At 35.5% G+C, this 449,664-nt stretch overlaps 1 protein-coding gene, 1 long non-coding RNA gene and 1 pseudogene across 4 annotated transcripts; 2 read left to right on the forward strand and 1 right to left on the reverse strand.

Annotated features, from left to right (window-relative positions):
- Nucleotides 1-93,197: 93,197 nt before the first annotated feature.
- GBE1 (1,4-alpha-glucan branching enzyme 1) lies at nt 93,198-370,298 on the reverse strand. 3 transcript variants are annotated; one of them, XM_053220694.1, is made up of 16 exons: nt 369,997-370,298; nt 317,524-317,693; nt 285,312-285,427; nt 244,960-245,085; nt 244,019-244,154; nt 241,757-241,847; nt 238,108-238,317; nt 191,450-191,565; nt 187,020-187,147; nt 182,619-182,717; nt 177,342-177,452; nt 173,271-173,442; nt 137,686-137,870; nt 135,929-136,061; nt 115,864-115,979; nt 93,198-93,257 (listed from the first exon to the last, which is right to left on the reverse strand). In XM_053220694.1, exons 1-16 carry the CDS (start codon nt 370,128-370,130, stop codon nt 93,213-93,215), a joined length of 2,088 nt encoding a protein of 695 aa, XP_053076669.1. In that variant the 5' UTR covers nt 370,131-370,298; the 3' UTR covers nt 93,198-93,212. The 3 variants fall into 3 exon arrangements, with proteins under 3 accessions (XP_053076669.1, XP_053076668.1, XP_053076670.1); XM_053220693.1 differs by lacking the exon at nt 93,198-93,257 and adding an exon at nt 107,408-108,179 and having other exon boundaries at nt 369,997-370,297; XM_053220695.1 differs by lacking the exons at nt 93,198-93,257; nt 369,997-370,298 and adding exons at nt 107,408-108,179; nt 317,902-317,922.
- Nucleotides 370,299-370,313: 15 nt separating this feature from the next.
- LOC106984282 (uncharacterized) lies at nt 370,314-430,389 on the forward strand. Its single transcript, XR_001431665.3, has 4 exons — nt 370,314-371,570; nt 373,414-373,541; nt 424,877-424,913; nt 426,543-430,389. It is a non-coding gene; the product is annotated as an uncharacterized LOC106984282 (long non-coding RNA).
- On the forward strand, nt 384,785-391,519 carry LOC128315140 (quinone oxidoreductase-like; annotated as a pseudogene).
- Nucleotides 430,390-449,664: the final 19,275 nt, after the last annotated feature.

Here is a 449,664-nt window from a genome sequence, read left to right on the forward strand (position 1 = left end):
TGGCCATCAGGACAATCTTAATGAAATAATAATTTAAACATATCACACTCAGCTTTAAACACTTCAGTATCCTCTCAGAACTGTTAGGACAATGTCCAAAATCTTTAATATAGCCTTCAAGCCAAGTACTCCACCACCCCTCACTCAGCCCTTTAATTCACATAGCATTGTACACATTGCTCTTTCAACCCCAGGAAAGATCTATTTCCTTACATCATAGGCCTCTGTACCTACCTCGACACATTTTGCCTGGTGGTTTCTCCTGTCTTTTCTAATTAAATCTTAAGTATTCTTCAGATGTCAGCTAAATACCTTGTCCCCAGAAACACTTTCTATCCTGACCACCTAGATCAGATCCCTTTATTATGCTTTCTTCAGGACCACAAACTTCTCTTGACACCACTTATCCCAGTAGTGTTTGATTAACTATTACTCCTTTTCTCTCTCCCAACAATACAGTCTAAGCAACATGAGGTCAGGGACAAAATTAATTGTTTTATTCCTTGTTTCCCCAGAACTAAGCACTTGGTAATAAATGAATAGAGTCAATCTTCCCTATGAAAATGTGAATTCCTTGAGGACAAGAACTACAATGTCTGACATAAGTGTTCAAAGATCAATTACTGATGTGTCTTCCATTAGGGTGTAGTAAAGGAATTCCTTACTTTAACCACTGATGAAGGATATAAACATATTTATCATTCACGGTCATGTACACATTTTGGCCACAATCTGATAGTGCATAATCTTAAAAAGTTATTTTCAGATTTCTTTTGATTACTCAGAATCAACAAGCCAGGCATGTGGTCAAAAATCTTTCATCAACAGTTCACGATATTCTTCTTTGACAGATAACATTTCAGACAACCTGAAATCAACTTCAGCAAAACAATTAAATATTTTCCATTAAAAATTGCTTTATTTGAAATGTTTATTAATAAACTCTTAAGATATTTAAGTAAAACCTCAAATCAAACATCAACCTTATCCCAATTAACTCCATAGGTGTGCCTTAGATTTTCTGGAGGCAACCTAGAAGTGTAGATTCAGATCCCAACACCAATATGCACAATCCTCTCAAGGACTCCTGTGCTTGATGAGCTTCATTTTGGTATGTTTTTATTTTTCAGGGTTTTCCACGGTCCTCAGATTCTGACTAGTGTTGGCAATTGTCTAGTGTTGGCAAAAGTCTCTCTTTCTGGTAGCATTGTTCACACCTGGACTTCAGTAAGATTCAAAAAAAAAAAAAAAAAAGACCCAAAAAATGTTTAAGTAAACCGAAGGAACCTTAATATCCATATGACACATAAAGTCAGGGAGTATATTTCTATTGTGTGTGTTTGGTATATAGTAGGCCTTAAATAAGTACTTGCAGGATTAATAAATACACTGTACTGGAAAGAGACTGATTATCCTCAGTTATATTTTGCTGTATCCCTGGTGGGAGGGTGCTAGAGTAACTTCATTTAATCTTAACTAGAAGAGGTAGTCAATTTTGTCACAAGAAAGGTTTATTTGCCTGTAGATGCTCCATTCTGGGGGGTAGGGGGGTGGGGAGACATGAAACAAAACAAAAAATCAAAAACTAAATATCTAATCTGCTTACCAAGGAATTGCCAGGGATTCAAGCATGCTCAGAAAGCAGCTATATTGTCACTCCCATCCCTTGTCAGTTCAAACCTGCTTTATTGAACTGGTTATTTCCTAACCCCTACATGAAACAGAGTGCATAAGTATGCCCTTTTTTCATTAATCTTAGATAATAAAATAAAATCTATGGACAACTTTGAAGAACTAAACAAATGTTGGGGTTTAGTAGTCATTGTAGCTGATCTATAAAAGCTTATGCTGATATCTAGCAACCTGTCATGATTTCATTAGAGGAAATCTTCCTGGAGCTACTTTGGGTCAGCAGGGGCCAGGCATCCAGATCATGAATATCCTTGAAGAAGATATCCAGTAGGCATTCAGGAAAGTGAACCTTGGAATATTTGGCTGTGATGCTATATAGGCAACCTGTGGACTTTATTGGTTAATGTCTGTGTGGCATGAGGGCAGATAAATTATTCATAAACTGAGTTTAAGCTTTGATTTGATCAGCAATAAGTATGTACAGAGGGTACCTTTCAAATGTGAATTGGAAATAACTCTCTTTCCTAGGTCCTTACCAGTGCTGAATTAGATCCAATGGGAAAGCACTAGAAAAAAAAGTCTTTTACAATTCTCTAATTTTATAATTCATTGTCAATCAAGATTAAGCACCATCAATGCAGATGCTCTGTTTCATAGACACCAATAGGTACTGATAAGAAATGTGGAGATGGGCTGCCAGCCATTTCCCAAAGACAGAGGACCAACTCTCTTATAGGAGAAGGTATGGTTGGCAGCAGCCTAGGGCTATTCTATGCAATAAGCCACAAAAGCTATGAATTCACAGCCCCACATTTACCTTTGCTCCTTCCTACCCTAGATAAGGGATGTGGATGGGTAAAATATTCAGGAGGAAGATTCAGAGTTGCAAACAGCAGAAAGAAGCTATTTTTTCAGCAATTTGTTCAAGTTTTGGGGCTTTCCCCACCACCCAAGGCACAAGGTATGGGGTTGGGGGATTGTATAGGGCAACGGTATTACTCTGGAAGGGTTGACAGCCATCTTGTGACATTTGAAGCTGAAGAAGGAAGCCAAAACCAAGGGAAAGAAGTCAATAGATATAGAGGATATTTAGTCCATGATGAAAATGTTTCAGCCTCAGACCACATTGTGCCCAGGTTTATTAAATTATGTGAGTCAATAATGTTTCTCTTTTACTTACATCAGTTTGAACTGTTTTTTTTTTTTTTTCTGTTTTATGCTTAACTGACCCAAGATCTGCCAAGTATGGTATGTGGTGGTAGAACTATCTTACTCCAAATTCAAAAACACAAATTCACTCACTGAAGAAAGATAAACAGTGTCATCCATTCCAAAAACTCAAAGAAGACCACCAGAGGAAGAAAGTAACAGGTAAAAGTTTTCTGTTCTTTTTCTTCCTTCACTTTCTCACACTTGATGGTAAGGAGGTCTTTTGATGTTTCACTGTGATTATTTTGAAAGGCTTAGGCCTACTCCTACCAAAGACATGAGGACATAGTTGCTATCAGCTACACCTTAGCCTACCCAGGATTTTGCATGTGACCTTAAGAAAGCTCCCTGCCAGGATGAAGCCAAGACCCTAAGATACTGGTGAAGAGGGAACAGATAATTGGAAAAGGTGCAGAAGAAACTAGGGTATGGGAGTTGGAAAGCAGTGGGGAAAAGAAAGTATGTCAGAGAAAGAGATGGTTTTTAAATGTCTATTTTACCTAGGCACAATCTGTGTGCACTGAAAGGTGACAGTGTGAAAAGAAAAGAATGTTGTGTATCATCTACAGTCTCTGTGTGCTTTCTTTTTTATGAAAAATCAGATTGTGTTCCTTCTGTTAACAGATTGTTCCTGCAAAGCCTTTTAAATTGTGCAAGTCATAGCAAAGCAGTTAGAAAATAAACAGTCCTAGAATGTGTTTAAATGTTTCCTCTCCACTCTTTCAGCCATGGGTCCCATTTCTGGCTCCCTTTGGGGGTGTCTTTGCCTGTTTTGTAATAAATCAATGACTGCATCGAAGAGCTACATATATCATTTTCTCCAGTGAAGATTTAATATGGAAAAAAATACCTGTTGTGCATATATATATATACATATATATATATATATACACATATATATATATATTACTTTCTATAGTTGTCCATCATAAAATTTGTGCCAGAATCCATACTTCATCTAGCATCATTTCTCCATGTTTTGGGCAAATTTCTTCTTGTTTATCTGTTTGTATACTACTTCTCCACCCCTCCCTGCCCTTCAGAATTGTGTAATGGGATTTTTACATAGAAACTGTACTAAGAAGGCAAAACTTCATTGTTTGTTTTAAATACTATAATTATTTATGATTAAAATAACTATATGAATATAGTGTACATTAATAGCTCACATTTTACAGACAGATTCTTAAGCAGCTGTTTCTTAAGGAGCCATAGAAATTTAAATTACTTCCAAATGCAGAGACCACCAATTCCTAAAAATTCAAAGTGGTAAGAAAGGAAATGGGGATATATTATCTGCCCTGTGTCTGGAGAACAGTTGTCTTCTCCCGACTTGCCAAGGAGAGAAGTGAACTGAAAAAAAGCTGCTTACCCAAAGCTGCCATGGGCATGTAGATGCTTTTGGAATTTTTCCAAAGATTTTAACCAAATATTCAACCCATAACAAGTATTCCCTGTGGCACTGTTGAAGCATGCTGCATTTACACATTGTAAATGGAAGCCAAATCACACACTTATGTAAAATGACTGGTATAGCAGAAAAACAAGTTATGTATTTAATAAACAATCTCAAGCTTATAATGTAGTGAAATCCACTTGTAATTTCTTTCATTGTTGGTTTTTTTTTCCCCCTTGCACATACTGTTCTTTTTTAAACTTCTCTACAAGGCTTTCATAAAAATCAACTTAGTCGATACACCATCACTCCAATTTTCTTTGCCCATTGCCTTGAAAAACTGTACTCCCATTCACAAATATTAGTCATATCGAAATGCATGAAATGTGGTTGTACAGCATTCCTTAAAGCATGGATTTTACTTACAAAATATGCACATTAAAGAAAGAAGCCCGCAATACATGCTTACACTCCAAAGAGGCATACTTTCTATCTTCCCAACCTCTACGATACTTTTACACACAAAAGCCATTTATCTGTGTTTTGTCTACCAAATGAAGGTTGTTATAGTTCATCATATTGACATTTAGTACCCCATGATTCTGAGTGCCTTAATGAAGGACGATAATGGACATTTTGGCCAAGATTATTGTTAAAAATTAAAATACTGGATATGGCAGTCAATTCTGAAACAGGCAAACCTGAAATTTCACCAACATATTTAAGCTGTCCATTCAAAGATGAATCTATTTATTGTTTCTTTCAGCAGACCCTTTACTAGCTGGGTTCCCTCTTCCTGAATTACCCATTAATTCCTATGACATTTCACTTTTCTTTAATTAGATAATTATCTAACTCCATTTGAGCTATTTGTAAATGTGTTTTCATGCATCCAAATCCTCAGAACACATTGTTTTCCATCAGAGAGGGGAAAAAAAATTATACTGATAATTAATTTCCCCAATGGGACAATGTTACAAGAAATTTTTCTATTATCAACACTGATTGAAAAGAAAACAGGGCAGTATTTTGCCAGTGAGTGCACATTGGCTTAGATTTACAGTGTATTTTAGATTTATTTTTAACCTTGGCTTTCTGCTTGAGCCAAAAAAGATCATCTTTTTCCTGAGGATTTTTCTCCTCTTTGCTGATTAGCTATAGAATGAGGAGAAGCACCTGACGGGCCACATTAAGAAGGATGCTAAGCGGTTTACAAGTCTCAGTAATTAATGACTATTTTTATCACAAAGAATATAGACTGGCTTCTTCCATCTATCTGAGACTCAATGTAAGCCCCTATAAGCCTCAATGCAGCATAATTGGTGCAATAGAGCTGAAAATGAGATGGAGGCTATAATGCAGCTTCAGTAATCCTGCCTCTAGCTAAAATGGAACAGTAGAAGCCCGTGGCAGCCTCCAATGTGGTTGCCACTAAGATTTAAAGCCAACCAGCTGTCTAGTGCTCCTTGTGAAACCCACATCACTGTTTATATCCCTAAATAGAGTTCAAATGTTTTAAATAATCATATTTATGAGAATGAAACAGCCTTTTAGCTCTAATTTGGTGTTTTCTTCGATTAGGAACAATCATGGACTGTGTACTTATGTCAGTTTTTATTCTGACCACCCTGTGCTTATTATGTGCTCTGAAACCTCTTCGGATGAACAAATGGGTTTTGCCTTCTCAGTGTTGTTATTAAAAAACCCACTCTCTTGTAAATCATAATATGCTAATAATAGGTCTGGGGACTCAACTGGGAAAATGAAAAAAGCTACACATTCATGAAGGCATGCTAAGTGAGAGCGCGGTAAGTGCTGGATAATGTGTTTTGTTTTAGATTTGTGACCATCTCTTCTATAGCCTGGATAGCACTGAAATGTTCAAAGCAGCATAATCACAAATAAACTCCTGGTAGGTCTCTACAGTGTGACTGGAAAGAACACTCAAAACAAAAACGCAGAGAGGGGTACCTGGGTGGCTCAGTCAGTTAAGCATCTGACTTGGCTTGGGCTCCAGTCATGATCTCAGGGTTCATGAGTTCGAGCCCAATACTACCTCTTTCATTTTCCCATTATGTATAACATGATGGTTCCAATGTGAGTTAGAGTATTCTGACAGATGTTTGCCACTAGCCAGTTCACAGCTATAGGAGTCCTTTGTAGGGGAACAAGTTCATGAGGAGTCATGGGGGAGGGTTCAAGAATGACTCCAACTGTTGAACCAAAAATGAAATGAAACAAAAATAAAACTTGAATTCACTTGGCAAACAAAACATCATAAAAGAACACATTGGGCATCATCTGTTATTTTCCTCTGACTATTCCCACAAAGTTAAAGACTTTGGTTATCATGGTCTCCTGTGATATAGAGATGAGCATATAAAATCCCATTCCCTTTAAACATAAAGTTGAATAGTATTAAAACTCAAAGTTACAGCATCTAGGCAATATTACAGAGGTGATGTGGCACCATGGTCAAGATTACCGGATTCTGGAGCTGGATTGCCTGAGAGTGATGCTTATTTCTGAAGATTTTCTGCAAACATATATGTCACATTCCCCAAATCACACACTCAGGAGATAGTTCAGGTGAAGCTGGCATGGGATTCAGACATGCACTCCGCTGGACGCCCCACACTGACTTTAGAAAAGCACTGATGAGTCTGATGGGAGTAATTCTGGTGATGGAAGTACAGGTGAGTGTAGGGACAAGTAGTCAGGAGAGGAGAATTTAACACAGGTTCTGAACACATAAAATGAAAGGTGAACATAGAACAGATTAGAAGATCAAAGAAAGGGAACTAAATGTTCCACAGCGGTGTCTGCTCCAATGCTTGATAGGAACTACAATACATTAGCTAAGGCACTTATACTAAATCAATGTGAACAACTGCTTCAGGTGAATAATGTACAAGTTATGTTTGCATTTCATTCTTTCCTGTCCTGCACAGCTATGGCACTTTTCATGGGGGGGTCCCAAAAAACTGCTAAGCCCTCAGTCTCTTCTAACTAGCATACATCCTGCAACTAGTTTGTCTATTTCAAACACACCTGCATTCCTTTTAAACAGATTTTCAATATTATAAAAAGTAAATATAATGCTTTTCTTCTTTATGTAATTGTTTAGTTTGGTGAACTATACCTACTGTCAAAAAGCTACTGGCTGTTCCGCATAAGAATGCTGTTAATATGGAACATTATGCCATATACTTGACTTACTGGTCCCTCCAAAGCATTTCCACCAAACATTGTCTATGCCAGAAATTTCTTCCTTACTGTTATATATTATCAAATGTCACATGACTGTTTTGAAAGTTTTATTTATTTGTTTGTTTGTTTGTTTGTTTGTTTTGCAGTTTGGTACTCCTGCATCTGATTTAAAATGATTTCCTCACCGGATAACCTCGGCTATATGTGACTCAGAACAATTCTCCACATTTTCTGCAGGACTATCGTAGTATTACATGGTTCTGTTGCTACAATATCATTGCATTAAAATAATAATGCACCCCAGATAGGATCCCAGATTATAAATTTTTTAAGGCAAGAAAATAAATCATTTTCCCAACCTTCCTAGGATTGAATATTTTCATGAATTTATTGTTATTTGTGTTTAGAATACCTCTACACCAAGCTTCACTTACTTTTTTTGCTTATTTCCTCTTCAGTCTAACACTTTTATAGAGAATTTTGTTACTTATTCTGATTACTGCAGAATTAGAATCAGTGGGTTACTGTTAATAAAGGCAAATATCTAAACAATAGAGAATTAAAAAACAACAGAAAATTATTGGTGCCTGGATCTTGTAGATGCCTTAAAAGAAAAAGACTTTATTGCTATTAAAACATTTAGAAGAAGCAACAAGTCTATCTATCACCAATATTGTAGAGAGGATTCTTTTCTTAATTTTTTTAACATTTTTTATTTTAATTTTTGACAGAGAGAGACAGAGCATGAGCAGGGGAGGGTCAGAGAGAGAGGGAGACACAGAATCCAAAGCAAGCTCCAGGCTCTTAACTGTCAGCACAGAGCCCCATGTGGGGTTCGAACCCATGAATGTGAGATCATGACTTGAGCTGAAGTTGGATGCTCAACCGACTGAGCCACCAAGGTACCCCTGTGGAGAAGATTCTTGAATCAAATGAAAGGATAGAGAAATGGCCCACTAAGATTCCATGATTCTAAATGAACTCACAATAGATCAAAGAAAATAATTCAAAAAAAAGAAGTAATAATTCTTAGTCTATTTTTTATTTGATATTTAGAAATCAAGTTATTGGGTTATCATTGTGAAAAGGCAATAGTCGTCAACTCTGGAGAAATATGGAATTGACTTTGAAAGCCAGATTTGATGTTTATTTGTTACACAGAATTGGGACATTTACTTTATATTTTGGAAGTACTTTTTTGTAGTTGGTAAAATGAGATTAATAATACCTATTACTTAGTGTTAATGTAAGAATTCAGTAAAATAACCTTTTTAATGCTAATAAATTCTCAGCAAAGAGTGAGTGCACAATACATAGCTGCTATTACAACACATAGAGAAATAAAACTTTTAAACAACACTATTACTGAGAACTTTTAAAAAGTTACAAAATGAGGGATGCCTGGCTGGTTCAGTTGGTAGAGCATGTGACTCCTGATCTTGGGGTCATGAATTCAAGCCCCATGTTGGGCGTAGAGCTTACTTTAAACAAACAAACAAACAAACAAATAAAATTTAAAAAGAAAGTTGTAAAATGCAATGCACTATGCTGTGTATAGAAAGGTTTATTTATAAACTTATTTTTTTAATCAGATCAATATATTTATTATGTTTCAATTGTGACTTTTTGATTTGTTAATATTTCTTTGTGTGTTTATGTCATCCAAATCTTTATCTTGATATTCTCTGAAATCACTTTAAATGAATCAAGGATTGTGTTTTTTCCTGTTTGCCGGATTTACCTTTTTGAAAAGTTATAAATTCAGAGACCATTAGCATTGATGGATCTGAAGGAAGTCACAGGGCAGTGCAAAGAGCATAGAAGTACTCACTGAGAAGAACCTGTTTAGTACAGAATGCAGAAATAAATGTTGGCGTATACAAAATAAAAGTTGTAAATAAATGCAAGGAGAAAATCAGCCTTAAAATTCTAAACACTAAATATAAAATTAAGAAACCAAAGAACCCAGAAAAATTTAAAAATTGGGGTGCCTAGGAGGCTCCGTCAGTTAAGTATCCAACTTTTGATGTTGACTCAGAGATCAAGCCTGCATTGAGCCCTGCATTGGGCTCTGTATTTAGTATGGAGCCTGCTTGAGATTCTCTCTTTCTCTCTCTCTCTGTCTCTAAAATTAAAAAAAAAAAAAAGGATTTATGGGATAATTAGTTTAAACTGGGGATTATACCCTTTTGAAATACTTCAAATTAATTCATTTTTATGTTTGGATTATAGAATTTTAGCATAGAAGAATGGAGATACCATAAAGTTATCTGGACAACCCCTCTGCCTATATCAGGATTGAAGCATTTCTAGAGCACAATGAATACAGGCATCACAGAAGTGGACTACACAAAAATTTTGCCTTGATCCTAAACCATTTCGAGAGTTATTTGTTGGACAAAAGCTACTGAATCATAACATAAATTACCAACAGACATCAGTTGTGTTTTATTTACTAAGGCAGTGGGCAATAAAAATTTATTATATTTCATTGATTTTATTGATCATTGTTGAAAAAGAAAGAGAAAATTAATGTCTCCAAACAACAGATATGTTAAATAAACTGCATTCAACCAGAATACAAAACCCAGATTCAGGTATTCTTAATTTGTATTTATTTACTTATTTATCTATTTATTTATTTTTATCTGAGCATAGTTGACACATCATGTTACATTAGTTTCAGGTGTATAACATAGCAGTTCAGCAAGTTAATGCGTTATGCTATATTCACAAGTGTGGTTACCATGTGTCCCCATACATCACTATTACCATATCATTTGCTATATTCCTTATGCTGTGCCTTTTATTCCTGTGACTTATTCATTCCATAATTAGAAGCCTATATCTCCCACTCCTGTTCACCCATTTTGTCCACGCCCCACCCCTCTGGCAACCATCAGTTTTTTCTCTGTATTTATAGGTCTAATTCTGCTTTTTGTTTGTTTATTCATTTGTGATTTTTTTTGTTTGTATTTGTTTTTTTTTTTTTTACATATCACTTATGAGTGAAATCATATGTTGCTATTTTCAGTCTGATCTATTTCATTTAGTATAATACCCTCTAGGTCCATCTATGTTTTTGATTTTTTTTATAATCTGTAAAATTTGTCTCTGTCAGAGCTTAAGTCACAAAACTGCTTTATTAAAAGCAGAATCATTTTTCTCTCTTTGATGTCCACATTACTGTTACTTTACTACTCCACTACACTACTCATTGTCTAACATACCTCTTTGGTTCTTCAAATGTGTTCTCTAATCTATGGTACCTGAAGCTTGCAGATTCAAAACCAAAATAAAAATAACAACAATAGTTCAAGCCTTTCTCTGTGACCTTCTCACTAAAGATATTTCTTGTTCTTCTTGCTCATTTTCTTCCTTCTCATATAATGAGGGGCATTCTGTAATTCCAAACATATTTTTGTATTATTGTGTTACAACATAATGGGAAACATGGAAGAGATTTCACTAGAGGCTGGAAGGTTGGGAGGGCATTTTTTAGGAGATTTAGATGTTAGGGTTTGATACTGGTTTTGTTGAAGGTAGATAGGAGAGTAATATCACAATGAACCTTGTATCTTCTTGTGGAGTTTGAGACATGTAGTCAACTTAATTTATTTTGACATTTCTTTTTTGGGGGCTAGCGTTTGTTCTTTGATCAACACAAGATGAAAGACTGCATGTTGAATTATGGCTATATTATCTACACAGCTATACTTTACTACCAGCTTATTGAATTCTTACAAACACAAATGTAAAGAACTGTAAACAATATAGAAGATGAAGTATATTGGTAGTGTTTTCAGTAAAACCTACCCAGTACAGAATCCACCCCCATTTACCAGGCAGCGGTATTCATCTGTGCAGTTATACTATTATAACTGTGCTTGGAAATTAAGTGTATAGTACAGGCTAAATCATATGAAGACACTTAGATCTACCTTGAGGGTTAGGCTATGAATCAGGTTTAGTAGGCACTTGTGTTGCAGACAGACTGAAAGGTCACAATGAAAGGAATTTGAGTTAAGTACAAGAAAGCTAAATTCCAAGTTCAACTGAGTTCCAGGGTACTGCATACCTTTTGCTTTGCCTACTGACTCTCACCATATGAGTGCCCACAGATGAACCTGCACATCCACAAAGTTCTGCCTGGCCTACTGGTTGGCATTATCTGCCTGGAAGAAAAATCCAAGAACTGGAAACAGAGAAATCTCTCTTCTGAGTTGTAAGGTGGCCTAGGATGGGCATAACTGTTGCAGCCTGACCCTTCCATCCCCTGGGAGGGTAGTGGAGGTCGACACATATAATGAGCATTATATTAAAAGCTCATCCATACATACATCATCTTTAACCCCTGCAATGACCATATGCAATAAGAACTATGTTTATATTTTATGAATGAAGAAACTGATGTTCAGTGCTAACACTTTCCAAATCACGCAGCTAGTTTATTTTAAGGCTAGGCTTTGAACAAAGTAGAACTGAGTGCTTTTTTTGTTTTTTCATATTACAGGACATCCTTTCAGACTTCTTCCCTTTCTTTCACTGCTTTTCCATCTATAAGAATATGCTTTTCTAGACTTTCCACTCTTTCTTTTTCTATCACAACTATTATAAAAGCAAGGACAGCACTATTATTATTGAAATAATACAGCTTATAATAACTTGCTGAAAAGAAAAAGTCTAAAGCTTTGGTTTATATAAAACAAATTACCCTAACGATCAGGTTTTGTCCTAAATTTGAACAGCCAGATAACTTAAAAACTATTTTTCTCCCAAGACTGTAATGTCATTAATGAAGTTCCTAAATTGATGCAAGATTTCTAAGTGGCTTTGAAGTCATTAAGGAAATATTAAAATATCTTTATTATGGTATTGATGTTGTGTATATTTTCATTGCATTATAATACCTGGGACAATTTTCAATTTATTTATGGTGCATGCAGTTATTCTCAGCCAATTCCCTGATTGTGACTTATAAATGAAAGTTTAATAGAATTGTCTTTATTCAAAGCTGCAGGGTCACTAAACTTCTCTACTGCTTTTCTGTACTAAACTATTTACTTTTAAAGTCCTAGAAATTATAGTACGCAGTGAGAAGAGAAATATTCTTTCTACCAGGGTTGCAAAGTTTCCAAATATAAATTGAAGTAGAATCTGCATAAATATTTAAATGCTCCTTGGCCTCTTATTATCCTTGTGTTCATAGTATGAGATTCATCTGTGAAAGGAATCAAAGGCTGAATTTAAATTCTCTACCAAGATAATTACCCATTGCACCTAACTCTGAGGGTAAGTTATTAAAGAATCTGGGGTCATCTACTTGTAGAGGACAGACGTTAGCTAAAATCAAGGTGCGACCCTTCCTGTCATATCTTAAGATTAATATATTTCCCTCATGGTCTTTGTGCTTACTTTCTTGCTGCATTAACCAAAGAGTTTCCAGAGTGTCCATGGAGAACTGATGCTTATTTGCATACAGATTCTTACTGTGAAAAGTTACGTGGTCACGATTCTGAAATAATCCTGGTGGCTGAATGTGAACACACCAGTATTCTCTGGTGATGTTTTTAAGAGATTCCAAATGGGTTAGACAGAACTCAGGCTTTTAAAGAATTTCGAATCTGTATCTACTCTGGGATGCTAGCTGCCAGCTCCAATTTCTTTACTTTTAAAGGACTAATCTCCTTTTAAAGAAGGGCATTAACTCACCCAAAAGGAAATGGTGTGCTTGTAATGACAAATGAACATGACTCTTCTCTTCTACTTGATAGAAGGGCACTCATTCTGTCCAAATTGTATATTCTTTTGTAAACAGACTCTCCAGCCCTCTAGCTAGAAGAATCAATGCCCTGTGCAGATGGCGCCAGACCTTTATTCAGAAATGCATGCACTTGATTTATATTAAAGTTTTGATATTTAACCTTCTGTCTAAACCTTAAATCAGGGCCCTAGGGCAAGGACAAATGTCTTCATCTTTTTAAATTTAAAAATTTGTTTCAAACTATAGAAGAGAAATTAAAATCCCAGAATGATTTGAGTCTGTGAGCATAAAAATAGCCCTCTAGCACAGTATGCATTTATAACGAGAGTCATAATCTAAGGATCAGTCTCACAAAATGAGAATGAGAATCAAAAAGAATTAGAGGGAAAAAGTTGTGTCTGTAGAAAGACATGTATAAAGTCCTATGAATATAAAAACCAAGCCAACCCAATTAAAATTCAAGATTATTTAAATACATCTCTATACCCAGTTCTTCAACATACATACAAATATACACATAAAAAATACAATATACCCTAAAATTATGCTATTTAGAATTTTTTAAAAGTAATTACAGGACTTAACTCATACAGCAGCTAGGGAAATTATCGCAGGTTGTAGCTACTGCCACCATAAGAATTGGTTTCAATTCAGCCTTTAATGAGATCAGCTATTTCCATTCATTTTCATGGGTACCTACTTCTGTAATGAAAAGGATTAATTTGAAGTTCCTAGAAATGCATCACCTAGCTCATGTTGGAGGGTCGCTAGTCGGCTGGCCATAAATATAAATTCTTCAAGTAGTAGGTTGACTATTTCATTAAAACTGATGATGTTTTAGTATTTCATATGCAGAGCCATGCAAACGTTGTATAAAGCACGGTTTTAATATAGAATGTATTTGAGGAGGAAAAGCTGTCATGGAAAGGTGACTGTTGGTTACTCGGAGATGCATGAGGTGGGGCCGGGGATGATCTCTTTGTCAAGCAAGTACAGAATAATCTCTGAATCTCAGGGGTCTCCTATGGATAGAACAGGCCCCCAAAACACATTCCCACATCTAACACAGCCAATACAAAGGCAGGAGAAGGCCTCTGTGGCAGAGCTACCCTTCAAACGCCTACGATACTAATTTATTTCACCTAAAAATAATAACAATTAGAGGGCAACATTGGCGGTTTGGGAGAAGGCAGTGCCTACAGTAGTGTTACCCAGACCTCCTTGGGTTAGTGCCGGATTGGAAGTTGAGATTTCCCTGCAGTCCTTCTCCAACCCTGTAATCAAGGCCTTTCTGATAGTGTTGGCAGTGGCAGCTCAATGTCATGTTAAATGTGCGGGAAGCTGCAAAACTGACATCAGACCCATAAAGCACAGGTTCTTAAGTTGCCTGAGAAGCCTGCCATGACTCAGAACCCCCTGTGTAATGTAAGTTGTGCATATGTAATAATCGAGCCAGGAATTTAGCCCCAGTTCAATCAATTCACTGAGGAACAAATAAATAAATAAATAAAAGATAGGCAATCTCGTTTCATATGAAATCAGGGGCAATTGGTGCCCTGGACTTTTCACTTTTCCGGTTACAGACATGATTTCCAGATTTCTATTTTCCAGTAAAAAAAAAAAAAAAAAAAAAAAAGAATTGACTAGGATTTTAAGAACTGACCATTAAAAACATTTGAAATATCAAAAATTATTTCTAAAATAGTGACTCGCCATCTACTGTTTTAAAGTGGAAATTTTTTAGAAAAATGAGAAAATGTATATTTCTTTGAAAATTATTTCCAGAAGCTGCTTTGAATCTCAACATAGTATTCATCATCTTGCAAGTGAATAATAACCTATAATGATTCTTGGCCCTGCTGCAGAAATCCCAATTTGAGACCACCGTCTTCTGTGACAGACATAAACCAATGACAAGACGAGATCACCAATAATGATGTGCTGGGCAGCAATCAGCCATAAGGTACTGAATCCATCCAGGGTTATTGTCCTCCCCTGCACCAGACAGGTGAGGAAGGAAACTTGTAAATGATGTATGAATCCTTCTGTTGTACCTAACAGACGCAGAGTGTTTATCTTCCTAAATTTTTGTAAGACTCCTGTCACTTAGATATATAATACCCCAGGAAGACAAAGGGAAGAAGAAAAAGGGAAGTTTAAAAAAAATGTATTTTTGAAGCCATTGTACCAAGGAGTGTCGGGGAAAGGGTGACTGCCAAGTTTGAGTAGCTCTTCAGTGAATGTGTTGATATAAAATGAAAACCATAAATTAATTCAGTGAGAAGAAAAGGATGAAAAGAATTCCATCATTATTTCCCTAATACAACCCAAAACACTGACTGACTTTTTTACACTCAAGTGTTCACTGGTTGTTTTGTTAGTGTCATTGTAACTAAAGTCACAATTGATAGAATATTATATGGAATGGAAGACCATTCGTTGTTTTTCAGCTTTACTGAGGTATCATTGACAAATATTGCTTTCTCTTAAATATCCAACTAGTGTGGAATTTAACCTCTAACAGAAAACATTTTTCTACCTACAGCCAAGCGGACGATTTACAGATGTTAGAGCTTAAAGGACCTATAAAATTCATCAAACCCAAACTAAAGCTAGAGTTGAGAGAATGGCACCATCTAAATATAGCTTCTAAAGTAAATCATGATTTTATGGTCATGATATACAATGAATAAAGCAAATACGCTTTTCTCAGTTGATGATTGTGTACATTCAATATTCATGTCCCCTTATATGTCTATCTTGTTTATTACATGGATGAGAGCAAGGTGTATAATAAGACCTGGTTTGCAACGTTAGACCCAGTTCCCAAATATAGTGCCTCTACTTCCTAGGACTACAAAAAGGCAATCACTTTATCATGCTATCCTTAGTTCCATCCATTAAATGGAATGAATAATTCTCTAGGTGGCTATAAAGAATAAGTGAAGCAACATATGTAGAGTGAGTAGCACATGGCAAGCATGCAATATTACATATCATTATATTTTTATTTCTACATGCACCAAATATTTCAATGAATGAATTAGTAAAAATCAGCTTTTCCTTAATTCGTACTACGGATCAAGGGTTAGTTACAGTTTGAAAAAATACAACAGAAGATTACAAGAAACTGAAGATCCAGGTAACTATTATTCACTACAACTGAATTTCCATTTGTAATTAAACTTCAGCTTCTTCATAACTATGAAGATACGAGAATAATAGGTCATAATATTTGTTGTGGACATCTCCACATGTGAAAGGACAGATTATTTCTAATGGTGAGGCACCAGAGTACTTACACTGCACTTCACAATTAGGACCCCGATGTCAGTTTCTGATTCCATATGTGAATACAGCAGAAAAAGCCTGTGCAATTTGAAACTCAGTGTATAAGCTGTATTTTTGTTTTCCTAAATGGTTCCTTTTCTCATACAGTTAGTTATTAGTTTAGAAAATATATTTTGGACACCTACCATGTGCCAAACACAGTGCTAGTGTTAGCAGAAGATATCAAAGTTAATAAATAAGATTGACACACACATTTGCAATTGATTGAAAAATAAACATTGAACAAGATGATTAACCACAGATCCTAGAGTTCATTGGGATTTTGATAGGTAGAGATTAAGGAAAAGGAAATTATGGGCAGAAAGAATAGCACAAACAAATAGCCAGAGAATGAAAACATGAGATTTGATTTATTCTTTCTGTCCTTTGTCAGCAAAACTCCCATTCCTTCTAAATCTAATAAAAGTTTAAACTGACCGCTCATTTGCCCTCTTACCTTCTTAGTTGTCCTTTTCCCATAACATCTTTCAGTTTGCACAAGTAAGTTAAGAGGTTAAGAGTTCTCTAGATCAAGAACAATGACTTGGCAGGGTTTAGTTCTCTAGGACTTTATGTGATACTTGGCACATAATAGTCACTAAAACACATGTTCATGCCAGAATATGAAGAGTGAGGGAAAATGAAAAGCTGTCATAGTGTTATTATATATATTTGGTCTTTCTCCACATTTTGGGCAGAGCTCCTAAAACTCTTGGAGGTTTCTAAGTTATGAGAATGATAAAGCTCTCTTTTGTTATGTTAATGAGCTGACTGATGGATCCCACCTAAGGAGGGGGGCTGGTTGCCAGAACAAACCGTATGATTAGAGGGTTGGAACTCTCAGTCCCACCTCTGTACCTGGGCGGGGGGGAAGGGGGGGCCGAAGGTTGAATAAAATACCAACGGTTTAATCAATCATACATATGTAATGATGCCTCCATAAAAAAGATCTGGGTTTGAAGAGCTTCCTGATTGGTGAACACAGGGAGATGCTAGGAGAGTGATGCACCTGGAGAAAGCATGGAATCTCCACACCCTTTCCCCATACCTTGTCCTACCCCTCTCTTCCATGTGGCTGTTCATGAGTTATATCCTTTTACAATTAACTAGCAATCTAGTAAATACAATGTTTCTCTGAGTTCTGTGAGCTGCTCCGGAAAATAATAAAACCAGAAGAGAAGGTCATGGGAACTCCCAATCTGTGCTCAGTCCATCAGAAGCAGACATAATAACTTGGATTTATGCCCAACATCTGAAGTAGGGGGCGTTGGCAATTTTGTAGCACTGAGTCCTCAACCTGAGGAATCTACTATCTCTGGGTAGATAGCGTCAGAATTGAGTTGAATTGTACGATACCCAGCTGTTATCTGGAGAACACTTGGTGCTATTTGGGAAGCCCCCAACCTTCCCAAATTGAAATTGGTGCCAGGACATATTTAGAAGCCACGTTGACTTCTAGAATTTAAGTTTCAGTGACTGGGTGGAAAAAAGCACAGAAACATGGAGCCCTTGAAAAACAAGGTGTTTTAAATTGAGAAGGAGATTATGGTGATTCTACTTTCGATGACAACCAGTAGCCACGTGAAGTTTCTGGTCAATGTTTACATTTATATGGCTAGAATTCAAAAGGAAGCCAGGATTTTAGAAAGAGTATATGAGAGTTGTCCACATAACGCCATGTAAAAAAATAAAAAACAAAAAGCAAACAAACAAAAACAACAACAATGAGGAGTGCTCTAACAAAAGAAACCCAAAGAACAACTCTTTGGGGGATAGAAAGAAATGAGAATACAGAAGATTGAGAAAAATTAGAAGGACAGCTAGGAGAGTTTATTTATTGTCAGAGAACAAAATAGTAAAAAAAAAAAAAAAAAAAAAAAGGAGAGAGATCAAGAAGAACTGAGAAAGAGTTATTAGATTTTTGACTTCTGTGATCATTGGATACCATCAAAAATTATTTGGAGGCAGAATGAAAGTCATTTTAACAGAAAGAGTGTTTTAGCCCATGCTGGGTACACTTAGTCCCAGGAACATCATATCACAGAATAGAGTCTATAAAAAGTAATATGATATATCAATAACTTTATGAGGAGTGAAAAGAAAGTATTTATTCAAAGCAATTTCAATATATTACTGTGATTTGCACATAGTGACACCATTTTAATAGTGCATTAGATGAAGATTTTGTACTTTCTTATGACTTTATAATATGAAATTTTTTAGAAGCCTATTATTATTAATATTTTTAAAAGTTAGAAAATTTACACCAACCATCACAATTAAACTACAGTGAGAAATCATTCTTGATTCAGGAATAAGAAGCCTGCATGCCATTTTGGAATCAGTGGTTACTATTTTTATGAAGAAAAGTAGATGGACTTATGAAATACAGTAGGAGGAAAATCAGGCTAACCACAGGTAATTTAGCCTGCAGGTGGCCTGAATGTTTTGCATTTTGGAAATTGTGTATAGCTTGATAGGGTAGTAGTGTAAAAAGTGAAGAAATGAAAATACATGACCAGCTACCCAGAGAATCTCCCTGATTCAGTTTTCTGTAAGTATGTAATTAGATGTTTAGAATACCACTCTTAACCTTTAAATTATATCCATTCTGTTGAGAGTGAAAGTCAAATTACAAATTGAAGGAACTGGTTAGTTGAGCTAGTTTAAGATAGAATACAGTTGCATTGAGGATGGATTTTGTTTATTGTTATATAATGAGCAAAGAAAACATTTCCCATAGTAATATGAAGGTGTACATTTTCATGGTGAAATTAATTTAGTAATCTAGATTTATGTCCTGTGAAACCACGTAGAAGTATATGATCCTTCTACCCTTTGGAATGTATATTTATTCAACCATCCACTGATTTATCCATTCAAATAATAATTGAATGTTTACTATCTGTCATGCACTATGGTAGGCTATGGTCATGTAGTTACGAATAAGAAACATCTTTTACTCTTAAGAGCTGAAAACCTAGTAGTACATTCTAGATTTTTCAAAAATTGTCAAAGAAAATTAATAGAACAACTTTTGAAATCCAGTATACATGTCATGAAACTACCACTTAAATATTTCATCATATTAACTAATGTTCTTTGTTAGTTCTATGATGATATATCTGATATCATAGCATACTGAATGCTCAAAAACAGAATCTCTTATGTACTCTAATATTTTTTCTTCTACTCGTTGAGGGTTTTTGTGTTTTTGTTTTCACCAGGGGTATAATTTGGATTTGTCCTCAACATGTTTCTGTAAGTTATGTTTATGATTATAATCATATAATTGAATTAAATTGAATTAAATCATGTAATTGAATTTCACGACTGTGAAAGTGTTTCTTAGATATTGTTTCTGTAAGAAGTAGGTTAACTGCTTTAAGACTCAAAAAGTCACCAATATGGTTAAATTAGCTTCAGTAGACACAACTTTAAACATCTTAAAGTCTTTTCTTACCTAGGGAAGATTACTTCACAGTGGTATCTAAGTTCTTTCTCCACTAAAAAAAAAATGGCTTTCATATAAGATACATTATGTGTATGATTTATTACAAAAGATGGTGAGCTTCAATCCTTGGACCCATTCTTAAAAAACTAACAAGCAAAAAACAACTTTGGTCTTATATTTTTTAAAAAGTTAATGAACATGTATTTACAGGTTTTAACTTAATAGAAAACCTTTAATGCATGCACATTACAAATTATTTCATGATTTTTCACTATAATCAATTTTTTGAATTAATTGACCTACTACCTACCCCACTTACTTCTTTTTTTTCTAATTTGTTTCTTTATTTTGAGACAGAGCGTGTGAGCAGAGGAGGAGCAGAGAGAGGGAAAGAGAGAATCCCAAGTAGGCTCCATACTGTCAGCACGGAGCCCAATGCAGGGCTTCAACTCACCAACTGAATAGTGAGAGCATGACCTGAGCCAAAATCAAGAGTTGGACACTTAGCCAACTGGTCCACCCAGGTGCCCCTTCGCTTGCTTCTGATGGAAGGCTGTTTGCTATGCTAGCCACAGCCAATCCCAAAGATACATGAATATGGCATAAAGATGTTATATACTAAATGCTTATATAGGTGGATATCACTTTGTAACTTTAAAACAGAGAAAATGCTTTTGCTTCTCAGTGTGAAGAAAGAAATGGGAAGTGATCATTCAAATTACAAAGAGACAACTTACAAGGACCAAAACGACTTCATACATGCACATTTGTCAACTACTTTACAGAAATGAATGCATTTACCTTGTCACACAATACACCCAAATTCTAGGAAATAACCAAATGTATTATTTAAACTCTGTGCTTAGGGGAATGCTTTATTTTATAAAAACATTTTTATTGGGAAGAATAAGAAGTTAGAACTTCATAGTCCTAAGGTCCTATTGTATGCTTACTTCTTAGCAGCCCAATACTTCTCCCCGTTGATGGATAAAAAGTTCACGTAGGGGAGCCATGAGTAGGGTAACATGTCTCTGGTAAGAAATGAGATATGATAGCTTGAAAATTGAGTTTTCTATTGAAAATGTTGAGTTATTTAATTCTCAGTGATTCAAAGTACTGGTAAATGTTTTTACTTGGAATGCACATCCTTGAAGTTTATGTTGTAAAAAAAGTTCAGAAAATGGGATCAGAACAATGCCATTTTTCTTCCATTAAGAAGAAAATAAAACAAACTAATACAACAAAACAAAACAAAAAACCAATGTGGTTAGATACTCTTTGCTTTATTAACTTATCATGACTTCATTTGTTGTCTATGGCATTTTTATGTAAAACTTTCCTTATTTTCCTCACATGTAGGCATTTACTGGTCTTATTTAGTCTCCACTTATTAGCTGACTTACTGACTTAGTTAATTACAATATAAAAACTCAAATAACAGTATATTATCAAAAAAGAAAAAGGAAGAAAAATCCTCAGAAGGTTTTCTCTTGTGAATCTCTTTGGAAAAGTAATAAGCCTCATTGTACTTGGTCATTTGGTCTAGAAAAGATACAGAATTCAAATTATGACTTCTCTTTCCCATGTTTCCTTTCCTGCTTTATCCCAGTTGCTGACTTTAATAAAATTGTCATCTTATTTAGTTATCTCCTCCATTTACTTTTAAATCCAACTGTTCATCAAGTTCTGTTGATTTTTCTTTTCCATCTGTTTCACGATTCTCAAAGTTGCCAGCCAAGCCAAGGGCCTCTTTTGCTGACACCTGGAGTAGCTGACACAAGTGTTATAGGAATTCACAGTAGCTCATTTCCTTTTGCTGTCCAAACTGCACAGCATTTCCAGATGAATCTTCCTCAAAAGTTGTTTTTATCACTTATTTCTGCTTAAGAATAAGTAAAGCAATCTATTGACAACATCATGTATCTAAATGCCTCTTCTTGTTATTTGAAGTCTTTCATAATCTGTTCCCACTCAACCTGATATTACAGTCTCTTCTAATCTATTTGTAATTAGGTTATTTTTGAACATATAGTTTCTTTTATTTAATGTTTATTTGTTTATTTTGAGAGAGAGAGAGAGACAGAGAGCGAGAGAGAGAGAGAGAGAGAGAATCCCAAGCAGGTTCTATGCTGTCAGCATAGAGCCTGACGCGGGGCTCAGTCACACGAACTGTGAGATCATGACCTAAACTAAAATCAAGAGTAGGACACTTAACCAACTGAGCCACCCATGTGTCCTTAAATATATAATTTCTTAATGTCAGCATAAATCCTATAGTTTAAAGCAGTGCTCTGGAAACTATGGCCTGTGGATCAAATCTGGCCTATTGCCTGCTTTAGTATGGCCTGTGGTCTAAGTATGGTTTTTACATTTTTTTAAAGTTTTTATTTAAAGTCCAGTTAGTTAACATTCAGTGTAATATTAGTTTCAGGTGCATAATTAGTGATTCAACACTGATCACAACAAAGTGCACTCCTTAATCCCCATCACCTATTTAACCCATCCCTCCAGCACCCTCCCCACTAGTAGCCATCAGTTTGTTCTCTACAGTTAAGAGTCTGTTTCTTGGTTTTCCTCCTTTTTCACCCCCTTTTTTCATTTGTTTTGTTTCTTAAATTCCACATATGAGTGAAGTCATAGGATATTTGTCTTTCTCTGACTGACTTATTTTGCTTAGCATAATACTCTCTAGCTCCATCCATGTCGTGCAAATGGCTTTTTTTTATATTTTTAAACAGTTGGAAAAAAAATCAAAAGACAAACAGTATTTCATGATATGTGAAAACTATATAAAACCCAAATTTCAGTGTCAATAAATAAAGTTTTATTATTATATAAATATATATAATTAGTTATAAGTTATATTAGTTATAAGTTATTATATATATATATTCCTTTATTCAAAACAATGTGTTTAGTAATTCTTATATTCTACTTTGTGAGTAATTTTAAATATGAATCTTTTCAGCAAACTTAGAAAAATGCTTTCATCAAAATGCTACTTTGGGTTTAGTGAAAAATAGCAGGAGAAAAAGGGAAGAGAAGAGGAAAGTAAACATGGAACAAGAGAAAAATTCAGTGGAACAAAGAAGTAGGTAAGCAGGGCAACAGGCAATAGCTCGTATAGATATCAACAGGGGAAAAGAGAATCAGGATTATTAAAGGAAAGCTGGAACAATGTGCCCACATCTAACCAACCCCCGCCATGTTGCCTTTTCTTCCTATTAAAAACAAACCAACCTCTATTTATTAGCTCTTATTTATAAGATTGAATTATATCATGTCAACTAAGCCTCAAAACAACCCTAACTGAGGAAATGACGTTATCATAAGTTACAGATGAGGAGTTGTAGGTCCTAGAGAAGCTGACCAAATGACAGAATTGTGATTGTAACTCAGGTCTGGTGCTAACGCCCATTGCTAGAATGCCACACTAACTTCCAATATTTTTCAGTATTGTGCTTCTTATTCGAGTGCATATCTAGTTCTTTAGAAAATCATGCATTTTTAAAATTACTGTGGAATACTGTCAAATTGAAACTCAGCTTGCCTCTTACACTTAATAACCTCAAAACCTTCTTGTAAAATCCAGGTGTTGATTTTTACCTAAGAGTCTCTTGTCAGTAAGAGTAATCGAGATTTTGTTGACACAGAGAAATAAACTGAGAATGGTAGGTTTCAAGACTATTGACTGATGATTAAATATCATCCTAATAGTGAATATGTATTGACCTCTTATTATGTTTCTGTCATTCTTTTCTCACAATAATCCTAAAGTGTAGGTACAATTATTATCCCTATTTGCATCAGATAATTGTACTGCAGAAAGCTTTTAAGTAAGTTGCCCAAAGTTACAGAGCTTGGCAGAAGCTGAGATATGAATTTAAGTAATCTAATTCCAGAGCCATAATATTAACCATTATACCAGACTGAAAAAATCTTTAAAGGAGTTAAATATGTAAGACTCATGAAGACCTAAATGCATGAGACTTATATTAGTGGATTCCATTTTCAAAAGAAAATGAATTACCTTTGCTTGATAAGACAAGGATTTTAATATATCATAAGACTATTGAAATGTACGCATTATTTTTGAAGATGAAGCAGGACAGCATCCTGACTGAAAAAACACACATGTGCACACACATATATACCCTATTACAATCGCAGTAGTGTGATTTGCTGTGGTCAGGAAGATCCCATATGGTGCAATGCTTACCATTATGCTTACCAACTTACCAGTAAATAGAAATGCCTGCTGTGATAAACTGCATGCTTGGACCATAGTAAGAGGAGTTGCTTTAGGTTCAAGAAGTATCTCTCCTTCAGGCAACACTCCCAACTAGTTTCCCTCATCATCAGATCTTGATACTGTTAACATAAAATGTTTGTTATCATTAGTGGGCTGTGAATGGTGCATAATGAACAATGTTCTGCGGGAAGCCACAGTTCATGTAGTCCCCAAACACTGATGAGCACAGAGATTGAGCTATCTGTTCAACCTTATTACTGTTAAGTCGATTTTAAGATAGAAGTCTCTAGAATGCAGCGGAGGAATATCACTGCTGCTGACATCACCTTTTGTCGGTAAATTGCCTTGGATATTTTATCAACACAATACACTGCATTTCACAGGAACTGTAGTATTTAAAAAGACAAACGTTAAAATTATAATGTAATATTTAGACACTCCTTTCCTGGAGGTCAGTGTGCGGACACGGAGAATTACACCATAACATGAGATACTTAATTACAGACGTGCACAATACCTCTACTAGATAAAATCAGTTTTACTGTAGCAATTCCTCATTTCTAAGAAACACTTTTTTCCCCTATATAGGAAGTCTGACACTAGATTGAATCCTAAAATCCTGAAATCAGATGTAAATGTGTATATTTAGTGAGGTGATACCTGTCCCCAAATGTTGATTTTAAAAATTCTAAGGTGCATCTAACCTGGAAGGCCTCTTGAAATGGGGGGGGGGGGGAGGGGGGAGGGCTGAAATAATCCGATATTAGTATGTTATAGAAATCATTTCTAAAAATTTAAATAAAGCCCTTTGAGTGTTTTCCACGGCTGCTAAAACTTGAACATGTTTGTCGGGATAACATGGAATGCTCCCACCTCCTCCTGACAAAGGGAAACATCAATAATGACAGCAACCATAACGTTTTGCCTCTCTTACTGCCAGAACCAGCATCCTGTGACGTAGTGAGAATTAAAAGTTCCCAACCTTCAACTCAGTTGATTGGAAAGTTTTCCTTAGAAATAGGTTCTATTGTGGCCCCATAACCTACATTTTAAAGCTCATTATCCTCTGTTTTAGCACTGATAAGCTGACAACTGTAAAACATTCATGAAAACACAATTGCGATCTTGATAAATGCCTCCACTGTGTAATCTATTGCAGCAATGATCTATGCATTACAATTACTTCTTAAAGTGCCAGAAATTCACAAGTACACATTGTTTACACACACGCACACACACACACACTCACACTCTCTCTCTCTCACACACACACACACATTTGTAAAGATATAGTTCTAGGCTTTAAAATGTAGCTGCAGAATGATGCCTTTTTCTTTTATTATCAGAGATTTTTGCTTTCTCTACTCTTAGAGTGATTTAACATGAATAACTTTCTCTTTCCACCCATCAAGCAGCAGTACTGGCCAGGAATGCAAATAACCCTCAAACAGTCAGTCTTGATAGTCAAGAAAATGTTAATTATTCTATGCCCTGTGGTACATTTACCAAACTGTAATGCACTGTTTTCTATTTTCTCATATAAGGTGAAGAAATTTGCCATTGGTTTCAACTAAAAGGTTTCTTATATGTAACTACCAAAATGGTTGTATAAGTAAAAAATAGAAAGAATCTTACTTTCAGTTAAGATTTAAAATTAAAAATTAAAAATATCCTGTGTAGATTCAATAATAAATGAAATGTTCCCCCCTGTTACCTTAATCTTTATCATATTGAGACACTAAACATATAATAAATATCATGACTTTAGACTGTAGACAAAGCATCTGAAAATACTTTCCAAAATATACCCCTGCAGGCCTCTAGATGGCAAACTTTAGTAAATTTTTATGACTGTCCTGAATTCACAGTTTCTTACCAATTCTTTCTAAACTGCCTATTGAAATGATTTTTCTGTTTAATAATCTACTCAGATGTATTTGTGCTCTTATGGAACAATGCATGAGAAACTGAATTATATATTTTTTTTTCTAAAATTTAAGCCTTTATTTTTGGAAAACCTCATTGTACCAAGATGGTATCCCAGTCTCTTTGGTGCACTGCACAATCTGGAAAAGTTCTACCTGATGAAGTATTTCAACTGGCTTCTAAAATCAACTATTCCTTTATAATTATAAAGATTAGTTAGAGTTTTTACTGTAGAAATTTCAGAGATCCCAAATAACAGTATCAAAAGTCTTCTTAGAAATGAGGACTTAGAAAGTCTTATGATATGAAGTAGAAGATACATGTTTGAATCTTATTAGAACCCTTTCCAACCCAAGCATGCCCTTTACAAAACAAATATATAACACAACTAATTTCCAAAGCATGCATCATTTTGTGATCTATCATTCATGTCTATTTAATTCTATAATCATTGCAATTCCTTTAGTTAAGTTAGAAAATATGTATTTTAATGTCAATTATATTCAAGAGTTGTTATGAGATGGAGGCACCTGGGTGGCTCAGTCGGTTAAGTGTCTGACTTTGCCTCAGGTCATGATCTCAAGGTTAGTGAATTCCAGACCAGCATCAGGCTCTGTGCTGACAGCTCAGAGCCTAGAGCCTGCTTTGGATTCTGTGCCTCCCTCTCTCTCTGTCCTTCCCCCATTTGCTCTCTGTCTCTCCTCTCAAAAATAAATAAACATTAAAAAATAATTTTAAAAATTAAAAAAATTAAAAATTAAAAAAAGTTGTTATGGGATGAACAGAAATAAAATTAGTAGGGGAGTTGATAAATAAAATGAATGCAAGAGGTGGGGAACCTGGGTTGCTCCGTGGGTTAAGCGTTGGTCTCTTAATTTTGTCTCGTCTTTAGGTTTGTGAGATGGAGCCTCCCCACCCCCTGCCCCCCACCCTGCCACCGTGGGGCTCTGTGCTAGGCGTGGAGCCTGCTTAAGATTCTCTCTCTCCCTCTTCCTCTGCCCCTCCTCCCAAAAAAATATATTCAAGGGGCATTGAAAAGGACAAGTCCACTTTGCATATAACGTTATTACCAATAATGTTCAAGTGTAAAATCCAGTTATAGATAGAATACATATGTTAAATTTTCAATGAGGGCTTGAGCTAATATCCTAAAGCTATCACTAGGTATGAGAAAATCCGTCACTTAGTGTGCTGAATATTGGAGAACCCCTGTCTGAACTAGAGTTCCTCCTCCATATACATAGTAACTATGGAAAAAAATATTTTAGCATGACACAAATTGACTGACAACAACTGGGCATTTGTCCTAACACAAACATCTGACAAAAGCTGGGACAGAATTCTTTTCAAATTTCAACTTCTGGTTACCAGGATGGGTCTCTGATCCAAGAAGTAGTAAGAGTCCTTCTCTAAAGACTATAAAACTAGAAAAAGGAGAAGAAACCTCTCTCTAACAAACCTCTCCCTGAAACTGTAACATATACAAAGATTTAAGGTTTATGAGTTAAAGGCAATCACTCTGGGTTTGGATTGGAGAGGTGGAGGAGGTTGCTGGGGGAAGACAGGGAGAGAAACAGGAGGGTAGATGCCTGATTCCAGTATTCTTTGTAAAGATGAGCTATTTTCTTATCTTCCCAATCTTCAAGACAGCCTAGAAGCCATTCATTAAGATTGCATTTTACTTAACCTTGTTCCACCTGTATTTTGAACACTTGAAACTAACCGAATCTTAAGTAATATTCTTCGTTCTTTGATAGTTATAGTTTGAAGGTAAATCATTTTGGAGCTAAATCTTTATTTATGCAATTATAAACAGAATAAACACATCTTTTAAAATATGACATAAGCAAGATATACCATCTTATAATATCCAGTTATACTAGTTATTATTTATAGGTAGTAAATAAAGTAATAAATTTAACTTAGGAGACTTCAAAACAAAGAAAAGTTTGTGATCATAGAAATGGACAGGTAAGCCAAGCAAATAAAGATGGTAGGATTTTCTTGCATTTACATTATACGTGTAAATGAGTTTTTCAGGGGGATACATACATGTATCATACAAGAAAAACAAAGATTGAGAATCTTTATAGCTCTTGTAAAATATTTTGATCTAGATTGTGCATGTTCCACTGAAATGAGGTATAAAGTTTGAGCCCTGGCTTGAGCACAGCTTTCCTATTCACAAGCTGGATGTCCTTTAAGAAAATCCTTAAACTCAGTGTCACATTATTTTCAAGCAATAGAATTCCTCTTTTTCAACACAAAACCTTGAGATTTGCTCTGTAAATGCTTTTTAGATGCTCATGGATTTTCTCTTAATTTTGGATGGTGAAAAATGCAGATCATTTCCACTAGAGGCTCCTAAAGCCCTACAACTTGAAGAGCACCTGCCTGAGAATTAAGTCTGTTTATACAGAAAGAAGTAGAACAGATGAATAGAGAGACAGTGTCATAAAAATATCACTTGAGCATGTGGATCCAGTTGTGCCTGAGTCAGTCCTGCTCTTTGACTTTGCATTGATATGAGCTAATAATTTCTCATTTTTATCAAACCACCTTGGGAATGGTTTCTTTAGGAACCAAAGGAGTCTTGAAAAATAGAGTCAACTCCACTTTTCTGACTTATGTTTTTAAATGGAGTCATTTATTCTTCATGGCTCCGAAGAGTAGAAGTAGAGCTAGATGATAAGAGAGAAATGAATTGTCTTTTTAGCATCTTCCTAGTCTTATACAGGAAACTTTACATGTTGATGGCTAGATGGAATTGCACATGGAGAAGCAGCATAAAGATCCATCAGATTACATATCCAGATGTTTATGTTCAGAAAAATCTTATTGACATATAACAATTAACTCAATAAGGTCTTCAAAAATTTTGAGAAACTTGGGGTGCCTGGGTGGCTCAGTCAGTTATGCATCTGACTTTGACTCAGGTAATGATGTCATTGCTCCAGGGTTTGAGCCCCGCGTCGCATCGGGCTCTGTGCTGACAGCTAAGATTCTGTCAACCTCTTGCTCTGCCCCTCCCCTGCTCATGCTCTCTCAAAAATTAGTAAAATTAAAAAAAATGTTTTTTGAGAAACTAAGAGAAAACATGTGGTCAATATTGAAAACGTGAAATATCAAAGACATTTATTTTTAATATATAATTAGTGAGTGCAACCTAACATATTTTCAAGGGGAAAATAGCGAGGGTTTTTTTCAAGGAGGTAAAAAGACCTTCACTCTGAAAACTGTAAAACATTGATGAAAGAAATTGAAGATGACAAAAACAATGCAAAGATATTCCATGCTCATGGATTGGGAGAAAAAATATTGTTAAAATGTCCATACTACCCAAAGCAATGTACAGATTTAATGCAGTCCCTGTCAAAATACTACCAGCATTTTTCACAGAACTAGAACAAATAACCCTAAAATCTGTATGGAAGCACAAAAGACCTCAAATAGCCAAAACAATCTTGAAAAAAGAAAAAAACAAACCTGGAGGTATCACAATTCCAGATTTCAAATTACATTACAAAGCTGTAGTAATCCAAACAATATGGTACTAGCACAAAAATCAACACATAGGTCAATGGAACAGGATGGAAAACCCAGAAGCAAACCCATAATTATATGGTCAATTAATATTCAACAAAAGGGGCGAGAATATGCAACGTGAAAAAGAGAGTCTCTTCAACAAATGGTGCTGGGAAAACAGGACCACTTTCTTTTTTTATTTATTTTTTAATTATTTTTTAAAATTTTATTAATTAATTATTATTATTATTTTTTTTTAGAGAGAGAGCATGAGTGGGGGAGATAGGTAGAGGGAGAGAGAGAGAACCTTAAGCTCCACACACAGCGCAAAGCCTGATGCAGGGCTCCACCCCACAACCCTGGGATCATGACCTGAGCTAAAATCAAGAGTCAGATGCTCAACTCACTGAGCCATCCTGGCACCCTGGACTACTTTCTTATAGGTACACACACACTCACACACAGACACAATTAGCTCAAATGAATTAAGAACCTACATGTGAGATCTGAAATCATAAAAATCCTAGAAGACAACACAGAGAGTTTCTCTGGCATCAACTGTAGCAACATTTTTCTAGAGTTGTTTCCTGAGGTAAGGAAAATAAAAGCAAAAATAAACTATTGGGACTTCATCAAGATAAAAAGTTCTGCACAGCAAAGGAAATAATCAATGAAACTAAAAGACAACCTAGTGATTGGGAAAAGATATTTGCAAAGAACATATCTGATAAAGGGATAGTAGCCAGAATATAGAAATAACTTATAAAACTCAAAATGCCCCACCAAAATAATCTAATTTAAAAATGTGCAGAAGAAATAAACAGACATTTCTCCAAAGACGACATACAAATGGTCAACAAACACATGAGAGGATGCTCAATATCACTTATCATCAGGGAAATGCAAATTAGATCTACAACTGGATGTTGGAAGGGAATACAAACCAGTGCAGCCATTGTGGAAAACTGTATGGAGGTTCCTCAAAAAGTTAAAAGTGGAACTACCCTATGATCCAGTAATCACAGTACTGATATTTACCCAAAAAATACAAAAACACTAATTCTAAGGGATACATTCACCGCTATGTTTATTGCAGCATTATTTACAGCAGTCAGTTTACAGAAGCAGTCCAAGTGTCCATTGATAGATGAATGGATAAAGAAGATACACACACACACACACACACACACACACACACACACACACACTGGAGTACCATTCAGTCATAAAAACAATGAAATCTTGCCATTTGCAATGACATGGATGGAGCTAGAGTATAATGCCAAATGAAATAAGTCAGTCAGAGGAAGACAAATATCATATGATTTCATTTACTTGTAAAATTTCAGAAATAAATGAATAAACAAAGAGAGAGGGACAAGCCAAGAAACAAACAGACTCAACTATAGAGAGCAAACTGATGGTTACCAGAGGGCGGGGTGGGGGAGTGGAGTGCGGACTTAAATAGGTGATGGGGATTAGAGTATACTTACCATAATGCTAAGTAATGTATAGAATTGTTGAATCACTATGTTGTATATCTGAAACTGTATGCTAACTATACTGGAATTAAAAATAAAAAATGTAATAAAAAAGAAAACCAAGACCACAAATCTCAAAAACAAACAAAAAAAATGGGGGTGGTTTAGATTATTGCAGATGTCCAAAATGAATGTCAGTCAATGAAATAACGACAGTGTAATAATGACATTGAGGAGAATATTTTGGCTGCTTTTACTTGGTTTTCCTTACTCTGTAATATAATTTTGCTAAATTCTAATTACCAACATATTCATAAATGGAACACTTGGAGAAAAGTTAGCTAAAAACTGGAATAATGCAGGTCAGAACAGAGAAAATTGAGGAGAAGGACACACACACACACACACACACAGAGTACCAAAAGACCTCAAGTTTTTGATTTGTCAATTACAAGAGACATTGTCTTGGATAAGTTGCCTGATATCTCTATGACTCAGTTTCCTCATCCATAAAATTAGATTGCTGTAGCACATAATAGTGTGATTATTTTCCCAACAGCCTATCCTAGACACTATCCACCATTCATATGGCAACTGTGACACAGCTTTGTTTATCAGTGACCTTGGGAATTTCCTGGGTGAAATCTGAAACTGGCTTCCTTACTGGGAGGGCAAGGAGAAACTGAAGAAAGAGGCAGACCACTCCAGGTTGGTAGGGGACAATTTCAATAAGCAAGAGAACTTACATATAAAGCTTGTCTTGAGTGGCTTCAAGATAAGTTGATCTTCCCATCCACACTTCAGAATCCTAAAAGCTTTTATAGAGACCTTAACTAGGTTCAGCCATGTATACTACCCAGATGATCTCAACATCTTACATTCTTAAGGCTATTTCCTTAAGTTTGAAACAACTCCTGGTGTGGATGGTTGGTCTACTTTTTCAGGTGGGGTCCTAGCAACAATGGGATCAACCCACTTTTACTTCTGAGTTACCTTTACCAGACCCTTCACAGCTGATTGGGATAGCTGTTGGCTTTTAGAGTTCCTCTCTGTCTCAGGTCTTTCCCACAGTTGGTATCTCTTCCCAGAATTTGTCAGTTTTGTCCAAATCAGCAATGGATTGTTCAACATATAAATGTCTTATCCCACAACTATTCTCAGTATGGATATCAGCATTTCATAACAGGTGCTGGGGTGGACTTTGCTTTCATTCCTGAAGTAAATAGGACATGATCAGGGCTTTCAAAGATGGGGCATGGAAAGTTTGTCTTGTTCCCAACTACCTAAAAATTTGTTGTGCCTCCTCTATATGTGTCCAGGGTCCCATGAGTCAGAGAGATGTCCTTCATTGGGCCAAGCCTCCCTGCAGGCTAGAAAAATCCACTCTATAAGAAAGTGAGTGCCTTAAAATCTCCAAGCCATTATGTGGTAGCTGCCAGATGACAGGGTATGTGGTGATGTTACTAATTTTCTCTGCCTCCTGTCTGGTCAAAGAAATACTATCACTCCCTGTATCCCATAGCTACACTAACCATGCCTGGATACTTTTCCTTGCCTTTTGCTGGAACTTGGTAGCTATACCAATAAGCTCAGTGGGAGTATACTCTCTCATCACGAACATTTCCCGAATGCTGCTCTGCTGGCTGAGGTTGCTGTTACTATGGTTTTGCTTTTCTTTGTGTTTGGGGTCGGGGCATTTTGGTACGTCCATCACCACAACTTTTTCCTCTTCACTTTCCTAGGGATTCCACCTCTTAATTACCCAATCAAGCTTTGTCACAAGTCTTTAGACCTTAATGCATGGCAGCTTGCACCCTCCTAGCTTTGCAAAATAGCACACTAAGATCTCTAATTCATCATCCTGCTCTCCTGCCTTGTCTGCCAGCACTGACACTAGCAGAGTAGCGGACAACCACACATCCTTCTCTAATCTCAGCTTTCCTTCCACCTCTCTAACTCCAGCTTCAGCTTTTAATTGGGCACCAATAGCCCACAGGAGAGGCCAGTTTGCTGTAGCATCCATTCATTTCCCTTCTTTACCAGAGTGTGCTATGTGTATTTCTTCCAACAAGAGCATTAGACCAGATGATGTTTTGGGGATGTCCCCATACTCAACTGGTAGTCTACAAGCATCTGGTATATAGGGCTCACCCCTCCCCACACAGAGTGTGAATGTCACCAGAGTTTCCCCCCTCATATGATAGGATAAAAATAGGATAAAATAGATAGAGAGGGAAAGGATTAGGACCTGAGGTCCCTGGGTGGGGAAATACATATTTTGGAAGAATGCTGGGAGTGTCTGACCACAGCAAACCCCCTCAAGGGTAAGGTTCCTCTTAAGAATGTAATGGACCCCACCTATTCCCCCTCCAGCTTCCCTCAGGAATTTGAAAGACCTAAGTATGGCCATAGACCACCGCATAGAATGGAAATGAGCCAATCAGGAATGGACAACCCAGCACCAAGAGTTATCCAGCCAATAAGGGTAGACAGAACCTGAGAAGGAACAGGGGGAAGGAAAAGGGGGGGGGGGGAGTGACCAGAATCTTATAAAACAAGGACCCTTGCCTACTGTCATGAACATTCATTTATGAATGCTCCCTCTCTCTAAAGACAACTTTCCTACTATCCTTCCTTTCTGATCTTATATTCTAATAAACTTCTGCCTGCTGCTCATTTGTGTCCACTTCTTCATTCTTTGAAGCAGTGAGACAATGAATCCCTGGTATTGTCGTAAAAAATCCTGCAACTCTCAGAACCCTCTTTCCCAAGACCTATTTTTTCAGTCTCCTGGCTGGCTCACCAATTGTTGATTTGCACCCTCAGAAGCCTCCTGGTTGAAATTTGAAAGTGGCCCCCATATAGGAGGGCAAGGAGAGACCAAAGAAAGAGGCTACCCACTCTATGTTGATAAGGTGGTAGGTTTAATAAGGAAAGAAACTTACTTATGTGGATTGTCTCTGGCAGCTGTAAGGTAAGCAAATCTCAATACCCACCCACCAGAATCTTGAAAGTTTATAGATAAGCCTTAACTGGGTTCAGTCATTTATTCCATCCAGATGGTCTCAATAACATTGCCCTCTCAAGGCTACGTACTTGAAACTGGCTCCTGGTGTGGGATGGTGGGTGGAATGTACATTCCAAGGACAGAGGAAGAGGTGGGGAGCCTCTATTTCCCTGATCCAGCTCTCAGGTCAACCTGTGGTCACATGCTCTTGACCTCCCCCAACTTCTAACTATGTTTGGTTTTAAGAGATACACAAACCTGATTCTGGTTAGTTTATGAGGCCCTTCATGGGACTTGTGAACCAGAGAGAGAGGTCATATGGTCTTCAATAGCCAAAGCTGGCATATAACAGCTAAGAAGCTGATGATAGTTACTACCAAAGAAAGGCATCCTGCTGTAAGAAAGAAGCTGATAAACAGAGAGACAGTTGAGAAATAGAGTCACTTTCTTTTGCTGCCTGAGTCATTCAGAATTCAGCTGTGTCTTGTGATACTAGTTGCCTGGTCATTTACTTTTCCTTGGAATCACTTACTTGCCAGTACATTTCTCCTTTCTTACCTCATCTTTGAAAACGGTATCAATCCCTTGCTGCCAAGAGGATTCCTAATCTGATTAACTTTATATATATATATATATATATATATATATATATATATATATATGCAGAATATATATATGGAATAAAGTAAGATACTGAACATAACAAGACTTTGAAAACTTTAAAGTTCTATCGAATGTAAGACAGTGTTACAGTGGTTATTCTCCACAAACAGCCTCAAATGTTTAAAGCACTGTCACGTAAAAGGAGAATTTATTTTTATAAGTAGTTTCCAATGGTAGCACCAGGGGAAATAGTATGGTAAAATTTAAAGAGAGGAAGTTCAGCTCAATATAAGAAAGCAGGTTTTAAAAACTTCTAGTTTTCTTGTGTTCAACCACAAAATTCTGTGTCACTAAATCTCCATGATTCTATTTCGAAGTCTGCACCCATTCTAGTCTACAGCAATATTTATTTAGCTCTATTTTTCTTTAGATAAAAAAACTATTTTTTCAAGTTTTCCATCCCCTTTGTTTAATATACACACAAATATTAAACATATTTAAATTCTCTCTATATATGTATATAGTTTTTAAACCAGTGGCTCTCAAAAAATAGCATAGTCAATGATTGTTGCTTTCTTTCCAGCAACCACTCCCCTTTGTTGTGGCAAGAATAAAGAATTCAGATTTAATGTAACCATCCTTTCCAATTCTTTGTCCACATTTTTCAGCTGAATCTGAATCTTGGGCTGTGATTGTTCAGGACTAAAGAATGTGGCTTCAATTAAACCCACAGTGTATTGAATTTCCTGCCCATAAAAATTGATTAAGGACAGGCACATAACCTTAGCTGGGTCAATTAGTGTAAAATCAGAAAGTTGCTCTGGACCAATTAAATGGACCATCAGGAATTTTGCTGAAAATTCTGAGTTTCTCTTTCTCATATTGTAGGTATTTAACCCTAGAATCTACTGGCCATCTTCATGTACATGACCATGGGGAAAACTATCACAGCATAGGGCTAATACCCACTAAAAGCAGAATAGAGGAATAAATCAAAACTGTGTCCTTGATAACCAGGTTGAGTCAGTGAATTAAACCTAATATTAAACTATCACAGAGTTCAACTTTCATATTTCTTTTTAGGGTTTAAGACAATTTGAGTTCAATTGTCTTTAACTTGTAACTGAAAGCATCCTAAACAATGTGAGTGAAGGGAATGATGAATGAAATGTAGGAAAATGTGCTATGCCCCAAAAAGCCGCTTTGGCATATGAATTATTTTGACTTAAAGGACATTGAGAACCAGTAATTGTAGGAAAACCTCCTTTTGTTTTCCTTTGGTAAAAGATATTTACATTTATGGAGGAAATCTCCATTTATAAAAGTTTCACACTCCTAACTGATCTTTAGAGAAGGCAAGCCTTAAATCTGCATAACTAACCTTACTAAACAACACTTATTTACCATACTTTTCCTGATCACCTTCCCATAACTTGCTTTTCTAGCCCAAGAGCCCCAAACCCTTTTTCCTTTGTTTAGCCTAAGATGGTATGTGAGTCCAAGTTCTAACCACCCCTTTGGGCTACTCAACACTGGGTGCTCCATGTGTACATATGATACATATGTTAATAAACTTGTCTTAGTTTTTCTCTTGTTAATCTGTCTTTTACCAGTGTATGGGCCAAGGGCAACCCAGCCCAAAATACCTCCCCGACAACTGCCTAACAATAATTTAGATAGAGGACCTGCACTAGGAAGAGAGCTATCACCAAAAATATCTACATTATAATATATGCTATGTATGTTAAATAGGGAGGAACCTAGCAAGGTCTTTTTTACCAAAGTTTTCTACCTCACATTGTTTCTCAGTGACCTAGCAAACATTTGTCTACCAAACATATACCATTTTCCATCTTTGTGTGAATTGCATTTCTTCCCTTTGACGTCCCAGACCCCTACCCCTTTGCTTTACTTCAGAGTGACACATACACCTCATTTTGCTTGTCTTTGGAATCTCCATGTCTGTGTTCATGGAAATATATTCCCCATATGCACAAAATTAAACTTGATTTCCTCCTGTTTATTTCATGTCAATTTGATTCTTAGCCCAGCTAGATGGACTTAAGGGGAAAGAAATTCTTGTTCCCCAACATGTCTAATTTATGGGGCCCAGCTGGAGAACCTAAGATGATAGAGGAAAAAGACTTTTTTATTCCTCCCTTTCGTGGACAACACTGTCCTCTCTATGTTGGTACAAACTCCATACACCTGCACACTCTGACATTTTACTCTAGTGACATTTACAAAACCCATCAAAGTAAAGGTTGAGACAGCAAAATTTTAAAAATAAACTTAAGATTTTTCCATAAAAAACTCATTCACATGTCCATGGACTATGAATTGTGTGGTAAATATAACCAAGAAAACTAAAATGTCTGAAGCTCTAAATGAAATTATGTAATACTTAAGTGTTGTCAGGATCATATTCCTCCCCTCTCACTCTTAACTTATGCCTTCTCCTCTGAAGAAACTGAAAATTAGTAACAGGAAACCTCACTAAAATGGAGACAGGAGGTTAGCAGAGAGAGCTCGCATGCTCTACCATTTCTAGTCAATTGCAGACTCAACAGGAGACAGACTTAACTTTACACAGACTTGACCTTGTACATGGATACTACTCTACTCTTCCAGCGGCAGAAAAAAATGCTTTCTTCCCCCACCTCAAAACAGCTCAGCCAATGAAAAGGCACCACACATCAAACTCCCACTTTCCACCAATAGACTTTACTTTATAACAGCCTTCCCAACTTATTCTTTTCTTCTTCATAAAAGCATACATCTCCTTGTTCCCTGGTGCCTACAGTTTTGCCACAGCTTGTTTGTCCCTGATTGCAATTCTCTTTTAGTCCCAAATAACCCCCCCCCTTTTTTTGCTGATAAAATAACTGGCAATTTTTATTTTTAAGGCTAACAAAACATATACACAGAATATACACAGACTTTTTGCTCATCTGTAACTACACACAGACAGTGAATACTTCCTGAATTCCAACATCTTTTCTTTTCTCTGCAAGAATTGCATGTGGATGGGTATTGGGGTGGAAAGGACTTAATATTTTCCAATTCCCAGAGTTAGCCACATTCCAAGGGAGTATGACTATGTGAGCCAACAAAAGTTGAACTCCTGTAATAAATGTTTATAAGAACAATTATAACAAAACACAACAGAAACTACTGTAATAGATATAAATCTCCTACTCCACAGACTTAGATGAAAAACAATACAAAACAAAACTTTATTTTTCCATCACTTAATTTCAATCTGTACTCTTCATTCTATCTCATGACAGAAAACGTATCTGTGCTTGCTTTCTGCCTTCTACTATTGTGTCCCTTCTGGGGAGGGGGATGGAGGTTATAGATTCTGAATTCAGAAATATAAAAAATAAAAACCTGTATCAAAATGTTTTCTATCACTGTTTTAATTAGTAATTTCTAAGAATTAATTGAGAATTCTGAGTTAGTCTGATTTCTATATATGTAATGGAATTTTATCTTAATCCAGTCTCAAAACCTCACTTTCCAAAAATATTATTGGTTTAGGGGTTATACTTGGAAAGACAATACTTAAGAAAGCAGAATGAGTGGCTGGTGGTGAAATCTCCAACATCAGTGATTACAGGACAGAAGGCAGACAATTCACCCTATGCTAATAAAATGATTCAGAAGAGGGGAGAGAAAGGAAGAACTGTTTTTGAAAGAAAGTGTCTGATAACCAGAATTTGCATACAGTTTCCAGAAAACAGGCCTGATAAAGCAAGAATAGAAGATAATGAGCTAGGACATTTCTTCCTCTTCTGCAAGTCTGTGCAACATCATCAAAATTAAACATAACCTGGCCTGGCTACAAGTCAATTGGTAAAATAAATTATCAAAAATATAATTAAGCAAGCAGAGAGGCCTGGGCAAGCTTCTTGGTCTTTTTTTATATCAAAGCTGTAAAAATGGAGCTTCCTGGGGTCATTCCATCAAAATCACTAACAAAGCCTACATCTGGCTTGACTCTGACCAAAGATCTCTCCTCAGAATCAATTAGGACAATTACAAACTAGTCGTGCACAAGGGCACATCTGTGGTTAATTGAGTAAAACATACTTAATCAACCTTTCTGAGTAATAAGCATGTAGAAAATCAAAATCCCTACTGTCCATTGGCTCTAAGTCCTGCTACTTAAAATCTGGTTCTTTTATGGATATAAAGAGGCAAATGTTTGAAGGAGGAGAATGAATGGCTCAGAATGACTTTGCTAGCATAAGAGGGTATTAGATGAGTCCTCTTCTTATCACCACTAAATGCTTTCCTGTATCTCAGAAGACTATTTTGTTTTTGCCTTAGCGAGAACACAAACATGTAAATACAAAAATAACCAATCAAAAGCGGCTAATCTGGAAGTCGCATTGGTCAATAAGCTAAACATAAACCTTGATCTAATATTCTAGCTCTTACATTTTTTGTAAGGATGTTAATTTACTATCACTCTCCTACTGATGACATATTCTGAAAATTAAGTTTAAAAAATATTACCAGATTATTAACTTAGCTCAGCACTCCTGTTTTCAAGCTATTCCAAGAGGCAAGGCCAGAGAGTGCCTGCTTTGGCAAGATAGCAGAAAACATAACTCACGCTGGAATCCAGCATTCTCCAAATATAACATTTCAGAGTCAGTCTCCAACATCTCTCTCTCTCTCTCTCTCTCTCTCTCTCTTTTTAAAGATAGCTCTGTTATAGAAAGAATAGCCAAAAACCGTTTCTACTGGGCATGGGAGGAGGGGCCCAAGAGCTAATTATAAGAGAATTGGGGTAAACGATCAAAGTCCATAGGTAACACATTTCTAACCTTAGCCATTTGAAGAGTGAGTTCCTTGTATCTATGGAAAGACTACCCTCTAATTGTTATCTAATGCACTGGGCAAATAAGCAAGAACTATTTTAAAGAATCCAAACACTCACATTCTCCTCCTGCTGGGTACACTTCTAACAAGTTGGCATTAGCACACACCTTTCTCTGAATGGAAGAGAACAAAGAGAAAGAACAAACGAGATATAAAACAGAAAACAAAAATGCCCTAGGGTTGTTCTGAACTCCAGCAGCTCAGACTAGGTGAACAGTGCTTCATCGGCACAGTGGGAACTTCCTAAGCAGGCAGGTCCCATGCCCTAGAAAATGCCTCTGATGTGGATCTCCAATCAAACTAAACAAAGAATTTTAAAGAGAGGATTAGAAAGGAAAAAAAAAAAGTAGCACGTTTTTGTGGGAAGGATATTATGTTGCCTCATCTTCTCTGGAATCAGTACTCTTGCACCACACAAGTTTGTGGAGCCTTCTCTCCCTGCAAAGCCAGCCTCCAATTATTTATGTTTTCATTGTGTCCCATTACATGAGGCTACGATGCAAAATAATCAACAAAAAGAAGCCTCAGGTGACACAGATGGTAGCACCAATTGTTTAAGAAAAAAAAAACAAAACAGATCACAAGCTTTGCATTAAAAGTACTCTGACAAATGAAATCATCATAAGAAGAAAATAGAACTTTGATTGAATAATAATTCTGAGTAAATGTCAACCTCCCCCGTATTCACATTCTTCTTCAGCATTAAAGATGGCTTTGGAATAAAATGAGAAGGACGTTGTTTCTTGTTTCACATGAATAGAGATTAAGTACTATGCGCTCCTTAGAGAAGCAAGGAGAATTCCTCCAAGGTATGGATGGACTCAGACTTTAGAAAATGAGGGTACATGTATGTGCAGCCTATAAACACCCCATTCTATCCTTCACACATGCACTGCTTCTTCGTGTTTCCTATCTCAGATAAGTGGACAGAGAGGTCAATAAAGTAACAGAATATCAGAGAAAAGAAGATGCTAACCTAAGTTGAAATATCCCCATTTTTTCATGGTCTGGATGGAGGTGTCAGTGTGTATAAAACTAACAGATACGTAGAGTATTTAGACAGCCTTCTCTGAAATGTTTATGGTCGCGATCTCTTGTTCAGAGTGTCATTTGGATAGCCTTCATATTTAAGATGTCTCTACAACTCTTTAGCTTCTTGCCCTTTATATTCAGCAATGACACAGATGACAGTGACAGTACCAAATACAGCTGTTAAGTTTGATACATAACCCAGGGTTCTTGTAAACCCTGGGTTCAAATGGCCATAACCCTGCGCTTATAGCTGCAGGCACTCTGGGCAGGTCTTATCTCTGAGTTCGACACTGCTCTTGCATACGCAACGTGGTTTCTCTGTTATTCTTTCTGTCTGTCTGCTTCTAGAGCGCTAAGCCAAAGATTTCTCTTTTGTGAGTCTTTTTAGGTTTTGTTGCCTGCCGTTCTCAGTCTGCCCCTCTTTCTCATGCTATCCATAAGCTATTTTGGCATCTTGCTGTCTTTCCTCCCTTGCACGTGACTTGCCTTGTGAAGCTCACTTACAGCTGCACACTTTCCATGCTGGTTGGCAGGCTAAGCTGTAGGATTTCATTTTTAGTGATTGTTGTGGTACTTGATGTCCCTTCTGATGTAAATAGAGCTCCACTGTTCAGAAAAATAAATGGAGCATTCCACTTAAAACCTTGTGAGTAATGGTAGAAAGCTTAAAGGAGATTAATGAATTTGTCCCACTCTGGATGACTTCCCCAAGTGCACCCAGAGTGAAAAGTTGGCATCCATGACCTGCACTACTGCCTCATTTTTCACCATGTCAAAGGGTGGTCTTGGGAAAGGGGATACTGTTTAATAACTGCCCTATGAATTCTCAAGCTATTTCAGCACCCGCAAGCAAAGGTTAGACCTCTTTTCTCACCTATTGTGATAACAGTAATTTGTCAGAAGACTTACAAGACACGAGGCTGTACTGACAGCTTTCATTTCTGCATCTCTAAGGATTATCCTTGGCATTGAGAATGGTTGTCGTGGTGCAAGATGATGATGTTATTTCAGTCTTCCAAATGAAGACATTCTCCTATGTATCTGCTGTGGGTGGCTGGCTCTGTATTTCCAGTGAGTTATGGTATATGCAGAACAGTTCTGAGTGTTGTAAAGATGTCCATAATTTTTTGAGCTGTAAGGGCTTCCCCAGAGGCCAAATTTATATTCTAATAACATAATCCTCATTTCTCATCTCCCTAAGCAGGCCTTTAGGAAAAGATGATCCCGAAGCCAAATCTACAAGCTATTTATACTTCTATACCATTAGTAATAGGCAATGGCTCTAATACAGCCCTCCATTGTCATCCACAAGGCCATGACCTCATGTACTAGCTTTGGATAGTAATTAATTCTATTAATATCCATATCTATTTAGAAGTACCACAGTTTTGTCCCACTAATAATTGAAAACACATGCATACAAAGCTCTGAGACATGTATCCAACTATTCATATTATTTCTTGTATTTCTCTTCTATCAAGAGAATACTGTTGTTACTGCAGGCAAAAACTCCCAATGATTCTGCCACAGTTATTTAGCACTGCACAGTAACTGATTGGAAGCAGCTCATTCAAGGATTGTGCCAATGCTGGAGAGAGATGACAAGTCCTGCCGATTGCTGCAGTCAGCATTTTTTTGACTCTCTTCTTTACAGATGGTGATGGCAGGCGTGCTGCATCCTGAGACACATTACCAGTGCTTTATGGGAGGGATCCTTGGAGATGTCTAACAAGCCCCTTCTTGTTTAGAAATCCTTGGCAAGGATGTGGCAAAGTCCAATGGCTTTACTATTTTCATCCACCTTCCCTGTCAACTACTAGCAAAGTTTAAAATTATCCTTACCAGCTTCTTGAGTTTTCTGTGCAAGAGAGAACCTTGTGCATAATGGTAGAAGGCTTTAAGGAGATTGATAAATTATTACTACTAAGCATTCCTTCTCCCAAAGCCCTCATGGTAAAGAGGTAAACCCCATACCATTTCTGTCACTTGATCCCATAAGATATTGCACAGTAACAATTCATGAGGAGCCCAGGAGAGGTGTATGAACATGGACAAAAGCCAGAATTGGGAAAAATGCAGTAGACATGAAGGTCATTTCCTTTAACCCTTAAGGATCTGTCAGAGCTAATCTTCCCATAAGGAACTGATCTCTTTGAAAGGAAGTGAGTTTGGGCAAGGGGAATTTTAAGCTTAAGATTTGGGAGTTTGGGTATTAGCTTTGTCATGAATAGATAGGCTTTATCCTCTCAGCCTCTAATTTTCCAGTTCATTTTCAAGTCCTTATAGTTCAGGACTTGCCTGCTTCTGACTTCAAAAGAGCCATATTGTTGAACAGAATGACAAAACATTAATATTTTAAACTATTTCACAGATGAACAGGACCATACATCATAGCTAGGAAGAACATAGCTCCTTAAGGGAAATAACAATAAGGGAACTCATTAAACACCGGGTTTTTTTAGACATAAGAACAACAGCATTTCTTAAACACTTATTTTATGCTAGGAAGAGTTCTAAGTGTTTTACATGTATTCACAACTTAATGCTCATAACAAAATTAATGAGGTATTTGCTATTAGTTTCCAAATATTATAGAGGAGGAAACAAGCATGGCATGAGTCAGTAATTTGATCAATGTCAAATTATTAATAAGTGCAAAAATGAGGTTAAAGCTAAGCCCTCTGGCTTTAGGGCATGCTACTTTAACCACTACTCCATACAGTCTATAGTCAACCCTAATTATTGCTTTATTATTGCTTTTTTTTTTCTTTGGTCCAGGGTATTGCTTAAGATCACCAATCATCATAGGTATGTCAGTTACATGTTGTGATAACACTGCATAATAAACCATTCAAAACTTCAATGGCCAATAACAGTGAGCACTTTTTTGTCAGGCATCATTGGGATTCAGCTGATATATGACAGCCTTGACAGGGATTGACTGGACCCATTCATTCTTCCGCAGGGTGGTTCTAATTCTGATGCCTCTCCACCAGTCTCTTCTTGCATCTTGTGTACCAACATTCCATTGGCCTAATACAAGTCACCGAAAGAGTTTAGGAGTCAGAGTGTGAGGGTCATACCAAAGGTATATGGTGATAGGTATGGACACAAAAAGAGATAAAGAATTGGGTCATTATGTCAGTCTACCATAATTCATAACAAGGAAAGTGAATTGGATTGGGAGCTAAATTCTATTACATTCATTTTCCATTCATTCATCCATTCAGTAAACTCCCTAGAGTTTCATATATAAACACTGTCTTTACATCTTAGACATACCAAAATAAAATTTAAAGTTGTGCCTTCAAAAAGGCTTGCAATCATATAGTCAAGTCAATAATTAAAATACACCATAACATTGCCATGAATATTATGACAGCAAAGGCTAAATTTCCAAAGGAAGGTTGTATTTAAACAGAGGAAAGTAGAGCAGAGAGGAGTGACTCTCATAAGATAATGTTTGGGCTGAACTTTGAAGCAGAGGTAGTTAATAACAGATCAAAAATAAAGCGTCTATTACATTCATCAGGACATCAGGAGATAGAAGATATGGAAGCCAGATCATGAAGGGATTTACATGTCACCCTAAACAGCTCAAACTTTATCCCAAAGGGAATAGGAGCCTATGAAAGATTTTAAATAAATTATTAAACTTTGCATAAAAAGTATAAACAATGCCTGATGATTTTTGATGGATAATTTAGAAATTAATATATAGATAACTAAGTGCTATCATGGAGAGGAAACCTTCTATAATTTTTTTTTTTTTATTTTAAAGTTCCCAAAGACACCGTCTTATTGATGTCCAAGAATTGGATCAGGTCTTGAATGACTCGTTCACAGTTACAAATAAACAATATGTAAGATAAGTATCAAAGGATCAACTTATCTATATGTACTGAGAAATACAACTTTCACACAAACCATGCATACTGGAGATAGCAACATTGGCACATTGGCTCCCAGTGGCCAAATTATATGGTCACGCAATAAACATAATCAAAGCCTGTTTTATTGATTTACTGTGAAATTGTAGTGACAGGACTGAAAAACAGAAAGGGAGGCAGACATGGGAATAAGATTTCTTGGTGAGCACAAAATCAAAACAATGGTTGTTAGATGAATTCATTGTTTAATGGCAACAGAAGAGGAAACTTGTTGTTCCATCTCACTGTGAAGTTGGACTTTCCATTTAGATCAGAAAGACTTGAGGGCCCCTTGTTCCAAATTGAAAGGTCAGCCTTGCTAAGGGGTTATAAATAACTTGATGCCTAATGACTACGGTCTTCTCTTCATTTCATAATGGTTACCATTTCCCAAAAGACATGGCTTTTCCTATGTTTCCATGATTCACTAATGCCCCTTCTGTGTGTGGCGCCTTTTTCTTAAAATATGTTAATACCGCAATGAGAAGCCATCTGGTCTGTTGTAAGTCTGCTGATCTGTAATCCAATATTGATTTTATCATTTGTCTCCCAGAAAGCCAATTATTTCCTTCATTGTCAACATCCCTAGTGGGTTCCTTATTGTAGCCTCTTAATACTAAAAGAAAAAAAACAGAAACAAACAAAAAAAAAAGGACACTAATGTATACTCAACAACTGTTAGAAAAACATACTTATGCAGTCAAATTGGAAAAAAAAAAGACAATTTCGGTTATTTAATGATGGAACTTCACTGGTGAGTTCTGACCTACAATAAAAGCATATGAGTTTTCTCTAAGTTATTTAGATCAATATATTCATGAAAACATGTTTTTTTATTCACTGGAAATTTTAACTTCAAGTAATGCATCTTTCTAATTATATAGTAAAGGGCAACAGATACCTCCAGGTAATCTTTGAAATAGGAGAAGAAACAATTTGTTTGTTCTGTGATTTCTCATTCTCTTTCTTATACTCTTTATTACCATGAGCAAAATATTTGAATGAAACAGGATTTTTGTTTATAGATGACTGTCTTCTGTCAATGTTGAGAAACCCTCCTGACTCCTAAATAATACTTTGATTATGTTATGTATATTTCCCTGGAAATGAGTGAAGAAAAAGAAAATAAAGTCAGCAACTCCAAATTGCTCACTGATATTGGCTATTTATGACTTCAACTATATTGCCATGAGGGAAGCAATTAAAGTAAGGTATTGCATGCACCCATGACTTACATATAGAAAGTCAGAAAATAGTTTACACTCCTATAGAAATACTGCTACTTATGTGTGTCTGTTTCTCTTTCTCTTTATTTTTTTTTAATGTTTATTTATTTAAGAGAGACAGAATGCAGGCAGGGGAGGGACAGAGAGAGAGGGATAGAGAATCCCAAGCAGGCTCCAAGACATCAGCAGAGAGCCCGATGCAGGGCTCCATCTCACAAACCTTGAGATCATGGCCTGAGCCAAAATCTGGCATAGAGGCTTGACCTACTGAGCCACACAGGTGCCTTTCTTTCTTTCTTTCTTTTTTTTTTTTTTTCAATATGTCATTTAGGGATTGGAGTGTGGAGGATTACCACATTTAATTTTTTTTTAATGTTTATTTATTTTTGAGGGAGACAGAGACAAAGCATGAGCAGGGGAGGGGTGGAGAGAAAGGGAGACACAGAATCCGAAGCAGGCTCCAGGTTCTGAGGTGTCAACACAGAGCCTGAGGCGGGGCTTGAATCCACGAAGGTTGAGATCGTGACGTGAGCTGAAGTCAGACCCTTAACTGACTGAGCCACCCGGGCATCCTAGGAATACCACATTTATCAAAATGATTTTGTTTGCAAATGGTAAAAAATACAACTCAAATAGGCTTAATTAGTAAAGGTAACTTACTGTTTTTGCGGCTGAAAACATTTTTCAAGTAGTACTTGAACAATAGCTTAAACGGTATTACTAGAACTTATTTATGTTTTTTTGTTTTCATCTTGTATGTCTCAATTCCTCTTTCTGGGTGTATTCTTCACTCTTTAGTGGCTTTTCTTCTCATCGTCCAAGATGGATGACAGTGGCCCCCAAGAAATCCTATTTTTGCATTCCTATCCAGCAAAGGAGAACATTTCTGCCACAAACCCCAAATAAGAGTCCAGAGACTCATTCTCATCAGACCAGTTAAATCATAGACCCATCTCTGAATAAGTCAATAGGACCTGGGAGCTCATGAGCCACCTATGTACCTAACAACAGAGTCAGCTTCTTGAACACATGGTCTTCATGGGTGCAGAAGGAGATATTCATTAAATTCAGGATAGTATACCAAAAAGAAAGGAAATACATTTAGAAGTCAAGTAAATGACTTCATACTCTGACTTTAACACCAAACATGCACATTAAAAAATCATTACTATATGCAGTCATGTATTTGGGCAACATGAATAGGGGATACAAAGAAAATAATTTCAATGGAAAAAAAAAGAAAAAAATTCACTTGTATAAAGGATTAATGGGAATAATGATACAATTTCACTTAACTAGATTGAGGTAATTGATATTTACCTTCACCTACATCAGAATTCCATAACCATTTCCATTTGCCTTTAGGGTATCCTGAAGTACCACTGCTAATCAATACCTAACGCAAGCTAAGTTCAACTTTCCTTTTTATCTTCTAGGTAGCCATAATTTCACTGTCCAGTTTTGCTTATTATCTTCTGTTATCATCCTTCTCTACACCAGTGAAATGATGAATAATAAAAAACCAGGAGGAACTCCAACTAGTCACTGTCGAGGAACAAATGGCTCACCCAACTTCAAGGTGCTGAGTTTGCAGTCAACTTAGGAGATTTGGTCATTTAAAAACTAGAAAGCAACTATTGCATGAAAAGTGAGACACATCTCTGCATTGTAATAGTCTACTTGTCTGCTGTTTCCTCCATATTTCACTTTGTTTTACATTGCTTCTACTGAGAGATTTTCACCTTAAATTTTTTCTAAAGTACTACCAATTAACCTTAGGTAGTGACTAATCTAAAAGTCTGAATCTCTGTCTTCAGGGTTGTTTAAACCTGTTATGTCTTTATTTGTTTCTATTTGCCAGCCAGCATTTATCCTATTTCAAGTGGCACAGAAAACTTACCGGTTCCTGCAAAAGTAAGTTCTTTTGAATGCAATTTAAAAACAAGTTAAAGGGACTTGACACTTCTCCTCTTTATCTCTTTCCAAGATGGATTGCCATTTCCAGGTACAACTTGCCTGGAGTGGTGGGACAATTTCAAGATACCCACCTCATAGCATCTAGACTTTGCCAAACAGAACCATCAAAAGTTCTGTGCATTAAATAAATTGTACATTGGCAATGAATATTTCTCTAGTCAAGGTTGGTGTTACAGGATTTAAGATGCCGAAACTCAGCAATAAAGTGTATATATAGCCAATAGCCTTGGGAAAGAATTGATTAAATGTGGGTTTAAAATCAAGTTTTACACAATTTCACGAGTGCTTAATGAGGTATTTGGTATTTTATTCTAACAAAAACTTGAATTCTATGCTAATCAACTAAGGAAAGATGTATTTGCTTTAGATTAATACTTTTATGTAATATAACTTAATTTACTTCAAAAGCTCCTGTTTTAATTTTTGCCAACTTATACATAATAAAGGAAAAAAATGTTGTCAGTTACTGTTAACTATCTGAACTAGTAAGATATTCTATTGTTTAATCACAACATAAAACTCTTTATCCATATGTATTTGTTATAATCATAGTTGACTTCAGATGAGTTGTTGATACTAAAGAATGCTTAATTCATTGTGAATATTAAATGAATACTCAAGGTAAAGAAAAAGACAATAAATGGAAAAGAAGATTCCATAGTACATTTTCATAATTAGTATTCAAATTCTTTAATTTGTCCCCTATGATCATCCTACTCAAACTACCATCAATATTCCAAATTCAGAATAGAAGCTACTGCCTGCAGACTGGTCTTTCCAACTTCACCTATTGACGACCCAGAAGTGTCGCCCACTTCTCCCCTTCAGGAGTGATGCACATATTCCTCAGTTTCTGAGAGCCTAGACTGCCAGCAATTTTCAGTTGAGCCCCTCTCCAAAATTTCCGAAAGCCAGTGGTTCTCAAACTTTAACTTGCATTAGAATTATAGAAAGAGTTTAATGCACAGATGGCTGTGCCCCCAGATTTCTGATTTAGTAGATCTGTGATGGGGGCTGATATTCTTCTAACTTTCTCATGAGCACCATGGTGATGCTAATGCTACTGTTCTGCGAACCACACTTTGAGAACCACTGCCTTAACCAAGGTCACACCTTCCTCCTTGGAAGCAGCCCAGATCCCTTGGGCATATAAAAACCAGACCTTCTTGCAAATGAAAACAGAATTGCATTTCTATATTCCTCTCTTATGTCCTATGTCCGTTCTCCCCTTATAGGGGCTGATCCTATATGTACTCTAAGACCCAAATTGATCTACTTAAAATACCTATCTAATTATTTAGTGACTCTCCAATATCTCTAGAATGACATCCAAACTACTACCTTTTGCATTCTAATTTTGGATTAATAAAACTACCTAGCTTCTACTGGCTATTGAATGCTGCTGAGGAAGATGTGTACAAATTCATAATGTTCAGTTCCAAATGAGCCCTCTATACTGCATGATAGTACTAGAATATGTGTGGGTATCCTTCTCACACTTTCCACATTAATGTTTTTTCTATTTTTTTCTCATTTCTCCCTACTTCCTACTTCACCATTTCCTACCACTCTCAGAAAATGCCCTTTCCATCCCCTTACCAATTGCACAAACCATATGCCAACGTCATCCTTCACATCCCTTTCCCTTAAATCCCCAAATCTAGTCCAATATCAAGTTCTGGTGAATCTATCTACAAAATATTTCTCCAATTTTTCCACATCTCTGTTTCTCACTGTCTATTCATTCCTTTGTGCAGGCAAACATTACTTTTCACTCTGATAACACAAAAGACCCAAGGTTTTGTCACATCCAATCTATTCTCTCCTTTGGCGGTGTTTCTAAAACAAAACCTTTCATTTCTCCCTTTTAATGAACTCCGTCTACCATAAACATCCTCATGACCCACCCCCACTCCACACATACACTTATTGATCTTAGAAGAAAGTTCAAAATTCTTAATTTGGCTCACAGGTTGTTTATGTATGTATTCTGCTTATATCTCTTGTCTCATTCTGTATTCCTATATATGGTACAATATACTCCAATTTATGCTGAACAATGTGAAGTTCATGAGCTCTTGCATAAGCTACACTACTAGAAAAGTATGTCTGAGTTCCCAAGGCTATGAAAACAAGCAAACAAACAAATAAAAATGTATGGTAACAAATTTTAAAACTTTCTTTTTTTAAGTTTTTTTTTTAATGTTTATTTATTTTTGAGACAGGGAGACAGAGCGTGAGTGGGGGAGGGGCAAAGAGAGAGGGAGACACAGAAATTGAAACAGGCTCCAGGCTTAGCTGTCAGCACAGAGCCCAATGCGAATCGTGAGATCCCACGAATCATGAGATCATGACCTGAGCCAAAGTCGGACGCCCAACTGACTGAGCCACCCAGGTGCCCTTAGAGCTTTCTAATCCTTGAGAATATATCCTCAGACCCTGAGAGGCTGGTCATGAATGCCAGGTCATGAATCTATACTGTTACAGATGCAATTCTTTAATATATAAGCAAAAAAAAATTACAGAATTTTAGGGGTAGAATAGACATTCAATAAAAGAAAGTCCAACTCTCTTATTTTCCAAATGAAGAAATCAATGCTCAGAGAAGTTAAACCATGTACAGTGGTTATTAAAGGGGTCAGACCAAGGTTAGAAGGAGGGTGAAAAAAATAGAAGGAAATCTAGAAAATAAAATACCAAAGAACTAAAAAAATTAAAAAAAAAAAAGTTGAGGGGGTGTCACTATCAATTTTGAAATTCAATAGAGATAAACTCAATGTGTATGTGAGGTAGAAAAATGGGGGACGGAACCCCAAATGGTCTCCAAGACTGACTGTCTTGTTCAGGGGCATTGTTGTCAATGAGTCCTTGTTAAAGGCCACGGAGACTTCAAATGGGAGGGTTTACCTACATTCTCATCTCTCTGAACACGCTGGGCATGGCTGTGAGAGCTAATATCTCAGGAAAAGGTGTATTTTATATTATTAATAGTATACACACATGAAGAAAACATGCCCATACATACAACTAAATAATAACAATTTCACAAAACAATGTTCTGATGTTTTCTACCTTATTTCGCTCTATTCTAAATCATCAAGAGAAGGGTTAATTATGACTTGCTTCATTGTTTTCACAGTCCATTAGTGGATTATGACCTACAGTTTTAAAAATAATATATACTTAATTTCTCATTATTTAGTCTGGATTTGAGGTCTTCTTTGTTTTCTCTTATCCATAACAGCAATAATACTTTATAATACCCCTTCATGTATGTTGCCTTCTTGGTAAATTGCATTTGGTCCCACAACAATCCTTCTTATTAAGATTAAGTCAGGCAATAGGAAGAAGAAAATAATGGCCTTACTCAGCTTTGGCTACCACAGTAAGATACCATGGACTGGATAGCCTAAATAACAAAAATGTATTTTTTTACAATTCTAGAGGCTGGAAGTCTAGGATCAAGGTACCAGCATAATCAGGTTCTGGTGAGAGAATTCCTCCTGGCATTCAAAGAGCACCTTCTTGCTATGCCCTCACATGGAAAGAGAGAGAAAGGAAGCACTGATGCTTCTTTTTATAAGAACACTAATCTTGTCAGGAAGCCATTCTTGTGACCTCCTCTGAACTTAATTACCTTTCACAGGCCTCACCTCCAGGAGCACCTGGCTGCCTCAGTTGGAAGAATGTGTGATTCTTGACTTTGGAGTTGTGAGTTTGAGCACATGAGGGGTAGAGATTACTTGAATAAATAGAACTTTAAAAAAATTCTAAAAAACAAAGGACTCATCTCCAAATAGCATCCACACAGGTAGGATCATCTCCAAATACCTACCCCCATGGGGTAGGGCTTCAACATATGGGTTTCAAGGGACACAATTTAGTCCATAGTGTTACTCTTCAAAAAAGAGGTCTTCCAGTCCTAGTGGAAAGGAAAACATGGGGAAAGTAAAAGTCCCATCTGCCTTGAGATCAAAATTCTAGGATAGGTTGTTAGAAATACCCATATTAATGGACAAGGGCTTATTCCTCATTTTTAGATTAGAACTTATAAAATTTCAAAACCCTTTGAAGAAGCAGCCTGACCACACAAGGGAGTATGGTGGCATAACATAGTTAGAGAATAGATCTTGAGATGGTAACGTCTTCTTTCTCTACAACCTGGGGAAAGAGAGAAAGAAATCTAGCAGTTTTTGTGTGACATCTCAATGGTCATGTGGTAGATAGCCCAAAGTCAGAGATTTTGATATTACAGTATCGGAAATCTTTGCTAGGATTTCTGCAAGGATTAACTGAGCTGTGTGTCCTGGAGAGTAGAAGGAGATCGCTAGCATTCCAGGAATTTTCTTGTGCAGAGAGAGGTGAAATTAAGACACTTCACAGAAGACATAACAAGAACAGAAACTAAATCTGGAAACTAGACAAGATGATCTACATCTGAACAGGAGCTACCCAGAAGCCAACAGATAAAGATAATATAATGCTATATCTGTTCTCAATGTGCCTAAACGTCATCTAGAGAAGGAGTAAAATGAGGGGATGGAGACAAAACCTGCAAATCTGGATATGTAACACAAAGATATTGGAAAAGGCAGAAAAATTGTTAAATTGAAATAGACTCTGATATATTTAATTGCTAAGTTTGTGACTTACAAATGTGACACTGTTATACTTCACTTTTCTTTCTATGCTCACTCTCCATTAAAGTATTCTGACTTGTCATTATAACATAAGAAAATTATAAGGTGATTTCTAAAAATATAACATAGGTTATCATAAGAAGCTTGGGTCAAAAACAATGTGATTTTATGCTAATATTTTTGGAACCAAGTAGTTAACTCCTCACTTCCCTTCATTCCAAAGATGATAATAGATTGAGTTATGTCACATGTAAATATTACACGTGTCGCATGGATTTTCACACAATTCTCATTTATAAAACTGGCGTTCTTTGTACAGTTCTATATAAAAACTTCTTTTGAAAGTCCTTCAAAACATATGAAAAGATAAATGTAAAATAAAGGTTAAATCCAAGATAAACAGTGACCCATTTCTGGATAAATCTGTAACTTAGAATAGAATGAACTCCATTTGGTCATGGAGTACTATAACACTTTAGCTATCTGTGCAACCCTTAGCTATTTCTAAGTCATCATTGACTGACTTTATGCCTACTGTGTACTTACTGCTGTGATAAATAGGCACTGAAGGCACAAATTGATAAGGACAGAATTCCTGCCCTGTCAAGGCTGATTGCCTAAATCCAAAAAAGAGAAAAATTAAACAGTTACAAACCATGAATATTGCAATCTGTGGCATGCTTCATGTGCTATGGGAGTGGGAAGCAGGGTCTTTGCTATGCAAGGGGGCCATGTAGGGAATATTACAAGGGACATCTTCACAAAGAGGTGATAACTGAACTAAATGTTATGTTATAGAGAGGAATGTTGTGTTAAGGTTTTTTGTTTGTTTGTTTGTTGTAATATTCCTTTTCCATACTGGAGAAGCTTGGTGGAATCAAGTGAGAATTTTAGAATGGGGTAAATTGGTGCCACAAAAAAATATGGAGATTTATCTTTGTGTGTTGGGTGCTATGACAAATAAGCCACATAACAATTACTTTTAAAATCCATTCAGTAGTTATTTTGAGGAGACTGCAATATAAGCCTATAAATATGAACAAATTCCATTTGTCCTAATATGATCAGAATGACTGCTTGTAGCTTGGAATAAAATATCAAGCAACGATATCATGTACTAATTCAAATATTTTTTTACTTTCATTTTAGAGAGAGACAGAGAGAGAGAGAAAGTGTGAGCATGGGGGAGAGGGGCAGAGGGAGAGAGAGTAAGTCTTAAGCAGGCTCCATGCTCAGCACAGAGCCCAATGCAAGGTTCAATCCCACGACCCTGAGATTATGACTTGAGACAAAATCAAGATTCACTCAACCAACTGAGCCACCTAGGTGCTCCCATTTTGATTATTTTTGTGCGTTAAAATAATCAGACAGATAAAGACAGGGTAACCAACAAACTTCTTGATAAAAATGGTTCAAGTAATGTTGATGAGATGGTTGTAGATGCATAATACCTTGACCCAGGTTCAGCCAATCAAATTCACTTTCTCAAGAATGTTTAATCGGAATAGATTCTAATTGGCTTTGGGTTCTGGCCTCTGCAAATCATGTAAAATTAGGACTGGGACAATCTTATTTGCCTACCAGCTTTGGTGGGCAAGCAGTGAAAGTCCAATTGCATAAAAGTAAAGTGTGGAAGAAAGCAGAACTAAAGAGCCACATATACCCAAAGAGAGGGTGGGAGAGACAAGGATTTCTGGGTTGTCTTGATTGCCTTGTTTTCGGTACTTAGTTATTGTCCCTTACAGGTTCCGGCTGCATTTCTCATGCGTGGATTTCCTGAGATATGCCAAGATTACTCCAGGTTTTGCCAGGTAATTATGATTGGATTTTGTTGCATCCAAGCAAATAATACACTTGTGTCTTTAAAAATATATATAGAAGGTAGGTAGCCCAAGACCAAGTAAGAAAAGGCAACAAATTGTTCATAGCACAATATATGCAATATCCCTATCATTTTTAGTTATTGACTTCACTGAATGAAAAGCAATAGAATATAAATAAATTCAAATGCTGTCTTTATAGTCCCCTGAGGCATACAGTAGAACTAAAATCATATGTAATCTTAGCTGAATGAGATGTCTCTGTAATTTTAACCATAATATTCAGTTTAGAGAAAAAATATTCATTTTATCATTTCCATGTTTATTCTTTTGTTAAGTAGATTAAACTAAAATGCTCGGGTGATCCTGGAATTTCATTTAGGATTATGATTCTTTCCATCTGGAAAGAAGGTTAAAAGAAGAGTAGTTGATTAGTCATTTATTTCCAAATACTTGAATATATTGAGAGTCTAATTGAATTTTCAATTATCTAGATGTTGGACATATGTAAACCTTAGAATAAGCAACTGCTGCTTGATAAGTCTAGGTTAGGGTAGCAGTGGGCATAGAAAGAACTTTGAAAAGACAAATGTGGCCTTAATAACATCAACTAATTTTCCTATTGAGTGGCTACCCTCATGATCCTATTCTATTATTCAGGAACTTTGTAGAAGCTCTCCTTTTCACTGGCCCTCTCTAAATTCCCTTTCATATTAACTCTTCAGAAATTTATTCACACAAAAGGTATTGATAGTTGCTCAGTGTAAGCTCTCCCAGGAGAACTGTCACTTTAAGCCTTTAATTAAAAAGAGCAATCTTTTAGTGTAGGATTTTTCAAAACGTAGTCGATAGAAAAGAGAATATTTGAGGAACAAGGAAGCCTCCCAGCTGCCTCTTACCATGCCACATAGGTGACTGTCCACTCCATTTCTCTCCTTAACAAATCAGGCTTTGTTCAGCAGAAAAAGTCTCAAGCAGAAGTAGTTCCTATATTAATTCTGTCTTATTGTAATCATTACCATTGCTACTCTCATTCATCAATCATTTTTGTCCCTTCAAAGTATATATATATTCTTCCAAAAGGAGAAGAGGAAAAAAAAGTTCAATTGAACTTCATGAAGCATTAAACAGATGATATCAAGGAGCAATGGCACTAATGTCAACTTTTATGAACACGTAGAAAATAAAATTAGACAAACGATAGTTCTAACGTACATAAAAGGTAAGAGGTAACTTATTCAAACTTATTTCCTGCATGTTGCTCTCTTGCAAAGGTCCATGAAAACTAAACTCTCAGTACAGATGCTTAAGGCAAATAATGCTGGTAGAGTACTCAACCAGTGAATAGGTGGCTTGTCTACCAGATTGTATTAACTGTAGCAGTAGAGATAAACTCTAATCTACGATTGAGTCAGGCAAGAGCTGGTACTCCCCAAACCAAGACAGCTGAGGTGGCAGGTGATGCCTTTGGCCAATACATCACAGAGCTGTAACCACAAGGGTTGGACCAGTGATCACGACGGTTTAAAAACCCCACTGCCTAAGAGCTGAAGTCTCTCTCCCAAGTCGGTCGGAGATCTGTTTCAGTCAGCGTGTAATGGACAACAGGAAACCCCACATCTGTGAATCCTATTGTCTTATGACTATTCTATATAAATGCTTCTTCAGAATAGGCATGTGTGAGTTCTGATCACTTACATTTGTTTTTATGAAAATATAAAAATGTAAAATACAATACATTTAATATATGTGCATCTGCATTGCTTTATCAAGTATTTCCTCTTCATTCATTTCTCAGCAAATAATTTCTGTTCCAGAAACTGTTACATACAACACATACACATGCTTCGACACAGGGCAAAAATCAAGAATGTGCTTTGGAATTAGGGTGACGAGAGCTTGTTTTGGCAGCACATATACTAAAATTAGAATTAGCATGACTAATTCCAATTAATTAGGGTGACTAATTCTGTTGCTGGTGACTGGCTATATGACCTGAGCAAGTTATACTCTCCAAGTCACATATTTTGTTCCATAAGGTAGATAGCTTGTAAGGTTGTCATGGGAATTAATGAAAACATGTATAGCGTCTAATGTTAGCATGATAACTAGCATTCCACCTTGATCAATTTGTTTATATTATTACAGTTTTTCTGAAAAATAATTCTGGTAATCAGGACACATACATACATTCTTAATCTCAAAAACTTAGATGATCAGGCAGACAAATTAAAATAATATTGGTTTAGATTAAAAAATAATCCTTTAGTAAAACATGGCAGTGGTAACTTTTATTGAAAGCCTATTTGAGTATGGATGCATAAAACTAAAACAGTATTTGTAAATAGTTTCTTCCAAAATTCACACCCTAATTGTAAATTATTAGGCCATTAATCAGTGGGAAATATATCCATTCTTAGTAACAAAAAAAAAAAAAAAGGTGGGAGGCTGCTCAAGAAATCTCCTCACACACAATTCCATAGAACACATCTAAATAAGTCAGCAGTGTGGGTGGGTTGCTAGGAAATGCTGTAGCTTCGAGGATTTATGCTATAGCTTAGAAAACATGGGTCCTGTGGAAATTTAGTTATAAGAATTAAGTGGTCACAGCCATCCACAAGCACATATTTTGAAGATATTGCATGCTGTCACAGATTGTATAGAATATCCTACTTGTAAGCTGTAATAACCAGGTGATTTCTGCCTGCAAGAGATGCCCATGATACAGCTGAAAAGAGGCTCACCATTCAACAGGAATAGACTTTGTCCTACTTTGCTCTAGTTGCAGCCTAAAGATCCCTACATTTAAGCAAACAAGCCCAAAGCTTCTGGTACAGGGCTCTGAATACAGAGGTTCCTCAGGGATGTTAGGTAGAAAATTAACTAAACTGATTTATTCCTAAGGAAGTTACTGTCTAAAAGTATTCCTATTCGTACTTATTTTTGAAGAATTTATTTCCCCAAATTATTATCATAGAATGAAGTTAATTCAGAATATATTTATAAGAAAGCATAAAGAAAAAAATGTCTTTTTAAGAAAAAAAAATCACACTGTTTACCTACTTTTATGAGACACACGTATTCAAATACAGGGCCAGGACATTTTTAGCATCCAGTGGGTACTCAGTCAGTTAGGTTAGATGTTTCTAATACGATTCAGACTAATAGTAAAAGCTCAATATTTACAGGTGCTTTGCAGAAAAAAAAAATTAAATAAGTAGAACACATCGCCCTCAACTAAATAAAGTGTTTAGAAGCACAAATACATAACAAACAAACAAACAAGTCAATCCCTAGCCTTTGATGCTTTAAATATATGATCCTTTTTCACCTCCACGAGAATTCCATTTTACAGATGAGGAAACTGACACATCATGAGCCTTTCTTACCCAGAAGGCAGTGCTGGAATGGCAGTATTCTAGCTCAGTCACAACCTCAAATCAATCATCATTGCAAAGGACTGTTGAAGAGATACATAAAACACAGTCCTGCAATCTAATCATGGAAGAAAAAAAGATGACAGAAATGTATTTCCTATTACCAAGACAGAATAAAGAAAAATGATCCAATCAGTGGCATCTAACTTGACTGGTGAAACACAGAATGAGACTGCAGTAGTTGAGTCTCCATATGAAGGTACATAGGCTATACTTGTAAAGGGATTAGGTATTATTTCTTAAAAGCAGTGAGTTTCACCTTGATGCGCTGTCATCTATACTGCTTCCTTCCTTACCTGAAGAAAGTTAAAGTTATTACTTTTCCTTAAATTAAAATAAAGTTCATAGATGGAATACATTTTTGAAATTAAGATCTGTAATAAAGAATGGATTTTATAGAGCTTCTATAGCTTTGCTATCATTTTTAGAGTACACAATTGAATCAGCTGAAGGCTTGGAAAAAATACACTCCAGGGAGCCATTTGGTATTGGCCCAAAAAATACACTCTGTTTTAATGGGTGGTTTTTGTTGTTGATTTTATCACTTGTTTCTAAAATGCTATGATCAAGCCCTTGGAAATCCTGACTTCTCAGTTTCTTGCATGGATTCTATGGAGTGCAGAATAATTTAAGCTTTTCATCTGAGTTAGAATCTTCTGTAGTTCATCAACCTTATCTGTCACGTATATGTCACTGAAATGAGAAAAACCTTAGAAGGCAGGAAAAAAATTAAAAACAAATTAATGTGGGAAGATGATATAAATCAAGTGGTGAAGCCAAGAGTGAATTATCAAAAGATCTTTCATCAGGAGTGAATACATTTTTCTTTCTCAAGAGGAACCCATTATGTGTTTTTGTTTGCACTATTATACATCAAGTGGCATATTAAAGAAATAGATTTATTAGGATTTAGAATGTGTTTTACTCTGATAGGAAAGAATAGTGGTCCTTCAAATTTAATTTGAAAAGGCTTAAACCGTGAAAGTCTACAAAGACCCTGTCTAGTAATGAATGCTAAGAAAAACAAATACTATTTTTAACTTGAAAGGCATGAATGAATCCTCTCCCATAAGAAAAAAAAAATACAAAAACAATTCCATTTTAGAATAAGCATTATTCATTCTATCTAAAATCTTCAGAATTCATTTAGTCAAATATGGCAGTCTGGCATTTTTGTGGTAAATCATGCTCTGTTTACTGAAAGGGGAAAGAAACAATTAAAACAAGGATTTTCTAAGCTTGTTTTTCCTCTGGGGCAAACTGATTGGCTTTACCAATGGGTTCTTCTGACGGGCACATCTATGTAAAACAGACATCTAAGAGTTTGAGATTGCCAAGCAATTTGGGAGACATTCAGAGACAAAGAAAAATTTGCTTTTCTGTGGTAACCTTCTTGTAACTTGCTCAATCACCACACCTATTCTTTTATCAGAGAAATATAAATTGGAGTCTTTCTGGAGAGACAGACAGACAGAGATAGAGAGACAGAGAGAGAGAGAGAGAGAATATCAGTTGTTGGGGAAGAAATGTGTAGACATTTAATTTGGCCTAATGTACAGGGAAGTGGTAAGATTGGAAGACAGAGACTATCACAATACAGAGAATGGTCAATCAGACATTTGTAAATGTCTTACAAGTCAAGCAGAAAATGGCTTTTCTTTTCCAGGGAGAAGTAAATAGTCTAGAAAGAACCATGTGTGGCATTGTAGGATTAGGGGTATCCTGATGGGACAGTAGATCAGAGGATGTTTTACTGTGAGACCAGCCTATTCTTGACCAACACTCTTAAGGTCTGGTTATATGCTGGCTCAGGCTGAAGGGAAGTCAAAGTTCAGGTACCTGGGAAAGAAAAAAAATTTAGTTAACCATCATTTTGTTCTGATTGCTCAGAGGGACAAGCTGTTCATCTAAACATATATGAGGCAAAGAATGAAAATTTGGAGAATCTGTGTTTGACCTTGTCCTAGGTAAACAAGGGGCCATCTGAGTTCTATGGAAGTCACATCCCATAGGGTGGTTCTCTGTAGGATACAATTTCCTGGAACACAAAGGGTAGGGGAAATTTTTTAACCTCCTCTGTGTGTCACGATCACAGGGCTAGGGCAAAAATTCAACACTGTCAGTCTCGATGTCACTCTCTCAGCTCTGTCTTTCTCCTTGAACTTGTCCTAAAAAAAGAAAGGCTCTCCCTTATCCTTTCCTGCCAGAAAGATCCTGGAAGAACCAGTTCCTGGTACCAAAGTGCTAGGGCAAGGGTCAGGAAAGAAGAATGACGTTGGCAAGTCTTTAAAGAGGAAAGGGACTAGAGACAACAGTATCTGAGCTGAGAATGGCCTCCTAAAAATGATCATGGTCCCTCTAACAAGATAAAAAGCACCTGGAAGGGACGTATCATATCACAAAATCCTCCCAGCTGATCAGAGGGTCACTGCTGGAGTGTGTGGCTTATTTGCGGAGCTCTGAGCATGGGAGGCATTAGTTGCAGCCTCTGGGCAGGCTGGCAGAAGAAAAAGCAGAGTACAAGGAGTTAAGTGTAGGCTTGAAGCCTCTTCCAAGCACATGTTGGTGACCACGTTTGGTCTGAACAAAAAGAACAAAAAGGTCACATCTGACAGCAGATTTCATCAGGGTGAGAAAGTATATACCAGTGATTTTATTATGTCCCAGAGGCTCAGGGTCAGGAGGCATGTGAAATTAAGCGGGTGGTGATTTTTTTTCCCTCCCGGGAAATAAATGCTGCATAAACTTGAGTAAAGTTCATAAACCTTTGAACTCCTTGTGTTTCATTTTCTTAATCAAGAACTCCACTTACCACTTTGATGACTTGTAAAGTTTATCCTGTGAATTCACAGGTGCATTAGAGCTTGAGATAGAAGTTCTTCAAGGTAGAACACCAAGGATTGTCATTGTTACATACACTACTACCATCAAAAGCAGCAAAATGCATCATAAATTATATAATTAACTCCATAAGGGTGAAAAGAAATTAGTTCTGCTCATAAGTAACACAATGCTGATAACCCGCATTCAATTTCCCTGTTTAGGAGCATTTAGACCTTTTATCACTATTGTGATAAATTAGAAGTAGGAATGGAGTCTGTGTTTTCTGTAATTTTGCAGTAATAATGCCATTTCTGACATACTTTGTCTCTGTCATTAGGTAATATGATTTCCTTCTTAATTACATTTCTGGGTGAAAGTAAAATAACAAAGAACCACACCAATGAATTCATCTCCTTATAATACATGTTGCAGTGTGAGCCTTGGTTAATACTAAAGAGATGGAGAGGAAAGAGGCTAGGAAACCAGATTCGATTTTCCCTTTCTCTTACTTGTCCTAGTTTACAGAATGTTATTCTGCATTCGATAAATTAAATGTAATTACATTTTACTGTCATCTCCATTTCTCACAATGTTAAAGTGTTCATTGTAGTTTACCAAGGAGCCTTAAATGTGGGTGCACAGGAAGCGGGAATGAATAAAATTATTCCAACCCTGCTTTCTGTACCCCATTATCCAAACTTCATTTGCTGCTGTCCTAGAGGAGGGGCAGTCACACCAAAATTATACCACCAACTAATGCAGATCACCTAGAGAGACTCCAGAAGTCTCATGCACAGTAATTTTAGAGATTTTCCATTATCCTCTATTCAACAGTATTCGCGATACCCATCTCAGCGTTCAGTGAGTGGTTCTGAATCCGAAGCTTCATTTTCTCCCCTAATCATCACACTATAAGGTCAGTAGGTTCTATCCCCCACCAGGTATTCTCTTAAAGCAGCCACATCTTTGTACTGCTCGCAGCATAGACTCTAGCAGCCAGCAACAGCAGACTAGAAAAAGATTCTCTTCTTCCTCCTCATTCTCCACCTGGAAGAGCCAGCTGAGGGCAATACGGTGGGTCAGTCTGACCTCAGCTGAGCCTCCAAAAACATGTATTTAGCACTGCAGTAGATGTGACTAGAAATAAAGATAAATAAATACAGGGCCCAAGCCCTCCAGAAGCTGACAATGTATTAATCCACTTGGGAAGATTTGATAAGTTTATTCACACTAAACTGTTATTAGCTGACAAGTGTTAGTTCCGTCAGGTGTGATTGCAACAGGTTTCTTAGCAACACACTTTCTCTTTCCTCCGTTGGTATGTAGCAGGGGGAGAGGATGGGTTACTGGCTATTGTGTGGGAACTGCTTCAGAGGAAATCTGTCAAAGGATTATAAAGTTGCCCAACAGAGGCTCCAGAGAACTGGCTGTCATTTTATTTCATCCTGGACCTTTTACAGAATTGGCTCCCTGAAATGTCCCTTCACAGATTCTCTGCCAAACTAAGAGGACAAGTGTGCAGGGCTGACCTTGGAGCCAGAAGTCTTAGGAGACTCATTTTCTCATTAAGGATTTTATTCCCTTTAAAAGCACCATAATGTAGCTTGAAAAACTACTTTCCTTTAAGAGCTTGTTTCACAGCCTTATGTACTTTTCGGGGTAATGGCCACAGAATTTAGGTTCAACTGGCAGTAAACCCAAAGGCCACCATATCAAGTGTTCAAAACACGAGGAATTTTAGGCTGGAAATAAAGTGGCCTTTGAGTGAATTTCACATTTCAGTGAGTAGATAGCAATGTGTCCTGAAATAAAGCTTTTTGGGGAAAAAAGTCTAGATGGACTTTTTATGGGACATATCTGTATTTCTGCCTGCTTATCTGTCTATAGATAATTTTATATCTATATACCCAAAATACCATATGTGTATATATACATATAAAATTTCTTTTAAAAAAATTTAACATTTATTTATTTTTGAGAGAAAGAAACAGAGTGGGAGCAGGAGAGGGGCAGAGAGAGAGGGAGGCACAGAATTGGAAGCACGCTCCAGGCTCTGAGGCACAGAGCCCAACACGGGGCTCGAATTCATGAGCAGTGAGATCATGACCTGAGCTGAAGTCAGATCCTTAACCGACTGAGCTACCCATTTGCCTCTACATATAAAATTTCTTATATTAATTTGTGGTTATTTAACAGTGAAACGAAGAAATGAAAACCAGGGGCCAACCTGCTTACACAAAAATTGTAAGATATTTCTTTTATTTGGCCTATAATTATAAAACAATAAAAATATAAAATAGTAAGAAAGAAAAGGAAAACTAGGGGCCAGACTATCAAAAAAAAAAATGATGATGGCCTCTTCTATAGGTAGGCCATTGAATACATTTGGGTTTAAAATGTATGAAGTCTGCTCTGTAGGTCAAGGCCTTGGGCGGTTATCTGGAATAACACTTCTTTCACCTCTGAACTTACACATTTAATACACTGTTGTTCATAGATACTATCCTGTCTTCCCATGTCCTAATATCAAGGTGTAATTAAGTGGGGAAGAAAAAGAGTATGGGGTATTCCATAGTCTGTGTATTTTGTAACTTGTCATGATATTTTCCACATAATTGCTACCATGTAACGTCCAGTAGAAGATATGAGATGCCGACTTTTCAATGGCTCAAAATAGGAAATAAAGTGTTGTAATGGATATTCATATTGCCTGCCATGTCAAGTACAAAGAAAGGAGATGAATCACCTCGGGAACAGAGAGCAAATGTGTTGGAGGAATTTGTGGGAGTATAAACACTCTGTTTTGAAGGGGACTGGGATGGGTGAGGAGTTGGGATGAGATTAGCAGCTATTTCCAGTTCTCCTTGGAGCCCCACCACCACAGGATTAGAATCTGATGTATAACATGGTGACTGTAGTTGATGACCCTGTATTGTATAATTGAAATTTTTGCAAAGAGTGTACCACTTAAATGTTCTCACCAAAAAAAAAAAATTTAAATAAGATAAATATATAAGGTGATGGATTTGTTAATTTGCAGAGGGGAATTCTTTCACATTATATGAGTATATCAAATGAGCACGCTGTACACTTTAAATACCTTACAATTTTACCCTCCAATTATATGTAAATAAAAAATTTTTTGAAAGAAAATAATGTGTACTATATCTGAATATTAAAGTTCTCCAGAGGAGAAAATAAAATAATTTTGTTAGAAAGACTCTTCTGATAACTATCTCCTCAAGTTCTGAAGGTTTCACTGAATCTATCTCCTCAAGTTCTGAAGGTTTCACTGAGTCTTAAGAGAATTAAGTATTAATTAATCAAAGCCAGACAAGAGGTGAGAGGCTCTGACCTTAATTAAGAGATTCCGTAAAACAATAACATATATCAAAATAAGTTGTGTATGGTAGGCACTCAATAAATTTTTTTATTAAATAATAATATTAATAATAGACAATGTCATTGAGGAATATACTGTGTGTTAAACACTTGGCTAAATACTTAGACTCAGGTGGTTCCAACTCTGAAACATGTATTTTTTTTTAAGTTTGTTTATTTTGAGAGAGAGAGAGAGAGAGAGAGAGAGAGGGAGAACATGAAAGTGAGCACAAGTGGGGAAGGGACACAGAGAGAGAAAGAGAGAGAATCCCAGCAGGCTCCACACTGACAGCATGGAGACCAAGCGTTGCTCAAACTCATGAACCATGAGATCACGACCTGAGCCAAATCAAGAGTCAGACGCTTAACCACCTGAGCCACCCGGGGTCCCCTGACACATATTTTTTTATAACTCATTTGACAGTAACACCTGACCTGAACTTTTATGCAGCTATATCTTGTCTTTACTTAGTGTGTATATTCACATGCTTTCCTAAAGAATTGTTAATATGCTTGACTGTGCTGCCTAATCTCTGTGATGGGGCATTGTGTCATTTATTGTATACACTCCACATAACCTTTCTTTGAAAATAAAAATTTCTTCATTCTAGGATACACCAAGTCTCAAGGGTTTTAGACAAGGGTTGTAGACACTAAGTTCTTCCAATAACCTTTGATTTAGTGTTACTGTTATATTTATTTTGTTGTTGAGAAACTGAAGTACAGAGAGGTTAAGTAGATTTTCTAAGGTCACAGCACTAGTTGGGGTTCTAACCTCAATTTAGCAGTTTATAACCAAGACCTAAGATTTCTACCCACTATTTTATACTGCTTTTTATATAGATAATAAGACAGTAGAAAAATGACTAAGTTTAGGAGAATAATGGAATGCCTACATGTAAGCAATAAGAAAACATTTTATAAATGCATAGAAATACTTTCTGCTACATTTTTGACAACTGGTCTAATGTGTTAAGAGCTACAGGCATGAGAAAGCAATAGTAGATAGAAAAGAAAGTTGTGAATGGCAGGGCCTGAGAAACACAGGATGTCAAAAAGGAAACAACTATTGAGGTACATCTTAGGAACATTTGTGTTAGAAGCTTGGAGAAACCTCAAAGGAGCCACTGAAAAGCAGGTTCCACAGAAATCAGGAGAACCACAGTCCCACAGAGGGATTGTGGAGGAGATTGAGAATCTCTGTTTCCTCTTTCCCTTTACCTGAAAACTCCACAGGGATTGCAAGGGTCTCAAGCAGCTCACTACTGGAGGCCTGTCCTCTTACTTTCTTCCAACAGACAAACACACTTTGGGTCAAGGAGCACTGTCAGTGTGGAATGCCCCTCATTCCCTATATGTAAACGTCACAATCTGTGAAGGCTGGTGCAGACGTTACTGGGAAAAAGGGAGACAGAAAGAGTTTGCATGAGACTATTCTTCTTGATAGCATCTCATCGAAAAAATGTCTTCTGCTTGTTTTTAATATTTAGGAATATACTTACAATAGTAAAAAAAGAAAGAGGAGGTAGAGAGGTGGAAAGCAATGTTTTCAGTGACAAAGGGGAGCGAAAGGGCCCTTTGCAATATACTTGGCTACCCGTGACTGCAAACAGCCGCAGAGGGCATGCAAGGAGGAAGCTGAAAAAAACAGATGCTAATGGCCATAAGATAAATGAGTTTTCCAGAGAGTTCTGTTCTATCGTGGTATGGTAAGTTCTGAAGCTAGAAGATGCTAAGGTGAAATATCTGTACAAGCGAGGAAAGGATAATTGAATTTGCTAGTCTCTGTGCTAAATGCTGGCCAAGTAGAATGGATTGCTTAATGCACCATCTGGAGTGGTGTCCAATTTATTCTTGGACTCTCAGGTTCTGACTACGGAATTAGGAAGGCAAGTTTTTAAAACCAAACAAAGATGGTATTGAAGTACAAGGCAATTCATTTTCCAGAGTGTTTTTCTATTATGTCATGGTATTTGAAGATTACCCTTAGAGTGTGCTGAGGACAGTGATGTATTGTGGTAGCCACACTGATCCACAGAAATGTAAGGCCATTTTGTCAAAATGAGATCAAAAGGTGATGTTAAAACAATCTTGCTAACCTCGAGGTAATGTTGGAGTTAATTTATATGTGGACTTTGGGTGATTTGAATCAGAGACTGAAAAACAACTTCAAAAAGATTTAAACTCGCCTCTCCTTTACCCATATAAAATGCCCTTCTCCAAGAACTCTGATGAGCTTCTAATAGCAAGTTCTTACAAGGGTGACAAATCAGCTAAATGGACTTTTCTAATCACTGTAAAAATGAAGCAAACTCACAGAGATCAAAACGCCCATTATTTTACCTAAAATTTCTCTCAGAGAAATTACATTGTAAACTATCAAAACCCAACCTAGAACTGATTATAGCATATCAATGTGTCCATATCACTATTGCTAGTGGCCTGAAACGTTATTGAAAAGTTAAAAAATAGACATTGCTTGATATCCAACCACATGTCAGTTTTAATGAGACAAACATGACATGGTGTCAGTGTTTTCAGGTAAGCTCTGAATATTCATTTTACATCAGAGACACCTGGAAGAATGTTGCAAGAAGAACCTGGTTATGTTTTTGCTCTGGAACAACAGGCAGGCAAAGAGTAGAGACAAAAAATATGGAATGAGACTTCTCTTAGACGTAAGTACTTCAGCAAGTTTATCTAATTTAGCTATTTGATTTACTCAAATGTAGTAATAATCTCTCCTTTTGTCTGTTTAGCAGGTATTTTCCCTTTTTCTGGCTATCAGCAACTCTATTTTTCTTTGCCAATTAATTCAGGTAAATCCGGCCCCAAATCATCCAGCTCTGAGGGATAGGAAGTAGCCTATACCCAAAGAGTTGTACAACGAGTACCTCAAGGACAGGCATGTGACTGTGGCTGAGTCAGGAAGTTAAAACCAAGACGTTTTTTTTTTAGAAATAATTGGAAAGAGACGCCAAAGGCTTCTTCCGTATGGTGAGAGTCTGCTTGAGAATGAAGCCAAAACGGAGAACAAACGAGCTAAAAGACGGATAGAAGTGGTGATTAAAAAGAAGAGTGGGAAATGGGAAGAGACTGATGAAGCGCCGAGGGTACACTGGATATATATAGCTGTTGCCAAAGCTAGCTCTTTTCTTCTGGATTGTTCTGTTATATAAACTGATAATAATCTTCTTTGTAGTTATTGTTATCTTAAGCAAGTTTATAGTTGGGATTCTGTCACTTAAAGTTTAAAGATTTAAGTGTACAGAAATTGATACTTGCAGGTGAGGTAAAGTGTAAACTTTTGAATTAACTGAGTCAAAGTGGAATATGAGAAAGCTATAATTTGTCTACCCCAGGGAGATAATCGATGTTACCTATCATGCAGTAACAAAGAATGGTTAAATTATCTCTTGCTATCGAAAGGAGGGAGCCAAGATGGCAGAACAGCATGGAAGTTTTTTGTGTGTCTCGCGTCCATGAACTACAGCCAGATCAACACTAAACCATTCTGCACACCTAGAAAACTGATCTGAGGATTAACACAACAATCTACACAACCTGAACCACAGAATTCGGCAGGTACGTGGCACAGAGAGGTGAACTTGGGAGTGAGAAGCCGTGGGAAGGGAGGTGCTTTTGCGGGGGAAGAGGACAGAGATTGGGGGGGAGAATACAGGAAAAGCACCCCTCTCCAAAAGCAGCTGGAGAGAAAGTGGAAAATTGGAAACAACCGCAGGGATTAAACTAAAAAGGGAGAAAGAAAGGAGAGGGTTTAAATTCCATTAAGACTGTAAACAAGGGGAGCGCAAGTCTGCAACTCCGCAGCTCGATACCTGGCAGTGCTCTGGCGGGAAGGACGAATCCCCGGGAGCAGAGTAGGGTCCAGGCGGTTCTTGGGCAACATGGGGAGAAGCGGTTCCACTGCTGGAAGGACATTTGGTAGAGGCTGTGAGGCAACCTGGGCCCAGCAGACCCCAGAGAACGCCCACATTCTCTGGTGCTGGAACAAGGTGGTGAAGGGTGAAGGCTGGTGCCAGAGTGTGTTGTGATTTTCCATAATCCCTGAAACGCTGCTGCTACACTATCTCGTGAACTTCTTCTGGGGTGGGCTGGCACCTGGCCGCAATCTCTGGGCTTCGGCAGCAGCAAGGCCCCACAAACATTCCTGGGTGCGGTAGGCAACAGGCCATTACTCGGTGAGACCCTCCGCAGAGGGGCAGAACGGGTCAAAGCTGCAGTCCCTCAGAAGTAAGGGGCCGGGGAATAGAGCCGCATCTGAGACAAAACTTGGGAGAGAGGTACTACCTGGGGCTTGGTCACGGACAGTGTAAAAGAGGGGAGTGGACGAAACCTGAAGACAAAGGACGGGTGCACGAATGCTGATCGGTGAGAACAGAGTTCCAAAAGGAGACACAGGCTGGCTGGGTAATGCCATTTTACCGCTCCCGCTCATGCGCATGCGCACCTATGGGCGGGCACCGCAACCATCCACCACAGTAGGCTACAAGCGCCATCTAGTGGAGAACAGAGCTGTTACACTAAGCCCTGCCCAACTGGGCCAACCTTGCTCTTCAAGAACAGAAGTCTCACTGTCTGCTTAGTTTATGGACTATAAAGCTCTTCATACTCTGACTTCTAGTGGAAAATAAAGTAATTTCATTCCTATTTCAATACGTTAGCAGGTCCATCTATAAATTTTTTCTTTGTTTTACTTTCTTTTTTCTTTTTTTTGTCTTTTTCATTTCATTTCTTTTTCTTGAATGCAGAGAAAAAATTCATTCTTATTTTCAGTTTTATTGAAAATATTTTCTTTAATTTTTTTCACTATATTCTTTACTTTTTTGTAAAGTTTTTCAAATTCAGTTTTACCTCCATCATTTCGTTTTAGTCTACTGTATTCATTTTTTCAAACTTTCAAACAATTTCAGTTTTTTCTCTTTTTTCTTTTTTCTCTTTTTACTTTCTTTTCTTCTCTTGAATACAGAAAGAGAAAAAACTCATCTTTATTTTTAAATTTTATTAAAAATAATTTTCTTTAATTTTTTCCTACTATATTTTTACTTTTGTGTAATTTTTCAAATTATAGGATACTTCCATCATTTCATTTTAGTCTACTTCAGTGTATTCATTTCTTCAGATTTTAAAACGATTTCCTTTTTTTCTCTTCCTTCCCCTTTATTCTCTAATCTATCAAGCCACTTTCAAAACCCAGATCATAACACACCTAGGATCTAGCATCATTAGTCAATTTTGTGTGTGTGTGTTTAATTTTTTAATTTTAATATTTTTTAATTTAAATTTTTTTATTTTAACTTTTTCTATCTCATTAATTATTTTTCTCCTTTCAAAATGATGAAATGAAGAAATTCACCCCAAAAGAAAGAGCATGAAGAAATGACAACCAGGGACTTAACCCACACAAATACAAGCAAGATGTCTGAAACAGAATTTAGAATCATGATAATAAGAATACTAGCTGGAGTTGAAAATAGATTAGAATCCATTTCTGCAGAGATAAAATAAGTAAAAACTAGTCAGGATGAAATAAAAAAATGCTATAACTGAGTTGCAATCACAAGTGGATGCCACAGAGGCAAGGATGGATGAGGCAGAACAGAGAATCAGTGATATAGAGGACAAACTTATGGAGAATAATGAAAAAAAGAGGCAAAAAGCACGATTTAAGAATTAGAGAAATCAGTGACTCATTAAAAAGGAACAATATCAGAATCATAGGGGTCCCAGAAGAGGAAGAGAGAGAAATAGGGGTAGAAGGGTTATGTGAACAAATCATAGCAGAAAAATTCCTAAGCTGGGGAAAGACACAGACATCAAAATCCAGGAAGCACAGAGGACTCCCATTAGATTCAACAAAAACCGACCATCAACAAGGCATATCATAGTTAAATTCACAAATACTCAGGCAAGGAAAGAATCATGAAAGCAGAAAGGGAAAAAAAGTCCTTAACCTACAAGGGAAGATAAATCGGGTTTGCAGCAGACCTACCCACAGAAACTTGGCAGGCCAGAAAGGAGGGGCAGGATATATTCAATGTGCTAAACCAGAAAAAAATGCAGGCAAGAATTCTTTATCCAGCAAGGCTGTCATTCAAAATAGAAGGAGGGATAAAAAGTTTCCCATAAAAACAAAAATTAAAGTACTTTGTGACCACTAAACCAGCCCTGCAGGAAATTTTAAGGGGGACTCTCTGAGGGGAGAAAAAATGAAAATATAAATACATACATACATACATACATACCAAAAGCAACAGAGATTAGAAAGGACCAGAGAACACCACCAGAAACTCCAACTCTATAAGCAACCTAATGGCAATAAATTCATATCTTTCAGTACTCACTCCAAATGTCAATGGACTCAATGCTCCAATCAAAAGACATAGGGTAACAGAATGGATAACAAAACAAGATCCATCTATACGCTGTTTACAAGACCTGCTTTAGACCTAAAGACACCTTCAGATTGAAAGTAAGGGGATGGAGAGCCATCTATCATGCTAATGGTCAACAAAAGAAAGCCAGAGTAGCCACACTTATATCAGAAAGTCTAGACTTTAAAATAAAGACTGTATCAAGAGATGAAGAAGGGCATTATATCATAATTAAGGGGTCTATCCACCAAGAGGACCTAAAAATTACAAACATTTGTGTGCCAAATGTGGCAGCACCCAAATATATAAATCAATTAATCACAAACATAAAGAAACTCATTGATAATAATACCATAATAGTAGGGGACTTCAACACCCCACTCACAGCAATGGACAGATCATCTAATCAAAAATCAACAATGAAACAATGGCTTTGAATGACACACAGGCCAGATGGACTAACAGATATACTCAGAACATTTCATCCTAAAGCAGCAGAATATACATTCTTCTCCAGTTCAAATGGAACATTCTCCAGAATAGACCACATACTGGGACACAAATCAGCCCTCAGCAAGTACAAAAGATTGAGATCATACCGTGCATATTTTCAGACCACATCACTGTGAAACTCAAAATCAACCACAAGAAACAAGAAACAAATTGGAAAGGTAACACATACTTGGAGACTGAAGAACATCCTACTAAAGAAAGAATGGGCTAACCAAGCAGTGAAGAGGAAATTAAAAAGTATATGGAAGCCAAAGAAAATGCTAATACCACAACCCAAAACCTCTGGGATGTAGCAAAGGCAGTCATAAAAGGAAAGGATATAGCAAGCCAGGCCTTCCTAAAGAAGGAAGAAAGATCTTGGATACACAACTTAACCTTACGCCTTAAAGAGCTGGAAAAAGAGCAGCAAATAAAACCCAAAAAAAAGCAGAAGACAGGAAATAATAAAGATTAGAGTACAAATTAATGCTATCAAAACCAAAAAACAGTACAGCAGATCAATGAAACCAGAAGCTGGTTCTTCGAAAGAATTAACAAAATTGATAAACCACTAGCCAGTTTGATCAAAAAGAAAAAGGAAAGGACCCAAATAAATAAAATCAAGAATGAAAGAGGAAAGATCACAACCAACACAGCAGAAATAAAAACAATAATAAGAATATTGTGAGCAATTATATGCCAATAAAATGGGAAATCTGGAAGAAATGGACAAATTCCTAGAAACATATACACTACCAAAACTGAAACAGGAAGAAATAGAAAATTTGATCAGACCCATAACCAGTAAGGAAATCGAATTAGTAATCAAAAATCTCCCTAAATGCAAGAGTCCAGGGCCAGATGGCTTTCCGGGGGAACGCTACCCAACATTTAAGGAAGAGTTAACATCTATTCTCTTGAAGCTGTTCCAAAAAATAGAAATGGAAAGAAAGCTTCCAAACTCTTTCTCTGAGGCCAACATTACCTTGATTCAAAAACCAGACAGAGACCCCACTAAAAAGGAGAACTATAGACCAATTTCCCTGGTGAACATGGATGCAAAAATCCTCAACAAGTTATTAGCCTACCGGCTCCAACAATACATTAAAAAAATTATTCACCATGACCAGTTGGGTTTATACCTGGGATGCAGGTCTAGTTCAATATCTGCAAAACAATTATGTGATTCATCACATCAATAAAAGAAAGGACAAGAACCATATGATCCTCTCAATAGATGCAGAGAAAGCATTTGACAAAATACAGCATCCTTTCTTAGTAAAAACCCTCAAGCAAGGAGGGATAGAAGACTCATACCTTGAGATCCTAACAGCCATATATGAATGACCCAATGCTAATATCATCCACAATGGGGAAAAACGGAGAGCTTTCCCCCTAACGTCAGGAACAAGACAGGGATGTCCATTCTCGTCACTGCTATTCAACATAGTATTGGAAGTCTTAGCCTCTGCAATCAGACAACACAAGGAAATAAAAGGCATCTAAATTGGCCAGGAGGAGGTCAAACTTTCACTCTTCACAGATGACATGATACACTATATAGAAAATCCTAAAAATTCCACCAAAAAACTGCTAGAACTGATACATGGATTCAGCAAAGTTGCAGGATATAAAATCAATGCACAGAAATCAGTTGCATTCCTATACACCAATAATGAAGTGATAGAAAGAGAAATCAAGGAATCAATCCCATTTACAGTTGCACCAAAAACCATAAAATACCTAGGAATAAATCTAACCAAAGAGGTGAAAAATCTATACACTGAAAACTATAGAAAGCTTATGAAAGAAATTGAAGAAGACACACAAAAAAAAAAAAAATGGAAAAAGATTCCATGCTCCTGGATAGGGAGAACAAATATTGTTAAAATGTCAATACTACCCAAAGCAATCTGCATATTCAATGCAATCCCTATCAAAATAACACCAGCATTCTTCACAGAGCTAGAACAAATGATCCTAAAATTTGTATGGAACCAGAAAAGACCCCGAATAGCCAAAGTGATCTTGAAAAGAAAACCAAAGCAGAGGCATCACTATCCTGGACTTCAAGCTGTATTACAAAGCTGTAATCATCAAGACAGTATGGTACTGGCACAAGAACAGACACTCAGATCAATGGAACAGAATAGAGAACCCAGAAATGGACCCACAAACTTATGCCCAAATAATCTTTGACAAAGCAGGAATGAATATCCAATGGAATAAAGACAGTCTCTTCAGCAAGTGGTGCTGGGAAAACTGGACAGCGACATGCAGAAGAATGAACCTGGACCACTTTCTTACACCATACACAAAACTAAACTCAAAATGGATGAAAGACCTAAATGTAAGACAGGAAGCCATCAAAATCCTCGAGGAGAAAACAGGAAAAAACCTCTGATTTTGACTACAACTTCTTAACACCTCTCTGGAGGCAAGGGAAACAAAAGCAAAAATGAGCTACTGGGACCTCATCAAAATAAAAAGCTTCTGCACAGTGAAGAAAACAATCAGCAAAACTAAAAGGCAACCGACAGAATGGGAGAAGATATTTGCAAATGACATATCAGATAAAGGGTTAGTATGCAAAATCTATAAAGAACGTATCAAACTCAACACCCAAAAAACAAATAATCCAGTGAAGAAATGGGCAAAAAACATGAATACACACTTCTCCAAAGAAGACATCCAGATGGCCAACCAACACATGAAAAAATGCTCAACATCTCTCATCATCAGGGAAATACAAATCAAAACCACAATGAGATACCACCTCACACCTGTCAGAATGGCTAACATTAACAAGTCAGGCAACAACAGATGTTGGTGAGGATGTGGAGAAAGAGGATCTCTTTTGCATTGCACGCAAGCTGGTGCAGCCACTCTGGAAAACAGTATGGAGGTTCCTCAAAAAATTAAAAATAGAACTAACCTATGACCCGACAATTGTACTACTAGGTTATTTATCCAAGGGATACAGGTGTGCTGTTTCAAAGGGACACATGCACCACAATGTTTATAGCAGTACTATCAACAATAGCCAAAGTATGGAAAGAGCCCAAATGTCCATTGATGGATGAATGGATAAAGAAGATGTGGTAGATATATACAATGGAGTATTACTCGGGAATCAGAAAGAATAAAATCTTGCCATTTGCAACTACGTGGATGGAACTGGAGGGTATTATGCTAAATGAAGTTAGTCAGTCAGAGAAAGACAAAAATCACATGACTTCACTCATATGAAGATTTTAAGAGACAAAACAGATGAATATAAGGGAAGGGAAGCAAAAATAATGTAAAAACAAGGAGGGGGACAAAGCATAAGAGACATGGAGAACAGAGGGTTACTAGATGGGGTGCGGGAGGGGGGATGGGCTAAATGGTTAAGGGCATTAAGGAATCTACTCCAGAAATCATTGTTGCAGTATATGCTAACTAATTTGGATGCAAATTTAAAAAAATAAAATTAAAAAAAAATTATCTCTTGCTATCTTTCAGGAGCCCGGTGATGTACTGTAGCTGGAATTTTAGGTTATTAGGTATAAAAATGTCAGGAAGACAGCTAAATCTTTTATCCTGTCTTAAAGATCCTGTCTTAAAGCATCTTTTATCCTGTCTTAAAGATAAAGCATATGGCCAAACATGGCACATGCCTGAAAGCAGGCATGAGGGGGAAAAATACTGTTCTTATTCATTTATTCATTTGTTGCTGTGAAATTACAGTAACCAAGACAGGTCAGTATTAGTAGAATGATAGACAAATAGATTAATGCAAGAGAGGAAAATCCAGAAGTAGACTTGGATTTTTCACAAGGCACATCCAAGCAATTCAGTGGGGAAATGGAAAGTCAGGGAAAATGGCATAAAGGTATGAAAAAATACTGACTTTGCACCATTATCTCATAATAGTAAAAAATAATTTGAGATGTTCATAGACCTAAAACAGTAAGCCAAAACTGTAACATTGTTTATAAGTAAACAGAGACATATTTCTGGGGATCTCATGCAGATAAAGATTTCTGAGAAGAGGAGCACCTGAGTGGCTCAGTAGGTTAGGTGGCCTACTCTTGATTTTGGTTCAGGTCATGATCTCACGGTTCATGAGTTCAAGTCCTGCATCAGGCTCTACGTTGACAGTGTGGATCCTGCTTGGCATTCTCTCTCCTTCTCTCTCTGCCCCTTGCTCTCTCTCTTTCTCTTTCCCTCTCAAAATAAATAATTCAATATTAAAATAAAAGATTTCTGAGAAGATCTTTTCTTTTAAAAAGCACTAACAAAAAAAAAATACAATGGACTTTATCTAAACTAAAAGTTTCTGCTCATCAAAATAGGCCATAAGAAAATGAAAAGGCTAGAACAATATCTTTAATGCATATTTCTAACAAAGGATTTGAATGCAAAATATTTAAAGCCTTACAACTCAGTAAAAGAACAGTAAAACTAAAAGTGGGTAAAATATTGAAAGACACTTTACAAAATAATAAATTTAAGTGGTTAATAAGCACATAGAAAGGTAATCTATATCATTAGTCATCAGGAAGATGCAAATTAAAACCACAATGAGATACCACATCATATCAATTAGAAATAAATTCAAGGAAATGATACCAAATGTTGGCAAGGATGTGCAGCTATTGGGATACTCACATGTCGGGAGATGGCGAAGAGTAGAACCACTTTGGAAATATGTTTGGCATTTCTTGTAAAGCTAAACATTAACTTACCTATGTCAAAGATATTCCTTCTCTGCCCCTCCCCCACTCACGCTGTCTCTGTCTCTCTTAAAATAAATTAATTAAAAAAAATACTTGCTGCACAGAAGACTGTGTGTGAATCACAGTCTGAATTGCAGTGGCTGAAATACAGAAGTGTTAGTGACTTAAGACCTTTGCCATTTCTGCCCTAAGCACTTGACCCATTCTGTTTCCTCCTTCTCCCCCAGGAGCCAGTTTAGCATGGGAGTGGGGAGAGAGTTGGAGGAGGAGTGAAAGAACTGAACTTATAACCTCTTCCCCCAGCAAGTGCCTGAGCCTAGTCCAGGATCGCCTGAGCTTGGGACTGGAGGGAAAATGAATTAGAGGTGATGCTGAGGGTATTTGTTGGAGGGGTCCAGACATAATATCTGGAAGTGGTCACAATTCACTTTCTCTTAAAAATGAAAATGGCTGGAAGGAGATGTGACAGAGCAGGTTTAAACACAGTGATGGAGAAAAATGATATTTTCCCCTGTTCTACCCCTTTGAGTTCAGACTGTTCCATGATCTACTTACAGCATCTGCTTCCTGCCTGCTATGATGATTGAAGGTTTCGTTTTCCATTTTTCGGTCATCACCACCTACATTCCATCCTTTAGTCACCAAAAGGAGTCTACCGCAGTATTTGATGCAGCTCATTTACCATTTACATCATCATGACTATGTAAGTATTGTTCATTGCCGATTCAAATGGACTACTATGCTACAAAAGTTTGCATTTGCCCCCAGTTATATCTTGCCTTAACTTTTTGAGACTCAACCAGGAAATCAATAACTATGTTTTTAGCACAATAAAGATGCTTAATAATCTTTGGGAATGCATGTACATTTGCTAAAATACTAGCTGTGCACCAAGTTACTTGTGTTTATTTGTATCGTTTGTTTCAGTGTTTGCTTTTGAAATTAATGTGTTGTGTATTCTGAGTATACGGTGGTTAAGTTCTAGCATTTTGACTATTTTTGGCTTATGCTTAATTCCTGGCCATTTGCATTGGCTTATTGAGTGAACTAAAGGGAGTCTTCCTACATAGGCTACACTGTTTTTAAACAGTTCTGCATCTACCTATTTTCTGTGGCCATAAAAAGTTACATAGATGGAAAGATAAATAGATTGATATAAATATATATAGCAATAAACGTAAACAAGTATTATATATGTAAAATGATTCATGTAAAATTGAGATAAATTACTTCATAGTATTCTAAGGACTTATTGAAATAATTTATATAAAAAGTAGTGCTTGTCAAATAAGTGCTCAATAAATATTGTTTACTATTTTCGGGGTAATGAATATAAAATCATTCTCTCATACGACAGCACATTAAAAAATATGGACACATTCCAATTATTTGAAAAGTACAGATGTTGAGGTTTAGAAGACATGATTCTTAGTTGTAACTTCTACAACCAGCTGACTTTGTGATTTTTATTAAAATGTTCCACCTCTATGGGCTGCAATTTCCCCAAGTATAAAATTAAAATTCTGTTTTACCCTTTCTCTTTAAATTCTACTTCAGCCTTTGACTTCCATTATTTTCTAACTTCAATAGCTTTCCAACCAGGGAAGATAAAACTGAAAAAAAAAAAACTAAAGGGGAAAATTAGAGGCAAGGAGTAAGTTAAGAAAATGCATTTTTCAGGAGCCAATGATGCAATAGACTCGAGCAGGAGAAGTTAAGCAATAGTTTGGGGTTATTACATTTAACAACTGCTTACTGGACACTCACCATTAGCAAGGCATTTGTGCAGCACTGGACTCATGGCTGGGACACAAAAGGATTCCTGCAAATTTAAGGGTTATATCTCAAATAATATTTTCTATTTATTAAAAATATATCTTTAAAGCTATAGGTACAGCACCTTATTTGTACAGCTCTAGCACCTTCAACTCAGACAGTTAAAGGACTTACATGCTAAATTCTAGAATGTGTTTCTCTCCCTCGTGACGTCTGGATACAAGCCCTCTGTCATTGGCTGACTCTGCAGAAGCTGAAAAACCACTTTTTTGAATGAACATTACCGGCTCTTGCTTCTGGGCTGATTTCTAATAGATTGCCTCCCCTTGTGAATCCCTGTCTTAACTTCTGCTGCCCTCCTTTGCACTAATGAAAGGAGTCTCATGGCCACTGAATGTATCTGTGGAAAGCTATGTAGATCAGTAGATGAGAGCACATCTGGATTAGGATGGACTTTCTCCCCTGCCATACAAATGCAAGGTACCTCATTGCAGCTTACACACTCTGCTTCCAAGGTGCCTGCAAAGGACCTGGCAATTTGATAGATTTAACACAGTGACATTCTAATCACAGGACCACAGGACTGAAATTAGGGCATTAGTTTGGATATAAGCTGTTACCATTAAAAACACTTCACAAGTGGCCACAAAAAAAAAAAAAAATGTACTTGGGATAAAGTGTCCTAGTAAAGAGTCTGAAACATTGAACAGTAAACCACATTTGCTCCCTTTGGGATTATACCGTACCCGCAATGAAGATTCTGATTAGGACTGACTTTAAATACCCAGTTTTAGGAAGTTCTTATTATTCTCACCAATGGTGGGCAAAAGGGTAAAATAACACATGTTTATTTCAGAGGGCAAATAATTTCATCTGATAAATGCTGTGTTCTCACACAGCTTTTGTACAATAAGTACAAAGCTAAATAAAAATGGAAATTATTTTGCAAGCTTTCCTACAACTTGAAAAAAATGAAAAAAAGATACCTTGGGACTTATTTTCGAGATACAGATTCTTGAAATTCTTTATTCTTTTATCAGCTCTGTTGCCCAACGGGAAATCTGTACAACAGGCATCATATGTCTTTAATAATGAAGCAAACTACTGTAGCTCAAATCTTTGGAGCAGCTAAAAAACCCAATTGTGTGTAGGAAAAGCCAGAAGAGTTTGTTTTACTAGAGCTATAAATTCAGCAACATTCAAGGGCTAGGCTCATTTCAATTGAAGGCAGAAAGGCAAAACTGATGAAAACATTTTAAAGGATAATCCATATGGACTGAGTCTGAGGGAAATTTCCCATGAAGCAAATTCCTTCCATATAAACCGGAGATTTCTAGAATCCTCCCCTTACTTTCTTTTGTTTAGAGGCTCAAACTCCACAGGACTTCACAAAACAATCAAAGTTTCATCCTTCTTAAAAAAAGGAAAAGAAAAAAAGATATTTGTTTTTAAAGCTTCTGGTAAAATTTCTCCAAGTGAAATGTTTTCTCTTTGATCCAATTTACATCTGCATCTCAGATCAAAAAGTGTAAAATTGGAGTTAGCAAATTAGATATTAAAGATTTTGCTTCTAATAACACTTTGTTACACCAGACAGCACATTATATGCCTTAGCTGGAGCAAAAACAAGGACTAAAGGCTGCTATTAAACAAAGTAGATACATTAAAGATAACCATAAAAATAATTGTATTTAAAGCTTCGAGTAAACATTTTAGTCATCATTTCCATATGGTCTTCCTGGAGCTTCAAATTGATGTCAGAAAAAATACTATCCATTGAGAGCTAAATTCAACCCAAAGATGTTAATTCAAAGTGTTATAGATTTAAAGAGTATTTAGGCCAATAGTTCACTTTTCTTTCAAAAATATTCATTCAGCTGAAAAAGTGTAATTTTAGTGAAAGAAAAGGAACACTTTTACTACATGTTTTTGTGTGGGAGATCAGAACACTATGAACAAAATGGTACTGATAACAGACCAGCTCTGTCATTAGCTGGGAACAACTAACGAACCCCATTAAAACTTAGTGTGCATTCAGTAATTTGAAGGATCATATGACATCTTGACTAATGGGCCTTCTAGCTCAAGATTCATCACAGATCCAAATTTTACATGTCAGTTGGCAACAAGCCTACTTCAGGGCAAAATCCAAATTAATTCAGTGTAAATATTACTAAAAACAATCCCTTCAATTTTAAGAGATTTAACAGAAAAATCCCTTCCACACACAAGTGAACTCTTTATTTTGTAATTAGCAAATGGTAAGATAGTTTCTCCTGACTCCATCTGTCCTGAAGTATTTAAATAGCCCACATGAAAAAACTCAATGTCTTTATTCCAGAATTTGGTATATTAGGCAAATCCCTTACTAAAAACTCTTGACTTCCTTTTTAGACACAGTTCTAAAAGCCATGCATATTTGATTTTCTAATCTAGAACAGGTTAAAAGTAGAGTGGATATTTAAAAATTTATTTTCCACTAATCTTTGGTTGGTTACTTATATTGTTTGTAATGGCATTGTAATTAAAGCTCCATGCCTCAAGATGGTTTGTAACATAAGTAATATAAGAAAAGATAATAAATAACTTAAGTTTGAAGGATACATATTTGTTTAGATAGCTGTATATCCAAAAAAAATGAAAAGTTTCCATTGACTTAATACAATGGTGCTGATTCCATTTCTCTGTAATTCCTTAGCTTGTCCTTCCAGGGCCATTGGCTACAGGACCAGTTTCTTTCATGTTTTCAAAATGCCTCCAGTAATACCAGGCTTCACATGTCTGAAAATCAAGATGGGTGGCAGGGCAGAGAACATATTTTTCCCTGACTTTTCTCACATAAAGACTCAGTAGACCTGTTTTCTGTCACTCCCAGGAAAACTCCGTCCAATTTCATGGTCATGAGTTACATTAATCCTGGTACCTGAGCCCTGTGGCCAGCAGAAGGCCATCACTGACTGACTTCAGTCAGGGTCATTGAAATAATCGCTGGGGAATTTCGCTGATAAAATCACCTTAACTGCAGAGGAGTCAATACCCATATAAAAATTACATTATTAAAAGGATGAGGGAAAAATGGAATGTTAGGTGGTAATGAACATCGACTGTTACATTAATTTGGACATTTTATGTAAAGAGCCTTCTCTTTTCCTTGGATTTCTTCTTTAGTATAATTTGTTATACATGATAAAAACAACCTTTGATTTAATAATTTAAACCCATTTGGTCACAATGACTGGAACTCTTTTGAATTTGTTTACACAAATGAGGAAATATTTTGGATTATGTGAGATACATTGATTGTCTTGTTTTTCCAAAATAGTGCCCTACCTCCTTCGTTGGAAAGTGTTTTGTAGGGAGCAGGATTATTTGTTGTTTGTGTGCTTGTACTTTCCTGGCAACAGTGACTTGTTGAAGAATGAGCACCTGATCCAAGCTCAGCCTGTCATAGTTCTCTACATCCCTAGCTAAACTGTGATTCATCCAGGGGATAGACACATAGTTCAAGCCAGATTAAGACATTTTCCCAAGAGCTTTGTACCTAGGGATTGTGGAAGTCAGGGAGGGGTGGTTGCAAACTGATTTCATTTCATCTTTAAAACCCATATGCCCAGAGCTACTGGTGACCACAGCCCCAGTCTTGTGGGTTTCAGGGAAGCTAGAACACAAAGATGAGCAGAAAGAGAAGGTATTAAAGTCTTGAAGGCATTGGCAAAGATTCTCTTCTCTAACAAACTCTACTCGGGCTCCCCTGAACTTTTACAATGAGGCCTCCACTTTTGGGCTTCCATGTTTGTTTCTGCCTTGTCCATTTTTCACAAGAATTCTGCTAAGTTGGTTTAGCTAGAGTCTCCCATTCTCTTCATCTGACATCTTCATTACCTCATTGAGTTTCTTTATCCTCTACCATCCCCCAGAAAATATCTGATCACACTGGCCTGCCTTTGCCAAGACTCCTTTTAGGTTAGTTTAGCCAGAATCTTCCCCTACCCCTGATGTTTCCTCTTAGCAATTTTCCATACACTGACCCACACTATGCTCCTTGCATATAGATTCCCAGTTGCCTATGCTGTATTTGGAGTTGAGGCCAATATCTCTCTTCCATTGCAAGAACCGCTCACAATGGTCCCTATTTCTATCCTAATGGCATCTTTTGAATAAAGTCTTTCTTATCTTTAACAAGTGTCATTGACATTTTTTTTTTCTTTAGCGACATCCAAGCACCTAATTCTAATTGTGTCCAGCAACATTCTAGCCTTTCCTATTTATTGGGCTAGACAGTTTCCAGAAATTCTGTTTTCAGTTACTTATATAGGTATCTGCTACATATTGCCAATTTGCTTTCCCAAAATGTTGTGACTTACAATGTATTTTTTTCATAAATCAGCATGTATCTGTTATTTAAAAGATCACATAATGAATACCTGTGAAATGCATATAGAATCATAGAAAAGTAGACATAGTAGAAATCAGTTATAGTGGAAGGAGTATAGTCTTCAGGATCAAGCAAACCTGAATTTAAAAATCTTTTCCTCCTGCTTACCAAACATGTAATTTTTGGACAGTTACCTGAGCATCAGTCACTTCAGTTACAAAGATAGCATATTAATGCCTAGTCAGTGTCCAGTTAAAAACCCAACATTTAATAAATATCTTTTTCTATTTTTTAGGAAAGTAAAGATCTAGTCTATTCCTATGTTAACCAACAATTGCTTGGTCTAGAGAATTCACATTTCCTACATCTCTGTACATCATTACCTTCATGTTACTAAGAAACTTAGAAATTTCTTTAAAATGTATTTTTGATAATTGGTTTAATCTTCAGGTTTATAAATATTATTATATCTTAACAAAATTAAGTGTGAGTAATTATATCTATGGAGAAAGAAGAGTCTTTATTTTAAAAATTATTACTTAGAGAATAAATAAGTAATACTTGTCTCCATGGAATTTCTAACTTCTTCATATTATTCAATTGTTCTTTGAACCATTCATGTGGCTGGCTTTATTTGACTGGTATCATTAAGCCAAGTCCAAGGTGACAAACTGCAAAAGGTTTGGTATTTCTGAAAAGCCATTTTCAATCTTTGTATTCTCTGCTTCTTTAGGTAATACTTTGTTGCAATAAATTTATATATTTGGGGATTTAAGGGTACATTTAGAAAAATGGAAAATCTACATGCGAAATCACTGGCTTTGTGAAGTTCCCAATTATATATTCTCTCTCTCTCTCCATATATATATATATATGTATATATATACATATATATATATATTCATATAAGTTTCATGTGTTAATGGACTTTTATAATAAAATCATGAATCTGTATGATTTATCAGTATTCTTATATCGATAGCTATTTTTTGTAGACTTTCTCAAGTTAATTTGCAAGCTGGATAAGAAATATTCGTTAGTATATATTCTTGAAGTTTGAATTATTTTTAAGGATTTAATGAATCATTTCAGCAAGTTCACTTTAATTCAAAGAGAATACTTTATTGCTTAGCCTTAAATTTTAAATTTATATGTATGCTCACTTCAGGAAAGCACCTTAATTATTTAAAGCTTTCCTTAACATATGCAGATATAAAACAATAGTTTTTTGAAGGCCGAACTATTTTTACATCAGAAGAGACGAGAAAAAAAAATGGATAAGAGTAGAAACACTGCTGTTTTTCATTTTCTTACATGCTTTGTCAGCTAAAGGTTACTTTTCAGGTCAAGAAAACTTGTACGTTAATCCCTTCTGATGAGAGAATCAAGGAACCATGTTGGGACTTTGGTTTTCTTAAGTAAAAGAATATCGTACTACTCAGAATGGTAGAGACATGCAAATATGATGTTACATTTAATTTAAAGTTTCTTTCTTATACTTTAGTTGGGTATAAACATCAATAATCCACAAATACACACACACACACACACACACACACATGCACACATACAATGTAAAGCTTATCCTTATTTTTTTTCATTTATTTAAAATTTTGCTAAACAGGGGAGCAAAGTTTTCAAGTCCTGAATCCTTTTGTAATTCTTGCACTGCCCACACATAATCTGGAAAACCTCTAGGCACGTTTATTCTATGGGGAAAAGGATGAGACATTGCACAAAAGTAGAGATGCCAAGGGGCGCCTGGGTGGCTCAGTCGGTTAAGCGACTGACTTCGGCTCAGGTCATGATCTCGCTGTCTGTGAGTTCGAGCCCCGCGTTGGGCTCTGTGCTGACAGCTCAGAGCCTGGAGCCTGTTTTGGATTCTGTGTCTCCCCCTCTCTCTGACCCTCCCCCGTTCATGCTCTGTCTCTCTCTGTCTCAAAAATAAATAAACGTTAAAAAAAAATTAAAAAAAAAAAGTAGAGATGCAAGGGGAAGAAACTTGAGAAGAAAAAGTTGTTAAAGGAAATTGGGGGCAGAGTGTGAGGGTTGATTTACAGTAAAATTAGCAATTTGATTCCTCTTTCACGTAATCTGTATTATTCTCTAAGAGGGAACACACACATGTATACCCATGAACATGCACCACACAGAGCTCACTATAATTAGAGAAACAGCCACTGGCAATGTGCTATTTTTTTCAGACGGTGGACAGATATATTAGGCATATAAGATATTTGTATTTTCTTCTCTATGTGTATTCTTGAATATGAGGAACTGACTGAGATGAAAGATTGTGGGTATTCTCATAATATATCTCTTTTTTAATTTTTTTTTTACATTTATGTATTTTTGAGAAACAGAGTGAGACAAAGAGTGAGCGGGGGAGGGGCACAGAGAAGGAGACAGAATCTGAAGCAGGCTCCAGGCTCTGAGCAAGCGGTCAGCACAGAGCCTGATGCGGGGCTCAAACCCACAAACTGTGAGATCATGATTTGAGCTGAAGTCAGAGGCTCAACCCACTGATCCACCCAGGCGCCCCTATAATATATCTCAAATAGGTAAGGGAACGTGGTAGATTTTGGCATAAATTCAGGATTGGAGCTTTGCTTTGTTGGCATTGTGGGAGGTCTACAAGATGGTTGAGGGTGTAAGTATGTTATTACGTACTTTTGGTAAAAGCAAAAACAGCTAACAGTCTTTGAGAAATTGTTGGTACCAGCAGTGTAGGTATGAGAGAGATTGAATGAAGACAGATTATGGTCACACAAAGGCATGTTGGATTTCAACATTTCAGGGGAGAAACAGCGGCTCCTTGTATCATATCTTAGATACAGGAAGCAATGACTAAGGTATTAATGTGTCAAAAATGTGCGAGAGTAATAGGTAATTGAAGAATAATAGCTATGAAGAGGGGTAGACTATGGCATGAAACTCAAAGAAAGAAGGGATTCTGCACAAGGGTAGAAGAATAAATATAGGGAAATTGTAATGTTTTATATGATAATGAAAAAGATTTGATCCCTGTTTGGCAGTCACAAAGAGCATTCTGGAAAACATAATGGGTATGCATTCTCTTGACTGAGAGCAGTATCAGGTGAGGCCACTTCCCTGTTATTTGCCAGCCTCTTACATACTGGTTTTGATGAATAAATTCATTGAACAGTCAAGGTGATGGGGCTAGGTAAACACACCGAACATTTTATTACTCATTAGAGATATTTGGTCATTTGTAAGGTTGGCATATTGCTGACTGTGTTTTCACTTCCATTTTCTTCACCTAAGTTGTAATACTCAATTGTTTTTTTTTTCCTTGTATCTCTTATATTTATACATTCCTCTCCATTCCCTTTTCTCACAGTCATTCAGAGTTGGAAATTTGTAACTATTTTCTCCAACTTTCACCTCTCTCCCCTTTCAAGTCATTTTAAACTTTTTTTTTTTTTTAAAGTAGGCTCCATGCCCAGTGTGGTGCTTGAACTCATGACCCTGAGATCAAGAGTTGCATGCCCTGCCAATGGAGCCAGCCCGGCACCCCTCCCTTTTCAATCATTTTAATGCATCAATCTGATTAATCTTTGCAGGGGAGTGATGTCATTAACTAATTCCACTGCTCAAAAACACACAATATTGATTCTCCACTGAGTACAATACTCAGTTCTTTTAAGTCCTCTGCAAATCTACATCTTCAGCCTTGTTCCCCGCCATGCCCACCAAGCACAGTCTCTTTCACTCTGGCTGATGTTCTCTCTGTCCTTTGACATACAATGTTCATGCTAACATTTGTGTCTTTGTTAGTATTGTTTCATCTTCTGTACCTGACCTTTCTCATTGATGACCCCGAATTCTGCCCTGCACTGTGGCAAAATTAGAATCCAGTTTCAAAAAGAAAAAAAAAATTAAATAGTCAAGCCTATCATAACTTCTCCCTTCTCTCAATTTTATATATATAACCATTCTCTTATTTTGTATCTCCAAATATATTTTGAGCTATTTGAAGGAAAGTGTCACATACTTTTCATCCTTGCCAGAGTGCCCAGGAACATGATATTGGTAATCTATGGTGAATCACACCTTGCTGTCATTGTGTGCTTAGTATGCCATTAGAAACACAATACATTTCTTGAATGATTGCCTTGACAGTTTTTAAAGAATTTCATCAAATATTGACTACTTAGTAGAATACTTTTTATGTTACTCAGTTCTTCTTCATATCAGAATTTGCCGAAAGTACTGCTAAAGTCAGCTCGTAATAAAGTCACCACTAAAATTATCAAGGCCAAAGCACAAATGGACTTTGATTATAGGTGGACGTTAGCTTTCAAAAACAAAGCTTTGACTATTCAATTCTTAAGTTTCCATTAAAAGACACCCTATGACCTCAGCCTTAAGCCCTAGGAGAGTCAATTTAATTTGTACTTCATAACCTAGGAAGGCTAGATTCTAGTTTACTCAGTTCTGTGGCAGAAAGATATTCAGAAGCATCTGAAGGTCAATCACGAGGAAGAACTCAAGCTGAATAAAAGAAATAAAAAAATGAATAATTTAAAGTGATGCATAACACACCATTTCGTTGCAGTTAATTCTATTTTCCACCTCTTTACTGTAAGACAGTCCAAACATAAGAAATTCTAATTCTTTTCATATGCCGGAAAACATTTTTATGAAGAATTAAGTGTGAAAGTGACTTGGGTTCAAAAGTAATGAAATTATTCCTATGCCTCAAATTTATATTGTAGAAAATCCAGACAAATTCAATTTTTTCCATTCAGGTCAGAAAACAACATATTTCAGCATAGACAATAACCCTGCATAAATGTTATGGGGCTTTTGTCCTGGTTGTTGCTACTGTTTTCCTCCATTGTCTTCAGGAAGTTAAAGTCTTCTGAGTAAACATGCTTGTTTCCTCACCTGCAAAATGAAAGAGCTAAATCCAATCAGCCCTCCTAGTTTGAGCCACTGCAAAATGAAAATTAGATTATCATCTCAGTATATCAGAGTCAGTGACCTGCATTGCATGAGCTTTTTGTAGGCAAAACATTGAGGAGATAAATAATATATTTAGGTGAAAATTCTCTCTTCTATTGGAAAAACTATTTTTCCACGCAAAAATTAATTGAGCATATTCTCTTGTCACTCTGCAATACATTGCATTATGAGTTGAGAGAGGAAGGAAGGAAGGAAGGAAGGAAGGAAGGAAGGAAGGAAGGAAGGAAAGGCAGGAGGGAGGAAACCATAGCATATTAGGAATTGAGCTTCAAGGTTTTGTAATACAGAGGTCCCTGACTTGTAATGGTTCAACTCAAAATTTTTCAACTTTATGATGGTGTGAAAGTAATACACATTTAGTAGAAATCTTATTTTGCATTTAAAATTTTGATCTTCCACTCTAGCAATATGCGGTCCAATCCTCTCTCATGACTCTGGGCAATGGCCTTGAGCCACAGCTCCCAGTCAGCCACAGGATCACGAGGGTAAACAAATATACAACCATTTGTACGTGTACAGCTAGTTTGTTTTTTACTTTCAGTTTGGTATTCAACACATTACATGAGGTATTCAACATTTTATTATAAAACAGCCTTGTTTTAGATGATTTCGTCCAACTGTAAGCTGATATAAGTGTTCTCAGCATATTTAAGGTGGGCTAGGCTAAGCTATGATGTTGGGTAGGTTAGATGTATTAAAATGCATTTTTGACTTAGGACATTTTCTTTAAAAATTTTTTTTAAAATGTTTAGTTTTGAGAGAGAGAGAGAGAGAGACAGAGAGACAGAGAGACAGAGAGACAGTGTATGAGCAAAGGAGGGGCAGAGAGAGAGGGAGACACAGAATCCAAAGCAGGCTCCAGGCTCTGAGCTGTCAGCACAGAGCCCCAATGCAAGTCTCAAACCCACGAACTGTGAGAACATGATCTGAGCTGAAGTCATATGCTTAACCAACTGAGTCACCCAGGTGCCCTGACTTAAGATATTTTCAACTTATAATAGGTTTATCAGGACATAACCAAATCATAGGTTGAGGAAGATCTGTAATATGGTTAAGGAAAAAAGACACAAATACATGAGATGCTCATAGTAATGAACTACAACACTTAAAAAAGAGAAGTCACTAGGAAATGTTACATGTTGTTAGTTTAGGGAAACCGGTGGGTCAAGAAATCAAATTCATTTCAGTTGTATTAAAAACCACTACATCCTATATGGTAGATGCTCTTCTTACGTTATCTTCTTTAAGGAAATTCAAAGTGGGTTTTGAGCAAGAAGACTTTGGCAGGAAAGGAAGATGGAGTCAGATGGGACAGCTGAAGCATCAGCAGGTTAGCAGGAGCAAAGAGAAGTCTGAAAGTAGGGGCATATGGAAATCAATCTAGAGGTGTACACAGAAATTTAAATACCTTCAATCCCTTCATTGCTGCTAAATTATTGTCTTCCTGAGACCCCTTTACCAGCTTATCCGCAAAGGTGTAAAAATACTTTTTTGGGTTTCTAAAGCATTGTATAATGAGTATTCTTTCCTTGCCACTTGACTCAGCACATAAGTAGCAAGTGCCACATCAAAAGCATTTTTTAACCGAACTTTTGATAGTTGTGAACTGCTGTACTTCCCAGGGGTGACCTCGAGAAAAGTTTAGAGCCTACACTTAAATAACGATATTGTATGCACATATTCATATATAGATGTATATCTTAGCCATTTCTTGTTTATGCTCAGTCTCTTGGTTGGCGGCCTCAGCATGTGTATCTTTTCTTCTCCCACTATCCTCTCAGTGTGCTATGGTCAGATTTCTTCATTCATAGACCAGACACCATATTCTGGGAATAGAGTAGTTAAATCCAAAAAATTACTGTTATAACTTTGGCAATTATACAGAGTCCTCAGGTTGATTGTGACTTTACTTATATCTTTCTTGAGTATATCAAAGTTCCAGTTTCTGATTTTTAATATATGTACTTCGAATATAATTTAAGTTCTTTGATCAGTGACCATTTAAGACGTGAGTCTATACGTAATAGAATGAATTTCTCTTTATTCTCAGTAGCTCAAAGCTTCATCCCAGTTAGGTTTCCTCTTTTAATCAAGTGTTTCCTTTTTCAGGTGACTCCAAAGCAAGAATGGCAGATTTGTTGATAGAACTGATGTGTGCACATCTATACGAAGCTCACAAACAGATATGGCTCATCCTCAGCTCATGGTTTACCAAACAACATACCCAAATGAAAAAAAAAAAATATTACGTGGGAGGAAAGATACTTGTAACTTGTTTCTCCCAGCTCATGAACCAAAAGACATGAAGCTATTAGGTTCTCTTAAAAAAAAAAAAAAAGGCAAAAATCTGCCTTTTCACACAATAATAAGCTTTTTTTTCTTTTAAAGCTGTGAGAAAATCTATTTGATAGAAAAGAAACAAAAATGAAGTTACATTGAATAATGTCACCAATGAGTCCCATAGAAAAAACCTTCCCAAGACAAAAGTAGAAGATCCAAGAGTCTGACATAATTCTCTGAAAAAGAGATAAACACATGCAGGGCTTGAACACGCACCCTAGAGTTGTATGAATATAATTACGTATTTGAACTTGAAGATAAAGTATTTGACATTGGTGAACATTCACTGAACACCTGTAAAGACAAATTCTTTTTTTTTAAACAAGGAATTGCTTGCCACTCCTTAATAAGCTTCACGTTCACTGTCACCCTGTCCTATAGTCAACATATGTTCTCAATTCTTTCATACTGGTTTTACACTTCTCATTCAGACATCCTTTTAAAAATTTTATCCTAACACTAAAATATCACTTTCTTGCTTAACTTTCTGCTAAATCATGATCCCTTGAGAAACACTATTGTTTCTTTTTTCCAATCCAACTTTCAGGTAGCTAAGAACTGAAATAGAAAAAAATTTCATAGAAATTCAACTTATCCGTGGGTCCAAGTCATGTGATCTGACCTACCAGATGAGGTCACCCAAGTACTGAACAATTCCTTTAGATCTGTTTTACCAACTCCTATAACAAATATTATAAACGATTCTCAACTCTTCACAAGTTCTCAACTTGACATTGCATTCTTACTCTTCAAGGTGAAGAGAGGTGCTAGTGAAGGCTCCACGTTTCCATCTTTTTCACCTAAAAATCTTACTTGCTGTCTCCTTCTTTTCTGTCTTTCAAGAAAAATTACCCTTACTCATGTCCAAGTCACGTTCCATCTGTTCTCAACTCTGGCTTTCTCCACTTCTTCTGAATCTACATCTTCAATTTTTATCTCGCTACTGGCCCCTTCTCTGCAGCAAAATGTATACTTTCCTCTCTTAAGGAAAGAGACTATGCTTTTCTTCTCCAGGTGTACTACCAAGCTCTCCTTTCTTCCTGTAACCAACATCTCAAAAGTATAACCCACATTTGCTAGTCATCAATGTCTACTGCCCACTTCTCAATGTTTTCCTGTCTCTTTTCATCCTACCTCCCATCATTTCATTGATCGTTTTCTCATAAAGAATCACCATGGACATTCTAAATGAGAGATCTAATAATGGCTTTTTACTGTGGACTTGCCTTGCTTCTCAGCACCATTCCTTACCATTGCCTTCCTGTTGTCATTGTTGCTGTTACTTTTGTTCTAAAAACTCATTTCCCTTTGTCACATATTTTTTTTTTTCCTTTCTGACTTGATTCTGTCTCTTGAGATGCTACCATCTACCATTCTCTTGGTTTCTTATTTTCTACATACCAAATATGTGTGAGGGCTTGGTATGTGTTCAACAACTATCTCCTAACTTCATTTACAACCATATTGTGGATGGTATTCAAATTTATATCTCTGGTTCCTAAATCTCTTGAAATATAGATTGAAATTATAATAGCCTGCTCGACCCTTCCACATGGATTAGCCTCAGGATCTAAAATTTAACAGGTTCAAAATCAGTATCCTCATTTGTCCTTAACATCTCTTCCACTAGTTTCCATGTCACTTATTTGTGTTAACATTTTTCCTCTTTGAATTTTTAAAGTCATCATTGATGTTTTATTTTCCTTTCAACTGTTACTCCTGACACAATTATAGGACCCCAACTGGTCACCAAGCCAGGTAATCCTTCCCTTGCAAGGTCCCAGTATATAAGAATTTTGGTCATCATCCTTTAGTTACATGATACTAGTTCCTTTTTTTTTTTTTTTTTTTTTAGGTTTATTTTTGAGAGAGAGGGAGCACAGGTGACAGAGGAGAAGAGAGAAAGGGAGACAGAGGTTCCAAAGTAGACTCTGTTTTGAGTGCCGAGCCTGATGTTGGGCTTAAACTCACAAACCGTGAGATCATGACACGAGCCAAAGTCAGACACTTAACCAACGGAGCCACCCAGGTGCCCCTAAATGTTACCAGTTCTAAACAAGTTTCAAATTTCAGTTGCCATGGTCTATTGGCCATGTAATTGCATAAAGTATGAACTTTCTGATAGCTTTTTGGTCTATAAATCCTTATGTAAGTAATATCTCTACATCATGATTAGTGGCCAATAACATCACTTCTTTCAAAGTATGTTGGTTATTCATCACTGTATGTCTGGTTTTCCATTCATGCAAATTTCATATAGTTGTGTTGACTCCTTGTCTTCCATGATAAACCCACAGGCTATTTTCACAAAAATGGATCATTGGAAATGGGAATTGTACAAGAAAAATGAAAGTATAGGAAAGAAATGGTAAGTTATAAATGCTGGAAGGAAAATTAGAATCAAATGTAAGTGAAGTTCTGGGAAACAAATCTCTGACTGTGGGAATGCTGCCACTACCAACATTCAAGAGACTCTTGATGTGTAGCTAGATACTCACTTGTCTACTGAAGGTGGCTTATTGACATAAATGAGGCAAGTGGTTTTGGGAAAAAGGACAAAGGTGTCCCAGAGGAAGTGATGCTGGCCAAAAAAACTACATTCAAGGAATCCTCAGAGATATTTTATGGCACTGAAAGTTCAAAGCATAAAATATTGGCAGCTGATTTTAACTGATAAAGGAGTACAATTTGCCAAGACATAGAAACAATGTTCTCTCCATATCGGAAGTTATAGGACAAAAAGGCAAGCACTGTTCAAACTACTCTTGACGTGGTTTATGCAGAGAAATCGAACACATTCATTGTCAGTGTTTCAAGTGTTTTCAATCACTGTGCATCAAATAAATATTAGTTTTGTTACTTTTTTTTCATTTTCCTTTACATTTATCACCTAGAGTAAGAGACATTTTAGTGCTTTGACAAAAATTTTGCAAGGTTGTAAAACAATGAAAACTTTCTTCTTGATCACAAGGTGCTTTTGCATGGTTTCAGCTTGTTCAGTCATCTTTAGGATTTCTCATTACTGTGCAAGCAAGGACTGGGTACACGACCAATTCAGTTCCAACAGTGGTTGCTTGTGTCCTGTGCTGTATTTTGGTATTTTTGCTGAGGAACTTCCTCACCCTTCTCAGAGAAGGTCATTAGCAGATGGCAGGAGGGGGGTATTGCCAGGGGCTTCTAGGCATTCTCCTGAGAATTACCTACGTTAGTGCTGTAGGCAGCTGCAATAATCAACCGCAGCTTCTAGCAGTATCTGGGCATCCTCCTGAGAATCACTGGCTTTGGTGTTGCAGAGAGCCAAGTTTATTAGTAGTGGCTTTTCTGTAAGTCTTATATTTCTGGAATTTCTGAAAGCCTGAAGTAATCCTCCTTACCTTTGCTTTACCAGCCCTTTCATGTTCTTAAAATAAATCACTTTGTATTTGTAATACCTGTAGTGATGTGTGTTTTCCTGACTGTCCCCGACTGATACACCAGAAGAATATCCTAGGTAAAGAGCCACCTAAAGATGAATCTTTGCATCGGTTACCCTGCATAGTAAGAAATGAAGGTAATAGTGACTCCATCATTAGTGAAAAATGAGATGGTAGTCCATACGATACAGTGAAAAACATTATCACTCGAAGTTACCCGGAATGTAGAGCCTAATGAAAGCAAATATGGGGACTCCAAGTGACTCTTGGAAAATAATGGCAAGATATAGATGAGCACAAGGACTATAGGAAAGATGCTTACTTCTGAGTGCACTAAAATTAAGGGGGAGGGGTGCCTGGGTAGCTCATTCAGTTAAGTGTCAGACTTCAGCTCAGGTCATGATCTTGTGGTTGGTGAGCTTGAGGTCTGTGTCGGGCTCTGGGCTGAAAGCTTGGAGCCTTGAGCCTGCTTCGGATTTTGTGCCTCCCTCTTTCTCTGACCCTCCCCCACTGTGCTCTCTCTCTCTCTCTCAAAAATAAATGAACATTTTTAAAAAGTTTTTTTAAATAAAAAAATAAAATTAAGGAGGCAAATTCTCAGGGTTTAAATTCTCCAGCCAAAACATTACCAGGAAATTAGCCTGGAATAATCTTTCATCTCTTATGTCCTCAGGACTGATGATTCCAAATGTCCGACTGAACGTTCGAGGCTACAGGTTGCAAAGTCACAGTGCAGGTTCAATTTTCGACCTCACTAGTTCTCTTCAGCAAAAAGTAGGGCACTGATCTGTGCTTAAGTCAGGATGCAACTGGAAAAAAAGAGAAACCATTGTACTATTTAAAACACAGGGAATTAAGAACAGGAATTTGGTTACAGTGTCAATGAAAGGGGATTCAAATGCATTTAGGGTGATTGACACATGTTCCTACCTGTGCAGTGGTACTGAAGCTACTCTGGCTTCAGGCCATCCCCGTGTCTGGAGCAGCAATCACATTGGACTTTACAAGCAGTCTCCCAGTCACCAACATTTCTCCCCTAAAGAGTATACTTCAGAGCTTCCTCCCGAGGCACAGTGCTATGTGCACCATAACATAATGGAGCGATTTGGCTCATGTTCTGTAAAAGTGTGGTGAAATCTTAACTATAGTGGAATCATGGGCAAAAGGCTCCTCTGAGCCAACATTTTCCAATAAGTAAAAGGGAAAGGATTGGTATAAGTTGGTAGATTTCATACTTTTGTTTGCTTTGGAACATTCTTTTCAAAAAAGCACTATGTGGAATTACAAACAGGGAAAAGTAGAGTTACTCTGAATGAGAGATATGGTTTACATAGACTTAATGACCCCGAATTCTTTGCCCCAGACCTCCGACCACCTTGTAGTTCTCATGGGGATCCCTCAAAGCACATTTTGAAAACCACTAGAGTAGTAGATTTTAAGGTCCATCCATTCATCTCTAAATATTATTTTTTCTTACGTTGTGAATAATCCTAATGACTATATCATAAGTAAAATAGAATTCAACCTTCTTAACTTAGACACTGAAGGACACTGGTCCTGATTTATCATTCTATCGTTATTCTTTATCTTTTTTTTCTAGTTAGACTTTGAACTAGTAACTCATGTTGAATGAATTAATATGTGTTTAGAAAATGCTTAATGTAATTTCCTCTTCTAATATACTAATATACATTCTTTCTGTATATCAACAGCCTTATTCACCTACTGGAATCTTATATATATATGAGTCCTAGCTCTTGATTTTTTTCATCAATTTGATCATTTAGTTTCATTGATAAGTGAATAATTTATGTTTGGATTAACTACATGTAACAGAAAAATCTTAAATAGATTAGTAATATATAAGGGCTGATTTTTCTTTTATAAAAAATAAATCCAGGGGCGCCTGTGTGGCTCAGTCGATTAAGCATCCAACTCTTGATCCAGCTCATGACTTCAAGCCCTGTGTTTGGCTCTGCACTGGGCATGAAGCCTACTTAAAAAATAAAATAAAATAATAAAATAACATAAAATAACATAAAATAAAATTTCTAAGTTTATTTATTTTGGGAGAGACAGAGACAACACAAGTGGGAAAGGGGCAGCTAGAGAGGAAGAAAGAGAATCCCAAGTGGGCTCTGTGGGGCTCGAACCCACAAAGCCATGAGATCATGACTTGAGCCTAAACCAAGAGTCGTATGCTTGAGCTACCCAGGCGCCCCTATAATAACATAAAATAAATGTGGAGCAAAGGTAGTCCATTGTTGTATGATTGGCCTACAATCATCAAGAATCTAGCATCTTCCAACTTTCTCTTCTACCATCTAGCATGTAAAGATGTCTCATGAGCTAAGAGAGATGTAGATCTCCAGCCATTTAATCCACATACCAAGCAGCTGAAGGAGAAGGTAAAGGTTGTTATTAGTAAATGCCTTAATTGTATATTTTCCATTTTAAGGAGACTTCCTGGAAGTTCTACCCAACATCTTTGCTTGGAATTTAGTCACATGGATGGAAATATGATGTCTTTTGGCAACTAAATAATGATTCTATTATTATGGAAGACAGAAGAATGGGCATTGGATAGAAAAGTTGTAGACTCTGCCACAACAACAAATCTATTTGCTCCTTTGAGACTACAGTCAGCATACTAAATTGTGAAATTCTATTACTTATTTATCTTTACATTCCTAGCACCTGGCACAGTATCTCAATACACAAATGAACAATAATGAATGAATAACAACCTTATCTTTTTTTAAACTGACATTTGGCTAGCCAGCCAGAAAGTCAAGAAGGGGCCCACATAATACTTGTACTAGGACTATGAACAATACCAGAAATAACTGGCCAAAGGGGACAAGAATCATTTGTTTTTGGGAAAAGGGGACAAGAATCATTTGTATTTGGGAATGCTCCTTCAAAAGAAAGAAACTAAAGCTGAATATTATTAACTTCATTTCTGTAACTGTCAATAAATACATATCATTTTACCCAAATTTAATTTTTACTTTTGTCCAATATTGAGTTTATGTTAACTTTTTATATTACCTTCAGATTTCTAATATAATACATTTTAAGGTACATATGTATATATGTATTATATAGAGAGAAGTTTGTAAAGTACACACAAGAATTTATTGTTTTTGTCACACAAGGAAAATTCATCATTTTTTCATATATATTTTAATATGTTTCACACATTATAATTAGATTTAACATCCTGCTGCCACAATATTGGGTAGAAACCTTCACGAATCTAGAAAATCCAGGTTTTAGATTAATGAAATATCAAGGGAAGCCCCTGTACTTCTCATTACCTCTAAGTGGTTCCTCAGCAACTAGTCGCAGAATACAGAAACGTATAGCTACAGACTATGCCATCAGAACAACAAAAGCCATATTTTAAAAATTTATGCCTCTATCCATCCATCACCTATTGAATCTATAATATACCTACACATCATCTATTTACTTCCTTACCCCAAAAATGATTTCGGTGGTTTACAAATATATACTACGATAAGCAAAATAAAAATGATACTTAAATGTATAGATAACAATGATCAGGGCAAAGGAAGATACGGGCAACAAAAACCGAGATCAATTCAGAAATTAGGTAATGAAATGACACGCATACCAGGAAATCTTACTCTCTTTCCAGAGGAAGTCAGCCATCAGTCTGGTTCTAAGTTTTCTCATAACCAGAAAAACTGGTTCCAGAGAACTTGGAGATCAGTACAGGTATGCCTCAGAGATATTGTGGCTGCAGCTCCAGACCATTGCAATACAGCTAATATCTCAATAATGTGAGTCAAATGAACTTTGGGGTTTCCCAGTGAGTATAAAAGTTATATTTACATGATACAGTAGTCTATTAAGTGTGCAATACCATAATTTCTAGAAAAAAAAGTACATGCCTTAATTTAAAAAAATAAAAAAAGTACATACTTTAATTTAAAAAATACTTCACTGCTAAAAAAAGCTAGCCATCACCTGAGCTTTCAGTGAGTTGTAATCGTTTTGCTGATGGAGGGTCTTGCTTTAAGATGATGGCTGCTGACTGATCAGGGTAGTGGGTTGCTGAAAGTTAGGGTGGCTGTGGCAATTTCTTAAAATAAGACAACAATGAAGATTGTCACATCAATTGACTTTTCCTTTCACAAAGGATTTCTCTGTAGCATGCAATGCTGTTTGACAGCATGTTACCTACAGAACTTGCTTCAAAATTGGAGTCAGGCCTCTCACACCCTGCTGCTGCTTTATCAACTAAGTTTATGTAAAATTCTAAATCCTTTGCTGTCATTTCAATAATCTTCACAGTATCTTTCCTGGGAGTTTTCATCTGAAGAAACCACCTTGTTCATCCATAAGAGGCAACTCCTCATCTGTTCAAGTTTGATCATAGGATTGTAGCAATTCAATCACACCTTCAGGCTTCACTTCTCATTCTAGTTCTCCTGCTATTTCCACCACATCTACAGCCACGTCTTCACTGATGTCTTGAAGGTCATCCAAGGTCATCCGTGAGGGTTGGAATCAACTTCTTCCAAACTCCTGTTCAGGCTGATATCTTGACCCCTTTCTAGCTTTAACAAAATTTTGTTTAATGTTTATTTATTTTTGAGAGAGAGAGAGAGAGAGAGAGAGAGAGAGAGAGAGAGAGACAGAATCTGAAGCAGGCTCCAGGCTCCGAGCTGTCAGCACAGAGCTTGACCCGGGACTCGAACTCACCAACTGTGAGATCATGACCTGAGCCTAAGTCGGATGCTTAACCTACTGAGTCACCCAGGCGCCCAACCCCTTTCTAGCTTTTAAGAAATGTTTTTAATGACATCTAGAATGGTGAATCCTTTCCATAAACGTTTCAATTGACTTTTCCCAGATCTATCAGAAGAATCACTATCTATGGCAGCTATAGCCATACAAATAAACACTTCTTAAATTGTAAGATTTGAAAGTTGAAATTACTCCTTGATCTACGGGCTGCAGAATGGATGTTGTGTTAGCAGCCATGAAAACAACATTAATCTCATGCATCTCCATCAGAGCTCTTGGGTGACCAGGCACATTGTCAATGGACAGTCATATTTTGAAAGGTATCATTTTTTCTTAGCAGTAGTTCTCAACAGCAGGCTTACAATATACAGTAAACCATGTTGTAAAGACATATGCTGTCATCCAGGCTTTGTGTTCTGTTTTATAGAATAGGCAGAGTGGATTTAGCATAATTCTTAAGGGCCCTAGGATTTGGGGGATGGTCAATGAGTACCGGCTTCAGCTTCAAGTCACCAGCTGAATTCTGCCCGGAAAGCAGAGTCAGCCTGTCCTTGAGGCTTTGAAGCCAGGCATTAACTTTTCTCCAAGTATGCAAATCCCAGATAGCGCCTTCTTCCAACGTGAGATTGGTTCATCCACATTGAAAACCTGTTGTTTAATGTAGCCACCTTCATTAATTATCTTAGTTAGATCTGCATAACTTGCTGCATCAGCACTCATTGCTTCACCTTGCACTTCCATGTAACAGAGATGGCTTCTTTCCTTAAGTCTCATGAATCTGACTCTGCTAGAGTCAAACTTTTTCTTCTGAATCTTCTTCATCTCTCTCAGCCTTCATAGAATTGAAGAGGGTTAGGGCTTTGTTCTGGATTAGGCTTCAGTTTAAGGGAATGTTGAGGCTGGTTTGATCTTCTATCCAGACCACTAAAACTCTCCATATCAGCACTATTGGTCTTTCATTTTTTAATCATTCATGTGTTCCTCAGAGTAGCACTTTTAATTTCCTTCAAGAACTTTTCCTCTGCATTCACAGCTCAGCTAACTGGTGCAACAGGCTTAGCTTTCAGCCTATCTCACCTTTCAACATGTCTTCCTACTACACTTTATCATTTCTAGCTTTTTAAACATGTCTATTTATTTTTGAGGGAGGGAGAGAGAGAGAGAGAGAGAGAGAGAGAAAAGGGAAGGGGCAGAGAGAGGGGGGCAGAGGATCTGAAGTGGGCTCCACACTGACAGCAGAGATCGCGAGGCAGGGCTCGAACTCATGAACCATGAGATCAGGACCTGAGCTGAAAGTCAGACACTTAAACCAACTGAGCCACCCAGGCGCCCCTCATTTCTAGCTTTTGATTTGAAGAGAGATGTGTGACTCTTCCTTTCACTTCAACACTTAGAGGCCATTGTAAGGTCATTAATGGCCCTAATTTCAGTATTATTGTGTCAGGGAATAGAGTGGCCTGAGGAGAGGGAGAGAAATGGGTGAATGGCTGGTCAGTGCAGCAATCGGAACACACACAACATGTATTAAGTTCACCATCTTATTTGGGCACAGTTCATGGCACCCAAAAACAGTTACAATAGTAACATCAAAATTCACTGATCACAGATCACCATAATAAGTATAATGATAATGAAGTTTGAAATATTGCAAAAATTACCACGATGTACCACAGAGACATGAATTAAGCAAATGTGGTTGGGAAAATAGACTTGCTCCACGCAGGGTGTCACAAACCTTCAATTTGTAAAGAACACAGTATCTGTCAAGTACAATGAAAGGATGCATGCCTGTACTGAAGGACTCAGTTAAACACCTATCAGGAGAATTCTGAACCTAGGGAAATTAGATTGCCCACTGATGGTTAAATTATGAGATCAAGAAATGATTTTAATGGAACAATGACTCTGAGATAAGCTGACCTTGAACTGAATACATACACACACACACACAGACACACACAGAGGAGATTTTGAAAGAAGAGTTATTGGCCATAGAAGCACAGGAAAAGGAGAGCCATACATTTTCAAGTTATTGTATCCAAATGGTGTTTATTTTTTTAAATTTTTAATATTTACTTTTAAGAGAGAGACAGAGCATGAGCAGGGGAGAGGCAGAGAGAGGGAGACACAGAATCCAAAGCAGGTTCCAGGCTCTTAGCTGTCAGCACAGGAGCCTGACGTGGGGCTCAAACTTACGAGCGAGCCATGAGATCATGACCTGAGCCGAAGTTAGACCCTCAACCGACTGAGCCACCCAGGCACCCCCCAAATGGTGTTTAAACAAATATAGAGGCTTTTTTTTCCAAGATGTGTATTGAGGTTCCTTGAGGATAAGAACTGAGTTGAACAATATTAAATAAGTTTGGGAAACACTGATTTAAACAATGTTAGGCCAGTTTCTTTATCCTAAGAATTCACAGGGTATTTAATATTTAATTTGCATTATGAGTCTATAAGGGGGATTAGGTACATAAGATTTTCCAAAAGTAGTTGACAATTATGGCAGGTGCTATGCTATGTTTTCATTGTACTGTTCTCCCTTCCAAATATAGAGAGATCCAGCCTCTTTCACAGTGGGCAGGCCAATGTGACTGACTTCCAACAAGGTGGGACAAAAGGGGTATAAACTACTTCTAAGCCTGGACTTATTCTTGCAATTCTTCAGTTTTCTCTTCTTTTCTTGTGACTTTGGAGGCCACATATTCCAGATAGCCAGCATGAATGAAAAAATACACTTCCATTTTGTCTCGTGATCAAGATTTTAGGGTTTATGTATAATTTCAGCCTAGCTTTGCCTAGTCTGCGGATTGTGGTCAAGCTCTTAATTTTTGGAGAACATTTACAAACATTTTATATCTTAACATGAAATGTTTTTCTAAGATAAATCGTTGCAAAATATATACCTGAGTATCTGAATGAATTACTTTGCGTAGAAGCTTGCTAATAAGTTACATGTGGAAGAAGTTTTACCAAAAATCCTGTGTATTGGTTTCATAATGTTTTTATTTGCTCATTTGGAAGCCACGACCCAAATACTAAGTATAATATCTTGGAGGAAGTAATCCAACACAGACCAACAGGACAGAAGTTTTAGACATTTACTTCCACATAGTCATGATTTTAGACTTTTGCTTTGTCTCTTGGTCAGGAAAGAAGATGGCAAAAAGACAATTGGTCATCACTATTTCTGTCACTTTAGAAAATTGCGGTCAGGCTCTTAGGCTTCTACGCTTGGTCTCTTTTCAGTCTTGGCTTGTCTCCCTGGGAACACAGATGTGATCCGTGGTGACACTGTCTTTTCTCTATAAGAGAGAATTGTCTGTGAAGACATCTGTCTTCTTTTACACATTTTTTTTTTGTAAATTATTAAGTAATCTACATCTTATTTGAATTTCACTCGTTTTCCCCTAGTGTTTCTTGTTTCAGAATTTTGGATATCACAGTACATTTAGTTGTCGTGCTTAGTTAACCAACTCTGGGCCAAGATAGTTTCTCAGACTTGTCTTGTTTGGCATTCCCTTGGCTAGGCAGGTATCTCTGTGATGGTTACTCTTATATATCAACTTGGCTAGATTATAATACCTAGTTATTTTAGTCAATATAGTGGTTAACATCTGTAAAGAGTTGACTTTATAAGTATGGGGCACCTAGGTGGCTAGGCTGGTTAAGCATCTGACTCTTGCTTTTGGCTTTGTTCCTGAGTTGAAGTCCTGCATTGGGCTCTGGGCTGATAGCATGGAGCCTGCTTGGGATTCTCTCTGTCTCTCTGCCCCTCTTCTAACTGCTATCTCTCTCTCAAAATAAGTAAAAATAAACAACAACAACAACAAAAAGGAATTGACTTTATAAGATTACCCTTGATAATGGGGGTGGGGCCTCATCCAATCATTTGAAGATCTTAAGAACAAAAACTGAGGTTTTCCAGAAAAGAAGTAATTCTGTCTTAAGGCTACAGTATCAGTTCTTGCTCAAGTTTCAGTTTGCCAGCCTACCCTGCAGACTTCAGACTTGCTTTAAAATACAACAACTCTTTATATATGCCTTAAATATTATGCAGATATATGCACAAGTATATGAAATCTTATGCACACATATAAACACAAAAGCTTGTATGCATGATCTCCTGATATATAATCTATACACACACAATCCCTCAAAATTTTTGTATTTTTTTTCATGGTAAGACTAGCGTTATAGATTCAGAGGATTGGTTTTTTTTGTCATTCTCATTTCTTCATCACATTTTATCAAGAGTACGTGCTATCAACATGACCCCCTGATGGTGCTAACCACAATCACATGACTGAGGTAGTTTTCCAGGTTTTCCCGCTACAACTTATTTTTCCCCTTTCCTTACTCTGTTCTTTAGAAGGTGATCACTAAGTGCAGTCCACACACAAGGGAGAGAGTTGCAGTGGGGAGAGTCAAGCTCTACCTTTTTGAGGGGCAAAATTATTTAGCATTCTCCTGTGCCAAAGATTTCTCTCTTCTCCCCCATTATTTTACTTACTCAATCATTTATTTATTATGAGTATGAACTCATGGATATTTATTTTATACTTTATGCAGTAATACATTATTTATTTTGTTGCTCAAACTATTTCAGGTGCAGCCCTTGGGTACCTTTCAATTGATTCCTGTGTCCCTTTGACATGCTCCCATTCTTTTGATTTGGAGGCACTTCCTTACTTTCTGGCACTACACGGAGCTCCGGGCACATCTTGTCTATTCCCTGCTCCACCTGTAGAATCAGCCATCTCTCCAAGGAGTCCTAGTTCCTTTTATTGGAGAATAACATTAGAAAGCAGGAATTGGGAGCTGGGTTCACGATCTTTTAACTTTTTATTTTGATGAGGTTCATGACAAAAATAATTGCTGGAACTTGAACACCATCAGACAACAGAGTGTGGAGCATTACACGGCCGGGTGTGGTTTCAAATGTCACCTCCTTCCCTCACCAAAGACATTCAAATCCAAAGACAAAGTAATAATACAAATGAGAGTTAAATGTTGACCCCTGATCTCGAGATTGCCAAGGATCTCCTGCGGAGGTTGGCAGAGTACAGTAGGATGAGCAGGAATGATGACTGGAACAAGGGTGATAATCATCATTTTGCAGTTTAAGAGATTCGGTGATATGTAGAAAGTGCCAGCACAGGGCAGAGTAAAAAGAAAGCACTCAGTACATGGCAGCCAATGTCTTCTAAAAAAAATGCATATGTTTGGTAAAGAATTAGGCATTCTACTGCAGTTTTGGTATAACAGTGATAGAGGCGATAGAGAGTGACCCTGTGTGTCTGTTGGGACTTCTACATCACATGAGGTTTTAAGCAATAGTTGACAACAAGGCTAGAGGCATTCATGAAATGCAATTACATGCGGTGTTTTTCATTGTTTATATTACTGTTGTGGATGGAAAGTGACACTACAACCTCAGTTAAAAAGAATTCCTACGGATATACATAAAGAAGTGATCGAGGTATTTCATTTCCCTCCTCTTCTTTTTCTAAAAGAAAAACAAGACTCATAGCCAAGGAGTTTGGGGTGAGAAATTCTCAAGAGGGTGTGAAACATTCACTGAATTTCATTCCAAGGTTTGAAAACTTCTTTAGATCCAAATAAAATCACATATTTAGATTTGATGTTCATAATACAACCAGGAAAGCGTCTAAAACTGGGTAGTATCACACATAGTGATTATTGGGTTCAAGACAAATACTGGAATCGGTGAACTTCATGGGTTTTCAGGTTACTTACAAATTACATATGTATGCCTACATGTCTTCATATAGCCCTATATATGTTGTAAATACATATATGCTGGATGGATTTATTCATGCATTTACAGTTTTCTACTGCCTGTATTACTGGAGACAAGCATGCACAATTTGACCACATCTCAATTTATATCCTCTGCGGTGAAGTAATTTAGGGTGATAGCTTTTTTGCTAGTTTTCTGCTAGGCACTGTCTTATTGTAAATGCCAAATGACTGGAAGTTGCAGATCAATGATTGATATCACTCCCCCTTCTTGAAAAAAAATTACTATTTAGTTGTGCAAACCTTTATTTAATGAATATGTGTATTTCTGATGAGAATACGGACTTCCAATTCGAAAAATGATGGGCTAAACTGTTTCTAACCTACGAGCTCTCCTTTGCAATTCTTGTTTCCTCTGGAATTTATTCCTTCCATTAGTGGAGTGAGCAGCAGGGGAAAAGGGAGAGAAACACGGACCCTGGGCACCTGTGGCTATTTCACTGCATATACAGTTTACCTAGTTTACCTTGCCCTACTGGTTACCATAAAGGGGTTGTTAACTTTCCCTCACAAGGCTGAGTTATAGAAGTGCAAAGTCTGAGAGTAATTGGCACATGAAAGGGGCAGAACACTGACTGCCTGGGAATGGAATTCACTGAAATGTCCTCATACACTCAGAGAAAAAGCTAAAATAAGCAAATGAAAGCAGCGGTGGAGGAAGATTGACATTTTGGTCACCTGCATCGTTGGAGGAAATGCAAAATCCCCTTCTCTGTAAAGCAGCCCACACATCCCAGCCTGGGAGAGGGTGGTTAACTTAGTGCAGAAGCTTTGAAGGATAGACAGGTGATGGTGACAGTGTGTCCCTGACAACGAACTCGGAAAATGTCTCCACTGACTCACCATCCATTCGGCTATTGATCAAACAATAGCATTTACAAAACTGATGTCCCCCCCTACCTTTGTCTTATTGGTCTAAGTAAGAACTAACAGTCTGTGAGTGCTTTCTAAAATGCGGTACTGAAAGTAAGAGCTATAACCTGAACTCAGGCCTTCTGACCATTATATCACACTGTTCTTTTAAAATACAGTGCAGCTTTCTAGGTGAGACTGTCTACACAGAGTATGTGAGGGCCAAATACCTCTCTCTGGCCCAGCACAAATCATAGGAAAAACTGGAAATCATAAGTAAAGTTCTGAATGACATGCCCTGTAGCATAAGCATATCTACCACAAAAATACATTTTTTCATGTAAATAAACATTACATTCTCTGCACAGTTCTTGCCAAGGGTTAAAATCCAGATGTAATGTTTTAAATTACAGAGAGACAAAAAAAAATACTTACAGCTACTGTATCTTAATTTCTCATACTACCAATTAAGAAATTCTGCCCTAAACTATGAATGTTTCTCTGCAATTCTCTACAAATCACCATTAATAAGATAATAGAGCAGAAAAATTAGTAGGGAGTTCATTTGATTCTTTTCACCCCCGAAGGCTGGCTTTAGTGGGAAAATTTATCTACATTTTAATTCTAACGCATCGTGAATGATAAATGAACTCTACTGCATAAAGGACATGACATTGGTATGCTTAGATTTCTATTTTCTTTCATCAAAACATTCTACCTAGCAAAGTTCATAGCTCAGTGCTTGTCTCTCTGAAAGGAATATATAGATGAATGAAACCCACGACTCTAAAGGACCCCCCGTTCAGGACATGACTCAAATAGGCAAAAAGAAATCATCTCAGAGGTGTGAGGCCAGGCAGAAAGCTGTGTTACCGTTTTGGTTTCTATAGGTATGTCTGCACTGGCTTGTTCTAAACAGGAAGAGCAACAGGAAACCTATTTTATGTTGCTTTCATCACCAGATCCAATGGCTGCAGAACCAGAGACAGTGAAAAGATATTTGCCCTGCAGCTGCAGCTGAACACGAGAGGAAAACATATTACCCTTCATCACTTCCCCCAGATCTGTCTGCGCTCTCTCCTGTATTATTTGAAGAATAGGCTCCTTATTCAGACAACCTCCTGTATGATCCCGAATAGCAATGGCTATAACCCTGATGGTTGACAAATGTTGAATTGATATTGCTAAGGGGAGTGCTCGAGTCAGAGGAAAAAATACGTGCATTCTTTCACTGTTGCCACAAGAAAAGTCCATTTATTGTCACTGGTTATTTTTTGAACTTGAGTAACATGGTGGCTAAATCCCTCATTTTATGTTGGAGATGAATACATCAGTTAAGAACAGGGCAAAGTGAAAAACATCAAATGAACAGGAAAAAAAATATGAAAGGAGCTGACCGTCAGAGTTCAAGTGTTATGAAGTGGGAAACATTCTAGGGAAAATGTTTACAGTTCGAGTTTTGGTTATCAAAGACAGGTATTTTCTGAGTAAGCTAATATTAAAGGGTAAATATTAAGGGCTAATATTAAGGGGTAAATTATTTTCTGGGTAATAATTACTAACACTCCTCAATATTAAAAAATGATGGAAAGAAATCTTTATGTTTTCTAGAACATCAAAGATTAGAAATGGTAAAAACACTTATTCTAAAATAGTCAACAAAGAGGACTCTTGGGACACTTTGGTGGCTCAGTCGGTTAAGTGTGATGCTTGATTTTGGCTCAGGTCAAGATCTCACAGTTTCTGGGTTCAAGCCCCATGTCAGGCTCTGTGCTGATAGTGCAAGCCTGCTTGCGATTCTCTCTGACTCTCTCTCTCTCTGTGACTCCCTCCGACTCTCTCTCTCACAATAAATAAACTTATAAAAAACAAAGGTACAGGACTGTCATTTTTTTAATGCTTATTTATTTATTGTGTGTGTGAGAGAGAGAGCACACATAGGAGGGGCAGAGAGAGCTGAATTGTTACCTGAGCTGAAATCAAGACTCGCTCAACAGACTGAGCAACCCAGGCACCCCCAAGGACTCTCATTTTGATGTGAGTGATAACCACATCAGAGAAGTAGACATTATCATAAGGCACACAGAGTAAAATTTTGCATCTCTCTGTTGTGATTGTTGAAAATGTTTAACCAATAAAAAGAAAGAACTTCTCACCTAATTATATAATGAGAATGTTATTGTTACAAAAATTGAGACCTAAAGTGAAATACGGTACATTACAATGTTCTAGAAAGACTGTCTATTCTGATAGGAAAAATAGCAACAGCAAAAAGCAACAGCAAAAAACTACATTCTATGTTGGACTCTTAATATTTTGTTTGTGTGTATTTTTTATAATTTCTACAATATCCACTTATTGTTTTCTTTTTTTTTGGCGGGGGGAAACACTTGATAAAGGCAACTTATATTACACTGTTAAATTCAAAGTTTACACTGTAGAATCTAAATATCATATTACTAAGGTAAATCACTACAATGAAAACATAGCATTGTTATTATTCTGGTCTTTTTGACTTTGCCACAGAGGTCACGAGGGAAAGAAAATGGGTTTTAGATGTGAAATAATTTCTGGTTATTTTTAAAGAGCTATGATAGAAAATTCCCATAACTCTTCATACATAAGAAATGAAAAAGAAATTATAAAGAAGAACACAAAGCATCATGGTTGTATGTTGTGCTGTTATCCATAACAGGTACAGTACACAAATCATGAAACTGTTAAGACGTTAATAACATTCCTGTAACAGGAAAAGAATCACAGAAGGCTTTCAGTAATGTTCCCTGGTATGTATCGTCATTAACTCGCATCACGGATTCTTTCAGGAAATCAAACTATTACTTTACTTTGAAGTTAAAGCAAACAACATTTTTCAGACCCAGATTCAAGGCTTTACTCAAAAAAAGCTGTAAGAAAGATGGCTAATATATAATAGGTTTAGCTATAAAAGTCTCCTTCGCTAACCTTTTCCAGTACTGAGTAAGTTTTTAATAGAAAGACATCCAAGTACTGCTCATTAGTCATGAACGATCAGGCTAAAAACACACAACAACAAAAAGAAGACGTCACTATTAATGTATTAATGTAAAGGCACAAGATAAGACCTTTAAAAAACGTGAGATACTTTGTCTTATAAATGCATCATAATTTCTCAGTTATGAATGAATTATGTATCAGTGATTTTAGACTTGTGTCCTACTATTTAATGAATTGAGTGGCGATTTCATGATTGAGTGTTCCGCTTAGTTTGAGATAGTTAATTCAGCTTCAAAAAGTGTTCAGGTTTACAGCTGGAGAGTAGCCTGGATATCTGAGTTAGTTAGTATAATTTCACATTACAAAATAGTACCTAAAGACAAATATTATTACCTCCCATCCCCCATGCCTGGACGATTGTGCACATGTGCATATATGTGGGGAAGGTACCAGAGTTAAGCTAAGGCATTTTAACATTCGTCCTAAATTAATCTTCACAACAGTACAGCAAAATAAACATTAGCAAAGGCAATTTTGCAATTTTTAATTTTATTGATCTAAAGTAAAAGACATTTTGTGAATTGTTACAATTACTATTTCAGGCCTTCAGAAAGACTGAAATATCAGCATCCACAAAGATACTAAGTGAAGCAGAGATCATGAGATAAAACTTCTGCAAAATGAAGCATGGATGAGTTTATAGATAAAGAATTTTATGTTATCTTTGATTCAATTCTTAATGTTATATTATTACTACATATTTATTACAGTATTTCTAAACACAATTTGAAAAAAAAAACACAGTGACAATCTTGGCACTTTGTAATTTAAACCAAGAGATACTTAGAACAAATAAAGTCATCAAATATTCATCTTAAAAAAATACTGTATATATTCAACAGAAATAATCATACATGACACATGATTCAAATTTGAACTTTAAGTATCAAATATTGGCATGGAAAGTAAAGCTGTTTAAAGACATTGCATATAATACTTCATTTGAGAATCCTAGCTGCTCAGATGCCTGGAAAATATAGTCTAGAATCCTTGAAATTGCAAAAATATTTCCCCCCTCTTTCGATAAAAGTCTGACATTCATTTGCATAAACCAATATTAAATTTCAGACACCTGATGTTTCGTCTAGACAACTGTATTTTGAAAGGCTTACACACTACAAGCTCTGTGACAATGAGAACAGGAAAACAAAGCACACATCTTCTGGTGAAGCTGAAACCACGTCTCTTCAATTGGGCATATCCACGTTCTGAAGGATGAGGCCCACTCGGTTCGGAATGTACACCTAAGTCAACACAATCGTGTCAGTGCAATGGAAAGAAATACTGAGCATGGTTGACATTATATCAAAGGGATAAGATTCAGCCTCCCATTTGCTTCAAGTTACAGTTATCTCCAGTTATAGTCTGCAGGCGCCGGGGAGACAGTTCTACAGTTCCTCAGTCCTGGCAGCAACGTTGAGGCTCCTTTGAAGCAATCACCACTAGAGGGCTCCATACACTTTACAAAACCCAGTGTTCCTCAGACATAGGCAAAGAAAGGACACTGGCTGAGGTTGAGGCACTTATCTGGTGGTACAGGGAGGCTGCCCTAAGGTCACAATGTTATTCCATTCAGGTGAATAAAAGTAATATACAAAACACTGCTCTACACCAAGACACCGGTCTGTCATCCTGTTTTGCCTTCCATCATTTTAAGAACTAATTAAATGTAATATAAGGGATCCTAAAGGTTTTTAGGTCCCTCCCCAATTTAAATCAATCAAAATGCTTGCCACTGCATTTAAAATACAAAACACATCCTCTCCCTGCCTGCAGGGTCCTGACTCCCCTTCTGGCAGAAATACAATAGATCTTCCATCTCAGCTCAGTGTGACACTTGTCTCTTCTCCCCTCACACCAGGCTCCAGCCACAGGGGCCTTTTGGATCCTTAAACAGGTCACATCTTCCTTCCTTTGGGTCTCTCAGAACACTCTTTACCTTGCATCTTCCATATCTCTTGCATCTGAAAAAATCCCAGCTCCATGGAGAGGTGTCCCTTGCGAACACTAGGTATGATATTTTTCCAACTTCATTATCTCTTACAGCTCCATTTATTTTGTGTCTGTGCATGTGTGTATATATATATATTTATATATTTGTACAACCTTGGATGTGTTGCTTTTCCTCTCTGGGTCCCAGATTTCCCTTCTTTATGGTGAGGATGCAAACCAATAATGATAGCAGCTAACAGTTACTAAGTGCTTAATGGGTGCTGTGCATTATTCTACCTGTCTTTTAAGTACTTGCTCATTCACCCTTCACAATGACCCAAGGACACAGTACTATTATTATCTCCTTTTTGCACAGGAGGAAATGGGAGGCACAGGGCAGTTAAATAATTTTCCCATCCTCACACACTTAGTAAGTGGCAGAGAAAAGAGCTGAATCCAGGTCCTCTGGTTAAAGAGCATTTTTATTTCTTTCTGAACACTTAACACAATTTGTGATTTTGTTTTTCAAGTTTATGATCTGAACTCCCTGCCAGACTATGAGCTTTACGAGGGCAGAGCCCTGTGTCTTCATATTTCTAGCTCTTAGTAAGGTGCCAGTAGACAAAGTAGTTGCCAAATGATGACTAAATAATGAATAATGAATAAAAGAATAAATAAAAGTGGGACCAATATGTACATATATCATAAACTATTACTTAATGTGCTTCTATCTGAAATACTTCTAATAAAAATGAGAAGTGGTCTGATGTGTATCTATCTATGTGCTATTTTACATATAACATGTTTACTGTTAACAAACAGTAAAAATAACATTACAGACTGCTGTTGTCATTGTGACAGTTATCTCTCCATTTCCGACATTGCGAGTATTTTATTATTTCAGTCATTTTATCTTTTTAAGTGAAAGTCTGACTGATGGTTAAAAAAAAAGAAGAAAAAAAAAGCTTTTATAGTTTAGAATCAGAATGAAAGAGGCAAAGCAGAAATGGCATAAAGAAAAAAATGAATAAAAGAAGAGAATAGCTGATTTTTACTGAATGAGACTATTATATATCCAAAATATCTCAACTCTGCGAATGAACACAATGTTTTCCCTTACAGTTTTTGTGATAACACAACTCTTAAAAAAAATCAGATATACCAGTATAGTTGGTTAGTTTTGAATAATAAAGATTGAAGCAATTGTAAAATGATAGCATTTTAAGAAATGTATATTATGAATGCAATAACCAGAGAACAGTTTTTCTAATCTCCAATTAATAGTGATTTAGAAAATGATCACCATCATCTGAGAAAAAATTCACAAATGCTAACAGTCACTGACTGGTTCAATTTCTCACAGTTTGATTTGCTTCCAATACTTCCAAAAGAGAAATACTATATCCTTGCAGTCATTAAGTGTAGGGAAACCCTTTACATCAATGCCATAATCTGTTTCCCTACAATTTTCCTATAATTTACAGGTTCAACCAATTCTCTCTCCAACTTTTATCAAAATAGGCATGAGTCAAGAGACACTTCTGCCCTTTCAAGGTTTGCCATATACTTACTCTATTACTCTGTGTGTGTAGTTTGGGGAATCATAGAAAATAGGTATAACTAATTAGTGGGACAGCAGGTTAGAACACAATGATTCTGAATTTTTCTAAGCATTTTAAAATTGAAGACCAATCTAAATTTTTCAGTAGCACCAAAGTTGGACAAAAGATTTTCAGTTCCCTTTACCTGAAAAACATTTCTCTAAGATATGGGCTTCTATGCATATAAGAGGATTCTGATAAGTCCAAGTCTCTTGGGAAAGATGCAATGAATCAAGTCAGGCCTAAATAAATGCTGATAGGTCTCTGCCAGTGTGGCACAGTGATATATCAGGACAGGTCCCATCAATCTCCTACTTGAATCCTACACAGTTTTGGTATCTGCTCTGCTTGGTGTATAACCTCGTAGGTAATTTCATTAATAAAATACAATGATAACTATAAGCCTATGATTTAGAAACAACCTTACTTTCTGTGATCTTTTGGTGTTTCAGCCACCCCCAATTTGAGAGTGAAACAAAAGGATGATAGAAGTTCAAGGTTTGCAATACATGCATTGAGTTTCCTGTTTTGGCATTTAAGGGTTAAAAAATGATCCAAGAACTCTTACTAAATGATGCTGGTCATTTTATGTAAGGAACTTTATGATGCCAATTCCAGTCACAGAGACCTCTTAACACTATCTGCTCAAAAACCTTCAGTTGATAATTGTATAGTATCATTAACGGGAATATTATGTAATTATATTTTCCACTGCAGTGTTAATTACTACAATGTGTTTATGTTGCTCTAGAGTCCTTGCAGTACAGGCAACATGAGAGAATTTCCCCGAGCAAGTGATTTTTCTTAACTATGGCTATTTATGGAATGTTGAGTTTTCTTCTTTATTGGGGTTCTGAGTATGTAAATCAATTTTCTTAGTGGTTAGGAAATGACTACCAATTATACTAAAGGTTTAAGATGATCAGAAGTAACCCTTATGATGAGACAATTACAGACATGAACAGTTAGGGGGCTCTATAATTTAGGGCTAAGTATTGACTCTGTAACTCTCATTTTATAATTTTAATTCTAAAAATAGTTTTGATTCATAGAGCAAGGGAAAAGAAATATGAACATAATTTAAGTAGGTTTATACATAAATGTTTACGTATATTTAAATACAAACAATTGATATTTAAGTACATGTATATAAAACTGTTTAGTAAGCACATCACAGATAATATATGCTGATTAACATATATGATGCTGTTTTAGCCATTAAGCCTTAAGGATCTTGTAGTTAGGATCATATTAAGAACATATGAGACAATGTAATGTATGGCCATGAATTTCATTTTTTCTAGCTATACTTATAGTCAACACCTCAGAAGAAATCAGACTGCCACAGTATAATCCAATTCATTTATTAAGAGGCAAAATGCATGCTAACCTACCCAGTTACTTTGACTACCTTAGGGATTTAATCACTATGCCAACCACTAACATGGCCAAAAAAAACCCAAAAAAACAAAAAACACCCCAAAACCCCACAATGGAGCACACAATAATCTACTATATTATGTCATCCGGGCAAAAGTATTATGTTCTTCTAGGATCACAACTGAGCTGCAAAAAGTAATTATATATTTTTGAAAACAGGGTGTCAAAATTAGAATCACAAAATCTTAAAATAATATTAAATAAAAAAAAGTTTAAAGATTTTCAATATTTACAGCTGAGGAAAAATAAAAGGTACATCTATGCTGAATTCCCTATTTTAACCAAAAGTCTACGTTTGAATTTCCAAATTTAGAATGAGAATAAATAGACTACTTCTTAATAATAAGGAGCCTAACTGGCAAAGTAATAAATGCGAAAACTATTGCCTTACTCAAATTCACCCTTGAGACTACCTGAGTTACTGTAAAGGAAACTAATTCATTTTTGATTCAATAATCTGTTCTTCCATTTGTACCACGGAATGTGAATTTATGAACCAGAGAAGAGCAAGCAAGCCTCCCTGCTCCCACCACACTGGCTGACATATAAGTAACATCTGAACTCATATAGGTTCCTATATTAGAAACCAAAATACGGAGAAATGATTGTGCTAAAATGGAGTTTCCCAATAATTGTCAGTAAAGCAAATAGAGAAACTCTGCCCTATCACTTCTTGGCATTTGTGAATGCTCTGATCTTAGCAGATATGTTTCAATGGTAGTACACACATGATTCCCCTCCGGCTTCACAGTTTCAACTGATGGAGTACATACAGAAGACGCGGGAATATGGTACCTGCTAATGCTGCAGCATGTATGGCTATTTTAAGATTCCTTCAAGCTCTATTTGTTACTGTCTTTGAAAACAGATTTGACACTTATTCAGGAGATCCTTTGGATGACTGAGTTTGCAAATTAAGCTTTAGTAAATAAATACTGTGTAGTTGTTGTGATGGACAGAAGTTTCATGGAGAAGGAAAGAAGCCTTCTCTTCTGCCCTTTATTCAAGGCATGTGGGAGGCAAAAGTGATCTCTCACTGGTGGTGGAATGAGACCTGTAGTGCCCATAGTCATGTTCAAGAAACCTGACTGGATCCCAGTACCTATGAACCAGTTTAATAAGGAATTCCATTATAATGAGGCATTCTTAGAATAGGTTTGTCTTTTAATGCATCCCCCCCCCCCCCCAGCTCTTCAAAGGATAACTCTGGCATAAAGGAACATGTTTTTACTGGATTTTCTAGTCTATTTGGGCTGCTTTATTCTTATATTAAAGCCAGTGTTGTTGAATTCATCTGGACCCTAAAGACATTTAAATGAGTGTTTCCTGAAGCACCGGTAGTCATTGAAAACAAGATGCTGCTGCTGCAAAGACAGAGCTAATCTTTACCTTTTTGACAGAGTTGGAGAATTCTGATATGGGCAGTGGTTAAGCTACGTTCTCACGTGCTTATGTGGGGCTTATGTGATACTTTCCACTCCGCCTGCTAATTTAGAACTGCACACATCTTATTTGGAAGATAAATTCAATTAGTACATGCAAAATAATCTCCTGACTTTTGCTGCCACTGGTCAGTTGGCTTGTTTTAATTATGACAGGATACTTTTGCTTTTACAAAACTGAAAGGATGGCAAGGTATTTTCTGCCCATTCTCAAAGATTAGGAGTCCTTGCCTGAGACTATAATTTCCTCCAAATTGGCAGAAGGTCTTATTAACTGCGTGTCCTCAAAGCATCTAGTAACTTGATGTGCTTAAAATACACACAAAGGTAACTGAAGAGCCCTGACAATAATAATCTAAAAATACATGTGCGATAGCATTTTGCAGTTTCTAAAAACCCTGGCCACGGTAATGAATGAGTTTATGCCTCCTAAGAATCTCTTGCTGTAGGGAGGATACCATTACTAATTCTCATTACACAGATGAGGGAAAATGCAGCACAGAGAAGGTTAAATTACTCAAGGTCTCACAGCTAGGAAATGGCAGACAGGGGGCTTGATCCCCAGTTCTCTGCTGAAACATTGTGGTTTTTTCAATGTGTTACCAGGCCTCTCTCCCCGATAGAACCTCCATTGGATACATTTAGGTAAGCAATTGCATACATTTTGAATCACTGAATTCAAAATTTTAGAATGTTTGCTATATACAAATTTTGCCTGAACTTTTCAAATTCCTTTCAGTCTGGTTTGATTGGTTCAAGTTCAGCGTTGTTGCAGTCAGTTGCTGCTTCTCCATGATTCCTCTTTGCAAGCTGAATGATCTTCCCTAATCCCTCAGGGGCCTTTAATTCTTTCCGTTACTGCAGAACTTTAAGATAATTTTACAAATTTATTTCAGAACCTATTTTTTATCAGTCTTTACATGGCAAAACTTAATATTCTGAAAAACTACAATAGTTTTTCTTTGTGGAAAGAATCTGATAGTATCATTAAGCCCTCCCTCTTAAAAATGCATATGTATCTATACTTGTATCTAAAAAGTATCACCACCATCATTGCATACTGTTAGTGTAACACTCAAGTCTCCTGTGGCCATTGAATTTTCCTCAGAGTTAATAATCCACAGCTCAATCTTGCTCATTTCTGCTCTGCTCATTTATTTATGTCACTGTCTTTGACAAGCCAGTCGGCATATAATATGGTGACTTACCAAGTGACATACTTGCACAACTTTAAGAGGTGGGAATATAGTAGAAAAATGAAGGAATTAGGGGTTCCTTATGAATTCTCCTTTTTGACTTATACCTAAATTTTTGAAAAAACAAGAGAATTTAACAGCTATGATAACACTGTCTATACTTTTGTTAGATATATCCTGGCTTCATAAAAGTGAAACAAATCTTAATCTAAGACCTCTCATGGTGAAAAAATTGCAGATTTGAGCCAGAGAGAGAGAGAGCGAGGAAGAGAAAGAGGACAAGAGGGTGAGAGAAAGCAAGAATGAGTTAGAGCTAGCAAAAGCATGAGAGGGAGAGAGGAGGGAGGTATATGACTGGTCAGGAAAAGGAAAAAACAAAACAAAACAACATAATGTAGATGTATGGACTTGAGCTTACTACCTGGACACAAAGTAGACAAAGAATTCTTCCAAATCTAGAGAGTTTCTAAATTCTACATTTTTAAAAGAATCTAAACCTAGTAATTTGAAGCAATATTCTTTCAGGTGTTAACAACACAAAGTAAAAATGAGTTATATAATGTTTTCCTCAGTAATATGAAGAAATAAGAAAATCTTATAATTAGAATGAATTCAGTCTTTAATTGACTACAGGGAAGAAAAAGATATATTTTTTTATTTACCCTTTTAAGGTGTTTTAAATTACACTTCATTAGACAGTCAATAATGGAGAATTCTGCTTGATGCAAAATATTACACAGAAAGCAACAACAGAAGGGAAGTAATGTATAAAAATAGAAAAAAAAATGCCTTCCCCTTATTTTTTGAGGAACATTTTTAATCCTATTAATAAACAAACTTCCCCAATTGTCCACCAAATACCTCCTGCTATTATTTTCCAAAACTGAATTCAGCTCAGTACCACATACACTGCCTCTGAATATTTCAACTCACTTCTTCTCTATCATCCCTGACCCCATTTCTTTTGTTTGTTTGTTTGTTTGCTTTTGTTTTCTCTTTTAGCAGGTCAAAGACTTGTTGTTTCTTTGGATAAAAACATCACCTTAAAAATAAAGGGTTGGGGCACCTGGGTGGCTCAGTTGGTTAAGCGTCTGACTTCAGTTCAGGTCACGATCTCATGCACATGGTTTGTGGGTTCGAGCCCCTCGTCGGGTTCTGGGATGACAGCTGGGAGCCTGGAGCCTGCTTTGGATTGTGTCTCCCTCCCTCTCTGCCCCTCCCCCATACACACACACTCTCTCTCTCAAAAATAAACATTACAAAAAAATAAATGGTAAAATTGAAATGCAATGAAAAGATCTTAAAAAGCTTACTTACCAAAAGAGAACAGGGACGTTCATTATGTTTAAAAGGTTGAGAGAAAAACTCGGTACTATGGTCCAGTCTCTGGTGCCCTCCATACTCTGCTGCATCTGTATCTAGCACAATTCTGAATGTAAAGCTTTTAAGGAATCACAATGGTTCAGTGGTTAAATGAGACATTATAAAACACATTCTGAGACGGCAATTTAAAAGCGAGTATTCTGAACACTGTTAAATCATGATTTGTGTTATATACACACTTCTTTTCTAATATTTCAGAGATTCTTATGTTTGAAAGGGGCGCTGGAGACTATCTGGTCCACACACCCATTTGATCCTTGCTATCCTATCACAGCTTATCACATGATCATCCAGCCTGGGACACACTATACATCTTAACAGAGAATCTACTTTTCTCTTAATGTGACCTATTCTATTCATTAGGAATTCACCTCTTAGTAAGTGGAGATTTTTGACTCCTTGGGACTTTTCAATCCAGAAAAGCCATAGAGAACAGTATGCAGTAACCTTTCAAATATTTAATAATAGTTATGCTATCTCCATGTATCCTCTGCATCTATTACTAAATACATACTAAATACAATCTCAGAACCTTTAATACTTCCTCATTTGAAATGTGTTTTTACGCATTCCCCATCTCTGAATTCATTCCAGTTCTAGATCCTGGTTATCGAAGTGAGGAACACAAAAGTGAACCAAGTGTCCACATGTGTCTGAAGATGCAGAACTAAGCAGGCCTCCTGTGCACACACAGGATCTCGTAAACATACTCCCCGCCCATGCTACAGGTACATTCATGTTGCCATCCTGTGTTCTGCTCCAGTGTAACATCCGATTTTTCATGCTGAGCTATTAGATATGTTTCATTATTGTCTTTGCAACAAAGTAAAAGCTACGGCTATTATGTTCAAATTTATGATCAGATTTTCATTAAAAAGTATCACACTGGGGTGCCTCAGTGGCTCAGTCTGTTGAGCGTCAGGCTTTGGCTCAAGTCATGACCTCACGGTTTGTGACTCTGAGCCCCACATCGGACACTGTGCTGTCATGCAGAGCCTGCTTCAGATCCTCTGTCCCCCTCTCTGACTGCCTCTCCCCTGCTTATGCTCTTTCTCAAAAACAAATAAAAAAAACATTTTAAAAATATATCACATTAAAAGTACATGTGGGTGACAAACAATGACCATAATTTCTTGCTTCGGGAACCTCTGTCTGGGTAAGAGATGAGGAAGAATTCACTTAAGGAACTGTTGCTGGGAGGGGTGGCTGCATTTCATTCAATCTAGGTCAGCCTGCTCTGACTCAAATTCAAACTGATAATCAGATTATTGGCATTTAATGAGAGAGGAACAGAGAAAGAACAATTGGTTGAGATTCAAAAGATGACAATTGGGCACAGGCACATTCTAAAGTCACTCAGTACAGCTGAAAATGACTTGAGCACACCACATCACTTAATGGCAAAACACAGATAGCGAAATTAAATAACTGGAGACATTGTAAATAAATGGAGCCTTGTGGAATGAAAGGAACTATTAAATTTAAAGTTTAGCTTTTGCTCATCCTAGTTCATTAAATACTTTACAAATCCTCAAAAAACAAAAAGAAGAAGAAAAACAAGTACAATTTTAGAGAATAACGTCCTAGAATACTTTAAAAACTTTTGTAATAGAGTATCAATTATTAGATTACTAGTTAAAATTACATTATTATTGGTAGTAGTGTCTGCAGACAGAAAGTATCTCACCGAAAGCAGGGGTTCCCATTGAGTGGGCTGATATTCACTGGTAGCTGTGTTATTATAAGGATCTCATTGAATGAATAATTACGTTACTAGAAGGGACTGGGGATCTATATTTGCTTCAGACATTGTCTGAAGACTACATTATATTATTACATACATCTGATACTGTATTTCAAATAATATGTATTTTTTGATTAATAAAATGCAGATTCATTTAAAAAGTCATAGGACTTAGAGTAAGGTTTTGCTTATATATATTTTTTTTCAATCAAGGATGCTGAAAGAACAATTGTTATAAAATAATCCATTTCTTTTTGACATTGAAAGGGATCATCACACTTAAAATGGCTGGAATCTACTCACTTAATATATATAATTTGTAGCTATAAAGCAAAAGCTTACAAAAGCCATAATACAACTTTCAAAACATCAGTTTGGACCTGTTTCTCTGATCTATAATTTAAAGGAAACATTCTGCTGTGGCCACTTTTGGAATTACCCAGCCCTGTGTCCCTATTACTCAGGGAATACAATAACGTCCTTTGGGAAAGCAACCCTTAAACTCCAGAAATGACAATAATTTAAAACACTAGATTAAAAGTAATAATTGTGGAAGAGTCTTAGAATTGTGAATTACTACCCACATATTATTCAAGAATTAAGAAACCCATCTTTTAAGGATGGTGCTTAGAAGGACAACAAACAAAAGCAGTTATTTGAGCAACTGGGTTGATTGACTCTTGTGCTCTCACTTAGGCATTTCCATACTCCTTCTTCCTCACATGCACATGCATATGCACACAAACATGCACAAACACATGTGACAGGGCACTCATACAGCACCAGTATCCCTGCAAACCCCCATCATCCACTAAAGAACATCTCTCTGAAAATATAACTCAGAGCCAATGTATACTTATTTAAAATTATTTTTTAAATATGGCTTCCAATTCCAAATCCACAGGATACTCTCAGCAGGCCTTCTTTCATTCATAGCTACCGCCCAACACTGAACAGAATATCTTTTCATAAAAGCTTCTCAATAGATCTTTGAAACATTCAGGACAATTCTGATTCACCAAAAAAGGCCAAATTACATATTTTATATTTTTGTATTAAAGGAAAGTAGAATAAGTTCTCTTTACTCTCCCACTAACTTACTGGATACACACAATGTATAAGGCACTGTGAATGATAAAAAAATGACTAAGATATAGTCTTAGTTTACATACAACTTGCAGCCTGTAAGGAGAGATGATACGTGCACATGAAATGCCTATAAATAAAGCAGAAAGCAATATGCAATGAGAAGTAGAGCCAAGGAGGAAAGGTAGGATTGATTGTCTGTCTATAACGGGTTTTGAAAGCCGGGCTAGGCTGTTAGGATTTAGTTCGGTAATTAAGCATGAGAATGTTGAAGCCTGGTGAGAAAGAGTTTGACAATTAAGAAAATTAACCTAGAGGTCAGGGTAGAATAAGACGGACAAAGGAAAGACCAGGTCAGAGAGAACACTCAGGAGTCTTACAAGGGTCCAAAAATAGTAGTATGGTTAAACCTGGAGAGAAGGAATGGAGAGGGAGGCATAGATGTATCAATGAGATTTTGGATGGAAAAGTAAGGACACTGATGCACAATTTGGGGAGACAAAAGTAGAAGGGGAGAATGTGTGTGTCCAGAAACATGCCACCAGTTTAGTAGCAGAGCTGGGATGAATATACCAGTCGAATGTAATCTAATTACCTTACTCTCTACATCGGGGCATCTATTTTATACAGAGAAGCAGGCAGAACCATTTTGTAAACTGTTTCTTGTTTAATTCTAAAGGTGAGATTCTAAGGATAAAGTGACCAGAATGAATAGGATATGAGAGGAATAAAAATTTAAAAAGCAGATAAAGTGATATTCATCGAAATGATTAGTCTAATTTAAAAGATTGATGTTAAAAGACTGAATTCTTAACATTCCGTATGGTGTCTGAATATCTGACATTTATTGTATTTGTTCTAGATCCATCTTTATTCATTAGGTTCATTCAGTCATTTTATTGGTGAATACAAAATATTGGACCGAAAACTTTACCTTGCTCAATTTGGCAAAATACAGTAGGAAAAAAAAAATGATAGAATGATGGAATTATTTTATGAAGATTTTTCTAAAAAAGAGATCAAATAGGTCCCTATCCATTTGAATGTCATTTAAAAATATTATGATTTCTTCTTATTTTAAATTCAATAGCTTCCTAAGTATTTGATGTATCTATCAACAGGTTGACATAGATAAGTTTTAAGCTTTATTGTATAATCTATGTCCTTAAATTTGAACCAAGAAAGAGCCATGTTCTGGAGACCTGTACTAATAAGATTAAAGAAGAATGAGGGCATGAAGACTCTTAAATTCAATGGCTCTTCAAATACTTCAAAAGCTGCTGTGTTTGCTCAGCCACTTGATAAAGTGTCTGTTCAAAGTATAAGGATTTTGATGTAAGAAGTACTATCATTTATATCATTCTGCACTAAACTCACTTCACTCCTGCTGATGAAGCTAAGGAAATTTATGGTAAGGTACAACCCCCAAGGTTTCAAATTGAGCAACAATGAAAGGGGCTCTCCAGTCACTAGGTGACCATAAAAATGGCAAAGATGGTAAGTTACCATATATCTTTACATCTAAGCCATCATCAATTTTAAGATGAATTATTTTATATATCCCCAATAAAGAGAGAGAAAAAAATCACTACCATGGCATTTATTGTAGGATATACCCCAATGGAAGATATGCTAAAATGTGGAAAAAAATGCACCCCTTAGAATATATGCATTTATTATGTTATTTTCAGATCTGATTCTTTAATCAACCCACCCACATTATTATAGCTGCAATAACTTCTGGGAGCTCAATGATCCCAGGAGAGAGAATCTATGTCAAAGGCAGGAAACATCCTGTAAGAAATTTAAGGAATTGTGAACAAACATCTGGTAGAGTAAGAACAGGTGCTGGAAAGCAAAGACAAGTTTATATTTTTAACAGCCTAAAAATAACTACCAGCACAGGACTTGGCACAGTGTTCTAACATAATCCTCCCATTTTTATGTTTCATGAATTTAATTTTTTTATTGCCAGCTACATTCCACAAAATCTTCAGTTACACCTGTTGACCATCTTAAATAGACGTCCCTTTATTTTATAAATATTGCTAAATTGAGCCGAGGCAATACTCTGGGTCATACATTACAACTTTTATTTGCTCTCTCTGGTCTTGTTCCAAATACAAAACTAGCAAAGACTTGTGATGTGTAGTTATGTATATTATTAATCTGTATGTGTGTTAATGTGAGGTGTGTGTGTGTGTGTGTGTGTGTGTGTATGTGTGTGTGATTTAGGCAGTCCCACAATTAATTCTGTGACCTTAAATATATATTAACTTAAAAATTCATTGTTGAAAAGGAATTTTGGTATTTTAATTATTTTTTCAAAACTATTTTACGGCAATGTGGCATTTATGACTACATTACTTTTGATGGAAAATATCCATTTAATTTTTTTTCTTTTCTTTAGTTTAAAAATCCCCAAAGATTATATTTCTAAAACAAAATTAAAACAGGGAGAAATGTGAAATACATAAAGGAATTTACTATTGAATATAACCAAAGTATATTTTAAGATACAATAAATGCCACAACACAGCATCTCTCTAAGGTAACCATCTTTTTTTTGTTTAACTCTAATTAGTTCATATTAAAGTTTTGGTATCTGTAAAAAGCACCATCTTCATGCATGAGCTACACATAAGCATTCAAGTTTGTGAGCACTGTCTTCATTAAAAGTTTAAATGACAACCACATGTTTTAATTAAGTACAAAATATATTTCTAGTATATTTTAGGATGCGCTCATTTCATCAACAATAGGTTTCTGCAATTAACTACAATTCCTTCAAGTGTACTTCCTTGGCTGTAAAATTTTTAGAAACTGTATAATGCAGAATAGCAAATAAAACAAACTCAAAGGATGAGGGGCTCAAATACGATCTACCATATTAATTAATGGAGTGCTATGCTTTTTGAGATAAATTTTCATGCAAATTATTAGTTTATTCTTCAGCATGCATGCTTATAATGACACACATCAGTAAATAGCAAATTGAATGATAATACCAAGTACTGTGTGTCACATATCTCTCTATGCAAACAGGAAAATTATTCTAAATACTTTACAGAATACTTCGACTGATCTAACTAGGAACTTTTTATTTGTCTTGGAAGATTATATAACTTGAAATAAAAAATGTCATTGTTTCTCAATAACTCAAGAAAGAATAATAATGAAAAAATATGCCCACAGTTAAAGTCTAATAATGAAAAAAAATATGCCCATACTTCTAGCCTAACCATCCTCTAAAATTGTTGCTTTTTGTCTGTGACATTAAGGATTACCCAAAGAACTTGTAAATTCAATTATTTGATGAAGCAATAGCAATTATTTAGAATTGAAAAAGAAAAAAATAAGATTTTCATTCACCTTATAACCACATACTTTGTCATCTAAATGAGTTTTGACCATGCAGATTCAACATTTTTTACAAACACATTGTGCTTTTGAACTCAAAATAATTTTGACTTAGGCTATAAAGAAACACCTTTTCCCAAACTTACTTAATACAGCCTTCAATGGAATCCAATGAAATATACATAAATGGAAAAGATAATTGGAAACTTCAAAGTCCCTGAAAAATAATGACAATTATAAGCAGTAAGTAAGTGTCATCTGTGCTGCCTTGCAGACAGACTGGGATACGAGAAATCATCCTTTAAGAGTAAAATATGGTGGGTTCATCCACATGCTTTGGGGACCAACAATTACTTTCGAATCCCAATTCTGGCAATTGCTAACTGTGTGTCTCTAAGAAAGTTACAGAACTTCCTAGAGGCTCAGTTTCTCATTGGTAAAACAGAGGTGCCATATCAGAGGTTGAGAAGATTCACTGAAGCAATGTATAACCAGTGCTTAACATTGTGTCTAGTGTTGGGGAAGATTCTCAAATGATTAGCTGCTGTTTATATTATTATTACAGACCCCGGACCATTTAAACTGATGTCATAACAGATGAAAAATGTAAAGAGGGTCTATTTATTCTCTATCTTACTTTTTACACCCAGTTTGGCCTCTTCTTCCTTAATGACATTTACTTTCATGCCCTTACTCCCTTGACTGTGTTCTCACTAGAATTCTAACACTTTTCCTATTATATAGAAATTTAATATTAAGGATTAGTAAGACAGTACATCAATCTCTTTGAGAACTAAATACCTTTTTAAATTTTCAGGTTTTTTAAAATTTTTTATAGGCTTTTAAATATGTTTATTTATTTTGAGAGACAGAGAGAGGAAACACACACACACACACACACACACACACACACATACACACACACACACAAGCAGGGAGGTGCAGAGAAGGAGAGAGAGAATCCAAAGCTGGCTTCATGCTGTCAGCGCCAAGCCCAACGTGGGGATTGATCTCATGAAGCTTGCAGTCATGACCTGAGCTGAAATCAAGAGTCAGATGCTCAATCAACTAAGCAACCCTGATGCTCTGAAGTTTTATTTTTTTTAAAGAAAAGTTCTCCTCAAGCTTCTGAGAAAGATTGGGAAACTACTCTGAATACTCTAACTGAAAACTAGCACCTCCCTACGCCCTCCTGTTCATGTTCTAGTTTTTCACCATGCCATTATCAACCTTTAATATACTATAAGCTTAACTATTTCATTTTTCTACCTTTCTTTATTAAAATGCAATATCTTTAAGGGATTTCTGTCTTTACCCACTCCTCTCCTTACTTTCCTACTACCTAAGGCCTGGATTAATACCTGACATATTTATTGAATGGATTTTCTTTTCATTAGATTTTCTTTTCATTATTGGAATATAATTTACATCCTCCTTGGGTTTTGATCTATGAGTGTTTTTGCCAAACCTGGTGAAATAATTTAATACTACTCTGGTTATTAAAAAAACAAAAACCCAACCTTGATTTTCTTTCATTGTGTTATAGAGTTAATATTTCAGATCTGTACAATATCTCTTCTAATACAATCCCATTTCATTATCTACAAAGTTTTACTTGGACATTTTAAAAGATTTATTTCCTTCTTTTTGGAGCAGTCACAATAGTAAAATAAATGCATGTCAGATTGAGCTAGTTAATTCTTAAAGTGATTGGTATGTGCCCTGGAGACAGCCATTTTATATAATTGTTAGTTTAAGTGGATGATTGATTACATATTTACTAAAGTCAGCATATAAAGACCTGTATTATCAACTTGACTGGTTAGCTTTCTTTATACAGATGACTGAACTTAAGCATAGAACATTAAAATGACTAGCCAAAAACCATACATATACATGCATACATTAATACATGTATGTTTGTATATAAAACATAAAAAAAATACATAAAAAATAATTTGGCAGGGCCAGGGTAGACACATAGGTATAATATGTTCTACCACTCTATCACCATTGCTACTGAAAGACTGAAAAGTGTATGAACATTAAAATACTTCAACATTTGAAAGCTGATTATTTAGCATTGGTAGTAAACATTTTTTTCTTTATTTGAAGTTATAACTTATGTGTGTAGCTAATGTATATTCCCCTTTCTCTTGTAGGTTTCAGACCAAATAGAAAATCATAATACCCTGGGGCTCACTCAGTGCTTTAGAGAACTAAATGAGAATGGGTTGAGCTAGTTTCCCTAGAAAAACTGTAAAGAAAAGCCTGCAGGCCTGTGTGTGTGTGTGTGCACGTGTGTGTGCGCATGTGTGTGTGCGTGGGCATGTACCCATATGTGCCCCATCACTCCCCGTTATTCCTGAGCACTTCTGGGCACTCAGCCCATAACTATCATAACTGTATCTAGATTGATGACTGTAAGGGAAAAGATTTGAAGTAAACATTTCCCCACAGGCACTAAAAAAATGAGTGACACAGCTTTAAACACACACACATGTGACTGCTAATAAATACATTTTCCAGGGGCATAATGAATCTGATACAGTAGTTTGCAATCATCTTTAAAACAGTCATATTGGTTACTCTTACTAGGTAGACATGCAAAATAATACAAGCAAAGAGCAAAGCTGAGAAGTTATTTCCGCAAAGTGCTTGCTTGTACAATTCAAAATGAAATAACAAATGTTTTGGTATGATAGTCAGACATGGGAATGAATTATATAATTCCAATGAACAAAATTTCTGGCAGGTTTTGAATCAAATTCTATGTAGATTTAATTATTTTTTCATAGTTATTTCACAAATGTGAGCTTTATTTGCAGTATCCAATTATTATTAAAATTCCAAAGTGATGACACTATTATGGTCATGAGAGAGTTAATCGAATGCAGTAATGTGATTCCGTATACGCTTTAGGTACATTGAGGCAGCCAGTAGACAAAATGTCACCAGGAGTGAATTTCCTACATTCAAAATTATTAAGGTAAGAAAAGGAAATATATACAATTACATGCTTCTAATATAAATCTACACGGAGGCTCATCTCCCTAAATCTGTCCAAGACTGTGTCTCTTGTGTGTGGCTAAAACAAATCAGAACTCCCATGCTGTAAACCTATGCCGGTGATATGGAGCTCCCATGCATGTCATAACTTCCACCACTCGGGGAAGAACAGGAGCAACAGATTATCAGGAAAGCTGATGAAAGCAGACCTCTTATCCTTCACTTCTTTGTAAGTGTCTTCTTCTGTTCTATGGGATGCTTAATCCTCAAACCCTTTTATCCTTCAGTATCCTTCAGGATCTACACTTTCCCAGTCAGCACTTGAAGCTGAAATATACTTAGGTTTATATCTTGGTTTAATAAAAAAAAAAAAAAATGAGTAGTCATTTTTTTTTCTTAAGAAAGTTATTTTACCCCTAGAAAAGTTTACTTTTAAAATGAGTATATTTGTTAAAAAAAAATCCTATTTAAACTGATCTGTGTTTGAGTATGTTAGAAACTAGGATAGTTTAACACTGTGGAAAAATGACATTTAGTCAGGGTTACCATGAACTCTTACAAAGAAATGCAAAGAAAACATAAAATTATAAGTAATTAGTGAGACACCCTTTACTGATTTTAATGGCATTTTGACAGGGTAACAAAAAAAGTGAATTATCTGGTGCCCATATGAAAGACTGCTGAAATTATGGGAAGTAGATTTAAATCACATTTATTCACTTAACTAGGAATATGATCTTGTGAAAGTTATAAATCTTTCTAGTGCTCATATTTAGGTTGAGGATAAGAGAAGTCAAGGTGAATAAAAGCATTCACACACTGTAAAGTGTTATGCAGATTTAATTTTTGGTACTAATTTAGAAACTATGTCCTAAAATATATCTTCTAACCCAACCAATTTTATCTAATTTCAATGGGCTGAACCAGGTCATGCTAGGCTTCTTCTACCTCTCAAAAATCTATGCTTCTATGCTGCTTGGTATTTCCCAGTGGTCATTAAATACCACAGAACTATAGTCGATGTAGGGTACACCTCAGCATAGGAGGGTGATTAGGGACCATCTTCACAGGATTGAAGCTCTGAGTGTGTGTGAGTTCTTCAAAGGAAGAGCGCAAAGAAGGAAATAAAATAAAAACTTGGATTTGGACCTGAGGAAACAATAGCACAAAGTGGGTACAGAGGAAAGGGAAATCAAGACAATGCTGCAGCAGATGGAAAAATGGAGTGGGAAAGAAAGGTGAGCAAATGATGCCAGAATGTGGAGAGGATTTAGCCAGGAGAAGACTGAATTCCAGGATGGTAAAAACATAGAAATCACTTTGTGGCGGTGAACTGGGGAGCAGGAAATGAACAAAGTAGGACGTGACAACGTAGATAACAGAGGGGATTTGTAGCTACTTCTCTCATCCTTTCCTTTCCTTTTTTTTTTAAAAAATACATTTAATTTTTTAAATTAATTTTATTTTATTTGAGAGAGAGAGAGAGAGAGAGGGAGAGAGAGAGAGAGAGAGAGCGAGAGAGAGAGAGAGAGAGAGAGAGAATGCACAGGTGGGGGACAGGGAGAGAGAGAATCGTAGGCAGGTTCCACACTCAGCATGGAGCACAATGTGAAGCCTGATGAGAAGCCCGATGGAGGGCTTGATTCTACAACCCTGGGATCATGGCCTGAGCTGAAATCAAGAGTCAGATGCTCAACCGACTGAGCCACCCAGGCACCCCACCTTTCCTTCTTTTTATGATCAAATTTCTAATGCATTTTTAGGTCAATGATGATGCCAGTAATGTTGGCTATAGCAGGTAGCACTGAGCTCATGGCACGTGGAGGACACTATCACTAAGCCTTTCACATGCATTAATGCATTTAATTCTGACAATAATTCCACAAGTAGGTGTTTTAAAGATGAGGAAACCAAGAAACAGTGAGGTTACTTTCATAACACGAATAAGCTGCAGGGAGAACTTGAATGCTTAGACAGTCTTATTCTACCTTCAGAGCACAAGGTTTTAACCACTATTCTAGTAATGAGAACAAATTTCTCTACATCTGCAAATATAAGAACTGGAAATACAACTACTGAGCCATTGGGAGATAAAAATGTTACAGTAAGAGAACAAACTGAAGAAAATAATGTTTCAGAATCAGAAAAGAGGGCTACCATCAGACAAACATATTTTTCGTGTTTTCCTTAGCTAGGAAGAAAGACAGAGTGTTGAAAGGGAAGGTACTAAAGGGAAAATAATTGACTATCTTTAAATATAAACTGATGGAGAAAAAAAAATTACAGTAATGTTTATAATTTTACAGACAAAATAATTTTCTGTCTTAATGTTCCTGTAATGAAACACTTATTGTGCACCAGTAAAAGGTAATATGATTGCATTTCATTAAGTTATACGTTAATTAAATAATTATTCTCAGTAACATCTAAAGAATATTTTCCTTATTCAATAATTAATACCATATAGCAACCAAAAAGAATCAATTAATTTCACAAATAAACCTCACATACATAATAGGAATCATTTAGATATTTTCCCACCATTCGGCCAACAAATACTATATTAATAGAATTAGAAATGGTTTTTACACATGGTTGTAATTGAAGCCACTGTTTCCAAGAACACACTGTGTATAGCTCTACTTTTGCCACTCTTCTCTGGAGAAACAGAAACTCTTCTTTCGGTGGTGGCATCCATCTATTTAATAAATACATTAATTGTAGTGAACCAGTAATTGTATCATGGTTTAATTTTAAGAAACCCCTAGAGTATTCAGGTAGCATTTTCACATATAAATGAAACACTGACTATTCAACTTGATCCTGTGAGATTCTCAGAACAGCTTAACAGAAAATGATGAAAATGAAAATACCTCACTTATATAAAATCTAAACAGCATTCTGGCATACAGGAGATATTTTACTGAAACAAACAAACAAACAAACAAACAAAAACAAAAGCAAAAAAGCTAATTTCTACTGAGATCCAGAAGGAAAACGTAATTTAAAATTCAGTATTAGAAATCTATTTTAGACACAGGATGTTCTCTTAAAAAAAAAAAAACTGGCGTCAGATATAAAGAAAGGTGATGAATACAATTATACAACTTTTTTTTTTTTTTTTTTTTTAAGTAGTAGAGAACCATCTGTTTTGGACTACTTACTTAAATACAGGACTATTTTAAAAGAAAGGTTAGACATGGAATTTTTCAGGCCAATGTTTTCTTTTTAGATTTTCTCCTTCTATGGTTGCAATGCTGTTCCCTATGAAAGGAAAAGGTTTACTAAGTGAGATAATAAGTGTAAAGTATTTGCAAAGTGCACTGTACATAGGAAGTTTATAAGGGAGGGTAGATCTTATTATGAAAGTCTGTTCAGCAAATATTCGGACAATATACTCTAGTGTGTTAATTTTGAATATTACAAAATCATGATGTATCTTCTTGACAATATTTGATCAAGTTTCCCTTTATACCATTTAATATCTACTTTAAGGGAAAAGCAATAAATTCTAGTTAACTTTTGTGTTTTAATTATTTAATTAAAGAACTCCAGGGGTTCTTTCGCTATTAGGTAGCTGTTATCTTCCATCCATCCATCTATCCATTCATCCATATGTCTGTCCATCCACCCAGCTATCCAACACCCATCCAGCCATCCACTTCTGTCTGCCCATCCTTCTACTCATCATTATCCATCCATCCAACAAAAATTTAGCTTTATGTGTACCCAATACATTTTCAAAAAAACTTAAAACATTTCTTTAAGTTTATTTATTTTGAGAGACAGCACGAGCGGGATAGGAACAGAGAGAAAGGGGAGAGAGAGAATCTCAAGCAGGCTCTGTGCTGTCAGCTCAACACCACAAACTGTCAGATAATATGACCTGAGCTGAAACCAAGAGTTGGGGGCTTAACTGCCTGAGTCACCCAGGCGCTCCGAGTACCTAATACGTTTTAGCTAAAGATATAATTGCTAATGTGCGGGTAAAACTCTTAGTCTTACATGTATCTTGGCATCAATTTCCACATACTAGTACCTTTTTTTACAGATTAGTAACAATAATCAACCTGGGCACACATGTTTTTCTGCCCATTAGCAATACAATTATTAGGTAAGTATGTATTGTTTTTAAAGGTTATAACAATGTTTCTGATTTCTTTCTCCCCCACAAATGGACAAGAAATAGAGGACAGAAATCTTGACTGAGCTATTGTTAGATGAATTTCTGGAACCAGAGGAGACCATTCCCGCACAACTGAACTATTAAACAAAAAATGCCAGAAATGCTGTTGAATATCTCAGAGCACTGAGTGAGATGCTACATAGCACTCAGACATTTAAGAAAAAAAAAAAAGAAAGAAAAGAAAAAAAAGAAAGAAAGAAAAGACAAAAAAACACACTTAAAACCATTTGTGTTTTAAGGGCCTGCTCATTATTCATTACTGCCTATAGTCTTATGAATATATATTAAGCCAATCTAAAATTGTTACAGCAGTGGCAATATTTTAATCATGCAAAATATTTTCTTACTCTGTGATTCATCTTAAATTCCTGGGTAGAAAAATGATGCTAAATCATAGGCTCTTTATTGCCAGTGGAGGTGGGGATATGCATCTGTCATTATCACTAAATCAGAGGGACTGTTGGACAGTGTTTAACAATAAAAAATGATCAAAAGGACCTCTAGATAATGTTTAAACGTATTACTATCATCTTGAAACTAAAGAGGGCTAACCTGGCAATGAATGTGCATTCACTTTGAAGCTATAAAAACAAAAGTAGGACCTATATTAAATATGAAATTGTTAGTAGGATTATCTCTGCTCACATAAAAAATAGCATCATTAAATTGTAGTATAGAGCAAAAACACACATACACACACACAGAAAAGAAACATGCTTACATCTGTTCAAAGTCATTGTTGTAGATCTTTTATGAGAAAACCTTGTATATTTTAACACGTTTTTCTTTTTTTTAACCAAAACATATATAACCTGGAAAACCAGGTTGAGATGCTCTTATTTTTTGGTCCAGAAATTAACCTTTATATATAAATTCTTGATGGAATGTGACATTTAGCTAATCCAAAATTAAGTCCTTTGTTTTTGTTTGTAGCATAAAGCATAGCTTCTATTAAGCACAGTGTTACATAACCATGCTTCAAAGGCTTCTGTAAACTAAGCAACGCACAGCAACCTCTCTGCCTTCAGCAATCACACTCCAGTGAATCATCCAAGTGACCTTATTTGCTCATTAGAAACTCTGTGTACAGGTTGCAAATGTCAGAGTCTGAATTTATATCTTAAAAAGTACATCTTGCGGCAGTTTAATGAAAATATTTCAAAGATCTCGGGTCAGCTTCAACTATTTACTCATCTGTTCCCTTTGCTTTAAATATTTTTGGCTGGGATTCACATATTTTTCACAAGCCATACTTCATGATCACTCCTCTTAACATTTCAGGATTGTAACAGTTTAAAGCGCCATGTGGAAAGGAGGCCGCCCATACACTATTGTTTCCGCCCCCGTCTCAGCATGGTGACAAATAATTTAAAAACATTTTATTTTAGTGTTGTTCATGCTCTCGGAACAGTGTGAATCTGCACATCCCAAGACACACACATTACAAATAAGGTGTGGAGGCTTCAAGTTGACTCTGAATGTTATACAATAACCTTAAATTGATGTGATGCCTTGAAGGAGTTTGTTTGGCTTTGGACATGGAATGAGGACACATTCATATTCTACTTGAGAATACAGAAAAATTCCCTCGACTGGAGTATGTACATGTTACTCAGGGGTTATGAGGAAGAATTTCTGGGAAAGAACCTTTGGGGGTGATGGCGGGATGCTGAGGGAAGTTAGTTGAAGACAGAGAAGCTTGCCTATGCTGTGAATTTGTGTATAATTTTCTCATGCTACCTACTGCCCCATAGAACTATATGTAAATTATTTCAAGCATTCTAGAAATAAGTCATCATTGGCAAATACCACTATTGCTACCGCCCCTAACCACACGTAGGCACCCATGAACTGAAAGAGGCACCATGGCATAGTAGAAAGGACATGAGCTTGGCAGTACACTGCTCAACCTTTATCAGCTGGGGGCCGGAGGGAAATTAGGCAGTTACTTAAGGGCCTGAGTTTACTGACCTGCCACACGAGGCTAACATAACCTACCTCATAGAGCTGCTGGGAATACGAAACTGGATACTTATTAAAAATGCCCAGGTAGGGCACCTGAGTGGCTCAGTCGTTACGCACCCCACTCTTGATTTTGGCTCAGGTCGTGATCTCACAGTTCATGGGTTCAAGGCCTGCACTGGGCTTTGTGCTGAGAGCTTGGAGCCTGTTTGGGATTCTCTCTCTGCCCCTCTCCTTCTTGTGTGCCCTCTCTCTCACTCTTTCTCTCTCTCTTAAATAAATAAATAAATAAATAAATAAATAAATAAATAAACAAACAAACATTTAAAAAACATAAACAACTTTTTAAAAAATGGCCAGCAAACACAAGGTCCTCAAAAGAGGTCCCCTAGCATCCACTCCTTCGTATCAGTCAAAATGTGGTATCATCATTTGTGTTATTCAAAATGGATTAGAAAGAACAGTTTGTCCTTGGGGGCTTAGAAGTTTTCCTTTTGATTCAATGCTGATTTGATGACATTCTAAGTGAAGAAATGTGATGAAAGACAATAATGATTCTGATAATATTAATGACATTATGTTTTTTTTTCTTCTTTCTTTCTCTGCAGCTAAACAATATTAAATTGCAGGCAAATATGACAGATTAAGTAAATGTTTTTTTATCTTCCTAGGTATGAGATGTGTGACCTGCCTACTTGTCCGGTATATTGAGATCTGAGTTCTGCATCACCCGCATTGCTATTTACTAATTAAAGAATGTTGGTGGTTAAAAGACCAATGTGAGACAGTGTATAAGCAAAGGGTATTCACTGGTTTTTTGTTTTGTTTTGTTTTTAATTTTCTGGAATACGGCTATAGATTCCTTTTGCAGAAACATTACTATGTCCCTTAGCAGTACCATTAAGACCACATTTCAAAATCTTAGTGATACACATCAGACTTCTCTTTTAGCTTTCTGAAATGTATCATCTTATTCTGAAGTGATAGTTAAGGGCATCCTTAAAGTGTTTCTTCTACTTTGCCTGGCATTGTCCCCAAAATAGTTCACCTTACAACAGTTTCTTGGGAAGACAGTCACCACCTATTTCTACAGATTTGAGTGAAAGTTGATGTCTTGCTATTTGATAGACACACAGGATATACAGGTTCAAAAAATGGAACTTGCTCAAGGATTCAGACATGTTACCTATTCGTGGTTTATATTTCACAGTGACAGAAAAAGTTCAAATGATGTCTTTAGAAACTTTAAGTTTGTTCTGGCACCAAATCCTACTTTGCAGGGAATTAAAAATTTGATGAATTTCTTGACTTGATTAATATAGCCAATCTTGCCACTGTGGATTCTTCACAGTGAAAATCTGTATTCAATTCACTGGCTCAGGAGTTGGAAATACCGATGGCACAGGACAATTCGGCAAAGTCAGAAAACACAGCATAGAAATCCTAATTTTTTTTTTGTACTTTCCATATCTGAAATGATTCTACAATGCTGAGCTACAATGTCTTTTAAAGGTATAGGACTAAACTCAGAAAGATGAAAGACCGAAAAGAAATGAGACTTGTAAAATGCTAAGGATAATAAAGAGAACTCTTAAAGCTAAGCTTGAAACAATAAGAGCTGAAAGAAAGCATAGATGTATCTGCTGCTGATGGAAGACGGTATGATCGTAACATTAGTAACAGAGAACTGTTGTCTTCCCCATTAACAGGTTAGAGGCAAAAACCAAAACATATATTCCAGAATTCCAGAGTTCTAAACATCATCATTGAAATTCTAAACATCATCATTGAAATTCTTCTAAACATCATCATTGAAATTCTATGTACCTCCATTTATTAAAATCCCAAATGAAAACTTATATTTTACATACACATATATATATTTTTTAAGTAAGCTCTGTGCCCAATATGGGGTTTGAACTCCCAACACCTAGATCAAGAGTCACATGCTCTACTGACTGAGCCAGCCAGGTGCCCCTAAACTTATATTTTCTATTCCCCTAACTGGTTACTCCACCTTGCTTTGCTATCCTAAATAATTATACCACTACCATTCTTCCCCTTGTTCAAAATGAAACCTTATATTTTCTCTTCTACATCCCAAGTCCAAACAACTGCTGAGTTCTTTCACAAGAAAGCAGTTCTATCCTATTGTCATTCCTTCAGCTCGTGCCCTAATTATCTTTTACTGTACTGTAATTTCTCATAATTAATATCTGTACTTCCCATCTGTTTCCTCAAGAAAGCTCTCTTACACACTGGGTACATGAGAACTTTTCCTAAAGCATACATTCTTATCAAGTAGTTCCCCAGCTCAAAAACCTTCAGTGACTCACTATGAAACTATGGAAAAAAGTCTAAACTAATTAATATGGCACTGAAATCTTCTGTTAGGTGATCTCAATCTATCTTTTCGGCTTTATCTCTTAGTATTCCTTTTTAAGGTCATCATTCTCCAATTAATTCATTGTGCTATTCATTAAGCATGTTCTATGATTTCCAACAGCTGAGATGGCCCCCCTTACTTTTTTTCTACAATTTTCTACAATTTTATCCTTTTCTCAATGTCCAGGCTTAACAGTCTTTTCCTTAAATGAGTCAATCCATCTATCAATTTCTCTCTCATACTCTTTAGTTTTTCTTTTACTTATCTCCTGTTCTCCCATGGAACCTTCCCAGTCACTTCTCATTTACTGCATTATGCCTTACAACCTAGTTTGTTTTCATACATCTCTTCTCCCCCACTGGCTTAGGGTCAAGGACAGTTGCCTAACAAAGGCTGCAGTAGATCCCAAGTATACTGTAAATTGTAAATGTATTTTGGCTTGATTATAAAAATTATATTTTGACTGTATTTTTATTATATCACATTTTCAGGTATAGAAAGATTTAGTGTAGGGCATTAGCAGTTTGGGGCTGAGAAGGGTCATGTTATGAGTTGCTATACATCTAGTATTTATTTGCATTTCTTTACAGAAATGGTGAGTACATTTGCTTCTTGGAACAGTATAGCTATTCTTCAGTGCAGGTAATCCCATCACATTGATGGGAGCATTTTATATGTTAACTGGGGCACATCTGGGCTAGTAGTCACAGCCACAGCCATCTCTCCTATGCTCTGAAGTCATGTGGAACTGTGCTCTGCTGGGAAGGAAAAGGGCAGGGAACCATCGCTCACCACACTCAATGTCACGGAATAGCACAGGGTAGTGGTAACTGCTGTGGGCTACTTAACTAGATAGCACTGTCCTGTTCTTTACTGTTGGAGAAATGGTCTGTCTGGGTAACCACTTCATTTCCAGAATCCTACTTCCCGAGTCCACTTTCTACTTCCTGGAAACCCAAGGTAGTTCTCTTGATCAATAAGCCAGTTATGGTGATATAATTCTACCTCCTAGAAATGTCTTTGAGGATGTGAGACTGAATTCTGGTCAACAGAAAATAAAAGAAAATTTCCTAAAGTGACTTCATTCTTAAAAAGAGGAAAAAAAAATCTATTTGCCTTATGTTGTGTCTGAAGGTTACGTTTGGAACCATAGCTGTCGTCGTATAACTATAGCAGGTACCATCCTGTGGACACTGCTGGCACCTTGAGAGTTGAAAACAAAAGGAAAGAATGAACCAGGGAACTTCGTGATATTGTCACAGTGCAGGGGTCACACTACCTCAGGGCTTATTATGTGGCCAAATACATCTTCCTGACCGTTCGAGTCAACTGAATAGGGAGTTTCTTATACTGTAGCTAGAGATACCCTGACACATCGGACTTCACAGTGGCACGAGGCACCTGCTCAGGTGGCAGATGGTGATCACTGGTAGGACTTCAGGGAAGAAGAACGCCATTTACACTGCCGGCTTCAAAATTTGTGTTGGGTTGTTGCAAGGTCCTGAATCTTTTTTTTTTTTTTTTCATGGATCTGGTAAATCATAATGTCCTTAAAATACACTGCACTTTCCCTTTTGCAACATTTACCACACTTAAAATTCCTAACATTTTTATTCTTCACTAGTTTAAAAGCTCCATAAGGGCAGTGAGTGTATCTGCCAGGAGAATTCCTGTATTTACAGGACCTAGCAAAGCGCTGACACACCAGTGTTCAATAAGCAGACACTCAGCAAATATCTGGGAAATGAATACATGAATGACTAAATGAACATCAGAAACATTCTCTCTGTCATTTCCTTTGCTCACACTCCTATGCCCTGGTTCCTCACTGGTTCAGGCCTTCAAAAGTGAGCTATGTCCTGCATTGGAGGACACAGGAAAGAGAAAAGGGAAGGAAGCCATCTTTACAGCTATCGTCTCCATCCTCGGTGGAGAAGGGGAAAGGAGATGATTCTCAAAGGCAACTTACAAAATATTTTCCTAGAAAAAAACTACAGTCATCTCCTGAAGTGCATATGGGATCAAAATATCATTTAAAAAAAAAAATGTTCAGAATCATACTTTTTAGAACCAGGATGAAGCTTAGGATTGATTCAGCATAACAGAGCTGAGCAAAGATTTACCAATCAACTATTTCAAGTTCCTCATTTTTCAAAAGAGGAACTGAGAGCTACTGTCACCAAGATCAGCATTAGTCTTTCTTAGTTTCTATGATGTAATAAATAATTGAAAGCAGACAGTAACATTCACTGGCAACAAAAAGGATATTTTCCTGGCAATGTTGTTCCAACTCGGTAATCAGTGTAGCTCTTGCTTGGATGAAAGTTGAAAATAAAAACAAGGCCTGCTCTCTCAAAAGCGATGATCTTATTGCCTTCGTGCTTTTCACTCACATAGGCCTGCAAGAATTAACACATACATCACATCTAAATAATACCTAGATGCTGTTATAAGCAGATTATGTATTAAAAAGTGTTTTGGTCTTTACTGATAGCCCTGTTAGCTATTAAGTCAACAAGTGAAAATGCCAGTCCATTATGTTTTTTAACATGTTGCAATAGTGTCATATCAAACTGTAACAATAGTCTCAAAAATGGCTTAAAGTATAAAAATCTCACTAGCTATAGACAACTTCAAACAAAGCATAGATGATTAACATTGTGGCTCAGGTTTTAAGAACACAGTATGTATGCTACATGTAAAATGTGTGTGTGTGTGTGTGTGCACGCGCGCGTGCACACGCGCTCGTACGCATGCTGGATCTGTTTACAAGTGAATTTTCTTTAAGACTTTTAGTCTCCAGACTAATGACTTAAGCTACACAAAATTACATTTTAAAATAAAATGTAACATTGTTATTGTACCGAGATCTCTGAAGTTGTAGTTATCTTAAAAACTTTACATTATTGCCCACCTTTGTCAGATTCAATGGCAACATAATGTTCTTTACAATGTATCTCTTTTTTTTCTAATAAAAGAGAAGGTCTAAAAAGAAATTATATCTACAAGGTCTCCCATGTTACACATCATGTTTTCAGTAGGCAGTGAGAAGCCTTTGCTTTTTCAACACCACCCCCTTGCAGCTCCAGCTTTGAAAGGACTTATTTCCATGCATATCAGCAGAGCCACTCTTGGTAATTTAGCAATGTGAACTAAGACTCTAGAGTAAACAGCATGCCTTTTGGTATTCAACATTGTTCCTGTTGAAAAGGAGCATCATTTTGCTCTCTCTTTTGGAAATTGCATTACTAATAAATGTGATTAGGGCATTCGTGTCATGTAGCCAATCTTAGTGAATATATAAGTACCTTTGTTCAACCATTAAAAAAAAAAAAATCATAGACACCAAAGTAAAAACACATCAACAGTAATTTCAAACAGCACCAGTAAAAAGTAAATGGATTATAAGTAACACATACTATATGCTAATTTTTGCACGGGAAAAAAGCCTGTATAAAATTTGCACCTGTTAATTACATTTTCTAAAACTTATTGAAAATGGGGACTTTAATTCCAGAGGAGAATCAAGCTCATGAAAAATACAAAACAGCATGCAGGTGTAATGGCATCTAGTGAGATGACAAGTTAGAGCAGTAAAGGAAGGAGGGGCGGGGGGAAGAATAAAGAACTCTACATGTTGTCCGAGTAGTCTCTTTATGACAGCAAAATTATTTAGATAAAGAAAAACAGTCAAAACAATTAAGATGTTTCTACAGCAATTTCCAAAATGGACTCCACGCCGAGCTTTTGTCATTTATTTTAACCAAATGAAATAAAAATTACTAAATTTAAACAGCAACAAACTAAACAGGAGAGTAAACAGGGCATTATGTTTAAGATTTTCATTATCTATCGGAGAGACTTCAATGACATGTTTTGACAACCCGAAGTATGTTACAGGGCACTACACACTGAATAATAAAGTGCTGTTTAAAAGATCTGCATATAGATTTAAATCGATTGCCATTCCAAGCATGTACAACATTGGTGACTAAAACATAACATTTAGAATAAAGAGCTTACCTGTGGAGCTGAAAGCCAACCACATCTTTCTTCCAATTTATTCATATCCCTGTCAAAGTTATTTAGGAACTTATAGCGAAGGAGGTCATCATCAGCTAAATGAAACTGCCTTCTGGCATAATGGTAGCTCTCATTATTTCCTTTTCTTGGGAAGTCTAACCATTCAGGATGGCCAAATTCATTACCTGTGTGGAAGAACACATATAAGCCTCACCCAGTAATATTAGCATTTCTTCCTAAGGTGACTAAATAATTATATCTGTTAAAGTCCTTAAAATCAGTGTAGGTTATAATTTACTATAGCTGCACCCTGTGAAGGATGTACAACCCTGCTTCAAAGACAGCACAGGGCAGCACAAAGGGTACCGACCGCATCTAGACCCAGAATTTCAGCGTCTGGTGTTAGTCTGGCCACATAGCCCTTGCAACCTTTGTAACATACCTTTTCCTCACGCAAAACTGAGACCAGTTATCTCTATCATACTTATTTCATCTCTGAAATAAACCCACTAGCTCTGAGTAACTTCAAAAATCTGTTTCCATAATTTCTGTAATCTGTACAATGCTTTACAATTTCCAAAGGCTTTGAAGGCACATTATATTTTGATTCTCAGTGGGAATCTTTGTTATATCCATCTCACAGATGAGAAATCCAGAGCGTTGGACAGTTAAGAGAATTGCCCAAGCTTGCACAGATAATAAGTACAAAAAACAACTATTACAAGTTAGTTCTTCTGACTAAAATCCAAAGGTTTTAATGAGGTGCTTTCTACCTCATCTCCACATTAGGCAAGTACGTTTTAAACTTCAGGTGCCGTAGAAACCCAAGTCTTCACTCTTTTATTCATTTTTCCTTATTTCTTTCTCAGATCCATGTGTTACCATTAGATGTATATCTTTAATTTCAACTGCATGTGTGTGTGTGTGTGTGTGTGTGTGTGTGTATGCATGTGCTTACCTAGGACACTTGATTTAGAACTATTTAAATATTATTTCTCACTATAATGATGAGAACCAGAAAGTCAATACACTTGAAAAATGAAATATAATAGTAACACCCACATATTCTTCATTCTCAAAATTGAATTTAGATATTGGTTGTCTAATAGATTGGCCCTTATTGTTTTCCCCAAGGTGGATTTCTACTTTACAGTTTTTTTCCCTTAAAAATTAAATACTACTTTCCAAAATTTACTTTCATTTGCCACTTTAATGCTGCAATTTTCTGAGTCACAAGTTTCTCCTTTGTGTTAGAAAAAACTATAGCCAATACGAGTGTCCTACTTTAATGAAACTAATACAATGATATTCCAATAAGTAAAAACTAGGCAACTAGGATGCAATTCAAAATGATTTACTGTAGACTTGCTTTAAAATGGTAACCTCGGGGTGCCTGGATGGCTCAGTAGGTTAAGCGTCCGACTTCAGCTCAGGTCACGATCTCGCGGTCCGTGAGTTGAGCCCTGCGTCAGGCTCTGGGCTGATGGCTCGGAGCCTGGAGCCTGTTTCCGATTCTGTGTCTCCCTCTCTCCCTGCCCCTCCCCCGTTCATGCTCTCTCTCTGTCCCAAAAATAAATAAACGTTGAAAAAAAAATTAAAAAAAAAATAAAATGGTAACCTCTGCTAAGAAATGCTGCAATTTATATTTAACTGTTTGAGACCAAAGTCATTAAAATAAAAATAATATCCAAACAAATATATCTATAGCAGTTTCATAACAAAGTGTCTACAAACATTTTGCTGAGTTCTAGCATTTCAGTCTAAATATTTCTTACTATTTTGCCTGCTATGTGAAGAGGAGGGAACTGGATTTCTGATTCTATGGGTCTATATTTACTTTAGGGTATCTTCAAGTGACATAAGGAATTTTCCTCTGCCGTGCTTAGGAGTCCTGCTTAGGTCTGGAGCCTGATTCACAGCAGTCCATGGGGTACCTGCTTGATCATCCATTTAGTTGGCAAACTCATGCACCTTCAGAATTGTAGTAGAGCACATTCTTTACTGATAAGGAAGATACTGTCAGCCTGGGGGAAATTAGATGTCTAAGTACTAGTGAGATTTCAACTAGTGGAGAACTTTGGAAAGACTAGAAATGACAAGATGTAGCTAAAGTTTAGTAGCCTGCATATTGGATCCAGCCTTTCTATAGGCACAATACTTTTACTTTGGTATGGCCATGATCTCTGGGTTGACTACCATATTAATCAGCAATTCCTTTAGCCTTTTCTGGGGGAGACTTTTACATCATTGCCAACATGATTATCACACAGAGGCAGCAGCAAATGCTTAATGTCTCTTATTATCTGTCAGGCACATGCATTGCACATGAATTAATTCATTCCATCTTCAACAACACTAAAGTAGGTAGTATTACTGTCCCAAGTTTATAAGTAAGGAAACTACAGCATAGAAATTATTAAGTAGAGGGACCTATGAACCCAGACAGTCTGGTGTCAGCACCCTGACTCTTAACTCCACCATATTGTCAGAAATAAATACCAGGGAAATACAGTGCAAAGAATGACCAACCTCTCCTACATGGACAGATTCCAAGCTAATGGAATGCCATGCACAGATGCATTGGAGCGAGAAGGTGAGATGTAGTGAAGAGTTGGTCTAGCCATGAAACAGGGTTAGTGGCAGGGAGAAGTGGGACAGACAGGATTAGGTTAGATTAGGACAGGCCTCATAAAATTAGGACCTTACATTACAGGCAATAGGGAACTAAAGGCTATTTTCTAAGTTGGGGAATGAGGAGTCCAAATGCATTTATTATTAAAATACCTTGACGGTGTGAAAAAAGACACTGGATATTGGGGATAGTTGAATAGTACAAAAACTAACATGGAATCCAAAATATAAGGTAAGAGATGACAAGAGGTAGCAGGAAGAAGGAAAAGAATGATTCAAATTCATTTCATGTACACTGTTGATGGGAATGTAAATTGGTACAGGTACTGTAAAAAACAGTATGGAAAAGTAGAATTATACTATATGATCCCATAATTCCACTACTGGGTATTTATTCAGGGATCACAAAAACACTAATTCCAAAAGATAATGCACCCTATGTGTATTGCAGCATTATTTATAATACCCTAGAAAAGGAAGCAACCTAAGTGTCCACTGATATATGAATGGATAAGAAAGATGTGGTGTGTGTATGTATGTGTGTGTGTATAAAGTATATGAGTATTATGCAGCCATAAAAAGGAAGAGGTTATGCTATTTGTAACAACATGGATAGACCTAGACGGTGTTATGCTAAGTGAAACAAATCCAACTGCAGAAGGCAAATACCATATGATTTCACTCATAAGTGGAATGTAAAAAACAAAACAAAATAAACAAAAAACCCTCAAATCAACAAAAAGCGGAATCAGCCTTGGAAATACAGTAAATAAACTAAAGATTGCTGGGGCACAGTGGCCAAAATAGGTGGCTGGAATAGGAGATAAAGGCTTCCAGATGTGGAATGAAAAAAATCACAGGAATAAAAGGTACAGCATAAGAAACATAGTCAATGATACTCTAATAGTGTTGCATGGTAACAGATGATAGCTAAGCTTGTGGTGAGCAGAGCATAATGTATACATTTGTCAATCACTATAACACCTGAAGCTAATGTAACATTGTGCGTCAACTGTACCCAAACAAAACAAAAGGAAACAAACAAAAACACAAATGACATTTACGAGGTGGAAAATAACAGGATTTGATGACTGCCTGATCAATGCAGGTTGTAAAGAAAAGGGAACTCTAAGGGTGGTTTTAAAGTTCCAAGCTCGGTTGACTGAGTAGTGCCAGCATTAACCGCACTAGAGAAAAATGGTGACAAAGGAAGTGTGTGGGAAGGAGATAATGAGTTTTTTGGCATGCTAAATTTAAGAACTGAAGAATACACAGGCATCCGTGGATATATAATAACATTGATAAAAATAAAGTACTGAAATTCAGGAGAGAATTGGGGGTGAGGACCAAGAGTAATTTGTTAAGGCCTCACTAAGAGACAGTAGATATATACACAAAAGGAAAAAGGCCCGTGGACAGCATCCTAAGGAACTGCCAGCAGAAGATTAATTAGAAAAGACTGAGGAACAATGGTTACCAAAGTAAGAGGGACATCCAAAGAAATATATCAAAGGCTAAGAAGAGTTTCAAAAAGGATGGTCAGTGACAAATGCTATAAACTAAGAAACACTAAAAAAACAAAACAAAACAAACCACAAAACGAAACAAACCAAACAAAAAAACAAACCAACCCAGAATTTGCTATATTACCATCCATTTGGTATAGGAATAAAATAATGTAAGGCTGTGCTTTTCCATCTATAGTAAGCTCCAGAGGAGGTTTATAGATTCCAAGGAAGCTTATTAAAAATGTCCATCCTCCAGATGAACATTCAGTACCTGATTCATTACCTTTAGGCACAGTCCCAGACAGGAATCTACATTTTCTTCAACCTCCCTGTACTGAAAGGAGGTGGGCTAAAGGCCACACCTGAAGGAGAACAGGGTAGAGATTTGAAAGTTCTTTACATGTCTAAGTAAAAGTTATGCATTATCATGCCCATGGACACAGCAAGACTTGTGTTTTAATTCTAGTGAGCCGCTTGTATATGAATGTAGGCAATCTAATCTCTCCAGTGCTCAGTTTACTCGTTTGTAAAATAGGATAATATGTTTCATAAACACTCTTTTATGATTCAAACATGGTAAATGAGGTGCCGGGCACAGGGTCTGGCAGTTATCAGCTTCTAATGTACAGAAGCTTTCATGTTACACACGTCTGCGCATTACTGATGCTGCTCAGCAAAGAATTACATAAAGGGCAATACATGAGAGTTATAATAAAGCTAAAATCTAAGTGAGGGAACTGATTCACCCTACTCTACAGCAGACATACAAGTAACGAGGATGAATTCAACAGGCAACTAGTTAGTTGACTCCTCTTATTTTTCATGGTACAAACTTATTCCTTTCTTTAAGGTACTGAAATTCTACACTGATGCAATTATTCATTTTTTTTTTTTTTTTTTTTTTTTTTAAGTAGGCTTTATGGCCAGCATGGAGCCCAATGTGGGGTTTGAACTCAGGACTCTGAGATCAAGACCTGAGTTAAGATTAAGAGTTGGACGCTTAATTGACTGATCCACACAGCTGCCCCCTTTATTCATATTTTTCATAATACAAACCAATTTCCCTAAGCCAAGTGTTAGTGACGTTTAAATTATCTACTATTTTAGACATTTAAAAAGCAGAATTTAGTGTGAAAATAATTTTGCTATAAGACACCCATACAGATGTGGTAAACCAGATGGCTATGTTAGGAATCCCCTCTCTACTTTCTTCCTTTGTTATTTCTACCTGTTCATTTTGTAAAACCTCTGAATATGTTCTCAAGGGTTATACATATATATATATATATATATATATATATGTACATATGTACATATGTATATATGTATATAGGGTTGTTATATAAAAAATATAATGGTATATATACTACACATATACTATATATAGCATATATATTTATATACTATATTTATCATTTACTATATAAGTATACATAGTATACAGTTGGTTACATTCCACTTAAAATTAACATTTTAGGAACCGTCTAAAACTAGAGTTCTGCTTTAGCTGGAACACTATTGACACTTGAGGCTCCCGTATCTCCTAATTTCTCCCCAGCTTTCTAGAAAATGTGACCTCAGGTTATAGCCTCTGTTGCTTGTTATCTTTTCCAACTGCCTTAGGTAGACTAAGAAGGTGAAAGTATAAATTCTCCACTGTATGGTTTAGTTTCTCTCTTAGAATTCCTCCTTGGCAGTATAGTTTTCATCAGTATAGAATGGGATGGTGTTTGACCAAAACTACTGAGGATGGTATGAACCCATTTCATAATCTGATTAAAAGCTAAGTACCTGGTCCCCAGAAACACACAAACACACACACACACACACACACACACACACACTGGATATAGCCTTAAGGGCTTATGAATTCCATTCAAAAACTGATACAATGTGAAATCACATTATCATTTACTTCTAACATTCTAGCATGAAAATCCACATCCTTATAATCTATAACATAAATAAGGATTTAAGAGTAGCACAATTACAATGACGTAAGGTATACAGATTATTTAGAGGAATACAAGACACATAATATGTGACAATAAATATTACTTTATTATAGTATTATACTTTCTTTTATTATGGAAGTAACACACTCATAGACACATTTTTTTTAAAAAAAACACAATTACACACACACCCACACACATAATCTAAAATCTTATGAAATAACCACTTGCTATGGTCTGAATATTACTGTTCCCCCAAAATTTGTATGTTGCAATCCTAATCCTCAATGTGATAGTATTAGGAGGTAGGGCCTTTGGAAGATGTTTAGGTCATGAGGGTGAAGCCCTCCTGGATAGGATTAATCTTCTTATAAAGAAGACTCCACAGAGCTCCACTGCCCTTCCACCAGGTAGGGATAAACTAGAAGTCTGAGAATGGGAAGAAGGTCTTCATTTGACCGTCCTGGGACTCTGATCTTGGACTTCCAAACTCCAGAAAGCATGAGAAATACATTTCTGTCGTTTACAAGCTACCGGCTCTGTGGCATTTTGTTATAGCAGGCCAAGTACACTAAGATAACACTGTTCTCTTTCAGTAAATATTTTATTTATTTTCATTTATATCTATATCTATAATTGTATATCTGTATCTCTATATCCATATACATAACCATCCTCTCATCTATCTTATCTCCCTATAACTTGTTTTGAAGAAACATAGACTTCTATGCTATTTTGAATTTTAATATAAGCATTCTCCATCTCAAGAAGTATATATCTCTCCAGGATGGTACTTCCTTATGTGTATACAATGCAATTTTATTTAACCATTTTCCTCATGTTAGTCATTTTGGCTTTTTTTTTTTTTTTTTTTTTTACTATTTTATTCTTATAAAATGTGAGCAATTTTATAAATACATCTTTGTACACTTGCCTGGTATTTCTCTCACAAAACTGAATATGTAGAATAGCTGTTGAGAAGGTAAAAAGCAGATATGATTCTAAGAGAAAACATTTCCCAGGTTTTGAATATGACTAATTATTCGAAGACATAGGCACAAATTAACAAGCTGTTACTGGAAATAATGTTCACCACACACCCACAATTATATTCTTCAGTGCATATGTTTAAAATTCTACTTTAAAAGTATTTTTAATTATTTGAATTTAAGATTTCACTTTATTGTGCTCTAAGACTTGTTAACTTTAAACATTCATCTTTTTAACAGCATATTAAAAATTATTAACAATTAATAAAAAGCAGGTTACATGAGGTCAAATTAAGTACTTGAAAAAATAAAAGACAAAGATGAAAGCAAGACAAATGTTTGGTGTCATAATCCAATTTAGGATTTTTTTTTTATGTATTTTAACTTTTCACTTCATTTATCCTTTATAAGTATAAAGTCACTACTTTAAAAAAAACATTGCAATAGCATACTTATATATTATGGAAAATGAAATTGAATTTCTAAGTTAGAAAAAAGAGTCATTTAAAAAAATTCAAGATTTAATGAAGACCCTATTCTAGCAGAGAATTGTTTATTAATCTCTATTAGAGACTAATTTAAATTTTCTGAAAATCTCCTGGACAGGCTTCTTTTTAAACCAAAAGATAGAGAAAGTTGCATACAACAAAGAAATAGATAGAAAAATTATGTTAGTGATTGCAGACAAAACATTCTACAGGGTGGCTTTTGAATGTTATCTCTGTTGTAAATGAGCTGACAAGGGGCAAATTAAGTTTAATGTAGACAAACGCAACATTAAATTTCATATTTGGTCCAAAACTGTAAACACAAGCATAAAATAAATGGAAGCAAATCACAGAAAGACTTTCAAAGTGACCTTGGAATAATAGTGAACCATTCTCAGATTGAACAGAGAAAACTGGAAAATGCCTGTTAGTATCTTACACTAGCTCACAGCTCACAAACCTAATGAAGAAAAATACTACCATTAAAACAAGTTAAGAATGTTCTTCTCAGCTATGGTCTACAAATTACTTAGGAAATGTGGCAGCACTTGAGACAGTACAGTGAAATATGGCCACCCAAATAAGCTTATAACTAAGGGCTGCTGTATATAAAGATGGATAAGAAATCTAAATTTATTCAGGTGATGGCACAAAAGGTAATTGATTTGTTTTAGCACAGATAACTTGATGGAATAGTAGACACATAATATGAATAAGTATTTTAATTTAACAAAATAAAAATAATGTATGTATATATACTTCCAAATCATATACAAATGTTATGTATACATTCATATATAATATATGTATATATTCCTCCATGAATGCAACAAGCATTTGTAACTTGGAGTTCATGTATTGCTAGGGATTTCCTGATATTTCATGCAAAATGTTGTATGCATATTCATCTGTGTGTGTTTCTGAGGAGAGAGATGTTTCCTTCACATTCTCCGGGAGTCTGAGTCTTAAAAAAGGTATGAACTACTCACTGTATTAGTAACTACAAGAATGGGTCATAAAATAAGAGTTTCTAAACTATATAAAAAAGAAAAGAAAATGTGGAAGCCTAAATTGAGGGAAGCATTTTTAAAACCTTGAGTTGTTTTATTCAACAGATAAGAAGCTTAGAAAAGTCACATTTAAACTGACTCTAGCACACAGAGGCAATGACTGTGACACTCAGGAACAATACTTCTAAGTCAAAAATATGCATTGCAAGTAACTTGGCATTGACCATCAAAGGATGATCTTTCTGCTTGTTAAATTATGACTATGATCACTAATGTAACACATAGAATGTTACTTATTTCCAAATGAAGGGAAGACAGTAATTTTTTGAGCTGTCACTTGGGCTATTTGTAAGAGAACTCACAGTTCATGCCATGATTCACTGCACTCACTATAGTAACAGAACTGGGTGCTTCCAGAAAAACTGAAAGCTCTGGCTAATAAATAAGTTTAAAACAAAAACAGTGAAGCAAGTGACTAACATTGCTATAGTTAATTAATGATTCTAGAAAATTCTACCAAGTTCCTTCTTTCCTTTCCATTTCCTCTGTAAACAGCACCATTCATGTCTGGTTAATTGTGAAAAACCTCTAGGCACAAAATTCCTATTGGGATTGCTTTTCCTGTAATTAATTTTTTGCTGTTTGATGTAAAGGTCCAAACTATAAATTGACAAGAAGCCAGCTGGTTCAGTGATGAAATTCGAGACAATACAACTAATGAAAAAAAGCCCCAGCTCTATTAGCTGAACATTTTGATTAGCAGGTTTGTGTGTTTTGTTTCTCTAAACTGTAATGCATACTAATTTTACCTAGGAATTAATTAAAGTCTATCACAGACTCCATACTGTGGATGTTATACTGAATGAACGTAGCTATGAGAATAAGGTATAGTGCTCCTAAAAATGTAAAAAAACACTTTAGTTCCTACTCCTTTTAACTGTACTGAAGACTAACTCTTAGAAGGAAGTATCTACTTTCAAATCAAACACTTTGGTCTTCCTCTAGTCTGTTAGTGATTACTCAACTCACCAAAGGATGGGGCACAACATAAAATATTTTTCCAAATACAAAAATAAACTTTCTATTCATTCCTCTGTCCCACCTTTGGTACTGATCAATGTGGTTCTGATGGTTCTGATCTCTGGGTTCTGTGGCAGGTGCCACACCCTTTTTTTTTTAATCCCCCTCCATAGTATGCTCCACTGCACTATACCTACAACAGAGACTCCCTTAATATTTGTTAAAGTTGGATTTTTCCCTCTACAATTGTTAAAGATCTAACATCATCTCTTTTGAGGCACAGAAATGAAATATAACAATCAGACCCAGAAGAGGGTATGTCAACAGAGGCAAGCAGAATAAAACTCAGCAGTGGTGCTGGGGATTTACCATTACAGTCCACCCCAGCCTCTGTGCTGTGGATTTTAGGTAACTCATGGTTGATGCCAAGTGTATTTATACATACACTTTAAATAAATATAATATGTGTATAAATACATATGGGAGTGCATGTAAATATGTATATATGGTACAGTCCTAATGAAAATAGTAAAAACAGAGTTCAATGTCCTGAAGACTGTTTTGAAGTCAAATGCTCAACCTAGTTTGGTCTCTAGGTCTCCGGGATCCCCCCGTGGAACCTCTCTCATGCACACTCCTCCTTTAAAAGGTACAAATCACTGATAATGTTCTGAGCTCCAGGACTCGTTGTATTGGTCATATGCTCACCTACAACACAAGATTATATTTTTTAAAAATAATTGTTATAATGTGTACTTATTTAGAGAGTGAGCAAGCAGGGGAGAGGCAGAGAGACAGGGAGAGAGAGGATCCCAAGCAGGCTCTGTGCTGTCAGTGCAGAGCTCAACACGGGGCTCAATCCCACCAACCATGAGATCAAGACCTAAGCTGAAATCAAGAGTCATAGATGCATAACTGACTGAGCCACCCAGGTACCCAGATTGATTATAATTTTAAGAGCATTAAAGTGTATCCTGTGCATTAGATAACATGCTTACTGCATATCAGCATGATCCCTGTCCTCATAGAGCTCACAACCTAACAGGGGAAGAAAGACAAAATTAAATAAACAAGTATAAATATATATATTTCCTTTTGAGAGGGTATGGAGGACAGGGCTCAAAAAAGTGAAAGGATAAGAGTAAAAAACAACAGAGTAGTAGGAAAGGAAAGGAGAGAATGCCAACAAATCCCACCGAGTCCTCACCTCCCCTTGCAAAAAGGAAACCATGGAGGCACTGAGATGGAGGCAGAGCAAGGTAGAGGACAGGCCCGAAACTATGCCATTGGACAGGCAAAGCGGGGAGTGGCTGTTTTAGAAACCTAATCTGTGAACTCTAGAAAATACCTGTGGTGTTCAGAAATAAAAACTGTCTTTGCATACTAGGCATGTATATGGCTTTCAGAAACATACAGGGTAACTGATGTCATGGGAGTGGATGAAATTGCCCGGGAAGAACATGCAGGAAAAAGAGCATAAAGGGACAAAGCCCGAGGAACACTCACATGGCACCATGGGGCAAAGGAAGAGGGGTCTGGAAAGAAACCTGAGGGGGAAGGGCCAGAGAGAGAAGAGGAAAGTCATGGCTAGGGGTAGTGGGGGAGACTGAAGACTGACCCCAGGGAAGGAGGGTTTTGTTGAGGAAATAGTGGTCAACAGCAACAGGAGTCATGGTTGAACTAAAATCTCAAGTCCTATAGCAAACAGACTGAGTAACAAGACAGAATATTTGTGAATAGAAAGGGAGCAATAGCATGACGTATGCAGTAAAACCAAAGAATTGAAAACTGTATGTTGAGTATTAGATGCTTTATTTTTCCTCTTTGTTTATTCTAGGATATTCTGACAGGGAGTATCTAACTAAATACCTAGGAGTGAATGGTCTGCCTTAACTATATGTAAGCTTTGGACTCATAACTTTTAAATTCTGAGGTATTTTATAGTATATAAAATGCACCATATCTTAAGACATTAAAAAAAAAAAAGACTAGTATACTATTAGATTTTCTTAGAATTCCTACAACAAATTTACCAACTAATATTTTGAATAAAATACATGAGAAATTCTAGTCGTTAGTGTCCTAGGTAAAGGGGACGGTGACCTGAGTCAAACACCATACGTGCTCTCCCTTTCCATCTAGTATTACCACCCACACCCCTGAAAGAGGCCAGGAATGGTGCTTAAAGTTAGAACCATTGTAGCAATGCTGGTGGATACCCCCAATCTTCTCCTTGATAAATTATGCATAAAAAGTCTTGAAGAAAGGGCCAAATGAGCTCTGGGCACTTCAAAAAAAAAAAAAAAAAATTCCAACTTAAACTATGGGTGGACAATGGTCAAACCCATCAATCCCTCTACTTATCTACATGATTACAATTGCTATAAAGAGTAAATTCCTATCAGCAAGGCACGGGATAGTGGATGAAGTAAATGGTTAGGTTAAGCATTTTGATAAGAAAGTTGTCAAAATAAAACAAACATAAAACACTCTTAACTATCAATGTTCACATGTACAATATAAGGATAACTTTATATTGCATATACATGTAGTAGAATAAATGACGACACTTATAATCCAGTATTGCTAGTTATGCTAAAGAATTAGCATTCTTATATTGAAGGGTAAGGACTTATCTCATCATGCTTTTATTTAAATCAAGAATATGGAAGAACATTTTAAATAAATGAAACGTAATCATAAAACTATATTAAGATAATAAAAGCAACAGTAATTCCTTGAGAACCCTCTGTATACACGGACTCTATGCTAGAATTTTAGAAGTTATTTCAAATAATAGTCACAAAAACCTTCAATATGGGAGGGGACTTTATTCCCATTTTCAGACAATAGTTCAGGAATATAATGTGACTTTCTAAGATTATGCATGTATTAGGTGTCAAGGTTGGTATTCAGTTAGATTTGTCTGTATTCTTTCTAGGGTATCTGGCACGAGGTACTTAATTTGAGCAACATTAGCTGGAAATCTGTTATGAATGTACAGACATTAGGGAGGATAATAAAAAAGTATAAAAAGATGTATAAGAATGCATTTCCAATTTCACTATCAAGTTTACAAAGAAAGTAAATTTATTACTGACTTGTGCCTTGCATGTTCTGCTATCTGGATGTTACTTCATGTTATAGTTGTTTGGTCTCCATGAGGCCTTTAATATCCTGCAGGAAAGCTTTGGTGCTTGAGTTTCCACTTACACTTAGATATATATTTTTCCTTATTGAAGCAATTATTGAATACTATGATTTTTTTGGTGTTGTATCCGCTGTTTTGTTTTTGCCTGTCTCCTTAATAGACGAAGGATAGATACACCATAATTTCATCTTTTATCCTTACTGCCTAGTTTAAGTAATAGTAGGCATATATAATACACATTCAAGGTTTTATTAAATGTGTTGAAAGAAGAAAATGAAGGAAATCATGTCTGCTTCCTATAGTAGGCTATATATTACTTAGAGTAAGTTTTAGCTTACTTTTGAATACCCAGTTCAAAGCTGAAGGACTCAAATAAAGAAAGTGGGTAACAGATGATTCCTTACTGATTGCAAAATTGGTCTTTAGGAGGGTCATAAGAAAACCCGAGGAAGCTAATAACGATGAGAGAGCTTGGGGCAAGCTGAGAGCAAAATATAGGCTGCTCCCCACCCCCGCCAAGGTGGAATATGTGTGATATTCCTCAGACACTTCTGGCTACACAAGAACAAAGGAAAGGGGTTTAAGTGCTTGCCATGTGGAAAACTAAGGCAAATGAAAAATTAAAATTCCTTACTGCCTGCAGTCGACTCATTGACAAGTCCTTGAAACCTGCAGAGTGACCTCCCTCTAGGAGCTCTGCTGCCTGGATGAAGACATTTTGCTGGGGGCAAAAGAGAACCTTGGTTTAACATTGTCCCAATCTCAAGGATCTTGTAAATGTACTTCCTTTATCCCAACTGCCCTGGGATATATGCTGGCAATCATGCTCCAAGCTTATGGACCCCCATATGCATCTGAGGGGTCTCATGACTGAGGTTTTATTAAACTATGATAAATGGTGTTTCCCTAGCAACAGTTAGCCCCTCAAGTCCTGGAAACCTCACTTCCAAAATTCCTTAGAGACTTACCCTATCCTTGACCCCCTCCCAACCTGAGGGTATATAATGAGTTAAGTATCAGCACCCCAGTGCAGCTCTTCCTGCCCAAGGGTCCTGTCCCAATGCTTTAATAAAATCACCTTTTTGCACCAAAGATGTCTCCAAGAATTCTTTCTTGGCCGTCTGCTCTGGACCACCCCACAAGCCCCCCACCACCCCAAAACTTCATCACTAAGGGGTGGGGAGGGGTAGATAAAGCAGAGCCTATCCACACCATGGGGTGGGGGGGATGAGTGGATGTAAATCAGGAGAGAAAAGATAAATCATGTTTTTATAGCCCTTTTATTATCTTACCTAATTGTACATTGGCTACTCTGAAAGCCAAGTCAATAAGAATTTCAAATGGTTTCTGTTGCTATGTATACTTTGACCTACATGCAATTTTTGTGGCACAGTTTTGATTTAAAATAAATAATAAAGGTGTAATCAAACCAAGAATAAAGCAATGAACAAAACAAATAAGACTAAATAGAGAATAACTGTCACTTTTAGGCAAATATACAAAAATTTTTTTTTTTTAAAAACTAGACGTTATTTTCTTAAGAAAATTCAAAGCAGCAGGTAGTGGGCTTTGCCATTCATTCTGAAACCATTTTGAAGCTGCAGGAAACAGAGGACCCAACATTTTCTGTGAGGGGGGAGAAGCAGGGGAATAAACCACACTAAGAAAGAGATGGGAAGAGTTTGAGTAATGCAATCTTAGCTGAATTCAGATTTTTTGCAAGCAAATTACAAATGCCTTAGGAAATGGTTTGTTAATGGATAGGACTGTAAACAGTGTTAACGGTTTGCATGTGAATAGGGCACCAGCTGAAAGACTCCACACCTTTTTACGTGGTAGAAAACAAGTCAAGAAAACAGGAATGTGAAAAATAATATATTGGCTGATTACAAAATTGATTATACACATGCGATTTTGTGGCTATTCTAACTTTAGGTGTAGACTCAAAAGTTTAGTAATGGAGTCAAATTGTGCTATTTTCCCCTACAATTTGCCTATAATTGGGATATGCTACCACTGAGTCAGAGTTGGTGCCTTTTGCAAACATCCATAGTAATAGAGATGAACAGATTTCCCGAATGAATTACCGAGAGCTAAGTAGAGACATTTCAAGGCGAAGCATATAACCACAGGAAATGAGACTGGAAAGAAACGGCTCACTGAAATCCTCATGTATGGCACAACTGACATAAATTTAATTCAATCCTGGTCTCATTCCAGGCTAGATGAGCACAAGAACCTCAGGCTCTTTCAAGGCACAGCCTGCTGAAGCTTTCCAAGGTTTCAGTCTCCCCTCCCCACAGCCTTTTTTTCTGCAGCCGGCAACTCCAACCCCCTAATAGAGACACTTAACTACCTGCTTAACTTAATCAAAGGACCAGTATCAGTTTGCCTTTGGAAGATGCTTCCATTGCTCCAAGTTCCTGCCAACAGCCAGTTAGCCTTCTCTGCTTCCCTGCTGTCATCTCTTGCTTCCTCTCAGGCCACTGGTGCCAAAAAAAAAATGAGAAAAAAGTTCCAGAGCAGCATGATGGCTTGTGGGGAAACACTGTGAACTTCCTCCCCCAGTAAGAAGAAAAGTTCTCAGTCTTTGCACTGACTGGCTTCAGGTGTCTCTCTCTCTCTCTCTCTCTCTCTCTCTCTCTCTCTCTCTCTTTGCTCTGGGTAACACTGGTTTTGAATTTAAAAAATATATATATATAATGACAAGGTTGTGAATTAGTCTATCAACTGTCTTGAAGGAAATTAAAAGAGAGGGTTCAAAATTACATATGTCATTTTAATGTCTTAAAAGTAATATTTAAATTATCATACACAAATGTCCCAGAGAGGATTGATACAATGTACGCACCACCTCCATCACTCTCCACATAAACCATAACATTTTCCATTGGTCTGAATCGTTCTCTGCATTTCCATACAAGTTAAAATTCTAAATGAGGGAAACAATTTGGTAAAGAACATAGAAATGAAGCAATACCCATTAGTAATTTAATTAATTTTGTGTTTAACTTTTGTCATACCCAACAATTTCATGAAACTATTCCATTTAGAAATGCTCATCACTATTATTTGTCCCTGGATGAATAAAGTTTCTGTGCTCTCCTTTGACTTTTATGTCCCAATATTACAGACACTGCTTCAAACAGATGACACATGGTAATATGATCATGGCCAATGTTTCCTGCCTGTACATCTTCTTTCCGGTTAGTCCTTGACTTGTAATGCTTGTTTTTGCCTCCAGAAATCCTGTCTATTCTTCAACAACCAGCTTAAGTATCATCTCCTGTGTCAGAAATATATGTCTCCTTCAGTCAGAGAAACATTTTTTTCTTGTTTTCTTTCTTTTCGTTTTTTGTTTTGTTTTGTTTTGTTTTTTTTTTTAGCTAGATAAACTGCTTTCAAGAAAAGACACATTTTGTAAGTTCCATTTATGGCTCTGTGTCTAAATTTTGTCCAATAATATACAAGCAGAACTGTTATGAGAAGATTGTTTGAAAAGAGCTAATTCAAATGGGAGATACTCACTTTTTGTTCCTCTTCCTTCTTCCTTGTGTGGAAAGCGTGTTTGGTACTCTGACTGGACTATATAGGAAGGGCAGCATTTCAGTTTTGTGCCTTTCATTCTATACAGTGAAATGTTTCTACATATAGACATACAGGTAAGTGAACTTAATGTAATTGTACCAAAAGGCCAAAGGGTGTGACAGATACCTAAGTAAACTTCCATTTGTCAGGTTAGAAAGTATTTGTATAGTGCAGAGGGAAACAATATAAAGTATGCTATTTGCAAAGAACATATTAAAGTCAATCTGAAATAAACATAGTGCATTAAATTTTAAATAACATAAAGAAAACTATTCAGAAATAATGCTATAGTTTGCCTAAAGGGTAAAGAAATATCCAAGAGACTCTAATTATACTAAAAACAAGATTAAAATAAGCAACCAAAATTATGGCATAATAGTTATCTGGGTCCTTCACAAACTGTCAAAGTTTTCTCCAAACTTCTTGAAGTTTTACAAAGAATCATTAAATGTGTCAGGTATTTGGGGGGAAAAAGAAACTTTTAACATTCCAAGTGACAGATGTCAAGACTCATGAATATTTAAATATTCATAAGTTATCAGACATTCTAAACAACTGTCTAGGAATATGTACATATTTGCTTTAATATTATTCCTGGGATCCATTAAAAAAAAAACCTTATAGGAATAGTGGGAGCACAGAATGAAACATGCGAAGAAAGTAAACTCTACTGACTTACAAAACTACATATTCTATTGCTCAGTTTTATGCTTTCAAATAATTTTCTGAGTATACATTATGCCATCCAATAAATAAAGAAATTATCTTTAGAAAATAGGCAAAATTGTGTCATGCAGCAGGGGAAGCATGGGATATAGATATAAAAGACACAAATTTTCGGACTCTGTTTTCCACCTATGATATATAACTTCAAGCATATGACTTTTCCTTACTTACAACATAGTTAGAACTTGGATTCATCAGGGGTGCCTGGTGGCTCAATCGGTTAAGTGTCTGACTTTGACTCAGGTCATGATCTCACGATTCATGGGTTTGAGCCCACTTTGGGCTCTGTGCTATAAGTGTGGAGCCTGCTTGGGATTCTCTCTCTTTCTCTCTCTCTCTCTCTCTCTCTCTTACTCTCTCTCTCTCTCAAATAAATACACTTAAAGAAAAAAAATAACTTGGATTTATCAAATACTTATTACATGTGCGACATCACTGAAAACTCTTATCATCATTAAATATTTTAATTGTTACAAGGGCCCAGTAAAATAGGTATCATTACTGTAATCTTTATTTTTGAGATGATAACGATGAGGCACAGAAAGATTAAGTAATGGGCAAAGATGACACCAATAGGAAGTAAAGCAGCCAGGATTAAAATTTAGGCAGAGTGTCTCCAAACCTAACTCTTAACCATTATGTTATACTGGCTCAAAATCAACATTACAAAAAGGATACTGACTCTGCAGTTTTCACTAAGTGAAATCATGCATGTGAAAATAAGTTAAAACTTTAAAAGTCTAAATAAATGCCACACACATAGAAAATGATGTGGGAGTGCATATGGGAAAAAGGACATGAATAAAAAGGATGCTGTGACTTGGCCACTGGTTGAATGTTAAGAACAAGCAAAAGGAAGGAACAACTAAAATGGATCTTACACTTTAACCACCCGCTACTGGAAAGAGATGATAATACTAATAGTAAAAACAATTCTAAAAAGGCATCAAAATTTGTTGGAGGAGGATTTCAGTTTTGGGTTCAGTGACTTTGAGGAGTTGCAAGACACCACATAGAGATCTTAGGCAGGTAGCTTCAAAATTTGTTTGTAGCTTACAACAAAAGGTTGAATTTTGAGTTGCTGGTTTCAGGACTATCTACATTAAAAAGATGTCCAAAGTCTCAAAGTAGATGAGCTTTCTGAGAAATAAAGAATAGGGAAGACATAAAAGAGGCCCAGGACAACAACTGGGCAAATATGAACATTGTAGGGAGAAACAAGACGAAAAGGAGCCTGTGGAAGAGACAGAGGAGGCACCACTGGTCGAACACAGAAGGCAGGGAAGATAAAACACAAGGAAAGCCAACAGAATCAGGTGAAAAAAAGTTCAGGGAGTGGGTGCAGAAATCTGCAAGCCAATGATGTCTTTGGAAACCAGAGTTTCCCCATTGTATAGAGGGCGGCAAGACACCTGAGTGTGAAATATGAGAAAGCAGGGTTAGCACACATAACTACATCACGAAGTGTCGCAAAGTAGTAGAGGGAAAACAGATATTAGCTTCAAAGGTTAGTAACCTATTCCTCAATTTGTAAAACGTGCATTTATGCATTTATTTATTTATTTATTATTTATTTATTTTTTAGAGAGAGACAGAGTGCCCGTGGGGGATAGGGGCAGAGAGAGATGGGGACACAGAATCCAAAGCCGGCTCTGGGCTCTGAGCTGTCAGCACAGAGCTTGACACAGAGCTTGAATCCACGAACTGTGAGATCATGACCTGAGCTGAAGTTGTACACTTAACTGAGCCACCCAGGCACCCTGTAAAACGTGCATTCTAAAGCAGTGTTTAAATTTGTTCTGATATTTTCTCAGATTCATTTCTTATTTTATTATAACTATCTTAAAAAGTGTGTATCAAAATCATGGTGAAAAGGACTACTAAGTCCAGTCCAATGCTTACTATGGATATTGCATGTTTCCAGGCACTGCAAATGGAAACATTTTATTTAAGAACAATTTAAAAACAAAAACAACTTGGGTGTCACTAATGTGTATCATCAATTTCCAGAGGAAATGCTGCTTGGTATGAAATATCTTGTGCTAACGGTCAGAAAAGAGCAAATATACTGATAATTATTTTTTAAAATGCAAAAAGAATTTTTTTCTACCAGTAAGTCATAATAATTATATTTGCCTTTTACAATTAATCTTTCCAATATAAAGCAAGGTATCACTAGGAAAATACTCCTGACTCATAAGAAAACAAGTATTCTGTGTACCCAAGTTTACATTAATAGAAAATATTGGGAAACAAGACTGTTTATACAATTGGATTTCAATGTTAAATGCTAATGTGTATAATGATCATAGTATTTTCTTCTCTAAGAAACTAATTTTCACAATATGCTTATAATAATACAGAGATATTAGAACTGTTTCTAATTTAAACATGTGACCTACAGTCAACTGATTAAATATGAATGGATATCCTTGTCTTTTACTAAAAAAATGATGTGTGTCTACAGGAAGGAAAATTACAATTTAAAAATTGTCTCTCTTTATCTTAAGCTGTCTTGGCCTTTGATGTTGTATTTGCTCAGGCAACTCTTGCCCTCGTTGAGTCAGGGGCAGCATATACTGGCTGGGGGAGGAGAAAAAAAGCAAAGAATTAAGTTGGAAGTAAGCTGGCAGCAACTGAAGAATTCCTCCCCCACCCCTCACTTTCAAAATCATTTAAAACTTAAACCTGTTCATTTTTAGCTACTTGAGAAATATTTTCCAAGGGAATAAGAACTCATCAATACTGGCTGGGAAAAATAGGAAGCCAAAGTCTTCGTTTTATTTTACACAATAGAACACTGAGTCACACGGGAATGGCTGAGCCGGGACTCAAGTCTTAACCTGTCTCTCCTACATGTAGAATGTACACATCAAACCAGAAAACTGAAATGATTATCTTGGAGACAGTTTTAAGAAACAGAACCCAGTAGGCAATACTTGAGTAGGAGGCCCAGGGGTGACAATGAATAATACAGTATTTAGTGTTTTTCAACCTTTTTGTCATCATTGCCCCCCACTCCACACTCACTCTGGAGCCTTTTCAGACATTTTTTTTTTTCTAATTGCTTCCACCTCACAAAATTTAAATACTACAGATCTGCTGTGTATGTGTTTATATGCTGCGATGCTCTGGAGGGCAAAAACTATCGTAATATCTAAGATTATTATTAATTATATTTTGCCCTCCTCTAAAATCAATTTTTACCCCCTTCAGGATGATATCACTCCTACTGAAAATGAGTGAAAAATGCGTGTGTATGAAACCAGGCAGCTAGACACGTTGCTGGAAATGGGTATACGTGGTTTCTATGCATAAAAGGTGCACATTGTCTGTGTAAGGTAGTCAAGGAATTGTTTAAATATATACCTTCCAAGAACATATAAAGAGATCCTACCTTGCCATGTGATTGCTGCCCCCTGGAATTTAGTTATATCAAGCTCTCTTCAGGAGCTGTCCCAAAGATCTGGTTCCAACAATATTGAGATCAACTAGCAAATATCATAGTAGTAGCTTTCTAACTTTGTAACCAAAAGAACATGTTCGACTATTTTTATTTATTCTGCTGATATTTATTTGGCCTCATTTGTAGGAGAACCCACATACAGAAAGAATTTAAGTCTCCAAATTAAAAGACACACACACAGAGATTACTATTAGTTCATAGAGCTTTCAGAAGACTCTTGCTTTAATAAATAAAATGTCTTTCAACAAGCCAATAAATGGATTTTTTAAAATGTACCAGGGTTATAAATGTTTATATGTTCAGCATGTGATAATTAAGTTCTCATGCCATACTACTATTTTAAGGCTAAAGCTAGGGATAAAATAAGCTGATCCTCAAAACAGTATTTTTAAGTGCACAACATTTTTACATTATAATAATAAAGAAGAAGGAAAGTTAAGAAAATATAAGATGTGGAGTGACTTTTTAACCACATACCTTAATTAACTTTTTTTATTAAACCATAGATAATTTATTGGAATGATAATCCACGATATCTGGATGTTTTCTTTGTGGAAAGGTGCTATTAAGGCTAACTAGTGTGGTGGGAAGGCAAGACCATAAAAATAACTCAGTGTGACAAGCACATATTAAATTTATTTACCCGCATTATCAGTTTGTTACTAAATATAACATGAAACTTTAACTCATGACCCATACATAATGAAGCATGACATCTATATGATTAAAGGATCGAAAAGGTATGGATTAACTAGATTTTGAAACTTTTATTTTTCTCATCTCATCTCCCCATCACAAAATTGTCATCTCAGCAAATGTCAAAATGAGACCTTTCCATGAGAGTAGTTTTGGGTGTGTTGGTGAAGATCAAATACCTATCATCTTATATTATTGAAAGTAATTCATAAGAGCCCATTTAGACCATGGTGTGCAAACAAAATTGCAAAGCTGTTTCTGGGTGATTACACCCAAGCTAAAATTCCTCTATAAAAATTGAATGTTGACTTATATTTTTAATAATAATAGTTTAAGATTTTTAGTTAAATGTCAATGGATTTCTTTAATGTGTTTTTAAAGGGAAGATAACTATTGCAGGCATTTCTACAATATAGTTATATAAACTATAGTTATGCTTTAAAGTTACACTATTATTCTTTTCTCATTTGTAGTTTCTGCTTCTACAGGTACAACTTACTTAAACAACTTTATTATATGAAAAAGTTTTCATGAAAGATAAATCAGGTGATAATTCTTTACTGTATCACAGCGCTCTTTAACAAAGCGTTTTCAATTATACCCCAAAGTATTCATTTTCTGAACTCTAAATTGAAGAAAAATTTTCCAAATGGTAGTTACAGTATAATGTGAGTTATACCTATACTACCGCATATTTTTAAAACTACATAAATCAGGCACCTGGAGCATTTTTGAGTTATGAATTGAAGTACACAGGTTGATTCAAACTTGCTCACCCAAAGAAACACATCTCTTACATGGTCCACATAGGACAAAAAAACCCTAAGTGTTTGGTTACAGAGGATGCAGTGAAAATAACTTACCTAAGTAATATAATGTTATTTTTATCTAATATTACATAACTTAGAGAGAGTTGACCATTAAATATCTCTTTCATTTCAGTTAACAATCAGTTTCATTTCAGTTAATAATCTGAATGATGCTAGTATCTGTGTGGCCCTGAAAAATGTCCACTTTATTTTCTTCATAATCTTCAGAAAAATATTACTCAAAAAATGAAGTAAATGATTTTGAGCCCATGCACAGGGGATACATCTAATTTACACAGTGTTGTGAACAGTGTGGAAAGAATTTAGACCTACAATTTTAAACCAATTTTAAAGAATTCTGGTAGCAGAAAATCTCGCAGTGTTATATTTAGTTTGAGGTGACTGCCCCTCAAATCTATCTTTCACACTTTTAGTTGAGTAACATATCTAAACTGTGGATCTGACTCTGTCAATCTCCTATAAAACCCTTCACTAGTTCTCTAGGACTTGGCCTCCGCTTCCATCTACAGCCTTCTCTCTTACCACTCATGTTCTAAATTAATGGGTCCCTCATTCAGTTTCACCTTCTTAGCTTTGTGTAGGCACCACTCCAGTGAGGGATCAGGATAGAGAGGAAAGGGATACTTCTAACTCAACCCCTCTCACCACAGTAAGCCTCTCCTGACAGCACAAACCCTTCCTTTCCTATCATTTCAGTGTTCTTCCAGAACTTGGTTCTGTGCAGAATGTTCAGGTAACAGATGTCACCTAACACACCTATCTCTGTCTGCTTTGTCTGTAAGCGAAGGGGACTAACAAGTGATTTGTAAAATTGGCTCAAAATTTGGAAATAGGTCACTTTCTCCCTTGATTTGTTTGATTCATGTCCTCTGAATGAATGTCTCTGGTCAGAGATCTGCCAATACTACCACCCATCTCAGCATTCATTTCAGATAAAGTAATAATACTGGCTTGTATGGGGCAGTGTGTTTTAGAGGCAGACAGAGCTGGGTTCAAATTCTGACTCCTGTATTAAAGATTTAACCTTTCATTTTCCTCATGTGTGAAATGAAGGGAATCATTCCTACTTCTCAGGGTTGCAGGGCTGCAATTCAGACTTAAATGACATAAGTAAAACATTTAGCATACTGCCTTGCTCAGGGTAAATGTTCAAGATGTAGCTATTTTAAGAACAGTATGCTCAAAGACGCTAATGTGACAATAACATGTCAAATGAAGACAAGTCACTCAAATAATCTGCATCCTGCAAACCCTCAAGGAAAATATATTCTCAAAGAGAAACCTATGTTTCTCTAGTGAAAAAAATAAAAAAGACTATGTTTTCCAAAGAACTTAGAAAACATATATTTACTATTCTTTACTATTAACTGAGATTATTGTATATGGTTCACCTTCCTGCTTTGTTTTGGGAGTGAGCTGGGGTAAGGTAAGACTCAGAAAATGATTTAAAGTTTTAGAGACAAAGGAATTTATCTTTTAAATTCTTGCCTCCTTTTGGCAAGTAGCTGAGGAGAAAGGGTGCCACAGCAGATTATTTGTGTTTAGAGCACTCACAACCACATTCTAATAGATGACAACCACATAGCTCACCAGCTCTAGCAATGCAGAATCAATCACATTTTGCATCCTATGGTCATAAGGATATTTACAATCCACTTGAATAGTACTGGAAGAATCAGCATTTACTCTTTGATCTAAACAACAACAACAACAACAACAACAACAACTCTCTGATCGATTATTTATGGAAGGAAGATCTACGATTTCTTAAAAACCTCTAGAAACCTATGGAAAGTGCTAAGAGACTATGAGCCAAATAATAAAACTTACTATGTAATAAAAGTGGAAAGGAGAGAATTAGTGAAGGTAGCAAATAATTCAAGAGCCTAACACCACAGAAGAACTATTTTGAAGCATGAAGAAAATACAGACCATGGGATGGGGTGGGTTGAGTGGGATACTATTCATTTACTGTCATCTCATTTGGGAAGATTCCATCAATAACATGAGGTTATCACTTAAATAGATCTTTGGGTTGGATTGGGAGGAGGCTTAATTGAAGACATAAGACTAAATTAGAAATTCAGGGCTAGGTATAACGCCCATTATATATTAATTTATCTTTACTCCCATCTCCTAGGATAACATCCTATTCGTCCCTTCTTAGAAAGACAAGCAATGTGATAGAGGATCCTGGACCTAGCTGATTTTCTGAATTTAGGGGAAGCTCTGGTGAGACACTAAAGCTCATGAAATGAGGCTTTGGAGTTGTTCCAAAATGTTAGGTAATATAGTAATAAAGAAGGTTTGATACAATTTCTGTATTTCTAAAAATTGTTGAAGTAGATAGTACTGCAAACTCAACCATCTACAGCTCAACAATGGAGCTGGTGAGGTTTATATACTAGGGGTCTCCTTCTAATCCAGGGCTATGTAAATAGTGAGTCCATTCAGTGGTATGTATATGTTTATCCATGTGTGTTTACATATACATATGTGTATATATTCAGTGTGTGTGTGTCTGTGTGTGTGTGTGTGTGTGTGTGTTAGCCTAAGAGCAAAGAATTCAGATACTCATTTTATTTTTTTTTATTTTATTTAAAAAAATTTTTTTAATGTTTATTTTTGAGACAGAGAGAGACAGAGCATGAACAGGGGAGGGTCAGAGATAGAGGGAGACACAGAATCCGAAACAGGCTCCAGGCTCTGAGCTGTCAGCACAGAGCCTGACGCGGGGCTCGAACCCCTGGACCACAAGATCATGACCTGAGCCGAAGTCGGATGTTTAACCGACTGAGCCACCCAGGCGCCCCTCAGATACTCATTTTAGAAGAAAAAAAAAAAGTGCTCCTTTCACCGGGGCTTATTCTAAGATCCAGGCCTACTGCATTATTTTGTTCAATTAGGAAATATGCCATGTGGCCTCCAAGTTGAAATTTCTACTTGTGATTACCTCACCTTGAGGAGATAGAGATGAAAAGAAAAACAAGTGCCTTCCTATACACAGGAATTTTCTTTTTTTATGATGATATGATGATAGACCTTCACTAGGAGAAAGATCAATGTCCTCGATGGTAGGTTCTGGTTTAAAGTTCATAACACATGAGGGATAACATTGCACAGATTAGCATGTTGTGCACAGAAAAAAACTTTATTTTACCAACAAGTCTTTGTAATGAAAATAAACAAGTAAACTGATGACAATAATTAATATCTGCACTTTTCTGGCAAGGATTTGTAGAAATAAACCAAAGAGAAAAGTTCCTGTCTGGTATAAAGAGCTTAGAGGAAAAGGACCAGAGAGCAGTAGACCTTGCAGTGGATTCCACCCCACTGCTCTCTATCTGGAACTTCAGGAGGAGGTCAGCCCAGCTGAACAGCAGTTCAGGGAGAACCAGTGACACCACACACACACCGACAACCACTGACAACCACACACACACCGACAACCACTGACAACCACACACATCCCCAAAGAAGAAATGCAGGGACCATATAAGTATCCTACCCTGAGAACAAGGCTGAAAGAATTAAGAACAGAGAGTTAGGTTCAGTTGCTTCTTTGTTCCCCTCAAAATCCAGATTTCTAGTAGGCTCTTTTCCTATTGTAAAGGTGTGATGTACTCAATTTGGTCAATGTGAGTAGGCAATAGGAAAAATGTGCACTAAATTACATTAGAAGCATTTCCCATTAGGCGAACACATAATGTTTCTTGAAAGTGACTGTTCTCCCAGGTTATGATCCCCAGTGAAGATTTGAAGGTTCTTTTGTGAAAAGTAACCTGGCAGAAAGAACACGTCTGGGGCAGAGGAGGGCATTTAATTCCATGGGGAGAGTGAGAAGAGATTCCATCTGCTAACTTCCAGGGATTCTGGATCTGTCTGTTCCATAGTATGGACCTATCTCTGGCCCAATCTTTTTTTTTTTTTTGCATTTCCCTCAATCAGTTGAGTGTATCTCTATGCTGTATCTCCACATATTAAAACCATTTGGTGAGTTTTATAAAAATTATTACTGTTGGAAATTCACACTCAGTGACTCTAGCTCAAATAGTTGGTGTGGGGCTCAGGCTTCACTATTTAAAGCTCCCTAGGTAACTGTAGCTGTACTTCCTTAACTCTTAGCACAATGTCAAACTCATGGTAAGTTCTCATCGAATACCAGCTAAAATTGTTTATCAGTGTGCTGTGAATTAAACTGGAGCCATTGCTTTTAAGTCTATGCCATTTAAAAAAGATGCTATTTGTGTCTCTGAGATTTTAACAGGGCTTTGTGCCATTCACAACTGCTCATATTGAGAATTTTGCAGTTTTTCACAGCTCAGTTTTAGAGACATCTACTAGTCCTGTTACATTCAGTAAACTTGCCCCAACAAGCTAGGAGAAAATGCCAAAAATTAGCACTCCTACTGTTCAGGAGAGTGTGTTTTGTCTTCCTATAACTGCTTCAATTCCAGTGCTTAGCAGGAAGACATTTAAATTTTTATTGTATTCCTATCTATCAAAAAAAATAAGAATTTACAAGTTTGACACTAAACAATCACAGATGGAAGATTTGAAGTAAGATCACACATTTTACACTGAAGTATAATGTAGCTATCGGTAAATGCAGACTGACAGGACAAAATCCACCCAACTTTCCCCGTGACTTTAGGGAGAATGTAGCATCTTCATTGAAGAATGTCCCGCAAAATTTCAAATGTCAAAATACAATATAATATGTTGAGAAAATTCTTCAAATTTAGTAATAGAAATTTCATGACACTGCTGAGAGAGAAAATTGCCAGTTTGTAATTATGCCTCTTTCTCCACAGGTATCACTCATTACAGAAACCAGAATAACATCATGGTAATGAGATTCCTAAACAAGAAAGTAGTAAAAACACATGCACACATATCAGATGACCCACATTATGGACAAAATATAGTTTGCTCTCTATTGTCATGATTTTAGTTTGCTCATAAATAGAGCAAACCATGTGAGAGAAAAGCAGAAAAAGGCTCTGATTTAAATTTTACCTATTGATATAAATATATTGGAGAAAGCTTCTCGATACTAAGCAGGAAAATTCCAGGAGCACCCTCAATCGTATTTGCTTTGCTTGCTTATAGGAAGTCCAAGTCCAGCCTTCTGGTCGTTAACTGACAGTTGGACTCACTACCCACCATCATCTGTCCCAACTATTCTTCTCTGCCCCCAACATCCTTCTTTTGTGCCTTCGATGATTTCTGTTTTATAAACAGAGAACTTTCCCGTATCTTGTACATCATCTTAGAATTCTCTTTACTTCCTAGCCTTAAGAATCACCTGAGACTCTTTTAAAAATTCCAAAGCTCAAGCTATGCCCAAGACCAATTCAATCTCAATTTCTAGTATTTTTTTTTAAACTCCACACGTTATTCCAATGTGCAATTTTAAGAACCAGTGATTTATTGGTTCTCTATTATATGAATTATTTTCTAATACTTTCAAAACTTGTCCCTCTTTTTGACAGATGCCTGACAAAATCCTTCATGATTAACCATGCCTTCTAGAAAAAAAGTCACACAATCAAAAGGCTGACTCAATTTATAGTCTTGACTACAAATCTGAAAAACATCATTCAATATTACCTGTATATCCTACTATGGTTCCTTCGTATTTGCACACCTGGAGTGATGTATTTCATGCTTCTACTTTTTTCTCACATGTCACTTATTCCTTCCACACTCAGATGATGACCTCACTTGAGAGTATAAAGCTAGCAAGCCTGAACTCTTTGACTTCACACAACTCCACTTACAAACAACTTACACTTCTATCCAGAAACTGACATGGAAATAATGAATTTAACTTGAATGAATGAATGAGCAAACACACCAACAAGTTCGAGTCTCACCGGTTCCAGATTATTTCTGACATTTCAGTTTATGCATTAACATCTGATGTCATGGGGAATATTGTGTTTTATGATTACAACATCGGTTTTCAGTTTTCTAGACTATTGTGCTGTATTATATTAGTGAAACATTACTAGTTTTGTTGATTTAACTCTGCTAGTTCAGTATTTTTTAAATGAGAAATTTGAATCATTTATGTTTTGAGATATACCCAGAGAGTTATATGCAGCATTAATATTTCAAATTGAATGAAGGTGCACTCATTTAGAAAATGTTCTTCTATAACACTATCCCCAAGAGGAAGAAAATGACAACCGAGAAAGCAAAGCTTCTGTTGCAAGAATAATTCTTACTTTAGTTCAAAGGCTTTCTGAACAAGTGGAATATGAACATGCCAGTGCTGAAAGTGATGCATTCACTCTGCATTTGAATCTCTATCTATAGATGATAAAACTAAAGTAGATGAAGTCAAATCAGAGGGGAAAACAAAACTTCCTTTGAAACAAAACTGGCAGCAAGCTCCCAATAAAAAGATTTGCAGTCCCTATCCTCCCCACCCACCCCCAAAAAAGGTATTTGAAAAGATTTTCTTAAAGCTATTCCATAAGACACCTGATTACCTGAAAATGAAGAAAATATTTGGAGTTAGTTGTTTCAGGTAACTTTCTCTTTACCACTGCCTAGTCTAGGACAGGGTTACAGAGAGCTTTCTGAAAAGCCACAACATTTTTCACCAAAACCAGCTTGAAATTCAGTGATGGCAACATTTTAATGCAGTTTATTTTTGAAATTTACATTTAAAAAACTATTAAATGATATTATTTCATTTTCAAATTTAGGGTTAAATTTTCTTCATTTACTTTGTATAGCTGATTCTTAAAATTACATTCTGCCAATATTTTAAATCTGCAAGGTATGTGGTTAATGCTTAGATTTTAATTTATGTTCTACTTGATATGGTGAAATGTTTATATACATTTACATTTAAAATTACTTTCTTTTCTTTTTCTAAACAGTCTTTAACAAAAAATACTGTCAATGATATTATTTTGGCATTATATGAAATTAATACTGTGGTAGTTCCCCTTATCTTCAGGGGATATTTTCCAAGAGTCTTAGTGGATGCATGAAATCACAGATGGTACCAAACCCTACATCTACTATGTTTTTTCCTATATATACATACATACATACCTATAATAACATTTATTTCATAAGTTAGGCACAATAAGAGATTAACAAGAATAACAAATAATAAAAGAGAACAATTATAGCAATATATTGCAATAAAAGTTATGTAAATGTAGTCTCTTTCTTCATATATCTTATTGTACTAACGCTTTTTCCTCGTTATGATGTGATATGATAAAATGCCTACATGATGAAATGAAATGAGGTGAATGAAAGTAGGCAATGTGACACAACTTTAGGCTACTATTGACTCTGACAATAGGTTCAGAAAGAGAATCATCTGCTTCCAGATGGAACTGGGTGGTAAACTGAAACTGTGGAAAGCAGAATTGCAGATAAGGGGGGGACCACTGTACCCACATTGAGGTTTTTCCCTAGTGTTGTGATCACTGAACATGGTAGCACATGTACTTGCCTGCCCACACCTCTTTATAGCAATTCCTGATAAGTCACATGGTGAGGTCATGTGACTACTCCCTCTCCTTCAGAAGACTGGATTAGGAAACAGTAGTACTCCCAAAAGAACAAAATAGTTCCCAGAAAACTGGGCAAAACATATCCTTATCCTCACTTCTCCTTTGAATGGCTTTGGCAGTTCATCTACATGCAATTAACATATACTTACTGAGGTTATCTTATATGTATAGCAGATATTTTTTATATTTATTTTTAAACTATTAAGCATTCTTAAATAACCAATGATTATAATGGTAGCAAAGGTTTATCCATATAGATTACCAATAATCTTATATCTTATTTTTCCAATCTGTATTCTTTCAGTTATATTATAAACAGAGGGGAAAAAAAAAAAAAAAGTAAACCATAAAGCCATTCAATCATGAATACCGGGTCTTCCTTGTTGAAGAATTCATGATAATTTAAAGTGATGACAACCATATTTTTTCATTAAAATTTCCAATCAATGAGTGATCACTCATTTCATTTCCTTAGACCCCGGTTTTTTCATTTATTTGATGTTTACTATTCCAAAATGACCTAGTCCTACTTAGACTTACTGATTTCATTATAGAGCTTTCTTGTGCCTTTCTATTCTAATCTAACCGAAGTAGCTCATAAATTCTACCGACAATCTTTTAACCCAGTTTCCTACATATTTATATGACATTTTCTACTTATCTCTATCACTGTATCTAATACATGTGGTAGTATAAAGACACTTGTCTGTTTACTTGTCTGTATTCCCTTTTGAGTTTTGAGACCTTGAGGGCAAGAGCTATTTTTCAACTCAGAATATCTTCCACTTAGCAACACTTGGTACATAGTAGATACATATAAACTTTGAAGAATGAAGGAATTTTATAAATTGTGTTAAAACACATTCTGGAATGTGTTATGAATATGTTAAATTTATAGTTTAAATTGATACATATCTCAAATTTACTAACTTTTAAAACTGAATTTGCTTTAAGTTAATCTGCCTTCTTTCTCTCTGCTTCTGTGTACACAGAAATTCTCTGTACAGGCATGTCAGAAAAACATATTAAGTTTTATCTAATGCACAAACTAACATGCAAATGCCATATAAGAGATAATAATAAATGCTAACCAATCAATATATATCCTAGAAATCATCCTAGAAATTAAAACTAGCTGAGGTTACCCTCAGACCTCCTCATATATGAAAGATAAGTAAGGTGTTTGGGTAGCAATATTCAATGAATGTCACTATGAATTGAAAACAAAAAAAATATATATATTATTTAGTCTTAGTGAGACTAACTACAGAAATGGCTTCATTTACCACATATATCAACTTGGAAAATGTCATTTGATTTTTAACAAAGAATTCTTACACTTACTGATGTTTTAAAGAGGAAATGAATTAAACATTTTAATAAACTTTTATATTAAACAACGTACCATCAGGCAAAATTATAAAACAATACTCTTAGATGAAATTGGAACATCAGTATCTGGGACCTATTTATTTAATGGAATAACTAATAATATTAAAAATAGCTAATTAAAAATAGTGAACTAAAAATAGTTAATTTTATTTTTTTTTTTATTATTTATTTTTTTAAATTTTTTTTTCAACGTTTATTTATTTTTGAGACAGAGAGAGGCAGAGCATGAACAGGGGAGGGGCAGAGAGAGAGGGAGACACAGAATCTGAAACAGGCTGCAGGCTCTGAGCAGTCAGCACAGAGCCGACGCGGAGCTCGAACTCACGGGCGGTGAGATCATGACCTGAGCGGAAGTCCGACGCTTAACCGACCAAGCCACCCAGGCGCCCCAAAAATAGTTAATTTTAATTGAAACTTAATTTAAATAAAAGTTAACTATGAGCTATGTGCCCCTGGCAATATTCTGAGTCTTGTATCTATATTAAATTGCTTTACCTTCAAAACAATCCTCTGTGGCAGGCGCTGCTCCATTTTACCACTGAACAAAGGCCCAGAATGGTAATGCGTCCTACACAAGTCACACAGCTAGAAATCTTGGATCCCACTCAGATAGTTTTCTTAAACACTATGATCTACCTCTTCCTAAAATATATTCATTAATTATACTTTGGTGGCTAATCTACATATTGACATAGATTCTTTTTTTTTTTTTTTCCTTAAATATTCTCAAACTGGAAATCAGAAGAAAGAGACAACTGACAAGCTGCTGTCATTTTCTGGCTGTACAACATTAGTTGTGTCTCTTTACCTTCGTTAATTACAGTTGCAGCAAAATGGGACTTGTGACATTGACCTAGCACACCTTAATACTTGTCTAACTTTCTCTCCAGGTTTCTTTTGAACTAAGAAAGCACTAAGTTAGATGATGCATATGAAAATGCTTTAGAAAGAAAATGCTTTAGAAAATGCTTTAGAAAGAAGATGCTTTAGAAATGCCAATATAAATTTACTTTTATTCATATTTATTATTTTATCTCTTGTATGATCAGTGATATAAAAATATAAAACATATAAAAATAATTTAACCATCCCTGCTCCCCTCTCCTGTATTTGATTCTTTCATATGACTGCATTGTAGAAGAATAAGAAATATAAATGTATTTATTCATAACTAATTAAAAAATAATCTAGCAAATAAAAAATTCACAGCAAATATTGTTCTGCTTTAAACAGAGTGAAAGAATTTGTTGAAATTCAAAATTGTTCTGCTTTAAACAGAGTGAAAGAATTTGTTGAAATTCAAAATTGGAAGTATATAAGGCAAAAAAACAAGCAAAACAAAACAAGTCAGCCAAATTGATATCATTCTGAAAAAAGTCAGTATTGGCCTTAATGATTTGTGATGAATAGAATACATATCTAAGTGCCTAATGAATTTATGTACAATGTTTTAATAAAAAAACTATAAAAATGTGTTGTTTTCTTTTCTTAATTCATTCTTCTTCTACTAAAGGAAAATAATAAAAAAAAAAATTCCAGAAAGCTAACAAGTTTAAAAATGCCTAAAATATGAATAAACAACCAGATTGCTCCTCAGTCTTAAAAAAATTTCTTAAATTGATCTTTTTAAATATTAATTTCTTATATGCCACTTGAAAAAAAATTACTCTACTTACAACTACAACTGGTGATTGCAGCTAATGAACTACTGCTAAAAATATTACAAGGTAATATTTTATTTATATATACATCTACCTATTTATTACATACATATACATCTACCTGATATCCTTTTTTAGAAAAATGTGGAAGCCTTGTGATGTGCTGCTAGATATTATGCCAGACTAGTTCCTGGAGATATAATAGTGAATAAGATACAGATGACCCCTATTTTCACTGAGTTTTAAATTTACCAAGGGAGTCATATATTTAATAGTTTTTCAAACGTAATTTTGTTAAGTGCCATGAAAGGTAAGGATAGGGTAATATAAAAATGTGTAACAGGGGAAACTGGAGTAGCATGAGGCTTTAGGGAATGCTTCCCCAAGGCAATGAGATTTGCAGAGGAAGGATTTGGTCAGGTATGGGAGGGGGTGTTTGAGTGGAATGATTTCAAGCAAAATGTATAGAGCTCAGAGTGGAAGGAGGTTGGTACATTCAGTGAACTGAAAGAAGGCTTGCTTGGCTGGAGCAGAGCAATCAACAGGGAGACCCACAGGAGACCATTCATGCGAGACTTACAGGTCAGCTGGAGGGCACTAGTCATTGAAGCCATTAAGCAGGACAGTGACATGATCAGGAAATGGAAAAAGAAAATATTTGAAGTCATGATAGCTCATAGGGAAAGATTTCATAAAACAACATCAATAATCAGAAATTATAGAGCTACTCGGAGATTATTGATTTTAAAGTTTGCACAGAAATGCTAGATTTAGATAAGATAATAAGACAGATGGAATAAAAAAAAATAGGTGTATACTGGTGTTAAACATTAGAAGCCATTTGTTTTAAGGACACAAGAATAAAACGTCAAAGATCTTAGTTCTACATCAAAGAATAATTTCCAGATTAGATTTGATACCACAAATATGCTCACTTTATAGGCCTTATAGAAAGAGGTGTTAGAAACAATTATGTTTCTTTATTGTTACTATGGGAAGAGTTTCCAAAACAGAACAGATGCTCAGCCTGTCTTAGGAGGAATATATATTTCACAAAGCTTATGAGTTACTGAGATTTGTTAATGTCCTGGCTGTCCAAGACCCATTTTTACCATTATGGAATATACACCAAGAGTCAGAGGAAATCATTCTTATTACGAATTTGCATCAGACCTTTCTTATTTAAAAGTTATCAACATTTATTTAACTAGGACCATTAAGCTCCATCATCTGTGGATAGACCATTTTACTCTGAAATTTGCCTGAAGGTTCTGTTATGCACTTCAGGCTAGAACTGTCTTTGGCAAAGAAGGATAGTCTCAGGTAAAGGACTTTATTAAGTACTTCAAACTACTGACACTCTCTACTCAAAGGTACAGCCTCTTAGTTGACAATGCTTACACAATTTCCAGACTAAAGCAGTAAACTGAGTCAGGTTACTAGAGTTCTTGAATGCAGTGGGTTTCTAGAATTAATGACATAGGACTGAATTAATGACATAGGACTGGCTGCATAAACTCAGAGATGTTCTTTTATTTCGGTTCTCTGTTTGGAAAACTGTTTCATTTCCACACATACAAGGAAGCCCTCTCAGTTTCTATTTAAGCTTAGACTGTAACAACTTAATTAACTGCTTTTATAAATGAAATGAAACATTAAAAAAATCTCGCACTAAAACCTCAGCTCTCCTTACATGGTGACACAGTTATTTACATACGTTCATGGATTCTATCTTTTTCTCAGGATATAATTGAATGAATTGATTGTGCAACTAAGTTCTTACTAGGATGGCTATATTTGTGGACAATGTTCACAGAGTCAGGGAGGACCAGTTGCTTTTAAGCAACTGAGGATGATTTTACTTATGGTATCATGCCTGCAAAGTCCGCTCAGGAAACCTGGCCTGTGGCATGGCTGACACAGTGCAGTCCCTCAGGTCAGGAAGGTCACTTCCAGACAGTTTAGGAATATTAACAAATTTCTGTGATCCTAAGAGGAGAGGAATACACCCAAGGGTACAGTCCATACGGGTGAAATCTGGTGCATAAAGGGTTGGGCTTGCTAACCTCAAGTTAGCAAACAATAGAGACTATTTATTTATTTAACAATAGAGACTTTTAAAAGTCCAACCAGAGGTTCCTTATAAAAAATTTCCAGATAGAAATGAATTAACTTGAAGCGCTAAGGCTTTTACTTTAGAAAAATAAGTCAGCCTCCCACATACACTTCCCGTCTAAAAATGATGAAATCTCCTAAAACTCAAATTCTCAAATAATCGTTGTTGACCAAACAGAACAGAAAATATTAGTTGATTTCTATATTGTAGCATTCAACATCCTTCAGACAACAATGACCTTGGAATACTCTTATTTTTAAAATACTCTTCTATTTTTAATACTAAAATATTAAATATTTTAATAAAATAGTCTTCCTATTTTTAAAATAAATACACATTTCATTTTTGTACATCACATATTCTTAGTCTTGGTTTTCACATTTACCATAGAAGCATGCTGGTGTACAATTACCTCAAAGACCAATAATCTTAGCTGAATATGTTATGATATGACAATGATATCTTTCTTATGTTCAATATGTGTGAACACTAAAGTAATAAAATAAACTCAAATGATGAAATTCAGAATAATAACGCTAAGCTTTAAAAATAGTTCACGCCACTTGTTGACAAACCATTACATAAAGTGCCAGCTATCGCTGTACTTTGGTATTGTATATTAGTATAACAATGATCATACAGTAATTTAATTTCTGCAGTTTATATGTGACAGTGTATTAAAAAAATAAAGTTGTAATTTTTTATTTTAAACCTGAACAGCCAATTCAAAACATTCTACGTGATTTATGTTATATGTAATATTAGTTAACATTCTGAACACAGATGGGATATGTGTTCAACTCTTACTTACCCATGAAATTGAGATAGCCTTCTCCACCGAGAGCATGAGTAATGAGTCGAATCATTTTATGAAGCTGTATTCCACGATCAATAACTGGAGTAAACGGGGTCAGAACACTCATGTTGGTATACATTTCAGCATCCATCAACCAAAATGCCAGTGTCTTATCCCCAACTAGTGCCTATAGAAATAAAAGTCACTGAGATAAATGCAAAGACTAGGTACTAAGCAGTTTTAATTTGCACTAGAGTAGCATGTGATTACATAGGATGGGAAACCATCTAGGAGAGGGTGTTAGAATTAGTATTAATTTCATGTATTTTCCAATAGTTGCTTTCTACACTGAAGGTGAACTGGTATAATCATGTGAGCTGGTCAGAGATCAATGCATCTATTTCCAGGACTGGTTTTTATTTTTAAAGAGCTTAGTGAAAACTCAGGATAAGCCGCTTAAATATTTGTTATATCTGAACTGATGCTTCGAGTTTTCTGAAATTGGAATAAACATTTATTATAATTGTTGAGAATACTAAATAAACTTTAAAAATAGTTTGCATTACCATTTTATTTGTTTTCACAGAATGGAAGATTTTCTTAAAAATCATTTCTATATATTTATATTTATGTATATGTATTTATATACATAAAATATGTACATAAATATACTAAAATGGACCCTATTCTCCTTCAGCAGAGGGTTGACAGCTTTTTCTTAAAATGTAAAATTTGTTTTCTCATAGAATCTGCCATCTAATCTAAAATTAGTTTGTTTTATTTTATTAAAAAAATTTTTTTAACGTTTTATTTATTTTTGAGACAGAGAGAGACAGAGCATGAACAGGGGAGGGTCAGAGAGAGAGGGAGACACAGAATCTGAAACAGGCTCCAGGCTCTGAGCGGTCAGCACAGAGACCGACGCGGCTCGAACCCACGGACCACGAGATCATGCCCTGAGCCGAAGTCGGATGCTTAACCGACTGAGCCACCCGGACGCCCCAAAATTAGTTTGTTTTATATGAAAATATAACAGTTGGTAAATGGGGCAGGTAACTCAGAAACATACTGAGTGGAAGAGAGGCCTCTTAATAATCCAAAATTTTATGGCTAAAAATGGCTAACTAACACAAAATGTTTTTTACTGACAAAAATAATTTATAGTGAAACATACAATAGAGCATAAACTGTAATCTCCTTATCCTATTATAATAATTTTCATTTTTAGAAAAATATTTTTACTTATAAACCTATTTTAATCTCAAATCTATTTTGATTAAAATGATTTTTCTTTAAAATACTGTTTCAAGACTATCTACTCATTCTGTCAGTCTTGTCCTTATTTTGAGGGCCAAGAAAGAATTAGCTCCGAATACGGCTGCTGGCACAAGAATTCTGAAAGTTTGATTAGATGGTAATTGTCGTCTATCTTACTCCAGTTCAAATTATTTCACTTTATCAAAGTAGACTCTTTGTTCTCTGACTCAAAGGTAAATATTTTAAATCTAAACATATGAAGTGGAATGTGTACAGTTACAGACTGAATTGTGTCCTCAAATTCATGTTGAAGTCTTAACCTCCAATGTGACTATATTTGGAGAGAGGGTCTATAAAGAGGTAGGTAAGCAAGATTAAATGAAGTCATAACAGTGAGGCTCTAACCCAATGAGTGGTGTCCTCATATGAAGAGAAAGGGTTACCAGGGATAAGTGTACAGAAGAAAGACCACGTGGGAACAGAAAGATGGCCATCTGCAAGCCTCCGGGAGAGGCCTCGGGAAAAACTAAACCTGCGGACACCTTGATTTTGGACTTCCAGAGCTGGGAGAAACACATGTCTGTTGTTTATACTGTCCTGTGGGATTCAGTTATTGCGGTCCTAGCAGACTAATACATGTACCAATAAAATGCAGTTTCAATCAGACATACAACTCAGAGTGCTGTACAAACTTAGTTCAAAAATAGGCTCCATCGCTAAAACAGTTTGAAGATAACGCATAGAAGATATACACGTTAGTTAATAGATAATACTGGTTCTTAAACAATTTTGTCCTTTTCACTTGTTTTAAATTGCTTTGTTATATTCTTATGTGTGACTGGGTTTATTTCTTTAAGTTATGATTATATTACAAAATTATTTTGATAAATTCTGATTAGATTTTTACCAGGATGTCGATTTTTCTATAGTATTCATCTTATAAATGCACATCTTTATAATTTTATCAGATTTAAGATTCAATGTATTTTTGCTTTTAGAAAGAGATACAAAACTTGCATCTCTTTGTACATTACTGACAATTTGTCATACCGGGCAGAATTACATCAGTCTTTAAAGTATGAAATAATTCTTGGTAAATCCATAATTTTCTGTACATTTTGGGAGTAAAACTACGAAAATAGTGTAGGTGTTGCATCCTTAATTTATTTAACCCATTCATTTACTTCTTCGTTCATTTATCTAAAATAAATATATCTAGGGAGCTCAAATATGTTAAAATTGCTAGGAGTTTGCAATATAAAGAATTTATGCATTTATTTTAGTTTTCATTATTATATATCTGGTGAGAGTTCCTCCACACTTATTATTACCTGTTTTTTTTTAAATTTTTTTTTAATTTTAGTTCTCCTTTTTTTGGTAAGTATTGATTTGATCTGCTTTACAGGCAATTTAAGTTGAAGAGAAAGCACTGCTCTGATTTGGAAGATACAAAATTTAATATACGTTTACATCATGAATCAGCAAACTTTTTGTAAAGACTGCATAGTACATATTTTAGGCACTGGGGCCACTTTCTCAGTCTCCACCACTTAAATCTACCATTATGCCTCAAAAGCAGCCACAGACAATACATAAGTGAATCAGTATGGCCATGTATCAATGACTTTTACAAAAACAGGCAGCAAGAAGAACTTGGTACATGGGCTTTAGTAGCTGACCTCTGGTCTACTTAACTGTTTCTTAATAATTAAAGGAGACAGCTGAAAATCTACCTGTTTACCTTAAATGGTCAAATTCTGCTAAAATAACAAGATTATTGTTTGAGCTTCAATTTCCTTGATGCACATACTGCAAATAATCTCAGAAATGTTTACTGTCTCCTTTATAATGCATACATGTTGTTTATGTTTATAAGGATTAATATGGCTTTAAATAGCTAAATGGCCTTTGTTCCTACCTTTACTTATGTTTATTGAACGACTACTAGGAGCAGTCACAGTGCTAAGGCTGGATATATAAAGGTAATGGAAACAAATGTTCTGCCTAAAATGTGATGAAAGCATGGAGAATGAGGCCACTATTTTTCCCCATACAACTAGATGAAGACTTCAGGGAGAATATGACATCAGAGTCAGGGCAGGAGGGCTTCATAGGAGCTCCCCAGGTACACTAGGCATTTTCAGGTGTGTGGGGAAAGTACCTGATTGGAACAAGGATGAGCTAGTCAGGAATGGGTGGGAATTTTATAGTCCTGAAGAATAAAATGCTTGGAGAGTTGAGCAGAGAATAAAGGTGGAAACTTTGGCTTGGGCCAGAATTTAAGTGGCCTTGAATAAGAAGATCTAATCAAAAGATGTGGGTTGACAAAATGAGCTTGGCTCTTTGGAAAATATCTCAGGCTGAGTTAGAAAGGATGGGCTGAAGCCGGAGAAACAGGGGTCAGAGTGATTACTTAGCAAGAGAATTCAGTGATTGCAGGAAAAAAATGATGAAAGCTTGTCAAAAGGCATAAAAGAAAACCTCTAGAAGGAAAACTAAAATTGAAATTAAAATTAACCTGGATCAGAACCAATATTCCTCTTGTTACAACAAAGGAAAACATGTAGGAGAACACTTGCAACTGTCATTTACAATTTTTTAATTACAGTTTTGCTGAGTAAAAATAGTACTGCGTTTTGAAGCTAGAATTTATAGATCTGTAAAATATTTTTTAAATGTTTTCTAAGTCTGAGCAGTTTTCACATAAAGATAGCTATAAATTATATTAACTGTATTAAACCTCAGAAATTTGTATTTGGATATTTTTGTATTAGATATGTTAATAAATACAGAGAGAGACACAATTAATTTATACACATATTCATTTACCTGATCATGGCTCTCTGCATAAGCAATGCATTTTTCAAGGTAGCGTCTGTTTGTGAGTGTGTATACAATATTGCCCATATTCCAATCTTCATCTTTAAACTCTTTAAGTAGCTAAATACAAGAGAGAAAATAATTTGAATAAACCATTATAGTTCTTACTTTATTTAAATCACTATCTGAGGGCATCCATTGCAAATCCAAATTATTTGACATATAGATACAAGTGCACCCACATAGCAAAAATATCTTAGGTTAAACATTTACTAAAATCACAGATTTTATACAGACTGTCCAAATGACAGTGATGTGGTGTGTATGTGTGTGTGTGTGTGTGTGTTTGCTTTTGTGCAGATGGTTTGATCAGTGCACTTTAGGATTTTTTCAACTTTTTTCCCCCATAACAACTGCTACCTCTTGATTAATGACCACAGTGAAGTGTTATTGTGCAATATATCTGTAACTTTCAAAAGGGAGAGATATACTTGCTACATTTTTAGGTTTGAATAAAGAAAATTTTAGCAGGAATAATGTTTTGTTCCATTCTTTTAAAAAAGTGATAACTAAAGAAAAAAAAAACAACTTGAAAGTTTAAAGGCTAATTATCATGAAATAATTACCATCTTAGCAGACAACACACCTCTCTCTACTTCAGTCTCCAATCTGGTTTCTGCTGCATTTTGATGCAAATGACCTTGCCAAGACTGCAAATGACTAACTCTTAGGTAATATTTTCTCTATCTTAGGCAAATATTTGCTGTACATGTTGAGTGCTGACTCTATACTTTCCCATGAATGGCTTTTCTTCTTAGTCTACTAGAGTGAAATTCTTGATTGTTTTGTTTTCCCACCTCTCTAGGCATCCTGCAGGCTCCCCCTCTGCCTATCCTATAAAGTTGATGCTCCTTAAAGTTATTCCTAAAAATAGCCTCTTTCTTCTACCCAATACACTCTTTCTGCATGGGCTCGTTAATCCGTCCAAAGTGTCAACTGTACTCTGATATGCAGAATTCCAAGATGGTCCCCATAATTCTTGCTCCCCCATATTCACATTTCTGTGCAGTCCTAAAGTGGAGGTGGAACCTTGTAAAATATGATAGATGTCCTCTGAGGAAACCATGAGGTAGCAAGTGAGTAATGTTTTAAGTTATCAAGATTGTGAAAATTTGTTACACAGGAACTAAAGCAAAACTGCTGCAGATTTTGGTACAAGAAATGGGATTCAGGCCTGTTCATATCTTCCTTTGTTGACTTTTGTTCTATGGAAGTCAGAAGTGCTTATCCATGTCTCATAATTTCAGTGTGAATTGTTGGGCACCAGACAGCAGATTGTGTTAGGCAGAATAATGGTCACCCATAGGTTGTTCACATCCTAATGCCCAGAACCTGTGAATATGTTCCCTTACATGGAAAATGACTTTAGAAATGTGATAAATACATTGAGATGGGAAGATTATCCGGGATTACTTGAATGGGTCCAATATAATTGCAGGGACCTTTGTAAAAAGGAGGCAAGAGTGGTCAGAGTAATAGAGAAATATGAAGATGCTACTCTGTTGGCTTTGAAGATGGAGGAAGGGGCTATGAGCCAAGGAGTATAGGTGGCTTTTAGAAAACTAGAAGCCTTTAGAAAAGGCAAGGGAACTAGACCACCAGAAGAAATGCAGCCTTGTCAATACCTTAATTTTAGCCTAGTAAGACCCATTTCAGATCTGTGACCTAAAGCACTTTGAGAACTATATAATGGCTAATTGGTGTTGTTTGAAGACATTGTTGTGGTAATCAGGTACAGCAACAATTTGACACTAATGTATGGACCTACACAAATATGCCCACTTAAATTTGACTAATGTGCAAAGATAATTCAATGGAAGGATAGACTTTTCAAGAAATCATGCTGGAAGAGCTGGAAATCCACAACAACAACAACAACAACAAAAGGAAACTTGAAGTAAGGAACTAGGTCTTACACATTTGTTGCACAAAAATTAATTCAAAATGGGCCATGGACTTCGAGTGCAAAAGTACAAGTATAAAATGTTTAATAGAAAACATAGGAGAGTCAAAGAATTCTTAGTCCTGATACCAAAAAAGGTCCCTGTAAGAAAAAAATGATAAATTGGCCTTCATCAAATTTATTATAAAGAACTTTTACTCTGTGAAAGTCCACATGAAAAGGATAAAAAGATTAAGCAACAGACTGGGAGAAAACATTTGCCAACTTCATATCCAACAAAAGAGTTTAATCTAGATTATATAAAGAACTCTCAAAACTCCAGAGTAAACAAATGATCTAATTAGAAAATGGTCAAAAGACACAAATAGACATTTTATCAAGGAGGATATATAGAGGGCAACTACACACATGAAAGATGTTCATCATCATAAGCCACTAAGAAAATGCAAATTAAAACCACAGTTAGATATCACTACACATCTATTATAGAATAACTAAAACAGGTGCAAGGATGTACAGAAAGTGGATCTCTCCAACATTCCCAATGGGCATGAAAAATGGTACAGTTATTCTGGACAAGTTTCATAGTATCTTAAAAATTTAAATATCCATCCACTTAAACATCCAACTACTATATGATTTAGTAATTGCACTATTTGTCATTTATCTTAGAGCAATTAAATTTTATGACCATACAAAATCTGTACACAAGTGTTTATAGCATCTTTATTTGTAATAGCCCAATCCAGAAACAATCCAGATGTCTATAATGGGTGAATGATCAAACAAAGTATGGTCTATCCATACTATGGAGTACTATTCAGCAATAAAAAGGAATGCACTACTGATACGTGCAACAACCTATGTGAATTTCCAGAGAATTTTGCTGTGTGAAAAACGGCAATCCCAAAAGGTTAAATATTGTATGATTTCATTTATATCAGATTCTTGAAGTGAAAAAAAAATTACAGAAATGGAGATCAGATTAGTGGTTGCCACAGATTAAAAAGTGATTGGGAAAACATGAGGGAACTTTATGGTGATGGAGTATTTTATATCTTAACTATACCAATGTCAGTATCTTGGTTGTGGTACTACAGTATAATTTTGCAAGGTGTTACCACTTGAAAATACTGGTTTTCTCACTGTATCACAACTGTTCTTACAACTGCGTGAGAATCTACAATTAAAAAACTTTCTATAATAAAAATACAAAGTGCTCAGTAATTTTTGGTGGAATTAATGTATAAATGAATGAATTCAATTAACCACTTATTTCAATTTAACATAAAACGGTAATAAAAGGTAGGTAGGTAATAAAAATGATAAAATAAAATAAAAGGGATTGCAGCAAATTTGGCATATTTTAGATAGGCAAGTATTTGTTCAGTAAATGATTAAATATGATTAAATGTGGTATTCCAAACTACTGATTTTGAACAATACAAGTAGAAATAATTTGCTTTTGAACAACAAAAACATGAATGAAATTTAGCATTCTGACTTAACTCAGACCCTATGGGGAAATAACAATGAATGCCATATATTCTGAGTACAGCTACCATTTAGATTAATATTCCTGTGTACCTTTTGAGGAAATAATAGTCAATTATGAGATTATTTTTTTAAATGCACAAATTACAAAAGTAGGGGATATCACTGAGCTTTTTATAATATTATTTTAACTTTCTCTTGTCTTACTAACTAGGGTTCCCACTTTGGTGATGCAAAAAGATTTTTAAATAATTACATAAAACAGAAGATAACATCTGCCTTTAGACAATTCACAATCTAAGAAGACATCATGGTCCTAAACATAGGACAGTATACTTTTCCACTTGTATGAGGTACTAACTAGTACAGTACCTTGAGCATACAAGGTACTAAATGTTTTGTAAATTAAATTAAATTAAATTAAATTAAATTAAATTTAAATTAAATTAAATTAAATTAAATTAAATATTTTTTAAAAATGTCATCATTGGTAAGAGAAGGAAATACCCACTGTGGGCTATGAGTGATGGGAATAATTCTAGGTTGATGTACCCCCTGAAATATTCTTAAATCTGCACAAAAACTGATGGAGGCTTTTCAGTAGGAGGTGAGAAAAGTAATACTTGGCACTTGTGAGGGGAAAAAAGTCTGCATGGAAGATTGGAAATCCTAAAAGATGGTGGGTAAAGACTTTTAGACCAAGGTGAGAAAATTGAAGACCACACCATTTTTTTTTTTTTTTTAATGACAGATATAAAGCAACTTTCCCAGGTATTAAAGCTAGAATACATATTTGTTTCTTTGATTTTCAGTCTAATCATCTCTGGAAAACATTTGCTTTTTTGACTTGATAATGTTTAGGAATCATTATAAATGGAGAAGCAAAAATTATGTTGGTAAAGATTTAATGTCACAGTTGTGTATTGCACAAATTGCCTGGAGAGTACAGGGAAGAAAGTTAAGATAGGATTACAATAATTAGTTCCTTCAGAGCAGGCTCCACGGTTTTTCTATCCAAGGTTAAACATATCTACAGTTCACGGTGTACTAAAGGGCTCATCAGAAAACTGATTATTTGATACAAATATGATTATTTGATACAAATACAAAGCTGACTCCTTATGCATATTCAGCCTGTCATCAGGGACATAGCCACTCAGAGTGTTCTATGTCAAATCTGAGTCTATATAAAAACAATGGTCTTTTAGGCAAATATTAAATAAAACAAAATATAATCGAAGCTACTTAACTATAATAAAATTTAATACAATTTTATTACAAATAATGTGCAAGGTGTCATCTACAATTATGCATTCCTAGTGCTTGGCACACGGTAAGGATTTCTAAATGTTAAATAAAGGAATGGATGAATCCAAATCTGCTGAGGTAAAAACATACTATGAAGCAAGTAAGGGGAATTAAGGAGTAACTTTTACATTGATGAATTGCAGGCAGAAATGGATGCTTGATGAAGTTGAATGTGTTTTATACAGAGAGCACTGAAGTTTCACAAAACTGCAATGATAATGCAAAATTTCATATACAGAGCTCACGTTATAGTAATATTTTCTCCTTGCCTAAATAACACAAGTATGAATACTTTAAACTAGAACTTTTAGAAGTTTGTGAAACATCTTATTAAAAAGCATAAGAATCAACACACTAATGAGAAAATTTTTTAATACTTCAATTATAATGATTATAACATTTATAACTAATGATCACAAGTTAAATAAATCAAAGAGATAAAAAATAAACCAACAAAATACATAGTATTTTGGAAAAATACTATGCATAAAAATGCATAAAAAAAATGCATAAAATCTTACCTGGATCCATTTATCTGGAATTGCCATAGCTAATCGATAGTCAAAGCCGACTCCTCCCTGGGAAATCGGAGAACAGAGAGCTGGCATTCCTGACACATCCTAAAACAAAGTCATCAATAGTATCAGTTCACATTGTTCAAATTCTTAGGAAATATTCTTTTGACAGTAGAGAATAAATAAAATAAATAGCCCCATAAATAAAAACAGTAAATGGAGGCATATCTTTTTGGAGTGTTTTGGTAGCATAATTGTAAAAGTAGTTAAAACTATAATGGGAGATTTCATTTCCCACTAAGTTTTTGTGTAATTCTTTTCACTGCAGGACAACTTCAATCTCATGAGGCATTTTTTTCATTTTTTTCTTTTCCTTCGTATGACAAAGAGAACAGAAAATAGTAAAACGATTACTGCTAAAACATAGTATCTTAGACTTACTTTTGAGCCACTGTATGAACACTTAGCTCTTGCTTTCAAACACAAAAATACATGTGGCATATATCTGCTGTACTTGCTCTCTGCATAAAGTACTGACATGGAGCATATTTTGTGAGCATCTAGCTTCTGATGAGATAGAAGACTTAGTATATTAAGAATGAAGCAATAAGATGGCTTTCACTATAGTCAGTCACACTTGAAATGGATCTAAAGGGTATCTAGTGGACCTTCTTCATCTAGAAGACACAGAAACTGAAGCTCACTCAGGTGAAGGGATTTCTAAAGATATGTTTCTCAATGATAGGGTCAGATGGCAGGCACTTCAACAAAGTATCTTCCTCCTCTGTCATGCCACCACTAGATTACTGATAATTGGGAAGTTAAAAAAAAAAAAAAAGATGGGATAAGGAACCAGATGTAGTAAAATATATTATAATAGCAACTCTGGTCTCACGTGAGACATGTATTAGCAATTCTAACTCTACAACATCTTTGAAATCAATTCTTCTCCTTTGCTCCATTTCTACAACCATCATCCTTCTTATTTAATCTTCATTACTCCTTGCTGAGACCATTATGCTCCCAAAAGGAATTCCCATCTCCAGTTTCCCTTCACACTGACTGCTGCCAAAACAAAAGCTTATGAGACAGCCCGCTATCACTGCCCAACAATGGCTTTCGATAGCCAACAATCGAACACTCAAATTCTTAAGCTAAAGATTCAATTCAACAATCATCCTTTAAACACTGACAAAATAATTTCCTATTTGATTATCTGCCTCCTTATGTGTTGTTAGAATGTAGGATCCATGGGGCAAAGGTGTTGTTGGTGTTCACTGATATATGCCAAGAATTCAGAGCAGTAGGAGTAACTGGCATGAAGCAGGAACTCAATAAAATTTGATGAGTGGATGAATAAAGGCACTGTCAGGAATTTAAAGGTAAATAAGGCAGAATATTTGACCTTTGGGATTCATAACGTAAGACCTAAATAAACATATACACACTTATTATCATGAAATGATAATGCCATATAGTTGTTACAATTTTAACTAAAGTACACAGAAAGCAGAAGGGAGAAGCCTACATCTTTCCAGCATAATTTCTATTATATTTCAAGTACTAAATACATCATCCATTTTGAAATATTCACTCTTCCCTGTGCTTGTCACAAGCTTTTCTATGCATGTCACTGCACAAACTCTTCCTTGTATTATTATCCTTACTTTCTAAAAAGACTATTATACACTCAGAACTCTCTGAAATTTAACTCAAATACTTTTTCATCTACAACACCATCCCCAAATTCTTCCCACAGAAAAGGTGGAAAAAAGAAATATATAATCTCTCTGGACTTACAAATACTTTATTAATTGCTTTTTAATGGGAGACAGATACACTTAAATATAGTGCATAGTGGAATACATCTGTAAGAAAAAGAAATATTTGTCAATAAAATCTTGGTTCTACTTAATATTTCATAGGTTATAAATGTAAAAGGAGAAAAAAGTGAAAAGGATGCATGCTTAATAGAAAAAAAAAAACATTTTCAGAGAAGTTGTATCTATTACATAGGTCACATTTTCACTGATACAGTAGGTATTTAGCTTGATTCCTTACAAACATTGGCTGTATATGTTTTAAATACCAGGTACTCGTGTTAGGCAATGGAATTATAAACAAAAATGCTTTCACAGAAGAGTTCTCATGAGACGAAGTTTTCCTAAGACTGGTGATAGGCTGGTATTAAAGATCAAGATACTTTTTCTCAAGAAACATTAAGGTGCCTTCTATATTTGCTCTAAAGGTAGTTTTAGGAAATACTTTGATAGGAAATAGAATCTGCTAAGAAACATATTTGGACACCACTTGGTCTTGACTTCTAAAACTGAATCCTTAGAAAGCTACTCCATTAATATATGTGAGATATTTGCGGTTCTCTTTTGAAAGAGGAGAGTTAATGACTATCCTTTTAAAAATCTTAAAAAGAAAAAAAAAGGTAAACATAAAGGCCACTAAAATAAATATATTTTAAATATAAAAAAGTTGATACCTGCCAACATAAAATATAAAAATGATTATGTGTTCCAAATAAAGTTAAAATAGTTTTTATTTTTATATTTAAGGATCACTTATGACTATGCCAAAGGGAGAGAAAACCTCAATCAAAAAAATATTTTAATTAATATACCAAATAGAACCATGGGAAATGGTAGGTATATTCTAGGAAAAAAAGGTTTCAATTTCAATAACTATCATTGTAAATAAATTTAAATTTCTACTATAGGACTTTATATAAATTGCATTACTTATTTGTTACACCATATTCCTTTCTTAAAAAAAAAAAAAGTTCATGAGGATCAATTTCACATTTGAAGAGACTCCCACTAGACAGAAAAGTGATGTACTGAAATTGAAGTAGTTTTCAATTTAAGCAGAATAAATTGAAGACACATCTTGTTAAAAAAAAAATCTAAAACCAAGTAATATAAAGTAGACTAAAGTCTCAAAGTTTCATTGGTAGAAACACTGATAATCAGACAAGGGCTCCCTAGATGATGAAACTATTTTACTTGAAATGAACGGAGAGATCAATGTAACAATTTTACATTTCATGTATTAAATAATTGCTTCTTTTTCGTCAGTACCCAATTTTGATTTGTGCTGTCATTAATTGTTTATAGTAATTTTTCACTTAAACTATCTCTGCTTTGAATTGCCATAAACATAATCGACAAACTTTTTTGATGTTTGACAGATAAAATAAAACTATATAAAAGACAAAATAAAAGTTTAAAATACACTCTGACATTAAAACATATTCAGTGCATAAAGTATTAGCAAGATTTGTAAGATATGACCGAATTTAAGTAGGTAGGGAGTGTGGAATAATACAGGATAATCAAAATGGTATTATAATTGCGTGTTTTAAAATTCTATATAAAAATTTATTCAGAAATGTAGGATCCACTGCTCTGGTCCTAGAACATATTTAGAAGGCAAAATGTCTAAAGGAGGTAACTGTTCTCTATCCAGAGATAAACAAGGAATCATTCCACCTAGTTGAAGATTCGGGGTTTTGAGAAGACATGGATAGAAATAAGTCTATACAAATAATAAATACCACAGGAAGAAGGCTGTCATTACCACATTTCATGCCCATGAACTAAATGCCAACAATGTGAAAATACAACTGAACTCTGACTCTTCTAATGATATTCTTGCTATTTTTATATGCCAACCGCCACACTTTTTACAGAACAGTTTTAACATACTAAATTCAATTTTAATAATAATTTCTAGTAAGAGGACTCAGAAAACCAGAGGGATTTTAGAACTAAATCTAAATTAGCATAAGCATTTAACAAACTTCTTAATTTATCACATTTATCACCAAGAGGGGAATTGTCAATTATGCATATACCGAATTATATCATTACAGTGCAGCTTTGGGACAGTTAATCATGAACCTTCAGTAATCATGAATAACTAGTGAACATTTGGCAATCCAAGAGCAATAACGTAAACAAGAAAGGTAATCGCATCAGAACAAGAGAGACTTCAGAGAAGCTTGCAGGCAGCGATCCATGCCATCTCTAATGATTAAACCAGGAATGAAAAAATAAATAAATAAGCAGACACACATTAATATTCAATTCTTTTCTCTGCTGAAGGTCTCACGGTGGAAGGACCTGTCCACTGATTAGGATATTTTACTTTCTAACCATTGGCATTTTCTTTTTTAACGATGGAATGATGACAAGTAATTAGTGCACACTATCTCCTAATAGAAAAACACTGAATTCTAAATAATGTGCCACCCATACAAGATAGCTGCACTACGGTCAGGGTCCAATTTCAGTTATGCAATTATTGACAACATGAGATTAATCATTCAAATATTGTATGCCAACAAAATGTTCTATATTAAAGGGGTTCAGAGGGTAGAGATCATTATGGCTTTACCTCAGCTACTGTTATAGAATCGGGATACAATGTGTGAACCAAATGATTTGCCAACATGAGATAAATCAAGGCATCTTCATCAACTTGAAGTCCAAAATATTCATGGTAATCACCTGAAAAAGCTTGACCTAGAGAACAGAAAATCGATACAGATGCATTATGTTAACATGCAAGTCTCAACTCAGCACAAATGCCCCCACCAATTAGTCTACTGAGATCAGTTTTGTTATCATAGCAAAGTGTAATGAGCCTTAATAGCACATAATATTATCATTAGCAAATATATGTTCTGACTTAGAAAAGTACTCCGTATCAAACATTCAGAATTCAGATAATCCTGCAAATCAATTTTTGCTTTTCAAAAGCAAACAAAGCACTTTAATTGAAAATTTGAATTTAATTTTAACATAATTTTGAAGGAAAAACATGAAATGATACCAAAGGGAATTCTAGATTTCAACTTATAGGTATATATATTTTTTGCATGTCAAGAGATTCCTGTGAAGTAAAGAAAAGCAAATATGAAAACCATCATAAAATTGAGACAAAATGTTTATATTATTTTAAATATGTGCTTCAATTTATGCCATACAGATTTCCTATGATGACAAAAAGATTTTAACATCCTCCAACTTCCTTTTACCTTCTCTTTCCCCACATCCTAATTTTGGTTGCTTATAGTATGTATCACTTATTGGGGTTATACTATTTGCTTTCTATTCTTTGAATTGTTACTCATTTTTCATTAAATCCAATTAGTGTTCAACACCTGCCTTTCCCCCAACCTCCCCCCGCCCTGCTTCCCTACATCAAATTTTTTATTTTGACTCATTGTTTTTTCAGTTTGCTGGATTCCATCACTATATGGTATTTTCTGGAAGTTTTATTCATCAAGCTCTTTCAAATTTATACCTGAATGACAAATTCAATTATCAATTTTCGAGTTAAACTTTGTTTCCCTAAGGATTTTGTAGACATTGCTGTTAGCAATAGAATAGTATGAGTTCAGCCATTGTTTTCATCTATACAGGTAAATTGCTTTTTCTTCCTAAGATGTCATATGCTGAACTTCTTTTTATCACTGAATTTTATAAATTAAACACTTTGTGTCTTGATGTTAATTACTTTGCCTCATTTTTCCCCCCAATTCATTTCCCTAACTCCACAATTCCTTGGAAGATACCAAGGCCTCAGAAGAGAGAGGTTCTACAAGGAAATGCAGGAGTTGCATATGTAATCTAGAAGGTGTTGTAATCTAGGAGAGACTCCTTCTTAAATTTTGCCATGTTTTCCTTTTTCATTCCTTAAGTCAGCTTCTCTCCAAACTGGAAGATATCAGTGAAATCTATCATGTTTTAATAGATACAACTTCTTTCCTAGAAACATTTCATGGGGGCAGCACCATGCAAGATTAAGAGCAGATAGCAACACACTCTGAATACAGCTTCATTTCTTGGCAGCCACTTTTCAAAATTTACAAAGTCCTTGTTTCAGACTGGTTGTTGCTTGGTAATATTTGGCCATTAAAAAATAATAATTATTCTCCATGTTATCTACTAAGCGATTAGGATTCTGTGATCCCATTTCTTTGCGAAAATAAATTTTTTTTTAATGTTTTATTTATTTTGGAAAGAAAGAGAAAGACAGACTACAAGCAGGGGAGGAGCAGAGAGAGAGAGGGAGACACAGACTCTAAAGCAGGCTCCAGGCTCTGAGCTATCAGCAGAGCCTGACACATGGCTCACATGGCTCGAACTCACCAGCCATGAGATCATGACCTGAGGCGAAGTTGGACACTTAACTGAAGAGCCATCCAGGTGCCCCTCTTTGCACAACTTTTAAACTGAAGGTCTCTGATCAATGATTTTAATTACAAATTCATTTATAATTAAATTTTAACTGTGAACACCTCTATCTAAAATATACATATTTTCTACAGTGTTTAATATGCAAATGAATCCACACATTCACAAAGGTTCTCATTTATTTTTTGTTGTTGTTATTTTTTTCTCATTACAATTGCTGTCATGTTAACATCCTATGGGTGCTGCAATAAACTGTTTGCTTAAAAATATTTTATTTCTTTCACTAGGACTTCTAGTGCTGTGTTGAATAAAGTAGTGAGAGTGAATCTCCTGTCTTGTTCCTGATCTTAGGGGAAAAGCTCTCAGTTTTTCACCACTTTTAATATTTGCAGATGACATGATGCTATATATAGAAACACAAAAAACTATTAGAACTGAAAACTGGATTTAGTAAAATCGCAGGATACAAAATTAATATACAGGAATTTGTTAAATTTCCATATACCAATAATGAATAGAAAGAGAAATTAAGAAAACAATCCCATTTAGAGTGGCAGTAAAAAGAATAAAATACCTAGGAATAAACGTAATCAAGGAGGTGAAAGACCTGTACTCTGAAAACTATAAAACACTGATGAAAGAAATTAGAGATGACATAAACAAATGGAAAGCTATACCGTGCTTATGGATTGGGAGAAACAATATTGCTAAGGTGCCCATACTATCCAAAGCAATCTACAAATTCAATGAAATTCCTATCAAAATATCAATAGCATTTTTCATAGAACTAGAATAAAACCTAAAATTTATATAAAACCACAAATTACCCCAAATAGCCAAAGCAATCTTGAAAAAGGAAAACAAAACTGAAACTATCACAATCTCCCATTTCAAGGTATACCACAAAGCTGTAGTAATCAAAACATAGCAGTGCTGGCACCAAAATGAACACAGAGATCAATGGAACAAAATAGAGAGTCCAGAAATAAACCCAGACTTTTATGGTCAATTAGTCTATGACAAAGAAGGCAAGGATATTCAGTGGGAAAAAGACAGTGTGTTCAATAAATAGTGCTGGGAAAACTCAACAGCTACATGCAAAAAAAAAATGAAACTGGACTCCTTTCTTAGATCATATGCAAAAATAATCTCAAGATAGATTAAAGACCAAAATGTGAGATCTGAAACCATAAAATTCCTAGAAAGAAACATAGGCAGTAATCTCTTTGACATTAGACATAGAAACATTTTTCTAGATAGGTCTTCTTCGGCAAGGAAACAAAAGCAAAATTATACTACTGGGACTACAACAAAATAAAAGGCTTTTCACGGTGAAGGAAACCATTAACAAAACAAAAAGACAACCTACTGGATGGAAGAAGATATTTGCAAATGATGTGTCTGGTAAAGAGTTAAATATCCCAAAAATATAAAAAAACTTATACAACTGAACCTCAAAAAAACAAATAATCCTATTTAAAAATAGGCAGAGGACATGAATAAACATTATTTCAAAGAAGACATACAGATGGCCAACAGACACATGACAAGATGTTCAGCATCACTAATCATCAAGAAAATGTTAATCAAAATCACAATGAGATATCACCTCATACCTGTCAGAATGGCTAAATAAAAAACACAAGAAATAACAAGTATTAGCGAGAATGTGGAGAAAAAGGAACCCTTGTACACTGTTGTTGGGAATGTAAACTGTTGCAGCCACTGTGGAAAACAGTATGGAGGATTCCACATTGCCCCCCCACCCCCAAATTAAAAACAGAACCACCATATGATCCAGTAATTCCACTACTGGGTATTTACTCAAACAATACAAAAACACTAATTAAAAAGATATACGCACCCCAATGTTTATTGCAGCATCATTTACAATAGCCACAATATAAAACAACCCAAGTGTCTACCCAGAGAAGAATGGATAAATAAGTTGTGAATATATATACATATATACATACAAACAATGGAATATTACTCAGCCATAAAAGAGAATGAAATCTTGCCATGTGCAACAACATGGATGGGCCTAAAGGGTATAATGCTATGTGAAATAATTCAGTAAGAGAAAGACAAATATCATATGATTTCATTCCTATGTGGAATTTAAGAAACAAATCAAATGAACAAAGAAAAAAGGGATAAACCAAAAACCAGACTCTTAAATACACAGAATAAACTGATGTTGCCAGAGGGGAGGTATGTGTGGGAACGGGTGAATTCTGAATAATGTACAGAATTGTTGAATCATTGTTTTGTATACCTGAAACTAATCTAACACTGTATGTTAATTACATATGAATAGAAAAAAAAATAAATGAATGAAACATATTTAAAAGAAAGCTACATAGTAAGGATAGCATATTAAGTAGATATATTTCACAGAAAGTATTATCTTTTATTTACTTATAAAATGTATTTATTTCTGACCTCTTGCCAAAAAGGGATCAGAAGTCTCTAGAGAAAAGACATACACATTGGAACTAATAAAAATCAAGCTAACACTAATGGTCATTGGAAGCTCTGAAACTGAACCCCAAAGCTGGTTTTAATCTACCAGTAAAAAAACAAAAATCATTATTTGCATCTGTAATATATCAGTTTACCTACCCATTCCATGGTGATGATAGAGCATGGACGTAACGCCATCAAAACGAAATCCATCAAAGCCATATTCTTCTAACCACCATCTTATGTTTGACAGAAGGAATCTTAAAACTTCCCAGCTATAGTATTAGAAAAAAATATACTTAAACACATTGTTTATTGTGGTTTCTTTAATTGTTATACAGTTTGCTAAGAGTATTAATTATAAATTTCTATCTTAGGAATCATGATGTTCAAAGAAATATATCACTTAAAAAACAGAAAACCACTAATATTTATCACATTTGTTTGATGAAATTCATTCTAAGGATTATTAAATTTCGATAGTTGCAAAATCACTTAATACCTATGAAAAATGAGAAAAAAATGTCTAAGTTGGGTCCAAAGTGCAGGGGCTCTCTTGTTCATACCTATGTCCTCAGTAACCCTACAGTGATTACTCCATAGTAATGCTTACAACAACAACAATGAAAAAAATCTATTACTCATCTCTAAATTTTCAAGATTTTTCATGTAATACATCCAGTACATAGTTCTTCCTTTCAGAAAATATAATGTCATTATCATTAGAAAAACTGCCTTCAATAAGAGACTCTTAAAAACTGAGAACAAACTGAGGGTTGATGGCGGGTGGGAGGGAGGGGAGGGTGGGTGATGGGTATCGAGGAGGGCACCTTTTGGGACGAGCACTGGGTGTTGTATGGAAACCAATTTGACAATAAACTTCATATATTGAAAAAAAATAAAAAAATAAAAAATAAATTTGAAAAAAAAAGAAAAACTGCCTTCAATGGTTGTCTGCTTAAAATATTTCCTCCGTCTACAATTTGAAACAGATACATCAAGAAAAAAAAAAAAAGACTTAAAGTCAACTACATGATAACCAATATCACATTTACTAGAGTATTGTTTTGTGAGAGTAAAGAAAAAGAAATCTAATTACTAACACACACATATATAATAAAGTAAAAAGTTTTACTAGTTACAATCCTACAACCATAAAAACAGAAGGAAAACAAAGAACTGTTATAACTCAATTAAAAACACCACACGAAACAAGCCTATTTCGGACAACTGAAAAGAAGGCATCATCAATTAGTACTTTCTTTAGTCATACAGTTATGGTTGAGTTCTTTATCTTATTATAACTCTGGTTTTAAGACTTTAATACCTCATTTAGCTTAATGACAAAGCAGTTATAGTGAACACAAATCTTTAACCCAGTTAAAATTTATGTATTTTTTTTTAACTGTCCATATATTAAAGAGCAATCTGACATAAGTGGAGATTAAGTCATCACAATCAACTTCGGAACAGTAAATCCAAACTTTGGGGAAAGATGAGTGTTGGTAGTAATTAAGTGCTTTAAATAAGCTACTTTGAGTTCTGAGAACTTACTGAAAGTTAAAAAAAAAATGAAAAAAAACCAGAAATACATGTAATCTGGTAGATATGAAAGATAGCCAGGAGGTTTTAGATTGCTAGGTCCAAGCCATGATGAAGGTAGAATTTGCTAATGTTTCTACAAATGCATATTCATTTCGGAGTTAAGTAAAAAACAAAAACAAAAACAAAGACAAAATGTTCAACAAAAAGAAATTAATAAAAACAAAGAGGTATTCTACACCTGAATGAGATCAAAATTACTCTATTTTGCATAGGACTAATTTCTATACACTTTTTGAAGTTTTATTTAAATTAACAAACTTGATTTTTAGAGCCATTTTGGTTCACATTAAAATGGAAAGGAAGCATGTCTATACTTTTCAACCAAGTTGCTATAGGAATACCTCAGAAAGAGGATGTGAAGCAATTTGCAATCATTAACACTTTGTAAACAATATTTTGAAAAGGATATACTTTTCTAATTTGGCTATTCAACTTGTAATGTATATTTTAGTCATAAAGGTAAACTGAAAGATATTTTTAGTCAAAAATACCCCAAAGTAGAAACAAAAACCTGTTTAAATGCTATATACCTTGGGTAGATGTATGAAGATACGAATATGCAACCCAAAGATCGCAAGCTGTCCCTGGGCCTTGTCTGTCATGCACTACTATTCTGTTGCCTTGCAGAGTCCTTCAAGTTCTTACTTTGAATGCCTGGAGATGGAACATGTTACTCCCAGCTCTTTCCAGTCTTTACTACTCTGTATTTTCTAGTACCAGCCCTATTTACTGATTTATATCACTGGCTTGGGTTTGTAGACCATTGCTGTCAATTTCTAATATAAATACTACCGACTGAGTGTTTTCTAGGTAGACACAGGTTCAAATGTAAAATCTGTGTCCTAGTATCTACAAAGATAAAAGAAAAAAGACAATAATAGTGCAATCCAATAAAAATGAAAAAGGGAGGTGATGTGAATTTCATAACTGAAAAGAAAGCATTGCCCAATATCACAAAGTTGATTAAGGGCAGCATTATTAAATGGCCTATTGGTTCCTGTTACTATACTATTTATTCTTTTCTTGACCGAAAACAGTAATAAAACTCCACATAACATATTAAAAGAAAAAGACAAACTTAGTTGTTACTACATGATTAGACAGATTCTTGGCATGGATGAACAGGAAAAGAATTCCCTGTGATAATCTGAAAAGAAATGACAATGGAGCATCTAAATTAACAAAATCTAATAGGTTAAAAAAAGAACTAAATTCTATATTTTATTTTATTTTTTAATTTTTTCTTTAACATTTATTCATTTTTTGAGAGATAGAGACAGAGTGTGAGTAGAAGAGGGGCAGAGAGAGAAGGAGATACAGAATCCGAAGCAGGCTCCAGGCTCTGTACTGACAGCCCAGAGCCCCACACGGGGCTCAAACTCACGGACCGTGAGATTATGACCTGAGCTGAAGTCCAATGCTTAACTGACTGAGTCACCCAGGTGCCCTAAATTCTATACTTTAGAGTTTAAAATGCTCTTAACCTGGGGCACCTGGGTGGCTTAGTCGGTTAAACGTCTGACTCTTGGTTTGCTGTTCAGGTCACGATCTCACAGTTCATGAGTTCCAGCCCCACATCTGGTTCCATGCTTACAGTATGGCGCCTGCTTGGGATTCTCTCTCTCTTCCTTTCTCTCTGCCTCTCCTCTGCACATGTGCAAACTCTTCTCTCAATCTCCTGAGACAATGTCTAAACAACATCAACAATCCTAGGGGGAAAAAAAATCACTGCAAAGTTAGACAGGAATAAATCAAATTTGTAGTGCTTTAAAAATAATTTATTTTGTTATGTTTTATAAATCATGGATGAAGCATAAAATAGATGTGTTATCTGTAGAGACAGAAAAGAGATATACAAAATTTTATAGGAAACCAAACTAGAACAAAAACAGTAAAGAAATAAAATCTAGAGAGTTTTATTTTGTATTAACACAATCTCAGGAAATACATTCAGAAAAATAAAGTTGGTGGCAGCAAATGGAAAGCAAGTTTATATACATTTTCTAAAACTAGGATATTAAGAACAGTAAAAACAACAACTAGTTGTGTAAATCTTATAATTATTTTATAAATAATGAAATTTTGTTGATTAAGAAAAAAATGAACTATTAGTTCAGGAAATAGGGGGGGAAGGATGGACTCACATATATTCCTAATAGTTCTGTGGTCCCAATTTGGTGTGTCTTATCATCTTACATGATAAATCTAGACAGACTAATTCACTCTTTGTAAACTCAGTATCCTGATGCAACTAACTTTAAAACACAGACTGCTTGTACAGAATCAGAACTTTAGAGATCAACAAGACAGAGAACCAGGAAGACTGAGATGTGAATCTATAAAATAACCAGACCATACACATGAGCACTTTCACAGACACAAATCTGAATTCAAAGTGGAGAAATAGTAGGTGATAGAGTGTTTATATTGTAATTGGAATGAAGATATAGCTTTCCCCCGCTTTTTCTTCCACTATGCAAACATCCAACTTGATATAGACACTGTATTTACCTATTACATAAATATATTTATCCCAGATCACTGAACTTAAAGTATAAGAGTAAAGCTATGCGAGGAATTCTCCAGAACCTCCAGGTTCAGTGATTCACTAAGAGGACACACAGGACTCAGCATATAATTGTGCTCACAGCTCTGATTCATTATAGCAAAAGGATAAAAAGTAAAATAAGCAAAGGAAAAGGTGCATGGGCAAACTTCAGAGGAGTCTAGACACAAACTTCCAAGAGTCCTCTCCTGATGGGGTCGCACGTAATTCTTCCAACAACAGTCACAACACTTGTGAAATATCTACTGGGGAGACTCATTAGAAACTCAGTTCCCAGTGATTTTTTTGGAGGTTGGTGACCTGGTATATCATATCAAAATCTAGATTTTCAGAAGGCAATAGTGTTTAATATAACACATATTGTTTATATGAAGAGTATAGGTGCAGTCGCGGCCGATATCGTAGGCAGGTGTTTCTAAATTAGCAGTCTTCTCCTCCTCCTCCACTCCACCTCCTCCTCCTCCTCCTTCATTTTTTTTTTTTTACATTTATTTATTCTGGTGGGGGAGGGGCAGAGCGAGAGGGAGACACAAGATGCAAAGCAGGCTCCAGGCTGAGAGCCATCAGCACAGAGCCCGAAGTGGGGCTCAAACTCATGAACTGTGAAATCATGACCTGAGCTGAAGTTGGACACTTAACCAACTGAGCCACCCAGGTGCTCCTAAAAATAGCAGTCTTAATTGTGCTATAGTAACTCTTTTCTTCACAAAGCAGAGCCTAACATTTATTACATAATTATAAAATACTTACCATAGGTTTTTGGAGATAAACTTCTTCTAAAGTCATTTTATCTCAGAAGTACTCAGATTTCAAAACGCAGTGGAACAATCTAAATACACTTTAAGAATCTAAATATGTGGGTCTCCTGGATGGCTCAGTCAGTTAAGCGTTGGACTTTGGCTCAGGTCATGATCTCACCGTTTGTGGGTTTGAGCCCCGGATTGGACCCTGTGCTGACAGGTCAGAGACTGGGGCCTGCTTCTGATTATGTTTCCCTCTTTTTCTGCCCCTCCCCCATTTGCTCTCTGTGTCTCTCTTTCTCAAAAATAAACATTAAAAAAATGTAAATAGGTAAGGAGCCCAGGTTGAGGTGCTCTCCCTGCAAGCTTACCTTCCAGTAGTCCCATGGACAATGAACTCATTCAGCATGTACATGAGTGCATTAGTTCACTGAATTTAAGATGCCTTTTAACTAGAACACCAGAACAAGCTTAAAAAATAGGTACCAGTGAAAACACAGATTTTTGAAAGATGTCTATTTCTATTTCTACTATCATATTTTCAAATTCTGCACCCATAAATTACATTTTTCCTTCTTTTGAGGCAAGGGGACTGAGAAGAGGGGTTATGATGTATTCTAAATTATGACTGAATTAGAAATATTACTCAACATGCCCTGCAGTAATAAATGAACTGAATCATCTCAACTGTATGGTTTGATCAAAGTATGAAAATGTCTGGCAAAGGGTACAATAAAAAATGCAATTCATATTTTCTACCTCAAAATGTCATCAGACAGCCCATAACACAGTTGATATATCCAGTTGATTAGAGTCCCATAAAATATAAAGCAAAATTTAGGAGCACAGTTTTATTCTGGTGTGTTCCAGCAGACTAGGTAGGACTTTGATTTTTAAGATTTCTGCACTGACACAAGGCTTTCAAACTTACTCTTAGAAACCAAAGCCTAGTTTCCAAATAATTAGAAGAGTTAGATGCTAAATTTAAGAAGGTGATACCGCCATAATATATACTTTGGGGACCAGGAAGAATGTGTATGAGAAGTAACCTATGTTAGTTATTACCTTTATATCTTAAACTAATTAACAGGTAAGTTAGAAACCAATACTATGTCATCTACACTGCCAAATTAATTGATTAGTTTACTCATATTTTTTTATTAAGCAAAAACAAAATCGCTATAATCCAGAAAAAGCTAATAAACTTCAGCTTTCTTGTGAATCATAAACCACTAAAAATGTTTAAATCGCAGGTGTCTGATGTAAAAAATGAATATTGGCTGTATAATATATACATTTAAGAATTTCTGGCAATCAAAATAATCATGATTCTAATTGATTTAGATGTCTGAAATATTCAACCTGTAATCAAGTAATGAAAATTTATTAAGGAAATTTTGTTCCACAGATAATTCCAATATTAAGGTTTTTAGAAAATATCCCTAAAATCAAAAACTGTTGATTGTCTCACATTCTGCCAATGAACTTTACGATGAAATAAAACATAGTCCAATTTTCTTGGTGAGCAAGTATAATCAGATATAACAACATTTATTAGCTGAAGTTACACTTTGTAATTTAAACCTATTTGCATACATGTTTTTCTTTTTGGTCCTGAGTAACTTTTGAGATTTTCAAAGTAAGCAACTTTCTCCACTGGATGTTATTAAAACTACTGGTATTGTATAATTAGTAGGAGATATTATTGAAGAGTAGTTAAATATAAAAATATAAATAAAATAATTTTTTCTTAGTTATTCTAGAAGCTTTGAAGCTGAATAGCTATCGAACAGTACATCATAACACCATGAGACAAAAACAACATTTTTATTTTAATGTGCGTGTGTGTGGTTTTTTTTGTTTGTTTGTTTTTGTTTTTTGAGAGAGAGCACAAGCAGGGGAGGGGTAGAGAGAAGGGGACAGAGGATCCCAAGTGCGCTCTGAGCTGACACTGTGACAGCAGTAAGCCCAATGTGAGGCTCAAACTCAGGAACCATGAGCTCATGACCTGAGCCAAAGTCCAGATGCTCAACCGAATGAGACACCCAGGTGCCCCTAAACCACATGCTTTGATCTGGGTATTTCAACTCTGGCAGTAAATCTAAGTTGAGCAGAGAAGGAACTTTAAGACTTTCTTTTATGAAGAAGATATGGTATGTCAAATAAAAGGACAGAGTCTGAAGTACAATAAAAATAACACTTTCAAAAGGAAGATACTCTAGTGAGGCTACTGCCATTGAAAAGCAGGTAATATCTACCTATTCTATATTTTTAAATTAAAAAAAAAACACCTCACATGTGAATTTAAATTTAATTAATCACTAAAGAAAAAAATGTATTTTTTTGCTTATACTTTGTCAAAGAAATTATACTTTGTCAGTCAATAGAAAATGATTAAGTGAGAAGCTGGAAATGATCAATATAATCTAATGATCCTATCCAATACTAGACAGTAGTGTCACCAATGATAAAATGTATCTAGATTTTCAGACACTGAGAATTATATTGAGGCTATTGTATACATTAATTTCAAATAGAATTAGGTAGCAAGTAGCACAAAAATGTTAGTGAGACAGATTGTTAATTCAACTACTAAAAATCTGTAATAATATAAATTTCAGAACACAGGTGGTTATTATAAAATATGATTTTGAAGTTTTCAATATCACATTATTTTCTGTATTTCAACCCACACAACTTTATTTTATTTGAATTAATATGTTGTTTAATCATATTATATCCACTGAGCCCTGGTTATCTACATTCAATATTACAACACAACATTTTCTTTCCCTGAAGGCCTAAATTGTACTTAGCTTATTAAATATTTTATAAAAATTACCTCTATTTCTATTACCTATAAGTCTAATCAGTTATTCTCTAGGAAATAAGTAGGAAAAGATAGCATATTGTACCTTTATATGCTAAATATCCAATTATACTTTTGCTTAAAAAAATACTTGAAAAATTTCAAGTCTCTTTTTTCTCTCATTTTATCTATATTCTTAACAAGGATGGTTACTTCCTCAAGTAAGATTAGGAAAGGCAAACTTGAAGGGGCTTGTGTTTTTACCTGTGTATGTATGTGCATGTGTGTGTGCACATGCAGGTGTGTGTGTGTGTGTGTGTGTGTGTGTGTGTGTTTGGGGAGGAGTACGGGACCAGAGGGACTAGCAGTGAGAGCAAAAGTGAAAGTTTTCAGTCCGATATAAAAGAAAGAGGCAAATATAAATCAAATAATAACCCACTCTGATAATAATTACCCTTTGTGATTAAGAAATTAATATTCATATCATGTTCGTAAATTGCTCTATATTTTTCTGCTTCCTCACAAAGATTGTTACCAAAAGTGATTTTTTCAAAGCATTAATGCCTATAAAATATCCTACTAAAGTTTGGAGAGAACTTAGGACTTTTTTAAAGTAGAGGCTCCAAAAAGTTGAGCAGGTCAAGAAACCAGAAAGCCAAACTAAGTCACTCTCTCTGGTGAAACATAGGTAAGGTATTATGTGAAATTATTACACATCTCATCTGAACAAAACATTGCTCTTCTCCAGAAGAAATCACTATAAATTAGCTAATTATATTTAAATACATATAGACAAAAGTACCTAGATACACACATATCCATGTCTTTCAAACAAGATTAAAAAATCCTCCCTTACTTCTAGAATGAAGCTAATTTCTGCTCCAGATCAAAACAAGTGACAGTGACTTGAACATATATAAATTCACATTATTGACAAAGACTAAACCATAATAGGTAGTCAGCTTTTAAAAACTTGTTTTAATAGTAAAAGTTTAGAAACATTAACTGTTCATATGCTTCTGCTTTTTCATTTTTTCCCTTCTAATTGATTTCCTTTTTTTTTATGGTTTATTTATTTTTTGAGAGGGAGGGAGAGAGAGGGAGGGAGGGAGCGAGGGGGGGAGAGAGAGAGAGAGAGAGAGAGAGAGAGAGAGAGAGAGAGAGAGAGAGAGAGAAACACAGAGACAGGGAAAGAGAGAATCCCAAGCAGGCTCCATGCTGTCAGTGCAGAGCCTGATGTGGGGCTCAGTCTCACAAGCCACAAGATCATGACCTGAGCCAAAATAAAAGAGTTGGACACTTAACTGACTGAGCCACCCAGGTGCCCCTAATTGATTTGTTTCTAATAAATTAATACTTAAACAAGCTATTATAATACTTGTATTATACACAAATACATTCCTGAACTTGATAATTTCCCACCATCTATTCAGATTTACAATTAGGTATAAAATACTTATTTACTTTTATTTAGCCAGGTTCATTTCAAAAGATAGTTTGAGGCAACTTATAGATAAATACATCTGAACAGCATCAAAAATAAATGAGAAAAATACAGATGAAGGAGAAGAAAGACCTTGCAGATATATAAGTATAGGCATCTGGTAGTTTTCATTCCCAGTCCAAAATAATTATAATTTCATAGACCATAGTGACTACAAGAAGATTTTCCTTGACTATCACCCCCAAATGATGAATATTTTAGGGCAACATTTGAGGAAAATACTGGTATTGTTTATATAAAGATATAAATATTTAGAACACTACGAAAGTTGTTTCCAATATGCAATAATATACTCTAAGACTAAAAATGGATAAGTAATCCAGATAGGAGGTGAACTGGGGACAGAATTAAGGCAGGGTGCAAAAAGAAAAGTACCTAGTTCCTCAGGAAATGTGTGTGTGTGTGTGTGTGTGTGTGTGTGTGTGTGTGTGTGTGTGTTCTGGGGTGGGAAACCAAGTAAAATAGTACAAAGCTGGTATTAGTCATATTTAAATTTCAACCATCCTTCTTTCAGCAGTTTTCAAATTCGCCTTGAACTTACTAAATAGCATATAGCTCTCTAATGTGTATTTGTACACATTCTTACAAAGGGAACTGGCTTTTGGTAGGCTGGCTAGAGTAGAATAGATAGGGGAAATGTAAATATTAAATAGGAAAGAAAAAAGGAATTGAAATTCTCTGAGTCTCTACTGGCTTCCAGACTCCACATATTATATAGTCTCACTTTAATGAGGCTATGATATCAAGTACGTTTTATGGCTGAGGAAATGGAAATTTAGAAAAGTTAAATAAAATACTCAGGGTCACGTGGATAACAGGTACAGATGAAACTGAATCTTTTAAGTAAATCCAAAACCACAATGCTTAAGTATAATCTTATACTACCACATTCAGCATTACCATGAATATATTAATTCTTGTTTTGGGCAATTTCCTTGGTACATACCCAGTGCTCTAATACACAGTCATATTAATTGTATGAACGTGAACAAGGTATTTAACTTCTCCAGGCCTCAGTTTTTCAACTGTAAAATGGAAGATAATTTTAGCACCCTCCTGAAGGGGATTAAATGAGATAATGGAATGATCATACTATTAGCAGTTTGACAATAAGGAATTAAAGAGAGCTTCTATTAGAAAATAAAAGAAATTTAAATGTTTATTTGTTTAAATAATAGGTTAACCATAAATTAGAAAATGCCAGTGTCTTCTAATACTACCTTTTTAAATTGAAAATGAATCTTTGGGGTACCTGGGTGGCTCAGTCAGTTAAGTGTCTGACTTCAGCTCAGGTCATAATCTCACAGTTCATGAGTTTGAGCCCAGCTCTGGGCTCTGTGCTGACAGCCCAGAGCCTGGAGCCCACTTCAGATTCTGTGTCTCCCTCTCTGCCCCTCCCCTGCTCCCACTCTGTCTCTTACTCTGTCTCTCAAAGATAAACATTAAAAAAATTAAAAAAAAAAAAAAGGAAATCTTCGTGAAGATAAGAATGTTTGGGCTAATATCAAAGAAAACAAACCTCATATTTTAATTTGGTATTTATTTTTTTCTCTGGCGTGGTGTAGTATTTACTTATTGATGCATTCAACAATTATTTCTTGAGTATGTACTTTCTGCCAGGCACCATGCTCAGTGCTGGGGTTAGAATCATGAATGAGAAATACACAATACCCATTTTATTGCTTTTTTTTTAATTTTTAATTTTTTTTATGTATTTATTTATTTTGAAAGAGAGAGAGAGAGTGTGAGCAGGGGAAGGGCAGAGAGAGAGGAAGAGGGAGAATGCTAAGCAGGCTCCATGCTGTCAGCACAGAGTCCAATGTGGGGTTGATCTCATGAACCTGAGCCAAAATCAAGAGTTAAACACTTAACAAACTGAGCCAAGCTGTGCCCCAACAATACCCATTTTCATGGAGTCTTAAGTCTAAAGGGAGAGACATACGTTTTCTAATACCGGAAATATATTTATTTACAATAGTGATTAATAATACAGAGAAAAATATGGTAGTATGACACTGTATTTTGAGACGATCTGTTAATCTACTCTTGGGAGGTGAAGCTAGGCTTCTGAGATAGTGGTATTGAAGACTGAGGTTCCATACGATAAATTAAACAATATATCGCCCACTCAAATTTATGAGAAATAAATTTAGTTCAGAAAAGCTGCCAATCCATGTCTGAGAGACATAGCAGGAATACATTTTATTACTTACTATCAGTTCTATAGTGTATTATTTATTTGTTTATTTATTTTTTTTGCCAGTGTATTATTGAACATAGTGCCTCCTTTAAAAATTGATGCCAATGTGTGGCCAACACAATCAGATTTTGTAGAAAGGTATCAAATTAGCCGTCAAATAAACAAACAGGTGAGAGTTAAGAAAAAATAAGGTGAACATATTTATGTGATTACTTTGTGACTGACCTCCCCACATAAAGCTCAAGTATTCTTCCCTATTGTAATCATGTTTTTCCAGAATTTTTCTCTTTTATTTATTTATTTTTTTTTCCAACGTTTATTTATTTTTGGGACAGAGAGAGACACAGCATGAACGGGGGAGGGGCAGAGAGAGAGGGAGACACAGAATCGGAAACAGGCTCCAGGCTCTGAGCCATCAGCCCAGAGCCCCACGCGGGGCTCGAACTCACGGACTGCGAGATCGGACGCTTAACCGACTGCGCCACCCAGGCACCCCCAGAATTTTTCTCTTTAAAGAGAATATCTTTGGAATAGTACTCTTTCTAGTAATATACCTTCCTGAGAAAACCCCATTATATGTCATAGCCCCTTTACCTATCAAATTTCACTCTTCTCTTGACTCCTGCCCCAATTCCTGTCTCCTTCAACCCAGACAGATCGTTCTATCCATCTTGAGACTCTATTCCTTTCCTCCGTTGTTCTCTGGGGCTCCTTCATCCCTAAACTAGCTCTCCGTATGATATCTTTTTCTTTTCCTTTTCCTTCTCTAACCTCTTCTCCTCTTTTTCTTTTCTCTCTTGTTAAGCCTCTTTTCCTCCTAAATCTTCACTGAAGTAGCAAAATTGAAAGCCTATCAAACTAAACCAGCTGCTGTTTGAAATCCATTAAATATATATATACATATATATGTGTGTGTGTGTGTGTGTATATATATGAATGAATCTGGAAAATTAAAGAAGCATTTTGAAGCTGGTTTGCAGCATTTTATGAGAAAATCATGCTTACTTTATTTAATGAAAATTAATAAGACATTTGTATTCACAAAGAAACAGCAGTAAATTAGGAGTCAAGAAAACTGTATTCAAGCCAACTTTTAAAAAATCAGTATAAACATATAATTGCCCTGAATCCTAATGTGATAATTTTTAAAAGAGAGTACTACATTATTTGTTTTTATAATTTCATAATTTTTTGTTAAAGTGAAATATTAACTTAAGCTAAAAAAAATTCTGAGTCTTACAATATATACTAAATAATTTGAATCATTTCACTATATGCTAACAGAATTCAAACCGAATGATTTATCACATCAAATACTGTGTTTTAGACAATAACACAATTCTGAATGACCTGGAAAAATAAACATCCACATTCAAACACAAAACTAAAACTATCGAGCCTACTACCCCTTCCCAAATCAAATATAAGAATCACTGCTATTTGCTTCCTATCCAAACACTACTCATTATTCAAATCCTGACATAGGCATCACAAAATCTTTCTGACAATTTCTTACATTAGTGCTATATAAAAAACAACAGGAGATAAACTGGTTCATGCAAATAAATCTGGTCTTTTCAATTTAACCATAAATGTCTATGTGGTAGGAACCATGTCCTATATTTTTTTTAAATTCATTTTAAACAAATTGACCTGAACTGAATTAATAGGGTGCATAGAAACCTAAGAAACTCAAATAACAAAAAGTAGCATTTACTTTTAAAAATCCAACATTAAAACACTAAAAAAACAAACCAAAAGAAACCAAACTAAACTAATACATATTACTTAAGTAATCCCATTTTCAGAGTCATCGAAATAGGAAATGGAAAATAAAAACGACAAACTCTAATTCACTGAAATGACTTAAACAATGATTATACTTTGGACACCTACAAAAGTGCCTCTGTAATTTGTATGATGTAGGCTTTTAGCAACATATTTCCATGAAGAAAACAAATTAAGAAATAATTTACTGGGGTGCCTGGGTGACTCCGTTGGTTGAGCGTCTGACTTTGGCTCAGGTCATGATCTCGCGGTTCATGAGTTTGAGCCCCACGTCGTGCTCTGTGCTGACAGCTCAGAGCCTGGAGCCTGCTTCAGATTCTGTGTCTCCCTCTCTTTCTGCCCCTTCCCGGCTGGCACTCTGTCTCTCTCTCTGTCTCTCTGTCTCTCTCAAAAATAAACATTTAAAAAAAAATTGTTGGAATACTCAAATAAAATATTATACCCTTCCTTTTCCCCCACAGTTTATAATTCTTGTTTAGGGGATTTTACAACATGTTTACCACTATGAAAAGTAAAATTATTAAATTTTTCATTAATCTTATTGCCTTATCAATGCATGTATTTATTAGAAATTTTAATACACATGGGCATTTATGCAAACATATACCCCAATTAAAAAAAAGAAGTAATTTGTCCAGCCTCTAGTTTAGAGTGGCCTGTCTGTATAGCCTACACTGGAATAAGAATGCTTATGATTAAATATTGAAAATTTCCCCAAATATTATATAAATCTCTGGTGATGACAACAAAAAGAAGAAACCACAAAAACATCAGTATCCTTAAGGAATCATCAGTTTCTTTTTGTTTGCTCCAGTTATAAATTTTGCATTTGCACATTGCTGCCTAGATTTTCAAAGGATTCTGCAATGACTAATTTAACAATCTACTCATATTGCTGTAATATATCCAAGGACTTTTACCTATATATAATTTATAATATCCATATCAAGGACAGATTAGTGGGCAAAATAAAACTTCCAACATCCAGGAGTATTATTAATGCAGAAATGGGCAAGTGTTGCCAAAATACTACTACTTAAAAACAGACTTCTCAGAGTTGGATTGGTGTCCCCAAAGATGTACATAAACAAAGATCCATCTTCAGAACAGTCAATTTGGCCTCACAATTTGGAAGTAAACAAAATGGATTTTTAAAAATTCTAATAATTACAAATATACATTGAATACTTACTAAATGCCAGACCCTACACTAAGTGCTTTGCATGAAGTGCTCAGAGGCCATAGTTTGTTTGCCTATGTCTGTAATTAAAATTCACATTTTCCCAGTGTCAGTATGTAACTTTCACAGAGCCATAGAGCTGACTAGTGAAGAAGGAAGAATTTGAACTCAAGTCTCTTTCACTGCAGAACCAAAACAGCTTGACTACTAGGAGTATCTGTCTGTTGATAGCAATTTAAATAACTATTTAAGAGTAAAATAAACACAAATATATTTTAGAAAAAAAGATAAAACAATAGAAGAATTTAGCATTTGGAATGGGTGCAGCCCCTTGGAAATAAAAACTCAGAATATCAGGATATCTGGTGAAAAGTTTGAGAATTTAGTCTATGTTTACAAATAGAGCTTTTAAAAAAAAAAAGTCACAAAATTATTTTCAAGTCTCATGGTATGGTTTAGGATTCCTTTTCCCACATAATGACACAGAATGAACTGTTAAAACCATCCACTTAGAAATACTTATCTATCTATCTATATGTGAAACTATATATATCTGATATATATAGTTACAGTTATAGTTATAATATTATAGTTATTGCTATTAATGCCCAGGCACTTTGCAAATATAGAGTGTGATGCCAGATAGAGAACAATGACACACAGTTGGTCCAAATTCCCGCCTCTTTAGAGTGACACTGCCCTATTAAATCAAGTCTCATCTCACTTGGAATAAAATCTAGTCTGTAGAGCTGGTTACAAGATTCAATATGATCTGGCACCAGTCTAATATGACTTCCTTCTCTCCAGTAAGAACCAGCTACAGTGGCCTTCTTTTTGTTCCTCAAGGACAATCAAGCTTATCTCAGCAATAGGGACTTCACACCTTTGCCTGGAATTCTCTGCCCCGCAATGGGACTCCAGCTTAACTGTCAAGTAGATTTCCCTAATTAGGACATCTGAGAGGCCATCTTTGGATGCCAGGCTACTCTAGCAATAACAACATCCTCATTCTCAAATAATTATGTTTTGCTTACCTTATGTGATACTGTGATCTTTTTTCTGTTTTAGTATTTGAGTTTTTGTTGCTATTGTTGTTGTTCCTTTATTTTCTACGTAGCAATTATATAACAGCATGTAGTTTCAAAATTAATTTATTATTTATCTTTGACATAATACATCTATGCTTCTGAAGTAGAGGTGCCCTGTTTCGTTGCTACTGTATCCCCGAGCTTAGCAGAGTGCCTGGCACTTAAGGGACACATGGTAAATATATGTGAAATGAAAGAATAAATGAGAGATGGGAGAGGAAGCCCAGACTTAGACGTCAGAACTTCCAGTCCTTTGTTGTGCACATTGTATCACATGGTCCCTCCTGGTTATTTACTCAACCTTGGAGAACCACGCATAGGAAAGAGGGCAAAAAGCATCTAGGCCTCATAGAAATTACAGAATTTACGCTATGCTTTAACTCTTTGTAATTAAGTTTCTCAAAAGTGAAGCTTTGTTATAATTCATTAACTTTTATGATAGACTTTTAATCATTTCTTACTATCATTTTCATATTTGTTATCGTTTTTAGTTTATTGTAGGACAGCACAGAGAGTACAAATAAATGGGGATTGCATATAAGAAGAAATTATGTCTTGAGCAAGGAATTTTGTAATGTTGTTCATTTATGATTAGTTTTGTATTGGCCCCTCAAGTTCCTTAGAATTAAATCTGCTATTTTTACCAAAATTAATTCTTGTTGCTAAAAATCACTAAATTGGACACTGGTTGAATATCAGCATGTCATTATAACCATTAACGGTTTTCTGGATCAGTGGTCAACTTTCCACACCAACCATTTATTTCCACTAAGAGGGAATCTGAAACCCATGCGCTATGGTTTTCTCCTTTGTAATCACTGGTTATGGGCTATGCCACACAACATCACCTTTGCACAATACGGAAGTAAAGTAACGGCCTGCGCTATGTAGTTAAATATACTATGCTGCTTCTACTGAATATTGTTCTCAAGAGAAATTTTATTTAAGAAATATAAATGCTGAATGTTATTCTCTGATTAAATGAGGCATTTGGGAAAGCTCTTTATTTGGGCTACAGCATCTTTTTCCCTTTCAGAAAAGCCCTCCCAAACTATATTTTCAATACCTTTTTCAACATCATGCACTGAAAGTCACTGAATAGGTTTCTGATATTTGCTTTTTCATTGGCATATAGAACTGTCACTGTGAACAGTTCCCACTACATTACTCAATGACCCCCAAACAATAAGCAGGACAAGATAACTGGCAGTCATGATATATTGTGTTAACGCCTGAAGATGATTTCCTCTCCCCTTTGGCTGCTGGCAGTTTGTATGCTGGGGAAACAGAAAGAATAGAACACGACCCTAAGTTTACTAAGGATCTATAATGGATCAAATGCTTTATCCACTTAATTATGTTTAATGTTCTCACTACATTTACAGCAGAGATTATTACACTCTAATTAGAGATGAGGAAACTAAAAGAAGAGAGGCTACGTGATTTTCCAAAATCACCTGGGCAGATAGATGAAAGACTGGGACACTGGTCCACTTCTGTAGGACTTTCCTTCTTCCAAAACAATGTTCACAGACAAAAAATGATAATGTCAGATTTTCTTCTCAGACACACCAAATATACCAATGATTACAACCCACAGGTTCCCCTGCCACCCAAAGTATTCTGACATTTTGCTTCCTAGGTTTTTTGTTTTGTTTTTATTTTTTGCTGTCTCATGTTATTTTGCTTGTTACGATTACAGACAAAGTTAATACAATTTTAGGTATAATACAGGAAGCTAATGGTGTTTTACCACAATGTGCCATTTTACCAGCCATCCCAACATGCCTTTTCTCGAGTCTTCTTGCTCACAAATGCTTTCTACTAACTTACTACCACCATAATGTATTTCCTTGTTGACACTGTTGACTGCTAATTTTCCAAACTACTTTAGAAATAATTATAATATTAGAGCAGTTTAATGCAGATGTCAGATATTGTAAGCACAAAAATTTCTCACAAATGAGCCTCAAACAGCTAAAATTTGGCATTCTGCCTTTTCACTAACATAAAAATGTGATTTCAATTCATTCATAGTCAGTTACATGAGGGATAAAGGAGGAAAAAAGAGAAAAAAAAGGATGCACAAAGTTAATAAAGATATAAATGTGAGCAGAGAATGAAATAGGCTTGTAAATAAGTGGAAAGGTCAAAAAAATAATGGCCATACATAGAAATCAGTATTGCTCTCAAGTATTAATTCTTGTGATAATTTACTGATTTTTTTCCAACCATTATGATGTCCTGTGTTACATGTCTACCCCATTAGTTCAAAATGCATGTTCTTTATCACTAGAGCAACTTCAGTATTAGGCCAGCAAAAGCAAGTCTGAACACGATGTTTCCACATCTCTCCATTACCATCCTGGGATACAATTCTATGAACTTTGTTTGATATAGCAAGTTAATCAAATAAATAATTTGAAAGATGCTTTGTTTTATAGTTACTTGTTAGTCTTTGGCAATGGTTTATTTGATAAAAAGCAGTCTCTTTAAAGATAAAATAGAGGAATATGTAGTTGAAGACAAATACACTTTTGAGAATAAAATATTTGTCGTGTTTATAGATAAAACGCTTGCATTTGTTTCTCGTAATTCCTAACACTTCATAAGCAAAGGCTTCTTTGACGGTTTATGATCTTATTAAGAGAAGAAATAAAAAGTGATTTTGATAAATTGGAGGTGGGATATACATTTCTAATGTGGCTTTTCAGAGACAAAAGTTTGAAAGTGGCCCAGGAACCTCAGAAAGGCTATTATCACAATGGCTGGCTGAAGCAAAAATAACAATGGCTTGTTGATAACACCTGTGATAGCAGGTGGCTCTACTTGAAAAGAAACTACCACTTTCCTCTTCAGTGGTGACCACTGTGTTCCAAAGTGGGTCAGAGGTGACCAGAGTGCTTTCAAGTTCAGTTTTATAATTCTGAAGAACTGGACTGTGAGCACAGACAAGTTTTCAATTTAGCCTGTTGAAAACATATGCGTGGTCTGCTTTTCCTCTTTTAACGTATTACCTTCATTCACTAAGTATAGCAGGGGATTTAATTTAGCGATCTTTTGGAATTCAATTCAAATTAAATGATTGGTTTTAAGATTTTGACTACATATATATTGAGTTGTTTTTTTAAAAAAAGGTAATCTTTACAATATTCTCAGTGGAGATTAAATGAGGTTAAAAAAAATGAAACATTGTCACTAAAGAGTGATTCCCCCCCCCTTACCTTGTTTACAAATTATTTAGAAATCTAGAAGACAGAACAGCACGAATTCTTTTATAGGACTAGTGTTTTGACACAGTTGTAGTTTTGAAGTATAAAGTAAGGGGCAAATAACAAGAATACAAGTTATGCCTGTACTGGGCAATGGCTAAGACATTCCAGACTAGAATAGACTATGATATAGTTACAAGTCATCTGGTATGTGACGTTTAGTTTAGAATTCCACATTTAAGAAGGATATAAATTTATACTTGCTAAATAAATAAGAACTCAAAACCCTGTAATACAATAGGAAAAACAATTGAGAAGAAAGTGGAAATACTTGCTCTGGAAATAGAAAGAACCCCAGTCTATAATATTCAAATACACACACTATGTAGAAAAGCAACTGGATCTGTTTTGTGAACTTTCATGGGTTACAAGCTGGTAGACAGGTTTTTTAACTCAATATGACAATTTTTTTTTCTATTTGGGAGACTGGTCCAAATATGGAATGGCCTACCTCATGAGATAAGTTTCACACTAAGGAAGACAGGCAAGGGCAAGCAGAATGAAGGATACTGAAGAAAGGACTAAAGATTAAACTATGATGCTGAGGCCTCTTTAAAGTCTTGTGTCTACGAACTTTCTAGTATGAGAATTCTCTACAGTGAGACAGCTCGCAGACTGAGAAAGAAAACATCTCAGAGTAAAATAAATACCAGCATATAATGAATAACATTTGTAAGCGGAAGAAATAAATTTAACTAAGATATAGTTTATAAATAACCACCCCCCTTTTTCTTTTTTGATGAGGAGTTACAGAATACCCAAATACAATCACGGTGACAAGTGTGAATTGTCAAAACCAGCATGTACTGAGGAATGTGAGAAAAATCTCAAGAAAGTTCATGTATTGAGGAAAGAGCAATGATCTGTATTAGGCCTAGTAAAAGCAAACACTATTACTAATCTTAATAATATGTATTTAAAAAAATTTTTTTTTAATGTTTATTCATTTTTGAGACAGAGCTGAGCTGAGGAGGGTAGAGAGAGAGAGGGAGACACAGAATCCGAAGCAGGCTCCAGGCTCCGGGCTGTCAGCAGAGAGCCCGACGCAGGGCTCAAACTCACCAGCTGTGAGATCATGACCTGAGCAGAAGTCGGACACCCAACTGACTGAGCCACCCAGGCGCCCCAGTAATATGTATTAATCAGTACTAATCTAGGAGTGGTGGGAAGAAAGGAAGGCTAGGTAATGAACCCAACTTTCCAGTTACATAGGGATAATAGCACTTGTTAGACAGGAGTGGTTCATTAGAAATTTACTAAGATTACCTATCTTCTAAGACCATGTTACTATTATAGTGTTAATTCTATGCTCATTTAAGAAACCTTAAAATTACTTATTTGGATTAAAAAACTCTTTGGAACCAAACAAAGGTAACTTGCTTATTGAATACAAGGATCTTGATAACTTTTTAAGGCATACACTCCATCTACTATTATTAGATCCGCATATGTTTTATAGTTTTCTCTTACAAATTGAGTGTATTTCCTCTCTAGCTCATTCTAGTCTAAGGGGAAAACCTCAGTTTTAAAGTTAAGGATCAGCTTTGAACCACAATGATTTTAATTGACATTGATGTTCTAAGACTGCATGCACACCAGATGTCTTGATTTCACTAAATTTAAACACAAGTTACCTTAAAAAAAATCTATATGAAAAGTTATCACCTACATCAGTTTTTTAAAATGAAGCTACTGTCAAGTGCCTATGAGTGGTAATAGTTAAATAACCATTAACATTTTTATATGCTTTCTCCCAGCCACTTTGTTTCTTTTGTAAAGAGGCTTTTAAATTTTTTTCAAGTTTTTATTTAAATTCCAGTTAAATATATGGGGCTTTTAAAATTTTAAATTAAACTTTTGATTTTGAGATAATTGTAGACTACCATATAGTTATAAGAAATAATACAGAGAGATCCTGTATACACTTTATCTGGTTTCCCCAAATGGTAACATTTGGAAAACTGTGGTACAATATCACAGCCAAGGTATTGGCATTGATAGTCAAGATACAGAACAGTTACATAACTAGAAGTAGCTCACCTGATGCCCTTTTATGGTCACACCCACTTTCCTCCTGGGTTCCCACCATGATCCTTACCCCCTGGCAAGCACTAACTTATTCTCCATTTCTTTATTCTGTCACTACAAGAATGATATATGAAAGGATATATCATGCATGTGTTAACAATAGGCTTTTTCCTCTTAGCATAATCCTCTGGAAATTAATCCAAATTGCTGTATATACCATGCAGTGTTCCTTTTTATTGCTGAATAGTATTCCATGGTATGGAGTACAATTTGTTTAACCATTCATCCTTTGAAGCATACCTGGGTTGTATCTGTTTACTGGGCATTATGAAAAAGCTGCTATGAACATTGGTGTAGCTGTTTTTGTGTGTGTGTGTTGGCGGGGGGGCAATTTCTTTGGGATAAATATTCCAAAGTATGATTGTTGGGTTGTAAGATAGTTGTATATTTAGCTTTACAAGTATCACACTGTTTCACAGAGCGATTATAACATTTAACATTCCCACTAAGAATGATGTCTCTTGACATCCTTGCTAGCATTTTGTGTTGTCACCATTTTTAATTTTAGCCATTCAGATACGTATGTGGTGATATCTCATTGTGGTTTTATTTTTCAATTTTTTTAAAGTTTATTTATTTTTGAGAGAGAGGGAGAGAGACAGAATATAAGTGGAGGAGGGGCAGAGAGAGACGGAGACACAGAATCCGAAGCAGGCTCCAGGCTCCGAACTGTCAACACAGGTCCTCACGTGGGGCTCGAACTCACCAGCCATGAGATCATGACCTGAGCAGAAGTCGGACACTTAACCGACCGAGCCACTCAGGTGCCCCTCTCATTGTAGTTTTAGTGGCTAATGATATTGAATGCATGAATGCATTCTCATCTGTTTATTAACCAAATATAGAGATAGAGATAGAGATAGAGATAGAGATAGAGATAGAGATAGAGATAGAGATAGAGATTCTGTCCCTCCACTGATACCACAGTCTTGATTACTGTAACTATATAATAAGTCTTAAAATTGGGAAGCCTGAATCCTCCCATTTTACTCCTCTTTTACAAGACTGTTTTAGCTATTCTAAAACAATTGCTTTGCCTTTTCACATAACTTTAGAATGATCTCCTTTATATGTATAAAAATTCTTCATAAGATTTTGATAGGAATTTATTTTTTATTTGGGAAGAAATAACATCTTAGCTATGTTGAATCTTCTAATCTATGAGCACAGTATGCATTTCCACTTATTTAGGGTCTTTTTATTTCATTTGTTTTATAGTTTTCAGCATACAGTCCTGTATATATTTTATTAGATTTGTACCTAAATATTTCTTTTACAGGAGAAAAGAGATGGAACACAGGAGGGACAAAGAAAGAGAAGTAAAGATGAAGGAAGGGAGGTAGGAAGGAAGGGAGAGCAATTATAAACGGCATATTTTTAATTTTTAAAGATCATATTCACTGCTAATATACAGAAAGAGAATGATTTTTTTTATATATATATTTTTCTTGCATCTTGCAACCTTGATAAACTTCTTAGATTTTGGAGGATTTTTGTTTGTATGTATGCCTTGAGATTTTCTACATATCTTTTGCAAATACGGACAATATTATTTCTTCTATTCCAATCCATCTTCCCTTCCATTCCTTTTATTCATTGATTAGGACTTCCAACACTATGTTACATAAGAATGATGGGAGCAGACATCCTTGTCTTCTTCCCAAACTTGGGCGTGGAGGGAGCACTTAGTCTTTAGCCATTAATTATATTATTAGATGTGTGGTTTTTAGTAGATACTCTGCCAAATTTAGGAAGTCCTCTATTTCCATTTTTCTGAGACATTTCATTATAAGTAGGTATTAAATTTTATAAAAGCCTTTTTCTGTATCAACGAATATGAAGATTTTTTTTTCTTGTTAGTATAATGGACTACATTAATTGATTTTAAGCATTGAAAAGCCTCACATCACTTGAATAAAGCCTCTTGGTTATGGTGTACAATTATTTTTATGTATTGCTGAATTGTATTTGTCAATATTTTGTTAAGAATGTTGGTGTCTACATTTATAAGGAACACTGATCCGTAGTTTCTTTTTTATTATTATCCTTATCTGGTACTGATATCAGGGCAATACCTGCTTCATAAAATGAATTTAGAAGTGTTTCTTCTTTTACTATTTTCTGGAAAAGACTGTGCAAAATTAGTGTGAATTCTTTTTTTCATTTTTTAAAAAATGTTATTTTTGAGAGAGAGAGAGAGAGAGAGAGAGAGCAGGGAAATGGCAGAGAAAGAGAGGGAAATGCAGAATCCAAAGCAGGCTCCGGGCTCTGTCAACCCAGAGCCCTATGCAGGGCTCAAACACATGAACCATGAGATTATGACATGAGGTAGTGTGAATTCTTTAAATGTTTCATAGAACTAACCATTCAAAACAGCTGTACCTGTTGATTTTTTTATGTGCGTGCTTTTAAGTTACAAATCAAATTTCATTAATAGTTATATGCCATTCAAATAATCTTTTTCATAAGGGAGGGGTTGTGATAGTGGTGTTCAAGGAATAGATACATTTCATCTTAGTTTGTAATTTGAGTAAGTAAAGTTGTTCCTTGTATTCCCTTATTACCTTTTTGATGTCTGCAGAGTGACATAACTTAAAAACTAAAGACAAGGAATTTTGTTGTATTGTATTTACCTGCATTTTTTTTTATTTACCCATATTTTTACTTTTCCCACTTTCTTTCTTACTGATATTCCAGTATTCCTTTATCACCTCCTTTCTGTTTTGAGAACTTCCCTTAGCAATTCTTTTAGGATAGGACTGCTGCCCACACATTCTCTTTCTTCCTCTCTCCCAAAATGTCTAATTTCCCTGTCATTCCTTCAGTGTATTTTCGACTGGTTTCCTGGTAATAATCTTGTGATAAATACCTTTATGTATAAAGTATTTTCTTTTCAGTATATAATAGGTTTATACAGCCTTAGAATAAAACGCCTTAATTGGAATAATTCAGTGATCATGCTATAGCATTTTTTTTAAATTTTTTTTAAATGTTTATTTATTTTTGAGACAGAGAGAGACACAGCATGAACAGGGGAGGGTCAGAGAGAGAGGGAGACACAGAATCTGAAACAGGCTCCGGGCTCTGAGCTGTCAGCACAGAGCCCGATGCGGGGCTCGAACCCACGGACTGTGAGATCATGACCTGGGCTGAAATCGGACGCTCAACTGACTGAGTCACCCAGGCGCCCCTCATTTTTAAATATAAGTACTGACAAATTGTTTTCCAAAAGGATTGTAGAAAACTATACACCAAGAAAAATGGTGCATAGATATAATCCCTACTCCTAAAGACAGGGTGGACTAGTTCGCATCAGAAGATTCTTACAACTCCACAGTCCATGAATTCAAATGATACCGATGAAAGTCATTTGTTAATTTTTAAACATGACTATATTAGTCTAGGTTGTTCGGAGAAACAAAACCAATAAGATATATATGGGCATATATGAGTGCACTTATTATAGGAATTGGCTCATGCAGTTGTGGAGGCAGACAAGTCCCACAATCTGCCTTCTGCCAGCCGGAGAACCAGGAAAGCCAATGATATATATAATTCAGTTCAAGGCGGAGCTGATGGTGTAACTCCCAGCCCCAAGCTGAAGGCCCGAGAATCATGGGGCTACTGCCATGACTCCCAGAGTCCAATGGCCAAGAACTCCAATATCCAAGAGGAGGAAAAGATAGATGTCCCAACACAAGAAGAGAAAGAATTTGCCCTTTCTTCACCATTTTGTTCCATTCAGGTCCTAAAAGTATCGGATGATACCAGGCCCACACTGGCTGACAAACCTCTTTACTCAGCCTGCTAAATCGTATGCCAATCTCTTCCAGAAACACCCTCACAGACATACCCCAAAATAATCTTTACCAGGTATCTGGACATCTCTTAGCTGAGCTAAGTTGATACAAAAATTTAAGCATCAGAATGACAGAGAATAATGAACTTTGAATAGCAGTGAGAAGTTTTCTTTTGCCTTTGACATTCTCAGTCAACACTGGTTTACTTCCACTCCAGTTCACTTTGATGTTATTGCCTCACTTGTCTCCCATAGCTCAGAAGTTTCACTGATAACATCTCCTACACTGAATTCTCCTTTGTAGAAACAGTTTAGGAATGAGTGTATGCCAAGTTACAATATATATCTATAGAATACGTCACTGAGAAAGTAAGATTACTTACTTACACACCTACTAGAAAAGTTATGACTAGAGCCAGAGATATTTGTGTTCCATTATTGATTTTTACCTTTTAGTAAACCTACTCATCAAGCACTTTCTGGACCTGAAAAACTGCCACATACTCAGAAACGCCTTACCTAATACACCCTTGAAAATCTTTGAACTTGTATATGAGACACTTTAGAAACACTGATTCTTTCAATTATATCAAAATAATATGAATAAAATTATAATCTTAAATAATTTATGATTTTATAACAAATATTAAATATGAGAAATATATTAATATAAATTATATTAATACAAATATAAATTAATATAAATACATGATATTGACACATTGGGCTCCATCATATAAAAAACAGCATAAATAACCATTTTATGTAGATGTTGAGCACTGCAGCTGAACTATAACTGTGATATTCCACATCTATACTGAGTTGACTCAAATTTATCCATCTATAGATATAGATATAGATATATGTAATTTTTCAACTTAAACTGAGAATGAACATAGGGGTTTCATGGTCTTCTGCTATATTTGCCCATGTTGACGTCAGAATAAAGAGAAATGAGAATAATACATCTGACATATATTAAATGTACAATTCTAGGCTACTATGCTAATTAAATAAAATTGACAATTTGATCACTTATTTCTATATTTAAGTGCATATTTCTGTATTTTTATATTTATATAAATTGTTTATAAATAAAAACGATTAATTTGGCAGTTAATTATATGCCATGATAGATATGATAATGAGATGGTAGTTTGGAACTTAAAAATCATTTAATACTTAACATATGTTTCATGGGGGGTGGGTAAGAGAAGTACTTGATAAAATTATGACTATGTGGAATTGAGAAAAACTGCACAGCAAATAATTATATACATAATTGTTTGAAAATTATCCTCTAGGTCACAGACATTCACATTTAAAAATTCTTTAGGGACTTAATTAAAATAGAGAGTTATCACTTTTCAAAAATGTGATCAAGAGATTTAATTTTGGCTTTACATGTTTTATTTTGACATTTTTAAATGCATTTTAATGTGAAGAAGCAAAGCATCATTTTACATTTAAAATAAAGTTTTTCTATTTGCTTTCTTTTTAGTAGGTCTCTTAGAGTAAAACCTTTCCATCGTAAGTAAAAAACAGTATAGTATTAAAATGTCATGACAATAAATATATATATATATATAAATTTATAAAATAAATTATCTCCACACTTAGGAAGAAGTAGACTTTATATATCAGTTGATATATTAAAAATATATCATGATTTCTTATTTTTTAAAAGTTTCATAAATTACTCAGAGCACACATAAAATTAAAACAGAACGATATAAAATATATCAGTTAAAAGTCTATACTGCATGGCAGCATGAGAAGATGAAAATATTTTTGAAATAGAAATAATTTTTAATATCAAAAGCCAAAGGGAATGGGCAGAGCATTTTGCATCAAAATATCTCAAGAAATGTACAGAGTACTACTCTCTCAGGATATATACTTTTAGGCATGATTCTAGTAGTTAATAAGCATCTGCATTGGAGAGCAAAACACATGATGTGGAAATAAAGTCAAAAGGCAGGTCATTGGGGGCACCTGGCTGACTCTTGAGCTCAGGGTTGTCAGTTTGAGTCCCATATTGGAAGTGGTGCCTACTTTAAAAAACAAAAACAAGGCAGTCCACTGAAGTGACATGTTGTCCAGTACAAAATATTAACATGGGGAGTTTTTCAATGTTACACATTATTAGGCCTATAAATTAAGTATTTAAGAAGGGGAAGTCCAGATTACATCTGTTGAAATGAATAAGGAAAGAGAAGAGTTAAGGGGGCAGATACTGAGGTGGTAACGGGAAGGCTTTTATGAAGGTTTCCTATGAGGGGAGATAGATATTTGGTCTTGAAATATAAGATACTTCAGAAAATAGAGAAGGGAGAGCATTCCAAAGGAGAAGGAATAATTAGCATGTGTAAAGGCACAGACTCAGTGTGTGAGAGGAACTCTATATTGTAGAATTTAGAGAGTTAGTAAGAGGTCAGATATTAATTAATTAGAGCTCCTAGTTTGCCAAGAACCTAGAATTCATCATCTAGTAGAATTACTTTAAATATGTGGTCCTTTCCCCTCTGACATACCTCAGCACTCACCAGATAGGAATCAAGGGGTTGAGAGAGTAGACAGTGGAGCAAACACCCTACCTTGATGCCTCAGGACACAGGAATGACTCATTGCAACTACTGTCTATTGTTTTTAAGATTTGTGTGCTTCTTCCCAGAGACTGGCCAAGGGCATCCATACAATATAGAAGAAATGTCGCCACATCCCTATTACAAGTAACTTTTAAAAATAATGCCACATCTTTTAATATGTGTATTTTCTTAAAATTTAGAATTAGATCCTTTCATCCATCAAAAAGTTGTAATTGAATGTACCCATGAACCTAGTTTCTGACCTGGAGAAAAACCCAAGGAGTTAGGATTCTGTTGTCACACCCCATGTACTATTTCAAACACATGTGCACATGCACATGCACACACACATACACAACCACCAGGCTTTTCCTGACATAGCTGCCAACTGGACAATAGCCATGTGTCGTCTACTACTAACTGCAATTCTAACTACCTAGCGAACAATGGCATTTTTGTGCTCAGGACCATTCGGGCAATCTAAAGGATCCCAGCTTTGGTCAGTGGGACTAGAAACAATAAGGATAATATCTGAGAAATACTTGGAGTCATATTTGATATAGATTAACTGGCATATGAAACGCTGTTTTCTATGTCTCTGGGTCCCATATTTCTATCCTATATGATCAAGTATCCAGCTATGACATAATCTATAAGGAGGAGGCAGCCTCAAGTGTGAGAGATTCTACAAGCGACTGTAGATCTCCATTTTCACCAGAGCTATTAGCATCCATCTGTTTAGATGGCTATGGCTTACCACACAATGATTTACCTTTGTGAGTCACACACCAAATCTGCATTTGAGAAAGATCACTCCAGTAAAACTATAAAGAATGTACTTGATGATGAATTGAGTATATTCAAATCACTTGTCTCTCAAGCTTACTTAACGTATAGTTAATTATACCCCCTGCTGTGACTGATTACTTAATAGATCTTACCTGAAAAAACTATGACTCTGTTATTAACTGGAAAAATGAACTCTACGAAAATTTAAGGGAAATGGAGAAGGCAAATGTCACTCGAAAATCTATTGAGGGAATCCTAGGAGACTGTGCTTCTCCCAACTTTAAAACAGCCCTCAGAGGGATTTAAGAGAAGGCCCCGAGTCTAGCAGAACCCTAGCCCTGATCAAATTTAACTTTTTTGCTTAGCTCAAACCTGGGTGGGTCCTCAGAATTACTCAGGAATCTCATCATATTTCCTTAATGAAACAACTCCCCCACTCTCTCACATGACAATTCTACACCTCTTCTCACCTGGAATTTCTACTACCTCTCCCTTAACTTTTCACGTTCAGTGGCTTGTCCAGCTTTTTATATTTAATTGGAAAAATAGAAGCAATTAGAAGACATCATCAAACCCTGATCAAATCTACCCCCCTCACTGGTTAAAACCCAAAGACTCTGCCTCCTATTCCATCAGTGAATTGTCCCTGAACTTTTCCAAGAGCAACCTTCCACTGGTACACCAAATCCCATCTTTTCTTCCCTTCTGAAGTGGTTTGCACCTGTAGTTACCCATTCTCTGCTGACTTAGCAATTTCTCCTTCTCTATCAGTTCAATTTCATTGGCTGAAATATTCTTACCTTAAAATAAATTTTCTGATGTTAACCCTCCCTTTGAGCTCCCCGTTAAAGAATAACTCCTCATCAAATTTATCTATACTTGCTGCCTTGATTTTCTCACTTGCCATTCTCTTCTTAACCCATCTGAATCAGAACTTTATTTATTTATTTTTTTAATTTTAATCCCAGGGTACCTTATATTAGTTTCAGGTGTATAGTATGATTCAACACTTCTATATATTACTCAGTGCTCATTGAGATAAGTGTACTTTTCCTCCTCATCACCTATTTCACACATCTCCCTACTCACTTCCCTTCTGGTAACCCTCTGTTCTCTATACATAAGAGTCTGTTTCTTGGTTTCTCTCTGTTTTTCCCCATATGTTAATCTGCTTTGTATCTTAAATTCCACATATGAGTGAAATCATACGGTAATTGTCTTTCTCTGACTTATTTCACTTAGCATAATACTCTCTAGATCCATCCATGTTGTTGCAAATGGCTAGATTTCTTTCTTTTCTATGGCTGAATAATATTCCATTTTTTATACACACACCACATCTTTTTTCCTCACTGATGGACATTTAGGCTACTTCCATAATTTGGCTGTTATAAATAATGCTGCGATAAACACAGGAGTGCTAAATGTAGCCCTTCAAATTAGTGTTTTTGTAATATTTGGGTAAATACCCAGTAGCGTGACTGAATCGGAGTTCTAGCCCAACCATTCCACCAAAACTCTTTTTACTCCAAATAAACGACCATCAGTCCAAATCTGTGGTCCTGGGCCCTGCAGATGCAGTTGGCATTGGTGGACTCTACCTCCTAGTTCACCTGCGGATCCTTCCCTGTCTTCTTAGCTGCCTTCTGTTTGTCTTCCTGACCTCTGTCTGTGAGAGTAACTCAGAGCTCAGGGGCAGACCATGGCTCTCCTCATCCTCACTCTTTGAGTGCCCTGATACAAACTCATAACTTGAAATAACTTCCATTAGCAGGCAACTTCTAGTTTTAAACTGCCAGCCCACCAACTACACACCTGCCCCACACCTCTCCACCATCTACTTTATCCTAGAGTGGGCAGAATTACCTTTTCAATGTTGTCACACCATTCCCATGATCCAAATCTTTTAGCAGCTTCCCATCAAACAGAGAATGAATTGACTAAAATAGAAGAAAATCCAAAATCCTTATAAGGTCTTATAAGGCTCCAGGATCTGAAAACTGCCACCAAACTCTCTGGAGTTTCCTAAAATTCTCTCTTGCTTACCATCCTACATCTCTCTTGCCTTCTCTTGAAGACACCAAGCCTGTTCATCCCCCCACACAGGGACTTCACAATTGCTTTTCTCCTCATGGTTCACACTGGATTTTATACTGAATTTTATATTGTACCCTTCCATTCAGGTCTCTGTTTAAATATCACCTCTTTAGAAATGATTACCTTGACCACACTAAAAGACAGCTGCCATGCAACACAATACTGAACCAGCTAGCTTTAGTTTTCTTCATGGAACCCGCCACTATCTGGAAATTTCCTTTATATGGTCCCTTCCCCACAGGCAGGGTTCTGAGGACTGGTGTCCTACTGTTTTTTGTTTTGTTTTGTTTTTACTGCCTCATTCCCAGGGTTTAGACATGTTGGGTACACAATGTACTCATTGTGTAAGTACTCAATACATCTTTTGCTAAATAAATAACTTAGTTAAATCAGCATTTCAATATGCCAAAAATATTTCTGATAAGTGATTCTCAACAACAAATTACTTAATCATCAACAAGTGTCCAGAAAGCCTCCGGCTCCTAATACTTATTTACTCATTTTAAAAAGCTAAGACACTGAGAAGTTCACTTTATATACATATGTCATATACATATTGAACACACTTATGTTCTCTTAACACATTTAACAGACATTTCTAATACAGAGAAAGCATTTCATATCTATTTTTAAAACAAAATTCCCTTTGCTTTAAAACAAATCCACTTGAACAGCCTAGAAATTTATATTCTATCCTATTTTCTGTCAATCTTAGGGGTGTGGAGATTATGAGCTGTAGTGAAGTGAAAGAAACCAAAATGTTAACTAATCTATGATTAATCTGTATAAACTTTCAGATTTTAGATGTGTCTACAAACACACACGTATGTAAATGATGAGAAAACACAGGAAAACAACCTACAGCATATTCATGTGAGCTAGTTAATATCTATGTAGTAATACAATTTATAAGCACATACAAGAATCACCTTTCAACTTTCTCCAGGATGTTAATGCATCCTGCAGAAAAACCTCCCTCAGGTTTGTTCCTGGCATCTCTAAATTACTTAAGTTTAGGGGTGCTTGGGTGGCTCAGTCGGTTGGGCATCTGACTCGGTTTCAGCTCAGGTCATGATCCCACTGTTTGTGGGTTTGAGCCCATGTTGGGCTCACTGACAGAACATATATTAAGGCTTTTAAAAAGAACATAGAGATAATTTTCCTTTGGCTCTTTTGAGAAATTGACAAGCATAAATAAACAATAAAAGTCTTCACTTTTTTTGGCTCTCTTCTTTTAAATATCATAAAGTGGAAATTGCTAAATGTACAGCTGAGATCTATATGGGGGGGGAGAAATACAATGAAAATAAGGAGAAGAAAGGCAGCTAGACAAACTTTTGATGCGTTGTTGCAGGAAGACTAATACATAGTATTTTCTTAAATAAGTGTAAATCCTGAAGCAGGTTGTGCTATTATTTTCTGCTTGAGGAAATAATAATAAAGAAGTTTCATTTCTTCAAAACATACATTATAAATAAAGGATATGACATGTTGATAGGGTTTTGGGAGTGGTAAAGAAGAGATGGAAATATAAAGGTTTCAGTGAAGTAAGTACATAATTAAAAATGATGAGCACCCCTTGGGAAGGAGCTGCACATAGCCTAGACACAGAAGAGCTTGAATGACAAAGCAAATCTACCCTAATTCCCTCCCCTAACTACCATATGTTACTGTCACTATACCTTTATTGGTTAAAGGATTAGTGAAAATTTTCACTTTATTTCAAGGATACAAATTTCAAGTAGGATATTCTTTACAAAAATATAGACACCATTAACAATGTTTATAATATGGAATTTTCACATGCCCAACTGATACAATGGTATATTTCCTAACTATGAGATCAAAGGAAAAAATAGGTAATTTTTAACTGTTTTAAAATATAGAATGTGAGTATCACAAATTTTAGCCACAGATTATCATAAATAAATGACAGATAAAAAGAAGAAGCCACAAATAAGCATTCCAGGGGAATTTACACTGGTAAAGAAGGGGCTTTTACACTGTGGATTGGAAAACACATAGGAGATAGCCATACAAGGGAAATACTCGAAGCAGAGAGAGAAGCATGTGCAGAGGCCCCGAGGCAGGAAAAGCACCAGAGTGGTAAGAGATTAATGAGCAATAGAAAGAATATGTTAAGATGAGAGCAGATACAGGTCCTTCAAAAACCTCTTAAGCCATGTTAAGATTTTTTTAATTTTTTTAATTCTCATCAAAGTGCACTGAAGTACTTCAAGGTCAAAGAAATGTGAGAAATAAAGTATTATTGTATAGCCCTTACTAGGAGGTTCAAAATGCACATTAGCTAATTAAACATCCCAAGAATTTTAACTATAAAGAAATGTGTTGAACTTGATTTAGTTCAAGGTTTTCCAAATTTATTTGAGCACTGAACACTCTTCACGTGACACACATTGATATCCTGCTGAACTTTCTTCCTCAGTGGATCATTTCCCACAGTTATACTGGAACAAAGAACCAGTGAGAAACCTTGATGCTATTGTTACTTCATGAATTAACTGAAAGACTATTTGCTATTACTGGGAATAAAAGGACCTAAAGTATTACTCTGTAGAGATAATGGGTTTCATTGTTGCTCAGCTGGACAAACATTTGACAGTCTGCTCTGGTACGTTCTGAGAGAGTGTGCTAAACAATAGGGTTATAAGATGGATGAGATCTATATTGTCATTTGGGAACACTAGAAAGCATAAATACATTCATTCATTTATTTATCCATTCAATAAATTTGTGTCTAAATGAGTCAAGCATTGTTCTAGAGAGAAACAAGGCAAACATTGTCTTTGCCTTGCTGAAGCTTACATTCATGCTTGGTATACAGGAGAAAAGCTCAATTACAACAACATAATTCAATAACTGACATAAATAAAACATATATTTGCAGGTAAGAGAGCAAGGAGTGAAGGTAGATAATCAAATAAAAGCATTTAACTCAGTGCAGGGAGTAGAAAAGACGATCTTGATTTGAAAAATAATTTGGACATAATATAAATAGGAGTTGTAATTGTTAAATGGATACGCATTCAGAGTTTGTATGACACATAAATCTGAGCTCAACAATTTAGTCTGGATGTGGAATAAACCATGGAAGTTTTAAGAAACAAAACTGATTCTTACTATATTCAGGAACTATGCTAAGAATTTTACATATTTTTCACATTTAAAATCTTCCAGCAGCATCATGAGGTAGGTCCCTTTAATCACCACTTTAGAGATGGATGTGGACACTAGAATATTTAAAATTAAGTACGTGGTTTACATTATATTTCTTTTGGACAGTATTATTCTATATGCTCCTCAGTAGGATTGTTGGTTTCTGTTTTGCATGATTATTTAATGTACACCTTGCCTCTCATTTCCCATTTTTCCCACTGACCCTGCCAGCCCGCAGCCTGACAGCAGAGACAGCGAGCGGCCCTCAATGCTTCTCTCACCACCCCTATGGCCTGAAAGTGTTTGCTACGTTTATCCACTTCATTTCATCACTAAGCTCCCTAAATTCTCTTCTTGTACAGGAGATGTGAGATACCTTACTTCTGGAAAGGTCTGGGAAAAGATGGAGAGATAGACTATTTCTGATAGCCTTTCAAATGTAACCGCACAAGTTGGGAGATGAGCTCATGGCAGAAGCAAGAAGGACAAACTGTAGGTCAAGCAAAGCCCATGCTAGCTTATTATAAGGAGACTCTGAATAATAACACTTTGTCAGAGTGCCTGGCTGGCTTAGTCTGTTTTAAGCACCTGACTCTTGATTTCGGCTCAGGTCATGATCTCATGGTTCGTGGGTTCAAGCACTTGTTAGGCTCTGGGCTGACAGCTCAGAGACTCCTTGGGATTCTCTCTCTCTCTCTCTCTCTCTCTCTCTCTCTCTCCCCCTCCCCTGCTCACTCTATGCCTCAAAAATAAATAACATTAAAAAAATAATAATAACACTTTTCAGAAAGAAAAAAGATCAGGGGTAAATGCTATTCCATACAGGGCACCAAACAACAAGCATAAAGGTATGATCTCCCTACTTATAACCATTGTCACAACATCAATGGCCAGTTAAAACAGAAAGAAAAAAAGGACTGTGGCCCTTCCTGCCTGAATTAATCTAGATACTATTACCAAAAACAGCCTAGCCATTATACTAAAAAACTCCATTACTGGAAAAGAATAAACAATCTGATTTACAATGAACACTCTGAGACTAAAAATCAGAATACCCACCATATAGTAGTGTCCTAAGAAATATAAACATGGCCCCTGATTTAAAAGTTAATTCAGGGGCACCTGGGTGGCTCAGTCATTTAAGTCAGCTCAGAGCCTGGAGCCTGCTTCGAGTTCTGTGTCTCCCTCTTTCTCTCTGCCCCTCCCCTGCTCATGCTCTGTCTGTCTCTCTCTCTCAAAAATGAATAAACATTAAAAAAAAATTAAAACATCTTTAAAAACAAAGTTAATTCAATAGCTGTTTCATAAAATGTCTTTTTCACCAGAAAATTTAAAAATAATAGTAAGTAGACAGATGTTTTGCTTATCCCACATTGGAAGGGAAAAAAGCAATACACACAAATGAAGTTTTTACAGTAATCCTCATTAAAAAAAAATTGTTGACAGATAACTTTAATTTAATCCTTACAACAACTTTTAAAATTTTAACAATTTTAATGGAAATACTTTGAAATTGCATTTTCCTTCTTCCTGGCATCTTAAAAGAAAATTTTCGAACATGACAGTTTTTTTAATGACTCACGTTCATTATGATTATTCTACACTGCAGTCTAATGATGCCCAGAGACACAACTGGAGTGTGGAACTGTTTGCTGCTGCACCTACGTGGCCTTACACTGCCGTGGTTTCACTTCTGGTTTCTGACCTTGATGGGTTTTCTCTCCCTCTAACATTGCTCTTGGCTGTGACTTCTCAACACCGTTAGATGTTGACCATCATTGGTCATTTCCACAAATGTTCCTAATTCTGTGCTTCTACTAAAAACAAAACAAAACAAAAAACAGCTTAATGTGCTTTTAAAAAACAGTGTGAAACCACACGAACAAACGAACAGACCCACAGAGATTACGGCACGTCCTTTGGCTGATGAAAACAAAATGCTGTTCCTTGTCTTCATGCCTCTGATTCTGTTTCAGAGGATGAGGCTGGCTGGCTAATCTGCCCACAAGAAAATTATGACAATTATATGGTAATAATGGTGACAATGCAATTATCCCGACTGTAAGTCAGACGTGGGGATAAATGTGTCACTAAACCTTCACAATCACAGGAGTCAGGTACATTTAGAATCTTATTTTATTGGGGCGCCTGGGGGGCTCAGTCGGTTAAGCGTCCGACTTCGGCTCAGGTCATGATCTTGCTCAGGTCATGATCTTGCGGTTCATGAGGTCAAGCTCCGCGTCGGGCTCTGTGCTGACAGCTCAGAGCCTGGAGCCTGTTTCACATTCTGTGTCTCCCTCTCTCTCTGCCCCTCCCCCGTTCATGCTCTGTCTCTCTCTGTCTCAAAAAAAATAAACGTTAAAAAAAAATTAAAAAAAAAAAAGAATCTTATTTTATAGAGAGGGATATCAAATTTAGAAAGATTCATTAATCTGGCTGTATTTACATGCTAATCAGTGGTACAACTAGTATTTGAGTCTAGGCTTGTAACTACAGTCAAGACCACTACCCATTCTCTGTATTGCCTCCAAAGGTCAATAACTACATTTACTTTTTTTTTTTTTTTTAAGAAATCACAACTAAGATGCATCGTCTTAAACAAAGGTTACTGCATTTTAACTATGTAGATTTCTTCAATAAATGTACATTGTTTTATTGAGCCAATCTTAAAAGGCACTTATTTATTTTGTTGATTTGTCTGCTACCAAAATCAAGGAGATATTAATGCAATTTTGCTGAGTGATAATATCATACAATCAGTTTAAATTTATGAAATTCTCACTGTTAATAAAAAAAAGAGTTACAATGTTGTGTTTAATCTATAAAAGTATCATTGCCCTTATCATATTTGATTCACTACCTAATTTACTACTTAATATTAGAAGTTTGGTAGAATCTGATATTGTCACAGCCCAAGGCATATTTTAGGGTACAGAGATAGCCCTGGTGGCCCAGAGATTATAGCCATCTCAAATGTGTGTTCCTTTGGTCTGGTAATTTCAAAATTTTATATTAATTGCTGTTAGTTTGCAACTTCAGGAGCTTTCTAGGTATGATCTGAAACCAGAATACAGGAAGGGTGGGGAGAGATCATGTAAGAGGCAAGACAAAGACACTTCAGATTGGTAGGTGGCAGTTTTAATAAGCAAGGGAATTTACATATGAAGCTTGTTTTGGGCAGCTGCAAGATGAATAGATTCCCATACCTGCCCACCAGAATCTGAAAATTTTGTATAGAGGCCTTAACTGGCTTCAGGTACATATACTGTCAAGATAGTCTCAACAACACCTTGTTCTCTCAAGGCTTTGTCCTTGGAACAGCTCCTATTGTGGAAATGGTAGGCAGAGTGGACATTCCAAGGACAGATGAGGGGCTGAGGAGCCTCTAATTGCCTGAGTACAGCTTGGAAGTCAATCAGTGGTTACATTCTCTTGCTTACCTCTTCCAGCAATTGTAGACATTTAAAAATGGAGAGATTTCAAATAAAGTGTGGAATGCTGACTTAAAGAACTGGACGATGTGGTGCCACAGGTTACATTCTCATGTGGAAACTGGCAGGAGCCCTGGGTGGTGGTCCCCTTAGACACAGCCTGTTTGCTCCAGGTTGCCAACAGCACCACCTGGCCTGGCTCCCTCAGTTACCTGCCTGATTTGTGAGCTGAGCCCTGCTTTCCTTCTTTACTAAAACTTGGAAAGTACGTCTCCAAGCTTTCCTTAACAGTCTATATTCTAGGTTACCACACATTTTCAATTACTGTTTAAAATAGTTTGAACATCTGCCCTGTGGCACATAAATCATATCATTATGAGTTCTTTATACATGAAACAGATTCAAGTGCTAACCTACTCAGTTCAAGATCCAAGTCACCTAATTCCAAAACCATCTCCTTCATATTATACCAGATCTTATCTATTTAATTATATGTATAAACAATATTATATATTATATATGTATGTAACTATATATCATATATTATATAATATACACATATAACTATATATATGTATGTATACATCTATATGTATATGTATACATATAGATGTACATACATCTATATGTACATACATTTATATGTATATGTATACATACATATAACTATATTTATGTATGTGTGTATACATCTATATGATTGTATGTGTGTATAATCTTTTGTAGGCTCCTCCATTGAATTCAGTTTGAAAGAAAGGCAACCCCACCGAATCAATATGGTACAGTGTCATTTTCATGGAAAACAAATTTGTTAGTGAAAAGCTTTTAAGACAGAGAAAGCATGAGATTGCTTTACTGTAAATAAAATACATTCTATAAAAAGGAGTTATTAACTTTATGTCCATATTTAATATATAAACAATACATATAACATGAAAACTAAAACTAATTTTAAAATTATTAATAAAATTAAAAATATTAATTAAAATTAAATTTTAATTTTAAAAATTAAAATAAAAACCAGTATTTAATTAAAAAATTAAAAACAATATTTAGAATGTCACAGAGTGGGTATAAGTACAATGGACAAAAATTAGACAAGAAAAGGAGAGAAGGAATGGTGGGGGACGAGAGGAGTCATTTTACTTAATTATTTTTTAATGTTTATTTATTTATTTTGAGAGAGAGAGAGAGAGAAAGAGTGAGAGAGAGAGAGACTGCACAAGCAGAGGGGCAGAGAGAGAGGTGAGAGAGAATCCCAAGCAGGCTCCATTCTGTCAATGGCAGAGCCTGACATGGGGCTGGAACTCACAAACTGTGAGATCCTGACCTGAGCCAAAATCTAGGGATACTTAATGGACTGAGTCACTCAGGTGCTCTTGGAGGAGTCATTTTATATCAAGTAGTCACAGAAGGAAGTTCAATAATATATGTAAAGTACCAACTGCCTCCAAATTGAATGTTCCTTAACAATGGCCACCACTGTAATCATCATGATTATCATCAGACAACAAAGACCAGGTGAATACACCTGGACATCCAGTTGGGCCCGTTTGCTATCCCTAACACAGTACTAGGAAGAGATCTCAAGTTTTAGAACAGTTAGCTATCATGCTGTTTTGTTTCCTGAAGCACTGAGAGAAAATGTTAACTCTAACTGCCCCTGAGTTTTACTGATGCTTTCAGCAGACAGAATTTTGAAAGGCTACACAGGCAAAGGTCTAATCTTTGGGAGGCGTATTATTAGCCTGGAAGCAGACAATGAAATCAATCCTGAGGCTGAGGGCTTCTCTTACTAACAATGAAAGAAAAAAAAAAAAAGACAGACTGAAGACCTGAGGTACAACCAAACAGGGATATCTCACCATCACAAAATGTGGAGTGGAAATTCAGGAGTTAGAGAAAAATAGGCCTGATTGGTAATCTAAATGAGTAGGGGGAAACCTCTCAAAGGTGAATAATCTTTGTAATACTTACAAATGTGTCCTTCCAAAATTATGAGATACCTATATTTTCTGAAAATAATTGGCTCAGTGTAACATGGATTATTTATCTGCAGCTTAATGTTAAGGAAATCATTCATCTAGGAAACCATGAAATACTGCTTTATAACTTCAAAACTGCTAGTCCATTCCCTAGGAAATAGACATATTTAAACAAGTTGTTTTGTTACACACAGACAGGAAATAGATTTTTTGTCACCTTTTACCTGCTTGTTTATAAAGGTCATTAACAAAACCAGATATTATTATTATAGACTCCATGAAATTTCCATATTTAAATGAATGAATAATCATTGAATAGGGACTTTTAGACCTTTTTCACTATCATGGACCATTGTCTTAGGCTAAAGAAGCAGCTTTTAGAGCACAACGTTTTCAAATTTAAGGCAAATTACCAAGTAGAACTGTCCTACTTTTAAAGTGAGTTTGGACTTGAAAAAGTGAATGGTACTGGTGAGTAAGACCTAAATACTCAAGGTATTTTCACAATATCCCTATGTACCTAAATTTTAGACTTGTGGGGAATAAACGGGGCAGATAATACCTGGAACAAAGTTCATACAAAGACTGTAAATCCTCACCCCTGTGCTGTGCTCTGCATTGACAGAAACCTTTCTGCTAGGCTGAATAATCTCATAAACCCTGTGAGAGAAGCTACATTTCTACTATTCACACTGAAATCCAGACAGATTAGATTGATATAGCAACTTTCTTAATCTCTTTTAAAATAGAGAATTAGTCTGTCTGAATTTTGAATCTCACTCTACTTTCTTTGAAATAGTAGATTTAACCATTTTCCTTAATCAAGCTGAAATAAGGTTCTGGCTTATACAACAAAGAAATACTAAAGGGAAAAGAAAATGTACTATGAAAGAAGAAAACAGTTAAGACTTTTTATGGCATATCCAGCATTCACTGAAGCTATTAACAACAATCTTACTGTGAGATTTTAATGTTCTTAATGAAGAATAGAGTATTATTTGTTTGTTGTTGATTGTCTTAGCCACAGTTAGCTGTTTGCTATATCAATGTTCAAAACTGTCTTTTAATCATCTATCATTTGCTTCATACAAATCATTTGTTTGCTTTTTGAAAATTTATAAAGCAAATAGGACAGATATTTGTCTGTCTAAAATGATGATGTATTACCTCAGTTAAAAAAATATATAAATGTTTGGAAACCGATCCAAAGAAATTAAAAACACACATTTTATTTTAGGGTTTGTGCTACATTTAAATATATTGAAAATATCACGTCTGTAAAGGCATGATGCTTGGTAGATATTTCATGTTTGTTAAATAGTCAATAGAATAAATGAACTATTCAGGAAAAAAGTTAATTTAAAAAAAGTCTATGATGTTAACCTAAAAATAGATTATTTTTTTTCAACTTTTTTTTTTTTTTTTTTTTTTTTTGGGGACAGAGAGAGACAGAGCATGAACGGGGGAGGGGCAGAGAGAGAGGGAGACACAGAATCAGAAACAGGCTCCAGGCTCTGAGCCATCAGCCCAGAGCCTGACGTGGGGCTCGAACTCACGGACCACGAGACCGTGACCTGGCTGAAGTTGGACGCTTAACCGACTGTGCCACCCAGGCGCCTCTAGATTATTTTTTTAAAAAATTGTGATGTTAACCTTAATTTACCTAAAAACTGATCTAATTAAGGGATCAGTAAACTTTTTGATTGTGTGCCCTATCAGTGAAAACTTGTCAACATCCCTCCATATATGTATACATCCCTCCATTTATGTATTTCCATATGTATGTATTAGTTATTAATTGCTTTTTTTGTGACACTTTAGTAACACGTTAAGTGCACTGTTAACTCATACACACAAAGAAACTAATTATAAAATAAAGATAAAATAATCAAGGGTCTGGTTAAAGTTAAAAGTCACCTTGATATGTGATTTTAATGCTTCTCCTGGCTGTAACAGCTCACTAAAATACATAGATATAAATGAGATAATCAATGGCTGGGATTATTAAATTATAAAAGTTTTTTTTTTTCCACTCCCTCCATCATCTATCATCTTTGCTAAAATTTGACTTGTATATTTCCACTTTCCCCGAAGTTAGGTAACCACAAGAGGATTCATTTATATTTATATTTACATTTTATATCTATATTTATATTTATTTATATTTATATATTTACAACCAATGGGCTTGCAAAATACTAAAACTGAAACCCTTTTAAAAGTTCACCAAAAACTACTTCCAAGATTTATGTGTATGAAAAGGACTTTTTAAAAATATTTATTTATTTATTTTTATTTTAGAGAGAGCGCACAAGCAGGGACAAGGGGTGGAGGGAGAGAGAGAGCGAGTGAGCTGAGAGAGAGGGAGAGAGAGAGACTGAGAGAGAGAAGGAGAGAGAGAAAGAATGAATCTCAAGCAGGCTTCACTCTCAGCACAGAGCCCCATGAGGGCCTCAATCCATGACCCTGGGATCATGACCCCTGCCAAAAATCAAGGGTCAGATGCTCAACCAACTGATCTACCCAGGCACTCCTGCAAAGAACTTTTATGAATGAAATTGTGGCAATAAAATCACAATGATGGAAATTTTTTCTTGATATTTTCCCCAAATCCACAGAAATTTCTTTAAAAACCATTATTTCAAATTAATTTTTAAAATATTATCCATACCCTGAAGGGAATGACTTTTTGGTCTATTTTTTCCCAAACTTCTGATTAGCATATACTCAGGAGTTTCCCAAGTGTATATATTTTGCAATGCATCCTAGGACATATGAATCTTTAAATTTTCCAGATAATACCAAACTGTTAGTTGCACACATTAACTTTTCTATGCTATTTTTTGTTATTGTGGCCATTTTTACTACCATAAAAAGAGAAATTATTTCACCCCATGACACATGACTTTTTGATTTTTTTTTTTTTTCTTTTAAGAAACCACAAAGAAGTACATGCTTTTTAAGTTCTCTTTAAAGTAATAATATTACAAGTTTCTAATCATGTCCTGGATACTTAGCTTTTAAAAGTCTTGCAAATCAAGATATACCATACCATATACTCGTTAGCTAATACATCAATGTACAATAATCCTTAAGATTCATCATTAACAACTGATTTGGTCATGGTAAAATATCATATATAAATATACTAAAATTTTATCTAGAATATGAGCAACTATGTTCACGAGGGTTTATCTCAGGAATGCAAGACTAGCTTAACATTCAAAATTTAATAAATGGAATTTACTATATTCACAAACTAAAAAAAGAAAAACCATATAAGATACCATAGACCACTTAAGATACAGATATCCACTCTAAACAAGAAAGGCCCCCCCCATGAATTTCCTTCCACATTTTAACTTATGGAAAGGACTACCACAATTAAAAACACAATTATTATAGTGTCTATACTAAGGAGTATTTCATTCCATGTGTTTATGACGCTAAAAAGCAAACCGGATTTACTTTTGTTCCTAAAAGGAACTCTAGTAACTCAAGATAATAGTAGAATATCTTTCTACCTAATAGTTGTTTCATCATGAACCCATGCTGAAGGAATATGATTACAATACCTTTGTGCCCAAATGTAAATTTCAGAGAAAAAAAGAACATTAGCTCTACTATGTTATCTCCCTTGAGATTCAATACCTTATCTCTGAGAGAAATACTCAACAAAGAAAAGGTACTCATTTGAAGCTTTAGTGATAGTTAAGGCACAATTGTTTAAGCTCAACAAATCTGCAGTTATCTTGTAATTTTATCAAGGGCATTTACACAGTGCCAGAGGAATAAGCAAAACAATTTAAAACTTAGACCTCTAAATTGTATCCATTATTTCGTAACTCTAGAAACTTCAGAAACTTATGGATGACAGAATTGTCAGAAAGTTCTCTTTACCAACTAAAGTAAGGACATCCCAACCTCTGTTATGAACTGTCATTAGTAATTTAGCAGGGCTAGAAGGCAGTTCAGCCAAGTAGACAGAAAATTAAAACATGGGCAGCTCTTGATTGGAAATTTATTCATAGCAGGTAATGAAACAGCACAGACAGATCTCTGGTATTACTCGGAGTGAGAGATTTAATTCTGATAACTTTGATGATGGCACTTGAATCAGAGAGTATAAACGGTGACAGGTTATGACATATAGATAGGATGAATAAGCATCAGCAACATCTTTACAGAAGCTGATTCTATATAAGATTAATTTTTTTCAAAGAGTAAATATAATTATTTCAAAATTATTACAAGTTTTCAAAAAAGAGGCTTAGGCCTTACACAAGCCATGTACCATATTTATATATGCTTTTCCATGGAGTGTAATATTAATCAACAAATCAGAGGTAAGCAGGAGAAAAGAACTTGTATTTTAAAATATGTAGCTTCTGATTTTATCTGGGTAAGGAATCAACCCAAAATAACAGGCAGAGTAGCTATTCCATGGGGAGAGTAATAGGTTTCCATGTGTGTATACATATGTTTAATGAGTTTATAGTCATTAAATGCACTCGTGTACAAAGAATGTTATTTATACTTATTAAGAATAATATTTTTTTTATTTTGGAAAACGTGGGTCTTTTTATATTTTCTAATTGTCAACAATGACATTATTACTTTCATAATGAAAGGTACATATTTTTAAAAAAAAATTTCTGTTTCAGGGGCACCTGGGTGGCTCAGTCAGTTAAGGATCTGACTTCAGCTCAGGTCATGACCTTGCAGTTCCTGAGTTCGAGCCCCACATCAGGCTCTGTGCTGACAGCTCAGAGCCTGGAGCCTGCTTCAGATTCTGTGTCTCCCTCTCCCTGCCCTCCCCCGCCTCACATTCTGTCTCTCAAAAATGAATAAACATTAAAAAACTTTAAAAAAAAATTTGCCTATTTCAGACAAAACTCTCTACCACAGAAATACAGCTGAAAAATAATATTTCCACATAGACAAATATTTCAATATATTTTTGAATTTGTCAAGTGGTATGTTCATTGTATGCTGTCAAAACTTGTTATAGATGGGTATTTTAAAACACAGAACTAAAATTCTTTAATGCTTCTGTCCCTTGAATCTATAACTATTCAATCTATATAGTTTAGAGCAGAAATGATGCTGTGTCAGCTTCTAGATCCAGACCATAAGAAATGGCAGCCTGAATGTCATTTGGGAATTCACTATTGTAAGAAAGTCCAAGTAGCTTGTGCAGTGGGCTACAAGAGGCACTGAAGCCCTTTGGCCCACAGCCATGACTGAGCTCCTAGCTGAGAGCCAGCACCAACTGTCAGTCATGTGAATGAACCATCCTTAAACAAAGTGGATGTTCCACCTTTGAATTAAACCACTCCAATCGACCGGACATGCAGAAAGGAAGAGCATTCCTCTTGATCTATATCCAAATTGCTGGTCTGGAACCATCTCTACACCCAACATGGGGCTCGAGCTCATGACCTGGAAATCAAGAGTCTCATGCTCTACTGGCTGAGCCATCCAAGCGCCCCAACAACTGCTATTATCTGAAGTCACTAAACTTTGAGCTGGTTAAGCAGCAATAAATAACCAAAAGAGCAGGATAAAAATTAAAACATAAATGCTGATTATAAAAAAGGCTTTAGGGGCGCCTGGGTGGCTCAGTTGGTTGAGCGTCCGACTTCGGCTCAGGTCACGATCTCGCGGCTCCTGAGTTCGAGCCCCGCATCAGGCTCTGGGCTGATGGCTCAGAGCCTGGAGCCTGCTTCCGATTCTGTGTCTCCCTCTCTCTCTGCCCCTCCCCCATTCATGCTCTGTCTCTTTCTGTCTCAAAAATAAATAAACGTTAAAAAAAAAATTAAAAAAAAAAGGCTTTAGCATTGCAGCAAAGCAATGTTACTGTCACACTGCATATGTTGTAACTAATCAGAATAGAAGCAAGAAAATCCTGATAAGTTTCATCAAGCTAATATAAATTTTGTCAATAAAGTTTTTAATCAATTGTATACAGTAGTGAGAAAATAATTCAAAGAGCCCTAGAATCTTTACTATTTTGTACATTGAGCAATCTAAGTATTAAAAAATTATTTGTTTAAATTTGGTGATTTAACTTGTTTAAATTGGCTTTGTAGGGTTTTATCTATATTGTATAATGATGTCATAACCGATAATATTAACCTATATAGAAAATACTAGTTCTTAAATTGGAAAATGTAGGTACAGTATTGTCAAACAGAACAACATATAGAATAATAAAATGCATTTTACATGGAACTATATTTACAAAGTACTAAGCCTCTACGACATAATGTAGCCAAAAGAATTAGTCATATTAAAAATTATAAGCCAGAATCATGCTATATATTATTTACCAAGAGCAAGCACCTGAGAAAGTTAATAGTTCCATAATAAAACAAGTATTAAATAAAATGTTAAATATGTCTTAATTTCTATAATAGAAATGTTTCTTAAAAAAAGTTATGTATAATCTCTTTTCTTTAGAAAACTGGATGGCTTTTAATGGACCATGGGAGCTCCAGGTACAGAAAAATACACTATAATAAATATTTTAATAAAATAAATAATCGTTTTTGTAACATTTGAAAAATCCATCTAAAGTTTTTCTTTAAAGACATAGTTCTACAGAATTGTGTCATAACACAAAAATTTAACTATTTAATGCATTTCTTTCATAAGGCACTGTTCTATAGTACAGAGTCAACTCATTCATCCAGATATGAACCAGAGAGTACAATTAATTGTATCTCTTGCCCACAAACTATTTTTACAAGATTTTCTCAATAGTGGAGTTATATCACAGAATTAGCATGGGTTCAGTCCTTTTTACTTGTTATACATCCATAGTATGAAAAGCAATGTTCAAAAAGGTGACACAGATACAAAATACCTTTACAAAGGGAATTGTATTAGTCCCCAAACTCTGCTTCCTCTTATAATGAAAAACCTGAGAACCAGAATGATTAATCGATTTGTTCCAGACCAAAACTAGGCCTGGAACCCTGCCACCCGCTTCTACCTCTTGTGTCTTTTCTAATATGTTATGCTCCTTCATCTGGCATGAGTGATTCCTGTACAGTTACGAAATATAAAACAATGTATAACATTCAGGAAAGAGCAAAGCAAAACAATTTCCTCCATATGAAAGTCATCTAATTTATGTTGAAAAATTAGAAACCTTCATTTTGTCAAAGTACTTGCTACAGCAAGATACATCCAGATACATAAACATCCAGATACATGTATGTTTATGTATAATGCAGCATACAAAAGAAAATTCCTTAAATTCTTTCAAAAATATTTATTATAAAAAGTTAGTTATATGTTGATACTCTGCTACTTTTTATATTCCTGACAGCATATTTTCATTATATTTTCACTTACAATCAATAATGGATACAGAGTATTTTTGATATTTTAAAATATTTTGCCCTATGAAGCTATCTAGATTTAATCACCTAAAACACCCTTCTGTTTAAACGGTAAAAGAAGTCAGAGATGTGTTTAATCTTAACTGTTTCAACAATAAACTTTAGCTTACCTTTATGTAACATGATGCTAACAATAGAACTTACCAGGTGTAAGTAGAGTTGTTACACAGAATAAGGAAAATAAAATATGTAGCTAATATAGCTAAAACACTTGGCATCATACCTGATATATTACATACTAATAAATGTTACTTGTTATTAAAGTTATGTTAATTTAGCTGTGATCAGGAATATGGCAATATTATTAAGATAGCAAAATATGAAGTAACATTTAAAAAAATTGCTTATTTTATACAATATATATTTCTACTAAAAGGAGACTTGCTACAGTTAATTCAACTTCATAAAGTATTATTTTAGATATTAAAGAAGTATTCATATAAATCATTTTAAGTGACCATAGAACCAATATATTTTAAGTGGCCTAAGATTGGTAAAACTGAAATTTAATGAAGCTTACCACAAATACATGGGCTATTCAAAACAAGGAAAGTCTATATGTATGGTAAACATTCCTTACATAATTTTTAAAAATCAGCTTAACAAGTTGTATACCAGTGAAAGACTACACACACAATGAATTTAGCAATATTCCTTGAAATATTTTTTCAGTAAAAACATTTCCATATTACATGTACCTACCTGGAGTAGATAAACAATCGACTGTCCCAAAGATCATGATTCCCTCTAGGTCCAGAATGAAAATAACAGGAATCTGTTCCATCAAACATATTCAATCCATCTTCTGAATTTTTTGAAGCATGGCTATGCACCACATCTAAGAGGACTGTAATACCCATTGAGTGAGCTGTGTCAACCAGTTCTTTCAGCTCTTCAGGCGTTCCATAACGGCTAAAGAATAAAGCAGAAACAAAATCATATCATATTTAAATCAAAGAACCATTTACTGTGTATCATTTGTTTTACCAGTGCAGTACTAGGTACTTTAAATATGAAGACGCACTATGACATAATACTTGGGTACAAGTCAAAGTGGAATAGTATTTCTTAGTAAACAAATTTTAAGGCATTCCATAAAAAATAATTAAAATCCAGCTATTAGACATAGATTCATATCCCAATGAAAATTCACATTTTGAGTTAGTAGGTAGTAAATTATTTTTCTTTTAAGTGTTTATTTATCTTTGAGAGAGCAAGAGTGAGGGAGGGGCGAAGAGAGAGGGAGACACAGAATCTGAAGTAGGCCCCAGGCTCTGAGCTGTCAGCACAGAGCCTGATGCAGGGCTTGAACCCACAAACCATGAGATCAAGAGCTGAGCTGAAGTCGGATGCTTAACCGACTGAGCCACCCAGGCGCCCCAGTAGGTAGTAAACTCTGTTTCTCTAAACTCAGAGTTTCTGACTTTCTTTTCCAAGGCTATTTTGCCTGGGGAGCATGGTAATCCCTGTTCATAAACCTGGCCATTCCTGCGAGTATGTATGCTTGGAATGGCAGTCTCTTGGAGTATTTCTTTCAATGTCCTTGGTATCTTGAGTGAGGTCATCCCTCTTGTACCTACTTATTCCCAAACTGGAATGCCTTCAGGTGCCAGAAGGCCAAGAGGATGGGCCATGTCTGTCACCACCCAAGCAGAAAACATGGGTACCTCAAAGGCACACGTGTTTGTGTTAATAGCAGCTTTCTAGTCTGCATGAAAAAGAAAACAAAAATCACTCCTCTAAGAGGGAAGGCTTTTCTTGACCTATGTAAAATCTCAATATTGGCCTTCCATAGCATCAACTTTACTCTTTAAGTAAATAATCACCCAATCACCCTTGTGATTATTTATTATCTCACTTCCTAACTACATCATATGTCCCTTGAGGGCAGAGGCTCTTACTATCTGGTTTCCCATGATGCAGTACAGTTCTTAGTATATCGCAGGTCTCCTGGTAGCCAACTACATTGGGCAGCAAGAACTATCTTTAAAAAATGAAAATGCGATCATTTCATCCTCTACCTGAAGTCATACTTATACTCCCATTGTGCTTAGGATGAAGACTGTGGACATTATCAGGACCTACTGCACTGCCTAATTTGGCTCCTTCCAATAACTTTAGATTTAGGACACTTTACCCCTTTCTCTCCTTATCCCAGCCTTTTTTCTACTCTATGAACAGCATGCTCAGTAAATAAATAGCCTTAAAATCTCTTTCATTCATTTGTTTTTTCAACAAATACTTATTAAGCCATCTACCATGTGTCACGAAATTGTCTATGCTCTGAGATTCAGCAGTGAACAAAATAAATATCACTGCCCTTATGGAATTTATATTCTAGTTGGAGGATTGGAGGACTACAAATAAATATGCAAAACATGGGGGATGTCAGATAGCATTAACTTCTCTAAAGAAAAAATGAAGCAAAGCCACTGGTGGAAAGGGCAGGTATGCTATTCTAAACAGGGTTATCAGTGAAAGTTTCATGAAGAAGGCAATGTTCAAGGGAAGACCTGAAAGAAGTAAGGAGCAAGGTGTGTGAATATCTAAAAGATAGGATATCCAGACATAAAGGGTATTGGGGACAGAGTTAAGCTAATAAGCTAGGAACACTGGAAGAATAGCAAATAGGCTAGTGTAGCCAGAGTGTAATGATCCAGAAAGAGATGAGCCCCGAGAGTCCACCAAGACCCAGAACACATGGGGTCTTATTGACCAATATAAGGCCTTTGACTTTTGCACTGAAAGAGATAGGGAATTGTTAGTGGGTTTTGAGCAAGAGAGGGACATGATCTGACTTTTATTTTAAAGTGGTTAGTCAGGTCACCATGCAGAAAGTAGCCCATGTATATGGAGGAAAGAAGGCTAGGGAAGGGGTGGAAGAACAAGAGGAAACAGAGTGACAAGTTAAAAGGCTATTGAAATAATCCAGGTTATAGATAATGGCAACTTGGAACAGGATGGTAGCAATTGAAGAAGCCAGATTTAGGATATATTTTGAAGTTACAGGTGGTTAGGTTTTATGATAGCTGAGTATAGGCAGGTACAGAAAGGGAAGAGTCCAGTATAATGTAAAGTATATTTAAGGCATAAGAATGGATGAGCCTTGATGAGACCCTCAACATACATCATACATATACAGAAGAGAATGGAACCAAGGGCTGAACCCTGGGAGGTCCAATATTTAGTGGTCAGAAAAAAGCAAAGCAAATTAAAAAAAAAAAAAAAAAAAAGCAGTAAAGAGATAGGAAATACACAAACAGGAGAATAATAGTTTCCTGAAAACCAAGGAAAGAAAAATGTCCTAACAAGGTACAAGTAATTAATTGTGCCAAATGCTGACAGTTCAAGTGGGATAATAGCTGATCAATGGACTTAACAGTGTGGAGGTCATCAGTATACTTGACAAAAGCAATTTCAATGAAGAGGAGAAAAGCCTACTCGGAATGAGCTCAAGAAAGGAGAGGAATGAAAGATTTAGAGATCACAAATACAGGTAATTTATTCACTATATTAGAGAATATATAGAGAAACAGGTAAAAGTATCAGTATTTTTTCTCTATGCCAGAAAAACTATCTCCTTATTCCTACTTTACTCCTCCCCCAGTTCACTCTTACTTATGTTTTATATGTCAGTCTCAACATCAGTTCAGATCTAATCTAAACTGATCAGACCCCTCATTCTAGGCTCTTATAGTACCCTGTCATTTTCTTCCTAGCTTTTATTACAGATAGAAATCAGTATGTATGATTATTGATGTCTATATTAAACCAATATGTATGATTATTGGATTGATGTCTATATGCCACAACAGTGTAAGTTCCATGAGATGGAGACAATGTTGGACACGTTCAGGTCAATACCTCTTCAATTACATAGGACTCTTTGGTGTCTTTCTGCCCAGAGATCCACATTCTTTGGATTTAAGCCTAGAAAGAAGGACAATCCTTCTGTGGGCAGTAATATGTCCTACCAAGAGCCTTCTCAGTAATGTTCCTACATGAGCCAATCTCTTTCCAGTAAAGGATGTGAGCTCTGGCAATAATCACTTCCATGAGGCATGATTTTCTGATTAAGACTTGGGCCTCCAAATGCATGACAATTTCAGCACGTTAACTGCATACTTTTTAACAGAAATCATTTCATGAAAAGCAATGTTGAATCATGGCTAGCCACTAAGGCTTGATGAAAAGAGAGTCTATGATTGTAGTTAAAAAAAAAAAAATGATAAACTGTTAACCCCCAAATAGATTACAAAACAATATCACATAAAATGTAAAAATTACTTTATTTATTTATTTTTTTATTTTTCTCAAATAAAAATGGTTATAATTGAGACTTTCATTTTACCTTGAAGCTGCAAAGAAGCTTGTGATCTGGTAACCAAAACTGGCATAGTAAGCATGCTCCATGATTGCCATCATCTGAATGCAGTTGTATCCTATATAGGCAAAGATCAAGTAGATTAAAAGCAATATTAAAAAAAAATAAATGAAAAAGAAATACACACACACACACACACACACACACACAGCATCTTTGTTCTAAGGACATTAAATTTTACATACGATCATTTACATACAAAGGATTTGATCACTTTGAAAAGTTCTACTTCTTTAACATCTTTGACTTGTCTGACCTTCTAATACAAAATTGGACAGTTAGTTCTTGAGAGTGGTACTCTAACTAGTTATTTGAAATGTCTTCATTTTAACAAGTAATAAATGATATGCAAATATACTCTTAATTTGACTTTAGAATATTAAAGATGGCAATCTACATATGCTAAACTTCAGTTGCACTTATAATATTCACAGTGAAGATTATGAAAGCTAAATAAAAGTAACCAGTTGCATGCCATATACTTTTTATTTTACCTTTTTCTTTATATTTCAATTATTTCTACCATGTAACATAAGATATCCAGTAAATCCATGTTTCCACTAGGCAGCTATTACAAAGCCAGCATTAATTCTTCTACCTATACAATTGCTCCAAAGTTGTATGTGTGCACGCATAGCCACACAGAACCTTAAAAGTATTTAGTAATGTGTTTTTAATATAAGCCAATAATCAAAGAAGAAGAAACCTGTGATTTTTAAAATTATAACTAAATGAAATATTTTTTTGCATCTTCAAATTTGGCAAAATTTTCAAATATGATTTGACTGGTTTGAAAGCTACATTTCTCTAATATACATAGAAAATACTCTGTCCTCAAAGGCCAATTAATGTCAATATAGTTTCTCATGTACATATTTCAGTACATAATTAATTTTGGAATAACTGCAATGTCACATTCCGAATTAGAGACTCATGGTTAAAGAGTAACATAAACTATACTTCATAATCTGCAGAGAAGTTATTATTCCTGGCTTTTTCATTGTGAAAACAACCTCATTCACTTTATCATATTTCCATCATGATAGAAATATGTGTATAAACTGCTGCTCAGATAGCATAAATCAATTATATATCTTATAACAAAATACAGAGTTTGTAGTTTCTCTATTATAAAATAAAAATCATTCTTATGATCAAGCTCCAATATAGTTTTTATTATTAATTTTATGGTATTACTCATTCTTTGATTCATTTATGTTCTGAGTACTGGGCTATTCAACTTTTGCACAACAATGAGAAGAAGAGAATCCTTGTTCTGTCCAACCTTTTGCAAGATCTGGGTCATAAACAATGTACTACAGTATGAAATGGCAGCACATCTCAAATATAACAATTTAAATATAATATCTATTAAATATAATTAATATTAAATTATTCATACATTTAATTAATTTGGATTTCACGAATTTGACTTCACTATCACAGATAATTAACAGCAATGTACAACTAAAAACTTTAACAGTGAGTTGCAAACCTTTCTTCTAGCCAAAGTTTAGACTGCCTACCAGAAGCAGAATAATTAAATGTACTTTATCTTCCTGCCTAGCTGTTGGAGCAGGTGCTAATATGCTGTGAAATGATAAAAAGGCATTACCTATAAAAAGAAAAATAACAAATTTAAAGCATACTGAATCAATAATTCAGCAGTACACTATTAACTCTCCTGGCTGTTCCCATGAAGACAAGAATCTATGTCATTACAGTCCAACATACAAACATCTAGAACGATGTATCTCAGAAAGATGTACCATAAATATCTGTCAAGTAAGTCATCCAGACTGGAGCTATATATACTTAGATTCTGATACAAAATGAGTTCCAGTAACCTTAAAAAAAATATATGATTTTTTCCCCTAACAGACTAAAATGAACAAGTTATAATCAATGACCACTTAAATTGATAAAAGTTCTCTCCTGTAGAAAAGTAATTATGCTTACATATTTATCTACAATTTGGAAGCCATCAGTTCACATTACTTAAAATTGAAATTGGAATAATATCTTGAATTCTTACACTCTATCTTATTCCATTTCTCTTTTCTATGCTATCACTATTACAGGGCAATTTGAGAAGCCTAAAATAAAATGCATTTCTATTACATATTTAATCTCTTAACACAAAAAAAGAGACACTTGTAATTAGCTTTTCTAATAAGAGAACAGACTCATTAAAATTTTATCTGAATAAAAATCACAGTTATTACTTACCAAGGTCTTTGATTCTTGGTAGTACATTGTATGTAAAATGTTTATAAGAAGCTATTTTTCCTTCATAGGAAGAAATTCCCACATGAGATTCATAAATTCTTACACCTCTTGGCTTCTTTGGTCTGGAATGCTTAAACTACAGAATATAAAATTACATAAAGAATTAGATCAGAAATGCAGGTATGATACTATCTGATTTAGCATGTTAAATGGAATGGTGAATCAACTCAGTCAAACAGTTTGGAACTGTTTTTGCGTATAAAAGGCATTTGGCTACATCCATTAAATTTTTCTCTTAAAAGTAAATTCCTTTTTAGAACCATATTAATGGATCTGTTTGAAAAGAGTAATCATGTAATGGCTTATACCTTATCATTGAGCCTTAAAGAAAACATAAGAGCTTAAAATGCATACATAATTATCAAACGCAAAGCATTTATCAACATGCTCCAATAACTTAAAAGACAGAGATGTGAGTTCAAACATACATAGAAACCTTGAAAATAACCCTAAATAATATATTCATGAGGTATCTTCCCTATTCCTTGTTCCTAAGGACATTGATCCTGCTTCTAACTCATGACAATGAGAAATATTACCTCACTGAAGATTCCATGATGAAACAGAAATTGTGGCTTAAAAAAAAAAACAAAAAAAAAACCCAGTATCCCTTACAGGTCAGTATGTAGAGATTTAGTTTTCTTTTTCCCTTCTCCTAACCTCAGTAACACATGATAAAACAAGAACTCACTACTATATTCTACTGGCTACAGATGATGGACTCTGATAATGTGTAGAGCATATCGGGTACACTATGATGTAAAATATAAAACTGGCAGAGAAGAGAGAAGTTGAACATTACTATAAAAGTTATAAAAATAAAAGTTAATTTTCCTAGAAATATTGGAACAAGCATTTATTTAAAGATTTGTTGTTCTCACTTTATATGGGTGTTCTGGATCCCAGTGTGTCCAATCGTAATTCACATTTTCACCTTCACGAGTCACATACTTCGCCCATGGTGAAATACGATACAAGATCTCTCCACTTTTACTCCTAATAACTACCTAAAAAAAAAATGAGATGTTATTGCTTTAAAATACTTCGAAAGCTCTAAGATAATGCCTAAGAGTTTATGAGCACTGCTACAAGTAAGAAAAGGAGGAATGGTCTTAAGAACCTAAACTACCACACTGATGTGTGGCCTTAAAAATGTTTAAATTCCATGGAGTTTACTTTCTCATCTCATCTGTTATAGTATATGATTATTTAAGTAGATTCCAACTTAAATATTTTATGATTCTCTGGCAACTGCCAACATTGCCAACCAACCATTAGAGTGCTTAATTAAAGTAAACATAAAATAGATAGTAAAAAAAACCAAGAATATTATTTGGAAGCTACTGTCAATAAATTAATCAACAAGAAGAAATAATCTTACTGTATTAAAAAAAAAGTAATGAGCTATATTGCCATCTCTTGCATTTCTTTTTCATAGCAATCATAACATTTTCAAGAAGCTAAAGGAGAAAAATGGATTTTGATTAGCATTTGTATTGTGCACAGGCACATATACATACATACATACATACATACACAGATACCACCCTGCAAATATTTTCCACCATTTTCAACTTCCTCTGCACCCTATTCCAAGTATGCTTTACCATATTAAACCAATAATTTCCCCCTTTAAACATCCATTCCTATATTTGTCAATAGAATCCCTATTATTATCACTAATAAAAAAATCAGTAAAATGCAAATCCACCCTTTTAGAGAGGATACTAAATAAAGGACCTTGAATTGAGCAACAAGGTTAGATAATAAAGTGAGTCACATGAGCAGAGCTTCCAAGTGAATGAAATGGTACCTTTTAAGAAAGTTTTTTAATTAAACCTTCTAAAAGATGGTATACGATGATGAAAATTGTTCAGATTAGGAGCTATAACATTAGCATTGAGAGAGAATATATTCTTCAGTCTCCTTTAATAGTAAAAAGTCTAGTGTGCATAATTATTAGAAATTAAATATTTGTATAATACTTTACAGTTTAGAAAGGACTTTCATCATCATATCTTACTAGATTCTAGAGAAACTTTATAACCTAAATATTACATGAGACTGAATTGCCAAAAGTCCCAAAGTCACCGAGTAGCAGAGCCAAAGCTGAACACAGAGCCTCTGATACTCACTTCCTTACTCTTAACAGGTAACCACTGCACTTCCTACAGATACTAAAAAATAAATAAATAATAAATCCTGATTTCTGATGGAGGGGGCAGGTTAGTGGTGAAAAGGAATATCTAACTTAGACGAACAAGATTCTTTTTCCTTCATTATTATTATATCCACTGATTGAAGCCAATGACAGCCAAATATTTCTATCATTCAAATCATTATCACCAAAAAATGAATAGGATTAATCCACTTCAGTAGTAGTTCATCCCAAAAATATATGTCCCTTGAGCCACAAGAATTTCTGGTATAATACATAATTGTAATATGTTTAAAGCATATTACTTTTTTCTCACTCATCATCTGAGTACAAGCTATGGGAAAGTAAAATATTAGAAATCGGTTTTCAATAAATAGCACTTTGCCTAATCCACCCATCTGTCTTTTCTCTCTTTTGTTAAATGGCTCCACAGTTCCTGCAAAGGATGATCATGAACCCACAATTATTTGTAAAGGTATCTGTTGGCAGAGAGAATGTTTGAAACTTTAAGTAGCTGGCATCAACAATCTCCTCATGCTAAACATAATTTTCATTCTTTAGAACACTGCTGGTACACGTCTTTAGACAACATCATTAGAACATTGCTTGTACACATGCCTTCAGAGGCTACTGTGTGATGTATGTTGAAAGGAACAGTCCCTCTGTGGGTCTCTAATATTCCTACATATTTTGCTGGTTAGGCCAAGAATACAAGGCCCTGACAGTTACTGACAAAAGCCATTTCTCAGAGTGGTGTTTGTAGCATGCTACCCTGAGGAATGAGATAATGTCTGCCTTCAAGATACAGAATAGGCTTGCTTATTGCTTGCTATAAAAGAATGGATTCCCCAAGATGAATGTTCCTGAGCTATGATGCAAACCAACTGTGTCAGCAGCATCCATCTGGACCATGTGGTGTCACCCATGGGATTTGAAAACAAAGATAACCAATGCAAATATGATGCTCATACTGTTTACTCTGCTGTGACTAATAAAATCATTTGTCTCTGACCCAGGAGTCCTGTGCATTCTGCCAGGTTCCATAAAATAGTAACAAGTAATAAGCTTGTAGGTAGGGTAAAATCAAACTCTACACCTGACAAAGGATTATTTAATCATTCACTGAGTGACCTCAATATCCTTGTTTCCAAAAGTTCTATTTCTTCCCTCACTAATAGTCTATTAGTATTGTTACTTAGGGTAGAAAATTTTAAATATCCAATTGCCTCTTTCCTTTTCAGCAACAGAATTATAACCCAGGTACTTCAATGACATCTAAAGCAAAGCTTGTCATCAAATCTGAAATACTTATCTATGATCATTATGAAAAAGGTAAGTAAAATCTCTTCTTTAGTCCCCTGATTTGGAGGCTTCTTTCTTACTTCAGTTTTTCCTAAGCACTCACCTGTAGAAGCCACCTCACCTTGTTTTTTTTTTTTTTTTTCATTTGCTGTCCTTAAATTGTTGTGGTAATCAGCTAAGAGTATTATAAGAAATCTAAATAAATCTAACTTGAGAGAAGTTCCAACGAATAAGGAATATAATCTTTCTGAACTAAGTTTTGCACACATTTGGGGAGGTGCAATACCTAGATTTGGGCTCTCATGAGTTCAGATTCAGATAAAAGGATTTTTAGATGATGAGGTAAGACTTTACATCACTTAATTTATAACCTCAAAATAGCATATGGTATATAGCAAACTGAAAAGAGATAGCCAGATTGATCTTTCAAGGATAATAAGTCTAACAGCTGAAGTATAAGAATTCTCTTGAGACTCTCAAATTAAAAGGCTTATACACTGCTAGTATAAGTGTAAAACAGTATAAAAGCTCTGAGGAGCAATTTGGCAATATGCCTAAAAAAATTTTTCAAAAATTCTCAATGACTCAGCAATTCTAATTATAGAACTTTGCCATGGAAGTAATCAGAGATGTGTCCAAAGAACTATATCCTTGTCTACTGACCTTCATGTTACTTTTATTGGCAGAGTGAATTGACTGAAGAATGTATAGCTGTAAAAACTGTAGCAATGAATTATATTGAAGGTTGTAAGAATATTCTTTCAAGTTATGAAAAAGAATGGGCTGCATCTTCCAAATGTAAATGCATACAAACCCATGGACTGAAGTATTTAAACAAATAAAAAAAAATATTTAGATAGTTGGCTATGGATAGATTATTAGCAGCTTTTGTTAGCAGTTTCTATATATTACTTCATTTCATTTATATAACTTTGTTGATCAGAAACAAATAAGGACTGTCAATACATTTAAACAACTGCATATACATTTGTAGAGCTGTGCTAGTCAAGTTGCATATTATGTACCTTAAATATATTGACAGTGTCAGAAATAAAACTCCAAAAATATATCAAATTACTTTAAAGGAATATGCTAATGAAGATAATATTGTGATGAAGTTTCTATAGGGCAAATAGATACTTTTAAAAATTATAACATTTTCTTAGATTATAAAATATTAGCAGGCTCATTTTTTAATAAGCCAAATTATCTCTTTGACTTATGGGAAGCTGCCATCAAAAGATGTTACTAAACAAACAAGTGTATAAAAGAAACCTCTACCTGTGCAAAAGCCAAATTGACTTACTGACTATAAACAGTCAAATTTTATTTAGAAAATGTCATTTAGAACTGACATAAACAATGTAAGGAAGTTTGGTAAAATAGAAAAGATCTTTAAAAAAAAATGTTGGGCACCTGGGTGGCTCAGTCGGTTAAGCATCCGACTTCAGCTCAGGTCATGATCTCGCAGTCCGTGAGTTCGAGCCCCAGGTCCGGCTCTGTGCTGACAGCTCAGAGCCTGGAGCCTGTTTCAGATTCTGTGTCTCCCTCTCTCTCTGATTCTCCCCCGTTCATGCTCTGTCTCTCTCTGTCTCAAAAATAAATAAACGTTAAAAAATAAAAATTTAAAAAAAAAATTTAAAAAATGTGTGTGTGTGTGTGTGTGTGTGTGTTCATTCATTCTAGGAGTATCTGTTGAAACGCTTCTTGCCAGAGAATAATGTTCCTATGGACTGAAGAATTACTGATATAACATGCTCCTCAGGTGGTCAACAATTGCTTATAAAAACAGTGGAAGTGTTAGCGTACTCTGGAGAATGGTATTGAATGTAACTCTGGGTTTCATGAATGAATGTGTTGAAGACCAAGAGAAAAGACAGACATGTTGAATATTATAATTCAATTTGCCCAAATTATACTACTAAAATTACAACTATGTGATACGTGGTAAACTTTTCCTTAAAAAAAAAAAAAGTGTACAAGGAGGATTAATTTAAAAGATATTTATAAAAATAACCATTTAGTGGGGCACCTGGGTGGCTCAGTTGATTAAGTGTCTGACTCTTGTCATTAGCTTAAGTCATGATCTCACACTTCATAAGTTCGAGCCCTGTGTCGTTCTCTGTGCTGACCATACAAAAACCTGCTTAGTATTCTGTCCCTCCCTCTCTCTACCCTGCCCCTCTCCTGCTCTCTTTTGCTCTCTCTTGCTCTCTCAATATAAGTAAATAAAAACTTTAAAAAAATAACTATTTAATGGGGTACAGGTTAAATAACCAAGCAAATTTACAAAGCAATGTTGTCTTCACTTTTAAATTATCTCTAATTTATAGAACATCTAAATTAATACTATATATAAAAATATATAAATATAATAAAATATATTGATATATTACATATTATATGTTATGTATTAATATATATGGAAATATATATTATTATAGTCATACCAATGTGTAATGCTGAATATCAGTATTCTGTCTGCATGTGTTTAAAATGTTACTCAAATATATATATATGTATATATAAATACATATATTGTACAGAGAAAGAAAAATATACATACATAGAAAATATATTGTAATTTATTCTTAAGTAATTTTTAGAAGTGCATGGAATAAAAATTAAAAAAAAAACCAGATTTTTAGAAAAGGTAATCACCATTCATAATTAAGTAGGAAAATAAGTGATATTCCAGAGGAGAATGTGATGATTCTATCAGTGAGCAGAATCCTGAGGAAATGTTTTAATGTATACAAATAATATAGTATAAATAAATATCATCTTGGGGCACCTGGGTGGCTCAGTCGGTTAAGCGGCTGACTTTGGCTCAGGTCATGATCTCGCGGTCTGTGAGTTCGAGCCCCGTGTCAGGCTCTGTGTTGACAGCTCAGAGCCTGGAGCCTGTTTCAGATTCTGTGTCTCCCTCTCTCTAACCCTCCCCCATTCATGCTCTGACTCTCTCTGTCTCAAAAATAAATAAACATTAAAAAATATATATATAAATAAATAAATAAATATCATCTTAAACACATAGAATTATTAAAACTTTAAAATAGCTGAATATATTTTCAAAAGCAGCTTCTACATCTCATTTTAATTCAACAAAAATTTTACTACTAATCATTGTTGAAAAATGATGTAGGAGTATACATTTTGTTTTTTTTCAGTTTTGTTTGTTCTTCCTGCTTGGATCAGTTTTAAGATTCACCAAGATTATATAAGAATGAATCACTTTGCCATTTTGGGAGGTTCAAAAATGGCCCCTCAAAAGATGTTCACAGCCTACACTCTGGAATCTGTGAATGATACCTTATGTGGCAAAAAAAAAAACCCAAAACAAACAAACAAACAAACAAAAACAGGATCTTTTCAGATATGATAAAAGGATCTTAAAATGGAGATATTAAGCAGATTATCCAAGAAAGAAATCACATTTATCATTATAAGTGGGAAACAGGGATATCTACGAATAGGCAGAAGAGAAAAAAGCAATGTGACCAAGGAGGCAGAGACTGAGGTGTTGCAGGCACTAGCCAAACAGTGCCAACAGCCACAAAAAGCTGGAAGTGACAAGGAAGAAAGTCTCCCCTAGAGCCTCCAGAGGGAGTGTGGCCATTCCAACACCCTGATTTCAGACCAATGATACTGACTTTGAGCTTTTGGCTTCCAAAATTGTGAAAGAAGAAATTTCTACTATTTAAAGCCACGAACTTTGTTCAGCAGCCACAGGAAACTAAATTAGGAAGAAAACATTAGAAGCAATCACAGTTTAAGAATAAAATGGAATGTATTTAAATTTAGCTAAGCTTTGTCAGTGCTAGAAAGAGTTAAAAGATGAAGTTATTTTAATGAATAGTCTAAATAACACATTTTATCTTATTAACTGCCTACTCCCAAAAAATATACCAATGCATTTCAGTAACCTTCACTAAATGAGGTTTAGTCTCCTTGACAATTCCCAGGAAAAGTAAACTCCTTCAGAATAAATGCTGTTGAGCTTCAGAACTGATAGGAGCCCACAAAAAAAAAAAAAAAAAAAGTAAATTTTTAATACACAGCTTTTATTTCTAGTCTACTCCCATGTAATTATATTCAGAGATTGAATAAAAAGAACTATTCTACATGATGGAAATAAAAGCTCTGAATTCACCACAAGCAAAGGCTACAGAGCTATTTTTTCTACCTTGTATCTGATATATTTGCTTCATTAAACAGAGATGAGACTATTTCAATAATCAGTTGCCAATAATAATAAAAATATTTATTGAAGAAATTGCATTCTGAATTTTCAATTAGGGATCTTAGAAACACTACCTGATATTAAACATATTTCATTGTGAATTTTGAGTTTATATTTCAATTAATTGAGGGAAAAAACAAGATATCAATAAAAGTATCAAGGTAGTTTTCCATTTATAATAAACCTATAATATGCAACTATTTTATAGATGAACCTTCATAAAATTACATATATTTGATTGGTAAAATTATACAAATCAGGGTTATATATGAGCTATAACTGACATTACCATTGTTTATAAACTGAGACCACTATGGGTACCAAATAAACATTAACTTTGTTATTTGAATTTTTAAAAAGATCTTGTTAATTTTATCTGAATACTAAAGTTCATACATGTTAGATATCTCCGTTTTTTGTTTGATAATTTATATCATAAATTTATTTAATCAAACAACCTTACATAAGCCATGTGCACACACGATGATCATAAAAATGTATCACATCCTAAAAGACACATGCACATTGAAAGTGAGGGTGTGGAGAAACATTTATCAGGCAAATGGATGTGAAAAGAAAGCTAGAGTAGCAGTACTTACATCAGATAAATACACTTTATTTTTTTGATATTTTTTTAAGTTTATTTATTTTGAGACAGAGACAGCACTGGTGGGGGAAGCAAAGAGAGAGGAAGAGAGAGAATATTAAGAAGGTTCTGCGCTGTCAGCACAGAGCCCAAAGAGGGGCTCAAACTCATGAAACCGCGAGATCATGACCTGATGTGAAACAAAGAGTCAAACGTTTAGCCGACTAAACGTTCATCTAGGTGCCACTCTTTTTTTTTTTTTTTCAAAATAGACTTTAAAACAAAGATTGTCACAAGAGACAAAGAAGGACACTCACATATAAAATTTAAGAAACAAAACAAATGAACGAAGAAAGAGAGACAAAGAAACAGACTCTTGACTACAGAGAACAAACTGATAGTTACCAGAGAGGAGGCTGGTGAGAGATTGGGTAAAATAGGTGAAGGGAATTAAGTGTACTCTCATCTTTATGAGCACTGAGTAATATATGGAACTGTTCAATCACTGTAGTATCCACCAGAGACTTGTATAACACAGTATGTCAACTACACTGGAACTAAAATTTAAAAAAAAAATAATAACAAAAAATTATCATATCTTTTGATGCACTTTATATCCACATTGTTCAGAGACTGAGGTAAATGGAAAAGAGATTAAATGATTAGATTAAGTCTCTGGGCTCTTATGTTATGTAGTATGAGACAATATACAAAAGACAAAAACAAAACAAAACAAAACCAAACAAAAAAAAACTGTGATATCCTTCCAAGTAGCTGTACTAAGAAAAAACAGAAATCAGTTGAATTTTGAAAGCAATAACCTACTGTTTAATTTTCATTGACTCTCATTATTTTAGCTTTGTGTGGATTTTTTAATCTTAAAATAATGCATTACAATTCACTTTGTTTTCTTTCATAAGAGGAAATCTTTCCAATGTGGAATCCAGTAACAATGCTTGAGTAGAAACAGTTAAAGTATTTCTGTCAAAAAATGAAGCCACTATTAAAAAAAAATGTTTTTAAAAGAAAAGATTAAACATACTGGCTATGGAAAATAAATCTGTAAACTGACACAAAGTAGCATCTGATCAAATTATATCAAACTTTGACATCAATGACACCAATGTACAGAACAAAAAGAGACTATATTTGAGGTATAACACTAACAGCTACTTTGCTCCTGATTTAGCACCAGCTGTAGAATGACAGAGGCATAAACATCCATTTCTGTAATACTTTTACATGGGAGAGAAAAGAACTCAGAATTTTATAAAAAAAGAAATACATGAAGATCAGTAGTTGCTCCTTATAAAAGCAGGTTTTTATTTAGAATGATTTTTAAAGGGACAGATGATGCTGTACTTAAAACAAGGAGTATTACTCCCAAAGGTTTCCACCCCAGATCCCCAACCTTCTAGTCTAGTTAAGAAGTATTACAACCATAATATTTTTTTCTGTCTCTGCCTTTGAGTGAGGCAAATCTTTAAAGAAATAAAGAAACAACGAAGTAGAACTGATAAAGTGTTCGCTTCATTTCAAGTACATTACCTGAACAAAAACCTTATAAAGTGAGGTCACTATAAAAAGACAAAATCCAAAGGGATTATGCGAGATTTAGGAAGCAGGCATTGAAAAGGATACCCCTGAGCAAGTGAGAATAACTACTCCTAAGTGAAAAGAATAGGAACAATGCTGAAATGTTGTAATCGGGTAAAGATTGATTAAGTGTCTTAGACTAGAAAACAAATGAATTACACATGATATAAAAATATAGGATTTAAACTTCCAAGATATTGAAAGATCAATAGAGTAATAAAAGAAAAAAGCTATGAAAAGGGGAAAAAATCAGTGAGTTTTCATTACTGAAAAAGTGTGCTTCAAAGAGACTCATCCATGTGCAGTGAAGGCTAGAATTCTATTAAGTAAACAGAGTTATAATCTGGTATAATGCCAATACAAAAAAATCTGAGAAGTATTTTCAGAAGTGCTAGGATAGGGGAGGGTACTATCATAAGATGAGTTAAAGTTCTCTTTAAAAATATTAAGTATAATTACAAAAGTCTATATGGTAATAAACTGAATCATTTGAAAGAAAGAATATGATTCTTAAGCCATCACATGAAGTGCTATTGCAATGAGGTAAACTATAAAGTGTGGGAGGAAAAGAGAAATAATTCAGTCCCTAGAAGGTATGTAGAGAAATTCCAGAGATATAGATATCTCTGGATAGATATAAAGTTCATAATAGATGATAGATATACATAGATAGATAGATATACAGATAGATATAAAGTTCATAATGGTAAAAATTATAAGATTTGAGAAAACATACAATTATATATTTAATACATATTGAGACAAATATCTCCCAGAATGTAATTGATAACTACTAAGAAAACAGTTAATGATGAAAAGAATTCTTCCTGAATATTTAACATTCTTTATATGCTAAGCTATCATAATAGAGATTACAACATTAACAGTCTTTTCTCTCTTTTCACCCACAGAAGACATGTATTTTCCTAGGTACACATGCTATCAGGGGAAGAACAACAAATAAGTATGTATAAATATTGATAAGGAAATAAGTATACCCATCAAGAAATGAGAAAGCAATCAAACAGATGATTAAATGGGGGAATAGAAAACTACATGTGAAATGGAACTCAAGATAAACACTTGGATAATTTCTTGTCAGCCGATTTTATAGCATTTTTAAAGTTTTTATTTCAATTCCAGTTAGTTAATGCACAGTGTAATACTAGTTTCAGGTGTACAATAGTGATTCAACAATTCCATACATCACCCAGTGCTCATCTCAACAAGTGTACTTCTTAATCCCCATCACCTACATAAGCCATCCCCCCAACCGCTTCCATTCTGGTAACCATTAGTTTGCTCTCTATAGTTGAGTCTGTTTCTTGGTCTCTCTCTCTCTCTCTCTCTCTGTCTCTCTCTCTCTGTCTCTAATTTTTATTTAATTTCTAGTTAGTTAACATACAGCGCTATATTGGTTTTAGTAGAATTCAGTGATTCATCACTTACATACAACACCCAGTGCTCACCATAACAAGTATCCTCCTTACTACCCATCACCCAACTAGTACATCCTCTACTTACCTCCCTCCATATTAGTTTGTTTCCTTCTTTCTTTTTCTCCCCCTTCCCATATGTTCATCGATTTTATTTCTTCAATTTTACTGAGTGAAATCATGGGGTATTTGTTTTTCTCTGATGGACTTATTTCACTTAGAATTACACTCTCTAGCTCTATCCATGTTGTTGCAAATGGCGAGATTTCATTCATTTTTTGTGGCTGAATAGTATTGCTTTGTTTACATATACCACTTCTTCTTTACCAATTCAGCAGTCGATGGACACTTGGGCTGCTTCCATATCTTGGCTATGGTAAATAATGCTGCAATAAACATTGGGGTGAATGTATCCCTTTGAATTAGGGTTTTTGTATATCTTTCGGTAATTGCTGCATAATAGGGTAGTTCTATTTTTAACTTTTGGGGGCACCCCCATATACTCTTTTCCACAGTGGCTAGACCAGTTTGCATTCTACCAACAGTTTAAGAGGGTTCCTTTTTCTCCACATCCTTGTCAACACTTGTGGTTTCTTGTGCTTTTCATGTTAGCCATTCTGACAAGTGTGAGGTGACATCACACTGTAGTTTTGATTTGCATTTTCCTGATGATGAGTGATGATGAACATCTTTTCCTGTGTCTGTTGACCATCTGGGTGTGTCTTCTTTGGAGAAATGTCTGTTCATGGCTTCTGCCCATTTTTTCATTGGATTGTTTTTTGGGTGTTGAGCTCTGTAAGTTCTTTACATGTTTTGGATACTAACCCTTTATCGGATATGTCATTTGCAAATATCTTCTCCCATTCTGTAGGTTGTCTTTTAGTTTTGTTGACTTTCTGTGCAGAAGCTTTTTATTTTGACACAGTCCCACTGGTTTAATTTTGCTTTTATTTCCCTTGTCTCAGGGGACCTATCTAGGAAAATTTGCTATGGCTGATGTCAGAGAAGTGACTGCCTTCTTCTCCTGCTCTCTTCAAGGATTTTTATGGTTTCAGATCTCACAGCTAGATCTTTAATCCATTTTGAATTATTTAAGTGTATGGTGTAAGAAAATGGCCCAGTTTGATTTTTTGCATGTAGCTGTCCAATTTTCCCCATATCACTTATTGAAGAGACTGTGTTTTTCCCATTGGATATTCTTTCCTGCTTCATTGAAGATTAATTGGCCATATAATTGTGGGATCATTTCTGGGCTCGCTATTCTGTTCTATTGGTCTCCGTGTCTTTGTGTCATTAGCATAATGTCTTGATAACTGCCACTTTATAATATAACTTATAGTCTGGAAATGTGATACCCCCAGTTTTGTTTTTCTTTTTCAAGATTACTTTGGCTATTCGAGCTCTTTTGTGGTTCCACACAAATTTTAGGATTTTTCATTCCAGTTCTATGAAAAATGCTGTTGGTATAATGGATTGCATTATATACATAGATTCCTTTGGGTAGTATAGACATTTAGAAAAATTATGTTTTCATAATCCATGATCATGGACTATCTTTCCATTTGTTTGTGTCATCTTCCGTTTCTTTCATCAATGCTTTATAGTTTTCAGAGTACAGGTCTTTTACTTCCTTTGTTAAGTTTATTACGAGGTATTTTATTATTTTTGGTATAACTGTAAATGGGATTATTTTCTTAACTTCCCTCTCTGCTGATTCATTATTGTGTATAGAAATGCAACAGAATAGGGGCCCCTGAGTGGCTCAGTAGGTTGAGCATCCGACTTTAGCTCAGGTCATGATCTCGTGGTCTGTGAGTTTGAGCCCCGCATCAGGCTCTGTGCTGACAGCTCAGAGCCTGAGCCTGCTTTGGATTCTGTGTCTCCCTCTCTCTCTGCCCCTCCCCTTCCCTCAATCTCTGTCTCTCCCGAAAAAAGAAAAAAAAAATTACAAAAAAAAAAAAATGAAATGCAATGGATTTCTGTAGATTGGTTTTGTGTCCTGCAAGTTTACTGTAGTTTTTTGGTGGAGTCTTTTCACATAGAGTCTCATGTCATCGGCAAATAGTGAAAGTTCTACTTTTCCCTACTGATTTGGATGTCTTTTCTTTTTGTTTTCTGATTGCCATGGGTAGGAGTTCCAGCACTATGCTGAATAAAGTGGTGAGAGCAGACATCCTGTCTTGTTCCTGACCTTAGAGGAAAACTCTCAATTTTTCCCCATTAAGGTTGATGTTAGCTGTGGGATTTTCAGATATATACCTTTACCCTGTTGAGGTATGTTCCCTCTAAACCATTTATGAAGGGTTTTTATCCTGAATGAATATTGTACTTTGTCAAATGCTTTTTCTGTGTCTATTGAAGTGATCATTTGGTTCTTATCCTTTCTCTTATTGATGTGATATATCACATTGATTGATTTGCACTTAGAACGTTTTGTAGGTCATATAATAAGGCAAAGTGTCAAAGCAAAGGTGGTAACAGTAAAGATGGGAAGAAGGAGTGGTGAATAATAGGAGTCTTCACAATAGAGCTACTTATATTAAACCTTAGTAGTTCAGGTGTATTTAAATTATTAAACATAGATACTCCCATGTTATGTAGAAAAGACAGGCACAGGGAAGCAAACAAGCCTTGATCTCCAAGTTCTCTTAAGAAGGAGACAAGAGCTCTGGAGAAGCAGTAAACTTCTTTGGCAGTGTAGTCTATAAGGCATAGTTTAGAGAATTGCCCATCTCACATTTTGAGTGAGGCTCAGAGAATATACATGTAGTAAGATACAATGACTATATTTGAGTGTTTAAAAAAATTATCTATCTATCTATCTATCCATCTATCTATATCTGTCCATGAGACTTTTTTTCCCAGTCAGAGCACATTGAGTCACGTGGAAAAATTTATAGTTACTAGCATGTTAGCATAGGTAAAGATGAACAGACTGCAGAGTAAAGAAACCAACCAACCAAACAAACAAAAAAAACTAAAGAAACAAAACAAACAAAAAAAAACTCACATTAAATTGAAGAGAATTAAACATAAATGTTGACATTTAACATATATTTGACTGTGCTGCTCAATAAAATAACTTAAAGGTAAATATTTAAATCATAAAAAGATTATATAGTATGTGCTTTACCATGAGAAAAAGGTTATGTCCTGTAGGCATACCTATATTCACTAATATTTGAAGGCATACTCTGCCAAAGTGCAAATACTTCTATTAAGTATAACCAAAAATAATACCTACTTTAACAGTCATAAAATGCAATTTCCTTCCTTTTTCTGGCACAGCATTAAAGGATCAAATACTAAATAAGAGCCCTATAAAAAAAAACTGATGCCTACATAATTTAGAGGACAAAAGCATGAACTACTTTTATTAAAAAAAAAAAATACTCCTAAGGAAAAATGACAGTATTCAATTCCCCAGACTTTATAATCATATTTAAAATCTAGTATGCCCGGATTGAAGGGCAAGAGAAGGTTATAAGTGTAAGATATTTCATAGTACTTGGATATAAGGAAAAGAAAGTCTGCTAATGCATTTAAAGTATTTCTAGAATTAGTGTTGACATAAAGAAAGCAATCAGGCAACAGATATTTATGGACAGTCTGATTTTCTAGATACCTGTGTGATTCACCTCTATAAGCACTAAAACTGAAAGAGGAAAATAATATATATTTTTTAAAGGTAGCTCTCTAAAATGTATTATACATTCCCTTGTGGCTTTAACAGAGGGAATTAAACACTTGTTGAAATTCATTTGTATATGCTGAACTGTGACATGTGTGAAATATGAACATTTTCCTCCTGAATTCAGTAAAGAGAATATTAGACTTTTTTATATGTGTCTTTGGCAGCAGTTTTCAACCCTGGATGTGCAATGAGGACTACCTGAGGAACGTTTTAACATAAAGATGACCGAGCCCTATTTATATCCAGTTACCACCACCACTACTTGTCACCCTTGATTCTGATTCTGTGGTCTGCAGTCTCATGCCTTAGCAGATAAAAGCCAGACCTGAGAAAGCAAAAAATAAAGTGGATACAAGAACCAGTGTCCCACTGATGAAAGGACAGGTTTTTATTCAAAAACCGAAGGAAAGGAGAAGGGGAGGAAGGAAAACTCACATTAGAGTTATATGGAACGGATTCTCTAAACCTTGATAGTAACGAATACCTTTTACAGATGATAAAATATATTTTGCAATGAAATTTGTCTCAATCTCTACCTTATTTTTTAAAAAAAAAATAATGTTTTTATTTATTTTTGAGAGAGAGACAGAGAGACAGAGAGACAGAGCACAAGCAGGGGAGAGAGAGTGAGAGAGACAGAAACTGAAGCAGTCTCCAGGCTCTGGGCTGTCAGCCCAGAGCCTGACACAGGGCTCGAACTCATGAACTGTGACATCATGACCTGAGCTGAAGTCGGACACTCACCGACTGAGCCACCAGGCGCCCCTCAATCTCTCCTTTAAATTTCTAATTTATTTCTTATTTGGTAGTAATTTATAATGTTTTCTCATTCTTCATAGTCCAGTCTCCCTACTAGTTTCTTATTCTCATTTTGTAAACTTTATTAAAGGGTATGGTAAGCCTATTCAAGTTTCTGATCTTATCCTATAGTTGTTACCCATTATTTAAAATATTTCACAATTTCTCTACCATGTATCCACACAAATCATTTTTGCAAAACAAAATTTATCATTGCTACTTTAAATGTCATTAGTAAAACTGGGTGATTGTCTTTTCAACACTATTTTCTTGGGAATTCTATTTATGATTTTTTTTTTAAGTTGTAGCAGATATTAGCTCTTCAGTCAGTCAAACCCCTTTCTGACATTCCTTCCCGTAACACAGAGGATGTCAAGCTTAAAAATCACATTTTCCACACTCCCTTGCAGCTAGGTTTTTGCACCAAGAAGACACACCTATAGGTGCTTTGGGAAGAAGAAACTAGTGCATGAGATAAATCATGAGAAGATCCATCTTCTTTGACTAAACCCCAAATGATGCTTAAACTAATCAAGTGCCATTTTCTCCATAGGCATGAACAGTGGAAAACTCAAAGGTAATTGACATGCCACAATTAATTAGCTCACACATTCATTATTTTCATTTGTACCTCTCTACACATAATTACATACACATTCAGGATCAGCCTGTTGATGAAACACAATCACAAAAAAATGTTTGACCTGGAGGTAGTTCTTTGCTCCCTGCATTTGGTTTCGAAGTTGAAATTTAAAAATTCAAATTTTGTATTCAGACTTGATTATCAAATGAAAAGAAACAGATGTTGACAAAACATCAGAATGCTAGGAGGCAGAGAGAGGATTGAAAGGTGGAGATAATCTGTACCTAAACTGGGATTGATGCAGTACTCTTTCTATGAAAAATTAGAGGAGGATGTTCTGGCCTAAGATAGGACATGACTTTAAAAGAACACATCAAATTTGGAATATGACTTTAAAAGAACACATCAAATTTGGAATATGATACATAGCAGAATCAAAGTAAGTTTGAGAAAATAAGTGGAATAAACAGGCTCATAAGAGGAAAAGTTGGAAGTAGAAATTGGTAACTAGTGGCGTAAAGAATTGGAGAATGGACCAAACTTCAAGATTAGATGGGCAAAAATAGAAAACTCCTAAGATGTGTCAAAAAAGTGCCAGCACTAAGACAAATTTCATAATGGTTCCCAAACCTGGACCTAAGACTGATGCTGCCTGGGCCCCTGTGGCCAACCTGAAGTCCTATAAGTTTTGGCAAGCACCCTTAGCCCACATGATTGATGAACTAAACCTTTTTTTGTATGCTTATAGATCATGCGTTATCTCCTACAAAGAGAAATTTGACATGACACCAGGCTCTCCTGCACCGCCCTGGACACCAAAGAACCAGACCCCCTTGCACAACCTCTGAGCACCGTGATAAAGTCTATAGCTGGCACCATTGAGGCTGCAAGTAATCAAGAATTGTCACAGACTACTGCACTCCCTTAACCGATTAACTGCCCTAAATCCCTTTCAAAATCTCTGGGCCAGGCAGAAACCTCAGAGTTGGCTTTTGGAGAAAAGTCCACCTTCTCCCCAGGTGGCTAACCTCCTGAATAAAGCTCTTATTCCCTTCCAATCAAAACTCATCTCTTGAATATTGGCCTTTTGAGAGATGGGCAGCCAAACTTGGGTTTCGGTAACAAGGGAACCAAAAAGCTTTGAAAAGAAAAAGGAAACACCTACAAGATTAATTTTCTTCAGATGTTAAAATTACTTCTCATATAGCCCTGACTCAGGAACAAATGGAATGGATTGCTCCTCAGCTGAGAAGCAAGTGTTTATGAGACAGCTTATAGCTGTTGCTCAAAGAAAAGACCATGCTTATGGGAAAGCTTCCAGTTGCTTTAATCATCAACCAAATATTTATTAAAAGTAAGCACAGTAAAATTATCTATTTGTTGGAAATAGTGTTTCAAGATTTAAAGGTGAGTGAGGTGTTACTTTCATGTCTGACTTACAGATTCATTTGAAAGAACAGTGTAAATATTCACATGAACAAAGACTTGCAAAAACCACCCACTTGCAATTACCAGTGTAAGACATTATGAATTATTATTTCATTATTACTATTATCACAAACCTCAACATGACTGTTTATGAATGTGACTTCTTAAGTCAATGACATAGAATTAATTGGCCATCATACACTAACAATATTTAGCATAATGATAGAGTAAATCCGGTTTAATTAAAATATGCAAATGTCAATGACATTGTTATTTACAAAGGTAACAAACAAAAGGCATTACCTGTATATTCTTCAACTTAACAGTATTTTATTAAATCCTGATGTGTATAGGAAATCAGGCCTATTCTGAGAGGTTGTTTTTGTTTTTGTTTTTAAGTTTATTTATTTTGAGAGAAAGAGAGAACATGCAAGTGCATGTGCAGGGGAAGAGCAGAGAGAGAATCCCAAGCAAGCTCTGCACTATTAGCACAGAGCCCAGCTCGGGGCTCAAATTCATGAACCATGAGATCACAACCTGAGCAAAAACCAAGAGTTGGATGCTTAACTGACTGAGCCACCCAGGCACCCAAAAGTCTTTTTCTCTTACATTCAGGTGCAGTTTACAATCATGTTTCATTGTAGTTATAGGTAACTATAACTATAAATATAAAACTATAACTATAACTATATATATATAAAACTATAACTATAACTATATATATAGTTCTGAAAGTTAATTTATGAAAATTAAACAAATGAAAACTATCAAACTGATATTAGACGTGAGACTTTTTAAAAAAATTTTTTAATGTTTATTTATTTATTTTGAGAGAGCAACCACACATGTGAGGGAGAAACAGAGAAAGGGAGAGAGAGAATCTGCTGTCAGCGCAGAGCCAGAGGTGGGGCTCAATCTCACAACCATGAGATCAAGATCTGAGCCAAAATGAAGAGTCAGACACTTAACAGACTGATCCACCCAGGCGCCCCTAGATGTGAGACTTTTTTTAAAGTAAAAGAACCTACTTTGACTCTTGCAAAAATTATCTTTTTACATGACACGTAAGCAGTGTTCTTGTGATATGGTAATGGTTAAATGAAAAATCTCTAAACCAGAATCCCTTTATATTTTGTAGGCAGAGTTTCAAAGGAGTACAAAACAAAATCTAAGACCATATCCACCAAGATACTCAGCGCTGGTGAACAATTTACAGGTTAAGTCAGAGCACTTCCTAAGGTGCTGATACGGACAGAAAAGAGTATAGAAAAAAGAAAATTTTCTTGTAAACAATGGTAATGAAGGTAAAGTCTTCATTTTAGTGAAGCACAAAAAAACCACAAAATTATTATAAAATTAGGTTAGCTATTAACCCATACAGATTTGTGTGACATATATTAAGTATATTAATAAGTTTTTATTTTTTTATGATAGTTTGTTATGCCAAGGTAGAATGCTATTAATTTCTAGCTTTAGGCATCACTTCATTAATATGGGTATAGAGTTGATTCAAGTCAGAAAAATACTAATGTACCTTCTCAGATTTGTAAGATATATTGAATGGGGGGGGGCGTTAAGTGGGGGAAAGGAGAAGGAAATTGGAAAACAATAAGCATGGAATAATCATCTATTTATGATAATGCAAAGCATATAAATACAGAGAAGCAGAGTGACAAGCAGAAAGACAGCTTATAAATGCCTAGAAACAGATCAGAAACAACACCCACAAAACCTAAAACAGTAGACGGTAGGAGATGAGCAATTTTGCTGTTTTCTTTCTCCATTTCTTGTTGTTTTAAGTTCTGTTTCTTAACAGACATTATAAATCATGTTTAATAATTTTGCTTTAACAAAAAAGTAAAATCAACTCTCTAAGTAAAAATGAAAACATTTCAAATATGAAAATAAAGTTTCCCTGGATGCAAACACATATCATCGAATGGTCTATAGTTCTCAAGCTTAAACAAATAAATATATGTACATGTGCAAACAGAAGTTTAACTTTTTTATTAATGTTATAAAATTCCAAAAGAAAACTATTCCAAAGAAAAATATTATTTTTACAACTATATGCTCAGAAAATTTTGTAAACTGAAAATCTATAAAGAATAATTTAATTACAATTAAATGCCATGCCTTAACTTTCCAAAAGAGGGAGATATAACTCCATTTGCCACAAATGTATCTATTTGATACATAAATGATATATTCAAAGACACAACTTATTGAGTTACTTAAAAAAATAATTTTAAGAAAAAACTTTAAATTATGTGTTTATTTTAGCCTTATGATTTTAATTGCCTAAAGAGCACAGTTAAATCTATGAAAAATATCATGATCCACAATAATAAAATGGAAGCTGTTCCAATTCTCTTATGAAACTCTCCATAAGAGGTTTTTGTAGAATAAAAACAAGACAGAAATCTTATACTGTCTGTAATTTGAAAAAACACAAATTCAGAGACCACAGATGTTATAGTTATTAAAAATTGTGAGTTCTTATTGTTATTTGAAAATAAGATTTATTATTCAGAAGAACCAGAGACAGAATGCTGTTTCCTGTAGTTGTTATTAAAAATATGAACATTAAATGCTGTACCTGGGGGCTTCCTACTGAAAACAATGTATACAAAATTTACTTTATAAATTAAATCAAATCTTTAAAAAAGGCACTGCATCTTTTGAAAAAAAATAAAAAGAAGAACCTAGTTTATAACCTAGTTTCTAAATCAAGAAAAATAAAATCAGCCAATGAATTAAAAAACTCAAGGTAAAAAAATATTTGAGTTATAACCAAGAAGACATGACAGTGATGTCAGAAAGGATATTAGCATTAAATCGCAGATATTCAACTTGATAACAGCAACAGTATCACTTTCTGAAAAAAAAAAATACATTCTAAAAAGAATGTGAAATTGTTCCAGGTTATACACACACACATATACATTCAAATAAGAAATGCAAGTAAGTAAAAACAGTTGAAAACAGGGCACCTATTTATTCAGAATGCTATTTACCATATTTCTTTATTTTATCCACTTTCTATGTAATTACAGTTAAAAATAAATGGTTTGTTTCTCTTGATCAGCATGTGGCCAAATCACCAAGTTTCCACACAATTAAAATAAAGTTTGAGCTAGCTGATTACTATCGCTCTCCCAACTTCAACATAAGTCAGTATATTGCAGAGGAGAGACTAGAAGATTAACATTTCGGTTTGATTATTGTTTCAGCCACTTATGACATTGGACAAGAAACTTAATCCAGCTAACATCCACTTTCTTCAGCTAAAACTGGGAATAATTATAGTATCTATACCTCATAGGCCTATTAAATAAGGTCTATACACCAGAACAAGCTGTTAAGCAAATAAAATGCTTAAAATAGTACCTTTAACATACTGAATACTCAAAATAATACTTTTCAAAATTCTAACTAAAATACTCTAACAATTTAAACTCATAAAGGAAGAATGGTATCCATTAGAAGACTATTCACAGTCAGGAAACATACTGTAAATAAAAGTAACCATACTGATAATATTTTCTTATTTATACTTTAAGCAACAACAGACAATCTATTTTATGATGAATATGAGCTGGTATTTTGTAGGCACAGACCTTACTAACATGAAGAGGTGCATGATTTTGGGCAAGTTATATCTTCTCTGAAATTCAATTTTCCTAACTAAATCAAGCATGTTTGACGAAGATAACCTCAAAGTTTCCTTCTTGTTTGCAAGCTCTAGGATGCTCATTACAAAGAGAAAGTAATACTGTGTGTATGTGCACATACAGGTTTACATGTATACAGATAAATAGAGAATAACAGGATAATGAGAGTAATAAAAGCAGAATCTGTAAGTTCTGAGGTTATGTAAATAGGTGTTTACTCATAAGGGTTATTTCATTAAAGAAGGGACTTCTAAGCCATTTTGAAGGAGGAAATGGATGTGGAAAGGCAGAAACAAAGAAAATGGGCCATGGAAATGGAAATGAATAAAATAAAACAGGAAATGAATAAAAGGAAATGAATAAAATAAAATAGATATTCAAAGGTGGAAACAAATTCAATGAGAATAACAAAATGTGATTCTAGAAGATTACACAAACCTCCAAATAAAAAACTGGCAAGCTGAACACAAGAAAGTTTAAAACAGCAACAATTAATTAACTAATGAAGAAAATTGAAATGCCATACTGAAGAGTTTAAGATTGAGTAACAGCTAAAAAAGTACTTACGTTTCCTAAGTAATCCTTCAGAAACCAATAGTATGATATAAATAATAATGACAGATCATTAGATCATTTTTATCTTTTAAACGTATCTTCACAAAGTCATTAGGTGGGGCTGGTAAAATATATTGAGCAAATAAACTGGGGAACCAAATATAAAATCAAATAGCTAATTACTAATAGTGAAACAATACCCAAAGTGCCTGACTGACCCCAGCCCAAAGTTACTTCTAAAAGGCCTGTAGTTCCAAACTTGCCACCCACCAAAATCATCCGAAGCTGTTTAAAAATACACATCCCTCTTCCTCTGTGATAGTGATACAAAGCTATCTTTGAACACTACTGTCTGCTGTGGTGGAAAGGGAAAGCCACTGAAGTAATCCAGACAAAAGGCAATAAAGGCCCAAGCTACAAGTGAAAAGGAACAATAATCCAGAAATCCCACATAGGCAGAATCAGCTAAATTTCTCAACTGATTGAATGTGACAGTAATAGAAAACAAGAAATAAAAGAACTGTAAGTTTACAGTTTTAGGGTACCAAGAGTATGGCAGACCCTTTGAGAATGATAAGGAGACTGGAAGATTATTCTGCCTCACAACTGAAAAAAATTAGCTTGTGTCCTTATATTAAATGTCAACTGTATACTTGAATCTCATCAGATTTACCTCACTTAGATAGTTTTGATTCATACATGTAACTGAAAGATATATGTATTTTCACAATATATTCAGAGATTTTTTTTGCTAATAGTAAGCGACTTAAAGACTGTATGTGCTATATGAATGTTTATGTATGAAAATACTTTGTGTTTATGTAGAAGTTTACCTTTCCTCATCCCCCACCCTAGCCCAGAAGAACACAAGCACTGTTAAAATCCAGAACTAAAAAGTTAAACTATATTAATCTCATTATTTACTCTTCTAGATAAAAATGTTTTTTAGCTAATTAGGCCAGCAAAACAGGGCTGCCTAATAAGTCTAAATTATAAAAATCTCTATTTTCAAGTATTTGTTATTTTCAGAGTTTAGTCTAATTTTAATTAGTATCCTACATGTAAGTCTAGTAGAAGTTTTCTCATAAACAAGTAAGGATCATTTACAAACAATATAAAGCACTTAAAGTAAAGCAAACATTTGCTTGGTAAGTATACAATTTACATGTGTGAACTACTGTTTAATAAATTTGAATCACATTAAAGCTAAATATCCTTTTGCAAAGGCATCTTCCTTTTAGAATACATTCCTCATTACTCATTGGCCTAAGAAATTTGCTTTATCTGTATATTACTTTTAAGTTATGATAAATTAAGACAACTTTTATATTTTTAGGCAAATTTCAGTGTAGTTATGTTTGGACAATTACATAAAACACAAAAAATATTGTACTACATGTCAAGTCAATATATAGTTGATAATCTTCAGGAGTTATAAAAGCAGAAACAGCCAAATTTGTTCTTGTGACTTGTTAGAGGTCACTGAAAAGACTAAGGGAATTGTCTTCACCGAAATATGAAAGGCTCTCTTGGTTATCGAATGGACAAAAACGTGTGTGCAATATGAGAACAGTGTCCAAATTCATTCCAGTGCTCACAGTTTAATACATTTCCTATGATATGCTTTTTCACATTGATTAGATCTTATTGATCATTCACATCCAGTCCTTGTATTTGATTAGTTTCAAAACAACTAGCTTTTCTCATTTCCAATGGTTCCTTTCTTCATTAAGGATTCTCTATCCATCTTCACTGTGGTAGTTTCATTTTGGTCTCACCGTCTCCTTGATCTCTCCCATAACATTTCATTAAGATTTCTTTTAAAGTTGTACAGAGATTTTGTACATAGTTTCAAATTCTTAAAATGTAAACTTTGAATAAAATGAATGCTCAAAAAGCACATAAAATCCTTTATAGGAATAAGTGCTGGGCAAATCACGCGCCTTTTACAAACACTCATGAATTTTTAGACATTGGTGGGTGAGCCCATGAACACAACAGCTGAATCTCAGGAAACAGAGCATTTTGTAAGGAGGAAGAACAATGCTGATTTACAGACTCATCAGGTACTGCCTTATTTTAGATTTATAAAATATTTGGCCTGCACTCACAAAATCTGCAAAGATGTTGATTACTGAAATATGGCTCTGAGCACTTGCATGCAAAATACATAGCCGGTATTACAGAGAATTAACTCAGTACCAAGCATTGTTGTAAATGCTTTTATACCCTCATCAAGTCTATGGGGTACTATTATTAATCCCAGTTTAGGGGAAGGAAATGAGATATAAGAATGATTAGCTGAAGGTACAGCCATTAGTAGGTGCTGGAAACAGCAAGTGAACACAAGCAGTCTGGCTGGAGTCCATATTTATGTGCATTATGCTTTTACCATGACTCAAGAGAACATGGAGAAATTTATCCTCTGAAATAAAGGTAGTACTGGCATGGATGTAAAGCCCGAACCATCTAATAGGCAGAGTTCACAGGAGTAATGTCACATGGTATGAGGACGCAGATGTATTTGGATATTCAGGTGAGACATGGTACTATGATGAATAATGTTATTGGGCAGTATACTCAAAAAGATGATTTGTTCTATAGATGGATTATGAAAGGACAAAAATTTAAATAATTAAATATGTACCTTAAGAGAATAAAAACAATCACCATATTTCCTATTTATTATAAATACGAAAAAGAAAAACAGAAAACTGATATCTACTTGAGTACCATTTATGTGAAAAATTTTTGAAATACAAGTTACATTTTTTTTTAATGCAAACTTGGGAATACCCAAACGGCTCAGATCTGTAACTTGCTCAAAGCCATAAATGGCATATAATAAACTTATATATTTCAAAGTCCTTTATCCCACCTCTATATAAAATAATTCATCATGACACCTAGTTAACAAAATAGTAAATGAACTCTTAGTAAACACTGACTTAGTTATTCCAACTTCCTCCCAGATGCTTTGCTTTTAAGAAAACTGCTATAGCAGGGCTCCCAGCACTGGCTTAATATAAAGTAACTACATGAATCCATACGTCCTAATCTTGTATTATGGGAAAATGGCTGAGGAATTCTACAACTGTGATTATATAAGTGTCACCAATTAGCGTCATTTGACATGGAGCAGTGAAAGAGCATACTTTGGGTAGTAAGAAAATAGGGATTTAATGGAGAGTTTCCCTGCTCAACAAAATAAAATATAAATTCTGTTCAAGCACTCTCTTATCGCCCCTTGCCCATATTCTTCAAAATCATAATTAAAACAGTTGTATATAACTAATCCAAAAAAAAAATCACATTTTTTAAGGGACTTTAAGATCTACAAACAAACCCAAAAAAAGAAAGACAAAGAAATAAGATTTGAGGATGCAATCCTGTTTTTTAAAGCAATATCAACTAGAGGCAAATGCTACACAGTAACAGAGTCCTTTGAGCAGTTCTCAGTGTGGGCCTCACACTAGCAGCACCGGCATCATCTGGGAACTTGGCCATTGCAAATCGTCAAGTTCATCTCAGATCTACTGAATCAGACACCCTGGGCAGTGTCTTTTAACAAGCCCATGCTAACATTTGAGAACCAGTGCTTTAGGGAACTGTTACACAGGTTGTTGTGAACATGGCAGGTAGATGGCACGGAATTGGGGAGTGGAGAGTTTATGGGGGGAGACAGTATTTGCAGTGTGATCACCATGGTACCCACCCACTGACAGCCATGCAATTGAGGGGAGTGAGTTGAGAGAAGGGTAAGACCACTGAGCAGAGGAGGTGAAGGAACTGAGAGGCCAGTAGGCTAACAGGTCTCCTAGGAGGGTACTGAAATCACCAAAATTATTTTTCTTTAAAATATTCTCTCAGGGCACCCGGGTGGCTCAGTCAGTTAAGTTCCCAACTCTTGATCTCAGCTCAGGTCATGATCTCATGGTAGTCGAGTCCCACATGGGGCTCTGTGCTAACAGTATGGAGCCTGCTTGGGATTCTGTCTCTCCCTCTCTCTTTGCCCCTCCCCTACTCTCTCTCTTTCTCTCACTTTCTTTCTCTCTCTCTCAAAATAAATAAATAAACTTAAAATACAAAAATAAAATATCCTCTCATGGGTACAACTGAACCATTTTAAAGTGTTTCTGTCCTATTTTATGATTTTTCCCTGAAATATCTTTTAGCAGATCAATTTAAGACTATAACTCTTTCTTTAGTAAGATTCAGTTTACTAATGGTTGCCTTTAAAATATTTAACCAGTATTAAATTAAAAAAAAAAAAACTTGACCTTTAAAAAAATAATAATAAAATGTTTAACCAATTTACCAGTTCTAAAAAGCAGTTTTCTTTCTAAAGCTCTAACACTATGTAAAAAAAAAATTAAGTCCTTTCATTAATTACAATAATTTTACAGATAAAGGCTGACTCATACATTTTCCTTCTAATCTGATGTTCCTACAAATTTATTTCAGAAAAGGATGAATTCAATATGTATATTTAAAAGTGCTCACCACCAAAACAAAAAAGAAATGATTAGAGCCAATACCTATTTAGGTTTGTTAAAAAGGGAAGGAAAATGATTCTTCTTAAAGCTTAAATTGTAGGTATCTCAAATGTACCCATCCAACTGTCCTATGAATCCTCCATTATAGAGGCAGTCAGCTTACATGCTCAATTTTGCTATTCGAGAAAACGAGGTTAGAGCCTGGTTGCTGCCCAGTTGGAAAATCTGCTCAGTATGCTTTTACATCCCACACTGCTATATTTACATGCAGTGTTTTCATTAAAATCCTACTCTTGTGCAGAAGTTGTTGTCAAATTAAAAATAGCACAGCATTAAAACTGAGACTAACAATTCATGATAATTTGGACATCCTTCAAAAAGTGGAAACATTTTAAGCCCCACATAGTATTGTCTAACAAATTCCAGATCACTTTAGGATTTTACTTTCACTTTATTTGTTTAATGTTGGAGTATACAATGATCTAAAGTATGTCATTATAGTTGTACACTATTAATAGTAGTTATATCCTTGAGTGTATATTATTATCAGCTGTACTCTCTAAATTCTTTTTTTACTATTAAGAACACCATTCTTTTTCTAAATTATAATGATTGAACTTATGAAAGTTTTAAAACTTTTTTTAAGTCTTAAAGGATACCATTATTTACAGTTGATCTGGGAAGTATAAAAAAATACAAAGTAAAAACTAAAATAAAATAATAAATAAAAGTTTCTAGCACAAGGTTAATTCTTCCATTTCCTTAAAAAGTTCCTTTTAAATGGCTATGACAGTAAATGCTAATTGCATTGCAAAATCAATCCTCCATTTTTTTCTTGAAGACAGAACCTGCTGAATTTTAGCTGGACAAATGGCCCTCAAGCTAAAACCACATTTTCCAACATTCCTTGTAGCTAGGATGGCCAACGAAACTAAGATCTGACCAAAGGGATGTGTATAGAAATGATGTGTTCACAACCTTAAATGGGAATGCCTTGACCTGTTTTCCTCTTTCTGTGGGAAACACAGAGATGGCAAATATTTTTTATCGTGTGAGTAACACACCTGGCAACAGAAGACCGATAGGATGTAACAAGGAAACCCATCACAGACTATCCATAGAACACCTACTGACCTGAACTTTTACTTTAAAGAGAAATGAAATCATCTATTTTGATTAAGACACTGCTATCTTGGTGCTTGGCAAAGCCAAATAACCAATATCTTACCTAATATGATAGCTGAGAAAGATTCCTATGTCCCACTGAACCAAACCTTAATAAAGTCAACCCAGTGTAGTGCTGGGCCAGCAAAACACATTACAATTAAAAATAAATAAATAAAAAGCAACAGCATGGTGGAACCTCACTCACCATAGCCGGCTCACGTCACACCTTATTCTGTTTCTTTAACCACATTAATTACAGACTTCTCCAACCATCCTCTGTCTACCCACACCAGCTTTATAAACGACTGGGTTTCTTTCATACTCTATCCTCAGCTTTTCTTGGTAGATATATTAGTCTCTTTGTTTTTTGACTCTATAACGACACTGATGGCCTTCCAGGTACCATGTCTCACCCAACCACCAGATCCTTGCTTTCTGAAACTTGTCCCTTCATCAGAGCCCAAGCTGACAGGTCTAGCCAGAGAGGTATGGCATGGATGTATGTTCACACCAGGTATAGGACTAGTCTAGATTTAAAAAGGACAAAGTAAAATCCACCTTACTTTAGAATGTTTTGGCTTACATAGCTATAAAACCAACTACACACACACCTACCAACACACATCTACACACACACGCGCGCACGCGCATACATATGTACGCAGTGGCTAGCAACATCATAAGATGAAACCGTTTCAATTTGTGTGCCTATCTTCCTTTGAAAATCTTCATTGTAAGCTGCCCTCACATTGATATCATGATGTCATCTATTAGTAGTCATGATTCCATCAAATACCTAACTTGCAGGGCCCCTGGGTGGCTCAGTTGGTTGGGCCAATGACTTCGGCTCAGGTCATGATCTTGCAGTTTGTGAGTTCGAGCCCTGTATCGGGCTCTGTGCTGACAGCTCAGAGCCTGGAGCCTACTTCAGATTCTATGTCTCCCCCTCTCTCTACCCCTACTCTGCTCACGCTCTGTGTCTCTCTGTCTCTCAATAATAAATAAATGTTAAAAAAATTAAAAAAAAATACCCAACTTGAAATGTATATATATTATATATAAATACATGTATATGACTAATAGCATAAGTTCTATTGAATGTTCCTAACATTTAAAAAAAGATATGATTGTTTTTTTTTTTGTTCTCCCAAATTTATTACAGTCATTGCCACTTGCTCATAGAAAAACATGTACTGTAAAAACATATCAGAATTTGCAAAGGTTTATTATTAAAGCCAAGAGTTATGCTTGGTAGTATTTTTAAGTAAAGTTCTCAAGCAGTCACAGGAAGTATAATTAAACTAGCAAATTATAGCAGCATAGCATAATGGTTAAGAACACAACCTCTACAGTCAGCCTTCCTGGGTTTGAATCCCAGCTGTACCAACTATCAGCTAGCTATGTGACTGGGCAAGTTATGTAATCTCTTTGTGCCTCATTTTCCTCATCTGAAAAATGGGAATAATGATTATAGGACATTCCTGATTGGGCTGCTATGAGAAATGAATGAATTAATATTTATAAAGTGTTTAACACCTGGCACACAGTAAGTTCTATAAAATAAATAAAGGAATATTTTTATAAAGAAACAAACTGACTATATTTATAGCCTAGCTTAGGCTATAAATTCCTTACAATCAATCACTGCATATATTAAATTATGAAATAATTGTTTTACATATTGAATTCTTAGAAGGAAGAGTAAAACATAGGAGAAAATGAAAAAAAATCAACAGGTTTATAAGATTCTTTCTCTTGTGCTTGTCTCTGAAGGTGACCTTTTTGGGAAAACGTATGTTATTTGTTCTCTGAGCTGTGTATGATTAGTTTCTTCATCATACACAGACAAATTAGAAAGGCTGCTGTGGTGCCCAGAAATCATCCGTTAAACAAAGTCAAAATTAATGATAAAATTGAGTTCCCTTTGTGTTTGATTTTCATCTATCTGCACTCAATTATAAACGAGCTACCAAAGAACGCTACCCATTAGCTGTTAATTCATAATGACTTCAGAAAGCAATCCCTGTACTGCCAGTAACATCTCACCAACCACCTTGTCCTCTACAGGGCTTTAGCTTGAAAATGGAAAGGGAAAACAAAACTACATCATCCATGCTGCTCCTCATCCCACCATGGAAAACTCCAATGCACAGAAATCAGGCTTAATGCAAACAAGCTGTAGTAAGATTTCATCTATATGTCTAAAAAAGAAAACAGAACTGGTTTGATAATTTATTATAGCTTAAGCAAAATAGACAGAGATATAGTAATAGTACATCCCACATTTCTATTTCATTGTATCAAAAGTAAATATTCCTCAAGGTTAGAAAAAGTTTTCAATGAGGAAAATATCCAAAACAGAGACGAGATGTGTCTCACCAGGAGAGAAATAACATAGAATGATTAGTTTGGGGTACAATAAGAGTGACATTATCCCATAACTGGACTTTTCTCTTTTCGTAGTACTTGTCTAAATATTCGGACCTCTGGCACATCCCATAGTAAATCCATTTTGTAGCCTCCTAACCGGTTCTGAACAACAAAGAAAAAGATTTGGGCACCATCTGTTTACTCACAGGTGATGTAAAATGTTAAAACAACATTTTGGGTCTTGACCTGAAATAATTTGAAGCCCTAATCCACAAATTTATATACATTTAATTTTTTCTTACTTCTAAAACAGGAGAAAAAAAAAACTTAAAATTAAAAAAAATATATGTAATAGTTAAAAACAAAATGAAAAAGAAAGAATCAGCAGTTACAATGAAAATGGTCCAAAGGAGAGGGGCGCTTGAGTGTCTCAGTGGGTAAAGCGTCCGACTTCAGTCCAGGTCATGATCTCATGGTTCGTGGGTTCGAGCCCTGCGTCAGGCTCTGTGCTGACAGCTCAGAGCCTGGACCCTGCTTCAGATTCTGTGTCTCATTCTCTCTCTGCATCTCCCCGACTTGTGCTCTGTCTCTCTGTCTCTCTATCTTTCAAAAATAAATAAATGTAAAAAAAAAAATAATAAAGAAAAGAAAATGGTCAGGAGGAGAGAAAGGCTGGAGGGCAAGGAGGTGAGATAATGGTGTAGGTCTCTGGAGTTGGATGGTTATTGCCATTGTATGTTTCACTTAATTTTAAGTTTTCTGACAGACAAGAGAAAAGGGGGAATAATCATGAGATAAAACCAGAGGCCAGGACATGGAGGGCCTTGTATGTCAAGCTAAGGAGTACAGAATTTAAACTAGAGACGAGTATTGTTCAATTCTCTCAAAACAGAAAAGCTATTAAACATAATCATACATGGGAGCACAACTATAAAACAGAGAAAGGGTCTCCTTATTTCAAGTGAGTACTGGGGAATCTGAAAACTCCCCAGGTCAGCTTCTAGACACAGTATAAAAATCCAGGCTATAACCAAATCAAGGACTGGGAGAGTCTATCACAAGTTTAAAGCAGATAATATGAGCAGATTTAAACTCTTAGAATGATGACTGTAGCTATAATATGAAAATGGACTGAGGAAAAAATGAGAACCACGACGAAGATGAGTTACAAGGATAAGACCATTTCAGGAAAAGAGTAAGAAATAAAACCATGTGTTAACGTAGATGGTAGTGGCATTTTTACAATAGCAAGGATATAGAAGAAATCTAAGTGACTACCAGGAGAAAAGGCCAATTACATGCACAGGAATGAGAATAAAATAATCAAGATTTTTATCAGTAACACTGGATATAAGAGAACTGCATCAATGTCTTCAACACGCTACAAGCAAACCACTTCGATTCTATTTTTTTTTTTCAAAGTTTTATTTAAGTTCTAGTTAGTTAATATATAACATAATATTGGTTTCAGGAATAGAATTTCATGATTCGTCACTTACATATAACACACAAGTGCCCTCCTTAATACCCATCAGCTATTTGGCCCATCCCACCACCCACCTCCTCTCCATCAGCCCTGTTTGTTCGCTATAGTTAAGAGTCTCTTATGGTTTGCTTCCCTCTTTCCCCCACCTTCCCTTAGGTTCATCTAAACAACTCTGAATCTATATATCCATAAGGAAATTTTAATCCTTAACGAATATAAAATACATAAGACCTCAAGCCATGGCTGAAAGAATTTCTATGGAATGTGCTTAGGAAAAAAGTGTTAACAAGTAAACTACAAAAACAATGACTTATGACAAGTTTTGAGTTGGCAGGTAATATACAGCAAATGGATGTATTTTTTTCCAACAGAATAACTAAAAATGATCCCTCAGAAACTGCAGAAGATTGAGACCCTATCATATGTCATGACACACTTGAAACTCACATCAATTTATATGAAATACTGATACAAATATACAGTTCAAATTATTTCTAATGGTAGAGGAGATTTACATTGCTTCATTCATAGGTCTTAAGTTTAAATGTGCCACCACCCAGTTATTTGTACTATTTTATTTTTTATTATTAAGAGTAAGGGAGGATAGAAACCAATGAAGGGGATGTGGGGATCTGGAAAGAGCACATGCATATGGCAGTAGGTTCTTCTTTCTAGGAATCCCTACCATACAAGAGAAAAAAGAGAAAATATTCAGGGTCCACTAATAGTGGCAAATTTTTGTTAATTGAAAATGAAGTTATTTTTACATGTCATAGAAGAAAGAGTATGAATATTTATGAGGGAAAAATAAGATCACTAATGGTCAAAATGGGGGGCGGCAGAGTTAAAAAGTTGGTCATTATTAAAAATTGAGATTTAAAAATTTTTTTTAAAATGTTTATTTGCTTTTGAGAGAGACAGAGACAGAGTGTGAGTGGGGGAGGGGCAGAGAGAAAGGAAGACAGACTCTAGAACAGGCTCCAGGCTCTGAGCTGTCAGCACAGAGCCCAATGTGGGGCTCGAACTCACAAACCGTGAGATCATGACCTGAGCCAAAGTTGGATGCTTAACCAACTGAGCCACCCAGTTGCTCCCCAAAAATTATTGAGATTTTTAAGAAATGGATTTAAAAAAAAAAGCAGAATTAAAGAAAAAAAAGCAAAAAAGTTTAGCAGTTATGTTATCCTGCACATCTTCAATGTATAATCTCCTCAAAGAGAGTCTCCATTTTTTTTTTTTAAGTCTCCCTATACATATGATATTCTCATCAGTCAAACTGGTCACTGTCTCCTATATAGAACTGCTAATTCCTGCTAAATCTTGCTTGACTTTACATACTTTTATTCTCTAATTGACCCCAGACAACTATTCATTAATCTGCATCTATTAACTCCCACAAGCCCAAACTTAAAATGCATCTCTTCCCATAATCATTCCCTGACTATTAAACCTGTGACCTTTATTCTTCTCCATCTGTCCACTTCCCCCCAAATTTATCTCTAACTCTTTGTCCTCTCTCCCTGTCATGTTCTCTCTTGGGTTCCTTCTTGGCCCCATTAATATTTAGCCAAAAATGAATAGAACTAAACCACTAACAAAGAAAAAAAAGAGAAACAACCATATATGCCATTTACTTACTCCTCTTTTACTGCCACGACCATCTCAAAAAAATATAAGCATATTCCTCTACTTTCTTCCCAGCCACAGAATGCTCAAGCCCACCCATTTGTTAATGGAGAGTTTTCTCAAAATGGACAATAAACTCAAGGTGCAGGCATTTTATCATTTGTCTCTCCACATACATCTGGAAAGACACTATAATACATCATGTGCAGAAAACATGAAACAAAATATATGTTAACTAATATATTAAGAAAGAGAAAGCAAAATTTGATAAAGAAATTAATGTGGAACAAACTCAAAGTAGAAAAAAAACACTCCCACTTCCTACTTCACCCATCTGCTCTAGGCAAGCAGAGTTAGTCTTTAGACAGGCAAATAGACTCCTCTGGAAATTTACACATTTATTTTGTGTTTTCTATCAACATTTTAGAGAACTTCAGGGAAAAAAAAGAAAAGAAAAATGAATCAATTAACAAGTCTTTATTCTCATCTACAGAGGAAGACCATGTCCTGGTATGCTATTTAGGTTTATTAACATTCATATTGTATTTTGAAAACACAAAGAATTAGAATCTTTGTGGTAAGGGAAGGAGTACCTAATTCTAACTATGCATTCTCTCACAAATTAGATATTTCAGGTTCTTAAAGGTTGATTAAGTTGAACCAGGTAACAAATGAAGTGAGTAGAGGATTTTCTGTGGGTCATTAAGAGGAAAATCTTTATTATGTATAATAATATGTAAAGATATCACAAGCAAGAAATAATCAGTTTGACCAAAATCTTATAATCATGGCACACCATGAGAATATAATGACCCCAAGGCCCCAGAATTATAAAATATTCTTCTATCCAGCAGAGGTACTGTATTCTTCTTTAATTTAAAAAAGGGTGTTTAGAGGTATGAATTAAAAATGACAAGCCTAACAAATGCCTGTTGAAATCACAGCAAAGCAACACAAAAAGTATTAAAAGAGAAGGAGGCAACAAGAGACCAGTAATTTCAACAAAACTTTGAAAGACAGAAAGTAGCTTAAGGGTTAAAAACCAAGGCAAAAAATTAAAATGGGGTATTGCAGAAGAAGAACCTGAATACAGCTGGTCAGCTTGCTTCACAGCACCTCTAGGAGACTTGGCATCTGTGGGCTCCTAATACTATGGAAGAAAGTAAGATGCAGTGTTAAATAAGGGGGCTGTGGGCTTTGGAGCACACCTCCCTAACCTGTACAGATAAATGTATATCCCTCCAAAACACCACCTCTTACCCCTCAAACAGGAGACTAGAGGTTCATGCTCTAAAAAACAATGAACTAGGAAGTCTCCAGAAACAATGAGTACAGCAGATGACAGAACTGACTCACATACTGAAAGTAGGAAGATTGTCTCAGTAGCATCTTTCAAGGTGGAACCCTCCTCCACTTTCCCTGTCTTCATCCATGAATGCCAAGAACCAGGTACACTCCACACCCCTTCCATCCACCCCCCCCTGTAGGGGACTGGAAGATTCATCTTTGGTTAAGGGGTGAGGAGGGGTGGGAGATCCCATAGAAAAACCACTTACTGTTAACAATTTAAAGGCTGCCTCACTTTCTTACTACCCAATAGTGAAGCTTACCACGAATAAAGCTCTGTTCATGTGCACAGAATTTTCAAAAGTTTTTTCCTGCCTCATTCTAAAATATGATTATATAGCCATGGATCACCAGGCATTTGGAAACAGCCTGCAAAATGAAAGACAGAGACTAAAAGAAACCCAAGAAAATAAAATCTAGGGGGAAAAAAAAAATAAGAGAAGAAAGTCAGGAAGTAAGAAGCAAACTTGAGGAAAAAAATAAAACAAAATATCTAATATTATTAAAAAGATACAAGTATACTCGAGGAAAAAATAAAAGAAAATATCTAATATTATCAAAAAGATAAAAGTATATTTGGATATTTAACAATAACAGAATTTATGAAAAAGGGAGGGAACAAAAACATGTTATTAGAAATGTTAAAAATGTGATTATTAAAATGAAAGTAGTTGAAAGCTAAAGTAATTACTCCAAGTGGAACAGAAAGACAAAATGATGGGCAACTTGATAGAAAGAGATAAGAAAACTTAGGAGACTCAATATCCAGGAATTAGAAATTCCTGAAACAGTGAACAAAGACTGTGGGGACAAGGAAATTGGTAAAGAAATAACACAAGAAAATATTCCAGAAATGAAAGGTTAAGTCTTTATCAGATTTACCTTCTTCCCTCCCCCACCCCCCACCCAGGGATTTTAGGAGTTGTATGCCAAGAACTGGGACAAAGACTAATAAATACATATTTTTTTATTGTATCTGATAAATAATTCACATTCACCCCTTTAAAGTATTCAGTGGTTTTTAGTATATTCACAAGGTTTCATGGTATGCAAACATCACCATGACTTAACTGCAGAACATTTCCATGACATTAAAAGGAAACCGTATACTCCTTAGCAGTCAACCCCCATTCTCTCCCAGCTCTTGGCAACCACTAATCTACATTCTGTCTCTACATTTTTGTCTATTCTGGATGCTCATAAAAACAAAACCATACAAAATTTGGCTTTTGTGACTGGCTTCTTTCACTGAGCATAGCATTTTTAAGGTTCATTCATGTATCAGTACTTCATGGCCAAATAATATACCATCGTCTGTAGATAAGTTGATGGACATTTCTACTTTTTGGCTATTTGAATAATGCAGCGGTGAGCATTCATGCACAAATGAACACTTCCTTCTTAAGCAAATATTCAGATACAAAAAATTTTTCACTAATTTTTCACTAATTTCACACCACATCCTTGCCCCATACTCAATGGCATCCTTCTGTCTAGTAAACTCATTCCAGATCTCAATTATTAGTTTCACTTTACTTAACAAATCTTATATTTTACCCCCTAAAATCCAAACCTTCTACAAATTATGTATCTCCTTTCTATTCTTAGAGAAGATCACTTCAATACTATCTTTCACAGCATCCTGAAATTGGGAATAATAGTTTCCACACAAAAAAAGCAATACAAATATAGTATAAGATGATTTGATAAATCTGAGACTCCAGTTTTATTTCCTGTGTATCACTTTTTTTTTTCCTTCTTTTCTCTGTGAACCCTTAGCCTAACAGGCATTGTAAAATAATGGTTAAGAGCATGGGCTTTGCTGTGAGACAAGCCTCAATTCAAACCCACAGGTGAGTGTACTTATGTAGGAAATAAGAATATAATAACAATACCTTCTCACATGTTATTACTTTATGAGGATAAAATTAAATATGAATGTAAAGCAATCTCTTTTTTTTTTTTTTCATTGTGTCTTATCTAAGAAAACTGCAAACATAGGTGTTGGGTTTTATTCCCCTTTCTACCAATCATTGCGTAACATCTTAATATAATTAGAAAAGCATTATGATCTGCTTTGAATTGTGCTCCCCTCTAACCTCACATGTTGGAACCCTAATCCCCACTGTGATAGTATTGAAAGATGGAGCATTTGGGAGATAATTAGGTTTAAATGAGGTCATGGCATGGGGTCCCGATGATGGGATTAAAGCCATGTGAGGACACAGCAAGAAGGCAGTCAAATGCAAGCCAGGAAAAGAACTTCCAACAGAACCCAACCCAGATCTGAACTTCCAGCCTCCAGAACTGTGAGAAAATAAAATTCTTTTGGTTAAGCCACACAGTGTATGGTATTTTGTTCTGACATCCCAAGCTGAATAACACATGAATCCTCTGAAAATATTAAAGGTCTAGGATCAAGAAACTTCGTTCTAGTTCATTTTGTAATGGACTGGGAAGGAAAAGTTAAAATACACAAACATCCTAAACACTAAAAAAATGAGAAGACAATTCTCATTGCCATTGCTAGTCATTTGAGCATTAATTAGAATGAGAAAAGAAGGGGCACCCCTGTGGCTCAGTTAAGTGTCTGACTTCAGTGGCTCAGGTCATGATATCGTGGTTCATGAGTTCAAGCCGCACATCAGGCTGGCTGCTGTCCACAGAGTCTGATTTGGATCCTATGTCCCCCTTTCTCTGACCCTCTAACACTTGCGCATGTGCTCGCTCACTCTCTCTCAAAAATAATTTTTTCTTAATTAAAAAAAAAAAAGGAATGAGAAAAGAAAATGGGAATCAGAAGAAAAGAACAAGAATTCTTCACTGGAACCCACCTTCCAAAATTACTTTCCCTGATCTCTTATTTTTTCTTGACCTGAGGTCTTCACTGACCTCCTGAACTACTTTTTACTAGTATGGACAGATCCACTTCTCACCTAGCTCTCTGCCCCAGGATGCTGACTCATGTGGACCATATTCTCCAGAATACTGGTTTCTCATTGGGTTTGGTCAATGTGTAGCCCCAGTTAAGAGGTCAGAGAGAAGGAGAAGAATGAGACATGAGCGTATTTGTTTCCTTATTCCCTGGCTCCTTCCCTGTAAGGTTGCCATGGATAAACTATGTGTCTCACCAAAGCTCAGTGCTTCTCTCAAGATGGCCAACTCTTTTTCTGTGTTCCAGTAACTGATTCCTTATTCCTTATGGCTTAGGCAGGGTTGTTACCTGGCTGTTACTTTGGATGCTACTAGGCCCCCTCATCCCACTCTCCTTTGAACTCTGGAGTGAATCCCCTGTATGCTCAACTTTGAAAACAACCTTTTGGAAAAATAAACAAACAAACAAAAAACATTGTTCAGGAATGCAGTCTTCTACTCTTTCCTTATTATCTCTAGAGTCTTGAAAGTTTAATTAGCCTTATATTAATTTTTTTTAAATTTTTTGTAATGTTTATTTATTTTTGAGAGAGAGAGAGAGAGATAGAGTATGAGCAGGGGAGGTGCAGAGAGAGAAGGAGACACAGCATCTGAAGCAGGCTCCAGGCTCTGAGCTGTCAGCACAGAGCCCAATGCAGGGCTCGAACTCATGGACCATGAGATCATGACCTGAGCTGAAGTCGGATGCTCAACCGACTGAGTCACCCAGGCGCCCCAGCGTTATATATATATTTTTAAATATTTTCTATTTGGTAAATTCACAAAACATAGAAAGGAGACATTTACATGACCACATAAGCAGTTAGTATTTTCTTCCAAAGCATTCAATTGAAAAATGTTTTACAGAGAAAACAAAGCTATTATCTCAATGGTAGGTAACATTTCTTTTTTGTTAATGGTTACCAGATAATTCATAAGAGAAACATCCTCAAGTGAGTTATAAAGGTCAATCCCTTGTGAACTGAAATAAATTTTCAAGTTCAATTTAAAACAAGAATTTTAATTACCAAGATAGACTATCTAGGGATACTTCAGATAGAAAGGCCAAAAACCTCAAGTTAGTTGATTTTTAATAGAGAACTTAACCCCTCCTCCAAAGAAAATTTGATACATCATTTCCCATAAATGAAAAACTAATTATATCACCATATTGACATTATAACACCATCTAAATGTTTCCTCACCATTTGAAACATCTAAATACTATGAGTAATATTTTGGACCTAAATTTCCAGTTAATTATCTTCACTGAAATTTTAAGAGAATAATAATGAAGAAAGATTCCACAACAGTTTACTTGATACTTGTTGAACATTTATTTACATTAGATGCTGATTTTCAAAGCCAAGTGAAAAGGTAAAAGCTACTTTTATTTATTTATTTTTGAGAGAGAGACACACAGAGAGAGAGCATGTGCACACAAGCAACGCAGGGGCAGAGAGACAGGGAGACAGAGAATCCCAAGCAGGCTCTGTGCCAACAGCTCAGAGACCGACAAGGGTTTGAACCCATGAACCAGGAGATCATGACCTGAGCTAAAATCAAGAGTCCAATGCTTAACTGACTGAGCCACCCAGGTACCTCTACAATCCTCTACAATTTTTTTTTTTTTTTTAATCATAGGATCATTTCATCTCATCAAAGTCAATTAAATTTTTGAAAGAATAGTATAGTACATAGAATCCTGGACAAAGCATCCTAACCTGCTTCGGCTGCTATAGCAAAATACCACAGACTGGGTGGCCTACACCTAAGAGAAATAGAATCCTCACAGTTCTGGAAGTTGGAAGTTTGAGATCAGGGTGTCAGGCTGGACGGGTGAGGGCCGTCTTTAGGGTTGCAGACTTCCTACATCTTCACATGATGGAAGGACTAGGGATCTCTCTGGAGCCCCTTTCATAAGGGCAGTAATCCCATTCAGAAGGCTGCCCCCTCATGACTGAAGCACCTCCAAAGCCCTACGGACTAGTACCATCACATCAAGCATTAGGATTTCAACATATGTTTTCTTGGGAGGATACAGACATTCAGATCATAGCAAAAAGTGTAACGGATTTGGAGCTGGATGGGAAAGGCAAATGTTTACCATTTATTGCTTGTATGTATCAATAATCATTCATTCTAGGTAATCAATTACTTTTCCCCATGTATAAAAACGACTTGTCAAAATTAATTCAGTCACCATTTAACACAAGAAGTAGGTAAGGTGTCACAACTCATAAAGTTTTCAAATTTAAGAAGCCAACAAATTTAAAAAGGAAAAAAAAAATTAATAAGTTCAGTTCTTAAAAATAAAAAAACAAATGTCCATAGGACCTAAAGTGACAATGACACCAGTATAACAGTTGCCTTGCCTCAGAGTTTTCTAAAATCAGACCACATAACTATACAGGAATCAAGCTCTTTGGCTTATTCTTTCAAGGACTGGGCCTAAAAGTGGCTCTAATATTTAATAAATACTTCTTGAGTGCTTGCTCTGTGCCAAGCACTGTTCCAAGAATTAAGAATAGACAGTATTAGGAAACAAAACAGCATAGGCCCCTATTCTTGTGGAGTTTATACTGACTTGGAAGGGATTATTTATATTAAATGTAAATCCCTCTTACTGTATAGAGTAGCTACTTTGTCTCCTTTTCACTATAGATTAAGAAGAACCTTGGCTGCTATCCCATGTTAAAAAGTCTCTTTATTCTAGGCAATACACTCTTCTGGCAACTATATTATGTGTGGCAATATTTCGGTAATTTTCTGATATACTTACAATTTCATGATTTGTAAGAGAAATAAAATAAAAAGACGACCAAAAAACCAAACCAAAACAAAACAAAACTGCAAAACAACTACACAATACATTTTGGTTTTACTTTAACTGAGTTAATATTGTTAAATAATGAACACCAATAAAAATAATAATTTACTCATAGGATTTGTCATGATAAATGCTTTAAATGCAATCATATGTCCAAAGAAGGGAAAGAAATAAGGGGACATGGAAACATTATATAATTTTATTAGCATGGGATAAACTCAAGTAAATGTTAGAGGTGTTATATAACCAAATGCCTGAAATCTGTAATCCAGGCTATCAGACCCATCCTTCCAGCTTCCCTTGAGGCGACAAGAGAGGAGAGCTGCGTGGGTTCTGTAAACCCTGAATACAGAAACATACAGTTAGGCAAAGCAGTGGGTATGTGGAGGACACTCAGTCTGCCTCTGACAAGGAGGTCCCTAGGCCAATCCAGGTAACCTTAATACAGAAGAACAGGAGAAACAAGAGCCTTGATGTTCAAGACCAGAAAGAAGAACCACCAGGAAAATCATGTCCCCCAAATGCATAGATCTCCAACACACAGGATTGCCTCCCACATTCATGTGGCTCATCATAAAATCAATTTTATCAAGACTCTCTTTACAGGTAAAAATTCTCTACATTTGCTGCTTTGAAGACAGTTTTCATTTTTGTATCAAATTTTCTTTTTTTCAAGTTAGACTTCTGTAATTACTCAATCACTCCTTATATATAGTTTCCAAAGTTGATAATAATAGTTAATAAGTTTAGTACCTTACCAAACATACAGTTCCAATATAACACAATGTGTTGATGACTTCTCATAAATTTTCCTCTATTTGAATATTTAGACTGTTTCTCCCATAATTATCATGCATCAGTTTACATTCTAATATTTTCAATCAAACTTTGAAAACAGAACAAAAAGAAAGTAAGTTCACATAAAAACAGGAGGGTAGAAAGTACCTTTAATTTGGATCCATGAGGTACAAGTTGAGATTTATTCTGCTTTGGTGGGATATAAAGCTCCCACTTTCCATAATCCAGTTTCTTGTATGGATATGAAAATGGATTCCAATCATCTAAAAAAAAAAAATAAAGAAGATCAGTTAGCAACAGCATGGTAAGACTAATATTTAATGGATTTCAAACAAAGCATAATATGCTGCCTACTTGTACAGAATTAAATTGCCTAAAAAATGTTAAGTTTTCTAAGGTGTTAAGCAAAATACTCTACTAACCTTTTAGAAAAAAGCAGGTTATTTTTAATTTATTTTTAAGGAATGTATTTGAAAGTTTCCCTTTTGCATATTAAAATTAAAGATTACAACTTTTTCAATTGTTCTTCCAATTCTATCAATAAATAGAATGTAAAAGAAAATGATGGGATCTTTTCTAAGAAAAACCATCAACAAAGGGAGTTAACATGAAAAAACAGAAATGCATTCTTGGTGATTAGACAAGATACATATTATAGCAGAATAAAAATGATGAAAAATAATTAAAATCATATTACATATATCAAAATCCACAAGTGTATGACAGAATTAAGTTTAAAAGGTTGTAAAATATAGGGGGCAGAAGAAAGGTAGATTGCTGATCCTGGAAGAAAGTCAAAATGAACAACAACAGACCCATGCACACATGGAAACAAAATCAGTAAGTAAAGGACACACTGTTCAGTAAGTGGTACTGGGACAATTGGCTATCCTTATGAAAAAAAAAAAAAAAAAAGAAAGAAAAATAGATCTCTACCTAATATTATGCCCAAGAATCATTTGAGCACGGATTGATATTTCAACATGATAGGCAAAACTGCAAAATGCTTACAAGAAAATACAGAAAAATATATTTATAATCTCAGGTTTAAAAACTGTTTTTTTAAACAATATACAAAAAAAAAAAAAAACATTAAGAACAAGCCTGATAAATTCAACCAGCAAAATTATAAATGCATCTTCACAGACGAATGGATAGACAGAATGACAAGACAAACTGCCAACTGGGAGAATACATTTATAATGAATATACCAAGAAAAAGAGAACATCCAAAGTATAAGAAAAATGTCTATAACTCTCTAAATGTCTATAAAAATGACAAAAACACTCGGCAGAGGACACACAACAGGCCAAGAAACATGTAATAATGCTCAAGCTCACTCATAATTAGGGAAACACAAATTAAAAGAACAGTGAGACACCATTTACCACCCACCGGATTAGCAAAACTTAAGAGTTTGAAAATAACAGATAGTCAGCAAGGATATAAAATAATGCTGCAACTGAGAGTATAAATTGATAAACAACTTGGCATTATACAGCAAAGTTGAAGATAGCATTCACAAATGTTCAGTGAAGAACTGTTTAGAATAGCAAAAAATTGAAGCTATCAAAATGTAAGTCAGACATAGAATGAGTAAATATGTTGTTACAATTAAACAATGAAATGCTGTACAACAATATAAACTAAATGGAACAGAGCAAATATATATAGCAAATAAAGCATAAAAATTAATTTTAAAATGGTATGGAAGAATACCATTTAAATGAAGTTCAAAAATACGCAGAAGAGTATTATATAACATTTATAGATACATGTGCGTATAAAAAAATATCAAAAGGAAAATGAGAATGTTAAACATCAAATTCTACGGGGGATTTCCACTGGGTAAAGGAAAGTGAACACAGGAAGCTTCAATAATATCTGTAACATTCTATATCTTAAGGTAGGTGGTGTATAAAGAGATGCTTATTATATTATTTCCTATTTGTTTCTATCTAAATTATTTCATAGTTCTAAAAAAAAATAAGCAGCACTGTGATGCCATGCACTGTGGTGCTAGGACATTAGATTCTCAATGAAGAAGGTAATAAAAACATCAGGAAGCTTGTTTTATGCCATGATTTCCTTCTCTACAACACCAATGCTTTCACCACAACAGTTCTAAATATCTTCACCTCCAGCCAGTGAATGTTGGTTGGGGATAGAGTGGGTGTAAGAAACAGTGTTTAAACAAAGATCTTTCTAAACATTTCCCTACTTCTCATCCTGAAGACATTCTGAAAATGTCTTAAGGTCGTTTATAATTAAAAAAACAGCTCAACAGGCTCTGTGTTCTTATAGTTTCCTGTTCTTAAAATCTCAAATCCATCTGACCTACATACAGTGTGACATTCCTTTACCAAAGCAAAGAATTCAGGGCATAATTCGGGGGAAAAAAAAGCTTGAAATATGAATATCTGGGTACTGTAACACTTCACACATTTACTGAATTTCTTTTTAAGCTAATCACTTAAGACAATTAATAAACTTAAGACAAGCAGCAGATCTTTTCCTGGTTAGTTAGATCTGAAAATAAAGGGTACAGTTCATTAGTTCATTCATTCATTCCTTAAATATGAACTGAATGCTTAATATCGGCCCCACTCAATGCCAAACTCAAAATTAGTGTTCAGAATGACAGTCATATCTCAAGAAAAAGTTAAATGAAGTAAGAGTACACCAAATGAATAATAGAATTTACAATGGAGAGTCACTAAAAACTCAACTACAAATAAGATTTTATAATTTTGAAAGTGAATCTTCAATTATATGGGTAATTTACAAATGCAGATTTATGTAAAAGCTGTTTTTAGTAATGTGAAAATCAATGTGCTTTTGAATATTACTTTTTGAATTTCCGTTGAACTAGTTATTCAACTTGCACTCACTTAAGTTTTAAGATCTCATTAAACAAGTATTAATATTTGTATAAAGAAAAATACTTTTACTGATTCACATTTTCCTTATATAGTATCTTAGAGATATAAATCTTCTAAAGCACATGCTAATTATTTGTATTCTACATTGTGAAAAAAAAAACTTGTTCTGTCATCTTCAAGGGTTTCATGTTATTAGCACCCCTCCATCTCATGGAAACTCAGGTGCTTATTTTATTGCAGTTACATTTTTCTTGCCAAACCCACCCTTCAAAGCAAAATTTAGAGCATCTTCACATATGCCCCCAAAGAAAATCCATGCCACCAACCGCCATAAGCAATGTAGAATATATCTAAACATTTCATATGGGAAAGAGAGGAAAGTTTACAAAGCATGCATGCATGAAACAACTTGAGATGTTTTCACCAGACAATTCTCCACACAAATCCCTCTTGCGCCACACCACTGAGTCAGATGAGTCTGTCATTTTCTTGACTCTTTCTCCAATTACTGTTAGCCCTGAATTTTCCTCACTCATCTCCTTCATTACTGTGGCTTCTTTTCCATTGGAAACATGGACACCAATAATACTTCCCACTTCCATACTATAACACGCATATGAAAGACTATTACTCCCTAAAATGGGTTTTCCAAAATAGCTAATAAGATGCTTTTCTCCAGAAATAGATCTAAGGCCAAGAAAAAGAATAATAAAAAAAATGGATTTGGACCTGACACTTAGTTAAGAAAGAAGGAACCAACATTAAGGCACATCTAGGAATAACTGAAGGAACCAACTGTGAAAGTACACAAATTAAAAATAAATTAATTACACAATTAAAATAAATAAATAAAAAGTAAATATCAAATGACCAATATAAAAACTTTAAATAAAGTTGAATATTTTATTTGTAAATTGAATTTGCTTCACAAAAATACAGAAGGCAAAAATAACAGAGGCTGGAAGACAAATTTTAGGAAAATATTTCCTTTTGTGAAATGAGTCAGGAGACTTTATTCCTAAACATAACTGAAAATAATAGCAACAACAAGAATGATTAATGATTCTAAGCCACACCAGAGATAGTTTTAGAACCAGATTACTCAAACTTTTCTCATTTTAATCTTGCAAGGTTTATATTCGGAGTGCACAAGATGGAATCAACTTTATTTAAGCAAATGGTTTGTATCCCTATGTAGGCCTCAGGATAGGACCAAAAATATCCTATTACCACATTGGACAATTATTTGCTGCTCTATCAAGCACAGAACTAACTTTGAGAGTTTTGCAGTTCAGTGATTCAGTGGTTCTCAAACTTTAGCTCATAACCAGAATTACCTGGGCTTATTAAAACACACTTTTTGATTCAGTAGATTTGAAGTATGGCCTAATACTTTATATTTCCAACAAGTTCCCAGGTGATGTTGATGCTACTGGCTTAGGGACTATATTCAAAACAACTGTCTGGTTCAGTAGGTATGTTCAGTTGTGCTCTACTCCTAGCTTTGTGAGTGATTTTCTAGATTAAATTAAGTTTATGGACTATCAAATAATGCTCTAAATCAATAGGTCAAGGAAATTCTGAAATAGGAAATGTCATTAATAATCCTTCAAAATTAGTATTACTCACATGAAATTTAGGATTTAAGGTTTGGAAATAAATAGGGTTGTAAAGCCCAGAAAGAAGGCTAGTGAGATAAAGATTATGGAACAGAGCTAACATATTAAGGACCTTAAAAAAAATTTTTTTTTAAGTTTATTCAGTTTTGAGGGAGAGAGAGACAGAGTGTGAGCAGGGGAGGGGCAGAGAGAGCGGGAGACAAAATCCAAAGGAGGCTCCAGGCTCTGAGCTGTCAGCACAGAGCCCTACGTGGGGCTCGAACTCACAAACCGTGAGATTGTGACTTGAGCTGAAGTCAAACACTCAACCAACTGAGCCATCCAGGCGACCCTAACATATTAAGGAATTTTAATGTATTAATGTCAGGGAACAAAAATTAACAAATTTAAATGTGAAAAGATAACATATATTAAGACCATTATTCAATATACTGTTATTAATGTCTACATATAATGTTTTCTACAATATTCTCATCAAGAGATTGCTTGGTTAAAATGTTTGCCCCACTGTTCACTGACCATGAATAAAAATTTGGAATCTTTTATCTAGAAAAGTAGCATTAAAATTTTAAAATGCTAACATATTAACTCATTTTTCTTTCTATGCCTCATTTCCTTCCATAATGTAGACAGACACTGCCAAGTTCAAGGATTAGAAACACCCAAAACAATTTGTTTAATTGTTCTAATTTTGGTAAAATTTTAAGATCATGTTTCCTGCCTGCATAAATTATTGCATTATAACATTTTCTAGGACACTTAATGTTTATCAAGTTATGATAACCTGACACGTTTTTAAAGCAAACAGTTTAATAGGTATTTTATTATTAACTGGCTAAAATTTACCATCATATTTGATAATGCAAAAGATTCTATTTGTCCATAGACTCAAAACAAGCAGACTAAATTTAAATCGAGATATGGAAAAGAAACAATGTGTGATGCATAGTTTAATATGAACTGCAAACACACGTTCGGCACAGGCAGCCAAACATTAACTTAAGGTCACTGCATCAGGCTCACTAACTCTATATTTATCTCAAACCCAACAACCTTTCTTTTTCTGATGTAATAATCCTCACATAAAATTCTTAAATGTCAACCTCCCTCAAATATTCCCAAACTCTTTAACCCACAGTAAAGTATTTCTCTTCATCAGCACTTATGCACCTCATTGCTATAGAGTTCTTGAGTTTCACACAAAATTTCCTTATGCATGGTTGAAATCATTCCAACTTACCCTGTAGAGCCTTACACCTTTGATGCGGATGTCAGTGTGCTGAAGAACATGGTCCACATTTAGGCCAATCCCTGACGCGTAGACTTCACACAGCAGTGACTTAAGATCCCTGGTGAATGCAGCAGGCAAAGCTAATACAAAGCCACTACTGACCTGTATGGCAGATTTCAGTCACTTCCCATCTGAGTGCATAACAGTTATACACTTACGTCATTACAGTTGTTCGGTATTTGGAATATGACCTCCTTAAAGCAACTAAACACTCTTCATCATCATACAATGTTATTTAATTATTTCAAGCTTCGTATCATGCAAAGTTTATGTAGATTTATGCAAAGTTAGTTTGTCAAATGGAAGTTCTAGGGACTTCTCTCATGCCAAGAAAGCATCTACTCTGTTCCCAAGAAGTCATAATGTTGAGAACTGAAACTTCCCATGGCATTGCCTTTACCTAGGATTATGAGAGGAATACATAGCCTCTGTAGGTGGAAGACAGTAGTCCTTTCTTACATACACCCCTGTCAGATCTCCTTTGAGATCTCCTCTCCTTTGTTTTTTTCTCCTCCAGGAGATGTCCTTTGTTTTTTTCTCCTCCAGGTAATTCTTCCCTTAGTTGGGTAGCTGGGAATCATCATTCTTCAAATTCTGCTTGCAGCTGGTACCCTGGGAATAATCTTATTAAGACCTCCAGCATTTATTTCTTAGGAGAAATGCTCTTAACACATATTAGTTTAGGTTACCTGTGCTTTTCAAAAACAAAATCTAGAGTAAGTCAGAATGCCTCTAACTTCAGAACCAATTGAATATTAATACCTTATTATAAGGAACAATGTTCAGTCCTGTGGAGCTTTCTGGAAATTAGAGAACAAATCAAATAATCTAGAGCTTCACTCACTGAACTGTTTTTAAAGGTATGCACAGAAGAAAAGGGCTCCATAATCAAAACATGCTTGACAAAAGTGACTTCATTAGAATTAATGTTTCTTTAATTCTAATTACAGGAAAGGTATATTATGACACATTTTGTGAAAGAAAGAGGATGATAAAACTAAATATGTGTAGTTTCTTGTGATTTTCAAAAGTATGAAAATATAATCCCAAAAAATGAATAGAAGCGCTTATGTATATAGGAAGGAATAATACTGATGAGTAATTTACGGTATTATATTTTTGACTACAAAATGAGGTAAGCCACTCAAATAATTAAAAACCCTATTGTCAAAAAGGGGGATAGTAAGAAAAAAATCCCTTAAAGTAGAAACTGAAATAAATGAACCTATGTACTGGTATTTGGAGGTGGGGCCTTGGGAAGGTAACTAGGCCATGAGGGTAGAGCCCTCATCAATGGGTTTAGTGCCTTTATAAAAGAGGCACTAAACGTCAAATCTGTTAATGTCTTGATCTTGGACTACCCAGCGTCCAGAACTATGAGAAATAAATTTCTGTTGTTTACAAGCCACTCAGTCTATTCTGTTGCAGCAGCCCAAGAGACTAAGACAAAGCTTATCTTTACTTTTCTATATACCAAGAAATTTCCATAGTAAAAATTTAAAAACTAATGGTGTAAAGTTTCTGTGCACAAATACTTGCCTAAATCTCTTTCCTTGTTGTCAATCATGAAAAGTGATCTTATCAAACAATGGGGTGTAAGTATTTTATTTATGGTTCTAAATTAGATTAATAAAAACTACTTTCTAGATAGACATTTCCAGTTCATATTTCCACCAGCAGCATATGAGTATGCTTAACTACTCCTATCCTCATCAACACTAGGGATTATAATTTTAACAAGGCATGCCAGCCTCACTCAGGCAGGGATTACTAAGAGAATGAGGCCCTAATGCCCAAAGGATCCACTGTATACAACAAACTAATTTCTCTTCAATACATCTGGAATAGTACTCATGACCATACTCAGGAGAATTTAGAAAATAGGCATTTGAATCATTTTCTGTGTTCTGTGGATCAGATGAGGAACAGGCATGAGAAAAGTTGCCTCTCACAATTGTCCTAGTTACAACAGATAGCTTTTGATACAGTGTTTTCATTTCTTTTAAAAACAGGCCGCAATTAAAACTTTTGATTATTCTTTTCTCTTATTGTTATTTGGGAGGAACTGAGTGGTGTGTGTTATATTTTCTTTCAAGCTTTTTCATTTTTTTCTAGTTTTATTGAAATGAAATAATGCGGTGTACTTTATGGCCTAATACAGTGGTAATCACTCCAGTGATTTATTTACCAATCTATTTATTTTTAGTAATATAAATCATTCAGTTATCTCAAAATAGATTTTATGGAAAACTCCATGAAAACTACATAAAACATGTGAAAGCAAAGTTGCTCTGCTTGAAGTTCCCCTGCCTAGCTGGGCTGGGTCCCCTCCTCACCAATTACTGCTTCGCTTAGAGCCCACCACTCAAGTTCTAAAAACACTCAGTTCTAAAAAGTGTTCTGATATATGTTCTACCTTTGTTGATATTCCATATCCTTGAAAATATGTAATTTGTTTTAAAGTTTCAATTTATTTTTAGTTTACTTGATTCAGTACAAGTTAAGAGGACACTGAATTCTATCATGGCAATTGGGTTTGAAAACCTATTCAATTTCTAGCAACTCTTGCCATCTATACTTGACCAAGAATAATTGTTACTTGGGACCTAAGGGTAATGGCATTTATCTTTGCTGTGACTCCTATTATTGATTTCTATGCCATTTTACCTGGGTTTGGTTTTGGTCTGGACTTGACTATCCTTTTATTTTATAATCTTTAAGTGATAGTAAAGCAGGGAGACATTAATAGTTAAATAGTTAAAGCCATGAAGTGGTACAATATTTGCTTAAGAAAGAACATAGAAAAGACAAAATATCACCTGGGTGCTCATGGGGATGAGCACTGGGTGCCAATATATGGAAGCCAATTTGACAATACATTTCATATTAAAAAAGAAAAGAAAAAAAAAAGACAAAATAGGAAAGGGAAATAATGGAAGAAAAATACTAATGCAATATGATCAATCATCAGAGGCAGCAACAGCATTCCATGGGCCAAGAATGGCCCTCAATTATGTTTTAATTGACCAGTACATTGAACTGTATCCCTCCATGTCAACAAATATCAGAAGCTGAGTAGGGAGGCTCTCAGAGAACACACACTCCAGCTCACTTTTATATGCTTATCACTATGGGTCACAACTTAATCCATTTCTGACTTCCCTGGCTTCAGCACAGATTTGAATTTAGGAATCTCCTCTACACCTTAAAATTTAATCTTTTATCTTAAGATATTCTACCTAAACTGGACTCTGTGGGGCGGGGGAGTGCATGTCAGAGGTCTACAGTAATCAGACAAGCAATTCTAAAGTTTTCCTCTGAACCCTATAACCACCTATGAAAATACACCAGTGAATGTAAAATAATATTTACTAATATAGCTAGCAATGTTACAACCCAGGTGTCTGTGATCAACTGATTTTTGACAAAGGAGACTAAGATCATTCAAAGAAAAAAGAATAGTCTTTTCAATGGATAGTACTAGGACAACTGCATCTCTACACACAATAGAATATATTTGGACCCCTACTCCAAAACATGCACAAAACTAATTCAAAATGAATCAAAGACTTAAATATAAGAGTGAAAACTATAAAGTTCATAGAAGAAAACACATGAGTAAATTTTTGTGACCCAGTTCTTAAACATGACACCACAAGTATGAGTAACAAAAGAAAAAAATGGTAAATTGTATTTCTCCAAAATTAAAAATTTTATGTGTCAAAGGACACTATCAGGAAAGTGAAAAGACAACTCACAGAATGCGAGAAAATATTTGCAAATCATATATCTAACAAGGGACTTAAATCTAAATTATGCAAAGAATATTTAGAACTTAATAATAAAAAGACAAATAACCAAACTTCTTAAATGAGCAAAGGATATAAATAGATCTTTTTACAAGGAAGGCATAGAAATGGCCAATAAGCACATGTAATGATGTTCAATCTCCTTAGTCATTAGGAAAATGAAAATCAAAACCACAATAAGATATCACTTCATTCACAGTGGGGTGAAGACAGTCAAAACCAAGGATAATATTTATTGGTGAGGGTGTGGGAAAATTGCAAACCCCATTCACTGCTGGTGGAAATGTAAAAGAGTTTGAAAGTTCCTCAAAAAGCTAAAGACACAAAGATATAGTTACTATTTGACTCAAAAATTCCACTCATAGTTATATACCCAAGAGAAATAAAAGCATACATCCATACAAAAACTTGTATATGAATGTTCGTAGCAGCATTACCCATGATAGTTAAAGGTAAACACACACATATCCATTAACTAATAAATGGATAAAGAAAATTTTGCATATCCATTCAATAGAATGTTACTCGGCCATAAAAAGGAATGAAGTACTTATACATGTGACAACATGGAACCTTGAAAACATTATGCAAGTGTAAGAAGCCAGTCACAAAAGACCACATATAATTTCCCTTGTGTGAAATATCCAGGGTAGGCAAATTTATATAAAGTATTGGTTGCCTGGGGCTAGGGAAGGGATGGGAAGATTGTGAGATGATACCTGTAGGGTATAGAGCTTTTCGGGTGATGAAAATTTTCTAAAATTGACTGTGGCTATGGTTGCACAACACTATTTTCAATACACTAAAAACCATGGAATTGTATGCTTTAAATAGTTAAGTTGTATAGTATGTGAATTCTATCTCAATAAAGCTGTTAAAAAATAAGAAAATATTTTAAAGGTCAGGTAGCCTTTATCTGCTCATTTGTACTGAGCTTTTGCCCTACACTAAAATCAGATTGTATCAGAGATATCGTAAAGGGAAAGACCATGCAGGGAGACATATATAAAAATTTAATGCTGAGAAGATAGCTTGGTCAATAAGTAGAATAAAGAGTCAAGCTGGACAGTTGAAGCCTTCTCTGAAGAGAAAATGATTAAATATTTCAAGGCTTTGCAAAGATAAACAACTTGACCATATTAGAAGATGGGGGGCGGAAATAAGTATATCTTCTCCTGGAGCCCAGACTAGCAGTAGATTTATGGGTGATTACCAACGTAAACATACAAACTGCTGCTGATGTTAGAACTTATGCTGGACTCTAGAAGAGTCCTATAAGGAAAAGAAATCTATAAAACTATCATAAAACCCACTCTCTTAAAAAAAATGGTTTGAGCAGAGGCTGTCACAAATGATACAGGGATGGAGGGTTTTATTGTGATAGAAGAAGTAATAAAAGTCATTACATTAACAAAAAATAGGATGACTTGGTGACACTGAGGGCAGCAACAATAGTTATGGGTTGTCCTCAGAGCCTGACATTCAATATATAATTCAATTACCTCAACAGTCCTATAAAGTAGTACAGATTTCATCTGATGGATGAGGAAACAAGCTAAAAAAGAGGGAGAACAATAAAGCCAAAGTCCCACAGCTATTAAATGACAGAGCTAGGATTTGAATCCATGTTAGTTTGACTACTGCTTCTGTGTGTACTCTTACTCTGTAGGACATTCATAAACCATCTGGACCCCGTCCAGCTTGTCTCTCCATTAGAAATCTGCATAACACACATTGCGCTCTTAACTAGATTTTGTTTGTACTATGCATTAAAGCTATTCTTTTGGAATCTTATGCTTTAAGAAATAACTTCTGCATGTGGATTTTTTAATTAATAGAAAGCTCAACAGTATATGTTTTCAAACCTTAAAACTGTTAGGCAGGTCTGTGGCAGTTATCAGAGAAAGAGATGCATCAGTCTGTCAAACACAGGGCACTCTGGACCACAATGCCCAAACAAGTCACCATTCCCAGTCAAGCAACTGATAGAGCACATGATTCAGGCTGCTCTTTAGACTAATTCAATGCTAACTGTCAACAATAATCCTAGCATTACCCTCTGTGTATAACCATATGGAAGACAACTGTAGAATTAAAAGAGAGTGACAGCAAGAGAGAGAGAGAGAGATTTTCCCCCTGGGACCTACAAGGTGTGCAGGAGCAGAGAAATCAGACAGTTGGATGCAGATTTACAGGGCAAGTGTGCTAGAAGGCCAGTATTCAAAGAAAAAGAAACTTTCAGGAAGATAGTGATTGGAGAGCCTAGATCAAGGGGTCCAGAGGAGACATCAAACAGATCTAATCATGTCAGAAAGCATCATGGATCTAGAGGTCTCATTCAGCCTGGAGTAACTTTCATCATGGAGTCAGGAACAGGGAAATGTTGCTATAGCAATCTTGACACCTTTTTTTTTTCTTTTGCCCTTTTACACAATGAATTTTGATAATGCTTTGCAACAATTCCCCCGTCCCTCATCAGCAGCCTCATCCCCCACCAAAAAACATCTTGATTGCTACCCCATCATTTTCCCTAAGTATATCTAGACCCCTAAAAACCACAGCCACCCTAGAAAATCCATAAATACATGCGTGACAAATAAATGTTACTGTTGTTACATATTGAATTTGGGATAGTGTGTTACACAGCATTACTATGGCCACAGCTGACTTGTGCACCTAGGAAGAGTGAGCATTACCCCTCTGAACATCCCACAAGTAGCCTAAACGTTTATCTGTTACAGCACTTATTACATGTGTCTATCATTTATTTTTATTTTGCAAGTGAACATAAAGAGATTTCCTTTAATAAGACTTCATTATACACTAAGATTATAAAAAATTATCTCTATTTACCAAGAAATAGAAACGATTCAGAAGCACAAACATCTAAGTAACTCCTTTTTATTAATCTTTTCAAATAATAGGTATCACTAACTAAATTATGAAGAATTAAAAGCAAAATTGTATTAATTAAAAGAAACATGAATGTGTTTACTCGTATTTGAAGAATAGATCTTGATTTTCTCCTTTATGTTCTGAACTCTAAAAATATGTGTAACTTATATAATAAACATATTTCAGAAGATCACATTTTTATGAATGATAATATTTAATTATGTATTAATTATAGATAATATACACATAAAGAGAAAAGTTACAAAACTGTAAGGTTTTAAAAAGTATATATGTGTATATTATATAAATATATGTAAAAATATAATTAATCTGAAATATACAATTAAATATCACCATTCAAGGGGTACCTGGCTGACTCACTCAGTACAGCTTGCTCTGGATTTCAGAGTTGTGAGTTCAAGCCCCATGTTGGGTGTTAGAGCTTACTTCAAAAAAAGTATCACTGCTTAAAGCTGATTTTCTAAAATGTTCAATAGGCTGTTAATCTGAAGATTCACAAAATGCCTAATTATCCCTATCTACACACAAATAGCAACTAAAATAGACCTCTATGTGTGATATCTACATTTATAACACACATAACACATAATTCATTAGGCTACGCTCCTTCTTTTCTGAAATCCCAAATCCAAGAAAATTGAATCACTTTTAAATGAACCAATGTGTTTATTAGATCTGTGGGGTGTGAGAAAACTTCAATTGCTGCTCTGTGTCATGCTGATATAGGCATAAACTCTCAGGTTAAACTTCCCTCTTTGTAGTACAAGTTTCAATTTGGATTTTAAAAAGCTTGAGGCCATCAATTTTCACATCTTTCCCCACTCCCATTTCAGAAATCAGAGAGCCAATTTCAGGAAAATACTGGCAAGTTATATGGAGGTTTAACATGTTCAAGAATAAATCTGACTTCCATTAAGGCAATTCCATTAAAATAAAGCACATTGAAACCACTTACTATTACCAGGTTTTCTGGCTTCTAATTTAATAGTCATTTATCTAAAGTCAAACAAAGTGAATAATCATGTTTTTTTTAACTACTGTACTGATCAGCTTCAAAAACTCTAAAATTTGAAACAAAATCATTAAAATGTTTCTGTCACTTTTAACTACCTCCTAACAGAGCCTGCAAGGCTCTGCCTTCTTATCCCATTACACTCTTCCCCCATCACTAGAGGGCAAGGCCACTGTACCACTTTTTTATTTGTTTTAACAGACTAAGCTCCCTCTATCCTCTCTTGATCACTGGCCATTTGTCCATATACAAACCCTTTGAATCAGATAGAGAACTATTTGCTTTCTCTGTGCCTGCCCCTGGTCTCTCCTCATTTATGGAAACTGCTGTCCTACCTTGTACTATGTGGACCCAGTTCTCCGATATCAGTATCAGTGGACACTCAGTATCAATGAAGGTCATATGTACATCCCTTCATCCTATTTCTATGTACATGTTTTCTCTCTAAATTCCTCCTATTAAATAGGTTCCCAAAGAAATGAATGAACTAGATTTCATTATCAATCAAGTAAAACAATAAAAGCTAGATATAGAAATAGCAATAAAAAAGTAATAAGGTAGATATCTCTCTAGCTCTAGTAGTGGATCAGGCACATAGGAGAAACTCAATATGTGCATTAAACAAATAGTTACCAAAACTAATCATTGTTTTATAGTTACATTTAACATGCATTTTTAAAACTACAATAGTGATACTGTTCATCTTAAAGTATGTACTAAATGTTGGCTAATAATTCATTTCTTTAGCCATTATTATTTATCCTAACCGAATGAATATCCTCAAATATTCCACAAGAGTAGCATGATCATAATTTTAAATGATACAATTTTTTTAATCATCTCTGATTAAATCTATGAGATTCATCTATAAGAGTCATCTATGATTCTCTTTATTGTCCTGTTTTCCTGTATTAGATGTTATAATAGTTGTTTGGGTGATTAAGCCCAACTTAAATAACTCAATTGATACTTACCAAAGACCCCCTCTTTCCCTAAGATAGTACACTCAAAAGTCAGGTGGTTCTTCTTCAATACCTACTACTACTACTACACACACACACACACACACACACACACACACACACACACACACACTTCAGTACATTAATATATACTTCATACACATATATTTATACATTATTTATTTTTATTTATGGAAACAAAAAGCTGTGTGTGGTGTATATGCTTGTGTGTGTCTTAAAATAAATGACATAATATTGAATATTATGTCCTGTAACTTGATTTCCACCTTTCCCTCATTCACCATATTCAATCCGGTCATATCATCCAGCAAACTTTTTTTTTTCAATTTTTAATTAATGTTTATTGATTTTTGAGAGGAGAGAGAGAGAAAGAAAGTGGGGGAGGGGCAGAGAGAGAAGGAGAGAATCCCAAGCAGGGTTCACGCTGTCAGCACAGAGCCTGACATGGGGCTCAGTCTTACAAACCATGAGATCCAGACGTGAGCCAACATCAAGAGTCGGGCACTTACCCAACTGAGTCACCCAGGCACCTGGGCCAACAAACACAATTTCTTAAAGCTTTCTTCAAAACTAATTTCAAAATCACCTTGAAAGGTGAAATTCATACAATTAGAAACAATCCAGTGAAACTGTATGTGAAAGATATAGTCAAAGAGGCTGAGATTTGAAAAGTGGCAGCCAAAAATTAAAAATGAAAGTGATCTTAATGATATGAAGTTTGACTCTTCAAATACTTTGAAAATAAATTAATATGAGTTCTCTTTCAAGTCAGGCAACTTCGAATTTTCTTGTTTCACAACTCAAAGGTAAAGAACATAAACTGTTTAATTACTTATACTATCTATTGTCATATATATACACATATATATATGGAATTTCGATTCCATATATGTCACACACCCACACACTCATACACTCAACACTGATGTCTTAAAGTTTGTATGTAAAATTATCCCAAAGGTATAAATCAGCTTCTGGAGATATAAATTTCAGAAGTACACCACAGTAGTTATATGTAATTCAAAGGTATGAAATTGGGAGCCTTAATAGAATGATATGGGAAGAATACTGCTAGATAAACCTTTCAAATACTATTTACTACATATGTGACTTTGGGCAGATTATATAACTTCTTGAGTTTGAATTTCCAGGTCTGTAAATTATAGGAAGAACTCTCTGTTAAGCAACATTTCCTACACTACAAAGAAAAGCTGCAAATGGAATTCACTTCCCATGAGGTCATGGTGCTCAGCCCTTTTATAGTTCAGTGGCTACATCACAGGAACAAAACAGCTTGAACGCAATCCCATCTCTAGCATAGGTTAGCTTAGTGAGAGTGCCATAGTCTAAGTCTCAGTGTACTCATCTGGATTGGGAGGACAGTAATCATATCTACCTCAATGGGCTATGGGGAAAATTTGTGAAAGTCTTTATTGAGCACTTATTGCACAGTTAAGTGTCCACTACATTTTAGATATTATGAAGATAATACAATAATACTGTATATATCCATCTTTTCCTTGAAAACCCTCTTCTCTTTTTTGTTATGATAGGACACTCTTCTCTTTCTGTGTTATGGTTGGACACTCTTCTCATTTTCCTACTGCAATTTTGTCTCTCATGTCTTCATCATCCTTTTACCCCTAACTGTGAGCTTTCCAGGGTTCTATATTCAACTCGCTATTAATATTGTTCCAAAGACTTCTAAGAAAAATACTGAAATATTTGGTGAAGGAATGAATCCAAATTCCATAGGAAAGGAATTATCCTGGAGAAACTTAAGAGTAGATTTTACTAGGTACAGTCTACGTATTCCATAGAAAAGAAATGTTATGCTTTCAATTACCACCAATACCACCACCAGTGAGCCTAGCAAGAGAGTCCACAGCTTCAAAATGTAACCTGGCAAGGGCATATTTTGACAAACTAGACAATAATATTCATATTCTCCATTTAAATTGGAAAATGCCAAAGACAAAAATGAGTTAGTGAAGAAATATTTATTGTGAATGTACACAGTGTTAAGCCCTATGCTAAGAGCTCTTACGTACACATTTTCATCTGATCTTACTTGCTATACAACACTGTACATAACAGGCTCTTCTTACATGGCTGATGATGAAGGTGTGGGAAAAAAAACAACAACAACAAAGTCTAGATGGAGATAATCTATATGCTTACAACAACAATGAACTCCCATTTTCTGTATGCCTAACATGGCCATGCTTTCTTACTAAGCCTCTAAGAGTGAATGAATCTTTATCTTCATTGAGAAAAGATTAACGACTATATAATGTGGCAATTACCTTCTGGGTAATAATGGTATATTTATAGGAGATTGCAGTTTGTGATTACCTCACCCTGTAGAGAGGAGAAAAAAGGAGAACAAATATGGACTATTTTCTATAGAAGTGTTTCCTTTAAAAAAGAATAAAGAAAGTTACAGTGAATAGACTTACCTTTTGACAGAGTTTATTTTGATTTAATACGTACAATTAATCTGAGAGACTTTTGTGCTAGTCAGCATGACCTACCTATTAAAAAAAAGTTTTAATTCCCAGGAAGAATAAAGTTATAAAGCATCTGAGTAGATCTATGATAATGCCCCTCTTCTGACTTTGTAACCTTTAGAAAAAAGTTGACTGACAGGAACCACAAGACTGGTGACAGACCAGAGCTGCAGCAATTGGTGTCAGTTCTGTCCCCTATTTCTACTCCTCCGGCTTTTCTCTCAAGTGAGAGAACCAGCATGGCCCAAAACATAGCCCAAACTTCAGTGTCTGCTCAGAACAAGGGGTAAACAATGTCCTGAAATTAGGGGATGCATTTCCAGGGCTCAGAACCATGGTGGAGATTAGTAGCTGACTACATGTTCGTCTTTATTTAACTTACATTTTTTTTCAAATGCTTTGGATGAAGAATACACAATTAGATAAGACCGAAGAATGAGCTTGGGGCACTCTAATTTCCTCTAATTAACCTAAAACTGATTCTGTTATCAGGGTTCATAAATCTGGCACAGATATGTATGTATATAAATGTATAAATATGTATATGTGTACATATACACATATATGCTCATTTGCTTTTCTACTTTGGTAACTTTATTCTTCAGATACTATAACTTCTAGAAAAGTATTATCCACTGAACAGTATTATGGATGAGAAACCAACCCATCAGGTGATAACAATAAAACACTAGAAAATATGATTCATGCTGATTAAGGAGTTGTGTTGATGAGGTATTAGGAGGTTTCAGGAGGCAGAGCCCACTTTTGGTCTCAGTTTTTAGTTTGGTTTGATTAGTTTGGTTACTTTCTCCATCAGCAGAAAAGTAAACCGTACTTTGATCCAATATACAAAGTTATAACATCCTTTCAGAAACTTTCTTTATATGTTCACTGTAATTGTTCAATTAAAATGTACCTTTTTGGGGCTAAATCTTATAAAGAATCCCTATTAAAGGCAAGTCCTGAATACAAGTTAAATACAAACTAACCATAAATTTAATTTAAGATTTTAAACCTATTTCTAACTTAAAGAAAGGTTAAAGCAATCTACTTTTAATTAAATATATCTATGGCAACTTAATTCCAAATCTTAAGGTTCTGCAACCCAATTTCTCATGATAAAAATATTACTAAAACTCATCTGCACTGAATGACAATCTTCCATTCCTCTCGGCTCTCTGAATCCATTATCTCTCTCATGGGAATGAATGCTTTGCTATGACTGATGATGAATAAGATATATAGGACAAATGATGCACTTTTTCATTTAAAAGACTAAAAAGGAAATTCACTTTAGTCTCCTTTCTGCCTAGTTTCATTAAAATCTAAATACAGCTATTCTAAGAGATTTTTTCTAGCTCACTTCAGTTTGACAAAAAATGTCTCATGTATCATTTAAATCAATTACAGATTCTCTGGAAATATACCTCAAAAGTTTCACTTTCATACTTTTGGTTTAAAAATACACACAATCATCAAAATAAATAAGCAATAAAATAAATCCTTTAAAAAAGCCACTATCATGAAAGAGTACATTATTTATTACTAAATTATATTCTAAGAGCTGTTTCAACTTTAGAAACTACTTAGGAAAAAAATCTTTATATAATTCTTTATTTCCTGAAATATCTTTATAAAGTGCTATCTTAGAATAATATCAAAATCAATTTAATTTTATGACTAGGTGACCTTAGATAATTATTGCTAGTTAAAAGGACACCAGCCATTTCCCCTGCTAGATGAGGTTATGTTCCCCCTTTTGCATTGGTGAATTTCCACTATTTAGCACAGTGTCTGCCACATAGAAGGTGTTCAATAAATACTGCTACTTCTAGGGAAGGAAAGTAGGGAGGGAGGAAGGTGAAATTGTTGAATTTCAATTCCACACCCTAACTTAAAGGACTCTAGCAGATATCTTTTTTTTTTTTTTAATAAACCTACTTTAAAAAAATCACTATATACTCACATACAACTATGTATTTAGTGAATTGGAATATTATTTGGGAGATTCTACAGTGTTAACAAAGTAAGTACCTTATTTTAAGATTGTATTCTGTAATTTCAGGGGGAGAAAAAAAAGAAAACTTGGATTTTACTTGCCCAAATTTCAGATGTAATGGTAATAGTATAGACATATTTTTATACTATTTTAGAAGCCTTGGATAAATTGCTACAAAGTTCATTGCTTGCTTTTCAGTGGATTAAGAAATAAAGTTCCACGCTCCTGGGGGGCTCAGTTGGTTGAGTGTCGACTCTTGATTTCAGCTTAGGTCTTGATTTCACGGTTCGGGACCTAGCTCCACATTGTCTCTGTGCTGACAGTGCAGAGCCTGCTTGGGATTCTCTCTCTCCCTTTTCTCTGCTCCTCCCCTATGCACACAAGCACTTTCTCTCTCAAAATAAATAACTAAACATTAAAAAAAAAAAAAAAAGTTCCATCTTCTTTTCCCTAAGGACCCAGACCCTTTTGTAAACCTTCAGCTTCTTAATGTTTAAGTTACTAGCCTTGTTCAGGGTTGTTGATATTAAGGATAGATCCAAGGAATAGAAGAAGGGAGGGTGGGAAGGAGGGAAGAATGAAAAAAATGGAGGGAGGAGGGGAAGAAAGGAACAAAAGGAGGGACAGGGAAGGTGCAAGCAAGGCAGGAAGGAAGGGAAAAAGAAACCAATGCACAAAAAATGTTTTCTTCCCCTTTGAATGGAAATGTACATAATACACTCATGTAGTTATTTAAAGAAGATGGGATTACTTAGAAGCAAATAAACTCAGAAATGCCTCTAGTGATTTGAGTTCCCTCTAAATCATATTAAGAGAACTCTGGGTAGCTATGTCCTGGTGATTCTCCATTTCTCCATGCTGAGAACCACCTTAAGATCCTTCCGAATTTCTTAGACCTGCTCGAGGCCTTGGAGGCTGACGTTAGTAGATGGCAATTCCGAGACTCCCGTGCACTCCAGCTGCAAGTTGGGACTGGCCAATGGAAGATCTTGGCATAAGAGAAATGAAGATATTTAACACCCACTCCACCCCTGCTTCATTCTGGCCATGGCTGCCTTTTCCCTGGCCACAGATCCCATGATCAGACTCCTCGTTTATGACTCCAGCTCTATGTTCCAGGAACCATCCCCTCCTTTCTCATACCTACGGCAAAAGAGCCAACAGCTTCCAATTCTAGTTGTTCCCTTAACCCTCACCAGCCTTCTGTAAGGAGCCCTTCATGAAACTCTCCCCAGTGACAACCGAACATACCATCTGTGTCCTGCTCTATGACTGATACAGAGGCTAAAATCTTGTGACTCTCCAGAAAAACTCTTAAATAGAAGCAAGTCTATGAATAACTACCACCTAGAGATGACGGCCTTGTTCACTGGAGCCAAGCACACTTATCAGTCAACTGAGATAGCAAGAATAAAGAAAGCAAATTACAGTAGCCTGGGTTAAAAACAAACACACAAACTTCTATAATGTGCCCAGAGTTGTGAATCTGCACATAGTTCATTCACCTCAGTCCTGATCAAGCTCTGTTGTCACTTATTTCCCCCTAATTAGGATGAATATATTTAATAAACTTCTTCATATATGCATCCATAAAGCAATGTCTAGATTAAGCATGTATCTGTCCAGCATGTCTGTTTCATGTGGTAAATATATCAGATGTATTACACTGATATATGTATTTATATATATATCAGTATATATACATGTAACAGTATAAAAATATCTGTTTATCATATAGGCATAATTCATTTACATTTTTAATGAGTAATTTTTAATTACATGGACATGGTTACTCATATAACAATAGCCTTTTAAAAATATCTTCCTAAATGTTGCATTATTATTTTTACAGAAACAATTAAAGCACTAAGTGTTTAGTGATACCTCTGTAGGCTAATTCAGAAGTTAAAAACTAATGAACGTTTCTTAAATTATAGTAAATATTGTTCATTGCAGAGCCAAGTAGAAAATTGGATTAAAGGCTTGCCCACAGTCCCATAACATGACCATGTAGGACTCTTGTTAGTCTGTCTGGCCTGCCGTAACAGGTGGCTTAAACAACAGACCTTTATATCTCATAGTTGTGAAGTCTGAGAAGTTTAGAATCAAAGTGACAGAAGAGGTGGCTCCCAGTGAGGGCCCTCTTCCTGGCTTGTAGACTGCCTTCTCGCTGTGTCTTCACATAGGACAAAGTGAGAAAGAGTGCTCTGGTCTCTCTTCCTGTTATTTTAAGGGCACTAATCCCATCATTGGGTCCCCATGATCTCATCTAAATCTAATTACTTCTTAGAGACCTCACCTTCAAACACCATCATACTGGGGGTTAGGGCTTCAACACATATTTTGAGGGTGGTGGGGGAGACACAAAAATTCAATCCTTAACAGCCACCTAAAGAAGATTCTTTCCAGCATCATGTTTAAATTGAGCCTTAATTTTATTTTCTTCTGCTGAAAGCCTTGTTTCATATCCTAAAATTTTCTAACTTCCCAGATGGTTTCTCCATTCTACCATTTTCCTCCCAGGGAACCTCCTCCCAGGGAACATCATGGGGTCTTCTTCACCTGGTCCCTTGCTAATTGTCTATCTAATGACAACTTCTCTTTCCACTTTACTCTTTGCTAAACCTGAGACACTTGTTCCTGCATACCATGTCTTCCTCTTTCTTGATTCATTCCCTCATTTAGTGGGTATCCATACATAATTTCCTAAGGAAGAATGCTTTGAAGATAAACTTTCTGTATCTCTACATATCTACGAATGCCTCAACTCTGCCTAGGTATCCAGCTGCAAGTTGGGAGTGGCCAATGGAAGATGCTGGCATAAGAGAAATGAAGATATTTCACACCCACTCTACCCTTGCTTCATTCTGGCTGTGGCTGCCTTTCTCTCTGGCCACAGATCCTGTCATCAGACTCCTCGTTTATGACTCCAGCTCTATGTTCCAGGAACCATCCCCTCCTTTCTCATACCTATGCCAAAAGAGCCAACAGCTTCCCATTCTAGTTGTCCCCTTAACCCTCACCAGACTTCTGTAAAGAGCCCTTCATTAAACTCTCTCCAGTGACAACCGAATTTCCTCCACCCCAGCAATCTGAAATAATTGTTTCATGTCACTGTAAATGACATGCCCATCTGATTCTTTCCTAGGTGACATGTATATAGGTCATTGCTTTTAGGGTACACATTGCCTACTATGTGCTAGGAAAAGAGTATATCTGTGACTTCAGCATGAAGATAGAAGGGAAGAGATGAAATGGAAGAATATAAGATATTACAACAGCCACTAGCATATAAATAATACAAATCCTCAAAAAAGGAGGGCAATGCATCATCAACATTAAACTCTACCCTAAGACTGTGACCCAGAAGATCTGTTATTTACCATGGAATCTTCATTTTACCAACATCCAGGTTACTCTGCTTCAAGTGATATATGGACCACATACTTGGAAAACTTGTTTGAGACTTAACAAAGCATGATGAAGATGAAATTGATCTCTAGTAGAGGAAACATCAAAATCCTGTTTAAAATAAAGCAAAACTGGGGTGACTGGGTGGCTCAGTTGGTTAAGTGTCTGACTTCAGCTCAGGGCATGATCTCAGGGTTCATGAGTTCGAGCTCCACATTGGGCTCTGTGCTGAAAGGGTGGAGCCTGCAGCCTGCTTCAGATTCTAGCTCCTTCTTTCTCTGCCACTCCCCTGCTTGTGCTGTCTCTCAAAAATAAATAAATATTAAAAAATGTTAAAAAAATAAAATAAAGCATAACAATTTTGCTACAATACAGAGAAAGAATATAATAATATCTCTCATTGCTGAGCTTTTTAGAACTTTGAATAAAATAACTGAAATTCTGTAATACATATCTCTTTATCACAAAAAAGACTTAAAAATTCACAAAGTTGGTAAACTTAACTTTTTAAAGAAAATGTTTATTTTTGAGAGAGAGACAAGGAACATGAACAGAGGAGGGGCAGAGAGGGAAGGAAACAGATGATCCTAAGTGGGCTCCATGCTGACAGCAAAGAGCACAATGCAGGACTTAAACTCATGAAATGTGAGATCATGACCTGAGCCAAAGTCAGGGCTACTCAGGCGCCCCGGTAAACTTAACTTTCAAAAAAAAATTATTGAAAATACTTGAACAGAAACAAAGCCATTGTACTGAACCATGGGGTGCTTTAAAATATCTAATATACAATGTGAAAAGCGTACTGTATATTTGTGTAATTCAGCAGGCCTAACGGAAGAGAGACATTATTCTAGCAATGAGAGGCCAGAGTGTAAACCAAGCTACCGATTTCCAACAAAGAACCTTAATACAGGGAACTGGTTACACAGGAGGTCAAAGAACAAAGAATTCAAATGGAGATTAGCAATAACAGGAATCTGGTAACACCCCTAAGGGAGAGGCAGGATTACTCGAACTCAGAAGCCAGGGCCATCCAACAAAAGGTGGCAATAAGGCAACCCTGCCTGGCAGGAGCTGAGCTCAGGACAGAAATTCAACAAGAGCTACAAGGCATACCTGCTGCATGAGAAACATCCAGCCTCACTTTAGATAGAGGGGTAGGCAAGGGATTGGCCAGGTGGGGGGGGCATTCCTTGGCTTCTCCCTCCTCCCACCCTCAAGCTATCCATTAGTATCTCCCATCAAGCCAACTCAAGAGAAGCAGAGGCCAAGGGAGCTGGGGAAATGTGGTGCAGAGCAGGGTGGGGGAAAGAATCTTTGGGCAAATAATCAAGGCACAGTAAAATATCTGAATTTGGTAAGAACATCAATAACCAAGGCAACTCAAGAGAATTGAAAGCACATATTCATATATAATCTTGTACTCAAATGTTCATAAAAGCATATTCACAATAGCTAAAAAGTAGAAACCACCCAATGTTCTGCCAGTAAGGAATGGATAAATAAAACATGGTGTATCTATACGGTAGAATATTATCCAGCCACAAAAAGGAATAAAGGACTGTTACGTGCTACAAAATTAATGATCCTTGAAATCATTATGCTAAGTAAAAGAAGGTGGAAAGAAAAGGCTACATGTTGCATGATTCCATTTATAGGAAATGTCTGACACAGGCAAATCCACAGAGGCAGGAAAGAGATTATTGTGTTGCCAGAGAACACAGGGGTAAAAGCATTTGGGACTAACTGCTAACAGTTAGATGTTTCTGTTTAGTAGGATAGAAATGTTCTGGAATCAGACAGTGGTAACAGTTGCACAATCTAAAAAGTACACCAAAACCACTGAGGTGTTTACTTTGAAATGGTAAATTTTATGATATGTGAATTATAGCTCAACTTTTAAAATGTTAAAAAAAGAAAGAAAATAACTAACTAAGAAGTGGGAGTATGTAATAAGCCTACAAAATTTCAGTCAAAAGTCATTTAGTCTCCTCCGTTGTTGGGCAGTGGCATTGCACAACTGTATTACTATCCAAGGGCATTGACATTTGCTGAGAAAATGTGGTATTTTCAGGTTCCTAATTTCATAATGCATCTGAGGTGCTTCTGCCACTGATTTATAAGCAACTAAGATGGCTAAGTGACTTTTTCAGGAACCCATGATGAAAGGTGGGTCTCTGTCAGTCAAAATTAAAATTAGTAAGGGCACCTGGGTGACTCAGTTGGTTAAGCTGCTGACTTTGGCTCAGGTCATGATCTCATGGTTCATGAATTCGAGCCCCACATAGGGCTCTATGCTGACAGCTTGGAGCCTGGAGCCTGCTTCGGATTCTGTGTCTCCCTCTCTCTCTAACCTTCCCCCGCTTGTGTTTAGTGTCTCTCTCTTTCTCTCTCTCTCTCTCAAAAATAAACACTAATTTTTTTTAATTAAAATTAATATTTTCAGTTTCACATGAGGGACTGCCAAGCAAAGTTTTCCTTGTTAAGTTTTTTTAAGATCTATAATACAATTTGAATATAAAAGGAATAGTTTAGTTGTGATCAAGAGGCAGAGATGTTGATAGATGTTATCATCGGTCGCACTTTTTTTCCAACTTTCCAACTTTCCACTTTCCAATTTGTCCTTGCTGAGATTTTCCCAATACTTAATAATTTTCTTTCCTGTCACACTTACAGTTCATCACTTTATATAATGTTATATTGCAGAATTATAATGAGAAGAATTGGCATTCACAGGATTTGAATGGGGTGGGAAACCGGCTCGCTAACAAGCACTCAAGGTAACTGGCAGGCGCAGAACTGCCTACATGTATAGACTACAGTTTGCTATCAATGCATGGTCACTATCCTGGGGAAAGTTGTCATTATCATTTACAGTGAGCCTGTCAAGCAGAAGTAAATTCAGTGTGTTTGGTAAGTGGACATCAGCTAAGTAAACTTCTACTCCATGTAAAGGGAACAATCTATCCATGAAAACAGATAAAAGGGGTGAGAGTATCAACATCAGGTTGGAAAGCTAGAGAAATTCTTGACACTTCCTACAAAAAGCCTTGGCTGATTAGTTATTTTAAGTTTAGATATGTCAAAGAGGCCATATCTCATCATGGTGCTGAATTGGTTAATAGTCCTAAAGCCTTCCACCTCTACCTCATAGTTGCCACCCTTTTGCCAAAATAAACAATACCAAGAGTCCTCAGACCAGAAATTTGCTTTTTAAAAACATCACAAATCTCTAATAAGCCAAACTTAGGAGAAGCCACATAACAAAAATGCATTCACAGAGAACCCCTTGAAGTTCCACTTGAATCCAGAGGTCAGTAGAGATTCCAGAAAAAAAACCTTCTCAATAGTCAATGTAGACAAGCCAACTCTACTCTGCTCCAACCCCCCCCCCCAAAAAAAGAGAGCCTTTATGATAACTAGAATATCAAAGAATCCGTAAAATTCTGTAAAATTTACACTTTATGTGTTTGTTTGTTTGCCATGGGGTCATTCATACTATTATTCCCAAATTTTCATGAGCTTCCATCAATAAAAGAGGATTCTGCTTCCATGCCCTATTGACATAAGGCTGGGCCAAATTATTTAGTTAATGAAATGGAAGTGCAAATCACATTTGTCACTTCTAAACTGAAGCTTTGAAAGCCATAACAGGTTTCCTCCATTGTACTTTCTCTCTGTCAGGAGTTCAGCATGTCCTACACAGGGGCTGCTCCATCACCCTTGATCCTGGGAAGAATTTGACCCTTGGGACTGAGCCACAACTGATAATTACAGCCTTTGTTGTTGCAAAGCATTAAGAGTTTTTTTTTGTTTTTTTGTTTTTTTTTTTTTGTAACATGCCACACTACAGTGAAAGCTAACATTTATTTGAAGGAAAAGAATACAAAGGAGGTTGACATCAGAACTATACCTTCTAACCATATAAGGCTTCTAAACCAATAAACAATCATGAATTTTCAGATGAGTGTTTCCCCAACTGTGATTATGTGAATCAGTGATTATGAATCAGTTACTTAAAATTTTTTTTTCCAATCTATTACAGACAAATCTTATGTAAAATGTAATACAATGTATTATTAGAAAATCAAAGGAAGACTTTCAAAATTTATGGCCCAATTTTTGTATGACCATTATCAGATTCACCAGAAAAAAAAAAAAAAAATTACTCAGTCAAACTGCTACTAAAATTTCTAAGTGCTTACAATCCCAATTTCTGGCAATATATCACTGAAAAAGAATTACAGTGCATGGAACCACACTGGCCTACACACTTTGAGTAGCAAACACTGTTTCAGAGCATGTGGAATTAAGAAATATAAAGGCTTTTTGTGATGACGGAAACTTCTGGGGAATTATATAACTGAAAACAAAATTATAGATAAATTTTGTCCAGGAAACAGGAAAAATCCTCCTTAATATCCTTCCTACTCTGTAAAACTATCTGTGGTTCCTTTTTTCTACAGGCATGAAAATCAGGGTTTTTTTTTTTTTTTTGGTTTTTTTTTTTTTTAGTCTATCAGTGATAGACATTTAGCTTATTTGAAAAGTGCCTAGCTCCCAGACTTAGTAATTTTAAATGAAATGTTTTCAGTTATAGCAAATAGAACCCAATTATTTTATATTGACATATGTAGTTTACTACCTTTTTCTCTACTTATTATCATCTAGTGACTGGAAAGCGCCTAGTTTTCTTCAATTATGTAGCAAGCTGCAATAAACCTGGTTTGGTTCCAAAACTCCAAGTATATTTTAAATCACATTTAATTTTCTAAACAATGAATCTGTGCTGTATTGAAGATGATTCAAAGTTTTAGAAATTCATCTCGAACCTTTAAAGTAGTTTCTGGCTTGCCCAGAAATACTTTTTTGGGTGGTAAGACTCCAATCTTGATGAATGTCATTATACATCCACTGTCCTGGGCTGCTGCTGCAGCTGCTTAAAAAGCTAGTTTGTAAAAAATGACTGAAAGGAAGAGAAATGATTGTTTCATTTTCTCTCAAATAAAGAAAAATACGTGTAATATATTTAAAGTGAAGTTGCTTTCCAAGTTTTAAAAATGTGGATAGCAAAAGCTAAATCCTCCTTGGTTTGGACAAAACAGAGACTAAGTCATTTGACTCTTGCAAGAGTCAACTACCGTTTGAAATTAGTAGTAATTTGTTTAACAAGAAAAAAAAAAGACCATTACAAATGGGAGAGGTTTTTTTCAATCTCATCAATTAACATTTCTATTGCACTGAATAAGGTATAAAATGTTTTCACATTACAATCTAGTTAGTATCTACTGCAACCCAGTTTAAGCAGGTAAGACAAATATCATCACTTTATCCCCACTGAGCCAAAGGAAGAACCATGTTTCCAGAGCTCAATTATAATTTCAAACTCTTTTTTTTTTTTTTCCTCCATACCAATTCTGGGCAATTTCTTTCTTAAAGATCATCTGTATTTGACTATTCTAAGTAGTTGTACCTAAAATATCGTCAAATCAGTTGGCAAAAAAATACACCAGAAAAACAAATTATTTACCAGCAATTTTTTGAGCAAGACCAGAAAAGGAACGTAATGTGGTACATTTCTAAAATGATCAGAAGAGGAGAAAAATTCATCATACTATGCTAAAGTATTTTGATTACAGATATAACTTTTCATAATACAGAATTTAAGTCTAGACATTAATTTTAAATTCTTCTGAAAAAATATCAAAAATGTCTAGTCATTCAGACAAAAACTAAATGAAAATTTTCCTTTTCAGGTCAATTTAACCATTAGTAGAAATAAGGTTTTTGTTGCTGGTGTCTGATGATCTTTTTATTATGTTATCTTTGGGGGCTGAGAGAAGAGGTAGGTACAGAAAAGCAATGTTTTAAATTACATTTACACTTTGGTGATAAAAATAGAAACAAAATTTGTTACTTTTTAAATCTCTGACAATAGGTAAAGAAGCAATTGGATTTTTTTAAGGTGATATTTCAAGTACATATACAGAAAGTTAAGCTGTGTTACATTACATGACAAAGTAAGGAACAGAATTCTAAAAACTGATCAGTGTTTTTATGGTTAGAGATTAATTCTACAGGACCTTTTGAGTTTATTGCTTTTTAACCCATCACCTGATAAATAGAAGTACAGTCATGAATACGGTTAAATGTTTTTTAAGTGTTTTTAAATGTTTTTCAAAACATTTTAATATGATCAGCAAACTACCAAGAACATTTTAATTAATCTTCATATGCATTTTTTAATAAAAAAAGATACTGTAACTATTTAGCTAATTAATATACATTTTCTTTTCCTTTTGGTTTAGTACAAATTTATATATTAGAAGACATAACAGTAAAATTATCTAACCTATTTTTGATCCTGAGAAAAAGCTCAAAGAAAAAATGACTTTCTTCTTGCTCAACTCTCCGAAAGAAAGAAAGAAAGAAAATGTAAATAGGAAAAAAAAATACATTGAATTCTTCATGTTAAAAAAAGGCATAGTTAGTTCAGTTATTTAAGGGTATATTTTCAGCTATGTTGTCATTATCATCAATATTCTGTGCTCTACACAGTCATATCAAATTAATGCTCACTACTCACAGGTACATTTTTTTTCTCAAAGAAATATTCTTTAAGTGCATTATTAACCCCCAATTTTGGTTCTACTCTGAATTTTCCAACTTTCTTTAAAAACTCAAAGCTCCTTAGTGAGAAAACATTGAAATATCATGTATACAAAGACCCTGAGACTATAACTTTGGGCAGAAAAGCTATTGTTTCAAGTAGATAAGAAAATAGATCAGTCATTTAAATTTTCCCAGCATACTGTCTATTCCTATTTTCTTTTTTTTTTAAGTTTCAAAAACATAAAGATTAACATATATTATCATAAGAAAAGAGCAATAAAAATAAGTTTCCAAAAAAACTAAGTAATATATTACATAAAATGAAGAAAATCAATCTTGACAATTGAAAATAAGTTGAATTATTTGGGGTTTTGGCACTATGATCCTAAGAACAATGCGTATCAATGGTGTTATCTTTGATTCTATTCCTATTTTCAATCACAATTTCATTTATATCAGCTTTCCCATCTCTCCAGTAAAAATAAATGCTCATTGATTAAATCTGATGTTCTTTGCACTCTTGAACACTAAATAAATAAATATTGTTTGATAAAAATAATTCACCAAATGCTATCCCAAGGATATGGAGAAATTTTAAATTATGTGATACACCTTCACAAAGGGTAGGGTTTTCAAAAATCAACTTGAACTGGAAAAAAAAAAAATTAACAGGACATTTTTACATTAAAACAGGAAGCAGGTAATTTTTAGTTTTCTGTTTACAAAATGTTTTCTTAATTATTCAACTTTTAATATATAAGCATTGAATTCTAAATAAACTTAAAATACAATTCTCCAAATGCACATATGGTCCAACTATATTGATAAGGAACAATTTCCAATAAATCAACATTAGTCCTTATGATAGTTCCCAAATCTAGTTTTCATATAGTTCCTTTCCCACGTTTTTTTATTTTCAAAACCTAATTAGTGGGTTTAATCATGAATATGTGGGAGGGGGTACCTGATGCAAGTGCCAAATCTTCACTGAGGTTCTTATAGTAGTTTTGGTTCTCTGTGTAAAAATTTAATTTTAACATTCTCAATCAATACTTCTCAATCTTATAAATGGCTGTAGAAAGAAGTAATGAAATAGAATGCCAAAAAGGGTCTTAACAATAAGTTAATATCTAAATGGTCTTTTAACAAAAAACTACTAGTCAAGGCATTTTTATGGGGTAAAACCATGTTTGTATATAAGAAAAAAAATTAAGGACTATTTTAACAATAATTTAACTGAGAGAGGTCTCTTATCTCCAAAATATATTGCATGATTATCGTTAGGCGAACAAAACTAAACTGAGTCAGCAGATCACAGGGTCTTTCTCAAAACTTTCCATGAAGTTCTCAATAACTCTCAAAAAACAGGCAGCTTATATTATCTAATTTGGGGAACTACAAGTTCTTAAACCTGTGTTTTATGATAGAGGAGCCAGCTAGTAGACACATGTGGCTATTGAGCTCTTGAAATAAGGTTGGTGCAACTGAAAAGCTGAACTTTAAATATTATCTAATTTTAACTAATTTATTAAATTAAAATTTTAAAGCTATTACTCAACTCAGTTACTAGAACTTTTAATTATGTTTGAAAAAACCTGGGTATGTATTCTTAAATTGAAAATTTTATTAAAGGGGTACCCGCAGGGCTCAGTCAGTCAAGCGTCCAATTTTGATTCAGATAAAGATTAGTGGGTTCAAGCTCCTCTTTGGGCTCACTGTCAGTGCAGAGCCTGCTTCAGATCTTTGGTTCCCCTCTCTGTCTCAGCCCCTCTTCTCTCTCTCTCTCTCTCTCTCTCTCCCTCTCTCCCTCTCTCCCTCCCTCCCTCTTTCTCAAAATATATATTTTTTTAAAAAAGTAAAGAAAATTTTATTAAGTCCAAATATAGATCAAATATTCCCAATGAAGAAATATCAGAGCTAAAAGAGTACAGAAGAACAAAAATACCTCGTTAACAAAATTTATATTGATTATATTAAAATATTTTGATACATGGGGCTAAATAAAATTTATCATTATTAGAATTCATTCAGTTGTCCTTCTCTTACTTTTTTAATATAGCTCCTAAAAGTTCTGAATTACATAAGTGGCTTACATTATATTTCTATCAAACAGTACTACTTTAGACAACATATATAAAGCCAAAAGTTTTTAAAAGTCAGCTTCTTTAAAGTGTAATTTACATGCAATAAATTCACTCTTTTATGAGTACAGGTCTATAAATTTTGACAAATGTATGCAGTCATGTAACAAGCAGTACAATTAGGACATAAAGTATTTTCATCACCCCCAAGAAGTACCTTTATGCTCCTCTGTACTAAGCTCACAACTCCTACCTCCAAACCCTGACAACTCTGTTTTCTGTCCCTATGGCTTTCCCATTTCTAGAATGTCATATAAATGGAATATATAACATGTGGAGTTTTGAATCTGGTAAAATCAAGTTTTAAATACTCCAGCACTCACACGGAATTAAAGGATGATTATCATTCTGATACTTCCTTATATTAGGAACATTTTGCCAAGGCCTATTTTTCGTTATTCCACTTCCAGAACTGAGCTTTCTTTCTTGTCATTAATACAGTGATTTATTTATACTGCTAGAATAAAAGTGAAGAAATTGTATTATACTTATTTACATATAGGTCCCTCCTCCCACTAGACTGTAAACCAGAAGCCTGACTTCTAGCCCAGCTATGCTTTCCATAGGGTTAACTGTCTAATGAAATTAACAGCGCAAATAATAAGGTTGAGAGGTATTTGTTAATTAAAAAACAAAAACAAAAAAAACTGAGAGTGTATTATAAAAAAAAAGGAAACTAAAAGGAATTCAGTGATGAAGTTTGCCCTCTAGATTAGATGTCTACTTTTATTGAGGTCTCAAAAAAAGAATACTGGGCTCTAGAGGATCCAAGAACTACAATGCCAGCTAACCAGGTGCAAATGCTAGTGGAGATTTAACTTACACCACTATTTTTACCCATATTGCTATTGATTTTGTGAGGGCTTGCTAACAAAGTTGAATAAATTTGGAGCAGTCTGCCTAGTACTGTTTTTCTCATAAACTCTGTTACTTCTGGTACATGATTTTCCAGAACATAAAAGTTTTTCAGAAACACATGGATCACATTACAGCAGAGATACCAGCACCACACGTGGAAGTGAAGATTTCACAAAGTCTGTGGTTCTATCTGAAGAGTCAGATATTTTTAATCATTAACTTTCATAGAGTTAAACATATGAACTAGAACAAATCTATGTTTCAAGTAAATAAATAAAATAGTGCAACTGACTTTAAATCTTTCGAAACACTTACTGAAGTCTCCAGTGAGAAAAACTCCTTCTGCTCCTGGGGCCCATTCTTTGCAGTACAAACCACCATCAGCACATCTGTGGACACCAAACGATTCATAACCTCTGGAAAACTTATCAATACCACCTTCGTTCTCTCCGATGTTGTTCAAAGTCTCAGTAAACTTCTTATACCTTTAAAAAAGTGCAAAAGAAGGAAGTTAGAAAATAAAATTGTCTTCCAAGAAAGCTACAATAATTAAGCAAATGTGTTACTCTTATTCAGAAAAAGATTAAAAAAAAAGATATTAAAGAGGAATAACGTGAATAATTTCACTTATTGGTAGCGGTTACCTCAGAGGATAAAATCATTCTTATCTGAAATAAAATGAACGAATCTCACATTTTTTAAATAATTTCATGTATTTTGGTATAAGAGAGAAAATATTACTCTATATTCCATGAAATTTTAAAATCAACATTATAGCAACTTCTACGTCGAAAGAGGATAATGAAGGAAGATCCCTACATGTCTCTCTTCTAACGCCTAAGAAAATAAAAGAAAAGTAGTCAAAAGCCAGCAAGATAAATAAAATGACCTTCCAGTAGGGTTTGGCACCCTTTTCCTGTTAAGGGGTAGATAGCAAATTGGTCCATTTCGCAATCACTTAACCATCTCTCTGAAGCATGAAAATTGCCACAGACAATATGTAAATGAATGGGTATGGTGGTGCCAATAACACGTTATTTGTCAAGCAGTTATTGGCCAAATTTAGCCTGTGGGCTGTAGTTTGCTGAGCTCTGCCCTATAGTAACTAAGCATGGAAAGAACATACTACATCAGGTCAAATTGTAAAAGTTGGTGGCCACAAGAAGAAACCGAAGATTCCTTCCCAAGCAGGACCAAGAAGAGTACATGCTGGTTCCTGACTCTCTCCCAGGTCCCAAGCCCATAAAGCTACACCAAAAACATGCTGTTATCTTCACTAACACCAACAAATCTAGGGAGAAGCTGGGACAAAACAGGTAAAACTGGAGAAGTGAAACATGTGGTAGGTACTTTCTGTCCGAAGTGAAGTCTCCAGAACAACAAACTGAGCAATTAATAAGCTTCTCTGCACTTCCCCAAACCCTGAGGGGTGAGCAATAGAACCCCAGGAGGAGGGCATGAATCCAGGTAGGGGATACACAAGGAATATACAGCATGAGAAGCTGATTAATAAAGGACACTCCAAGTGAGCTGAACAGAAAATGAATCTTTCCAAAGATTTGGAAATTCTTACAAGTATTTCACACTGTATTTCAATTTAATTAAAAGTGAACTAAAAAAAAAAAAGAGAGAGAGAGAGGGAGAGATGGGGATTATATGATGAAACAATAGAATGAGAATAAAATGAGACTGTAGAGACCTAATGAAACAAAATAAGGAACAAAATCTATCATTGGAAAATAATCAGAACTGGTAAGAACCAAAATGCACACACGGTAAAAATGCAAATTATTCAATGAGTAAATAATTGGAAATTTATATAATCAAATAGAGAAGAAGACAAAGAAATGGAATAAATTAAAGAGAAGCTAAGAGATACACAAAATCAACAAAAAATGATCTAAAGAAGGACAGCTAGTATAAGGACTCTGAAGAACAAAACCAAATAAAACGGATGCAAAAAATATAAAGCTGGAAAATTTTTCCTTAAGAATTAAATCTGCGTATCAAAAAGAGCATACTGTGTTTTAAGAAAAATTTGGAAAAAAAGCACACAAACACAAGTGCAACATCTCCCAATTTAAGCTACTGAAATTCAAAGGATAAACAAACAACTCTTCAGACAACCAGGTACAAAAAAGGAAGCAGAGGGAGATTTTGGGTTTTGTTTCCTTCTATTTTGTTTTTTCCAAAGGAACATTACATTAAAGAGCAGAAGATAATGCCAAGCCCACACATTTCAGGGAAGGAAAGGGAGTAACCTAAGGGTATTATAGGAGGTAAGTTCCTACTCACACCTAAGGAATTCTTTAAGTAGTGTCAAATTAAAAACTAATCTTAAATTTATGACACTAACGAACTATGGTTGAAGGAGGAAACAAAAACAAAACTAGGCAATTAAAAGATTAAACACACACACACAGAGGAATTAACTGTCATTGCAGCAGTGTTGCTGAACCCTGAGTCAGTAAATACAGAACGATGGCAAGGCGATTGTGCAAATGTGTGAATGTGGTAACAAAAAAAGAATCTCAAGGGATAAATTAAGTTTTATTATAAAAACAAAAAAACAAAAAAACAAAAACAAGATGAGTGAAAAGAAAATGGAAGAAAATACAGGAGTAGTCAGACCCCCGTTTTAAAAGAGTAATTGATCACTAAAATTAAGGTTGTCTTCATTATAATTTTTAATCTTTTTTAAAAATATTTTTAATGTTTATTTATTTTTAAGAAAGAGAGAGACAGAGTGTGAGCAGGGAAAGGGCAGAGAGAGAGGGAGACACAGAATCCATAGCAGGCTCCAGGCTCTGAGCTGTCAGCACAGAGTCAGATGCGGGCCTCAAACCCAGACCCCAAGATCATGACCTGCGCTAAAGTCAGATGCTTACCCGATTGAAGCACCCTGCCTCCCACTGGCCACTCTTTATTTTTATTCAAGTATAATTAACACACAGTGTTATATTAGCTTCAAATGTGTAATACAATTATTCAAGAATTCTATACATTACTCTGTGTCCATCACAATAAGTGTACTCTTAAATCCCTTTACTTTACCCATTCCCCCCACCAACTACCTCTCTGGCAGCCACCAGTTTTTCTCTATATTTAAGAGTCTTTTTATTTGTCTCTTTTCTTCTTTATTCATGTGTTTCTTAAATTCCACATAGGAGTAAAATCATATGGCATTTGTCTTTCCCCGACTCACTTATTTCACTTAGCATTCTAGGTCCCTCCATGTTGATGCAAATGGCAAGATCTCACTCTTTTGTACGGCTGAGTCATGTAATATACATATACATATATATGCATAAATGTGTGTGTGTGTATATATACATACATAAAATGATATACAAATATCACTTTTTATGTATCCACTCAACTATCAAAGGACATTTGGGTTGGATCCAGACCTTGGCTTTTGTAAATAATTCTGTAATAAACATAGGGGTGCATATATCTTTTTGAATTAGTGTTTTCATTTCCCTTGGGTAAATAGCCAGTAGTAGAATTACTGGGTCATATGTAACCCTACTTTTAATTTTTTTGGGAAAACTCCATACTGTTTTCTGCAGTGGCTGCACCAGCTGCATTCCCAGCAAAAGTGTAAAAAGGTTTCTTTTTCTCCACCCCTCACCAACACCTGTTCTTTCTTGTTTTTTGTTTTTAGCCATTCTAACAGGTATGAGCCTTTCTGACAGGTATGACAGGTATCTTATTGAGGTTATGTTTTTCATTTCCCTGAAAAGTGATGTTGAGCATCTTTTCATGTGTTTGTTGGCTATCTGTATGCCATCTTTGGAAAAATGTCCATCTAGGTCCTCCACCTGTTTTTAAATTGCATTTATTTCTTCAGTGTTAAATTGTAGAAGTTCTGCATATATTTCAGTTATTAACCCCTTATCAAATATATCATTTGAAATTCTCTTCTCCCACTCAGGAGGGTTGCCTTATTGTTTTGTTGATGGTTTCCTCTGTTGTGCAAAAGGCTTCTATTTTGGTATAGTCCCAATAGTTTAATTAGGTTTTTGTTACCCTTGCCTGAGAAGACAATATTTAGAAAAATGTTTCCATAGCCAATGTCAAAGAAATTACTGCCTATGCTTTCTTCTAGAAATTTAAGGTTTTAGGTCTCACATTTAAGTCTTTAATCCATTTTGAATTTATTTTCATGTATGCTATAGAAAAGTGGTCCAATCTGATTATTTTGAATGTAGCTGCCCAGTTTTCCCAACACCATTTGTTGAAGAGACTTCTTCCTACTGTATATTCTTGCCTCCCTTGTCATAGATTAATTGACAGTAAAAGTGTGGCTTTACTTCTGGGCTCTGTATACTGTTCCACTGATCTGTGTCTATTTTTGTGTCAGCACCATACTGTTTTGATTACTACAGTTTTATCTTGAAATCTGGGATTGTGAAACCTCCAGTTTTGTTTTCCTTTTTCAGGACTGCTTTGGCTATTTGGAGTATTTGTGGTTTATACAAATTTTACGATTATTTGTTCTAGTTCTGTGAAAAACGTTGTTGGTATTTTCACCAACAACATCTTGGAATGTTGTTTCACCAACAACATTGGATGTTTTCACCAACAACATCTTGGGATCAGGGATTGCATCTGTAGATTGCTTTGGATAGTACAGACATTTTAACACTACTGGTTCTCCCAATCCATCAGCACAGAATATCTTTCCATTTTTTTCTGTCACCTTCAATTTGTTTCATCAATGTTTTATAGTTTTCAGAGTACAGGTTTTCACCTCCTTGGTTACATTTATCCTTTAGGTATTTTCTTTTCTTTTTTTTTTTTTTTTTTGGTACAACTGTAAATAATTTACTCCCTTTGTTGGCCTTAGATGTGAACTCCAGAAAATAACATTTTTGAGTATAAAGACATTGTATATAAATTTCACCCCTTTCTTTCATTTCACTTCAGTTTGTTTCAAATAATTTAACTTAAATTTAACATATGTTTTTCTCATGTTTCATTATATTATTGCTAGCTATCAAGATATTTCTCTGTTCTCCTACATACACATAAGCATATAAAAATATCGGGAATAATGGTCTCCAAATATTAGTGACAACTTTTTTCACATGGTTTCTTTTTACTTTCTCCCTTGCATTGTTCCAATCGTTTATAACAAATGAGCAACAATTAAATAAAAACAAATGAATTTTTTTCTGAAACTCTATAATCTTTACATCATTAAAACATCTACAAAATTCTGTATAATATTCCTTAGGAATTTTACTTGCATGTACAACTATGTTTATAAAATTGTGGGAATTGAAATTATTTGAAATAGATATATGGAACAAAATCAAGTCCCTGAAATAGCCTTTGGCATATGTAGAAATTAAATATCTAATGAAAGAGTATTTCAAACCAGTAATGAAAGGATCTCTTATCTAATAAAATATTGGAACCTATAATCATTTTTAAAAAGAGGATCTCTGAAACCAAAATAACTTGAAGAGAAATCATGGTTATAAACATTAAATTAAAAACAAATAATACCAGTAGTTCAGAGAAAAATTACAAATGTCCCAATAAACATATGAAAAGATGTTCAAATTCATACATAACTAAAGAAATACAAATCCTGACTTAAAAATTGTACTTTCTACCTAAAAAAAAAAAAAAAAAAAATCAGTAAATATGATAGTCTGTGTGAACAGAGTACAGTGCAGAAAAACATTCTCAAATACGGTTTGGTGGGATATAAATTAGAGAACTATATGGCATCACCTATGAAAATTTCAAAATCACTGAGTAATTCCAGTTTTATGAATTTACCCTACAAGGAAGCAATGACATCTATGGTGTACAATGATGATAATTATAGCACTATTTATGACACAAAACCATGAAAAATACCCTACCAGATCAACAATTGGGAGACTAGTTTGTTTGGGACTTCCAAACAAAAAATTACACAAGAGTTATAAAGAAGAATGAGGTAGAGAGAAATGGGCTGATAGGCAAAGGTGACAAAAATGTACTGTTTAGGGAAAGAAGTTATAGAACAATATTCTGAAAAGCAGTTATTTGCATAACGAAAATATAGATCTAGCTACAGGGTCTGTTCCTCAGCTCCAGGGGTTGGGGAGAGGCCTTAAGCCTTCCTAGCACCGCCACAGTAACCACATTTGCCTCAATGACAGAAGTATGCCACATAATCTGATCAGTGGACTGAAGTGGCCTATAGGAGTGGTAGGTGTGGGTGGAATATTTTATATATGACCCCAAATTATATTGTTAATTGAAGTAAATTTGACACAATAGTACATTAGTTTCAGGCATACAACGTAGCAATCAGACAGGTCTATGTCATACTATGCTTACCATAAATGTAGCTATCATCTGTCACCATAAAACACTATTGCAATACCACTGACTATATTGCTTATGCTGTAACTTTTATTCCATAACTGGAAGCCTGTACTTCTCACTCCCTTCTATCCATTTTTCTCATCCTACTACTCCTCTCTCCTCTGGCAACCACCAGTTTGTTCTCTGGATTTATGTGTCTATTTCTGCTTTTTGTTTGTGCATTTGTTTTTTAGCTTCCACATATAAATGAAATCATATGGTATTTGTCTTTTTCTGACTTATTTCACTTAGCTAATACCCTGTAGGTCTATCCATGTTGTAAAGGGCAAGATCTCATCCCTTTTCATGACTAAGTAATATTCCAATGTGTATGTGTATACACAGCACCTCTTTCTTATTCATTTATCTACTGATGGACAATTAGCTTGCTTCCATAACTTAGCTAGTGTAAATAATACTGCAGTAAACATAGGGTACATATCTTTTTGAATCAGTCTTTTTGTTTTCTTTGGGTAAATATCCAGTAGTGGAATTATTAAGTTGTATGGTATTTCTATTTTTAATTTTTTGAGGAGCCTCATTACTGTTTTCCACAGTGGCTGCACCAATTTGCATTCCCACCAACACTACACAAGGGTTACTTTTTCTCCACATCCTTGTCAACATTTGTTATTTGTCTTTTTGATACTAGACATTCTGACAGGTGTAAGATGATATCTTATGGTTTTGATTTGCATTTCCCTGATGATGAGTGACATTGAGCATCTTTTCATATGTCTGTTGGCTATCCATATATCTTCTTCAGAAAAATTTCTATTCAGGTCCTCTGCCCATTTTTTAATCATTTATATGGGGATTTTTGGTGTTGCATTGCCCTTCTGTATTGTATATATACTTAACACACTCAAATACACACACATACATGCACACACACACACGTACATGTGCATGCACACACGTCCATGATTTTATAGATATAAAAATTATATTTAATCCGTGATTTGAAACAAATCAGCTTTTAACAAAATGGCATAAGCCCCATCTTACTGACGCCCTTAGCCCAGGGGACACAAACTGAACCGCCCTCAGAAACCAGATAGGTATCACATACATGAGGAGTTGCCCCACATAAGAAACATGAAAGCTCAATCCTGATGAGAAAAAATGAAGTTCACCTTAGAATACGGAAAACAAAGCAGAAAGGAACTCTAGTGAGATAGTGACTACAAACCCCACTGAAAAACAAAACCTTCTATTTAGTAGCTACAGCCTATTGTTACCATGCATGATTTGCCAGACCAAATAATTGTTCAGGGACCAATAAAAAAAAAAGAGAGAGACAGATTTTTCTATGAACTCTCCCTAATTTAAATATTGGCAATGTTTCAAAACTCCTTAAAATACTGACCTGTACAAAACAAATAAACAAACAAACAAACAAACTAGGTCTATAGATATGATGAGGTACCAGTATGCAAACTCATATTCTTTAAGTCCTGTGAGAAAATGTGTGTGGTGGGGCGGGGGGGGGGGGAAGGGTGTTGGTTTTTGTTTTGTTTTTGGTTCTTACAAACATCATTCAGCCATCATTCTTGGTGTATGAAAATTCTAATCCATATTAAATCACACAGTGACGACATTCAATAAAATGGTCAAACAATTAAGGAGCAATCAACAAAATTAATTTGGAAAATTACTGATTAAAAAAAGACACAAACTCGGGGGAGGGGGGGTTAAATAACTGTGGTAATAATTTTCTTGTTAATGTGAGTCAAATCTCTTAAAAACACACTTTAGATTTATTTAAGGTTTAAGTTTAAAAAATCATTCCTACGAACTTTCATAAGATATGTACAAATGTCCCATTTATTAAAAATTCAACAGAAACAGGATTATAGCGTAATATTACTTTAACCAAATATCTTGACTTCCCTCAAGGTCAGCCCTATAGCTTCTGATACAGAAATACACATTCCACTTTGAAATCGCTGCAGCTCAAAAAAGAAAATGCCTGAGGATACAGCAGACTCATCATACCCGTGCCCTCTGCTACTACACTCATCTCTCTTAATATTTTGCTTGAATTTATAGGATATTTAAAAACTAGGTCAAATTCTTAGTAACCAAAGAACATAAAATAAAGTTAGTATAGCAACTAGCATTCTGTACAGATATAAAATGCTATAAATATCATCAGATTTGATCTCTACATTGATGTTTTTAATGCTTTTTACAAAGGAAGAAACGGAGACACAGATAAATATGTAGTTGTCCAAGGTCAAGAACGTACCAAGCAATAGAGATGAAATATCATTCATCGCAAAAGGTATACTTAGTAAGGAGACAACAATCTTAAGCTAAGTGTCGCATTTTCTTTTTAAAAGAAGTCCTTAAAGTTTCATTCATAAGACTTTTTGTTTGTTTGTTTGTTTTAATTAAGAGAATCAGCTTAGTCTCTAGAAACAAAGACTAGGTTATATCCAAACCCTGTTACATACCTTGAATAAGTCACCTAACCTCCCTTTTCCTTAATTTCTTTGCATTAAATTGAGGAAGGGAAACAATGAAATCACACTGAAATCGCACCTCAGTGAGGGGCAATGCTGTAGGAAACTTTTTAATTTATCTTTTTTTTTTTTATTGACAGCACTTATTTACATTTTAATATACATGTTAATTATTAGAAAACATTAAGGATTTTTCCCTCATATTCTAAAAGTGTTTGAGAATCTTCACCATCTTTTTACTGCTATGAAAAATTACAAATACAGGCATACTACTAACATATAACACACACTAAGTACTCCATATGGACTTGAATACATGGATTATGGAAAGTCTGGGAAAAAAAAATAAGTAGATTGGATTGACTAGCGGTGCGGAGGGGAAGAGTTATTTTACAGAAGTAGCAAGAGATACATTTAGAAAAAAAAAATGAAACAAACTGAAATCTTTGCTCTATTGGAAGATAGTTCATCCTAGACCAGTACTGAATTTCTAATTTCAAGCAGAGTTGTGAACATAAGAGATAAGTCAAGGGAGATGGATTGTACCTTATCTAGAAATGTCTAGGATGTAGAATCCTTTCTCCCGTGTTTCTGAGTGGTCCTGAAACCTAAGGAACCCAGGGGGGGAATTCCTTCCCAGCTAGCTTAATTTTCAAGATTTTAGATTGTTGTTTGTTTCCTAGAGGAGACATGGATTAGAGGCAAGAAAAAGCACAGAAGTAAAAGCTCAAGAGGTATTTAAAAAAAAATTTTTTTTAATGTTTTATTTATTTTTGACACAGAGAGAGACAGAGAATGAGCATGGTAGGGGGAGAGAGAGAGGGAGACACAGAATCCGAAGAAGGCTCCAGGCTCTGAGCTGTCAGCACAGAGCCAGACACAGGGCTCAAACTCACAAACCACGAGATCATGACCTGAGCCAAAGTCGGATGTTCAACCGACCGAGCCACCCAGGTGCCCCATCAAGAGGTATTTTTAATAGCTAAAAAGAGGAAAAAATAAGGTTAAAAGAGGGAAGGATGGGATTTTTGAAAGAAAAAAATAGCTTCTTGAATCAGCCTTTAAGAAGACTTCAAGGTGTTTGGTAGAAACTTCCTTCTCTGGTGAAAACTATCCAGAATATGCAAAATTATCCATATATTAAAACTATCATATGAATATTCAGGCATCTGAGACTTTAAAGCGAAGAGTTTATGTCTCTTAATCAAGGATAAAAATTCCACAGCCACAAAAAACACAATGTTTTTACTACAGAATAAAAATCTTTATTGTGTGCTAACAATCCAGTTACATAAAACAAAATCCTTCCCTTTAGAAGTCCATCAATCCAATGGAAGAGTGTTTGACTCATGACAGGAGTGGGCTGGGATAAACAGGCACTGACAGAAGAATAAGAAAGACAACAGAAGGAACTTGTAGAAAAGGAGGGTAGAGAAGGCTTTAGGGAGTAGCTGGCATTGATGCTGTATCTTGAAAGAGAAGTAGTATATTCTGAAAGCCAGAGACTGACAGAGAAGGACATTACATGTGTAAGAACTAGGAAGTCCTTGCTGATATGACGACTAATAGCTGAGCGCAGCCAGAGTGACAGAATGGGAAGGGATCTAGTGGCCAATCAGGATGGAAAAGACAGTTTTCAGCTAGACAGTAAAATAAAAACCATTGAAGACTTTACAAAGGAGATAACCGATACGATCAAACACAGGTTTTAAAGGGAGGAGTTTCAAGGATGAATTTTGATAGGCAGAGTCCATAGGTTCACGAAATCTTTATTAAATAGACTCAATATTAAAGGCACAGGGATTTGTAGACTCTTCTGTTATACAAGACTGCTCAATGAAAAGAATTTTAAAATTGGTATTATACTACATGTGGTTTCTTATTTTTAAATGTTGTTCCTTATTTTTAAATGTTTAAAATGTCATTGATCAACAAATGTGTAAATTTCCAAAAACTCCCATTTAAAATCTCAGTCACACTCATAGGGCACCTGGTGCCTCAGTCAGTTAAGTGTGTGACTCTTGATTTCAGCTCAGGTCATGATCTCACAGTTCATGAGTTCAAGCCCTGCATCAGGCTCTGCCTTGACAGTGCAGAGGCTGCTTAGGATTCTGTCTCTCTCTTCCTCTGTCTCTGCCCCTCCCCTGCTCATGTGCTCACTCCCTCTCTCTCAAAATAAATAAAATTTTAAAATTAAAAAAAAAATAAAATCTCAGTCATATTTCTAAGCTCCATCCAATTTAGTGTATGTTCAACTTCATCTATCAGGAAACACTAGATGATGTTTAAGTAAAGGGGAGGAACAAGGAGTGGTGAAATCCATCTATTTATTCCATATGTATAACTGAACATCTAGTATATATCCAGTGCTATGCTAGTCACTACAAACACAGAGATGAAAGACATCACAAAGCCCATGACTTTAAGACATTATTTGGTATGTGTGTATGAAAAGAGTAAAGCAAAAAACAAAGGGTGAGAAAGCATCACATAAGGCACTATTAAAGGCTTATAACCAGATAACAAAAGTAGCTAGAATATAAATTCCACAAAGACAGGGAAAATTATGTTTTGCATAATGATGTAACCGAGCACCTAAGATATTAGCACATAGTAAGTACTCAATGAACAAATTATGTAGTGAGCACTTATTACTTGTCAGACTGTAGCTAAGCAATGGTGGCACGATGGTTAGATTTAGGTTAAAGATTAGAATGATTATGCTGGGATTTGAATCCCAGTCCTACTTCTTACCAGCTATAACTAAGACTAAATTTCCTAATCTAAGAATAATAACAGAACCTACTTCATAAGGTTGCTTTAATAATCAAGTGGGTTAATATATCTAAAAATGCTTAGCATGATACCTTTGCATGAAATAAACACACCACCAGGATAATAAATATATTAAATATGATTGCTACATTTGAGATCAACAGAAAAAAAATCTTAAAATATAAGAGAGTTACAATGCACTGTAACTGTATTATACTCCCTTATTCACTCAGTCCCACTGGCCCTCCAGGTTTCATGCACTCCTTTGACTGGCCTTATGGAGGATATGGCTTGCGAGCCACTACCAGTAGAGGTCAGATTCTACAACACAGACGTATAGAGGAATAAAGGTCCCACAGGACAAACTCTGACCAGTAAGATATAGAAAATGGGAAGGAATCCTCACAGAAATTCTTCACCCTTCCTCCTGAAGATCCTGTGTGACCAAACAGCCAGCTTTGTAAGGAAATACATTATCTCACATAAGAAGCTGATTCATCAACTTGGTGCTATATCAAGATCAAACATATGGAATCACAAAAGTAAATAGCAAACCGGGGGATGTGATAACCCAATAAAGACACCAAATGCCTCCAGGAGCCAACACACATCCCCCTCAGCAGTCAGCACTATTTAAGATGAATATAAACCATTCTGTGCTTTAGAACCGATCAAGAGTGAGTGGAAGGCAATGACTTCCCATCATCTCACTTCTACTCAAACTGATAGCATCATGTATGTCTGTGGTTTTTATTCAAGTAGTTTTTCTCACTATTATAATCCTTACCAATGCCTATGTTCATAAGACTTGGGCCTAGATGTTAATTAAAGCAATTATTTCACATATGGAATAAGCCTAAGACTATAAGTGGTATGGACCACCTACTAGGTGCCAGGGATGATGGCACACCAGAAAAGACAGACTTCAGAAACAAAAGATTAGGTTCAATCACTAGGCCCATTAGCAAACTGACCTTAGGTTTTCTGCTTCATGATCTCAGAGTTTCAGCTTGCCCATTAATAAAGCAGAAAAATAGTACCATTGATATCAGGGTTGTGCTTCTGTACATTTGACCTTTGAACAACATGGGTTTGAACTGTGTGGGTCTACTTATACTGCTGATTTTTTTTCAATAAATACAGTATAGTACTGTAAACGTATTTTCTCTTCCTATGATTTTCTTAATAAAATTTTTTTCACTAGCTTACTTTATTACAAGAATACTGTATATAATATATGCAAGATACAAGATACATGTTAATAGACTACTTATAATATCAGTGAGGCTTTCAGTCAACAGTAGGCTATTACTAGTTACATTTTGGTGAGTCAAAAATTATATGCTGATTTTCAACTGTGCAGGGGTTGGTGCCGCTAATGTCTGCAACATTGTTCAAGCATCAGCTGGTTAACTAACTCACCAAAAAAAAAGTTATTTAGTGGCATGTCTCATATTTCTTTTTTTTTAAGAAAAAAGAAATTAAGGGATTTCCAAGTAGAAAGAGAAACCAATAAAATTTTGAAAAAAATGAAATAGTTCTATTATGCTAATTACAATACAATCTAAATATTAATTCATTTAAAAGCAAGCATTAAGTGTGTTATTTTTAACCTTTTCAAAAAATCGTATTCATTTCGTACCATATCCAAAACACAATCTAATGCACTGAGCCAATCCGACAAATACATCCTTAGATCACATTTAAAGACAAACAATTGATCTCTTATTTTCTGATGTTGTAGAATAAAAGCTATGTAAATGACACTTTTATTCTTTCTTGACCTAAAGTTAAGTGTAATTTGGCTACTTTGAGTTTCAAATTAATAAAATAGATGTAGAAAATTATGATTATATATAAGTCATTAAATCTTTTCAGGGAGGGGGAGAATGAGGTCATTTCAAAACTGTCAAAAATTAACTTTTAAAAGTTAGAGTTGCTACTATTTAAAATAGTGTCCTAAAGGTAAACAGTGGTTGTTATTCATTGAATGTTCTCTCCTAATTCTGGTTCTGGGCCATAAGAGTGAAGGGGGTGGGGGAAGTTGCTGCTGAGATCCTCCCGATTCTAATAGTACAAAACCCAAGCCACAAAATGTTCTTATTCAATGAATGAAGATCTAGATATATCTCCTTAGTTGTATTACTTAGCCTTATACAACTCCCTATTTATTTTAATAATAAAGTACTTATCTCTAGAATTCTGCATTTAGGATAATGGAAATGACATTTAATGCCTCAACTTAAAGAACTTACAATATAGCCATTAATGTAAACATATTTTCACTTCTAAACAGATTAATTAATTAGAATAAATTAACAAAACGTAGCTAGAAATTAATTTTAATCACCGTGCCTTGTCTCTTGGTCGCAAACAAATTAATAATATATTGCCCTTGCATTTTACCAAGGTATGATTAATGGTCAATATTAAAATTTCTGGGGTCCTCTGGCAATGTGAAAACCTGACTGCCTGACTAGAAACAAAAATCATCGGAATGTAATAAATCAGCATTACTGAAGGTAAGCCCTGTGAGACGGCCCATCTGGTCAGGCCTGGAAGTGTCAAGTGTTGTCCCACGCACTTGGAGCAGCCAGCCTCTTTATCAGCCACTCTCTTTCCAGTCACGCTCCTGCTCACGTCTTTGCTACATGCTCTGCTGATTACCTTGGAAAAGGGCAATGCTGTAACTGTTCAACTGACCTTTCAGTTTATTTTCTCTCGTGTAATATGAAACATGAGCTAACACAGTCTTAGTCACTGATTTTCTAGGAAGAAATCTAACTCTATGTTTCAACCGCTCTTGGCTCAAATAACATTGTTCTGTGGGCAGGTTTCTCTTCTTGGAAAATGGACATGGTGAAGACCACAGGTTTGGGTTAGAGAGAAAGGGGTTTCAGGCTCTTTGTGATGTAGACCGTAATCTACAAAATAGCTATGCTCCTGAGAACATAAGGCCAACTAATCTGCTGAGAAGCAATTCCAGTCTTCCAAATCACCACCAGAAGCTTCTTCTTCATGTGACTCACTGTATCAATAAATAGATTAAAAGCAATAATGGCTCTGTCTTTTCATCTCTTAATATTGAATGTCACTGTTACTCGAACACTGTCAAAAATTCTATACTCACTAAAATAGAGAGGGAGGTTAAGGAGTCAAAAGACACAAGTTCTAAACGGATTCTAAGGCATTAGCCACGTGAACCTCAGGAAGATAACTACCCAAAGCTTTAGATTCCTCTTCCGTAAAATTGAAGAAGCTGAACTGAAAAGTCCCATCCAGGTCTAAGAACCTGTAATCCATACTCTAATCTCCTCTGATTCAACATTGGGTCCTAATTCCAACCAAGAAAGGAAAAAATACACTTCAATACAAAGGTGATTTGGACATCTCCCACATATACCAAAAAGCATATATTTTACCATGCACAAGAGACATAATTTTAAACATATATTTTTTCCTTAGAGTAAAATGCAACATATAAGCTGTCTATGAAACATAAAATGCACAGCAAATAAAACAAGAAAAATAATCTGGCAACAAAAAATATTATAAATAAATTGTAAATATCACAAATCATAAATGACAAATGACTAACACTTCATAAAGTCTTTACTGTGTTCTAGGCACTGTTAAATAGTAACTTATTTAAACCTTCACAATAACCCAATGTGAAGGGTACTACTGTCATTCTTACAGTACAAATGAAGAAACAAGAGTTTAAGTTATTCTGTCAGGGTCACCCAGATTTTAAGTGGGTGCAGCTGGAATATAAATCCAAGACTTTGTTTCCAATGTATCTGACCTTAACCATTAGCCATAATATACTCAATACATTGTATGTTTTACAGTTTTCCAATTAATTTGGACTTGGTACTAAATTTAAATCATTTGTTGCTTAGAATTTGGCAAATGATTTTCATAAGCTAAACTTCTGTAGGAAAAAAAAAACAAAACTTTGTTATTAAGTAAGAGTGATATAAATGGTTAAAAATAAAATCACCAGAAAACTCACATGAAAAGAAAATAAAACTGGCTTTATTTACACTGACTAAATAAACCCACAAAGCATTTTTTTTCTATTTTATTTTTTAAAGCCTAAAACAGAACAGAAATCACATTAGTGCTGATTTGAATTGCCCAGAAAATGTTATCTGGGGAGTGGGTGTACCTGTTACAACGAACCTGAGTTAACCAAGCGAAGCAAAAATGCAAAAAGTACTATTTATACCCCTGATATATGTTTCAAACTGGATGGTTATTATATCAATTGTAAGATAAAAACTAACAAACATTATTATTTTATTTTTTACTTAAAACACTGACAAAGATCAGAAAGCTTAAATACTGGCACTTGGCAAATCAACAAACCCAATCACACTCTTGAACTTATTAAATATAGCCAGATAGCCATGAACTTTATCCTTGTGAATGTATTTAATATTAGAAACAGGATAAATGAATCAATTTTCACTTTGACAATGACATAGAACACACTATACTAATATATATCAAAGAATCCAAGAAGATATATATATCTCCAACAAAAAAATCCACATCTTTTGGACTAAATAGCCATGAAATATCAAAGGTCTATCAAATACCCTGACAGTTCTTTGCCTTTACTGAGGGAGACAAAGGTTTCAAAATTCTGTCAGCTACAAAACCAAAAGATCAAAGAGCTTTCACAGTGACTTCCAACATATTGGTAACATCTCTTTTAAGTTAAAAATCAAATTTTCTATCTCTCCATCTATCTGTATATGTATATGTAACTATATTGTATCATATATGCTTACATATACTTATGTTTATATATTATGTATACATGTAATATATGTATTATACTCACAAGTACACAAATTTCTTTTTTTTTTTTTTTTTTTACATCCAATAACCTAAAACAGACTGAACAGAATAGGACTGAAAGCATGGTACAACTTTGACAAGTAGAGTGGTCTGCTGTACTGTTAACGTGTCCCAGTTTATTATCTCACCTAAATTATATATTTTCTTTTAAATATTTCTAAATTGAGATTAAGTATTTAATTATGACCAAAAAACATTACTCTATAGGTTTTATAATAAAGCATGAATGTAAAATAAAATTTATAAATTTCACTTACCAAACTACCAAGAGTCCCTGTACCAAATTAAACTACTATAACCATATATATTTATAAATAAAACCATACAAATTAAACTACTGTAAGCAGATATGAAAGAAAACCCAATATTAAAGTCCATTTAAGTTCGATTAAATCTGTTTGCTAATAATGCCACCGTGAATCTTCATTTGGTAGCTTATTTGACATCAGTAAAATGGAAACTAAATTCATCTAGGACTTTTATTGCTTATGAGCCACTGTTTTCCAATTTGATGTTCCTAAAATGCTCTGGCCAGATCACAAAGTGGTATTTATAATTAATGTGGCCTATTCATAATCAAAACTACTGGAATTGTGAACTCACACAGATTCCTCATTGTTCGTAGGCCAACCAGTCCCAAGCCTGGGTTCACAAAGAGCTCTAGCCAAACTGTCCCAAAGGTATAATCATACAGTTTTGTAAATTTTGTAAATTTCCCTGCTGCCATTTTTCTTCACCAGATTATGGACACCATAAAGCCAAGGATCATCTTTTGTTTAATTTTACATCCTCAACATCTAGTATAGCACCCATTAAGGAATAGGGATCGAACAAATGGTTCCCTCAGTTATGTTTCACCATGGGGCATTTATAATCACAGACAATGTCTTAACAACCTGGGGAGATTTCAATGATAAGTGTTACTTATTACTGAGCACTTACTATGTACCTAGCATTGTGCTAAGTTCTCTACTAACAGTATTTCATTTAATTCTCAATTCTATGTGTTGAGAATTCTACATTATACAAATGAGGAAGAACCCAAGGATCAGAGACTAAGCAATTTGATCAAGATCACTCAGCAAGTTATTGCAAGAACCTGAATTTAAGTTTTTAATTTTAATTCCAGTATAGTTAACATACAGTGTTATATTAGTTTCAGGTGTACTATACAGTGATTCAACAATTGTATACATTACTCATTGCCCATCATGGTAAGTGTTCTCTTAACTCCCCATCACCTATTTCCCCCATCCCCCACCCCCTCTCCCTCTGCTAACCATCAGTTTGTTCTCTCTAGTTAAGGGTCTATTTCTTGGTTTGTGTATCTGTCTCTGCCTCTCTTTTTGCTTTTGTTTTGTTTTGTTTTTTGTTTTGTTCCTGAAGTTCCACAAATGAATAAAATCATGTGGTATTTGTACAGATCTAGAATTTTAAAAGATCTATTTAATTTTATGTTAAGATATCTTTAAAAAGTCGTCATGAAAATACAGTAGTCCCCCTTTATACACAGTTCCGTTCCCCATGGGTTTGTTACCTGCTGTCAATCATGGTCTAGATGATGCTCTTTCTGACCTCAGGAAATCAGTAACAACCTAACACTATGTCACAATGCCTACGTCATTCACCGCACTTCCATCTCATCATGTAGGCATTCTATCATCTCATATCACACAAGAAGAATGGTGAGTACAGTAACATACTTTGAGAGACCACATTCACATAACTTTTATTATTGTTATAATTGTTCTATTTTATCATCAGCTATTGTTATTAACCTCTTACTATGCCTAAATGATAAATTAAACTTTATCACAGGTATGTATGTATAGGAAAAAGCATGGTATATACAGAGTTCGGTACTATCTGCAGTTTCAGGCATCCACTGGGGTTCTTGGAACATATCCCCAGCAGATAAGGGCAGATGACTATATGATTTATAACAGTGGTTAATCTTTTGGCTGTACATTCAATTCAATTTCAAATTCTCTATAAGAATTCCCAAAGTTCATGTGGAATAATTTACCTGTTAGGATTAATATTCATACATAATATCTTCAAATTTTTGAGTACCCCCATGAAAATCACAGGTAAGGTTTTACTGAATATGTATGCTACATCACACATATAATGTAAGTATTAAATCTATATTTATTGACATAAAAAGATATTCACAGTACACTCTTAAGTGAAAAATAATAAAGATTAAAAGGTCTTTGTTGTTTAATTATAAATGCATAGAAAAGTATCTCAAGATTATACATCAAAATGTTAACCATGATCTGAGTAATGAAGTTATGAATATTTTTTCTGTATTTTTTGTCTTTATTTTTCTTTTTCCTACTATAAAAATGCAAAGACAATAGAATATGAAATAAATTATGAAAGGACCTACAATATAATTATCAAAGTTTATTGCTCAAAAAAATTTAAAAGTTCTAAGGTAGAGCATATTTCATTTAATTGTCTAATTTAACAAAAGTTTAAAAGACTACTTGTCAAACAGCAAATGAGGAAGAAACAGGGAAGACAACCAAATAATGAAAACTTACATCTCATTAGCTCTTCTACCATTCAAATCATTATAATAGAAGGCATAACTCTCCTAAGTCAATAATATGATCTTCTACCCCAGATCACTCTACTGAAATGGAATATATAAGCCCCTTTAAAGCCTTAAAGCAAATTGATTCTGCCTATACACATTTCTCCACCTCCCTGTAATCCATTTATTAATTCTCCTACTTTAAGTCTGAAAAAAAAAGGCAAAAAAAAAAACAAAAACAAAAACAAAAAAACAAAACAAAACAAAAAAAAAGCTAAATATGATGCCTGTCTTCAAGGAATTCAGTTTGGTAGGGTTCCCCAGTATTATTATATACCTGCTTTATCTATATAATATATATAAGCTTATATATATTATATGCTTATATATATGTATGCAGTAATATTATATATATGCTTATACAGCATCATTTCCTCAAGGATATAACCTACCACAATCTTCCTGATACTTCCTTACTCACTCTCAAAATGCCAACCTCACCCACAGCAGAAACTGACACATTCTCCCTATTAAATAAAATTAATGATTTTTAAAAAAGAAGACTGCACTATCAAAGGTGCTATATTTAAATAAAAACTACCACCTATAGAACAATAGAATAAACCATTCAATTTTATCACCTTATTTTTTTTCTTTAAAAACAGTGCAATACATCTTAAATTACTTCACTGCTTGTGCACAGACAGTTCCAGTGATAGATCTATTTTATTATTGTTTGCTTCAATACCTATTTCCCTCCTTTCTTCTTACTTCCAGCAACATTCTCAAAACCACGCTTACAAACAATAAATACTAAAAGCAGTGGTACTGAAGCATGACATACACATTCTCTTCTAAGACTGGTTACCACCAGAGCACAAAAGTCCCTCTCTGCACCCTCAAGAGTAACATTATTTCTGTTTTAAAACCCCAGAGAAGAGTGAGGCAGCCACGCAATTATGTATCTGTACCACTCTATCTGCACTGCCTCCTGCGTATAGACAGTGTGCAGTACTATGAAAAAGCATTAGTCATTCCATCAGTCTTACAAATCAACTCCAAAATCAAAGCCTGAGCTTTGGTTGTGTGTTTGCTTGTTTTGCTTTCTCTGTTTTATTTCTCATCCCTGGAAAACACTAGGTTTCAAGTTCCTTCCCTTTAACTTGCTACTAGAAAGAACACCTAAACAATAATTGTACCCCATCAAGAACTGGGCAGTTCAACAACTGCTGAGAAAAGTATGTTTGACATTTTTCTCCACAAGACTCCGCTCCCGATTCCTGTAGTGGTTCAGTGAACATGGCTATAATTGAGAGAAGTCCAAATGCAAGGAAAAGATTCATCTCACAAGAAATATATTGTGTATATATTTAAAATATTTTATACAACTCAGTTTAAATGAAACCAGATTTGTTTCCAAATTCACACTAAAAATAGTATTTGCCAGCATTTTCTTATTAACATGCTAAATTTAAAAGATGAAAATGCTTCCAAGTATGATATATAAATTATGATAGTGTTCACTAATTATTTCCTGCAGTTCTATGATATCAAGATGGGACTTAAAATTATCATCTTTAACCCGAATCTCCCACTCTCCAAGATATTTCTAGTCAATAAAAAGAATCACAGACAGATTTTCAGGACAGAGAAAATGTTTTCTCTTGTTCAAGGAAAAAAAAATAAAAATAAAGCTAAAAGCCTCAACCAATTACAAAATAAGTATTCCAAAGTTCTATGTCCAGTTTCCCCAGCTCCTCTACAGAATGCCAAAATGCCTTTGCAGTCTTAACACCCTAGGTTAGCAAACAGTGCTTTAATGATCTCACATGTGCACATGAAAACGTGGGGTCTTCCACCGGAGAGGGGAAAAGAATCTCATTCATCAGAAGCAAAAAATAATTTTTCTGAAAGTATAAAATACAAACTTAAAACACTCTAAAACCAAATAGCAATACTGATTTTAGATATTTGTGCCACGTAAATTCTCTAAAGGCAATGAATGCATTTGAACTTACATATAATTCCCAAAACATGTGTTTCCGTAAGGGTTGTCCCTCCTGCACCCATCTCAACTCGGATCCTTTCCACAATCAAGATTTCTGAGATGCTTCCCAAAATGTCTGTTAACTAAACCCTATTCTGGAGATGGGGCCCACAAATAGCCTTCTAAACAAAACTTTTTCACATCACTACTATGCATATAAATGTTTTAAATGCTTACTGATGGGTACATTGCTTCTTAAATAAGATTACTTAAACTGATGACCAAGAAGATACATGTTTGCCTCTTTAAAAGAATAAAATATATTAATAACCCAATTTTACACAATGTACTAATTTTGGTAAAATTCATTTATTTTTCATAAGATAGTATTTCTTCTTTCAGGGTAATAGTCTCTAACAATAACTCCCCCTTCAGGATATTTTTTGTACGAAAAATGACCTTGACAGTATCCTGAGACACATCAGTATTGAGAGTATATATGAGAAATACCCCTTCTCTAAAGTAGGCCTTTAGTTCCTTTTTAAGAACAGTAAGATGTTCATTTCTGGACAGGAAGAGGCAGAGATCACTCAAAGGGTTATACATAGAAGTTGCTAAGCAACATTGGGCTTTACATAAATTGTGTTTAAAGTCTGTACCAACAAAGGGATTACTCCAAATGCCCCAGCAATACTTCCCAGAGTGTATGATGCACACTTACCTTTGGGCACCAAACGATGTTGCCCAGCTAAGATATGTGGCCTTATCTTGGTGACTTTGGGAAGGAGTGGCAAGAGAGAGAAATACCAATATTGGTGATGGGGTTTTGGTCCCTTTTGCTCTCCTTCCTAAGGCAGAAATGATGCCTATGGGGAATCCAAATCAACCAAATTACCAAACTGAGGCAGTTCAATGGGCAAGATCCTTGGTATTTTTTTAATGAAAATATGAAAATGTAAACCTACTTAATTCCTAGGCAAAATTCCCTTCAAATAGGAATTATCCTCTTTCCTTGATGCAATATGTGTAACATCTTCTGAAAAGAGACTAACAGATTTTACCGTTATTTGAGAAAGAAAACCACAGATTATAAATCTATCATGAGAACAGGAAAAAATCATTAATTATGTGGTATTAGAGAAACTTTAAGCCAATAGATGGGAATTTGATCAAGGCATTCCCAGAACAAACTATTTTTTATAAAGTATCATCAATCCAGACATGTTAACTTCCTGTACTTGCATGTTGACAAATAAGTAATACTCAGTCCCCTGCCATTGAGCAATCATCGCATAATATAAACGCAAATATCTCAAAGCAATTCTTCATATGATAAGAAACTTTAACAACAATTTTCAAGCTGAAGTACAAAAGAGAATATGAATGTCATTATAAAGTAAGACTCCCAGCAAAAATAGGAAAAAAAAAAAAAAGTAGGCAGTATATTTTTAAGCTCCTTTTGGAAGATAAATTCATGCTGAATAAATTGAAGTGACATTTGGTTTCTCATAATTCCAGCCTGTCCTGATGGCCTCCAAAGTAACAGATTCTCAAATGTAGCCTTCTTTTTTTTTTCCCCACTAAAACTGACACCTAGCAAGAATTGTCAAGAAAAAGATTATTTTTAAATATTCTCATATTATGATTATTTAGAATATTAACTAATTATATAGAATTATGAATTAACCTCCCAAATACCACAGAGTCACCAGTAAAAAATTAGTTTCCTGCCAGTACCTATTTTGTGTACAGTTTGGCTGTTAAATCATAAACATTATAAAACACTGAAAATGAACCAAAAGATATAGTACTGAGAGGGAAAAAAGGATGATATGAAAGCATTCTGAATTTAAAAGGTCTCACTGAGGAAGAATCTGCCATTTACACACACACACACACATACACACACACACACATTATAGAAACAAAAACATCCTGTCATTCTAAAGATAGCTAAATGTATTCAAAGTGATTTGAACTAAGTAAAAAAACAATGCAAAATTTAGTAATAATGGAGTAGGAACTCTACAGGTGGGGGAGAGGAAGAACTCTAATCGTGCTAGAGAAATTGATTTATTCCAATGATACTCATATGCTTTCTAATTACCTTGGCCATAGACCTATTTCAACATAGATAATGAAAATAGTATGAAACCACATCATCCAATTTTTCCTCTGAAGAGCAGAAACAGGCAGGTATTAACAGAAAGGGAACTAGAAACAGTAAATCTGGCTAGCAGTGAATCACCAGGCCGACCTTTTTAGTTTAGCCATATATTGCAACGAAATATATGACTGAAATATATTCTAATTATTACTTGGCCATGTGGAGGGGGGGCGGGAGGAAGGAAAGAAAAAGAAATAAGTGTTCCTCACCAAAAAAAAAAAAAAAAAAAAAAAAAAAAAAAAAGGCACAATGGAAAAAAAAAACGCTACTGTATACTACGAAATTAAGTCTAAATTCTAATATGAAATCAAATTATTACTAATGACCTCTTATACAAATATATATATATATATATAGTAACAAGAGCTGATTAAATATTTATCATTAAAAAGGTGAGTAAATTTTTCAAAGTGTTCAAAATATGACAGATATTTTCCCTTTGCCCCTCCAAATTTCAGTCCAACCTCCTCCACCTTGCCTTCTCACCCACAAGAAGCTGATATATGTCGGTTACATCAAAGGGAACTTGTGACATTCTCTGCAGATGACTGCTCTCAATTTGAAAAGCAGCTCCTAGCTTCTACTACTAAGTGCTAGTAGAGATTAACCATCTAACTATGACTATGAGATCTGAATTGTCCGAGTTGAACTAGGTAGTATCTGATCCCCCAAACCTTCCATTCTGGACATGCAGAATGGAATCCCATTACAAAACAGAAGTGGTATATACAAGTAAACTAAACTGCACAAAACAAGACCCCCAAGGCACTTGGCTCCTCACACCACTGCCTCTCCCTCAACCTGAATGTTTGGCCTCAGGACAGGTCCCAATGGCCAAGAAACAGAGGAGGAAAAAGCCTGGGCTTGGAGAATGAGTGCATGTGCATGCTATGCCTGCATAAATTAGCATACTACAATTCTATTCAGCAGTAACCTTCCCAGTGAGCAAAACGAGTTTGTACATCTGGTTTTCTACTTTGAATGGAATAGGAAGTAACTAGAAGTACAGTTTGACACTAACTTCTAGGCTAGTAACTACAGGGTCTAGCCAGCAAGGCCTAAGTTTGGAAATAGAGACATTTAAAAATCAGTGACAGACAGGTACGTTGATTCACTTCTAGGAATAATACTGAGACTGATGATATTCGTGTCAGTCAGCCATTTTCCTCAGCCAATACAGTCCATGCTCATGTACAAGGTTGCTAGGATGGCAGTGATGGATGACTGCATTCAACAACATGGTCTTCCCCTCACCAAGTCTAATCCAGATGCTACCTATGCTGAGTATGCAGCCAGTCAAGAGCAGGCTGCCCCCACAAAAATCCAAGGATGTCACTGGTCTGAGCTGATGAACTATTTGGTAGTGTGCTAATTACACTGGACCCATCACATCAAGGAGGGACTCAATGAGGGGCAGTATTTTGTCCTCATAAAGATAAATATATTCTGGGTATAGAATTGTCTTTGATGTTTCCACCAGCATTACCATTCATGGATTTACCTTATACTTTATCAGTTGTCATTTTGGATGAAACAGCAGTGCCTCGACAACAGGATATACAAGATAATGAGCTAAATCTTAGGCAATTCACCAGTATTACTACACCCTCTATTACCCAGAAACAGCTGACTTAATAAAATGGTAGAATGACCTGCCGATGGCTAGGTTATGACATTTGGTAGGCAATAGCCTGAGAGGGTGAGGTACTATCTTATAAAATTCAGTGTCTGCTTCCAACTAGCAGCCAATATATAGTATTATCTCTCCATAGACAGAATATAGGTCCTTGAATCCAATGGAGGATGTGGCGTAGCCCCTCTCATTATCGTTTTAAGATACAGGAAGAATTTTGCTTCACACCAACCTTAGGCTTGGTAGGTGTCAAGGTCCCAGTTCCCAAGGGAGGGGGAATTCTTCCACCAAGAAATATTGTCATACTTTTGATTAAATGAAAGCTAAGACTACTCTCTGGCCATCCTATACACCATTAGCCATGGAACCATGGAAAGATGAGGAAGAAAATGAGTTGTAGTCTCACAGTGGAGGTCAAGAGGACTATGTTTAAAATCAGGGGATATACTGTCCCAAAAAGGTATAACCCAATAAAAACAAAACTACCAAGGACTCAGACCCTGCAGAAATGAACCTTGCGAAGTTTCCCCATAAAGGTTCACCTTGCAATCAACCCCATCCAGCCAAGGTGGAGGGTGAAGTATAGTAGACAGAGAGGTAGGTATGATTACAATGGCCTGTAGCAGCTATATTTTATATTACTTATTTATTTTTTCTATTTTTTTTTCCTCTGTGCTATCTTATATGAAGAATACTAGTGGTAGTCAATGCTTTATATTTCAGTGAGGGTAGGCCAGTTTGACATCACCTAATGGGGGCATAGATGATGGGACTTTGTGCACTGCCTACACTAGGATCACAAACATTTCACCTTGAAAAAAAGATAAGAGTACAGGCTGAGAGGCAAAACGAGCAAACTGTTCCAGACATGCTTCGTTTGCCCCCTCCAGGCCCATTCTGCATCATTCTGCATACGGTTCTCTGCTCCAGGACCATGACCTATACGGATCGTATCAACAGATTTCTGGCCACCAATAAGGTTTGGCAACTGGAGAGATCCAGGAAGAGATGGAGGAGGGAGGTGTATCAGGATACTTACGTTCCAGGCTCCCTCCCTACAACTGAGTTTACCATGTCCCCTGACCTAAGACCACTGCTCTTCTCAAGATGGATGTCTCTATATCATATTTTCCTTCCAGATTACATTAACTTCCCCTTCCCTTATTCCTTCAGACTACCTATGGAAGCAGCTCAGAAGCCAAGCCCCCAGTCACTGAATTATCCACAGAGGCTTCCCTACTGCCTCTGTGGATATCTTTATAAATATTCATTTTATAAATAAATCAGACTTAGATTATGCTGCTTTGATTGACATCTATTTCCTGTGGAAACCCTGACAGATATGTCTAAAAACTCATCTGTATCCCCCCAAATAAACATTAATCTCTGTATCCAATTTATAGGAAATAATGGGAAAAACAAAAACAAAACAATAACAAAAGACCTTTAGACATACTAAAATATAGTTGTTAAGTCAGTGAATATACATATGAGAATTGCATTGAGTCAGGCCAGTAAGCAAAGTGAAATAGAAAGTGTACTAGTAAGCAAGATAAATAATTAGCAGTCACACATAGGACATTAGACTACAGTATAGTACCTTTTATATTAGGCAAATATATACAGCAAGCCCATTTTCATCTAAAATAAATAAAATTCCACATTCAACTATATATATTAAAAAAAAAAAAAAAACTCAAATAAATGTGGCCTTAAATTCTTTCCTTTTATTCCTAACAAAAATCTTGGAACTATCCTCAATTCCTCTATTTTCTCAAATCCAATCTATCAGGAGGCCCTTTTGATTCAAATTTTATAAGTGCTCCATAATCTAATCACATTTGACCACCTTCATTGCTAAGCTACTAGTCCTAACCATTCTCTCTCTCACCTGGACTATGTAATAGCTATAATCAGTCTGCCTGTTTGCATGCTTGTCTCCTAGAATCTATTTTCTATCTCCTAAAATCTATTACCCAGATATTTGGCTAAACATTATTTCTGTGTATAGCTGTGAGGATGTTTCCACAGGAGATTAGAATTTGAACCAGTAGACTGACTAAAGAAAATTGTTTTCCCCAATGTGAGTGAGCATCATCTAATTCACTGGGGTCCTGAACAGGGAAAAAAAAGATGAGGAAGTGTAAAAAAAAAAAAAAAAAAAAAAAAAAATCTCAGCCTAACTACTTCATCTTTTCCTGCTCTGGGAATACAATTTATAACGTCTGCACTTGTACTTCTCAGTCCTTTAGAGTTAGACAGAAATTTCCACCACTGGTTCTCCATGTTTTAGGCCTTTGGACTTCTACTGGAACTGTACCACTGGCTTTGCTAGGCCTCCAGCTTACACAGAGCAGATTGCAGGACTTTTCAGTGTACATAATCACATAAGCAAATTCTTCATAATAAAGCTTTTATTTGTTGCTTAGAGAATGTGTGTGTGTGTTGATCTATTTTCCTGGAGAACCCAGAACAGTAATAATTTTAAACCATAAGATCATATCATTTCTCTGCTCAAAACTCTCTAGTGATTCCCCATCTCACTCACAGTGAGAACCAACCAGTCTTCATAATAATCTACAAGTAGTTGCATAATCTGAGCCTTATTCAATTTATCTTCCTATGTCATTTCTTAGTACTCTGCTCCTAGCTCACTGTGTCCGAAACAGACTGTTCTACTTACAGTTTCCTAAACACTTCAGGCAAACCCCTAAGCGTTTTTGCACTGGCTGGTTCCTCTGTCTAGAACATCCATCCACCCAACATCTACATAACTAATTCCCCTTCACATCTTTGCACAAACACCAGATTCTCAGCAGCTTCCACCTTAAAAAAAAAAAAAAAAAAAAAGCCTATTTAAAACTGCTGCTCTGGGGGTACCTGGGTGGCTCAGTCCATCTGATTCGTGATTTCGGTTCAGGTCCTGATGTCACAGTCATGAGATTGAGCCCTGTGTCAGTCAGGCTCTGTGTTGAGCATGGACCCTGCTTAAAATTCTTTCTCTCTTTCTCTTTGTTTCTCTCTCTCTCTCTCTCTCTCAGCACCTGGGTGGCTCAGTCAGTTAAACGTCCAACTTCAGCTCAGGTTATGATCTCACTGTTCGTGAGTTGAAGCCTGGTGTTCGGGCTCTGTGCTGACAGCTCAGAGCCCGGAGCCTGCTTTGGATTCTGGTCTCCCTCTCTTTCTGTCCTTCTCCAGCTCGTACTATCTCTCTCTGCCTCTCAAAAAATGAATAAATGTTAAAAAAAAAAAAAAAAAAAGATTCTCTCTCTCACTTTCTTTCTCCCTGCCCCTCCCCCAGTTATGCATGTGCACACTCTTTCCTTCAAAAAATAATAAAACAAACCTGTTGCTCCATTCCCGTGTTGCTTATACTTTTCTATGTTTTCTTTTTGCCATAGCATTTATCATCCAATATTTGTTGTTTATTGTATATCATCTGTCTCCTCCAGCCATAAAGTAAACACCTTAAATGTACAGATTTTAGTCTGTTTTGTTCACTAACAGTACCTAGTCTACAGTAGACACTAAATAAATTACTGAAATATATTCTGTTTCTTTACATGAACAAAGGGTGGGTGTTAGACAGATTTGACTCTCTTACCTAGTCATCTGTTTCTCCAGTCATCTGTTATGTTACTAAATATAAATAAGATTTTATGTAAGAGTATTAAGTATAATCAATTCTTAAAAACCTTGAGGATGGAAACTCTAGTTTATTTATAAAGTTTTCCAATTTAGGGGCATCTGGGTGGCTCAGCTGGTTAAGTACCCAGCTCTTGATTTTGGCTCAGGTCATGATCTCATGGTTCCTGAGACCAAACCCCGAGTAGGGCTCTGCACTGAAAAGCACAGAGCCTACTTGGGATTCTCTCTCTCCCTCTCTCTCTGCTTCTCCCCCACTTGCACACACACATACTCTTTCTCTTAAAATAAATAAATAAACTCAACAAAAAAGTTTTCCAATTTAACTTATTCTTATTTTAACATACAAGTCATTCAACTCCAGAGTTATATTTTTAAATAGGACATTGATTTTTATATATGAGTGGATGCATGTGTAAAATAAAGACACAAAATTCCATAAATTAATTTTCCAGCTAACAATAAAAAATACTCACTATTCAAAGACAAAGCTCAAGTCAAAAAGCTATAGAACTCCATAAGTTTCAGAAGTCTGATACTGTGTAAGTTGTTTAAAGTGAGTGCCCTCTTTTAAAATTAATATGGAATTCTTTATTTTTCTACGTTTAATTAACATCAGTCATTTGGGGAAAGGGGAAAATTTCATAGACTCAGAAGTGTTGAGCCAATATTTGAACACTGTATTAAGTTAAATTTTGCAGGATTACCAGTTTAAAGCACAGAGTTTATCATCTACCACCTGGCATGTGTGAGTCTTACTAAGGCATCTAGACTGCTTGCTACTCCATGCTAATCAGATTCAAAAAGTATGATGTTTTTACTGTACCAGCCAACATGATGTTTTCTAGATATCCAAGTGATTAAAATCATTAGTCTGGGTTCTTCAGAGATACAGAACCAATAGGAGATATATAGGTATTTATTAAAGACATTTATTGTAAGGAATTGGTTCCTGTGGTATACAGACTGAAAAGTCCCAAGATCTACAGGGGATAAGCAGAGAACCAGGAAGCCAATGGTTCTTCCAGTTCAAGTCTGAAGGCCTGAGAACCAAGAGAGCTGTTGGTGTAGTTCCAATCAGGGTTCAGAGGCCTGAGAACCAGAAGAGCTCATGGTGTAAGTTTTGGTCCAAGTCCAAGTCTGAAAGCTGTAGAAGACTGTTTCAGCTCAAAGACAGGCAGAGAGAGAGAGAATTCTCCCTTATTCCATGTATTTTTGTTCTATTCAGGCTTTCAACAGATTGGATTAGGCCCATCAACATTGGGGATGGCAGCTGGCTTTACTCAGTGTACCAATTCAAATGTTAATTTTATCCAGAATGTCCCTCACAGACACCTATAGAGTAATATTTAACTTAATATATGGGCACCCTGTGGTCCAGTTGACACATAAAATCAACCACCATAACATCACTATGAACCATATTATGACAGAGATCAAGAAAACGGTCATTGCCGTATCCAAAAAATGTAAAGGTTTTTCAGCTCTCCCTGCAAGTTGAAGGCCATCTGTCTGTGATTGTCCTTACTAACCAGCATAGAGAAAAACAACACCGCCACCAGATCAAGTGCTGTGTACCAAGGACTGTACTGATACTATATTTTAGAAAGCAAAACAACTGGAGCCACTCTAATTAGATTTACTTTAGTCCACAGTTGTTCACTGAGATCATCCATCAAATCAGCAAACCAAAAGGGAACGTTATAGGAATCCTGTATCTTTGCTGCATAATTCAAGTCTCTGAAAGTGACCCTACTTGCTGCAATGTTTCCAGGGATGTATTATGATTAGAATTTCCTTTTTTGTCAGTGAGGGGCAGTTCTAGAGGCTTCCACCTGGTCCTTCCTAAATAGTCCTCACACCACAAGTGGTCAGTGTGAAAATTGTGTCAATTCCCTAGCCTGTTGCAACAATGTACTCAGGAAACTGGAAACTAACTAAAGGATTTGTCTGGCAAGCCATTTGGACCCACAGTGATGAAAATCACATGACCTACAGAAGCCTCAATTCTGATATGCCACTGTGGCATTTACAACCCCAGGATTAATCCAGGTTCTGTTTTTGTTAATTCTCAAAAGTCTGGGCTTTTTCCTGATAAATAGCAGGTCTCCTTGGGAAAATCCTGAAAGACTTAAAATGCATATATATATATATATATATATATATATATATATATATACACACACACACACACACACACACACACACATGTATGTATGTATTTTATATCTATCTTTTATATCTTATGTCCTTTCTCAAGGGAAATAAGCCTCTCTTTTAATCAAATGGCTCTAAGAGAAGCTGTTCTTCATATTTCAGTGACACAGGTCAGGTTTCTACTCAACATACTTAGAATTTCCCCAATTATATAGATCAGGTAAAAATTTAGTAATCTACCAATGTATCCTATTTGTAAGGATGCTATGATCTATTAGCCACACCACATAACTCTACATTTCAAAATAATGACTGCCACTCTACACTTGAAGCTCCTTATGGCAATTATAATTACTTAATCAATGAAGCCTACACACTCTCAAAGCATTTTGCTACCAGATCCCATAATCCTCAGTAAAATCAATGAGTCTAGTTCAATGGCAGCATATCTTAATAATATTTCCAAGTCTTTAGCTACTACCAGATATCTGTTCCCCTCACCACTACACTTTTAAATTATTAATCAAAGTTGTGCCCTCATCGAGGGGAGAGTGACATGGTGGATGAGACTGTACATGATTAATCTATTCTACCATTCCCATCTTCCCATGCCTCTTTTCTCCTTCACAGCATAGAATGTTTAGGCACCTTAATCTTATTATATGTTAGCTGTTGCTGAGCTCAAGTTCTAGTCAAATAATCAAGCCAACTGTTGGAGCCATTAAACTAAATCCACATTAAATCCAGATTCTTATTAAGAATACTCATATAGATAAATTTGGCTCAATCTGAATATACTCTTATCACTATGTTCCATCCTCCTTAGTCTACTTTTCTTAGAATTCAACCCAGTACACTATTTCCACATTGCTGCAGATATAAATTAGCTTGCTACCTAAAATGCCAATCATTCTTATAAAAGGCTAGGAACTGACTCAGCTATGGGCCTAAAGGAATTGAGAGGCATGCAGGTTCTTGAGAAGAACAGTATTCTTTTCTCTATGGAAGCAAAAATGTTCTCCATACCTCTAGTTTATTCACATTGATTTTAATACTTGGAAATCTTTTGAATCAGTATTTTTTTTCCCATTTACACTAACACCACCCCAATCTAAGCTTCCATAATCACTCACCTAGAATGCAATTTCCTCCTAAAAATGTAATTGAAAATGTAATTGTTACATACCATTCAGCCAAAGAGACTATAATAAAAACATAAAGACACTAAAAGGTTATAAGCAGACTTACTACTTCTTTTTTTTTAATTTTTTTTTTTGTAACATTTATTTATTTTTGAGAGACAGAGAGAGACAGAGTGTGAGCAGGGAAAGGCAGAGGCAGAAGGGGAGACACAGAATCTGAAGCAGGCTCCAGGCTCTGAGCTGTCAGCACAGAGCCCGACAGGAGGGCTCGAACTCACAAACCGTGAGATCATGACCTGAGCTGAAGTCAGATACTTAACTGACTGAGCCATCCAGGCGCCCCTAGAAAAAAACCATTCTTGTAGATATAAGATGGGAAGTGATAAGTATAAACAGGAAGACAAGTTCCAAATTGGGTCAGACATTGATGGTGGTTTATACCAGAGTGTTAGCACTAGCAATGTAGAGATGGAAAACAATGGTGAGATTCAGTAGGAAGTAAATGAACTGGTTGGGGGAGGGGCAGAGAGGAATCAATAATAGATTTTTACTGAGTAGATATATAGTATCATTTACTAAAAAGAGAGAGATGGTCATCACCAAGTATGACTCTATCAGAGAAAAGATCTGAGTAGAAATAGAAATCTTGAAGTAAATGAATATACACATTAAAGCAATACTACAAAAAAGTGTGATTTGTGGACCAATGCTGAGCTGCCAACTGGGTATTACTGGTCCATGATGAAATAAGCAGCGAACTTTTATAGCAATTGTAGAAAGTATTTTCATATCTTTCAAGTGTAATTTAAAAACTGAGGCTTTTATTTTAAAGTTAATTTTTCTAATAACTTTTGTTGAATTTATGAAGGCTCTATTAAGTTAGAAAATCTTTAAAAATAAAAGAAGACATCCTTTTTCATAGGTTGGAAAGCACTGATTTAAAGCTATGGTAGTGGATGCATTCACTTAAGGAAATAAATCTAGAAAAAAAAAACCTCTAACTTTTAGGGATTGGGGATGGTTATGTATTTTGTCCTTGTTGCCCTCATCAGCTTACAGCATCATAAAAAAAAATGGTATACCCTGGAACGCAATTCCTAACATCACTTTATCATCCATATCTCCTTATCACCATCAATAATATTTACTGAGCATTAACTTCTTGCCAGGCAGTCTTTATATGGATTATTTCATTTAATCCTCACTAAATCTCAGCAAAGCTAGTATTATTACCCCTATGTCATAGAGTCAAAAATTAAGGGCTAGGGACATTAAGTAACTTGCCATGTCACTTAACTAATACATCAGGAAGCTAGGATTGGCATTAGCTAGCTCATACTCCCTATTTTCAATTCTAAACTTTATCTTGCGGACTTTGGTTTGTTACTGCAGCAATTTCCCTTTGTTACAGTTGGGTCTATGTTTACTAGGAAGAGTAATCAGAACTTTGGTAGTCTCCAACAGGTAATGGCATAGTTCGTGATTGCTTTGTTTGGGGTTTTTGTCTGTATTGTTTTGGCTTTTCTTAAGGGTCAGCATTACAGAAAGGTGGACACCAGTTTAAAATCAAAACAAAACTTGGGGCACCTGGGTGGCTCAGTCGGTTGGGCATCCGACTTCAGCTCAGGTCATGATGTTGCAGTTCGTGGGTTCGAGCCCTGCATTGGGCTCTGTACTGACAGCTCAGAGCCTGGAGCCTGGTTCAGATTCTGTGTCTTCTTCTCTCTCTGCCCCTCCCCCACTCATTCTCTCTCTCTCTCTCTCTCTCTCTCTCTCTCTCTCTCTCTCATTCTCTCTCTCTCTCTGAAAAATAAATAAGCATTAAAAAAAATTAACAAAACAAAACAAAAATGCTCCCTGGCTGAAAGTCTCATAAATTCTCAAATGGCTGATCTTGAATCAGCCTGCAAACACCATCATTTAAAAGTATATAATATATAAGAGCATAATATTAAGTTATTGTCAGCTATTATCACTTTACCTCTAATTGGCTGATCAGCCAGAATATCAACTAAAGGTCACAGAACAGAAACAGAACCGAGGGAAAGCAAACAGTAGGAAAGGGAACAGAAAAAAAAGACTCAGTTATCACAATGAGATGTCTAATATGTAATGAATGCATATGTGTCTCTGAAATTACAAATTAGCTTTTATTAAGATATTGAAATTATACTGTAGGGTCTGCACCCTTCATCTATGCATCTACTCGAGAAGCAAATACTTCCCTAATATGCTCAAAAACATACACCAATTCTACTATCCTGCACTACACAGAAGCATCAGAATAAAACACCAAGAAATCTAGTATAAATTATTTGCATCCTTTCCTTTTTTATAAGTTAAATGTGCCTGGGGCGCCTGGGTGGCTTAGTCAGTTAAGCATCCGACTTCGGCTCAGGTCATGATCTCACAGTTCATGGGTTCGAGCCCCATGTCGGGTTCTGTGCTGACAGTTCAGAGCCTGGAGCCTGCATTGGATTCTGTGTCTCCCCCTCTGTTCCTCCTCTGCTCACACTCTGTCTCTCTCCGTCTCTCAAAAATAAATAAAATATTAAAAAAAAAAATAAGTTAAATGTGCCTGCAGATTTGTAATGACTAGGCAAGGAGGAAGGTGAAAAGAAATGGTTTAAGGTCGTGTCAAAAACATTAAAATGAATGCTTAATTATTTGTATGACAACCAGTTGTATCTGTTTAGTCCAGAGTTAGCACTATATTTATTGTTACTTTTTGTAAGAAAATCTAAAATGCAGTAAACACTCTTAAAATATCTTTTCCTTCTAGATCTTACATAGACTTCATTTACAATGTTCTTATTTTTCTCCAAAAGAATTTCATTATAATTATTTCAACCTAAGGAAATAAATAGCTAACCTATTCCTTCCCACTCTACTCAATGAATGAATTACATCTGCCTATAACAAAGCCTCTGCCTCGCTTCCCAGGAACCCTGAACATTTAATGGTCCCAGTCTTTCCAATTTGAAGGTAACAAATTTCTTTGCACTATTCCTTTTTTGCCTTTCACAGTATACAAAATCAATGCCCCCCCCAATCTACCACTCCCTAATTTCAATCATGTAGACTTCATTATTAAAAATGATTATCAAATGATCAACAGCTGCCTTAGAAAATTACAATGAGCTTCTGCTGTATTGCCAAAGAGTGCTGGACACATACATACACACACACACATTATTTAAAATCTAAAAACCGACTGTACCCAAAAGATTCCATCCCAAACACTAAGAGCTAGAAAATCTTAGGGAGTTGTTATGGACTGCATGCTTGTGTGCCCCTAATATTCATACACTGAAATCCTAACCCCTGTGATGGTAGTAGAAGATGGGGTGTTTGGAAGGTCCTGACAGTGAAGCCTTCTTGAATGGCAGTGCCCTTATAAAAACAGATTGGAGAGAGCTCACTGATTTTCTCTCTCTTCTCTCTTCCAAATAAGGATACAAGGAGAAGACTGACATCTGCAAACCAGGAAGAGTGTCCTTACCAAACACTCCATCTGCCGATGCCTGAATCTCAGACTTCTCAGCCTCCAGGACTTTGAGAAATAAATTTCTGTTGTTTAAGCCACTTTGGTGTTCTGTTATAGCAGTCCAAACAGACTAAAAGAAGAATCTATCAGCCAAACCTGTCAGTCACTAAACAGAGGTATAGGCCTCTAATTGTTCAGCCAAAAGATTGTGTCTTTCTTACACACACGCGCGCGCGCACACACACACGGATAGGGTGCGGAGGCAATGCCAACAGACCCAGATATAGAAAGTTAAGGGGAAAAAAAAAAAAAAAAAGATCATGGAGCACCCAATCTATTTGTGGCTCAACCACAATTTTACTCTTCCTGAGGTTACAAATGAAACTAATTAAAAAAATAAGGTAAAATAAAATAAAACCACAATGTAATTAATAAATAACAATTAACAATACATCTGAAAACATCTGTATGTTTCAGTACACCATATGAAAACATCTCTTCATATCATAAAATATTAAGTACCTAAAATTTGAGTATTTATCACTGTATTTTCAGCCTGAACTTTCCATTAATGCCAAAATGGAAAAATAGTTGTTAATAATAGATAATATTGAGTAGTGTCATAAGCTTGAGAATTATTTCATTCAAGAAAACATTTTTTTTTTTTTTTGCCAAAGAAAAAGTACTCAGACCTGGAGTGAATCACGAGGTGACAGAGCCTCCGTTGTATTTTAAAGTGTAAATTCTGTTTTAAGCTTTTCCACTCTACTTGAGAAAGAGCAACGACAAAATTCCCAAATGTCAACACAGATGGAAGTTGAGAGGCACAGCAATGAAATTTAAAATGCAAACTATAACCCAAAAAAAGAAGTACTGTTTCTTTCTCCTTTTTAACACCATGATTACTATCCCCAAAGAGAAGAAACTCCCCATTTTCTGCCACATTTTGACAGATATCAGCACAATGAATAGGAAAACCTTTATTTCTACTCGGATGAGACATGAAATAAAAGCCATTTATACACACAAACACACACACACATATGATATGTATCTACATACAATGTTAAATACATATTTATAGCATAGCAGAGTTCAAATGTTAGTTTAGGCTGAGGTCTTTCTCTATATATATACCCTACAATCACTTGAAAAACTTGATATTGTAATAGATATTTCAAAATCTACCCTGATATAAGCCAGAATGGCTAATGATAAGAGAAAAAAAAAAAGGCTTTCTCTTGGATACTTCTGTTTACCAGACTTGCCCCATTAAAAACCTAAATCTCTCTAGAGTATTATTACTGAAATCAAACCCAAAAGCACCTTCAACAGCCCCAACTTACAATGCTCTTTTATCACAAGCCTAAATCATGATCATTTGGGATGGCAATCAAGATAATTTGTTTCACTCACTTTTAAGAGACCTTAAGAGGAATTTGTTACCTATGAAATGAACCTGAATGCCCCCACCTTTTTTTTTACATCAGTGAAACAGCCTCTTATTCTAGTGTTAATACTATTGTTTGAGAACGTTTTGTGGATGACTTTAAAAGCTCAGGTATAAATAAATAAATAAATGTATGTATGTATGTTTAGGTGGAAAGTTAAAATTCTATTCATTAAGAAAACAAAGTCTAGTTTGCAATCTAACACAAGTTTGAAACAAAAATAAAAAAATAGGCATGTTTTGTCCTTAGTATTAAAGCGAAATAATATTTTTGTAAGCCAAAATAATATCAACAAATAGAAGGGTTACACATCCCAGCATTTGCTATGCCGTAAAAAAGAAGACATTCCTAGGAAATCTATATAAAATTTCAACAGTGAAGGTGAATGAAGCCAGCAAGGATGGAAATTACTACTGGCCTGGCTGGAAAAGCATGTTGGGCCTGAGGCGAAAGAAGTTTTTTAAATAGGAGAATGTTCTGAAATAGAAAGCATGTTAAATAGAATTGCCTGAGGACTGTTAGGAAATGAAAAATTACACTAACTGCATTGGGAACAGCAACCTGATAAAAGCACAATGCACAAATTACAATCTTCTGCACGAGTAGTATTAGACGTGAGAAAGGTTAAGCTGTATGTGAGAGAGGTTTTCCCCACCACAGGCCACTACATGATAGAAGAATTATTTTCAAGCGTTTCTAGGGACCCTTCAACAACTATAGCAATAAATATTTCTAGATCTCTAATATTACAGAACAAGCTGGACCAGACCCCCAGTCAATATCAACTTGCAAAGCACCCCCTGAGTAAAAACCTCTATTCTATGCTCTGTGGAAAACACCTAAAAGACAATAATGTGTTTCCTAAATATATTCTTCTCTTCTTAAATTCAAAACACACAGGCAGCATCCCAGGGATGCATAGTGAGTCAGCATGTACTGAGCAGCTATAATGTGGAGAAAACAGTAGTAAAGAGAGAAGGAAAATAGCATTCCATGGGAAGAATCTGCTTGGTACTTCATGACGACAAATACTTTTATAAATGGTAATGATTTTTATTGTTGCAAGGGTAACTATTAAGTATGCAAAGAGAGTAAGAGCAAAATAAAAAGTATAAATACTGAAGAAACTACTGTATAGAGGAAATAAGAAAAGCAAGTCATGAAGAAAAGGTCATAAAACACAAAACACTCATGTTCGTGCATGCACACACACCCACAATACTGTCAATAGCTCCAAGAGTGATCAAGGAACAAGCTTTCCAACCTTTCTCTCTTACAAGCAGAGGACCAACTCTGGAATAATGCAAGTCATAATGAGTCACTGCAAAAAGCAAGATTCTTAGGACAACAAAGTTAGGAACAGCTGTCATAGGCTGACTCAAAGTAAGGCTGGCACATCCCGAAAGGTCTAGGACCGTTACAGCACAGAGGAGCCACCTAATATCACTTTATCAAGAAGGACCAGATTTACTTTGGCTGTTTATTTTGTTTTGTTTGTTTTGCTTTATGGGATAGATGTACTTCATTCAGCAAATAAAAATTATATACATAAGAATCACCTAAATGAAAAGGGCAATATGGACTAGCCATGTCAAATAACTTGTGGAAAACTTGACTACCTAGTAGATCCCAATTAATTAAGTACATGACATATCTCTATGTTTATATTTATGATATCATCCATTTATATTTCTGTTTAAGTGTTAGTTATTTTAAAAGGTCACCAGTCAATAATTGCTGACTCTCAAGACACCTGGGTGGCTCAGTCGATTGAGTGTCTGACTTTGGTTCGGCTCATGATCTTTCAGTTTGTGAGTTCAAGTCCCACATTAGTCTTTGTACTGACAGCTCAGAGCCTGGAGCCTACTTCAGATTCTGTGTCACTCTCTCTCTGCCCCTCCCCTGCTCGTGCTCTCGGTCTTTCAAAAATAAAGAAACATAAAAAAATTTTAATAATTGCTGACTCTCTCTTAAGCAAAATCAGAATCACTATGGGAATACTTCCCTCTTTTATCAACAACACAGAGCTGACTGAACCTCTCTCTCTTCTTAATCTTTCCCTTCCATTATTTTTATCAGTCATACCAATTCTTTCCATAAAAACTCTTCTTCCAAATGTATAATCTAAACTTGCACTCTAATATGTTAGCCACTAGCCATACGTGGCTATGGAACACTTGAAAGCTGTGAGTGCAAAATATAATCAGATTCCAAAGACTTGGTATGAAAAGCACATGTAAAATATCTCATCATTAATTTTTTTTAATGTTTATTTATTTATTTTGAGAGAGCAAGTGGGGGAGGGGAAGAGAGAGAGGGAGAGAGAGAATCCCAAGCAGGTTCTGTGCTGTGAACCCATGCACAGAGCCCAATGTGGGGCTCAAACTCACAAACCGTGAGATCACGACCTGAGCCGAAATCAAGAGTTGGACACTTAACCAACTGAGCAACTCACGTGCCCCTCTTATCACTAACTTTTAAACTATATGTGGAAACTATAATATTTTGAATACACTGGGTTAAAAATATATATTCCAAAAATTCATTTTTATCTGTTTCTATTTATCTTTTCCCATGTGGCCACTAGAAATTTTGAAATTACGTATGTGGCTTATATTATATTTCTACAGAGTAGTGCTGATCTAGGTGAGACACTTAGGGTGTGATCAGGTGGAGAAACTCAGCATTCCTGTGCATTTCTGAGACCTTCCTGACTGGGTGACACTCATCAAAATGCTCCCCTGACTCATTCAGGAATGGATGCCCTTAGCTTACTTAAGAATTGCTTCATTGCCTCTAAAAATAGTCCACAATCCCTTCCAAAATGGGCTTATCTGTTAAAGAAACATGCTGATGTGTTATCAAATACGATTTATAAACCATTTTAGAGGCTTCAGTTCTTACACAAGATGGCAACTCTTACACAAGCATATTTTGCAACTGAGCCATTTTTGCAAGTAAACTTTCACTTAAAAGCAATAAAAGCTGTGTAGCAGTCATATAACTTCATCATAGTTTTAATGTGGATTCATGTTTTAGCGACCACATTCTGTGACTCCTTTCAAAAATAGCTCAAACTTTGTCCACATTCATTAAGACTCAATCCTTCTTTTATAGAGGAATAATTTTAAGAATTTCAGGCAATTGAAATGAACCCCTTTGTGGTATATACTCCACTTCCTTAACAGAACAGGATATGCTTTCATCTGTCTTATACTGAATTTTATGCACAAGTATCTACTATAACTGCATTTATTTGTTCATGTCCCCAGTTAGAACTCCTGTCAGGTAGGAAGCCTACCTTACTCATAATTGTTCTACTATCACATAGAGAAATGCCTGGGACAATGAGGAGGTCAAAAATAGATTTGTTAAACAAATTAATAAAATAGCCTATGACTCAGATGCTTATGTATACCCTGGAACACTAGTGTGGCGAATAATTTTCTCTATGTAGTCCTCTTTTATATCTTATCCTGAAGACCTATATGCAGCATTGAAACTCACAATGCAAATATGAGAAAAAGTAACTTTGATAATGATAAAACTCCTTTTACTAACAGTAAATAGAAAAATCATTGTGACATTTAAAAATTAAATAATCTGGGGGCGCCTGGGTGGCTCAGTCGGTTGGGCGGCTGACTTCTGCTCAGGTCATGATCTCGCGGTCCGTGAATTAGAGCCCCGCGTCGGGCTCTGTGCTGACAGCTCAGAGCCTGGAGCCTGTTTCGGATTCTGTGTCTCCCTCTCTCTGACCCTCCCCTGTTCATGCTCTGTCTCTCTCTGTCTCAAAAATAAATAAACGTTAAAATTTTTTTTTTAAAAATTAAATAATCTGGTTAACTATATTAGTGTATATGGATCACTTATTTTCAAATAATTAGAAAATATAATTTAAATATTTATAGAATAAAATTTGGCCCATTACTAACACAGTTTTAAATTGAGTTGGGGTCATGTTCTGCCTTGCTAATCAAAATATCCGTGAAACAGCAGCATCAGCACCTCCTGGAGCTTCTTAGAAATACAGATCTCAGACTCAATACACATAAAATTATGTATACATAAATTGTAATAATTATTATTGTGATGATGATAATTTATTATCAGTAGAGCTGGCAGAAGTCTCTTTTAGATGTTCAGTGCCTCATATTCATCATAGTGAGTAATCAGTGTAGAATGAACAAATCCTCAAAAGTTCCACTTTACTTTTCTGTTCAAAGATGGGTAAATTTTTAGCTATCTTACTCAAATTTCACAAATTTTGCCAAATAAACGTACTAATAACTTTCATCTCTCAACATCTAGGCAATTTCTGTCTCGAAATTGACATGCTCTGATTTCTATTATACTAATAGCACAATGAATCTGACAAACATCAAAGTAAATATTAAGATTGAAATAAACCAAAGGGTAATTTCAGTTAGATAAAAAGTCACTAATCTTAGGAAATATTAACATTACCTTACTTAAGATTTAACATATTCATTCCTAGAAGTAAGAGCATAACAAAATGGTTTTGAAGATTTGCTTATTTAAGTCAAGAAAATAAAATGAATGAAACTTATTTTTAGCAGCAATATTTTTTATAATATTGAACTGAACAATATGTGGTACTGACAAGCAAGTGGGTTCTAAGTGTAAGACATGAAATAAGAACCTTAAAAAGTCAAATTAAAATTACAAATTCAGTCTATATGTTTAAGATATAAATTAAGAAATGTTATGGCATAAGAGAAAAAATACGAAAATTAAATATTGAAAAAACTGCAACACAAGATGACAAGTGTCATCATTCATATATTTCAGTGAGACCTAACTAAAACACCAATTTATTTTGCTCAGGTGGCTCTTCAATACGAGTCTGTCAGTTCATGATCTTAAAAAAGAACCAAATATCCATAGGCAATAAAATATACATTTCTGTTTGAAATGCAAAATGGCAAAGATACCATGGAGAGTAGTTTGGCAAGTTCTTATAAAAATACGCATACACATGCCATATGACCCAGCATTCACGCTCATAGGCATTTCTCTCAGAAAAGTATAATCCACATGTAAATATTAATACCTTAACTTTATGAAAATATTTTTAATAGCCAAAACTATTGGAAATAATCCATATGTCCTTCAACAGGTGTACACACTATGGAACATACATACCATACTACAACATACATACAGTGGAATACCATTCAGTGACAAAAAGAAACTATGGATCTGTCCAACTTGGGACAGATCTTAAGGGCATTATGCTGAGTGGAGGAAAAAAAAAAAAAAAAAAAGCTAATCTCCAAAGATTACAAAGTGTATGGTTTAAGTTTCAAATCATTCTACAAATGAAAAAGTAAATGTTATAGCGATGGAAAACAAACGACTGGTTACCAAAGGTTAGGGATGAGCAGGAAGACAGACAGGGGGAGTATAAAAGAACGGGAGTTCCATTTTGTCCATGGATGGACTAGATCCATATCTTCATAATGAAAGTGGTTACATTAACATGTACTAGTGATAAAATTGTAAAGAAGTGGATACACACAAATAAGCGCATGTAACAAAAAACTCATGAAATCTGAATGAGGTCTGTAGATTGTATCAATGTTCACTTCCTGGTTTTGTTTGTTTTTAATTTTTATGTTTTATATATTTTTTTGAGAACAAGAGAGGCAGAGCACTAGCGGGGGAGGGGCAGAGAGAGAGAGAGGGAGACACAGAATCCAAAACAGGCTCCAGGCTCTGAGCCATCAGTACAAAGCCCAGCACAGGGCTCGAATTCACAGACTGTGAGATCAGGACCTGAGCCGAAGTTGGACGCTTAACCAACTGAGCCACCCAGGTGCCCCAACTTCCTGGTTTTGATACTGTAATATAGTTATGCAAGAATACTAACACAGGGGCAAGCTTGAGAAAGGAGCCTTCTTTGAACTACTTTGCAACTTCCTATGAGTCTATAATTATTTTAAAATATTTCTTTTTTAAATTCAGTCTAGTACAATTTGCAGTTATCTAAATTCACTCAATTTTTAAATATCCTCTAACCTTTCTTTCCTTTTTTTTTTTAGGCTCATTGTTTTTTGTTTGTTTTTCATGTCTTCTAACTTCAAAGGTACTTTGGACCTGCCACAACAAAACTTATTTTAACACCCTTGTTTCTATGTATTTCCTGCTGATGTGTTATATTTGTGAGTAGAAATTTACCTAATACCACATGGATAGCATATAGTTTTCAATTACGGGCAACTTAGGGAAGTGAAGCAAAAAGAGTTAGTTTCATTACATTCATATCTCCAGCCAGCACAATTTTAAAGAACAACCATAATATTGCCAACTGAAATGGTCAGGAAAATGAAAGACTCCATGTGTAAACAACAACAGCGTACAAATAACAAAAGTATCAGGGATTTTTAATGCAGAAATATAAGAGCTGGAAAAAAACATGGAAATGACAAATGAACTCATTTGTGAACTTCCAGAATTCTGAGATAATAATCAGTCCTCTTGAGAAAACACTGCAAAACAATTAAACAATTAAAAAACAATAGTTACTCATGATCTACAAATAATAGTACAGAAAAAGCATAGATACTAGGCCTATAACCTCTTAGGAGAGAAAGTTAATATGACTCTGGACACAGCAATGGTCTTCTATTCTGACAACAAAGAGGAATCACACTCTTCCACAAATCGCTCTTTAGTCCTATTACCAAAGACAAAACCCTAACCTTGCCTATGATGATAAAATCCTATATTTATATGAAAAGTCCATGCTAGGTATGTTGTGAAGAACAACAGTAACAAGCTTTCAAAAGAAAAGCATAGGAAGGTATAAGATTAAAGCCCCATAAACATGCAAGCCGTTAGATAATAAATGACAATTCATGTTTTAAAGATTGAGCATAAATTGACATCTTTAACTTTCTTTCTAACCTCACAAATACTATATTCTCCAAAAGACTTGAAGATATATCAGATCATTTTGTTTGCCATGTTTTAATGTTTATTTATTTATTTATGAGAGCAAGAGAGTGTGCATGCATGTGCATGAATGGGAGAGGGGCAGAGAGAGGGAAAGGGAGAATCCAAAACAGTCTCCATGCTGTCAGCACAGAGACCCACACAGGGCTCGATCTCATGATTCATGAGATCATGACCTGAGCCATATCAAGAGTCAGACACTTAACTGACTGAGACACCCAGGCACTCCAGTCAGATCATTTTTTCATGAGCCCAAGAATATATATATATATATATATATATATTATTAGTAATTGATAAACTCATTTCCTCTCAAAATACTCATACTTTTTAAGAGTAAAATATCTGTGAAATTAAAAGGAAAAGATGGTGGTGTTCCCAAGTCTTGAGGCCAGCTGAGGGCACCTAATCAGCTCATCTGGGGCCAGAGCAGTCAAAAGTCTCTACATTCCCCTAAGAAAATAATCCAGAAAAATACAGATCAGGTTTAGAAAAGTGAAAGCCATGACTCAGGGGTTGGTGATATTGAGGATAGCTGTAGACTTTTCTTGGGAGAAATGAAAACACCCGGGTTCTCTTCAGAGGGTTTTATACACAGATGTGATATTAGGGAACTACAACACAGTCTCATTGGGTCTTTTCATCTTTAGGCAGAAATAGTGTCCTTTTTGGAGCAAAGGACAGAGCTCTGGGATGTTCTGATAGGTGAGGCCAAAGGACTTTTCTCAGGAAGGTGTATAACTAAAAGCCTTGAGTATCTAGGCTCACTTTCAGTCAAGCAAGATCATGGAACAGTTCTGATCAATAATTTGTAAACTGAAAGATGTAGATAAAGTTTATAGGAAAATTGACGTATGCTTGGTTAAAATGGACAGAGTAAGCGGGCATGAACGTGTGGGCCTAGATGCACCCAGCCATCTTCTAAGCATAAGAATATAAAGACTATGTGCTAAAGATAATAGAGCAGAAAGATAAAGGATGGGTCAATGCTAAGGCCCAAACCATTCATCTTCACTTTCTTTGTGAGAAATACAAATTTCTATTTTAATTACGCAGTCTGTGGGATTTTCTGTTAATTGAAAGTATGCTGAGTTTTCTGTTACATAGACCTAAATGCATAACTGGTTTTATTATGTTTCTGTAACAAAGCATGTACCTGTATCATGCAGTTATTCATAATTAAATATAACCTGTGGCTAGTTATTTATAATTTATGAAAATGAAAATAAATTAGATTGAGGATATTGAGTAACACATGATTTCACTGGTAAAAGAAATATTTAATTCTCACTTGATAAATATTTGGAAAACTTCAAGGTTACCTATATAAGAAGTGTATCTGTTACCTATACCAAGAAGTGTATACTTTGTTTCTGATTATTATATTTTAGATTTCAGACCTACAACACATACCCAGAGACTATGACTCATTGTAATTTCTATTCCGTGGATCTACCAAGACACCCATGAATATTCCATTTCTCTGTTTTACATATCTCATTGTAAAATCAAACATATTGAAAATAACTGAAATCATCAAATAAAGAGAAAGCACAAGGAAAGATACTGAATTTAAATTTTATTCTTATTAATAGATTATGTTAAGATTCTACTGAAAAATTCTTTCATTTTCAAGCTTTTAAGCTGCTATTATATATATTTTTTTCTCATTTTCAAAGTTATTCCTGCGTATCGGTAAACTTGATATGACCACTCTTCCAGCCATCCAGAGTTCAAGACGAAGAAAATTCCTACAGTTGTTTGATGCCCAAGAATATGAACAGTTAGCAGTCAGATGAAAGAAGAGAAAAGATGGAAAAGGAAGATCAAAAGAAGGGTGATTCTGAGCCTCTGCAGGCTAGCATTTACCTCTCTCTCTAAAGAAAGTTTTATGCTCATTATATCCTGGAATTATCTTGCCTTCAGCTTAAACAGGCAATTGCATTATTTCCTCTCCAAATGAAGGATCAAAGTTTAAACATATTCCTTTCCTTGTATACGAGATTATGATTAAAATTACCACCTCCTCACCTCATTCACATAATGGCTCTACTGGGAAAAAGAAGGAAGTCCCTAAAGTAAAGATGCCATCCAACAAAATGAAGAGTTGTGGAGAATTTCTGGTCGTATTATTTACCTGATAGTTGATTTCAGGATACAGCATTAAAAAAGCTAGCAATAAGATCTTTTGAAAATAATATCCTAGTGAATATTTAAGATGGAAGGCTATTTTGCTTACAATATTATCATCATCAAATAACTATCATTTCTTTACAGAAGATCTTTAATATACTTCTAGTCCTCAAGACACTCCTAGAAGGTAGGTCCCGTCCATATTTTACAGAAAACGAAATTGAGGTTCACAGAGGTTGATTAATTTGCCCTCAGATTCAAAGCTCTTAGGACACATGAGAGTTCAAGTTCAAGCTTCATCTTGCTCTTATACTTTGCAACACATACACAGCAATATTTTTATATACTTTCCCCTTTTACATATTAGGAAACTAAATTTAGAATCTAAATTATTCTAATCATTTAAACATCAGAAAACAATCAGGTTTTACAAGTTAGTCACTATAACTTAAACAGTATCAAATAAGATGCAACATAATTGCATAATAAATTAAGGAATGTAGATTGTATAATAATGTATGCTTACTGTGGAGTTTTACCTCTTATTCATGTATTTAGTTCCTGTTACTCTAAACACAAAACAGAAATATGCTGCTTTTGGTTGTTAAACACAAAAGAACCCTGGATTCAAAACAGTGGTAAGCATCTACTGATGGGTAGACATCACAAGAAGAGAATGTACTTGTTAGTAAAAAATAAACTTACTTTAGAAGGAACTGGTAGCAGCAATTCTCTCGAATGAAAACACTTTCACGTTTTCTTTTAATATCCATAAATGTATAATTGAAGTTTAATAAATGCTTTCAAATAACAGCAGTATGGTATTCTTATCAGTCTAAAACTATAGTACATTTCACTGGGACTATATTAAAATCTCGCTGACTAACTAGGGCCAGCTTGGTAGGAGCCGAACGGAATCCTCTAAGAAGTTATCACATCAAGAGTCATTTCCCAGGAGGTGTTACAGCAGGCACCAGAGTCTACCCAAATGCTCCACCAAGTCATTTTAAGGCACTTTGAAAATGAAAAGAGGTCAAAGCCTCTTGCCCATCACTGTAGAAAATTCAGGAGTAACTCTGGAGTTAGTATAGATCTCAGCTGCAAAGGGCAAATAAATCTACTAGTACAGAAGAGTGAGCCAGATACATCTTGTAATCTTCAGATTTATCCCTGCCTTCTAGAATCACTGACATTTGACTTTCTTCAGAGCCAATAACTTGGCCAGGCACTGAGAAAAAAGTGCACCATGCAGCTATGATATAAAACTTCTATGCTGTGAGAATCAATTTGGTGTGGCTGCTGATACACAAATCCAAAGCACTTTCCAACTCTGATTAGCTACCAGTGTAAAAACTAACTTCATTTCTAACAAAATAGAGATGTTCACTGTAATTGTAATGCTTAGTATACTTGGGGTCACAAAAACCTCTCCTCCATTCTTAGGCACACAATTTCACATCAGGCTTTCTCAAATTGAATATCCCTTCAGTGATTAAACCTTTAGTCTCTGTGTTGGGGCACCTGGGTGATTCAGTCGGTTAAGCATCTGAGTCTTGATTTTGGTTCAGGTCATGATCTCACAGTTCATGGGATGGAGCCCCAAGATGACAGCGCAGAGCCTGCTTAGAATTCTCTCTCTCTCTCTTTCTGCCCACCCCCCCCCCCCCCGATCACACGAGCACACGCTCTCTCCAAATAAATAAATTGAAAAAAAAAACAAAAACAAAAAAAACAAAAAACTTTACTCTTTGTGGAAGTATCTAATTCATAATGATTTTCTTCATTTTCCCCAGTTACCTTTAGCTCTTTACTTGAACATGTATTTCCCCTTTCCCCCAGATTGTCATACATAATCCCCTGGTAACTGCTGCTGCTTCTCTCTTTATCCTAGCATTCCCAACAATTTTTAGCTTAAGGTAAGTTGACTGAGACTCATTGGTATAAAAAAGGGAAAAATATGGGGTGCCTGGGTGGCTCAGTTGGTTAAGCATCCAACTTTGGCTCACAGTTTGTGAGTTCAAGCCCTGCATCGGGCTCTGGGCTGACAGCTCGGAGCCTAGAGCCTTCTTCAGATTCTGTGTCTCCTCTCTGCCTCCCTGCTGCACGCATCTCTCTCTCTCTCTCTCTCTCTCTCTCTCTCTCACTTTTCAAAATAACATTAGATAAAAAAAAAAGAAAGAAACGAAAAATAAATAGAGCAGACACATCATTAAATCTATATGTTTCTGTAGTCAGTATGTTTCTACAGATTGAGAATAGTAAACAAACAAACAAAAAACAATACAGGAAAAGTGCCCACCCAAGGGAGTCAACAATCTAGTGGGGGTACAAAAGAGCAGAAAGACAACTATATTACAGTGGATGAGCATCTTTAAGATGAGGGTGTTCAAGATGGTAGACAAGAAATGAGGCTCCTTACCTAGCCTGGAAAAAGGTGTAAGGATAGGGTGAAGTCAGGGAAGGTATACCTCTAAGCTGTTTCCAGAGGCACATATAGGAGGATATAAGGCAGAAGCAAAGTATGCATAAAACAGAACAAACAGCATGTACAGCTGGAAATATGTCTAGACCAAAACATTTGGCTTCCAACACAGACTACTCTGGACAACCTCAAACTGATATCCTTTATAAACATGTGTTAGAAGATCTATTTAATGGAATAGAGGGTTATATTAATAAAGAATGTGTAAAAGGGTTCACTTATTAATTCATTTCCACTAAACTAAAGGAGTCATTTCTGATAAAGATCAAAAACGTTTCCAGTTCTTAATCTCCTTTGCCAATTATTCAGTGATTTTCCTAGACCCCTAACTTCTTGTGAACACACACAAATGAAAATCTTCAACATTAAAAAGGAGTACATGTGTGAAAAAGATAGCATGTTTTCAATTGATTCTAGTGATATTTTAGTACCCCTTGTGGAATGGCCATCAGACATCTCAGCTGCCTCTCTATCCCTAGGCTCCCTCTGGTAACACAGAACAGAATGAGAAGGAAGGTCCAAAGATGAGTCTCAAAAGGTAGACAGAGACCATATGATATAGAATCTTGTACATCATGAGAAGTCTGTGTTATACCATAAAAGCTATGGGGAATTGAAAAAAAAATTGAAAAAAGGCAAGAACTATAAGGCTATTTTTGTAAACCAGGCTAGAGAGGCTACTACCACCTTGAGTAGGATGATGGCAGTAGGACTGTAGAGTTGGCATATAGTTGAAAAACAGGAGCCATCATTGATTAGACTTGGAGATAAGAAGAAAGAGAAGGTGAGAATTAAGGTTAAGTTTTAAGTCTTAGGCTTGAGCAGTTAGTAGATAAGGATACCACACACAGGGACAGGGTATAAGGGACAAACGTTTGGATTGAAAAACCCTAAGTTTGGCTTTACGCATGTTGAGTTTTACTTCTAGGACATCAAAATGTAGGTATTTATAAATACGACCAAACACTCATATGAGGACTTTAAGACAGAACAGATGAACTCAAGGGAAGGGAAGCAAAAATAATATAAAAACAGGGAGACAAAACACAAAAGACTCAATATAGAGAACAAACAGAGGGCTACTGGAGGGGTTGTGGGAGGGGGGATGGGCTAACTGGGTAAGAGGCATTAAGGAATCTACTCCTGAAATCATTGTTGCACTATATGCTAACTAATTTGGGTGTAAATTAAAAAAATAAGAAAATTAAAAATAAATAAATAAATAAATAAATCGATAGATAAATAAGACCGAGACCAGGAGAGAGACTGGGGGCTGAAGATAGATGTGGGCAGTGTCAGTACATAGATGGAATACATGGATGGAGGAGAATGTTTAAGGAAAGTATATAAAGTAGAAACACATAAAAGGACCTAGGGAAGAGTCCTGAGAATCTCTTGTGTTAAATAATCAGAAAGAGATAGAGGAAAAACCATCAGATGTAATAGAGGAAAAGCAAAAGATTTTCATGTCTTCAAGAAGTGGCCCAAAATGTCCAATGCTAGAGATAAAGAGGAAAGAGGTATCTGCTAAATTAGCAAAAAGTCATTGTTCATGAACTTGTTGTAAAAGGTTCTAGAAAGAAAGATTAATCCCACCCGCAGTACTACTAACCCATGTAAACTTAAGCCAAGCATTTGACCAAATCTTGGGTTCTTCATCTTTAAGACAGGAAAAGCAAAATTCTTCCTGCCTCATGGTTTTGTTATCAGGATTAAATTAAAATCTGAAAATATTCTATAAACTTTAAACAGAGGGTATAGATAAGTGTTACTGCAACTGTGTTGATCTTCAAGCTGTTCACAAATGTCACTTTTATGTTTCACACACAAGGCTCAAAAGTCACATTTGACTTACACTGGCCGATCTAATGTATCAGCAGAAGTGACCCACTCATAGACAAAAGCTGTAAGAAAAGATACATAGTTCAACATGTCCCCTACAGCAAACATTATAGAAGCATGTTTCAAAACGAAGACTTCATCATCCTAAATTCTTGAGTGATTGCCACAAGGAGAGCCTGACTCATGTTAGCATGTAATATTGGCACAATTAAATGCTATTCTTTAAAACACTAAGATTTTGCAATTACACCACTGCAACTAATTGCAGTATAAATGACAGGTGAAAAAAGCAGGAAAGCCGAGAGGAAAATCCCATCTTAGGAGGTAATCAATGAGACATTATAGGGGCTATCACACACACTAATGAACTAATTTTTATTTCATGTAACAGAGTAATTCACTAATCCTCACACTGGATCCAACATTCTTACAGTTACAGAAAAGGTAAACAAGAACAACAAATGCACATAACAGAATTTCTGATGAAGATACTTTGGTTGAGAAAAGATGAGACAGCGCATCAATGAAAAGAAACTGACTCCCCCATCACCATTCCTAAACACTGTTGTTTGTACCCTAAATTTTCTGCACTCCTCAGTAAGTTCTACTTTGCACTTGAATGTTTGACTGGTTGTATATTTGTGTTAGGCCAAAGACAAAATGCGCCAGTGGGTTATTAGAAATAAACAGAGAATAGATAAAGTAACCAGAAGCAAACTTCATGAGGGAAGGATGTTTTATTCTTCAAATGTTAGCAGTAAAAGTTACTACTGCCAAATGCCAAATGACTATTTGATATGCCTAAATGGAACATGTGTGCTGGAAAATGGCAATTACTCCAAACCAAGACCAGAAGTAGAATCCAGGTCAGAGGAGGCACAAGGGCCCAGTGGACCAGCCTTTTCACCAAGAATAGTGGTTTGCCCCCACTTTTCTTTATTGTGGCCTTTGTCTCTCTCATTAGTTTTGACAAACCATGAAAGAGCATCATAACTGCTTCAGTCCCAATGGAGTTGAAGTCAATTACATGACAAGGGATGTTTGTCTGCTGTGATCATTTTTTTTTTAAAGGAGGTGGGGGAACAAAACAAAACATTCCCACAACTCTCTCCTAGAAAGGTCTTAAGTGCCATTTACAAAGCATACAAATAAATTAAGTATCATCATCAATAAACACATCAAAAAAGTCTGACCACCATCTCTTTGCTCTAAAATTTTTTGACTATTTCTAAATCAAATTCAAGTTTGAACTATGAAGATGATGGACTCAGTGACTTTGAAAGTATAAACTGTAAATACTGAAAGCAATTTCACAAGGCTGCATAAGGTTCCAATCATCTGATCAACCGAGCGACAGCTCAAGGTGACTACTTTGAGGAGGACTCATTCCTTAGGGTATACAAGCTCTGGAATGAGATGTTGTATTGAACTAGGCACCTCTTATTTTTTGTTCTTAGGGACCCCTTATGAAACAGTTACTGGATTGAATGCAGGTAGTAGGTGACAATGCCAAGTCATGAACCTAAGTGGTTTTTTTTTGTTTGTTTTTTTGTTTTTTTTTTTCCAAATTCCAAATCAAACCTGTTTCATTACCCCCAACACTGCTTCTTGGCCATAACTAAATGGCTGTTTTCTATTACTTGAAAATTCGACCATGCGTATTCTGTTGCCATGGTAGTTTTTGCCCTGGAGTCTCTCGGCTAAAAGGGCTGAAACCACAAATCACAATGTGCTTATCTCACAAATGAAACTACTATAACTAGTATGACAACTATTTCAATCTTACAAACTATACCTTCGAAGTTGAGCTGCCTACTAGAATTATTATCCCGGCAACTCAATTGTGCTAAACCAATGTACTGTAGGATGTTAGGAGACAAACTGAAGCTAAAGCCCCTAAACGGGCCTCCAGAAGTTTGGCTCTCCTGGCCTTTGTCCCTCTTCGGGGTGGCAATGCCAAACACGGGCAAACTTTGCTGACAAATGTCGCTGTAAGTTTCCTCTTCAATGTGGGCCCACGGAGGGTAAATAAAGTGTCCAAGGTAACGTTTCATCTTCTCTGAAAGGAAATATTAACAAGGAGCAAGAGCTGCGTGAGAGAATCGTGGATATAAAATCACAATATTTGCAATGAAATAAACGAAATTGTAAACGCACGATTACACACGCCGAGTGTTACGCACACGCTAATTCACAGTACAACTCTGTTGAATGGAAAGGTCACAAAACCTGCAGTGGCTTTGCCTCCCTCAGTATCCGCACCTGAGGAAATCACTGCTGGGAGCCAAAGCACGTACTCAATGGCGCACACCCGCTGGTTCGAAAGGAAAGGAGAGGGGATGAGGCAAGTTTATTCCGCGCTTCTAAGTCTAGTCCGAGGACCAGAGTTGTCATCAACCCACCACTCCGCAAGACACAGGACCCAGCGAAGTCACCCCGACGCCCACCATACAAAGCGGCTACCCTCCAAGGTCGGGGGCGGGCCAGCGCAGGGCGGAGCGGGGCTGAGAGGCGGGCCCGGAAGGGGGCGGGACCTGCACGCACCCAGCAGAGGGGCGGTTCGACCCCGGAGCCCGCGCTGGGAAGGCAGCCAGTCCCACTCTGAGGAGAGAGGGGGGGATGGGGAGGGGGAGAGCCCTGAGCGGTATCAGGCGGTACCTGTGCTGGAAGTCCAGGGCGAAGGGCTTCAGGTACGGGTCGAGCTCCAGAAGTCGGGCCAGTTCCGGCACATCCGCCAGGGCTGCAGCCAGCGCCGCCTCGGAGCACTCGCCCCGAGCCACCGGAGCCGCCATCTTCTGCTGCAGCCCGAGTAGCCGAGCCCGAGTGGGTCGATTGGAACCTGAGCGGGAACTGGAGCTCTAGTTGGAAGGAAGGCGGCGAAGGCGGAGTCGGAGGAAGCTGAGGCGAGCTTCGGAGTCCCGGGGCCCTTTATAGCCGGAGAGAACGGCCGCCTGCCTCCCCTCCCTCCACCCCCCCCCCGCCCGTTGGGGCGGAGCGGGACCCGTGGTGATTCCCGGACTCTCGTCCGGAGCCGGGGGCGGGGTCGGCGGCGAGGTGCCGAGGGACCTCTGCCCTCCCGCCGCTAGCACCTGAAGGCCGCAGAGACCTGCCCTTTCCTCCCCAGCCTTTTTCCCCCCCGCGGGACTGAGGCCATCCTGGCAGGCGGGTCCCGAGCCGAGGTAGCTCTGCCTTGCCCTCCCTAACCTCACCCGTATTTGGCTCCAGAGTTAGCCAGCCCTCAGCTTTTCTTCCTTTAATCAACTCCCACTGGCGGCATCCTTTTCAAATATGATGCCTGCTTTTCTTGAAGGCGACCTTCTCAAAGTTCTGAGAATTTCTTGTTAGGGCGGTATTGCAGACAGATTAAAAAAAAAAAAAAATCACAGTAAGGAAAGGGAACAGTCAGTATGGACATAGTAATACCTGGGAGGATCTTCACACCACTGCCTAACCAGAACGCCTGTAGATTTTTCCAGTCTCATGAATTAACCAAAAAAGTCCCGATTCTGGAATCATCCCACGAATACTGTGATCTGCTGGGACTATTCTCTGGGTTGCCAATGGCTGAGAATTGAAACCATGTCAAGAACTTTGCCCATTTCTCATACCTCAAAAACAAACAGAATAGAAAGGAGAAAGAAAGAAAAAAAAAAAGACCTTTTTGTCTGTGTTCATAATTGCAACAAACGTTTCTCAACGATTGAACTATCCTTGATGAGACAAATAGTATTATAGAGAAAAATGTTAAATTGGACTTCAGCTGTACCCCTTATTGGTGAAGTGCTTGTGCAAGAAATCTCTTTTCCTCTTGGCTTGTGAATGGGGGACCCTACGTAAACTTCCCCAGTGGGAACTTCTGTTTCTCCATACCGGTTAACTGGCTTGTCAACGATTCTGTTTTGAGAACACAATTTTATGTACATCCAGAGAATTGGACCCACCAACCCAGAAGTTTTCAAACTGCTTTGAACCTAGGAACTGGAGAGACTGGAGGATCTCTTTCCCAGTTAAGATTTGGGTGTGGAGAATCCTAGGGACTATGGAGAAGGAAGAGTGTGGATCATCACTGGCCTTGAATTTTAAAACATTCAAAACATTTTTTGTGCAGGCATTAATAACAGACTTGATGAGAGATATCTAGCAACCGAGGACCTCAGAGTGAAAGAGTGAGGAATCTGACAACCTTCAGAAAGGCATGTCTTAATTTTCCATGAAGATGGCAACTTGCAAATGTTAGTAAAATAGAAAACGCTGTAAAACGACACTATAAACTCAGAAGCAGGACACCCAATAGATGCACAAATCTGTATCTCCAATCCTAACCTTTTCTCAGAAATCCAGGTTCGTATCACTATCTGCCTACTGAAATTTCCATTTAGCTGGCCAGAAGACCTAAGCCAACTATCTCCAAAATATACCCTAACGCAGTCTTCTCATCCTTTGTTGGGTCACTCTTAACAGGAGCAGCCTCTCCTTTGGACTAACACATCTAGCCCATTTCTTCCATCTAACCCACATCTCTTCCATTTTTTGTCCCTTCTAATCCATTCACTAGTGTTTGTCAAGCTTTAAATGTGCATATGAATCGCCTGGGGATGTTGTTAACGGCACTTAGTCTCATTCAGTTCTGGGTGGTGCCTCAGATTCTGCAATTGTTTCAAGCTCAGAGGTGATGCTGCTGTTCCCGACTGGGGGTGGGGTTTGAGTTGTAAGGCTCTACACAAGAATAAATCAAACAACTTAAATGACATGCTGATTCACTCCAAGTTAAACATAAACTTCTTACCATTCCCTAACTAGGCTTCTTAATCTGGTCCCTATCTTTCCACCACTTTTCTCATCACCTTTTCTCATCTTTTCTGGCTCTACTATTCTGTAGAAATAGACTTTCCTGGGACTCACTCAGCACTTTGTAGCCTCTGAGACTTTTTATTTGTCCTTCTCTCTGTTGGGAATTCTCTTCATGACTCAGCCAAACATAACTGATTTCTTCCCAGCATTCCTTGAGATCTCAACATAAATGTCCACTCATCTTAAGCCTCTGCTTCCACTAAAACTTCAGTGTCTGTTAGAGCATGTTCTCTCCTACACAACAATTAACAAAACTTAGGTGTTTCTTTTTCTCTTTTATGTATTGGTCTCCCCCTTTAGAATATAAACTCCAAGAGAGCAGATACCTATTCTCTCTTACTCACTATTGAACAAGTATTTAATGAAGTCCCATGTTGTCAACCCGTTCAGTTTCCTGGGTGCTGGGATTAAATTGTAAACAAGACGAGTTCCAGTTGTCATAAAGCTCACACGAAGTGGAGTGTTGTGTGCTTGTCAATTAACATATAAGAAATACTTCTCAAAGCACAAAATGCCCAATAATAAATGCACTGTAGAGAATTAAAGTTAAGCAATAATGTCTGCTTTAGTTCTCGTGGTTAAGGAGGGCCATTCAGAACTGACATTGAAGCTGAAGTGTGTAATGATGGGGAAGAAGCCATGAGACAAAGAACATTGCCAGTAAAGAGTTTGTGCAATGGGGAATGACTTTAGTCACAGAAAGAGACAATTCTAGTGTACCTGTTACATAGTGAGAAGAATACCAAGAAGTAAGGTGTGAGAGCTAGACAGCTGTTTGATCATATAGGGCCTCTAATTTAAGTATGATAGGATGCTGTTGAAGGGTTTTGAGCAGAAAACTGATTTAATTTGATTTACATTAAAAAAAATATTTTCTCTATGGAAAATGGATTACAGGGATAACAAGAACGGAAGCAGAGAGACTATTAGGATGCCACTGCAGTGCCTAATTAGATATATATTCCTTTAAATTTATCCATTAAAATGTTCTAAAACTGGATGAGGCAAAGGTTACGTAATTCTATAAGTTTACCCAAAAATCATTAAAGTATACACTTAAAACAGGTGAATTTTATGGTGTAAACTGCACTCCATAAAGCTAGTTTAAAACTTTCTTTTACATAAGACTGTAAGAATCTCCTTACAGTGTATATAATAGCTAGCAAGTTTTGGTATCCCAGTCTCCAAACTAATATGCATTTATTTCTGGATTAAATTCTGCAGAGGCAGTAGCCAACTAAACTGCCCCTCTCCCACCTTGTGAAGCCTTTCAGAGGACCCTGGAGGAACAGATTGTCATTTTGTCTTCAGACTTGTTCACCATCTAACCTCTCTATTTAGACTGCCAAATGGTGAGTGTTCAATGTGATGCTGGTTGTCACTGCCTGAAAATCAGAGTTAAGCAAACAACTTTTTTTCAAGGGCAGTATGTAATAGTTTTTAGATGATCATGATTTTCAATTACTTTTGTGGTTTTGTCCTTATAAGTTGGGTGAGAATCAGTGACCTAAAAGTGAAAGGCTCTAACTTTTGTGACACATCCCCTAAGTATCTGGTCCCCTCCATTAGAACTTAAACAGGGGCACCTGGGTGCTCAGTCAGTTGAATGTCTGACTTTCAGCTCAGGTCATGATCCCATGCTTCATGAGTTTCAGCCCTGGGTCAAAGCCCTGGGTTGGGCTCTATGCTGTCATCACACAGCCTGGAACCTGCTTCAGGTTCTGTGTCTCCCTCTCTCTCTCTACCCCTCCCCTGCCCATGCTCTGTCTCTCTGTCTCTTAAAAGTAATGTATACATAGATATATGCATATATACATACATAATATATATGTATATATTAAAAAAAAAGAACCTAAACAATTTTCCTTGGTCTCAGACTTATCCAAACAAAATGGCAGTTTTTATTTCATTCAAATTACAGGCTTCCTTTAGGCCTTTATATTATATCTCTAGTGATTATTTTATATATTTGGAATTTTCAGTACTTCTCAATTGTTCCTTATTTGAAAATTTTGCAAACTTTTTAGGCATAAAATCTTGTAAGAAAGGATCAGATACCTGAGTTCATCTTACTGGACTTATTCTGAAAGAAGACTATAGTGGTTCTTTACAATAATAGCTAATAATAATAACACACTGCTTTCCACAGTCTAGACACTTTTAACCATTATATGGTGGTGGTGGTGGTGTGTGTAAAACCCTTAGTTAACCCTATGATGAAGGTACTTAAAGATGAAGAAAATTGTTTAAGGTAATGCAGCTAGTAAGACTCAGGATTTGAATCCAAATACAGCTTTTACAGTCTGTAGTCAAACAGGATCTGAATCCAGATATACCTTTTGCAGTCTATAATTTTAAGAATTATTTTATCCTGCCTCTCAGAAAGATGAATATGAAGACAAATATGTAGAAGAGTTTTTTTTTAAAGACTTTAAGACCAAAATTAGACAAAATTTAAAACACTGTGCATCTTGCTACTTTACCTGAATGAAACCCAGGTCCCTGGAAAACCTAACTAGTCCACAAAAAAACAAAGAGCTAGGAAATAGGCAAAAAATAAAAAGTCTTTTTACATATAAAATTTAAATCACAAAAGCCCATGGATTACACCCTCATGCAGCTATCATTACTTATTATGGTGCCTTGAATCGTGGCTCCCCAAAATATATGTCCAGGTCCTAATCCCCAGAACCTGTGAAAGTTAACTTATTTGGGAAAAGGGTCTCTGCAGACATAATTAAGCTAAGGATCTTGAGATGAGGAGATCATCCTGGATTATCTACATTATCTGGTTCTTAAATCCAATGACAGTGTCCTTGGAAGAGATCTGCAGAGCAGACACAAGCAGAAGAGGTAAGTGGCCATGAGGGCAGAGATTGGAGTGACACAGACACAAGTCAAAGGTCAGTAGGCTCCAGAAGCTGAAAGAGGCAAAAAATAGATTCTCCCCTAGAGCCTCCAGAGGAAATGTGGCCTTGCTGACAACTTGATTTCAGACTACCCATCTCCAAAACTATTAGAGAATATATTTTTGTTATTTAAATCACATGAGAGAAGAACTGCTTTAGGACATTAATTGGCTTATTTATATACCACCTATTCAACAAAGGAATTCAAGGTGGCTAATAAAAATACTTGCAATAAGTAAAACAATACTTGGAAAAAGCAAAAACAAAAAGAATAGAGAAAATCTATGACATTTGAGTTCAGACCTTAGTTCCCAAGTGCCTAGTAGCAAAACCAAAACAGGAAAGATATCAAGTGTTTATAATTCTATAACCTTTGGAGCACCTGGGTGGCTCAGTCAGTTAAGTGTCCATCTTCGGCTCAGGTCATGATCTTGCAGTTCCTGACTTGGAGCCCTGCATCAGGCTCTGTGCTGACAGCTCAGAGCCTGGAGCCTGCTTCAGATTCTGTGTCTCCTTCTCTCTTTGCCCCTCCCCTTCTCTCTCTCTCTCTCTCTCTCTCAAATAAACAAGAAATTAAAAAAAAAAAAATTCTATAAGCTCAAAATTGTGCCTTCTAGTTAGAAATGCCTCCATAAGTGATAGGAATTGAGAAACATTTTGAACCATATACTTGGAAACCAATTTTAGATAAATACGAAGGCCTTCCCAGATTTTTTGTGGACAACAGTATGATAAGACAAGGACACAGACTTAAGAGCCAAGCTGCCTGAGTTTGGATCTCAACTCTCCTGCTCACTAATATGTGATCATGGGAAGTCAATCTCTGTGTTTCAGTTTCCATTTCTACAGGGTGGGAATGATAATAGTATTTGCTTTCATATTGAAAGGATTAAATGACTTAATACATATAAGATATTTAAAACTGGACATAGCATATAATAATCACTTAATAAGTGGTAACATATTTCTGCACAAGCAATACTATAGCAAAGAAGAGTAATGTTTTTCATATACAATGCTCTCCAATAACCTAGATTAGTACAAAAGTAAGAAAGCGTTAAGATCTTGAGGATAGTTCACACATACAGGGGGAATGAATATAACATCACTGAAACCTGACTTGGAATGTGATGGACACTAACACTGAGTCGCACTTTTCAAAAGGAAGCCTCTGATCAGAGACCAATATGTTCCATACATCAGTGCTGGTAAACAAATGTCTGTGACCTATCCACAAACAAAAAATACAGAAATCAGGAAAACATGTTTAGAAAGTTCAATATCAGTTTGAAAAATATAATCATAAGAAATTGGGCTTTATATTTGGTATTTAAATTTTTTTTATTTCTTTAGAAAAATATCCTAGTTGTATTGTATGAAGCTTTCAATCCATGACTGATTACAGGGGAAAAAAAAGAAAAAAACTTTCCTTTGATTAGCCTTGTGCTATATACAACCAGAACCATTCTCAGAAAATCCTTTATCTGTGCAAATGCCCCAATGGGTACATACTAGACACTCCCAAATTCTCAGTAAACAAAACAAAACAAAAACAGAATAGGAATTGGAACTGACTTGGAACATTTTAATGAAATTATACTTATTTTACATATTCAAAGTCAAAGCTAAATTATTCAAGTAGAGCCAATCTATTGAAACTGCATTGTAAAATAACCATGCCGAATTATTTAGAGACAAAAGACAAACTGTGAAGTATGAGAAAATTGACTAAAATAGGACCCTGTTATTTTTTTTTTAGGTAGAAATGTCTTCAAAGTTGCATAGGTTGAGCCAACTGACAATAAAGAAATAGGCAATGGATGACTCAAAAAACTATAAAAATGTCCATTTACTATACAAAATAATCTGGGTGCTTTACTACAAACCCAACCATGCTGTATTCTTCAGGACATGAAATTCTAACATTCATATGTTAATTTTTCACACTTTGGACTTTGAATACAGCCAAATTCTGGTCTCAGCTCTATCATTTATGAGCCATATGACCTTGGGCAAGTCACTTTTAGAAACTGTTTCATTTTCTATAATATAGATATAATAGAACTTGTCATTGGGAAGATATGACATTAAAACGATATCAAGACCATGACAAGAAGGATAGCAGACCAGGGTAACTCAGTTAATTCAGACGGGAGGAGGCAGAGTTGTGCTATTGTGGCTGTGTCTAATGAAAGTCAGGGCAGGTAATCTTACCCAACTCTGCCTTCACTCCAGTAGGATTTAGTGCAATGCTGTAATTGCCCCCACTTAAAAGACAAAGAGCTCTGATAATTTTGAGGTGAGTGAGTTGTAATTATAATGGATTGTAATGCTTTAGAATACTGCTTCTGTTAAAATTGATGACAATCATCTTAAAAATGAACTTTTGCAATATTACATTTCTAAGTCCCATATTGCCTATACTGTGTTTTTACTCAAGAGAATTACCTTTAAAACTACACTATTGGAGAAAAAAGGAAGCTAACCTAAATAAAATTCAGAAAATACTGTTTTGACTAGATTCTTGAAGGCTAAAAACAAAAAGAATTGTACGTAAACACTATATTCTAGTTGATAAATTTATTTTTCACAGCAGTATGGAATAAGTATTCTAAAGCTACTCTGCATGTATACTGCAATTGGTTGAGCAAATAAGTAAATAAATTATAGATAATGGGAGCCGGATCTCATTGTGTCAGAAATAGAAGCTACAAATAAGCAATGGGGGAAGGGGAGAATAAACCCTGTGGTTCTGAAGTTAAAGTCAGAGATAGTGAAATGAACTCACCTACCCCCTCAAACACACACACACACACAGAGATATTTTTAACATGTATACACATGGATTTGTATTACACATATATTTCTTAGCTCTGTCTGCTGAGAGGACATGAAAGCAATAACATCACAGTAACAACAAGCATACCCAGCACCGAGATCTTAGATTCTGAAAACCATTCTCCGACAAAAAGAACCAGGGGTCCTTGGATAAATGGCTGATTCTAGGGCTGGATAGAAAAATCCAAGATAAACCTAGAGAATTTAATAGGACCAGAAGGAGAGTGTTAAAAAGGAGAAGAAAAAGAAGAAAGATGAGGTGGTGGAGGAAGAGGAGGAGGAGACTATGGGATCATGTCAAAAGGGCCCAAGGAGCAGGGTGCCTGGATGGCTCAGTCAATTAAGCATCCAATTCTTGATTTTGGCTTGGGTCAAGATCTCACAGTCATGATCTCATGGTTCACGAAATTGAACCCTGCATCAAGCTCTGCACTGAGCATGGAGCCGCTTAAGATTCTTTCCCTCCCTCTCCCTCTGCCCCACTCCTGCTTGTGCTCTCTCTTTCTCTTTCTCTCTCTCTCTCAAAAAAATATAAATTTAAAAAATAATTTTAAACAATAGAAGGACACAGAAACCAATGTGAGAAAGTTTCTCAAATAGTCAAAGCAGGATCCATTGAGCAGCAAAATAAATATTTAGTATTGGACTGTTAGTAGCATAAGCATACCTCATTTTATTGTACTTCACTTTGTTACACTTCACAGATACTGCATTCTTTGCAGATTGAAAGTCTGTGGCAATCCTGCATCAAGCTAGTTTATTGGCAACATTTTTCTAACAGCATTTGCTCACTTTGTGGCTCTGTGTCACATTTTGGTAATTCTCACAATATTTCAAACTTTTTTTATGATTAATATATTTGTTATGGTGATCTTTGATCAATGGTCTTTGATGTTACTATTATAATTGTTTTGGGGTGCCATGAACCACACCCATATAAAGTGGTGAACTTAACAGATAAATGTGTGTGTTCTGTTTTCTCCATTGACTGGCCATTCCTTATCTGTCTGTCTCTCTTCAGGCCTCTTTATTTCTTGAGACACAACAATATTGAAATTAGGCCAATTAATAGTTCTACAAATGGCCTCTAAGTGTTCAATTGAAAGGAAGAGTCACATGTCTCACTTTAAATCAAAAGCTTGAAATGGTGGGGCGCCTGGGTGGCGCAGTCGGTTAAGCGTCCGACTTCAGCCAGGTCACGATCTCGCGGTCCGGGAGTTCGAGCCCCGCGTCAGGCTCTGGGCTGATGGCTCAGAGCCTGGAGCCTGTTTCCGATTCTGTGTCTCCCTCTCTCTCTGCCCCTCCCCCGTTCATGCTCTGTCTCTCTCTGTCCCAAAAATAAAAATAAACGTTGAAAAAAAAATTAAAAAAAAAAGCTTGAAATAGTTAAGCATAGTAGGGAAGGTGTGTCAAAAGCTGAGCTAAGCCAAAAGTTAGGTATCTTGTGCCAAATAGCCAATTTGTGAATGCAAAGAAAAGGTTCTTGGAGGAAATGTAAAGTGATACCCCAGTGAACACACAAATGATAAGAAAGTGAAACAAATAGCCTATTGCTTATATGGTGACTGTTTTAGTGGTCTGGATAGATCAAACCAGTCACAGTGTTCCCATAAGCCAAATCCTAATCTAGAGAAAGGTCCTAACTTTCTTTAACATTATAAGAGCTGAGAGAGGTAGGAAAGCTGCAGAAGGAAAGTTTGAAGCTACCAGAGGCAGGTTCCTGAAGTTTAAGAAAAGGACCTGTTTCCTTAACATCAAAGTACAAGGTGAAGCAGCAAGTGCTAACATAGAAACTGCAGCAAATCATCCAGAAGATCCAGGTACAATAATTAATGAAGGTGGTTACAGTAAACAATAGATTTTCAATGTATTGAAAAAGATGCTTCTGGTAGAAAAAGATGCCATCTAGGTCTTTCATAGCTAGAGAGAAGTCAATGCCTGGCTTCATATCTTCAAAGGAGAGGCTGACTTCCTTGTTAGGGAGCTAAATGTAGCTGGTGACTTGAAGTTGAAGCCAATGCTCATTTATCATTCTGAAAATCATAGGGTTCTTAAGAATTATGCTAAGTCTATTGTGATTATGATGTATAAAAGGAAAAACAAAGCTTGGATGACAGCACATCTCTTTATGACATGATTTACTAAATATTTTAAGCCTACTATTGAGACCTATTGCTCAGAAAAAAAAAAAAAGAAAGAAAAAAAAGAAAACTATTCCTCTCAAAATATTACTCCTTATCAACAATGCATCTGGTCATCTAAGAGCTCTGATGGAGATGTACAAGGAGATTAATGTTGATTTCATGCCTGCCAATATAAGATCTATTCATGCTTCCAACCCATGGATCAAGGAGTAATTTTGACTTTCAAATCTTACTATTTAAGAGGTGCATTTTTATAAGGCTATCACTGACATAGATAATGATTCTTCTGATGGATCTGGGAAAAATCAATTGGAAACTTTAGGGAAAGGATTCACCATTCTAAATGCCATTAAGAGCATTTGTGACTCAATGGAAAAGGTCAAAATGTCAGCATTAAAAGAAATTGATGCCAATCTTCATGGATGACTTTGAAGGTTCAAGTCTTCAGTGAAAAGAGGTAATCACAGATGTGGTGGAAATGACAAGAGAATTAGAATTAGAAGTGGAACCTGAAAATGTGATTGAGTTGCTGCAATCTTACGATAAAACTTGAACAGATGAGGAATTGCTTCTCATAAATGAACAAAGAAAGTGGTTTCTTCAAATATAATCTACTCCTGGTGAGATAATTTGAAGATTATTGAAATGACAACAAAGGATTTAGAATATTAAATAATCTTAGTTGATATAGCAATAACAGGGTTTGAGGGTTGACTCCAATTTTACAATAAATTCTATTGTGGGGAAAATGCTATCAAACAACATCAATGCCACAGAGAAATTGTTCATGAAAAGAAGAGTCAATGCTGCAAAATTTGTCTTATTTTAGGAAGCTGCCACAGCCACCCCAACCTTAAGTAACCACCACCCTGATCAGTCAGTAACCATCAATATCAAAGCAAGACCCACCAACAGTAAAAAGACTACAACTTACTGAAAATTCACATGATGGTTAACATTTTTAGCAATAAAGTATTTTTGAATTGTCACAGACTTTTTTTTAGCTATAATTCTATTGCACACCTAATAGACTACAGCATAGTGTAAACATAACTTTTGTATGCATTGGGAAACCAAAAAATTCAGTGGACTCACTTTATTGTGATATTGCTTTATTGCAGGAACTAAACCTGCAATATCTCTGAGCTATGCCTGTAATAGTATTTATAACTCAAAGACCAAAGTAAATATTCACAAGTACATCCTAATATACATAATTTATTGACAAAATAATGAGGGAGAAAGGAAAGTGCTTCCTTCAGAAAAATTCTAAATAATTTATTCTCCCTCCAAGAGGTGGAGCTTAATTTTCTTCCACTGGAATGTGTGCTAGACTTTGTTACTTGCTTCAAAATAATAGGTTATGAAACGAGAAAAACAGGAACTTTACAGTGCAGAAACTTGTCAGATTCCACCTTAAGTGAAAAAAATTGACACCACTGGTGATAAGACATGTTATGATATAACCCTTGATAGGGTTTGATAAGAAGCACATTTCACTTCTGATATTCTTCCAAAAAATTTTTAGAACTTCTGATAAGTAAATATCAGATAAAACTGAATCAACGATGGTCTACAAAGCACCTGATGAATATTCTTAAAAATTATGAAGGATGTAGGGCACCTGGGTGGCTCAGTTGGTTAAATGCCAGACTTCAGCTCAGGTCATGATCTCACAGTTTGTGAGTTCAAGCCTCATGTTGGTCTCTGTGCCGACAGCTAGGAACCTGGAGCCTGCTTCAGATTCTGTGTCTCCCTCTCTGTCTCTGCCCCTCCCCTTCTTGCTCTCTGTCTGTCTCTCTCTCTCAAAAATAAATAAACATTAAAAAAAATATGAAGGATGTGAAGAGGAAGGAAAGACTGTGATACTGTCACCAGCTGAAGAAGGCTAAGGATACATGATGACTGAAAGTTAAGTGGTATCCTAGCTCTCTTGATTCAAACTATACTACAAAGCTATATTAATAAAAACAGTATTGTACTTGCTCAAAAACAGATACGTAGATCAATGGAACAGAATAAAGAGCCCAGAAATAAACCCATGCTATATGATCAACCAATCTATGAAAAAGGAGACAAGAACATACAAAGGGTAAAATACAGTCTCTTCAATAAAGTATATTGGGAAAATTAGACAGCTACATGCCAAAGATTGAAACTAGACCACTTTCTTACACCATGTACAAAAATAAACTCATAATGGATTAGTGAAAGACCTTAATGTAAGACCTGAAACTATAAAACTCCTAGGATGAAACATAGGCAATAGATTCTTTGGCATTTGTCCTGTCAATATTGTTTTGGATATGCCTCCTCAGGCAAGAGGAAAAAAAAAAGAAAACACAAATAAATGGGACTACATCAAACTGAAAAGCTTTACACATTGACAGAAACCATCAACAAAACAAAAAAGACAACCTAATGAATGGGAGAAGATACTTGCAAATGATGTATCTAATAAGGAGTTGTTACTGAAAATATAAAAAGAATTCATACAACTCAATAACAGAAACAGCAGTAGCAGCAACAACAAAAATAATGAGCCTGATTAACAAATAGAGGACCTGAATAGACATTTTTCCAAAAAAGACACACAGATGGCCAACAGGAATGTGAAAAGATGTTCCATATCGATAGTCATCAGAGAAACCCAAATCAAAACCAAAGTGAGATACTACCTCACACATGTCACAATGGCCGTTATCAAAAAGATAAGAAATAATAGGTATTGGTGAGGATGTGGATAAAAGGGAACCCTTGTGAACTATTGTGAGAATGTAAATTGGTACAGCCAATATGGAAAACAGTATGGAGATTCCTCAAAAATTTATAGCAATCCAGCAATTCCATTTCTGGGTATTTATCTGAAAAAAAGAAAAGAAAAAACACTAGTTTGAAAAGATATGTATACCCCTATGTTCACTGCAGCATTATTGACAATAGCCAAGATATGGAAGTAATGTGTGCCCATTGATAGATGAATGGCTAAAGACATTGTAGTATATATATGTGTGGTATATATATATATATACACAATTGAATATTACTCAGCCATAAAAATGAATGAAATCTTGCCATTTATGAAAATGTGGTTGGATTTAGAGGCTATTGTGCTAAGTGAAATAACCTAGAGAAAGACAAATAACATATAATTTTGCTTATATGTGTAATCTAAAAAACAAAACAAATATACCAGCAAAACAAAACAGAAACAGACTCATAGATACAGAAAATAAACTAGTAATTGCCAAAGGGGAGATCGGTGGAGGCATGAACAAAATAGGTGAAGGGATTAAGAAAAACAAACTTCTAATTATAAAATAACTTAGTTATAAAATAAATAAGTCACAGGGATATAATGTACAGCAGAGAGAATATAGTCAATAATTTGCAATAACTTTGTGTGGTGTGGCAACAGATAGTAACTAGACCTATAATGATAATCATTTCATAATGTATAAAAATATCATCACTATCTTTTACACCTAAAACTAATGTGATATTGTATGTCAATTTAATTCAATTTAAAAATAAATAAAGATTAATGAAAAAAATATATAGTTCTGACATATAAAAATTTGTGTTTGACATTAATTAGAAGTTCATACACACATATATATGTACATATATACAGTTAAACTGATATCTCCTGGAATGGATCATGGAATTTAAGAATGTGAAATATTAACAAAATCTACAAGTTAGTTAATAGCATTGTACCAGTGTTAATTTCTTGGTTTTAATACATATGTTTGTATAAGATGTTAGCACTGAGAAACTTTCATGAAGGTATATAATAACTCTTTATACTGTCTTTACAATTTTTCCATAAATTAGAAACTATTCCAAAATAATTCCCCTTTAATCTATAATATCTACATTTCTAAAATCTTAACATTTGTTAATTTTGGAGAGAAAATACATACAGGTTTCAAAAACTATTGTCGTATTTATTTTTCTGTAATTTTATTTTTTCTAAAAGAAAAATACTGCAATATTAATTTTCCCCCTTTCATTCAATGATCTTTAGTGCTTACACAACCTTAGTTAACATTACATAAAAATATATAATAATGTTTTAATAACATCATAATAAAAATTCTGACTCTAGTGAATTAAGTGTAATGGATTTTTGGAGCCTCTATTAACTCTGAGTTTACAAGACTGCTGCTTAGTTATCTAGTGGCATAGTGTTCTGAGAAATTTAAAGGAACTGCTACAAGTGCCTAATTAATCCTTACAAAGTTGAGATAATCTGATTCATTAAAAGAACAATGTGTGCCTGGTACTGAACTAGAAATTTTTAATTACCATTTTGTACTTTGCTGATAACTTGATCTTTAGTGAAAAAAAGTGACTGTCTCTAGGTGACGTATCAAAAAGTTTAAAGCACAAAACTTCAGGAAATATAAGAAATCTCGGATAAATGACCTAGATTTTCAGAATATATTTTTCTCATTTTGAAGTCATTTTCCTTACACTGTATGATTCTTAGGACAATTTTAATAGAACCCCTCTTTCTAACACAAAATTTTCATAACATTGAGTCACTTAAGCATTGAATACCTTGAAGTTGCTTTCTAATTTAATTCTTCCACTATTTGCTTCCATCTATTTTCTTCTAATGTTAAATGTATCCTATTTTCAAGATTTTTTTTTTTAATTTTTTTTTAACGTTTATTTATTTTTGAGACAGAGAGAGACAGAGCATGAACGGGGGAGGGTAAGAGAGAGGGAGACACAGAATCTGAAACAGGCTCCAGGCTCTGAGCTGTCAGCACAGAGCCCGACGAGGGGCTCGAACTCACAGACTGAGAGATCATGACCTGAGCCGAAGTCGGACGCTTAACCGACTGAGCCACCCAGGCGCCCCAAGATTTTCTTTTTTATTAGCAGTTGTAGTAATCCCTTTTAAACTTAAAAAGACTCACAGTGTTCCAACATATTACAGTGAAACAAAAGTTAGTTACTTGATATTAGATTTAATACTAGGGATTTTTTTAAACAAACATCTGTCTTTACATAAAATTAATAATCTACATGTGAATTTACCTATATCAAAACATCTTTTGAGAACTTTTTCAGAGATAATTAATCTTGTAGATATCTTTGCATTACTTCCCTTCATGAACACCTCCTAAATTAACTTTCATGTGGAAAAGTAACAATTTCTAGGCCAATCATATTAAATTATTTCATGAGAGAGTTTATCATTTCACCTGACTCAATATTCTACTACTTATACTTTTGATCTAAAACCTGTTTGACAGATAAAAGTTGAAACTCTTTCTTAGTGGGATGAGGTTAGAAAATTCTTTAAGATCTAAGAATAGTTCTAATATAAAAGGATTGAAGGGGGGCCTGGGTGGCTCAGTAGGTTAAGCATCTGACTTCAGCTCAGGTCATAATCTTGCAGTCTGTGAGTTTGAGTCCTATGTCAGGCTCTGTGCTGACAGCTCAGAGCCTGGAGCCTGGTTTGGATTCTGTGGCTCCCTCTCTCTCTGCCCCTCCTCCACTCACATTCTTTCCCTCTTTCAAAAATAAATAAACACTAAGAAAAAGTAAAAAGATTGTAGAGGCCAAATTTGAGGTACACATTTCTATGAAGTTATCACTGCCTATTAAATAACAGATACTTTTGCAGTATCCAGGTCTTTTTTTCTTTCTTTTTAACTTTTGTTTTCTTACTTTTTAAGTGAACAGTATTTAGAATTGAATTTGGTGCTCATTAAAATTGATACTCCCCCAGAGTAGAGTAAAGTAGTTTAAATTAAAAAGATATATATATGTATCTGTATAAAGAAACTTTGATTCAATATTTTACCATAAACTGGAATTTCTGCAGAACTATATATAGATTTCTTAATATTCCCATGGCCCATCTCTATTATTAAGTTCAGCTGGGACTTCAGCTTCAAATGAGATGTAGTAATAAGTACTAGATTTACCCTCCTGTGTAAAACAACAACAACAACATCAAAATCAAGGTGCTGGGCATCAAGCAACTGAAGAGAGTAATCCCTGAGAAATAGAAAACATCTGAGGTGACCCCTACAAATGTAGGGGCTTTCTGCCATGAGAGATTTCCAAGTTATGGTTCAGAGAAGAAGAACACAGGAAGAACCTAGCCTGAGGAAGTGGAAGTCCAGAGAGAAAAAGCAGCCTAGAGTTTACAGGGCAACACCATAAAGGAGGGACCTGCACAGAAAAATAACCCAGACTCATGCAGAATGATCCTGCTGAATATTCCACAGAGAAGTGATCAGTGATTGTATTTGACGAGACTGCCAGAGGTAGTAAAAAGCATCCAAAAGGATTAAAGCAAATACTGCACAATATTGACACAGGCCAGGAAAAGTACCTGTTCCATACAGCCATACCAGAAAAACTCATAATTCATGTAGCATTGGGTAGGGTACTCAGAAGAGTCTTGTCTTAGTAGTGGGGGATAGTTAGCCCTATACTGGGTACTTTTTTGGAGTCACCTAACGAGTCATAAAAGCAAGACCATAAAGGATCTATTTCCAAGTAACCTTACTGCATACAAGAATGAAGCTTAAGGTAGAATCTGAGTGAGCCCTTGCAGAATTTGCTTCCCCTCTCTGGAACCAGGTCACCATGGCAACTGGACTGAAATTGATGAGAGCAATTAGAGTTTTTGAATTTGGTGGACCGGAAGTGCTGAAATTCCAGTCGGATGTGGCAGTATCAACTCCAAAAGACCATCAGGTTCTAATCAAGGTCCATGCACGTGGTGTAAACCCAGTGGAAACATATATTTGTTCTGGTACTCACAGGATAAAACCACTCTTATAACCTATACTCCTGGTTCAGGTGTGGCTGGGGTAATAGAAGCTGTACGAGATCATACATCTACTTTCAAGAAAGGTGATGGAGTTTTCACTACCAGCACCATCTCTGGGGGTTATGCCAAGTATGCTCTTGCAGCAGATCTCACTGTATACCCACTGCCAGAAAAACTGGACTTTAAACAAGGAGCTGCCATCAGTATCCCATATTTTACTGCTTCTTGAGCTCTGCTCCACAGTGCCCATGTGAAAGCTGGAGAAAGTGTTCTGGTTTATGGGGCTAGTGGAGGAGTTGGACTGGCAGTATGGCAGATTGCTAGAGTTTGTGGTTTAAAGGTTCTGGGCACAGCTGGTACTGAGGAAGGACAAAACATCGTTTTGCAAAATGGAACCCATGAAGTGTTTAACCACAGAGAACGTAACTATATTAATAAAATTAAGAAATCTGTCGGTGAAAAAGGAATTGATGTGATCATTGAAATGTTAGCCAATGTAAATCTTAATAATGATTTGAATCTTCTGTCACATGGAGGGCGAGTAATAGCTGTTGGCAGCAGAGGTCCTATTGAAATAAACCCACAGGACACCATGACAAAGGAATCTGGTATAATCGGGGTTGCTCTCTACTCATCAACTAAGGAGGAATTTAAGCAATATGCAGCAGCCCTTCAAGCTGGAATGGAAATTGATTGACTGAAACCTGTAATAGGCTCTCAGTCACTATTCATTGGAGAAGGTGGCCCAGGCTCATGAAAATATCATCCATAGCAGTGGAGCTACTGGGAAAATTATTCTTCTCTTAGAATGATTAAGTCATGTATTTCTTGTGTAATTAGAAGTTTCCTGCCCCAGTTTTACTTATACTACTTTTGCTCTAATTAACATTCATTTGATTTAGTGAGTTTCTTATATTGAAAAACAAGATTTATCTTTAGAGATCCAAGCATTGGAGTACAATTTATTTTATAGTTCACAATATGCTTTATGCCTCACACCAACTTCTAATCAAGGAATCATCATAGTGGGAAGTAGAATGTTATAGCCATTTGGCATTGGGTACATTACAGAAATTCCTGGTACTTGATAATTAATTCCATACCTTGGACTAAAGCAAGCTAATTCAAAATAAGACTGCATGATTTCCAAGCCTACTTGTCCTTGTAAAGGATCTTCAGTATATGTTTAGCCCAGAACTATATTGGACTCAAGATTTTCTAGACTAAACAAGACCCCTTTTCCAAACTAATCTCATTGGCAAAGTAAACAATGTCCACACGAATTTGTTTTTTTTAAAAAACAGTTTTCTAATATTTACCCAAATATTAGAACATTCACTATGTTAATTGTTGATTACTAATTATCCATATATTCTGTGAAGATAACAGCCTTATCTTTGTTATAATGTAATAGTAGGTCCATAGTCTCTCCAGACAGATACTTCTTGATGATTTGATTTTCAAAGTAGATTTAGAATTATCTGTATGATGGGAATCATATATTTTTCTTTAAATTACTAAACAAATTTGACATATTAAGAGTGGGTGGCTTTTGTTTTCATAGCATGGTAACTTGCAGTAAATTCTGTAGAAAAATAAAAACTGTGTTTATCTATTTCATCCTTATATAATACTTGCCTTACTTCACATCTCTTTTACATAGTTCCTAATGATTAATTCCTAACAGTGTGCTGTGTTGGAAGTCTTTATCTAAACTAAATAAATGCCATTAATGTTATGTGCAAAAAAAAAAAAAAAAAGAATGAAGCTTCAGAAATATTTATAAGAATGGGTGCTTGGGTAGCTCAGTCAGTTGAGCATCCGGCTCTTGATTTTATCTAAGGTCATGATCCCAGGGTCATGGGATTGAGCCCCACATCAGGCTCCATGCTGAGTGTGGAGCCTGCTTAATATTCTCTCTTTCCCTCTGCCCCTCTCCCCTACTTGTATACACACACACACTCTCAAATTAAAATAAATACATAAAACTGCTTTAAAAAAAACATAAAGAATATTTATAGGCATAAGAAGACTCAGAAAGTAAAATCCACAAGGTCTGTCACCCAACCAAAGATTTGGAGACATGCAATGGAGCAGAAAGATATGATCCATACTGAGAATAATCAATCAATCAAACCTGATTTAAAACTGACATAAGTGCTAGAATTAGCAGACCCAAAGAATAAACACAGTAATTATGCCTTCAATACATGTGTCTAAAAAGTTAAGTAGAAATATTGAAGATAGGAAAAAGACCCACATCAGACTTGTAGAGATGAAAACTACAATGTCTAAAGGAAAATTAAGGGTATTGAAGAAAAAGCAATAGAAACTGTCCGAAATTTAAAACAGAAAATATAATTTTAGAACAAGTGCAAAGCTCAAGTGAGCTCTGGAAGAACTTCAAGCAACCTTTTAAATATGTAACTGGATCCCTGAAGTAGTGAAAAAAGAAGGGGCAAACAAAACAATCTAAAGAAACAGTGGCCAATGTTTTTCAAATTTCATGAAAATTAAACACCCATATTCCAAGAAGCTAAATGAGCTTTAAGCACAAAAAGAAGTAAGAAAATCACATCAACACACTTCATAATACAATTGTTTAAAACCAGTTATAAAAGGAAAACTCTTAAGAGCAGCCAAAGGAAAAGAGATATGTATACAAATAAAAGTTAGGAAGAAAGCAGAATTCTCACTGGAAAAATGCAAACAGTGGAGGAATATCTTTAAAAATGTAAAAGAGAAGACAGAAAACCTAGAGTTTAATACTCAGTGAATATATTTTTCAAAAATAAATGAAAAAACAAGGGTAGTTCAAACATATAAAAGCTGGAAAATAATTTTGAAGAGACTTACACTACAATAAACTGAAAAGAATTTTCTCATGCAGATGAAAAATGATACCAGCTGAAAGTATACATCTAAAGGAATTAAGATTACCAAAAAAGGTAACTATGTGGGTAAAAAAAAAATTTTCCTATAATTTAAATTTCTTCAAAAGATAATTCACCACTTAAACAAATTCATTGTGTTTTATAACATGTATAAGTAAAATAAATGAAAAAATACTAAAAGACCAGGAAGTAGAAATGGAAGTAAACTATTGTCAACTTACATGTACATATAGTGATATAAAATCACTTAAAATGGAATATGTTAAGTTAAAGATGTATACTCAGTATACATCAGTATAAACCTCAGTACAATCAATAAAATAAGAAAATAAAGAAGTATAACTAATAATCCAACAAAGGAAATGAAGTGGAATCACTAAAACATACTGAGTCCACAAGAAGACAGAAAAGGCAGGAAGTGGAACAAAGAGCAGAATGGACAAAAAAAAAAAAAAAGGAGATGATAGACTTAAATCTAAATATATGAGTAATCATACTAAATATAATAGGTCCAGACATTCCAATTAAAAAGAGATTGTCAGATTAGAAGACCCAGATCAATGCTGCCTATAATAAATTCATTGTAAATATAAATATACAAAAGAGATGCTATGCTAAAACTATTCAAAATGAAGCTGAAACAGCCATATTAATATCAGACAAAGCACATTTCAAGGCAAATAATATTACAGGAATAAAGAAGATCACTTCATAGTGATCAAAGGGTCTACTTATAAAAAAGACATAATAATTCTAAATCTTTGTGCATCTAATACCAGATTTTTGAAATACATAAAGCAAAACTGATAGAACTGAAAGAAGAAATAGACAAGTACAGCATTACAGGTAGAGATTTCAATACCTTTCTCTCAAAATATGATAGAATAAATAAACAAAATCAGTAACAATATGGAATTTTTGAAGAACATTATCAACACACTGACCCACTGGACATTGGTTAAATGCACACTCTTCCAGTGCACATGGAAAATTTTCCAAAATAGACTATCATGGATAATAAGAACAAGTCTCAATAACTTTAAAAGATTAAAATTATAAAGAGTTTGTTCTCTGACCACAATGGAATTAAATGAGAAAACAAGAGAAACATATCTGGAAAATCCCTAAATATTTGATAATAAATAACACACTTCTAAATAACACATGGGTTAAAGATGAAATAGTAGAATTGTAAAATATTTTATAATAAATTACAATAAAAACACAGGGTTTCTGGGATACTATAAAAGCAGTACTTAGGAGAAAATGCATGCATAGCTCTAAACACCTGTTGGAGAGGAAAAGTCTCAAATCAATAACCTCAGCTTCTATTTTAAAAATTAGAAAAAGAAAAGCTAACTAAATCAAAGTGAGTAGAAGAAATTAAAAGACCAAAATAGAAATCAATGAAATAGAAAACAAAATCAATAGAGAAAACCAAAAATAAACAAATCTAATTCATTGAAAAGGTTGATACAATTGGTAATCCTATAACCAGATTAACTGAAGGAAGGGAGAATAGAAGTATGTTACCAATATACCAATATGAAGAATGGAAGCAGGGACATCACTATGGATTCTGCAGATGTTAAAAAGACATTAAAATATTATTATGATAAACTTTAGCCTATAAATTCAACAACTGAAACAAAATAGAAAAAGTTTTTTAAGGACACAAACTACTAAAGCTTATTGAAGAAGAAATAGATAATCTATAAATATATATGTATATATGCATGCATAAACACAAATATGTGTGTGTATATATATATATATATATACACACATACATATATGTGTGTATATATATACACACACATATATATACATATATATACACACATATATATATGACATTCAATTTTACTAAGTAAACTTCCCATGAAGAAAGCCCAGATGGTGTCACTGATTAATTCTGTCAAACCTTTAAAGAAGAATTATACCAATTCAACACAAACTCTTCCAGAAAATTAAAGAATGGGAAATACTTCCAAATTCATTCTATAAGGCCATCATGACCATTAAACCAAAACCAGACAAAGACATCACAAAAAAGAAAACTAAACATGAATATCCTTCATAAACCTAAATGAAAAAAAATATTTTTAGGAAACTAGTAAATAAATCTCAACCATATATAAAAGGGATAGTGTATCATGAACAAACAACTAAGATTTATCTAAGGAATGCAAGGTTGGTTTAACATTTATGAATTAATATAATTCACCACATGAAAACACTAAAATGAAAAATCATGTGATCATTTCTATAAGCACAGGAAAACAATGTGACAAAATCCAACATCCATTTCTGATAAGAATTCCCAGCAAACTGTGAAGAGAAGGGGCCTTCCTCAACCTGACAAAGGTCATCTACAAAAGTTTTTCTGCTAACATACTTAATGGTGAAAGACTAAATCCAGGGACAACACAAGGATGTCCATTCTCATCCCTTCAATTCAATATTGTTTTGAAAGTTCTGGACAGTGCATTTTGGAAAATAAGTTATCTAAGTTGGATAGAAAGAGAAAATGCCCTTAATTACAAATTCTGTGATTGTCTATATGGAAACCTGTAAAATATCTACTAGAATTAACAAGTGAGTTTAATTAATTACAGAATATGAGATCAAAATACAAAAACCAGTTGTTTCTGTACACTAGCAATTAATGAGAGGTAGTTGAAATTTTAATTTTTAATTTTTATTGTTATTTATTTATTTGAGAGAGAGAGAGCACACAAGGCAGAAAGGGGGGCAGAGGTAGAGAGAGAAAGGGAGTGTTAAGCAGGCTCTACACTCAGCGTGGAGTCTGACTTGGGACTTAATTCCGTGACCCTTGGATCATGACCTGAGCCAAAATCAAGAGTCAGACACTGAACCGACTGAGCCACCCAGGCACCACAAGAGGTAACTGAAATATTTAAAAGATTGCAACTGAAAGAACATTAAAAAATATGAAGTACTTTGGAATAAATCTGGTAAAAAATGTTCAAGTTCTGTACACTGAAAGCTATAAAATATTGCTTCAGCAAATTAAAGAACACTTAAATGTGGAGACATATTAGGTTCAATGATAGGAATAATCAATGTTGTTAAGATGACAGTTCTCCCCTTACTAATCTATAGAATCAATGCAGTCCCAATTAAAATCCTAGTATACCTTTTTTTTTTTAGGAATTGCTAAATCAATTCTAAAAAATTCACATGGAAATTCAAAGGACTTGGAATAACCAAAACAAGTGTTTAAAAAAAAATAAATATTACCTGATTTACAATACTTATTATAAAACCATAGTATAAAGACAATGTGGTCTTGGGGAAAAGACAGATAAATGGGCTGTTGGGACAGAATTGAAAGTCCAGTAATAGACCACACCAAGCAATTACTTGATTTTTGACAAAGGTTTAAAGGAAATTTGATGCAGAAAGGATAATCTTTGATACATGAACAATTGGATTTTTACATTTATTCCATATAATCCATACTGCTAATTAAATACAAAAGTCATAAAAGAGAATCATAAAACTAAATTGTAAACCTAAAACTGTAAAAATTATAGAAGAAAACATAGGAGAAACCATTCTGACCTTGGGTTAGGCACAGATTTCTTTCTATGTTTTTGAGGTTATTTATTTATTTATTTATTTATTTATTTATTTATTTATTTATTTAGAGAAAGAGAGAGAAGCATACACATGCAAGCTGGGGAGGGGCAGAGAGAGGGAGAGAGAGAATCCCAACCTGGCTCTTCTCAGTGTGGAGCCTGACACAGGGCTAGATCTCATGACAGTGAAATCACAACCTGACCCTATATCAAGAGTTGGATGCTTAACAACTGAGCCACCCAGGCACCCCTAGACAAAGATTTCTTTTATTCAAACGCAAAAGCTTGGCCCATAAATAAATACATTGATAAATTTAACAATAAAATTATTATTTTTTTTATTCTTTGAAAGACACTCTTTAAAGAGTGAAATGACAAGACCCAGGCTGGAAGAAAATATTTGCAAAACATTTATCTTAAAAAAGACTATAGCTAGAATATATAGAATTTACAAAACAATGGTAAGGTAGTTTGACTCCTGAACACACTCTTGGCTCTACTGTCTCCTGGACAGTAGAAAGAGTGTTTTGGAATTACCAAGTAGACCAACTAGGCTGCAGTAGTAAGATCATATAGGGAAACTAGGCAGCAACATCATGTTAAAGCATGAGGCATGCTGGAACCAGGAAGTAACACTGAAAATGGTGGAGAAAAGTAATGCAGGATTACACAGGACTGTGGAAATGATTTAGTTAGATTGTGTACATAGTATGATCAGTCTAGCAAACCTGTTCAAAGCACAGGGTGTAAAGCTTGCTGTGCCTGGAGTAGAGGTTACAGCATGTAGTTCTACTAGGGTATCAAGATCTTTGTTCAGAGAATGTGTTTTAAGGGACTTATTCCTAATGGAAACTAAAGTACTATATATACATGTGGAATCATGTTTGAAGACTTGAGACAAATGCACCCATAGAGGGCAGATGCAGAAAATCCAAAAAAGAAGACAAAGGAGACAGAAGTCTTAAGGTAAAAGAAAAATAATAATATTTACAGATATCAAGGGAAGAAAAAGTTTCAAAACACACCTCACTGAAAATTATAGAGAAGTCAAGAAGGGGACATTAAGAATCGATGGTTAGATGATTAGTTATGACCAGTAAGAGTGTAGTACTGGTAGACTGGTGGGATAGGGAATGGATACCCACGGGGACAAACTAGATTTGGAAACAGATTGTCCAGGTTTAAACACTGATTCCATCCTAAAAAAAACATTGCAACTTTGGCCAAATTTCTTAAGCCTTCTGTCCCAATCAAATGGGGATAATATAATAATAATTACATCATAAATTATAAAGATAAAATAAAAACTTTGTCACATAGTGTACAGTAAAACTAGCTATAAAAATCATATATTCATTTGAGAAGTTTAGTTATGTAAGGCAAAAGATAAATAGATATAGTTCTCCTTTTTCTAGGCCACATCAATTATGGACAAGATTAAATATTTATGCTACTATAATAACAGATACCTCGTCCTAGGTCAGAAATGGTTTTTTAATTGGGATTAGAATTCCACCCGCTTTCCTTACTTTCTGCGCTTAACTCCTGAATCAAGAGAAAGTATTTCTTAATAGTCCCCTTTTGTAAAATATATCTTCTGTTGGCTATCCCTGATACTCCCAACCCTATACTCTTTCTTTCTTCAGCATGTATGCCACTGATTGCTAATTACTGACCTCTAAAATGAGATCATGCATGCAATGAAGGTATAAGAAAGATGTACTAAGAAGAACATATGGAACATAAGTATTCTTAAATTATATCACTGTCAAGATTTATTCATAAGTGATATATTTTCCATTATTATATTTATAAAAACATATTCATTAGAAGAATATATCTGTGAAAAAATATATTCATTCTTGTGATTATACTATCTTATGACCTCAATCTTTTTTGTCTACACTGCAGTCTTCCACTCTAGCAATAAAGAGGGCAGAGACAAAAATAAATATTTTCACAAAGACTTATATAATCACAATAAAATCTGGTCAACTAAAACTAAATAGTCAAACAAATTTGGAAACTAATAAGTTAGTGAATTGAATTCTGGCAAATTGTGTTCCCTGCTTGCCCTTGCATTCATTGAGATTTCTTTTTATCCTTGTAAGGAATTTCCTCCCTTTTTATTTAGACTAGTTTAAGATGAGTTTTTGTTACTTGCTTTCAAAAAAACCTTGACTAACATATACTCTCGTATCTGGCTCCTTTCCAAATGCATGTTTCACATCTTCCCTTTCAATGTCAAACTTTTTAAATGAGTTTATAATAACTTCATTACTTCCCGTCTCAGTCATTCCTAGTGGTTTCTACCTGTACTACACTGCCAAAACTAATCTAACCACGGTTGCCAGTGAGTTCTACGTCAATAAATCCAGTAGAACAATTGCAGTTTTTATTTAACTTGATTTTTCAGCACATTTGACATTGTTTCACCCTGGAAATTCTTTCCTTCATTTATTTAATATTTTTTCTATATTTTCTATTGATTTAGCTGTATCTTTTTGTACCTTTGTCATATCTTTCTTACCTATCCTTAAATGTCAGAGTTCCTCTGGGATTTCTTCCTCACTACTGTTTTTTTGTTTTGTTTTGTTTTGTTTTTTTCCTTTTTTTCTCTCTGGTTTTCCTTTTTTTTTTTTTTTTAAAGAAATGTTATCACCACATACCTAGTTACTCAAGAGAGAAAATTGGGACTCATGCAGTCATCCTTGATGGTTTCCTTTTCTTTACTGCCCCTATAAAAGAGTCTACCTTCAGATTGCTCTTAGGTTAACCACTTTTCTCAGCTTTACTGCCAGCCACCCTGCTCTGATTCCCACCATCACAGTCCCACCTGAACTTCCTACAATGTTTTTTTAAGTGATCTACTGCATCTAACTGATTTCTTCTCTAAACTATTCTTTAATCTCAGCTACAATGTTAAAAAATTTAAATCATAAAACGAAATAATTCTTACTTAAGACCCTTAACAGCTTTCTAATATTTTTAGAATGAAGTCCAACAGGGCTTCCCACAGTGCGGATGGTTTCCACCTGTTATCTTCAACCTCATCCCTTACATGCTTCCTTCTTTATATTTCATTCACATTTGGTTTCTTTTGGCATTAGTAAGGTACTATTAGCTCTTTAGTGTATGGGCCCTCAAGTGGACTGACTTCCCTGAGCCTGGGTAGCCCATCCCATTCCCCACTTTCACCACATTAATATGCACTCATCTTTGAAGCCTTAAGTAAGTTGTCAACACCTTGGCTCTTATCAAACACAAGGCTGGGTTTCATGACATCCTTCCCATCTCTTTTGTAATATCTATTACACATACAATTATTTAATATCTGTATTTTCTTCAATATTATAAATTCCCTAAAGACAAAGGCCCAAGCTATTTTATTGCTGTGTCTCTAAACCTAGCCCAGGCCAGGCTGATAACATATGTTAAAAAAATATGAAATGAATGAGTGACTTTTTTCCAGAATCCATTGTGTGACTATAAACTATATTATATTTGTAAACTATATTATAAGCTTTTCCTTGAGATAAAGCAAATGCTTTTCCTAAACCAAGGTGGTCCTTGCATTGATGGCTTGAAGTTGTAACTATACACTGTGAATAGATAAAAAGTCCATTTGCCCCAAAATATCTTACCTGGTAATCTTTCATAATTCTCTTCCTTAGTATTTGTCCTAAAACTGACCTGCCTTCACCCACATTCACTTGGAATCCCTAATTATGGGATGAAGTATTAATTGCTTTCCAAAAAGTCAGTGTGAAATGCATATCATTTTTTTTTCCTGGGGGCAAAATCCCACTTCCCTGTCTTCAGCCATTTGGAAGGTTTATTAGATTTGCTAATTGTTAAATGCTACCCTTGAGGATATGAGAGAAAGAACACATAGCTATTACTAGGGGCTGTAAGCTTAACCCAGAAAAATAGGGCCTTTCTGACCTTTATGTTTTGGAATGCTAAGTAAGAAAATTGGCCATCAGAAAGAAGGATGACAATGAAGACTAAGTTCCTCACAAGTTTGTATAACCAGCCCAAATGCCTTTAAAATGGATATGTATTTTGAAGTAATCCTCTTAATATGGAATAACAGGGTAGTACCTAGTTATTGTGCCCTTGGGCCAGGTTTCCCTGATAGCTCTGTCATTGGCCAACTGAAGGCAGAATAAATGAAATTAACTCTCCAGGAATAAATGGCACCAAATTCCATGACATAGATTGGAAGGAACCCAAACACAGGCTTTAAACTGCATCTTAAAATGAAGGCCAAATCAGCAAAATGGCCTGTACATAAATACGATTTGAAAAAAGAAAAATGAAAGAAGGCAGGTAAGTAAAATACAGTGGTGCTCAGTAGTAGACAGTAAAAGTACTACAAGGGAAAAAGGCATATCAACATACAGAATCTTACCACATTTCATCAATTCTGTGGTATGTTCCTTCTGTATATTTCTCATCTATGAAATGAGGATGTATTTTACAATTGATGATGTGTCAAATTTAAATGGAAATATGTTTTCTTTCTTAGTGGTGCATATAATGATGTGTCTTATAATCAATGACATCTTAGAATGATTGATTGAAATACAGTATTTTCTTATAAATATATCCTGGTGGCACATGTTCATTGCCATATTTTCAATTCATGTCATAACCATTTTTATGTTTGGCATAATTGCCACATATAGCCCGTGAAAGAGAACAGGAAACTTATGTAATGGATATATTTGATGGAGAGTTACAACATGACAAACCTCCACAGATAGCAACAATCCAGAAAGGACAATAAATTCTTGAATTTGAATAGATCAGTAAAGACCCTGTATTCTACAGAAACAAGTCATTAGATTTATACATAGAGAGAGGAGGGAGTGTGAGGGGTGAAGGTAGAGAGAAACAGAGAAAGAGAGAGCGAGAGAGAGAAGGAGAGAGAAAACACACATGATATGCAGATATGTAAAAGCACCAACCAATATAATTTTCTTCTATTTAAAGATGACAGGAAAATCTCTGAAGTTAGGTAACAAAACTTTCTTTCCCTTTTTCTTTCTTTCTTGCTTTTTTTTTTTTGTTATTGTTGTTACTTAGGACTTTCTTTTTTAAAGTTTACACTGAGTGATAATTAGTTGAGTTGGAAAATGCCAAATGAAAGTGAAAATCTAACACAGGCTGCATATGAATGTCTTCTCAGGAAATTCTTGTAGATTTTTTTTCCTTGTCAAGCAGTGTATGTAGGTGAATTGTACCTAAAGAAAGATGACTATCAGACTGGTGGCACCAAAAATAATCAAAATATATATATTTTTTTAATCAAAATATTCTCAGTGGTGCTCAAGAATAGCAGAGAAAGGTAGACGGCTTTATGTTAAAAACAAAAACAAAAACAAAAAACCCAGAAAACAAAAAAAACAAAACAAAAAAACCAATCCTTGCACAAAAAGCAAGAACTAATCACAAAGAAACCTCAGAATTGCCTTCCCATAAATGTTCTTTACAAAGCAGTGCATTATTTTACAAGTCACTATTGATCAAAAGTTAGTTTCAATAAGGTATTTCTATCACTGGAAATGACTATTGGACTCTTATTTATTTGTATAAGTTTTTCCTGAAAAAATACAAAGATTTTAAAAATATTTGTTCTTGGGGCACCTGAGTGTCTCAGTTAGGTGTTTGACTCTTGATTTCAGCTCAGGTCATGAACTCACTGTTAATGAGTTCGAGCCCCACATCCAGCTCTGTGCTGATAGTGCAAAGCCTGCTTGGGATTCTCTGTACCCCTCTCTTTCTGCCCCTCCCCTGCTTGCACATGCACACACATGTCCTCTCTCTCTTTCTCTCAAAATAAATAAATAAACTTAAAAAATGTATTTGTTCTTGCATGTTGCAAAAAACTCCTCAATTCAGAAGAATTGAGAGCAAGTTGAAACAGATTCTTCCTCTTCCCAACCACATCAGATTAAGAACTGACTATAAGCCTTGTTTGTTGTTGTTGTTAAGTATAATTAACATACAATATTTTATTAGTTTCAGGTGTAAAAACATATTTCTTTAACATTTGCAACAACGTGGATGGAACTAGAGAATATTATGCTAAGCAAAATAAGTCAGTTGGGGAAAGACAAATACCATATGATTTCATTCATATGTGGAATTTAAGAAACAAAACAGATGAACATAGAGAAAGGGAAGCAAAAATAAGATAAAAACAGAGAGGGAGACAAACCATAGGAGACTCTTAAATGCAGGGAACAAATGGAGAGCTGCTGGTGGGGTGTTGGGTGTGGGGATGGGCTAAATGGGCATTGAGGAGGACACTTGTTGGGATGAGCACTGGGTGTTATATGTAAGTGATGAATCACTGAATTCTATTCCTGAAATCATTATTACACCATATGTTAAGTAACTTGAATTTAAATTTTAAAAATATAAGGGAATTATAAAGTATAACATAAATATAAATTAATGAAACAAATACAAAAAAACCATATTGCTTTAACAATTCTATACGTTATTCAATGCTCACCATTGTAAGTGTAGTCATCACTTGTCACCATAGAACATTATTACAATATTATTGACTATATTCCCTATGCTGTACTTTTCATCTCTGTAACTTATTTATTTTATAACTAGAAGTTTATATCTCTTTATCCCCTTTATCTATTTCATCCCCTCACCTCCCACCAACCTTCCCTCTGGTAACCATCAGTTCACTCTTGTATTTAAGGGTGTTTTTATTTGTTTGTTTGTTTGTTTGTTTTTTAGATTCCTCATATAAGTGAAATCATATGGTATTTGTCTTTCTGTGTTTGACTTATTTCTCTTGGCAAGTCCGTCCGTATCCATCCATGTTGTCACAGATGGCAAGATGTCATTCTTTTTTATGGCTGAATAATATTCCATTATGCATATAAAACTTCCTTATCCATTTATCAATGGATACTTGGCTTGCTTTCATATCTTGCTTATTATAAATCATGCTGTAATAAACATAGAGATACATATATCTTTTCAAATTAGTGTTTCTGTTTTCCTTGAGTAAATACCCAGTAGTAGAATTATTTCTATTTTCTTTATTTAAATTTTTTGAGGAAACTCCATACTGTTTTTCATAGTGGATGTACCAACTTACATTCCCACCAATAGTACCATAAGCGTTCTTTTTTCTCCACATCTTTGCCAACATTTGTTATTTCATTTCCTTTTACTTTTCTTTCTTTCTTTCTTTCTTTCTTTCTTTCTTTCTTTCTCTCTTTCTTTCTTCCCTTCCCTTTCCTTTCCTTCCCTTTCCTTCCCTTCCCTTCTCTCCTCCTCTTTCTTTCTTTCTTTCTTTCTTTCTTTCTTTCTTTCTCTCTCTCTCTCTCTCTTTCTTTCTTTCTTTCTTTCTTTATTTCTTTCTTTCTTTCTTCCCTTCCTTTCCCTTCCCTTCCCTTCCCTTCCCTTCCCTTCCCTTCCCTTTCCTTTCCTTTCCTTTCCTTCTCTCCTTCCTTCCTTCCTTCCTTCCTTCCTTCCTTCCTTCCTTCCTTCCTTTTTCTGATTCTAACCATTCTGACAATTGTAAGGTGATTCTTGTGGTTTTGATTTGTATTTCCCTGATGATTAGTGATGTTGAGCCTGTGTCTTTTTGTGTCTGCTAACCATCTGTAGGTCTTCTTTGGGAAAATGTCTATTTAGGTTCTCTGCCCATTTTTTAATGAGATTATTTGGGGTTTTGTTATTGAGTTCCATAAGTTATTCATATTTTTTGGATATTAACCCCTTATTGGATATATCTTTTACAAATATCTTCTCCCATTCAGCAGATTGTCATTTCCTTTGTTGATGGTTTCCTTCACTGTGCAGAAGCCTTTTGTTTTGGTGTAATCCCAATAGTTTATTTTTGCTTTTGTTTCCCTTGCCTGAGAAAACATATCTAGAAAAATGTTGCTAAGGATGTTGCCAAAGATATTACTTCCATGTTTTCTTTTACCAGTTTTATGGTTTTAGGTCTCATATATAGGTCTTTAATCCATACTTCTAATGTTTATTTTTTGAGAGAGCATGAGCAGAGAAGGGGAAGAGATGGGGACAGAGGACCCAAAGCAGGCTCTGTGCTGACAGCAGTGTGCCTGATGTGGGGCTCAAACTCAAGAACAGTGAGATCAGCTGATGTTGGATGCTCAACCAACTGAGCCACCCAGAGGCCTCGGTCTTCAATCCATTTTGAATTTATTTTTGTGTATGTTGTGTAAAAGTCTAATTTCATTCTTTTCCATGTAGCTGTCCAGTTACCCCAGCACCATTTATTGAAAAGAGTGTCTCTTCTCCATTGTATATTCTTGCCTCTTTGTTATAGATTAATTGACCAGATAAGTGGGTATATTGCTGGGCTCTCAATTCTGTTCCATTGACCTCTGTGTGTATATTTGTGCCAGTATCATATGGTTTGATTGTTATGGCTTTGTGTAGTATACCTTGAAATCTAGGATTGTGGTATTTCCAGCTTTGTTTTCTTTTTCAAGATTGCTTTGGCCATTCAGAGTCTTTTGTGGTTCCATAATGAATTTTGGTATTATTTGTTCTAGTTCTGTAAAAATAAATAAATAAAACAAAGTCCTGTTAGTTATCACCAAATAAGCTTTATTTTTTTTTAATTTTTTGTTTAATGTTTATTTATTTTTGACAGAGACAAACAGAGCATGAGCGGGGGAGGGGCAGAGAGAGAGGGAGACGCAGAATCCGAAGCAGGCTCCAGGCTCTGAGCTGTCAGCACAGAGCCCGACGTGGGGCTCGAACTCACAGGCCATGAGATCATGACCTGAGCCGAAGTTGGACGCTCAACCGACTGAGCCACCCAGGCGCCCCTCACCAAATAAGCTTTAGAAAGAGACTCTGTTTTAGAGGTGTGGGTCACCAAAAAGAGAGTGAGAGTATCCACTGTCCATTATCCCTAATGTTCCAGCATTGGTTTTAAGGTTTAACACTATCAAGATATGGTCCTATGCTCACAGTGGATGTGGCAGGTGATAGCTTTGCTGGTCTTAACTCTTCCTGGGCTTTGGATCTGCTGCTTCCCTGCAGTTTATTTGATTTTTTTCTAACTATTTTTCAAAAGAGTAGGATCACCCTATAGGAATGTACTTTGGGATAAAGATGGCAACATTCAACTTTTGTATGCAGTTTGAACCTAATTTTTATCATTGGAAGAATGAGCTGCTCCTCACAGATCCATTTTCCAGAATGTTTTAGGTGAGAAAGGGGGAGAAGAGGGATTTCTTCACATTGGCTTATTTCCTCCTAAGTAGCATTTGCAGGACATGAGCCTTTATTTGTTGCCTCAATTTGTTTATTTTGCCCAGTTAAATGAAGTTTATTTATTTTTATTTATTTTAATTATGAAATTTATTGTCAAATTGGTACCATGCAACACCCAATGCTCATCCCAACAGGTGCCCTCCTCAATGCCCATCACCCACTTTCCCCTCCCTCCCGCCCCCATCAACCCTAAGTTTATTCTCAGTTTTTAAGAGTCTCTTATGGTTTGCCTCCTTCCCTCTCTGTAACTTTTTTTTTCCCCTTCTCCTCCCCCATGGTCTTCTGTTAAGTTTCTCAGAATCGACATAAGAGTGAAAATATATGGTATCTGTCTCTCTGTATGACTTATTTCACTTAGCATAATACCCTTCAGTTCCATCCACATTGCTACAAAAGGCCATATTTCATTCTTTCTCATTGCCATGTAGTATTCCATTGTGTATATAAACCACAATTTCTTTATCCATTCATCAATTGGTGGACATTTAGGCTCTTTCCGTAATTTGGCTATTGTGGAGAGTGCTGCTATAAACATTGGGGTATAAGTGCCCCTATGCATCAGCACTCCTGTATCCCTTGGATAAATTCCTAGCAGTGCTACTGCTGGGTCATAGGGTAGGTCTATTTTTAACTTTTTGAGGAACCTCCACACTGTTTTCAAGAGCAGCTGCACCAGTTTGCATTCCCACCAACAGTGCAAAACGGTTCCCGTTTCTCCACATCCTCTCCAGCATCTATAGTCTCCTGATTTGTTCATTTTAGCCACTCTGACTGGCATGAGGTGATATCTGAGTGTGGTTTTGATTTGTATTTTCCTGATGAGGAGTGACATTGAGCATCTTTTCATGTGCCTATTGGCCATCTGGATATCTTCTTTAGAGAAGTGTCTATTCATGCCTTCTGCCCATTTCTTCACTGGATTATTTGTTTCTCAGGTGTGGAGTTTAGTGAGCTCTTTATAGATTTTGGATACTAGCCCTTTGTCTGATATATCAGTTGCAAATATCTTTTCCCATTCCGTTGGTTCTCTTTTAGTTTTATTGTTTCCTTTGCAGTGCAGAAGCTTTTTACCTTCATGAGGTCCCAATAGTTCATTTTTGCTTTTAATTCCCTTGCCTTTGGAGATGTGTCAAAGTAAGAAATTGGTACAGCTGAGGTCAAAGAGGTTTTTTTCCTGCTTTCTCCTCTAGGGTTTTGATGGTTTCCTGTCTCACATTCAGGTCCTTTATCCATTTTGAGTTTATTTTTGTGAATGGTGTGAGAAAGTGGTCTAGTTTCATTCTTCTGCATGTTGCTGTCCAGTTCTCCCAGCACCATTTGTTAAAGAGACTATCGTTCTTCCATTGGATATTCTTTCCTGCTTTGTCAAAGATTAGTTGCACATACTTTTGTGGGTATAATTCTGAAGTCTCTATTCTATTCCATTGGCCTATGTGTCTGTTTTTGTGCCAGTACCATGCTGTCTTGATGATTACAGCTTTGTAGTAGGGGCTAAAGTCTGGGATTGTGATGCCTCCCACTTTGGTCTTCTTCTTCAATATTACTTTGGCTATTCGGGGTCTTTTGTGGTTCAATACAAATTCTAGGATTGCTTGTTCTAACCTCGAGAAGAATGCTGGTGCAATTTTGATTGGGATTGCATTGAATGTGTAGATTGCTTTGGGTAGTATTGACATTTTAAAAATATTTATTCTTCCAATCCATGATGATGGAATGTTTTTCCATTTCTTTGTGTCTTCTTCCATTTCCTTCACAACGTTTCTACAGTTTTCAGCGTACAGATCTTTGACATCTTTGCTTAGGGTTATTCCTAGGTATTTTATTATTCTTGGTGCAGTTGTGAATGGGATCAGTTTCTTTATTTGTCTTTCTGTTGTTTCACTATTAGCGTATAAGAATGCAACTGATTTCTGTACATTCTTTATATCCTGCGACTTTGCTGAATTCATGTATCAGATTTGGCAGACTTTTGGAAGAGTCTGTCGGGTTTTCCATATATAATATCATGTCATCTGCAAAAAGTGAAAGCTTGACTTCATCTTTGCCAATTTTTATGCCTTTGATTTCCTTTTGTTGTCTGATTGTTGATGCTAGCATTTCCAACACTATGTTAAGCAACAACGATGAGAGTGGACATCCCTGTCATGTTTCTGATCTCAGGAGGAAAGCTCTCAGTTTTTCCCCATTGAGGATGATATTAGCTGTGGGCTTTTCATAAATGGCTTTAATGATGTTTAAGTATGTTCCTTCTATCCCGACTTTCTTGAGGGTTTTTATTAAGAAAGGGTGCTGAATTTTGTCAAATGCTTTTTCTGCATTGATTGACAGGATCATATGGTTCTTTTCTTTTATTAATGTGATGTATCACATTGATTGATTTGCAAATGTTGAACCAGCCCTGCAGTCCAGGAATGAATCCCACTTGATCATGGTGAATGATTCTTTCTATATGCTGTTGAATTCGATTTGCTAGTATCTTATTGAGAATTTTTGCATCCATATTCATCAGCGATATTGGCCTGTACTCTTTTTTAACTGGGTCTCTGTCTGGTTTTGGAATCAAAGTATGCTGGCTTGATAGAATGAGTCTGGAAGTTTTCCTTCCCTTTCTATTTTTTGGAACAGCTTGAGAAGGTTAGGTATTATCTCTGCTTTAAATGTCTGGTAGAATGCCCCAGGGAAGCCATCTGGTCCTGGACTCTTATTTGTTGGGAGATTTTTGATAACTGATTCAATTTCTTCGCTGGTTATGGGTCTGTTCAAGTTTTCTATTTCTTCCTGTTTGAGTTTTGGAAGTGTTTGGGTGTTTAGGAATTTGTCCATTTGTTCCAGGTTGTCCACTTTGTTGGCATATCATTTTTCATAGTATTCCCTGATAATTGCTTGTATCTCTGAGGGATTGGTTGTAATAATTGCATTTTCATTCATGATTTTACCTATTTGGGTCATCTCCCTTTTCTTTTTGAGAAGCCTGGCTAGAGGTTTATCAATTTTGTTTATTTTTTCAAAAAAACTAACTCTTGGTTTCATTAATCTCTTCTACTGTTTTCTTAGATTCTATATTGTTTATTTCTGCTCTGATCTTTATTATTTCTCTTCTTCTTCTGGGTGTCTTGCTGTTCTGCTTCTATTTACTTTAGGTGTGCTCTTAGGTTTTGTATTTGGGATTTTTCTTGTTTCTTGAGATAGGCCTGGATTGCAATGTATTTTCCTCTCAGGACTGCCTTTGCTGCATCCCAAAGCATTTGGATTGTTGTATTTTCATTTTCATTTGTTTCCATATATTTTTTAATTTCTTCTCTAAGTGTCTGGTTGACCCATTCATTCTTTAGTAGGGTGTTCTTTAACCTCCAAGCTTTTCGAGGTTTTCCAGTCTTTTTCCTGTGGTTGATTTCAAGTTTCATAGCATTATGGTCTGAAAGTGTGCATGGTATGATATGAATTCTTGTATACTTATGAAGGGCTGTTTTGTGACCCAGTATGTGATCTACCTTAGAGAATGTTCCATGTGCACTCAAGAAGAAAGTATATTCTGTTGCTTTGGGATGCAGAGTTCTAAATATATCTTTCAAGTGCATCTGATCCCTTGTATCATTCAGTACCCTTGTTTCTTTATTGATCCCGTGTCTAGATAATCTATCCATTGTTGTAAGTGGAGTATTAAAGTCTCCTGCAATTACCACATTTTTATCAATAGGTTGCTTATGTTTGTGATTGTTTTATATATTTGGGGGCTCCGGTATTTGGCGCATAGACATTTATAATTGTTAGCTCTTCCTGATCAATAGACCCTGCAATTATTATATACTGCCCTTATTAATCTCTTGTTACAGCCTTTAACAACCTGAAAGTGTCCTCGGGTCTAAAATGAGTCTCTTGTAGACAGCAAATTGATAGGTCTTGTTTTTTTATCCATTCTGATACCCTATGTCTTTTGCTTGGAGCATTTAGTCCATTTACATTCAGTGTTATTATTGAAAGATATAGGTTTAGAGTCATTGTGATGTCTGTGGATTCATACTTGTAGTGATGTCTCTGGTACTTTATGGTCTTCGCAACATTTCACTCACAGAGTCCCCCTTTGGATCTCTTGTAGGGCTGGTTTAGTGGTGATGAATTCCTTCATTTTTTGTTTGTTTGAGGAAACCTTTATCTCTCCTTCTATTCTTAATGACAGACTTGCTGGATAAAGGATTCTTGGCTGCACATTTTTTTTCTGTTCATCACATTGAAGATTTCCTGCCATTCCTTCTGGCCTGCCAAGTTTCAGTAGATAGGTCTGCTACTATTCTTATGTGTCTACCTTTGTAAGTTAGAGCCTGTTTATCCCTAGCTAGTTTCAGAATTTTCTCTTTATCCTTGTATTTTGCCAGTTTCACTATGGTATGTCATGCAGAAGATCGATTCAAGTTAACGTCTGAAGGGTGTTCTCTGTGCCTCTTGGATTTCAATGCCTGTTTCCTTCCCCAGATCAGGGAAGTTCTCAGCTATGATTGGTTCAAGTACACCTTCAGTCCCATTCTCCCTCTCTTCTTCTTCTGGAATTCTTATGATATAGATTTTGTTCCGTTTGATTGCATCACTTAGTTCTCTAATTCTCCCCTTATACTCCTGGATTTTTTTATTTCTCTTTTTCTCAACTTCCTCTTTTTTCCATAATTTTATCTTCTAATTCACCTCTTCTCTCCTCTGCCTCTTCAATCCACGCTATGGCCATCTCCATTTTATTTTGCACCTCACTTTTAGCATTTTTTAACTCATCATGACTATTTTTTAGTCCCTTGATCTCTGTAGCAATAGATTCTCTGCTGTCCTCTATGCTTTTTTTAAGCCCAGCAATTAATTTTATGACTATTATTCTAAATTATTGTTCCCTTATATTGCTTAAATCGGTTTTGATAAATTCGTTAGCTGTCACTAATTACTAGAGTTTCTTTTGAGGAGAATTCTTCCATTTCATCATTTTGGCTAGTGTCTGCAGTAGCTCCAAACTGCAGGGCACTTCCCCTGTGCTGTCCAGAGTAACTTGTGTTGGTGGGCGGGACTGCAGTCAGACCCGATATCTGCCCCCAGACCACTTCTGGGGCAACAGTCAGACTGGTGTGTAACTTATCTTCCCCTATCCCAGGGGCAGGACTCACTGTGCAGTGGTGTGGCCCCTGTCTGAGCTACTTGCACACTGCCAGTCTTGTGGTGATGCTTCTATGGGATCTGGCCAAGGTCGTATTAGCCGGGGTGGATCCGCAAAGTGCACAGGGATGGGAGGGGCAGGCTTAGCTGGTCCCCTTCAGTGGTCCCCTGTGGGAGGGGCTCTGCAGCATTAGGAGGAAGGCAGGCCTGCCGGAGGGATGGATCCACAGAAGCACAGTGTTGGTGTTTGTGGGGTGCAAGCAAGTTCGGTGAAGGGAACTGGTTCTCTTTGGAATTTCAGCTGGGGGATGGAGGAGGAAAATGGAGCTTGCCAGCACCTTTGTCCTCCCCCGTCCCCCAGCTCTGTCCTTCCGGGACTTAACAACTCTTCCTTCCAGCGTCCACTCGCACTCCCCACTCTCAGAGAGCAGAGCTGTTGACTTTAAGAATTCCAGATGTTAAGTCCCGCTGGCTGTCAGAACTCATGCAGTCCAGCCCCTCTGCTTTTGCAAGCGAGACTTCAGGGGCTCTGCCTTGCCCAACAGGCTGCCCCTCCACTGCCCAGCTCCCTCCCAACAGTCCACGTAGTGTGCACCGCGTCTCTGCTCTTCCTACCCTCTCCCATGGGCTTCTTGTCTATGCTTGGCTCCAGAGAGTCCACTCTGCTAGTGTTCTGGCAGTTTTCTGGGTTATTTAGGCCAACGTGGGTGGAATCTAAGCAATCAGCAGGACAAGGTGAGCCCAGCATCCTCCTACACCACAATCTTCCCTGATCTCCTTGTGAAATGAAGTTTAGAAATACTAGGAAATAAAACATTTATTCTTTTTTAAAAAAAATTTTTAATATTAATTTATTTTTGAGAGAGAGAGAGAAAGAGAGAGAGAGTGCGAGTTGGGAAGGGGCAGAGAGCGAGGGAGACACAGAATCTGAAGCAGGATCCAGGCTCTGAGCTGTCAGCACAGAGCCCTAGTCAGGCCTCAAACCCACCAACCATGAGATACGACCTGAGCTGAAGTCAGACTCTTAACTGACTGAGCCACCCAGGTGCCCATAAACCTTTATTGTAATCAGTAGTAGCCAACCACACAAGATTGTCACTTTGTCTGTTTTATTTTTTTTTAAATTAAAGTACTTTTCATCTATAATAGCTTGGTATATATATTCTCTTTTTCTCATCTCCATCAATAAGATAATATCAAATAAGTTTAAATATGCCCTATACAGATGGAAATTTTAAATTTCAAATCTGTTAGCATCAATAAAATTTTATAGTTTGATATTTTTATTCTAACCAAAACTTAGTAGGAATGATAAAAAATGATATAGTGTGTAGTTATTTCTTATTATAAATAACCAAGGTCATACATACTTTCAGCTTTATTTGAACAATTCATTTAATGGCAATTAGTAGTAAAAAAAAATCGTAGCTAATTCAGAATAGAATTCTTTTTTTTTTTTAATTTTTTAATGTTTGTCTATTTTTGAAAGATAGAGAGACAGTATGAGCTGGAGAGGGCAGAGAGAGAAGGGGACACAGAATCTGAAGCAGGCCCCAGGGTCTGAGCTATCAAGGCAGAGCCTGACACAGGGCTTGAACTCATGGGTTGTGAGAACATGACCTGAGCCAAAGTCAGACACTTAACTGACTGAGCTACCTAGGCGACCCATCAGAATAGGATTTTTATGACATCACTTTTCAATTTGCTAAAGCTAACATAGTAGGGTGAAGTTTATCTTTAGTCAACTTTTGTAACTTTTACTTGGCAATTCTGGAAATCAAACTCGTCTTTTAAGTGTAACACCACTTCTGCATTAGCTTCTTGGATTTGTTGAGCTAATGTGTCATCGGACCTATTCCTCAAGCTGTTATTTTTCCATTTTTGAAGAGTAATGTTCTTGGCCATCTCTGTATGATATAGACTAATGATTGGACTCCCCATCCTTTAACTGTTGTATCTGTAACACATTCCTTAATCGGCAAAGTCTGCTTTTGACAATTGAAAACATAAACATAACGGATAGGATAATGGTACACACAAATCAATTAAATTGATTTGAGCTTGCAATGTTGATGCATCATTTAGTTTTGCAGACAGGTATCTTTAATCAGACAGTACAGGAGCTACTTTTGGCTCCCAGAGAACTTTTTTTAGGGCACTGAACCTCAAATACACTTTAGCACTACATTCATTTTAATAGTGGTGACACTTGGATTTACAGGTGCTAATATTCAGTTATAATTTTGTCAGCAATTTAAAGCACTTTGTGAATTTTGCTTTTGAAAAGAAGAAAGAAATGTATCAGCCGTCACAAATCTCTCATACCCTGATACCCTATTCCCCCACCAAACCACAGATCTTTTATTAAATTCCACTATGCCTCTGTAGGAAATGTGAATAGTCATTGAAACTGGTTCAATGCCAGGATTTGAAAGCTGATACTTTGAAGAATGTACCCAGTATATATTAAATGAACACCAAACTCCCTGGCAATGAGAGAAATAATATGAGACGATGACACGGTTAAATTTAGAAACAGAATTCAAAATATCCCCTGGGTTTTCATTTCAAGGTCATTCACAGACACATTCTCATAATCCTGTGGAATTTCATCCCAGTTGGAATCCATTTCACGTGTGATGTAGTCTTTTATTTTTCAGTCTATTAAGATTTTTCCATATATACAAGAAAGAAAAACAGTATTTATTAAGTACCTACTATAGTCCTGAGATTATGCTAAATGCTTCCCTGTATATCTAATGATTACAAGAAGAATAATATTAGCTGATTTTTTTTGGGGGGGGGATACCTCCTTAGGGAAAGACAGTTTACTAAGCAATTTTGCCTCTTGGTTATACTTTTTTCTCACCAAAAGTTCATGACTTTTACAAATGAAGAAATTGATGTTTACAAAGGTTTAAAAATTAATCCAAAGTGGCTGCTACTTTACTAAATGGCAGAGCAAGATTCGAACCTCAGTTACTTTGTCTCTAAAGCCCATATTCTCAAAAGAATGACAATACAAAGGTTTTGGAATCAGACTGTGTTTTAAATGTCTTCATTTGTGAATTGCTAATAATAATAATAATAATCATAATAATAATAGTACCTACACTAGAGGATTCTAGGGAGAATAAAATTAGTGAATAAAAATAAATTTTTTATAATGATAATGCCTGGAACATAGTAAACATTCAAAAAAACATTAGCTATTAGTATTTTTGTTTAATGATAAAAATAATTAGGTTGCTATATTCTAAATGTTAGTAATCTTTTCTTTATATTTTTATCTTATTATTAGAAATACAAAGCATTAAAAATTCAAATATGCATATTCTCCTGTCATTCTAGCTTCCCAATACTTTAAGATAAGAAAGTTTGGGGATGCCTGGGGGGCTCAGTTAGTTAAGCATCCAACTCTTGGTTTTGGCCAAGGGCATGATCTCATGGTTGTGGGATCAAGCCCCATATTAGGCTTATGCTGAGTGTTGAGCCTGCTTAAGATTCTGTCTCCTTCTCTCTCTACCCCTCCTCTGTTTGCACTCTCTTTCTGTGTGTGTGTGTCTCTCTCTCTCTCTCAAAATACACTTAAAATAAAATAAAATTACAAAGTTTGAAACATTTATGCTAAGTATTATTTAATAAATTTAGTATTTGGGGGATCTATGACCTGTTATGTAAAATCAGCATGCCAGAAAAAATATTTCAAAACCCCACTAAAAGCAACGCCCACTAAAAGCTTTGCTATTTGATCCTCAAACCACTATTTCATTTTGAAAATGTTCATCATTCCAGAGGAAATAAGAAATTGAGTATAAGACATCATGTGAAACTAACCGCTATTCATTGTTCCCACCACACAGATAATGTTCTGAGAGTCACACACTGCTGTATTTTTTAAACCATCCCTAAAATTCTTTTCTCTCATATCCTTAATGGACTGGGAAAATTGTTCCTGTATTTTAAACTTCAATCTATTTCTCAATTTATTAGTTATGCATTATCTAATAGTAGCAAGTCAAAAGGTATTTTGGCAAAACAGTTATCCATAAAATGACTGAGTTTTCAACAACGCCTTGACGAAAGAACTTTAAAGGCTGAAATCAGTCTCAGTTTAAAACAGCGATAATGGTATTTACCTGTTATTCCCTTCTTTAGACCTTTGTTTCCCAGTGAGGCAGATTGCTTGCCAAGAGCTGACCACTCTTGATGAAGTGTTTTTGTAGCTGACATCACTTAACCTCTCAAAATAGCAGTTTTATCCAAACTTACAATTAGTAGAAGGCTTTTGAAGTGCACTGAAACCTTAGCAAGGCTTCTCAGCAGGAGTTGGATCCTGAGAAGGCTTCTTTTTTTTACTAGACTTGGTCAGAAAAAGTGGCCTATTAATATTACTTTCTAGTCATGGTTGTGTTTTAAAGAAGTCAACACTTAAATGAGCTATTCAATCAATAATAGTTGCCTTTACAACATTAAGGTTGGTGCTGCAAGTACGATGTGGAAATCATTAGTGCTCTTCACCAACTCTTTCTGCTCTGGCTACCTGGTGGGATTTTCTTTCATGATTTCCTTTTTACTTGGCTTCCTCAGGTGAGCCCATGTGACTAGCTCTGGCCAAAGGAGTCATGAACACGAGTAACATGGGCCACTTCTGGGCCAGAGCATTTAATTGACAGGGTTAGATCCTCATAAATCGTCTTTCCTGCTGCCACAGCATTCCAAGTAATAGCTACAACATACACATCAGCCTGGTCTCTGAAAGACAATAAACAAAACCCTCAACTGATCTGTACTGATTGTACACAGTAAGAAAAAAAAAAATAAACATTTGCTGGGTTAACCACTGAGACATTTAGAGTTGTTTGTTACTATAGCATAATTAAGCCTATCCTGACAGATAAGCACAAGAATTACGAATGAAAATTTGTGGCCATTCTAAAGGCAAGCTGGCATTTTTAGAATGTTACATGTATAGTCTTTAATGATATACTAATTCTTATTGCAATAAGCTGCCAATTTTGTTTCATAGGAACTTATATATCCTAAAAGTGGATCCATGATTTATGCCATCAATACCTAATACTTTAGTAGTCTCTGTGAAGCAAGGAATCTCAATGAGTTTTTGTACTATCTTAAACTTTATTGTAAATATACACATGATTGTAACTAATATATTTTTTCACTTAGAGGAAGAAATAGAATGAATTGTCTTATAAATCAATTATTCCTTATATTCATTCGAAGCGATACTTCTTTAGCTCATTTATTTTTCATATTAACCTGTATTGTGAAAATCAAAGTGAAAAAATGAAACATAATTACAGACAAATTGCTATTTGTCTATTTAACATTCTATTGCACAGGAGCACCAAGGTATGGTTACTCTCTTTGCTTTGATCAGAAGTAGTTCTGTCAAGATTCTTCATTTCCTGTAGTAACCCAATTGTAATTCATGCATATCTAAATCTTGCATGAGTTATTTTATATTTTTACTATATACCATATCCTAAAGTGACAAATCACCTATGTTTAGAATTTTTATGAAAGGAAATGCTTAAAAAATGTTTCTTAATTTTGTAAACATAACACTGAAGTTAGTAGAAAAGTCACACAGTTCAGCCTATTAAGTACCTCCCATATTTTAATGCATTTCAGTCTTATTTCCTCTTTATTTTAGGTTTTGCAGGCCTAACAGTGCCAGTAATTTCAGTCCACTCTGTTATGGCATCACTCTTAATCCCCAATCCTTTTCATGATCCATTTTAGGCACTTCTCCAATATTGGGCTATCACACATTCAAACAATGACCAAGTTTCAGAAATGACAGCTTATAATGATGTGTGATTATGTTGTGTTCAGAAAAGAACTTAAGCTTGTTGATTCTAAAAGGACTCATATTCTTTAATTTTATAGTTTTATAAGGCCTATTGGCTTAGGTATATTTTTTATAATAACCTAAACTAACAGTTTTTCTGAGAAAATATTTTGAAGTATTTAATTTTTCTTTCTCATCCATGCAATAACATGGTATTTTGGTCTGCAAAATGGTGTAAAATCAAATTTCCTGAATTAATGGACTTACAAAAATTACTGTAGCTCATAGCAAGGTGCACACTATGAAGCAAACTATCTTTTGGTTTTTAAAAAATAAAATCACTCCATCTTGGATGAGGCAACATAAGGTGTATGAAATTAATTGCACAACTAAAACTTGAAGTAAATTACTAAAATTTAGTTCTCTCATGGAAGGGTAGACAGTGATTTCCTTCAGAATATGTATCTGACTTTGGTTCAAATTCTTCTGTTATGCTGTACAGATGAAAGAAAAAACTATTTTTGTTCTAGATGATAGCACTAGATACTGAAACTGAACCCACGTGACTGGATGCAGATTTCAAAGGATAATACACATCTGTGCACTAATGCATGCTCTTAAAACTCCACACCACAAGGTCAAATGAAAATACCAGTGACTATTTGCAATTCACTGTTATGTGACAAGACAGATGATGACAGCTAATATTTTTATAATTTGTTTCTATGTAAATTTAAAATGTTAAATACAACACAAAAGCTATGTTAGCATATTGACTCATTTCTACTTTTACCTACTGATTAAAAAAAAGAATCTCCCATCTCTATTATTTTTGAGTATAAATAATCCATGTGTATAAGAAATGACACCTAAGGTATATTCAGTTATCAACTACCTAGGATTTTGGAAAGTTGAAGTAACATAGAGTTCAAAATTCTATAAAAAAACTTTATCATATGTTTTGAGTGGGATGAATTCTATTTTATTTACATAGCATATGCCAAATATAACCAAAGGAAGCAATTCAGAAAGGGCTAGGGTAATCAACCATGTAGTAAAATATTGCCATGGACAATCTACAAAATAGAGAATCTATGTACAAATAGTCATGAATGATAACTTTAGTCCACCTATTTTGAAACAATTTTGAGGTATTTATTGTAAAAGCATAGTATAGGAAATGTTAAACCATTAATGCAAAATTTAAATGTACAAATTAAATCGTAAAAGGTGAGGATGGGGGAAATTAAGTAGGAAATATCTGTTAGCTCAGTCTTTAACCATATAAAAAGCCTTGGATATCAATCAAAAGATTGACAAATGAATATTTGCATGTGTTAATTTAAAGTATATATTTGCTCATGTATATGTAATTTTTTTCAATTTCCATATTTTCTAGAAATTTCAGTTAATCAATCAATTAGATTGCAGTTGTGTAAGGGTAAGAGGGTACCTAGTGCATGCAGAAATGATGATAGAGGAAAATAGAAGCAGTTGGGAATAAAATTTAGGTTCCAAGCAGAAGTGGATTTGCCATGTTGTTGATAAGGCCCCAGCTTCAAAAGCCCTGAACTAGAATGAGGCTCTTCCACAGCCCTGTATCTAACTTAGTATTCATGATTTTATTATTTTTTAAGTTTATTTATTTATTTTGAGAGAGAAAGAGGGAGAGCATGAATGGAGAAGGGGCAGAAAGAAAGGGAGAGAATCCCAAGCAGGCTGCACACCATCAGCACAGTGCCAGATGTGGGGCTTAAACTCAGGAACACTGAGATCCTGACCTGAGCCGAAATCAAGAGTCAGACCCTTGTCTGACTGAGCCTCCCAGGCACCCCTTGTATTCATAATTTTAAATTCTTTTTTTCTGAAACAAGGCTCCCAAAATTATATAAGCCTGATGTCCCATAAAGCTTGGATTGGTTCCTGGCTTTAAGTTTTTGGCAGTTTAAGAAAAATGTACTTGATCACACAATACTTAATAATAGGGAAATTTCCAGTTAATCAAGACCAGTAAACATTTCTTCTAGTTGATATGCTCATACAAAAATTTACTATTAAATACTTCATGTAAAGTCACTGAAAAAATAAAATAAAGTTATAGTCCCTTGGAAATCATGTCACAAATGACAATATATCACAGAGATATGGAACATTATTTTACCTACGGTGTTTCTTTATATAAGCAGCAAGGGCATGCTATTAAAGCATATTTCACATACTGTTCTTTTTTCAGGATGGCACAAAGGAACCCTGGAGTCAAGTTTGCTGGAAAGTTTGTTATGGGGTAGGGGGTGAAGAAGAATAATAGCAAACTCAAGAGGTAGGGCAGAAAATAAAATAGAAAGAGATGAGCTAGAAGAACAAACACATTGTGTACAGAAAGGACATTATCCAGTCACAGTAAAGTAGAAAGATGAACTATCTTGTGGAACTGCAAGATTCAACAAGTTGTGTACAATTTTCCATTACCATCATGCATAAAATGAGAGCAATAAAATTAAAGCATTAATAGTTATATGGAAACAAGATTTTCAGTACAGCAAACTGACAAGATGATATGAAGGTAATTGGTCATGAGAATATTTAGCGATTTTAATGGTTGTCTTTAAAAAATTGCTTTACCATAATTAAATTACAAAAAGTAATTGTTTCATTGCAGCATATTCCTATATACCATATTAAAGAAAACAATAACTACTTCAAACAGTATGAATATTATTTCCCAACAATTATTATTCAAGTCAGGATTTCTTCATTGCTGTGTTACTGATGCATTGAGGGTGTCTGACATATACCAGCTTCTCAATAAATATTTTTAGTAAATTAAAAAAGCACTCATGACACTAGAGACATTTAAAATGTAGTTTTGTTATGAAAGGCATAATATGAGTATACATATACTTACTGTACACAGTAATTATTTAAAAAGGACTCTGTGTGTAATAAACTATATATACATAACAAAATCACAACTCTATATTATAAATTTAATATATTACAAATTTTTACCTAGTCATTATAAACATAAGTTTCACTATACAACCAAAAATTCGCTTGGAGAATGCTCACAATAAAAGGTGATTCTGATTGTTTGCATCACTTTACAGAACCATCCAAAGTAGGGGCGCCTGGCTGGCTCAGTCAGTTGAGTGTCTGACTTTGGCTCAGGCCATGATCTCACAGTTCTGACAGCTCGAAGCCTGGAGCCTGCTTCGGATTCTGTGTCTCCCTCTCTCTCTGACTCTCCCCGGCTCACACTGTGTCTTCCTGTCTCTCTCAAAAATAAATAAACACTAAAATAATAATAATGATAATAATAATAATAATAATAATAATAATAATAAAATAACTATCCAAAGAAGCTGATAATCTGGCTTCATTTTCTTGCACAGCAAGTGGAGATATTTAGAATTATTTGCTAGACTCTAGAAAAGCACTAAAATTTGGGACAATTTTTTATAGAATTAACAATCGAGGTATCTAACATTTAAGAGCTTCATCAACAGCTTCAGTTGGGAAACTCTAGAGAACTGTTTCTTAATGATAACTTTCTTTTTCTTTGTACCTTCATACTCCCAAAAAATAGTCTTGAAGGGTAAGGGAACTCAGAAAAGAACTAAAACTAAAACTACTTCAGAAGTGTGTGTAGAAAGCAGAAATGTAATGTCACAGTCATACTCATCTGTCCTGGCAATAATTGGTGTTTATGCTTATTACATGGTAGTGTTTATCTAAACATTCCCTGGCAGAATCAGTTTGTGACCCTCTATTCTGTATTTGAGTCCTTGTCTAGTGCCAGCAGCTTGGAATTCTGCCTTAGACATTGTAGAATAAATTAAAGGAATAAGTTAAAGGTATGGAATAAACTAAAGTAAGTAAGTAAGTAAGTAAGTAAGTAAATAAATAAATAAATAAATAAATAAAAATGAATCAGTGCCGAAATTCAGAGACTTTTAGTTAGGATAATGATTTCCTATTTAAGTTTTTATACAGTAAAGATTTATTTATCAATCCATCTGTTTCTCCTTCAGGCTACAGACAAACTCTAGATATGATCAACAAAGAAAGAGTAGAAAGATAGAAAGTATTCTTTATCATTTGTATATCCCGTTTACTAATTAAAACAATATATCATTATGTATGTTTGAGTGATAAAAACACATTAATAAATTACCACTTGATCAGCCATTTGAACTTTTGAATTTAGTTACCTCATTACTAAATTTACAGTTTGGTAAAGTGATTCTTATGCGCACACCAGTTGATTTACTATAATTTTCTAATTTTGAGTTATGGAGCATGATAAGCTATGCGTTAAGCTATATAAGTAGAACATATTTATTCTTGCCTATACAATAATTAAAACTTTGGGAAATATTTTATGGACATTTTAATTACCATTATTTTAAGGAAATTATAGATGTTTGGGAATAAGAATAAACAATAACAAGAGGATTTTCTATATCTGAGATAAAATGTTTTTGGTTTAAAACAAAGAAGAACTAGAAGTACATCATTCTGTATATTATTGACCATAATTGTTGAATCTTAAAAGGAAAGATCAGGCTCTTAAAGAGAATAATCAGTGAAAGTAAAGTGCTGCTTAGGTGCAAGAAAAAGGCATAAAAGCACAAGAGCAAGTATAGATAGGGCAGGGAGCACACACATTAGAAATAATCTAAGGGCTAAAAGTAGGTACTTTCCTGAAGCAAATACAGAATTAATCAAAAGACTGACATCTAATTATAGGAAAGTCCTGGGATAACAAATATAGAGGCCTAAGAAAAATAAGAAAATTAACATTTAATCTGAAAGGGTTAAACCTGGCCATGATTATCTTAGAAATTGAAATGGAAATTTTCCTCCCTGACTATAATGAATCAGCCCTCAAGTCTGAAGCTGTTCAGGACCAAGGACAAAGACAATTCAATACAGCTACATAGATTTTCTCATCTCACTTGTCTAAGAATCATATATAATCATATAGCTGGAAATGACTTTAGAAATCATCCATCCCAACTCCTTTACTTTACAGATAAGAAAACTGAGGCACAAGGTTATTGGTAACTTTTCGAGTCACTCTATTAATAAGGGGTAAACTTCAGTTTAGAATCTAAGTCTACTTTTATACCTGGTACAGTGTTCTCTGAATCATACAAATATATAGAATCACATGTGCAGAAGATTGTGAGTGCTTGTTTTCATATTAAAAAGTAATTCATAGTTGGCTTTTGTGGATGTATTTGTAGGTGTGCTCTCGCACGCGCGAGCGCATGTGTGTGTGTAGAGGTTAATATTCTAAATGAACGGAGAGACCTTTTTCTGAATACCCCACTCTAATCACAAGTGACTATGTTTCAGACCAAACATCTAATTTTGGTGTGTTCATTTAGAAATGGTCAAAAGAAAGCTGCCCAAATTCAGAATATCTCCTCGGTTTTTCCTTTGGTTAGCAGTATTTTATTTTTATTTTATTTTATTTTATTTTATTTTATTTTATTTTATTAATTTTTTTTATTTTATGTTATTTTAGAGAGAAAGAGCAAGTGGAGGAGGGGGCAGAGAGAGAGAGAGAATCTCAAGCAGTCTCCATGCTCAGCACAGGGACTGACACAGGGCTCAATCCCATGATCCTGGGACCATGACCTGAGCTGAAGTCAAGAGTCAGACCCTCAACTGACTGAGCCACCCAGGGGCCTCTGGTTAGCAGTATTTTAAATAGTTACTTGCTATTGTGTTCTCTTTATTCTGCAATTTTCTTGTTTGATATCTGGGACCTCTTCTATATTTGTCATTTCTGGGTGTTCTATGTTTTTTGCATTGTTGTTAATTTGTAAATAGTTCTGCTGACTTATTTTTTTCTTCTTTTTATCTGAAGGTTTGGTCAAGAAGAGTTAGAATTTATAAATATTAAACTATTTTTGAGATTTTATGAGAAAAAAATCAATGAGGGAAAAGTCTACTTTTAAGCAGAAATGTCAAGAGGAATTAAAGGTTAAGTTCAAGTGATAGTATAAGATCCAGAGGTTTGTTTTATGACCTATGCAGTCATTCAAATAGTAAAACAAATTGGGAATTGAAATATGAATCCTAATTTGGAAACATTTTTTTAAGAAAAACTTTTACCTGCTTAGGTAATATTACAACTACTTGGTATAGTGTAAAGATTATGAACTTTGGAGTCTGAATGAAAATGTTGGCTTGACTCATTCTATAATGTTCAGAATATTTCTTAGCTTCCCTCAGTCTCAGTTTCTCTTTTTGAAAAATAAAAATATACTTTTGGATAGCATTAAATCACACATGTAGGCATGTTAATTCTCCCTGATGCAGACCCCTAAATAGCTGAAGAAATCTTATGTATGATCCAGAGTTAACTATTATGAATCTGCCCAGCTCCTGCCATTGTGATAAACTCCAAGAGCCAGGGGATTAAGTCTTATTTTAGACATAGACTCCCCCCCCCAAAAGGAATCTGGTAGAATCTTAGGGGGTTTTAGACTTTCTTTTGCCCTAAATAAGAATTTGTGCCTTTTTCTCTGTGGATCTCTAATTTTTTTATTCTTCAGCCCTTGCTATCTCATCATACCTTCCTGTGGGTTTTTGGAAGGGATTTAGCTGTTGAAATATACCTGACTATTGACAAAGAAGCTTTCCTTCATTTTATACAGGGTACCATTTCTGTTTCTACATGTCAAGCTATTACTGACTGATAGTAAAGAGACACTGTGGAAGTCACACACAGTTCACATACATTCCATAGATTATAATAAAGTTAAATAAACATTAAAATTTTAAAAAATACGCATCGTTTTCTTAATGAAGAGGTTCTGGGAAAATCAAGCAGAAACCTTTAATAAGAAAAAGATACAAATATATATTATATGTCCATAAATACTAATATTTGCTTCTGTGTACTTTACTCACATATCAATTATTATATTGAAACAATTTGAGACAAAAACTTTTGTGATTTCCCTTGATTATAGATTGCATACGTACATAAACTCATTAGAATTTCCCCATAGATCTCAGTTCTCTTCTTGAACTTCACAGGTATAATTGTTGAAAAGTTTGTTTGTTTGTTTTTTTCTTATATTCAGCCAAAATCTGTTTCCCAGAACCTCAACTCACTGATAATTTTGACAGTCACTAAGTCCTGGGAGTCAATAAAAATGGGGACACATTTTATCTTCTCTGGAAATACAGACAATCTAGCTGATAGTTTTGTGCTTTAGTTCCCTTTTCTGTAAAATGGCAATAGCAGCATATATATTATGCTGATCGTGAAATGTAGTAATGATATTCTACATGTCAGTTCATTCCATCCACTCCTCTTTTTTCCCTGCCTCAGAAAGTATCTCCTATTGTTGAAGATGGAAATGGCTGAAACAATTAATAAACAAAATGTCAGTATGTAATTAAGCATTAAATTGCTGCTGTATTTAAAATATACATATTAATTTGTGGGACATATAATATGCATGTTGTGGATTTAACTTAGAAATCAATACTTTTGTTGTTGTTGTTTACTTATTTATTTTGAGAGAGACAGAGTGCAAGCAGGGGAGGGGCAGAGAGAGGGGAAGGCAAAGAGAATCCCAAGCACTGTCAGTCCAGAGCCTGATGTGGGGCTCAAAACCACAAACTGTGAGATCATGACCTGAGCTGAAACCAAGAGTTGGCCTCTTAACTGACTGAGCCACCCAGGTGCTCCAGAACTCAATACTTTTTAAAAATGTAATTATGTTCCTCTGTGATACTTGGATGTTCTTCTGTGTTTTTTCTTTTTTCTTTTCTTTCTTTCTCTGTCTATGCACGTGTCTTTTAACTACTTCTCTCTCTCTTCTCTATATCCAATCAATGACCCAATCATATTGATTATATCCCAGTGTTGTTACACGTTTGAGCCCCTATTTTCTCTTCTAGTTGTTGCTCTAGTCCAGACCCTTGTTAACCCTTTCCTGAACTATAGCATTCTATTCCCAACTGGTCTATTTGGCACGAGTTACATCCTTCTTCAGTTCATCCTATAGATTCTAGCTGGTTTAATTTTCCTGAGCAAAATTCCGACCAAGATATTGCATTGCTCAAATACTCTCAATGTTTCATATTTTTTTCATGTTCTTGAATGAAGTTCAAGTACCTTTTCTTGGAAATTAATATTATCTAGATAAAGCTTCACTCTGACTTACTCCTGTTTTACACTTTCTTCACTACCCTGCTTAACAAACCCTAAGGCCCTGCCAAATTTGATATTTGCTCCTTTCCTTTTGCACTTTATAACTCTTGCCTTTGAGCAATGGTTACCTATCATCTCATATTGTCCTTCCCTCTTTCTATACTTTTTACCATCTTTAAATGCTTACACCAGATATTACCTAAATACCCCTCTCTTATTTGTGCTCCTACAGCTCACCGTGACCATTTTAGAACACTCATAATCTTTTGACCTGTTTGCATGAACATGTTTACTCTCCCCAGCTGTATTATAAACTGCTTGAAAGTTGTCTTTATGTAAGGCACGTAAGTTAGAGTTTTAAACCTGTAGATGACAAAAATATTGCTTTTGAAGTCTCCAGAGTCACTGCGATTTGGAACAGCAGAGTTTGTTTCATAAGGAAGTACAGTCTTTGAGTTGGACAGCAGGGAATTTAAGGGAAGACTTTTCCCAACAGAAGTTTGTATAATGGAAGGCAATTACCCTGAGTAAAGACTTGTGTTGAGGGTAAAGTTGGAAATAAGTCCAAGTACTTATAAAGGAGTCTCATCATAGAGATCTTGAAAAACAGAAGAGTTTAAAAAGGCAAACGATGGTAAAATAAAATATTATATCAGGAGTCAGGAGACCGGTCACAATTTAACTTCTGATAGGTTAAGACTTTAATAATGATTTTTATGCACCTCAGTTGCTAGTGTGTGAAATTAATAGATAAGATTCAATAGTTTCTAGTCTCTTCTAGCTATAAAATTTAAATTTCTTTAGCCTATAAAGAAATAATGGGCTACATTATGTTTTTGGGCAATTAGTGGCATATAAAAGCAGTAGTTAAGGAAGATAGGAAAAAGATCAATGAAGATTAAAAAAAAACTTTATAAATATAATATTTTAGCTACTTTATTCTATATAAGTAAAAATATTTAATAACTTTGGAGACATCTGTAATCATATACATAATGTGTTACAAGTTAGTGAGTGTATATCCTAATTTTTGTCAGTTTACCATTTACTAGTTGAATGTTCAAAATCCTTAATTTAGAACCATAATAGTCTGAAGGGGTCACAACTGTTATGCAGACCAACACTCAAATTATCCCAGACAAATGAGGTTCTATCTTTGATTTTAAATACCTCAAGGCAAATGGCACAGTCTTTTCCTGGCTCAAATAGATCCAATTACCTCTAATGACCCCGTTACAGTTTATTGAGTGTCTGTGATCCAGGTGCTTTTGCTGAAGCCTAGAGTAAAATTTTATATCATTTTGTGAAACTCCTGGACAAAATGAATAAAAATTACTGAGACCTTTTCTTACAAAACCATTTTTTTAAATGTGAATATTATTGAGAACCTACTGTGTGAAAGAGATGTGCTAGGCCCCACAGAGAAGCCAAAGATGAGTAAGCCTTTGATCTGAGGGAGCTTGTAGTTTGCTAAGATGCAGGAAATATGCAAAATAGAGCTTCTGAAGGACTGACAGGTGGCATTCAGTAAATGACAAGTCAAATAATGCAGAAGTTAGACTATGGTGTGTACTACCAGAGAAATACAAAAAGCAATGGGAACTCGGTATCCTAGATTATATATGGAGAGAGAGGAAGACACAGAATCTGAAGCAGACTCCAGGCTCTGAGCTGTCAGTACAGACCCCAACACGGGGCTCAAACCCACGAACATGAGATCATGACCTCACCCCCAGTTGGACACTTAACCAAGTGAGCCACCCAGGTGCCCTAATGTTTGTTTTTACAAGTCACAGATTTTTGGGATGCTTGTTATCTAGCATAATTGTAGCCATCTTTGACCAATACATGCATTATTTTGTAATATTTTGATAGCTATGTTTCCTAAATAATGGTAAAATATAAATGGGGTGTTAGGAACAGGAGATTTGTTGTAATAAGTTAAGTGTTGATTAAATGTCTCAAAATAAATATATCTCAATAAAGGTAATAAGATTTTAGTAACTAAAAATATAATCTTCTCTAGAAACCATTTTATTCTCATTGGACCCACAAGAAAGTTGAATCTGAAAAAGAGATTAGGATACACAGTATTTATATAGGAAAACTGTAAATCATTTGAAAGTTTCTGCTTTTCAAACTAACATTTATACATGTCCCCTTCTTAAATTAAAGCACAGCATGAAAAATTGCTTGTAGGGGCCCCTGGGTGGCTCAGTCAGTTGTGCATCTGACTCTGGCTCAGGTCATGATCTCATGGTTTGTGAGTTCAAGCCCCACATCAGGCTCTGTGCTAACAGCTCAGAGCCTGGAGCCTGCTTCGGAATCTGTGTCTCCCTCTCTCTCTGCTCCTCCCCCACTTGTGCTCTATCTCTCTCTGCCTCTCAAAAATAAATAAATGTAAAAATAAAAAAAAAATTCCTTGTATATTTATACCATTCATCACTTGTGCATTTTAATCCCTTTGTAATTTAGTTACGAGGGATCATGTTGCAAGGCATAAATTGCCTTTGTTCTGATGGGGACTTATTTGGAATAAGTGGCCAAAAGATGTAACTATATATTAAAGTTTTGTAACTTTTAAACTATGTATAGATAGGGGCCCATGGGTGGCTCAGTTGGTTAAGTGCCCAACACTTGATTTCAGCTCAAGTCATGATCTCACAGTTCATGAGATTGATCCCTGTTTTGGGCTCTGCACTGACAGCATGGAGCCTGCTTGGGATTCTCTCTCTCCCTCTCCCTCTCCCTCTGCTTCTCTCTGGCTCACTCTGGCTTCACTCTGTCTCTCAAAATAAATGAATAAACTTAAAAAAAAACTATGTACAAATACTTGGCAAGAAAAAGTTGCAATGTCATATAAGGATATACTTAGGAATTATAGACCCAACTGAATAAATTCCTCAATTCTAATGGATGGCCTATGCAATTCAAATAAGCTCATCTAATTTTTTTAGCATGAGTATGTGTGTATATATATATATATATATATATATATATATATATATATACATATATATATATGAATATAAAGTTGTGTAATTATAGAGTGAATATTTCCATTTCAGATGTCAAAGACATCCTGTCAAAAGCCAAGAACTATGAGTAAGTGGATGAAAATACTTTGCTTCATAAACAAGTTGGCCTATTTTTTTTATCCTACTTCTTTAAAGAGACAATTTCCTTTTATAGGTAAGATAGTAATTGTTGAATAATTAAAATATATTTCACAATAAGTCAGGAAGACATAAAGGACATCAGGACCATTTTGTTTCAACAAGACTAAAACCGTTTTCTACATATTTGTCTATCAATATGTAAAAAACTCATTAAGTAGATGTTTTATTATTATGCATCTCTAATTCAAATTTCTCAGTTGCAGGAAGAAAACCTTTTTGAAAATATTTTGAATAGTTCCTTAGCGAAAGATTTTTGTCTACTAAGATTTCCACTTTAAAGTTGAGGTTATGATGTAGAACTGATTTAATATAGGTTATATTTAGTTAGTTGGTTAATTCCTGGATGTAAAAAGAAATAATTATAGCATACATAGTTTTCTTGGATTTGAAACATCATAGTTACTTGGGCTTTGTTTTTTTTGTTTCCTTGCAAAATCATAATAAGCTACCTCTATCCATCTTCCAATTAAGTACAAATATCTATGTAGTTTTGTAATTAGTTATACATATTTTTTAAATAAATCTTTCAGCACCTAAAACAACATAATTAGGGACAAAGAATATCAACTTAACTAATGAACATAGAGTTGAAAAATAGAATTCTGAAAAATTAAATGAACTCTTGCTTTGCATGTCAGTGAAAACCTTTGTTATTTTCTGGCAGGTATCTAGATAGACAGAAGCTTTCCCATGTATTGACAGAACTGTGCAAAACCCAATTAGTTCTTTAGCTTTACCAACATCTGTTCTTTCCTGAGAAATTATTCCAAATAATTCTTAAGCAGAAAGTTATTCACATTATAAAAAGTTCAAGAATACTTTAGCTTAGTTTTATTTTGGGCTTTGTAAAGGCAGACAGAAACTGTCACAGACACCAGCTTTAGATAAAATCTACAGTACATTAAGCCTGGTGCTTCACCCACATTATAAAGACCAATAGCCAAGCTAATGGAGAGAAACTGCATGTACAAAAAGTCAGAAGAAGAAAATAGATGAGAAATAAAATGTCAGAAGTGTATGAACATGTGTACATTTCAGATTGCATGTAAATCTAGCATTTAATTTATATAGTTGCTGCATTGTGCTGTATTGTTTCAAGTGTAATAATCATCTTCTTGACTATGATGTAAACTCCTTGAAGCAGGCCTTGTGTTTATAGTCCCTTTGTAGTCCTTAAAAGAGCTAAGCCTAATGCTGAACAACCATTAAATTATTATTGATAAATTGATTAAGATCATAATTCAAATTTGATAGGACAATGCAGTGTTAGATTGTTAATTGCAAACTGCACAACTGTTAGGAATTCAAGTTGAATTGACACGAATAGCTTTAGGTTACCCCGACATTGTTTATTTATTTCTAATTTTAAGATTGCTCTAACTTTATGGCTAATGACTAAAATTTATAAAACAGTTTTCACTGTAGTTAAAAAATATTTCCCATGTAAATGTGGTCTGTGTACTTCTTTTTTATTATATTTTATTTTTCCTTTGGTTTTGTGCAAAAAGAAAAGATACATTATATGCTCTTTAAGCATTGCTTTCCTCCCTTTCAGACACACATTAAATCTGATGAAGTGAGAAGACTCCCATTTTGATAATCCTCTTATCTTCACTCTCCAACTAAAGTTAAGGAAGAAAGAACTATTGGCATTCAATAAAGAATGATGGGAACCCCCGCTTTCACTTGCTCTGACCCCACATAGGAAGAGAAGTAAGTCAAAGAAAGTCATAATGACACATAGTTTTCATTACTATGTGATATTTCAAAGTTAAAGGAGAGAGGTAATACAGAGGGTATACTCTCTCTTAGACTCATATCTTTTCACAAGGTTCCCAACCAGGATATGATTATAGAAGGACTATCCTCTCTTCTAGGGACCACATTGTATTCGTAGGAAAATTCTAGTAGACGTTGACATTGTGATTCTGTGTATTTAAGTGTTGTAGCTTTGTTTTAGGCATAAGTAATTGAATCTGGCTGTAACCCAGCCTGTATCAGATTACTTCACTGGAGTTGAGTGGGTTTAGAACTCACCTCTCCTCTCTTTGGGTCCTATGGTGGGAGCTGCACACTCTTGTTGAGACAAAGAAGATGACCTAAGATATGTTTCTAAGTTGTGAGTTATTTTTACACAACCTTGTGATAAGGAGTATGATCTTTACAAAAGGAGCAATGGTCTTTATTAAATAGGTTGTCTAAGAGTATTACTGGAGAAGGGTGTCTTTGGTGACTGTATTGTTGGTTATATCTGACTCTAATTCACGGGATATTGCTTTGAGAAAACTATTGCTAATAGTCCCTAGACTATCAGTGACATTTCCTGTGTTATTAATCATAGAAAAGCTGCCATAATTTCAATGTACACATCTTCCTTGACTTATGATAGGGTTATGTCCTGATAAAACCCTGATAAATGTTGTAAGTTGAAAATATCATTAGTTGAAAATGCATTTAATATACCTAACCTACTGAACAGCATAGCTTAGCCTAGTCTTTTGAATGTGCTCAGAACACTTACATTAGCCTGCAGTTGGGCAAAATCATCTAATGCAACGCCTATTTTATAATTAAATGTTGAGTATTTCATGTAATTTATTGGATGTTGTGTTGAAAGTGAAAAACAGAATAGTTGTGTGGGTGCAGCATGGTTGTAAATGTATCAGTTGTTTACCCTCATGATCCCATGGCTGACAGAGCTCCGACTCACTGCCATTGCCGAGCATCACTAGAAAGGATTGGACTGCATGTTACTAGCCTGGGAAAAGATCAAAATTCAAAATAAAGTTTCTACTAAATGTGTATCACTTTCACACTATCATAAAGCTGAAAAATCATAAGTCAAACCATTGTAAGTTGGGGACCATCTGTACAGTAAGTGGCATATAACTAACATTCTTGTTTATATGTGAATTTCACATGTTTTATCTTTTGGCTTATTGGACATAGGTCAGTGAAAAGTAAGCATTGTTAGCACTAGGGAGTTTTCCACATGTTATGTCTTTAAACTCAATGAATCACTGTAACATCCAAACTGGCATTGTACTATTTATACTGTCTAATCAGGAATATAATTTCACAACATCGAATTTGCAGCACAACCCTAGCATTGCAATTTAGCACACATTTTGTTAATGTGCTTTGTATCCCATTAAAGTCTCATCTTCACAGCCCAGTGCCATATGTTACCGGGTCTAGAGTAAACCTCTTAAGTAAGAGGAAATAAATGGGAGTAAAATTACAATGTGACATATGCTATTGGTTACCTACCAACAACCAGTCCTCTCTTCTTCCCTGATCAAACCCCAATTTTGTTCAAGTTTGGGAAAAATGTGCTCAGGAAAGATGAGTTCACTTCTAGCTCAGGTATGAAATATGAAGGATATCGCCATAGTATCATTCCCCTTTCAACCAGAGATTCATTTGGAATTTGTATGTAACTGAGTTTTGGCCAAGAGGACATGAAAAAAAGTCTGTTGCAAGGCTTCTGGAAAAAGTATTTTTCCTGATAAAGAAATACGCGTTAAGGAGAAAACTCCTCAGTTCCCTTTCCTTTCCAGCCTTTGGATGTTGTTATGAGGATTTAATGCATAGAGTTACTGCTGCCTAAGGGGTTGGGGATGAGGAAGTTTGTGACAGGCAGTGCAAGGCAAGGTTACTTGCCAGAGGTTAGAACGAGCTTAGGTACTTTAAGGCATTGTTAGGCTGCTGAGCCAATGCTTAGATCTGTTTCTCGCTGGACTTCCTCCTGAATGTCATAATAAATGTCCTTATTGTTTAAACCACATTTAGTAGGGTCTTCTGTTACTTACAGACAAAAGCATTCCAGCTGATAAAAGAAGTTAGTTAAAAGAATGCAGTTCGTACCATTGTGGTTGCTTTTCTCACAGGCAAAGGTAAGGCAAAGAGAAGAGCATTTCTGGTTTACTAATGAGCTTTTTGTAGATCTGGTAGTTTACAGCTTGAAATGTATTCCCCCCACAGAAAATGTTATAAATGGTGTCCAGGTTCCCAAGGTAAACCCATAAGGCCTATTTAATCCAATAATACCACAAAATCTGTATGGTCTAGGAGAATTGAATCACCTTGAAAAACAATGTTTCCTTTGGGATGAAAATGTATTCAAGAAAAAAAAAATGAATTCAGAGATCCAGCTTGGCAAACAGAAAATAATTACCCCAACATTAACAAAACTGAGGACTTCTCTTCGTTATGGATAGAGTAGTGGGAAGATTTATTAACCCATATCCCAAAAGGCAGTGGTAATACCTGTTGCCTGAGAGTCAGCCTGAGAGGGGTCAAAGGAGCAGCATAGAAGCTTGGCAAGTGGGAGGGCTAAATGTTTTCTTTCCCCTCTACCTCTAGTTTCAGGAATTTACCTGCCTGTTTCAATTGCTACGCTACTATTTCTAATAAAACAATTGTCTTCCTTTCTTCTCCCTGGAGAGAAAAGTTATCCATAACTTGTGGCATACTCGGGCAGAATTAAGAGTGTTATATTAATATTGTTGCTTACCTGGTTCTGTTCACTCTGAACTGCTGGTTCTAGATGCAGAACTAGATGCAGTTCACTCTAGAACTGCTGGTTCTAGGTGCAGCCTCCCAAAGGCTAATTGTAAGATATTGTCTACTACCTAAGGTATCTCTATATGAGTAAAGCTATGGGGGAGGGTATTTAACTTGGGATCAAGTGGCAAGACATTCTACCAATATTAAGTTGTGTTCTGTTTAAACCAGTGAATGGGGAAGATGTGAGAAGTCTGTTGCTTGCTTCTCCCTAAAACTCAAGAAGTTTGCCAGATTTTGTGTTCTGAGTTCTGAACTCCTTGCTTGTGGAATTCTTGACCACTTTCATGTGGCAGGTCCAAGAACTGAAGGGTGATCAGGACTCCAAAAGACAATTTCCACCCTGTCTTTGTTGGTTTGTGTTCTCTTTAAGCCTAAACTTGTAGAGAAGAAGGCAGACAAACTGGGGAGGAGATAGGCTTTCCAGGAGTTTTCTCAGAGCTTAGAACATAAATGAGGATATAGAGGCCTTTCGTTGAATTACAGAAATCTGAGACGTGTTCCCACCCTGAACCCTTGAGATGTGTCCAGATCTTTGATGGGCAGTACAAGGATGGGGGGAGGGATTAGTTCTTGTGATAGGCAATAAAAATAATTATAATAAGAATATATCCAGTCAATCACATATGAATTAAATATGAAAGGTGATGTGTCTGATATGTCTCTGAGGATTTCTCTGCTTTTTCCAATTTTCACCGAGTTCTGTGAATATGAGCATGATTTCTAGTATACCACACTTAAAATCTCCTTTATGCATAACCCAATATCATATGGGTTTCTTATGCACACAACTCCTTCGAGGATTGCTAGAGATTTTTAACTGATAATAACCACAAGAAGTAGGAAGTAGGGATTAGGAAAATGGTTCCTTTTTTACTATTTTAATATTAGTTTCCTTTACTTAGACCTTCACTTCTATTCTCCATGTCTCAGTCTGTTCAGGCTGCTGTGACATAAGTACCATAGATTGGGTGTCTTATAAACAACCAAAATATATTTCTCACAGTTCTGGAGACTGCAAGTCTGAGATCACAGTGCCACCATGGTCAGGTCCTGGTGACAGCACTCTTCTGGGTTGCAAACTGCCAACTTCTTGTTGCACTTTTACATGATGAAGAATAGAGAGAGGAAAAAAAATGATCCCATGATTCTTATAAGGGTACTAATCCTATAAGGGTTCTACTGTCATGACCTCACTTAATCTTTATTACCTCCCAAAGGCTTCACCTCCTAATACCATCACATTGGAGAGTGGAGTTTCAACACATGAATTTTGAAGGGACACAAACACTCAGTATATAATACCTTTAACTCTAGGAGCTGTTAAAGAAAGAAACATGAATTTGTTCTGTGGAGTTTTGAGAACTGATAAAAAAAGATCAGTCTTACTCTTATATCTTACAGAATTATGTTTTATACAGTAAACTCAAGAAATACATTCTCACGAAAAACATGTGAGAAAATATTAGTCTGGGTAAAGTTCCCCAGTGAGGCTTCTCCAGGATCCATTTTTCTCATGGGAAATATATTTGTATCCCAGCAAGGGTCATCTGCCTGTCTATGGTGGAGCCTGGCAGGCTGGGGAAGTCCTCAGTGGGGTTTACCAAGTATAATAGTAAAATAATAGTCTATTGCTGTATAACAAATTACTTCAAACTTAGTGACTTAAAACAAACATATTTCTTATTTCACAGTTTTTGTGGGTCAGGAGTCTGGACAAGGCTTAATGGGTCCTCTGCTTAGCGGTTCATAAAGCTGCAAAGTGCCCATTGGGCTATGTTTTCATTTGGAGAAAAACCCACTTTGAAGTTCATTTAGTTTGTTGGCAGAATTGATTTGCTTGTAGCTATATGACAGAGGCTGGCTTTGCTGGGTGTCATCTGGAGGCCACCACAGGTCCTAAAGGATGGTTGGAATCCCTACAGGCTACCCCCAGTTCTTGGTCACATATACTTCCTCAACATGACTGCTTACGTCATCAAGCCATCAGTGAGATTTCCCCGTCTCTCTGATCTGCTTAAATGGAGTTTTGTGTAATGTAATATAATCATGAGAGTGATATCCTATCACCTGTCCAAAGTTCTTTGGCTAGAAGCACATCACAAGTCCCACCCTCACTCAAAGATGAGGATTTACATAAAGGCATGGACACAAGGAGACATTAGGTGGTGGAGATTATTGGAGGGTCATCCTAGTATCTGTCCACCACACCAGGTTTCTTAAACCCTAACCATATCCTAGAACTCTAAACAATAGCATTATATGACTGTAAAAATTATTTTTAGCACATCTCCTGGATCTGGATTCTGGGCTCAATTTCTTACTATGTCATTAGCATCATCTTGTACCGTCATATTTCAACAATATAATCCTGAGCAGTCTGTACACAAATACAAACTATGCCAGGAAGACATGGGACATGCAAGGCTTTGCCAGGCCCACAAATCAGCCCCGCTTCTGAAAGCCAGGTAGAGAGGGAATACCAGAAGGGTCCAATCAGTTCATTGCACTTTTCCCACTATAGAGTTACTATTGAATATGATTGGTTCTCTAGTGATGGCTTATTAGATGGTTTAGATCTTTGTGCAAACTATGCTCTTGTTCCATATTTGAGCCCAAAGTTCATAGCTTTCAGTCACTATTTCTACAGTCATAACAGCCAGGACAGTTGTAGCCTTGCCTCTTTAAGGAATCCTGCTGATCCCAGATCAAACATATTTTTCTCTTCCCTCCCAGTGAATTTCCCTTAGGGGCTTGGGGTGTCAGTGGCTTTCAGAATTTAGTCAGGGTGACCTCCCTCCATTAAATAGTTTTCCTTACTTTCTAGCCTCAGGGAGAAGTGGTTCAAATTTCCCCTCCTTCGTTCACCAAGAGTTCCTTATGTAAATTGGTGCACCCACTTCTGAGGCTCTGATTACCAAGAGTTAGGTGCAGCCCTGCTAAATCTAACAGATTTGTTCAGTTAGGAATGACTGTGCCTTACATTTGTATAACTGCATAACTACGCAGAATAGAGAAGAATGGCTTTAGGATGACTTTTTTACCTCTGCCTAAACAGAGAAGCAGCTGGTACTATGCTCAGTAAAACAAATTAAAGCTCTGCCTCACCAGGCATTCCAGGCACCCCATTATGCTGGTATTTTATTATACACATCTTCAAAGCAGTATTTAAGTACTGAGTCTTTATCAATTGAGTTCTATGGGAAGTTTTACTCTTCTCCATTATGCTGCCAAATGCTGACGAGATGTGACAATTCTCTGTCATTCCATCTCCAGAAATATTTGTCTGTTTTCTTTATGCATGTTGTGGCTATAGGACAAGTGTTCTAAGTTCCTTTTGTTGGGGAAAGTCCCAACTGGAAATACCTGCCCCATAGGGCAGAAACAAGGAGGCCATGGCATTTCTTATGTAGCATGTTAAACAGCCATCCCAGGTGTTACAGTTTATTTTTTTCACATGGTACAGTATCATGTGGATTATACAAGCACATGAAACTTGAGATTTCTCTAGAGCATTTATGGCTAGGTATAAAGAAGTAAAAAGTGGACGTTAGGTATATGCTTTTCTCTGGTCTTTGCTATTTGTACTTTGCTTTCTACTTATGCCTCTCCCTGAAAAACCATATGCACCTAAATTTAAGATTTACGTTTTCTCTATTTAAATCTATGAACATATGAATCCTGTGATAACTTTTGAGTACTGAAGTTAAATGAGTTAATATTTCAGAATTAATCTCGGCTAATAACTTCCTGAAAATTTCATTAAAGAAGAGGCAAAGACCCAGTATCTTGAAGTGAAAAAAAAAAAAAAAAAGATAGAAAAGTAGGACAACTGTCTGAGTTTGGGATGCCATCCCTTTCCTTGTAAGAACTGTACACTAGAACTGAGTGACTGGGGTGTATCGAATGGACACAGTTGTTAATTGTGGTCTTCCTAGCTATTGTTAACTATCCTATTATTGGCTGAACTTGGGCATAAGAGATAGTCACAGGAAGCATTAATTGAGTGGAGCAGATATTTTAAACTGCTACATTTTGAAGTGATTAGTTACACAGCTGTAGATAGATAATATAGGCCTCTTACATAGTACTATCAGGAGAGCCTCTCTAAAGAGATGATATTTGATATGACCTGAACAAAGAGTAAGAGGCTATTTGATACTTAGGATGTTAAGTGTTCCAGGCAGAAACAATAGCAGATACTGACCTTAAGGGAGGGGAGAACTTGAATTTTCAAGGGACAGAAGAAAGGTGAGTGTGTGCAGAGCATTATGAGTGCGATTAAAGGAGGATGAAGTAGGGAGAGATAAGTAGAAGCCAAATTCTTTAAAATATTGTAGGTCCCGGTAAGGAATTTCGATTTTTTCCTAAGTGCAGTAGCAGCTATTAAAACGTTTTAGTCATATGAGTGGGGTGACATTAGAGTGGAAGGTAAAGGAGTTGAGACTTCTTGATATACTTGATCAAGAAGTTTTGTTGTGACAGAGGAAATGATCTAGGGTCAAGTGATATTTTTTTTTTACAAATAGGTACAACTAAGACTTGTTTGCATGCTGATGGAAATGGTTTTAGAGTGAGGAAGAAATTAATGGCACAGGAGATCGAAGGAATAATTGCAGCACATTTGTCTTTAAATAGGCAAGAGGGATGAATTAGGATGTACCCAAGAGTCTATTTCTCTCAGTAGAAGCAAAACCAGAGAAGAGGCCAGATACATGAGGACATTGGCAGTTAGATTGATGAATCTGTAAAAATGAGGTGATTTTGTCTGATTGCATCTATTTTCTCAATAAAATGTTTGATTTAATTGTGGGTTAAAATTGGAGATGTAGCAGGTTTGAAGAAAGATGCTATAGATATTTGTGTTGCATGTGTGAATAAATGGAACACTCAGTTGCTTTCCATTTCAAGGGGAAAAAAACAACAAAAATAGGAAAGAGAAAAGCAAGGTGATATGATTCATTTAGTCCAAAAAAAAAAAACCCAACCAAACAAACAAACAAACAAACAAAAAACAAGGCTGGTGGCAAGGAGGATACAAGGGAAAGAGAATGAACTAAGAGAAAAGTTTATCTTATTTTATCCTCCTTAGAATTCTAGAATGTTAGAGGGAAGCCTAGATCAGTAATATTTAGGCAAAAGCAAACTCTGTGAAACTTTTTTTTTGGGGGGGGGGTGGAGTGGGGTCTTTTCTGTTCTTTTTTATTTAGTTGGTCCAACCAACTAGGTATTTATATTTGTAAAATGAACTGATAAGTTCTGTTTCTATCACCAGTGGATCCAGCATGATCATAACTAAAAACTTGGGACTTTGACTCTGTTGAGAGGCACCAATAATTATCTGGTGGGATTCTTTCATGCACCAAAATAGACTAAACAATTACTTTATTTACTGCAGTATTCTAGGTCTAGATGTGAGTGAATAAGACAGATTTAGCCTGCTGTGTCCCTATTCTTACATTCATTTAGCATGTAGATGATAATCAAACGTGTTTTCAACCTTTCATCTACATTACACACTTCTACTATAAAATGTGCATCTAAGACATACCTAGAGACAGCATAATGTAGTGTTCAGAGTGTGGACACTGAGCCTGACAAAGTTTAAATCCCTTAAACTCTCTGTGCTTTGTTTCCTCATCTGTACTGTGGACAGAGTGATAGAACAGATCTCATTCAGTTCTTGAGATAATTAAAAGAATTTTTCATATAAAATGCTTAGTACAGAGCCTGGCACATAATAAGTGTTATATAAGTGATTCCTGTTAATTAATGTGAATGTATCTTCTTCATAATATTGAAAAGACTGAGACTTTTGAAATAAATTTATTTTAATATAAACCAGACAATTTAAAAATGAAATGGTGTGATATAACCTATTCCCCACCCACACAGTAATGTAAGGACTTCTAAAGCAGATGTTTTTTGGGGCACCTGGGTGGCTCAGTTGGTTAAGCATCTGAGTCTTGATTTCAGCTCAGGTCATAATCTCACGGTTTGTGAGATCGAGCCCCACATCAGGCTCTGTGCTGGCAGTGTGGAGCCTGCTTGAGATTCTCTGCCTCCCTCTCTCTCTGGCCCTACCCCTTCATGCTCTCTCTATCAAAATAAATAAATCTAAAAAAAATGAAGTACATGTGTTTGTACATATATATCAATTTATTTGCATATTCCACTATTCCTGTGGGAATGATGTGTTCATGGGAGGAATCAGACACTGGTTTTGATATTACTTTTATTCTGATAAAGTTTATTTTCATATCATAATTTTGGAACTCTATTTTACAAGTTAGTGTTAAAATCTCAGTTAGTGCTGGAACTAAAAATGTCAAATCAAAATCAAGCAACCCTCACAATCAACCATTGAATAATGTAACATATATCTTGTTCTACAAAAGCAAATCACATGAACATAGGAAGTCTTCCCATTAACACTATCCTTCCAAGTATGATAAATGCTTCAATGATATTTATGCCTTTAAAACCTGCCATTCCCCCTCCCCCATTGATGACAAGGTACATGTTTCCATTTAAGCCTATACAGATCAATTATTTAGCTTTTTGCAGGTTTCTTTTTAAACATAATTACCTTGAGAAAGAAAGATGAGTTCATGAAAGCTTCTAAGGAATTTATGCAAAAAAAAAAAAATAGGTGCCCAAGTTCCTTTTCATTTTTAGAGGGCTTTTTTTCTTTATATATTTAAAGACTACATTGTGTAGTCATTCATTCCGTAAATTAAACCTTTTGATTTGAGTAGCATTATGCAAAGCTAGCTTATTGTACCTATTTCCAAATACACTATATTAGTGAATGCTTTCTTTTTCTTTGCCCAAATTGCCAAAATGTGTCACAACAAAGGACATCTTAAATGTTACCAAAATAGAGAGTTTTGTGTAAGCTACGATAAGCACAATATATGGTATAGTCATTCCAGGCACCCAAAGAGATGTGAAACTTACGAGATGGAAAAAAAAAAATGAAAGCACTGTGAAAAAGTTAAAAGCACAATAATATGAATGTCATGGAAAAGTCACCTAGGGGCACCTAATCATTGAAGCACAACTACTAACATGAAAGAAAGTTTGATGAAACTAGGCTTTGGGGAATTTTTCCCAATCCCACCCTTGTCTTGCACCAAAAGTAACCATTGGCACTTCAGATTCCCTGGAGTCTTCTACATTGGGCAAGAGATCTGTTGGAATAGATCCTTAGAAACAGAGCAGAAGAAATGCAGTAAAACTAAGTTGCTTAGATATTGCAGACTATTTTGTCACTATTTTTGAACTGTGACTAACCCTCCCTCCATTCTCTTAATTGTATTTAAATAGTTATTTACATGGGACATCACAAAATCCCAGTGATAGGACAGGATCTGAAGATATGAAATAGAATTTATAGAGCTAAGATGTTTCTGTATCTCTTTATCTACTCTTTAACCACTGTATTTAGTAAACAGAAAGTTAAAAAAAAGGAGGAAGGAATTTGTTTATAGTGAGGAAGTTTGCACAGGGCCAGTGAATCAGGGAGAAAATGAAAAAGGGAGTTGAGTGTGGAAAAGAAAAAAAAAATCTTCTAAGAATTTAAGAAGAAAGTGGACTTAGATTATGTTATGCATTCTACAGTGTTGTCCATTTAAAGGTGCTTTGGTTGAGTCAGTATACTTTCAAATACTTATATACTGTATAGACACAGAAAATATTTGAGAGAAAACACTTAATGGCATGTCAGATGGCCATTATTAAAATAAAAATGCACTTCTAGCTACATAATTTTAACCATAATACTTTTGTGTCTAAATATTATAAATTAATGTAAATTATATTTAATATAAATCTAAATATAAATATGAGAAAAAAAAGAAACATAGATTATTTATCCATGAAGGCAAGGAGACTGAGGAACAATCTAATATTCATATATATTTTTCATATATATGTGTGTGTTATGTATATGTTTTAAATATATATGTATATATTTATTTTTATTATAATTTATTCTCCTGGGTGGTTTGTTCATTTGCTCTACAGTATTTACATTTCTAAACTCTCTTGGAGTTCTCACATCACCTCTGCTATTCATTACCTCACCTCCTTTAACTCTCAGAGACAGTGATGAGGTCTTATTTTGAGAAGAGTGTGAGAGGAAAATATTTAAGTTCAGAACATGATTTACATTGCCCTTGGGAATAGTGTGATAGTGAAAAAATATAAATTCATAAACAAGTCACTGATGGATGTTCAGATCCATTTAGGATCTTCAGAATTTTTTGTTTTTTACAGATTGTACATATATGTGATTTCAATATAGTTTAACAATGATCTTATAAATGTGTGAAACTAATTTTGCCTTGAAAGTTGTTTTTGTCTACAGAGAAAGAAAAAGCATTTGAGGATGAAAATAGATACTAGGTATGGTGTAACCTGGGTTCTACAAGTGAGCCTGGGGTCCTTTATAGTAAGTAATACACTTGTTCATGCTAACTTGAAGGCGATGTGCAAATTTATACCTCCCCCCCCAAAAAAATCCATTTTCAGTGAGGTCTATACAACTGACAAATGGAAGACAAATGAAAGAGAAAAGTTGTAGCTTCTGGGGCCCAGCTTGCAGAAATTTTGATACCCACAGGCCTGAGAATGGCTGAGCAAGGCCTTCAGTGGCCAGAGCAACCCCCCTTCCCCAACTGCCCTTGGCCAGTCTTCTTTGGTCTTAAGCTGTATCTGTTTACCTTAGAGTATAATACACAGTACAAGTGTTACCATTTTCGGATAGGAAAACATTGCCCTAAGGAGCTATGACTTCCTGGGCCTGAGAATTGCTTTGCATTTCTTTTTGTAAAGGATTAGTCTTTGATTGTACTGCGTGCTGTATCTGTGCCTATGTCTATGTCTGTATTCTTATCTATATTTCTTCATATATTTCTTAAGCACACACCATATACCATACACAGTACAAAAGAATCAAAATCTGATTTTGATGCATGTTATGCAGACAAGCAATGTATAAAGTGAAAACACAATCGGCAACAGATAATGACTAGACGCTTTGTCTAATTTATACAATATTTTTATTTGCTATGAAGTGAATCTTCTGATTTTTTTTAAAAAAATGCATCCCGGGAGATAGTTGGAAGATGGAGGCATAGGAGGACTCTGGGCTCACCGCACGTCCTGCTAATCACTTAGATTCCATCTACACCTGCCTAAATAACCCAGAAAACCACCAGAAGATTAGCAGAACAGAGTCTCTGGAGCCAAGCGCAGACGAGAGGCCCACGGAAGAGGGTAGGAAGGGCGGCGAGGTGGTGCGCGCTCCACGGACTGGCGGCAGGGAGCCGGGGAGGAGGGACAGCCTGCAGGCCAAGCAGAGCCCCTAGTCTGGTGTGCAAAAGTGGAGGGGCCGGACAGAGTGTGTTCCGACAGAAAGCAGGACTTAGCATTTGGGAGGTCATAAGTTAACAGCTCTGCTCGGAAAGCGGGAAGGCTGGAGGACAAAGGGAGGGAGAGTTGCTGAGCTCAGTTTGGTGGGGAACAAAGGCGCTTGCCAGCGCCATCTCCCTCGCCCATTCCCCAGCCAAAATCCCAAAGGGAACCAGTTCCTGCCAGGGAACTTGCTTGCTCCCTACAAACACCCAATGCTGTGCTTCTGTGGAGCCACCCCTCCAGCAGCAGGTCTGACTCCCTCCCGCTGCCACAGGGCCCCTGCTGAAGTGGATCACCTAAGGAGAAGCGAGCTAAGCCTGTCCCTCCTGCCCCCGTGCACCTTGCCTACCCACCCCAGCTAATACGCCAGATCCCCAGCACCACAAGCCTGGCAGTGTGCAAGTAGCCCAGATGGGCCACGCCACCCCACAGTGAATCCCGCCCCTAGGAGAGGGGAAAAGAAGGCACACACCAGTCTGACTGTGGCCCCAGCGGTGGGCTGGGGGCAGACATCAGGTCTGACTGCGGCCCACCCACCAATTCCAGTTACTCAAGACAGCACAGGGGAAGTGCCCTGCAGGTCCTCACCACGCCAGGGACTATCCAAAATGACCAAACGGAAGCATTCCCCTCAAAAGAATCTCCAGGAAATAACAACAGCCAATGAACTGATCAAAAAGGATTTAAATACTATAACAGAAAGTGAATTTAGAATAATAGTCATAAAATTAATCGCTGGGCTTGAAAACAGTATAGAAGACAGCAGGGAATCTCTTGCTACAGAGATCAAGGGACTAAGGAACAGTCAGGAGGAGCTGAAAAACGCTTTAAACGAGATGCAAAATAAAATAGAAACGACCACGGCTTGGAGTGAAGAGGCAGAGCAGAGAAGAGGTGAACTAGAAGATAAAATTATGGAAAAAGAGGAAGCTGAGAGAAAGAGAGATAAAAAAATCCAGGAGTATGAGGGGAAAATTAGAGAACTAAGTGATACACTAAAGAAATAATATACGCATAATTGGTATCCCAGAGGAGTAAGAGAGAGAGAAAGGTGCTGAAGGGGTACTTGAAGAAATTATAGCTGAGAACTTCCCTGAACTGGGGAAGGAAAAAGACATTGAAATCCAAGAGGCACAGAGAATTCCCTTCAGACGTAATGTGAATCGATCTTCTGCATGACATATCATAGTGAAACTGGCAAAATACAAGGATAAAGAGAAAATTCTGAAAGCAGCAAGGGATAAACGTGCCCTCACATATAAAGGGAGACCTATAAGACTCGTGACTGATCTCTCTTTTCTAACTTGGCAGGCCAGAAAGGCATGGCAGGAGATCTTCAATGTGATGAACAGAAAAAATATGCAGCCGAGAATCCTTTATCCAGCAAGTCTGTCATTTAGAATAGAAGGAGAGATAAAGGTCTTCTCAAACAAACAAAAACTGAAGGAATTCGTCACCACTGAACCAGCCCTACAAGAGATCCCAAGGGGAATCCTGTGAGACAAAGTACCAGAGACATCGCTACAAGCATAAAACATACAGACATCACAATGACTCTAAACCCGTATCTTTCTATAATAACACTGAATGTAAATGGACTAAATGCGCCAACCAAAAGACATAGGGTATCAGAATGGATAAAAAAACAAGACCCATCTCTTTCCTGTCTACAAGAAACTCATTTTAGACCTGAGGACACCTTTAGATTGAGAGTGAGGGGATGGAGAATTATTTATCATGCTACTGGAAGCCAAAAGAAAGCTGGAGTAGCCATACTTATATCAGACAAACTAGACTTTAAATTAAAGGCTGTAACAAGAGATGAAGAAGGCTATTATATAATAATTACAGGGTCTATCCATCAGGAAGAGCTAACAATTATAAATGTCTATGCGCCGAATACCGGAGCCCCCAAATATATAAAACAATTACTCATAAACATAAGCAACCTTATTGATAAGAATGTGGTAATTGCAGGGAACTTTAACACCCCACTTACAGAAATGGATAGATCATCTAGACACACGGTCAATAAAGAAACAAGGCCCCTGAATGAGACATTGGATCAGATGGACTTGACAGATCTATTTAGAACTCTGCATCCCAAAGCAACAGAATATACTTTCTTCTCAAGTGCACATGGAACATTCTCCAAGATAGATCATATACTAGGTCACAAAACAGCCCTTCATAAGTTTACAAGAATTGAAATTATACCATGCATACTTTCAGACCACAATGCTATGAAGCTTGAAATCAACCACAGGAAACAGTCTGGAAAACCTCCAAAAGCATGGAGGTTAAAGAACACCCTACTAAAGAATGAGTGGGTCACCCAGGCAATTAGAGAAGAAATCAAAAAATATATGGAAACAAATGAAAATAAAAATACAACAATCCAAACGCTTTGGGATGCAGCGAAGACAGTCCTGAGAGGAAAATACATTGCAATCCAGGCCTATCTCCAGAAACAAGAAGAATCCCAAATACAAAATCTAACAACACACCTAAAGGAAATAGAAGCAGAACAGCAAAGGCAGCCTAAACCAAGCAGAAGAAGAGAAACAATAAAGATCAGAGCAGAAATAAACAATATAGAATCTAAAAAAACTGTAGAGCAGATCAACGAAACCAAGAGTTGGTTTTTTGAAAAAATAAACAAAATTGACAAACCTCTAGCCAGGCTTCTCAAAAAGAAAAGGGAGATGACCCAAATAGATAAAATCATGAATGAAAATGCAATTATTACAACCAATCCCTCAGAGATACAAACGATTATCAGGGAATACTATGAAAAATTATATGCCAACAAATTGGACAACCTGGAAGAAATGGACAAATTCCTAAACACCCACATGCTTCCAAAACAATCAGGAGGAAATAGAAAGCTTGAACAGACCCATAACCAGCGAAGAAATTGAATCGGTTATCAAAAATCTCCCAACAAATAAGAGACCAGGACCAGATGGCTTCCCAGGGGAGTTCTACCAGAAGTTTAAAGCAGAGATAATACCTATCCTTCTCAAGGTATTCCAAGAAGTAGAAAGGGAAGGAAAATTTCCAGACTCATTATATGAAGCCAGCATTACTTTGATTCCTAAGTCAGACAGATACCCAGTTAAAAAAGAGAACTACAGGCCAATATCACTGATGAATATGGATACAAAAATTCTCAATAAGATACTAGCAAATCGAATTCAACAGCATATAAAAAGAATTATTCACCATGATCAAGTGGGATTCATTCCTGGGCTGCAGGGCTGGTTCAACATTCGCAAATCAATCAACGTGATCCATCACATTAATAAAAGAAAAGATAAGAACCATATGATCCTGTCAATCGATGCAGAAAAGGCCTTTGACAAAATCCAGCACCCTTTCTTAATAAAAACTCTTGAGAAAGTCGGGATAGAAGGAACATACTTAAACATCATAAAAGCCATTTATGAAAAGCCCACAGCTAACATCATCCTCAATGGGGAAAAACTGAGAGCTTTTTCCCTGAGATCAGGAATACGACAGGGATGCCCACTCTCACCATTGTTGTTAACATTGTGTTGGAAGTTCTAGCATCAGCAATCAGACAACAAAAGGAAATCAAAGGCATCAAAATTGGCAAAGATGAAGTCAAGCTTTCACTTTTTGCAGATGACATGATACTATAGATGGAAAATCTGATAGACTCCACCAAAAGTCTGCTAGAACTGATACATGAATTCAGCAAAGTCGCAGGATACAAAATCAATGTACAGAAATCAGTTTCATTCTTATACACTAACAATGAAGCAACAGAAAGACAAATAAAGAAACTGATCCCGTTCACAATTACACCAAGAAGCATAAAATACCTAGGAATAAATCTAACCAAAGATGTAAAAGATCTGTATGCTGAAAACTATAGAAAGCTTATGAAGGTAATTGAAGAAGATATAAAGAAATGGAAAGACATTCCCTGCTCATGGATTGGAAGAATAAATATTGTCAAAATGTCAATACTACCCAAAGTTATCTACACATTCAATGCAATCCCAATCAAAATTGCACCAGCATTCTTCTCAAAACTAGAACAAGCAATCCTAAAATTCATATGGAACCACAAAAGGCTCCGAATAGCCAAAGTAATTTTGAAGAAGACCAAAGCAGGCGGCATCACAATCCCAGACTTTAGCCCCTACTACAAAGCTGTCATCATCAAGACAGCATGGTATTGGCACAAAAACAGATACATAGACCAACGGAATAGAATAGAAACCCCGAACTAGACCCACAAACGTATGGCCAACTAATCTTTGACAAAGCAGGAAAGAACATCCAATGGAAAAAAGACAGTCTCTTTAACAAATGGTGCTGGGAGAACTGGACAGCAACATGCAGAAGGTTGAAACTAGACCACTTTCTCACACCATTCACAAAAATAAACTCAAAATGGATAAAGGACCTGAATGTGAGACAGGAAACCATCAAAACCCTAGAGGAGAAAGCAGGAAAAGACCTCTCTGACCTCAGCCGTAGAAATCTCTTACTCGACACATCCCCAAAGGCAAGGGAATTAAAAGCAAAAATGAATTCCTGGGACCTTATGAAGATAAAAAGCTTCTGCACAGCAAAGGAAACAACCAACAAAACTAAAAGGCAACCAATGGAATGGGAAAAGATATTTGCAAATGACATATTGGACAGAGGGCTAGTATCCAAAATCTATAAAGAGCTCACCAAACTCCACACCCGAAAAACAAATAACTCAGTGAAGAAATAGGCAGAAAACATGAATAGACACTTCTCTATGGAAGACATCCGGATGGCCAACAGGCAGATGAAAAGATGCTCAACGTCTCTCCTTATCAGGGAAATACAAATCAAAACCACACTCAGATATCACCTCATGCCAGTCAGAGTGGCCAAAATGAACAAATCAGGAGACTATAGATGCTGGAGAGGATGTGGAGAAATGGGAACCGTCTTGCACTGTTGGTGGGAATGCAAATTGGTGCAGTCACTCTGGAAAACAGTGTGGAGGTTCCTCAGAATATTAAAAATAGACCTACCCTATGACCCAGCAATAGCACTGCTAGGAATTTATCCAAGGGATACAGGAGTACTGATGCATAGGGGCACTTGTACCCCAGTGTTTATAGCAGCACTCTCAACAATAGCCAAATTATGGAAAGAGCCTAAATGTCCATCAACTGATGAATGGATAAAGAAATTGTGGTTTATATACAGAATGGAGTACTACAGGGCAATGAGAAAGGATGGAATATGGCCCTTTGTAGCAACGTGGGTGGAACTGGAGAGTGTGATGCTAAGTGAAATAAGCCATACAGAGAAAGACAGATACCATATGTTTTCACTCTTATGTGGATCCTGAGAAACTTAACAGAAACCATGGGGGAGGGGAAGGAAAAAAAAAAAGAGGTTAGAGTGGGAGAGAGCCAAAGCATAAGAGACTCTTAAAAACTGAGAACAAACTGAGGGTTGATAGGGGGTGGGAGGGAGTGGAGGGTGGGTGAGGGGTATTGAGGAGGGCACCTTTTGGGATGAGCACTGGGTGTTATATGTAAACCAATTTTACAATAAATTTCATATATTGGGAAAAAAAATGCATCCCATCTTTCCTGTGATGTAATCTAGGTAAGTTTAATATCCTTGTGTTGTCAAAAACCAACCCATGTGCTTCGGAGCCAAAGTATACATGGAGGCAGAATTTGGGATAAAGAGGAACAATAGGTTTATTGGTTTGCTGGGCAGAGAAGGTTGCAGCAGTTTATGGCCTTCAAAATTTGTAAGCCCTCCTGGAGGAAGGGGCTCGGGACATTTATAAAGAAATACAGATCTAGCCAGCTTCGAGAGGAATCATGTATGTGCTGCAGCCTCCCAAATTTGTGGTTTTCAGGGTGGTACCAGGTTTCTGAATCAAAAGGCTAAGAGGAGATGGGAGGAAGGGAGGTTTGCAGGGAAAAAGGTTACTTTGAAATCAATCTTCACTGAAGCATTAGTGCAGCCATTTTGATTTTTGTTCAACTTTACACTTTTAAGCAGTTTTACTTGCTCTTCTTCTAAATATGAAACTTTATTCTTGGTCTTTTCTATGGGACTGGATTATCTGTTACTCTAAATATTATTGATTTAAGAGATCCTCATCTGGGTATTTCTAAGTAAAGAACCAAAATATCCTGGTATTTCTGTTTGTGAAGATTCAAAAGCAATGAAACAAGCATTTCCCTTGAATGCTGTTATTCACAACAAAGGAGCTAACTGCTTAATTCCAGGGGTCTGTTATTATTTGTAAACTGGTTCTTAAATAAGGATACTTACAGATGCCTCTTGCTCCAGATGGTACCATTTAACTGCCTCTGTTACTCATGAGTGGTTTTCTGGTTTAGCTTTAAACAAATACTTAACACAGCAATTCTGTTATCAAGAATTCTCTCTCAAAATTGGAACAAAATCCTAAAGTACTGCATGAAGTGACAGCAAAAGCAATTTCCTTCAGCATGGGACACATGGGTTAAAAATAAACAGAGCATGAAGGTATTGGTGGGGATAAAAAAAAGAACTGTAGCCAAGAGGAAAGGGAAAAGATCTCTGGACTTTGAAGATCTGAGTGCAAATCCTTGCTCTGCTACTTAATAGCCTGGTACCTTGATAGGTCGTGAAAAGGTAGGATAAGGTCATCTCTTGCACAGGATTTGAGGACTAAATAGAATAATCAATAATTTCCCACATTATATCTGATATTAATAGATGTTACCAGGGGGGGAAAGATATGTTTTGTGACTCTCCAAAAAGACATATGTATCACTGTGTTTGCTAAGCTTGTTTGGCCCTCAGCCAGCACTCTTGTTGGAAAGATATTCATTCTACGAAACACATTTTGTGAAATACTACTCCACTCTCCAAAGTGCTGTTCAAACGTAAGCTGTTAAAATTTAGATATAACAGTAGACAGTAATCTGGGACCTGTATTTTACTAATTTGTGTTCTGAAGAGCTTGCCCATCTTATTCTCAAAATAAATCCATTATAAATAACATTTAAAAATAAAGTAGTTAGTGGTGCTTGGGAAGTTCAGTTGGTTAAGCACCCAAAGCTTGTTTTCGACTCAGGTCATGATCTCCGGGTTTGTGAGTTTGAGCCCTGCTATGGGATCTGCATCAACAGTGCAGAGAGTGCTTGAGATTCTCTCTCTCCTTCTCTCTCTGACCCTCTCCTGTGCGTGTACGCATGCTCTCTCTCAAAATAAGTAAATAAACATTTAAAATAAATAAATAAAATAAATTAAAAGTTTTGAAACTTAATACATCAGATATTTAAAAATAAACAAACGAAAAGCAGAACAAATCAAAAATCTTTTTGTGTTCACAGGCTCAGAGAACACTTCCTATATTTCTCCACTTTATGTTTAAAACATAACCTGATATTATTTTTCCTTCTTCATGGAATTTTTACTTTAGAATTTTATTGGTACAGCTTAAACTGAAGCTCTGTGAAAAATTTAATGCTATTTTTGCATTAATTTTAGTAATACCTAAAAAGTAGGTGAGTATTGGAGAAACAGTCTAAGTACTCTTAACCTTGGATTCAAATCCTAAGAGCCACTTGTTCTGTGGTCTCTGCAATTCACATACGTCTTCAGCCTCACTTTTCTCATATATGAACTGGGTATATTAATAGCTGACTTTCAGAATATTTGGGAAATACAATTAAGGAAATCATCAGATGAAAGCAATTGATGTGCAACTGTTACTTTTGAATGGTAATAGAAAATCACATATTTCCCTATTTAAATGAAGATGTTCATAGCACTGGGAATTAGACCACAAATTTCCAATTTTTAAAAAATTAGAAAGAGATTTATCTTTCTTAGAATGATTCTAATCTAAATGATGCAGTTTAGTTTCAATTTATGTTGCAAAGAATAAAACAAAATATCTAATTTATGCTGCATATCTGTATCTATGAGAATCTTTCCTTACATATCCCTTTCATATTTCTTCTCTGTGTCCCATTGCATGCTTTGTGGTTAGTTAGCTCTTATATGGGATTTGAATTTTAGTAGTTATGCTTTTAAAATTCTAAAGTCTCTTCTTGTCTCTTTTTGTGTTTTTGATGGCCTTAGGAATAAACTAAGTATATTAATTATTCTCATTTTAATATTACTGTCTGCCTCTGGTACTGACACTTTCTTCCACTTTCAGTGCCTGTTTCATCAGTCTGGTGATCACTGGCACATATGAAAATCGTAGCGAACGCTGGTTCAGATTCTAGGGGCTTCACTTCACTGAGGTAAAGGAGAGGAGGTTCATAGCTGATTGTTGTGTTTTAAGACCCAAGAAGAAGTTGCCATTGCAGCTCAAGTATTCGTCTGTTAGCAACTTAAAGTCACCTAGAATAAAACACCAGCACCAAGTCTGGTGTCTCCAGTAGCAATGCCAATTCCAGATTTCTTTTTAGAAACCTGTCCTAAGTCTTTATCTTGGAGACAAATACTATGGCAAATCTGAGAGTGAGGGGCTGGTATGGCTGGTATACCCCCTTGATTAATGTACACCACCATTTGCCATTTTTCTGCTTCTTAGTCTAGTCTGGAGTTCTGATGGGAATACTCACTTCAGAGCAAGTCTCTATTTTTCCTATATTATACTAAAGTTTTCTCAGGTCTGTTAAATTTTCTCATCTATGTCCAATTGCTTGGTATATTCAGAAGTTCTTTAACTTTCTGGTCAATACTGTGAATGCATTCTAATTTTCTAATTGCTTCTTTCTCTCCAATAGGATTTTTTTTTTTGGAGACAGGGAGAGGTAAAGTCCCAATCTTAAATGGATAACTTTAAAAGACTAATGTCTTTTTAAGCCCACATTTTTCTCCCTTTGAGTCTATACATGGTCACAATGAGAACTTCTCATTCTCCTTTTTAAACATATTTGACTATAACCACCAAAGAATCTTCTTTCTTAGCTTTTGGTTTGGTTTAGTTCTTCAACCGAAGAAGTCCTTCAGAGTTGAATGTGCTTTATTTATTTATTCATTTGCTCATTCATCAAATATTTGTTAAGCACATCTTACCTACCAGATGATGAAGAAGCACAGACAAAGCCTCACTAGCAGAGAGCTACACTCCTTTTCTGCAAACACAGAGCAAGCTTTCTTTATTTTTGCCCACAAGAAGAGATGTGCCTGTACCTTTCTGCTTATTTTAACTATTAGCATAGCATATGTTTAGTTTTTGTTTAAAAAATTACTTACTCTTTGTAAAATAAAAATCTTCACTATAACTTGGTAACTGAAAAGTATATTGAAGATTAAATATCAAACTTCAAATATAACAGAAAATTAAACTGATGTTTTAATTTCACCGTCAATACCATGTATATTCCAGAGACATTCTAATAAAATTGTTGCCATCATGTAGGATATACCTGATGGCCCTTAGTGCAAGTGGCTGTTTTTAAATTAAATTATCTGAATTTATTTTTATAGGTCTCCCAAGAAATGTAGAGTTAAAATGCATTTTGCTACTATTGAAGAAGGAGCTTCCTGATGTTAAAATGGGATGGTTTCCAAGGTTGTTTATGGAATTCCTTCCGTGCAGAGCTTAGGGAACAATGTGGCCTCCTATGTCTTTGGTAATTTAAATGTGATTATTCTTGAGGGCCAGAGACTAGACAAAGTAGCCTCCTAAGGTCCCTTTCAATCTTATAACCTGTGCACAGCTCAGCCTCATCATCCCCACTAAGTGAAGTATTTGTGAAAATGCCAAATGTACATGAAATTACACTGTATATATGCAAATGAGTTTGTAGGTCCAGAAATAGCTTGTTGATCCTGGAGGTCTATGCCTTTCCAACTGGGACATGCACAAGCCCAGGAGTTCAGAGTGTTATGCCATGATATATCTGAAGCTGTGGGCTGCACATGGTCCATCTTTCTGCCATGTCAATAATGCTAAAAATATTGGAGTAAACATTTTGGATTTTAGTTTTATTTTTATTATAATAAATATAGATATCTTATGGAGTAGAAATCACAAATTTTTGCATTGATTAAAAAAATAAGACGTAAGTTTTCAAAATGATTTCAGACTACTATGGATTGTTCTCCCAGTGCCTTCCCAGGGACACTCATTCACTCTCCTTTCCTATACCTTAGTGGCAGTGGTCTCAGGGCTCCTATGTAGGTGAAATGTATGGCCTAGAATACTGGTTGCATTACCCGTATCATTATCACAGCATGAGTCACAATGTTTTTTTAATGCAAGCAGTTAATGTATCAAGATTCAATAAAATTTTGCTTTAAGACTAGCAGATTGGAACTTGATCTTTTTACAGGTCCTCTTTTTATAGGGAAATATAAACCAGCCTCATGATTATATCTATATCTCTTTTTATACACATTAGTTATTTGTTTTTAGAGATTCAAGTATTAACGTCTGATTGAAAGTTAAATATCAGAATGCATCAAGCATGCAAAATTGTTCTTAGAACCTTTACAGGTGACGCTGTCTGTGGATGGTTACTAGCCTAGCCCTAACAACATTTTTCTTCTCCACTCTGACTATACTCAGATTCTCTTTTTTGTGAATCTCTGAATTATCATCTCCAAACTTTCAAAACTGAAACTCTAAATGGTATTAAAATACCCTGAAAATCATGAAGAAGTTTGCGATAAATCACATGCATATTCAAATTACA

Source organism: Acinonyx jubatus, chromosome C2 (assembly GCF_027475565.1).
Source record: "Acinonyx jubatus isolate Ajub_Pintada_27869175 chromosome C2, VMU_Ajub_asm_v1.0, whole genome shotgun sequence".
NCBI classification, from domain to species: Eukaryota; Metazoa; Chordata; class Mammalia; order Carnivora; family Felidae; genus Acinonyx; species Acinonyx jubatus.

Coding starts and splice junctions, on each gene's coding strand:
- GBE1 (XM_053220693.1), bottom strand. CDS start 370,130: ATGGCGGCTCCGGTGGCTCGGGGCGAGTGCTCCGAGGCGGCGCTGGCT. Junction 244,155..244,959: donor ATCCAGAACACCCATATAAA/GTGAGAACAACA, acceptor TATATTCTGTAG/TTTAAGCATTCCAGACCAAA. Junction 238,318..241,756: donor AGCTTCTTTGCAGCTTCAAG/GTAAAATGAAAG, acceptor TTTATTCTTTAG/CCGTTATGGAACGCCTGAAG.